The sequence below is a fragment of the Ambystoma mexicanum genome, chromosome 11 (genome assembly GCF_040938575.1).
Source record: "Ambystoma mexicanum isolate Mex_15411 chromosome 11, UKY_AmexF1_1, whole genome shotgun sequence".
NCBI classification, from domain to species: domain Eukaryota; kingdom Metazoa; phylum Chordata; class Amphibia; order Caudata; family Ambystomatidae; genus Ambystoma; species Ambystoma mexicanum.
Window position 1 is genome coordinate 594,949,413 of NC_090934.1, and position 450,237 is coordinate 595,399,649.

A 450,237-nucleotide genomic window follows, 5' to 3' on the forward strand; every position below is an offset into this window, starting at 1 on the left:
GAACCCCCAAAGCATCAAGGAATCCCAGGATACCACCATTGGGTGGCTGTTAATTCTAGAATAAATCCAGGACAGTCCTAGCATTGGTCTCATACTTGAAGATTGTTGTGACAATACTGATGGTCATTAGCACAAAACTCTTTATACTCGACGAGGGGAGAATTGTATGATGTGCTTCCTGTGCTCTTATGGAGCCGATGATCTTACATGTGAGATGCTTCAAAATGAGATAGTATTCAAAGTAAGAAGTAACTACATTGAGACCTAGGAATCGATTAGCCAGGTAGACACCATAAGCAATGACCTCTCTACGCAATTAGGAGATACCTCGGAAATAGCCACCCAAACATTATTTCCAGGTTTCCACCAGATGGTTGGAGAACAAATCAGTATAACTGATGCCTGTGAAACAGAAGAGCAAAAGCAAATATTAAGACCGACTTTGGGGGATTTTCAGAAAGTTGTCTCTGTGGATTCATATGATTGTGCACATACCTCTCTTCATTGAACAACCATACCTACAGACCCTAATATGGCACCAGTATTTGTAAGACAATACCAGTTACCTCTAGCATCCATGGAATCACTCACACAAATTATCAAGAACTTGGAATCTCGTGGAATTATTCAACCAATCCAGAGTACTTTAAATAATTCAGTCCTAGTAATATTGAAAACCAATTGATAATGGAGACTCTGTGCAGACATAAGGGAATTGAATCAGAGGGTACACATGTCATGGTGGCCTCTTTCTTAAATTGATCAGGGTCTTGAACAGATCCATGGTTTGAAAGTAAATACTGCCCTCGATTTGACTAATGGTTGTTGGACTGTTTTGGGACTCTAAACACTGATATGAAGTGGCCTTTACGTTTCAGGGGCAGCAGGTTGCATGTTCCAGAACTGTCTTTGGGTGTATTAATAGCAGAAATTAGATAAATACATTCCTACATAAAGCCATACCTACCTTTGTATGAAGAGGGAATTTGGCCTATGTGGATGACCTGCTAATCAAAATTAAACCTTTTGAGGAACACCTGTAGGAGATTCGCCATGTGTTGAACCAACTGAGAAATGCAGGTGTGAAGTTATCCCTTCAGAAAACACAGTGGTGCAGAACTTAAGTACAATTTCTAGGCCATGAAATCACAGCCACAGGTCTCAATCCTCAGAAAAAGAAGGTAGAGGCTTTACTGAAATTGAACAACCCCACAAATCTACTTGAATTACGTTGTCTATTAGGATTGACTAACTATAATCTTAATAAATAGAGGATTACGCAGAGATCACTCAACCCTTGGTCCATCTATTGAAGGGATGGGCCAAGTGAGAGTGGGTGGACTCCCAAATGGAGTATTTGAAACAACTGAAAAAAAGTTTATCCCAGGCTCCATACTTGGCTAATCCCATCAAAAACAAGGAATTGTCCCTGTAGACAGGATTTTCCAACACCTATTTAAGCACAGTCTTATATTAGAAGCATAGCCAGGTCAATAAAGTGATTTTTACGCAAGGAAAACTTTATCATCCGCTGAGATAGAATTTTATGAATGCAGAAAATGGCTCCTGGAAATAGTATGGGCATTGAAAAACTACCGTTCATTGATCCATGGGGAACATAAAATAGTTGAGACCTCCCACCAGCCCCTACAATATTTGCAGAATGACCGGATACAAACTGGGAATGTCTCTAGTTCAAGGTTACTTCCTGGATTCTTTCAAAGCAGAGTTATCCTGTAGTAATCAGATATGATCAAAACTATGGGCCTCATTACGACCCAGGCGGTAAGGGGTTTACAGCAGCGTAAACAGCGCCGACCCTTACTGCCTGAGTACGAGGTCCCTTAGCGCCATGGAGGTTTTAACACCTGCAGGTGTTAAAATCCATGGCGCTAAGGGACCATGGAGTTAATTACGCCACCGTAATTTACGGTGGCGTAATTAACGCCTTCCCCACTCCCATTATGCCCTATGGGGCGAAAATGGGAATGGGGAAGGGTAAATGGGGATTGGGGACTTAACGCCCCGCCGACCTCGGAATGGGGCGGTAAGTCCGCCAACCACCATGGCGTAAACGTAGTTTACGCCATGGTGGTAAAGTCACTGCCCAGGCGGTAACTTACCGCCTGGGTCGTAATGAGGCCCAATGAGTTCAGTGGCACAAGGATAAACTGATCTACATGATTGTGTACAAGACAATTGTCAGAGGATAAAGACCTTGAAACAACTCTGATGGTGTCCTCACTTCATTTACTCCCGGTATCCTCTTCTCAGGTGGCCAGGGAAAGGCCATCGGTTTTGGATCCTGATCCTGGGGGTGGATATGCGAGGGAGGATCACCTGGGTGGAGGAGACTTGGGGAGTGGGGAGATGACGTCCTTAGGTGAGACATGGTGTCCCCCATTTCCCTTTCACCACAAACCCTCCATCCCTCAAGCCTTCATTTATTTATTTAATTCATTTGTTGATAGCGCCCAGGATCTCGAGGTATCACGGCGCTAGAGGTTACATTGCAGTCAGACAGTACATATGAAATACAAGGTGTCTTGGTGGTTACAAATCACAGGTGGTAGTTACAGATAAAGCAGAAGCATGTGCGCAAGGTTACACATGTTTGTTGAATAGTATTGTTTTTATGTTTTTGTGAAAGGTCAGGTAGGAGGGGTCATCTCTGATGTTGGGGGGAGAGTGTTCCAAAGGGTAGGGGCAGTGGTGGTGAAGCAGGTTCTGCCGGCTCTTTTTCTGGTGAATCTGGGGGTGCTAAGTAACGTGGAGGAGGAGGAGCGCAGGCTGCATACATTAGGTTTTTTGGAGATACGGTGCGTGAGGAAGGGGGGCAGTGTTGTGCAGGCAGCGGTGGGTGATGGATAGGATTTTGAAGTCAATGCGTGCCTTGATAGGCAGCCAATGAGCTTCCCATCTCACTTTGGAGATGTGGTCGGAACGTTTCAAGCCCCAGACTGCTTTCAGAGCGTTGTTTGGATCAATTGCAGTTTTTTTAGGTTTTTTGAGGAGGTGCCTGCAAGGATGGCATTACAGTAGTGAAGTTTGCTTCCAGTGATGTCTCTGGCTAGTGTGAGACAGTTGTTGGGGGCGAGGAACTTTCTAGATAGGTTGATGAGTTTGGTGGAATATGCTGCTGATGAGGCATCAGCCTTTACGTGTTTGTGCATTTTTAGCTCAGCTCGTTCCCTGTGATGCTCCTAAAGTATTCCCCAAATTGCATCCATATGGTAATGAGACGAAGGAGAGGATAACCAGACCAACAAATCCTCATTTTGTGAAAATGAACAATGATCAGCCCCAACCAGGTACTGGAACGAGGAGGAGGACAACAAGAGCAAAGCAGGACTACTACTTTGCTGGCGAGCGGTCTAGTCCTTTTTGTAATGGAAATGGAGGTGGGAGCTTTGAAAACTGGAAGCCTGACACAAGCGGCGTCAGCTGCGGGAGCACAGTCAGCTGCGGGAGCACAGTCAGCTGTGTGCGGGGAGACCTCTCAGGAGTGGCGGCATGGCAGGAGGAGTGCTGGAGATCCAGGAAGGCATGCAGAATGTATGTAGCGAGAAGCAGAGACACAAGAAGCTGGAGGCCGGTGGCAAACCGTGAGACGGAGGCCAGCAGGACCAAGAGAAGCAGTTACGTGTATCCTGCTCGCCGAGGAAGCACTGCTAGGTGTGCGCAAGTCACATAAAGACCGACAGGAGAAGACGGGGGCGACCGCATGGAGAAACAGGAACCTGTGGTGGCAGAAGGCATTTTGAAAACCGAACGAATTGAAAGCAAGTTAAAGCAAATGAAAAGTATTTTTAGTAACAAACGAAATGAAAGCAAAGCATTTTGAATACCAAACGAATTGAAAGCAAGTTGGAAACACTCTGGCATCTTGAAAGGACTGAAAGAAAGATTGTGAACTTTACTAAAAGGGAAGTTTTGAACCGCACTGAAATAATGTACTGACGGAAACAAGTGTTAACAATACCAAGAGAGTACCATGAGTTGAATGCAGGATATGAGAAATCCAACACTTGTCACAGCCATGAAAGTGCCAAGAACTGTGCATTATAAGGAAATAAGCATTGCCAAAAGCCAAGGGAACATAAGAAGGTGTAACAAGTTCAGGAGGACCTTGGAGGGCCTCATAATGATCTGCTGCCAGGACACATACCGACGTACCCGTGTCAATCAAAACGGGCATTTGTGTGTCCCCAATGTTCACCGTGCATGTTGGTTGTCTTCTTCTCTTTGCCCCTGTGGCAATGTTGGAGATGAAAAAGATTTCCTCCTCGTCTTCCTCTTCCTCCGCAATGTCTAGTTCTTGCACCCCTTGTTCGATGGCTGCTACATTCCTAAATTTTCTGGGGTTACCCACTCTCGCTGGCCCCCTGGATGTGGTCACCGGGACAGCTGCCCTACACACCCTTGCATAATGTCCTGGTGTGCTGCATCTGCCACAAACTCTCGCCTTCGCCGGGCATCCTCCCACATGAGGCAGATCATACCCGCAGTATTGGCAAGACTGCGGGGTTGAAGAGGTCGGAGTGCCCTCAGATCTTTTCTGGCCCCAACGTGACTTCACCTGTGTGGGCCCACCAACAGCGAAAGCTTCCTCAGTCCTACCTGGGCGCACCGCAGCGTCCATCTTGGCCCCTCTGTTCTCAGCCAGTTCATACGCCTGCCCAGTGTCCAGGATCTGTGTTAGCGTCAGGCCGGGCTCTCTGAGGACCTGTCTCCACAGTTTCCCTGAGCTGCAACCTTGGATTAATTGATTCTGCACCATCTCTTCTTCATTCACCCACCTGCAGGTGCTCTCCAGGTGCCTCAGTCTTGCACAGAATTGGTCTAGGGACTCCTCTCCCAGCTGCTTTTCAGTGCACATAACAAATCTATCGAAATCCACATTCGCCATGGGGAGGAAATGGATCTGGAGGGCCTGTTTGACAGCATCGTACGTGATCACCTGTAGGTTTAAAGAGTCAAATATCCTGTGTACTTCCGTTCCTGCTGAGTACACAAGTGTGGCTACTTTTGCATCGTCCTCTGTCTCCCCTGTGGCTATGAAGAACATTTCGAGTTTTTTCACCCACAGCAGCCATTTAGGTCCAAGTTTGGAAGGGGGCCCTGATGTGTCAAACTCTGGCATGGGCGCAAAGTACCTAGTTGCCTGCGTGGTATTGGCGCAGGTGCGACAGCTCCATCATCTTGCTCCCCCATTTCAGTGGACTGCACGAGGACTTCACTGTGTTATCAGTCCCAAAACTGCCAGGTGCCCCCATTCCCTTGTTGTGATGGTGTATGCTGGCCCTTTTTGTGGTTGGGCTCCTCCTCCACAGTGATAGCCACCCAGTTCAAGAGTGTGTCCCCACTGACCTTCTCATCCTCTGTGTATTGAGGCAAAATGACAGGAATCCAGCAGCTCTGTGTAGCAATTATGCCTGAGTGACAGCTTGTTTGCCACCCAGCACACATGGGGTGCTTGTAACACACACCTTCAAAAAGTTGTAGCTATGGCCATCAGACACGTGATAGCCATGGAGTTCCAAAAATTATTTTTTTTCCTACCACAAACAGCGCACGAGCACCCTTTCGGGCCACAACTGTTGTGATGAAAGAAGCTAAGATGGCCGCCAGCTCTCCACGTCGGGTCCGTAGGTGCATCGCGTTTCGGAACACTTCTTCCGACCTTTAAGTGTCTTCAAAAGATGTTGCATCCACACTCGCAGCACTACCTCGTTGCCAGTGTTAGCTTTTGGCTGTGCCCCAGACCGCCCCACACACACACACGCTAAATACGCAGGACATGTCTTGTGGGTATGGGGTCCCAGCGGCAACTGCCATCCCGGGTCCTCATTTATTAACAACGTACATCTGCAAGCCGGAACGAGGCTCGCGCATGCGCAAACAACATGCGTACTACGCAACACTCGTGACACACCCATTTCATAGATTTGAAAAAATGTAGTACAGAAACAAATCATACTTGCAGTCACTTTTTGTTCGTTAGCATAAATATATTCGTTTTTTAAAAAGCAATCAGCATTATTAAAATACAAAATAATTATGTAAGGCTGAAAATGACATTTCACTTAATTATATAGCATACATTTTTTCACCTTGGAACAATGAAAAGCTGAGCCGATATTTTCCTAGTGCAGCGGGTTTGAGTTCCTATTGGAGTTACCAGATGCAGAGGGGTTGTTGGATTCTGGTAAGAGAGATTATTTGGGTGGAAAGGAGTTTGAGTTGGAACAGTCTATAAAAGCCTCAAGGACTTTGTTCTCCTTGTCCTCTTCCACAATGGAATACTGCGTCTCACCTGGGGCATTCCCCGAGCATAACCCCGGGCTCCCCTACCCAGTGGATCCTCCCTCACTTGTCCACCCCCATGGTTGGGATCTGAGAGCGCCAGCCCTTCCCCAGCCACCTGAATAAGGGATTTTTGAAGTTTAATCTGGAGAATACCCTCAGGTTTCTCACACTTGTTTATGGTCCCTTTATGTTTATGGCCCTTCTAAGTCAAGAGACTTTATAGAAAAGAGACTTGGTTCCAGAAGATCCTGGTATCGTTGCAAGGAACTATAACCTTGTGCTGGCGAGGCCCAGGAGTGTGCTGTGCTCAAGAATCCTGCCTTGTCCTGTGCTAAAAATGTGAGGAAGAGTACCCCAGCCATACCACCCTGACTTATTATTTGGTGAACACTTCTTTCTTTTCTGGTGACCATTATCCCACACAATTTTGTAACTTAGAGGTAAGGATTGGCAATCGTTTTGTTTTAGTATAGGCTCTTTTATTTGACAAGACGCCACTCAGACTGTCTTATTATTATTTGATGGTCGAAGCTTGCTCCTATCATAGATTTGGGTTTAGATTAGGTGTTTTTCCAACCCATTTTTACAGTTTAATAAACACCATTGAACTGTGATCACTTGTGTCTTTCTTTACTGTTGCCACCATGAGTTTCTTATATATGGTGTCAGAGTGGGATATGACTCAATTGAAGCAAATTGGGGACACTACCAAAAGGAAGACTAGAATCCCAGGAAAACCAGCCCTGATGAAATAGATCAGCCTCACAGAGACTATACCTTTAGAGTGTGTGTTACCTTTCACTCTTTAAGGCCCTAGGTGATTCCCCCTGAACGGAAAGCAGTAGAGGAAAATAGTTATTACCTCTGATGTCCTGAACACTATCTAATACTAGGGAGAGATAACCTTGTGATCCCTCTGGACTTACAGATAGGTTGTTCTGCAACTTCAGCCATCTAGTGGTACCCCACAGGAAGATGGGTGTGGAGATATTCCCCTTCTATCTTGTGGAGATGAGCTAGTATTTGCTTTGCCCAACTTTTCCCCTACTCCTAGAGATATTGATCAATGTGAAATATTGGGGACCCTTATATATGAGAACATGTGGAGCTCTCCATCTAAGAGAACCACTAAAAACCTGGTTGCGTTTGATAAACCTCAGATAGATCATCCCTTCCTCTCTCCAGAAGACCCACATCCTGTAACGCAGGTATTGAAAGCCCTTATAACCCACCATCTCCCTTGGCATAGGAAGTATAAAACCCAGTTGCTAGAGAAATTACTTGCAAATTCATTCCAGGAGAAAAGAAAATGTGCAAAGGATACACTGGGCCTCATTACGATTTTGGTGGTAGCCATGCCGCCAAATTCGGGTCCGGGTCTGTGTTCCCAGAATGGGGAATTACCGGGCCATTCTGAGATCGGAGGGCTCGGTAATTCCTCCCTCTGGGAACACGGGCCCGGACCTTCTCCATTCCCATTTCAGCCCCCATAGGGCTGAATGGGAATGGGGGAGGGAGCAAACAACGAGCCGATTACGAGCGGCCCGTTGTTTTCTCCCTCCTCCCCTCGCGGGACCCGCTCTGCACGTCTGGTGAAACCAGACGTGCAGAGCGGGTCCCGCGAGGGGACTTCGTAATGAGGCGGTACGGGGTTAACGGCGCCGGCACCTTTACCGGCACCTTTAACCCCTTACCGCCTCACTTATAATGATGCCCACCAAGTCCCAAAATCTTAATGGCAAAGGAGGAGGAAAATTGGGGAAGTTTACAAAACGAAATACCCAGAGAGAACCTACTATATGAGACCTTGGGGGAATTATCATCTAATAAAACATCAGGAGGAGACCTAGAAACCGCTTTTTCCGAATATAAACCCCATCCTTACTATTCAAAGGGAAAAGTGTAACAACAGATCCCTTTCTTGACCAACTGAAAGAGCTCTGGCTTGAGATTTGAACTTGTTGTGTAGATGGTGAGTTCTTTTTGTCAATGTACCTATCGGAGGAATCAAATAAACTCCCTGAAAGGTCAATTGACCAAAAGATGAATGGACGCCACCGGAACCAGCCAGCCTGCAAAGGAACAACAAATTAGCAACAGTAGGGATCAGATAGCCAGCAAATATCAGATAACTAAGAATGTAGTGCCTGAATGAAAACTTGAACTGCAGAAAATGTGGCTATTCCAATGGATAGATAAATGGCGTCTAAACTCCAATACAAAGGAATACAATCAATAACCAGAGTGAAGAATCAAATATTCTAATGGAATGAAAATAACAGAACGGTTTTACCATGTGTGAGTTGTCATTAGGTTACATGAATGGATGAATGTCCATGAAGAAATGACTTGGGATCTTGAAGTAATGTTCCACCTACCCACTGCCGGCATGAGGACGCCTAAAGCAACAATCCAACAAGGAAGTTCGGGTCCAACTGAACCGACAGTCTGCGGACGCCTAGAACACTGAAGCGTCTCTAGTTCAGCAAGAAAAACGATAAGGTCTGTGTTCAGCAGTTCCGCCTACAAATCCAATGATGGAAGAAAAGAAAATTGGAAGAATTCCAAATCCCAAAACACACCGAGAAGAATTCTGGGTCGATAATCCGTCGTGCAATGTAGCAGTAGAAGCAATGAGCAAGCAAGTTCTTTAAACAGTTCTGTGGTTCTTAACGATGCAGGCTACAACAAACAGAGGAAGCCGCAATCCAAAAGACAGTCCGTTTAACGTTCCAAGAGACGTAGACAAAGAAACCAGCAACCAATGCAAACAAGGGGACAAGAAGCAGGAATCCAAAAACAAAGCTGGGTAATAAACTTCCAAGAGTATTGCAAAGTACGTAAGCCAAAGAAACAAATTCAGAAGCAAAGTGAAACTGAAAGGCGGGGCATAAATACAAGTAAGCATGTCACGTGACCGTAACAGAGATCACTGTGCAAAGACACATGACCCCAGATACACGGAGCATCCGCATTTCGAAGGTAATCCCCAGCGCTTACTAAAAGAATAGCCACATACCGGATGACCAAACATATATGTACTAGGCATTTGCTTTCCTAAAAAATCTGGAGATTGATAGCGCGGGGAAGGTAGAGAAACAGACGAAGGTGTTTGCGTAGTATTTTTCCCAGAATGCCTCTGTTCCCTATGATTCCTAACTAAAAGGAGGGGACGAGCAAATGAGAGAGAAGGGGAGAAACCCAAATGGGAAGATACAAGAGGAGCCCCATATTGACCAGGAGGAGAAAAAACTGGATAACAGTCATGTCACCAAAAATATTTTTATCCCCTCTGAATAAGGATAGGAGAGGGTCAACATCCACTATCTCTCTGAATGACTCGGAAGACAATTAGAACAATGCTTATTTTGTGGAGAGTGGGAGCACGCTATGGCGATCTGCCCAGAAAATATAGAGGAGGAGTTGATAGCAGCTAAGGAAAGGGACAGGAAGATGGAGAAAGAGAGGTGAGATAACTATTTAAACTATCTCCTACACGACCCCGGATCAACTGGGAAAGGGTTAAAAGTTCCAGCAGTGACAATCCAAATTGTATGCTGGAATGCATGGACCAGCAGTCTGGGTGTTCCATGGTGGAATCTCCAAATGAAACACTGCAGTCCAACCAGCATAGGGGAAGGGTATGTGAGAAACCTGGGGGTAAGACCTTTAGAATCCCGTATTCAGGTGGCCAGGGAAGGGCTGGTGCTCTCATATCCCAACCCTGGGGGTGGACGAGTGTGGGAGGATCACCTGTGTAGGGGAGCCCGGGGTTATGTTCAAGGGAAGGCACCAGGTGAGACACAGTTCAATCAGGGAAGAGGACAGGCAGGATGAAGTTCTTGAGGCTTTTATAGGCTGTTCAAACTCAACCTCCTTTCCACCCAAAGAATCTCCATTACCCGAATCCAACAACCCCGTTGCATCTGGTAAATCCTATAGGAACTCAGACCCTGCTGCACTAGGAAACTACATCTCCCATAATCCCTGTTTTCCCATTGCATACCCGAATACTCCCAGTTATTCTTCTCCATGTCCCTCTGATTATTATTTCCCGAACTCATAGGGGCTCATTACGAGGTAGGCGGTAGCCATGGTGCTATTAGCACCATGGCTACCCCCTTACCGCATTCCGCGTCCGGGTTGTCAAAATAGGGACTTACCGGGTCATTCCAACCTTGGAGGACCCAGTAAGTCCCCATTCCGAGAACCATTCCCCATTCCCATTTGAGCCCCCATAGGGCTCAATGGGAATGGAGCTAATAACGGGCCCGCTAATAGCAGGCCCGTTATTAGCTTCCTGGTCCCTTAGTGGCTCCCACTAAGGGCGCCTGCTAAAACCAGGCGCCCATAGCGGGACCCGCTAAGGGACCTCGGAATAGGGCAGTAAGGGTTTACCGGCACCGGTCTCCTTACCGGTGCCCGTTAACCCTTATCGCCCACCTCGTAATGAGGCCCATAGTCTGTTTTGCCAAAATACTTCCTTCCTCACAATCCCCCCTATTCATTATACAACCCATACAAATCTCACCTTTCTGAGTTGGCCAACCACTCCCCCTTTTTCTACACGAACACTTTCTCACACCATGACAGACAACAGACTAACAAAAAAGCTGTTTACCTGACATGTCCCAACACAAAGGTCAGGCAGAGTCAGGCAATTGCCAATAATTCCACACACCCGACGGCCCTTTCTCTTCCCCATAAGGATAAAAGGCAGAGCTCGAGAGCACACTTCGAGCAAAGCCGGACGCACGAGAAAGCAGCCATTCCGGACCGGCAGTTCAAGAGGAGGAGAAAGGTGGAGAGATTTGAGGGGGTCGACCAGGAGGGAATTTCCCTTCACCTTTTCAATCCAGACCCGCGAAACCTCAGTGAAAGCAAGCGTAAGACCCGGAGTCGCAGCTGGCGAGTGGCGTATTGCATGTCTGCGGTACAAGGAGCCCTCCCGCACTGATTGCCAGGGCGGGGAGAGACGGTTCTCATTGAGGTACCATCCTTGACTCCAGCCACAAAAGAAAACACCAACGAGTTCAACCCAGCCGGTGAGTCGGAGGTAAGTGATAGCGAACCAGACTGTGTTGAGCCCAAGGTTGCAGTAGCAACATTGTATATATAGAAAGAAGATAATGGACAGAGATCTTTTGTGAGTGCAGTTGGAACCAGACATAGGGCCTCATTGTACGGTAGGTGGTAACCATGGCGCTATTAGCGCCATGGTTGCTGCCGGTATTTTACCGTGTCCGCCTTGGTGGATCGGGGAATTACCGCCCTACTCCAAGGTGAGCGGGGCCGGTAATTCCCCATTCACCAAGGCACTTCCCCATTCCCATTTTTGCCCCCATAGGGCTCAATGGGAATGGGGAAGGAGCTAATTACGGTACCGCAAATTGCAGTACCGTAATTAGCACCAAGGTCCCTTTGCAGGCCTGTTCCTTAATGGCTGGTAAAACCAGCCGTTAAGGTCGGGTCCCGCAAAGGGACCTCGTAGTAAGGCGGTAAGGGTTTACCGGTACCGGTGCCCTTACCGGTACCGGTAAACCCTTACTGCCTACTGTGTAATGAGGCCCATAGAGTGGTCCGGCGCCACGTGGGTGCTCATTTGAAGGACTCTATATAGTATTCCTTGCTAACGAAACTACAAAGACCAAGGGGCCTTTTGGAAGTCCATGTGTAATGTCAAAGTGGTCGTACGAGGGTCAAATAAAATCTCCTGTACAGTCGAAAGTCTTTGGGGCTGTATGGTAAACTGTGGCAAGTGTGAACCCGACAGAGGGATGCCAAGAGAAAGCTAGGGGAAGGGAACCCCTGCTTTGTGATGAGAATGAGCAAATCATGAACTATGTGACTATGTGAACCCAACGGAGGGATTCCAAGGGACAAGCTAAGGAGAGTGAATCCCACATAATGAGAAAGCAAAGTGAACTGTAAAGACATTGCGACTCTGAAATGTTATATTGTGAATGAAAGACCGTAGTGAATTCATCGGATGAAGGCCCACGTTGTACATTACAAGTTGTTGAGATTATGGGCCTCATTACACGGATGGCGGTAAGGATTTAACGCCTTACCGCCTTACTACGAGGTCCCTTTGCAGGTTTGGGGATTTAACGCCTGCTTTTTGCAGGTGTTAAAAACCAACCCACAAAGGGACCCAAGCAGCTAATTACGGTACCGCAATTTACGGTACCTTAATTAGTGCCTTCCCCATTCCCATTGAGCCCTATGGGGCAAAAATGGGAATGGGGAGGGGCAATGGTGGACGGGGGAATTACCGCCCCGCCAACCTTGGAATGGGGCGGTAATTCCCCTTTCCGCCAAGGCGGTGCCAGTAATTTACCGGCATGAACCATGGCGCTAATAGCGCCATGGTTCTCCGCCATCCGTGTAATGAGGCCCTATGACTGAAATTCCGGAGTGAACCCGATGGAGGGAGGCCAAAGTTGCAAGACTGATCAGAGGCCAGCTGATTGGATCCCCCTCAACCGGGCTCCGATCCTTGTTGCAACATGGGCCTCCCTCAGTCGGGTTCACTGTGGTCGTTTGCTCAGAATATTTCACTTGTATTCGCGAGTCTCAATGGGCCTCATTACGAGGTAGGTGGCAAGGGATTACCGGATCCCTTAACACCCTATTCCGAGGTCCTTTAGCGGGTCCCTTCCTTAACGCCTGGTTTTACCAGGCATTATGGACGGGACCCGTTAAGGGACTGTAGAGCTAACAACGGTACCGCAAATTGCGGTACCGTTATTAGCTCCATCCCCATTCCCATTGAGCCCTATGGGGGCTCGAATGGGAATGGGGAATGGTTCCCGGAATGGGGACTTACCGGGTCCTCCAAGGTTGGAATGACCCGTTAAGTCCCTATTTCAGGAACCCGGACCAGGAATGTGGTAAGGGGGTAGCCATGGTGCTGGTAGCACCATGGCTACCTCCTACCTCGTAATGAGGCTCAATTACTTTTTAAACAATCTTCCACTGTGGAAATCCCTCAGCCGGGTTCACTCTTGGCAACACAATGTTCACGGGGTTATCGTACTTAACCCCCTTTTTTCAGGCATCCCTCAGCCGGGTCCACACTTGCCAGTTACATAGTTCACTTTGCTTTACACAATGCGTGATTTACTTCCCTTTGCTTTCCTTTTGGTTATGGGTCAAAGACTTTCGATTGTACAAGGGGTTTTCCTCGACCCTTGTATGGCCACTTAGACCTCTTGCATCGGCTCTTCTAGGGCCTCCTGGGTTCTGTAGTTCTAACAAACGGGGAACTGCCCATTCTACAGCTGGCTTCTCTCTGGATAGTTTCAACAGTTCTGTAACACACAAAGGGCCTCATTACGACTAGTGCGGAATGGGTTTAATGGCGCCGGGAATGGTGCTGGCGCTGTTAAACCCACTCTGCACTATTACAAGGTCCCCTCGCGGGACCCGCTCTGGACGTCTGGTTTTTCCAGACGTCCAGAGAGGGTCCCGTGGGGGGACCAGGGAGCTAACAACGGGCCCGTAATTGACAGGCCCGTTGTTAGCTCCCTCCCCATTCCCATTGCGCCATATGGGGGCTCGAATGGGAATGGGGAAGGACTGGGCCCGTGTTCCCTGAAGGAGGAAATACCGGGCCTTCCAAAGTCGGAATGGCCCGATATTTCCCCATTCAGCGAACCCGGACACGATTTTGGAGGCAGCCATGGTGCTAATAGCACCATTGCTACCTCCAAAGTCGTAATGAGGCACAAAGTCTTTGTTCTTTGATTCACATTATGTTGCCATTTGCAACCTTCTCTCAACACAGTTCCGTTTACTATTGGTTCTCCCTCCGACACACTGGCTGTGATGAACCGCTTGGTATTTCTTGTCTCTGGAGTCAAAGGCGGTACCACGGTACCCAGCGTCTCTCCCTGACTTGGTTATCAGTGTAGGAAGGCTCCGTACACCGTTGGCATCTGTTACACCACATGCTAGCTGTTGTTCCCAGCCTTATGATTCATTTCATGGAGGCTTCGCAGGTCTGGGTCGAAAAGGGCAAGGGCACTTCTCTCCTTGTCGTCCTTTGGTTATTGCCCCCTTTCTCCTCCTCTTGAACTGCCGTTCTGGAATAGCTGCCTCGTCGTGTGGTCTGCCTTGCTCAAAGTGTGCTCTTGTGCTCCATCTTTTATCCCTGTGGGGAAGGGAACGGGCTGTCAGGTGTGTGTTGTTATTATCAATTGCCTGACTCTGCCTGACCCTTGTGTTGGGACATGTCAGGTAAATAGCCCTGGTGTTAGTCCATTGTCTTTCGTGGTGTAAGAAAGTGTTCATGTCGGAAAGCGGGGGCAAAGAACTTCTAGGTATCCTACAGGGTAGGATGGGGAAAAGGTGTTATAAGGAAGGGGTTCCGCGTCTCACCTGTCGGTGTCCGACTTCCACTCCTTGTGGACCCCCCATCCAGGTGATCCACCCACACTGGTCCACCCCCAGGAACTGGATCCAATAGTGATGGGTCTTGCCTGGCCACCTGGATGTCAGATCCCCGGGGACTAGCGGGTGAGACACCTTCATGTTTCTCACACTACCGGGATGAAATTGACATGATACAGACACCCGCCTGCAAGACTCTGCACTGGAGGACAGATGGTCAGCGGAATTAGAAAGGGTGGGACTACCCTGTCCCTCATGACACGAGGGTGCCGCTAGGTTAAAGGGGGTACATTATCCCATAAAGCCCTAGGCTGCAGCTAGGAGAGAGGGGTAGAGTCCTGCTCTAAAGTGGTTCAGAGCCCAAAGAGTCAGATATCCACAGATCCATGAAGAAAAGTTCAGATATGTTCCTCACTCATAACAGTCACAAATCCAATGTGTACATGATCAAGGTAACAACCAAGTCTGATATCCACATTCCAAAGACAGCAATCCAATGAAAGCTGGCATCAGTACACAGTGGTCAATCCAGAAGCAGATGAGGGTAGTAGCAAGTGAATATCAAAGTGTAACCCGAATCAACAGGGCAAAGTCACACCAAACAAAACTGCAAAGGGCAAAGAGTGCTACTCACAGGACGAAGATCATTTGTTGAGAAGTGCCGTGACCACTTATCCAGCTCTTTAAATACTGTGGACGATGGAAGTGCTAGCTCACATGCTGGTCAACCGGTTGCATTGTGGGATGGTGCACAGGCAATGTAGTTTAGTTCTGTGTGTCCCATGTCATCTCAGGTGCCATGGTAACCACTACCAGAGGCTGTAGTGCATCCCCTTCAGTAGCGGATCCACAGACCAGATCCTGACACAAACAGTCTAGATCTCTGTCTTTACCCTTTCTTCTGGGGACCACATAGCTCTACACCTCTCTCTCGATTTATGGCTTCCTCACTTTTCCAAGTGTCCCAAAAGTCCTCCCCTACACTGGGGCTCTCCTTCTCTCTATTACGTATTCCCCTCTTCCATGGCTAAGGGGCTCTCCGCCTTTGTCACATATCCCCTCTTCCAAGGATCCAAGTCACTCTCTCACTCCCTCTACACTGTAGGGCACCCCCCTTCTGGGCTTATGAGGTGCTCGCTACCCCCACCGACTCCCGATTGGAGCACGCTCTCTTCCGGAGTTCAAAGTACTCTCCTCTTCTGTTACACATCCCCTCTTCAGAGGATCAAAGTCACTCTCTCTCTTATTACTTATCATACCCCACTTTGGGTTAGGGGGTTCTATGTTCTGGTCTGAAGGGGCTCTCCTCCACCTCACTGGAGCACACTACCCTTCTGGGCTGACAGGGGTTCGTTCCTTCTCACTGGAGCACACCCCTCTTCTGTGGTTCCAAGGACTCTTTTCCTACTAAGTGGAGCACAACCTCTTGGGAGGTCCCAGCGGCGCTGTTGTCCCTCATTTGAGCATGTCCCTCTTCTGGGGGTCAAAGGGCTCTTCTCCCTCACTTCAGCTTGACCCATTCTGGCTTCAAGGGGCTTCCTTTCCTGGTGCTCTCCAGTTTTCTCAGCAAACTCCTCTACTCAGAGACCTGAGACCCTGTCTGTGGATCTTAGCCTTGGGTTTAAAGATCTCACCATCCTCCTATTGGCTGAGGCTAACTTTCAAAATTGATTGGATAACTGTTTTCCTAGTCCAGGTTGGGGGAAGGAAGTCTTTAAAAGGTTTGCTATGATTTGGGATTTTCTTTCAGCTTGATTCCAGTTCAGGGCTGGTGTTTGGCTTCTGCTCTGATCCTCCATTGTCCCCAGACTGTCCGCCTGCAAAGAAGTGTGTTTTGTGAGTTTCTGGAGTTTCAAAGCCCATCATAAAATACAGGATAAAATCAGGTAAAATGCACATCTGTGAAAGATTGTCTCTCCTTTGGTAAGGGACAATTAAACATTGCTCTCCTAAGATGGTGCAGCTGCAGAGGAGAGAGCGAAAAGGGTTCTTCTCTCCAAGCCCTGCTGTTGGGGTGGGGATTGGAATTAATTATGCTTTTCTCTTCAAGGTTTCACACCTGAGTTCTGAAGGTGATGCAGTCCCAAATCTTCCGTTTCTTTGGGCCCCTCGTACTTATCAACCATTTGTTCTCTCAGGGAGTTCAGGAATAGTTCACTCCATTGACTGCACTCGGTTCGCGAGATACGCCGCACTACACCTCCCGACAATCCCTCTGCTCGCGGTCACGTGAAGTGCACGTAACGTGTCCTGCGTTTTCGAGTGCTTCCAGTACTTAGTTGGGCAAATCCCAGCAATGGGTGCTCCTAAAACTAAGCAATTAGTTTAGTGCCCGACTCTTTGACATTCTGATTCCTGTATTTCCCGGAACCGGCTCGTGCATCAAAGGATTATTCTTTCGCTTTACCCTCTACGATTTCTGGCGCTAAATTCCCTCGGCTGTTTCCCTCGGTTATTGAACATACGGCTACCAAATTGGTCTGCCTTCATTTTGCCCTTGTTTGTTGTGACGCTTTCTAAGTACATTAATCTCACGTCCAGCGCAGTCTACACATTAGGAAACTTTGCGCTGGACTCCGGTTCTCAAGTTTCTTTTCTCTGCACTGGCTACTGTTTCCACTAGCTTCTTGGGACCCCTACCTCTCACAAGATCACAGAACACTCCACTTTCCGGATCTACCAAAGACACTGTTTTGTTTATCACAAGGAACTTTGTTCTACACACCGCAGTGACCACTCGGACGCTTTCCTGATTTGAAGGTCACAACTTGGATTGGTTATTTTCATTTTGGGACGCTTTGCTGATTTCATTGGGATTATTCTGGGACTATTTAGTTGCGCCCTCATGCCGTTCGGGTTAGTTGGTTTGCACAGACTTTCTAGAACTGGGACTTCCTTTCCTTCTACTCTTTATCACCATTTTGCTGATTCCAAGTAGGTTACTGGAATTCTCCTTGGCTACGCAGATAAGAGGGGGTACTTGTGAGTGGTGATTGCTGCATTTTGGCATACCTGGCTGCTCTTCTGAACTGCTATATCTTGCTTTTTTCCCTTAGCTCTGTTGTCGCTGCTCCTGCCTTTTCACTCAAGCCCCTGGCCTGTTAGACATATTACATTTCTACAGGCTGCGCTCTTGGGGGGAAAGTCTTGTTAACGTTGCGTTCAAGACCTCTCAGAGTGAAGGGTTCCCATAGAGTGGATGTTTATCTTGTATCCTTTTTGAAAGTCTGTATCCTTTTCAAGGTGCGCTAAAAACCCTCCAAAAAGGGGTGTTTATTTGTATCCTTTTGAAAGTGTGACAAATACATAGTGACTCAGTTAGTCTGCGATCTTGATCATTCAATAATGTTGGAGTGGATAATGCCACAAGCTATGGGGATCTAGGTAGTACAATACCAACAACTCTCACAAACAAAGAAAAGAACACCAAAGAAATGCCTTCTGGAGCGCCATTAGGGTAGCTAAGTTTGAGAGTAATCCTCAGTTGGATTTAGAGACAGGGCCCAAAGACATATTCCTCTACTGTTAATGATCCTAACAGACAGAGAAGACCATCTGTTCAAAACCAGCAGAGTCCACCCAGCATGCAAAATAGAGATCCCACAAAACCAGAGAATTACATTAGTCGTCAGCATTGAGGCTCAAAGCATGTACATGGCTACAAAGCTATTCCTCCTGCAGAGAGAAATGCCAGAGCCCAGGATTAGGTTCCCAGAGAAATCTGAGTCCGACTTTTACGGCGAAGACAAGCCAATAACCAGCTCCTAGGATGAATTACCAAGACAATGATCTGCCTTCTACTCCTACATTCCAAGATAACAAATCCCAGGACCAGGGTGGGTGGAGATCGAACAATAGATACAACAATAGTTCTTAGAACTATCAGAACTACTCTCACAGAAAAGACATTTACCATTCTAGAGAAGAACAGAGGTATGATCAGAGAAGACCTCATAGTCCGGAGAGTGGAATACGAGTCTCACAATTGGAGCGACAGATCAAACAATTAACAGAGAGTATTGGTCAATTCATGAGATCCCTGCAGAGAAATCCTGATTCTAATGCTCATAGAAACCTTGGCCAAAATGAATTAACAGGTCAGGGTGGACAATGACAAGAGGAAATTGTTCCAGTTCAAAATACACAAGAGAAGAGGAAGAAGGGGGAATGAGGGAAAAGATATGCCAAGCCTTACCAGAAACGTCTTTTATCTCATATGAAAATACACCTGAGTTTGCTGACTAATTGGCAGAGGCCAACGGCAAAGCAACTTTATTCCTTGAAATAAAACAAGAGAAAAATGAAAAAGTTGAATTTAGTGAACAGAAAAAAGTAACAATTACATTTGATAATGAAGAGAACTCTGTGGTGATATAAACCCGGCATTGGATGTAATACCTCCTCCAAAAGAGCAGAGACTCAGAGTTAAAAGAAGTATAATAGAAACAGGAATATAAAGAAGAGTAACAAAGAAACTCATATACACACGACTTAAGAAGAAGAATTAAAACTGTTAATTCCAACAGAAACCCCAATACAAAAAGACTTTCCTTCCTCTTCAGGTTTTTTATGCCTCATAGTGTAACAATCTGCTTCACTATATGACTTGTAACAAAGCACCCAGCAGTAACCACTGACCTTGCAGGTAGGCAGTCCTTGACGATAGGAAAAATCCCCCTGAGGACCTTACTCCCCATCTGCCTGTAGTGGGACAGGACAGAGATGAGCAACCTCCCCAGGGAAACCCTCTGGGGAATAAAACCCTTAACTGGAGTTGGGAGCGGTGGGGATACTGCGCTTCTTCTTCTAGAATCCCAGGCGGAGTGGTGTTGGAGCGATGGTTCTCCGATGGTTGGAGGGGAGTCTTTGACTAAGAGAAAGAAGGCACAGAAGGAAAGTGAGTGCAAGACTCGGAAACAGATTGAAAAGAGAAAAAGGAAAGAAGGGGATCGGCACCTGCAGCCTGTTTAAACTCTTCCCCGGACGGGAGACAGCGGAGGGAACAACAACGTGGTGCTGTTCTGAAGGCAAAGGGGCGATACCTGGAACCCAAAGGACATGATGAGAAGAGTTCCTATTCTGCAGCTAAGACCTGTCCTTGAGATTTTTGATTTACGGAGGCGAAGCCGCTGCCTAATTCAAAGGCTTCTGCACCGGGGGCGTGGAGGTCGGCAAGAGTAGAGATGTTCCCGGAGAGAGAGACCTAGCAGAGGGAGAGAGTTAGGAAAGGAATGGGGAGCACAAAGGTGTTTCCCCTGGGTTGAAACCCCGATCCTAATCTTACTCCTGTATGTGGAATCGGAGCGAGGAGGCTGATGCCGTGCTTTGGTTTCAGAGTTGGAAGAAGGGTAGAAACGTAGGCGTGGCGATTGCTTCATGCAGCAAAGGCAGTTGTGACCACAAAGGAGACCGATCTGGAAACACAAAAGGTAATTAGATTGTAAGAAACACAGAGTAGGTGAGTAACCAGAATCCCTGGACCACGAACTTACGGAGCATCTTCTAGGGGACTAGCGATGCGTGTGCAGTCCGTAACAGCTGGCATATAACTGGTCAGATGACTCAAGGCAAGCGAGACGCCCGCTGAGGCTGGAAGGGGCGGACAGCAAGGAAAGAAACGGTTTGAGCCAGCAGCCATGTTGGAAGTCCCAGCCACCGCAATGAAGCGAACACGGCTGCGGCAAACGCTGTAGTGAGATGTAACAGTATGCCCCCCCCCCCTGCTGAGGCGGACATCCGGGCTTACCCGGGTGAAGCCGAGAAAAAGCCTGAACCAGGCGAGGGCCATGAACACCTGAAGCAGGTTCCCAGGAATGGTCCGCCGGGGAGTAGCCCTTCCAGTCAACCAAAAACTGAAGGCGACCCTGATGATACTGGAAATCACAGATGCCCGCTACCTGAAACTCGGCTCAATCGGAAACAGTTCTCTCCAAGGTTTGCTTAGCTCAAGAAAGAAGTTTCATTACTAAAAGATAACTCAGGAAATTACAGAAGGATCAGACAATTCCCACATTTAATCTGAAAGATAAAGAGCAATCTGGACTTGATGCGATGGATTCAAAATAGATGATTACCAGCAGGTGCATGCTGGAGATCCAAATTGGAAATAAAAAGGTAAATCATAATTGCTGTTTCATGAGAAATGCTGTTTCTTATTTGTTTATTGACAATCACATACTACATCGAAAAAGCATTTGGGTCAGCTCAACTGCTTCCTTATGCTGCTGATGTTCAAATCAAATAAGAAGTTACTATTCCAGAAAACACGCAACACTACACATTGCCAGTAGAAATTAGAAATGAAAAGAATTTGTTTAATGGAGCTTTAATTCATTAAAACAATATTCTTCAGCAAAAGGGCTGGTCTATACAGACAACTCTATAGGTATGTCTCAAAGATGACACCTTCCAATATTAGTTAATAATAATGAACCCCCAAAGCATCAAGGAATCCCAGGATACCACCATTGGGTGGCTGTTAATTCTAGAATAAATCCAGGACAGTCCTAGCATTGGTCTCATACTTGAAGATTGTTGTGACAATACTGATGGTCATTAGCACAAAACTCTTTATACTCGACGAGGAGAGAATTGTATGATGTGCTTCCTGTGCTCTTATGGAGCCGATGATCTTACATGTGAGATGCTTCAAAATGAGATAGTATTCAAAGTAAGAAGTAACTACATTGAGACCTAGGAATCGATTAGCCAGGTAGACACCATAAGCAATGACCTCTCTACGCAATTAGGAGATACCTCGGAAATAGCCACCCAAACGTTATTTCCAGGTTTCCACCAGATGGTTGGAGAACAAATCAGTATAACTGATGCCTGTGAAACAGAAGAGCAAAAGCAAATATTAAGACCGACTTTGGGGGATTTTCAGAAAGTTGTCTCTGTGGATTCATATGATTGTGCACATACCTCTCTTCATTGAACAACCATACCTACAGACCCTAATATGGCACCAGTATTTGTAAGACAATACCAGTTACCTCTAGCATCCATGGAATCACTCACACAAATTATCAAGAACTTGGAATCTCGTGGAATTATTCAACCAATCCAGAGTACTTTAAATAATTCAGTCCTAGTAATATTGAAAACCAATTGATAATGGAGACTCTGTGCAGACATAAGGGAATTGAATCAGAGGGTACACATGTCATGGTGGCCTCTTTCTTAAATTGATCAGGGTCTTGAACAGATCCATGGTTTGAAAGTAAATACTGCCCTCGATTTGACTAATGGTTGTTGGACTGTTTTGGTACTCTAAACACTGATATGAAGTGGCCTTTACGTTTCAGGGGCAGCAGGTTGCATGTTCCAGAACTGTCTTTGGGTGTATTAATAGCAGAAATTAGATAAATACATTCCTACATAAAGCCATGCCTACCTTTGTATGAAGAGGGAATTTGGCCTATGTGGATGACCTGCTAATCAAAATTAAACCTTTTGAGGAACACCTGTAGGAGATTCGCCATGTGTTGAACCAACTGAGAAATGCAGGTGTGAAGTTATCCCTTCAGAAAACACAGTGGTGCAGAACTTAAGTACAATTTCTAGGCCATGAAATCACAGCCACAGGTCTCAATCCTCAGAAAAAGAAGGTAGAGGCTTTACTGAAATTGAACAACCCCACAAATCTACTTGAATTACGTTGTCTATTAGGATTGACTAACTATAATCTTAATAAATAGAGGATTACGCAGAGATCACTCAACCCTTGGTCCATCTATTGAAGGGATGGGCCAAGTGAGAGTGGGTGGACTCCCAAATGGAGTATTTGAAACAACTGAAAAAAAGTTTATCCCAGGCTCCATACTTGGCTAATCCCATCAAAAACAAGGAATTGTCCCTGTAGACAGGATTTTCCAACACCTATGTAAGCACAGTCTTATATCAGAAGAATAGCCAGGTCAATAAAGTGATTTTTACGCAAGGAAAACTTTATCATCCGCTGAGATAGAATTTTATGAATGCAGAAAATGGCTCCTGGAAATAGTATGGGCATTGAAAAACTACCGTTCATTGATCCATGGGGAACATAAAATAGTTGAGACCTCCCACCAGCCCCTACAATATTTGCAGAATGACCGGATACAAACTGGGAATGTCTCTAGTTCAAGGTTACTTCCTGGATTCTTTCAAAGCAGAGTTATCCTGTAGTAATCAGATACGATCAAAACAATGAGTTCAGTGGAACAAGGATACACGGATCTACATGATTGTGTACAAGACAATTGTCAGAGGATAAAGACCTTGAAACAACTCTGATGGTGTCCTCACTTCTTTTACTCCCGGTATCCTCTTCTCAGGTGGCCAGGGAAAGGCCATCGGTTTTGGATCCTGATCCTGGGGGTGGATATGCGAGGGAGGATCACCTGGGTGGAGGAGACTTGGGGAGTGGGGAGTTGACGTCCTTAGGTGAGACATGGTGTCCCCCATTTCCCTTTCACCACAAACCCTCCATCCCTCAAGCCTTCATTTATTTATTTAATTCATTTGTTGATAGCACCCAGGATCTCGAGGTATCACAGCGCTAGAGGTTACATTGCAGTCAGACAGTACATATGAAATACAAGGTGTCTTGGTGGTTACAAATCACAGGTGGTAGTTACAGATAAAGCAGAAGCATGTGCGCAAGGTTACACATGTTTGTTGAATAGTATTGTTTTTATGTTTTTGTGAAAGGTCAGGTAGGAGGGGTCATCTCTGATGTTGGGGGGAGAGTGTTCCAAAGGGTAGGGGCAGTGGTGGTGAAGCAGGTTCTGCCGGCTCTTTTTCTGGTGAATCTGGGGGTGCTAAGTAACGTGGAGGAGGAGGAGCGCAGGCTGCATACATTAGGTTTTTTGGAGATACGGTGCGTGAGGAAGGGGGGCAGTGTTGTGCAGGCAGCGGTGGGTGATGGATAGGATTTTGAAGTCAATGCGTGCCTTGATAGGCAGCCAATGAGCTTCCCATCTCACTTTGGAGATGTGGTCGGAACGTTTCAAGCCCCAGACTGCTTTCAGAGCGTTGTTTGGATCAATTGCAGTTTTTTTAGGTTTTTTGAGGAGGTGTCTGCAAGGATGGCATCACAGTAGTGAAGTTTGCTTCCAGTGATGTCTCTGGCTGGTGTGAGACAGTTGTTGGGGGCGAGGAACTTTCTAGATAGGTTGATGAGTTTGGTGGAATATGCTGCGGATGAGGCATCAGCCTTTACGTGTTTGTGCATTTTTAGCTCAGCTCTTTCCCTGTGATGCTCCTAAAGTATTCCCCAAATTGCATCCATATGGTAATGAGACAAAGGAGATGATAACCAGACCAACAAATCCTCATTTTGTGAAAATGAACAATGATCAGCCCCAACCAGGTACTGGAACGAGGAGGAGGACAACAAGAGCAAAGCAGGACTACTACTTTGCTGGCGAGCGGTCTAGTCCTTTTTGTAATGGAAATGGATGTGGGAGCTTTGAAAACAGTCAGCTGCGGGAGCACAGTCAGCTGTGTGCGGGGAGACCTCTCAGGAGTGGCGGCATGGCAGGAGGAGTGCTGGAGATCCAGGAAGGCATGCAGAATGTATGTAGCGAGAAGCAGAGACACAAGAAGCTGGAGGCTGGTGGCAAACCGTGAGACGGAGGCCAGCAGGACCAAGAGAAGCAGTTACGTGTATCCTGCTCGCCGAGGAAGCACTGCTAGGTGTGCGCAAGTCACATAAAGACCGACAGGAGAAGACGGGGGCGACCGCATGGAGAAACAGGAACCTGTGGTGGCAGAAGGCATTTTGAAAACCGAACGAATTGAAAGCAAGTTAAAGCAAATGAAAAGTATTTTTAGTAACAAACGAAATGAAAGCAAAGCATTTTGAATACCAAACGAATTGAAAGCAAGTTGGAAACACTCTGGCATCTTGAAAGGACTGAAAGAAAGATTGTGAACTTTACTAAAAGGGAAGTTTTGAACCGCACTGAAATAATGTACTGACGGAAACAAGTGTTAACAATACCAAGAGAGTACCATGAGTTGAATGCAGGATATGAGAAATCCAACACTTGTCACAGCCATGAAAGTGCCAAGAACTGTGCATTATAAGGAAATAAGCATTGCCAAAAGCCAAGGGAACATAAGAAGGTGTAACAAGCACATGGTGGTTAAACAAGCCACAATACAGTGTCAGGAGAGTGTGACACATGTGACCGAGGCAAACCTCACTGCTGAGGAGAAGCAGTGGGCTGGTGTCCAAGAAGAAGCAGTCAAGCAATGCTACCGGTTGTGTGACCTGTAATGGGTGGACCGTGTGGTCCTCCCACGTGTGCCTTGATCGGATGGCCCTGAATGGAAAAGCCACTGAAAACACCTATTACCAAGCTTGTGTTGTGCAAAGATCTTACTGTGATATTTAAGTCAAGTGTTGGTTTGAAAGCTGGAAGATTTAAACTCTTGGCAAAGGGTACACCTGTATTTGTTGAACTACTTTGAACTTGGGCAATGGAAGCTGATTGCAAGCCAACGAGCTAGAAGAAGCTCTGAACTTTACTTTGAACACTATTACTTTTTAATGCTGACATCCCTACACATTGTATGCACTTAGTTGTGATGGCAAGTATAGGTTATGGACACAGACAGAAGTTTTACTTTGGACTTCCTGACTTAGACTATTCTTAGTTTCCTTTAGGTAGGGAAATCCCACCTTAGCATAGGGCAAGTTAGGTATTCATCTACCATCCCGTTTAAGTTAAATACAACTTTGTTGAGAAACCTGGAACCTGCTGTCTGTGTCTGGCTCATGATGCCTTCACACAACCTATAATATGAGGTCTATCTAGTTTCTACTCATAAGATATATTGCAAGAATACCTGTCAGAGAATGCCCCTAGGTAATGTGGATGGATGTCCCTACCATATTAAAGAAAATGATGAGAAAGAATTCGTAGCAGGCGTTGGGAATGTTTATGGGATTGACATCCTCGAAACCGAAGGCTGGTTATAAAATTGGTCCCCAGAGTAGTCAGGTGGTGGAACTGATGGCCATACATAAGATTATGTTAAAAATAGATTTGTTGAGCATTTAGTAAACTAGAAAGCCAGAGGAATGTTTTGTACAAACAACAAATCCCAACGCTAGATGCTTTAGTGACATCAAACAACATGACCTTATTTTGAAAGAAAGTAAAGGGTCACTGAAAGGTTGACAGTCTGGATAAAACAGGAAATGATGTGGCTGATCAACTCTCCGAAACTACAGCAATCCAATGCGAGTATATTAATTTGTAACAGCTCCTTGAGAAATAAAAGTAACAGCAGTGACTCGATCACAAACTCAAGCTGAAAGTGAGCATTTTACTCTCGAAAGAGTAGAGAGGCTCCAGAACAAGATTTAATTAATGTGCAGGAAAGAAATCCAGTTATAGGATCATTCTGTACATATTTAGACAATACAGAAAACGTTCTCTTATCCGAACCGGATTGGTAGGGAAAGAAAGCTCTTCAAGTGTTGATGACAGTCCAGAAGATATTCAAAATTCAGGATGGATTTTTGGTTAGGAAACCCCAATACTGTTGTGATCAGAGGGTGATACTGCCTCACTTTGAAGCCTAATGTTAAATCATGCACATGATGCAGCAATAACTGGTTATCAGATTTTCAAAAGACAATGGAGATCTTATATGAGGTCACTTTTTGACCTAAATATTTAGTTAAAGGGGTGTCTCATGTGTTCTCAGTTCCAACCAAATTCTCCCACTCACTGGGCTCCTTTACGAAAGAGATGAATGACCGTAACCTGGTGTGAGAAACCAGAAGGTGTCTCACCATTTAGTCCCCGCAGATCTCTCTCTCAGTTGGCCAGAGCATGGCCATTCCCTTTGGATCCAGACCCTGGGTGTGGACCAGTGTGGGAGGATCACCTGGGTGAGGGGTCTTCGGGGAGTGGGACACCGCATGGCGAGAGGCAGTATTCCTTTCCCCGTAACACCTTTAGCCCATCCTACCAGCTCTGATACATGGGAACCTATCCCCCCTTTTCCCTTATCTAACACTTTCACACGGACAGCCCGCTCTGGGAAAAACAGACTAAGGGCCTCATTCCGAGATTGGAGGTAGCCATGGCGCTATTTGCGCCATGGCTGCCTCCAATACTGGGTCCGGACCGGTCTTGTTCAATGGAGACTTATCGGTGCATTCCGACCCTGGAGGGACAGGTAAGTCCCCATTGAACAAACCATTCTCCATTCCCATTTGAGCCCCATAGGGCTGAATGGGAATGGGGAGGACGCTAATAATGGGCTCGCAACTAGCAAGCCCGTTATTAGCACCCTGGTCCCTTAGCGGGACCCGTAATGGACGTGTGGTCAGACCACACGTTCCTTACGGTTCCCGCTAAGGGACCTCGGAATTGGGCAGTAAGGGATTACTGGCACTGGTCTCCTTACCGGTGCCAGTAATCCCTTACTGCCCAACTCATAATGACCCCCTAAGACCCAAGCAGTATACCTTAAATGTCCCACTACAATGGTCAGGCGAGGTGAGGCAATTACTGGCGATTATTCATACCTGACTTCCATTAAACTTCCCCACACGGATATAAGGAAGAAAGCACACTCGGAGCGAGGCAAAGCACACGAAGGAACCTTCGACAGTGAAAGCATAAGGTCAGGAAACCAGACTGAAGAATCCTACATTGTGTGTCGAAGATATCGGAGGCACTCCTGTGTAACTGATCAAGGCAGCTGGGAGGAGTAGCAGCTGTCGTAGTATCGTCTTTGGCTCCAAGAACAAAGTAGCGCCAGAGAGATCAACACAGCCAGGCAGTTGGGGAGACCGATGCAAGACCGTTCTGTGTTGAAGTCAAGGTTGCAAGCAGCAACATTGTATAACGAGCGCTGGAACGAACATTGTGCGATGAAAGATGCCAGTAAAGCTAGACTGCTGATGAATGTTTGAACTTGAGAAGGACAGATACGAATCCGTTGACAGAGTGGTCTGGAACCGTGAAGGTGCTCAATCGAAAGTCTCTGTAAGATATCCCGCCAAGAAGTGAGAAACAAAAATAAAAGATTGTTACGAACATTGTGTGAGTGAACTGAAGTGGTCCTGCAGCGGTTTAAGCTAAACCAGTCGCACATTCGAAAGTCTTTGATTTTGATACTAAGAGGATCCAAGTCCGAACGAGGGAGATCCATATCAAGAGGATTCGAGCCTGAATGAGGGAGATCCATGGTCTGAGCCCAAATGAGGGAGACCAAGTGTAAACATTGTGATAAAAGATGTCTCAGCCTGAAGGAGGGAGACTCATGATGAACATTGAAAGCAAGAACTTGTGCATGTAAAAATCCTGGCACGAACGGAACTTTGAGATTTGTAATAATATACCGTTAATGGAAAAGAGGCTATGGCAGAAGGCCCTAAGACCAGTGTTTTGAACTGTTTCCTCGTGGACAAGAAGCCAGAGTGTGTGAAGCTCAACGTGCCACCCTGTCCCGTGCTCAAAACGTGGGGAAGGGAAGCCAACGGCTCAACTATCCTGACATATCATTTCTTAAACACTTTTTCCTTTTTGCATACACAGTTGTCCCTTTTTTGCATACACAGTTGTCCCACACCCTTTTGTATTTAGAAGTAAGGATTGGCAATAGATTTATTGATATAGGCCCTTTTATTTTGACAAAGACTCCACTAGGACTGCGTTATTATTATTTGATGGTCGTAGCTTGCTCCCATCATTAGAGTTAGGTTTATATAAGCATTCTACCAACCCAATGAAGTTTAATAAACACTCCTGAACTGTGATCACTTGTGTCTGTCTTCACTGTTTGACACCATGCCTTCCTTACACCTGGTCTGATCTTCAGTTTTACTTTATTAGTCCAGTGACTCATTCTGCATGCAGCAACAAATATATATTGACCGTTACGTGTCTCTTCACCAAGTGGGTTGAATGTCTTCCTGCTCCAGATTCATTGAGGTTGTGTGAAACCACCCCCACCAAATTCGCCTTTTCCACAATTCTGAAAATTAATAAAATGATTTATTAGCCTCAAACATACCGCCGGTTTATTTATTTAATATTAATTCGCCGGTTGGTATTTTTTGCCAGGACTCGATTCTAAAATGGCGTTTGTGTTCTCTTCTGTGACTCCAACCCAAGTCGAGCCCTTTGTTCCACTTTTTGATGGGCTTCACCACAGAAGCCTCCAAAAGTGGTGCCACTCTGCCTGGGTACCACAGAGGGTGTCGGAGGGGGTTTAGGCACCCTGGACTGAGTTGCCTTGGTAACTCAAGTCGCACTCTTGTGTGATTGGCCCAAGTGGTGAGCCGGCCGGCCCACCACTCAGCATGTTTGATTGACAGCTAGGCTGAGTGAATGGGGGTATGCTGCATAAAAGCAGGGCTTTTGGGACTGGAACTTCAGAAGTCACCACAGGACCTGAGAATCCGACGAGGGAGAAGCTGAGCCGACCTACCACGACGACACCACCGGTGGAGCCCTGCGGAACCGACTAACCACTTTCCGACGACCGAATTATAGTGTCTTGAATCATTCATCCTGATGAGCAGAATGTATTGATCTTTATTCTATATAACTAGCACATTCACATCAAATGTTATATCATAAAAACTAAATATCTTGGATTCCAAGATGGCCGCCTGCAGAGGATAGACGTGCCGGCGGAGCTCCCGCATCCCGGACCTGGGAATTTGCTGACCACGGGTCTCTGGGCTGGAATTCGAGGCGGCAGGTGGCACGGAGTGACACTGGTGCACGGGCGCACCAGGAGAGACAGTAATAGAGCAGCGACTCGCCTTTTCCGTTGACTGCGCGAGACGGGCCGGAGCCTGAGGGCGGGAGGAGCTGTCGCGGCCCCTGCGAATGGAGCCGTGACTCGCAGCGGAGGAGGGGGACCCGCGGCGGGGGCGGCTCGGCACCCGACTGCCTGGAGGGTGTTGAGGCCGCGCTGCTCTGGGTTTGCCTTGTGGCTGCCTTGGCGAGACAGCTCTGCTGCGGCTGCCCCAGCGTTGGAGCGAACTGGAACTTGCGAGCGGGGGAGGCGGCAGCGGCTCGAGTGGGCGGATTTGTGGCTTGCCCGCGACCAAGGAGGAGGAGCTGCGGCAGGGGACGACACAGCATCTGGCACGGTGAGGCTGCGGTGAGAGCGCCCGTTCTCAGAAGTGAAGGAGGCGGTGCAGTGCTCGGCTATCTTGGCGGCGGGCATCCGCGGAGAGGAAGCCTTGTGTGTTCTCTGCCGGAGGAGGAGGGGGTGCCCCTCAGGAGCAGCGCGAAGGAGAGCGGCACCCGGTGTGTGAGTCGGAGGGGCCGGCTGTGGAGGAGCCTGTGTGGGTCGACCCTGGTGAGATCTGGGAGCAGCGGGACGTCGCTACCAAGTCGTTGAATGAGCGGCGCTCAGTGGTGTGCGAGACACCCCGCGGCTCGAAGTTACGGAGTGGGAAGCAGCATATGACAAGTCAGGAAAGAGGCCTGAGAAGCATTTTGGGTTGAGAGGAGACAGGTGAACGGCCTGGCCTCGGCTTCTAAGGGGAGATGCCCCCTAGACCATCAGAGTCTCAAGCAGCACACAGGGGTGAAAAGTGAAACGCAGGAGAGCTCTAATTACCCAGGAGGTATACCAGGAGGTGTACTTATCCAAGAGGAGCAGTGACAAAGCACACATCTTATTCGGCGGGACTGCCCAGGGAACCGTAGGATCTTGAGGAGGGTGCGGAAGACAGCGGAACAAGCACCCAGGGAAAGGAAGTGTGGAAAGGGGAGCAACAGGGGATAAGTCATTAAAAAACCTCTGGAGCGGCCGCCCTGGGCCTCAAGGAGGGGGCCAGTAGTGCGCAAGGGCATGAACGGCACGAGTAAGACCCACGCTGAGATGGCCACAAAAAGCAAAGGAAAGAGCGGGAGAGTACTGCAAGCCTCAGGTGATGCCCCGGGTACTCTTCCTACTATTTGGCCAATGCAGGAGATGAAAGAGACATCTAAAAGCGTGAGAGACTGCACAGAGGAGGCGGATACGCCGCCCAAAGGGGAAAATTCAGCGTGATCTCAAGGTAAGACTTTAGGGGGGAGATGCTCGCCCTACAAACCAGCCTGACGAAAACATTCCAGGAATAATTTCAACTCCTACAAGCAGACCTCAACTCGGCCCTGGGGAAAATTAAGCAGGAATTGCGGCAGCAGGGTGAGCTAACTGATCTCTTGGAGAGAGGCATGCAGGAGATGGATAGAGAAGTGACGGCTCACAGTGAAGCAATTGAGAGGTTCGACGTGGCTACGCAAAATCTGGAGATCCAGATGGAGGACTTGGAAAACAGGTCCCGTAGGGTTAATATAAGGATCAAAATGCTGCCGGAAACGGTCCAAGACAAGGAACTAAAAGCAGTGGCCCAGGCTATCTTCGCTAAGATATTGGGAGTGTCACCCCCGGATATAGTGGAGCTGGATCGTAGGGCAGGGGGGACAGAGGAGCTCTGCTGGGACCCAGAGATGTTCTAGCGGCGTTTACCAGATACGCCCAAAAGGAAGCAGTCCTTCAAGAGGCGAGAAAGCAAGAGCTAATAAAGTATAATGGGCGCCATATCGCATTGTTCCAGGACTTGGCGAGCAGCACACTGCTAAAGAGGTGCCAGATGGGTCCAGTTCTCAAGGAGCTCAACGGCAGGGGGATCAAATACAAATGGACCTTCCCTTTTGGACTTGTGTTCGAGTGGGAGGGGATCCAAAAGCGAATAACCACGCTGCAGGAAGGAGCGGACATTCTCCACTTGGACCTGGATGATCACCCCACTGGTGCTGAAAAGCAGCCGACGCATGTTGGGACAGGGATAAAGCCCTGGGCCTGGTCAGCAGTGGGAGAAAAGAGAAGGGGGTAAAGCTGAGCGGAAAACCGCCCAAGGAAAGGAATAAGAATGACCCGAGTGGAGTGGGAGGGAGTGTGCAAGAAGGAACATAAGCCAAAATGTGGTGCTAGTGTGGTGGGCCACTAAAGGAAGTAATTGGCAAGTGGGGGGAGTAACCATCTACAAATCGGAAAGGGTGGGTATACCCGAGGAGAGGGGGGAGAGGGAGCCGGGAAAGGCAAGCCCTCCTTGAGGGGAGGGGAGGAGGAGGGATGGGTGGATGGGTAGGGGGCTGTGCAGGGGGTAGGGGGAGGGAAGGGGAAGAAGGGGGAGAGGGCAGCAGAGGCTCGGTACAAGGCCCAGGCCATGGGAGGCATTGAGTTACACCAATGCAAGAGGGGTAGGAGGGTTCAAGAGGGGATACTCAGAGCTTTCTGCCAAGTGGGTATGGCTGCAGGGGGAGAGAGGGGGGGTGGGAGAGAACTCGGGAGCTGGGACAGCGTAAGCCACATTCAAGTGGCTAACACATAATGTGAGGGGATTGAACACCCCTCTTAAGAGAAAGAAATTTGAGCAATTTACGAGAAAGGAGGACCCAGACATTCTGGGTCTACAGGAAACGCACCTTAGGCAAAAAGATCAGGGGCGCCTAAGGCTACGGGGATTCAGCCAGATCCTCCACGCATCGGGGAGGAGCAAGTCGGGGGGGGTTGCCTTAGCCAACAAAAACACGGTAGATTTCAGAATCACAGAAACTATAAGAGATAAGAAGGGAAGGTATATCATAGTCAAGGGGACATATCAGGACAGCCCATATACGCTGGCGGTGATATATGCTCCAAATTCAGCCCAGGAGCAGTTTCTGAAGCGTATGTTGGGGATACTGGAAGACAAGGCCTGAGGGCAAATAATCCTGCTGGGAGACCTCAATATAGCTTGGGAGAGGGGTTGAGACAGGTCGGGGATCCCACAAGAGGAGTGGGGCTGTGATGTCGGCGGACCTTAAAGAGAGAATAGGCGGAATAGGGCCGAGGGATGTGTGGCGGGAACTGAAAGGGGATGAAGTAGGCTACACTTTTCTTTCAGGGGTCCACGGGTCTCAATCTATGATTGACTACATATGAGTCACGTCAAGTCTGGTGGGTAGGGTTCGGGAAGTAGTGACAGGCCCCATTGGCATAGCAGACTACAAGGTGGTCTCAATGAGGATGGCTTTAGGACATAGGGAAAAAGGGGTATGGACTTGGAAGTGCCCAAGGTATCTTCTTAGAGACCCTATTATTTGGCAGGAAATGGAAGAAAAGATCAAGGATATCTTCGCGCTCAATAAAAGGGGGGACATTAGGGAGGAGACAAGATGGGATGCTTTCAAAGCTTCATTGAGAGGGGAACTTATAGCGGCAGCGGTGCAGAGAAAGAGACCATTGGAAGTGCTGGAAACGCAGCTGGAGGAGGAAGTTGAGAAAGCTAGACAAAAGGCAGGAATTTCCCTGACTAGGGCGGCTATGAGGGAATATCGCAGAGCACTGGGGCAGTTAGAAGTCCTTCGCCCCAAAAAGGCTGAAGGGGTGCTGTCCGTCAAAAATTTTACGCTAAAGCGAATAAGTCAGATGCACTGCTTGCGCGCCTACTAAGGGGAGCCCACTCTAGGAATGCGATTACGGCCCTAAAAACAGGTTCAGGGGAACGGGTGACGCGGGTGGTGGAGATACAGGAAACGTTAGTACAATTCTACGAATCTCTTTACACGTTTCAGGAGCCTCGGGCCTGCTTACAGGTGGAGTTTTTAGAGATGGTGGAGTTGGGAAAGATCGGGAAGGAGGTGCTTGATTCACTTAATAGGGAGATTTCAGAGGAGGAAGTGAGGAGGGTAACCTGCGGCCTACCACCGAACAAGGCACCGGGCCCGGATGGCTGTACCGCGGCTTTCTATAAAACTTTCGCAACTGTACTAGTCCCACATCTGACTCACCTCTTTAACACCTTTAGATCCACGGGGAGAATAACTCTGACCATGGAGGAGGCAAGGCTGACCCTCATTTTGAAACCCAAAAAGGACCCTGAAGAGAGGACATCTTACAGGCCCATAGCGCTGATTAATATTGATGCCAAAATATTTACGACAATCTTGGCTAACAGGTTGGAGGGCTTTCTCCCAGATTTGATCCATTCGGATCAAGCAGGTTTCATAAGAGGCCGACAAACAGCGGACAACATCAGGAGGGTGGCCCACCTGGTGGAAAAAGCTCAAAGGACGGACACTCCCGCGGTTCTCCTATCGCTGGACGCAGAAAAAGCGTTTGAGCGCATGGAGTGGTCCTTCCTGTTCAGGACCATGTGCATGAAATGGGCATTGGTGGGGCGTTTTTGGGTATGGTCCAGGCTAATTATCAGGCGCCAACCATGAGAATAGCAGTGAATGGTGCTATGTCGAGGTCCTTTAGACAGAGTAGAGGCACCAAGCAGGGTTGTCACCTGTCCCTGATGCTTTATGCAATATACTTGGAACCTCTTCTGCAGGCATCTAGGGAGACGGAGGGGATACAGGGCATTCCATTTGGGGGGAAAGAGCATAAGATGGCAGCATTTGCCGATGACATGTTACTTGTGCTGACAGCACCCCCGGGAGTCTATTCAAGCAAACAGGGTTCTGCTGGAGGAGTTTGGAGAAGCCTCTGGCTTCAAGATTAACGCTAGCAAATCAGAACTCTTGAACCTGACTCTAAACCCAGGGGACCGGGAGTCGCTGATGGCCGCTACCCCATTTCTATGGAGTCCGAGCGGCATCAGGTATTTAGGAGTGAAAATTACACCAAATTTAGCTGGTTGGTGCCAAGCTAACTGAGAGACATCAAGCGGGATTTTCGTAGGTGGAGGGACCTCTGTGTTTCGTGGCTGGCCAGGGTGGCGGCGGTTAAAATGGTGACTTTGCCGCGACTTCTGTATCTTTTCTAGGCAATACTCCAAGCAGTACCTGTAGGCTTCTTTAAGGAATTGGGAACCTTGACCAGCGAATTCTTGTGGGCAGGAAAGAAGGCGCGAGTCAGTAGACAGCTGATGATGGCACCTAGACGGGGGGGGGACTTGTACTACGCCGTCTATGCCCACCCCTGCCATTTTTGCCGCGACCTGTGTCCAGAACTCCCGTATCACTGGGCATCCCCAGAACATGTGAGTCATAGCAGCCCTGGGTTCATTACATTTGGGGCATACTTGGATTGCTGCTCCTCTAAACTTGGAAACCACTTCTGGCGTGATGTATGCTCTGTTGGTTATGTAAAACTGGATGAGCTGCAGGCGTGCGTTTCTGGAGATTTTTTTGTGATAGTGAGTTATTTTCTCCCATTCCTTGTCCTCAAATTCCAGGCTCAGTTCTTGCTCTGACTTCACCCTACTTTTGAGCTAGTTTCTGGTCGTGCCCTGCGTTAGTGCCCCATATAGTCGTGAGGTTTCATGACCCCCTTTGGCCGCATTTAGCATGGTTTCGATGACCTTGTGCTCTGTTACCATGTTCGTGGATTCTGGCCATCTGTCCAGCATGCTCCACACCACAGCTCTATGGAGCAAGAACTGCCCTGGCGGTAGACCTGTGGTCTCATTGAGTTCTGCAAACGTTAGGATCTCTTGTTCTTGAACCAGGTCCCCATGGGGCTCCCATTGGCTGCATGTTTCCGTTTGTCGCCAGGGTCTGCTGGCCATGATTGCTGCTATGGGGATTTGTGGAGAGTACGGGTCATCCACATTTATTGCAGGCGCGTTTTGCAGGCGCGTTTCCACAGGCGGGTCCCAAGCTTAACCAGGTAAGGGCTGTTTTGCAGTGTGGCGGTCGGGACCCAAAGTAGATCCCTGAGTAGCATCCGAGGCAAGGCTGGTTGTAAGAGTCGGGCGTCTGTTGTGGTTTCGTCCGCCATCCATTTTACTACATGCTTAAACTGACTTGCCAAGTAGTAAAGTTCGAAATTGGGGATTTTCATGCCACTATATAAACCATACCCTTGCACTGAATCTCGCTTCGCGTTGCTCTGCTTTATGCAGCGTGACGCTCACCGTGTTCCTGCTACCTGAAATACAAGAAGAAGAAGAAACCGTTAGATCCGGAATTAACGCAAACAACTCCAGTGTAGCATTGGACTTACCTGCAATTCCTTTGTCATTCCGGCTCGAGTATTCTTAGCATTTTCCTGTCAGCCACAGCACATGATCAGCACCTCATCTCTGCGGCAGCCGCGTTTGGATCACCGCATTTAACCCGATCAAAAACCTGCAGAAACAAGATACAGTGAGTAAATTGGACATACAAATAACGCGCACAGCCAGGTTCGGATTGCAGCATTTAACTCAATCAGAATCTGTAAAAACAAGAAACAGTGAGTAATTCAGACATATAAATACTGCGCATCAAAGGCAGGGTGAGTCAGGTTACAATAACAGCCTGCATAACACACTTGGGCTCACAACATCAGAGTGAGGAAAAGACTGGCAGACAAAAGAGGCGCACACAGCAATATTTGCTGCACTGTGCTACGGTGGCACCGACATCGCAGAAGACAGGAATAACACAAAGAAGGATTACCAGCAAGAAGGACAACCAATCATACACAATAAAGACATTTTTACAGCCAATGCCGCAGCGGGACTGGGATTGGCCTTTCAAAATCTCATGAACCAGTAACGTAACTTGGTTCCACTAAACGAGGGAGCACAGACATTGCGCCCCTGCTGAGAAGAAGCTGGACAGAGTGCTCGCCCACAAATATCACAAGGTGAGCAGAATTCAGGGGGGGCAAGGAAGGGACAAGAGACACTGGGGGGAAATAGAGAGGAAGAGGAGGAAGTGGACAATCGTTAACCCCTATTACCTTGTTGTAGGAATTGACATAAGGTGAGTACTGACCTAAGGGGAGACCAGGCATCCAACGCACATCCAACAAGTACCCGTGCCAAGGCTCCAGACGTCCCCACAGAGATAAGGTGAGCATAACAGAACGCAAAGCCTCACTTGAACCTCTGCCTGGGTGCCATGGAGACCTCTGACACTGACCAGTTAGCCCAGTTGTTGGGTGAGTTACGAGCCAAGGTACATGCCATTCGGCAAGAGACCAATGCCTTATGGAGGGAATTAGTTGTGAACAGGGATCGCACGGATGAACTCACTAGGCAGCTGCTCCAGACACAAGCTGGCCAAGCCCCACTACTCGGGAGCAGTCCTCCAGTGCCGGTTCCACATGCACCTCCTGTACAAGTAGTCATACTCGGAGCAGTTCCGTTGGCTCCTCCTGAGCGGTTTTCAGGAGAACCAAGTAAATATGCCATTTTTATGAATCAGTTCCGTCTGCACTTCCTTTGTAGACCAGGGGTGTTCCCCACAGACCAGTCGAAGGTCACTTTTGTGTTATCTTACCTAGGGGGGAGTGCTGCAGATTGGTGGATTCCCTTTGTGAATCGGGATGACCCCCTATGACGGGATTTCATGGGATTCCAGCGAGAACTTTCATACTCGGGGCCAGGCCCTGGATAACGAGTTATTATCACTCAGACAGGGCAGCCAAGATCTGCTGACATACATAGCCACCTTCAACAGACTGGTCACAGAAACCAATTGGCCAGAGGTGAAAAGAACCACTCTATTCTATCGGGGCCTGCGATGGGAGCTGAAGGACATCTTAGCCCAAGTGGTGAATCCTCCTGATGGATGTGCGGAGTATATTGGGCCTCATTACACGGTAGGCGGTGAGCCATGGCGCTATTAGCGCCATGGCTCATGCCGGTAAAATACCGGCACCGCCTTGGCGGAAAGGGGATTTACCGCCCCATTCCAAGGTTGGAGGGGCGGTAAATCCCCTTTCCGCCATTGCCCTTCCCCATTCCCATTTCTGCCCCATAGGGCTCAATGGGACTGGGGAAGGCGCTAATTACGGCACCGCAATTTTGCGGTGCCGTAATTAGCTCAGAGGTCCCTTAGCGGGTTGGATTTTAACGCCTGCAAGAAGCAGGCGTTAAATCCTCCAACCCGCAAAGGGACCTCGTAGTACGGCGGTAAGGGTTAACGGTCACCGTTGCCATTAACGGTGACCGTTAACCCTTACCGCCGTCCGTGTAATGAGGCCCATTGACTTGGCGGTGCAATTAGATCATAGACTACAGGACCAGAAGACTGATCAAGCTCAGTCAGAAGGAAGAACCGTTTACGTACGTACCAGAGAAAACCAGTCCCGTCAGGCTGAGAACCGCCCAGAGCCCATACAGACAGATCGGCGGGTTACAGAGTCCTCTTACTAAAGCCGAGAGAGAGAAAAGAAGACAGCAGCAGTTATGCTTGTACTGCGGCAAAGCTGGACACTTCCTGCACGATTGTCCCATGAAACCACCGAGGAAAATAGTAGGTGCCATAGACAAGGAGGACATTGAACAATTCTCGGAAGACTCCAACGCCGGGCAGGGTAGTGGTTCACTTGCCGAGCAGAGAGAAGGATTCACAGACCTCGCATCTAGTCATCCCAGTGATCTTAATCTGCCATCAACAGCCGTCCCGATGCATGCTTTGGAGGCGTACATGGACAGCGGAGCAATCAGCAATTATCTAGACCAGGACCTGGCAAGTAGGATAGGTATTCCCATTTGTCTAAAAGCAACAACAAAAAACATCACGGCAGTTGACGGTACCCAATTATCTTCTGGGCCCATGACCCACTGTGCAGAAATAGTGACAATTCTTTGTCAGGACCGCCAAAGGGAAGACATCGTCTTCGACCTCATCAGTGTTCCTCATTTCCAGATGATTCTGGGGATACCTTGGTTGGAGGCACACAATCCTTATATTGACTGGCATGCAAGAGTTATAACCTTCTCCAATGAGGGTGCACGTTCCTGCTATGTGATGGGATCCTTTGCGGGAGCACAGGTGAAAACCGTCTTGAAGGAAGGAGCGGTACTGGGTCTGACAGGTACATTGCCCTCAGAGTACATCAATTTCCAGGACGTCTTTCAGAATGAACAGGTGAATACACTCCCTCCACACAGACCATACGACTGCCAGATAGACCTTATACCGAGCACTCAAGTTCCATGCAGTCGGGTCTATGCACTAACTGAACAGGAGAACCTCTATTTGAAGACATACTTTGACCAATATCTGGCAAACGGTTTCATTCGCCCATCCAAGTCCCACGCAGCCTCACGCCTCTTCTTTGTGCCCAAGAAGGAGGGGTACCTGAGAACCTGTATTGACTATCGATCACTGAATCAGATAACAGTAAAAAATACGGTACCCTCTACCACTCCTTCCAGAACTCTTGGACCAAGTAAAGGATGCACAGATCTATACCAAACTGGACCTCAGGGGGGCGTACCACCTGGTACGAGTAAAAGAAGGAGACAAATGGAAAACGGCCTTCTGTTCTAAGTATGGTCTCTACGAGTACCAGGTCATGCCCTTTGGCTTTGTAACGCTCCTGCCGCGTTCCAGTTTTTTATGAACGATGTACTGCAAGAGTTGCTTGACGTCTGTGCAATGGTATACATCGATGACATCCTGATATATTCCACCACAAAACAAGACTATGTCATCCATGTGCGAGCTGTCCTTGAAAAACTCTGACAGCATCAACTCTACACCAAACTGGAAAAGTGATCCTTCCACATCTCAGAGGTCGAGTTTCTGGGTTTCATCCTCACCCCTCAAGGTATTCGAATGGACAACCGGAAAGTGGATGCTATCCTCAACTGGCCATCACCATCCTCTGTGAAAGGAGTCCAAAGTTTCCTCGGATTTGCAAACTTGTATTGCTGTTTAAATCCTGGTTTTTCTCAGCTAGTTGACCCAATCACATCTCTACTACGGAAAAACAGACATTTCAACTGGTCCGCAGAGGCAGAAAGAGCCTTCCAGATATTGAAACATAAGTTTACTTCAGCCACGATTTTACAGCACCCTAGACCAGACCTCCCGTATGTGGTTGAAACTGATGCCTCCAGCAGAGCCATGGGAGCTGTCCTCTCGCAGAGAAACCCAGAAACCGGTCAATTACATCCCGTGGCATTCTGGTCCCGCAAGTTCTCAGCACCTGAATTGAACTATGCAGTCACAGATAAAGAAATCCTTGCGATCAAGGCATCGTTCAAGATTTGGAGGCACTACCTCTTGGGAGCCAGACATAAGGTCACGGTAATCGCTGACCATCGTAATCTGCAATACCTGAAGTCAGCCAGGGCGCAATCATCACGCCAACTTCGGTGGGCTCTATTCTTCGCAGAATATGGCTATGTCATCACGTATCGTCCAGGAGCATGCAATGGCAAGGCTGACACCTTATTCGGCCTGGGTAAAGGAGAAGATGCTACGCAACACCAGACCCAGTAGCCATCATCCCAGAAGATAAACTCCTGGGTTTACTCATAGCGGCGTCTCCCTTGGATGACCTAAATACCAAAGTCCGACGTCATATGGACAAAGACGAACTACAGACATGGACCACTAGGAGCATTCAACACACAGTTGCAGATGGGTTACCATATTACCTAGGATGTCTTTACCTTCCGATTAAGAGTTTACAGGAACAGGTTGTTTCAAGTTACCACAACGCATTATTAGAGGGACATCCGGGAGTAGCCAAGCCACTGGCCAAGATCAGAAGGAACTATTGGTGGCCAACCTGGCGGAAAGATGTAACCTAATTTGTACTATCATGTGGGATCTGTGAACAAAACAAATCCCAGAAACAGAAACCAGCTGGTCTTTTGCGCCCTTTGGCAGTTCCACCCACACCGTGGCACACTTTGTCACTCGACTTCATCACAGATCTCCCTCCTTGTAATGGCTACAACACCGTCTTAGTCGTGGTTGACTTGTTCTCTAAGATGGCTCACTTCATACCTCTGAAAGGTCTGCCAAGAGCGTCTACCTTAGCAAAGGTCTTCTTAGAGCAAATCGTCCGGCTGCCTGGGTTTCTGTAGAACTTGATATCTGACCGGGGCAGTCAGTTTGTCTCGAAGTTCTGGAAAAAGAGTTGCGAGCTTGCACAAATTGATGTTCATCTGTCCATAAGTCACCATCCCCAAACTGATGGCCAAACTGAAAGAACTAATCAGACACTCAAACAGTATTTGAGATGCATGCTTCACCAGACAGAGGGTACTTGGAAAGATATGTTATGGATAGCAGAATATGCATATAACAATTCAAACCATACCAGTACCGGACAAAGTCCATTCTATGTCTTGTATGGACGGCACCCACGAACCTCCATCTTTGATCCACCAGAGACACTGGAAATGCCTGCAGTGAAAACCTTGCACACCACAATTACCCAGGTTGTCGGAAACGCAACAGAACAACTAACAAGAGCCACAGAAAGACACAAGAAATTTGCGGACCAACATCGGGGAAAGGTTCCTATTTATTAGGTTGGTGACGCAGTGTGGTTGGCCTCTAGACACGTCCCCATAAAAGGGTCGCGAACATTCCATCCTAGATATTTAGGTCCATACACCATCAAGGCAGTAATCAATCCTGTTGCTATGAAACTACCCTTGCCTTCAAACATGCAGATTCCTCAGGTGTTCCATTTTTCCCTCTTGAAACCAGTTCAACCCGGCACCCGAATCAAAACACCTCCGGCTCCCATCGTAATAGACGGTGAACCTGAATACGAAGTGAAGGACATCCTGGACTCCAAAACAGTCGGATCCAAGTTATATTACCTTGTTCACTGGAAAGGATATGGACCACAAAACAGGACATGGGAACCCAGTTACCACATCCATGCCCCTCAACTAGTAAAGAGGTTCCATCGTAATCATCCAACCAAAGCAGGACCAGAGGGGAACTCATCCTTGAGCGGGTCCTTAGGGGGAGTACTGTCACAACTATCAGTCCAGTCTCACCCACACCCGCGCAATCACTGGCCTGCTGCTCCCATAATGCTGTGGGACTGTCACTCAGAAAGTATTCTTGTGGCGCCACCCCGGCCAAACCCTGTGGGATGCAGAGAAAGGCCACTTGGACTCTGTCCTGGCGCCTCTGGCACCAGGCTCATAGTGTGAATGGGGACTGACAAAAGGACCAGTAACTTCCTGTTCATCCAACATGACTAGATGATGGGCCATGGACTTTCTTTCACAGGCGCTCCAGCGTTTGGGTGTGGCTGACTATATAAGCCACACCCTTGCACTAGATCTCGCTTCGCATTGCTCTGCTTTATGCAGCATGACGCTCAATGTGTTCCTGCGACCTGAAATACAAGAAGAAGAAACCGTTAGATCCGGAATTAACGCAAACAACTCCAGCGTAGAATCATTGGACTTACCTGCAATTCCTTTATCATTCCGGCTCGAGTATTCTTAGCATTTTCCTGTCAGTCACAGCACATGGTCAGCACCTCCTCTCCGCAATAGCCACGGTCGGATCGCCACATTTAACCTGATCAGAAACCTGCAGAAACAAGATACAGTGAGTAAATCGGACATATCAATACCGCGCACAGACACGTTCGGAACGCAGCATTTAACTCGATCAGAATCTGCAGAAACAAGAGACAGTGAGTAAATCGGACATATAAATACTGCGCATCAAAGGCAGCACGAGTCAGGTTACAATAACAGCCTGCATAACACACTTGAGCTCACAACATCAGAATGAGGAAAAGACTGGCAGACAAAAGCGGCGCACACTGCAATATTTGCCGCACTGTGCTACGCCGGCACCGACATCGCAGAAGCCAGGAATAACACGAAGAAGGATTACCAGCAAGAAGGACAACCAATCAAACACAATAAAGACATTTCTACAGCTAATGCCGCAGCGGGACTGGGATTGGCCTTTCAAAATCTCATCAACCGGTGACGTAAATTGGTTCCACTAAACGAAGGAGCAGAGACATTCCGCCCCTGCTGAGAAGAAGCAGGACGGAGTGCTTGCCCACAAATATCACAAGGTGAGCAGAATCCCACGGGGGGTGGAGGAGGGACAAGAGAAACTGTGGGGAATAGAGAGGAAGAGGGAGAAGCGGACAATCGTTAACCCATATTCCCTTGTTTTAGGAATTGAAACATGGTGAGTGCTGACCTAAGGTCAGACCAGGCATCCAGCGCACGTCCAACAAGTACCTGTGCCGAAGCTCCAGACGTCCCTGCAGAGATAAGGTGAGTGTAACAATTCTAGGGTGAAAAGAAGGAATAGATCTTACTCTGGATCGCACTCGTACAGTGTTTTCGAACTTTCAGCAAAAGAAAAAAAAATCTGGTTCCAGATGTCCTGATCAGAGTGCATTTAAAAAAATCTATAGGACTGATCTTACAGAAGACACAGTTGCAAAGCGCATTCTCATTGAGAGGCAGCTCTGTCACCTTTTTTCAAGATTTGGCCCAGGGTACGATTCAAAATCATCAGCTGATGAAGCCCCTTACTCAATGGCTGCATGGCAAAGAAATTCTGTATAGGTACGGATCTTGCTTTCGGATCATCTTTACTCATGATGGGGTCCAGTCTCTGTTTAGTAATCTACAAGCGACATTAGCAGTGCTTAAGATCCCGCAGAACGAAATCAGGATGACAATTAACCAGGATGTTGCAACTTTGCAATTGGACTGGTCTCCCTCACGTTCTCTGAAATTGAGAAGCACAGCCCTCCAACGACCGTCGCAAGATAGAAGAGAGATATGAGGTGTCAGAAATGTGAAGCGGACACGCTCTAAAGGCTTTTCATAAAATGCCATTTTATTAACTTAAATGGTTTTGAATAACACCTCACTAGCTCTACTCTAAAGAGAATTTCCCTGCCTATCAAATAAACTAAAGGAAACACTATAATAAAAGGAATCTGTCCCTTACACGTATACATACACGTATACATACAATCAACATATGAAGGGAATGCAGTAGCAACATTGTATATATAGAAAGAAGATAATGGACAGAGATCTTTTGTGAGTGAAGTTGGAACCAGACGTAGGGCCTCATTGTACGGTAGGTGGTAACCATGGCGCTATTAGCGCCATAGTTGCTGCCTGTATTTTACCGTGTCCACCTTGGTGGATCGGGGAATTACCGCCCTACTCCAAGGTGAGCGGGGCCGGTAATTCCCCATTCACCAAGGCACTTCCCCATTCCCATTTTTGCCCCCATAGGGCTCAATGGGAATGGGGAAGGAGCTAATTACGGTACCGCAAATTGCAGTACCGTAATTAGCACCAAGGTCCCTTTGCAGGCCTGTTCCTTAATGGCTGGTAAAACCAGCCGTTAAGGTTGGGTCCCGCAAAGGGACCTCGTAGTAAGGCAGTAAGGGTTTACCGGTACCGGTGCCCTTACCGGTACCGGTAAACCCTTACCGCCTACTGTGTAATGAGGCCCATAGAGTGGTCCGGCGCCACGTGGGTGCTCATTTGAAGGACTCTATATAGTATTCCTTGCTAACGAAACTACAAAGACCAAGGGGCCTTTTGGAAGTCCATGTGTAATGTCAAAGTGGTCGTACGAGGGTCAAATAAAATCTCCTGTACAGTCGAAGGTTTTTGGGGCTGTATGGTAAACTGTGGCAAGTGTGAACCCGACAGAGGGATGCCAAGAGAAAGCTAGGGGAAGGGAACCCCTGCTTTGTGATGAGAATGAGCAAATCATGAACTATGTGACTATGTGAACCCAACGGAGGGATTCCAAGGGGAAAGCTAAAGAGAGTGAATCCCACATAATGATAAAGCAAAGTGAACTGTAAAGACATTGCGACTCTGAAATGTTATATTGTGAATGAAAGACCGTAGTGAATTCATCGGATGAAGGCCCACGTTGTACATTACAAGTTGTTGAGATTATGGGCCTCATTACACGGATGGCGGTAAGGATTTACCGGTACCGGTAAAATACCGGTACCGGTAAATCCTTACCGCCTTACTACGAGGTCCCTTTGCAGGTTCGGGGATTTAACGCCTGCTTTTTGCAGGCGTTAAAAACCAACCCACAAAGGGACCCAAGCAGCTAATTACGGTACCGCAATTTACGGTACCTTAATTAGCGCCTTCCCCATTCCCATTGAGCCCTATGGGGCAAAAATGGGAATGGGGAAGGGCAATGGTGGACGGGGGAATTACCGCCCCGCCAACCTTGGAATGGGGCGGTAATTCCCCTTTCCGCCAAGGCGGTGCCGGTAATTTACCGGCATGAACCATGGCGCTAATAGCGCCATGGTTCTCCGCCATCCGTGTAATGAGGCCCTATGACTGAAATTCCGGAGTGAACCCGATGGAGGGAGGCCAAAGTTGCAAGACTTATCAGAGGCCGGCTGATTGGATCCCCCTCAACCGGGCTCCGATCCTTGTTGCAACATGGGCCTCCCTCAGTCGGGTTCACTGTGGTCGTTTGCTCAGAATATTTCACTTGTATTCGCGAGTCTCAATGGGCCTCATTACGAGGTAGGTGGCAAGGGATTACCGGATCCCTTAACACCCTATTCCGAGGTCCTTTAGCGGGTCCCTTCCTTAACGCCTGGTTTTACCAGGCATTATGGACGGGACCCATTAAGGGACTGTAGAGCTAATAACGGTACCGCAAATTGCGGTACCGTTATTAGCTCCATCCCCATTCCCATTGAGCCCTATGGGGGCTCGAATGGGAATGGGGAATGGTTCCCGGAATGGGGACTTACCGGGTCCTCCAAGGTTGGAATGACCCGTTAAGTCCCTATTTCAGGAACCCAGACCAGGAATGTGGTAAGGGGGTAGCCATGGTGCTGGTGCTGGTAGCACCATGGCTACCTCCTACCTCGTAATGAGGCTCAATTACTTTTTAAACAATCTTCCACTGTGGAAATCCATCAGCCGGGTTCACTCTTGTCAACACAATGTTCACGGGGTTATCGTACTTAACCCCCTTTTTTCAGGCATCCCTCAGCCGGGTCCACACTTGCCAGTTACATAGTTCACTTTGCTTTACACAATGCGTGATTTACTTCCCTTTGCTTTCCTTTTGGTTATGGGTCAAAGACTTTCGATTGTACAAGGGGTTTTCCTCGACCCTTGTACGGCCACTTAGACCTCTTGCATCGGCTCTTCTAGGGCCTCCTGGGTTCTGTAGTTCTAACAAACGGGGAACTGCCCATTCTACAGCTGGCTTCTCTCTGGATAGTTTCAACAGTTCTGTAACACACAAAGGGCCTCATTACGACTAGTGCGGAATGGGTTTAATGGCGCCGGGAATGGTGCTGGCGCTGTTAAACCCACTCTGCACTATTACAAGGTCCCCTCGCGGGACCCGCTCTGGACGTCTGGTTTTTCCAGACGTCCAGAGCGGGTCCCGTGGGGGGACCAGGGAGCTAACAACGGGCCCGTAATTGACAGGCCCGTTGTTAGCTCCCTCCCCATTCCCATTGCGCCATATGGGGGCTCGAATGGGAATGGGGAAGGACTGGGCCCGTGTTCCCTGAAGGAGGAAATACCGGGCCTTCCAAAGTCAGAATGGCCCGATATTTCCCCATTCAGCGAACCCGGACACGATTTTGGAGGCAGCCATGGTGCTAATAGCACCATTGCTACCTCCAAAGTCGTAATGAGGCGCAAAGTCTTTGTTCTTTGATTCACATTATGTTGCCATTTGCAACCTTCTCTCAACACAGTTCCGTTTACTATTGGTTCTCCCTCCGACACACTGGCTGTGATGAACCGCTTGGTATTTCTTGTCTCTGGAATCAAAGGCGGTACCACGGTACCCAGCGTCTCTCCCTGACTTGGTTATCAGTGTAGGAAGTCTCCGTACACCGTTGGCATCTGTTACACCACATGCTAGCTGTTGTTCCCAACCTTATGATTCATTTCATGGAGGCTTCGCAGGTCTGGGTCGAAAAGGGCAAGGGCACTTCTCTCCTTGTCGTCCTTTGGTTATTGCCATCTTTCTCCTCCTCTTGAACTGCCGTTCTGGAATAGCTGCCTCGTCGTGTGGTCTGCCTTGCTCAAAGTGTGCTCTTGTGCTCCATCTTTTATCCCTGTGGGGAAGGGAACGGGCTGTCAGGTGTGTGTTGTTATTATCAATTGCCTGACTCTGCCTGACCCTTGTGTTGGGACATGTCAGGTAAATAGCCCTGGTGTTAGTCCATTGTCTTTCGTGGTGTAAGAAAGTGTTCATGTCGGAAAGCGGGGGCATAGAACTTCTAGGTATCCTACAGGGTAGGATGGGGAAAAGGTGTTATAAGGAAGGGGTTCCGCGTCTCACCTGTCGGTGTCCGACTTCCACTCCCTGTGGACCCCCCATCCAGGTGATCCACCCACACTGGTCCACCCCCAGGAACTGGATCCAATAGTGATGGGTCTTGCCTGGCCACCTGGATGTCAGATCCCCGGGGACTAGCGGGTGAGACACCTTCATGTTTCTCACACTACCGGGATGAAATTGACATGATACAGACACACGCCTGCAAGACTCTGCACTGGAGGACAGATGGTCAGCGGAATTAGAAAGGGTGGGACTACCCTGTCCCTCATGACACGAGGGTGCCGCTAGGTTAAAGGGGGTACATTATCCCATAAAGCCCTAGGCTGCAGCTAGGAGAGAGGGGTAGAGTCCTGCTCTAAAGTGGTTCAGAGCCCAAAGAGTCAGATATCCACAGTTCCATGAAGAAAAGTTCAGATATGTTCCTCACTCATAACAGTCACAAATCCAATGTGTACATGATCAAGGTAACAACCAAGTCTGATATCCACATTCCAAAGACAGCAATCCAATGAAAGCTGGCATCAGTACACAGTGGTCAATCCAGAAGCAGATGAGGGTAGTAGCAAGTGAATATCAAAGTGTGACCCAAATCAACAGGGCAAAGTCACACCAAACAAAACTGCAAAGGGCAAAGAGTGCTACTCACAGGACGAAGATCATTTGTTGAGAAGTGCCGTGACCACTTATCCAGCTCTTTAAATACTGTGGACGATGGAAGTGCTAGCTCACATGCTGGTCAGCCGGTTGCATTGTGGGATGGTGCATAGGCAATGTAGTTTAGTTCTGTGTGTCCCATGTCTTCTCAGGTGCCATGGCAACCACTACCAGAGGCTGTAGTGCATCCCCTTCAGTAGCGGATCCACAGACCAGATCCTGACACAAACAGTCTAGATCTCTGTCTTTACCCTTTCTTCTGGGGACCACATAGCTCTACACCTCTCTCTCGATTTATGGCTTCCTCACTTTTCCAAGTGTCCCAAAAGTCCTCCCCTACACTGGGGCTCTCCTTCTCTCTATTACGTATTCCCCTCTTCCATGGCTAAGGTCACCGCCTTTGTCACATATCCCCTCTTCCAAGGATCCAAGTCACTCTCTCACTCCCTCTACACTGTAGGGCACCCCCCTTCTGGGCTTATGAGGTGCTCGCTACCCCCACCGACTCCCGATTGGAGCACGCTCTCTTCCGGAGTTGAAAGTACTCTCCTCTTCTGTTACACATCCCCTCTTCAGAGGATCAAAGTCACTCTCTCTCTTATTACTTATCATACCCCACTTTGGGTTAGGGGGTTCTATGTTCTGGTCTGAAGGGGCTCTCCTCCACCTCACTGGAGCACACTACCCTTCTGGGCTGACAGGGGTTCGTTCCTTCTCACTGGAGCACACCCCTCTTCTGTGGTTCCAGGGACTCTTTTCCTACTAAGTGGAGCACAACCTCTTGGGAGGTCCCAGCGGCGCTGTTGTCCCTCATTTGAGCATGTCCCTCTTCTGGGGGTCAAAGGGCTCTTCTCCCTCACTTCAGCTTGACCCATTCTGGCTTCAAGGGGCTTCCTTTCCTGGTGCTCTCCAGTTTTCTCAGCAAACTCCTCTACTCAGAGACCTGAGACCCTGTCTGTGGATCTTAGCCTTGGGTTTAAAGATCTCACCATCCTCCTATTGGCTGAGGCTAACTTTCAAAATTGATTGGATAACTGTTTTCCTAGTCCAGGTTGGGGGAAGGAAGTCTTTAAAAGGTTTGCTATGATTTGGGATTTTCTTTCAGCTTGGTTCCAGTTCAGGGCTGGTGTTTGGCTTCTGCTCTGATCCTCCATTGTCCCCAGACTGTCCGCCTGCAAAGAAGTGTGTTTTGTGAGTTTCTGGAGTTTCAAAGCCCATCATAAAATACAGGATAAAATCAGGTAAAATGAACATCTGTGAAAGATTGTCTCTCCTTTGGTAAGGGACAATTAAACATTGCTCTCCTAAGATGGTGCAGCTGCAGAGGAGAGAGCGAAAAGGGTTCTTCTCTCCAAGCCCTGCTGTTGGGGTGGGGATTGGAATTAATTAGGCTTTTCTCTTCAAGGTTTCACACCTGAGTTCTGAAGGTGATGCAGTCCCAAATCTTCCGTTTCTTTGGGCCCCTCGTACTTATCAACCATTTGTTCTCTCAGGGAGTTCAGGAATAGTTCACTCCATTGACTGCACTCGGTTCGCGAGATACGCCGCACTACACCTCCCGACAATCCCTCTGCTCGCGGTCACGTGAAGTGCACGTAACGTGTCCTGCGTTTTCGAGTGCTTCCAGTACTTAGTTTGGCAAATCCCAGCAATGGGTGCTCCTAAAACTAAGCAATTAGTTTAGTGCCCGACTCTTTGACATTCTGATTCCTGTATTTCCCGGAACCGGCTCGTGCATCAAAGGATTATTCTTTCGCTTTACCCTCTACGATTTCTGGCGCTAAATTCCCTCGGCTGTTTCCCTCGGTTATTGAACATACGGCTACCAAATTGGTCTGCCTTCATTTTGCCCTTGTTTGTTGTGACGCTTTCTAAGTACATTAATCTCACGTCCAGCGCAGTCTACACATTAGGAAACTTTGCGCTGGACTCCGGTTCTCAAGTTTCTTTTCTCTGCACTGGCTACTGTTTCCACTAGCTTCTGGGACCCCTACCTCTCACAAGATCACAGAACACTCCACTTTCCGGATCTACCAAAGACACTGTTTTGTTTATCACAAGGAACTTTGTTCTACACACCGCAGTGACCACTCGGACGCTTTCCTGATTTGAAGGTCACAACTTGGATTGGTTATTTTCATTTTGGGACGCTTTGCTGATTTCATTGGGATTATTCTGGGACTATTTAGTTGCGCCCTCATGCCGTTCGGGTTAGTTGGTTTGCACAGACTTTCTAGAACTGGGACTTCCTTTCCTTCTACTCTTTATCACCATTTTGCTGATTCCAAGTAGGTTACTGGAATTCTCCTTGGCTACGCAGATAAGAGGGGGTACTTGTGAGTGGTGATTGCTGCATTTTGGCATACCTGGCTGCTCTTCTGAACTGCTATATCTTGCTTTTTTCCCTTAGCTCTGTTGTCGCTGCTCCTGCCTTTTCACTCAAGCCCCTGGCCTGTTAGACATATTGGGCCTCATTACGACCCAGGCGGTAAGTTACCGCCTGGGCCGTGACTTTACCACCATGGCGTAAACTATGTTTACGCCATGGTGGTTGGCGGACTTACCGCCCCATTCCGAGGTTGGCGGGGCGGTAAGTCCCCAATCCCCATTTACCCTTCCCCATTCCCATTTTTGCCCCATAGGGCATAATGGGAGTGGGGAAGGCGTTAATTACGCCACCGTAAATTACGGTGGCGTAATTAACTCCATGGTCCCTTAGCGCCATGGATTTTAACACCCGCCAAAAGCGGGTGTTAAAACCTCCATGGCGCTAAGGGACCTCGTAATTGGCGGTAAGGGGTCGGCGCAGCTAACGCTGGCGTAAACCCCTTACCGCCAGGGTCGTAATGAGGCCCATTACATTTATACAGGCTGCGCTCTTGGGGGGAAAGTCTTGTTAACGTTGCGTTCAAGACCTCTCAGAGTGAAGGGTTCCCATAGAGTGGATGTTTATCTTGTATCCTTTTTGAAAGTCTGTATCCTTTTCAAGGTGCGCTAAAAACCCTCCAAAAAGGGGTGTTTATTTGTATCCTTTTGAAAGTGTGACAAATACATAGTGACTCAGTTAGTCTGCGATCTTGATCATTCAATAATGTTGGAGTGGATAATGCCACAAGCTATGGGGATCTAGGTAGTACAATACCAACAACTCTCACAAACAAAGAAAAGAACACCAAAGAAATGCCTTCTGGAGCGCCATTAGGGTAGCTAAGTTTGAGAGTAATCCTCAGTTGGATTTAGAGACAGGGCCCAAAGACATATTCCTCTACTGTTAATGATCCTAACAGACAGAGAAGACCATCTGTTCAAAACCAGCAGAGTCCACCCAGCATGCAAAATAGAGATCCCACAAAACCAGAGAATTACATTAGTCGTCAGCATTGAGGCTCAAAGCATGTACATGGCTACAAAGCTATTCCTCCTGCAGAGAGAAATGCCAGAGCCCAGGATTAGGTTCCCAGAGAAATCTGAGTCCGACTTTTACGGCGAAGACAAGCCAATAACCAGCTCCTAGGATGAATTACCAAGACAATGATCTGCCTTCTACTCCTACATTCCAAGATAACAAATCCCAGGACCAGGGTGGGTGGAGATCGAACAATAGATACAACAATAGTTCTTAGAACTATCAGAACTACTCTCACAGAAAAGACATTTACCATTCTAGAGAAGAACAGAGGTATGATCAGAGAAGACCTCATAGTCCGGGGAGTGGAATACGAGTCTCACAATTGGAGCGACAGATCAAACAATTAACAGAGAGTATTGGTCAATTCATGAGATCCCTGCAGAGAAATCCTGATTCTAATGCTCATAGAAACCTTGGCCAAAATGAATTCACAGGTCAGGGTGGACAATGACAAGAGGAAATTGTTCCAGTTCAAAATACACAAGAAAAGAGGAAGAAGGGGGAATGAGGGAAAAGATATGCCAAGCCTTACCAGAAACGTCTTTTATCTCATATGAAAATACACCTGAGTTTGCTGACTAATTGGCAGAGGCCAACGGCAAAGCAACTTTATTCCTTGAAATAAAACAAGAGAAAAATGAAAAAGTTGAATTTAGTGAACAGAAAAAAGTAACAATTACATTTGATAATGAAGAGAACTCTGTGGTGATATAAACCCGGCATTGGCTTAATACCTCCTCCAAAAGAGCAGAGACTCAGAGTTAAAAGAAGTATAACAGAAACAGGAATATAAAGAAGAGTAACAAAGAAACTCCTATACACACGACCTAAGAAGAAGAATTAAAACTGTTAATTCCAACAGAAACCCCAATACAAAAAGACTTTCCTTCCTCTTCAGGTTTTTTATGCCTCATAGTGTAACAATCTGCTTCACTATATGACTTGTAACAAAGCACCCAGCAGTAACCACTGACCTTGCAGGTAGGCAGTCCTTGACGATAGGAAAAATCCCCCTGAGGACCTTACTCCCCATCTGCCTGTAGTGGGACAGGACATAGATGAGCAACCTCCCCAGGGAAACCCTCTGGGGAATAAAACCCTTAACTGGAGTTGGGAGCGGTGGGGATACTGCGCTTCTTCTTCTAGAATCCCAGGCGGAGTGGTGTTGGAGCGATGGTTCTCCGATGGTTGGAGGGGAGTCTTTGACGAAGAGAAAGAAGGCACAGAAGGGAAGTGAGTGCAAGACTCGGAAACAGATTGAAAAGAGAAAAAGGAAAGAAGGGGATCGGCACCTGCAGCCTGTTTAAACTCTTCCCCGGACGGGAGACAGCGAAGGGAACAACAACGTGGTGCTGTTCTGAAGGAAAAGGGGCGATACCTGGAACCCAAAGAACATGATGAGAAGAGTTCCTATTCTGCAGCTAAGACCTGTCCTTGAGATTTTTGATTTACGGAGGCGAAGCCGCTGCCTAATTCAAAGGCTTCCGCACCGGGGGCGTGGAGGTCGGCAAGAGTAGAGTTGTTCCCGGAGAGAGAGACCTAGCAGAGGGAGAGAGTTAGGAAAGGAATGGGGAGCACAAAGGCGTTTCCCCTGGGTTGAAACCCCGATCCTAATCTTACTCCTGTATGCGGAATCGGAGAGAGGAGGCTGATGCCGTGCTTTGGTTTCAGAGTTGGAAGAAGGGTAGAAACGTAGGCGTGGCGATTGCTTCATGCAGCAAAGGCAGTTGTGACCACAAAGGAGACCGATCTGGAAACACAAAAGGTAATTAGATTGTAAGAAACACAGAGTAGGTGAGTAACCAGAATCCCTGGACCACGAACTTACGGAGCATCTTCTAGGGGACTAGCGATGCGTGTGCAGTCCGTAACAGCTGGCATATAACTGGTCAGATGACTCAAGGCAAGCGAGACGCCCGCTGAGGCTGGAAGGGGCGGACAGCAAGGAAAGAAACGGTTTGAGCCAGCAGCCATGTTGGAAGTCCCAGCCACTGCAATGAAGCGAACACGGCTGCGGCAAACGCTGTAGTGAGATGTAACAGTATGCCCCCCCCTGCTGAGGCGGACATCCGGGCTTACCCGGGTGAAGCCGAGAAAAAGCCTGAACCAGGCGAGGGCCATGAACACCTGAAGCAGGTTCCCAGGAATGGTCCGCCGGGGAGTAGCCCTTCCAGTCAACCAAAAACTGAAGGCGCCCCTGATGATACTGGAAATCACAGATGCCCGCTACCTGAAACTCGGCCCAATCGGAAACAGTTCTCTCCAAGGTTTGCTTAGCTCAAGAAAGAAGTTTCATTACTAAAAGATAACTCAGGAAATTACAGAAGGATCAGACAATTCCCACATTTAATCTGAAAGATAAAGAGCAATCTGGACTTGATGCGATGGATTCAAAATAGATGATTACCAGCAGGTGCATGCTGGAGATCCAAATTGGAAATAAAAAGGTAAATCATAATTGCTGTTTCATGAGAAATGCTGTTTCTTATTTGTTTATTGACAATCACATACTACATCGACTTGCAGAAAATGTGTATTTTATTATTAACAAAGTCTGGTACAGATTCAAGAATTCTGATGGACTTCAATGATCAAGAAAAAGCATTTGGGTCAGCTCAACTGCTTCCTTATGCTGCTGATGTTCAAATCAAATAAGAAGTTACTATTCCAGAAAACACGCAACACTACACATTGCCAGTAGAAATTAGAAATGAAAAGAATTTGTTTAATGAAGCTTTAATTCATTAAAACAATATTCTTCAGCAAAAGGGCTGGTCTATACAGACAACTCTATAGGTATGTCTCAAAGATGACACCTTCCAATATTAGTTAATAATAATGAACCCCCAAAGCATCAAGGAATCCCAGGATACCACCATTGGGTGGCTGTTAATTCTAGAATAAATCCAGGACAGTCCTAGCATTGGTCTCATACTTGAAGATTGTTGTGACAATACTGATGGTCATTAGCACAAAACTCTTTATACTCGACGAGGGGAGAATTGTATGATGTGCTTCCTGTGCTCTTATGGAGCCGATGATCTTACATGTGAGATGCTTCAAAATGAGATAGTATTCAAAGTAAGAAGTAACTACATTGAGACCTAGGAATCGATTAGCCAGGTAGACACCATAAGCAATGACCTCTCTACGCAATTAGGAGATACCTCGGAAATAGCCACCCAAACATTATTTCCAGGTTTCCACCAGATGGTTGGAGAACAAATCAGTATAACTGATGCCTGTGAAACAGAAGAGCAAAAGCAAATATTAAGACCGACTTTGGGGGATTTTCAGAAAGTTGTCTCTGTGGATTCATATGATTGTGCACATACCTCTCTTCATTGAACAACCATACCTACAGACCCTAATATGGCACCAGTATTTGTAAGACAATACCAGTTACCTCTAGCATCCATGGAATCACTCACACAAATTATCAAGAACTTGGAATCTCGTGGAATTATTCAACCAATCCAGAGTACTTTAAATAATTCAGTCCTAGTAATATTGAAAACCAATTGATAATGGAGACTCTGTGCAGACATAAGGGAATTGAATCAGAGGGTACACATGTCATGGTGGCCTCTTTCTTAAATTGATCAGGGTCTTGAACAGATCCATGGTTTGAAAGTAAATACTGCCCTTGATTTGACTAATGGTTGTTGGACTGTTTTGGGACTCTAAACACTGATATGAAGTGGCCTTTACGTTTCAGGGGCAGCAGGTTGCATGTTCCAGAACTGTCTTTGGGTGTATTAATAGCAGAAATTAGATAAATACATTCCTACATAAAGCCATACCTACCTTTGTATGAAGAGGGAATTTGGCCTATGTGGATGACCTGCTAATCAAAATTAAACCTTTTGAGGAACACCTGTAGGAGATTCGCCATGTGTTGAACCAACTGAGAAATGCAGGTGTGAAGTTATCCCTTCAGAAAACACAGTGGTGCAGAACTTAAGTACAATTTCTAGGCCATGAAATCACAGCCACAGGTCTCAATCCTCAGAAAAAGAAGGTAGAGGCTTTACTGAAATTGAACAACCCCACAAATCTACTTGAATTACGTTGTCTATTAGGATTGACTAACTATAATCTTAATAAATAGAGGATTACGCAGAGATCACTCAACCCTTGGTCCATCTATTGAAGGGATGGGCCAAGTGAGAGTGGGTGGACTCCCAAATGGAGTATTTGAAACAACTGAAAAAAAGTTTATCCCAGGCTCCATACTTGGCTAATCCCATCAAAAACAAGGAATTGTCCCTGTAGACAGGATTTTCCAACACCTATTTAAGCACAGTCTTATATTAGAAGCATAGCCAGGTCAATAAAGTGATTTTTACGCAAGGAAAACTTTATCATCCGCTGAGATAGAATTTTATGAATGCAGAAAATGGCTCCTGGAAATAGTATGGGCATTGAAAAACTACCGTTCATTGATCCATGGGGAACATAAAATAGTTGAGACCTCCCACCAGCCCCTACAATATTTGCAGAATGACCGGATACAAACTGGGAATGTCTCTAGTTCAAGGTTACTTCCTGGATTCTTTCAAAGCAGAGTTATCCTGTAGTAATCAGATATGATCAAAACTATGGGCCTCATTACGACCCAGGCGGTAAGGGGTTTACAGCAGCGTAAACAGCGCCGACCCTTACTGCCTGAGTACGAGGTCCCTTAGCGCCATGGAGGTTTTAACACCTGCAGGTGTTAAAATCCATGGCGCTAAGGGACCATGGAGTTAATTACGCCACCGTAATTTACGGTGGCGTAATTAACGCCTTCCCCACTCCCATTATGCCCTATGGGGCGAAAATGGGAATGGGGAAGGGTAAATGGGGATTGGGGACTTAACGCCCCGCCGACCTCGGAATGGGGCGGTAAGTCCGCCAACCACCATGGCGTAAACTTAGTTTACGCCATGGTGGTAAAGTCACTGCCCAGGCGGTAACTTACCGCCTGGGTCGTAATGAGGCCCAATGAGTTCAGTGGCACAAGGATAAACTGATCTACATGATTGTGTACAAGACAATTGTCAGAGGATAAAGACCTTGAAACAACTCTGATGGTGTCCTCACTTCATTTACTCCCGGTATCCTCTTCTCAGGTGGCCAGGGAAAGGCCATCGGTTTTGGATCCTGATCCTGGGGGTGGATATGCGAGGGAGGATCACCTGGGTGGAGGAGACTTGGGGAGTGGGGAGATGACGTCCTTAGGTGAGACATGGTGTCCCCCATTTCCCTTTCACCACAAACCCTCCATCCCTCAAGCCTTCATTTATTTATTTAATTCATTTGTTGATAGCGCCCAGGATCTCGAGGTATCACGGCGCTAGAGGTTACATTGCAGTCAGACAGTACATATGAAATACAAGGTGTCTTGGTGGTTACAAATCACAGGTGGTAGTTACAGATAAAGCAGAAGCATGTGCGCAAGGTTACACATGTTTGTTGAATAGTATTGTTTTTATGTTTTTGTGAAAGGTCAGGTAGGAGGGGTCATCTCTGATGTTGGGGGGAGAGTGTTCCAAAGGGTAGGGGCAGTGGTGGTGAAGCAGGTTCTGCCGGCTCTTTTTCTGGTGAATCTGGGGGTGCTAAGTAACGTGGAGGAGGAGGAGCGCAGGCTGCATACATTAGGTTTTTTGGAGATACGGTGCGTGAGGAAGGGGGGCAGTGTTGTGCAGGCAGCGGTGGGTGATGGATAGGATTTTGAAGTCAATGCGTGCCTTGATAGGCAGCCAATGAGCTTCCCATCTCACTTTGGAGATGTGGTCGGAACGTTTCAAGCCCCAGACTGCTTTCAGAGCGTTGTTTGGATCAATTGCAGTTTTTTTAGGTTTTTTGAGGAGGTGCCTGCAAGGATGGCATTACAGTAGTGAAGTTTGCTTCCAGTGATGTCTCTGGCTAGTGTGAGACAGTTGTTGGGGGCGAGGAACTTTCTAGATAGGTTGATGAGTTTGGTGGAATATGCTGCTGATGAGGCATCAGCCTTTACGTGTTTGTGCATTTTTAGCTCAGCTCGTTCCCTGTGATGCTCCTAAAGTATTCCCCAAATTGCATCCATATGGTAATGAGACGAAGGAGAGGATAACCAGACCAACAAATCCTCATTTTGTGAAAATGAACAATGATCAGCCCCAACCAGGTACTGGAACGAGGAGGAGGACAACAAGAGCAAAGCAGGACTACTACTTTGCTGGCGAGCGGTCTAGTCCTTTTTGTAATGGAAATGGAGGTGGGAGCTTTGAAAACTGGAAGCCTGACACAAGCGGCGTCAGCTGCGGGAGCACAGTCAGCTGCGGGAGCACAGTCAGCTGTGTGCGGGGAGACCTCTCAGGAGTGGCGGCATGGCAGGAGGAGTGCTGGAGATCCAGGAAGGCATGCAGAATGTATGTAGCGAGAAGCAGAGACACAAGAAGCTGGAGGCCGGTGGCAAACCGTGAGACGGAGGCCAGCAGGACCAAGAGAAGCAGTTACGTGTATCCTGCTCGCCGAGGAAGCACTGCTAGGTGTGCGCAAGTCACATAAAGACCGACAGGAGAAGACGGGGGCGACCGCATGGAGAAACAGGAACCTGTGGTGGCAGAAGGCATTTTGAAAACCGAACGAATTGAAAGCAAGTTAAAGCAAATGAAAAGTATTTTTAGTAACAAACGAAATGAAAGCAAAGCATTTTGAATACCAAACGAATTGAAAGCAAGTTGGAAACACTCTGGCATCTTGAAAGGACTGAAAGAAAGATTGTGAACTTTACTAAAAGGGAAGTTTTGAACCGCACTGAAATAATGTACTGACGGAAACAAGTGTTAACAATACCAAGAGAGTACCATGAGTTGAATGCAGGATATGAGAAATCCAACACTTGTCACAGCCATGAAAGTGCCAAGAACTGTGCATTATAAGGAAATAAGCATTGCCAAAAGCCAAGGGAACATAAGAAGGTGTAACAAGTTCAGGAGGACCTTGGAGGGCCTCATAATGATCTGCTGCCAGGACACATACCGACGTACCCGTGTCAATCAAAACGGGCATTTGTGTGTCCCCAATGTTCACCGTGCATGTTGGTTGTCTTCTTCTCTTTGCCCCTGTGGCAATGTTGGAGATGAAAAAGATTTCCTCCTCGTCTTCCTCTTCCTCCGCAATGTCTAGTTCTTGCACCCCTTGTTCGATGGCTGCTACATTCCTAAATTTTCTGGGGTTACCCACTCTCGCTGGCCCCCTGGATGTGGTCACCGGGACAGCTGCCCTACACACCCTTGCATAATGTCCTGGTGTGCTGCATCTGCCACAAACTCTCGCCTTCGCCGGGCATCCTCCCACATGAGGCAGATCATACCCGCAGTATTGGCAAGACTGCGGGGTTGAAGAGGTCGGAGTGCCCTCAGATCTTTTCTGGCCCCAACGTGACTTCACCTGTGTGGGCCCACCAACAGCGAAAGCTTCCTCAGTCCTACCTGGGCGCACCGCAGCGTCCATCTTGGCCCCTCTGTTCTCAGCCAGTTCATACGCCTGCCCAGTGTCCAGGATCTGTGTTAGCGTCAGGCCGGGCTCTCTGAGGACCTGTCTCCACAGTTTCCCTGAGCTGCAACCTTGGATTAATTGATTCTGCACCATCTCTTCTTCATTCACCCACCTGCAGGTGCTCTCCAGGTGCCTCAGTCTTGCACAGAATTGGTCTAGGGACTCCTCTCCCAGCTGCTTTTCAGTGCACATAACAAATCTATCGAAATCCACATTCGCCATGGGGAGGAAATGGATCTGGAGGGCCTGTTTGACAGCATCGTACGTGATCACCTGTAGGTTTAAAGAGTCAAATATCCTGTGTACTTCCGTTCCTGCTGAGTACACAAGTGTGGCTACTTTTGCATCGTCCTCTGTCTCCCCTGTGGCTATGAAGAACATTTCGAGTTTTTTCACCCACAGCAGCCATTTAGGTCCAAGTTTGGAAGGGGGCCCTGATGTGTCGAACTCTGGCATGGGCGCAAAGTACCTAGTTGCCTGCGTGGTATTGGCGCAGGTGCGACAGCTCCATCATCTTGCTCCCCCATTTCAGTGGACTGCACGAGGACTTCACTGTGTTATCAGTCCCAAAACTGCCAGGTGCCCCCATTCCCTTGTTGTGATGGTGTATGCTGGCCCTTTTTGTGGTTGGGCTCCTCCTCCACAGTGATAGCCACCCAGTTCAAGAGTGTGTCCCCACTGACCTTCTCATCCTCTGTGTATTGAGGCAAAATGACAGGAATCCAGCAGCTCTGTGTAGCAATTATGCCTGAGTGACAGCTTGTTTGCCACCCAGCACACATGGGGTGCTTGTAACACACACCTTCAAAAAGTTGTAGCTATGGCCATCAGACACGTGATAGCCATGGAGTTCCAAAAATTATTTTTTTTCCTACCACAAACAGCGCACGAGCACCCTTTCGGGCCACAACTGTTGTGATGAAAGAAGCTAAGATGGCCGCCAGCTCTCCACGTCGGGTCCGTAGGTGCATCGCGTTTCGGAACACTTCTTCCGACCTTTAAGTGTCTTCAAAAGATGTTGCATCCACACTCGCAGCACTACCTCGTTGCCAGTGTTAGCTTTTGGCTGTGCCCCAGACCGCCCCACACACACACACGCTAAATACGCAGGACATGTCTTGTGGGTATGGGGTCCCAGCGGCAACTGCCATCCCGGGTCCTCATTTATTAACAACGTACATCTGCAAGCCGGAACGAGGCTCGCGCATGCGCAAACAACATGCGTACTACGCAACACTCGTGACACACCCATTTCATAGATTTGAAAAAATGTAGTACAGAAACAAATCATACTTGCAGTCACTTTTTGTTCGTTAGCATAAATATATTCGTTTTTTAAAAAGCAATCAGCATTATTAAAATACAAAATAATTATGTAAGGCTGAAAATGACATTTCACTTAATTATATAGCATACATTTTTTCACCTTGGAACAATGAAAAGCTGAGCCGATATTTTCCTAGTGCAGCGGGTTTGAGTTCCTATTGGAGTTACCAGATGCAGAGGGGTTGTTGGATTCTGGTAAGAGAGATTATTTGGGTGGAAAGGAGTTTGAGTTGGAACAGTCTATAAAAGCCTCAAGGACTTTGTTCTCCTTGTCCTCTTCCACAATGGAATACTGCGTCTCACCTGGGGCATTCCCCGAGCATAACCCCGGGCTCCCCTACCCAGTGGATCCTCCCTCACTTGTCCACCCCCATGGTTGGGATCTGAGAGCGCCAGCCCTTCCCCAGCCACCTGAATAAGGGATTTTTGAAGTTTAATCTGGAGAATACCCTCAGGTTTCTCACACTTGTTTATGGTCCCTTTATGTTTATGGCCCTTCTAAGTCAAGAGACTTTATAGAAAAGAGACTTGGTTCCAGAAGATCCTGGTATCGTTGCAAGGAACTATAACCTTGTGCTGGCGAGGCCCAGGAGTGTGCTGTGCTCAAGAATCCTGCCTTGTCCTGTGCTAAAAACGTGAGGAAGAGTACCCCAGCCATACCACCCTGACTTATTATTTGGTGAACACTTCTTTCTTTTCTGGTGACCATTATCCCACACAATTTTGTAACTTAGAGGTAAGGATTGGCAATCGTTTTGTTTTAGTATAGGCTCTTTTATTTGACAAGACGCCACTCAGACTGTCTTATTATTATTTGATGGTCGAAGCTTGCTCCTATCATAGATTTGGGTTTAGATTAGGTGTTTTTCCAACCCATTTTTACAGTTTAATAAACACCATTGAACTGTGATCACTTGTGTCTTTCTTTACTGTTGCCACCATGAGTTTCTTATATATGGTGTCAGAGTGGGATATGACTCAATTGAAGCAAATTGGGGACACTACCAAAAGGAAGACTAGAATCCCAGGAAAACCAGCCCTGATGAAATAGATCAGCCTCACAGAGACTATACCTTTAGAGTGTGTGTTACCTTTCACTCTTTAAGGCCCTAGGTGATTCCCCCTGAACGGAAAGCAGTAGAGGAAAATAGTTATTACCTCTGATGTCCTGAACACTATCTAATACTAGGGAGAGATAACCTTGTGATCCCTCTGGACTTACAGATAGGTTGTTCTGCAACTTCAGCCATCTAGTGGTACCCCACAGGAAGATGGGTGTGGAGATATTCTCCTTCTATCTTGTGGAGATGAGCTAGTATTTGCTTTGCCCAACTTTTCCCCTACTCCTAGAGATATTGATCAATGTGAAATATTGGGGACCCTTATATATGAGAACATGTGGAGCTCTCCATCTAAGAGAACCACTAAAAACCTGGTTGCGTTTGATAAACCTCAGATAGATCATCCCTTCCTCTCTCCAGAAGACCCACATCCTGTAACGCAGGTATTGAAAGCCCTTATAACCCACCATCTCCCTTGGCATAGGAAGTATAAAACCCAGTTGCTAGAGAAATTACTTGCAAATTCATTCCAGGAGAAAAGAAAATGTGCAAAGGATACACTGGGCCTCATTACGATTTTGGTGGTAGCCATGCCGCCAAATTCGGGTCCGGGTCTGTGTTCCCAGAATGGGGAATTACCGGGCCATTCTGAGATCGGAGGGCTCGGTAATTCCTCCCTCTGGGAACACGGGCCCGGACCTTCTCCATTCCCATTTCAGCCCCCATAGGGCTGAATGGGAATGGGGGAGGGAGCAAACAACGAGCCGATTACGAGCGGCCCGTTGTTTTCTCCCTCCTCCCCTCGCGGGACCCGCTCTGCACGTCTGGTGAAACCAGACGTGCAGAGCGGGTCCCGCGAGGGGACTTCGTAATGAGGCGGTACGGGGTTAACGGCGCCGGCACCTTTACCGGCACCTTTAACCCCTTACCGCCTCACTTATAATGATGCCCACCAAGTCCCAAAATCTTAATGGCAAAGGAGGAGGAAAATTGGGGAAGTTTACAAAACGAAATACCCAGAGAGAACCTACTATATGAGACCTTGGGGGAATTATCATCTAATAAAACATCAGGAGGAGACCTAGAAACCGCTTTTTCCGAATATAAACCCCATCCTTACTATTCAAAGGGAAAAGTGTAACAACAGATCCCTTTCTTGACCAACTGAAAGAGCTCTGGCTTGAGATTTGAACTTGTTGTGTAGATGGTGAGTTCTTTTTGTCAATGTACCTATCGGAGGAATCAAATAAACTCCCTGAAAGGTCAATTGACCAAAAGATGAATGGACGCCACCGGAACCAGCCAGCCTGCAAAGGAACAACAAATTAGCAACAGTAGGGATCAGATAGCCAGCAAATATCAGATAACTAAGAATGTAGTGCCTGAATGAAAACTTGAACTGCAGAAAATGTGGCTATTCCAATGGATAGATAAATGGCGTCTAAACTCCAATACAAAGGAATACAATCAATAACCAGAGTGAAGAATCAAATATTCTAATGGAATGAAAATAACAGAACGGTTTTACCATGTGTGAGTTGTCATTAGGTTACATGAATGGATGAATGTCCATGAAGAAATGACTTGGGATCTTGAAGTAATGTTCCACCTACCCACTGCCGGCATGAGGACGCCTAAAGCAACAATCCAACAAGGAAGTTCGGGTCCAACTGAGCCGACAGTCTGCGGACGCCTAGAACACTGAAGCGTCTCTAGTTCAGCAAGAAAAACGATAAGGTCTGTGTTCAGCAGTTCCGCCTACAAATCCAATGATGGAAGAAAAGAAAATTGGAAGAATTCCAAATCCCAAAACACACCGAGAAGAATTCTGGGTCGATAATCCGTCGTGCAATGTAGCAGTAGAAGCAATGAGCAAGCAAGTTCTTTAAACAGTTCTGTGGTTCTTAACGATGCAGGCTACAACAAACAGAGGAAGCCGCAATCCAAAAGACAGTCCGTTTAACGTTCCAAGAGACGTAGACAAAGAAACCAGCAACCAATGCAAACAAGGGGACAAGAAGCAGGAATCCAAAAACAAAGCTGGGTAATAAACTTCCAAGAGTATTGCAAAGTACGTAAGCCAAAGAAACAAATTCAGAAGCAAAGTGAAACTGAAAGGCGGGGCATAAATACAAGTAAGCATGTCACGTGACCGTAACAGAGATCACTGTGCAAAGACACATGACCCCAGATACACGGAGCATCCGCATTTCGAAGGTAATCCCCAGCGCTTACTAAAAGAATAGCCACATACCGGATGACCAAACATATATGTACTAGGCATTTGCTTTCCTAAAAAATCTGGAGATTGATAGCGCGGGGAAGGTAGAGAAACAGACGAAGGTGTTTGCGTAGTATTTTTCCCAGAATGCCTCTGTTCCCTATGATTCCTAACTAAAAGGAGGGGACGAGCAAATGAGAGAGAAGGGGAGAAACCCAAATGGGAAGATACAAGAGGAGCCCCATATTGACCAGGAGGAGAAAAAACTGGATAACAGTCATGTCACCAACAATATTTTTATCCCCTCTGAATAAGGATAGGAGAGGGTCAACATCCACTATCTCTCTGAATGACTCGGAAGACAATTAGAACAATGCTTATTTTGTGGAGAGTGGGAGCACGCTATGGCGATCTGCCCAGAAAATATAGAGGAGGAGTTGATAGCAGCTAAGGAAAGGGACAGGAAGATGGAGAAAGAGAGGTGTGATAACTATTTAAACTATCTCCTACACGACCCCGGATCAACTGGGAAAGGGTTAAAAGTTCCAGCAGTGACAATCCAAATTGTATGCTGGAATGCATGGACCAGCAGTCTGGGTGTTCCATGGTGGAATCTCCAAATGAAACACTGCAGTCCAACCAGCATAGGGGAAGGGTATGTGAGAAACCTGGGGGTAAGACCTTTAGAATCCCGTATTCAGGTGGCCAGGGAAGGGCTGGTGCTCTCATATCCCAACCCTGGGGGTGGACGAGTGTGGGAGGATCACCTGTGTAGGGGAGCCCGGGGTTATGTTCAAGGGAAGGCACCAGGTGAGACACAGTTCAATCAGGGAAGAGGACAGGCAGGATGAAGTTCTTGAGGCTTTTATAGGCTGTTCAAACTCAACCTCCTTTCCACCCAAAGAATCTCCATTACCCGAATCCAACAACCCCGTTGCATCTGGTAAATCCTATAGGAACTCAGACCCTGCTGCACTAGGAAACTACATCTCCCATAATCCCTGTTTTCCCATTGCATACCCGAATACTCCCAGTTATTCTTCTCCATGTCCCTCTGATTATTATTTCCCGAACTCATAGGGGCTCATTACGAGGTAGGCGGTAGCCATGGTGCTATTAGCACCATGGCTACCCCCTTACCGCATTCCGCGTCCGGGTTGTCAAAATAGGGACTTACCGGGTCATTCCAACCTTGGAGGACCCAGTAAGTCCCCATTCCGAGAACCATTCCCCATTCCCATTTGAGCCCCCATAGGGCTCAATGGGAATGGAGCTAATAACGGGCCCGCTAATAGCAGGCCCGTTATTAGCTTCCTGGTCCCTTAGTGGCTCCCACTAAGGGCGCCTGCTAAAACCAGGCGCCCATAGCGGGACCCGCTAAGGGACCTCGGAATAGGGCAGTAAGGGTTTACCGGCACCGGTCTCCTTACCGGTGCCCGTTAACCCTTATCGCCCACCTCGTAATGAGGCCCATAGTCTGTTTTGCCAAAATACTTCCTTCCTCACAATCCCCCCTATTCATTATACAACCCATACAAATCTCACCTTTCTGAGTTGGCCAACCACTCCCCCTTTTTCTACACGAACACTTTCTCACACCATGACAGACAACAGACTAACAAAAAAGCTGTTTACCTGACATGTCCCAACACAAAGGTCAGGCAGAGTCAGGCAATTGCCAATAATTCCACACACCCGACGGCCCTTTCTCTTCCCCATAAGGATAAAAGGCAGAGCTCGAGAGCACACTTCGAGCAAAGCCGGACGCACGAGAAAGCAGCCATTCCGGACCGGCAGTTCAAGAGGAGGAGAAAGGTGGAGAGATTTGAGGGGGTCGACCAGGAGGGAATTTCCCTTCACCTTTTCAATCCAGACCCGCGAAACCTCAGTGAAAGCAAGCGTAAGACCCGGAGTCGCAGCTGGCGAGTGGCGTATTGCATGTCTGCGGTACAAGGAGCCCTCCCGCACTGATTGCCAGGGCGGGGAGAGACGGTTCTCATTGAGGTACCATCCTTGACTCCAGCCACAAAAGAAAACACCAACGAGTTCAACCCAGCCGGTGAGTCGGAGGTAAGTGATAGCGAACCAGACTGTGTTGAGCCCAAGGTTGCAGTAGCAACATTGTATATATAGAAAGAAGATAATGGACAGAGATCTTTTGTGAGTGCAGTTGGAACCAGACATAGGGCCTCATTGTACGGTAGGTGGTAACCATGGCGCTATTAGCGCCATGGTTGCTGCCGGTATTTTACCGTGTCCGCCTTGGTGGATCGGGGAATTACCGCCCTACTCCAAGGTGAGCGGGGCCGGTAATTCCCCATTCACCAAGGCACTTCCCCATTCCCATTTTTGCCCCCATAGGGCTCAATGGGAATGGGGAAGGAGCTAATTACGGTACCGCAAATTGCAGTACCGTAATTAGCACCAAGGTCCCTTTGCAGGCCTGTTCCTTAATGGCTGGTAAAACCAGCCGTTAAGGTCGGGTCCCGCAAAGGGACCTCGTAGTAAGGCGGTAAGGGTTTACCGGTACCGGTGCCCTTACCGGTACCGGTAAACCCTTACTGCCTACTGTGTAATGAGGCCCATAGAGTGGTCCGGCGCCACGTGGGTGCTCATTTGAAGGACTCTATATAGTATTCCTTGCTAACGAAACTACAAAGACCAAGGGGCCTTTTGGAAGTCCATGTGTAATGTCAAAGTGGTCGTACGAGGGTCAAATAAAATCTCCTGTACAGTCGAAAGTCTTTGGGGCTGTATGGTAAACTGTGGCAAGTGTGAACCCGACAGAGGGATGCCAAGAGAAAGCTAGGGGAAGGGAACCCCTGCTTTGTGATGAGAATGAGCAAATCATGAACTATGTGACTATGTGAACCCAACGGAGGGATTCCAAGGGACAAGCTAAGGAGAGTGAATCCCACATAATGAGAAAGCAAAGTGAACTGTAAAGACATTGCGACTCTGAAATGTTATATTGTGAATGAAAGACCGTAGTGAATTCATCGGATGAAGGCCCACGTTGTACATTACAAGTTGTTGAGATTATGGGCCTCATTACACGGATGGCGGTAAGGATTTAACGCCTTACCGCCTTACTACGAGGTCCCTTTGCAGGTTCGGGGATTTAACGCCTGCTTTTTGGAGGTGTTAAAAACCAACCCACAAAGGGACCCAAGCAGCTAATTACGGTACCGCAATTTACGGTACCTTAATTAGCGCCTTCCCCATTCCCATTGAGCCCTATGGGGCAAAAATGGGAATGGGGAGGGGCAATGGTGGACGGGGGAATTACCGCCCCGCCAACCTTGGAATGGGGCGGTAATTCCCCTTTCCGCCAAGGCGGTGCCAGTAATTTACCGGCATGAACCATGGCGCTAATAGCGCCATGGTTCTCCGCCATCCGTGTAATGAGGCCCTATGACTGAAATTCCGGAGTGAACCCGATGGAGGGAGGCCAAAGTTGCAAGACTGATCAGAGGCCAGCTGATTGGATCCCCCTCAACCGGGCTCCGATCCTTGTTGCAACATGGGCCTCCCTCAGTCGGGTTCACTGTGGTCGTTTGCTCAGAATATTTCACTTGTATTCGCGAGTCTCAATGGGCCTCATTACGAGGTAGGTGGCAAGGGATTACCGGATCCCTTAACACCCTATTCCGAGGTCCTTTAGCGGGTCCCTTCCTTAACGCCTGGTTTTACCAGGCATTATGGACGGGACCCGTTAAGGGACTGTAGAGCTAACAACGGTACCGCAAATTGCGGTACCGTTATTAGCTCCATCCCCATTCCCATTGAGCCCTATGGGGGCTCGAATGGGAATGGGGAATGGTTCCCGGAATGGGGACTTACCGGGTCCTCCAAGGTTGGAATGACCCGTTAAGTCCCTATTTCAGGAACCCGGACCAGGAATGTGGTAAGGGGGTAGCCATGGTGCTGGTAGCACCATGGCTACCTCCTACCTCGTAATGAGGCTCAATTACTTTTTAAACAATCTTCCACTGTGGAAATCCCTCAGCCGGGTTCACTCTTGTCAACACAATGTTCACGGGGTTATCGTACTTAACCCCCTTTTTTCAGGCATCCCTCAGCCGGGTCCACACTTGCCAGTTACATAGTTCACTTTGCTTTACACAATGCGTGATTTACTTCCCTTTGCTTTCCTTTTGGTTATGGGTCAAAGACTTTCGATTGTACAAGGGGTTTTCCTCGACCCTTGTACGGCCACTTAGACCTCTTGCATCGGCTCTTCTAGGGCCTCCTGGGTTCTGTAGTTCTAACAAACGGGGAACTGCCCATTCTACAGCTGGCTTCTCTCTGGATAGTTTCAACAGTTCTGTAACACACAAAGGGCCTCATTACGACTAGTGCGGAATGGGTTTAATGGCGCCGGGAATGGTGCTGGCGCTGTTAAACCCACTCTGCACTATTACAAGGTCCCCTCGCGGGACCCGCTCTGGACGTCTGGTTTTTCCAGACGTCCAGAGAGGGTCCCGTGGGGGGACCAGGGAGCTAACAACGGGCCCGTAATTGACAGGCCCGTTGTTAGCTCCCTCCCCATTCCCATTGCGCCATATGGGGGCTCGAATGGGAATGGGGAAGGACTGGGCCCGTGTTCCCTGAAGGAGGAAATACCGGGCCTTCCAAAGTCGGAATGGCCCGATATTTCCCCATTCAGCGAACCCGGACACGATTTTGGAGGCAGCCATGGTGCTAATAGCACCATTGCTACCTCCAAAGTCGTAATGAGGCACAAAGTCTTTGTTCTTTGATTCACATTATGTTGCCATTTGCAACCTTCTCTCAACACAGTTCCGTTTACTATTGGTTCTCCCTCCGACACACTGGCTGTGATGAACCGCTTGGTATTTCTTGTCTCTGGAGTCAAAGGCGGTACCACGGTACCCAGCGTCTCTCCCTGACTTGGTTATCAGTGTAGGAAGGCTCCGTACACCGTTGGCATCTGTTACACCACATGCTAGCTGTTGTTCCCAGCCTTATGATTCATTTCATGGAGGCTTCGCAGGTCTGGGTCGAAAAGGGCAAGGGCACTTCTCTCCTTGTCGTCCTTTGGTTATTGCCCCCTTTCTCCTCCTCTTGAACTGCCGTTCTGGAATAGCTGCCTGTCGTGTGGTCTGCCTTGCTCAAAGTGTGCTCTTGTGCTCCATCTTTTATCCCTGTGGGGAAGGGAACGGGCTGTCAGGTGTGTGTTGTTATTATCAATTGCCTGACTCTGCCTGACCCTTGTGTTGGGACATGTCAGGTAAATAGCCCTGGTGTTAGTCCATTGTCTTTCGTGGTGTAAGAAAGTGTTCATGTCGGAAAGCGGGGGCAAAGAACTTCTAGGTATCCTACAGGGTAGGATGGGGAAAAGGTGTTATAAGGAAGGGGTTCCGCGTCTCACCTGTCGGTGTCCGACTTCCACTCCTTGTGGACCCCCCATCCAGGTGATCCACCCACACTGGTCCACCCCCAGGAACTGGATCCAATAGTGATGGGTCTTGCCTGGCCACCTGGATGTCAGATCCCCGGGGACTAGCGGGTGAGACACCTTCATGTTTCTCACACTACCGGGATGAAATTGACATGATACAGACACCCGCCTGCAAGACTCTGCACTGGAGGACAGATGGTCAGCGGAATTAGAAAGGGTGGGACTACCCTGTCCCTCATGACACGAGGGTGCCGCTAGGTTAAAGGGGGTACATTATCCCATAAAGCCCTAGGCTGCAGCTAGGAGAGAGGGGTAGAGTCCTGCTCTAAAGTGGTTCAGAGCCCAAAGAGTCAGATATCCACAGATCCATGAAGAAAAGTTCAGATATGTTCCTCACTCATAACAGTCACAAATCCAATGTGTACATGATCAAGGTAACAACCAAGTCTGATATCCACATTCCAAAGACAGCAATCCAATGAAAGCTGGCATCAGTACACAGTGGTCAATCCAGAAGCAGATGAGGGTAGTAGCAAGTGAATATCAAAGTGTAACCCGAATCAACAGGGCAAAGTCACACCAAACAAAACTGCAAAGGGCAAAGAGTGCTACTCACAGGACGAAGATCATTTGTTGAGAAGTGCCGTGACCACTTATCCAGCTCTTTAAATACTGTGGACGATGGAAGTGCTAGCTCACATGCTGGTCAACCGGTTGCATTGTGGGATGGTGCACAGGCAATGTAGTTTAGTTCTGTGTGTCCCATGTCATCTCAGGTGCCATGGCAACCACTACCAGAGGCTGTAGTGCATCCCCTTCAGTAGCGGATCCACAGACCAGATCCTGACACAAACAGTCTAGATCTCTGTCTTTACCCTTTCTTCTGGGGACCACATAGCTCTACACCTCTCTCTCGATTTATGGCTTCCTCACTTTTCCAAGTGTCCCAAAAGTCCTCCCCTACACTGGGGCTCTCCTTCTCTCTATTACGTATTCCCCTCTTCCATGGCTAAGGGGCTCTCCGCCTTTGTCACATATCCCCTCTTCCAAGGATCCAAGTCACTCTCTCACTCCCTCTACACTGTAGGGCACCCCCCTTCTGGGCTTATGAGGTGCTCGCTACCCCCACCGACTCCCGATTGGAGCACGCTCTCTTCCGGAGTTCAAAGTACTCTCCTCTTCTGTTACACATCCCCTCTTCAGAGGATCAAAGTCACTCTCTCTCTTATTACTTATCATACCCCACTTTGGGTTAGGGGGTTCTATGTTCTGGTCTGAAGGGGCTCTCCTCCACCTCACTGGAGCACACTACCCTTCTGGGCTGACAGGGGTTCGTTCCTTCTCACTGGAGCACACCCCTCTTCTGTGGTTCCAAGGACTCTTTTCCTACTAAGTGGAGCACAACCTCTTGGGAGGTCCCAGCGGCGCTGTTGTCCCTCATTTGAGCATGTCCCTCTTCTGGGGGTCAAAGGGCTCTTCTCCCTCACTTCAGCTTGACCCATTCTGGCTTCAAGGGGCTTCCTTTCCTGGTGCTCTCCAGTTTTCTCAGCAAACTCCTCTACTCAGAGACCTGAGACCCTGTCTGTGGATCTTAGCCTTGGGTTTAAAGATCTCACCATCCTCCTATTGGCTGAGGCTAACTTTCAAAATTGATTGGATAACTGTTTTCCTAGTCCAGGTTGGGGGAAGGAAGTCTTTAAAAGGTTTGCTATGATTTGGGATTTTCTTTCAGCTTGATTCCAGTTCAGGGCTGGTGTTTGGCTTCTGCTCTGATCCTCCATTGTCCCCAGACTGTCCGCCTGCAAAGAAGTGTGTTTTGTGAGTTTCTGGAGTTTCAAAGCCCATCATAAAATACAGGATAAAATCAGGTAAAATGCACATCTGTGAAAGATTGTCTCTCCTTTGGTAAGGGACAATTAAACATTGCTCTCCTAAGATGGTGCAGCTGCAGAGGAGAGAGCGAAAAGGGTTCTTCTCTCCAAGCCCTGCTGTTGGGGTGGGGATTGGAATTAATTATGCTTTTCTCTTCAAGGTTTCACACCTGAGTTCTGAAGGTGATGCAGTCCCAAATCTTCCGTTTCTTTGGGCCCCTCGTACTTATCAACCATTTGTTCTCTCAGGGAGTTCAGGAATAGTTCACTCCATTGACTGCACTCGGTTCGCGAGATACGCCGCACTACACCTCCCGACAATCCCTCTGCTCGCGGTCACGTGAAGTGCACGTAACGTGTCCTGCGTTTTCGAGTGCTTCCAGTACTTAGTTGGGCAAATCCCAGCAATGGGTGCTCCTAAAACTAAGCAATTAGTTTAGTGCCCGACTCTTTGACATTCTGATTCCTGTATTTCCCGGAACCGGCTCGTGCATCAAAGGATTATTCTTTCGCTTTACCCTCTACGATTTCTGGCGCTAAATTCCCTCGGCTGTTTCCCTCGGTTATTGAACATACGGCTACCAAATTGGTCTGCCTTCATTTTGCCCTTGTTTGTTGTGACGCTTTCTAAGTACATTAATCTCACGTCCAGCGCAGTCTACACATTAGGAAACTTTGCGCTGGACTCCGGTTCTCAAGTTTCTTTTCTCTGCACTGGCTACTGTTTCCACTAGCTTCTTGGGACCCCTACCTCTCACAAGATCACAGAACACTCCACTTTCCGGATCTACCAAAGACACTGTTTTGTTTATCACAAGGAACTTTGTTCTACACACCGCAGTGACCACTCGGACGCTTTCCTGATTTGAAGGTCACAACTTGGATTGGTTATTTTCATTTTGGGACGCTTTGCTGATTTCATTGGGATTATTCTGGGACTATTTAGTTGCGCCCTCATGCCGTTCGGGTTAGTTGGTTTGCACAGACTTTCTAGAACTGGGACTTCCTTTCCTTCTACTCTTTATCACCATTTTGCTGATTCCAAGTAGGTTACTGGAATTCTCCTTGGCTACGCAGATAAGAGGGGGTACTTGTGAGTGGTGATTGCTGCATTTTGGCATACCTGGCTGCTCTTCTGAACTGCTATATCTTGCTTTTTTCCCTTAGCTCTGTTGTCGCTGCTCCTGCCTTTTCACTCAAGCCCCTGGCCTGTTAGACATATTACATTTCTACAGGCTGCGCTCTTGGGGGGAAAGTCTTGTTAACGTTGCGTTCAAGACCTCTCAGAGTGAAGGGTTCCCATAGAGTGGATGTTTATCTTGTATCCTTTTTGAAAGTCTGTATCCTTTTCAAGGTGCGCTAAAAACCCTCCAAAAAGGGGTGTTTATTTGTATCCTTTTGAAAGTGTGACAAATACATAGTGACTCAGTTAGTCTGCGATCTTGATCATTCAATAATGTTGGAGTGGATAATGCCACAAGCTATGGGGATCTAGGTAGTACAATACCAACAACTCTCACAAACAAAGAAAAGAACACCAAAGAAATGCCTTCTGGAGCGCCATTAGGGTAGCTAAGTTTGAGAGTAATCCTCAGTTGGATTTAGAGACAGGGCCCAAAGACATATTCCTCTACTGTTAATGATCCTAACAGACAGAGAAGACCATCTGTTCATAACCAGCAGAGTCCACCCAGCATGCAAAATAGAGATCCCACAAAACCAGAGAATTACATTAGTCGTCAGCATTGAGGCTCAAAGCATGTACATGGCTACAAAGCTATTCCTCCTGCAGAGAGAAATGCCAGAGCCCAGGATTAGGTTCCCAGAGAAATCTGAGTCCGACTTTTACGGCGAAGACAAGGCAATAACCAGCTCCTAGGATGAATTACCAAGACAATGATCTGCCTTCTACTCCTACATTCCAAGATAACAAATCCCAGGACCAGGGTGGGTGGAGATCGAACAATAGATACAACAATAGTTCTTAGAACTATCAGAACTACTCTCACAGAAAAGACATTTACCATTCTAGAGAAGAACAGAGGTATGATCAGAGAAGACCTCATAGTCCGGAGAGTGGAATACGAGTCTCACAATTGGAGCGACAGATCAAACAATTAACAGAGAGTATTGGTCAATTCATGAGATCCCTGCAGAGAAATCCTGATTCTAATGCTCATAGAAACCTTGGCCAAAATGAATTAACAGGTCAGGGTGGACAATGACAAGAGGAAATTGTTCCAGTTCAAAATACACAAGAGAAGAGGAAGAAGGGGGAATGAGGGAAAAGATATGCCAAGCCTTACCAGAAACGTCTTTTATCTCATATGAAAATACACCTGAGTTTGCTGACTAATTGGCAGAGGCCAACGGCAAAGCAACTTTATTCCTTGAAATAAAACAAGAGAAAAATGAAAAAGTTGAATTTAGTGAACAGAAAAAAGTAACAATTACATTTGATAATGAAGAGAACTCTGTGGTGATATAAACCCGGCATTGGATGTAATACCTCCTCCAAAAGAGCAGAGACTCAGAGTTAAAAGAAGTATAATAGAAACAGGAATATAAAGAAGAGTAACAAAGAAACTCATATACACACGACTTAAGAAGAAGAATTAAAACTGTTAATTCCAACAGAAACCCCAATACAAAAAGACTTTCCTTCCTCTTCAGGTTTTTTATGCCTCATAGTGTAACAATCTGCTTCACTATATGACTTGTAACAAAGCACCCAGCAGTAACCACTGACCTTGCAGGTAGGCAGTCCTTGACGATAGGAAAAATCCCCCTGAGGACCTTACTCCCCATCTGCCTGTAGTGGGACAGGACAGAGATGAGCAACCTCCCCAGGGAAACCCTCTGGGGAATAAAACCCTTAACTGGAGTTGGGAGCGGTGGGGATAATGCGCTTCTTCTTCTAGATTCCCAGGCGGAGTGGTGTTGGAGCGATGGTTCTCCGATGGTTGGAGGGGAGTCTTTGACTAAGAGAAAGAAGGCACAGAAGGAAAGTGAGTGCAAGACTCGGAAACAGATTGAAAAGAGAAAAAGGAAAGAAGGGGATCGGCACCTGCAGCCTGTTTAAACTCTTCCCCGGACGGGAGACAGCGGAGGGAACAACAACGTGGTGCTGTTCTGAAGGCAAAGGGGCGATACCTGGAACCCAAAGGACATGATGAGAAGAGTTCCTATTCTGCAGCTAAGACCTGTCCTTGAGATTTTTGATTTACGGAGGCGAAGCCGCTGCCTAATTCAAAGGCTTCTGCACCGGGGGCGTGGAGGTCGGCAAGAGTAGAGATGTTCCCGGAGAGAGAGACCTAGCAGAGGGAGAGAGTTAGGAAAGGAATGGGGAGCACAAAGGTGTTTCCCCTGGGTTGAAACCCCGATCCTAATCTTACTCCTGTATGTGGAATCGGAGCGAGGAGGCTGATGCCGTGCTTTGGTTTCAGAGTTGGAAGAAGGGTAGAAACGTAGGCGTGGCGATTGCTTCATGCAGCAAAGGCAGTTGTGACCACAAAGGAGACCGATCTGGAAACACAAAAGGTAATTAGATTGTAAGAAACACAGAGTAGGTGAGTAACCAGAATCCCTGGACCACGAACTTACGGAGCATCTTCTAGGGGACTAGCGATGCGTGTGCAGTCCGTAACAGCTGGCATATAACTGGTCAGATGACTCAAGGCAAGCGAGACGCCCGCTGAGGCTGGAAGGGGCGGACAGCAAGGAAAGAAACGGTTTGAGCCAGCAGCCATGTTGGAAGTCCCAGCCACCGCAATGAAGCGAACACGGCTGCGGCAAACGCTGTAGTGAGATGTAACAGTATGCCCCCCCCCCCTGCTGAGGCGGACATCCGGGCTTACCCGGGTGAAGCCGAGAAAAAGCCTGAACCAGGCGAGGGCCATGAACACCTGAAGCAGGTTCCCAGGAATGGTCCGCCGGGGAGTAGCCCTTCCAGTCAACCAAAAACTGAAGGCGACCCTGATGATACTGGAAATCACAGATGCCCGCTACCTGAAACTCGGCTCAATCGGAAACAGTTCTCTCCAAGGTTTGCTTAGCTCAAGAAAGAAGTTTCATTACTAAAAGATAACTCAGGAAATTACAGAAGGATCAGACAATTCCCACATTTAATCTGAAAGATAAAGAGCAATCTGGACTTGATGCGATGGATTCAAAATAGATGATTACCAGCAGGTGCATGCTGGAGATCCAAATTGGAAATAAAAAGGTAAATCATAATTGCTGTTTCATGAGAAATGCTGTTTCTTATTTGTTTATTGACAATCACATACTACATCGAAAAAGCATTTGGGTCAGCTCAACTGCTTCCTTATGCTGCTGATGTTCAAATCAAATAAGAAGTTACTATTCCAGAAAACACGCAACACTACACATTGCCAGTAGAAATTAGAAATGAAAAGAATTTGTTTAATGGAGCTTTAATTCATTAAAACAATATTCTTCAGCAAAAGGGCTGGTCTATACAGACAACTCTATAGGTATGTCTCAAAGATGACACCTTCCAATATTAGTTAATAATAATGAACCCCCAAAGCATCAAGGAATCCCAGGATACCACCATTGGGTGGCTGTTAATTCTAGAATAAATCCAGGACAGTCCTAGCATTGGTCTCATACTTGAAGATTGTTGTGACAATACTGATGGTCATTAGCACAAAACTCTTTATACTCGACGAGGGGAGAATTGTATGATGTGCTTCCTGTGCTCTTATGGAGCCGATGATCTTACATGTGAGATGCTTCAAAATGAGATAGTATTCAAAGTAAGAAGTAACTACATTGAGACCTAGGAATCGATTAGCCAGGTAGACACCATAAGCAATGACCTCTCTACGCAATTAGGAGATACCTCGGAAATAGCCACCCAAACGTTATTTCCAGGTTTCCACCAGATGGTTGGAGAACAAATCAGTATAACTGATGCCTGTGAAACAGAAGAGCAAAAGCAAATATTAAGACCGACTTTGGGGGATTTTCAGAAAGTTGTCTCTGTGGATTCATATGATTGTGCACATACCTCTCTTCATTGAACAACCATACCTACAGACCCTAATATGGCACCAGTATTTGTAAGACAATACCAGTTACCTCTAGCATCCATGGAATCACTCACACAAATTATCAAGAACTTGGAATCTCGTGGAATTATTCAACCAATCCAGAGTACTTTAAATAATTCAGTCCTAGTAATATTGAAAACCAATTGATAATGGAGACTCTGTGCAGACATAAGGGAATTGAATCAGAGGGTACACATGTCATGGTGGCCTCTTTCTTAAATTGATCAGGGTCTTGAACAGATCCATGGTTTGAAAGTAAATACTGCCCTCGATTTGACTAATGGTTGTTGGACTGTTTTGGTACTCTAAACACTGATATGAAGTGGCCTTTACGTTTCAGGGGCAGCAGGTTGCATGTTCCAGAACTGTCTTTGGGTGTATTAATAGCAGAAATTAGATAAATACATTCCTACATAAAGCCATGCCTACCTTTGTATGAAGAGGGAATTTGGCCTATGTGGATGACCTGCTAATCAAAATTAAACCTTTTGAGGAACACCTGTAGGAGATTCGCCATGTGTTGAACCAACTGAGAAATGCAGGTGTGAAGTTATCCCTTCAGAAAACACAGTGGTGCAGAACTTAAGTACAATTTCTAGGCCATGAAATCACAGCCACAGGTCTCAATCCTCAGAAAAAGAAGGTAGAGGCTTTACTGAAATTGAACAACCCCACAAATCTACTTGAATTACGTTGTCTATTAGGATTGACTAACTATAATCTTAATAAATAGAGGATTACGCAGAGATCACTCAACCCTTGGTCCATCTATTGAAGGGATGGGCCAAGTGAGAGTGGGTGGACTCCCAAATGGAGTATTTGAAACAACTGAAAAAAAGTTTATCCCAGGCTCCATACTTGGCTAATCCCATCAAAAACAAGGAATTGTCCCTGTAGACAGGATTTTCCAACACCTATGTAAGCACAGTCTTATATCAGAAGAATAGCCAGGTCAATAAAGTGATTTTTACGCAAGGAAAACTTTATCATCCGCTGAGATAGAATTTTATGAATGCAGAAAATGGCTCCTGGAAATAGTATGGGCATTGAAAAACTACCGTTCATTGATCCATGGGGAACATAAAATAGTTGAGACCTCCCACCAGCCCCTACAATATTTGCAGAATGACCGGATACAAACTGGGAATGTCTCTAGTTCAAGGTTACTTCCTGGATTCTTTCAAAGCAGAGTTATCCTGTAGTAATCAGATACGATCAAAACAATGAGTTCAGTGGAACAAGGATACACGGATCTACATGATTGTGTACAAGACAATTGTCAGAGGATAAAGACCTTGAAACAACTCTGATGGTGTCCTCACTTCTTTTACTCCCGGTATCCTCTTCTCAGGTGGCCAGGGAAAGGCCATCGGTTTTGGATCCTGATCCTGGGGGTGGATATGCGAGGGAGGATCACCTGTGTGGAGGAGACTTGGGGAGTGGGGAGTTGACGTCCTTAGGTGAGACATGGTGTCCCCCATTTCCCTTTCACCACAAACCCTCCATCCCTCAAGCCTTCATTTATTTATTTAATTCATTTGTTGATAGCACCCAGGATCTCGAGGTATCACAGCGCTAGAGGTTACATTGCAGTCAGACAGTACATATGAAATACAAGGTGTCTTGGTGGTTACAAATCACAGGTGGTAGTTACAGATAAAGCAGAAGCATGTGCGCAAGGTTACACATGTTTGTTGAATAGTATTGTTTTTATGTTTTTGTGAAAGGTCAGGTAGGAGGGGTCATCTCTGATGTTGGGGGGAGAGTGTTCCAAAGGGTAGGGGCAGTGGTGGTGAAGCAGGTTCTGCCGGCTCTTTTTCTGGTGAATCTGGGGGTGCTAAGTAACGTGGAGGAGGAGGAGCGCAGGCTGCATACATTAGGTTTTTTGGAGATACGGTGCGTGAGGAAGGGGGGCAGTGTTGTGCAGGCAGCGGTGGGTGATGGATAGGATTTTGAAGTCAATGCGTGCCTTGATAGGCAGCCAATGAGCTTCCCATCTCACTTTGGAGATGTGGTCGGAACGTTTCAAGCCCCAGACTGCTTTCAGAGTGTTGTTTGGATCAATTGCAGTTTTTTTAGGTTTTTTGAGGAGGTGTCTGCAAGGATGGCATCACAGTAGTGAAGTTTGCTTCCAGTGATGTCTCTGGCTGGTGTGAGACAGTTGTTGGGGGCGAGGAACTTTCTAGATAGGTTGATGAGTTTGGTGGAATATGCTGCGGATGAGGCATCAGCCTTTACGTGTTTGTGCATTTTTAGCTCAGCTCTTTCCCTGTGATGCTCCTAAAGTATTCCCCAAATTGCATCCATATGGTAATGAGACAAAGGAGATGATAACCAGACCAACAAATCCTCATTTTGTGAAAATGAACAATGATCAGCCCCAACCAGGTACTGGAACGAGGAGGAGGACAACAAGAGCAAAGCAGGACTACTACTTTGCTGGCGAGCGGTCTAGTCCTTTTTGTAATGGAAATGGATGTGGGAGCTTTGAAAACAGTCAGCTGCGGGAGCACAGTCAGCTGTGTGCGGGGAGACCTCTCAGGAGTGGCGGCATGGCAGGAGGAGTGCTGGAGATCCAGGAAGGCATGCAGAATGTATGTAGCGAGAAGCAGAGACACAAGAAGCTGGAGGCTGGTGGCAAACCGTGAGACGGAGGCCAGCAGGACCAAGAGAAGCAGTTACGTGTATCCTGCTCGCCGAGGAAGCACTGCTAGGTGTGCGCAAGTCACATAAAGACCGACAGGAGAAGACGGGGGCGACCGCATGGAGAAACAGGAACCTGTGGTGGCAGAAGGCATTTTGAAAACCGAACGAATTGAAAGCAAGTTAAAGCAAATGAAAAGTATTTTTAGTAACAAACGAAATGAAAGCAAAGCATTTTGAATACCAAACGAATTGAAAGCAAGTTGGAAACACTCTGGCATCTTGAAAGGACTGAAAGAAAGATTGTGAACTTTACTAAAAGGGAAGTTTTGAACCGCACTGAAATAATGTACTGACGGAAACAAGTGTTAACAATACCAAGAGAGTACCATGAGTTGAATGCAGGATATGAGAAATCCAACACTTGTCACAGCCATGAAAGTGCCAAGAACTGTGCATTATAAGGAAATAAGCATTGCCAAAAGCCAAGGGAACATAAGAAGGTGTAACAAGCACATGGTGGTTAAACAAGCCACAATACAGTGTCAGGAGAGTGTGACACATGTGACCGAGGCAAACCTCACTGCTGAGGAGAAGCAGTGGGCTGGTGTCCAAGAAGAAGCAGTCAAGCAATGGTACCGGTTGTGTGACCTGTAATGGGTGGACCGTGTGGTCCTCCCACGTGTGCCTTGATCGGATGGCCCTGAATGGAAAAGCCACTGAAAACACCTATTACCAAGCTTGTGTTGTGCAAAGATCTTACTGTGATATTTAAGTCAAGTGTTGGTTTGAAAGCTGGAAGATTTAAACTCTTGGCAAAGGGTACACCTGTATTTGTTGAACTACTTTGAACTTGGGCAATGGAAGCTGATTGCAAGCCAACGAGCTAGAAGAAGCTCTGAACTTTACTTTGAACACTATTACTTTTTAATGCTGACATCCCTACACATTGTATGCACTTAGTTGTGATGGCAAGTATAGGTTATGGACACAGACAGAAGTTTTACTTTGGACTTCCTGACTTAGACTATTCTTAGTTTCCTTTAGGTAGGGAAATCCCACCTTAGCATAGGGCAAGTTAGGTATTCATCTACCATCCCGTTTAAGTTAAATACAACTTTGTTGAGAAACCTGGAACCTGCTGTCTGTGTCTGGCTCATGATGCCTTCACACAACCTATAATATGAGGTCTATCTAGTTTCTACTCATAAGATATATTGCAAGAATACCTGTCAGAGAATGCCCCTAGGTAATGTGGATGGATGTCCCTACCATATTAAAGAAAATGATGAGAAAGAATTCGTAGCAGGCGTTGGGAATGTTTATGGGATTGACATCCTCGAAACCGAAGGCTGGTTATAAAATTGGTCCCCAGAGTAGTCAGGTGGTGGAACTGAAGGCCATACATAAGATTATGTTAAAAATAGATTTGTTGAGCATTTAGTAAACTAGAAAGCCAGAGGAATGTTTTGTACAAACAACAAATCCCAACGCTAGATGCTTTAGTGACATCAAACAACATGACCTTATTTTGAAAGAAAGTAAAGGGTCACTGAAAGGTTGACAGTCTGGATAAAACAGGAAATGATGTGGCTGATCAACTCTCCGAAACTACAGCAATCCAATGCGAGTATATTAATTTGTAACAGCTCCTTGAGAAATAAAAGTAACAGCAGTGACTCGATCACAAACTCAAGCTGAAAGTGAGCATTTTACTCTCGAAAGAGTAGAGAGGCTCCAGAACAAGATTTAATTAATGTGCAGGAAAGAAATCCAGTTATAGGATCATTCTGTACATATTTAGACAATACAGAAAACGTTCTCTTATCCGAACCGGATTGGTAGGGAAAGAAAGCTCTTCAAGTGTTGATGACAGTCCAGAAGATATTCAAAATTCAGGATGGATTTTTGGTTAGGAAACCCCAATACTGTTGTGATCAGAGGGTGATACTGCCTCACTTTGAAGCCTAATGTTAAATCATGCACATGATGCAGCAATAACTGGTTATCAGATTTTCAAAAGACAATGGAGATCTTATATGAGGTCACTTTTTGACCTAAATATTTAGTTAAAGGGGTGTCTCATGTGTTCTCAGTTCCAACCAAATTCTCCCACTCACTGGGCTCCTTTACGAAAGAGATGAAAGACCGTAACCTGGTGTGAGAAACCAGAAGGTGTCTCACCATTTAGTCCCCGCAGATCTCTCTCTCAGTTGGCCAGAGCATGGCCATTCCCTTTGGATCCAGACCCTGGGTGTGGACCAGTGTGGGAGGATCACCTGGGTGAGGGGTCTTCGGGGAGTGGGACACCGCATGGCGAGAGGCAGTATTCCTTTCCCCGTAACACCTTTAGCCCATCCTACCAGCTCTGATACATGGGAACCTATCCCCCCTTTTCCCTTATCTAACACTTTCACACGGACAGCCCGCTCTGGGAAAAACAGACTAAGGGCCTCATTCCGAGATTGGAGGTAGCCATGGCGCTATTTGCGCCATGGCTGCCTCCAATACTGGGTCCGGACCGGTCTTGTTCAATGGAGACTTATCGGTGCATTCCGACCCTGGAGGGACAGGTAAGTCCCCATTGAACAAACCATTCTCCATTCCCATTTGAATGGGAATGGGGAGGACGCTAATAATGGGCTCGCAACTAGCAAGCCCGTTATTAGCACCCTGGTCCCTTAGCGGGACCCGTAATGGACGTGTGGTCAGACCACACGTTCCTTACGGTTCCCGCTAAGGGACCTCGGAATTGGGCAGTAAGGGATTACTGGCACTGGTCTCCTTACCGGTGCCAGTAATCCCTTACTGCCCAACTCATAATGACCCCCTAAGACCCAAGCAGTATACCTTAAATGTCCCACTACAATGGTCAGGCGAGGTGAGGCAATTACTGGCGATTATTCATACCTGACTTCCATTAAACTTCCCCACACGGATATAAGGAAGAAAGCACACTCGGAGCGAGGCAAAGCACACGAAGGAACCTTCGACAGTGAAAGCATAAGGTCAGGAAACCAGACTGAAGAATCCTACATTGTGTGTCGAAGATATCGGAGGCACTCCTGTGTAACTGATCAAGGCAGCTGGGAGGAGTAGCAGCTGTCGTAGTATCGTCTTTGGCTCCAAGAACAAAGTAGCGCCAGAGAGATCAACACAGCCAGGCAGTTGGGGAGACCGATGCAAGACCGTTCTGTGTTGAAGTCAAGGTTGCAAGCAGCAACATTGTATAACGAGCGCTGGAACGAACATTGTGCGATGAAAGATGCCAGTAAAGCTAGACTGCTGATGAATGTTTGAACTTGAGAAGGACAGATACGAATCCGTTGACAGAGTGGTCTGGAACCGTGAAGGTGCTCAATCGAAAGTCTCTGTAAGATATCCCGCCAAGAAGTGAGAAACAAAAATAAAAGATTGTTACGAACATTGTGTGAGTGAACTGAAGTGGTCCTGCAGCGGTTTAAGCTAAACCAGTCGCACATTCGAAAGTCTTTGATTTTGATACTAAGAGGATCCAAGTCCGAACGAGGGAGATCCATATCAAGAGGATTCGAGCCTGAATGAGGGAGATCCATGGTCTGAGCCCAAATGAGGGAGACCAAGTGTAAACATTGTGATAAAAGATGTCTCAGCCTGAAGGAGGGAGACTCATGATGAACATTGAAAGCAAGAACTTGTGCATGTAAAAATCCTGGCACGAACGGAACTTTGAGATTTGTAATAATATACCGTTAATGGAAAAGAGGCTATGGCAGAAGGCCCTAAGACCAGTGTTTTGAACTGTTTCCTCGTGGACAAGAAGCCAGAGTGTGTGAAGCTCAACGTGCCACCCTGTCCCGTGCTCAAAACGTGGGGAAGGGAAGCCAACGGCTCAACTATCCTGACATATCATTTCTTAAACACTTTTTCCTTTTTGCATACACAGTTGTCCCTTTTTTGCATACACAGTTGTCCCACACCCTTTTGTATTTAGAAGTAAGGATTGGCAATAGATTTATTGATATAGGCCCTTTTATTTTGACAAAGACTCCACTAGGACTGCGTTATTATTATTTGATGGTCGTAGCTTGCTCCCATCATTAGAGTTAGGTTTATATAAGCATTCTACCAACCCAATGAAGTTTAATAAACACTCCTGAACTGTGATCACTTGTGTCTGTCTTCACTGTTTGACACCATGCCTTCCTTACACCTGGTCTGATCTTCAGTTTTACTTTATTAGTCCAGTGACTCATTCTGCATGCAGCAACAAATATATATTGACCGTTACGTGTCTCTTCACCAAGTGGGTTGAATGTCTTCCTGCTCCAGATTCATTGAGGTTGTGTGAAACCACCCCCACCAAATTCGCCTTTTCCACAATTCTGAAAATTAATAAAATGATTTATTAGCCTCAAACATACCGCCGGTTTATTTATTTAATATTAATTCGCCGGTTGGTATTTTTTGCCAGGACTCGATTCTAAAATGGCGTTTGTGTTCTCTTCTGTGACTCCAACCCAAGTCGAGCCCTTTGTTCCACTTTTTGATGGGCTTCACCACAGAAGCCTCCAAAAGTGGTGCCACTCTGCCTGGGTACCACAGAGGGTGTCGGAGGGGGTTTAGGCACCCTGGACTGAGTTGCCTTGGTAACTCAAGTCGCACTCTTGTGTGATTGGCCCAAGTGGTGAGCCGGCCGGCCCACCACTCAGCATGTTTGATTGACAGCTAGGCTGAGTGAATGGGGGTATGCTGCATAAAAGCAGGGCTTTTGGGACTGGAACTTCAGAAGTCACCACAGGACCTGAGAATCCGACGAGGGAGAAGCTGAGCCGACCTACCACGACGACACCACCGGTGGAGCCCTGCGGAACCGACTAACCACTTTCCGACGACCGAATTATAGTGTCTTGAATCATTCATCCTGATGAGCAGAATGTATTGATCTTTATTCTATATAACTAGCACATTCACATCAAATGTTATATCATAAAAACTAAATATCTTGGATTCCAAGATGGCCGCCTGCAGAGGATAGACGTGCCGGCGGAGCTCCCGCATCCCGGACCTGGGAATTTGCTGACCACGGGTCTCTGGGCTGGAATTCGAGGCGGCAGGTGGCACGGAGTGACACTGGTGCACGGGCGCACCAGGAGAGACAGTAATAGAGCAGCGACTCGCCTTTTCCGTTGACTGCGCGAGACGGGCCGGAGCCTGAGGGCGGGAGGAGCTGTCGCGGCCCCTGCGAATGGAGCCGTGACTCGCAGCGGAGGAGGGGGACCCGCGGCGGGGGCGGCTCGGCACCCGACTGCCTGGAGGGTGTTGAGGCCGCGCTGCTCTGGGTTTGCCTTGTGGCTGCCTTGGCGAGACAGCTCTGCTGCGGCTGCCCCAGCGTTGGAGCGAACTGGAACTTGCGAGCGGGGGAGGCGGCAGCGGCTCGAGTGGGCGGATTTGTGGCTTGCCCGCGACCAAGGAGGAGGAGCTGCGGCAGGGGACGACACAGCATCTGGCACGGTGAGGCTGCGGTGAGAGCGCCCGTTCTCAGAAGTGAAGGAGGCGGTGCAGTGCTCGGCTATCTTGGCGGCGGGCATCCGCGGAGAGGAAGCCTTGTGTGTTCTCTGCCGGAGGAGGAGGGGGTGCCCCTCAGGAGCAGCGCGAAGGAGAGCGGCACCCGGTGTGTGAGTCGGAGGGGCCGGCTGTGGAGGAGCCTGTGTGGGTCGACCCTGGTGAGATCTGGGAGCAGCGGGACGTCGCTACCAAGTCGTTGAATGAGCGGCGCTCAGTGGTGTGCGAGACACCCCGCGGCTCGAAGTTACGGAGTGGGAAGCAGCATATGACAAGTCAGGAAAGAGGCCTGAGAAGCATTTTGGGTTGAGAGGAGACAGGTGAACGGCCTGGCCTCGGCTTCTAAGGGGAGAGGCCCCCTAGACCATCAGAGTCTCAAGCAGCACACAGGGGTGAAAAGTGAAACGCAGGAGAGCTCTAATTACCCAGGAGGTATACCAGGAGGTGTACTTATCCAAGAGGAGCAGTGACAAAGCACACATCTTATTCGGCGGGACTGCCCAGGGAACCGTAGGATCTTGAGGAGGGTGCGGAAGACAGCGGAACAAGCACCCAGGGAAAGGAAGTGTGGAAAGGGGAGCAACAGGGGATAAGTCATTAAAAAACCTCTGGAGCGGCCGCCCTGGGCCTCAAGGAGGGGGCCAGTAGTGCGCAAGGGCATGAACGGCACGAGTAAGACCCACGCTGAGATGGCCACAAAAAGCAAAGGAAAGAGCGGGAGAGTACTGCAAGCCTCAGGTGATGCCCCGGGTACTCTTCCTACTATTTGGCCAATGCAGGAGATGAAAGAGACATCTAAAAGCGTGAGAGACTGCACAGAGGAGGCGGATACGCCGCCCAAAGGGGAAAATTCAGCGTGATCTCAAGGTAAGACTTTAGGGGGGAGATGCTCGCCCTACAAACCAGCCTGACGAAAACATTCCAGGAATAATTTCAACTCCTACGAGCAGACCTCAACTCGGCCCTGGGGAAAATTAAGCAGGAATTGCGGCAGCAGGGTGAGCTAACTGATCTCTTGGAGAGAGGCATGCAGGAGATGGATAGAGAAGTGACGGCTCACAGTGAAGCAATTGAGAGGTTCGACGTGGCTACGCAAAATCTGGAGATCCAGATGGAGGACTTGGAAAACAGGTCCCGTAGGGTTAATATAAGGATCAAAATGCTGCCGGAAACGGTCCAAGACAAGGAACTAAAAGCAGTGGCCCAGGCTATCTTCGCTAAGATATTGGGAGTGTCACCCCCGGATATAGTGGAGCTGGATCGTAGGGCAGGGGGGACAGAGGAGCTCTGCTGGGACCCAGAGATGTTCTAGCGGCGTTTACCAGATACGCCCAAAAGGAAGCAGTCCTTCAAGAGGCGAGAAAGCAAGAGCTAATAAAGTATAATGGGCGCCATATCGCATTGTTCCAGGACTTGGCGAGCAGCACACTGCTAAAGAGGTGCCAGATGGGTCCAGTTCTCAAGGAGCTCAACGGCAGGGGGATCAAATACAAATGGACCTTCCCTTTTGGACTTGTGTTCGAGTGGGAGGGGATCCAAAAGCGAATAACCACGCTGCAGGAAGGAGCGGACATTCTCCACTTGGACCTGGATGATCACCCCACTGGTGCTGAAAAGCAGCCGACACATGTTGGGACAGGGATAAAGCCCTGGGCCTGGTCAGCAGTGGGAGAAAAGAGAAGGGGGTAAAGCTGAGCGGAAAACCGCCCAAGGAAAGGAATAAGAATGACCCGAGTGGAGTGGGAGGGAGTGTGCAAGAAGGAACATAAGCCAAAATGTGGTGCTAGTGTGGTGGGCCACTAAAGGAAGTAATTGGCAAGTGGGGGGAGTAACCATCTACAAATCGGAAAGGGTGGGTATACCCGAGGAGAGGGGGGAGAGGGAGCCGGGAAAGGCAAGCCCTCCTTGAGGGGAGGGGAGGAGGAGGGATGGGTGGATGGGTAGGGGGCTGTGCAGGGGGTAGGGGGAGGGAAGGGGAAGAAGGGGGAGAGGGCAGCAGAGGCTCGGTACAAGGCCCAGGCCATGGGAGGCATTGAGTTACACCAATGCAAGAGGGGCAGGAGGGTTCAAGAGGGGATACTCAGAGCTTTCTGCCTAGTGGGTATGGCTGCAGGGGGAGAGAGGGGGGGTGGGAGAGAACTCGGGAGCTGGGACAGCGTAAGCCACATTCAAGTGGCTAACACATAATGTGAGGGGATTGAACACCCCTCTTAAGAGAAAGAAATTTGAGCAATTTACGAGAAAGGAGGACCCAGACATTCTGGGTCTACAGGAAACGCACCTTAGGCAAAAAGATCAGGGGCGCCTAAGGCTACGGGGATTCAGCCAGATCCTCCACGCATCGGGGAGGAGCAAGTCGGGGGGGGTTGCCTTAGCCAACAAAAACACGGTAGATTTCAGAATCACAGAAACTATAAGAGATAAGAAGGGAAGGTATATCATAGTCAAGGGGACATATCAGGACAGCCCATATACGCTGGCGGTGATATATGCTCCAAATTCAGCCCAGGAGCAGTTTCTGAAGCGTATGTTGGGGATACTGGAAGACAAGGCCTGAGGGCAAATAATCCTGCTGGGAGACCTCAATATAGCTTGGGAGAGGGGTTGAGACAGGTCGGGGATCCCACAAGAGGAGTGGGGCTGTGATGTCGGCGGACCTTAAAGAGAGAATAGGCGGAATAGGGCCGAGGGATGTGTGGCGGGAACTGAAAGGGGATGAAGTAGGCTACACTTTTCTTTCAGGGGTCCACGGGTCTCAATCTATGATTGACTACATATGAGTCACGTCAAGTCTGGTGGGTAGGGTTCGGGAAGTAGTGACAGGCCCCATTGGCATAGCAGACTACAAGGTGGTCTCAATGAGGATGGCTTTAGGACATAGGGAAAAAGGGGTATGGACTTGGAAGTGCCCAAGGTATCTTCTTAGAGACCCTATTATTTGGCAGGAAATGGAAGAAAAGATCAAGGATATCTTCGCGCTCAATAAAAGGGGGGACATTAGGGAGGAGACAAGATGGGATGCTTTCAAAGCTTCATTGAGAGGGGAACTTATAGCGGCAGCGGTGCAGAGAAAGAGACCATTGGAAGTGCTGGAAACGCAGCTGGAGGAGGAAGTTGAGAAAGCTAGACAAAAGGCAGGAATTTCCCTGACTAGGGCGGCTATGAGGGAATATCGCAGAGCACTGGGGCAGTTAGAAGTCCTTCGCCCCAAAAAGGCTGAAGGGGTGCTGTCCGTCAAAAATTTTACGCTAAAGCGAATAAGTCAGATGCACTGCTTGCGCGCCTACTAAGGGGAGCCCACTCTAGGAATGCGATTACGGCCCTAAAAACAGGTTCAGGGGAACGGGTGACGCGGGTGGTGGAGATACAGGAAACGTTAGTACAATTCTACGAATCTCTTTACACGTTTCAGGAGCCTCGGGCCTGCTTACAGGTGGAGTTTTTAGAGATGGTGGAGTTGGGAAAGATCGGGAAGGAGGTGCTTGATTCACTTAATAGGGAGATTTCAGAGGAGGAAGTGAGGAGGGTAACCTGCGGCCTACCACCGAACAAGGCACCGGGCCCGGATGGCTGTACCGCGGCTTTCTATAAAACTTTCGCAACTGTACTAGTCCCACATCTGACTCACCTCTTTAACACCTTTAGATCCACGGGGAGAATAACTCTGACCATGGAGGAGGCAAGGCTGACCCTCATTTTGAAACCCAAAAAGGACCCTGAAGAGAGGACATCTTACAGGCCCATAGCGCTGATTAATATTGATGCCAAAATATTTACGACAATCTTGGCTAACAGGTTGGAGGGCTTTCTCCCAGATTTGATCCATTCGGATCAAGCAGGTTTCATAAGAGGCCGACAAACAGCGGACAACATCAGGAGGGTGGCCCACCTGGTGGAAAAAGCTCAAAGGACGGACACTCCCGCGGTTCTCCTATCGCTGGACGCAGAAAAAGCGTTTGAGCGCATGGAGTGGTCCTTCCTGTTCAGGACCATGTGCATGAAATGGGCATTGGTGGGGCGTTTTTGGGTATGGTCCAGACTAATTATCAGGCGCCAACCATGAGAATAGCAGTGAATGGTGCTATGTCGAGGTCCTTTAGACAGAGTAGAGGCACCAAGCAGGGTTGTCACCTGTCCCTGATGCTTTATGCAATATACTTGGAACCTCTTCTGCAGGCATCTAGGGAGACGGAGGGGATACAGGGCATTCCATTTGGGGGGAAAGAGCATAAGATGGCAGCATTTGCCGATGACATGTTACTTGTGCTGACAGCACCCCCGGGAGTCTATTCAAGCAAACAGGGTTCTGCTGGAGGAGTTTGGAGAAGCCTCTGGCTTCAAGATTAACGCTAGCAAATCAGAACTCTTGAACCTGACTCTAAACCCAGGGGACCGGGAGTCGCTGATGGCCGCTACCCCATTTCTATGGAGTCCGAGCGGCATCAGGTATTTAGGAGTGAAAATTACACCAAATTTAGCTGGTTGGTGCCAAGCTAACTGAGAGACATCAAGCGGGATTTTCGTAGGTGGAGGGACCTCTGTGTTTCGTGGCTGGCCAGGGTGGCGGCGGTTAAAATGGTGACTTTGCCGCGACTTCTGTATCTTTTCTAGGCAATACTCCAAGCAGTACCTGTAGGCTTCTTTAAGGAATTGGGAACCTTGACCAGCGAATTCTTGTGGGCAGGAAAGAAGGCGCGAGTCAGTAGACAGCTGATGATGGCACCTAGACGGGGGGGGGACTTGTACTACGCCGTCTATGCCCACCCCTGCCATTTTTGCCGCGACCTGTGTCCAGAACTCCCGTATCACTGGGCATCCCCAGAACATGTGAGTCATAGCAGCCCTGGGTTCATTACATTTGGGGCATACTTGGATTGCTGCTCCTCTAAACTTGGAAACCACTTCTGGCGTGATGTATGCTCTGTTGGTTATGTAAAACTGGATGAGCTGCAGGCGTGCGTTTCTGGAGATTTTTTTGTGATAGTGAGTTATTTTCTCCCATTCCTTGTCCTCAAATTCCAGGCTCAGTTCTTGCTCTGACTTCACCCTACTTTTGAGCTAGTTTCTGGTCGTGCCCTGCGTTAGTGCCCCATATAGTCGTGAGGTTTCATGACCCCCTTTGGCCGCATTTAGCATGGTTTCGATGACCTTGTGCTCTGTTACCATGTTCGTGGATTCTGGCCATCTGTCCAGCATGCTCCACACCACAGCTCTATGGAGCAAGAACTGCCCTGGCGGTAGACCTGTGGTCTCATTGAGTTCTGCAAACGTTAGGATCTCTTGTTCTTGAACCAGGTCCCCATGGGGCTCCCATTGGCTGCATGTTTCCGTTTGTCGCCAGGGTCTGCTGGCCATGATTGCTGCTATGGGGATTTGTGGAGAGTACGGGTCATCCACATTTATTGCAGGCGCGTTTTGCAGGCGCGTTTCCACAGGCGGGTCCCAAGCTTAACCAGGTAAGGGCTGTTTTGCAGTGTGGCGGTCGGGACCCAAAGTAGATCCCTGAGTAGCATCCGAGGCAAGGCTGGTTGTAAGAGTCGGGCGTCTGTTGTGGTTTCGTCCGCCATCCATTTTACTACATGCTTAAACTGACTTGCCAAGTAGTAAAGTTCGAAATTGGGGATTTTCATGCCACTATATAAACCATACCCTTGCACTGAATCTCGCTTCGCGTTGCTCTGCTTTATGCAGCGTGACGCTCACCGTGTTCCTGCTACCTGAAATACAAGAAGAAGAAGAAACCGTTAGATCCGGAATTAACGCAAACAACTCCAGTGTAGCATTGGACTTACCTGCAATTCCTTTGTCATTCCGGCTCGAGTATTCTTAGCATTTTCCTGTCAGCCACAGCACATGATCAGCACCTCATCTCTGCGGCAGCCGCGTTTGGATCACCGCATTTAACCCGATCAAAAACCTGCAGAAACAAGATACAGTGAGTAAATTGGACATACAAATAACGCGCACAGCCAGGTTCGGATTGCAGCATTTAACTCAATCAGAATCTGTAAAAACAAGAAACAGTGAGTAATTCAGACATATAAATACTGCGCATCAAAGGCAGGGTGAGTCAGGTTACAATAACAGCCTGCATAACACACTTGGGCTCACAACATCAGAGTGAGGAAAAGACTGGCAGACAAAAGAGGCGCACACAGCAATATTTGCTGCACTGTGCTACGGTGGCACCGACATCGCAGAAGACAGGAATAACACAAAGAAGGATTACCAGCAAGAAGGACAACCAATCATACACAATAAAGACATTTTTACAGCCAATGCCGCAGCGGGACTGGGATTGGCCTTTCAAAATCTCATGAACCAGTAACGTAACTTGGTTCCACTAAACGAGGGAGCACAGACATTGCGCCCCTGCTGAGAAGAAGCTGGACAGAGTGCTCGCCCACAAATATCACAAGGTGAGCAGAATTCAGGGGGGGCAAGGAAGGGACAAGAGACACTGGGGGGAAATAGAGAGGAAGAGGAGGAAGTGGACAATCGTTAACCCCTATTACCTTGTTGTAGGAATTGACATAAGGTGAGTACTGACCTAAGGGGAGACCAGGCATCCAACGCACATCCAACAAGTACCCGTGCCAAGGCTCCAGACGTCCCCACAGAGATAAGGTGAGCATAACAGAACGCAAAGCCTCACTTGAACCTCTGCCTGGGTGCCATGGAGACCTCTGACACTGACCAGTTAGCCCAGTTGTTGGGTGAGTTACGAGCCAAGGTACATGCCATTCGGCAAGAGACCAATGCCTTATGGAGGGAATTAGTTGTGAACAGGGATCGCACGGATGAACTCACTAGGCAGCTGCTCCAGACACAAGCTGGCCAAGCCCCACTACTCGGGAGCAGTCCTCCAGTGCCGGTTCCACATGCACCTCCTGTACAAGTAGTCATACTCGGAGCAGTTCCGTTGGCTCCTCCTGAGCGGTTTTCAGGAGAACCAAGTAAATATGCCATTTTTATGAATCAGTTCCGTCTGCACTTCCTTTGTAGACCAGGGGTGTTCCCCACAGACCAGTCGAAGGTCACTTTTGTGTTATCTTACCTAGGGGGGAGTGCTGCAGATTGGTGGATTCCCTTTGTGAATCGGGATGACCCCCTATGACGGGATTTCATGGGATTCCAGCGAGAACTTTCATACTCGGGGCCAGGCCCTGGATAACGAGTTATTATCACTCAGACAGGGCAGCCAAGATCTGCTGACATACATAGCCACCTTCAACAGACTGGTCACAGAAACCAATTGGCCAGAGGTGAAAAGAACCACTCTATTCTATCGGGGCCTGCGATGGGAGCTGAAGGACATCTTAGCCCAAGTGGTGAATCCTCCTGATGGATGTGCGGAGTATATTGGGCCTCATTACACGGTAGGCGGTGAGCCATGGCGCTATTAGCGCCATGGCTCATGCCGGTAAAATACCGGCACCGCCTTGGCGGAAAGGGGATTTACCGCCCCATTCCAAGGTTGGAGGGGCGGTAAATCCCCTTTCCGCCATTGCCCTTCCCCATTCCCATTTCTGCCCCATAGGGCTCAATGGGACTGGGGAAGGCGCTAATTACGGCACCGCAATTTTGCGGTGCCGTAATTAGCTCAGAGGTCCCTTAGCGGGTTGGATTTTAACGCCTGCAAGAAGCAGGCGTTAAATCCTCCAACCCGCAAAGGGACCTCGTAGTACGGCGGTAAGGGTTAACGGTCACCGTTGCCATTAACGGTGACCGTTAACCCTTACCGCCGTCCGTGTAATGAGGCCCATTGACTTGGCGGTGCAATTAGATCATAGACTACAGGACCAGAAGACTGATCAAGCTCAGTCAGAAGGAAGAACCGTTTACGTACGTACCAGAGAAAACCAGTCCCGTCAGGCTGAGAACCGCCCAGAGCCCATACAGACAGATCGGCGGGTTACAGAGTCCTCTTACTAAAGCCGAGAGAGAGAAAAGAAGACAGCAGCAGTTATGCTTGTACTGCGGCAAAGCTGGACACTTCCTGCACGATTGTCCCATGAAACCACCGAGGAAAATAGTAGGTGCCATAGACAAGGAGGACATTGAACAATTCTCGGAAGACTCCAACGCCGGGCAGGGTAGTGGTTCACTTGCCGAGCAGAGAGAAGGATTCACAGACCTCGCATCTAGTCATCCCAGTGATCTTAATCTGCCATCAACAGCCGTCCCGATGCATGCTTTGGAGGCGTACATGGACAGCGGAGCAATCAGCAATTATCTAGACCAGGACCTGGCAAGTAGGATAGGTATTCCCATTTGTCTAAAAGCAACAACAAAAAACATCACGGCAGTTGACGGTACCCAATTATCTTCTGGGCCCATGACCCACTGTGCAGAAATAGTGACAATTCTTTGTCAGGACCGCCAAAGGGAAGACATCGTCTTCGACCTCATCAGTGTTCCTCATTTCCAGATGATTCTGGGGATACCTTGGTTGGAGGCACACAATCCTTATATTGACTGGCATGCAAGAGTTATAACCTTCTCCAATGAGGGTGCACGTTCCTGCTATGTGATGGGATCCTTTGCGGGAGCACAGGTGAAAACCGTCTTGAAGGAAGGAGCGGTACTGGGTCTGACAGGTACATTGCCCTCAGAGTACATCAATTTCCAGGACGTCTTTCAGAATGAACAGGTGAATACACTCCCTCCACACAGACCATACGACTGCCAGATAGACCTTATACCGAGCACTCAAGTTCCATGCAGTCGGGTCTATGCACTAACTGAACAGGAGAACCTCTATTTGAAGACATACTTTGACCAATATCTGGCAAACGGTTTCATTCGCCCATCCAAGTCCCACGCAGCCTCACGCCTCTTCTTTGTGCCCAAGAAGGAGGGGTACCTGAGAACCTGTATTGACTATCGATCACTGAATCAGATAACAGTAAAAAATACGGTACCCTCTACCACTCCTTCCAGAACTCTTGGACCAAGTAAAGGATGCACAGATCTATACCAAACTGGACCTCAGGGGGGCGTACCACCTGGTACGAGTAAAAGAAGGAGACAAATGGAAAACGGCCTTCTGTTCTAAGTATGGTCTCTACGAGTACCAGGTCATGCCCTTTGGCTTTGTAACGCTCCTGCCGCGTTCCAGTTTTTTATGAACGATGTACTGCAAGAGTTGCTTGACGTCTGTGCAATGGTATACATCGATGACATCCTGATATATTCCACCACAAAACAAGACTATGTCATCCATGTGCGAGCTGTCCTTGAAAAACTCTGACAGCATCAACTCTACACCAAACTGGAAAAGTGATCCTTCCACATCTCAGAGGTCGAGTTTCTGGGTTTCATCCTCACCCCTCAAGGTATTCGAATGGACAACCGGAAAGTGGATGCTATCCTCAACTGGCCATCACCATCCTCTGTGAAAGGAGTCCAAAGTTTCCTCGGATTTGCAAACTTGTATTGCTGTTTAAATCCTGGTTTTTCTCAGCTAGTTGACCCAATCACATCTCTACTACGGAAAAACAGACATTTCAACTGGTCCGCAGAGGCAGAAAGAGCCTTCCAGATATTGAAACATAAGTTTACTTCAGCCACGATTTTACAGCACCCTAGACCAGACCTCCCGTATGTGGTTGAAACTGATGCCTCCAGCAGAGCCATGGGAGCTGTCCTCTCGCAGAGAAACCCAGAAACCGGTCAATTACATCCCGTGGCATTCTGGTCCCGCAAGTTCTCAGCACCTGAATTGAACTATGCAGTCACAGATAAAGAAATCCTTGCGATCAAGGCATCGTTCAAGATTTGGAGGCACTACCTCTTGGGAGCCAGACATAAGGTCACGGTAATCGCTGACCATCGTAATCTGCAATACCTGAAGTCAGCCAGGGCGCAATCATCACGCCAACTTCGGTGGGCTCTATTCTTCGCAGAATATGGCTATGTCATCACGTATCGTCCAGGAGCATGCAATGGCAAGGCTGACACCTTATTCGGCCTGGGTAAAGGAGAAGATGCTACGCAACACCAGACCCAGTAGCCATCATCCCAGAAGATAAACTCCTGGGTTTACTCATAGCGGCGTCTCCCTTGGATGACCTAAATACCAAAGTCCGACGTCATATGGACAAAGACGAACTACAGACATGGACCACTAGGAGCATTCAACACACAGTTGCAGATGGGTTACCATATTACCTAGGATGTCTTTACCTTCCGATTAAGAGTTTACAGGAACAGGTTGTTTCAAGTTACCACAACGCATTATTAGAGGGACATCCGGGAGTAGCCAAGCCACTGGCCAAGATCAGAAGGAACTATTGGTGGCCAACCTGGCGGAAAGATGTAACCTAATTTGTACTATCATGTGGGATCTGTGAACAAAACAAATCCCAGAAACAGAAACCAGCTGGTCTTTTGCGCCCTTTGGCAGTTCCACCCACACCGTGGCACACTTTGTCACTCGACTTCATCACAGATCTCCCTCCTTGTAATGGCTACAACACTGTCTTAGTCGTGGTTGACTTGTTCTCTAAGATGGCTCACTTCATACCTCTGAAAGGTCTGCCAAGAGCGTCTACCTTAGCAAAGGTCTTCTTAGAGCAAATCGTCCGGCTGCCTGGGTTTCTGTAGAACTTGATATCTGACCGGGGCAGTCAGTTTGTCTCGAGGTTCTGGAAAAAGAGTTGCGAGCTTGCACAAATTGATGTTCATCTGTCCATAAGTCACCATCCCCAAACTGATGGCCAAACTGAAAGAACTAATCAGACACTCAAACAGTATTTGAGATGCATGCTTCACCAGACAGAGGGTACTTGGAAAGATATGTTATGGATAGCAGAATATGCATATAACAATTCAAACCATACCAGTACCGGACAAAGTCCATTCTATGTCTTGTATGGACGGCACCCACGAACCTCCATCTTTGATCCACCAGAGACACTGGAAATGCCTGCAGTGAAAACCTTGCACACCACAATTACCCAGGTTGTCGGAAACGCAACAGAACAACTAACAAGAGCCACAGAAAGACACAAGAAATTTGCGGACCAACATCGGGGAAAGGTTCCTATTTATTAGGTTGGTGACGCAGTGTGGTTGGCCTCTAGACACGTCCCCATAAAAGGGTCGCGAACATTCCATCCTAGATATTTAGGTCCATACACCATCAAGGCAGTAATCAATCCTGTTGCTATGAAACTACCCTTGCCTTCAAACATGCAGATTCCTCAGGTGTTCCATTTTTCCCTCTTGAAACCAGTTCAACCCGGCACCCGAATCAAAACACCTCCGGCTCCCATCGTAATAGACGGTGAACCTGAATACGAAGTGAAGGACATCCTGGACTCCAAAACAGTCGGATCCAAGTTATATTACCTTGTTCACTGGAAAGGATATGGACCACAAAACAGGACATGGGAACCCAGTTACCACATCCATGCCCCTCAACTAGTAAAGAGGTTCCATCGTAATCATCCAACCAAAGCAGGACCAGAGGGGAACTCATCCTTGAGCGGGTCCTTAGGGGGAGTACTGTCACAACTATCAGTCCAGTCTCACCCACACCCGCGCAATCACTGGCCTGCTGCTCCCATAATGCTGTGGGACTGTCACTCAGAAAGTATTCTTGTGGCGCCACCCCGGCCAAACCCTGTGGGATGCAGAGAAAGGCCACTTGGACTCTGTCCTGGCGCCTCTGGCACCAGGCTCATAGTGTGAATGGGGACTGACAAAAGGACCAGTAACTTCCTGTTCATCCAACATGACTAGATGATGGGCCATGGACTTTCTTTCACAGGCGCTCCAGCGTTTGGGTGTGGCTGACTATATAAGCCACACCCTTGCACTAGATCTCGCTTCGCATTGCTCTGCTTTATGCAGCATGACGCTCAATGTGTTCCTGCGACCTGAAATACAAGAAGAAGAAACCGTTAGATCCGGAATTAACGCAAACAACTCCAGTGTAGAATCATTGGACTTACCTGCAATTCCTTTATCATTCCGGCTCGAGTATTCTTAGCATTTTCCTGTCAGTCACAGCACATGGTCAGCACCTCCTCTCCGCAATAGCCACGGTCGGATCGCCACATTTAACCTGATCAGAAACCTGCAGAAACAAGATACAGTGAGTAAATCGGACATATCAATACCGCGCACAGACACGTTCGGAACGCAGCATTTAACTCGATCAGAATCTGCAGAAACAAGAGACAGTGAGTAAATCGGACATATAAATACTGCGCATCAAAGGCAGCACGAGTCAGGTTACAATAACAGCCTGCATAACACACTTGAGCTCACAACATCAGAATGAGGAAAAGACTGGCAGACAAAAGCGGCGCACACTGCAATATTTTCCGCACTGTGCTACGCCGGCACCGACATCGCAGAAGCCAGGAATAACACGAAGAAGGATTACCAGCAAGAAGGACAACCAATCAAACACAATAAAGACATTTCTACAGCTAATGCCGCAGCGGGACTGGGATTGGCCTTTCAAAATCTCATCAACCGGTGACGTAAATTGGTTCCACTAAACGAAGGAGCAGAGACATTCCGCCCCTGCTGAGAAGAAGCAGGACGGAGTGCTTGCCCACAAATATCACAAGGTGAGCAGAATCCCACGGGGGGTGGAGGAGGGACAAGAGAAACTGTGGGGAATAGAGAGGAAGAGGGAGAAGCGGACAATCGTTAACCCATATTCCCTTGTTTTAGGAATTGAAACATGGTGAGTGCTGACCTAAGGTCAGACCAGGCATCCAGCGCACGTCCAACAAGTACCTGTGCCGAAGCTCCAGACGTCCCTGCAGAGATAAGGTGAGTGTAACAATTCTAGGGTGAAAAGAAGGAATAGATCTTACTCTGGATCGCACTCGTACAGTGTTTTCGAACTTTCAGCAAAAGAAAAAAAAATCTGGTTCCAGATGTCCTGATCAGAGTGCATTTAAAAAAATCTATAGGACTGATCTTACAGAAGACACAGTTGCAAAGCGCATTCTCATTGAGAGGCAGCTCTGTCACCTTTTTTCAAGATTTGGCCCAGGGTACGATTCAAAATCATCAGCTGATGAAGCCCCTTACTCAATGGCTGCATGGCAAAGAAATTCTGTATAGGTACGGATCTTGCTTTCGGATCATCTTTACTCATGATGGGGTCCAGTCTCTGTTTAGTAATCTACAAGCGACATTAGCAGTGCTTAAGATCCCGCAGAACGAAATCAGGATGACAATTAACCAGGATGTTGCAACTTTGCAATTGGACTGGTCTCCCTCACGTTCTCTGAAATTGAGAAGCACAGCCCTCCAACGACCGTCGCAAGATAGAAGAGAGATATGAGGTGTCAGAAATGTGAAGCGGACACGCTCTAAAGGCTTTTCATAAAATGCCATTTTATTAACTTAAATGGTTTTGAATAACACCTCACTAGCTCTACTCTAAAGAGAATTTCCCTGCCTATCAAATAAACTAAAGGAAACACTATAATAAAAGGAATCTGTCCCTTACACGTATACATACACGTATACATACAATCAACATATGAAGGGAATGTTTGACAATTCAAAATAGCACAAAATCTCTGTTATGTCAAACATATATTTAATAACAGGCTCTCCTTATGACTTGGATAATGTTCCCTTCCCCAGATTAAAATCAGGAATTTGTAACAGTTGAAAATAGGAAAGCTCCATTTTATAACAAAATTCTGGTAATACGGTTCTTCTTGCTCCAACAAATATCTCAATGGGACTTGCCAACACTTCCAAAAAAGAAATAACAAATCTTGGTTTCTCCACTTGTAACAAAGAGTTAAACACAACTTATCATATCAGGATGGTGTAAGACCTAAGTTGCCCTATTACTAAGATAGGGATTTTCCTGCCTAAAGATAACTAAGGGAAGTCTGTCTCCGTAAATCTAAATCAAAAGTCTGCCTGTGTCAAAAACCTATGCTTGCCCTCACATCTAGAAATAATGTAGTGTGGGATTCTTCTTAACCAACCAAATAGTGTTCAAAAGTAAAGTCTCAGCTGGTCAAGGTTATTCTTGGGTTCCCTATCCCAAGTTCAACACAGCTCCAATATCTGCTTGTCTCAACAATAACCCGCCAAATCTTGAGGTTCCCTTCCCTAAGATCAATACAGTACAGTTCACACAAAAAGGAGGGCTTGAAGTTCCCTTTCCCCAAGTTCGGTATAGCACAATTCACACCAAAATGGAGGTCTTGAGGTTCCCTTCCCCAAGACAGCATAGTTCAACTCTCATGGTTCCTGCCCTGAAGATTTCACTGCAGAACTTACACTAATTTCATCCGCTCAATGTTCAATACGAGAAAACAGTAGGTCCACTTGACCAACCTTCTGGCTTGCTTTACCATTTATTTCCCAGTTCTTCAGGGCTCATTTCCAATTTCCTTTGCTTGCCATCATTTAGGGCTCTCTGGTCTAGGCACAGTTGTGAGACCATAGGTTCCACCCATCGCAGGTCATGCAACCAGAAGTTCCCTTAGCCTGGTTTGGGAACTTTAAGGCTCTTATACACCGGGCTTCTGTCTTCTCACACTTGTATTCTCTTTGGTTAATGTAACACTCTTCTGCATCATTCTCCTGCTTTACCATTGTAAGGAACTCATGGAGGCAACAGTAAAGACAGACATAAGTGATCACAGCTCAAGGGTGTTTATTAAACTGGATATGCAGGTAAGAAAATGCCTAATCTAAACCTAAAGCTAAGATGGCAGCAAGCTACGATCATCAAATGAAAAATTAAAGAGCCTATACTAAAGAATAAACTATTGCCAGTCCTTACAACTAAATACGAAAAGTGTGTGGGATAGGGTTCACAAGAAAGAAAGAAATGATTTGTCAGGATGTGGTAGCCGGTGGTGTCCCTTCCCCACGTTTTGAGGATGGGACAAGGTGGGACTTCTGATCACAGCACACTCTCGAGCTTTCCCTGCACGAGACGACAGTTCCGTTCTCAGCTATCAGGACTTTTGGTGGTTAAGTCTCTTTTCTACAAAACGCCTCTTGCCTCCGAGGACCTGATGCGTTCAAAATAACAAACAAAAGTTCCTTTCCGTATATACATTGGGTGATGACTTTTCACCCCAGGATCCCCTCTTCCGGACTCAGATGCCCAAACAGTTCTTAACAATATCAGGTATTTTGGTGGTTGGCTCCCTTGCTTCTGAGGGCCTGATATGGTTCAAAACAACAATCAAAAAGTTCCTTTCGGATTGCAGTTGGGGTGATAATTCTTCACCCCTGGATCCGCCCTATCAGGCTCAGACCCCTCTCGAATATTAGCCTCCCTCCGTCAGGTTAATTCTGGCTTGTATTCACAATATTTCTTTGTTGTGGCGTTAGGGCGATGGCTTCTCACCCCTGGACCCCCCTCTTCTGGGTTCAGACCCTTCTTAAATGTTTGCCTTCTTCCGTCAGGTTCACTATGGCCTTTTCATTCAATTTTACTTAAAACATTCGCAAACCTTAATGTCTTTTTAAACAAAACAGTTCACTGTGGACATTCCTCATGGGGTTCACCTTTGTCAACACACTGTTCATTAGGACTTTAGGCTTCATCCCTTTCCATCGGCATCCCTCCGTCAGGTTCACTCTTGCCAACTTCTGACAATCACACAATTTCATCTACCTTCTTGCGATACGGGATTCACTTCCCTTAGCTTTACAAACTTCTGCCGGTCATAGACTTTTGACTGTACAGAGGATTTTGCTAGATACCTGTATGACCACGTGGACCCCTTTCTCGCCACGTTGCCACTGCCTTCTGGTAACGGTAGTTTCAACAATAGGGTAATCACCCAGAGTTTCTTGAGTGAGCACCCACATGGTGCCGGACTCCTCTGCAGCTGGTTTTCCCCCCACGTATTAACAGTTCTTTGTACTTTTCGTCAATTAGCCATTTGCTACTTTCGTTCAACACAGTTCGGTTTCTTATTGGCTTTCCCTTCGGCTCATCGGCTGTGAAGAACCGCTTGGCTTTTCTTGTCTCTGGAGTCAGGGACGGTACCACAGTGGCAAGCGTCTCTCCCTGGCTTTGTGATCAGCGGAGGAGTGCACCGTTGACATCTGCTGCAACACACGCTGGCTATTGTTTGTGGTCTTACGATTCCTTTCACTGAGGTTTTGTGGACTTGGGTCAGAAAGGCCAAGGTTGCTTCTCTCTTTGTCACACTTTCTGTTCTCGCCGCCTTTCTCCTCCACTTGAACTGCCGTGCTTGGATAGCTCTTTCATCATGCGGTCTGCATTGCTCATACTGTGCTCTCGTGCTCCCCTTTTATCCCTGTGGGGAAAGGAAAGGCCCGTCATGTGTGTGTGATTCTGGTCAATTGCCTGACTTTGCCTGACCCTTGGGTTGGGACATGTCAGGTAAACAGTTTTTGCATTAGTCCATTGTCCTTCATGGGGTAAGAAAGTGTCAGACAGGGATGGGTTAGCGTTCAGTAGGGTTTATGAAATAGACAGTGGGATTATAGGAACAGTAGTATTTTGTTAATGCAGATCAGGAGTTCGGGTAGGCAACAGAAAAACTGGGTTTCTGAGAGAGGTTGTTTCCTACTGTGACAGGGTTTGGGCTATTAATATCTTTACCAGAGGTGTAGGGGTGATTGGATTCTGTTAAGAGAAAGTAATGGGGGGAGGAGGGGTGGGATGTTGTTGGTAATATCCCATAAAGACTGTTGGGATATCAGGTAGGGTTGCATCAGAAAAAATAGGATACTGCGTCTCGCCTAAGGGTGCTCCTCTCATAGTCTCCAAGGACCCTCTGCCCATGGGATCCCCTCGCTCGTCCGCCCACAGGGTTGGGATCCAAGAGCGATGGCCCTCCCTGGCCACCTGAACAAATGATCCCCAGGAATAACCTGGGAGAAGCGCCTCAGGTTTCTCACACCATAGACTTATGGTTCTTTCTCACACTGATTGTCAGAATACTTAAGTGATTGTTCAATTTTCCATATGCTTTCATTTTGCATACAGTGCTGTTTACATACAGTCTTACATTCAATATGCCTGTTTAACTCCAAATGTTCGTTCGGTATTCAATATACTGTGATCTTATTCAAATAGCAATTTCCATTCAGTTCGGTGTTCAATATACTCAATTAGCAGTTTCAATTCAGTTCGGTATTCAATATGGTTCACATTCGCTTGGACGGTTACTTGCCTACGGTCCCCCAGCAGTGCTCCGGTCTTCCTGAGCCCTCTGACACTCACCAGCTCTTCGTGTCTCCACAGCGGCAGCTCCTGTTACGCCCGCTCACCTTCTCTGTAGTGGGGAAGCAGACCGGCACGTTCGCCAGGCATGTCCCAACCTCCCTTCTTGGCTTCTTGCTTCACAATGGATGTGTACCGCGTCTCCCCATCTCCCTGCTGCCTTTACAGCTCCAGCTACCTCCGGGTCTCTGCACGGATGGAGTCTCTCTCTCTCTCTTTCTCTCTCTCTCTCTCTCTCTCTCTCTCTCTCTCATCAGTTTGGTAGCCCTAGCTGCCTGTCTACCAGTTTGAAGGCTCCCGGCCCTGCACTTACCAGCTATAGGTCCGCCAGGATCGATGCCGGCATTCAGACTTCTGGGTCTCTTCCCAACACAGCGGTTCTCCTCCTCCTGCTTGCTTGGGTCTCCTCCTTTTATACACCGGAGCCTTATCAAGGGGCCTCAGGTGTGAGTCGTTGGCTTGTCTTGCCGGACCATAATGAACCCAATTAATGGGACATGCCTGACCTTCAGTATTGGATGCCTTCATACCCCTCTTCTTCGTCTCAGTACTAGAGTGGTGTTTGAAATAGGAAGTGTGCATTGCTCCTAGTTGCTTCTTCCTCTTCTCAGTACTTGGCGGGTACTTACAGTGAAGAATAGAGCATGAATGGGAGTAGTCCATGAAGACTGAGGGTGAGTCAGTGTAAGGGAAGGGGGGATATTGTGTCTCATCCTTAGATGTTCTCTTCTTCTGAGAAATTTGTGAGAGTAGAGGGGAACTACTGAATTGGGATCTACAATGGGAAGTATATATCCCTTGTGATCATTTCCTATTTTTTTCACCCCCAAAATGGTTTCTGGGTTAGGGAGTAGATATTGCTCCCTGCTGTTCTGGTGCTAACATTTTATAAACCCGAAGGAGGGAAGATGGTGCAGGGTTGACAATAACCCATAAACCTAGCGGGAAAGCAGAATAGGTCATCACCATGACGTAGGGAATACTGTGTCTCACCCAGGGGAATTCTCCCTCTAATTCCCAAGGACCTTCCACTCAGGTGATCCTCCCTCGGATCCCCGAGGAGTAGAGGTGAGAACACCCTCAGGTTTCTAACTTTTGTCAAGATGATTTCACAATGATTCACACAATCATGTAGTGGCCTTGCCACTTCTTCTTCTTCACAGTCTTTAACCACAACACAACACAGTACTTCAATATATTTTACCTGGTCCACTCACCTGCCAGGCCTACCACTACAAGGTCCCTTGCTCTGGTATATGCGCCTGCCAGGACTAAAAGCTTGTAACTCTACTGCAAGGTTGCATCAAACAACTTGGTAAAGTCTTTTGACTTTCAACAACTTCAGTAATTAACACTTCCTCTGGAAAGACATGAACCACATTGGTGCTGTTTATGCCACATGTAATGCATATTATGCTCCTCTCCTCCTGAATGCTGCTATCAGGGAGGCAGCTCTTCTGCCACAACAAAGTCTTTTGGTTTTCAACAATATCAGTGTCGACAACTTCAGTATGAGCTACTTTTTCTGGGAAAACATTGTGAAGAATTGTGCGGATCACTCTCTGAAACACTGCCTAAGGTCTCCTCCCGGGTGGCCAGGGGAGGGCAGACGCTTTCTGATCATGATCCTGGGGGCGGTGTACTGCAGGAGGATCACCTGAGTGGAGAGAAGGCCCATGGAAGTGAGGAGATTCCATGGGCCGAGACACAGTATTTTTCCTCTGACAGGGAGAGTCTTACCACCATGCCAGAAGAGGTTATGGCTTATTGTCATTTTATTATCTCTCAACCTCCTGTTAAATCTAAGGTGGTAAAACCTAAGGTTATAACACCCAAACCTATTATACTAAAGGAAAGAATCCTTTTCGTCCATAAAAATAAATATCTTCCTCAAGACTGAATACACTACAAATAATAGCAAATGTGTTGCCGTCTCTACACCATCTTCCTCTAAAAACATTTTAAAAAACAGCCCCTCTGTTAATATTAGTAAGGGAATTAAATCTACACTTAAGAATACAACAGAAGTAGAAAAAACCTGACTTAGAGAAAGTAAACTACATGTGCCAGAATCCCATAGGGGCTGAGACAAAGAAGAGGGCTGAAGAGGCAGGTAGACTTAGAAGACAGGCAATTAGACCTAACAGCCTTTTCAAGGGTCAGACAACTGACATTAATGGTTTGCACCTGAAACCAATTTCCCGCCTATGAGGAATAAAAGGCTGCAGCAGTGGAGGGAAGGAGGGAGCTGAAGCAGGAGCTGGAAGGCTGGCAGAAGTAGCAGGAGTAATAGAGCATGAGGCTGGCAGTTCATGAGGAAGTGTGATCTCTTAAAGGACACTGGGACGTGGAGACAGCAGATTTCACCTTCAAGTTCTGAGCGGGTCCTGTGTTCACAAACCCTGCCTTGCCGTGGCTGTACTGAGAAAGATGTGCTGAGAGTGAAGGTTTTCCCAGGTGTGTCTAGTGGCTGTAATTGTAGAGCCATGACCGTGCTGAAGCCCGAGGCCTGCAGCAGAAAGCAAGCCGAGAGACAGAGGAGTGAAGGAGACTCCCAGTTGGCGAGGCCGGACCTGACGCACCCATGCTGCAGAAGGGTGTGGGTACCAAGTGTGCCCAAAGCCATAGTAGAAGTGGAAGAAGTTGTGAAGGTGAAGAAACCCGCAACCACATTGTTCCTGGAGCCGGTGAGTGGAGCTTGGCGTTCAGGTTGCCTCTGAAACCCTTGCCGGTAACTGTTACCAGCTCTATAGGGGCTTGCGTAAGAGTAGAAGTGAGTATACACTATTTATCATGTTGAAAAGTATTGCTAACAATGGAAATGCATCACGCGCACTTCTAGTAAAAGTTGTAGTGCTTGCGTAAGAAGAAAAGCATCTTATTTCCCATTGTTGAACTATTAACATTGCCTGAGTGGTTGTGTGTCATTAATTAAAATAGGGAACGCTTGTTAAAACATTCCGAAAACCCTAACCTTGACTTGTACAATTCTTACAAGTATGTACAGCAACGAAGGAAGGTCACGTGTGGCCAATTGTGATTCCGGACAGGAGTTGGAAAGCATCTCTGTGATAATACAGGAGAATACTAACACTTGCAGTTATTTAAGGTTAAAGGTCTACCTTAAAGAATGGTTGTGTGTGCCTAAATCCGTTTCTCCTTTGAAGACTGAACATTGTAATGCCGAGAACAAGTATTCTTTAAACCTAGAAGTTGTTGTACTAATAAGAAGAACACGCCTTACCAAAATCAAGCGGCAAACCCTTTCTATAGTGAAGCAAGCTCTGTTTAAACCCATTCACCTGATTTACAAAATTGTTGAAAGTCCAGTGTCCTCTGATACAAGTGTGACATTGTTACCCGAAGTTGGAAGTGTGGCAATACAACTTCAGGGTAGCTACTGGAACCAAGAAAGTGTGAATAAAGCTTGGGAAGGAAGCTGGGTGCTTGTTAGAAGAGTGAGCCAATAGTCTGCAAGCAGAGGCAGGTTATACTTTTGGCAGTAAGACAGACAGAAGATGGTAGGAGGCTGCCCTTTTCTTGTACTAGAGGAAAGAAGAGGGCCTTACCTAGAGGTTGAACAGTCTTGTCTTTAAAAGCTTAAAAACCCTGAAGTACAAAGTTGAAGCAGAAATACCAGAACTGTGGTTGTGTTTAATGATGCCAGTGGATGTTACATTGGAGTTGGTTAAAGTAGTAGCATACTGTGGAACAACGGAGGCTGTTCCCACAGTAACAGTAGTAGAAGGGTGGTTGTCAAGAGGAAAGCAACAACCCTAGAAGAAGCATCCTGACAATTATACCAAATACACTGCAGAGGTCATAGCCACTTGTGAAGTTGTAGGAGGAGATGTTGTTAATCTATTCCTTGAACTGTGGCAAAACAATCTTAGAAAGAGGATATCCAGGATTACCATTGGTGCTTTTTTAATGGCTGTAATTGGAAGGGGATCTTTTCAACTGAAAGCTGGAGAACTGTTACCAGTGGATTTTGTGTAATTAACTTTTGGTTTATTTGGAACTTACAAGAACTGGTTCAAGACTTTACTTTTTCTTTTGAACATTTGTGGATGTTGACTTTGGACAATCCTGGGGACGGGATTTACTCAGGACAGGTGAAGGTCATCCAAATATTGGTTAATTGTTGTTTATTATTTTATGTTGTTATTGAATTACTGTGAATGTTTTGTTGTTTAGTGTGCGGGCCAGTTTGTAAATGTTAGGAGTTATTCCCATAGCTTTTAGACTAGGTAGGGTATTCGGTGATAGAGTAGGATTAGCGAGGAATTGTTTGAATCTTTTTTCTTTAATAAAAATGTTTTTTTTTGTGAAAAAACAACAAACAATTTGTCTGCCTCGCATTACTGACCCCTATGAGGTTGGCATCATGGGAGGAGACACAGACAACAGATTCAATGTAATAAAAATACCTTTATTAACTTAAATGCCAGGATGGTGTAAGGTCTAACTTGCCCTATGCTAAGGTGGGATTTCCCTACCTAAAGAAACTAAGGATAGTCTGTGTCCATTAGTTCAACTTAAAAATATGCCTGTGTCCCAAAACCTATGCTTGCCCTCACAACTAATATCAAAACAATGTGTAGGGATGCCAACCATAAATTAAACATTGTTCCACAAATAAAGTGCTGAGCTATTTCCAGCTCATGCTTATTCTTCAACTTCTCTTTCCCAAACATTAACCCGTCCACCACAGTGTTCAAATTGCCTTCTCTTGAGCTTAAGGTAATATAGTTTCAGATCTTTTAAATGCCACGATGCCCTTTCCCAAGTTTAATATAAGTTTCATGGCAGGAAGTCTCAGCGTTCCCTTCCCCAAGTACAATATCAAAAGATGTCACAAAAGAAAGTATATTGAAGCTTTGTCTTTGAGCTAATGTTCCAACAACTCTTCACAGCTCAGGGTTTCCTTCCCCAAGCCTTATATGCAACGATAGTAGTTTTCCTTTTGACACAATAGTAGGTTTCCCTGTTAGCATATGGGTTCTCTGGTCTTGGCGCAGTTGTTGAACCACACGGTCCACCCATTACAGGTCACGCAACCAGGAGCATTAAATTCCCTTTTTAGTAGGTGGATTAGGGGTTCTCTGGTCTTGGCGTAGTTGTTGGACCACACGATCCACCCATTAAAGGTCACGCAACCAGGAATCATGAGTTCCCTCTGAGCAGTTCAATAGTCAACAAACAAGTGGTTTCTCAATGGCAGCTTCAAAGTCAGTTTTTCAGACTTGATTTCAACTCTACAGTTAGAGTTCTTCCTTCGCTTTCGTTTTCTATTTTCTTTCAGTACATGATTAAACATCAGCTTGATATTAGCAGTTTTTTTTTATTCAGTTCGTCATTCAAGATTAGCAGATTTGTTATTTTCATTCAGTTTAGCATTCAATATGAACAGTTTTGCTATTTTCATTCAGTTCGATATTCATTATTAGCAGTTTTGCTGTTTTCCATGCCACTTGTCTTTCATTCATTCATCTGACTTGTAGTCCCATTCATAACCCAAGTATTTACTACCTCAGTGCTGTTTCCAACCTTCGCAGCCCGCCCCGAGCGTTCAGTCTCTGAGTAAATTCCCCAGCACTCACCGGTTGCAGGCATCCTACTCCAGCGGTCCTAGCTGCTTTCCTTTCTCCTTCTGGCTGCTTATTCCACGAGCCATGCTTGCGTATTGATAGGAGAACAGTCAGCATAGGCTGTGCACTGCGTCCGTGATATTCATGCCTCGCCACAGCTCCTTTTGCTCCCACTTCACACAGGAGACTTGATTCTGCACACAGGAGGTTTCCCTTCTGTGACCGGGTTCCCCTGGGTCAGAGGGAGCCAGGTACGAATGTGTTCGGTGAAGGCGAGGATGGATTCCCCAGAGAAGAAGGATAGAGTGGGAGGGCGGAACGCCACCATACATGACGTGGCAGGGGAACCCGGTCACACAAGGGAAACCTCCTGCGTGCAGAATCAAGTCTCCTGGGGCTCAGATTCCGGATGCATATTGGTCCGATCCCAAGCGTACCGCTTGAGAGAGTGCCGGAACACCGGAACCACAGGCTTATCTGGTGAAGCAGAGTGTCCCTCAGAGCGCCAGCCCAGAGCTGGGGCTCGGCGCTTACCATCATGCAGGCAGCAGTCCTGACTCGGGAGACAGCAACGGGGTATGGAGGACGATGCTTCAAGCCAGCAGCAGCAGCGGTGACGGGCTATGGCGGCCCGGGCAATCCGACATCAGGGAAGGTGACAGGATTACGTCAGGGGGTTACCCAGGCAGCAACAACCACCCTGATTGGCCAAAACCACAAGTCTGCACTATATAGCCCGGACAGACTGTTACTAACTGTCTTTTCATCTCTGATAATTGCAGGAGACGGATGTTCCGAGAAACGAGACCTATCGTTGGGCCTACGAAGAGTTCCATACAGACCAATTTGAAAAGGAGGAGAATTCCCTATCTGAAAAGGGGAATTACTGACCTGAAGTCTAAGGACTAACTAAGTTGTGTTGGTACAGTTCCTTTTCAACTCCCTGTTTCCTGAATAAAGGACCTATTTTACTTTACCTTACATCAGTCTCCAGCCTCTGTGTTAAAATAGTGGTGGCAGCGGTGGGATCGAAAGACAACGCATCATGGAAGACATCATAAAAAACACTTGCAGAAGGCCAGCAACAGCTAAAACAATTGTTGCAGGTACATAGTCACCAGGCCCAGGCCGACCGCCAGGCTTTTCAACAGGCTATACAGATACAGAGCGCCAACCAGGAAAAGAACCAAGAAATTCCTAAACAGATTACAGTCGCCATGATGGACTCCAGAGGGCATCCTCTGGTTCCTACCAGCATCCTACAAAAGTATCAGCCTGGGGAAGACCCGGGGTATTTTTTTACAAACTTTGAACGAGTGGTGAGAAATGCCTAATGGGCACCTGAAAGATGCCCCACTTCTTAATGGCGTCATGCAAGGCATCTATCAAGCCGTGAATCCTTCTAGTGACATGCCATACAAGGGGCCTCATTACAACCCTGGCGTTGGACCATGGTGCTGTTAGCACCATGGTCCATGCCGGATTCCGCCATGGTGGATGGCGGATTTACCGCCCCATTCCAAGGTTGGCAGGGCGGTAAATCCCCATTCACCATGGCCCATTCCCATTTTTGGCCCATAGGGCTCAATGGGAATGGGGAAGGCGCTAATTACGGCACCGTAAGTTACGGTGCCGTAATTAGCACCAAGGTCCCTTAGCGGGTTGGACTTTAACGCCTGCAAAAAGCAGGCGTTAAAGTGTTAATCGGGCGTTAAGGGTTTAACGGCGCCGCAGCCTTTTACGGCGCTGTTAAGCCCTTAACGCCAGGGTTGTAATGAGGCCCAATGACATTAAAAGAGCTATTCTCCAACTTCTTGGAATGGACGATGAGGTGTACCTCATGAGGTGTTCCCAACTGTGGGAAATCAAGCTCAAAGCAGGTGAAACACCCCGCCAATTGTATTACCAAATCCAAGAACTGATGGAAAAGTGGTTAAAACCCACTTCTACTTCTGTGTCTGACTCCATGGAAAAAATCCAACTGGAGCAATTCGAGATGGGTGAGATAACACCACCGCCCCACATTGTCAGAGGCAATCAACATCGTAACACCGTTCCAGAAGGCTGGCTTCAACCGACCCCCAGGAGGCAGACAACGGGACAGGTCCAAAAACCAATGGCGGTTAGGTGGCCTTTGATTGAGCAGAAACCTATAGCGGAGCCACTGGTCCCACTGGTCCCACTGGGGCCTTTCCCGTCAAAACAACCACAATTGTTTGATTGTGAGGAATGGGGGCACATTGCCCGGTTTTGATCTAGACGATCTAAGCACAAGCCCATGGAGATTGGAAACTTACAAACCCAAGAATACTGCAGAAGACGCTATCGATATACTGTAGAAGTGACCGTGGACGGAAGACCTGGCCAGGCGGTATTGGACAATGTAAGTCAAGAAACCGCAATCACAGCCCAAGTAAGTGGTACTCAGCGTTGTGATGACATAACGATACCTGTCAGGTGTGTTCACAGGGACGTTAAGAAATATCTATCCAGAATAGGAAGCCTGGGTGTCCACAAACTGACCATGGGTGTCAGGGTGGCATAATATCGACTCTGCCCGTCCTTGTGCTCTTCGGAGCCAACCTCCCCACTTTCAGGGAGTATATCAACGATTTTTGTATTTTGTATTTTTATTGAATCTTATATAGCGCTTTAATCCAAAGCGCTGCACAGAGTTAAAAGCAAACGGTACACAAATAATGATCAGTGATATAGGTCAAACATCAATTCCGGTGGCGAACAATCAGAGGCAGTGAAGAAGGTGATTTTTCAGGGAGACACGAATGAGAGAGTAGACAGTGATAGCCCGAAGAGAGAGGGAAAGGGTGTTCTAGTGAAGAAGAGCGAGAAGCTGAAAGGAACGAAAACGAGACTGGGTACAAGGGGGTGGGGAACGGTCAACCTAAAAATACAGGAAGAGCAGAGGGAAGGAGAGGGAGTGTAGAAGGACAAAAGTGCAGCAAGGTTATCAGGGGATAGCCCATAAAGATATTTAAAGACTAAGCAGAGAAAATTAAATTTAGTAGATAGAGGAAAGGAAATAGACAGTGGTGGGTGGAGAGGAGGAAGAGTGCTAGCAGAGAAGAATAAGACCTCAGTCTTCCCAGCAATTAAAGTGAGGAAGTGAGACGCCATTCAAGATTAAATAGCAGAGAGACAAGTCGTAAGAGTGAGGTGAATTTCCGGAGTGAAAGAAGAAAAGGATAGAAAGAGTTGTGTGTCGTCGGCGTAGAAGTGATGAGAAAGTCCAAAAGAAGAAATAATAGGAGCAAGTAGTGAAGTATATTGTGAAAATAGAAAAGGACCCAAGACTGAGCCTTGGGGAACCCTGTGCTCAAGAGGGAAAGGTGAGGAGGTTTTACCACCCCAAAAAACATAAAACGTTCTATTAGATAGATCATGAGAGAACAGAACCCCTAAAACCAAATGAAGAAAGAGAGTCCAAAAGCAAATAATGATCAACAGTGTCGAAAGCTGCAGATTGATCAAGAAGGATAAGAAAGGAGGAGTGTTTGTGATTGGCGGGCTGACAGAAGAGAGTTAAGCACACAGATCAGAGCAGTCTCAGTGGAGTGATGAGGAAGAAACCCAGACTGAAAACATGGAAGAAGAGATAGATCATTGACAAAAGAAGAATTTTGAGAATAGACAAGGCGCTCCAGAAGCTTAGATAAATAGGGTAAAAGAGAGATAGGACAGAAATTAGAAACAATGAGAGGTTTGGCTAAGGGTTTTTTAGAATAGGAATATTGGTTTGCCATGGGAACGATAATGAATGGCTACAGACTGCGCCTTTTTCTCAAGAGTCATTACAAGAGCACGGAAGTGCCAAGCCACGAAAAACAAGAAGAGAAGTAAGAAATGGGAAAAGAAAAAAGGAAATGGGGTACCCAAAGAATATCTAATGCTGCAGTTGACTGGCTGCCCGAGGGAGCCAAGGCTTCCTTTCGGGCAGAATGCCGAACAGATGCTACCCTACATAAAGGTCTCGCCTGAAGACATCCCACTTGCAATCCCCAAGGACCCTCAACCCAAGTGATCCCCCCTCGCTTGTACACCCCCAGAGTCAGGATCCAAAAGCGATGGCCTTTCCCTGGCCACCTGCGTAGGGGATAGCAGGGGAGTGCCTCATCTTATACAGTGCCCCCTAAGAGACCTCCCACTTCCTCCGAGAGGATTCTGCCCATCCTGCTCGGGCACCCTGCATTTTACTGTAAAGATTGGACACTGTTCTACTGCTATCCACCCAACCTATCATCTCATTCAGTATAGGGACTACCCCCGGCTCTTTGTGAAAGGTTGAAAAGAGATAATTTAGGTATTCTCTCAGTTTAAAATATAGAAACAAATCTAGACCAGTGATAGTCCCCTTGCTCCGTATCCCCTTCACAGTAAGAAACTGTCCTTCTGGAAAGAAGTCCCGAAAACAAGAGATCGGATTGTGTAAGTATGACACTTATTTCCATCTGCCCTTGTTTTGCTTATTCTTGCTCATTGTGGTCCGGTTGACCTTCTTTGAGTTTATTATCAGGCATTGCTTGGACACGTCAATGGTGAGGCAGTCCCCTGCCTGTACGTTTTCTTTCTCACTTTGCGCCTTCATTCTATTCCTTTGGGTCTCCTTTAACTGTAGAGTTTCCTTTAGACAGCAGTGTTCACTAGACGGGTCCTTAGTGTGTTTTGCCTCTCTTCTCATTACATTTGATACGTCACAAGCTACATTAGTTAGCACTGGTTTTATGCCTAACTGTTTGCTAATGCCCTGTAAAATTAGTGTGTGCTCCATAAGGACTTTGTAAGTTCTTTCACTATGGTTTACCAGCAAGGTTAATAGATAGACAAAAGCTTGTAGTTTAAGGGTCGATGTAAGGGAGTTATTCAAAAGAGGGCTTTCTCGGGGGCATGGCTTGACACCATGACGGACGGTCTGGCCCGGTAAGAGATCCTGGCCGAGACCACGCGTCTAACTGAAAATACCCCAGTGAAAGCACAATCAGCGCTTAACTACTCGGCGTCCTGAGAAGCCGAAAGGCTGCTGCAGCTTCTGACCAACTTCCAGTTGTACTCGCCCCGCGGAAACAGAGTTTGGGACAGGATTCCCACCGAAGCGGGCCGGAGCGTCCTTGGAGTCCACAAGATGGCGGACGGCGAGGCGGCTGGAAGCAGCCAGAGAGGTCTACTGCCCGAGCAGCCCCTACGTCAGGATGTAGGAAAACCACTGAAGTGGCACCATCAGCGGCCCTGCTCCGGTCCCCGACAGTCCTGGGCGAGGCCTCCTCTGAAGCATCTGGCCTGCAGTATCAGCCCGCACAGGCACATACTGCCACCGACCCAGTGGTCAACTCTACGCCACAAGTCACCCACGGCCAAACGAACCAGCCAACAACAGAATTCTGGGAGCCACAACACCAGCCGACCCACCACAGAGGTGGCAGAGTCGACCAGTCAAGGTACCCTAAGCCTGCTACCCGCCAACCCAAGCCTGGTGAACTAAGCCTCCAGACTCAACGGCTCTCCACCCACACCGCCCTCAGCCCGTATGAGACTCAGCTTCAGCAAGCTGAGAGCAGTGCCTGGGGCGGTTCCAGTGAGGCCAGCTCCTACAGCTATTTTCACCGCCGCTGCAGTCCCGGTCCGGCCCATTGTGCGGCTCCTCTGCCTTGGTCCCGGGCCCTGGGTGGGGACTGCGAGGAGCGGCTCTCTGCACACCCCCAGCACGGATACTGCAGCCCGACAAAGGTAGGGCGGCACCTGCCGCACCACTTCTCGGCCCCTGCGGCACAGCAGCTCATCGGCAGGGCCCTCCACGACTGTCAATAGCTGGGGGGCATACACCCAACCCCCCATCCTCCATTGGACAACACAGAAGGCCTGGTGGGTCCCGGGCCCTCGTGGGAGGAGCCCCATATCCGGCATAACCAAACCAGGCAGGAGACCCGGCCCACAGCGGAGCAGCGCCACCGGCTGTTTGACTCACCTCCTGGGGGTTGGAACTGTGACGGAGTGCGTTCAACGGGCCCCCCCATGGTCTCCCCGTCTCCATCTGACAAATAAGAGAGCCTGGGGCCCACACCAGAGGGGCTCTCTCCCACCTGGGCCCGACGGGCCGTGAACCCAGCAGGTGAAGCAACAGCAGGAGGCCCAACTGCCCAAGAACACGTTCCCCCTGTGGTCTCCCCATCTTTGACCAACCCACCTCAGAGGAGGCCCAGCAGTGGGACCCTAGCATTCTCTGCGACCACCGGGAGGTGGCCTAAGACCCGCCTACTACTCAAGCGGCCCTCTAAAGCCCCAGAACCGCCTTAAGACTCCAGGGGACCCTGAAACCCAGTGCCCCTTACAAGAGCAACTGAGTAACACAAACACCAATCCTAGAAAATCCCCAAGGCAAAGGGACAGAGTCTGGGAGAATGGTGAGCCCTACGCCAACCGAATCAGAAACTAGGCACGAAAGGGTTGAGCCCAGCCCTGGTAGCCCTGAGGCAAACACAATATAATGTCCAGGAACCTTAAGCTCACCAAACAGGCGGACATCGCCACCGTGCTCTCGACAACTATGGCAGAGAAGACAAAGAAAGGGGAGCGCAATGAAAACGCCAACTCAGGCTCACACACAGACCCTGGCCCCGAACAGCCGGCCCAAGCAGACACAAAAGCTGACCTCCAGGATCTCCTCTCTGCTATTACCAGGGAATACCAAAAGGGTACTGAAGAACTAAAAAGCAAAATCTCAGCCCTAGACAAGCAAGTTGGGGAAATAGAAGCCAGAACTGAAGAAATTGAAACGGCTCTCTACGAACAAAACTTCGAAATTGGAGAGGTGATGGAAAGGCTTACCGCGCTCGAGGCCAGTTGCGACGCCCTCAAGAGCAAACAGGAAGATGCAGAAAATAGATCGAGGTGCAACAACATCCGCCTATGGGGAATCCCGACGGCCGTCCCCGAAGAAGAACCAGGGGCCTATATCAACGATCTATTCCGCTTTATCTTAACACTCCCGGACGAAGCTCCCTTAGAACTCATCAAAACTCGGCATCCCCGCCGGATGTTCTCGCGAGAGTCCACTTCTACAGAGTCAAGGAAGAAATAATGCGCGAGGCCAGAAGCTCGGGCCGCATTCACTTCCGAGATGCTGCAATATCTCTTTACCAAGACCTCGCAGCTGCCACCCTGCAAAGAGGAAAGCCCTTAAACCAATGACCGAATGGCTCTGGGAGAGGAAAATCACCTATCGTTGGAGTTTCCTCTGAGAAAGTAGTAGAATTGGAAATCAAGCTCAAAAAGCGCCACACCAAAGCAACAAACCGAGAACTAAAAAGAGCGAAAGTGGCGATGGAAATGCACTTAGCGGACCGGGCGGTCAGACCCCTGACCTACACTAAGCAATTCTACTACCTCAACAGCAACAAAGCAAACCACCTTCTGATGCACAAACTAAAGAAACTACAAACAAGGAACAACATCCAATGCCTGGCTGATAAAAACAGCAACCTACACCACACGGAGGCAGAAAAGCTTGAGATAATGGTACAACACCATGAGGAAATCATGACCGGGACCCCGACATCGAGCTCGGCCATGGCACAGTTTCTGGCCTCAGTCCCAAAGAAACCACGCACCACCTAATGGCAGATCTAGAACGGCCAATCACAGCAGAAGGAGTAAGAGAGATGATCCGCCACCTGAAAAACACGGCCCCAGGACCAGACGGGCTGACATCCAAATTCTACAAGAAATGTGCCTACCTACCAGCAACCCAACTGGCAAGCTTATTCAACTCATTCCTGTACACGGGCTCCACCACCACCAGCATGGAAGAATCGTTAACGGTACTTATCCCAAAACCTGGGAAGGACCGAGCGCAATGCGCATCATACAGACCCATAGCACTGCTAAACAATGACGCCAAAATATTCACAAAAATCCTGGCGAACACACTGGCCCTGCTCCTCCCAGACATCATTCACTCTGACCAGGCGGGCTTCATACCAGGGTGCAGCAGCCAGGACAATATCCACAGAACTATCGACCTAATCGAGTCAGCAAATAGGATGGGCTCGGAAATGACGGTTCTCTCCCTGGACGCACACAAGGCGTTCAACATGCTCGACTGGGGCTACATAAGGGAAACTCTACTTCACTACGGCTTTGGCTCAAACTTCGTAAAGTGGGTACTAGCCAACTATCACTGCCCCTCCACGAGACTGAGCCTAAATGGCGCTAGATCGGACAAAATCAGCATAACCAGAGGCACCAGGCAGGGATGCCCCCTGTCCCCACTTATATTTGCCCTGTCGATGGAGCCATTTGCCAGCAGAATCCGCCTTAACCCAGCAATACAAGGCCTCACAGTCAAGGGAGAATCTTATAAAGTGGCCCTATACCCGGACAACGTGCTACTAACGGTCACCCAAACGAAGGAATCCATGGAGGCCCTATGGCAAGCACTAGAAGTGTTCAGAGCAACCTCAGGGTTCACAGTAAATATCGTGAAATCCATAGCGATGGGCATTAATGTACCGAAAAAGCTCAAGATGATGCTGGAGACCGAATACCTGATCCCATGGGCAAAGTCGAGCATCAGCTACCTAGGAGTCCAGATACCAAACAAAACGGGGAAATTATACAAGGCAAACTTCCCCCCACTGCTCAAAGAGGTGAAAAATGATCTGGGACGCTGGCGGAAACAAGAAATCTCGAGGTTCGGCCGGATCACGGCACTGAAGATGAACCTAATCCCAAGGCTGCTATACTTCGGACTGGCCCTCCCAGTAACCATCCGGAAAAAAGCCCTCCAAAAGCTTCAGACTGACATCCTACACCACATCTGGGAAGGAAAGAAGTCACGCATTCCGAAGCGCATCATACTCCGGAGCGATGATGTTGGTATATGCCGCTCTGAGGGGCCTAATGGGAGTGTGCAGGCTGATCCTTTGAGCTAGGTAAGGTGGAGCACGACCGTGCAGGCACTTGTGCGCCAGGGCGAGTGTTTTGAAGGTAATTCTCTCCTTGACGGGGAGCCAGTGGACCTTCCTCCTGACCTCAGATATATGGTCACGTCTTCAGATGCCTGTTGCAACCCTGAGGGCATTGTTCTGTGCTAGTTGTAGTTTGGCCAGGTTTTTTTGGGAGGTGCCTACCAGGAGGGCATTGCAGTAGTCCAGCCTTGACCCAATTATTGCCCTAGCTATGGTGAGGCAATTTGGTTGGGAGAGAAAAGGTCTGGCTGCATTGAGTTGTTTAGAGTGGTACGCTGCGGAGGAGGCAATTGCGTTAACCTGTCTGTTCATGGATAGGTCAGGTTCAATGTAGATGCCCAGCGTTTTAATGACTTTGGAGACAGTGATAGGGATGTTATCTACTGTAAAGGATTGGTATTGTTCATCTAGTTTCCCCAGGGTGGATGGGCCCCAATCAGCAGGAGTTCTGTTTTCTCCCTGTTGAGGCAAAGCCAGTTTTTAGCCATCCAGGATTGGATTGTGGAGTAAATGGCATTGAGGGTATGGAGGTCAGATGTATAGTCGCCAGAGAGGGGGATCAGCACCTGGGTGTCATCGGCATAATTAGTGTATGAGATGCCCAGTGACTCAAGAATTTTGAATTGGGGCCTAGTGAACAGATTATAAAGTGTGGGAGCTATGCACGATCCCTGTGGGACCCCACACTTGATGAGGCTGGGGTTAGCGCATGAGGATTCCGAGAAGACCTTCATGACTCTATCCTGCAGGAAGGAAGTTATCCAGGCACAAGCCCTCGGGGAGAAGTGGGCTGCGGTGGAAAGGTGATGGCAGAGGGTCTTGTGATCCACCAGATCAAAGGCAACGGAGAGGCCGAGGAGTAAAATGAGAGCAGGTTTGCCCGCGTCTCTTAGGTCGTCCATTTGGTTTTTTAGGTCGAGCAGAGCTGTTTCCGTGCCGTGCCTCGGCCGGAATCTGGACTGCCGTAGACCTAGAAGATGATTGTCTTCAATACATTTTTGGTCTTGCAGGTAAGCTGCTTTGTCCAGAATTTTGAGCAGTAAAGGCCCTGTGGTAATGGGTCTGTCATTTCCTGGGATCGATGGGTCGAGAGAGGGCTTTTTCAGGAGTGGTCTGACCCAGGCTTCTTTGAGTCCAGTTGGAACGTGTCCAGCCTGGAAAGATGAGTTAATGAAGGCCGTGATGAGTGGGACCAGAGGGGATGCACAGTCCTTAATGATCTGAGCTGGGCAGGCGTCTTCTTTGCAGTTGGAGGGTTTCATGGAATTAAGGAGGGCAGTGACTTCAAGTTCACTCATGTCTTTGAAGTCGAACATGGGCGCGGGGGTGGAGGGGGCTTCCACCGAGGCGGTGCTGTTACAGTTGTCAAGAAGGTTGGAAAGGGTATTTTGGTGTGCTAGGATTTTGGTGTGTAGGGTTTCCAATTTGTCTAGCATGGCATTTTTTATTTTATTGCACCACGTGTCATCTTTTAGGAGAGTCGAGGGGCGGGAGGCTCCAACTCTCAGAAGATAGCAAATATTTCCCTAGTTCCTTACTTGGCCCCTTCAATCCTTGTGTTATAGGAGGAGGCTTTAGCCTGAATGATGGCCCTTTTGTAGTCTTTGGAGACAGCCTTAAAAACAGCTTCGGTAGTATCATGTGAGCAGTTTTTCCAGTTAGCTATGGCAGCCCTTTTTTTGGATCGAAGCTTTAAGAGCTCCTCAGTGAACCAGAGTGCTTAACTTTCTTAGCCTTTTTGAAGGAGAGCGGGGCTACTTTGTCCACTGCTAGGGTGATGACTTGATTGAAAGTGGATGCTAGGACTTCCGGGTCATTAGGAAATGGTTGTTTAAGAGCGGGAACCGCGAGGTAAGGGGCAATGTTTTCCATAGTGAGTTTACGCGCAATAAACCGGAGGAGTGGAACCACATCTGGACCCGAGCACACAAAAGCTCAAAATGCATAACGAAGAAAGAAGGGGCGTTCAAGGTTTGCTTCAGGTGGTACCGCACCCCAGAGATCTTAAACAAATGTATTCCGGCCATTCCCGTGCAGTGTTGGAGGGGGTCCAGACCGGGGGATGCTGTTCCACCTTTTTTGGACTTGCCCGAAAGCCACTACGTTCTGGAGAAACATCCTGGAACAAATCCAAACAATAACTGGGCTCACCATCCCCTGGGATCCAGGAATCGCTCTTCTGGTGGTGACGGGGGAAGGTCAATTCCCCTTAACAGGCTGCATGGCAGACCTCTGCTCACACCTCCTGACAGCTGCCAAGATTTCTTTCGCCAGACTATGGAAAAACCCTGATGGCCCATCCACGCAAATGTGGTGGTCCAAGTGCTGGGAAATAGCAGCAGCGGAAAAGATCACAGCCATCAGATTTGGTAACAAAGCCAAGTTCGATCGAGTCTAGGCCCCCTTCCTGGACTACACACAACAATTCCCAGGAGTAGCAAGACAGCCCCCAATGTTGCATTGGATGGAAAGCCAGGATTGAAGGGAAAGCCACAACACGCGGTGCCTAAGAGCTAAGCCGCCGACACCGAAAGCCAAGACACTAAACAGCCCGCATTCCAAGTCGCTAAGACCTTCAGAATTATCATTTACTTGTTTTGTTTTTGTTTTCTGCTATTTGAAAGCTCTAAGAATGTGTAACATATGACTCTCTGCAAAGCTTGTACTCTTGAAAAACAATAAAAACAATTTTGAAAAATAAAGAGGGCTTTCTCCTAATAAGGAGATGGGAGGTAAATTCTGCATGGCAGTCGCTCAGTGAGATAGGAGAGAGGCAGCCCTATTCCTCCAAGTGCACTTTTTTATAGTGCAAGTTCCCTGTTTGTTCCCCCAGATAGACTGACGATGTCTGGTATTTCATCTTAATTAGTCTCCATGATGGTTGAGTTCAGTAACGGTGTCCATGATGGTTGAGTTCAGTAACGGTAATTCTTGCGTAGCGAGCAAACACTTACTCAGCATCTCCACCATGTCCACAAATGGGTAGCTAATAGAGACTTGGACACCCCTGTCCTTCGCATCGGCTTAAATGCAGACATGCATTCTAAACTCCTCTGATGCTTTTTTCCCATATCTTGGACTTTGGTCCCCGAGAACGTTCACCTACAATGCTTTGAGTCCATACCAAGGTGCTATACAAATGACAATTACTTACACTACATCAGGTAAGTCAATTCATTTACTTAGTTGCATGGTACCACAGGTAACGTCATCACTTTCAGGTGGAATGTGGATCTGGTCACGTTCTTCCTCGTCAAGCCCTGCATTTAGTGCAGAGATGATGGACTCAGTCACTTTAGGGACAAGGCACACAATAGAGGTGCTTAGGTGCTCTCTTTCTGGCCCTTGAGGAGCCATCCCAAGAAGAAGAAGAAGAAAATGAAGAAGAAGGAGAAGAAGAAGAAGGTCATAATTTTGCGAGATTTTAGCTTGTCAGTCTCTCCTTACGTGTGACCACAGTAGTTCTTTCCATGTTTATTATTCTGCAAGCCATACAAATGTGTGGGTCTAGATTCCAGGGAAGCCACAGGGGCAAATTTACTTACCAATGCGTGTAACGCTTTCGCTGGTTCATCCAACTCCTCTGAACCTTCCAGCAGGTGCACCAGCCCACGCAGGGGGCGCTAGAGGGGGAGGTGGCATAGCGGGCCACCCCTCTGCTCCCCCCTTTCTGTTGACTCGCCTCCTCTCGTTGAGGGGGTGGAAGTGCGTGCCCCCTAGGGTCCGGCCGTAAACAGACTGGCCTAGGGAGGCACTCAAACAGCCTGGGCTGGGAGGGCCATGGTTCTTTTCCAGCCCAGGCACCAGCAGCCACCTTTTTCTGATTTTGTTTTTCCAAATCAGGAAAAGGTCTGTCTCATCTCATTATGTGTGGACAATGTATGTGATGTATTACTGGGTAGGGGGACACGGTAGGGGTTAGCCCAGCTATGTGTTCTTTCCTTTGTCGGCGCTTCCATACTGGCAGCCTCTTGGAGACAGGTGACAGTGACGCGCATTGCACGATGCTTCAGCATCCTACAGTGATGTATACTGAAGTTCAAAAGGACACGGGCCACCCTACAGTTTTAAAAAAAATAATCTTTATTTTATTTCATATAACACATACAGGTGAATACTTGCGAGCATATGAGCATATAATAATAGTTATTTCTTGTCTTTATTTACCTGCATTCCCTCCCAAACATTCCCCGCCCTGCCCCCTCCCTATCCCTTAACTTGGCATAATATAGTTCTGTTGCTATCATATCCACTGGTGCACTTCCTTCCCTATTGCCTTTTGTTCCTGCGCCTTTAGTCCACGTCTTCTTTCGCACTTGGTGTGAATAAGGTTAATGTGAGGGTAGTCCATTGCAGCATGTCTACTGGGTCCTGTTTTTGCTCACTAATCGCCTGTTTCCATACACCAGTTTCTGCTATTGTCCATTTTTGCAATTCCTTCCACCATTTCTCCACAATTGGCCCCCTCTCTGATTTCCAATTCATGGCTATACTGCATTTGGCCAAAACGTATATTAGGTATTTAAGCTTCCCAATTGCTTTCACCTTTGTGCCCCTCCGGAAGAGACCCAGCATACCTGCCTCCGGGGATTGAATCTCTTAAGTTATGCCTCCCTGGAAAACCTTATGTGCAACATCGCTCCAGAATTTCTGTATAGTATTGCATTCCCAAAACATGTGTACCATTCCAGCGTTTTCCACCTTGCATTTAGGACAACTCTGTCTGTTTGCGCCTTTGAATCTGGCAAACACTTCTGGGGTTAGGTAAGCTCTCAGTGTTATATAGAATTGTATTAGCTGAAATTGTGCATTTCTGGAGACCTTCTTGTGATAGTTGGCTACCTTCAGCCATTCATTGGGCCTCATTCCGAGGCTGGCGGTAAGGGTTAACCGTCACCGTTAATGGCAACGGTGACAGTTAACACTTACCACCATATTCCGAGTTCCCTTTTGCGGGTTGGCATTTAACGCCTGCTTTTAGCAGGCGTTAAAAATCCAACCCGCAAAGGGACCTTGGAGTAAATTACGGCACTGTAATTTACGGTGCCGTAATTTACTCCTTCCCCATTCCCATTGAGCCCTATGGGGGCAGGAATGGGGATGGGGAACCGGTATGGTGAATGGGGAATTACCGGTCCCTCCAACCTTGGAATGGACCGGTAATTACTCCATTCACCATGCCGGATTTCCATGGAGTAAATAGCTCCATGGTTGCTTACCATGGTGCTATTTACTCCATGGATAGCGCCAGCCTCGGAATGAGGCCCATTGTCTTTAAAAGGCTTTCCCATTTCTGCCTCCCATCTCGCCCTGATTCTCAGCTCTCCTCTGGAGTGATGTTCTATCAACACATTGTATAGTCTTGATATGGTGTGTACTCTTTCTGAGATATTTATTATCGCTTCAACTTCTTCGCTGCCTATTGTATCTTCCCCAGCAAATGGCCATCTGCGTTTAATCATGTTTATTATAGCTCTGTGTAGCATGTACTCTTGGAATTTCAATAACTTATTTGCTTCCCTTAGGTCGCCAATGGTAATGATCCCACACGTCTCCCACACGTCTCCCAGTGTGAAATGCACACTAGCTCTCAGTCCTCTGCTATCCGTCATTACTGCTGCCAGGAGTATCTGAGGTGATATCAGATCTTTGATCTCTAGTTTCTTACAGGTTCTACGCCATATTTGCATGCCCAGTTTCACTAGTTGTGTATATCCCTTTGGTTCTGGTGGTGCAACCCATACTAGGCCTTTCAGGTGTAGATGTTGAATTGAATCGCTGGTTGTGAGAGTGCTGTGTCTACTTTGGGGTCATCTGCTAACCAGGCCACTACATATTGCATCTGGCATCCTAGATAATTTAGTTCGAAATTCAGAACCCTCAACCCCACTTTTTCATAAGGTCTTTGCAGAGTGTTGAGTGCCACCCTATGTCTACCGCCCTGTCATAGAAAGGATTTGCACTCCTTTTTGAGACTTATAATAAATTGCCTTGGGATCTTGTATGGGACATTTCCAAAGCAATGTAACATATTTGGTGGCACCACTATTTCTAATAGTGCTGCTCTCACCATTACTGACAGAGGTAACGTCCCCCAGAATTGCATTGATTTCACTAACTCTTCCATCATTTTTACGGTGTTGTGTGTATGTTCCTGTTTCGGGTCACAGTAGATGTCTAGTCTGAGATACCTAAAGGAGTGTCTTTCCCATGGGAGTGTTAGTGTCGGCAACACTGATATGTTGCCCTCAGCTAGTTTGGGTAGCAGGAATAAACAGGATTTATTTCTGTTGATCGCGATTCCAGACAACTTGCTAAAATTGTCTAGTACGTGTTGTAGGTTCTCTTTGGGGTTCTGTAATTACAATAACATGTCGTCTGCATACATTGACAGTATGTGCCTCACCCTCTTCGTATTCCTGTCGCAGGAATTATGCTATTGGTTCCATTGCGATAATGTAAAGCATCAGGGATAGTGGGCAGCCTTGCCTGGTGCCCTTTCCTTCACTCCCATCTATCAGAGAATATGCCTCCCTTTCTAACTCTCGCCATAGGTTTAGTATAAATTACTTTTACCAATCTCATGTAATTTGGTCCAAAACCCAGCATATCCATTGTCGTGTAGAGCCAGTCTCAATGCACCAAATCAAATGCCTTTGTCGCAATTAGTGAGGCCACCGCATAGTGCTCTTTCCTTCCTTCAGTGCTACTAATAACGTGGTGTAAACTCCTTAGGTTCCAGGAAATGTTCCTACCCGGAACATATCCCATTTGATCGGGGTGTCTGAGCTCCGTTATTACTCTCCTGAGCCAGTTCGCCAGCACTGTAGTAAGAATGTTGCTCTCTTGCTTCAATAGGGACAGGAGCCTATACGAGCCAAATTCAACAGTTTTTTTGATTGACTTTAGGAAGAGGGATTATTACTGCTTCTCTTATGCTTTCTGGGAGTGAGCCTGTTTCGAACGCTTCATTATATACTCTTGTCAGGACCGGTCCAAGGCTGTTCGCGTATTCTTTATAGTATTCGCCCGGCAGCCCATCCATGCCCGGTGCCTTACCCGAGGGCAGTGTTCTTATTATGGCTGTCACCTCTTCTGTCGTTATGGGTTCCTCTAACATGGGCACTTGCTGCACCCCTAGTTGTGGTAAGGCTATGAGGTCCAATGCTTTTTGCAGTTCTCCATTTCTTTCTACATGGGAATCCTTGTACAACTCTCTATAGTAGTCATAGCATGCCTTGCTCACCCCCACCTGGGTATTACTTATGCTACACTCTGCATTTTCGATCAAGTGTATTGGTGTTTTCCTGTTATCATTCTTATATAACCAAGCCTACAGCTTGCCAGGTTTATCCCCTTGCGTGTTAGTTTTTTCTAGGTATTGCGCATAGCTGAATTTGCCCAGTCTGTCCCATTGGGTCAGGCACTTGTGTCTCAAGTTTATTTCTTCGCTCAAGCAGTCTTAGCCAGCACTGTTCATTCCCTCAACCTCCGCTAGTTCTTGTTCTGTTTTATGTAATTCTGAGGTGATGGCCTTGTGTGCCCCCCCTGACTCCTGCTTTGGCTATCATCTCTCCCCTGGTCACTACTTTGAATGTTTCCCATATCATACCAACTGTTTTTACACTACCTCTGTTAATTTTGAAAAACTCGGGATTCCAAGATGGCTGCCGACACGAGATAGACGTGTCGACGGCACTCCGGAGCCCGCTAGCAGTGTTTAACGGCCCCACCACCCCGTTTTATCAGCAGCTGCGGTGAGAGGCCCCCGGGGGCGTAGCGTGAACAAGAGAGGGAGCCTGGACCATGAAACGGTAGGGCGCAAGGGACTGCGAGAAGTGAAGTCTCCTTGGTCCCCAGAGGAACGCCCAGGCCGCCATCGCCAGAAGAAGAGGTCCGCTGGAATTGGAGGTGCAGAGGCCCACCAGCGGCACCAGAAGCGCGGGCGGTTTCGCTGTGGGAGACAACTGTGCTCGTGGAGGCGGGCGGACCCCCAGTGGCGGTATAAGGATGGCGCTGCCATTTAGTGGAGGACTCGGCGGCTTGACCAGAGAGAAAAGGCGGGAGTGCCAGGTGGCGGATCTTGCCTCGGGGTCCTCTTCAGTGCCTGTCTGAGGATATTAAGCTTTTTCCTGCTCTTATTGTTCTCGATTGTTTTTGTGTATGCTGAAGACCACCACAAGAATACACTGACCCTAGAGACCCCCAGCAGCAGCGGCACCCGTGGGGGGATAGGAGCCCGCTCGGGAGACGGGCGGGACTGAGGAGGGAGACCTCCCCCCCACCACTTGGGCAGAAAGGTCAGAAGCGCACCTTGGGTGCTACTGCGGGCCCGAGACTGAGATGCGCGCGGGGGAGGCCGGCGGCGGTTATCAGCCGCCAGGACAATGCGGCCTACAATGAGATTTGGCAGCATACCCGGGAACCAGCGACCCCGCTACGCGGAGCTGCGGTGAGAAGGTCCTTTGTGTGAACTGAAGGCGCAGGAGAGTGGGGGACTGGGGGTGGGCCCGGTCCACTTCTCATATTAGAGCCGGGCAACACATATAATCCCATCACCTCGCAGCCTACATCTTGCTAATTTGGAAGTCACAAAAATCTTTGGAGGAGCAGTGACTGGCAATAGTGCATATAGTTACTGGCTAGGTGTTTAGAGCAGCAGTGCCTGTTATCATAACCAATACAGGCTGGCATAAGTCACGGACTGGCTCTGGTTTTTCAGTTGGGCTGCAACCGGGAAGCGGGACAACAGGGGTCTCTGAGTGAAGGGAGGCTGATCACGGGAGTGGGAGATAACAGTGCCGGCACCCGCCAGCAAAGAGTATTATAGTTGTGGAGAAGAATTGGGGCGGTGGGTCCAGGGTGCGGCTGGGAGCAGAAGCTAATCAGGAATCATGGCTGTGTGACTCCCTGTGGCCCAAGCAAAACAAAGAGGACTGTTTCAGGGGTATCGAACTGTGTGTTGCCCAAACTCGTAGTCACACTATAGAAACACAGTTCTTTCGACTGGGACGTATTTGAAAGAGCCAGTTGCTCTCACTGCGCTTGCAAATCGTCTCTGGTGCACTGTGTAGTGCTAAAAAACACGTGCTAGACCATCTTGGTCGGTGCATGTGTTGGCTGCCGTGCAGATGAAGGGTATATCTAGTTTTAACTGGTCTTCTCTGTATTGGCAGGTGCAGGTTTAAAAACAAGAAAGAGCTTTCTTCAATGGGTTTCTCTCTGGAGATTGTTCACCTAAAAGATGAAAGGGACCCCTAGGTATGTGGTCTGGGGGTCCTTTATCGGAACGAGTTGGACCTGTGCAGCTGGTGCTGTGCACTAGGTCTAGTCGTTCTGTAGCCGACCGGTTTCTGTGGAGCACTGCGGGTGTGCCACAATCATCAGGGCTAGCTAGGGGGCAGCTACATGTGTGCCCACTGTGATTCGTCTACAGCAGCGTGGTCTGCAATACTTGTAGATCTCTCCCTGTAGGGATGACAGGAGGGAGGGGAGAGAGATAAAGCACAGATAAATATCTGATTCTACACCTCAACTGTAGCTAGTTACCAGAACACTGCATAGTACAAGTAATAAACAATGAACCAGAGGCTAGCTGCCCCCTACCTAGCCCTGATGAATGTGGCACACCCGCAGTGCTCCACAGAAACCGGTCGGCTACAGAACGACTAGACCTAGTGCACAGCACCAGCTGCACAGGTCCAACTCGTTCCGATAGTGATACAAGCAGTCTTAATTGAAGTGGTCCCCCTGCCATACAGTTGACCATATCTTCAAAGAATAAAAACTAACAGCCCAAGGGTAGTCCTTCACAAGCAGAGACCCCAGGCACTCTGCCAACCCTATGGCAGCAAAGAGAGGAATTTAACGAGCGGCCAGGTCTCCAGGAGAGGAACAGGAAAGCGGGTCCCCTCGGGAGGGATGCCATGCAGGCCCTGATGTCAAGACAGGACCTCCACGGGGAGATCTTAATGCTCCAGAACAACCAAATACAGCTGCTTAGATCAGACATTAACCATGCAGTGGCGGAAATGAGGCAGGAAGTGGGCCAGCTAGGGGAAAGAACGGACATCTTAGAAAGGGGCCTGCAAGAGGTGGACAAAGAGGTCACGGAGAATAGCAAGGCGATTGAAAGACTCGACACAGCAACAAGAAATCTGGAGCTGAGGATGGAAGACTTGGAAAACAGGTCGAGAAGGGTCTACCAGAGACAGTCAAAGACAAGGATCTAAAGGAGACACTGCAGGACATATTTGTGAAGCTACTGAATGAATCTTCCCCAGAATTAGTGGAGTTGGATAGAGTTCACAGTGTGGGTCGTCTCTACAGTGAAGCAAAGGCCAGACCAAGGGATGTATTAGCAGCATTCACCAGATATGCACAAAAGGAGGCAGTTTTGAGAGCTGCCAGGCAGAGGGAACCCCTAACCTATAACGGCCGTACAATAGAGCTATATCAGGATTTGGCCAGTAGCACTTTGGTGAAGAGCCGGCAAATGAACCCCATCATGACCTTCCAAAAAGCTAAGGGGATCAAGTATAAATGTACTTTTCCCTTTGGCTTCCTTTTTGATTGGCAGGGCGGTCAAAAAAGTATACATCGCTGCAAGAAGGAGCAGACCTGCTGCACTTGGAGCTGGATCAGGAAGAGACGGAGAGGAGGTCGGAGAGGTCACTGGGGGCCGATCAAGCACAAAGGTCTAGGGCCTGGGCTTGGTCTACAGTGGAAGGGAGAAAAGGGAGGAAACCTACCCTTGTGGGTCCCCCTGAAAGGTCGGAGAGAAGGGATCAACAGAATGGAGGAGGAGACAATGCCAGCGGGTCGTCTCCCTGAGGGTAAAGCTCAGTTTAAAAGTGGTGGTGGGCCATGAAGCTATTGTGAGGGCAAGGAGCAACAAGGAGCAAACATTTTGGGGGTGGTAATAAAAGTGAGTAATTTAGGGGGCGGGGTAGGGTTCTCCCCAGTTGGGTTAAGGGGCAGAGGGGGAAGTTGGGAGATGGGGAGGGAACGCGGGCGAGGAACTCCAGAGCGCAGGAGGAACGGCGTTATGGCTTAGAGGAGGCAGGGCGGGACATTTTCAGACGGGCGGGGTACACAGGAGACAGAAGGCCAAAGGGGGAAAGGCTCACATTGAAGCGGCCCTAGAAAGGGGTGGCAATAAGAGGTCTACCAGGGATCTAGCCAGTTCAAATGGATGACCCATAATGTGCGGGGGCTTAACTTCCCAGTGAGTAGAAAAAAGCTGGAGAGGCTTACGAAGAAAGAGGGGCCGGAAATATTGGATCTAGAGGAAACGCATCTGTTACATAAAGACCAAAAGAGGTTGAGAATTAAGCGCTTTGACCAGATTTGCCAGGCCTCAGCGGCCACGAAAACGACAGGAGTGGCTTTGGCGTTTAAAAATTCAGTTCAGTTCAGGGAGGAGTGCACAGTCTGGGACAAGGGGGGTAGATACCTCATAGTGCGTGGGCCATGCTTGGGGATGGTTTGTACAATCGCAGTTATATACGCTCAAAACACAGGACACGAAAGGTTTTTGAAGCAGTTCCTTGAAATTTTAAGTGAAGTGGCAAGGGGCCCTGTGGTGATCTTGGGAGATTTTAATTTAGCCTGGGACGCGGCTCGTGACAGATCTAGGGAGAGGGGAACGGGCATGGTGAAAGCGTTCTCGGAAGCTGTGCGAGAGAAAATGGCGGAGTTGGGCCTGAGGGATGTTTGGCGGGAGACACGTGGGGACGAGGCAGGTTATACGTTTTTCTCGAGGGTGCATGGGACCCATTCTAGGATAGATTACATCTGGGTATCAGCGTCCCTCCTGGGGTGGGTCAAGGAGGTAGAAGTGGGTCCCTTGGGTATAGAGGATCATCAAATTCTTACTGTGCGTTTAGAATTAGGAGAGAGGAGGAGGGGTATTTGGAGCTGAACATACCCGGCGGCCCTCATGAGAGATCCAGCACTCAGGGAGGAAATAGAGGGTAAAATGAAAAAGTTCATGGAGTAAAATATAAGAGGGGATACATCTGAGGGGATAAGATGGGACGCGTTTAAGGTCTCTATCAGAGGCGGATTTATAGCGGCCAAGGCCAATAGGGATAGGCAAATGGGGGAGCTTTAGAGACAAATGGAGGGTGAAGTTGAGGCTGCTCGACTAAGAGCGGAGGCGGCACCGACTAGAGCCTCTCTGAGAGAGTATAGGCGAGCTGAGGGGCAGCTCCGAATCCTCTGTACGAAAAAAGCTGAGGGGGCCTTACTGTTCGTTCGACAAATATACTATGCCAAGGCAAACAAATCTGACGCCTTATTGGCCAGACTCCTGAGAGGGGAGGTGGCGAAGAAGGTGATAGGGGCCCTTAGGTCAGAGGCGGGAGAAAGGGTAACGTGAAATGAGGACATCCAGGAACTCCTCGCAGCCTACTACGAGGCACTCTATACATCACAGCACCCCACCCCGCGAGTTCAGGAAGAATCATTGAGGAGTCTCAGGGGAGCATAAGCCAAGAGATTACAGAGGACAAGGTGAGAAAGGTGAGATTAAATCTTCCTCCTGGTAAGGCTCCAGGCCCTGACGGCTACATGGCCGCATTTTATAAAACATTCTCGGCTTTTCTTGTCCCACACTTGACCCACTTATTCAATACGTTTAAGGACTCTGGATTTATCACTCCATCTATAGAGGAGGCTAAAATGTCCCTGATCTTGAAACCCCATAAGGACCCCCTGGAACGGTCTTCGTATAGGCCGATAGCATTGATTAATATTGATGCTAATATCTACACTAAGATTTTGGCCAACAGATTAGAGGGATTGCTCCCGGAATTAATCCACCGAGACCAATCGGGGTTTATCCGCGGCAGGCAGACGGCAGATAATCTACGGCGTATAGCACGTTTAGCGGAAAAGACGCAGAAAACGAACACTCCCGCAGTCCTACTCTCTTTGGATACTGAGAAGGCCTTCGACCGCGTGGAGTGGTCGTATCTCTTTCGCACTATGGAGAGGATGGGCCTGGGAGGGGACTTCTTACAAATGGTGAAAGCCAATTATCAAGAACCAAAAACCCAGATTTTGGTGAATGGGACCCTCTCATGCATCTTTCACTTATATAGGGGCACAAAACAAGGCTGTCCCTTGTCCCCGCTGCTTTATGCTATTTACTTGGAGCCACTCCTGCAAATGTTACGGGATGAAGAGGGGATACAGGGGATTCTGTTCAGGGGAAAATCACATAAGATCACAGCATTTGCCGATGATATGCTTCCCTCCGTAACCAACCCAGTAGATTCTATCGAGGCTTGTAAGAAAGTACTGGATAACTTTGGGGAGGCCTCGGGACTTCGCATCAATTTGGGAAAATCGGAGTTTATGGGTTTGTCCCTGGGTGGGGCCTGGAGCGACAAATTGAAAGTGGATACCCTGTTTATCTGGTCCCCGGGGGAATTAAATATCTGGGAGTGCAGGTTACCCCTACTCTTACTTTCAGAATGGGGAAATCCTGTCATTTAGAGATTGCAAAGAGGCCTTTGGGATCGACGAGCGAGAGAGGCTTACGTATGCTCAACTGCGCCATTGGCTGCTTCAGCCCCCAAACAAACAGGCGGCAACAAGGGAGGACACTTCCCTCGAGAAATTCCTACTCACCAATGATGGGTCTAAAGGTCTAATTGGCAACCTGTACAAAATCTTGGAAGAAGCTACCCCTCATGAAAGCTGGCCCTTCATGACAAGGTGGGAGCGGGTGTTAGGGAGAGGGTTGGAACCGGAGGTTTGGTCCCGATTGTGGTGGGAAATCCCTAAGGTGGCAAAAGCTTTGCAGACACAAGAGGCCTGGTATAAGATAATATACGGATGGCACTACACACCGGAAATCCTGCATAGGATGAACCCTGAGGTCGCTGGGGAGTGCTGGAGAGGCTGTGGGCAGGAAGGAACGGCTGAACATATCTGGTGGAGGTGTCCTAAAATCACTCCATTCTGGGAGGAAATATGGAGGGGACAGGAAAAAGCACTGGGAGAGGGGGGGATTGAACCTCCTGAACATATACTGTTGGTCATCCGAGGCGGAGGTGCGGCCGGGGAACCGCGCAACAGAGTGAGAGCGAGGGTGATATTGACACTTATGGCTATGATTCTTATTGCCCAAAGATGGAGAAGTATTAATGTTCTGACCTTCCAGGACTGGCTACGAAGGTTATGGGACACTGTCGCTCTCGAGTGGGCAACTTATGCAATGAACGGGGATTTGTCGAGATTTGCAAATGACTGGGGAGAGACGTTGGCCTACCTCAGAGACGATTACAGAGCGAATTGGTGCCCCCAACGCCTTAAGATTTTGGACTTGTATCAAGCTTAATGTGTGTGCCCAATCACGGGCTTTACTGGAAAGGAGGAGATACTCGCCCGTGGGGTGAGGGGGGTGGGTTGGGGTTGTCTTCTGTTGTTTTGTTTTCCTTTGTTCTATGTTACTGTTCATGTGTAATACCTAATAAAGAGATGTTGGAAAATTTTGAAAGACTCTACTGTGTGTTTTCTCACATGTTCTTTGAATGCTGTATCTAGGAGTGACTCACTTCTGAGTCTCCAGGACGGTTTTGGTAGTCGTGGGGCTGTTACAAGCCACTTTAGTACTAGAGGGGCATGATCTGACAAGACTCTTGCTTTATATTCCGCTTCCTCGAATTCCTCCATATGTTCCTCCCCCGTAAACAGGAAGTCCAATCTTGTGTCTACTTTGTGTGGAGTGGAGTGGTGAGAGTAATCTCTCACTTCTGGATGGAGTGTTCTCCATATGTCCACCATGTTGAAGGAATGCAAGAGGGCATTCAACACCTTTGCCGGTGGAGCCGGTCTTTTGAATTTGTCGTCTGACCTGTCTTTTTTGGGATTCACTGTGCAATTGAAGCCCCCCATACAATGAACCCATCTCTGTATGACCCCAACTTGGGCCGCCCACAGTTATCTCTGAGCAGTGATGGTATTAATAGTTTTTTTCAGGGAAATGTTGCTTAGTTGGGAGACACAATTTAAAAAATATATTTCTGCATTGTGATTTGGGTTGTTTGGGAATTCAGTATACCGTAGTGTGAACATTACGTGATATGCCAAAACAAGAGTTTGTACCTGCAGCTCTCGATATGTATTGGAGTACCACTCCCATGAAACATAACATTGACTGTGCTGGTCAAAGTAGATGGGAGTTGTAGCATGTATTATTACATGCTTATTCCATGCAAAACATGGAATCAGAATATGGAAAGTTGTATGCGTTCTGGGAGGGCAGTTAGAAAAGCAGTTGTTATCCTGCTGGTGAGATGGAGTGGTATCCATGGGTCGTTCACAATTATCTACTTAATAAAGCAGGTATCGCTCTTCTACTTGTTTGGACATCAGTTACATCAGGAGTTGTAGTCTAAACATCTGGAGAGCCTAAGGTTGCAGACCTGTGGGCCAAAGCAATGGCAGGCAGGAATATAACAAATGTTGCACAACATAACTTGGGGGACTGAGTGACATGGGGCAAAACAGAGGGCAAAGGGGCAGTGATAGGAGGCAAATGAATGACGTAAGGCAAACCTAGGGGAATGACAGTGAATTGTGGGAAGGTTAGGAGGACACATGGAGCCACTCTGAAAGGAAATGCGAGTGGCTTGTAGCGAAGTTAGGCGGTAATGGGGCAGTTCTGGGGGCATTTGGCTATGCATGGGGTAAAAATGGGGAGAGGAGATTTACATGGGGGAATGGAGTCGGTCTCAGAGAAAAGGGGACCTGGCGGAACACGCAAGCATTTCCCCCGGGGGGGTGATTTGGGTGCTGCACATGCCTGCGAGTTGGCCTGGGGATAGCGTGCACACTTTTCTGGGGCTTTAAAAGGGGCAGGGAAGGTTCAGGAGCAAGCAACGATTGGTGGCGTTTCACACGTCCTGTCGCTGCTCCCGTTCCTTCCCTGCCGTGTGGTGTTGAGGTCCCTTGGGGGTGTTTCGGGGGGGGGGGGTGGTCACTAAAAAAAAACAAAAAAAGGTAATATTATGTTTGTGGTTATGTAGATAAATACCCATGTGACAGCGGGGAAGTGCTCTGTGCACCCAGCCTCTGTCAGTGGCCCCTTTAGTGCAGGGGGCGTCTTACCTGTGGTTTCTTCCCAGTGTGTTTTGGGCCTATCGGGTTTTGTTCTGGAGTGGCATCCTGTGTCAGGCTGCGCAGCAGTTTGGCAATTCCTATTAGGAGCTGGTCGGGTGTTTTCTTTCCCTCCTGCCCTGCATTAGATTGTGGGGAGTTTGGGAGCATGGGATCCGAGGGCCCATGAGGGCAGCGACTGGCTGTGTTTTCCAGCTGGGGCCTGGAGCTCCATAGTTGTCGGACGGGCCGGGCATTGTGAGCAGGGTGCAGTGCTCAGTTGGGGCCTCCAGATGGCAGTGTGGTGCAGTACAGCAATGGCTACTAGGTGGCATTGTGGAATGTGTGACTTGGCCCAAATGGACATTCCTACTTTCACATTTCAGGAGAAAGGGGTCTTTTCAAACCTTTTTAAACCCAACATAACTTTCTTGGTGTTGTGCAAACATGGCCAAATGCTCCAACCACAAGGCTGCCAGGACTATACTGCACTGATGATCCCTAATAAGGGAGAAACCAGGTATGTGGTTGTCCTGGAAGCCTTGCAAATGTCTGTCTTGGGTAGATTAGCTATGTATAAAGTAGTACTGTCCTCTTAAACAAAGACAATTTCCTGGAGAAAAAGGTTTGCATTTGGGCTAATTTGCATACCCGCAATGCCTTGCTGTTGAGGCTCATGACTGGAGGTGAACTTCCAGCAATGGCTACTAGGTGGTGTTGTGAAATGTGTGACTTGGCCCAAATGGACATTCCTACTTTCACATTTCAGGAGAAAGGGGTCTTTTCAAACCTTTTTACACCCACTATAACTTTCTGGGAGTTTTGAAAACATGGCCAAATGCTCCAAGCACAAGGCTGTCGGGATTATGCTGCACTGATAATCCCTAATAAGGGGGAAACCAAGTATGTGATTGTTCTGGCAACCTTGCAAATGCCTGTCTTGGATTGATTAAGCTATGTATAAAGTAGCAGATCCCTATTAGGCAAAGACAATTTCCTGAAGAAACATGTTTACATTTGGGCTAATATGTATACCACAATGCCTTGCTGTTGTGGCTCAGAACTGGAGGTGAATTTCCAGCAATGGCTACTAGGTGGTGTTGTGGAATGTGTGAGTTGCCTCAAATGGAGTTTCCTACCTTCACATTTTAGGTGAAGGTTTTTTTTCCAAATCTTTGCCACCATAACTTTCTTGAAGAAAAGGATAATATAAATAAAGGAAATAGTTTGGGCTACAGGGGATTATTGTAGTGCTTTTTGCAGTATACAGCAGCGCATGCTGCTAAGGTGTTACAGCCCCACCACAGTGTGGGGACCTTTTTTTCCACCAGCAGGACCCTTGTAGTGAAGGACATAACAGTAATATAGAATTAGATGAATTAATAAATAAATAAAGGTAAAAAGCATAGGAACTCAAAGATATAGTCTGATAGTAACAACTGCAGGACTTGGGAGACCTGGACCTGTGCAGCATGTAGTGGGCTAGCAGCAAGGTTTAATTGCCTCGCCTGTGGGGGTGTGGGAGAGGGTGGTCATGTCAGGGGGCGTTGTGGATGCTCAGGCTTTGTGGGAGGCACTGAGAGTCATCAGCAGAGTGTCCAAAGACCAGCTAGAAGGGGCAGTGCAGGATGTCATGGGGGAGAGGGTGCCTAAGGTTGGGAGGCACCATCGCAGATCGGCTTTGCACGGGGCCCTTGCAGCAGTGGTGGTTTGTAGCTCGTCCGCGGGTAGTGGGGACGCTTGGGAAAAAGGGGCTAGTGCATGTAGGAGGGATATACCTACCAGAGTGGTGAGGAGCAGAGGAGCAGATAGTAGGGGGTCAAGGTGTGGGCCTGGAGCACTGGGTGTCGGGGGGTACAAACGAGGGGGGACTGAGGGCATGGGGCGCAACGGTCATGATGGTAGCGATAGGATGGATGGAGTTGGGGTGGCGGTAAAGAGGGGGCAAGGTTTGAAATGCCTGCAGAAGTGCGCAGGCATTTCAAAGACACTGTCAAGCTCCCCTTCCTTCTCCTCACCTGAGTCTCCAGAAGTGGTATGCTGGGAAGAGTCCATCTGGGTAGACTTCTTGCCCTCTTCTTCTTAGATGTCTTGCGTTCTTTGTAGAGGTATGGCCTGCCACGAGGAGTAGCCACTATGCCTGCCTGACAAAAGTCTGAGTAAGAGGCTGACTCCCTTGAACACCCAAGCCAGGGGAAAAAGCCAATGGCACCAAAAACCCTGAGAAACTCCTCTGATGTTGTAGGAAGCTTGGGAGCACTGTGGCAAAGAGTGTTGGTGGATCCAAAGATGGCGTGACAGGTAGCCCTGTTATAATATGTCTGGACAAAGGCAGGCTGCTTCCTATGAGAAGCGGGTGGCTGCAAGCAGGGAATAGGTAGACAGGCACAGCAGGTGGAAGCAGCAATGGTAGGCAGTAAGCAGACATGGATCAAAAGAATGCAATGTAGTAGGCAGTCCAGAACGGCGAAGAGTGGTGAGGTGCAGCAGGTGAAAGCAACAATAGTTAGGCTGGGAGCAGTGTAGGAACAAGAGAACTAGAAGGAGCAGGCTGTACAGCACAAGCTGAGCGGTAAGGCAGTCCAGCACAAGCAGAGCGGTATGGTAGTCCAGCACAAGCAGAGCAGTAAGGCACGAATAAGAAGCAAGGAAAACTAAGGGCAGCAGAGTAACAAGGACAAGAAGGCAGAGCAAACAAGATAGTGACAAGCGCAGGAATAGAAGAAATGGGGGAGCATCTTATCCTGAGGGAGAAGAAAGTGGCTTGCAATGCACGGCCGTTGAAATCCAAAGCCGACTTATCCTAGGTGGCGGCCATCTTGCAGGAAGACTAGAGCAGTACGCACGTTTGTGAAATAAAGGTGGCGGTGCATTAATGGTGTCCAGTTCTGCTGCTCCACATACACCAGAACGGCGAAGCAGTGACAGTATGCCCCCTTCTAGACCTGATCATCCCCGGCTTCCCGGGATGTAATCTGTAGAATCGGCGGATGAGTCTGGGTACATTGACATTGGTATTTGGCTACCAAGAATTCTCAGACTGTGGGTACCCCTTCCAGCTCGCCAGGTACTGCAGGACTCCTCTGCAATACTGAGAATCACAAATGCAGGATACTTCGTAATCTTCAGCATCTGCAATTACAATGGCCTCCTATATCTTCTTATGTCTGGAGTAGGGATCAGAAATCCATGTACGTAGTAGAGAGGCATAAAATACTGGATGAATTCTATGCAGACTCTCAGGTAAGTGTATCCGAAATGAAACTGAATTTATCTTAGACAAGATCTTGAATGGACTGATAAATCGTGGCAAGAGTTTGGAAAGATGAGCCCATCTGGGTAGGTACTTGGTGGAAAACCACACTCTGGTTCCAACTGTCCAATCAGGTGTTTGGCTGCAATGTTTGTCTGCCTGGGTCTTGTTCCTTTGCTTGCTTTCTTCTAGACTTTGTTTTGCTGTGCTGTGCGCTCTAGAGATACTAGATAGTACATAATCAACATAAGGAATCTTGGTGGAAGAGTATACTCTTGTGGGTAATGAAAGAGGATGAATTCCATATGTGCAAAAAAAAGGACTCATCTTGGTGGAGGTATGCACAGCATTATTGTAAGAAAATTCTGCAGTTGTGAGGAGATCTACCCAGTCACCTTGTTGGGCATTGGTGAAGCAACGAAGGTACTGCTCCGTGGTAGCGTTTAATCTTTCAGTTTGTCCGTTAGTTTGTGGGTGATATTTGGAGGACATGTCACTTCTTATGCCCAAGAGTTTGCAGAGGCTGTCCCAGAATGCTAAGTTATTTTGAGATCCACGATCTGATATAATACTTTCAGGTAATCTGTTCAATCTAAACATGCCCAGAAGAAAGATTCTAGCCATTTTGGCTGCTGTAGGAAGACCAGGTAAAGGAACAAAATGGGCCAATTTGGAAAAAGAGTCTATGGTGACCAAAATAGCAGTGTTCCCTTGTGAAGGAGGTAAGAATACCACAAAATCCATGAACAAGTGGCTCCAAGGTCAGGATGGTACAGGTGCTTGTTCCAATAAGCCTATAGGTCTTCCGATGGTGTGTTTACTTTGAGCACATATGGAACAAGAAGTAACAAAAAGCTTAACATCTCAAGAAACTCCCAGCCACCAGAAATGTCTGAGTGTCAGTTCCAGAGTGCCAGCAACTCCTCGACGTCCTGCTGACTTGCAGTTGTGACACCATGTGAGTACCTGTCTTTGTAGTGATGGTTCTGGAACCACCAAGCGTTCCCGATAGAATAACATACCCTCTTTTTTTTTTAAAGGTTTTCCTCTATGTACGTCCTCAGAAAAAGGTAATTGGCAACTTACTTCTTTAACATCATGAAGAAAAGAGGAAACCAAATAGACTAAATGATTCAGATGAAACATGAACTCTCTGGGTATGGTAATCGAGGAGTCTTTTTCTTGATAATGTGACAAGGCATCAGCAATAGTGTTTTGGGTTCCAGGAATATATATGTTGAAATCGAATTGCGTGAAGTAATGTGTCTATCTAGCCTGTCTTGGGTTGGTGCATTCTATTTGTTGTAATATCGGGAGGTTTTGGTGGTCGGTCCGTACTTCGAAGGGATATTTGGCTCCTTGCAACATATGATGCCACTCTTCGCAAGGTAGCTTGATGGCCAGCAGTTCCCTCTCGATGACTGAGTAATTACACTCACTGGGAGAAAGCATCTTGGACAAATATGCAATGGGGTGCTCTTGTTTGTCCACCACTTGCTTGAGTATAGCTCCTGTTGCCCCTGCTGAGGCATCAGCTTCTAAGATGAAAGGCGGGTCTTGATTTGGTTGCAGTAAAATAGGAGCTGAACAGAATAATTTCTTAAGGCAACGGAGGGCCTCTTCAGCTGACGTACTCCACTGAAATGAAACATTCTTTTTAAGAAGCATAGTGATGGGGAGTACCAGCTCCAAAATTATTGGTATGAACTTGCGATAAGAATTTGCAAGACCTATAAACCGCTGAATATCCTTCACAGACTTTGGTGCCGGCCATTGGAGAATAGCTGACACCTTCCGTTGATCCATCTTGATACCTTGGTCGGAAAGGATGAAGCCCAAATAAGGTACAGGGGACACACCAAATAGGCACTTTTCCAATTTCACCAGAAGATGATGACCACAAAGTCTGGATAGTACTTTTCTGAGCTGTTCAACATGTGCTGGACGAGAAATGGAGAATACCAAGATATTGTCAAGATAGATCACGATTGAATGAAACAACAGGTCCGAGAACAGCCTATCCATGAAACGTTGAAAAACAGATGGAGCGTTAACTAATGCAAAGGGTACAACCTGGTAATCGAAGTGGCCAAAAGGCATTCTGAAGGCCGTCTTCCATTCATCACCTGATCTGATGCAGGCGCTTTTCCTGTTTCACTATAAAAGGATGGCCACAAAGTCTGGATAGTACTTCTCTAAGCTGTTCAAAATGGGCTGGACGAGAAATAGAGAATACCAAGATATTGTCAAGATACATTACGAATGAATGAAACAACAGGTCAGAGAACAGCCTATTCATGAAAGGTTGAAAAACTGATGGAGCGTTAACTAATGCAAAGGGCACAACCTGGTACTCGAAGTGGCCCAAAGGCATTCTGAAGGCCGTCTTTCATTCATCACCTGATCTGATGCATAAAAGATGGTAGGCCCCGCGTAATTCCAATTTAGAAAACACCCTCGATCCTCATACGGCCTCCAGAATGTCCTTTATGGAGGGCATAGGGTACCTGTCTCTTATAGTAACCTTGTTGAGACCCTGGTAGTCTATGCATGGCCTCAATTCTCAGGTATCCTTGTTTGGGATGAAAAATAGGGATGCCCCTGGGGGAGACTGAGACGGTCTGATAACACAATTTTGGAGATTGGAATCAAGATATACTCGAAGATCTGATGTCAGGTTTCAGCATTCCACGTCCATTGGGCGCAAGAAACGCTGCACATTTAACAAGCACTCCTCTCCTGGTTCTCATACTCACAGCAGGCTGCAGGTGTATGGCCCTTTAAGACTTTTGATGCCGGGGGCCTGGAAATTGTCATGGCAACGCTGGCGTCCTGCCCATACTTCCTGGTTCCGCTTCTTGCAGTGATTGATGCAAATCTCGTCATGTGACCGGCCTTCTTAAGCACCTCCTCCACATTACGCCGGTGCTTCTGAATCTCGTATTCTGTTGGCACTTGTTTTGCAAATCTCGTATCCAGTGTTCCCGTCCCTGTTCCTTGCCCTTACCCATGCCCTTGTCCCTACCTTTTGTATTACTGTTCTACAACCCGGACTGCTTTCTGGATTTGTCTTCGTTCCTCCTTTGTCTACATGCCCGCTCCGGATATCTTGACCATTGACTTCCATTCGACCTGTCTATTATACCCTTTGTAACACGCTGCCCGCACCTGATTTCTACGACCACGGACTCCAAACAGATTTGATTCTGCCTGCTCCTTCGGTATTGGTGACATCGTGATTCATCCTTGGATTGTTTGGATGTTTGTTTTCCCTTAGAACTCATTGCATGGAGTACACGGACTAGAGACTGCCGTGGTGTACTCCATAGGCATCCTCGTGCCGTCGGGCTAGGTTTTGTTTTTCCCTTTCTCCTGTTTGGATTGTGTTTTGTGAACTTCAACAAGCTCTTGGATCAGACTGCTGCTCAGCTTGGAGATGCTACTTGTTCTTTGATAGACTGCCATTAGGGTAAGCTGCCTCACGTATCTGTCCTTCTGTGCCTCACTCTCATTAGCCAGTTCTTTGACCCTGTTTGGGTTCTTGTTTCAGATTCACCCGCAAGCTGTCTGCACCCTGTGTTTTCGCACCAAGTGGCCTTTGTTGTTTAGTCTCAGGTTAGTGAGTATTGTATGTGACTTTTAGCAGTATCTGCTACGAATTGCATTGTTTTAACTCTTGCTTTCCTTGCAGTTTGTACAGGCTCCTTCCTGGGCCTCCTGTGATGCTACCTGCTGCATCAGTCTTGCTTCCTGCTGTTCCTGGGTTTTGTTTGGCATCCTATCTTTCCGCCTATCAACCATTCTGTTTGTATATCTTATCAACCAGTTTGTATATTGGCAGGAAGAATTCATCAGCGACTCTATGTGTGCAACGCGCATCTGACAGCTGACTTCTCTAAGACTGACAGAAGATACATGCGTCCAAATGGTACCAAAGCTTCTGGAGCAAGAACGATGGAACAGTCCTCTGGACGATGCAGATGTTAGTACTTGGGTATCTTATCTTGGAATACATCGGCAAATTCAATGAGGTTGTGAGGTAAGCAATGCACCGCAATGGTTGAGGTGGACTGGTCGGGGCATGCCAGGATAGCCTTCTCCAGAATCCCTACAAGACAACCAAGTGTTCTTGGCCTAATTAATGCTGGGATTGTGTTGTCTCAACCAGGGTATACCTAAGATCAACGCAAAGTGTGCATCACAGATGACATCGAATCTCATGGTTTCTTGATGGTTGGAAAATTCAATTCCTAAAGGTTCTGTGGTATGTGTTATGGGACCAGAACTCAAAGGGGTTCCATCAACTCCTTTCACTGACTGATTTTTCCTCTGAAGTAGCAGAACACCTTCTTTTGCTGCCCACACTGTCAACAAAATTTCTGCCCGCACCGCTCTCGATAAGGGCAAGGGTGTCCATGACCCTTTGTTCAAAGGTAATTTGGACCATACTACCATGAGTCTGGTGTCGGTCTGAGCGGAACAGGATGTAAGAGTAATCGAGGGACCTGCTTCAGAACCCCAGTAACTGGTCCATACCTAGTACCGGGTTTTGGTCGTTTCCCGAACGCTGAGGTGGAACCTGCAGGCATGTGCGAAGAAGACATTCCCCTGAGACACAGTACATGCATAATCCCTTTTCTCTTCTCCTCTTCCTTTCTGAATGGGAGAGAAGACCTCTGGCTGCTCCGACCTGCAAATGCTCCTCCTTGAGGTTATCTGATGAGGATGGAGCTGGAAGGGATGGTATAGGAGTTGTCAATTGGTAGCCTCTATACCTCTTTCTCCCAGCTCTCCTTTCTGACAGTTGCTATTCTATTTGAAGAGCTAACAAAATTAAAGCTGATAGGGTGTCTGGGTGGTTGGAGTTGTTCAGGCCTTGCCTGAATATGCTGTTTTGCGCTTCTTCTTGCCAACCAACTTCAGAAGCCATCGTCTGGAAAACAGACACATAAGAGATAATATCAGCTGCTCCTTGTCTTACATCTAGTTAGAACTCACAAGCCAAGAAAACTACTTCGGGTCTCATGAAGGTGCATCTCATTAGAGCTAGAAAGTCCCCATAGTCCTGTAGAACCTGATTGGCAGATGTAACCAGTGGCGTGGCCCAAGCAAGTGCATTTCCAAACATGTTGGAAATCATAAATCCAATCCTGGAATGATCGGATGAGTAAGTGCCGGTACGGAAAGTGAAATGCACCGCGCAAGCATCAATGAACTCCTTGAGTTTCTTTGGTGATCCATCAAACTTCCCGGATGCCAAAGTCATAGTGGGAAGGTTTGTTTGTTTGTTTGTTTGTTTATTTGGTACGGTAACTAATTGTCTCAATACAGTGTTTTTGGTCTTGAGACTGTACTTCCAAAGTCAGGCCTTGGACAGCAGCCAATAGTTCGTGTACCTACTCTGCAGTAGCCATGGTCTTTGGGTGTTGCAAACTGTAAAACTCCCCATCCTTCTCCTCACCTGAGTCTCCAGAAGAGGTGTGCTGGTAAGAGTCTGTCTGGATTGGCTTCTTGTTCCTCTTCTTCTTAGATGTCTTGCATTCTTTGTAGAGGTATGGCCTTTCACGAGGAGTAGCCACTATGCCTGCCTGACAATAGTCCAGGCAAGAGGCTGACTCCCCGGAACACCCAAGTCAGGGGAAAAGGTCAATGGCACAAAATAAATGGAGAAACTCCTCTGATTTTGTAGGAAGCTTGGGAGCACTGTCGCAAAGAGTGTTGATGGATCCAAGGATGGCGTGACAGACAGCCCTGTTATAATATAGGCCAGACAAAGGGAGGTTGCTTCCTACGAAAAGCAGATGGCTGCAAGCGGGAAATAGGTAGGAAGGCGCAGCAGGTGGAAGCAGCAATGGTAGACAGTAAGCAGACACGGAACAAAAGGATGCAATGTAGCAAGCAGTCCAGCATGGAGAAAAGTGGTGAGGTGCAGTAGGTGAAAGCAGCTATAGTTAGGCTGGAAGCAGACTAGGAACAAGATGCTACACGGAGCAGGCAGTACAGCACAAGCAGAGCGGTAAGGCAGTCCAGCACAAGCAGAGCGGTAAGGCAGTTCAGCACAAGCAGAGCGGTAAGTTAGTCCAGCACAAGCAGAGCCGTAAGGTAAGAATAAGAGGCAAGGGAAACTAAGGGCAGCAGAGTACCAAGGACAAAAAGGCAGAGCAAACAAGATAGCGACAAGTGCAGAAATAGAAGAAACGGGGGAGCACCTTACAATGAGGGGAAGAAAGCAGGTTGCAACGCACTGCCGTTGCAATCCGAAGCTGACTTATCCTAGGCAGCTGCCATCTTGCAGGAAGACTAGAGCGGTACACACGTTCGTGAAATTAACATGGCGGCACATTAATGGCATCCAGTTCTGCTCGTCCACACACACCAGAACAACGAAGCAGTGATAGTCACTTTCCCCAGTAGATGGCAGTGACAGGGGAAGGTATGGGACGAAGTGCCCGCACAATGGGGGTTGAACACGGAAGACAAGGCCTGGAAGGAAAAGTACTTCAGAACAGACCCTCCAGCAGAAAGATGTGAGTGGCCTAGAAGGTGCGATACGGCCCCTAGCATGACGGAGCGCAAGGCGGAGGAGGGAACGCCTTGCTCGAGAAGAGTAACGGGAAGGGGCTGGTGCAGCCCCACCGAGAAGGCGACACAGGAGCATCGGGGGAGTTGCCCCGTGTTGGCCCGAGGAGAATCTGCCCGGCCCGAGTGGAAGTATGCAACATGACTGGTATATAGCTGGGGAAGATGAAGGGGGTGAGGAGGATTGGGTGGTGTGGGAGGGGAGGTGCCATGGGGAGTGGGTCAGAGGAGAAAGGGGACAACATGGTGAGAGGTTTGAAGGAGAGGGTTGGGCTGGGGTTAAAGGAGATATGGGGAGAATGCAGGGAAGGTAGACTGGAGACTCTGCTGATTTTTTGTGTCCCTGCTGTAAGAGCCTGTTGAGGAAAGAAATGTGGAGTAGCGGCGAGGATGACACGGCTGGGTGAGGACAGGGCGGCAAGAGGTGAGCAGGGCAGGTAATGATCTGTGGCATGGGTCTGGTTGGGGGCGCAAAAAGGGGGGTCAGGGGACCTGGAGTGGGGGGAGACAGGGGTGTGATGGCTGGGGCCTTGGTGCGGGTGGAAGGGTGAGGTGTGGCATCAGTGGAAGTACAGACAGATAAGGTCTTGGATCCTGTGGCACAGGGGGTGGTGGAGGTGCCTACTCAAGGAACGGGAGTGAGCGCAGAGAAGGCTAGAAAGCTACCCTATATGGGTATTACAAAGCCATCGGGAGCGCATATGATGGTGGCTTCAAAGGAGAACATTTGGGCTGGAGAGTTTGTAGACGTGCTCAACCTTTTACATAGGGAAGTGAGAGCTAAAATGGGGTCAAATTATGCATTATCTTGTTTTCAGGGGCAGAGATTCCGTGGGCTGGCACTGAAAGCAGAAGTGAGGGGCACCAGATTCCAGAGGAGCTGTGGCGGCTTGGAGATTGAGAGCCCTGCATTTAGTAGAGGGTTCACTGGCTCCAGCATCGTGTGCTGTATACAGGAGAGTATGATTGGAGTTCCTGAGGTGGGGACTGTGCAGTTGGAAAGGATTGGAGGATGCAGAGGAGAGAAGGAGGGAGGATGTGATTGACTTTGCATTGAGCTGTGTGGGTAGGGGTTGGTCCAGGGCAACAATAGCAGTGAAGCTGGTGGGCATTGCTTTTTATGGGAAGTGGGTCTGTGGTTTTCAGCCTAGTGGGGGGGAAATGGCATGTAGGATGTTGCAAGGATGGGCAAGGCAAAAGGGGAAGGGGGAAGGCTGTAGGAGGCCACTGTCAGTGGTCCTATTAAGGAGGTTGTCCCAGGTTCTTGAGGGCATATGCTGGTCGCTGTGGGAAAGAGGAATGTTTTCGGTGTGTTTTATGTGGTTATTTTTTGGGGCATTTCGGTGTCAGAGGACAACATGGTTATCAAAATGTGTAAATCAAAAACGGATCAGTTGGGCAGGGGTTTTTGGGTGAATCTGGATAGGGATAGTAGGGAGTTGTGTCCGGTGAGAGCAGGAGTACTGTGGCGAGGGAAGGGACGGTTAGGTTTTTCATCATGAAAACTGGAAGAGGGAAATAACTGCTCAGGTTCTGGAGGTGATGAGGAGGGCTCTGATGGGGGTGAGAGAAAATGCTGAGGATTTCGGGACTCATTCATTCAGGACGGGGTTGACATCCGAAGGGGCAGGCTGGGTTTGTCCGAAGGAAAGGTGAAGAGCCTAGGGCCTGGAGATCGGCAAAGTATAAAGGGCACATCAGAGAACTGGGAACAGGGGGTTCTTAAGAAACAAAGGGCTGTGCTGTGATGGATTATAAGAGGAGAGGCTCATTGTCTTTTTTTTCAGATTTGGCCCGGAGGAGTGGTGAATTGCCTCAGATATGGATACGCAGAGACTCCATAGTGAAATGGGCAGGGAATGATGCTTCAAACGGGTTTTCGGTACCCATTTAGGATGTAATTATGATTTGGCTTTGTTGAGATGGTGTGGGGTGGAGGGGCTCAAGTGGGACCAACTGCTGCCTATGTTGGCGGGTATGAGAGAGCTTCATGGGGTGCTGGCGGCTCTAGTGTTACACGTGGGGAAGAACGATCTGGTCAGGGAGACAGGTGTGGTGCTTTTAAAGAAGATGAAGAGGGGCCTTAGTTGCTTGAGGGAGATCTGGCCAGGGGTTGTTTTGGTTTAGACCGAGTTGATGCCAAGGAGGGTATAGAGGAGAGCTGTGAAGGAGGGGAGGTTGGAAAGGATGAGAGAGAAGATTAACAGGGAGATGTTTAAGTTCTGCAGGTCCTGTGGGGTGCAGACGCTCATGCACCCGGAGATCAAATATGAGGCTTTTCATTTGTTTGGGGAGGATGGAGTTCATTTGTCACTTATGGGGAACCAGTACTATTTGGTGGGTGTTAGGTTGGCGCTGGAAGCTATTATAAGGGGTGGCGGTAGAGGAGATTGAGGGGTGGCCGATGTTTGGGAGAATTCTCATAAATGTGCTAATTCCCTCTACCTTAAAGACCTCCAGCTCTTTTGCTGACCTTTGAGACTTTGTACTTTTAATTCTTTTTGTTTTCTGTGTATATTTCTTTTGGTTATGGAGTTTTAGATAACTCCATCGGCATCATCATTTCTTGTTTGTCACACAGCACCCTCGGTGCAGTGACACAGGGAAGCCTTTCAGGCTGTCCCAAGGTTTAAATACCTTCTCTGGAATAAACTACTGTTTCCCAGAGAATGTCAAGTTAAGTTGACTTGAAAATGTTTCTCTCCCAGAGTCTTCCAGGTCTTCGAGTCCTAAGAGGCCTTGCATGCCTAAGGAAGCTGTGAGTATGTATAAGGTGAAGCTTGATATTTTGGATTGGTTGTCTGCTTTTGAATATAACTATGGGATTCAGGGTTTTTCGGGGAATCAGTTGAGTCCTTGGCTTTTGTCTAGGCTACCCCAGGTTGCAACTGATGCTGTAATGGAGCTGGGGGAACTTGAAAGATTGGAGTATGAAAATGTGAAGCTAGCTTTAATAGCTAGATTTGGGAAAACTCCTTCCCAGTACCTTCAGAGGTTTAGGACCCTCAAAAAGACTGATGGTACCCTTGGGCTACCTGGGTGTGTGAAAGTTTGAAGAACTTAGGTGTTTGGGTAAAGGGTTACAGAGTTAAAACTTTTGAAGGAATGAGAAATCTGTTTTCATTGGCAACTATTTGTGATACCTGCTCTCCTGAGCTGAGACAGCATTTGGCTGACTCTAAAGAGATTCATCCCAAAAAAGTAGCAAGAGCAATACCTTACATAAGAAAGATGTACCAAACAAGGTTTGTAGGTCATATAGCTTGCAAATGAAAACACCTGATAAAAGGTGCCATAGCAATGGTTACAAAAGGTTGTTGGTGTACTCAGCAGGCCATTTAACCGACTTGCAACAGGAGATCCATCCTGGTGGGGATTAGATCTTCCTGTCCCTTAGTCTGGGGGGAACAAGTGTTAGGGAGAATTCTCATGAATGTGCTAATTCCCTCTACCTTAGAGCCCTCCAGCTCTTTTGCTGACCTTTGGGACTTTGTACTTTTAATTCTGTTTGTTTTCTGTGTTTATTTCTTTTGGTTATGGAGTTTTAGATAACTCCATAGAAACCATCATTTAATGTGTGTCACATAGCACCCTCAGTGGAGAGACCCAGGGAAGCCTTTTAGGCTGTCCCAAGGTGTAAATACCTTCTCTGGGATAAACTACTGTTTCCCAGAGAATGTAAAGTAACATTTACTTTAATAGTCTTTTTAAATTCCTACCCCAGCACACACTATCTTACAATAAAGTGCTGGAGGGGTTACTTATCCTTTTCTATCGAAATGGCTGCTAGCAGTGGTTTTACAACAAACTACCATGATTTTTCCCGACCGCAAACACTGGTAGCTAAAAATCGCAGGAGCCATGCTTTTCAAGTTTACGTCTTAAGCCCCTTTGTTTAAACAGGTCCCGGTCTTCTTCTTTTTTCGCCATTTCTTTTTGGAAAGGTCCTTCTAGTGTTTGTCTCTGAGCGCCAATCTAGGTTTGGTCATTTTGGCGGGCTTCAGGACTGAAGACCGCCTCTGGCGTCTGAGTGTCTGGGGTGGGCAGGAAGTGATGGAGGTGCCCGAAACTCCCTGTGCTTAGTCTTCTAGGAGACCCAAATGCACTCTGACGTGATTGGATGGCTGATTGTCCGGCAAGGACAGCCATCCTGCTGGGTGACTGGCAGCTAGGCTGGAATGAATGGGAGAAAACTGTTTAAAAGGCAAGTCTCTTGGCTTGGAAGGCAGAGTCGACCACTGGAACTAAAGAACCGAAGACGAGCTGGAAGAGGACGGCTGCTGCAACTACTGGACTGTTGGTTTGCCCGGTGAAGCCCTGCTCCAGTTCCGAATCGCCAAGTTCATCTCGACAGAGAAGCCCCTTCAAGGACGACTTCTTCCTTTGAGTTGGTGGGACCAATCAATTCGTAAGCCACCTGGATACCATTCTCGGAGCTAGTTAGGATTGACCAGGGAGAAGGACACTAGCTAGTGTGCTTGAAGAGACAGCAACCGTAATTGAAGATTTGCCATTTTGCCAACTTTGTGACCAGTCCCCATGCATTGCAGGAGTTCCCCGACGTCCTCCCTCTTGTCCCCACGACTGAGGCTCAGGAACAGCGAGATCTGCAGGAACAGAAGTCGTCAGCTGCATCTTTTTCTTCAATATAAGGTACTGTGAAAACCCGACCGAGAGAACTTTCCTCTCACTGCAAATGTTTGTGGAACTATGGCAACTTGCAGGCCTAGTCAGCTTGTGAACCGACATACAAACCTTTCTAACGTGAACTACTGCTAAGAACCGTGGCAAAGACTTTTCCATTTTAAATACCAGAACCGTTTTTTACTTATGCAAGACAATAGCCCATTGACTTTGGCCTACCTATTGCATTGAATCAACTCCTCTGGTGAACTCAAATTATTTGCACTGTTTTAAAGTAACTGTAATATTTGTTTTATCAACTTATGCCTTTTTGCTCCTACTTCAATGCTATTTGGCTCCTACTTCAAGGGAGCTCAACTGCTTAGTATTCAGTATTGTAGTACAATTTCTGTGTGATATTGGTTGCCCTATTTAGTGAATCCTTTCTTTATAAATGATTGTGTAATAAATTAAGACATGTTTTACCAAGAAACCTTGAGTATAAGTGTCTATCTGAAGACTTGTCATTGTAGACCTTTGTATAACACCCTTACAAGCTCACATTCCCTCTTGAGATAAGCCTGCCTGCTCAGCTGCTACCAAAATCTGTGTGGTACAGACTTATACCAAAGGTTAGTTTTGCTTACACCTAGTTGTGTGTAGTGGTCCCAGGAGGTACTGCATAAAACCTGTGCCTAACAGCTGGAAGAACACCTATGGGGAGGGTTTTTCTGGTGCCGGGGACATGGCCCATTGGATGATGGTTGGGGGAAGCAAAAAGGGGTAGAAGCGCGGTAAAGGAGTGGTGTGGTGCTGTTTGCACGAACAGAACAGGCAAGCCTGGGGGGTAAACAGAGGGGGACAAAGTATTCAAGGAGGGTCGTGGCCTCGGGGAGAAAGCGGGAATGAAGGTTGAGAGGAATTGAGGGGGAGGGGAGGGAGCAAGGGGCAGGAAGTGATGAATTGTTTAATTGTTTATAATTAATTAATTGCTTTGGTGATTGTTATATGATATGTAGTTGGTAAGGCCAGGGAGCCAGGTTAGCGTGTATTTTTAAGCTGTGGCCTGTCACATTAAAACAATGTTTTCCACTTCAGGCGAGTCTGGGATTTTTGTGCAGTGAGCCCAAAAGGGGGTCCCGGGGTGGGGGGACACGCAAGAGTGTCCCCCCAGGTGTTTTTGGCTGCTGCACAGGTCAGCGAGCTGGCCTGGGGATAGTGTGCCCCCTTTCCTGGGTGTTTAAAAAGGGCAGTAAAGGTTCGGAGCAAGCAACTGTTGGTGGCACTTTGGCATCCGCCTCCCTCCCGTCCTTCAATTTAGTCTTGCTAAGGTAGGTTCCGGGGTCGGTGAGGTTTTAAACTTCCCCTTTTATTTTGGGGGTGATTTTGGAGGAGGTGGAGTGGCATATTATAATGGGGGGGTGGGGTGGCATAGGTGTGACAGGCTGGGGCAGTTAGAGTTGGGGAATGGTTATGTTGACGGTTCAACGTTGTTGCTGATGTGGCAGGTTAGCTTGACTGCAGGCCATAGAGTAGGTCGGAAGAAGATTGGTGTTGAGGGGAGCATGGTGGGGGGAGGTTGACTAGAGGCAAGGGGTTGTCGGGACATGGCCCTTTGGAGGATGGTTGTGGGGAGCAAAAAGGGGTAGTAGCGTGGTAAAGGAGGGGGTGGTGCGGTTTACACTAACAGGCTAGCCCGGGGGGCTGGTACAAAGAGGGGTAGTGGTATTGAAGGAGGGGGCGTGCCCTCGGGGAGAAAATAGGGGGAGAAAGCTGGAATGATGGTTGAAAGGAATTGAGGGGGAGGAGAGGGAGCAAGGGGCAGGAAGTGATGAACTGTTTAATTGTTTAATTAATTAATTGTTTTGGTGATTGTTATTTGATATGTAGTTGGTAAGCCCAGGGAGGCAGGTTATCATGTACTTTCAAGCTGTGGCCTGTTACATTAAAGCACCCTTTTCCACTCCAAGCGAGTCTGGGATTTTTGCGCAGGGAGCCGGAAAGGAGAGAAAAGGGAAAAATCAGGACAATGAAAATGTCACAGGATACATCATGGGACAGGGCGACTTTATATCTAAAGTAGTAGAATATTCCATGTGTACCTAACTGTACAGAAACGCTTGTGCATCCTATGTTTTTTAATTGAATCTCACCAATTGCACTATTTCTACCCATTGTTTGAAACAAATATTTGAAGAAGGACCACAAACATGAATGGGCTCCCATTGGGAAGGTGTCCACTAGAAATATATTAAAAAGCACTGCGGTCTCGCTGTACAAAATAGACACTGGTGCTTTTTGTAGTGATTTGGCTTCCTTGTTGCTTTTGTAAGTATCAGTGGAACGTTGGATGAGTGACATAGAATGCTGACTGTGAGAGTGTTGTTGTATGGTTAAGAGTTCTGAGTGAGTCAGTTGGCGATATGTAGCCTACCTGAGAGGATGCCGGTGTATGTTGTCTTAGGCTCTGATGAACTTGACAAGTTAAACCTAATACAATGTAGTGGAACTTCAATAAGGAAGCTACTGGAACATCATCTGAGCTCAGAATCATCACTGAGAACCCAGACCTTTACAATGGCGACGAGGATGCTGGCTGTGCTGGGGGGACAGCACTAATGAGGGCACATGCACCACCCCCCCAACCAAAGAAGATCCTCTTGTGTAGGGTGAGCCTGTCATGACAACAGGCCCTAGAACACAAAAACCACACCATCTAGTGATGGGGGCAATGTGTCACTTGACTCACTTTGGGACTCATAAATACAGGGGCCCTGGCTTGTCTCAATCTTTGGCGCCAGGCTCATATAGAGATGTGAGCAGGAACACTTCATTTCAGTGCAGGAGAGCTTTTATTTATTTTACAAGAACTTTCCAGGTGTTGAAAGCCTTTATTCTAGAGAACATCCCCATGTGCTGAATCACCGGGTGTGGCTCCCTAGGCCTGGACTTCAGGTGCTGACTCATTGGGTGTGGCAGGCAGGCTGAACCTGGTGGGCGTGGCTTCAGAAGCTCAGCTATATAAGCTGCTCCATCCTTAAGGCCGGTGCTTCGTGTTACTGTGCACTCGTTTACAATGTGACGTTCACCACTGCTTGGACCAGTTTACTTACCTTTGAAACCAGGCGTTCTCCTGCATACTCACCTCCAGGAAACCGATGCTTCATCGCTTCATCTGTAGACTCATCTCCTGACATCCAGTGATCTTGATCCCGACGCCGCAGCACCGCACTCCGCATCCAAGAACTCGGACCCTGTGAAATAGAAGAAAGACAAGGTTAGAACATCCGTCCTAGGGCAGCGCTGCATTTGAACCCGCGTGCCCCCTTGTTAACAACTTACCAGCTATTATACCGCTGCAGCTTTGTTCCTCGTTCCCTCCGGCTGCCGCCTCGAGCTCCGCAGCTTCTGCCGGGCCGGCAACATCACCTGCAAGGGAAGAAAGCAAAAGAGCAAACATCAAAAGGGGAAAGGAAAGCAATACAAGACAAAAAACTTTACAATTCAACAAAAACAGATGAGGAAAGACAAAGGCAAACAGGAACACTTACCTGAAGTATAGTGGCTTAGTCGCAGCTGGACTGGACTACCACGTGCAAGGGACCAGTGAAGGAACTCGGTCCAGATCATACAAGCGCCTCTGCCTCCGCCAAAGCTAATCAACAGAAGCAGTCCCAAGCAGCATCACCTATTACCACCAGTCACCGCAGAAGGCGAAGTCGAACCCGAGTGACCTCACCCCCGGGAGGGCTGCAACCATGCCCCAACACCTCCGCAGAGACCAGGTGAGCGTAACAGAGCGCTTTATGTCAGTAGGCGCAGAAGGGCCCAGCACAAAGGGCACAGGCACAGGATGTAGTAACGAGCGTACTTAAGCCTGGGGCCAGTGGGCTTGTCAGCAAGGAGCAAGCGAAGGACAGTGAGCTTGGAGTATTATAAGTGAACCTTCTGGGGCTAGGGCCCATTTCAGCGTCAGAAGGGGCTAGGAGCCTGTGGCTGTTCACAGGATGGGCTGTATGCTCATCTGGCGAGAGTAGCAATAAGTGTTGCAGCTCCTGGCTGTTCACAGGAGGGGCTGTGTGCTCATCTGGCGAGAGTAGCAATAAACGTTGCAGCTCGTTAACAATTAACCTATAAGGGTTGAAGTGCAGTGAAGTGTGCAGATCCAAGCAGTGAAGTGTGTAGATCAAAGACTTACCTTGGCGTGGGGTGGTCTATCCTGCGGTACATTGGTTGGAGAGGCGGCTCTGCGTCTGTGAAGCTGAGAAGCGCGAGTTCAAGGAAGCGGTGCAGGTCGGGGCACAAAAAGGGCTTTGTGGTCCGAGCTAAGGCTGCACAGGTTGCTGTTTTGGGATTGTGCATGGCACTGGATGAAGTACAGTGAAGTCTGCTGCGGTGGTTGGTGCGGTGACGGTTGGGGGCGCAGAGTTCTGCTCTCCATGGCTGCCCAGTTGGACTGGTGACGTCACGCTGGTGAACCGAGGAGTTGGTGACTGCGTGGAGTGTTCGGTTGGTCACCGTTGTGACGTGGCTGCAGGATCGCGGGCCAGGAAAGAAAAAAGAGTGGGACTCAAAACGAACATTGCTGATGTTACCACGTAACGGCAGAGGAGCAAGGTCCTTTTTTCAGACGGCACCGACGGTCGTAGGAGAAGCAACAGATCCAGGGGTTATTGTTCTCGTAGCGATTATGGCGCTCAATGTAAGGAAGTGCGTGTCAGGTATTGAAGTGTTCCCGGGGCCGAAGAATGAAGAACTTACTAGCGGTGCATCCCTGGAGGGGGCAGACACTGATGTCGATAAAGGGAAAATAAAGAGGACGCTTAAGAGAGGTGGTTCAAAAGATATTGTCTCAGAAGTTTGTAATGTCGGGAAAAGAGTGAAGAGTGCCAAAAGTAATGTTGGGAAAAGTGTGAAGAGTGCCGAAAGTAATGTCGGGAAAAGAGTGAAGAGTGCCGAAAGGAGACTGCAAGTCAACAAGGGGATATGGGACAATAAAGAAAATTCTGCTTTGCTTCTAGGGTACTGTGAAGGGAGATGTCTAGAATGTGACGGCTTTGCACCGATGGACGAATCATCAGAGGAATCCAAGTTTTCCTCAAAGTGTGCTATGATTTTAAATGTGCCAGAAAATCGTTATTTGATGTCCCTTCAGGAATTCAACCTGGACTTGTTAAAGTTCTTCTGGGACATATCTCTTGGGCAGAGAGAGTATTAGTGTTGTTATGTGATATTTAGCTTTGTAGTAGGTGATATGGGTTATTGTGATGTGAAGCCTGGAGGTTGCTGTGTGCGTATGGAAGGAGTTTATGAGTCGTGGCCTCTGTAGTTATATTTTCTTAGTTGTGAGTTAGGTAGGACAGTGATTTTAGAGTAGAAGCCATTCTATGGTAATTTGTTTAACACATTTTATTCCCACAGTTGGACTATGTGAAGCAATGAGTAATGTGGACTGGGAATGTTGCACTAAATGGAGTCAGTAATGCATTTGATTTTTTGCCAAACTAAAATTTTGCTTTCCAAGTGGGACTAAATTTCTTGTTGAGAACTATGAAGCATAGTTACAGTTTTGTATAAATGTTAAGTATTTTACAGTAGTAACATGTTGTTGAGGTGTGTGGACGTGATGTGTGTGTGTTGATACTTGTGTTACGGAAGCGTTTTGGATGTGGTGTGTGTTATTTATTTATTTTATTTTTTTATTTATTTAGTTGATTTAATCAAATTAATGATTTTTAGAAAACATTGTAGAAGAAGAAGGAAATGCATATCAAAAACTGTATATCAAAAAAAAGAAGCTGCATAGCAAAGGAAGAGGAAGAGATTCATGTGAAGGACAGGACGATCAATGCTTTCAGAGTATAAAAGAAGAGAACCAAGGAAACCAAGAAGAAAAACGTTTTTGCAGAAGTCGTTTCAGCAAACAGCGCTCCAGTGGCTAAGTTTGTTGTTTGAGTAGTGGTTTAGATTTCATAAAGATAGAATAATCTTAAGAGTCTGTGTTGTGGCGATTGTCCAAGTGTTCCTTTCTCCGCTCATAAAGCGGCTCCACCACAGTTCCTCTTCCTTAGTATATGATGCCGAAAGGTGTGGTAGCAGGAATTTCTCGCCTATTTCTCTCGTTCCTGGACAGTTTAAGAGCAGGTGGCGTATGGTTTCCACCTTTGTGTCGTTCTTACAGAAGCGGCATGTGTCTGAATTACTCTGTCCTCTGAGTTTTAAGATCTCATTGGTTTCCAGTAAATTTAGACGTGCTTTCAAGAACAAGTTTCTGGCTGCTTTGCTGGGGAACTTGCTCAGATAGTTTGGAACAGTGTTCAATTTACTTTGATACGGTGGGAGATGACTGACTGATTTTGCTTTTGCTGCATAGTACAAGGTTTTAATCCAGTTGAGCTCGCCCATTTTTCTTTTTCTTTTCGTCGGATTACAGATGAGGTCTTGCTCTGAGGAGTGAATTTCCAGTAGTTTCGCTTTGCACGCTGTTTCCCAAGATTTTTTCACACTACAACGTGCGGCCAGGGTTTCAGTACGTATAATGGCTAACAGGTGCGGGCAGTCCGGGAGCAGCGTTTTCCTATAAAGCATCATGGATTTTATCTCCGTATTCTCTTCCAGGGAGAGAAGGCCTAGCTCTCTTCTGATGAGTGGGGCAGATGTTGACTTTGGGAGGCTTAATACCATGCGCCAGAAATAGCCCTCTAACTTCAGCCACAAATGCACTGGCGTGTGAGGAAGAGCTTCTGCTGGCTAGGTGAGTGACGGAACCACCTTCGCACGGTAAAATTTGATCATTGGTAGCAAGGAAAAACGTCCAAATTTCTTATCCAGGGCGCGGGCTTGTGCCGCTAGTTTCTTTGCTTTGTTCATTAAGCAGCTCTGGAGGGTTGCATTGATACTGGAACAGTCCAGTGTTACTCCCAAGTATTTGAAGCTCGAGACTTTTTCTAGTGCAACCCCCTCCAGGTACCAGGATAGTTTTTCTTGTGGTCGTTTGTTTTTTTCCATGATCATGATTTTGGTTTTGGATACATTGATGGTTAAGTCATTTGCTTGAGTATAAGCGGCCAAGTTATCAAGCTGGCGCTTGAGGCCAACTGGGGTCATGTCCATTAGAATTAAATCATCCGCGTATAGTAGCCTTGTGGTTTTCTGCTTCCCCATCGACGGCGGAAAGGAGCGAATAGGTAGTTCGGAGTCCTTGAAATCGCCGAGATAAGCAATAAAGAGGGCCGGGGCTAATGGGCAGCCCTGTTTCACTCCTCTACCAACTGTAATTTCTGCCGATAACAGGCCGGCTTGATTTAGCCTCACACGCAGCTTGGTGTCTTGGTGTAGTGCTTGAATCAGTTGAAGAAATTCTGTAGGGCATTTCCAAAGACTCAGTTTTCCCCACAGTTTCTCTCTATTTACTTGATCAAAAGCTTGCGCCAGATGTATGAATGCCAGGAACACTCTCGGGCCTCCTCCGAGGACTTTGCTTTTTAACGTGCTGAGGAACATGATATTTGTCGTTGTGCCGTTGTTTTTAGTAAATCCCGTTTGAAATGGGTCGGCGCACTCTGCGTTTCTTGCCCATCGCTGAAAGTGTTGCAGTAGGAGTGAGCCGAAGACCTTACCAACAGTGTCCAGAAGTGCTATAGGGCGGTAATTCTTTGGGTCTTCTTTGCGCCCTTTTTTAAATATGGGCACTACAATTGATGTAGTCCATGAAGACGGAATTCGCCTGGCCTTTTCACATCGTTTGAAAATTTCACTAATCAGCGTGGACCATTCTTTTGGATGTTGTTTAAGGTCAAGGTTTGTGATTCCATCCGGGCCAGGGGGTCTTGAAGGTTTAAGTCTTTGAAGAACTTTGGTGATCTCTCCTTCGTTGCTCAGGTCTACCAATGGCTCCTGTTTAGTACTGGTCGCCGGAGGGAGGAACAAGTTTGAATAAAAGTTCATCCAGTCTGTTTCACAGATCGGGTTTATTGGTGATTCCTCTAAGGGAGCAGATGTTGATCTGAGGAGGGACCAGAACTCTCGCGGATGATGACCGCAGACCAACTTCAACATGGCTTCCGCGTCTTGTTGGTATAGGTGAATCCGATGTTGTCTGATCCAAGATTTGTAGATTCGCTGGACCCGATTGAAGCTTGCTTGATTTTCTGCCGAGGGAACAACGCGCAGTTTTATTCTCGCTTTCCTCACTAGGCACCTTTTCACAACCAATTCTTTGCTGTACTCATGTGTAGCGGGTTTGTTTCTCCGTCTGGAGCCATTGGATTGAGATCTGAATGGCACCAGGAGAGGTTGATAGTCTGGTAGTTGCGGGTTGTTCTGTTGACCAGGCTCGCTTCCTTTACTTAAGTAATGGTACTTTATCTTCAAAATGGAAGCTGCCGATAGTCTTAGACGATTTTGTTGGTTATTTGGCTCCACTTGAGCAGGCATGTATGAATTGTGAGTCGGACTAGTCTTCCATTTCAGGACCAGCAAGTTGTGATCGCTCGCGGTGGACTTCAGTACTTCAAACGAGATGGTTAAAGGTGCCAGATATCTGCTGATGAAAATGTGATCAATGTCTGCAAGAGAGTTGCCTCTTTCCCAGGTTGGTGGACTCTTTTCTCTAGAGAATAGGTCATCAGCACAGAGCAAGTCTCTGGACGACATCAGGGACAGCCACGTCACTCCACGTTTGCTTCTGGGTGATGAGGAAGGAGAAGGAATACCAGTCGTTTCTTGTGGGGACCAAGTGGCATTTAGGTCGCCGCAAATGATCAACAGGGCCTCTGGACAATTCACAAGGGCTTCATCAATAGTCTCTCCAATCAAGGCAAGGAAGGACGAATCACTCATGGCTACAGGGTTCCAGTAAACATTGATGATAATTAAGGGCTGCGATTTGAACTTGCCCTTTTCCTCCTCAGAACTCTCCCAGCTTACTTCCATGGCAAGCAGGTATGTAGTGGATCTCAGAGTTTTCTTGAGGTGTAGACCACAGCCACAGCGAATGGCCGTTATGAGGCCGGATGAGGGGCGGCCAAAGATCCCTTTAGTTGCTGGAGCACATGCCATGTCGTATCCGTCCATGGAGGGACGTTCAATCATCCAGGACTCCTGTAAGCAGATTATATCGAAGCACCCAAGATTTAGGTCCCCTTTCTTGGTCAGATGTAAGAATCCGTGGGTGTTCCATGACACCAAAGACAGCTCTGCTTTCCCAGGGGTTTGTCTGATAGAAAGGGGTACGGAGAGGTGCTTGGCGAGTTGCTATTTGTTCTTACTGAGCGTGATGGCCTTCGGTAGCCAGGCCCATAGTTGCGATAGTGGGGCTTGTTTGAGAGTTTGTTGAGAGCCTAGATCCTTTGAACCGAGGGATTGGTTTACAGTCCGTTGAATTTTTGCCATAGGGCCGGCAGGGCGTCTGCCTATTCCTAGGGGATCTTTATAGGCAGTTTCGTTTCTTGTGGCATCTTTCGTGGGTTGACGAGTCGCTGCTTCACGACGAGAACTCGAGGGCGAACCCCGTATATAGAGGTCCTGTGAAGGTGGTTCATTGATTTGGACTATCTGTTCCGGGCCCCTCAAATCTGGTGTTTCCCCAGACGATTTTGGTTTACTGCTGGGGTTTGTTGAATGGGAACATTTTTTAGACCCAGCTGTCTCAGATGATTTTCGTGGTAAGGCGGGTAGTGCACTCTCTTCGAGTTCGAACAGGTCAAATCCCAGCTTTAGTAAGTGTTTTGCTGCCTCAGAGATCCTAACCTTTGCCTAGTTTGTATGCACATGCAGGTAGGCACTTGCGATTTTACCTTTGTGAAATGGTTCGACCCGGGTTAGGTCTTTTGTTTCAACTCTGCGGAGGGTCGGCACACATTTGAAAAGTTGTAGTAGGAAACCTCGGTTCAGTATCACATATTTTTTGTTATCCGGCAGTTGTTCGATCTTAAAGTTGCGTTCTGTTTTAAGGCCAAGGGCCGAACTCCTAGGAACTTGCTTTGGACTAGATTTAGGGCTGTTCCCGTTTTTCTTTCCCTTATTATTGTTTCTGAGTGATTTCGCATTTCTGGTAGCCATTTGGCCGTGTAGCATGCACCCATCTAGCCATTGGAATAGTTCTCTGTCCGGGCGGGGAGGCGATTTTCTCAGTCCTTCTTCTTGGGGGAGAGTACTGTAAGCTGGACTGATCATTTTCAGCTCCTTTGTGCGGATTTCTATGTAGTTCCTGACTCCGAAACTTCGGAGGTCCCGGCCCCTGACTGGACTTTTTTATAAGCTTCTTACAGCGATTTTCTAAGGTTTCGAAGGGAGAGGTCTCCTCTTCCGTATAGTGGGGTTTACTGGTTTCCTCCTGATCGTCAGGTAGCGTATAAACGCTAAGGTTTAGTAGGTCATCATCCACTTCTAAGGTGTTCTCCTTAGTTACTGGTAGGCTGCCCACGGCGGTATCGCCGCTCTTCTGTTTTGGGTATTTCTGCTCGTCGAGGGTTCTCGGAGATTCCGTGTGCAAGGGTTTCTCAGTCCTTATGCGGGGCCCCCCTTTCTCTTTGGAGGGCACCTCTTTACTGCTGTTCGGTTTGGGGGAGAAAAACTTGTTTGTTTTCTGATTTTGATGGATAGCGAGACCTTTCGTTGCAGGTACATTTACCTTTACATTTGAGTCGTAAGTCGGCTCACAGTCAGGTAAGATGGAGATGATTTTGTTAAAGATTGCTCCGTTTGCATTTGCGGTAGCCTGCTTGGCTTTTGTCTTCGTGGGGCCCCTAGAAGGGGGATCTCGGTCAGGCTCTTCCGTGTGCTCCTCAGGATAGGGGGTCGACCACAGCTCTAGGGTCTGAGAGCTCGAGTCAAGAAGTGAGACTTGCGTAGATGGTGAAGCATGGGGTTTCATAGACTCCTCATCCATTTGGCGTTTTTCCATTTTGTTGTTAAGTGCATTTATGTAGCCTTCCAAGAAGATCAGGCGACTGTTCATCATTGCTATGATGGAGGTATGATCTTTCAGCGAGTTGTTTATCGACTCATACAGTTTGCAAAACGGAGCCATAGCCAGAGTTACCGTGGATATAATTAACCTTAGGTCTGTCTTCTTTGGCGAGGAGTCTTTCAATGGATTTCCTGTTATCTGGCCTGAGCGTCGGGTTCTCGTTGGACTGAATGCAGTTTGAGAGCTAAAGTTCTGGGTCCCAGCTGAAGCTCTGCCAGTCGCAGGGCTCGCTGAAGCAATAAGGACCGGTCCCCCACCTGGCCTTGAGAGTTCTCTAGTATCCGTAGCTTGAGCTGTCGAGGATGTTGGGGGGTCCTCGGTTCTCGCCCGAGGTTCCCCCACAGACGCTCCTGGGTGAGGGGTAGTTCGTGTAAGGTCAATAGTTTCCAGTTCTTCTGTGTAAGCCTCTCGTACAAGCGAGGGCGAGCCAGGCGAATGATACTCGATGTCGCTTAGTTCGTCAATGGCTTTCACCGAAGGTCGTTGAGACCCCCAGTTCCGCAGTAAAGGCTTAGATGTGGGCAGTGTAGCCACGGGGGCAAGAGACAAAGCAACAAACTCCGCTGAATGAAGTCTCAAAGTTGAAGAGGCCTTTGGGGCCACCTCCAGGCGCTTTGAAAACGGGGGGTTTGTGACCTCCTCTGTGTCATTAGAAGTGGTGGTAGACCGACTAGGTAGGGGGGAGGCACCGGGTCGCGGTGAACCAAAGTGCAATCTGATTTTAGCATCAGAGACCATGCTAGTAAATGAGAAGCGTGCTGGTTCTAACGAAAATACTGGTCCCGCGCTGGTAGCCCCTCCGAGGTTCTTAACTGTAGTGGTTTGGTCCGTGACCACTTTCAAGATCTCAGCGTCGGGGAGTTCTTCCGAGACTGTTGATTTCTTTTTTTAAAAGTTTGCGAAGAACCTGTTGTTTCTAGACAGCTGAGTCGTGTCATCCTTCTGGGATGGTTTCTGGAGCCTGTCAAGCGCATTTGGGAGTCTTTGGCGCTTAGTCGGCTGGGCTTTAAGCCCCGACTTTTGTCGTTGGTGGGCGCATCGCTTCCTACGTGCCAGCACTCCCTTCTTCTTTTGGTGAAGGGAGTTTGCAGAAGCGTGTGAGGGTTTGGTGTAGCTGTCCTTTAAAGTGGCTCCTGTGGGGGTTTCAGGCGAGGCTGGTTCAGGTTGTTCAGCCGCAACTGGAGCTATATGCGGCTCACCCTCGACCGAGTCGGACAGGGGTAGAACCCCCCCCATCTGTGCCTCCCGGGACTCGGGAAGAGAGTGGTGTAGAATAGGAACCATTATGCAGTGGTTCGGACCTGCAGCACAGTTCTGGAGTTCACCTCCCCTCCTCGGTCTTTAAGCCCCTCCGCAACGGGGGGGGCAGTGGTCGGTGGGGGGGGTAAGGATGCGGGCTCCCAAGCCGCAGGCCCGGGAGACAAACGATCAGGCAGTTTAATCAGGTTGAGGTCCCCTCTGCCCCCCCTCCCCAGCCTCCTGCCCGACCTCACCTTTAACGGGCGGCATTTCCTCTCCTCCGAGGGGCGACATTGCATTCGCTTCACACGGCAAGAGGCGGCAAGCGGAAGGGAGGGGCTCAGCCGTAGTAGATTCAAGAGTGGTGGGGTGAGTCTCCGGGACGTCCCGCTGGCGGGCTCCGGGTTCTGATCCGAAATCATGTCCAGGTTCAATGGTTGCCAGCCTCACCGCGGGGGGATCCACCTCTTGATCCAACAGAGGCGGTAATAGCCCCGAAAGGGCCATACTTGTTTTTGCACTCTGTAGTCGGGGGCCCTTGGTCTCGGGCTGAGTAGGGGCAGGGGCAGGGAGGGTTGAATCAGATAGCAGAGTCTTTTTGGCAGAGGCAAAGGTGGAAAAAGCGCAGGCTTTTCTGCTAGCAGGTCTTGCCGCCCTAGCTGCCATAGACTGCAGAGACTGCCACTCTGCAGCCGCTCCGCGGCCGCTCCGCGGGAAAGAGGGTTTTTAAACAAATGTCCCGCCCTCACTGCTGTAGACACTGCAAAAAGACTCCAAAGCACACAGTAATCGGGAAACTCGTGGTAAGTTCTGCAGAGACTGCCACTCTGCAGCCACTCCGCGGCCGCTCCGCGGGAAAGAGGGTTTTTAAACAAATGTCCCGCCCTCACTGCTGTAGACACTGCAAAAAGACTCCAAAGCACACAGTGATCGGGAAACTCGTGGTAAGTTCTGCAGAGACTGCCACTCTGCAGCCACTCTGCGGCCGCTCCGCGGGAAAGAGGGTTTTTAAACAAATGTCCCGCCCTCACTGCTGTAGACACTGCAAAAAGACTCCAAAGCACACAGTGATCGGGAAACTCGTGGTAAGTTCTGCAGAGACTGACACTCTGCAGCCACTCCGCGGCCTCTCCGCGGGAAAGAGGGTTTTAAAACAAATTTCCGCCCTCACTGCTGTAGACACTGCAAAAAGACTCCAAAGCACACAGTGATCGGGAAACTCGTGGTAAGTTCTGTAGAGACTGCCACTCTCCAGCCACTTCACGGCCGCTCCGTGCGAAAGAGGGGTTTTAAACAAATGTCCCGCCCTCACTGCTGTAGACACTGCAAAAAGACTCCAAAGCACACAGTGATCGGGAAACTCGTGGTAAGTTCTGCAGAGACTGCCACTCTGCAGCCACTCTGCGGTGTGTGTTATGATTATGCTTCCTCACAGCAGTGGTTGGCCTGTATGGTGGTCCATGAGGACACAGGTGATGGATAGGCGTGCCGGCACTGCACTTTAGGTGTTCATGTTTTTTTTGTGTCGTTTCACTCGGGTGTTTGGAACGCCCAGCCTGGTTCTTTGGATTGTGGGGGTGCACAGCTCGGAGCTATGTGTGTGGGTGTGACTGTGAGGAGAGTAATGGATGGGAAGGGCTAGGCGGTGCAAGCTGTGTTGAGGTGGAGAGATGTGAGATGCCTGAGGTTGTGAGGATTTATAGTGTTGCAAGTGTCTGTGGTTGGTGTCCTTTCTCCACTGTGTACAAAAGGGGAAGGGCACTGTTGGTATATGTTTTGGTACCATTTATGCTGGTGACGTTTTCAGGGTGTGCAGATGTGATTGTAGTTTTTGGTTGTGATGCACGCGCAGGGGATGGAGTGTGTGTGTTGTGAGTGTGACCTGGTTTTGGTAGGTGTAGTTTATGTTCCTTAAGGAGGGAAGATATGTAGTGATTTGGCTTCCTTGTTTCTTTTGTAAGTATGAGTGGAATGTTGGATGAGTGACATAGAATGCTGCCTGTGAGAGTGTTGTTGTATGGTTAAGAGTTCTGAGTGAGTCAGTTGGAGTGATGTATTCTACCTGAGAGGATGCCATGCATGTTGCCTGGAGCTCAGATGTACTTGACCTGATAAATACAATACAATGTACTGGAACTTCAATAAAGAAGCTACTGGAACATCATCGGAGGTCAGAGTCATTACTGGGAACCCAGAGCTTTACGCTTTTCTTTGGAACCTACAATCCTTATTTCATAGCTCTCAACCATTTCTGTTGCAAAGGCGGGTGAAAACACCCGATCTTGTTTTTGGTGGGTGAGAGCCCATTGAAATGAATGGGCGTGCAGGAGGCTTGGCGGGTGAGTGAGCTCTTTACAAGGCGGGTGACACCCGCCAAAAGCATGTGACAGAAAAGCGTGTGAGTTGTTGAGAGCGATGATTTGTTTCAAAGGCGGATGAAAAAACCCGATTTTTTTTGGGTGGGTGAGAGCCCATTGAAGCGAATGGGCGTGCAGGAGGCTTGGCAGGTGAGTCAGCTGTTTATAAGGCGGGTGACACTCGCCAAAAGCGTGTGAGTTGAGAGCTATGTTATTTTATAATAGTTAAGGCAAACCACGAGTCCGATAATGCGAATCAAAAAACAAACCTGTCTGGATTAACAATACTTTAAATTGAGATTTCTCAACAAAGTGACGCCACTCATATTTATCGGATTTGCCCTGCTCTGGGCCAAGGTAGCAATTACAGAGGTACTGTCAGGAGATGGCACCTCACGGCCGAGGCAGCAGGGAGTTCATTCCAGAGTCCGATAAACAAGAGAATGCAGCGCTTTGGACAACAGTGTCTTATCTTCGCTTACCCTCCCCCTTGCGTTGCACTCTTCCCCCTCCCTCTCTCTTTGCCGAATCAATGATTGCTATGGTTACTTGAGTCGGCCCAGAAGATGGCATCAGCTTACTGTCCAATCCAGCTGTGCGGCACCATGTGATGCGTATCAAAACTGTCGCGGATTGGCCATTAGCCTTTGGTGTCACTGTGCGGGCGTGGCCAGGGAATCAGACCTTCGGTTGCCTCCCAGCGGGTTCCTTCCGCAAATTCCAAAGAGATGAACCGGGGGCATTGACTTCCACAGCAGCGGGAACACAAAGGAAAGGTAAGGAGAAGTAGCTGTGTATTAAATATCCGAATATGGTACGGTAACTAACTGGGTTAACGCAGCTGCTGCAAATACATGTGTGCAGCATGTTGGCCGCCCGTGTGGCGAAACGTTAAAAGTGAGGTGGGTAATGACTATGGGTATTAATTTCAGCGGTAGGAATTGTGTAGGCAGTGGCAGCAAGCGTTGTAGGAACGCATCGTTACTCTGTGGCATGGATGTTTATTTTACAGCAAGCACAGTTGTACCACATTCGGCTGTGTGTTTAGTTCACACCTCTGCATTCCGGGACTTGTAGATTTACTTTCACGCCATCAATGCTGCACTGCTGTTCAAAGCCACGTGAGTTTGAGACTCAGGATTAGCCGCACACAAACCAAACCGATGACCCCTTGAGATCTTCAAATTAAGTTCTTGCTGAATTTAACACAGGGCAAAGACACCTTAGCTTCTAGGAGCTTGAACATGAACCAATCGCTTTCTAAAAAAAAATATATATATACCTTTGCCTGCCCATTGCAAATGAGGCATGGAGTACATCGCTGTGTTTACTAAGATCCCAATGTTGAAGACTGCGAGAACACTTTGCTTCCTTGGAAGGTACTCATTCTTGTAATGCATTCATTTATTCGACTGATCTTTGGTGCGGCAGCCGCTGTTAACCCCACGATCTTGGCAATGTATACGTTTAGTCCCGTATCTCAGGGTTAATTGAGTCTCCATGTTTAATCAGATTCTACTGATATTTCCTGAACATGTTGTTTTAAATAAACGGTTTGCACCTTTTAGGTACAACGTCAACGCGCGCTGCTGTTTATAGTTCTGTGTCCTTGACCTCGCTTTTGTATGTGTAGTTTACAGCAGACGCACCTTTTAAAAGAGGGTGGTTCTTCTGCCGAGAAAGGAATTTCGAAACCATCAATTCTCTTTGGTAAAATCTATGTATTCACCTAAATGTTTAACTTCTGTCAAAGCTAGCATGGAAGGGTTGATCTCGTGTACGCATGCTTTTATGTGCTCGTGCAGTTGTTGTAACTCGGAAGTTAAACATGTCTCGGTTTTGGTATTCAGTATTGAATGAGGATGACCTTAAATTATTGTTTAGACTTGTCCTTCTTCCGCCTCATTATTTTGGTAATCTCGAGCCTTTTGTATGTGTCATCACAAAAGTGTCTAAGTACCAGTGGACACTCCCCCAGTAGAAATTGGGTTCAAGCACACACCTTCTTTTCCCGTGACGACCAGTCATCGCGGCAAAAGAAGGTGTGTAATTTTTCTTTTGTCTTTTTGGAAAGGCCCCGAATGAAGCCCGAGGCCCCTCAAAGACCGGGCCCTTGTGCGGCCTCGTGGTCCATTAAGCGCCTATTTATGAAGACAAAAGAAAAAGCACACTCCTTCCTTTGCTGTGATGACTATTCATCACGGCAAAAGAAGGTGTGTGCGTTTTCTTTAATAGAAATCCAAGTCGCTTAAAAAATATTGTGAACGGCTAGAAAGTTAGCCACTTATGGCCTTTCTGGCGACCTCTTACTCAACGTCAGGGCAGTTTCTAGCCAAATTGGTGCCCAGAGCGAAACATCAGAATGCACCTCCTCCCCCACCCCCATGGCGCACATCACTCCCAAACTACACAACTGTCGTGTGACAAACCCCCTCCTCAATATGAATACGTAATTGCAATATAAATGAAGCTGGTTTCATTACATTGTAATTCAAGTACTTTACAAGACTTCTAATGTGAAAACACAGCTGTTGCTGCCCACGAAAATGTTTTTTCTGTCACCTGCTCTGAAGGAAGGCTTTGCCTGAATGCAGCTTCAAACTGTCCGTACTGGCACACTGCAGTGTGAACAGCCTACCGGGGTAGGAGGGCTCACTACCCTGGCCCTGCGTTGCAGATGTTTTGTTCGTACCACCTCACTTGTATTTCGCAAGGGGCAACACTAGACTAACCATATGAATTATTTTCTGATAGAAGGTTGTCATTCCAAGATGGGCAGTCTGGTACACACTTATTGTACTCTTTCAAAATACCTCTCTGAGAGTGGGAAAGGGAACAAATAGCACCAATCAGGATTCCTGTATGCTTTGCTTGAAATCATAGAGCATTTCAGGACTATACCAGTGATCAGAGATCACTACATTTGATAAACAAGTCTGTGATAAAAGGATTGGATGTGTGAATCTCTAAATTCATAACTGATGCATGGCTTGGTGCTCACATCACGGTTCACAATTCTCATCCCAACATTAAAATGTTAGGAACCATGACCCATATATGCTCATTTGGACAGCTTATGTCTTGTCTTTGGAAGCAAGTATAAAATAGCTGCAACATCAGCCACTCAAATGGGGTACAAGGGCTCTTTTGCTTCTTGTTTTTGAAGAATTTTAGAGGAGGAAGGGCTGGGTCTCGGTGTGGGCATGCCCAACCCCAATACAGAAACATCTTTAGGGAATTATATCTACAGACAGGGCAGGATACCGCACAAGAGAGACCTAATAAACAATCCACAGAAAGGCTACACAGAAAGGATTGTACCACTTTCAAACTTTAGCCTGACCAGTAATAAGCTGATGAAGCGTTTTAAAGAAAACCGTCTTGTAATGCATGGTGGAGGGTCGACAGATCCTCGGCCACTATCTCCACAATATTACTCAGGCCTCAGCGGTTATTCCGGCAAAAAAGAGCAGGCCCATGCTTTATCTAACAGAGCTGGCATTAGCATCTCTTATTAGAGTGTTGTGTCCCAGCCATTCAGGGGACACATTCTGGTCTGTCTCTGTCAATCTTAAGCAATTGGAAATATTTAACCCACTGTTTCTTCCCTGGATAGATCATGCAGCGATCCCCTTCAGAATCAATCTAAACCAGGCCCTGGTCTATATCAATGCGACCAAACCGGTTGAGATCAGGCTTAAATGGACTAACCTCACATTCACTAGCTTTACTGATGCTTTCTCCTCGAGCATTGGAACTCGGACAGGGGAATATCAGAATGGTGACCCTACCACTCTTTAAGATTCCTTTAACAACAGCCCTGTAAACGTGGTGAACCAGTTGCCCCCTGCCAAAAAGAGAGTTATTCATTCCACTGTGAATTGTAGTAAGTAAACCATGGCTTAAAGGGAATTTACATGTCCAAAAAAAGCTGGTCAGACGGGAAGAAAGAGTATGCAGGAAAAAGAAAGAACAGAGCTATACACAACATTTTACTTATCACCTCTATATGCTTAAAAGGTCACAATGTTTGTATTATATACAGCAGATTTTCTCTAGCACCAATTCAGCCAAAGAGCTTTTTTTCTATTCTGGCTGCATTACGATTGACTGAAGTGCTTAAGAAGCATATTTTGTCATGAACCGTCGGACGCATCCCTTTTGGACTTCCTGGTCCCTGACACATCAGGGCTTGCACTCAGCAGTACTCCCAACATGGCCGTCAAACACGGAACATTTGTTTTCCAGCTTCCGCGTCGGACGTAGCACGTTCTATAAAGAAGCCGCGGCCCTGTGCGTCTCAACGCTACCGCTTGCAGTGGCTAGACGTGTGCTGCCGTAGTTCGCTCTCGCTGAGTTCATTGATTCCTGGTTCCTGGCCCCTATTTTTCCTTCCTCATTCATTCCTTTCCTCTTTTTTACCTCTTGTATCCCGGACCTCTGTGTACCCGTCTCCGAGTACACTCTTCATCACTTCCAGGACTTCCCGGACATTCTGAACGTTCCAGGAGTTGGAATGCTGAACGCACGCTGGAACCCGAGGACGTTCGCACAGGGTTATACAAGACCCAAACTGTGCGCAAGAAGACTCCTTCAAAGAACTCCAGTAAACAACATAGACAGGTGAGAAGGGGGGAAACCTGTGACAGATTGAGACGCCAACAAACTGAAATTGATACAGACATGGAGGCGGCAGTTGTAAGATCTCATGCGCGGCATGCAGGAGTTAACAACTGAAGTGCAGAATCTTAAAGCCGAGAATGCTGCATTAAAACAATTATTCTTGTCCCGTGATTCCACGACCAAGGAAAGCGTATTATTGGGCGGAGTAGTAGATAAATACGATGGTTCTTCAAAAACCCTTCGCGGATTCCTTGACTCGTGTTTAGTCCACTTTACCTTTAAGCCCTACTACTTCTCTACCCCCAGGGCAAAGGTGGGCTTTATGATTTTGCATCTTTCTGGGAATGCATTAACTTGGGCTATGCCTTTAGTTAATTCTGGAGATGCCCTCCTGGATGACTACGATGGATTTGTACAGGCTCTAAAGACCATGTTTGACCGCCCAGAACAGGTCTGTAGTGCCCAGGAATGGCTACTGGATTTCCAACAAGGTTCCCAGGATATACTTACATATGTGACACGCTTTAAGCAACTGGCTAAAGAAGCAGATTGGTCCTCAGAAGCCTGCTTTACCCTTTTTCGAAATGGCTAAATGAAGAAATAAAAGATATAGAAGAAGTGGCTTGCCCAGGTTCATTCCAGGCTCTTATGGACCTCTCTCTACAGATAGACTTCTGCATCCAGGAAAGGAAGGCAGAAAAGAAGAAGACTAGAATGCCTTTCCAAAAGACCTCCATTGAACCTTCCTCGAAGGCTGAGCCCACTCCAACCTCCACTAACGACCCAGAACCCATGCAACTGGGGGCCTTCCGCGGACCCATATCCCCACAAGAAAGAATTTGTCAGATTCACTCTGGGCTATGTATGTATTGTGCCTCAGACAAACATCTAGTGAGAGAATGTCCTTTAGCTCCTCCACGGCGTTCGGGAAGCGCCAGCTCCCGATCCTAGATGGAGCACAGCTTCGTGAGAGAGATGTTTGCTCCACATCTATTCCATCCTTGAACTCTCCTGGAAAAAACAATCTTGTAATTTTACAGGCCTTTCTATCGCCATCCAAGAACGAAACCTACCCCATTTTGGCATTGGTGGATTGTGGAGCCATGGGGATATTTATAGATCAAGATTGGGTCACCACCCACCACATTCCATATGAAACTCGAGGCATCACGCAACCTGTAGAGGCTATTGATGGAAGACCTCTCTCTTCAGGACCCATAACCCTACAAATCAAAGAGATCCAGCTCTCGATAAACCATCATCGAGAGGTGATCAAATTTGACATCATAAAGTCTGCTCATTACCCAATGGTACTGGGTATGCCCTGGTTACAAAAGCACAACCCGTACATCAACTGGGCAGCAGGATCCTTGTTCCTGGGTTCCGAGCATTGTATGTCTCATTGTCTATCCCTGGATTCCTCGCCGACATCTTCTGGAGGTATGCTGACAGACCAGCAAGGCCCATTCATGGTCTCAAATATCATCCAGGTTCCTAGGGCCTATCAGGATTACACTGGTGTGTTCTCAACTGCCATAGTACAGGCCCTACCCCCTCACAGACCTGAAGACTGTGCTATTGATACTGAACTCTCAGCCGTGATTCCTTTTGGAAGAATGTTCATTTTATCCGAACCAGAGAAAAGGGCACTCCGAGAATACTTGGATACCAACCTTGAAAATGGCACCATACGACCATCCAAATCACCAGCAGGAGCTTTGTTGTTTTTTGTTCCTAAGAAAGATACTAAAGACCTTAGGCCTTGTCTTGATTATCGTGGTTTAAATCAGTGCACCCTCATGGAACGCTACCCATTGCCCTTAATCTCAGATATCTTGGAAGCGGTGAGAGGAGTTGTAGTCTTCACGAAATTGGATCTCAGAGGTGCCTACCATCTGATCCGTATTAGGGAGGGTGACGAATGGAAAACCGCCTTTAGAACACCCTTTGGTCACTTTGAATACCTGGTCATGCCCTTCGGACTCACCAATGCCCCAGCGGTCGTCCAACGTTTCACGGATCGGGTGTTTTCTGATATGCTGTTCCTCTTTGTCATAGTTTACGTGGACGATATACTAATATTCTCTAAGGACCATCTTAAGCATGAAGAGCATGTTAAGGCAGTGTTACAGCGGCTACGTGAACACAAGCTCCTGGCTAAACCCAAGAAATGCCTTTTCCATGTCTCTACTGTTCACTATCTAGGATTTGTCCTTAGCCCAGAAGGAATCGGAATGGACCACTCAAAAGTAAAAGCCATACTATACTGGCCTGTTCCAACTACTGTGAAACAGATTCAATGGACTTGCCAACTTTTACCGGAAATTCATACCTTCCTTTTCTGAGATAGTTCAACTGATCATTACATTGTTGAAAAAAGATACTCCCTTTCTCTGGACAGCAGCCCAAGATGAAGCTTTCCAACGGTTAAAGTCAGAGTTTACATAAGCCCCCATCCTGGCTCAACCTGACATCAATCAACCTTTCCTAGTGGAAACGGATGCCTCTAACTACGCCATTGGAGCAGTTCTAAAGCAGGAATTCGAGGATAATCTAGAACATCCCATTGCTTATCTTTCACAAACTCTTACTCCCAGCGAAACCCATTATTCCGTTTTGGAAAAGGAACTGTTAGCCATCCGTCAAGCCTCCACAGAGTGGCGTCATCTACTTCTGGGAACAAAACATCCTGTTCAGGTCCGCACGGACCATCGGAATCTTCAAGTTTTACAGTCTCTGGAATGTAGAAATAGCCGTCAAGCCCGTTGGGCCTTCTTCTTTGCCCAGTTCCAGATCCATCATGTCCCTGGAACACAGAACATAATTGCTGACGCCTTATCCCGACGTCCCGACTACGAAACTCTTGAAGATCGGTCCTTCCCAAAGATGTTTCCCCACACAATTTCTGTAGCCCAAGCAATCGGCCTCCTGGAAGACATTCGGTTGCAAACCCAGTCCTATGAGCTCTGGAAGGAATTTACAGGGAAGAATCGATGGAATCTAAGAACAAAGGGCGGGTATCTGTTCAAGGATAATTGCCTGGTCATTCCCACACAGAGACTACAACAAAGGATTATAAACCTCTGTCACGATACCCTTCACTCAGGACATTGTGGCATCACCAACACCCTCCGTCTAATACAAAGAAAATTTTGGTGGCCAAGAATGAAAACTGATGTTCAACTGTACATCCAAGCCTGTGCAGTCTGCAATCCAAACAAACATGATAACAAGAGACCGGCGGGTCTCCTACTTCAACCTACGCTACCAACAAGACCCTGGGAATTCATCGCTACGGACTTCATTGTGGAATTGCCACCTTCCAGGGGATACACGACTATCATGGTCACCATTGATTTATTCACTCATATGGCTCATTGTACACCATTGTATAAACTCCCATCTTCATCAGAACTTGCTGGAATCTTCCTGGAACACATATTCCGACTTCATGGACTCCCTTCCAAGATCATATCAGACAGAGGACCTCAATACATTTCTCAGTTTTGGAAACACTTATGCCGTATACTAGGGATCCAACGCGCCCTCTCCTCAGGTTATAATTTACAGACTAACGGAGCTACTGAACGCGTGAACCAAACCCTAGAGCAATATCTTCGTTGCTTCACTACCAAGGTACAGGACGATTGGTCACTCTTAATACCTGTGTCTGAATTCGCCTACAACAATTCGGATCACTCGGCTGTCAAGACCAGCCCTTTTTTTTGCAACCAAGGATTTCACCCTTCGGTTCTGCCTTCCATTCTCCCACATCCTACACCAGTACCTACAGTCGACTCCTGGATCGAAACTCTCATCAATATACACAAGGAAGCCAAAGAACACTTAGAAAGGGCCCGAACTCACACCAAGCATTATGCGGACTCCAAAAGAAGACCAGGACCTTCCTATGCAGTGGGTGATAAGGTCTGGCTATCCTCAAAACTACTGCCTCGACATTTACGACCGAATAAGTTGGCTCCCTGGTACTATGGCCCCTTTTCCATAAAGGAAATCATAAACCCAGTGGCCTTCTGACTCAAACTACCAGACTCTTGGAAGAGGATCCATACAGTGTTTCACACGTCCCTAATGAAACTATACATCCAGTCCTCCCGGACTGCCCTAACCCTGTAATTATCAATGACCAGCTGGAATACAAAGTGTCCAGAATATGTGACTCCAGGTACAAACGTGGTCAGCTAAGGTACCTGGTTGAGTGGAAAGGGTACCCTCCTAGTGAACGCACCTGGGGACCAATCTCAAACCTAAATGCCCCCAGATTACTCAGAAGGTATCATCTCATACACCCAGGCAAACCCAGAGGGACAGGCCTTCGGAGGAGGCATGCTGTCATGAACCGTCAGACGCGTCCCTTTTGGACTTCCTGGTCCCTGGCACATCGGAGCTTGCACTCAGCAGTACTCCCAACATGGCTGTCAAACACGGAACGTTGTTTACCAGCTTCCGTGTCGGACGTAGCACGTTCTATAAAGAAGCCACGCCCCTGCGGCCCCGCACGTCTCAACGCTACCGCTTGCAGTGGCTAGACGCGTGCTGCCGTAGTTCGCTCTCGCTGACTTCATTGATTCCTGGTTCCTGGCCCCTATTTTTCCTTCCTCATTCATTCCCTTCCTCTTTATTACCTCTTGTATCCCGGACCTCCGTATACCCGTCTCCGAGTACACTCTTCATCACTTCCAGGGCATTCTGAACGTTCCAGGAGCCCGAACGCTGAACGCACGCTGGAACCCGAGGACGCTCCCACAGGGTTATACAAGACCCGAACTGTGCACAAGAAGACTCCTTCAAAGAACTCTAGTAAACAACATAGACAGGTGAGAAGGGAGGAAACCTGTGACACATTTCTCAATCTCAAGAAAGATGCAAAGATTTAGCCCAATTATTTAGGACACAATTGGAAAAATGGGGAATCAATTTTACTCTTCAGCTAGACAGGAAGTTATTGACAGAGTTGATACAGGAGTAGTGTGTAATTCCCCTCCATCTATAACATTCGACTCCTTCAAAACAAACTATTAACAGACGAGTCTCTGTCGAAACTCATGTGTAAGAAGCATGCTACTGGGTCTCCTCTTGACCCATGCCCTGCATGGATTATGAGACATTTTCATGCTTCCACCCTGACATACATCTGCCAGATTATAAACAGCTCACTTTCATCTGGGAAGAGGGTGGGCTGGCCTATAGAGAACTCTGGAGGTTTCCCAGTTGCCCTCTCCACCCTGGACCTCTTTTGTGTAGTACTCTGTTTTATTTTCAATTTTTCTCATAGGAAAAGGGTTGGGCTTGCTAAAAATGTGTAATATGGGGACAAATTATTTCCATGGCCACTTTTGGTTCCCAGTCCACCCCTGTCTGGGAAAGTACCAGACTGTTTTAAGCTTGCAGTGGTGACCCCTCTTATAAAGAAAGCCATGTTAGCTCCTAGTGATCGTGCTAACTATCGACCAGTCTCAGAGCTTCCGTATATTAGTAATTTGATGGAAGCTGAGGTAACTTCTCAGCTGCTATATTTTGCTAATAACTCAGGTTGGTTGGATGAAGGTTTCCGACAGGTTCATAATATGGAATTGGTGTTAGTAGTAGCACTGGATGACCTCAGATGATGGATGGATAATGGGAAAACAGGGGCCTGGGTACTGTTGGATTGGCCACAGGTTTTGATACCATGAACCATACAATCTTGCTGGAGAGGTGGTATAAGACCCACTGGAACTGCTTGGAGACGACTGGATCTTTCCTTACAAACCAACACCTATCACATGTGGGTTGCCACCTTTTTTCACCTGCCAGATACCTCTCACATGTGGCATTCACCAGGGCTTTTTGCTCAGTCCATTATTATTCAATTTATATATGAGACCTTTGGCTGAGTTAATTCATAGGGCATGGATAGTTTTCTTTAGGTACGCTGATGACAACCAACTCATTCTCAGTTTAAGCGCTCCATAGGAATCGGATATGGTAAAATGTAAAAGTACATGGAACAAGTTAAAAGCTGGATGGACTCCAATTGTTTGCAGTTAAATGTCCAGAAAACAGATATATGAATCTGCTCCTGTAAAGCTGGACACATTTTAAATACCGAACCGTCGCCACCAGACGTCACTATTAATGGAGAGCAAATATGGCAAGATTACTACTGGCGTGCCTCATTTGGCCCTTGTCCACAACCATCTAAATCGGTACGCAACCTACGCATTTGACTGGAGTCAGATCTCTCCATGACTACTCGGATTAGCAAGCACACCAGCAGCTGTTTTTTCCAGTCCAACAGTTCGGAAAGGTGTTTAGATTATTTTACCTTTTCTGCAAATGTGCAATTGATGAATGCATTCTTGACCTGTCGATTAGACTATCGCAATTCAGTTTCTCTGGGCCATCGGAAACAGTCTTTAGTAAGACTTCAGGGCATGAAGAATAAGTTCGTTGGAGCGACGCACAGCTTTCTGATGGGTGGTTTGGCTTCTTTGGCATGCATATTACGTGTTGGAATTCGAGTGTGTTAGTGCGATGTGGCAGCACTTACAGATGCTTCTCCCGTGAATACAAATGGCCACACAATTATCCCCACTTCCTGGGCCTCGCCTTCTCTTATCTGTCAGCCTGCTTTTGCTTGTTTTCCCTTAACTCACCCACTTGGCTTCTTGCCCTGTCCACTACCGCCATAACATCCATGCTTTATTAGTAAGTGACTGGTGGAATCACCAGGTGTGCTGGCTAACGGGTTTAACAATGTGAAATCCTCAAACTAGCACAGCTTTCAAGTGGCCCCCTTGTCTCGCGTAGCACCTCCAGCCAGTTTTAGAATTTTTATTACAACACTTAGCATGTTAGGACTTGTATTAATGTCCAAGCGGGGATAAACAAAACTGCATGCTCTTGAATGCAAAGAATGCCAGCCTAAAAACTGGATAACGGGATCACATGGTCCATAGCGCACTTGACACATATGCACATTAATCGTACTGGTCAGGTTGTTCGAAGCTTATATGGAAGATGGCATTTTTCGGGGGCTTATGTAAAGTGGGGTGGTCTTCAGTCTGTTTTTAGAAGCCCTGGGGAGCATACTTAATGAGAGTTTTATAAAAAGAAACTAAGCTCACGATTGGAAAAGTAGTTTTCCAATCGCTGCATCAATAAATGACACCCACGTGGCTAGCGAGAATCAGTGGGCTACCCACTCTGCAGTCCTAGCAACATACTTCTGTAGTTCTGTTTCCAATTTTTGGAGGGTCTCACAGGTCTACTTAAAATGGGATTCTGTGCACCGAATGTCCCTTCAAAATGGCCACAAAAAGTATCTTGACATTTAAAAAAAAAATACATTTGTTTACTTAGATCTGACATTAGTATTTGCCACCATTTATGGCAGGGGCACCATCATGTGCCCATGTCACCATTGCATACCCAGTCATCATGTGCCAGATACACCTTTATATGCTCATGTTCGGTCGTGCATAACTCAGTACCCCAAGATAAGCCAGGAACACCTTTTGTTATAACCAGGTTCAGCACGGGGGCCTGGGAGCCTGGCCTCTGAACATTTTGCAAAATGTAGCCATCATATGCGACAATGACCTTCATATTCCCTGAATCATCAGCATTGCATTCCTGTGTTTCCATGTGTTAATATCCCTGCAAAAATATCGCCATACAAAAATATTGCCATATTTTTACGGCGATATTAAGGCATGGAACCTGTGGGGGGCACCCCTATGTTATTTTTAAAGGAGCGAGGGACACCCCCGCAACCCCGCTCCCAAAAACCCCCAAAATTATCCTCCCCCAAAAATATCGCCTATGGCCGTTCCAGACAACCATATATACGGCGATATTTTTGGTGGGGATAATATGTAGTGATACCATTCCTGTGTACTGCTATTGGGTTGTTCTTTGTCTTTTATACTGCACACATCATCAACGGTGACCTTAAGGTGCAGCGTCTATTCTGTGGAGAGGCCAGTTGTGGCCCCACCCAGGGTAGCAGCCAGACCGTCGTCTGTGGAGTGAAAAGGAAACAGTACCAAGGAGAGCGGGAAAGGGGAAGAGTGGGAAAAGTCAGGGAGACAATAAACATACAGACTTAACTCACAACATGTAGGGAAATAATTGTTAGTGATAGGTGGGTTGAATGTGCAGTTTTCTGTGTGTTGACCAGAAGAAAATGTGATCGACAGAAGGGAGGAGAGCGTCCCTTATTGGCAAGCAGACTTTTCATGGAGGCAGCTACTAGTGTGGTGGTGATATTACGTTAAGTTATGTTGCGTCTTGCGTGTTTCATGTGTGATGGCCTTGGGCTGAGCTCGCGAGTGCCTAGGAGTCATATCATATTCCATCCTACAGAGGTTTTTGGTAAAGCTAAGCCTGCTGATGGCGGTGTCAGAGCCATGAATTGGCTGTGTGCAGATTGAGTGGTGGGGACACAAAAGGAAAGTGTGGCCTCTCCCACCCCCTCCGTGCCAGATTGGAATCGGATTGAAAAGAGGGAAAGAGTGTTGATGTTGTATGTAATGAATAGTTTAAGAAGCCGCTGGGATGCAGCATGAGCGACTTAAATGGCTTTATTTCGATTTAAATCCATAAAAGCATCACAATGTCTTTAAAATTAAAACCTCAAACAACATAAAACCGCTTTCCTAATAGTTAAGAAAGTTAATGTGCTCAGTGCAAAAAAAATCCAGCTACACAACAGCCATAGACAGTTCATCTGTCCCGTGATTCTCCCAAGGCCCGGGGTAGGGATATATATACCATTAGTATAGCATCCAAGTGTAAAGTGGACCTACATATGCACTATATAAATCTCTAATACTATGATATTTCATGCATGTTCTTGGGCCATTTCTCAGTGCATCCGTATAGGCGGGACAGAGAAATAAAGAATTTTTGAATGTTTCCCTGCCTGTTCTGTATGTGGGGCAGGTATCGCATGTTTCGGGGGAAGTGTCTCACAACTGTGGCAATTGGTAATATGTCAAAACGGAATTTAATGTAGAATATTTGTGCTTGAATTTGTGTCCAGACAGCTTTCATCATCCACTGTTTTTTTTTGTGTCAAATATTGTGCAGTCAGTGTGGTACCGGAATTGGTGTCCAAAAGCAATTTCTTCTGGAGCTGGATCTACTTCTCCCTAGTTAGGAGAACTAATTCCTTTTCGATCATGTCGGGATGCTCCCAGTATTGAAGTACATTTAATTGCCTCAAACCATGACAGCTGCCCTGTCTCGGAAGATCCAGTACAATCTCATTCTAAAAGGCAAGATTTGGATTCTGTTTCTGAAAGGGCGGTCTGCCAATTAGACCTCCTTTCATAAAAGCCCCATGCCAAAATTAAAGAGCACCCACATGTCTTTGCTGGGACAGCCTTCTGGCACCCTCAACACCTTCCCTGTATTACTGACAGTTGCTGGAAAACAAAGTTCCTACAGTCTAGTGGCACATAACTCTTTAAATATGAGTGATGCCTGGTCATGGCACAGGAACATCCCCCCGAGGTCTCTTGGAAACCAGTGCCTCAAAGGCAGCACCAACATGATTCCTGGCAAGTCAACTTGACTCAGGTCTCTAGCTGAGGACAATTTACCCAATTCGGGCAGAACCTTCAGATCTGAAACTACCCGGTCCACCATCTCCTTTTCTACGCCAGTATGCAACCCTGAAATCACAAAATCCTGTGCAACATTCATAGACACCTCAGGGGTTGTCACCGCAGGCAATGTCAGGACTGGACAGGGAGCTATCAGTGAGATTGATCTCTCGCACTTTCTAGCAGAAAAAGACTCGGGGCCTAGTGCCTCGAGCGCTTCCTCTCTTGCTGCTCTCAAAGCTCTCTCTCTAGTGACTGCCACGACTATTGACTGGATCAGGGAGGCCAGTACCTACTAGCCACCGACTGTAATGGAGTCTTTAACACAGTGCATGGGGGTGTGCCTACTCCAACTAAGTACTACCATTGTCAAGGGACAATAGCTGAGACCATTAAACCCCCCTACCAGTTGGTCTGGGCATGGGATATACAGCCCTTCCTGCATCTATTTTCGTCCTACCAGCTGTAACATTAGCAGCAGTATCGCGCAAGATGGGAGATTCTTCCCCATTTATGGAGACATACTCCATAATGGTGATGGGAAATGGGGCCCCCCTCTAGGGACCTGGTACCAATTTCGCTCTTATGGACTGGGGAACCTCCAATCTCTCCCAGTATACGGCTCTTGTGGCCCACATCCCATAATCTTTCCAGTTTCTGTAGTTGGAAAGCTAATTCTAATGTCTCAAACCAGTCAAAGATGTATTTCCCCACCTTGCACGACTGGACCACGTGCTTGGGGATACAGCACCTGGACTTTTCTTGGGTGCCATTGCTTGAGGCCTTCCCTCCCTCTCAGAAGATTGTTTGTGCACCTCCCTTTCTCCTGGGGATCCAAATTGGGCCGCTCCAGCATTACTCAATCCCTCTGTTTCTGTTCTCCTATGGCTGGAGTCTGCAACCTTTGGCTCTCCAGATGTTGTGAACTGCAACTCCCATCAGCCTTAGCCAGCACACTCAATGAAAAGGGATCATGGGGTGCATTGTACACACAACACATGAAGAGCCACAGGTTGCAGGCCCATGTTCTATGGTCACCGTCCTTTCTTCTACAATGAGCTGTCTTGCTGTCAGTTCCACCCCAGAGAGACCACACTGGGACCTGGCTAAGACTTGGGACCTAACATAAACCTGGGATTTAGCCGAATCCCCTGTAGCTGCAGGAAACTGCACTATCCACCCTTTGGGAGTAGTGGTGGGAGCAACTATCGCTGACCCCACCCACTTACATATATCCCAGTGGAATGGGTACATGGATTGGGGCTTTATATCACTACAGGCCATCTGTGTCTCCCATACCTCCCTAGATTCCTCCAAAGGCTGGATGCTCTTAAACATATCAGGATTATTAATCCTACTGCCCCTAAAGTCCCCAGTCTTGGCATATTTCTTGAACAGTACTCGCCATCAGCCTTCTCAATGAGCTCATTTTCGTTCCATTGTGCCAAATCAAAAACATTCCTGACAGTGATTCTAAAGTTAACTGCACATTCTTTTATTTTGAATGACTAAGCTGTAAGCACATCCTGTATCAAATAGCACCGCTGGCCACCAGTGTGACGAACTGACTGCTCTGCTGGAGTATAGTGCTGAGCAGTGACTGAAACTCCTATATAGCCCCATTCTACTCCCATAAACCTGCAGCAATTTATTTATTTTATTGTTTGCTTGTCAGGCGGTTATACAATAAGAAAATACTGTCTCAAAGTGCCCACAGAACAGGGAGGGAGCAAGGGTGGGGAAAAAACCCCATTAAAAGAACAATATTTAAGAGCAGCAGAGGGAAAAAGGTAGAAGCGACGAACCTATTGTGCCTTGTGAGTATTCAGAACGTGCAAGTGCAGCAAGGACGAGGGACGAGGGGGAAGTGCTGGGTAGTCCGAGCTCAAGGGTGAGCCAATCATAAAGGTGCAACAGGCACAGCACGACAGGTAGACCTTCAGTAGGGTTGTGAGCTGATAACAGTAGCAAACACCTTTGGTAGTGTGGTTCAAAATAAAAAAAATGTACAATTGAGGATCTATAAAATAGACCTTTAATCAAACAATAAAATGCAAGAAACTAATAAAACACTAGAAGAACCCAACTCTGTACAAGAAACAGAGAGAAGGCAGACTTTTGTGAATTTGCGATCTGGTTAGATGAGCTGGGGTGGTCAAGCAATAGATGTTACTGTTCAATGATATGTCTTTGAAGAAAAGGGTAGGGAAGGGGGGCTTGAAAGTGACTATGGTCCTGGACAGTGGACCCGGGGCAGGGCCTCTTCACAGTACCTTTATTCTTGCTTTGCCACTTGATAGCGTTGAGCTGAATTTCTAAGAACTTTTGCTGCAATAAATCCAGCAGCAAGGCATTCAAGTCAATGGGATCCCACCAGCAGTCAGCAGCGCATCGGTTCAAAGGTGCAGCCTCTCAATGGGTTGAGTCGGCATTCGAGATGGTGAGATGATGTCTTTCAATAGTTCTGGACAGCGGTAGAATCAGCAGCGAGGCAGTGGTTCTGCTGGGTTGAGTCGGCGTTCGAGACGGCCAAGTTGATAGCTTCCAGCAGTCTTATCGTGGCTCCCATGATGTTAAGCCCGCAATCGGTTCGAGATGAGATGGTCTGCTTCAATGGGTCGAGCCAGTGTCTTAATGGGTATAAGTGCAGCAAGAGATTCAAAGCTTATGTAGATGCAAAATGGAACCTCCCCCGCCGCCTGGGACCTGTGATAGCTTGAAGGTTTTGAGTGCAGTCGATTCGGCTTGAAGATGTCTCATGGGGGCGAAACACAATTCCATTCTGGGCTTCTATGTTGCTGGGAGGCCCAATCCAAGGTTTCCAGGATAAGTGGAGTCCTTTAGTTCTGCGTTTTCACTTCAGGAAGTTGTGTGGCATCTATTGGGAGTCCACCTCTAGTGAACAAGAGACAGGGCAACCAGCAGAGAGGCCTTGGTTCACAGCAGTTGACCCCTGCTGTTCCTTGGAGATGGGTAAGGTGCAGAGCTCGCCTTTGCCTTGGATGCCTTCTGTCTTCAATAACCCTGGCAGAGGACCTTGAGATAGGCTGTGTCCCTAACAGAGATCCATTGAATTCTTCTTCCTAGGCCAGATTTGACTTAAAGAAGTAGAAGATTCCCTCTCCTTATGAAGGCAAAAAATACCACCGGATTGGTCCAAGTACGCCTGGTGCAAGGGGTCCAATCTAAGCTGTTGTAGCAAGTTCCTTTTTCCTTCTGACAGTGTCTTTTGCCCAAAGTATCCTACCTGCAGGAAATGGGGTTGGGGGACAGGAAGTGGTAGAGTGCCCTAACAGAAATTAAGAATGTGGGAGCCCTGTCTCAGCCCACCTCTCCCCTCTAGCTATTCTACCTCTGCCCCCTTCCCATATCTGCTAACTTCGAAGGGGCTCCAGTAGTCAGCACCCTGTTATGAGTGGCTTTTTACGTCAGTGCTGCCTTTGAAGTATTGATTCATTGGCGGTCTGTGCCCTGAGAGGAAGGTGTTATCCTTTCTGCAGGAAGATCAAACGGCAGCTTCCATGCCATTGTTCTGCATAGAAGTTGTCGAGACAGTCAAACCTAACAGTCATACACATCAGTTCTGTCATAGCTGGACCCTTCTGACAGAGCTGACGCCAGAATGAGATCAGCTGGATGTGGCTGTATAATTGTGGGCTCTTCGTAGTCATCATGCCGCAACCAGGCATGGCTTACATATAAAGGTTTATGTACCACCAGACTGACTAAAGCTACCATTATTTAGTTCGGAAAGAGAGGTTCAGAAAGCGTTCTCTGCCTGCATGAACTTTGTGTTCCAGCGGCTGTCAAGAATACACATGTGATCTTTGAACCTGCCCGGTGCAACACAGTGCTGGTGCTGAAGCTGCCAGGAGGCTGTTTTAGTAAATGCACATGGGTTCACTATAATTTTGGCATGGAGCATTTAAGAACGGGAGTGTCTGATTAGCAGGCCCACCTCTCAGAGCAGAATTACCAGCATCATTTTATATAATGAAATTTTAAAAAAGCCTGGGCTTTCCCTGCCGATTTGTCACAACCACAGACATCAGTGAAGGTTTCCTCTCACATAACGCACAGTACAGTTACAGCACAGGTAGTAGCAGTGCATGCTTTTGCAGTAGGGTGTCCGCTAATTAGTGCATAATAAAAATCACATACTCAATAATGGAGCATAAACTGGGCAAGAAGCAACGCCTTTTATTAGAGCTGGGTGAGTACAAATCAAACGGAACAGTGGATTCGCTCTGCTCGAGAGGCCGACATCTGAATGGACTATGAACAGTAGTTTTATAAGCAGAAATACAATAGTCGGAAGTCGGGAGAAACACTTGCAAGTTGGAGAATTGTTTTTTCCTGTGTTTCCCAGGAATTTGATTGGTTTCAATCTCCTCCTCAATAGTTAAATTAATTAGTAAAAACGTTATTAGAGCAAACAGTTCGTTAGTTTCCCATCACCTCACCTTCCCATGTGGTACCACATTTTATTGACAACCCATCCCTGAACATCTTTTTATTAATGAAGCAACATTTGTGCTCACAGCCGGAACTTTAATACACTGCCATTGGTGAGCACCATTGAGAACGGGACAAAGACACCATGCAGCTGGTGAGAAAGGGGACATTCACGCAATACGTGTTAGATAATGACCTGTGTGGACTCTGTAGAAGATACTTTGAGGCCTGGCTACCTCGTCAGATCCCAGGAATTTACTGTCTGATTGGTCCTCCAAGGAACGCCACTCCATCCAGTGTTCCCTTCCCACTGACGCCTGCCGATGGGCATCAGCGGTCATGTGATCGGAATACTGGAACAGAGCCTCCCTCCCTGCTAATGTGCAGGGCGGCTTGTTTGGCTGACCGCCTTGCAGTTACAGCACCCAGTTCCGGTTGTGTTATTTCCCATATGACAAGTAAATTGAGTCTCCTCCCACCTGTGCACATCCCTGTCGTTGTGGTCACGTGTTTTAAATTGAAAGTTCCCATATGCAACCGGCCCCCGGAGAATTTCCCACTACGCGTATTTGTGATTGTGCTATTTTTGTCTTATTTTAGCTAATCATAGAGCCGTATTTTGGACCAAGTTTACATCCAATGTATCGTTACCCCCTACCATTCCCGGTCAAGTCCTGTATACAGTGTGATTGTGGCCCAGAGTATCTGTGTTATTCCCCATGCGGCCACCCCCAACGTGCATCTTCTTTACTCCTGCAGTTGGTAGGTGTGTCCCCCTATCTTGCGCCGAATTAGCACCTTTAACACATTTCTCTCACATAATACAGACCAACACAGGCAGCAGAAGTATCTGCTTCAATCCCATGTGTATATTACATACAGCAGTACAAGTATTCATCCTGTAGCCCTGGTCTTTTTGCACTGGCCTGGTGCCCTGTTTGTTCTACTACCTCTAGGCCAGGGAGAGACAATTTACCACCAACCTTCCCAAAGACCTTCTGCAACGAGAGGGGCGATAGGCAACCTGCAAATTTGAAATTATGTTATTCCTTTCCTACACAACCGAAGATGGGTTTCCCCCTTAGTTCTTGCCCATTATCCACAGTTATGACAGCTTCATGACCCCAGGGTCGATTTTATGTGTTAAGTCCCAATGAGGATACTGTTGTTTTTTATTAAACAATAACAACCCCTATTACTTGAATTATTACTCATCTATTAAAACTCCCTTCACTTTCTCTACCCTGGTGTGGTTGCCCTTATATGTATCATCTTCATCATTTGACACTCCCTGGAAAGGGTCATGGAGAGACCCGTGAAATGAACAAATGAGACAGACCCCCTCCTACCTTTCTGATGCCACCCACTTGGAGGCAGAACCAGAGGATGGCACTTGTAGGTAGTCCCTCTCCCCAGGACCTCTGGCAGGCCACCATCTACTCCACCCCACTCACGCTGGACATTTAACCTAGAACCCTTCTTATCCTTAAATATCTCCGACCTTAACTAAAATCCAACCTCCATATCCATACACAACTATGTATATAAATAACCAAGTAATTACTAAAGAAAGAAATACATAGATAAAGGAATACATATACTGCTAAATAATATATTAATTATATAAAAGGGCGTGGATGCTGCAGTCAGCCGCATCCACTGGCACCAGCTCTTAAGAAGGTTGGCAGAATGCACAGTATCTTGGGTTGATGTTGTGCTTTGGGGTGGGCATGTCCCTCCCTACTGCTCCGGGCTGGCCTTCCTAGGTGATATCACTGTTATAGAGGTGCCTCATGCCTACGTGGGGCACTGCCAATGTCACAGCCTCTGTGGGCTTGGGGTTTCTCTCAACCTAGCGGTGCCCTGTTGTTAGGGAGAATTCTCTGTTAAGGCTAATTTCCCAAACCTAGTGAGTCCCCCAGCAGCTTTGCTGGATTTCTGGGGTTTATTTTATTCTCCTGCTAAGAGTGAGACTATTTTCCTCCCACTCTTAGACATGATTTGAGATATCCCTTGACTTTGTAATGTGTTTTATGGGCTATGGGGTCTTTTACTTTATAGGGCTTCATGTATTTTTGGTATGTGTGTTACACAGCACCCTGCGTGCCGTAACACCGGGGTGTCATAGTGACCCCCAAACATAGAGTCCGTACCCTGGGACTGACTACTGTCTCCCAGGGCATGTAAAGTCACCATTGGCTTTACTAGTTATGTTATGTTATGTTATGTTATTTTGCACTTATATAGCGCCTTATATACCATTGGTATGGTCTGAAGGCGCTGGTAGGTTGAACGCCCTTGGGAACCGCAGTTCAGATCAGTAGAGAGAGTAGGGAGAGTCAAAAGGTGCGTGTGAGCACCGGATATGTGTGCAGCTCGTGCGGTACTTGTGTAATAGCTGCTTCTTATCGGTAGGTGTGGTGGTTGAGAGATCAGGAGAATGTGTTCGTTCTGGCAGGATTTATCCGGAACGGATGTGGCTGCGTTAGGCCTGAGGAAAACGCCTGGCTGGGGGTGTGAGACCAGCAGTGTTTACATAGAATGATGTGTAGTAAGCGGCGGATGTTCGTATGAGAACAGTTATACCGAATGGTGTCATAGTATCTCTGTGTTCTAGTTGAGTGGTGATGTAAAGGAGAGAGTAAGCGTGGTGGTGTGATATGATGGGTTGTATGCTTTTTCAATGTGCAAACTTCTAAATGCAACTTTCCCAGAGAGGCTACTGGGCGAAACTTCTAGGTACAATTTTCCACACAGAAGCAATTGGGTACACTTCTGAATTCAATTTATCAGAGAGGCTATTTGGCACACTTCTAAATGTAACTCTCACAGAGGCTATTGGGTATACTTCTAAATACAATTTTCACAGAGCATCTACTGGGCACACTTCTAAATTCAAGTTTTCAGAGAGGCTATTGGTCAAACTTCTAAATGCCACTTTCCAGAATGTCTATTGGATACACTTCTATAATCAACTTTCACAGATGCTATTGGTAGCACTTCTAAATACAAATTTCAAAGCGTGGCTATTGGGCATACTTTCTAAATGCAGCTTTCACAGAGGATATTGGGCCCATATCTAAATTCAATTTTCCAGCGAGGCTATTGGGAACATTTCTAAATTCAGTTTACCAGAGGGGCTATTGGGCACACTTCTAAATGTAACTCTCACAGAGGTTATTGGGTAATTGGGTACACTTCTAAATTTCACAGAGGGGGTATTGGGCGCCCTTCTAAGTGCAACTTTCACAGAGTGGTTATTGTGGACACTACTAAATTCACAGCGAGCTGGAACTTTGATATTCGAGCACCATGGGGACTGGACATGATATGCAGGATTGTGAGAAGGCTGCAGAAAAATTGCCACAGAACAAGATGTGGCTGCCACCATGGACTTCTGGGGCGAAGGGGCTAGTGATACTGTTGTGGGAAGGGAGGGCTGCGAAGGGGTTTTTGGGGACGAGTGGCAGAGTCATTTCTTTGTCTCTAATTTAGTGTGAAGCCACGTTGGCATTTAGGTTAGGTCGCAGTATGGGTGGTTGCCTAGATTTTGACAGGGTGTCGTAGGTCTTAAGGGGTACACTTTTTTTGGGATGGAGACAGATGCTGGTCGGGTGTGGAAGTATAGGGTGAGTTGGGGTAGGTTATTTGAAACTGCATGACATGGGCATGGAGTCTATAGGATACACATGTCAATGAAGGTGAGGCGATGGATTGGCAAATTCTCAAACATGGGTGAGATGAAGATCAAGTTTTTAAACATGAACTGGCTCAGGGGTGCAGTGGCTATCTCCTGCGGCACTGTAGGCCTGAGGTGGTGGCGCGTGGCTCGCCACAATGCAGTGAGTAACAAAATGCTGGCATGCCCAAGACAGATCCTATAAAGATCCTTTGCATGGACAATTAACTGCTGATTTTCAGTGGGGTGCTGTTGGAAAGCCTGCTGCACCGACTTGCTGACTCCTGAGCGGTTTGGCCACCCGTGTTCGTGGGGCCAAGATTGCGAATGCTGCTGGGTCCTGAAGCCACCGTTACAGTGTAGGGCTCAGAGGATGCTCCCTCCCTGGCCAAATGGAAATCCATTATGGATGGGTGAATCGAGATGGAAAGGCTAGTCTACAAGAACAGGGGCTGAAACATCGAAAGTGTGGGGAAAATGATTTCTGGGACCACCATGGGAGGGTGTCCCAGGTTGTAGGGCAGGTCGATCCTGAGAACGAAGGAGGGTGGTTTCAAGAACCCGTTGGTTGTGTACCTCCTATTTTGCATTTATTGATGCAGACTGATCTAACGTTAATCCTTTAAAAACATTGACAATGGGTGGCTTAGACAGCAAGCCCCCCCCCCCCCACACAGTCAATTAGAATCCAGCTTCTGTGCCTTGACGGGTGACAGCAATGCCGAAGACCCCGGTACCCAATTTCCCTGTAGCTACTGCACTGAAATGTATGCACTGAAACCAATTTCCCACTTCTCATCCAAAAAGAAATCCTGCTGGACACTTTCCCTGAACTCAACCTGTCAGGAGGAGCGTTTGGTTAAAGTCGGCAGAATGTGCAGTGAAATGGGGAAGCAAGTAGTGGGTTGGGTGGGGGTTAGGATGGGTAGACCGTGGGGTAGGGGGACAGTGAGCAGGCACGTTCATGTTATTCCTTCAGAGAAGCAGCAGGATCCAGCAGACGTGGCCTGCGGGGAGAACACATGGGTCAGCGGATAAGCCTCCTGGCGCTTTCAGACTGGCCACTGAAGGAATGCATTTCTTCTGCATGGTAACTAACACGAGACCTTCAAGGCAATGTATTTATGAATTAATGAATTATACAAAAACAGAAAGAAACCTTAAAAAAAAAAATTGTAACAAGCCATCCAAACCACTATGGCACTGAAACTGCTTCACAGACAGTAAAATCAGCTTAAGGAAAAACGTTTAAAGATAGACTTGTGTGGCAGTGTTCTGGCAGAGGGAGACACGTAAGACAACCAGATCCATCAGCGCCCCCGCCCCCCAGACTCCATGTGAATGTTAACCGTGGATGACGGCCAAGACACCCTGCATGTAATGGAAAAATAAGGGGCGGGGCAATCTGAAAAAGAATGTGGGGCAGGAAAGAGCGACATCCAACCAATCTAGAGAATCTAGATCACAGCCTCCTCGTGGGTGTGCCCAAGATTTTCACTGTGTTTAAAGGTGCAGAGATCCAGGAGCCCAGACAGGCATATCCCCAAAAGCACAAGTAAAGCGTTGATTTGCACAGTGGGCAGTCTCAGCGCTATAGCCAGGCCAGAAACCTACATTACCAAATTAAGGAAACTCAAAGGTGTTCACCCAGAAAAGTGGCAACAATGTTTACAGCACTTGCCTTAAACCCAAACTGCCGCCACAGATCGCTCAATAGTCATTAACTACGTTGTGGTCACAAGGCACCATAGCAGGCCCGTGCACGTCCTCGAGGTGGTGCTGCAACAAATAAAGAATCATGGGGAACATAGCAGACAGGAAGAAAGCGTTATGTCAGCAGCCATATGCTACACACCTATGCCTGGATTCAACTACCAGAGCTAGCTCAGTCTACGTTTCAGTGGAAGCATCATCTGAAGGTACAGCATGCTTGCATTTTTGTCCGCTGCTCAGCTTAATTATTTTTACCCTTGGCACTGCAGAGCTGGGTCCTTGATGGCATTTTCAACCATGAGCTTTTGCAGCTAGAGTATGAGTCTTCCAGTTCTAGTAAGCAGACTATGGCAGTTGTCAGGTTTCCTCCTAAAGGGAGTAGAATCTTCCCCAAGCCATATTCTAGACACTTAGTGCAGATAAATAAGGCTTCAGATTTAGGACAAGACAAATAGTATTGGAAACTCTGCAATTGTGGTAAAAATTTAACATGAACGTGGCAACAATTGTAAGCATTCAATTCTTTGTTTTAAAGCCACTGCTTGCATGGTTTGTAGATAACCACTTACTTACAGCCCTTTGGTTTTTGGAGGCCTTTGGTAGACACGGTCACTGCCCTTTGTGTGGATAATGAACCTGCACAGATCATCTTGAATTACACATTCCTGATAATTCAGACATTTTGATCGCAGTTTAGAGAATGGCACAAGTACATCAGCAACATGCACTGAAAAAAAAAAACTACTCCAGAGGACCTTCACAGCATGGCTGTGCAATAAACGAGCGAGCTTCCCTGCAGCTAATAGTAGATGGGTACTGAAACTATTGGGCGTTGTCCATTGAATGGCACATCATAGCGCTTCAACAAATGCATTGGTTCCCCCCAGTTTTGATAGTCACTCCAAAGAAAAACCTAAACATGGTTTATCCACTGCTGTGAAGGTTACATCAGATAATTTGTTTCTGTAAGCAGTTAGGCTAAAACGACTATAGACACGCTTATTCGTTAACCTTTTTTGGGAAGAAAATAGTTGGAATTTTACGCACAGATTTGTACTCCAGAACTGGTAGGACAAGTGCCTAATAAAAGGCACGCACAAATGCTGGATTATCCAACATTCACACCTTGTGAATAAACCAGCATACCTTATCGAAGCCTTTCTCTTCCAGTCTACTTCCCAATGTGTCGCCAATGCCAGCAAGACACTGAACAGATTTGTCTCCCATTGGCTCTGCCACGAAGTCCCGGTGTTTCTGCGAGGTAGACATGGTGGTGGTCCTAAATTGTGAACAGAACCACTACAAACCATCATATTGTGGGCGTACTGGTAGGGGCAATTCGATTGCCCCTGGGTCTGTTGTTCGAGGGGGCACTGTCCAGTCCCCCCTGAGCGAGTTTTGGCTGGTGGCAGTGGATACTACTTTTTATATTCAACCGCGAATATATTCCTATGGGATTTTCCCATTGTTCGAGGCTAATACTTTTTAACATAGCCTCGAACATACCGCCGGTTTATTTATTTAATATTAATTCAGCGGTTGGTATTTTTTGCCAGAACTCGGTTCCAAAATGTCGTTTGTGTTCGCTTCTGTGACTCCAACCCAAGTCGAGCCATTTGTTCCACCTTTTGGCGGGCTTCTCCACAGAAGCCTCCAAAAGTGGTGCCACTCTGTCTGGGTACCACAGGGCGTGTTGGAGGGGGTTTAGGCACCCTGGACTGAGTTGCCTCGGCAACTCAAGTCGCACTCTTGTGTGATTGGCCCAGTGGTGAGCCGCCCGGCTCACCACTTAGAATATTTGAGTGACAGCTAGGACTGATGAATGGGGGTTTTCTGCATAAAAGCAGGGCTTTGGGGACTGGGGCTTCAGACGTCGCCACAGGACCAAAGAATCCGAAGAGGGAGAAGCTGAGCCGACCTGCAACGACAACACCACCGGTGGAACACTGCTGAACCGACTCACCACTTCTTCCAACGACAGAGGAGATCTTCATCCCAAAGAGTCTTCTTCCTTTGACTGGTGGGGATAACCAGTTTGCCCACCTATTCCCCTTCCCGGATCATCTCGTGGCCGCCTTGCCTGTGCCAAGCACCCCGGCAACCGGGATACCACGTTTTCCACTACTGCGAATAAAAGGGTAGTACGTTTTTACCGGAGAACTCAGTGACTGGTTTCTTCCCTGGCAGTGCAACGACCTTCAGCTTTCCTCCACGTCGAGATCATCTCTTCCTCTGGACGACGCCACGACTTGCACCCGCTGCCAGGAACAACTGCCCCCGCTGGAGGATCCTCTCCACTTTAAAGGTACTGTGTCTGCCTGGCCTCCCTCGCAACGGTCTTTGTGGGGTGACTCTTAAAGCCTCAACTTACCACTTAGGTTGGCCCTAGGCTGGCTAACTGAACTTTTCTAAACTGAACTGATTCCTTTCTGAACTCTCTGCAAGACTCTCCAAGCCTTTTAAACTGTGTGATCTTGGGCACATTGGTGTTCTACTCTCTCCAAGAGGGAGCCTGGCCTCTGAACATTTTGCTCACAAGTAGACTTTGACTTTCCTGCCTTGCTGAGTGCTTCTAAAGGATTGTGTTGTGTGCTGTTCCTAATTTCTGCCTTTTCCCTCCTTTTTTCTTAAACTTATTGGAGTGCCATCTTTAGTTAAGCGCTCACCTCTGTCTTGTCTAATAAGGAATAAGGGATGTATATATAATAATAGTGACTGTGTTTTTGAACTTAATTATAATAATAGTGCTAAAGTGTTTCTAAGTGTGTCTTTAAATAAATAATTATATACTTGATACCAAAGCGCTGGTCAGTGTTTGCTTGTGCTACTGTATTTTGGTACCTATCTTGTATACTCTATATACTGTCTAACTCTTCTTGAGAGAAGTCTGGCTGCTCAGCCACAGCTACCAGGTAAATCTGGGTGGTACAGACTGCTACCAATTGGGTTTACTGTCAACACCTGTAGTCTTAAGCCATTTGCAGTGGTCCCTAAGGGAACTGCACAGGTTTCTGCCTAACACCCGTGTCCTGTGGTGTGCCCTGCTTTCACTGCTGCGTGGGGCCTGGGTATTTCAGCTCAGTGGCGCTCCCATGTCCTGGTGGGGTACTGTACATTGAAGGCTCCATGGGGTCTGGGTTTATTTCTTTTCTATGCAGTGTTCCATGTGGGGTGTTGCAATCTCTGCTGGGCCCTGAGCTCCAATCATCTTCTGGTGACTCCCCTTTGCCATTGGGGAGCTGCACTCACTGCCACTGTTGCTGCTCTCTTTCTCTCCCCTTGGAGAGTTTGTGGAGTGGGATACACCTGCTCAGTCATTACACCTGTGCAATTCTCATGAACTGCCCAGTCCTTTCCAAAATCCACCTCCCCATCCCTGACTTCTTTAATTAGCAATCCTTCCATTAAAGCAGCCAAATTATATACATTCCTAAACAATCTCCCATCTCTCAATGTATTAAATTCTAATATTATTAGGCAATTGGAACTTGATTGGAACTTTCAACCTACCTCAGAAATGTGGTCTCAAATTTGGAAATTGTATTACTCAGCATCTGCAGCTGCCAATCTTACCCAAACTCATTTCTTTTTGTTACACTGTGCATTCCTTACGCCCGTGAGAATTGCTAAAGTGGCAGAAAACTCTCCTAGCAATTGCTGGTCTTGTCTTGCACCCAATGCAGATTTTATTCATTCAATTTTTGATTGCAAATGTGTTTATGCTTTTTGGACAAAAATCTGGTCTTGCCTACAAAAGATCTTTCACTTTCAAGTACCTTTGTCAATTTGTAATTTTATGATTGGTTGTATTGTTAATCCCTTTATGCAACAAATTGAATCACCAGCTCTTTTTAATTTATTCATTAGCATTGTTTATCACAATATTACATGTAACTGGAAAAATACCTACAAATTGTCTTATAACATGTGGTGGAACTCTATTTGCTCTATACATCGGATTGAAAAATGTCATGCACTCTCTGTTGACTGTTTGCATAAATTTAACAAAAAAATTTATATATTTATTCAATACATTAACAATTCTGAATAAGTAAAATAAGTTTAATCTTATAACACCAATACCCCTCCTTCACCCTCCCTACTGTACTCTGACTCGTTTGTGTCCCCTGTTCGTCTTATTACTTCACTAAAATTATATATAATATCTATTTTAACTTATTCCACCTCAATTTTAAGATTATTTTGCTCCACAAGAGCTCAAATATAAAAAGTGTTTACAAATGTACCTAATAAAAATGATGAAACAAAAAAAAAAAAGAATGTGCTACCCAATTTAAAATGGGTCTTTTTTGTATGTTTAGTTGGGATTGGCCCATACTATTAGCCATTCACCAGTAATTAATGTCAGATTTCGCTAATAAACATTGAAACATCTTTTCCCCTTCCTGTTAAAGAAGATTTTTCTTAATGGCTTTTTCCTTATCATATTTTTGATGGATTATCCGAATTGCTTTTGCCATCCAATCCAAAGGATTCTTTGCAATCAATTTGAAACATCCTCTCATCTCTTTTTTACATTGCTGAATCTAATTGTTAAAAGCCTGGGGACATTTGTGATGATTACTAATGATGTTGGAATTACATGCTATAATTCTACGAATGAAAGTTGGAAAGTAAAGTGCTGAGTTTTGAGTTTTGTCTCAATTGTTAGGTGTTCGATACAATAATTAATATTATGGATACCAAATCAATCTATTTTGCTCCTTGGAAGTTATGATTTGAGAACCTACTTCCTTAGTAACGGTCTTGCTCCAGGCATTAAAGGAGGCACAAAGCATATTATGATCACTGGGATCACTATCCAACACAATAAACTGCAGGCACTTATTATACAGTTCTTCTGAAACAAAGATGTAATCGATGCAAGACATTTGTTACCTCCTCGGTCAGGTGTACAGTCCTTTAAAGTCTCCCTATGTTACCATTCGAACGATGCAAGTTCCATTTATCAAATAAATATAACCTTTGTCCCCGACACCACCTTCTGCTGGTTGCTATGTTAAGTTGAATTAGGAATTACGATGTCTGAACACAATTGATGATCAAAAAGGCAATCTGAATTAAAGTCACCTGCTATAATTATAAATACATTTGAAAATTCCTCAATCTATTTACGTAATGTTTTCCAAATTGATGATAAATATATTAAGTATGTTAGTCACTGCATTCCAATATACATTCACAAGAAGAATATCAACCAATGGTCCTTTAATAGTTATATGAATAGCCAACAGGCCATGGAGGGAATCAAAAATGTGAATCTGAGAAACCCAACACAAGTTAACTGCTCCTGTCAACCCACCCTGTGGTCTGCCCAGTTTATCGCTAAGAGCCCTTTGTTCCATTGTAAAGTCGCCATCCAAGGAGATGTTTTGACTCAACGAACGTTTCTTGTAATATTAAAGTTTGTTAGCTTAAGGTGGGCACCAGGATCATTTAAGAGGTGATGGTTCCCTCTCAAGTTCCATTAGATGACCACCGATGTGCAAAAGGTACTAAAAACGCGGTCCTAGGACCATCCCCTGAAAGGAACATGAGGTTAGTGTTCCAGTGGGCCAAGCCCACTCTTTGCTAGAAGGTTCCTGATTTAAGCCAGAATCCAATATGACAACCATACAACTTGAATTTGCGCCCTGTTCTCAAGATTATGGGGGAAAAAAGGGATTGGTTTGGGAACCGATCAGACTAAGAGCTAAGCATGGTATCAGTTCCCTTGGTCTCTTCAAGTCCTAACTTCTTTGTCGTGTCATCGGAAGCTGAAATTATATCAGTAACAATGACAGAAGGTACGTGTATTTCCACAGTGTCAGATCTCCGATCGGCCACAAGTTCTATTTATTCAATTTCCTTCGATGTTATTAATTGAAATGAGTTTTTTAAAAGAGGATCAAGACAAGCTCCAATGCAACATTTTATTGTCCTCTGCAGGAAACATTGTTTCAATTATCCTTTGAGGATTATGCTTCGCATTATCCCCCATTCTATTACTGTTGGTCAAAATCTTGAATATGATATGATATGACATTTATAACGCGCCTATACACAAGTGTTTCAAGGCGCGACTGAGTATACTGAGGAGTCTTGCCTCTGCTTAAGAGGATCTATCATATCTTCTGATCTGACACTGCTGTTGACCTTCCAACAATGTCAGCTGGTCAATCTTTCACTAAACAACTTTCATTGTTCTTAGAAGACCCCTTTTTTGCTCATGCAATCGTCGTTTGCAAACAGGAATCCATTGTGGAATAAGATTTACGTGTAGTCTGGAACTCCTTTAAGGCCCCACCCACCATCTGTTTGTTTTTTTTTCACCTTCTTGACTTTTTATAGTTCGTTGCTTCATTTACTATTGTATTTTGTTGTTTCTTTTTGGATTGATTCCTTATCTTTAAGAGGAAGCATCCACACTTTTGTTTATGTTTTATTTCTTTGTTTTCTTTTTCCTATTCACTCTCTTAAATAGATTGTTATTCTCAGTTGTAGTCTTTTTGGCTTCCATGCAAATTAGTGATGGTGTCAGCGAAGCACTGAATTCTTTGTTGCACGGAACATTGCTTAATTGGGCAAATTAGTTAATGAATTCCTTTGATGGCAGAGTATCCAATCCTGTGAATGAGGCAACGTGGTCGATAGCGATTAAAGTAACATTATCCTTTTCTTGCTCCGCAACACCCAACACTTAATTCTCGTAGATAGCTTGTTTCTTGACATATGACAGGCATTTTTCCAACCTCTCTTGAATAGAAGCAAGCTGGATGGTATGGCTCTTAACTTCATGCTGGATATGGTCATAAACCTTGACCAAAGTATGCAATACAAAGTTTAAAGCTGCCAGCGATGATGCACTAATGACTTTACCACCTTCAAACTGAGGAAGGGTATGCGACGAATGAAATGAACTGTTTGTTGAAGAAGAATCAAACGAGGAATCCTTATGCTCCTCTGTTTGGTTTAGAAATGGGGCCGTGGTATTGCATAAGGGCGCAAAACGTTTTGTAAGCGTGAATTGATGTGGCGTGGACCTAATGGAGAGTCTAAATTATGTGTCAAATGAAAAGGTAAGAGAGTTTCTGGCTAGATGGAGACCGGAGGAAAATCTCCCAGACTGGGACCCCGCGGCTTAAAAAAAGGCTTTAAAAAACTGGGATTCCTTTCTTGATATTTGTTGAAGTACGCATAAAGTCCTGATCTAACATCGTTGCTTCAGTTTCAAGTAAGTTCTGCTCTGGAGTCTTCTGTATATCAAATAAGTGCATGTGACAGCTTATTTGGAGAATTGAGTTGCGGGGGCATTGAGGTGGGGGATGTATCAAACACTCCATTGCTATCTGCAGCACATCCATTTTTGGAAATGACACACACAAAACCACCTTACCCACTCAATCCTTGTTACCACATTGATTTAATGGCACCCTCTCTGCTCCAGTGCCTCCAACTGCAAGTGGCAACACTTCACGCGCAAGTCCGATTTTAAAGTGCTCCCCATGAAGCTCTGCCCCTCAATACTTCGAAATTCACAGGGAAAGAAACAAGCTCTATACAGCGCACTCTGGATCCGTGTTCTCTTTCATCAGAATAGCCAGCAACTGCCCTTGGCCAAAATACAAAAATGACAAAAAATAAATCATTATAGAAAAATGTTGTGCAAAATAAGTACGTGTGCAGTTTTATTTTCCTCATACTGAATGGGAGACTACAATTATCAGCATGCAAAGTAGAAAGACTTAAAGGTACACTGAAATAGTGCATGGTATGGTCACCTACTTGAAGTCATTGTTTCACACAGCATGGCGCTTGTTATGCTCCCGATTTGTAAAAATTATCATTTGCACTTCTTAAGAGACCTCTCATTAACATAGGTCACTCTCAATTACACATTTTCTGCTTTCTCTGTTGCTGTCTGTCAACAATCGACGCATGTTTAAAATGCTTCTGTTAATAACAAAAAGATGTTTAAAGCAGCACTGGTTCCTTCTTTGTATTTCAAATGTGACCTGACAAACGCAAAGACATATGAAGATAGCTCATAAGTTAGTCTCAGAGTGCTGTCTGAACAGAGCTGATCACCCAAAGAAATAGCCCTGTCCAGCATCCTCTGGAGAATCATTATGCCAATTCCATAATCCTGAGCTTCTTCTACAAATTGTGCAAGTGCTTAGCTTGCGGCTTGATATTCACAGACTTCTCTTGACCGCACCATGAGAGTCCTCCTGAAAATACTCCTCCTGTCCCCAAGTAATACCCACACACAAGCTCTTAGCCTCGCCCCGAGTCCCAGAGACTTCTCTCCCATTTACACTGCAGCTCTAAGCCATGCCTCCATCTCTTGCTCTGTACTCTTCTATATCAATAATAACTTGCTTTTTTCAAACTATTGCACACAACAGATATTACACTTACCCACCTCAGTGATACTCATATTATCATCTCCATATAGCTGAAAGGCAGAGGTGGCCAGGACAGAATTCAAACTTTGACATGCAGGCACCACACCAATGTCACCACATTGCCACTGTGAAAAACAAGAGGGAAGCCCAAATGTTAATTTGTGTGGTCAAGCAATCTTAGGGCAAAAACCTAAAAATAATCACAAAAAAAGAGAAACCTTGACATCATATAAAGACTTCAAGCTGGGGACATTTGCGAAAAACAAATTACTATGCCAAAAATATGTTTTTCTGAAAGTTAAAAATGGAGGCATTCATGAAAAATGTATGAATACAATCGAAATCACGTTAAATATTCACGTGTGTTTCACATCACTCCCAGTCATAACCCATGACCAAACTCATTCACACACACAAATACTATGACACAACAAACACTTTTAGATCAATCAAGATATCACTTGTCCGTATTAGGACAATTGTTCACATTATTTATATGTTGGAGGCGGTGTAGTGAATTTGCCTAGGTTGACCAAGAGTTTGAGCTTTCAGTCCTTGTTAGTTCGTGAGGCCAACTTAGGTTTTGCCTGCCAAAGTCAAATAATGTAATGGCTCAACCTTCTTCATGGCAGATAAAGTTTCTGAAGTGATGTAATGCATAATAATGTGGTTGATCCCAATTATCCGGGAATATGTTGAAAATGCAATACAATCTTGAGTGCTGGCTGCGGCCCTTGGTAGCCCAAGAAATGCAGCAATTCAGAACATCCGTTTTGGATGGTTCAAAGGAGCCCAGTAAGAGCAGGGAGCCCTATGCATTAGTCCCACATCGTGTTTGGACTATTGGATGCATCTAAGTATTTGAAATCCTGTGTTTGTTGAAAGCACCATCTCAGAGCTGTGTGCCGCTGCACCGACAAGGATTATCACACATTGCCAGAGACCATATGAGAAGAGCTGACTTTGTTGACAAAAGTACATTTTCTCTCTTCTGTCACCTATCCATAATCTTCAAAAGAAGCAACTTCAGAGAATAAAAGGCCAAAGCCCACCAAAACTGGTAATGCTAAAGGCCACCTGCAAATTGATCTCGAAACTGCTGATAGAGAATTCTCGAGCCAAGTTCAGCAACTCCTGGACCATGGCTTTGATCAGCCTACTTTTCAAATTTCAGTTCCTGAATTTGTATACGCGATTGGGGAACTGCAAAGCGGCTGTCTAGACAGAGGTCTATGCCCTGTGTATGCATTTTCAATTTTTCTCATCATGAACTCTGATTGTCCTTTAGTCCAATGAATAACTTAACAATTACTTTTTCACGGCAATGTTTACATAAAAACCAATTATTGACATATAGTGACACTCTTGGTGGACGGTATCTTGTTTTGAAGCCTTAGCTGAGGGAACCTGTATGATGCAGTCTGCTGTTCTTGCACCACTCTACCAGTGCCAGTGGTTCAGATGTATTCAAATCCTTCCGCCCATCACTTTATTGGTTGTAGTTTGTCTCCCTATGTGAGCGAGAGTATGCCCAGACATGGGTCCCTTGCTCACTGTGCCATATGGAACGAAGCTGCGCCTCACTGAGGTGGCCCAACAAGGCCGAAACATGTCTGGGGTTGCATATGTTTCTGTGCAGAGGGGACCTTTCCTACCAGTTCGGGCCGGGCTGCTACCAGTGGTGGCAGTACCTGACTGATTTGCATATGGCTGGACCCAGGCAGAGGCAGGCTAAACAACAGTGGTGTGTAAGGTTGCCCAGAGCAATGCCAGTGGTTCAGATTTATTCAAAACCTTCCACCCATCACTTTTTTGATTGTATTTACTTACAGCACTCTACTTCACTATTAATGGGTGTTTATTGAATAGTGTATTTTACAGGTTATTCTTTTAGAGGAAAATGCATTTCCTTTGATATTTGCACATTCGGTTAAAACACTTGTGTTGCTACTGTTCATGGATCTCCTAGACATTTAAGAAAGTACTGGTCCTGGCGTATGAAAATGAGTGCTTCCCAATTCCTACCAAAGTGAAGAATGAGGGACTTTGATGTATTTTTGTATTTGGCCGTTCCCCGGTTGATGTCCTTGCAGAGAGTATTTATTCATTTTTTAGGGCATTATTAATAGAAGATCCAAAAGAATTCTGTGTGGGTGTTTTGCTTTCTATGCTGCCAAATAGCGTGGCTCTTAATTCAGATGTCAAGATGTTCCCCTACCTTTTCCTCTCGTTGATCTACGGCCCTTTGTTTTTTTCCGTGCAGGGAAAAAAGACTGAAGAGCGCATGTGATTAAAAAGTGTAAGGATTTAAGAGTGTATGTCACGTCTTGTGCCAGTTACAATTGTGCATGCTCAATATATTACAACTAAAAATGGCATTCACAGAGAAACATTTTCAACATGTGTTACTTAGGCATTTCCAAAATATGTTTAATTGCTTAGAATGCACATAGTAAGCACAGTCATGTTACAAATATGAACCCTTATTTGGACATACGGTATGTATTACTAGGGAAAACAACATTTCATCAACATTGGACCTCCTTATACTCAAGCTAAAAAATGCTACCTTGTTGCAACTTCCAACACACACTGCCATTTTGGCACCAATTGCATCTTCTGTTCAGTTTATGCATTATTGATGAGAAGTTAGTCGAGCAGATAAGCGTGGAAAATTCTTTCAAAAATGCTTGCAAATGCCTGACAAAGATATGTTTCAGTGGGTGTTTGCCAATATTTGCAATGCCCTAACTTATCATTCATACACCTTCTTATCATTACAGAGGGAGTTCTTAATTATACAGATCCTGCTCCAAGTCAAAAAAGATCTTCCTGAGTCATCCAGTGACTCCATCCTAGAGTAATCCATGGCTAGTTCAGGGAATCATCCTAAACCATCCTGAAGTATGTGTATAGGCCGAAATATTTAAATGAGATGACTCTAGAGTGATCACAGAAACTACTCCAGGATGAGCTCTGATTACTTCCAGCGATGTTCTTGTATTACTCCTGGATGACCCTATGACAACTTCAGGATGGGTGGGGATTACTCCAGGATAGCTCCCATGACAACTTCAGGATGGGTGGGGATTTCTCCAGGACGGCCCCCGTGACAAATTCAGGATGGGTGGGGGACCCTTCAGGTCAAGGCGGGGACCCCCCTGACAACCTCAGGTCGGGTGAGGGATTAATACAAGATGGTTGCATGACAACCTTAGGATGGGTTTGGAATTCTGAATGATTATTGCAGACAACTTCAGGAGGAGTTATTTCATGATGCTTCCAAAACATTTAGGAAAAGGGTTTTGATTACCCCCAGGATGTATCCCTTGTGTGTAAGACGGGTGGTATTACTATGGGGTGAGTCTAGTTAGACTTATGGATAGTGTACTGGAAAACCTCAAGAGAGTTTGCAGCTGTCATTTTCCATCTTCGCCTTCTATGCTAGAGCACTCAAATGTCGTTAATTAAGTTTGCCGATTTTAGTATACAAAACTACAAATCCACGCCACAATGTCACGAACCAACCTGTAAACTGGCTAATTTCAGTTCTCACCTCTAGCTAACATGGCATCACACCTAACATACTTCCACATTTACAAATCACTGCACTAAAATTCAAACACCCCGCCCAGTCCTCGGAAAATGTAGATTGTTCTCCTTGAATCGCATGCATAGTCCAGTCTAATGCCACAAAGTTCCAGATCTGATAACCCCATTCCACTACCACCGGACGGTCCTTGTACTTCCAATCTCCAATAACGTGGCTAACTGCAACACCACTAAAGTTGTACATTTTTGCCTCGAATTACACCACATCATGGGGTCAAGGATAAGCAATAGATTTGATTTTATTGTACAGGGCTTCTAATTCCCGAACAGTTGTTGCATACAATTGTCTATCTCCTCCCAATAGCCAGCAAGCACCGGGCAATGCCACCAGACATGCCCCTGGTCCCCAATCGCCCCACATAGTCTCCAACATTGATCCGAGAGGGAGGATTTTATCTTATGCAATCGAGCGCGCATGTAATGCCACCCAGTAAGCAATTTATACCAAAACTCTCGCAAATTGTATCGAGCAAGTGTATCTAGGAATATCCTTCCAAAGTCTTTCCCGCTATCTGCAACTGGGGACCCCAAAGTGTACTGCCATTTAGTTTTGTAATGCCATATGGGAGTATAAGATGGCCTTAAGATTTTATAGATATTTGATATTGGAGCCTTATTACCCAGGTTAGTAGTGACATATTTTTCAAAAGGAGTAATCTCTCTTAATAGCAGCCTGCCGAATAGGTGGAGACAATATCCAATGGCGTACTTGGTAGTATTGCAAGTGTTCCCTTTCCTCTACGCCAAAATCCACCTTACACTGTGTAAAGGTTTTAACTTCCCTTCTAACAAACAAATCTCGAATTTTCCAGCATCCTGCCTGCTTCCACTGAAGAAAAGCCAGAGGGTCACGCCCAGAGGGAAAGCAGGATTAAAGAAAATCGGGGTGAACGGTGAAGGGAAAGTCGTAAGCCCAATCCGTCTCACTGCCTCATCCCAAATTTCCTCCACTAAATGTGTAATCCCACTCCTATGAAAATTGGGAGAGCGTTCTTTCTTGGCATGCCATAACACTTCCCCTAATTTTGGATCCCCCAGTGCCCGTTCCATCTGAAGATAACATTTTCCTTTGTCAACTCCCCACCAGTCTTTAATTACCCAAAGCTGTTGTATGTGCCTTATTGGCCTTAACATTATAGGATTGGCGCATATACAGCAGAGCTGTCTCCGCCTTCTTAGTCAGGAACAAATTAAGTTTAGCTTTTGCTGCTCTGTGCCTTTAATATTACCGGGTCAGTATGCGTTTCCATTTCCCTCATTACATGTTGTAGTTCTGTTTCCAAGGACATTTCCAACACCATTCTCTGCCAGCGTTTATTTGCCGCCTCTGCTATTAAAATCCTCTGGTATGAAGCCTTAAAAGCATCCCACACCATATTAAAGGAGACCTCGGGAGTTATATTCAGGTCAAAAAATTCCTCTTATTTGAGCCTCCACTTTCCCCCTTACCAATATATCCTGCACCACCGCATACGGGAATCGCCACTTCCCTACCCTTTGGATCATCCCTTCTATGGCAGACTGTTTAGTCAATGGAGCGTGGTCTGAAAGTGCAATAGTGTGACAAATCATAGAGGTAACTCTTCCCAAGATAGGCATAATCGATACGTGAAAACGTACAATGCACATGCGAATAAAATGTATACCCTTTCGCATCCCCCTTGAGGGCCGGCCACACACCCACGAGAGTCAAATTAGCAAAGCTTTGTTTTAATGCTTTAGAGGGTATTCAATGTGTCGAAAAAGTAGCTTTACTTCGGTCTTGTGCTGGTACCAAGCAATGTTAAAATCTCCTAGTATTAATATATCTTCCTCATTGAACCTTTCAACCTGGGTAAGCACTGATTTTATAAAGGCCTCTTGGCCCGTATTAGGAGCGTGTACTGACGCCACTGTTATTCTTTTGGGGCCTACCTTCAATAAAGTAAAGATATATCGTCCCTCTTTATGGAAATGTGTCTTCATCACTGTACAGTAAGGGCCTGGTTTCAACGCCAAGAGACTCTCTCCACTTCAGTCTTTGCATTAGCCTGTAACACCAGTGGATACCGACGAAGACACAGTTTATGCTTATCTGATAAACATATATGCGTCTCTTGGAGCGCCACCAAGTCTGGGTGGTGGCGCCTCAAAAGAGCATCCAATTTTCTGCACTTCGCCGGCGTATTCAAACCTCTAATGTTCAATGTCAAGCATTTAAACTGACCCATTAGATTTCTGAGTTGCCAATATCCCAACATCTTCCAGATTCAACCAATTTGCATAAGTTAGCCAAAGGTATCAAGCGGGTCTACCCCTTAATCTCTTCCAATCCAGCCTGCCCCCACCCATTACGCCCTCCCTAATCCCAACACTTATATACCAAACCCCAACCATAGTCTCACGGTGTGAGCCACAGTTCCTAACAAAATCCGGGGCAACCGGCCACAGCTATGTACCCACTAAACTCCCAGGACAACGTGCAGTACCCCCATCTGTTACCTTTAGAGGTAGATTCCAACACGGTTCTGCAGCAACCCCTCCTCCATTTCAGATACAGTGCAAGTCTGCTCAATACATCCATTAATTCCCAGAGTTGTCAATGTTTATACCTTAATTAGTCGCCTTGGGAGTCAGACCTCTCAAGTGGGCCTTCCAATCCTCCTTTTGCTGTTGCGTCTGTTTTTTTCCCTCAGCGCAACACCACCGACCATTCCTACGTTTTGGACTTTTGAGATAAGCGATCGATGCCGGAGGCTGTTGCTCCCTCACCCTCTCCCTCATCCTCTTCAACTTGCAGCCAGGCCAATACAGCTTCTCTGGATGTAATCCTATGTTGCGTACTGTCAATTGAAAAAAAAAATCCAAATGGATAAGTCCATCTGTATTTGATCCCTCGGTCCTGTAGTGTTCTGACAACCGGTTGCATCTCTTGCTGTTTCTGCAGAGTGATCTGGGAGATATCCTGATGAAGCTGAATTTCCGTCCCGTTATAAGTAATTGTACTTTGTTAACGGCTCGTTCTTAGTATCTGTTCCTTTTGTTGGTAAGAGGTACATGCCGCCAGAACATATCCCGTGAACGAGCACCAGGGTCACTCCTTTTTGGACCAGTCCGATGTACTCGGTCTATAGAGATTGGAGGGTTCTCCTCACCTAGGAGCAAATCCGCGAAGATCTGGGTCACCACTTCTCTTAGCTGAGAATCCAAAACCACTTTGGTACATTTTTTACTCCAATGTTCGAACAACGGGACCTATTCTCCAGTTCTTCGTATTGGAGTTCGAGAATTCGCATTGCTCTAGCAAGGTCGACCAATAAAATGTGTCTGTTTACTATCCTGTGACAGAGCGTGAATTGCCTGTTCATTGACCTCCACCCGCTTGCCTAAATTGGCAATGTCCTTGCTGAAATCTGAGAGCACTTATTTTATTTCCAACGTAAATTGTGCCTGAAAGGAAGACAACTTTTTTTTTTTAAAAGCCTGAAAGCTGGAAACAAAATCTTCTTTAGCAGCATCCATTGCCATTTCCTGAGAGTCAGAACATTGAGAATAAGCAGATCGCTTCTCAGCAGCTATAGAAGAGGTGTCAGTAACAGTTGCACTCCAAAGTTTTTGCAAAGGGTTTTGCTTGGTTTGAAAGTTCTTAGAAGGGAGTGCTTGAACAGTCTTTTTCCTTCCCCTCGGTTTAGGACAATACAAATCAGTAAAATGAACGTCGAGAGATCAAAACTACCACTGCAACCATGTATCCAGGAAGACCCAGTGTGCACTGCAAGTGATTTTAGAAACTCTTCTGCATCATAGACGACTTGACCAAATACTTAAGCCACAGGAGTATAGTGATACGTGCCAGTAACTTCCTATTAACAGTCTGAATTATTAGATTCCCCAAACGAATGACCTTGTAACCACAATCCTTCATCAAAACCCCTGCATTGGAATATCTGACCACCTCCTCCTTGGCCAATACCACAGGCTCCAAACCAGCTCCCTAGGAGCGTTGCCACCACCTTCTAGCACTGAAGAGCATGGCCACGTGCAGTGCCCCCCCCCTCCAGGGCCACTAAGCAGTTCTTCCCTAAGTAACCAGAGGTAATTGTATCAGATTAAGTTGCTTTGTAACCCAGCAGGCAGCCAAACTATGTGTGTAGGTCATCGTACATTAGAATGTGCACCCCTAGCACACGCCAGTCAGAACCTGATTATATCCTTTGCTTTAAGTGTATCAGGCCATAACTTAAGCTCTTCCATTGAGTAGTTTACTACACATTGAATTCTTCTAGCTCCCTACCAGGAGAAACTCTGTCTTTAGCTTCAGTTCTGCAGCTAAATCAGGGATTTTCACCAAAATTGAGTTAATTCATGCTGCTCCCGTTAGCTTCTGGAGGGGGAGAGAGGAACAAACACGTCCTCAAGCTGCGGCGGCCATCTTGGAATCTACCTCTGCACCCCAATAGGTTTGAATTATTCCATCAAATGGTTTCTGTTTCTTAATACACGGTTTCTTGGCTGCGTTTATGAAAAAGGCAAGGTAAAACTTCAAAATGTGACTATGAATACCACAGACTTTCTGCTTGAGCTGTACACTGGTTCTATTTGGGCCTATTCTTGTGATTCTTGGCGCTTTCCCTCTCTCCCCATGCAGCTATCCACAACTCAGTCTAGCTGCACACATTCCCTGACCTGGACTACGGTCCCCGAGGGCGTTCGACCCATAGCACTTTGCGATCAGACCAATGGTAAAGACATTCTACAAATACTAAATAAAATAAGAGAACTCATTTAGGCCATCTGTACTTTTGAGAGTTCTTCTAGAGGAAAGAGATGCTGTAAAAGAGTGCTGGGAATTGTGCAGCTCATCTAGTTAAACTTTGTGCTACCCCGTTAGCCCCTATCATCACAGAATTTGCCAACTCATTATTCATGAACTTCTTAGTACCCTCCAACATCAAATCTGCCTGGTTCACACACTTGCTGAAAAAAAAACCCTTGACCCTGCCATCCCCACTAATATCCATCCCATCACTATAGTGCCCTTCCTCCTCAAAATTCTGGACCGCCCATCCTACTTCCAAGTCCAACAACACCTAGAACAAAACCACCAGCTTGACAAACGGCAGTCCGTCTTCCGTCCCAAGCATAGTACGGAAACTGCCTTGCTGGACCTTAAAATGCAAATGGACTCCTTTCGGGAATCAGGCAAACTACCCATCCTCCTCCTGCTAGATCTCTCTGGAGCATTCAACCTAACTTTGTCTCCACCTCAGCCAGCGTTACACTGCGAAGGGATTGTGTCCTCCGACGTATTCCTCATCTTAGATATCTCCTTCCAGCTCTGCTGGCCTCGGAAAATTTTTTCTCTAGAGGGCGTTGCGCGTCAACGTCCTCCGAGTCGATGTCCTTCGACAGCCGCCGTATCGACGTCGACGTCATCCTGCCTATAAAGGCCGCACGCAGCGTCCGTTGCTCAGTTCCGTTTTTCCGCGCTTACTCAGTGCCTCAGAATACCGTTGCTCAGTTCTTAGTCAGATTAATCCTATTTACCTCGAGTTATTCGATCCGTACTCGATGGCTTCCTCGTCGGAACCGACAACTCCTCGATCCGGCTTCAAGAAATGTCGAGATTGTGGGAAAAAGATGTCGTTGACCGATCCTCACAGAATTTGTCTGTGGTGTTTGGGAGCTGAACACCATTGTTCGGTGTGCGAGGACTGTATGTCCATGACAGCTAAGGCCATGAAGGAGCGTAGGGGGAAGCTGGAGAAAGGTAAGACTTTTAAAGCTTCTTCTTCGTCGACGAAGTCGAGACATTCGTCTCCTCGTCACCATTCGCGCTCCAGGTCTCGGAGTGGGTCTCATCACTCCTCGAGATCGAAGCACTCGAAGAGGAGACGTCGAAGATCCCCTTCTCCGTCTTCCTCTTCCTCTGTTTCGCCAAAAAGAATCCCTTGCCCCACGAAACATAGTTCCCGGGCTGAATGGGAGGAATTCCGAAAAAATATGATGAGCGTCTTCGAGAACGCGGCCTCGACCCCCTCGAAGACTGCCGAGAGCGATGCTCTGGTCGAAAGACCCGAAGGTAAAAAAAAACGCAGCGAGTCGCAGTACCCGGCGAAAGAAACCTCTCGAGCGCGTCTCGAACCCTAGAGCAGGACTATGACCTCCAAACCTTCCTCGAAGGTTCCGTCGACGCCGTCGACGAAGGTTCCGTCGACGTCGAGGTCGAAGGGACCTTCGACACATGGGTCTGTCGACTCGACGCCGGCTTCGACACCGGCGTCGACGCCAAGAAAAGTCACGGTTACCACACATCCAGTGACTATCCCCAGGCCCTCGACGTCGATGGCTTCGATATTGTCGAGTAAAATTCCAATTCTGTCGAGGTCTTCGAGGCCTCCGCCTTTGTTTTCGACGCCACGCTCGAAGCCTTCGACGTCGGCGTCGACGACATCGACGTTTTCGAGGCCAATAATGACAAGTTCGGCACCCTCTGCCTTGGAAATGGGATTTACTCCCTTTATGAGTTCAGAACAATTGAGAACTATATCCTCAATTTTAGAAGAGGGTGATTTGTCTGAACAGGAAGACACATTTGAGTTACAGGGACCTGTAACCCCAGTTAGAGAGGAATTTTCCTCTGAAGAGCGCAGATTAAAGGATCTTCATGATTCTTTACATGAGGCAAGTGGGTTAGACACTTCCCCTGAGATGGAGTTTGCTAAACCAGACCCGGGGGAGCATGCTGAAACCCCCTACAGAGCCTTAATGGCCAGGATTACAGAGTTCATGGGGTGGTCTGCACCTTCACAATCTTTCCAACAAGATGACCTCACGTATATTCTTGACAAAGGCCCACAGGAGGATCCTGTGGTGCCTTTTCATAAAGCTCTTCAGAGAAAGATCATGACAAACTGGGAAACCCCAGATGTAGTACCAGCAGTAAATAAAAAAACTGTCTACAAAGTACAGGGTATCTTCTACAGACCCAGAGTTTTTGTCTAAACACCCATCCCCAGAAAGTCTGGTGGTACAGGCAGCATCCTCTACCGATGTCAAGACGGCTTATCCTACCGTCCCACAGAACAGGGACGATAAAAAATATGATGCTATGGCAAAGAAAGTCTTTTCAGCATGTAGCATGGCGTTAAAATCTGTTAATGCTACTTGCACCCTTGCTAGGTTCAGCCATACACTTTGGGAGTGTGCTTCTACAGCGGCTGATTGCATCCCGGAGGGAGAAGAAAGGGATGCTTTCCTGAATATTATACAGGACGGTAAAGACGTTATGTGCGAATCCCTCCAGACGGGCATTGATTCGGCTGACAGTATCAGCAGAGCAATGGCGGCAAGTACATCAACCAGGAGATTCGCTTGGTTGAGAAAGTCAGGTTTTGCCCCAGATGTGCAAGCCAGGCTCTTGAACATGCCATTCGATGGCTCTTCTTTGTTCGGGAAAAAGGCGGATGACAGTTTAGAGAAACTGCAAACTTCAAAAGCAGCAGCAAAATCCCTAGGAGCTGCAATCCGTCAGACTCCTTTTCGTCCCACAGGAACCTCTGCGAGGGGCAAGTCCTTTCGCTTCTACTCCGCATTCGGAAGAGGTAGAGGACGACCGGCTCAAAGGGGTCAAAGAAGAACTACCCGAGGTGGACTGGGTAGATATTCAAAAGCCGCAGCAACAGCAGGTGCCTCTTTACCATCAGCATCTGCATCAGCCGCCCCAAAACCACTCTGAGGACTTCCCTCACAGGACACCTGTAGGAGGCAGGTTGACTCAACATCTGACGGTATGGCAGGCTATCACGTCAGATGCTTGGGCATTGGAAACAGTTGCTCAAGGTTACTGCCTGCCTTTCCTACGTATACCTCAGAGTCACCCACCGGGGATCAGCTCTCAGAAAGCTCCAGATCCGCTCCTCTTGCAGGAAATTTGGGACCTGCTAGAGAAAGGTGCCATAGAACCGGTACCTGTAGCGGAGAGGAACAAGGGCTGGTACTCCCCTTACTTTCTCATTCCAAAGAAAGACGGAGGAATGAGACCCATCTTGGACTTGCGAGAATTGAACAAATTCCTCAGAAAAGACAAATTCAAGATGGTCACTCTTTCTCAGATCCTCCAGGCCCTTCAGTTCCAGGACTGGTTGGTATCTCTGGACCTTCAGGACGCTTATTTCCATGTGCCTATCCATCTCAAACACAGGAAATACCTGAGGTTCGCAATTGGCAACTCTCACTATCAATTTCGAGTGCTGCCATTTGGGCTGACCTCCGCCCCGAGGGTCTTCACCAAGTTAATGTCAGTAGTGGCTGCAAGTCTAAGGAGGGAAGAGATTCACGTCTACCCCTACCTGGACGATTGGTTGATCAGGGCTGTTTCTCCGGAACAAGCTCAGATCCAGCTAAATCACGTGTGCCACTTCCTTCACAGACTGGGCTTCTCCCTCAATTTAAAGAAGTCACAAATGATACAATCGCAGAGACACCAGTTCATAGGAGCGATCCTGGATACTTCCCTGGGAAAAGCCTCGCCACCAGAGGTGAGGGCTCAAGATATTCTACAGATGGTTACCAAGTTCCAGCATGCCCAACGTCTCCCAGCCTTCGACTTTTTGAGGTTGCTAGGCCTCATGGCATCCTGCATTTTCCAAGTGCCAGAGGCTCGCCTGAGAATGAGATCCCTCCAGTGGGTACTGAGGACTCAGTGGTCACAATTCTCAGGGAGAATGACAGATCTTCTTCAGGTTCCCGGCAGGGTGGCTCGAGACCTTCAGTGGTGGGCCTGTCAGGAGAACATTCTGAAAGGAGAACAGTTTTGGCAACCCTGGCCGGAGATAACAGTAGTCACGGATGCCTCACTCACGGGGTGGGGAGCCCAAGCCAACGACTTGACCATCAGCGGTCGTTGGTCTCCATCGGAGTCCAGACTACACATCAACCTGTTAGAGCTGAGAGCCATCAGACTTGCGCTGAAGGCGTTCCTGCCAGCTGTACAAGGGAAGAACATCCTGATAATGACGGACAACACGGTGGCCATGCATTACCTCAACAAAAGAGGAGGCGTAGGATCACTACCCCTGTGCAAAGAGGCGATGCAGCTCTGGTTTTGGGCAATCCAAGAAGGAATCTCTCTATCGGCAGTTCACCTAGCCGGAGAGAAGAACTTGACAGCGGACGCTCTGAGCAGGCAGAACACAGTCTCCCATGAGTGGGAGCTAGCTCAGGAAGTCCTTCAAGAGATCTTCGCCCTTTGGGGAACCCCTCAGGTAGATCTGTTCGCCACCAGCCTAAACAGGAAATGCGACCTGTTCTGCTCAAGGGAATTTCCCCCGAGAGGAGCTCTGGGAGACGCGTTCATAGTGGACTGGGAGTTTCCGCTTCTGTACGCGTTCCCACCGGTCCCTGTCATTCCTCAAATGATCAGGAGGTTGAGAAGATTCCGGCGAACCATGATCCTAATTGCCCCGGATTCGGCCAGGAGAACGTGGTACCCGGACCTTCTAGACTTGTCCATCTGCCCTCCAATTCGACTTCCACTCAGAGAGAATCTACTCTCACAGAAGGGAGGTCAGGTTCTCCATCCAGACATCAAAACCCTCAACCTTCACGCTTGGCTTCTGAAAGGCTGAGGTACAAGGATTGGGACCTCCCTGATGATGTTATGGAAGTGTTGCTTTCGGCAAGGAGGCCAGCAACAAAGTCTTTATACCGCTGCCGTTGGAACAGATTTTGCAGCTGGTGTAGAGAACAGAATATCAACCCTTTTTCATGTGGTACACCAATGGTTTTGTCCTTCCTACTATATTTGGCAAATTCAGGCCTTCAAGTTGGCACCATTAAGGGCTACCTCGCAGCGCTATCCATCTTTAAGCGTACTGCGGAAGAACCATCCTATTTCAAATTACCCTTGGTAATACAGTTTCTAAAGGGGTTAACCAATGTTTATCCCCCAAGACCATTCCAAGTTCCCCTATGGGATTTAAACTTAGTACTAACTTTCCTGATGGGTACACCTTTCGAACCTCTCCATTCTTGTTCGTTAAGATTCCTTACCCTTAAAACTGTTTTATTAATAGCACTTACATCTGCTAGAAGGATGAGCGAATTACAAGCTCTTTCTTGTAAACCCCCTCATACTATAATTCACAAAGACAAAGTTGTCCTGCAAGTGAAGCCTAATTTCCTCCCAAAGGTGGTTTCTGAATTCCATATCACTCAGAAGATTACCCTACCATCTTTCTATCCTCCTCCTCACCCGGGGAAAGAGGAAGAGAGGTTACACAGGCTAGACCCTAGGAGGGCTTTAAGTTTTTACATTAGTAGACTAGCCAGGATAAGACAGGCAGACCAGCTGTTTGTAGGTTACACAGGTCACAAGCTGGGGTTACCAATAACTAAGCAGACCATTTCCAGATGGATCATTCTAGCCATTCTGGAATGTTATAAACTGGCAGGGAAGGAGCCCCCTCAAAACGTTAGGGCTCACTCGACCAGAGGTATTGCAGCTTCATCGGCCCTCAAAAGAGGCGTGCCGGTTAAAGACATATGTGCGGCCGCTACATGGTCGTCTGTCCATACCTTTACACGTTTTTACAATCTGGATTCCTCCTCCAGTCAAGAGACTAGGTTTGGAAGGGCTGTACTGCATTCTATTCATCAATAGAAGACAGCGTGAAGTCAGTACTCCCTCCTCCGATAATAGAATACTGCTATGGGAGCCTATCTAAGATGAGGAATACGTCGGAGGACACAATCCCTTCGAAGAACAAGTTACTTCTTACCTTGTAACATTCTTTCGACGGGATGTTCCTCCGACGTATTCCTCATCGACCCTCCCATCCATCCCCGCAGTTCTACTTCCCTTGTTGTTGCAGCTTACGCTCCTTCAGGGTGATTAGTTAGTCCAGAAAGTATTATTGTGGGCTACAAAACGGAACTGAGCAATGGACGCTGCGCGCGGCCTTTATAGGCAGGATGACGTCGACGTCGATACGGCGGCTGTCGAAGGACATCGACTCGGAGGACGTCGACGTGCAGCGCCCTCTAGAGAAAAATTTTTCCGAGGCCAGCAGAGCTGGAAGGAGATATCTAAGATGAGGAATACGTCGGAGGAACATCCCGTCGAAAGAACGTCACAAGGTAAGAAGTAACTTGTTCTTCTCCCGCAAAGCCACCGCCTGGATTAAATCCTTCCTGAGTGATCGCACCACAGGAGTATTCATTGGCAAATCTCAGCCGACCCTATACCTGCACCGCTGGGCGTCCCGCAAGGATCTTGCCTTTCCCCCACACGGTATAACATGTACACTAAACCCCTCCCTAACCTGCTTGATTCTAGGGAAATCATTTACACCAATTTTGGAAACGACACCCACATTCTCATTCCCATCTTAGGTGACCATACCACTGACTCTGCCACTATCAACTCTGTCTACAGCACTATCCAAAATTGGATAGCCACCCACAACCTATGCCTTAATAATAATAAAACGGAGCTCCTCCTCATTGGCTCACCACACCGATTTAAGCATCTAGAAGCCTCCTTCTCTATCCGTATTGATGGCTCCTCCATTCCTGTCCTCAAACAAATAAAAACCATAGAATCCTCCACAGCCTACACTGCACGGCTCAATCTTGCTAAGTAGAAAATTCCTCTCCCCCTTCAACTGCCTCACACTGGCACATGCTCTGATCCTTTGTAAGCTCGATTACTGTAATGCCCTCCTCATGGGCACCTCAACCATGAACATGCCCAAGCTACAACTTCTCCAAAATAAAGCCCTCTGTGCTGTCCTTGGCTTAAAACGCTCCAACCACATTACAGCCATCAGACGTGAACCCCACTGGCTCTCCTTCAAAGCAAGGGTGGATTTTAAAACACTGTCCATCGCTCACTGATGCATCCACCAAGAAGCCCCCTACCATCTCAACAGTTGCATTGCCATCAATGTGCCAGTGCGTTTGCTCAGATCTAGCGCAGTTACCCTGCTCACAACCCCCTGTTTTAAGAGCAAAAGAGTAGGTGGTGTCAGCTTCAGCATCACAGCCTCAGTACTCTGTACTGTAACTCTCTCCCTGCACACTTTAGAAACAAACACTCCTTCAACAAGTTCAAGAAATTAATCAAGACCCCGGCTATTTGACAAGTATGAATAACTTTTGCCTCATGTTTGCCTCGTATGTTTTTCTAGCAGTGTATCCTTCCTGCCTATGTATTAAATATGGTTATACCCTTGGGTCTGGGCTGGAGATTTTAATATTGTCTTATCGTTGGCTCTTGATCAGTCATCCAGAGTTCAACATGCGCTCCTGAAAGCCGTGGTGACATGGGGGAACATTGAAGAATACAACAATCTGACTGACGCCTGGCGGTTTTGCAACCCCATGGCTAGAGAATACTTGTTCTATTCTGGGATACACAATAGTACATCTATAATAGATACGTTATGGTGACTGTGGATATAGCTAGGTCTCTGATTACAGAAAATATTCTGCCTTGGACACTGTCCAACCACTCCCCTGTGTTGATCTCCTTTTCTAGGCCAGCACATGCCTGTTGTGCGCTTAGATGGCTATTTAGGAGGCGCGCTCTGGAGGACGCTGGCTTCAGGGACGAAAACGAGAAAGATATACAGACCTTTTTCCAAACGAATGTGGGCTCGATACCAGACCCGAGAATAACCTGGGAAGCATTTAAAGTAAATATTAGGGGCTGATATATCTCTAAGGAGGTTGGGGTCCTGCAATCAATCCATACAAATCTGACATGATTTGAGGGGGTGATCAAAAGTCTGGAACATCAGCAGTTGGTGTGCGATGATCCTGAGATGGAGAATTCACTGCGGGAGAAGAGGTGGGGGGGTATGCATTGATGGTCTGTAGAGAAGAGAGATTTCTGTGGGATCCGATAGCCACCGCTGCTTATGGGGAAGGCAACCGGCCCAGCCGTACTGTGGCCTGGCCGGTAAAGGGGGTACGGCAGCAGGGGTCTATCCTTGAGATCACGGATACTACAGTGACGCTGGTTAGAGACCTTAAGGTGATCAATTCCATCTTCGCGATTACTATGATCGTTTATGTTCCTCCCAAACCCCAGGCTTGTGACGAGATTGGGCAATTTCTGGATAAGGAGGCTGACAGGGCTTCACGGTTCACTGCAGCGGAGTAGCGCGAACCAACTACCCTCACCACAGTCTCGGGACATGTGATTTAGAGTAACACAAGGCACTGCAACCCCGGTGGGGAAAGAAGGTTAGGATCTCGCTGGTTAGATAGGTAGTGGGTACTGGGGGTACCGGAAATAGGGTTAGGGAGAGGTTATGGATGGGTACAGGGTAAAATCAGGCTCTGATGCTAGTTGGCTGCCACCCAAGTCTCTTGCACAGGTTCCAGGCAGCGCTATGACTTTTGTAAACCACACAATACACTGGATCACACACATGCATACAAGGCTCCATGGAGAGGGATTGGTAGCCAACACACATAACCTAACATATCACTCTCACCCCTTGTCTGACAGGGTGTATGAACATCAGTATACTTGGACAATGCAAGACAATAGCATGTCATAAACAGAAAGACACTAAGCTTTGGTGCTGTACGTCAGGTGGAGTGTCTCGTTGCTCCAGCAAACCTTACTGTTAGCCCGCTTCCCCCAGTCCAGTCTTTGCAACACTGCACAGTTGTTTACTGTGGCGCTGCAAGCGGCGAAAGTCACGCATTAGTATGTTAGTACAACTCTACATACACAGTCACAATGCAGTCTATGCCAACTGCCACGGGCATTCCACTGATCTAGAGCTGGTTAGTTATGGGTTAGTTAGTATTGCGCTCAATTTAGGTGCTGGTTTCGCTTTGCGTGGCGAGCGTGATATGCGCCGTCTTTCCCTCACTTAACTTTGGTATGTGCAGGGGCCAGTATTCTCCAGTGGGATGCGGCCCCCTGCGCCTCCTCGATTCCCCAAAGCACTGTCAGTGCTGAGGGACTTATCTGAGGTCTGGCGATGGGCTGGTGAACTTCTCCGATGGGGTGTGGCCCCTCGCACTTGTTCTCAATACCGGAGCTCTCGAGGATATCTCTGATCAGCTCAGCGTCTCGAGTGCAAGCCCAGTGATTGCGTTGTGGTGCGTGCGCGATGACGCGGCATGTCCAACATGGTCGGCATGCTGTAGTCCTTGGCCTGAGTGGCCCAGGCAAATGTAGTGCCGTAGATGTTCTTCCTGCAATGGGTCAAAGAAGAAGCCTGTAGGGCTGTAGGTGTGTTTTCTGGCCAATTGATGTTTCAGCCCACACACTTTGGGTGTCTTCCTGGTTGGCTCATTGTCATTGTATGCAGCATCCAAAGCAGATGTACTCCCCACAACCCCAGCCATGACAGTGGCCTTGCGTTGGTTGGACCGTGCGCAGGCTAACGTTCTGAATGAGCCTCCATCTGAGGAGGAAATGCACTGTGTGATAACGTCTCTCCCTAATGGCAAGGCCCCTGGGATAGATGATATTGCTGCAGAGATGTATAAGGAATATGCAGATCGCCTGGTGCCTCATCTGTGCAGTATACATGAATCCTCGTTGGTGTCAGGGGTGTTACCCGAAACTGTTAGGACTGCCCTGGGGATGGTCCTTTTGAAGGCCAACTAAGACCCCCAAAGTGCGTCTCCTACAGGCCTCTATCCTTAATAAATACTGATAATAAAATGATTGCTAAGTTGCTGGTGGATAGGTTACTGCCACAAATGCTGACCCTGGTCCTGCCGGACCAGGTGGGCTTTATTCCTGCGCAGTCTATCCAGAACAATTTATAGCACCTGTTCGCTCTGATGCACAATATTGGTGCTGAGGTTCGAATCGTCGTGGCTTTTGATTCCATTGAGTTGCCTTTTCTGTTTGAAGTTTTGCGGAGAGCAGGGCTGAGGCTGGTTTTTCTTCAATGGGCCTGGCTTCTTTGCACAGCACCTAGGGCCGAAGTGCTAACCAACCAGGTGGTTTCAGACCATATTAGGTCCACTAGGGGCACCAGGTAGGGGTGTCCCTTCTCCCTTATACTTTTAGTCTTAGCGATTGAGCCTTTGGCCTGCTACATAAGGGAGTAACATGCTCACAGACGTGTTTATATGTATTCACATGTCTCAACCATTTCTCTTTACGTGAATGACATGCTCTTAGACATCAAAAATACCAAACACAACCTACGACCACTGGTTCACGAGATCTGCTGCTTTGATGAACTCTCCGGATTAGGAATAAATTGGTCTAAGTTGGAGGTGTTGCCGCTGACGGCGGCGGCGGCGGCCCAAGGAGAAGACATTGGGGAATGTTTTAAGTGGTGCCCTCAAGGAGTATGTTATTTGGGTATCATGGTAACTACTGCCCCATCCTCTCTATATGTTGATAATTACGTGAAGGCGTTGGAACAGCTAGAGTACAAGGTAGAAGCGTGGATCCTCCTCCCGTTGTTGCAGGCGGCACAGATCTCGCTTGCCAAGATGGTAGTGCTCCTTAAATTGCATATTCTCAGTAATGTTCCAGTAGTACCCCCGGCCATGTTCTGGACACGATTAAAGAGCATGATGGTAAGACTAAACTTGGCTGGAGGACAGGCCAGGTTTTCGTAAGACATCCTGACCCAACCATTTGAGAAAGGGGGGCTGGTATATCCCGATTTATATGCCTACTACTTGTCTGCTCAAATACAATGTATAGTTTGGTGGTGGCACCCCTCCCCAGACTTTCCACATGCTAAATTGGAGAAAGCAGTGACACAGCCGGAGGATGTGCAGGGGGCATTGTGGGGAAGGTGGAGAGTGGTTGAGAGGAGGATATACAACCTGTCGACGCCACACGTAGAGCGTGTAAGCGGGTGATGATGATGGGGGGGGGCGCAGAGAGTTGTTTGCTCCTGATTTGCATTTTACAATAGACACGGTGTGTAGATTTCACACAAAAAGGTCTTCAGGCACCACTTTCAGAGGTTGGGTGTGAATACAGTGGGGGATATGATACAGGATGGGAGATTCATTACATGCAACCTCATGAAGGAAGGCGAGGACTGCAATGCCATAACCATGCTGTTATACTTTAGACTGAGGGAGCCGCTTAGCGCAATGTGGCCTAGCTACCCGGAGGCACCAGCAGTGTCCCCCCAGTCCAATTTGTTATTGACCCTCCCGGATATACTAAACTCGTGTCCTCCTTGTATAAGCTCATTAAACTACAGAAGGCAGATAAAAAGACTACATTTAGAGAAAAGTGGGAGACATCACTGTGGAGGGAACTTTCAAAAATGCAAGGGAAACAAATGTTTCTTGATTATGTTAACACCACAATGGGTTTATGTCATGGAAACACTAATATTGTTTTTTCTGGACTCATGGAACAACCACTGTCACATTGAATTGGAGAATTAGGTTGTTAATTCTGAAATGTTGCCTTGAAAAAGACCACATCGGTCGTAAAACGTGTCGGCAGAAGGCAGGACTGTTGCAATAATTTGTTTGAATCCATACTAATAAATGGAACGGTGTTAGAAACCCGGAATTGATATTTGTCAACAAAGACATACTGTGAACAAGCGCATAGATATTGGCACATAGTGGTTTATCATAGTACAATAATAGGCAGGGGGTAGCCTAACAGTGCCTTCGTCTGCAGCTGTCTGAAATATTCTAGCGTCAGGACACGTCCCAATTTCCAACCACAGCGCCCAAACTTATCTGGTTGTACCCCACAATATCTGTTGAAACAAATATGTATGCAGACCTGCAGATTGTCACTGAACAATAGGCTCCGATTGGCCCACTTTATGCATCAGATTTATTGCACCCTGTCCCGGTTGCAGAGGTATTACTCTGATGGATCAGCCAAGTGCAATAGATGTCCTGAGGACCCTGCTGATTTTTTGCACGTGGTGTGGGACTGCATGCATAAATGCCCCTTCTGGGAACACATCAGAAGGATCATGGGACAGATGGTTCCCGAACACCCACTAGATTCCCCCATAACATAGTTGCTATCGATGGTTGACACGGGATTCAGGGCTGAGAGGATACTATTGGGTATGGCCTCCATTGTGGCATGGTCGTTGATTGCAAAATCATGGGGGGGGGGAAATAGCGCCCAGCGTGCAAGATTGGTTGAACTGTTTGAATAACTGTGAGAGTCGTGAAACTTACTATGCATCAAGGCTACCCACTACAAGCAGACTAAGGGTCTATTGGGATCCATTAAGGTCCTATATGATCATGGTAGCAGGAGATTCCGATGGCGAGGTGGAGTAGCATAACACGTGTCCGCAGGGCAGCTCCCAAGGGGGGGTCTGTGGGATTTCAGGAATGGCATGTGCCCTTGGGATCTGGCTTGAAGTGGGAAGAGCAGGGAGGGGGTAAGGGGCATTTACTGTATGGGTCAACAGTTTTACTTGTGGTTGATGCGGGATGTGAACTGATCATGTCATTTACTGTCCATTATAATAGCAGCTGTGGCAGTGCTTGGTTTTGGATGTAATGATTCAATTTTTTTTTCTTCCGTTTGTTTGCTGGTGGGAAATGGGAGTTTCGATTCTGTTGCTATGTAAGCACTAAAAATGATAAAGGAAGACGTTTTTTTAAAAAAATGCATCTCCGTTATTTTATAAAGTGCAATTTCAAGCGCAAAGGAGTCAAGACACTGGGCCTGATTTCTATAATGGTGCAACCCCACTGAAAAACACTCTGTGAGTTTTAAGAGAAGTTAGCAAACTTGATGAAACAAAACATACTTACAGAAGTAAATATAAGTGGTGAACTGCTAAATTGGAAATTAACACAAGCGCACTCATGCAAAAGCCTGCTCCTCGCTTATATGGCTGCAGACATCAGTCAGGCTTTGTAAGATTTTCACATTGAACTGTGGCCGCCAGTCCGAAGATAGCGAGGTGAACATGGCTCTGAATGGCTTACCAGAACTCAGTGTTTTAAATAACCCCAATGATTCAACTGAATTACCCCAGGTTGGTAGTACTGCCAGGTTTAGTTCCAGAACAATCACGTTTATGAAATCCTTTATTGCAATGCCTGTATTTGTGGAAATGGCATTGTGCTTTTCAGAATGCCTATCCATTTTTCAGTTGTTCTGTACATTGTAGTATGAACTAGATTTGCCAATTCCTAACTAAAGCAATGTAAGGGATCAGTAACTATAAGGCTACACAAAGATCTGTTTCAAGAGAGAGAGTGTGAGAGAATCCATGGAATATTGAGTATTGTTTCTATGTTGTTTTTAAATGTTTATATCTGGCAGTCACCACAGCCTAACTTTGTTATTAAATACTTTTAATATGTGATGCAACAAACGCTTCCAGGCCCGCACCCTTGTCCTTAATGCTGCCATGCGCCACCTCATTACCCCACCTGCCGCAGCTTCAAGTGCCCGGCATTCCCACCAGCAATGTGCCTCACAGAGCACCTGCTCAGTAGCGGCCGAGGACCACAGTAACTCAATCAAACACCTACTGCCTCTAGCCCATCTCACACAGATGACTGCCCCGTGCTTGACCACATGGCCCCCCCCCTCACTGCTGCCCCACACAGCCCTGGCCGCACCCCCGGCTCACAGCAGCCACCCTTGCCAGGCACCAACACTCTGTAGTCGGCGCAGTAACTTCATGTCATTCGACTTCTAACCTTTGCACTCTACCACCATCTAACAGTTGATCCCTCAATCAAGTGGTTGCCTTGAACCGGCACACTACCACACTCCCACCCACACCAACACATGCCCAGAACCCTGTTACTAGATGCCACTCAGCTAATTGCCCCTCTGCCACACCCACCCAGCATGGGTTCACCCTTACCAGATGTCCACTCATAAATGCCAGCTCTGTCACAGCCTATGCGCTCGATATATGTGATCTGATTACCTCCCACAACCTAGACTTCCTAGCCTTAACGGAAACATGGTTACATGCTACCTCAGGGACTTCTCTCTCCCTTCAAATACCTAGCAACTACTCCATCTTGCGCAAAAATAGACCCGACTCTAGAGGTGGGGGTGTGGCCATCATAGCCAGAAACTCCTTAAACATAAAAGAAGCCATGCCCATAACCATTCAATCAGGCTGAAAAGACCCCAAAAGACTGTATTTAAAATACTGAATTTCCGCCGTTCGTAAAAATTCTGAATGGCTCAAATTTTTGACTAAATCCCCCCATTCAGTGGCATTATAGTGTCCCCCGCATCCTTGTTCACTATCATGTCAGCAGGGGCTTTGAGGGTGTCCCCGGCAGCCATTGCCGGAAAGTTTTTTAAAAAAACAATTAAAAAAGGAAAGGACCCTGCGTCGCCAGTTCCCGATTATGGAAGTGAAAGGGAACAGGCGTTGCAGGGGCACAGTGAGTCGGCAGCACACAGCAAAGTGTGCCACGCAAGGTAAGTACGTGGTGCGGGGGGAGGTAATGTATTAATTTTGAGTTATTTTACCTTGACGGTAAAACGTATTTTTGGTCAAAACACCTACGGTCTTTTCAGCTGCGAGTTTTTCCGTTACAGTAACCAAATCCATCAGGCGAACTATTAACTTTACAATTGCCCATATCTCACACCAACACCATCACCATTCACCTTTGCTATCATCCCCCAGGACGACTACTGTTCCTTGACGAGGACATCACTCAAATCCTCTAAGACAATACTAAGCCACACACCAAAAAACGATAGCTCTGACCTTATTGCCTTAGCTTTAGCAAACACCTTTGAGACCCTAGGCTTCACACAACATATCCTGAACACCACGCACAATAAAGGTCGAATTCTCGAATGGCTTGCAGACATGTCTATCTCAGCCAATACTCGGTGCTCGTGGTCAGATCACAATATCGTCAGTTTCAGTATACTGACTGCGACACCCCTTCTCTCCATGCCGGCACAACTCCCAGCTGCACTGACAAATTCCAGGAATATTACCCCAGTACGCATCCTGCTAATCGCAAACGCCAGCACTCACAATGCACCAACTGACCCATCCATTATGGTAGACCTCTACAATCTCTCTTTAAGCCAAGCCATCAACTCTATCGCTCTCCTTGGCTTACACAAACTCAAACTACCCGCCCGACTCAATGCTTTGATCACCCAAGTCCTCAAAGTACTCTGCACTAAGAATTGAGCGGCAGAAACCGTGTGGAAGAACGACCCGACCACCTCCAACAAAGTCCTCTTCGTCACCTCCAAAGAATACAAATTAGCTATACTCAATGCAAAAAGCTCCGTATACAACACACGTGTAGACAATGCTAACACATCCACTAGAGAGTTATTGACCATCCTTCGAGAGCTGGAATCACCCATTCTCCAGCATGGGGTCTGGCATGGATTCACATGCTCATGAATATTCCCCGTCGTCAGGCTGGGAATCCTCGGTAAAGAAAAAACCAGTATCAGTTTCGTTTCTGATCTGTCTTTCGTAGTAATAACCAATCACTGGTCTCTGCGTCATACTGACCACAGCCAATGACTGCCCTCTACCTAAGCACCGCCACTGGCAGCCATCTTCAGGTTTTTACCGCACGTTCATGTGTTGGGATCCTCGTGCTATTGCTCTCGAGCGTTAGTGCTATTTTTTCACGTTTTTTCTCAAACACTTTGTTTTTTCGGTCAAAAGAGCCTCAAGCTCCACCGACTCTCCATCCGATCAACGGGGACCCGTGTCGGATTCGTCTGCGCCCCTCAAGGGTGAAGATTTCGTCGAGCTACGCTTTTGGAGGACTCCAGAAGTTTCTCAGGCCCGGACATGGCCCAGGAGAAGGGAAGCTCGACGCCCGGAAAGCTGTTCAGGGTCTGCCCTGGATGCCAGCTGCAGAACGTCTTTAAGGAGGACAAACACTCCTTTTGTCTCTACTGCTTACATGAGGACAAGACGCACGTGGAGAAGGACTGTGTGTTTTGCGGCAATATGTCAGAGCGGACCATGAAGGACCGCCATCAACGTCTCGCCAACTGGCTCGAAGGGAAGAGCCCGTCAGGCGAGAAGAAGAGGAAGAAATCCGAGCAGTCTTCTAAGACCTTTGAGGACGCCCCGGCGACGGGGGTCCAACACAAGGCCAAGCACCGCGAGTCCGCTGGCACCGGGAGCGCCGAACGGTCGGGCTCTACGGGCGCCAGGCAGGGCGCACCCTCCCCGGCACCTTCAGCCACGAGCCAACGCTCTGGGTCGGGTAAGAGGAAGGGCGAGCACCCGGCGAAGCTCCTGGAGAAGCCCCGGTCGAGCTCGAAGGCCCCATCGGAGGGGGAGCGAGGCAGTGTCCCCCCTCCCCCAAGGATAAGGCGGTGAGCGCACCTAAGGTGGTGAAGGCCTTAATCCATCCGGCCAAGTCCTCTATCGAAACTGTCGCGGCGGCCCTGGCTCAGCCTGTGGAGGCTACACCAGTGGTGGCGACCTCGGGGCTCAAAGTCTCCCTGCCACCTCGGAGGGAGTCCTCTTTTGTGCCCATCGATAGGACCCCCGTGAAATCCCCGGCGGGGAAGAAAAAGGGGGGCAGGGCGTCGTGGTAGATTCGGCCTCAACCTCGGAGGAAGAGCTGATCGAGGTCTTAAGCCACGGCCTTGGCGTGGAAGAAGACCGGCCCGTCGGGATGGATCCCGACGCAGGTGACGACGACATCGTCGAGGGTGCCGACGGGGCCCCTGATCGCCCGTCGGATTCCCCTCTGCCAGCGCCGCAAGACAACTCGGCGGACATTTTGTTGGCTATATAGTCCTTATGTTCAGAGATAAGGACGAGACTGCCGTTGCCGACGGAGGAACCTCTCCCGTCGGGGGATCCTGAACCGGGACCTTCTGGTGTTCCCCCGCCCAAGAAAAGAAGGATTCACCCTCCACCTCCTTTTCAGCCGTCGCGCCCCGTCCAGCCCTCCTCCCCGTCCACCCGAGGGGATGATACAGGGACTGACACGGCAGCGACGGGTACGGACGACGAGGTATACGACGAGGATCTACCGTCGTTACCTCCCACCAGGGCTTCTCCGCCCGACGAGATTGGATCGTTCGACTCCATGATCGCCAGGGCATCCGAGCTTTTCCAACTCTGCCCTGAGGAGAAGAAAAAGGAAGGATTCCTTTATCAACGGCGCGAGGCCAAGAGGAAGACGGTCCTCGCGGTGCCTCTACTGGACGACATTTGGGATGAGGGCCTCGCCCTCCTCAAGAACCCTTCCACGACGCCAGCTAGAAGAGACCGGTACGAGAAGAAGTACCGGGTCCCGGACGCGGCCCCCCTGTGCCTCCGGGCGCAGCCTACCCCGGACTCCGTCGTCTCCGCGGCGGCCAGGAAGAAAGCGGCGGGGGTGCGGCCTCCACATCGACTTCCCCACCGGACGGCGAGGGAAAGAAATTGGACGCTATGGGACGCAGGGTCATCTCGTCTGCAGCGACGACGATTAAAGCGGCCAACGCCTTGGCTATCGTGGCCCGCTACGACAGGGAGCTATGGTACAAACTGGCTCCCCTGCTGGACTTCCTACCGGACGACAAGAGGGCGGATGCCCTGGAGATCCTACAGGAAGGTGAGGTGGCATCGGACCACACCATCACTATTGCGACAGACATCGCCGACACTGGGTTTCGCCAGTTGGGCAACGGCGTGTGCCTTAGGCGGCGTGGATGGCTCAAGGCTACGGACTTCCGTCAAGACGTACAGACCAGAGTCCTGGACATGCCGTTCGATGGGAACAACCTGTTTGGGAAAACAGTGGACGATTCCCTTCAGGCCATTAAAGCGGACACTGAGACGGCCCGGGCCCTGGGGGTTCTGCAGCAATGTCGGACGCCCTTTCGGAGCAGCGGAGGCAAGGGCGCCTCCAAAGGTTCCGGCGGCGGTTTCTCCACCTACCGTCAAGCGGCCCGCTCGTCGTCTCAGGAGGCCTACAGGGGACGAGGCAAGTCTGGCGGACCCCGCCGTCGTCGCCAAGGAGGTCAAGGCGGCAAAGCCTCGTCGAAACAGGATTGAACCGGTCGTGGGGTCGGGCCCCCACCGAAGCACCCCGGTGGGAGGCCGGCTGGCGAGCTTCGTCAGCGTGTGGGAGTCCATCTCCACCGACCGTTGGGTGCTGGACGCCTTAGCCCGGGGCCACGCGCTCGAGTTTCAAAGAAGGTGCCCGCGCGTCCCCCCCGTGGCCAGGAAAGAGCTTCACGTCCCTCAGCTTCTCCTGGAGGTAAGGGCGATGCTCAGGAAGGGCGCCATCGAACTCGTTCCAAAGAGGCTTCGGGGCTCCGGAGTTTACTCGGGATACTTCCTCGTGAAGAAGAAGACGGGAGGATGGCGCCCCATCCTAGACCTGCGACGTCTGAACAAGTTCATCAAGGCGCAGAAGTTCTGGATGGTCACCCTCCAGCACGTCCTGGGTCAGCTGGAGGAAGGAGACTTCCTGTCGTCGTTGGATTTGGAGGATGCCTACTTCCATATTCCCAGCCTAAAGGGGCACTGAAAATTCCTCAGGTTTGTGGTCCAAGGGCATCACTACCAGTTCAAAGCCCTCCCCTTCGGACTACGGTCGGCACCCAGGGTATTCACCAAGTGCCTTGCACCGGTGGCGGCGCAGCTGCGCCGCGAGGGGATCCACGTCTACCCCTACCTGGACGACTGGCTCATCCGAGCCAAGACGAGGGAGCTCGCCGTGGAACACACGGCAAGGACCGTCCAACTTCTCACGGACCTGGGATTCTCCGTGAACTACGCCAAGTCCCACCTGGTACCCGCGCAAAACGCACTGTTTCTGGGAGCGAAGCTCGACACAGTGTCCCTTCTGGCATCCCCGTCGGAGGAAAGGACCAGGTCCATCCTGGGCAAGGTACAGCGGATGTTGGTTTCCGACGCGGCCAAGGTGAGGTCCATCAAGTCCCTCCTCGGAATGATGTCTTCTTGCATCTACCTCATTCCCATGTGCAGGCTCCGGATGCGCCCGTTTCAGGAGTTCCTGGACGCGCGCTGGATCCAAACGACGGGCGGCTTCGAGGAGAGGATCACACTCAACGAGAGTTTCTGCCGAGCGGTCCGGTGGTGGGGCACCCGCGCGCATCTGACGGCGGGCATGGACTTCCAGACCCCAGACCACCAGGAGACAGTGACCACGGATGCCTCCCTGGAAGGGTGGGGAGCGCACACCGAAAATCTGCACGCGAGAGGCCTTTGGCTCCCGACGGAGAAGTCCCTCCATATCAACGTCCTGGAGCTCCGTGCAGTGTTCTGGGCCCTCAGTTCCTTCCTTCCGTCCCTCAAGGGCAAGGTGGTGAGGATCTTCACCGACAACACCACCACCATGTTTTACATCCGGAAACAGGGCGGAACCAGGTCCCCAGCACTGTCCAAGGAGGCGCAGGACCTGTGGCATTGGGCCGTCGCCCAAAGGATGTTTCTGGTGCCGTTTCATCTGGCGGGGATAAAAAACACCATCGCCGACTCACTCAGCAGGGAGCTGCGCTCGTGCTACGAGTGGGAACTGCGGCAGGATCTAGTGGATCGCCTCTTCCGACGGTGGGGCACACCCCAGATCGACCTGTTCGCGACGGCGACGAACTCCAAGTGCCGGAGGTTCGCCAGCAGGTTTCCCCAGGCGAGGAGCAGGGGCGATGCTTTCTCGTTCCCCTGGGAGGGCCTGTTCCTCTACGCGTTCCCTCCTTTGCCACTGCTAATCCGGCTCAAGAGGTCACGGTGCAGGATGATCCTCGTCGCACCTGCGTGGCCGAGGCAGATATGGTTCCCGGACCTTCTGGACTTGTCAGCGTCCCCGCCAATCAGGCTGCCGGTGGATGCGGATCTACTCTCCAGGGAAGGAGGCGCCATCCTCCACCACGACCCGAAATCGCTGAACTTGCAGGCCTGGCTCCTGCAGCGCTAGAGTTTGGAGGATACGACATACCGGCCGACTGCAGAGAGGTTCTTGCAAAGGCTAGGGCGTCCTCGACTCTTAAATGCTACGGACACAAATGGAAGAGGTTCTCTGTCTGGTGCCACGCACAGAAGATTAACCCTCTACGGATTACGGCTCCCCAGGTACTGCCGTACCTGCTGACGCTGGCCGAAGCTGGACTGGCACACGCGTCCATCAAGATTCATCTTGATGCGATCTCCCGATACACCAGAACCACGGGGCGGACGTCCTTGTGGTCTCATCGTCTGGTGAAAGAGTTCATGAAGGGACTGTTCAGATCGTTCCCGCCGGTGAAGGCTCCGGCCCCGGCGTGGGAGCTCAACGTGGTGCTGACCAAGCTCATGGGACCTCCGTTCGAGGCTCTGCACTCGGCCCCGTTGAAGTTTCTGTCGTGGAAAACAGCGTTTCTTGTGGCCATCACCTCCGCACGACGGGTGGGAGAGATCTAGGCCCTTTCCTGCAAGGCCCCGTACTTGACTTTTCACGACACAAGGGTAGTGCTCAGGACGCACCCCTCCTTCATGCCCAAGGTACCGTTGGACTTCCATCTCAACGAACCCTTGGCTCTCTCGAAGGCTTCCATTTCCAGATGGCTCTCCGGCTGTATCATGTACTGTCATCGGTTGGCAAACCGACCGCTGCCTGGCCGTCCGAGAGCCCATTCCACCAGAGCGATCGCAGCTACCACGGCGTTCCTTTCTGGTGTGCCCCTGCTGGACATATGTAGGGCTGCTACGTGGAGGTCGACGCACACCTTCACGAAATTCTACTGCGTCGATCGGGATTCCAGGGAGGAGTCCAGGGTCAGCCAAGCAGTGCTGCGCAACCTGTTCGCCTGAGGTGAGCCTGGTGAGGAGGTAAGATGCTTAATGTTGAGTTTGATGTAATGCTTAATGTTGAGCCTTTGCCACCTCCCGTGGTTGTGCATGTGTGTACTGCTATGTATTCTTTATTCATGAGCATGTGAATCCATGCCAGACCCCATGCTGGAGAAGGAACAAGTTACTTACCTGTAACTGTTGTTCTCCAGCATGGGTCTGGCATGGATTCACATGCGAACCCTCCCGCCTACCCCTCTGCGGCTCTTCACTTGGTCATACTGCCACTTCACGTGCTTCCAAATCTGAAGATGGCTGCCAGAGGCGGTGCTTAGGTAGAGGGCAGTCATTGGCTGTGGTCAGTATGAAGCAGAGACCAGTGATTGGTTATTACTACGAAAGACAGATCAGAAACGAAACTGATACTGGTTTTTTCTTTACCGAGGATTCCCAGCCTGACGACGGGGAATATTCATGAGCATGTGAATCCATGCCAGACCCATGCTGGAGAACAACAGTTACAGGTAAGTAACTTGTTCCTTCCCACATCTGACAATTGCTCAAAAGAATCCCTCCAAAAAAAAGATTCTTTCACCAAAAAAAACAAAACTCATCTCTACTGGGACTTTACCAGACTTTACATATTCCCTTGACCAATCCCATTCTCCTTCAAACCCATCACCGAACCAGAGGTAATCACATAATCACAATCAGTATAGGCCTTAAACCATTTAGATGCCTAGGGGACATCTGCCTTGCCTCAGTCGTCAAAGAATGCGCAGAATCCGTGGCTCCCTTCATCTACACACTCATCAATGTCTCCTTCTCCACCAACACAGTCCCAACCAAGCTCAAAGATGCCCAGGTCCCACCGCTCCTAAAGAACCCCACATTGGATCCAAACATCCCCACCAACTACCGTCCCATCACAACGGTCCCCTTTCTACTCAAAATCTTACATAGAGCAGCCTATCTACAGATTCAAGCTCACCTAGAATCCAATAACAACCTGGGCCTGGGCCAATCTGGGTTTCGGCAGGCCACAACACTGAACCAGCCCTTTTAGATCTTAAAACCCAACTAGATGACATTAAAGACGCTGGCAACATGGCTCTCCTGCTATTGCTTGACCTCTCTGCTTCTTTTGAGCTAGTCGACCACCAAATCCTTTGCAATCATCTCTCTCTTTATAGCAGCAAACTTCTCAAAGGAAGCCATATCCTGGATCTCATCATTCCTCGCCAACAGAACTGTGATAGTTTTCTCAACCACTGCTTCGGCCCAACCTTTCCCCAGTCACCTGTGGCGTCCCACAAGGTTCATGTGTATCCTCTACAATATTTTCACAAAACCACTTTTTGACCTCTTGGACTCCAAAGGCATCTCCTGCACAAATTACGCAGATGACGCACAGATACTTCTTCCCATTTCAGGCGACTACACCATAGACACTAAGTCTCTTGACGCAGTCTTTCACATCATCCAAGTCTGGATGGCACACCACTCACTTTATCTCAATGCCGAGAAGACTGAACTGCTCCTGGTCGGCTCTCGAGCCCAGTTAATGAAACTTGACACATCCTACAGATCGTTCATCATCAACGACCTTTCCATCCAAGTATCTCAGGAAGTGAAAACCCTAAGAGTCTATCTTTTCTCCAACCTATGCTTAACTAAACAAGTAAAGGCTGTTGCCTCATCAGCAGCCTATTCAACCAAGCTAATCAACACCTGCAGACCCTTTCTCTCCCTGATAGCTGCATCACCATTGCAAGAGCCCTAATAGGATCTAGGTTAGATTACTGCAACTCTGTATTCGCGGGCACCATTGCCCACAACATCAACAAGCTGCAAATTATCCAAAACAATGTCCTGAGAGCAGCCTTGAATATCCAGAAGAAAGATCACATTTCCTCAATCAGAGGGAACGAGCACTGGCTGCCTAACCGCGATCTCATTCTTTTAAAATCCATAGCGATCAACTACAAGTGCATCTCGCACACCGCACCCAAATGCCTATCCGCACAGGTCAACAAAATTCAATCTGCCAGATCCACCCACTGCACATACTTGAATCGCCTCACCACTGCGAGATATAAAAGCAAAGATCAGGGGGCCTTAGTTCCCGATGATTGCCTGCAAGAATTGGAATGCTCTCCCTCTTTCTCTAAGGTCTGAACCCTCATATTGGGCCTGTGCAAACATCTCAAAACCTGGCTTTTCACATTGGACAGCACATCTTCTTAAGACTTTCTCGTGTCAAGGTACTCCTCAAACATGGACCCATTTGTGAACTCTATTAACATTGGTAACTATGTAAATGTTTATTGAACTTTTTTTCCGTGACTAGCGCTTTTATGCCCAAGCGCTTAGTGCGCTCTATAAATGCCTAAATGTCTAAACACATAATATGTATTATGTTAATACAGCGGACAACATTGCAAGCTCCACCTTTTATCTTCAGACAGCATAAACAAACTATTTTGCCTCTGGATACTTGCCAGCCTTAATGGGTTGCCGGAGCTGGAAACATGGTGCATTGTTGATTGTCTTTTGAGAAATAATGACAGTGGCAATCTTTGTTACTTCCTTATAGTTTACGATGGGTGGTGAAGGCCAAGAACCAAAGACTTCTAAGAAAGGCAACATAATTGTGACAAATGGTGGAAAAGCTAACCTTGGGCAATGGGGAAGAGCCTGGTAAGTTACACTTTTTACTTATACAGAGGGGGGAATTTAGGGCAACATACTTTTTTTAAATAAAAGATGCATGTCAAAAGTTTTTAAATACAAAACAATATCTTGATGATGACCACTTTATCCCCTTTGCTCATCCCTGTGTAAGAGTGTTTCTCCCATAGTGAAGGGTAGCACTTACAATAGTACAGGAGGTTCTTTCAGAGGACTTTTTAAAATGTTTACCTGTGCCCCATACCTTTAATACTCTTAAGCCTGGTGTGATTTCCATCACCTCTACCTCAGAGAGCCTTTTCTTCACCCGAAGGTGACCCGCAGACCCCCCTACTAGGAGCTTAGTTGGGAATAGAGGTAGAGAAAAACATATACCTTTCACTATGCATCAGAAGAGAGAGAGTAGGAAATATACCCCTGCAGTGTGCATCTACCCTCACTCATCCACACAAGGCTGATTTACTAATGTCATGTATTTTATTGGGGGTCCATTGCTCAAACCTTCTACTAACCCCTTCTTTATCAAAACATGCACCATATACAGTATGCCAATATACAGTACTTCAAATATATGTCCCCACTTAATATATATACTCAAATGCTTTTGACTTAATTCTCAATAATAAACACTCAATGAATGTTCTCACATTCTCTTGTATAGTGTCATTCTTGTTATTATGAGAAATAAGTAACATAGAAACATTGCCACAGTTATTGTAACTACACATAACACACTGAATGTGCAAAAAAAGTTACAAATGAATATGCAGCAATCATCTTCTTTGCTTCCATACCTCATTAATTCTCACTAAACAATACCATGCAATGAACTGCCTTGTTTCTCAGTACCTCTCCTCTTTAAGAATGTGATTTTTGAAAATGGGTAAAACAGTCTCTCATAATCACTAATGTCCTCTGAGGGTAGGGAGAAGAGAGCTGAAGGCTGGATGTCTGGAGCCTGGATGAGGGCTTGTGGTCTGCATATTCCAAGAAAAATCCCCAAAATACCAAATCCAATTGGAAAAAACACCTATCAAAACCATCATGGTCTCTTAATAAAAAGAAGCAAAAAGGTAACAATGCATTAAAAGATGTAGGCCCTCATTACAAGGGAGCAATTCTGGACTTGCTCACTTTGAGTCTGCCGTTGGTGGCCACGGATCTCCCTGGCAGGCCTGACCTGCCAGGAGTTCAGGCCCCTGCCGACAGCCATTTCACTGAAGCACCAGCACTGTTACTAACAGTGCTGGTGCTTCAGGTTTCCCATTCCCATGGAGTCCTATGGGACTCCATGGGAATGGGAAATAACCGTACCACCGCTGCCTGTGATATCCTGGTAGCACCGGATGTCAGATGGCCGTATCAGTGTTAGAGGGTTGCCGGTAACCCGCACCTACCAGTGAGTTTTACCGCCAACCTCATAATGAGGCCCTTCGTGTCAATTGGAACTAACCATGATGCAAACACCATACAATTATGAATGCTATATGTCCATAGGTGGTAAGCTGATTGCCATAGGTAAGGTTGCTCCCCATGTCACAAATGTTGGATCTTCTCAAAAAGCAAAAGTAAATGCTTTTTGAGTCTCTGGCGCCCAAAAATTCAATTTCAGATGCTTTAAAATCTAAGCAAAAAAAAGGAGGGATGACCATCCCCTCTCCATAGGCTTTCATGGAGAGAGGGGTTCCAGCCTGCTCCAGGGCCCTTCAGCTCTTCCTTCCTTCAGCCTTGCCTGCGTCCAGGCTTGCCTCGTCTAGGATCTTGAGCAGCTCTGACTGCCCCTACCAGAAGCCAGCCTTTTTTAGCATCAGCGTCGTTTTTACTGAAAGGCATGCCAAAGCATGAAGCTGAATTATCTCTAACCCCATCAGTCAATAATCTCCCTCAACTCCGGCATAGCCCGGAAGCCTTGCAGTCTGTTGTAGTCCTTTAGGACTTTGTTATTGGTAAAGGGGACCATTAGTACCATGTACCAAAACAAAAGGAACAATTGGAACACATCCCAGACTACTGGAGTACAGTGCAGAAATAATGTTAGTATACCCATTTGTGCCAAAACAATTCATTAGCCTGGTTTGAAGCCCAGACATTCAAACTGAACGGGAACATCTGTGCATAACTGTTGATATATGCTCACTGCATGAATACATTACATTGCATTTTACTATGTACATGCCATCATGCCAAAATGCTGCACGGGTAGAGATATTACTCAATCCAAAGAATGACTAAAATACATAACAAGCCTTTAATATGGTAGGTGTTAAAGCTGGTGATAATTGGATCAAACGCCTATTTTAGAATGACCACCATCATTTTTAAAATGTGTTGTTTTTACTTGTAGGAGTGCTGGTATGATGCTTGGTGTCATTCGGTAAATGTTTACTTTTTCTGTCAAGACCTGTTTGGACGGTTTCACAAACACTTCTGGTTTAAAAAGCTTTGATACTTTTCTAGTATGGGGGACTCTGATCATGTAGCCGGATGCCCTAGTAGTCTGATAGTTCCTAACTCTGATATCTTCTTAGTCTGGATGGTTCGTGCACAAACACCCACCTCTTTTCCAAGGGATCTTACACTCTCCTAGTATGAGGGGTGTTGACACTGAGATCATGCTGGCCAAACTGGCCTCTGAAGCCCTTACATTATTAGGGCCTTTGCTCTAGGTACCGTCCTACTCTGAGGGAGGCTGGCACTCTCCTAGTCTGAAGAGCTCTGACCCTGTGAAATTCTAATTTTAGAAGTTCATACTCCTAGGCCTTCAGAACTTAAGAACTTACTTGTCTGGGGGCTGTAACCTACGGGCCCTCCTAGTCTGCGGTGTTTAGACTGTGACACATCTGATAGTGAGGGCTCTAATTATGACAACCATGTAAAGGGATTTGGCTTTGGGTTGAGTCTCTCCTTGTTGGGGAAGTGTGAACACAGCTCATAATAGCCATGGGGTTGTGACTATTATACCCGCCTATTGTTAAAATGTGTGACTCTGACACATGTTTTATCTGCATGGCTCTTGACATCGACACCCTCTTAGCCGGTGGGTCATATCCTTGGACTGAGTGAAGGTGTTGGGGCAAACCCCCAAGTACTATGAGTTTGCGGACTCAGAACTCATGGAAGGCCCTACTCCTTCCCCTCAAAAGGAACGTAAGGTCCAGACAGGCGGCAATTTCAAACTGTGATTTATTACAGCCAAAACCAACAGGGATCAGCAGAGGGATCAATCGTGTCCTGGAACTTCTCAATGAGTTAGGTACCTTCTCATGGTAATAAGAATAATTATGTGTCTGCATTGTAACTTGTGTGTACCACCATAGACTATGCAAGTGCCCGTTCTCACCATGCAACTCTCATCGCTTGAAGTAACATCTTTGTTACAAGCCTTTGTCTGGCAGCGTGAGACTGCTTCTCTTTCCCAGTTGCTAGTTTCGGTTCATCATCGGCTTCGGCCGGGTCACGTGTTCATGGACTGTGTTTCCAGCTTCTGCAGCTCTGAATTACTCTGAATTAACAGGATTTATTCACCTTTACTGTGTGTGGGTGGTGTTACTGTCGTTCAGAGAATGGAATGGCACTCATATCTTGGTGGCCTTGGCAGCGGTTCTTGTCCCACACTTTTACTTCTCTGCGCAGCCTGAATTTGGTCAGTGCAGCTCCTGCTGAGGGTCTGTGGCCTGCTGTAATTTTCCTAAGCCACGGCATGGCTTCTTCCTGTTTGTAGTACTCTATCTTCCATATGTTAGTCGTAAATGGCTCTGTCAGATCCCATATGTGCTCCTGCAGTATCCATGAAGTTAATTGCGTGTAAGCATCTGCAAGCTAGTTCAGGATGTGTTGCTTTTTGCGGTTTCTGCATGCTGCGTTTAAGCTACTGACAAAATAATAAAAGCAAAGACAGTATATATGTGTGTCTGTCCTCTAACTTATAGAACTGGTACGCATGTGTTCTTCGTGCATTTGGGTGTGTGTTTATGTCCCGATGTGCGGATGGCACGTGTGCTTCATGTCTAACGCATCTATGTTCTGGCGTCTCTAACAACGTCAGTGCCTCCTGCTTCTCTGCGCTTTAGTCAACACTGTCAATTGAAGTCTCCTTAGATGCCTCCTGAGGCTCTTCATCCACTCTGGTTAATGATTGCACTGCTCTTGGGCTGTATGGCTGGCTGGGTGGGTACCTTTCGACATACTTGTCAATCCGGGGAGTGCTGGGAATTGGTCCGAAATTGTATGGGCGATCATGGTACCTTCGGTTCTTCTTCCGGGTCATGTCTGTATAGGAGGGGGACCAGGGGGTGCATTCAGCCATCCCTCTTCAAGGGGTTCTAATTTAGAGGGACCCTCCATGCTGAAATTGAGATCCTCTTAGACTGTTTGTTTTGATGCTCTATACGTTGGGGAACTGTGACTTAGAGATCCTCCTTATCTGTGGGGCATTGACTCTCCTAGTCTGAATCAGTGTGGCTCTGAGTTGAGTCCAGTCTCAAGGGCCCAGATTTACGACCCCTCCTAATTTGAGGACCTCGCTCACAGACACTCTCTTGTCTGTAGTTCAAAGTCATGTTCTAAGTGATGCTGACTTTGAGTTGAGTCTTCCTGAAAATTATTGTGAACTTGTGTTTGTAAACCTTAAAGCCAAATCGGTGGCTATTCTTTGCTAAATGTTTGTAAGCTTCCAGCCTCTGCTAGCACAGATTTCTGATTGCACCTTGTTAGGCAAACATTTTTAATTCATCCAGTGTTGCGTCTTTTGTTGCATTCAGACACCTGTAGGACTAAAAGTGCCAGCATGCAAAGAAACATGTAAGTCTGGGTGCAGAAATCGCACAAGGCGGGACAGCTTGAAATCTGTCCATGTGTGCCTAGAATCTGGTGCAACCATCATGAGAATCGCAACATGTGACATCTGTTGTTTTTATTGTATATCATTGACTATGCATAACATGAGCGTCAGGAGAAAGAGGCGGACAAAGGGTTGGCATTCTCAAGTTTCATTTAAATAATGTGGAAAAAGGCCCATCTGTCCCTAATAAAAGGGTTTGCCCTATCTAACGCAAAACTAACCAGGGTGCTCGTCGTTAATAGTGCAGTCCAAATTGACAGACCGTCTTTCGTCCAAACACTACCCTACGCTGACCATACTACTATTTATAACATCAAAAGAAAATAGGTCCAGGAGAATTACTCCCTACTCCTGGACAGGCTTTTCAAGCATCAACATTCTATCTTGAAGTTCTTTGTGATTACATAGACCAGTTCCTTTAGTTCCTGTAGGGGACTCTCCAACCTTCAAGGTATCCCCTTTTGTTCCTTAAAGTTCTTAGGCTTTTCAAGGTAGGGTCTTGACCTCTATTCCCGTGAGATTCTTGCAGTGTCTCTTTACTACTTTCCACAACTGGTTAGATTATCAATGTCTTCCTGGGCTGACTGACTTGAGCCTTTCCTATCGTTATGGTGTTCACTCTCACTGGGATAGTGTACTGAGTTTTTCTATTTTCTTCCCTTTCTTTAAGGTATTCACAACCACTAGGACGAATTTGATGAATGCCTTGTTACTCGTTACTTTCTTTAAGGTATTCACAACCACTGGGGCGAATATGAGGGGTCCTGTGGTCTTCTTCCTGCCCTGCACCCCTCCCAGTCTCCCGCCGCTCCTGTTACCTTCGTACGGCTGGGTCAGCGTCACTGGGTCTTGTGGGGGTCAGGCTTCCTCAGGTTTCCTGGTGCTTCTTGCATTCCTTCTTTCTTCCTGCTTTGACGCATGGCTCAGCGGAGCCTGTTCTCTCGCGGTCTCTGCATTGTTTGAGTACTGGACGGTCCTCCTCTTCTGGGTCACGCCACTGCCTGTACTTCTCGTGGGTATCCATGGATTGGGTTTTCTCTCTCCGTGCCTCGATCCCTTTTCGGTTACTAGCGTCCTCGCGACTGAGGAACTCCCATGCTCTCCTTGTTTCTCTGTCTCGACGGCTTTGAAACGCCTGGGCTCCACCAACACTTAATGTTGGCCCTTCTTTCCTTTTTATTGGAAAGTGATGGGCCCTCCCCAGCGTATATGTTAAGTCCTTCGTCTCTCTCCCTGGAGCGTTCTTTATTACTTCTTCGTCCCAGAATGGTTGGCTTCCAACCATTGAGTAATCTTTATGTCTTGGAGTCTCTTCTTCTTCCAGGTATGTTTGTCTTCATGTTGGTTGTATTTGGTTGTATTCTGTGATGTTGCAATAACAAAGATTGACCTGCATGGGATGGTTCTCAGGAAGTCTTGATGACATTGTGGACTTTTCAAGGAAGGGCTTAGGGGGTTCCTTGATGGAACAGGAGTCGGCGTCCCCAAGAGGGGAGTCTCTGTCTGGGAGGTCCTCATTCCACCACCCTTAGAAGGAATGTTGTGTAGCAGGCTGCTAGCCTCACAGGGAAGGGCTGCCCCTCTAGGGAGAAGTAATGAGATCCCGTGAATCGTCACAGCTTCCTTAATCTTTAAACATGCTAACTGTCTCCTGTCCCATACTGAAGAGCTCAATGCAGGGAAAACCATGTCTGTGATGAGTGAACATCTTTTAGAGATGCTAAGCAAAAGAAGGCAAATTAACATGTTTCCAGGCACAGATTCAGAAAGTATAAATTATGTGCATTGCTGTAAATAGGTCTGATATGTTCATTACCAGACATTTCGTCGAAAAAAAATGCTCGACAGGACATTTGGTCGAAACCATTTGGTCGAAAACCAAATGGTCGAATTTTTGTTTTTTTTTATGTTCACTTTTTTTTGGGGGGGGGGTCCCCCCAACCCCTTTTTTTTCTAAAAAACCCTTTTTTTCTCTAAACTAAAACCTAAAAAATATATATATAATTAAAAAAAATAATTCGACCATTTGGTTTTCGACCAAATTCCGTCGACCAAATGTCTTTCGACGAAATGTCCGGACACCATCAGTCGATGCATAAAAGAGAGTTTACTAGGATCAGATTGACAATTCAGGAAAGCTTTGAAGGTGCTCCTCTTCAAGGAAACCACTCACTAGAAGATTTCCTGACACTGGCCTGCGACTTAACGTCCTTGGAGTAATCTGGTCTGTCCAGAACACCAGCTGCCCAACTAGGCACCCACAGAGAGGTGGCTAATCTCTCCTCACTCGGACAATCAACCCCGCCTCCCCTGGAACGAGTCGGACTGTAAATTAAAACACTTTGACCATGGACTGGTGGAATGCACATTCTTTGCTTGTGTAGTAGTTAGTATAGTGAGGCAACAGTTCAGCTGTGCTATTAAGTGCAACTTAACCCTATAAACCTTTGGACATTCCTGCTTTTAGTCACTCATACCTATGAACTTTAACAATTTGCCTTTGCCTCAGGTGTGTCCTTTGAACGAGGGATTTCTCACAAATGAAGGATAAACTGTTATGCCAAACATGAGTGAGTGAACTTAATTGCCTCTGTCACTGTTCATTATTTTCTCTGTCATGTGAGTTCACCAGAATTCATTTATTTATTTCATCTGACCCATATAGTGACCTAGACATAGTGCGTGATTATTTTATGGTTTTTAAATGTATGAAGGAGCAGCTCTTCTTTCATAATCTCCACATCCATGTCTAGGTTTTTGTTCTAAAGAATATGCCTGTGTGTGCCTCATGTCATTCTACTTTTCTTGATATGTTACTGCGGTGTAGTGGGTGGTATGAAAAGCATTCTGACTAGCAGACATTTTCTGAGATGCCCAAGATGTTGTCATCTTGATGAATACATTAACCACCATGGTGCACTAGGGATTATATTGAAAACAAGCATGGAAAAAGTATGTGTGTGACTGACCGCACTTGCAACTCCATTAAAAAGTGGGCATCAGTCACATAGCCCAGTTTACAAACACCTGGCATTACGTCTGGGCACGAACCCAAAGCAGCGGGACAAAAGTAGTATTCCAAATGCCGTCTGGATTGCCCTCCATCCACTGTTACTTTTTATTTGGGTTTCATTTTAATTGCTTGGTCGACCTCCACATCTGGACATCAGTCAGGCAGCTCCTTAACTTACCATTGGTGGTAACTAGACCCCCCCATCATTTAGGCGTCATTTGCATCCACAAACGATTGAAAATAATGTGACAGTCAATGATGGCTTAAACTGCAAATAAGTTTTTAAAAACATGGATAAACAAAGCTGGTCCTTGGAGACTTCCGCTTAGAAGGACTAGCTACTAAGAGGCGTCTGTTTAAAAATGAAAACTGAATTCAGCTCAGAGCCTGATTCTGGATGACAAGGGGCAAGGTGCCGGTTTTAAATGCTTCTGAAATATCCGGACGGGCACTGGCACTCTCTGTCTGCTTCCAACTGAACTTCACCCAGAATAGAAGTGATCCCCTGCCTTTGTTGTGTTCTGGACTGGTCTAGAAAATTATTTAATTCCAGAAACGACTGAACTACCAAATCTGATACCCTTTCCGATAAAGGCAGTGCTGAGTTCAGCTGCTACGTCAGCCAGATCAGTGGTCCGTTCCATATGCTTTCACATGCTCCCTCAACATAGGAAGAAATGCCCGTTTCAATGATTAATGGCCACACCCGTTCCCAAGGAAGAGTTTAATATTTGATAATGGGTGGGGCAAACACATGGCTTATAGCTTATATCAAATAAGTCAGACGAGGGTTGTGTGGGGATCCTGGTCATTGGCTACAGGCTCCCAAAAAACGGTCGACATATGTCTCTAATTTGACTGCATGGAAAACGTTGTAATTTACGAATGTGTAAGTTACAGTCAATTCAGAAAAGGTTTATTTCTATTGCTTTAAACATCAGAGTGCTAATGTACTAAGAAATTGCAAGTCAATACTGAATTTTTAGAACGGGGCATTCGGAAGAGCATGTTAGAAAGGGCTATAGGTGCAAGGCACATATTGTTCAATGCCCACCATTTGTCAAACACACAGCTATTCACAAACATGTCCAACCACATTTCCCTATTATCTGCACAACTGCTACCTAACATTTCTAGATGCAAGTGGTGTAATATATATAGAAAGGGGTCACATTTCAGCATTTGTAATGGACAATAGGCATGGAAATACTATATGGTACCAGGAGGTAAAAGAAGGGGAAACGTTATAACTTAAAATGTATTTATACATTGGCACATTGCAAAATGCAGGTGCTGCATACATTGTACACACATAAATGTGAATTTTAGGCTTGCATGCAATTTCCTTATCAATACCAATACTGCACACATCAATACCATGTCCATTCACAATATACGACCACGGGAAGGCATAACAGTATGCCTGGTCTATACATTGCTCGTGTACGTTCTACCTTTTGTGACCCGGCATCAAGAAGACAGGAGTTTGGAAAGGGAGTGGAGAGGACATTTTTTATTCATAGAATTTCAATAAATATATTTTATATGCTTTAGATGCTGAGGGCCCCCCCAACTTGGCAACAAATCATGGGTTGCGCCACACTCTGGGGCGGCAGAGATGATCACACTTGCGCAATATGCGCAAACGTGCTGCTGAAGGGGTATGCCGCACACTGCACTAGAAGAAAAATATAAATGTGTTTTAATGCAATATACAGTACACTTTCTGAGAAAAATTGACTAAAAAGCCAGAGTGTTTGCAATTGTTTTGTAGGGTAACACCAATCCAATACATGCAAGTCACCAACAGTGCACAGGAACATTAATGCTTTGCTATTAAAAATGCCATGCCAGAATGAAAAAATGTCCAACTGGCTTCACAATGTAGACCAGTGTCGACACGTAATAACATTACAGTAAAGCATGCAAGGCCACATTTAGACATACCTAGATTGGTTGCCCCAAAATGCCAATCGAAGCAATAATACTCAACAAGAAGAGAGCACACATTCAAGCCCGCGTCTCTGTGGCCTCTAACAACATGGCCAAACTCCTTAAAATCTGCAAGGATCTTGGTCAATCCTGTTGGGTCTCTACCTCTCCTGTTCCCTCCCAGGCCCTCTATACGGCTCTGGCCTCTCACTTCTCAGCTAAAACTCATGACATTCTGTCTTCTATCTCCTCTTCCTCCCCCTCTTCCTCTCTCGGCCCCCCTTTGGCCACCTCTGCCTCTCCTCCTCCTTTCTCTTTCTCTCTGACAACACCTGATGAGGTTTCTAGACAAGTCCGATCTATGAAAGTGTTGTCCAAACCGGTGCGCTCCTGCTCCTTCAGAACCATCAAGGACCATATTGACACCCTCGCTCCAGCCTTGGCCGATTTCTGTAATCACTCTTTCGCCACTGCAACGTTCCCCGCTCCCTTAAGCACTCCCTTGTGCACCCACTCCTCGAGAAGCCGTCTGCCAATCCTACCTGCCCGGCAAACTATCGCTGAGTCTCCTTCAACCCTTTCCTGGCCAACTCCCAGCTTGCTCTCCACACTGAATCTGTTGGTTGTTTCCATGACCATCAGCCTGGCTTCAGAGCTGCCAGAGGCATGGAAACTACTCTCCTAAACACCCGTGAAGATCTGCTCTCTAATCTTGATTCCAGCATTCCTTCTGTCCTCATCCTCCTTGATCTTTCCTCTGCTTTCGACATGGTCAACCACACCATCCTGATAAATCTACTCCGTGAGAACCTGGGTATCACAGATCAGGCCCTGGAGTAGCTTACCTCCTTCCTCTTGGACTGCCCCTCCCAGGTCCAACTTGGTCCCTTTCTCTCCGCCACCTCTCTCTCTATCTACCTGTGGCGTTCCCCAGGTCTCTATCCTTCTCACCATGGTTTTTCAACCTCTACTTGGCCCCTTTGGCCCAACTGATTTCTACCTTCTCCTCTAACTTTCAGTGTTATGTGGATGACACTCAGCTTTCCTTCAGGCTCCCCTCAGCCTCCATTGCTCTCTTGCTCATTCCTGACTGTCTATCTGCGATTCAGGATTGGTGAGCCTCCAACAATATCTGCCTTAATGCCAATAAGACAGAGATCCTTCTCATTAGGACCCTTGCCCCTGCTTTCCCTCTCTCACTCTGGCCACCCACCTTGGGCCCCCTTTCTTCGATTTCCTGCGAGGCAAAAAACCTTGGAGTCATCTCTTTCTCTCCTCACATCTCAGTGGTCGCCAAGAAGTCCCACTAGCAGCTACTCCTCCGCAAAGGGACTCTTCCCTTTCTCACTTTCCCCCAGAAGCTCACTGTCTCCAGACCCTGGTTCTCTCTAGGCTGCACTACTGCAACAGCCCCTTTCTCAATCTGCCTTCCTCTACTCTCCGCCCTCTGCAACTAATCCAGAACAGGACTGTGAGACTTATCCTTGGCCTCAAGCCCAGGGATCGTATCTCGCCAGCCCTAAAATCTCTCGAATGGCGCCAGGTGGCTGAAAGGATCAAGTTCAAGACCCTTTGCATTATCCACAAGGCTTTTTGGGGCTGGGTGTCATGATCTCTGCTTCCAAAAGGTCAGGGTTTTCCCAACTCCCTTGGAAGCAGATCCATAACCCAGGTTCCGAGTGCCAACCAGTCCCAATTGGGACCTTTTGGACCCAGTCCTGGCGCCAGTGGCACCAGGCTCATAAATATGCCCAGTCCCAGCGCTGGAAGCGCCGGGCTCATAATGCTTGGGTGGACTTACCTGCAGCAGACCATGCTGCTTACTTGCCTGCCAGTTGAGTCTCTGATCCTCTTCTGTTTGGAACTACTTTTCCTGTTGGGTGGGGCAGGAGCCACTCCCTAGATTCAGAACACTGGAACTCTTCTGGAAAGCAGGAACTCTTTTCTTACCTAGGCGTGGCTGTGGAAGGAGACACCTAAGCACTACAGGAGGCTATTTAAACCACACCAGATGGATGAATCTTGCTTTGCGTTATTCTGCATCCTCAGCAGCAGAACGCTCATCGTGTCTTCTGCATCTGATCCTGGGCCTAAGGAAAAAGGCTTACCATTCTGAATCCAGTTTTCAGCAACACCTATAAAGACAAGAAAGAACAGGTTAGCATTACGGTCTTCAGTGACAGCTCTTCACTTACCTGGTCCATCGGCTGTCACCAACGCCTCGCGCTGCATTCCGGCATCTGAAAGACAAAGGCTTACCTGCTCTTCCTGCGCTCCGGAGGTCTTCACACTGCATTCCGGCATCTGAAAGACAAAAGCTTACCAACTCTTCGCACGCTCCGGAGGCCTTCGGCGCTGCATCCCGCATCTGAAAGACAAAACAAGGTGCGTTTAAAGACATTGGGGAACTTTAATACTCACGTGCCATTACTCCTTTCCACATCTAACCCAGTGGGTATTCCGGCACCCTGCAGCCGCCCCGAACTTGTACCTGCAAAATAAAAAGACAGTTAGAGCGCACCGTGAAGCAGGCAACAAGCGCTTACTTACGTGCTTCCAGGCGCTTCTATTCATCACACGGGCTCCATCTTCAACTCACTTCAGCCCGCCATCCGCCATCGCCGGAACCCTGAAAAACAAGAGACATCATTACTAAAGACTTTAAAGACATTAGAATTACTCGAAACTTACCGTTCGTGCAGTAAACGACGGACAGCAGTCCTCTGAAGTCAAGAGGCCTGCTCCCCTTATCCAGTGAAGAAACTGGTTACAGCACCCTGCCTCGAGGCAGATGGAGAGCACAGCGTTCACTTACCTAAGGTGAGAGCGTTAACCTTTGGGGTTCTACAGGAGAAGAGAAAGGGAAGAAGAGAGAGACATTCAATAACCCAGTTCATTAATCCCACATTTTCTATCTGCAGACATCTTACCCTTCGAGCCAGACATACAGTGCACAGAGGTCCAGCCCAAAGAGCCAGCCGTGTGTTACGCATCACCTTTGAAGATACGGTATACGCCCAGTCAAGACCGGCGCCTCTACGGGAATCAGGTGAGCGTTGCAGAACGCAAAGCCTACCACAAAACTCCCGTCCAGGCGCTATGGAAACCTCGGATACCGACCAGCTAGCCCAGTTACTTGGGGAACTAAGGGCAGAAGTGCATGCAGCCCGTCAGGAAACGAACGCTCTAAGAAGGGAACTGATTATTTCCAAGGAGCGAACCGATGATCTCGCTAGACAATTGCTACAGTCACAAGCCGGACAGACCCCGTTACCCGCATCTGGGGGAAATCTTCCTTCTACATCCTCTATGAATCCAGTGCAGATCAACCTACCTGGGAATGTACCTCTGGCTCCGCCCGAACGATTTTCTGGTGACCCAAAGAGGTTTGCAGTATTTATCAATCAGTGCCGGTTGCATTTCTTATGCCGGCCAGCAGCCTTTCCAACTGATCAAGCTAAAGTAGCTTTCGTGCTTTCGTACCTTAGTGGCAATGCGGCAGACTGGTCGATCCCTCTAGTAAATCAAGATGATCCGGTCCTCCATGATTTTCAAGCTTTTCAGCTCAGTATGGAAAAACTGTTTGCAAGACATTCACAGGGGCAGGCCTTGGACAATGAGCTTCTTTCGTTGCGACAAGGTAATCAAGACCTTTTGGCTTATATTGCGTCTTTCAACAGACTGATAGTGGAAACTCACTGGCCTGAGGACAAAAGGATTACGCTGTTTTATAGAGGTCTACGCGGAGAGCTCAAAAATGTGTTAGTCCAAGTAGTGAATCCCCCACAAGATTGTTCGGACTATATAGACTTAGTCGTTCAAATAGATCACAGACTGCAGAACAGGAAGGCCGATCGTTCCAAGTTTGATGCTCGAGTATTTTCCAAACCGCCAACTCCTTCCAAAGGAGTAGACTCCGGGGAACCCATGCAAATAGGGGGTCTGAAAGGTCCTCTAACACAAAAGGAGCGGGAAAGGAGAAAACAGTTGCAATTATGCCTCTATTGCGGAAACTCAGGGCACTTTCTTCGAGACTGTCCGGTGAAACCTGCCAAGAAGGCAGTAGGAGCTGCAGTTACCAAAGTTACAAACTCTGAGCAGGGAAACGACCTCGCCCGACAAGAATAGAGGTCCTCTTGCCGAGCGTGAAAACCAGTTCCGTGACCTCGCATTTCGTGATACCTATGGTCCTCATTAGCCCTGATAATCCGGATCGATTACATGCAATTGAAGCTTACGTCGACAGCGGTGCCATCGGCAATTATGTGGATCATGAAATGGTTTTGAGGATGAATCTAACTCTTTGTCCCAAGGCTGTAAAGGACGTCATTACTACGGTGGATGGTACGGAGATAGCCTCCGGGCCAGTAACGCATACCACTCAAGAAGTGACGCTAGTAAGTCAAGATGGACACCATGAGAAGATCGTGTTCGATGTGATCAAGGCCCCTCAGTTTCAGATTATTCTAGGAATACCTTGGTTAGAGAAACACAATCCTCTGATCGATTGGCGAGCAAGAACGGTCCAGTTTCCAGAATGTGTCTCTACTTGTCACCCTCCACCTGGTGTTGCACTGGCAGCAATTTCTTCAGAGACTCCCCAGTTACCTCCCGAATACCTAGAATACCAAGATGTTTTCCGGAAGGATCAGGCTAACTCTCTACCTCCTCATAGGTCTTATGACTGCCAGATCGACCTGATACCTGGATCTACTCCTCCTTGTAGTAGAATTTATGCCCTCACCGAGCCTGAGAACCTTCACCTTCGACAATACCTGGATCAATACCTGGCAAATGGGTTTATTCGTCCTTCCAAGTCCCCTGCTTCTTCAGCTTTGTTCTTCGTTCCAAAAAAGGAAGGAGACCTTAGAACTTGTATAGATTATCGCTCCCTGAACCAGATCACCGTTAAGAATAGATATCCGTTACCTTTGATCCCTGAACTCCTGGGCCAAGTCAGAAAAGCATGCATATATACAAAGCTGGATCTTAGAGGAGCTTACCACTTGGTACGAGTAAAAGAGGGCGATGAATGGAAGACGGCCTTCCGCACCAAGTATGGGCTATTTGAATATCAGGTCATGCCCTTCGGACTTTGTAATGCCCCGGCCGCCTTTCAATATTTTATGAACGATGTCCTCAGAGAGCTCATAGATGTGTGTGTTGTTGTTTACATTGACAACATCCTCGTTTATTCTTCATCGGAATCTGAACATCGGAAACACGTGAAAATGGTCCTCGAAAGATTGCGTCAACACAAATTTTTCGCTAAATTGGAAAAATGTGTTTTCAACGTGACTGAAGTTGAATTCTTGGGATTCATATTATCACCTGGCGGAGTGCGTATGGATTCAAAGAAGGTCGATGCAGTTCTCAAATGGCCATCACCATCCTCCGTAAAAGGTGTGCAAAGAATGTTAGGCTTCGCTAAGTTTTACCGCAGGTTTATCCCCGAATTCTCTCGAATAGTCCAGCCCATCACTGCCTTGTTAAAGAAAAACAAACGTTTTGAATGGTCTACCGAGGCGGAACAAGCTTTCCAGGATTTGAAGACTAAATTTATCTCTGCACCAATCTTCAAACACCCTCGCCCCGAACTCCCCTACATCGTGGAAACTGATGCTTCAAGCCTTGCCATGGGGGCAGTTCTATCACAAAAGGAACCGGTAACCAATCGGTTGCATCCCGTGGCATTTTGGTCCCGCAAATTCTCGCCTCCTGAAATCAATTACACGATTACTGACAAGGAACTTCTGGCTATCAAGTCTGCCTTTAAGGTTTGGCGGCATTATCTGCTGGGGGCCCGACACACCGTTACTGTGATTACGGATCACCGATATTTGAAACCTGCAATATTTGAAAACCGCAAAAGCCCAATCCTCTAGACAACTCCGTTGGGCATTATTCTTTGCCGAGTTTGACTTCATAATTACCTATCGACCTGGTACAAAAAACGGTAAAGCTGATGCCCTTTCTCGGATGGGAGTGGAAGAACACTTGGTCAACCCTAAACCTGTACCAATCATTCCCGAACAAAGAATTCTGGGTGTAATCGCCACAGAATCCATAGAGGAAGTTAAGGATAAAGCCAGGCAACTTGTAACTCCAGCAGACATACAGAATTGGCATCTGCAGGGAAAGGACTTTGCAGTAAAGGACAACTTATTGTATTTCCAAGAACGATTATACCTACCCAGCACAGATTTACAGAAAAAAGTAATCTCTTGTTATCACGATTTTTTAATGGAAGGACATCCCGGTATGGCCAAGACCTCAGAAAAGATCAAGCGCTACTTCTGGTGGCCGTCTTGGAAAAAAGATATCAGAGACTTTATAATGTCCTGTGGAGTATGCGCCCAAAACAAGAGTCAAAAGGAAAGACCAGCAGGCCTCTTACGCCCTATTGACATTCCACCTCGCCCTTGGCATACGCTTTCTATGGACTTCATCACCGATCTACCTCCATGCTCCGGATACAATACGATTCTAGTAATCGTGGACTTATTCTCCAAGATGGCGCATTTCATTCCGCTCAAAGGCTTGCCAACAGCAGCAACTCTGGCCCGAGAATTTCTCGAAAACATCGTCCGACTGCACGGTTTTCCTTCGGTTCTAATTTCGGATCGAGGTAGTCAATTTATTTCTCATTTTTGGCGAAGTTGCTGTCGGTCGGCTCAAATTGATGTGAGACTATCGACCAGTCACCACCCTCAGGCCGACGGACAAACCGAGAGGACCAATCAAACTCTGGAACAGTATTTACGCTGCATGCTGCAACAAACTGAAAAAAACTTGGAAAGACATCCTTTGGATAGCCGAATATGCCTACAATAACTCTGTCCATTCGGGAACTGGGAAAACCCCGTTTTTTCTTTTGTACGGCAGTCACCCTCGAACCTCGAAGTTGGATCCCCTCCAAGATCTTGAAACACCAGCAGTAGACTACCTGCATTCTACAATCACCCAAGCCTTTAAGGAAGCTGTTTCTCACCTTCAAAGGGCTAAAGAACAATACAAGAAAGGAGCAGATCAACATCGGAAGGAAGCCCCTCAATATCAAGTAGGGGATGAAGTCTGGTTATCCACCAAATATCTACCTCTAAAAGGGCCACGCACATTCAACCCAAGATACCTTGGTCCCTATTCCATCACTACCATAGTAAACCCAGTAGCGGTCAAGTTGGACTTGCCCCCGCACATGAAGATACATCCGGTCTTCCACGTCTCTCTATTAAAACCCGTGCAACCTCAAACCCGACTAACCAAATCTCCAAAACCTATCCTAGTTGATGGAGAACTCGAGTTTGAAGTCAAAAGCATTCTGGACTCCAAGATCTCCAAATCTAAACTATTCTACCTAATTGACTGGAAAGGCTACGGCCCCCAAGAGAGATCCTGGGAACCTGCTGAATATGTCCACGCTCCTCGCCTAATCAAAAGATTTCACCGAACATTTCCTGACAAGCCAAAACCCCCGGAGAAGCCCGGTTTGGGAGGGGCCTTGAGGGGGGGTACTGTCATGATCTCTGCTTCCAAAAGGTCAGGGTTTTCCCAACTCCCTTGGAAGCAGACCCATAACCCATGTTCCGAGTGCCAACCAGTCCCAATTGGGACCTTTTGGACCCAGTCCTGGCGCCAGTGGCACCAGGCTCATAAATATGCCCAGTCCCAGCGCTGGAAGCGCCGGGCTCATAATGCTTGGGTGGACTTACCTGCAGCAGACCATGCTGCTTACTTGCCTGCCAGTTGAGTCTCTGATCCTCTTCTGTTTGGAACTACTTTTCCTGTTGGGTGGGGCAGGAGCCACTCCCTAGATTCAGAACACTGGAACTCTTCTGGAAAGCAGGAACTCTTTTCTTACCTAGGCGTGGCTGTGGACGGAGACACCTAAGCACTACAGGAGGCTTTTTGAACCACACCCGATGGATGAATCTTGCTTTGCGTTATTCTGCATCCTCAGCAGCAGAACGCTCATCGTGTCTTCTGCATCTGATCCTGGGCCTAAGGAAAAAGGCTTACCATTCTGAATCCAGTCTTCAGCAACACCTATAAAGACAAGAAAGAACAGGTTAGCATTACGGTCTTCAGTGACAGCTCTTCACTTACCTGGTCCATCGGCTGTCACCAACGCCTCGCGCTGCATTCCGGCATCTGAAAGACAAAGGCTTACCTGCTCTTCATGCGCTCCGGAGATCTTCACACTGCATTCCGGCATCTGAAAGACAAAACAAGGTGCGTTTAAAGACATTGGGGAACTTTAATACTCACGTGCCATTACTCCTTTCCACATCTAACCGAGTGGGTATTCCGGCACCCTGCAGCCGCCCCGAACTTGTACCTGCAAAATAAAAAGACAGTTAGAGCGCATCGTGAAGCAGGCAACAAGCGCTTACTTACGTGCTTCCAGGCGCTTCTATTCATCACACGGGCTCCATCTTCAACTCACTTCAGCCCGCCATCCGCCATCGCCGGAACCCTGAAAAACAAGAGACATCATTACTAAAGACTTTAAAGACATTAGAATTACTCGAAACTTACCGTTCGTGCAGTAAACGACGGACAGCAGTCCTCTGAAGTCAAGAGGCCTGCTCCCCTTATCCAGTGAAGAAACTGGTTACAGCACCCTGCCTCGAGGCAGATGTAGAGCACGGCGTTCACTTACCTAAGGTGAGAGCGTTAACCTTTGGGGTTCTACAGGAGAAGAGAAAGGGAAGAAGAGAGAGACATTCAATAACCCAGTTCATTAATCCCACATTTTCTATCTGCAGACATCTTACCCTTCGAGCCAGACATACAGTGCACAGAGGTCCAGCCCAAAGAGCCAGCCGTGTGTTACACATCACCTTTGAAGATACGGTATACGCCCAGTCAAGACCGGCGCCTCTACGGGAATCAGGTGAGCGTTACACTGGGTCCTGCACTACATCCAACGCTCTCTTCCAAAATATCTTCCTTCTCGAGTCCTTTGCTCAGCTACCTCCAACTCTCTAAGGCTTAGGCGCTTCTCAAGGCAGAGAGTGGGGGGTAGATTTCTCTCCTCTACAGTTGCCTCCCTCTGAAATGACCTACCTGACCCTCTCAAACTTGAGCCGGACCACCTGAAGTTCTGGAAGCAGCTCACAACCTTCCTCTTCTCCTCTGCTTCCTCTCTCTCCCTCCTTTGCTGACCTACCTGTCTCCTGTACCGACTGGTTGCTTGGCTACCCTCAGAATCTCACTGAATCCAGGCTCTTTCTTGATCAGTCACCCTTGCACTGCCTCCAGGCCTACCACAAACCTGGGGGCTGTAACTGTAACCCTACAGTCCCGTGTTCTCCTTGCACTGCCCAGAGCCGTGCTGCCCTGGCTGCACTTACTCAGAGCATTGCTGCCCTGTTTTCCCCTCCCCTCTTTTTTGCAATTCCCCCTTCCCTTTCCCCTTGCACCTCTCGTTCTCACACTTGCACCATCTGAATGACACAAGGCCTAGTAAGATCACTTGTCTTGTCCTCCCTCTATTTTCCCTCCCTTGTCTTGTAGCGCCTAGAAGCACTTCTGTACAGGCGCGTCATAAATGACCTATATCATATCATGTCATTTTATCCGAGATGCCCAGAAAAATTTACAATGCCGCAGTAAGAAACGGCTACACTGGCAGCACCCAAATGCCAGTTTAGCCAGGTAATTTCACTTAGCAGGAATGCTTTATCATAAATGCCCAGTTAAAAAAAATAATAAACAATGAGCCTAGGTACAAATGAGGCTAGAGAGAAAAAATTGCAAAAATATACAAATTTTATAATTTCATGACAGACCAATTTCATTTTCATAAGGATACACTTTTCAAAATAATATTAACCCAACTTATTCAACATCATAATTTCTTCTCATCAGTCTCTATTCTTTCATACTTTCACACATACCATCAATATTTCAAATGTTTAACAAATGTGCATAAACCAAAAATTATTACACATAAAACACACACAGAACAATAAACAGTCCCGTTCCTTTCAATACTGTTTTTTCACAGATATGTTTATGTTCCTAGAACAACTCTGATTGTTGTCCCAATGATCTACATATGTTTCGGTCACTAATGGACTATTTGGTCCTTCGTTTTTTCAACCTTCTTCAGGTATCTAGGAACCACCATCCGGGCTCCCACAACAACTGAATCAGATGTCTTCTGCAGTATAATTCTAAAATACAAACATACACAATGCTCATCAATCTCTAACCTCTTTATTTATAGCGACACAATTTAATTATATACAACCATCAGTTAGATGGTGTTCAACCACATTCACCGCTAACCAAAAATGTGTCAGGGGTAGTATGGATGTCGGTAATCACTCCACCATTGTTCTGCTTGGAATTTGCAGACACCTGGAACAGTATAGGACATAAGACTAATTACTCCCTTTTGTTCTGATATTATATGTTAATTTTCTACAGACTGTCGCATATAAGTCTGATTTCATTACTTACAGCAGTCTTTTCTGTAGCTCTAGATGTAAAATTTCACCTCGGCTCCCAGCAACGAAATCTGGCGCATAGCTGCACTTTTATTATGTGCCCTAGTTAAAAAAAAAAGTCATACCAAACAGAGAAATGACTAGACTGGCCACACCAAAATGCCTCTCTAGCCACTAATACCACATATCATGCCAGCTTAGCCTGGATATGGACAACCATTATGATTTATTGCACAATCCCGCACCCCTCCCACACATCCCCTCCCCACGCCAACCTCCAAAATCAGCTCCTTGGCCCATAATTACCTCCACTTCCCTCTAAATTGTCCCAGAGCTTACGTATGAGGCTCATACACAGGTACTGCCTACTACGCAAGTACTGGCACAAGGAAGAATAGGGCTAAAAGTAATGAAGATTACCAATAAGTAATCAAGGCATTAAACACAAGTTGTGGTACAACACCATTGAGTTGCCTGGGCTTCAGCACTCCCCTCTCCCCCTGAAATTTTGGGCTATGTTGACTCGACCTGGCTGACCTTCAGAGCAGTTGCCGGACAGAACAGGACACATATGTTGGCACCTGGGTTTCTCTGTTAGCAAGGGACCAGCAATTACTAACGTAAAGCATTTTAGGCAATTGAAATCGTGATGTGGGTTTAGTACTTACATGCCTGGGGAGTGATTGGAAGGGTAGAGAGGGAACAGGAGATGGCTCATTCCATAAGTGGGTGCTTTCAGACTTAAAGGAGAGAGTTAACTGCGTGTAACATTGAAGCGCACTAGAACAGTCTCCTTAAAATGCGTAAAGAAGTTAGATGCCCCCATAAAAATAAGTTTGCCCCTTGCCCACCGCCCGTGAAGTTAACACCTCATCCAACATTTGAAGGGTTAGCCCACGAAATGTACATTTTGTTGCGCCCCTGAACACACGCACACACACCATTCACCATATCCACACACGCACACCGAGTCATCCATACATTTAAGTGTGCACTCTTTCATCGTACAGGCACACCCAGGCAGCAATCCTTACATTTAAATGTGCACCCTTTCACCATGCAGGCACCCCCAGGCAGCCACCCGTACATTTAAGTGTGAACCTTTTCACCATAAATGCACACACACACACCCAGGCACCCACCCATACATTTAAGTGTGCATCGTTTCACCATACATTCACACAGGATCCACCTATACATTTAAGGGTGCACCCTTTCACCATACAGGCACACCCAGGCAGCCACCCATACATTTAAGTGTGCACCCTTTCACTGTACACGCACGCACACACACACACACACCCAGCCACCCATACATTATAGTGTGCACCTTTTTACCATACACTCACACACGCACAAGTCATGGGGTTGAGGGGAGCCCTATTACTTCAAAAAGAAATAGTTTGTTTTTGAAGCCACTCTGAATTCATAAAGAAATGATTTCCGTTGAGGACTGAACCATAACAGAAATAATGGGCCTCATTACGCCTCAACCGGTATGGAAATAACGGTGGCGGTAAACCCGCCGCCACTGTTGTTTCCATACCGGGTGATCTCGAGTCCTGCAGGCGGAGGTGTCATTCCCGCCAGGTCTGACCTAGCGGGTTTAACACCACCCTCCTGAAGGCGGACGTGGAAACACCGGCACCATCACGAGATGGTGCCAGTGTTTCCACTTCCCCATTCCCATTGAGTCCAATGGGACTCAATGGGAATGGGAATTACTGAATTCCGCCTCTGGAATTCCCGGGTCACCGGGGTCGTAATGCCCCGGTAATTCCGGGAATCACAGAGGCGGAATGGTAATACGAGTCCGGCGGTAACCTGCTGGAATTTCAGGCACAGTTACTGCCGGACTCGTAATGAGGCCCAATGTCTTTATGAAGGCAGAGTGACTTCAAAAATAAACTCATTTATTTTTGAACTGAAAGGGATCCCCCCCATCCCATGACATGGAAGCCTCCAGCCTAGGGTCTTCCATGTCATGTGGCGGGGGGAGCCCTCACACTTAAGAAAGTTTCTTTTTGTAGTCACTCTGCCTTCATAAAGAATTTTTTTCTGTTACAGAAATAATTTCATTATGAATGCAGAGTGAATTCAAAAAGAGACATTTATTTTTTGTTATTTTTAGAATTCAGTTTTTTTTTCTTCAAGTGGGGCCCCTTTCCAGGACATGTGCTGGTGGGGCCCACCCACCGCAGGGGCTGCAGGGACCCCCGTTACGCCAGTGGGCTTGGGGTTCAATCTTGAAACGTGGTATAGGTAAGAAAACCTACATTTGCTTTCTAGCTTAATGAAGTTCTGGGCCAGCCACTTGATAGTTGACTTTCTAAGCTAAAAGAAGGCTAAATTTGCAAAGGCTACCTCGTCCGATACATACAAATTTGGAAAAAGTGACCACATTATCAGAAGTTCCACAGGCTCAAATTACATGGATTCCTTGCTCTTGTGTGTGCTCTGCTCAAATGCAATTGGCGAAAACACCAGCTTTTAGGGGTTGATTCTTGTACTGAATTGCCATTGTGCTGGCAAACTGCCTTGCACAGCCAGATTCACTTTTGGGAATCAGCCCACACACAGAATGCAGGCTTGTGGCATGGCACATTAGTGGCTGCCACATATGTAAGGTCATACTCGTGAGCAGTAGGACAGACTTCAATCTTATTCATCACTTGTGGTCTTTTGTCTGCCTATAGTCTCTGTTGTCAGACTTCCAGCACAAATAGCACAAATTCCCTCTCACCTCCCCTCCCCTGCTAACACCCCTGTCTGCCGCAATGACTGGCTGCTTGGTTCCCTCTGAGTTCTACAGGGCACCAGGCCCCCCCACCCAGTCCACCCCCTCTCCTCGCACTTAGCATGCAGACCCTTACCCTGTGCAATTCCTGCCCTCCTGTCCTCCCCATAGCACTCGACTAGCCCTGGTGGCCCTCTTCCCCCACCCCCATTTTTTTTACTCGCACTCTCTTTAACCTGCACTTCCCTTCCCACCCTAGCACTTTGCATTTCGCGCAGACAGGCATTTCTTGTTACTGCACTTGCACGATCCGAATGTCACAAGACCTAGTAGGACCGTTATTGTTATCTTTTTCCCTTCTGCCGCCTCCCCTTTTTTGTCTTGTGGCGCCTTGAAACACCATTTGTTGTATAGGCGCTTTACAAATATCCAATAAAGGAAATAAATAAATAGAAAAGCACCATTCGGCCAGGTAAAATGCAACAATTCTCTGCTCCGAATAGAAACACTCGGGTCATGAAACGTAGATGCAAACGTAGAATGCCATTTGCAGGGAATGGCCTCTTAAGGCGATCATTACAAATTACCTTACTTCCTCAACATGGGTTGGGACTGACTCCAGCTCCCCACTCATTCAGCCAGTCCATAAGTAGATGATGGGAATGCGTCCAACATTTTGGTATGCATGGAGATGCTAGATGCCAGTCCCTTGCTCTCTCATCCAATCCCTTCTTCTCCTTGCAAGGCCCTTTTGGGAATCTGCTGCTTGTGAGGGTAGGACTGCGGGTACAGAGATGGGACGGGCAATTTTTCCCTTGCACAACAACCTTCTCCACCATGGGGTCTGGCATGGATTAACATGCTCATGAATATTCCCCGTTGTCAGGCTGGTAATCCTCAGTAAAAGCAAAAACAGTTTAACTTTCACTGTATTTCTCCTTTAAACCAATCGCTGTCCTCTGGGTCATACTGCCCCCAAAAAATGACAGTTCTCTCCCTAAGCCCCTCCTCTGGCAACCATCTTCAGATTTTTACCGCACGCTTCAGTGTTGAGAGTCCTCAAGTTTGCTCTGCGAGCTACTTCTACGCTTTTTCTTGTTTTCAACGAAAAAAGGTTCTATTTTTGTTCCAAAAGAGCCTGTGTGTCAGATAATTTCAGCACCTCTTAAGGGCGAAGATCATCAAAGTTTCCAGAAGGCCATCGGGCCTACTTCGCATCCTCTCACCATGACGGAGGAGAAGAAGGAAGAAAGATCCCTCTTCAAGTCCTGTACCAAGTGCGGGCTACTGATTGTGTTTGCTGAAGACAAGCACCTGCAATGCCTCTACTGCCTGCATCCAGACCACAAGGAAGGAGAATGCGAGATATGCCTCGGTTTCTCCAAGAAGACTAGGATGGATAGGCACAGTAGACTGGCGGCGTGGCTGAACGCCAAGGCCTCTGCCCCGTGCTCCGAGCCGGATCATGCCTCACACAGGGCCAGCCGGTCCGAGGAGCAGTCTTCTAAGTCCTTTGAGGGCACCTCCTCCATGGGGGCCCAAGGAAAGGTCAAGAACCACAGGTCTGAGTCAACTGGGGTCGCTGCGGAAGCAGGTCCCGCGGTGGACAGGGCGCGATCAACATCACCCTCCGCCTCCATTGCCAGCCAGCAATCGAGCGCCTCCTCCAAAAGGAAATCGTCCAACCCGGCTAAACTGTGGGAGAAGCCTGAAAAGCCGCGGACAGAGGAGAAGAAGGCGGAACTGCCCAAGAAGGCCCAATCGGCACAGAATAAGACTTAGTCGACGATAGAGTTGGTGGCGGCTGCTCTCACAAAGGTTAAGGGGGCTGACCCTGTGAAAGTAGCCCCCACAGCACAGAAGGTATCCCTGCCCCCGAGGCGCGAAACCGTCGCAGTCACTGTGTCAAAGTCTGCTGGCATGCTGCAGAAGGGGACACAGTCTCAGAACCTGGTTCCGGCCCCTCAGTGTGGAAAAAGGGGGGATGACAAGGAAGCCCTGGATCTGTCCCAGGCCATGGCCCAAACCATGGAAGTTTTGTCCACAGACGACGGGGGCTTGGAGTCCTTATACATGGTCCGCGAGGACGTGGAAGAGGAGGACGGCGAAGACAATGGCACGTGGCCTAGTGTGTCTCTGGACATCCTGTCGACCATCCACACCTTGGTGTCGGAGATCCAGAAGAGGATGCCACAGGACCTAGTTCCAATAGTCCTCCAGGTCCGCGAACGGCCGCCAGAGAAGAAGAGGAAGCATAATCCGTTGCCCCCATTTCAGCCTCCACATCCGCGTCAGGCCCCCTCTCCCCCAGCAGACCCAGACACAGGTATGGGGACGGATACGGCCATGATGGACGCCGATGACATTGTTTCAGCGGGCGGCGGGTCTCTGCAGCCTAGGGCCTTCCCACCGGATGAGGTGGGATAGTTCCATTCCATGATCGCCAGAGACTCCGAGCTATTCCAGCTTGTGGCCGAAGGAGTGTTTCTTGTACTGGAGGCGCAAGGCCAAGAGGAAAACAATCATGGTGGTGCCCCTTCTGGACGACGTGTGGGAGGAGGGCCAGGCCATCTTGAAGAACCCTTGCACGACTACGGCCAATTAGGATAGGCTGGAGAAGAAGTACCGGGTGCTAGAATCCGCACCCAAGTGCCTGAGGTCGTAACCATCGCCAGTTTCAGTGGTTTCAGCAGCCGCAAGGAAACTGTCGTCTAACCCGTCCTCATCTTCTGTCCCTCCGGACAGCGAGGGGAAGAAGATGGACGCCATGGGAAGGAAGGTGATTTAACCCGCGGCGTCCACCATCATGGCGGCCAATGCACTGGCGATCCTAGCCAGGTACAACAGGGAGCTGTGGTACAAGCTGGGTCTGATTTTGGAGTTCCTCCCCGACGACAAGAAGATGGGGGCAATAACTCTCTTCCAGGATTGGGGGTAGCTTCGGATCCCGCCATCACAGTGGCACTGGACATTGCAGACACAGGTTCCGGCAGATGGGGAACAGTGTCTGCCTTCATCGCCAAGGCTGGATGAAGGCCACAAATTTCCGCCAAGAGGTCCAAGCGAAGGAACTGGACATGCCTTTCGACTGAGATAACCTTTTCGGGAAGGTCGTTGATGAGTGCCTACAGTCCATCAAGGCGGATACGTCGACGGCCCTTTCCCTGTGCACCCTCCAGCAGAACCGCTTTTCTTTTCGCTCTTCCAGAGGAAAGTCGAGCAGGTCTTCAAAAGGTTTCTCCTCATGGTACCGTCAACCTTCCAGATCCACGACTCAGGAAGCCTACAGAGGCTGTTCCCATGCCTACGGTGGTGAAGGACAGCGTTGCCGTCACCCGCAGGGCAGGAACATGGCTCCGAAGCAAACCTGAACCGACCAGGACGTCAGGCCCCCACCCATACACCACGGTGGGAGGCCAGCTGACAAAGTTCGTCAGCGAGGGGGGGAAAAGATCACCAGTGACAGGTGGATGCTGGACGCTCTCGCCCAAGGACTTACCCTGGAGTGTCAGCACAGGTAGCCTCGTATGCCTCTGGTGGCCCGCCAGGAGCAGCTTCTTTCTCTGCTCTTGGAGGAGGTATGGGCCATACTGCGAAAAGGGGCGATAGAGCTAGTTCCCCAGCGACTCTGGGGCTCCAGAGTATATTTGAGATACTTTTTGTTCAGAAAGAAGACCGGGGGCTGGAGGCCCATTCTAGACCTGCAACGTCTGAACAAATACCTCAATTCCCCATAATTCAGGATGGCCACGTTGCAACACGTGCTTGGCCAACTGGAAAAAGGAGACTTCTTGACGTTGCTGGACCTGGAGGAAGGTTATTTCCACGTCCCCTTTCACAGGAAACACCAAATGTTTCTACACTTTGTAGTGCATGGACAGCACTACCAGTTCAAGGCCCTACCTTTCTGCTTGAAGTCGGCCCCCAGGGTGTTTATGAAGTACCTGGCACAAGTGGCGGCCCATCTGTGTCTATGGGGTATACACGTATACCCGTACCTCGACGACTGGCTCATCCGTGCCCGCTCGCGAGTTGGCCATCGGACACACGGAGCTGACTGTCCAGCTGCTGACGGATCTGGGATTCTCCATCAACTATCCAAAGTCCTGCTTGACACCATCGCAGAACGTGCTGTTCCTAGGAGCCAGACTCAATACGGTATCCTGCCTGGCGTCACCCTGGGAGGGGAAGGTAGCGTCCATTGAACAGACGGTGCAATGGCTGTTGTCGAAGACCGCCACAGTGCGAACCATCAAGTCGTTGCTTGGCATGATGTTATCTTGCCCCACCTTATCCGGCTCTGCAGGTTACAGATGCAACCTCTTCAGGAGTTCCTGGGCACTCGCTGGATATAGGTGTTCGAAAGCTTTGCGGACAAGATCCTGCTCAACAAGGAGTTCCGTCGGGCGATAAGGTGGTGGGGCATACACTCCAACATTACGCAGGGCACATGGTTTAAAAACCCCCATACCAGGAGCCGGTCACCATGGACGCTTCACTGGAAGGCTGGGGAGCCCACATCGGGCGTCTGCACGACAGATGTCTTTGACTGCCGGAGGAGAACAATCTCCATTTCAACCAGCTGGAGCTACGGCCAGTGTTCTGGGCCCTCAAGTCATTCCTTCTGTCTCTGAAGGTCAAGGATCTTCACGGACAACACCACCATAATGTTCTACACCAGGAAACGGGGGGGCACTCGATCCCTAGCGCTCTCCAAGGAAGCGCAGGTCTTGTGGTGCTGGGCCGTCGGACAAGAGATGTTCCTCTTTACCTAGTGGGAGTCGAGAACACCATTGCAGACTCCGTCAGTGTTAGGCAGAAACCTGTGCAGTTCCCTTAGGGACCACTGCAAAAGGCTTAGGACTACAGGTGTTGGCAGTAAACCCAATTGGTAGCAGTCTGTACCACCCAGATTTACCTGGTAGCTGTGGCTGAGCAGCCAGAATCCTCTCAAGAAGAGTTAGACAGTATATAGAGTATACAAAATAGGTACAGTGGTACAGTAGCACAAGCAAACACTGACCAGAGCTTGGGTATAAAAGTATATAATTATTTATTTAAAAACACACTTGTAAAATACACTAACACTAATATGGCAAGCAAGTTCAAACACAGTCACTATCAATATATATACATCCCTGATTACTTATTGAACAAGTCTTAGTTAAAACACCACTTATTTGCAGACAGAGGTGAGCGCTTAACCTAAGATCGCACTCCAATAAGTTAGTTAAAAAGGGAGGGAAAAAGGTAGAATTAGGACAGCACAATACCAGCACTTTTTAAAAGAACCACAGCAAGTCAGAAAAAGGCAGAGTCTACTGTTAGAGCAAGAAAGTTCATAGGCCAGGCCCACTCTTGGAGAGAGCAAGGCTGAATGTGTCCAAGATCACACAGTTGAATAGTACTTTAAAAAGTCTTTGCAGATAGTTCAAAAAGGGTTGGATCAGTTCAGGAAAAGTTAGTTAGCAGGTCCCAAGTCACCCCAGGATAGAGGGTCAAGGATTTACGGGACACCTTGAACAGTCTGTTGCAAGGGAGACCAGGCGGGACACAGTGCTTGAAAAGGTGAGAAAGCTCCAGCGGGGGCAGTTGTTCCTGGCAGCGGGTGCAAGTCGGTGCTTTGTCCAGGGGAAGAGAAGATCTCGACGTGGAGGAAAGCTGGAGGTCGTTGCACTGCCAGGGAAGAAACCAGCCGCGGAGTTTCCCGGTTAAAAGGTACTACCCTTTTATTCGCGGTAGTGGTGAAGCGTGGCTAGCCGGCCGCCGGGGTGCTTGGCACGGGCGATTCGACCACAAGACGATCCAGGAAGGCAAAAAGAGGGCGAACTGGTTATCCCCACCAGTTCAGAGGAAGAAGACTCTCCAGGATGAAGATCTTCTCTGTCGTTGGGAAGTGGTGGACGATTCAGCTGGGCTCCACCGGTGGTGTCGTCGTTGCAGGTCGGCTCAACCTCTCCATCTTCGGATTCTTTGGTCCTGTGGCGACTTCTGAAGTTCCAGTCCCCAAAGCCCTGCTTTTATGCAGAAAACCCCCATTCATCAGTCCTAGCTGTCACTCAAACATGCTAAGTGGTGAGCCGGGCGGCTCACCACTGGGCCAATCACACAAGAGTGCGACTTGAGTTGCCGAGGCAACTCAGTCCAGGGTGCCTAAAACCCCCCCCTCCCACACATCCTGTAGACCCAGACAGAGTGGCACCACTTTTGGAGGCTTCTGTGCCCAAGCCCGCCAAAACGTGGAACAAAGGGCTCGACTTGGGTTGGAGTTACAGAGGTGAACACAAATGCCATTTTAAAACCGAGTCCTGGCAAAAAGACCCAACCGGGGAATAAATATTAAATAAATAACCCAGCGGTATCTTTAACATTGCACCAAAAAAGTGGTGCGTTTAAAATGAATGGAAAAATCCCATAGGAAATATTCCGGTGGAATATTTTGCGTGGTAACCACTGCCACCAGCCAGAAACTCGACGAGGGGGGACTGCACAGTGCCCCCTCGAAAAACAGACCCAGGGCAATCTAATTACCCCTACCAGTACTTCCACAATATGATGGTTTGTACTGGTTCTGTTCACAATTTAAGACTATTAAAGTCAATGGTGACTTTACATGCCCTGGGAGACATTAGTTAGTCCCAGGGTATGGAGTCTATGTTTGGGGGTCACTATGACACCCCTGTGTCACTGCACTGAGGGTGCTGTGTAACACACTTACCAAAAATACATGAAACCCTATGGAAGAAAAGACCCCATAGCCCATAAAAAACATTACAAAGTCAAAGGATATCTCAAATCATGTCTAAGAGTGGGAGAAAAAGAGTCTCACTCTTAGCAGGAGAAAAAAAGAAACCCCAAAAATCCAGCAAAGCTGCTGGGGGACTCACTAGGTTTGGGAAATTAGCCTTAACAGAGAATTCTCCCTAACACTCTCCCCCCCAGACTAAGGGACAGGAGGATTTAATCCACTCCTGGATGAATCTCATACCTCTAGTCGATGACATACATCCTAGAGAGACCATCAGCATTTTGGTGGTGACACCCTGACCTGTGCTCAATGGTGAAATCAAATCTTTGAAGGCAGATTGACCATCTCAAAAGTTTGGGGTTTTCCCCTTCATTTGCATCAACCATCTCAAGGGTTGGTGGTCAGTCTGAATGACAAAAGTAGAACCATACAAGCATGGCCTAAACTTCTTCAGTGCCCACACAATAGCAAAACATTCTCTTTCAATTGTTGCCCACCTTGTCTCAGGATCCTTCAGCTTCCTGCTGATGAAGCAAATGGGGTGCACCCTACCTTTCTCATCCAGTTGGCTAAGGACTGCACCTATACCTACATTAGAAGCATCTGTCTGCACAATTAAAGTTTGGTGATAGTCAGGAGCTCTCAATACTGGTGCTTGGCAAAGAGCTTTCTTCAGGTTTTCAAAGGCCTGATTGCACTCCTCATTCCATTTGACCTTCTTAGGGAATTTTGGAGAGGAGATTACATTCAGTGGAGAAGCTATGGTCCCATAGTTCTCTATGAAATTCCTGTAATACCCAGTGAGGCCTAGGAAGGCTCTCACCTGGGTTTGAGTAGTAGGTGTTGTCCAATTTTGCACAGCTTCAATCTTACTGAGCAAAGGCCTTATTTCTCCACCTCCTACCTCATGCCCAAGGTTGACCACCTTACTCTGACCAATCTGGCATTTACTTGCCTTTATGGTCAGACTGGCCTGTCCAAGAGCCTGCAAAACATGTCCTAGGTGGTTAACATGCTCTTCCCAGGATTGGCTGAATACTGCAATGTCATCCAAGTATGCCATGCAGAAGTCCTCCATCCCAGCCAGAACCTGATTTACCATCCTTTGGAATGTTGCAGGTGCATTTTTTAGTCCAAAAGGCATAACCTTAAATTTGTCATGATGCCTACCTCCAAGGAGCCAGACCAGGCCCAGCTTCCCCAGAGGCATACATCATGTCCCCGAGGGAAGTCTCAGCAGCCCCAAGTTGGGGCCCTTTGGACTCAGTCGCGCCAGGCTCATATTGGACAACAGTCCTGGCGCCATAGGCGCCAGGCTCATAAAAGATGACTTTGTGTTTAAAGGTGCTTGGTGTAAACATACCTGATGCAGATCATGCTGCAACATCCGGGCCATCTAGAGGCTTGAATGGGACTACTTTATCTTTGGGGACTACTTAACCACACGGGTGTGGCCGGAGGAAGAATACATACCTGAGAGGAAGGATACATACCTGGACCTACTTTGAAGGCTATTTAAGCCACGCCCAAGCAGCAACTCACGCTTCGCGTTGTTCTGCATCTAGCAGCTGGACGCTCACCGTGTCTGCTCCTGCATCCTGACTTCTGCCACGCCCACCAGCATCCTGGAACACCTGCAAAGGGAGAAGAGAAGAGAATAGGAGAAAGAAGAGTCCTTACCTGCTAAATCCGCATTCCGGATACATTTCGCCGACGATCCTGAAAAGGAAGACATTCATTTTAAAAGCACATCGCATCGATCGCTGCAGCGCCGCATTCCACTCACCTTTACTAGGCGCCTCCATGTTCATCAGCGACCATCTGGATCCGCAACCACATTTCAGCGCCTAGGGAGAAAAAGACAAGAACAAAGGTGAGCTAGGGAAGAGAACAAGAAAACCTTAATTTGCCATCAAAAGACTGTTGGGTCATTCCCACTTCATTTCGGGTCGGTGCCGCATCCTGGCATTTCCGGACCCCAGCCCCTAAGGGGAAAAAGAGACACCAGCGTTAGTGAGCGAATGCAAAGACATTACCTGAACGCTCATTAAAGACTTACCTGATATCTACTGGAACTGCACCTTTCACTTCGGGTCGGTGCCATATCTCCGGCATTTCCGAACCCCGGCCCCTTTGGGGAAAAAAGACACAAGCATTAGTGCATTAATGCAAGGACACTAAAGGAACCTCTCATCAAACAACTCACCTGAGTTTCCTTCGTCGGTTCCATTGCTCATCTCGGAATCTTTGTTCTGCACCTGAAATAGAGACAACGGACAATTATTATTTCGGGCTGATACTTATAAACAGAATTCTCACAGTACTTTACCGGGAAGGTCAAGCAAACTTGAACTCTCTACAATCCATGATCCAGTGAAGTAACTGGATTACAACGCGCCCCTGCATCAGAAGCAGGATGGAGAGCTCGTCCTTTCAGACCCTAAGGTGAGACTTCACGGGGAATCGCAGAAGGGTTTCGTGGAGGGTGAGAAGGGAGTGGGAGGCTTACACATTATCCCACAGATTGTTAATACTCCCTTTTCACACACAGAAGGATATTTCTGCGAGTCAGACAAGCCAGATTTGAAGGTCCGGTCCTGTCCATCTTCCGAGTCCTGCGCTTCACCATAGAAGAGGCAACAGCACTCCAAACCAGGCCTGCGCCTCCGTGGGAGTCAGGTGAGGGTAACAGAACGCGAAGCCTACCTACAATTTCCCACTCGGGCGCTATGGAAACTTCCGAGACAGACCAGCTGGCCCAGCTTTTGGGGGAATTACGGGCAGAAGTACACTCCGCCCGCCAGGAGACTAACGCTCTCAAAAGAGAACTGATCCTATCTAAGGAAAGAACTGATGACCTGGCCAAACGGTTGTTGCAGGGTCAGGCAGGACAAACTCCTTTACCTAGTTCCGGGGGTAATCCCACTTCTATGAATTCGAATAACCCGGTACAAATCAATCTACCTGGAAACATGCCTTTGGCCCCGCGTGAACGTTTTGCTGGGGACCCCAAGAAATATGCCGTTTTTATGAACCAATGTCGCTTACACTTCCTATGCAGACCTGGGGCCTTCCCTAATGACCTGACCAAGGTAGCTTTTGTATTATCTTATCTCAGCGGCAGCGCTGCCGATTGGTCAGTTCCTTTGGTAAATCAAGATGACCCAATTCTCCAGGATTTTCAAGGCTTCCAGGCAAGCATGGAAAGATTTGCTCGACACTCTCAGGGACATGCCCTAGACAACGAACTGCTATCTTTACGACAAGGTAACCAGGATCTCTTATCTTACATCGGCACCTTTAATAGGTTGGTTGTGGAAACTGGGTGGCCAGAGAATAAAAGGATCACATTATTTCATCGAGGTCTGCGCGGAGAACTTAAAGACGTGCTAGCCCAAATAGTAAATCCACCCCAAGTCTGCGCGGAGTACATAGACCTTGTGGTCCAACTTGATCACAGACTTTAGAATAGAAAAGCAGATCGATCCAAGTTTGAAACCAGAGTGTTGATCAAAACTCACGCTAACCCCAAGAGTACGAATGTTTCAGAACCTATGCAAATCCGTGGAGTTAAAGGACCATTAACGCAGAAGGAACGGGAGAGAAGGCGGCAAAAGCAATTATGTCTTTATTGCAGAGCTTCTGGTCACTTTCTACGAGATAGTCCGGTAAAACCACCTAAGAAGGTGGTTGGAGGCACTGACAACAATTTAACAGAACCTGATTCGTGAAACGACCAAGCCCGACAAGCGTAGAGGTCCGCTTGCCGAGCTTGAAAACAAATCTTTGACCTCGCATTTCATCATGCCATGGTCCTCGTGGATCTGAAACAGCCTCGGCGGTTGCATGCTATAAAGGCATACATCGACAGTGGAGCTATTGGAAACTATGTAGATCGTGAATTGGCCTCCAGGATTAATCTCCCTCTCCGTCCAAAAACTAACAAGGATGTCATTACTACAGTTGATGGAACCGAAATAGCCTCAGGGCCGGTAACTCATTCCACTACAGAAGTGACACTAGTGGGTCAGGATGGACATCGGGAAGCTATTGTGTTTGACGTAATCAAGGCCCCACAGTTTCAAGTAATTCTAGGAATTCCTTGGTTAGAAACACATAATCCTCGAATAGACTGGCGAGCAAAGAGAATAACCTTTCCTGATTGTGAACAAACTTGTTATCCAAGAAATCCAAATATGGGCCTGGCCTCAGTAACTTCCGCCACTATACAACTACCGGCTGAGTACCAAGAATTCCAAGACGTTTTCCAAAAAGAACAGGCAAACACGTTACCTCCCCACCGGTCGTACGATTGTCAAATCGATCTGGTACCCAATGCTCAACCTCCTTGCAGTAGGATTTATGCTCTTACTGAACCTGAGAACCTTCATTTGCGTCAGTATTTAGATCAGTACCTTGCCAATGGTTTTATTCGCCCGTCAAAGTCTCCTCTTTCCTCAGCTCTGTTCTTCGTGCCGAAAAAAGAAGGCGACCTTAGAACATGTATTGACTACCGCGCCCTAAATCAAATAACAATTAAGAATCATTATCCTCTGCCTCTGATCTCTGAACTTCTCGACCAGGTAAAAGATGCTTGTATGTACACCAAGTTAGATCTCCGGGGAGCTTATCACCTGGTGCGTATACAAGAAGGTGACGAATGGAAGACTGCATTCCGCACCAAATATGGGCTCTTTGAATATCAGGTGATGCCCTTCGGATTGTGCAACGCACCTGCTGCATTTCAATACTTCATGAATGATGTTCTTCGGGAACTTATCGATGTTTGTGTCATCGTATATATCGACGACATCCTGGTGTACTCCTCTTCGGAATCCGATCACAGAAAACATGTCAGGGCAGTTCCTGAAAAATTGTGCCAGCACAAACTGTTTGCAAAACTCGAAAAATGCGTTTTTCATACCACAGAAGTTGATTTTCTCTGATTCATCCTGACACCTAAAGGAGTCCGAATGGACTCGCGAAAGGTGGACGCCATCCTCAAATGGCCATCTCCTAGCTCTGTGAAGGGGGTTCAGAGCATGCTTGGTTTTGCCAATTTTTATCGAAGATTCATCCAGGAATTTTCTCGAGTGGTCCAACCCATCACAGCTCTCTTACGGAAGAATAAACGCTTCGAATGGACTCATGAGGCAGAACAGGCCTTTCAAGACCTAAAGACTAAATTCACCTCTGCACCTGTGTTGAAGCATCCACGCCCAGATCTCCCTTACATTGTTGAAACCGACGCATCCAGCTTGGCCATGGGAGCTGTCCTGTCTCAAAGGGATCCAATAACTAACCAACTACACCCTGTAGCCTTTTGGTCCAGAAAATTCTCGGCTCCTGAAATTAATTACGCAATCACCGACAAGGAGTTACTAGCTATTAAGTTTGCCTTCAAAGCTTGGCGTCATTACCTCCTCGGCGCAAGACACACCATCACAGTGATTACAGATCACAGAAATTTGCAATATTTAAAGACGGCCAAAGCCCAATCATCACGTCAACTCCGATGGGCTTTATTCTTTGCGGAATTTGATTTTGTAATCACATATCGCCCTGGTTGCAAGACTGGCAAAGCGGACGCTTTATCCCGGATTGGGATGGAAGAAACAAATTCGAGCTTAGAACCTGTACCGATTATACCTGAACAGAGAATTTTGGATTTGTCCTCTTTACAAACTATTGAGGACGTTCAAACTCGAGTTAAACAACTATTAGACTCCACAGCCTTACAAGAATGGAGCCAAAAGGGGTCACACTTTTCCGTTAATAACGATTTACCGTATTTCCAGGGGCGATTATTTCTGCCTAACAAAGAACTGCAAGAACTCGTTATTGCCCATTATCATGATACATTAATGGAAGGACATCCTGGTATCGCTAAAACTGAGGAAAAGATCAAACGACAATTCTGGTGGCCATCCTGGAGAAAAGACATAAAATCTTTTGTGATGTCTTGCGGAGTTTGCGCCCAAAATAAAGGTCAAAAGAAAAGACCAGCCGGTCTTCTACGACCTTTGGATATTCCACCGGCACCTTGGCACACCTTGTCGATGGACTTTATTACCGACCTGCCTCCTTGCTATGGATACAACACTATCTTGGTGATTGTGGATCTCTTCTCCAAAATGGCCCATTTTATCCCTTTAAAAGGGTTACTGTCAAGCTTAAGAACTTCCTCCCCCTCCTCCTCACCTGGCTCCTCAGAGGTATACTCTATTGGGATGGTCTCGGTCTTCTTTCTTTCCTTCCGTGACGTGGGGGTGTCTCTCTTGGGTGTCCTGATCTTCTTTTCGTGCAAGTAGGGTCTGGCCCCTCCGGAGGCCACCTTGGCAGAGAAGAAACCCTAACCGCGGGGACCCCCAGGGGGCCAGCCCTAAACAGGGAAAAAGCACAAAGGCGGAAAAAACCCTGTAAATTCAGATGGGTTCAGTTGGCTGTGATCACTTCCTTGATGACCTGAAGGCAGCCGGTGTTGGTAGAATTCAAGGGAAGGTTTGATTGTGGCAGGAGTTTGATGAATAGCTGGAAAAGGAGGGTTAACAAAAATGGAAAGGAGTCGAAGAAAAACCCGATAGTGACAGGGACCAGGGAATCGAGAGAAACAGTCAGAGCTAGTAATAAGTACCGAACAAGGAGCAGTAAGGTGCTTACGGAGCGGGAGACCGCTCAACAAACGAAATTGAGGTGCCGGGACCGGCTGCCGAAAAGGGAGTAATAAAGGTAGTCTTAGCAATGTATAAAACAGGAAGACAGAAAACCAGGAAGAGTGTACAAACAACCTTAGAAAGGAACTAGAGAGAAACGGGAGGAAGTAAATACACAGGAAACCAAAAAAAACTATACAGGAAAGACTGGAGGTGGCAAGGATTGCAACGGATAAGGAGCAGGCAAAGGGAGGATACGAAAGGTAGAAAGGAAGTAGACGATCCGACGAGACGGACCAGGAAGGCTGAAAAAGGAAAAGACGGGAAGAGGCAATGAGAATTTCACGGACGAAGCTTCCTCACGAACCGTAGCGTTGGTAAACAGATACAACGCATCGGTCGGTGGGAGGAGTCAGCATATAAGGACTCGTCCGCCATCTTGGGTGAGGACTGAAACGCGCGTGCGACAATCAATGCCTCCAGCGTTTCCAGACCCTCCAATCCAAGTTCCTGACAGTTACCCTCAGCCTCCATCTTGGCCAAGTAATTTCTGGAGAACATAGTTCGTATGCATGGTTTTCCATCCATATTAGTCTCAGATCGAGGAAGCCAGTTTATTTCCCATTTTTGGAGGAAATGTTGTCAACTGGCGCAAATTGATATATGACTATCCACCAGTCACCATCCCCAAACCGATGGCCAAACCGAGAGAACTAACCAAACCCTTGAACAATATCTTCGGTGTATGTTGCACCAATCTGAATGCAATTGGAAAGACATTCTTTGGATCGCAGAATATGCATACAACAATTCTGTACATTCTGGAACAGGACAAACCCCTTTTTACACCTTGTATGGTAATCATCCTCGAACCTCAGACCTGGACCCTCCTCAAAACCTGGAAATGCCTGCGGTAGATCATTTGCATTCCACGATAACCCGAGCTTTCAAAGAAGCTACAACTCAACTTCAGCAAGCCAAGAGAAACTACAAAGAAAATGCTGATTTACATCGAAGTGAAGCACCTCCGTACCAAATAGGGGACCAGGTGTGGCTAGCAACTAGACATTTACCTCTCAAAGGACTGCAGACTTTCAACCCCAGATACATAGGACCCTATCCCTTCAGAGCTATAATCAACCCGGTGGCCTTTAAACTCGATCTACCAGCGAACATGCAAATTCATCCCGTTTTTCACGCCTCACTGTTGAAACCGGTGCAACCAGGAACCAGACTGATCAAACCGCCAGAACCAATTCAGATTGATGGGGAATTAGAATTTGAAGTTAAAGACATATTGGATTCCAAGGTGTTAAAGTCAAAACTCTTCTATCTAGTTGATTGGAAGGGGTATGGACCTCAGGAGAGATCTTGGGAACCAAGCGACCTGTACACGCGCCATGATTAATACAAAAAATTCCACCGAAAATTCCCAAACAAGCCAAAACCCCCGGAGAGAACAACCTTGGGAGGGGCCTTAGGAGGGGGCACTGTCATGATGCCTACCTCCAAGGAGCCAGACCAGGCCCAGCTACCCCAGAGGCAGACATCATGTCCCCGAGGGAAGTCTCAGCAGCCCCAAGTAGGGGCTCATATTGGACAACAGTCCTGGCGCCATAGACGCCAGGCTCATAAAAGATGACTGTGTTTAAAGGTGCTTGGTGTAAACTTACCTGATGCAGACCATGCTGCAACATCCGGGCCATCTAGAGGCCTGAATGGGACTACTTTATCTTTGGGGACTACTTAACCACACGGGTGTGGCCGGAGGAAGAATACATACCTGAGAGGAAGGATATATACCTGGAACTACTTTGAAGGCTATTTAAGCCACGCCCAAGCAGCAACTCACGCTTCGCGTTGTTCTGCATCTAGCAGCTGGACGCTCACCGTGTCTGCTTCTACATCCTGACTTCTGCCACGCCCGCCAGCATCCTGGAACACCTGCAAAGGGAGAAGAGAATAGGAGAAAGAAGAGTCCTTACCTGCTAAATCCGCATTCCGGAGACATTTCGCCGACGATCCTGAAAAGGAAGACATTCATTTTAAAAGGACATTGCATCGATCGCTGCAGCGCCGCATTCCACTCACCTTTACTAGGCGCCTCCATGTTCATCAGCGACCATCTGGATCCGCAACCACATTTCAGCGCCTAGGGAGAAAAAGACGAGAACAAAGGTGAGCTAGGGAAGAGAACAAGAAAACCTTAATTTGCCATCATAAGACTTACCTGTTGGGTCATTCCCACTTCATTTCGGGTCAGTGCCGCATCCTGGCATTTCCGGACCCCGGCCCCTAAGGGGAAAAAGAGACACCAGCGTTAGTGAGCGAATGCTAAGACATTACCTGAACGCTCATTAAAGACTTACCTGATATCTACTGGAACTGCACCTTTCACTTCGGGTCGGTGCCATATCTCCGGCATTTCCGAACCCCAGCCATTATGGGGGAAAAAGACACAAGCATTAGTGCATTAATGCAAGGACACTAAAGGAACCTCTCATCAAACAACTCACCTGAGTTTCCTTCTTCGGTTCCATTGCTCATCTCGGAATCTTTGTTCTGCACCTGAAATAGAGACAACATACAATTATTATTTCGGGCTCATACTTATAAACAGAATTCTCACAGTACTTTACCGGGAAGGTCAAGCAAACTTGAACTCTCTACAATCCATGATCCAGTGAAGTAACTGGATTACAACGCGCCCCTGCATCAGAAGCAGGATGGAGAGCTTGTCCTTTCAGACCCTAAGGTGAGACTTCACGGGGAATCGCAGAAGGGTTTCGTGGAGGGTGAGAAGGGAGTGGGAGGCTTACACATTATCCCGCAGATTGTTAATACTCCCTTTTCACACACAGAAGGATATTTCTGCGAGTCAGACAAGCCAGATTTGAAGGTCCGGTCCTGTCCATCTTCCGAGTCCTGCGCTTCACCATAGAAGACGCAACAGCACTTCAAACCAGGCCTGCGCCTCTGTGGGAGTCAGGTGAGCGTAACAGAATTGGTATAAGCCAACTAGGGTAGAAAATGCAGCTTTCTCCTTGGCATGGTCTGTCAGGGCTATTTGCCAATAGCCTGACGTAAGGTCAAATGTGCTGAGGAACCTGGCTGAACCAAGTCTATCCACCAACTCATCTGTCCTTGGTAAAGGGTGGGCATCAGTCTTGGTGACTGCATTAAGAGCTCTATAATCCACACAGAATCTCAATTCTTTCGATCCTGCCTTTGGTACTATCACAACTGGGCTAGACCATGGACTAGTAGAGGGTTCTATTACCCCGGGATCAAGCATCTTCTTGACCTCCCCTTTGATGTGGTTCCTTACATTTTCTGACATTCTATATCCTCTGCTTTTGACTGGCAGACAGTCACCAGTGAGTATATCATGCTGGCCCCAAGGGGTCAAGCCTGGTGAAAGTGAGAACAAGGAGGCAAACTGATTTAACATAGATTTGCACTCCTCTTGTTGCTCAGGTGTCAGATTTGAAGAGAGATTTACTCCATCAATCTTTTCATCCAAGGGTAAGCCTCTGAGGAGATCAGGGAGAGCTTCACTCTCTTCTTCTTCTTCTGTTGAAGCTAGAAGCAAGGCTCCTACTTCAGGCCTGGAGACATACGCCTTTAGTCGGTTGGTGTGGAAGACTCTGGGAGCCTCCTTGGGATTGCCCAAGTCCACCAGATAGTTCACCTCTCCAAGTTTACCCACAACCTTGAAGGGTCCCATCCATTTATCTTGCAAGGCCCTCTGCCTTGTTGGGATCATAACTAGAACTGGCTGGTCTTGGGTGAACTCAACCATGTTAGCCCTTTGATCCTGCCAATGCTTGACCAAAGCTTGCCCAGCTTTCAGGTTATCACTAGCTTCTGCCATCATGTGTGACATTCTCCTCCGGAGACCTATCACATAGTCAGTCACTCTGACTGGCTTGGGGGAAGGAGCACTCTCCAACCCCTCCTTAATCAGGGCCAATGGACCTCTGAATGGATGGCCATAAAGAAGTTCAAAGGGAGAATAACCTACTCCCTCCTGAGGGACTTCTCTATAAGCAAAGAGAAGGCATGGCAGTAGAAGGTCCCACTTTCTTTTAAGGGGATCTTCCAAAGCATCTATCATGCTCTTCATGGTTCTGTTGAACCTTTCTACCAACTCGTTTGTCTGAGAGTGGTAGGCGGTAGAGAACTTGTAAGTAACTCCACAGGTTTTCCACATGGCTTTCATGTAGTGGGACATACAATTTGACCCCCTGTCAGAGATTACTTCCTTAGGAAACCCAACCCTGGTAAAAATACCAAGGACGGCCTTAGCCACAGCCTGAGCTGTAACAGTCCTCATAGGAATTGCCTCAGGGTAGCTAATTGCATGGTCTACTACAACAAGGATAAACCTGTTGCCTGAGGAGGTTGGAGGATCAAGGGGACCAACAATGTCAATCCCTACCCTCTCAAATGGGACTCCCACAACTGGGAGAGGCACTAAAGGTGCCACATTCTTGGAACCAACCTTACCAGAAGTTTGGCAGGTGTGGCAGCTCTTGCAAAACTTATCTACCTCAGCCCCCATCTTTGGCCAATTAAAACAGAGTGAGAGCCTTTCCTTGGTCTTCTTGAAACTCAAGTGACCAGCCAAAGGAATCTCATGAGCCAGTTGCAAGAACTGTTGTCTGTTTTCTTGAGGTACTACAAGCCGCTTGTAGTCTCCAGGTGCAGACTCAGTCGGTTCACTGTAGAAGAGGCCATCTTCCCAGTGCAACCTATACTTCCCAGGCTCTTGCCCATCAGCCTGAGAAGCTGCCTGTTGGCGAAGACCTTCCAGAGTTGGACATTCTCTCTGTCCCTTACTGAAGTCTGCCCTGTTGGGTCCACCTTCTGCCAGTAAAGACTGCAGCTCAGGATGGTCAACAGAATCCAGATCTCCAATGAGTTCTTGGCCTTCCACTAGCTCCTCTTCAGAGTCTAGCTCAACCATACAGGGTTGTGCCTCCCTCTCAGCCTCAGCTGGAGGTGGCGTTACAGGTGTAACTTTGGACAACCTAGGGGAAGTCCTTGTTGGAAGCACTGGAGTGCTTGCTGCTGGCTGTTTCCTAGAAGTCATGGGTTTCCCCTTTGCTTCTTGTTGTTCAGAGATAGCAAGTTGTAACTCCAGTGGAGTAGGAGTGATATCCTTCTTCATCATCTCCTTGGGAGTACCTCTCATGGTTCTCTCCCTTGCAGGTCTGGTGAGCTCCTGTAACCTTTTACTAGGAGGTCTGGGGGTATGTGACACTACTCCAAGAGTCTTCAGGTCATTTCCCAACAGAACCCTTCCTGGTACCTCACTTTGTATGCTGACAGGTATCTTCCCAGTCATGTCATTACACTGGATGAGAACTGGTAACTGGGGAGGCATCTGCACAGGCCCTCCGGCTAACTTGGTGAGGCGTTTGGGTGCCTTAGCAACATCATCTGCCTGAAAAAATGATTTATCCACCACAGTTATGCTGGCCCCAGTGTCCCTAATGACAGGAGTCTCCTGACCATTCACCTGGACACTGTCCTTATAATACTCTTTAGTATTATCCGGGATAGAATTATATACATTTAAATTCTGTTGTTCACACAATCCCAGAGACACTAAAGAAACACTAGTTGAGACTCCAATGGGTTCATCAGCTAGTAACAGAAAGCTGCCACTGGCCATCTGTACTTCTTCCTCTGGAGCGAAGGCTAAGGAGACAGTGTGGACCCCTGAAGGTTTACCCTTGCATCTGGGATCCCCTTTCACATGGTCAGGCGAGCTACAAACATAGCATTTTCCAAATGCTTTCTGGAATGGTGGCTTGCTCTGACCTTCTGGTTTGGCACCAGAAGGTACACTAGCCTGATTTGGTTTCCCTTGTGGCTTACCCTTATTGTTTTGTTTGGGGCCCTCTTTGGGATTGGAATTATTAGAATTCTCTTTGGAGTCCTTTTTAAGCTGTTTCCCCTCATCCTTTTTCTGAGTTACCCCGGAGTCCTTGTGAGTAGCCCTGTTGGCAACCCACAAGTCAGCGGCCTTAGCTAGTTTTCTGGAATCTAATTCCTTTGAATCAGCCAAGTGCTGTCTGAGCTCAGGAGAGCAGGCATCATAAATTGACTCCAACATCACAAGATTCTTCATTCCCTCATAAGTGTTCACCTTCTAACCCTTAATCCATCTAAGTTCTTCAAACTTTCACTCACCCAGGTAGCCCAAGGGGTACCATCATGCTTTTTGAGGGTCCTAAACCTCTTATGGTACTGGGAAGGGGTCTTCCCAAATCTAGCTATCAAAGCTAGCTTCACACATTCATAATCCTTCTTATCCTCCTCCCCCATCTCCATTACCACATCAGTTGAAACAGGGGGGGGGGCTAGAGAACAACCAGGAAAGTAACTCATTTCCTGTGATGTTCTGGAGCCCATGATTATACTCAAACAAACGCAACCAATCCAACACATCCAACTTAGGCTCATACATACCCACAAGCTCTTTAGGCATCCGGGGTCTTTTGGGACTAGAACTCCTAGAGGATCCGGAGAGAGAAGGATTTTCAACAGACAATTTCTTCATCTCTAGCTCATGCTTGAGCTCCATTTCCCTGAGCCTTAGTTCTTGATTCATTTCTTGGTGTCTTTGTTCTGCTTGAGTATTAAGTTTCTTAAACTCCAATTCAAGTTTCATTTTCTCTAGTTCCAGATATTGAGGACTAAATGTGGGACCTGGCAAAGGTCCAGTAGGTACAGCTGGCAGAGCAGGTAGAGGCCTAGGGGGGACAACTACATCATCCTCGCCCTCCTCTTCTGGTTCTGACTCAAGATTATCAATACTTGGATCAATATCAATATCATTACTGTTATCTACATTTGCTGGAGTGGTAGGTTCCTCTGAACCATCATCCAGACTTTGGCTTGCTAACAACCTTTCTTATTAGCTCCATTTTCTTGCCTTTAGTCAGGAGATTCTTATGCTTACAGAGAACTCTTAAACAATCAGCAGTTTTTGTAGCAAGGGACTCTTGACTATAACTTTCCATAGTTGACAGGTTAGAAAATAAACTTTTTAGTGCTAAGCTTTGTGGTTAGTTGCACTAAGGTATCTACAAGCACACTAAAATGTATACTCAATACAAATCCCACCGCTGTACACCAGTGTTAGGCAGAAACCTGTGCAGTTCCCTTAGGGCCCACTGCAAAAGGGTTAGGACTACAGGTGTTGGCAGTAAACCCAATTGGTAGCGTCTGTACCACCCAGATTTACCTAGTAGCTGTGGCTGAGCAGCCAGACTCCTCTCAAGAAGAGTTAGACAGTATATAGAGTATACAAAATGGGTACAGCGGTACAGTAGCACAAGCAAACACTGACCAGAGCTTGGGTATAAAAGTATATAATTATTTATTTAAAAGCACACTTGTAAAATACACTAACATTAATATGGCAAGCAAGTTCAAACACAGTCACTATCAATATATATACATCCCTGATTACTTACTGAACAAGTCTTAGTTAAAACACCACTTATTTGCAGACAGAGGTGAGCGCTTAACCTAAGATGGCACTCCAATAAGTTAGTTAAAAAGGGAGGGAAAAAGGTAGAATTAGGACAGCACAATACCAGCACTTTTTAAAAGAACCACAGCAAGTCAGAGTCTACTGTTAGAGCAAGAAAGTTCATAGGCCAGGCCCACTCTTGGAGAGAGCAAGACGGAATGTGTCCAAGATCACACAGTTGAATAGTACTTTAAAAAGTCTTTGCAGATAGTTCAAAAAGGGTTGGATCAGTCCAGGATAAGTTAGTTAGCAGGTCCCAAGTCACCCCAGGATAGAGGGTCAAGGATTTACGGGACACCTTGAACAGTCTGTTGCAAGGGAGACCAGGCGGGACACAGTACCTGAAATGGTGAGAAAGCTCCAGCGGGCGCAGTTGTTCCTGGCAGCGGGTGCAAGTCGGTGCTTCGTCTCGATGTGGAGGAAAGCTGGAGGTCGTTGCACTGCCAGGGAAGAAACCAGCCGCAGAGTTTCCCGGTTAAAAGGTACTACCCTTTTATTCGCCGTATTGGTGAAGAGTGGCTATCCGGCCGCCGGGGTGCTTGGCACGGGCGATTCGACCACGAGACGATCCAGGAAGGCGAAAAGAGGGCGAACTGGTTATCCCCACCATTTCAGAGGAAGAAGACTCTCCGGGATGAAGATCTTCTCTGTCGTTGGGAAGTGGTGAGAAGGTTCAGCAGGGCTCCACCGGTGGTGTCGTCGTTGCAGGTCGGCTCAGCTTCTCCCTCTTCGGATTCTTTGGTCCTGTGGCGACTTCTGAAGTTCCAGTCCCCAAAACCCTGCTTTTATGCAGAAAACCCCCATTCATCAGTCCTAGCTGTCACTCAAACATGCTAAGTGATGGGCCCGGCGGCTCATCACCGGGCCAATCACACAAGAGTGCGACTTCAGTTGCCGAGGCAACTCAGTCCATGGTGCCTAAACCCCCCTCCCACACATCCTGTAGAACCAGACAGAGTGGCACCACTTTTGGAGGCTTCTGTGCAGAAGCCCGCCAAAAAGTGGAACAAATGGCTCGACTTGGGTTGGGGTTACGGAGGCGAACACAAACGCCATTTTAAAACCGAGTCCTGGCAAAAAGACCCAACCGGGGAATAAATATTAAATAAATAACCCGGCGGTATTTTTAATATTGCACCAAAAAAAGTGGTGTGTTTAAAATGAATGGGAAAATCCCATAGGAAATATTCCGGAGGAAATATTCCGGTGGAATATTTTGCGTGGTAACCACTGCCACCAGCCAGAAACCCGACGAGGGGGGACTGCGCAGTGCCCCCTCGAAAAACAGATCCAGGGCAGTCTAATTACCCCTACCATTACTTCCACAATATGATGGTTTGTACTGGTTCTGTTCACAATTTAAGACTAGTAAAGTCAATGGTGACTTTACATGCCCTGGGAGACAGTAGTCAGTCCCAGGGTATGGAGTCTGTTTGGGGGTCACTATGACACCTCTGTGTTACTGCACTGAGGGTGCTGTGTAACACGCTTACCAAAAATACATGAAACCCTATGGAGTAAAAGACCCCATAGCCCAAAAAACACATTACAAAGTCAAAGGATATCTCAAATCATGTCAAAGAGTGGGAGAAAAAGAGTCTCACTCTTAGCAGGAGAAAAAAAAGAAACCCCAAAAATCCAGCAAAGCTGCTGGGGGACTCACTAGGTTTGGGAAATTAGCCTTAACAGAGAATTCTCCCTAACAGTCAGCAGGGAATTACGCTCCTGACACGAGTGGGAACTTCGGCAGGACCAGGTGGACCACATGTTCGTGAAGTGGAGCAGGCCCCAGATCGATCTATTTACGACGGCGGCAAACTGGAAATGCCAGAAGTTTGCCAGCATATTTCACCAACCGAGGATCCTTGGGATCTGGGGGGCATGTTATCCTTCCTGTGGGAAGGCCTGTTTCTGTATGCGTTTCCTCTGTTGCCTCTCTTGATCTGAGTCATCAACACATTCCGACAGTGCCAATTGAGGATGATACTCATACCTCTGTCGTGGCAGAGGCAGATTTGGTACTCGGACCTTCCCAGCCTGTCAGCGTCACTTCCGGTCAAGCTGCCAGTGGTTCCGGATCTTCTCAGCAGAGAAGGAGGCACAATCCTTTGCCACGACCCAGGATCGCTGAACCTCAGGGCTTGGCTCCTGCAGCCCTAGATTTTGGAGGATATGAGCTGCCTGCGGACTGTAGGGAGGTCCTCGCCAAGGCCAGGGTGTCATTGCTTTGAAGTGGTACGGTCACAAGTGGAAGTGTTTTGCTACGTGGTGCTGGTCTCAGAAGATTGCTCTGTTGAGGGTCATGGCTCCGCAGATTCTTCCATAGTTGCTTTCTTTGGCCAAAGACGGACTGGCACATGCCTCTATCAAGGAACATCTGGCAGCTATCTCCCGCTCCAACAGGTCTCCAGGAAGATCTTCACTTTGGTCTCACTGACTCATCAAGGAGTTCCTCAAAGGACTGTTTCGATCTTTCCCGCTGGTGAAGGCTCCTCCCCTGGTATGGGCCCTCTTTGAGCCTATGCATCAGGCTCCTCTCAAGTTCCTCTCGTGGAAAACAGATTTCCTTTTGGTCATCACCTCTGCCAGGAGGGGTACGTGAGATCCAGGCCCTATCCTGCAAACAGCTGTACCTGACTTTCCACGAATCGAGGATGGTGCTCCGGGCGCAACCCTCTTTCATGCCAAAGGTTCAGTCGGAATTTCCACCTGACAAGCCTTTGGTGTTACCTTCGTCACTGGCTGAAAGGGCCTTGCACTCGCTGGACGTTGCTCGGGCCCTGAAGTTCTACATGACACGCACGAAGAGTTTTAGGAAGACTTCTCAACTGCTCGTGAACTTTGGTACTGCGAACCATGGGAAGGCCTTGTCCAAGGCTTCCATCTCAAGGTAGCTCTCTGGCTGCATCGTGCACTGTCATCGATTGGCGAACCGACTGCCGCCCGGCCATCCGAGAGCCCACTCCACCAGAGCGATCGCTGCAACAACGACGTTCCTGTCTGGTGTGCCCCTGCTGGACATCTACAGGGCGGCTATGTGGAGGTCCACAACACCTTCACAAGATTCTACTACATCGACAGGGAGGCATCCAGAGTCGGCCAAGCAGTGCTACGTAACATGTTCGCTTGAGGTGAGTGTGTTCCAGAGGTAAGAGTTTGTTGCTTCTGTTGAGCCTTGCCACCTCCCATGGTTGTGTAAAGTTGTACTGCTATGTATTCGTTATTTATGAGCATGTGACCCCATGCCATACCCCATGCTGGAGAAGGAACAAGTCGCTTACCTGTAACTACTGTTCTCCAGCATGGGTCTGGCATGGATTCACATGCAAACCCTCCCTCCGTCCCCTCTGCGGCTCTTCTTGGTCATGCTGCCACTTTATGTGCTTACCAAATTTGAAAATGGCTGCAAGGGGAGGGGCTTAGGGAGAGGACTGTCATTGGATGGGGGCAGTATGACCCAGAGGACAATGATTGGTTTAAAAGAAAAATACAGTTTGTAAGTGAAAGTGAAACTTTTTTCTTTTGCCGAGGATTCCCAGCCTGACGATGGGAGAATATTCATGAGCCTGTGAATCCATGCCACAGACCCATGATAGAGAACAATAGTTACAGCTAAGTAACTTGTTCCTTCTGTCATACGAGCCCCATAAGTTAAAGGATGCTTATTAGCCAACGTTTGACTAAAGTACTGCAATATAAAGGAGTTTGTGCATATACATTTTAACTCCTAACTTGCTTAATATCTGACCTAAATTAATTCAAGAGGTATGATTTAAAGTATATTGTAGCAAGCGTGTGGTATGTAATGGATGGCCTGGGATATGTTAGGGTTGGGTTTGCTGGACCATCTACTTTCAAGATATTCTATCAGTGCTGGCATTATTTCTGTCTTTATCCTTAAAGGAGTGATTTACTTGGAATAAAAAAGGGAATGCATTTGTTAAGTGTTTATTATTGGTCAGGAATTCTAAAGTAACCTTTGTGCTCTTATTTTTCCAGGGAAGTGGACTGGTTTTCCTTGGCATGTGTTATTTTTCTGCTGATGTTCGCCCCACTCATCGTGTATTACTTTGTGATGTCCTGTGACCAGTACCAGTGTGCTCTGACCGGTCCTATTATTGATGTCTACACACGACCGTCACACCTGACTGAAATCTGGAACAGGACACAGTTTCTGAATTGGAGAGCAGCGAATATCTATTTTGTATGGGTTACATTTCAGGTAATTCTTTTAAAGAGGCTAGTAGGTTACCTCCACTGATGCAATTCATTTTTTAAAGCGATCTAAGTACACTTTATCTGCCTGTGCAAATGCAGCACCAAATAATGCATGGGCAGACAATACTTCGATGTACTGAGAACACATACAGGTGTGAACATATACAGGTGTAAACACATACAGGTGAGAACACATAAAGGTGAGAAACCATATATGTGCACTGAATGTTGAAAAAGATTTGCTGTGAAGGGAACATCTTATTATCCACCTGAGAACACATTCAGGTGAGAATTCAGGTGGGCATTCCGCAAAGCCTTGAAAACCTGTCTCTTTGCCTAATCACTGCAAGATTTTTGACATCCCCCACTTACCAATACGATTACCCTCCCTGTAGCTATGTCTAAATGTAAATTGATTTGAAGCTAAGTAAAAAAATAAAATGTTACTGGTTCACAACAGCGCCCTGATGCCCGAGGGCTTCGGCGCTTTACAAATGGAAAAAATAAATAAATATGTTGCAGAGCTATAAAGTAATCATCATTTTGTAGGAACACAGAGGAAAGTAACAGGACAGTACACAGCTGACATCACTGATTAGCATTTGGTCCAACCATTTGGCTCAGCACCCATCCTCCTGGTTGAAGCACATCTTTAGCACCTATTTCCCTTCTCAGAGAATTAAGATTATCTTTAGAAGACAACTTTAAACACCATATACATGTTTTCCTTAGAAGAGCGAAAGAGAATAGGCTTATTTAGCACCCCATTAACCTCAAAATAATTCCGACAGATATTTTCATAGATCGTAACCCCCGATTCCTGTATGAAATGTGACTCTTCAATTGGGGCAAGGGCATTCACTCCTTCATTGCAACCCTCTAATTTAAGGGCCTGATTGTATTTCCAATTGGTTAATGCATGTTTTCTCCCCACCTCCTCCATCACTTCTAGCCACCGGACACAGGCAGAGATGTCCAAGAAAGTCAATTGGGTGGGGAACTTCCCACCAGACTAATTCTATCAAATACATCAGATCGCCAGTCATTTACTTTGTCATTTTGCACATACATATGTTCAACTGCTCTTCCCACACTTCCAGCAATTAAGCGTGTGACTCTCGCAGTAGCTTCATGTGTATTCGGGAGGGATTCCAGAATTGCCAAAAACATGTTCTGTTGGGTAACCTATCACTAAAGTTAATGTTGCTCTTCAGAATATCTCTAAGGCCTTTCAACCAGGAGTCTTAAGGCATTTCTTTGTTCTCCAATCTATTCTGCACCTTTCAAATGTAGACCTGTCAGAAGCAGAGATTGAAGGGTACAAAAGCAAGGACTTCCAGTGTCTATTATTGCAATTTAAAATGTGTGATCTACGCAGACTCTATTACTCATCCTGATATCTCTGACCAGCTTCACAGGGCCAACCACAGTTGTACATACTTCCAAAGCCCACTCAGTGTAAGTCTAAACCAGCGTCTTAAAAGAGTAAAGGGTGTTATCAACCGACTCACAAGAACTTGCCAAATCAACATCAGAGGAATCAAATCAGCAGAAGGTAACATAGCCAAGCTGGTTGAGTGCTTGTGTCAAATATCTGCGGGCAACCAGCAGTCACAGGTTTGAATCCCGGTGGGGTTGACTCGCCCTTTCATCCCTCAAAGATGATACATCCAGAACCATTACATTTGGTTAATTCTATTACCTCGTAGTGCATAGTCCCCATACCCTTTGGTGTGCAGCACGTACATGAAACGGAACTTAGGTGTTTGAATCCCATCAGACTACTCCCCATTTTCCCAATTAGCCCATCCTCTCTTCTCGGTAGGCCACAAGCCAAGTCTTTTGTTTGTAGCTGACCTTGTGCCTGTTCACTGCCCTGGAGCATTCAAGGGAGTGTGAGCACACCACTATCTTAGCTTAAGGCTCTAATGAATAGCCTTTGTTTTTTTTCGACTTCTGAGTCACACGTGAAGAGACCACAAATGTGTCCATTTCACCCTTCCATTACTGCTATTTGATTCAATTTATGCAAGCTGCTGTTGCATTTCTTGGCCTCTAGAGACTTGCTCACTCTCTCATATGAACTTTGTGCATATTTAATTGACCAACAGTTTGGCTCTCACAGATGTTTTCGTCTTCTTCCATCTATGAAGAATGTCCGGCATTCAGAGCTTATCCATGTACTCCCTTTATGCTCTGTGCTAATCCCTTGAAAAGAGCATTGTTTACTCAAGGCCAACATTGATTCATCGTCGGCTCTGCACACAAAACTGTTTTCATGCATCTCCTGATTCTTACAGCCTCGGCCTGTCTCTGAAGTAGCTTGGTTAAATTCACCGCGAGCCAGCATCCATTTTCCTAATATTGCCGTCCGTGTCACTTTATATATTCCTCTATAGCAAGCTTCTATACATTTTCTTTCTACTTTGTATTACTGTGTATTTACCGTTATTGGTCAGTATGTTACTTTATGTACTTTAGATCCATGATTACTTTAGCTTTAGGCACATGTTACTCTTAGTACTCTAAGTGCTTCAGTTACATTGTTACTTAGTATTTTCATATCGTTTCAACATAGTTTCATATATCTCCTTCATGACATCATTTTGTCCTCTTCAGATTTCACCTTAACGTACGTCCATGATGTCCACATGAGTGTTCCAAGCGACATCCTTCCATGTAGCATTCTTCCATATGACATCCTTTCACACTTTCTGTGCGCGGGTACATTCTATTGGCTCTCTGAGTGCATAACGTCTCTCATACACCCGATGCATTATATGAACGAAGTAGCAGTTCCATGTATGGCTTTTCTCAGACTGTTCCAATATGACTGCTGCGAGGGAGCAGGAACTGGCAATATGGCGTCTACCTGCTCCTCTACATTCCCCCTTCTGGTCTAATTTTAGACCAAATTCTCTTCTTCCATGGTCTTTATGGCCTCTTCATCATTTGTCAACATCTTCTCTTCTTCCTGCTTCTTCTTTGGGATCCAAATCTTTGTCACCCCCCTCAGGTGGCCTGCATTTTTTATATGTTCATCCACACTCCAGGTCATGCAGCAGCCCTCTCCAGATGGTGAATAAAATATCCAACGTCCTATATATCTTTTATGATCCTTAGAGTAATGGAACCTGGCTCCTGTATGTGCAAGGGTACTTTTCTTTATGTTCTCGCGGGTACTGGCTTTTTTCGGGTGATCTCTTCATCCTCTGGTGCTCATCCATTTTTGGAAATTCATCAATATGCTGGTCAGTCTGGGGAATCACCAATGCTATTACATGCAGCATTACCATGGAGCATATTCCTCCCCAATTCTTAGGCAACTGCATGTATGCTCTGGATCCACAGGCCCAATACCGATCCATTAATACTGCTGTTCCTTCATTCATTCCTGGAACTTCAATTATCTGTCCACATCCTTTGTTTTTTCCCACCGGGATCAGGCCATCATTCTTGAAGCATGTTGTTACATTCTTAGTGGTATTAGATACTGGTCCTGCTTCATTGTCAACCCATGTGAGCAGCTTTGAATACTAAGCCCATGATTCCAGGCATTTGCCACTCACTTTCTGCACTATGCTTGCTGATTCTTTCTTCAATAGATGGGCAGGGCAAGCCAATAGTCCTTCTTCTGATCAGCTACTGGTGAAAACATGTCCATCTATCACTAGCTGAGTTCTTTCTCTGCATCATGGCTCTCCTGGTTTTTCAGTACTTTCTGAACAATTCTGCTTCTTCATATGGGCAACTTTTATTCTTTCTCCAATCTGGAATGGATACATACGTTTCTTACTTGTCCATCCTAGTCCATTTTCCATCGTTCTTGTTTTCACATTGGTGTCTTCATATGGGAATACCAATTTTTATCGCCATCATAACATAGCCCATTTTCTTTCAAATTGTACTCTTGTTATGCTTGCTGCTGGATGACTGAGGCATTTTGCATCATGTGACAACATACCTCTTGCAATAAATGTTCTTGTCGCATTCATGGCATACGGTATTAGGGAACAAACATACCCGCTTTCGTCCACCTCTTTCATGTGCTGGTCCTATGGGTTATTTTTTAAATTAATCACATTTTCAAAATATGTATTTATACCTTCATGGTTCTTCTAAATATCCCTTTTAAATTGAAATAGACTCCTAGTTATATTATAAAACAGGTTGTTTATACTTTTAGTGGGGACAATAGTAAATCTTTAATTAATACCCTCCATATCAGTGTCATTTTTTGCAACACTTCGTAATGCCATAATAATTAGTGCAAAAACACAAATCATAATACCAGCTGATATCACCATCGAAATTACATAAAAACCTGTAGACCTTCTGGATGGCAATGAATTTGTGAAATGTTGAAGCCTCTCCATTTTGTATTTACCATAATATGCAAAAGTGTTATCTCCTTTTTAATCACTTCTATATCAAAACTGCGGTATTACTGCAATTATCACTCTCCAGACAATACAATTATTCTTAGGGTCCTCCAAAAACGTGATAATATTTATTTCTCTTCGTATTAGGGCTGGATAAGTCTGTAATATGTAGGAAAGAAGAACTTCTTCTTTCTTCTTCAAAGTCGGGCTCTTCTCTCATTGTTCCATTAAACCTGTCTAAAAAGAGTGTTCCAAGGTAGCTGCAAATCTATTTTCTCCTTGTCACCTTTAAGAAACGACAATCTTCAGTTAATTTGAAAAACGTTAAAACCTTATCTATAGTGCTTGTGTGAATGCCATTCTCCTTGTTCTAGTTTCTAGCCATCTGGCGAGTCGGCTTGCACGGAACTACTTCTCTTGCTTCTCTTGGGATGTTTTTGGGAGGGGCCGATGTTTCACCTTTATAAGATTTGACGTGGTGTAGATGTAGCCACACTCTCCCACCCCTTCAATTCAACTGCACTGGAGCTAGCTTCCACTACCTCATGGGGCCCTTCAAAGCTGGGCGTACTCCAGGTGCGTAATACATTTGCGCACTAGCACCTGGTTTCCTGGATACAACCTTGGAGGTTTCAGCAAATCTTCTGTTTCATGCAATTGATTGTCTTTGTCACTTCCATTTGACCCCTCCCTTCTGTTCTTGATCTGTTGAGACATGAAAGAAACACTTGCAATCATTGTTGTTAAATAATCATGCATCCCATCACTGAATGCCTCGGCTACACTATGGGCATCCGTTCTTACCCTAGTTGGAGGAGTCAGTGGAGTTCTCATACAGCGTCCAATCACCAACTTATGAGGAGTTATATTGTGAACTGATCCAGGCTAATTTCTAAGGGCATATAAGGCAAGGGGCAGGCAATGTAGCCATCCCTTATTCAAACTGATCTTTAACTTTGCCATGCGCTTCTTTAATAATTTGTTTAATCTCACGCCATTTGCCTGTGGGTGATAAGCAGAGGAGAACTTGTGTTTTATACCTAACAGAAATACTATCAGCTCAAACAACTCATTTACAAAATGCGGTCCATTGTCAGACCGCAAAACCTAGCACACCCTCCACCTGGGGAACACCTCGCGTAGAAGGAACTTGGCAGCATACCGGGCATCAGGGGGTGTGCATGGACCTGCCTCTATCCATCTAGAGAAAGAGCATACAACGACCAGCAAATACCTGTAGCTGTTGCATATTTGTAGCATATCTACATAATCTATATGCAGATATTGAAATAGGCCATTGGCTCTAGGGATTGCTCCACTCACTGTTCACAAAGTGTGCCCTGCAGTGAATTTCTGGCACGCTATGCAATTCTCAACGAACTGTGCCACATGTTCCAGAAGATTGGGTGTGAACCACTCTTATGCACTTGTTGCAGCTAGAGTCTCTCGAGTCGTGTGTGCTGGGTAATGAAGCTGCTCCAGCGCTACTCTCAATAATGCTATAGGCATAACCAGCTTTCCAGTGCTATCCTGTCTCCAAATTGCCTTAGTGGGGGATAAAGAACATTCCTGCTTTCTCTGTAAATCCTGTTCTTCTTGTGGAGCTCGACCTTGTATTTTAATTAACTGAACAATAGACAGCATGTTAAAGCCCTCCTTTTGCTAACATGCATTGTCTTGTCATTTGTTTAATGTTTTCTTTCTCTAAACTAGTTGTGGGTGGATAATAGGCAGTTGTTTTGGCGCCTACGTCTGCGGCTTAATTTCTGTGGGAAATTAAATATGTTTGTTTAGAATGCGCTGAGCATTTTACAACTGTTAGGGTCAATGGGAGACTCAATGCTTCTATAAACCTATCCAATAGAGCTGCATGTTGCACTGGAGTGCCGTCTGCGCAGAGGTAGCTCCTCCTTTTCCAGGGTGACAAACCGGCGTGTACAGTAAATGTCACATAGGCAGCTTAAAGTACACTGTTACTTTCTCATTCTCAAAACTCCACAGTGCTTCAATGAGCGGCACTAATTCTGCAGCCTGTGCTGAATGATTCAAAGACAATATCATGCTCCTTACTACCTCAAATTCACCTTGTCTATTCAATTTCACTACTACTGCTTCAGTAGGCCTTTCCCCAGTCATCTGGTCAATTTTCGAAGGACCATCAATAAAAAACAACACCCCCCCCCCTCCCGATGGCATTTTCTCTAGCTTGGGGGATTTTGTTATAATTCTCAGTATACGTTGTGCAATCATGTACATAATCATCCTCCTACTGGTTCTGCTATAAATATTGCTGGATTCACTGTCTTGCATTTAACAATTTTGATGACAGGGTTGGAAATAATCACCTCGTACCCCGATGCTCTTTGTGTGGTCAATGTGTTTCTCTAAAATTGTGATTAATGCATGCTCTACAAATGTCATTGGGCACCCTATCGTTATACTTGAAGCTTTTTCAATTATGAATGCAGCAGCAGCTAAATATTGCTCATAGGGACAGTGTCCCTTCATTACTGGATCTAAAATTCCACTGTATAGTATGCCAGTGGTTTATGTCCATGTTCTAATGTCGTATGTACAAGAGTTCTTCCTGACAATATTGTAATTTCTCCTTGTCTACCTTGTATCCTTTCTCTGAGAACATGGTTATGAGTTTTCTCTTCACCTATCCTCCGTCTCACTACACACCAAAATGTCATCCACATACTGAATTATTGCTCTTTCAAGTTGGAGATTACCCAGGCCCATATGGAGCACTCTGTTAAAGATGGAAGGGGATTCACCGTACCCCTGGGGCAAACAAGAATGTTTCAGACGGATCGTTCTATAGAAAAAGGAAATCAAATCTTGTGAATCTTCATGAAGGGGAATCGAAAATAATGCATTTTTTAAATCTACAACTGTCAAATATTTAGCCTTAGATGGGATGTTACACAATATTGTCGCAGGATTTGGAACTAAAGGAACTCGGCTTCGACTATATTGTTTAGAGGGCGAAGGTCCTAAATAAATCTCCATGACACCTCCCTTGATTTTTTCACAGGGTACATGTCCGTGGTACATGATGAATCTGATATGCCTTGCTTCATTAAAGCGGAAATGGTCTCAAAATATACCTTCATCCACCTCTTTGTACATAGGGTATTGCTTTGCTCGTGGTAACAGAGCTCCTGGCTTTAATTTAATTTTAACTGCACCTATCCCTTTTAATAAACCCACATCATATGGGCTGGTATTCTGTAAGATCTCCAGCACTTTCCCTAAGTCTTCCTGAAAGAACAACGGTCTTCTTTTTACCAACACCATTCTTTGTGGTATTTCTATATTCTTTACTTATAAAAAACACTAGTTCATCCAGAATAGTCATCTCTAAACAGTTCTTCGTCTGTCAACCTGTATCCTTCACTAAGAGCTATCACTGTCCTCCATCCCCTTCCTTCTTCATCTGTCCCATGAAGCATCACCCTTTTCTTCTCTGACCCCTGCTGCTACTAACTCTAAGGGAATGATCTGCCCTTCCTCATTGTCCATGGGGATTTGTGGACTGAACAAAAATTCATCCAGTATTCTCAATATTTTACCTGCCAACCTGAGTAGCCATGACAATAAAATAGTGACTCCATACAAAAATACTTCTGAATCTAAAGGCACTCCTTGTAATGCTTTCTGGCTTGTAAAGGATAATATAAACTCTCCCACATTCATATATTGTATCTATCCCTGGAGTAGAGCACACTATTCCTTTGTCACTATTCGCTTTGTCATTAAGTCACGTCCCAATATGTTAACTGCGTTCTGCCTAGAGTATAACAATGTCATTGACATGTCATGTTCTCCTATAGAAATTGCTAATTCGTCTGTAAAAGGAACTAAACTCATCGCCCCTGAGCATTCATGGCAGTACCTGACATTGGATATTTTCCCTCGAGAACACAGGAGCGATTGGCTCCAGTGTCTACTAGAAGTGAAAATCTATTTCCCCCTATCATCACCTTGACCCTTGTTTCCGCTTGGGGGTCTGGTGTCACGGATAGTACTGAACACATCAAATACCTCTGTGTGCTGTCCTATTGTGGATATAAATTAATCCCTGTACCTGTGAAAGGATTTCCTCCTATCAGTCACACTCCCCATTTTGGGTGTGGGTGCCTGTTGGACTCCTGTGGTCATGTTCCATTGTGGTACCATAGCCTGCTGTATCTGTGCTTGCTGCGGTTGTACATGCTGTGGGTGCCTTTGCAGCAATTTCCTTTGCAGCTCAGAGTGCAGCGATTGGTTTAGAGGAGAAATACAGTTTGGAAGCAAAAGTGAAATTGTTTTTTCTTTTACTGAGGATTCCCGGCCTGGCGCCAGGAAATATTCGAGTATGAGAATCCATGCCAGAACCATGCTGGAGAACAATAGTTACAGGTAAGTAACTTGTTCCTTCTCTGCTCTTGATCTCTTCCGCATTATCCTTGCTACTATAAGCAGGGGGCACATACGTTGGATTAAAATACCCTGCTACTGCTTTTAATTCTTTTAAAGGGTAAAATCTCTTCTCTGTATCTGGACTCTTCTCCTTAGGAGGGGAAAGGGGAGCCGAAGACATTTTATCCTCTCCTTTATGCTGATTGAGCATCAACTCCCTATAGGCTGGATCTTGCTTCTCACTCTGGTACATTTTCCAAAGTTCTAAAATGGCTAGTCTTTTTTGCAGCTTTTTTCACTTATATGTGGCATGCAAATATGTCATATGCCGTAATACGTATTTTGACAGCAAACCCTCCTGAGACCATGGCATGAGTGTTTTATTGGTCATGCCTCTAACCCATTCCGAATGGTACTTCCTTATTTTCACTGTATATCTCGATAATGTCTTACATACATAAATGTAAAAGAGATGTTTCCCCCATGAGGACAGATCGGTTTTGATCGTTCATACTTAACCGTTGTTTTATTCGGTTCTTTATTTGATCAAATATTCCACTCTGATCAATTGGCGGAGGCACCAATCAGTGTTTATAATCCCAATTGGGATATATTTTAACTGTTCACTTTATTATTTTTTGTTTCCTCCTTCGTTTACACTTTCTACCAATCTCTTTAATTTTTTACTATTGTTTTATATTCATCAGTCCAGACACAACAAAAGATTTATATTGACAATTTTATAACCCCACACGTGCACTTTTAATTTGTTTTACTGTGTACACCTTCCTTTACTATCTTAGTAAATGTATCTCTTCTCTGTTTCACTCCATTCTGGAGTTTGATATGCACTCTTCTGCGGACCTTGCCTCATGAATCCTCAATACCCTTTACCTTATTGCGTACACTTCTGTCCCCTTGGAACCAGGAATCGAGGTATCTATTTCTCTTTATATTATCCCCCAAAAATCTTGTTACTTTGTACACCTATTATTTACAACACAATCCCTCCCCCTGCTTTGCCACTTTCTTTGTTGTACTTACATCCGTGACTCAGTTCGAGTCTTCCGGCATCGACTCTCACTCAACCGACCAGTTCGCCTCTCATCCACAGGGAACCTGGGGGACTGTACTGGAATTTCATCAAAGGGGGACTTGCCGACCAAATCTTCACACGTGACTCTGCACACCGATCTCCACAGGAAACTCTGTGGTCTTCTGGCTAATGGCAGGAGTAGCCGAGCATCCGGGGGTCTGGATCTGGACTAGGTCAACCATCCGCACCGCTAGGAAAATGTGCTCTAGCACCTTGAAGTGTCTTTTGTGATAGATGGAATTACAATAATAGATCTCAGACCAAATAATCAGACAGACTCAAAGAATATGGCAAAGTACTACTTTATTATCAATTGAATAAATCAGTGTCAAATGGCAGCTATTGGACTGATGCTAGCACACTGTCAAACAGACTTGATGGCATGGAGGTCTTATACCCCAATATGCATCATCTATAACGTCATTCTACTTGGCAAAATACAAAACCTAACAAGGGAAGGGATTGGTGAATGGAACATATCTACTTATAGCACATTTAAGGATAAGTGTATCATTGGCTACCCCTTATCTGTAGGGGACGCCTTCAACTACCTCTACATACGTATAATACTGATTCTAGTGAACATAACAACAGTGGATTGGCTTCTGCAACATGGTATATTAGGTTGTCCCTCAACCCCACTGATTGGTTGGCATACTATCCCAACATTGGACTTTTGATTCCTTAGCAGCACTTGCGTGAAACAAAACCTTGGTGTTTGAATCCCATTAGGCTACTCCCCATTTTCCCAATTAGTCCATCATCTCTTCTCAGTAGGCCACAAATCTTCCTTTTGTAGTTGACCTTGTGCCTGTTCACTGTCCTGGAACATTCAAGGGAGTGTGAGCACACCACTATATTAGCTTAAGGCTCTAATGAATAGCCATTGTTTTTGACTTCAGAGTTACATGTGAAGAGACCACAACTTTGTCCATTTTATACATACTTCCATTACTGCTATTTGATTCAATTTATGCAAGGTGCTGTTGCTCCTCTTGTCCTCTAGAGACTTGATCACTTTATCTAATATTAACTTTGTGCATTTTTAATCGACAAACTGTTTGGTTCTCACAGATGTTTTCATCCTATCTATGAAGAATGTCCGACATTCAGAGCTTATCCGTGTACTCCCTTTGTGCTCTGTGCTTATCCCTTGAAAATAGTATTGTTAACTTGAGGCCAACCTTGACTCATCGTCGGCTCTGCACACAACTTTTCATGTGTCTCCTGATTCTTACAGCCTCGGCCTGTCTCTGAGGTAGCTTGGTTAAATTCAACACAAGCCAGCATCCATTTTCCTAATATAGCCGTCCTTGCCACGTTATATATTCCTCTATAGCAAGCCTCTATAAGCTTTCTTTCTATATGTTATTACTGCATATTTACAGTTATTGGCCAGTGAGTTACTTAATTTTCTATAGATCCATGATTACTTTAGCTTAAGGTACATGTTACTCTTAGTTCATATATCTCCTTCATTACATCACTTTGTCCTTTTCAGATTGACATCTTGGCAAGCGACATCCTTCCATGTGGCATTCTTCCATACAACATACAACATCCTTCCACATTTTCAGTGCGAGGGTACATTCTATATGGTCGTCTGAGTGCGGTATAGGAACGATGTAGGGGTTCCCAGCTATAGCTTTTCTCCGACTGTTCCAATATGACGGCGGCAACGGGGTGGGAACTGGCGGGATGGCGTCTACCTGCTCCTCCAAAGTGTTATTTTTATCCTACTATCAGAGATGAAGGCTATTAATTGCAGGCATTTTGAATAGCCTGACCGGCTACAAGAGCAGCAGAGCGTTTTACAGAGAACATTATTTGTAGCTGGGACATCTTAAGCATGGGGTGTCTGGTGGGTGTGGGGTCTTGAATTACAAAATCAAATTCCGCAAAGAATAGAGCCCATCGGAGTTGTCGTGAAGATTGAGCTTTGGCCGTCTTTAAATACTGTAAGTTTCTGTGGTCCGTAATTACGGTAATGGTGTGTCTTGCCCCGAGAAGATAGGGACGCCAAGCCTTGAAAACAGATTTGATGGCCAGTAACTCTTTATCGGTAATTGCGTAGTTGATTTCAGGAGGAGAACATTTTCTGGACCAAAAGGCCACTGGGTGTAGTTGGTTAGTTTTTGGGTCTCTTTGCGACAGGACAGCTCCCATGGCCGAACTGGATGCATCGGTTTCCACTATGTACGGGAGATCTGGGTGCGGGTGTTTCAGTACAGGTGCAGAGGTGAATTTGGTTTTCAGGTCCTGGAAGGCTTGTTCGGCTTCAAGAGTCCATTCGAAGCGTTTTTTTTTTTTAGGAGAGCGGTGATGGGTTGGACTGTTCGGGAAAATTCCGGGATGAATCTTCGATAGAAATTGGCAAAGCCGAGCATGCTCTGAACTCCCTTCACCGAGCTAGGAGATGGCCATTTGAGGATGGCGTCCACCTTTCGCGAGTCCATTCGGACTCCTTGAGGTGTCAGGATGAATCCGAGAAACTCAACTTCTGTGGTATGAAAAACGCATTTTTTGAGTTTTGCAAATAGTCTGTGCTGGCGCAATTTCTCAAGAACTGCCCTAACATGTTTTCTGTGATCAGATTCTGAAGAAGAGTACACCAGGATGTCGTCAATGTAAACAATGACACAGACATCGATAAGTTCCCGAAGAACATCATTCATAAAGTACTGAAAGGCGGCAGGTGTATTGCACAACCCGAAGGGCATCACCTGATACTCAGAAGAGCCCAAATTTGGTGCGGAATGTAGTCTTCCATTCGTCGCCTTCTTTTATGCGCACCAGGTGATAAGCTCCTCGGAGATCTAACTTGGTGTACACACAAGCGTCTTTCACCTGGTCGATAAGCTCAGGGATCAAGGGCAGAGGATAACGATTCTTAATCGTTATTTGATTTAGGGCGCGATAGTCTATACACGTTCTAAGGTCGCCTTCTTTTTTCGGCACGAAGAACAGAGCTGAAGAGACAGGAGACTTGGACGGGCGAATAAAACCATTGGCTAGGTACTGATCTAAATACTGACGCAAATGCAGGTTCTCAGGTTCTGTAAGAGCATAAATCCTACTACAAGGTAGTTGAGCATTGGGTACCAGATCGATTTGGCAATCATAAGACCGATGGGGAGGTAACGTGTTAGCCTGTTCTTTCTGAAAAACGTCTTGGAATTCTTGGTATTCTGACGGTAGCTGTACAGGGGTGGAAGTTGCTGAGGCTAGACCCATAGCTGGATTTCTTGAATAACAAGTTGGTTCACAATCAGGAAAACCTATCTTCTTTGCTCGCCAGTCAATTCTGGGCTTATGTGTTTCTAACCAAGGAATTCCAAGAATTACTTGAAATTGTGGGGCCTTGATCACATCAAACACGATTGCTTCCCGATGTCCATCCTGACCCACCAGAGTCACTTCAACAGTGGAATGCGTTACTGGCCCTGAGGCTATTTCGGTTCCATCTACTGTAGTAATGACATCTTTGGTTACTTTCGGGCGGAGAGGAAGCTTGATCCTGGAAGCCAATTCACGGTCTATGTAATTTCCAATAGCTCCACTGTCGATGTATGCTTTTATAGCATGCAACTGCTGAGGCTGTTTTGGGTTCACGAGCACCATTGGCATGACAAAATGCGAGGTCAAAGAGTTAGTTTTCAAGCTCGGCAAGCGGACCCCTACGCTTGTCGGGCTAGGTCGTTTCCCGAATCAGGTGTCAATAATTCCTTATCAGTAGCTCCAACCACCTTCTTAAGTGGTTTAACTGGACAATTTCGAAGAAAGTGACCGGAAGTCCCGCAATACAGACAAAGTTGCATTTGCCACCTTCTCTCTCGTTCTTTCTGCGTTAATGGTCCTTTAACGCCACCGATTTGCATAGGTTCAGATACGTCGGTACTCTTGGAGTTAGCGTGGGTTTTAATCGGTACTCGGTTTTCATACTTAAACCGATCTGCTTTTCTATTTTGAAGTCTGTGATCAAGTTGAACCACCAAGTCTATGTAGTCTGCGCAGACCTGGGGTGGGTTTACTATCTGAGCTAGAACATCCTTTAGCTCTCCCCGCAGGCCTCGATGAAACAATGTGATCCTTTTTTTTTCTGGCAATCCAGTTTCCACAACCAGTCTGTTAAAGGTGGCAATGTAGGACAGAAGATCCTGATTACCTTGTCGTAAGGATAGCAGTTCGTTATCAAGGGCCTGTCCTTGAGAGTGTCGAGCGAACAATCTTTCCATGCTGGCCTGGAAGCCCTGACAATCCTGGAGAATGGGATCATCCTGATTTACCAATGGAATAGACCAATCGGTACACTGCCACTGAGTTAAGATAGTATAAAGGCTACCTTGGTCTGATCGTTAGGGAAGGCTCCGGGTCTGCACAGAAAGTGTAAACGACATTGGTTCATAAAGACGGCATATTTCTTGGGATCCCCCGCAAAACGTTCAGGCGAGGCCAAAGGCATGTGTCCAGGTAGATTAATTTGTACCGGGTTACTCAAACTCATTGATGTGGAAATGTCTCTGGAATTAGGTAAAGGAGTGTGCCCTGCCTGGGCCTGTAATAACCTTTTGGCTAGGTCATCTGTTCTTTCCTTGGATAAGATCAGTTCTCTTTTGAGAGCGTTAGTCTCCTGGCGGGCTGAGTGCACCTCTGCCCGTAATTCCCCCAAAAGCTGGGCCAGCTGGTCATTCTCGGAAGTCTCCATAGCGCCCGGGTGGGAAATTGTGGGTAGTCTTCGCGTTCTGTAACGCTCACCTGATTCCCACAGAGGCGCAGGTCTGGCTTCGAGTGCTGATGCTTCTTCAATGGTGAAGCGCAGGACTCTGAAGATGGACAGGAAGGGCCCCTCTACTCTGGCTTCTCCGGCTCGCAGGAATATTCCCCTGTGCGTGAAAAGGGAGTATTACCTACTGACGGAATAATGCTCAAGCCTCCCACTCCCTTCCAACCCTCCACGATACCCTTCCTCTATTCCCCGTGAAGTCTCACCTTAGGGTCTGGAAGGATGAGTTCTCCATCCTGCTTCTGATGCAGGGGCGCGTTGAAACCCAGTTACTTCACTGGATTGAGGTTTGATGGGAGTTCAAATAAGCTTGACTATTCAGGTAAGGCACTGTAAGAGTTCTGTAGCAAGTTCAAAAGTTCAAGCTTAATAATAATGTTCATTGTCTTATTGCAGCAAGCGCTAACGCTTATGTCTTTTTCCCCTTAGGGGCCGGGGTTCGGAATGCCGGAGATATGGCGCCGACCCGAAGTGAAATGTGCAGTTCCAGTAAATGACAGGTAAGTTCTGGATGAGCGTACGGGTAATGTTTTTGCATTCGCTCATTCAATGTCTTTTTTCCCCATAGGGGCCGGGGTCCGGAATGCCAGGAAGCGGCAGGACCCGAAATGAAATGGGAATGACCCAACAGGTAAGTCTTAGAAGGAAACTGAGCTTTTCCTATTCCCTTCCTTCTCTCACCTTGTGTTCTTGTCTTTTTCTCTCTAGGCTCTGGGGAGTGGCTGCGGATCCGGATGATCGCTGCTGAAGATGGAGGTGCCCAGGAAAGGTGAGTGAAATGCAGCGCTGCAGCGATCGAAGCGAAATGCTTTTAAAATGATGTCTTCCCTTTCAGGATCGTCGGTGTGAAGTCTCTGTGATGCAGCTTTAGCAGGTAAGGTCTTCTTTCTCTCCAATTCTCTCTTAGCAGGTGACCCAGGATGCTGACAGGCGTGGCTGAAGTCCAGATGCAGGAGCTGACACGGTGAGCGTCCAGCTGCGAGGAGCAGAACAACGCGAAGCGTGAGTTGCTGATCGGGCGTGGTTTAAATAGCTTTGGAAGAAGTTCCAGGTATGTATCCTTCCACCGATCAGGTATGTATCCTCTCCCGACCACACCCAGGGGAAAGTAGGTCCACAGGTAAAGAAAGTAGTTCCATTCAGGCCTCAAGAGGGCCTGGATGTAGCAGCATGGTCTGCATCAGGTAAGTGCACCTTAAAACACTCGAACACATGTCTAGCTTTATGAGCCTGGCGCCTAAGTGTTTGTTTTCTGCTACTTGTACACAATGGTGGAGCACTATGTCTAGGGGTGGTTCCCTAAGTCTGTCACTCGTCCTTTGGGTATTCCGCCCCCCAAAACATAAGCTGGGCTTTCACTGGTTGAACCCCTACAGAGAGGGTTGCCCATTGTCAGAAAGCTCAACTAGCAGTTTTGCCCCACAAAGGAAACCACGGCATTTACTCTAAAGTGTCAGGATGTTGGAACTGGGTGACCTGGCAAAACCTTGAAATTCAAATTTGGGAGAGCTATTGTACCTGCATTTTCGGACGTGTTTTATTATGGGACAAGTCATATTAAGAATAGATTCTTACGTTTTAAACCTCAGTGCGCTGTAGCTGTGCTCTTACCTATGTGAGGAACCTAAGTCCTCACTTATTTTTCCCCAACATCCTCTGCTGAGGTGGGCAGGGAAAGGCCATCGCTTTTGGACCTGACCCTGTGAGTGGATATGCGACGGAGGATCACCTGGGTGGAGGAGATTTGTGGAGTGGGGAGAGGAGGTCCTTGGGGGAGACATGGTATTCCCCATTCCCTTTTCACAATGAACCTTCAGCCCCAGCAGCCCTTATAGGTTATTGCCAACCCTTCCCCTTCTCTACCTTTCAAAAGTACCCTCTGAAATGTCATTATTATACTGGGGCGAAGAGGAGATCAATTGGAAGGACGCATGTTAAGCCTCCTCTGATTATCTCAGAGAAATATCAGATCAATGTTGAAACAAGCAAATAACATCAGGAAGCTATGCATACTTCCATTCATTCACATCACTTTGGTACAGAGACGAGGGAGAGGACTGGGGAGGAATACCATTACAATAGCCAGGCATGTCCATCAAATAGGCTTAACTATTGTCAGGCAACTGGAGACAAAGGGCCTCATTACGAGTCCAGCGGTAACCGAGCCGGAAAAACCGGCAGGTTACCGCCGGACTCGTATTACCATTCCGCCTCCGTGATTCCGGGAATTACCGGGGCATTACGACCCCAGTGACCCGGGAATTCCAGAGGCGGAATTCTGTAAGTCCCCATTCCCATTGAGTCCTATAGGACTCAATGGGGAAGTGGAAACACTGGCACCATCTGGCAGGAATGACACCTCCGCCTGCGGGACTCGAGAGCACCCAGTATGGAAACAACGGTGGCAGCGGGTTTACCGCCACCGTTATTTCCATACCGGGTGACTCGTAATGAGGCACAATGACTTGCATCAGCAACCATTTAACAGGCCCAAGGTGCATAAAAGGAGGGCCCGCCACAGAGAAAAAAAGAAACCTGCCTGGATGACAGGACGCGGCAGGCAGACGTGGAGCAGGCTGGAGAGGTGCTGCCGGGAAGGATGCTGTGTGTAGCAGAAGGGTGGAAGAGACGCTGGGGCACGAGCGGAACATGAGAGGTTCGAGACACCTGCAGTACCCTTTGCCTTGTGTTCACAGCCAGAGCTGTGGGACACTGAAGACTCCCACGCCCTGTGGGCCGCTGCTAGTTTCCACGAAGGAAGAGTGGAGCTAGGCGCAATAAGCAGCAAGGTTTGAAGACGGCGAGATCTGCTTGCCAGGTTCCCGAGAAGCACAATGGAAGCGAAAGAAAGCCAGAGAAGAGAAAAAAGACGCCCAAAGGAGCGGCCGCCTACTAGTGAGTGTAGCAAAGGGAACACCCAGACTGGGGTTCTCCAGGGGCTGTGAGCAGGCATATGTTAATGCCGAACAAATTGAAAACTATGACTGTTGGTCTTGCGAACCAAACTGAGGGTTTATGAATGCAGAACAAGCTGCAAAATTGTTAATACTTTTAAGAGTGCAACACGTAATATTGTATACCGAACTAAACAAAAGATATGATGAGCAGAGGGAAAATACAGAGCAAGTGATGAGCGCTTTTGAACAAAGTGAAAAGCAAGTGATGAGCACTTATGAATACTGTGAAAGCAAGATGCTGGAAAAGGGTGAACACCACAGAGTGAGTTGTGTAGAAAACACATTGTGGCAAAGCCAAGAGACTGCCAAGGGGAATCAGAAATTAATTTTGACCAATGACACAGGTTCAGAGAGAGAAAACCTGTGTTTGCAAGAAAGCCCAAAGAGCGGAGAAACACAAAAAAAGTGCCAGGTGTTATCGGTTGCCTGACTTGTAATGGGTAGACTGTGTGGTCCAATCACTGCACCTAGACCGAGTGACCCCCTTCTTGAAAAGAGACAAGGAAAGCAAAGATAAAGAAGCTGTGTTTTTTAATAGGTTGCTGAAGGGAATGAGCAAGAAAGCAATCTGTGTGAACCATTGCCTGGCTAATTATGAAGTTAAACCGGACCTGTTCTTGAAAGCCAAGAGATTTGAACTGGTTATATTTTGGAAGCTGAGAGAGCTAACTTCTTGGGCTAGGGCACCCCGAGACTTTGTGAACTGTGGGTAATTCCTGGAGAAGGGAACTCTGAGACCTTTTGAAGCTGGAAGAGCTGACCTCTTGGCGAAGAGAACCCTGAGGCCTTTTCTTTTTTACTGTTTTGAACTTGTGGAAGGGGAAGCTAGAAAGTAAGCCAAGAGCTGGAAGAAGCTCTGAACTTTATTTGGAACACTGTTTCCTTTGTTGCTGACATCCCTGCACACAAGAATACTAAGGATTTACACAGACAAATGAGGGGTTTTCAATGGGGATATGCTAACATACACAGGCAAACGAGATTCATCCATGGGGAGATGACTGAACTACACGGGCAAACAAAGGATTCTTAAATGGGGTGATGACTTAAATGCACTGGCAATTGGGGTTTTCAATGAGGGAAATATTGGATGCAATGCTACAAGAATGAAGGGCTTATACCATGTAGGGCTGGGGTTATTGCTACTTACATAGCAAGCCTTTGTTAAAGGTTCAGGAAAGCCAGCTGCATCTCAGGACACTCTGGAAAAATAAGGCAGCGGTCTGGTCACTGCACTCTCAAAGATGGTAAGTTTCAGCAGCCTTCTCTACGTCCTCCTTTTTCTGTCTCCCCGGTTTTTGTGTCTGTCCTAGTACAGTCCCCCATACCCCCTTATATATCAGAAATGACATCACCAATTTTACAATCTAAGGGAAGTACCCTGCAATAATCCCTGCCACTAGGATTGGACAGTTACCCTCTCTCTGTCCCCAGTCAGGATTTGTTTAAGGGTTTGGAGCAACATCTGTCTTTTCCCATTTGTCATCATCCTTTGTTCTCCTTTCAACTTTTTGCCAAAAACTAGTTATGTATCACAACTTCATAATTGGACTAGCAACTGCCATATGAAACATATTTTCTGTTTTAGCTGATCATGGGGAATTAGATAATCCGACCACCAAATTAGTACGATGTAGCATGGCCATGTGTGACATTTCTTTCGTTTTCATAGAACTCGCAACAGTTATGAAGATGTACGTTTTTCAGCATATCCCTAATTTAATTTTCCACCTTTTCACCAACTCTCACATTTGTAACATGTTCAGATCGGCCAGAAACATAGTCTAACTGTCCATTACAGTACCCAGAGTCACAGGTAGATGCATTTTATATCCCCATAACCTCCTGGAAATTACATGAAAGATGGTATAAAAATGAAATCAATACACAGTATGGTTGCTGCGCAAAATGCCTAAAATGAAAATTGTCCTTTAAATTATTTGTGAGTGTTCCTGTTTAGCAAATGGGATGGCTGCTTCATCCCAGCACTGCCATCTGTCTCCCTGGGCCAGCCTGTGACCAGAGGTTTTTATGAGTCTCTTTGAAGTTAGGGTATGCTCTTTGAAATGGGTGCAACAAGGATTCACACCTTTTAGTCATGCTCCAGCCAAGGATGGCTTTCTCTTGAAGTCCCTGCTTTCCTAGTCAGCAGGTCTGGAGCATACTGAATTTTCACGCCTTTAGCAGCACCAAATTGTATTGTAGGGTTATTAGATGTGAGATGCGACATCCAGGCTGGAGTGGGGCTTTCCTTTGTGAAGATTTGCCCTCAGCCCAGAACAGGGTTTTCAAATGTCATTGGAGTTTTTTGGGTGAAACATAATATACATTGCTTTGGTCAGCCCACACATCAGGTTTTGCTTTCCTGACATTTTTCTGTGAGCAGTGCCCTTTTCCCATTTTTGCTTTTTAAAGCCGTTTTTATATGCAAACACATGTGCAGACCGTTTTTGCTTTCAATGTTTAAAAATCCTGTTTTCCATGTCACGGGATTCTTTGATTCCTCCTTCTTTTGTGAATTAAACTGCTGCTTGTCCATTGATAATGATAGGTCGGCCCCTTTCCACAAGGCTCTTTAACTTCACATCGAAAACAGAAGCAAAAGCCAGTCTGTTTTTGTTGCAGGGTTTAAATGCCTGCTATTCAAATGAAAGGGACTTCTGTTAGCGGTCTTTACATGTACCCCACAGTATAGGTTTTGGACACAGGCAGACTTTTGTATTGAATTTACTAACACAGACTATGCTTAGTTTCTTTAGGTAAGGAAATCCCACCTTAGCCTAGGGTAAATTAGGCCTTTCTCAATCCTGACTATAAGAAAAATAAACAATTCCTTCTAAAATGTAATCTGTTGCCTGTGTCTACTTCATGATGCCTTGACACCTATAAAAAATAATTCATATTTTTTCTCTCCTAGGTTTTTCTATACATGTTCATTCCAGATCTATGCCACAAGTTTTTGCCTGGATACATTGGAGGAGTACAAGAAGGAGCCCGAACTCCAGCTGGTAATTTTAATTATGCCTAATAAAATAGGAAAGATAGGATTTCGGTTTCTTGAAGAAACGTTTGGGGGAAGGAAGGATAGCTCAGGGACAACGCGTTTGTCTTGGAAGCAAGACAACGCAGCACAACACAGGTTTGAATCACAATCCCATGCTTAGAAACCACTTGTTGGTATTAAGCGCGTTGTAAAAGAACAATTATAATTGAGCATCAATTGGGATATTTAGAAAGGTGAAAGACAGGATACTCATTTGATTGTTTTAGTCCTACCAATCACTTATGATCTGTCTTGTTTGACCGTGTTTGTTTGCCTCTGCCAGTCACTTTATACAACTGAAATGCTTTGGGTCTCTTGCATTGTGTTTATTCTTACCTTAACCATGTGTTCCTGACGGTAGGCTTAAGTCTTCCATGCCTCACTATTTTTTTGTTAAAAATTAGATTTCCATTTATTTTGTGACATTTAGGTGAACATACATGTTAAGAAACGGTAATACCGACAGGATGGGATGTTCTCTGGAGCAACATAGAATTCAACAGTACATAAGGACAACCATGCCCATATAGTCTGACATTGGTAAACTTGCATTTCCACCCTTTTTTCATTTAACCCTACGTCCAAACCCCCTCACATCTGATGAACATTCTTAAAGAATATATGCATGTTGGTATGCTTTTCATCCTAATTCAGTTGTACCATTTTTTGAATACATATGTTTCTACAAAATGATTATGCATCTTTAGAAATGTTTCTACTTGATATTGGAATTTGCTTTATTTTCAACAACACATTACATTTTTGTTTCACTGATAAACCTATACCCTGTCCTCCAGCACCCAGTCTCTAACCTTTTCCCCAAACCAATTATTCTTATGTATGGCATTGAGTGGGCAGGCATGCCTGGGGCCCTCTACAACACAATACAGTGAACTGAATCACCGGCCACTGCTCCCAGTATTAATGGGCCCCTTTTTTATATATCTTTTGATAGGGGTGGGACTGGTTCTGTGCGCTCACAAATGTAGCAGGTAGGAGAACTATGAGACGGAGAGAAACATATGCTGATTAGTAAAGAAGTTAGTATGAGTAACTCAGGCTTACCCATGGCTTAAACATGGAGAGGGCAATGTAAGGAAGGCATGGTATCAAACTGTAAGACAGATACAAGTGATCACAGTTCATGGGTGTTGAACATTCAACTGGGTTGATTAAACGCCTATCTAACCCTAAATCTAAAGATGGTGAGACTTCTAAGCACTATAATTCAAACAAAGTAGAGCATCTGAGACAGCGTTTCAAAATTGCATGGTAAGATTTATTTTGCGGATTTCATACACTCGATTAGACTTTAGGTTCATCCATGACCAGTATTTCATGGAGAGTGGAGAAGTGAAGTGCCTGAATGGTACACTGTCTCATTATTTATACAAAAAAGGTGCCTGCATCAATATAGGTAATTTGTTATTCATTTGCAAAAGATAATAACGCAAATATGGTTAAACTGCATACATAACATATCTAAACCCAAGGGGGCAGGACAAATTGCATTTTCAACAGAGTTCATTTGCTATGTTAAGAATCTCTGCTTTGCTTATAGCTTCACCATCTACATTATCCCCCAATTCCCAGAACAGTGACTTATATTTGAAGTCTTAAACACAGAATCCACCTGCCCTTCATTCCTATAAAGGTCACCCTATTTGCACAACCTTTAAAAGATACCTTTTGTGCGTTTAACAAAAGTGGAAGGGCTGAACACTTTGACTCAGTGTGTAACTAACCTCTGCTTAGCGCAGTCAGTCTTTACATAGCATTTAGATAAGAGAATGGAACCATATTGGAACAGCTTTTCTTACTTTGCTGAATGGGAGGGCCTGTCCTTAATATTATTTAACCTAATTTTATCAGTGAAGGCCAGGTGGCTAGAACATGCCCTCTACACAGACCCAGTATTTTCTTGTAATGACTGACAGAAAAGCCATAAACACATTTCCGTTTTGTTTTTACTCGATGACTGACAAATGCGACCCCTTTTCGAACATTACTAAGAGAACAGGATTTTGTTCGCAAAAAGGGATTAGCTTAAGGGCTAAGCAAGATGCATATTATTATTATATTCTAACAATGGGAGCAAACTACGACCATCAAATAATAATAATGCAATCCTAGTAGAGTCTTGTCAAAATAAAGGAAAGGTGTTCAAGAAATGATATGTCAGGATATTTGAGCCATTGGCTCCCCTTTCCCACGTTTTCAGCATGGGACAAGGCAGCACACTCGAGCATAGCACACACTCTGGCTTCTCTGGCACGAGGATGCAGTACAAAACAACGGCATCAGGGCCTTCTGTGCCAAAGTCTCTGTCATTCAAAGTTTCTTATTTCAGAAGGCCTGGTGTGACAAACTGTTACTGTTCAGCCCCCTCTGCCGGGCTCAGACCCACTTCTCTCAGGATTTTCACTAGCACAATTTCTCGGGTGATTTACTGTTAACCCCTCCCCCCCACAAATCCCCCTCAGCTGGGATCAGACCCACTTTCATACAATGTACTTAATTGATCTCCCTCATTTGGGCTCAGACAATTTCATCTCATTTTCCAATACTTTCCTTTTCCAATTCTTTCCTTTTCTTCGATTCACAAAATCTTTCTCTTTACAATTCTTTAATTTTCTTGACAATTCTTTCCTTTCACTTCCACCTCCGTTCGACTGGATACCTTACAGAGACCTTTGGTCGAGCACACACGTGTGCAGGACCACTCTGTCAACGATATTGTATTTCTTTCAAAGTTCAAACATTCATCAGCAGTTCAACTTCACTCCCGTCTTTCATCACACAATGTTCATACCAGCGCTTGGTATACAATGTTGCTGCTTCAACTTGGCTTCAACACAGACCGGTCTCGTATTGGTCTCCCCAACTCGCCGGCTGTGTTGATTCTTCTGTCGCTACTTCGTTCTTGGAGCCAAGGACGGTACTGCGGCGCATGCTGCTTCTCCCAAACTCGATTAGTCATGTAGGAGGAGCGCGGCTACCTCTGACACGCAATGCAGGATTCTTCAGACTTTTCTCCGGGCCTTAAACTGTCCAATCGCTGGGTCACTTGATCATAGCGGTTTCTTTCCAGAAAGGTCAAGGGAATTTCCCTCCTTGCAAGCCCATCATGGTTCACCGTCTTTCGTCACTCATTCAGCTGCCGTTTTCGAGACTGCTGTTTCCTAGTGTGCTTTTCCTCGCTCAGAGTGCGCTTTCGTGGTCCGCCTTTTGTCCGTGTGGGGAAGCTTAATGGAAGTCAGGTGTGAGTGTCGGTCAGTAACTGCCTGACCTCGCCTGACCATTGTATTGGGTCACGTCATGTATACTGCTCGTGTGTTACTCTGTTTTCTCCCAGAGCGGCCTGTCCGTGTGAATGTGTTTGTGTGGGAAAAGGGTGCAAGGGGTTTAGAGTCCTTCCGTACTGGTCCACCCCCAGGAACTGGATCCAAAAGTGTTGGCCATGTCTTGGCCACCTGGATAATGACACAGGTTCAGAGAGAGAAAACCTGTGTTTGCAAGAAAGCCCAAAGAGCGGAGAAACACAAAAAAAGTGCCAGGTGTTATCGGTTGCCTGACTTGTAATGGGTAGACTGTGTGGTCCAATCACTGCACCTAGACCGAGTGACCCCCTTCTTGAAAAGAGACAAGGAAAGCAAAGATAAAGAAGCTGTGTTTTCTAATAGGTTGCTAATTACTTTGAGTAACTCTGATTTACATCTGACTAAGTTAGAGTGACGTCTTTGTGAATTGGACTTGTTTCATCCTAATTTTTGCACTTGCTTTATTTTCAACAAGTCAGAGCTGCGCAGGGTAACTCATAGCAATTTATATCATGGATGGCACTTGCAGTTACTCATGGTAACTACTCTTAATAAATTACATTTGAAATCCTGTTTACAAGTCAGGACTATACAAAATAATCTGAAAATATTCTCCAGTATACTTATGAGTGCATTAATCCCTCCCCAAATATCTCATGGAAAGTACAGATCTGTTTTGTGAGTCATTGTAAAGGGTGCAGCGTTGTGAGTCAGAATGGTCACTCATCAGCTCATGACTGTTGTCAATGATATGACTCTGCTGTCACAGCCCAATTCTTGACACATTTTCTTTTTGAATTGTTCACTACATAGGAACGGGCCATTTCTGTGAAAAGTCTCCCCCGAAAAGAAGGTGGATGAAGGGATGCAGGAGTGCCTCTTCATCCATACTTGTGGCCTACTTTCTGTGGGAGCAAGGGGATTCCCTGTGTCTCTCTCCCTAAAAGTGCCTGAATCCTTGTGGTTCCCCAGAAAAAAAAGCTCAGAATACTATCTGAGCCTTTTCACCTGTGACCACTGCCACCATAATACCATTTTGGTCATACTGATGGTGACAAGGGGTTTAAGTGGATTTACATGGCATTCACCAAAATGCAAACTTGGTCACCTGTCGGATGTTGGTCAGTGTGAATGGACAGAAACTTCCATGTTGCCGGGCTGTCCGGGATGTGCAGAAAAGGTAGGTGACGGGCAAACAGGGCAATGTGGCCTCATGCAAGCAAATATATACAGCCACTACCATTATGAAACCACCCACACTTTACAATTATTGTGTTTAATGAACTGCACTTTATCATTACTGTGGCAAGCCAGTGCACCCACTGACAATCACCTAACAACTTTGTTATTCAAACCATCTTTCTGTGTCCCTCCCTCTCTCACTCTCTCTTTCTCTCTTGCCCTCTCTCCCTCTTGCTCTGTCCCTCTTTCTCTAATGGCCGCTAGCTCCTTCTCTCATTCTCCACTTCTCTTACTGCCTCTTTCTTGCTCTTCCTTTCTCTCACTGTATATCAAGTACTCCCTTGCTGTCTCTATCTCTCTCGCTCGCTTTCTTCCTGCTCTCATTTTCTCGAACATTTCATTTGCATTTGTACACGCTGCAGGCATGATTCTTGGTAGATTTTAGCATTTCAATCTATTAATAAAGTGGCAGTTATGAAAAGCCTACAGATCTGTATCTATTTAAATGTTTGTGTAGCACATTGGCCAAAGGAAAGTGCCAGGAACTCAGATCAAGTACCTAGCTGTGCTTTGCAGGGATCTCCGGTTCCCCATGTCTGGCACGAGAAGCTCATCCAGTTTTGTTTTTTGTTTGGCTACTTAAATTAATCAAAAATGTCTGTCTCAAAAACATAAATTGCTATCTATCTTAATATCTGTGTTGCAACATCAAACAATCCCCAACCCAAACTTCTAGTGGACCTCACACAATAAGGTTAAGAGGAAATTTTTTCTCTGAGGAAATAAATATCCCAACGAAAGATGCTGGAAAACACGTCGAATGGGGCAGGAGGAAGATCAGAGGGGATACAGGGAGCAGCACTGAGGTTAAAAGCCTTTATGAAAGAGACCTAGTTGATCCAATTAATATATGGCAGTTCAGTACAAAGTTTACAAGTCACACAATTCTTAAACATGATTAAAGACCTTAAATAATTCAGTCAATGTCCACATCTGGTTTCTGTTTCATCTTCCAGAGACAGAAGAGATTTCTTTTAGGGAATAAGGGCCTCATTACGGGTTTGGTGGTGCAGTACATTTTTGGCGGTAATTCTGTTACCGCCAACTTTGCCGCATGGTAGGGCAGAATTACATTTTTGGAGGTTTCACAGTCCTCGCAGCTGCGGCTGGTGTGAAGTCTGTGGTCTTCACAAGTGTTCCTCCATATAGAGATGGTAAGACATTTGATGCCATGTCCAAAAAATGTTTTTGCCTTTGGGAGCATGGCTCTCAAGACCATTAAAGCAGTGTGTGCCCTAGCTTGTTAAGCTGCAAGCAAAGGAGGGATGCCAGTTGTCAGCGTGCAGAGCTCTGAGGGGAGTTCATACACACTAAGCCAGGTAAGAGCGGGGAAGGTCAAAGATGGGAGTGCAGGAGTAAAAAAAAAGAGTCCACAAGAGGATGGACTAATGGGGGTGAACTCAAGTGAGGGGTAAAGGAGGGAAAGAGAATGAGGGAAAGAGACGGATGCAACAGAATGGAAACAAAGGACAAAACCCCAACAAACATAGATTCAGGGAGGAACCCCAAACTACACAGAAGAGGGAGCCATGTGGAACGTCCTCCCAAGAAATTGCAATGGCGGCAAGGTATAGGTAACTACAGAGCCAAACAGCAAGCAAGAAAATGTTTCCAAATGTCAATTTCTTGTAATCATTGCCATAACTGCTATTTCTAGTTCTGTTTACCCAGAAGTAGTGCTCACAGCTACCTTTTTCCATCCTGCCAACCATATTTAAGTGTAGGCTATGCATCCTTGTTAATGGAGATTTGCTTCTCCACATTCCCTGTTTATACTTAGGTTATGTACTCTACATTTTTCTGGATATCCTGACAACATGTAAGGAGGTTGCACATTCTCACAAATAAAAACAGTGGTGGTTCTGACAGATTACCCTAAATAAATATGAGAAACATACAGGAAAGTCAGGTGAAATAAAAGAGAACACTGCTGCTTGCCTGAGAATGAGATGGGGGAGGCTACACAGAGACAATATTGACTAAATATGAATGTTTCTTTGCTGGTTGTTAGCTGGGTCCGGGCTCTATTCACAATACAGCTCACACAATCAGTAGCCAGTGACAATAATAACAAGGAGATACTATTTCATGACAAAACATTCATGTCATATTCTCGGAATGCTCCATCCAGCACTTGCTTTCAATTATGCTGTGACTGGAGTTAAAATGACAAATTCAACAAGTACAACGACACGTTGAAGTCCCTTTTTGGATGTTATTATCAGCATGTTCGGTTGGGGATGTTTTACTGTGATGATTGTTATAAGGCCAGCACTCTGGCCTTGTCTGGAGCAGGTCAGGATCCCTCTCTACAGGAGTTGAGTGATGGGTCCTGTAAGCAAGGCATGGAATCACAGTAAGACAGACACAAGAGATCACAGATCAATGGTGTTTATTAAACTGTAAAATTAGTGAGATAAACAAATCTAAACCTAAATCTAAGATGGGAGCAAGCTACGACCATCAAAAATTAAACAGTCCTGTTCACAAGAAAGAAAGAAGTGTTCACAAAATGATATATGTTATAGCTGGGGTCTCCCTTCCACACGTTTTTAGCATGGGACAAGGCGGGATTTTCAATCACAGCACACTCCTGTACTTCACCAGCACAAACCTACAGTACATTTTCTCAGTATCAGGGCCTTCTGTGCCCAAGTCTCTTCTAATGCAAAGTTTCTTGCTTCAGAGGGCCTAATACACCAAAACAACAAAAACAAAAGTTAATTCTATTAACCTTTACGTCTGGTGATTGCCCTTCAACGTTGGATCCCCTCAGCCGGCTCTGATCCTTCTCTCAATCGTCTGCCTCCCTCAGTCAGGCTTAGACCAACCACTCATTCTGGACATCCCTCATTCGGGTTCATACTTGCCATCACAATGTTGCTCACTTTTGAACAGAAAGTCCTTCTAGACCCCTTAGGTTCCTCCCTTCACCTGAGTCCGGGTCTCAGTCCTCAGTCAGGCTTTCTCTAAAGCCCCATGTCAGGCTGCGTACACTTGTAATACTCTTTAAACAACCCCTTCGGTTAAGTGAGTTTCCCCTCATCTGGGCTCAGACCTCCCAAAACACTAGGCAATCTTTAAACAGAGACTTCCGAAGGGCGATCTCGCCTCGCTGGGCCACTCCTGTTAGCCTGAGGCAATTTGCACACCGCTTTCCCTCAGCCGGGTGCAAATGCCTGTTTCATAATATGCAAAGTTCTGCAATGTGTCAAGGACTTTTGATTGTACAAGGGATTTGTCTTGACCCTTGTATGGTGTTTATTAGCGAGAGAATGATGAGAGTGTTCTCTCCATCGGCAGCTGCTGACCCGACCCCTATTCTGTGTGGTGTTCCTCAGGGCTCTTGTGTCTCGCCAACACTCTACAATATCTTCACCAAGCCTTTGTTCGATGATCTGGACCTTTTGGGTGTCACCTACACAAATTATGGAGACGACACTCAGATTCTCCTCCCGCTTTCTGGGGATCATAGTAAGGACACAGAGTTGGTGAACAAGGTATATCTTATCATCCAAGCATGGATGGCCACTCATGGCCTTTGCTTGAACGATGATAAGACTTTGTTGATTCTGGGTTCACAGGCCAATATCAAAAAACTAGGACAGGAGTTTGCTTCATTCAATATCGATGGGAATCCCATTAAAGTCTCCAAGGAGGTAAAAACCCTTGGCTTCTATCTGAATTCCACACTGTCTTTTGACAAACAGATAAAAACCTTAAACTCATCCACGTCCTACACTTGCAAATTGCTAAGAGCAGGCAAACCCTTCCTCACGGATGATAGTTGTCTGATTCTGGCCAGAGCTCTAATACTCTCCAGAATCGACTATTGTAATGCCCTTTACAGTGGGGCTAACAAAACTACCATCCGGAAGCTCCAGATACTACAAAATAATGCCTTAAGAGCAGCTCTAGGTACTAATAAAAGAACCCATATTTCTTGCCTCAGACGCCAACATAAATGGTTATCCACAGATAACAAAATTCAGCTCAAGACGCTGTGCCTGACCCACAAAGCCCTTAATAATGCTGCCCCCAGTTACCTTTCAGATAAATTCCAAAGAAGAACCTCTATTAGACTAACTAGAGCTGGCAATACCAATTGTCTGACTATAACTAGATATAGGCTCACTACTATTGGTGGTAATAGTTTCCCTGTAAAGGCAGGGAAACTATGGAACACAATTCCTTAAGACCTGTGCAGGGACCAACCTTTCCCATCCTTCAGGAAAAATGTTATCAAACATATTATCTCGACCGATTCATAGTCTCCCACCCTTAGTCCTTTCACTTACTATCCTCGCGTAACTGCATGGTACCTTTGAATCACATGTGGAATCTGCTCCACCTGTGAGTCTAACTGCTACATGGTAGTGGAACATATTGTAATCTGTATATCTGAACTTTGCTCACTGTCGGAACTTATGTGTCTCTACTGTACCCCGAGTCCAAGGGCTCCATAGTGGGACTCTTCCGTAACATTATATATTACTGTAACTATATAACCACTATATGTGCCTTCTGAACTATGCGTTGTAGCTACTGTATTTACTATTATATTTGCATATCTTTGTATATTGTATAACTCTGTATATTGTATAACTATGTAAGCCTTGCATCTTCATAATGTTGCGCCCTATTACCTCCGGGTCTGGAGCGCGTAATTAAGTGAATAAACAAACAAACCACGTTAACACATTATACCAGCCTTTTCTATGGCCTCTTGGTACTTATAGTTTTCTTTAGGTAAGTCACAATGTTCAGTACAGTCTCTTTGCTCAGGAGAAGGGTACCAGCCAGAGACCTTTGACTGAGCGCCCACATGCCGCAGGGCCACTCTGACTCTGGTACCAAGTTTGTTCATAAAAGACCTTTTGTCTATTTATCTTCTTAATGTTGCCACTGCAACCTTGAGCTAAACACAGTCTGTGTGACTAGCTGGTTCTTCCAACTCACCAGCTGTGCTGAACTTGTTGGTGGTTCCTTTGCTGCGGGAGTCAAGGACGGTACCACGATGGCAACCATCTCTGGCTATCAGTGCGGGAAGGTGCCACGTACCGCTGACATCCGTTAAACCATTTGCCAGCTGCGATTCCTGGCCTTATTTTGCTTTCATCGGAGGCTTTGCGGGTCTGGCTTAAAAAGCGCAAGGGCAACTCCCTCCTTGACGTCCTTTTAGGTCTCGCCGCCTTTCTTCTCCGATTAAACTGCCATCCTGGAATGGCTGCTTCCTCGTGCGTTAGGCCTTGCTCGGAGGGTGCTCTTGCTCTGTCTTTTATAGGGAAAGGGTAGTCGGATGTGTGTAGTTGTCAGTAATTGCCTGACTCTGCCTGGCCCTTGTGTAGGGACGTGTCCGGTAAACTGCTCAGGTATTAGTCAGTTGTTGTTCACGTTGTAAGAGAGTGCTCGTGTTGCAAGTGGGGGTAGAGTTTTTAAGTATCCTACTGGGCACGATGGGGAAAAGGTGCCACAAGGAAGGGGATACTACATCTCAACCCTCAGTGTCCCACTTCCACTCCCGAAAGACCCCCATTTAGGTGAACCTCCCGCACTGGTCCACCCCAAGGAACGATGGCTGTGCCCTGGCTACCTGGATCATATATCCCCGGGGACTAGTAAGTGAGACACCTTTAGGTTTCTCACAGTTTAGGGCCAGTTCTATCAATGATTGGTGTAGCAAAGAGAACACTTATTCCTACTTTCCACACTGTGCCAAAATGCTAGCATGCAGAACCTTATGGACAGCCATGCCTCCTAGTTCAAAACCCCACCAGTGTTTCTCCCTCTTTTTAGGAGACCCCAGAGCAAGATCTGAAAACTACTGGAAACACCAGGCAAAAGAATCTGCATCCCATGCTTCAAGCAAAGAGTTGATGATTCTGAGCCCCGACAGCCCTAAAAAGACCTGACTGCTGTCAGGCACCAGAATGGGAGGGAGGGAGATCTGCAGGGACCATGCACGGTCCCAGATGGGAGACCTGATGCAGCCATTGCTCAGCAGAGGAGGAAGAAACCGCAGCTAGAGTCGCACACCTGAGCAGGAATGAAACCCATGTTGTAAGTTTACCTGAATCTGCCAAGAAGCTTGTGCTCTCAAATAAAAAAAAACTCTATCAACAGAGACGTTGCCGCAAGCCTACTGAAATAGGTTGGGAGAACGATTCCCGTGCCACGGACTTAGAAATAAAAAATTAAAGTTACTACACCCCCATGGATATTACAAGGTGAGCCCGCAAGAATACAGTGGATGGGGCTTAGCCCCCTTTTTAAAACCTTCCCATGCACACACCCCCATCTGCCCAGGGAGGAGGGAGCAGTATAGACTGGGTAGGATAATGTAACCAATCCATAAAGGGGGAGGAGTACTTAAGAGAGCAACAGGGATCAGGAAGTGTGGGATATTCAGGTGAGGTCAATATCGGAGGTGGAGGTGGCCCAAGCGATCAGCAGGAAAAAGGAGGGAGTGGCAGTGTTTGGAGGGGAGTTATGGAGCAGGTGAGGTGTTGGCCTGGGGGTGATATTGGGTCTGCAGTATGAGTGTGTGTGGGACAAGTGTGAAGTGAGGGTATTGTAAGGTGTGACTGTGAGAAGATTGGTACAGGGTGAAAGTAAGGTGACTGATTAGTTGTGCACGAGGAACTACTGTGGGAGTGTGGAGTAGTGGTGTGGACGGCGGAATAGTGGTGTGGATGGTGGAATAGAGGAGTGGACGGTGGAGTTGACAGCAGAGTATTAAGGAGGGCAGTAGAAGGAGTAGGAGAGCATCATTGGTAGGAGTAGAGTTGTACTGGGCGAGTAGTAGTGAGAGGTGGAGTAGTGAAGTGGTAGGAGGAGAAGTAACATCCGAAGGTGGAGTCGAGAACTAGGAGTGTAACATTGAAGGGACAGAGGATCGTTTGGAGGAGGTAGAGAGGTGTGAGATAGTGAGAGTTGAGAGGGAGAGGTGTGGGTGAGCATGATTGAATCAGCCTGAGTCTGACAGAGTAAGTGAAAGACACAATCCCAATCCCCAAAGACGACAAACAATTGGATAGGATAGGGACAGATATAGACCCTAAGGGAGTCAGATAGCTAGCACATAGGGAGAAAATAGTTGGCCTGAGTCAGTGATCAGACAGTATGGGTCACAGATCAATAGCAGTAACCTGGCGATACAGATGCCTGAGTTAGGAAGGGATTCCAAGGGAGTCAAGAGAGAGGAATTGCCCTAGGGCCCCCAAAATATTAATAATCACCCCTAGACTAGTCTTGAGTGTCACGAGTACTGGAGACATCTGTATTATTGCCACATTATTGCCATTCGTATATTGCAGCTGTCGATATTGTTGTTCGATATGTGGGGATGTTTATGTTGGAGATATTTTCACATAGCTCATCGTCTTTACACTTGATACTCTAGGCTTGTACTGAATTTATTGGGTGTCCTAATCTACTTTTTTGTTGTGTATGGCAATTCCTTAGTTTTGCTTAAACTCGGTCTATATTTTAGTTTAGTTTTGGTCCCCACCATCCATGACTAGAGAACTACACACTTCCACTAGGTGCTAAATGTGCACTCGCACCTAGCCACTGGCTAGTGATATTTGACTTTTGGCGAGTAAGACATGGGGCCTCATTGCCGCAATTCTCCGCCGAGTGGAAATAGAGTTACTGCTAAGTCGTGGGATGGTATTAGCGCCACATCACAACTTGGCGTGAAGGGGCTCCCGACTCCGGCGGTGACACTATTAGCGCCTGGCAGAAACTGTGCCAAAATAAGGGTTACTGCTGAAAAATTGGCACTGATAGCGCTACCGCTATTGGTACAGGTGGGAATTGCCTCATCACCGGAACGGGAAGCATTGCGGCGCCCATTTTGAAAAACACAATCCATGGACGCAGGAGGTGAGTCAACCCCGACCCCAAATCAAGTGCATGCACAATAAGAAAGCCCAGCATAAGATGCCCCAGCGGACAGGGACACTTGTCAGCAGACCCAGAATTCAGCCACCCTCCACAGCAGCCACGGGACAGGGCACCAAGGGTTCACCTTAGCGTAAAAGCATCGGGAAGGGTGGCAAGTAACCTAACCAAATGCCTTGGACACCACACTCCCACTGACGCGCCCTGTGCCAGCGGGATTGAGTTGCGTGAGTGACCACAACACTGTGCAGCAGTCACACCAGCATGTTGCGGGCCCAGTTGGCCGGCCCCATGTTGGCATGGCAGACAAGCCACAGAGAAGTACACGTCCCCCACACCAACATGTATTCAGCTTGCCAATCACTGCACCACAGTGCAGCCTTGATGGCTGCACAGCAGTGCCCCCTAGAGCCATGCCAGTGCCATGGACTAAGCCACCACCCCCACCATGTGAGTGCCACCTGGGGAGGGGATGTGGAGGCATGAAGGACTACAAGCATACATGCCATATGCAGCTGCCCCAGCATGGACACCCTGCCCTCCGCACAAAGGCCAAAGACCAGCTGGCCATGTGTCACACACTCATTGCTACAAGCACCCCCATAATGCTGGGTCCACATGCAATCTCCCCTGACCAACCATGCCCATTTGCCCATATGTGTGGGGTCCCACTCTGTACCATAGTAAATGTCTTGCATGCCAACACACGTGGGGGAACCATAACTGACAACATTTCCTATGTCCTCTACAGGCACTCACGCATCACCAGAGGCATCGGAGTAGGAGGAGCTTGCAGGCCCATCTGGGAGCGGCGCACACAGGCCCTCAAGGTCCGACACCACCACCACCGCACAAAGGCCCAGTCAGGCCAAACCGACACAGCAGGGCCAAGCGAACGTCCACTACACAGGCCACCAAGACAGCGCAAGGCACATTGCACCCACTCCTGCAGCTGGAAGCTCGAACACAGAGGCCACGCATGCTTGCAGTGCGACTGTATAGTCACAGGAGGACACCAGCTGGTGTCACCGCCTATAGAAGGGCCACAGACCTCGGAGAGCCTCCACACCGCCAGTGTCCACAGACCCTGGAAAGCCTTCCATGCCGCCAGCATCCACAGACACAAGGCAGCCCTTGCTGCCTCCGGCGTGGTCAGACACCCCCTTATGGCACGTCTGATTTCAGCCCAGGGCCAGTGCACAACTCCTCTCCCATACGCCACACACCACCAAGCAGCACTGTGCTGCAGAGGCTGGAAGAGATGGAGCGCAGATGGAGGAAGATGGAGGCAATAGGGTGCACACACCAAACACCTGCAGGCAATCCATGACTGCCTACAAGGCGCCACCCGCAGGTTTGTGGGGAACATGGTGAGGAGCCGGACAGAGGCAGCTGCATGTATGGCCACCCTGATGGTGTACAGGCAGAGGGTCAGGGAGATGTCAGAAGGTGTCTCTGCACTCGCTGAGGCCATTCGCCAGGGCATCGAATTGACACGCCATCAGCTCCGAGGGCCAGGCTCCGTCCCTTCAAGTGCTAAAACTCCCACAGAAGAGTCCCAACAGAGCACACCGAGGCGTCAGTCCCAGCGCCATCCGTGCCCAAAGTCACCGGGGGCTGGGAGGGGGAAAAGAGGCCACAGTTGTTGGCAACATCAAGACACTTTTTGCCTTGAGTTGCCATGCTGGGGAGTTGGTGGCGGGAGGGGGGATAGTGTGCTGGGGAGTTTGTGGCGGGAGCAGGTAGGTGGGATATTGTGCTGGGGAGTTGGTGGCGGGAGGGGGGATAGTGTGCTGGGGAGTTTGTGGCGGGATCAGGTAGGTGGGATATTGTGCTGGGGAGTTGGTGGCGGGAGGGGGGATAGTGTGCTGGGTAGTTGGTGGCGGAAGGGGTCAGGGGGTATAGTGTGCTGGAGAGTTGGTGGCGGGAAGGTGGTGGGGTTATAGTGTGCTGGGGAGTTGGTGGCGGGGGGAGGAGGGATAGTCAGTGTACATAGCTAGAATAAAAGAGTTGAACTACATCAATGTAAGTACATTCCTGATTGTGTCATTGTGGAGTTTATTTACAGAAGTGACAGTCACACAGTGGTGCATGCCCTGTCCCAGGGAAATGACTTAAAAGAAATTGTCAATCATTGCCTGGCGAGCCAGCCTCCCATCCCTCACGTCATCTGACGTTGCCTGCTTTGGCCACTGCCTCAGGCACTTCGTCATCATCATCTGGGGGTGGCATGTCCATGTCAGAGGGAAGGGGTACACTCTTCTTATGCAGATGATGTGTAACATGGCACACATAAGCACTATTTTTCCTCCTTTCTCTGGAACGTACATAAGGCCTCCACCTGTATGATCTAGGCAGCGAAAAAGTGCATTCAGGAGTCCAAAGGTGCACTCAATGCACACTCGGGTCCTGCTGTGTGCGTGGTTGTAGGCTATGTCATGCTGTGTTCGCCACAGGAGTCATTAGCCAAGCCAGCTGCGGGTATCCGAAGTCACCTGCATGGGGGAAGGCACAGACATTAGTCACTGTCAAATGTGTGGGGTGGACTTAGTTTCATGGCAGTGGTCATCATGTGCATGCATATGGGGCTTCAATCCCATGGCATGTGCCCGTACAATGTCTGTGCATGCTGTGCCACTTTTGTCATGGATTGTTTTGACATCACATGCTCTGTTTCATTGCAGCAGATGTGTCTGTCGGTGACATGTGTACCTGGTGGCTGTCTTGTGGCTGTGTATTGCTCTCTTTCATGTGGCTTGCTGGGTTGTCTATCAGCCTTCCCTACGCTTCTGGGGGCAGTGGGTCAGCATTGCGTGGTGGGTGTACATGGGTGTGGCTCTGGCAGTGCTGCTGTTGTGTGCTGCAATATGGAACTTTGTTATTGTTTTGGATTATGCATGATGCATTGTGGTACCTGCAGTCATGTGTGTGGGATGAATTGCTGCTGTATGTCTTCATCTGCATGTCCGTCCTGGTGTGTTCAACGTGTGCATGCTCCCTGCGCTGTACTCTTATCTTTGTTCCGTAGCTGGCCGGACACTGGTTTTGCATTTACTTGTCCTGCCATGCTTTGTGTCATTATTCACATCCCTCCGCCCCCAATTTGGTGAGGTGCTTCACACTGCATATGTGCCTGCAGTTTTACTCACCCACTACCCAGGTCTGTTGTCCTCTCTGCCTCACCATGTATCCTGGCAGTGTGCTGTTCCATAGGACCATAGAGACGTGGGTGGAACCTGGGTAGCGGGCACAACAATGGGTGATGGAGGTTGGGGTCGCAGATCATCTGCACATGGAGGGAGTGGTAGTGCTTGCAATTTTCGGTACACTGCTTTGTGGGCCTGGGGGCCACCAACGCATCGAACTGTGCTGGGGTGGTGAGCAGTGTGATGTGGTGTTGCACATGCTGCAGGAGGGTATCCAGAAACTGGGCAAGAACTGCACAGAATGTGGGCTGTGCCATGCCGTGCATCATGGCCACAGAGTGCTGGAAGGTGCCAGTACCTAGGAATTGTAATACTGACACTAGCTTGAGCAGTGGGGGCACAGCTGTACAGATGTTTATCCTTATCCCTATGTCTTCATGCATTGTACTGAGCAACTCAGCAGTGGACTCGATGTTGAGGCGGTACAGGGTCACCAACTGGGTTTCAGTGAGAGGCCATGGTGAGGGCCTGACCATGGGGATGGGTGCACGCCTTGCTTGGGTTCTTCTCGTCCTCCCCTACCACCCTCTGTCCTCCCTGTGCCCTGGAAACACACAACACAAAAGAGGGACACCAGATTATTATACACCACAGCCACACATGGTTCAGCACAAAAGGTGTAAAAAACGAAAAAGGGACCAGGTGTATTGTGCATCTGTACTGTAGACCAGAAAAAAGAAGAGCTGCACTCAAATTGAACAATATATGGGAGGAAAAAATTATATTCTAATGGATTGTGTCCCACGTATTCCTTATCTGTGATATTCCCATATCCACCTTGCTGCTTCAGAATTTGTTTTTCAGTAGAGGGCGCTGTGCGTCAATGCCTGTCGAGTCGATGTCCCTCGGAGGCCTCCGTCTCGACAACAACGTCATCACTGGTATAAGTAGTCGTGCGCAGCGTCCGTTGCTCAATTCCGTTTTTACGCACTTCGGGAAAGTAACACTCAGTACTGTGAAGAAATCGAAGAACTTTGAGGTTTTGCTTCTAAAATCCTTCAATCCTTCGATCGAGATGTCCACTTCATAGGCTCTATCTACGCCCCGATCTGGTTTAAAAAAAATGCTGAGATTGTGGGGCAAAGATGTCCTTGACAGACCCACACATGGTCTGTCTGTGGTGCCTTGCAGCAGAGCATCGATGTTCAGAATATGAGGAGTGTTTATTGATGAAGGCGAAAGCCTTAAGAGAGCGCAGAGGGATGTTGGAGAGAGGTAAGACCCAAAAATCCATTACCCCATCTAAACGTACTTCGGACGAGTCGAGACCATCGTCTCCTCGACGTAAAAAACACTCTCGTTTACAATCTTGGAGCGGAACGCACCATTCATCCGCTTCAAGGCACAGTAAAAAAAGCGTTATAGATCGCCTTCTACCTCATCCTTCAGTTCTCCGAAGAGAGTTACATGTCCCACTAAGCCTAGCTCCCCAGCTCAGTGGGAGGATTTCGGTAAAAAAAAATGCTAAAGGTGTTTGAGAACGTGGCCTTGCCCCCCTCAGAGACACCCAGAGGCGATACCCCAGGAGAAAAACCTGGTAAACATAAGAGCCATGAGTCTTCTACCTCAGCAAAACCAACTCCTCGAGAGCGTGAAAAACCCTTGAGTCGAGATAAAGTCTCTGTGACGCACAAAAAGTCATTGCCATCGAAGCTGAAGACTGCGTCATCGACGCCCTCAGCGACTCCGTCGAAGGAGAGGTCATCGATGCCTAGAACGTCAACCCCCTCGACGCTAGTCGGTTCAATACCCTTGACGACTTAATCGAAGACGTCGATGTCAAAGTCGATTCTATCGATGACCTCGAAGGCAATCACAAATCCATCGAGGCCAATGAAGTCCACGATTACTAGTATTTCTCCACTTGTAGTGACTGCTATTGCCCCTTCTTCATTGGAAAGGAGCTACATACCTCTGCCCTGCTCTAATTACTTTAAAACCCTATCCTCAATTTATGAGGAAGGAGAGGATTCTGATGCAGAAAGACCCTCCCTTACCTGAAGAATTGGTCTCAGAAGAGAAGATCAAAAAACCTACAAAAGTCCTTACAGGAAGCAAGCGGGATTGATACTTCCCCAGAGATTGATTTCAATAAGCCTGAACCAGGGGATCATGCAGACAGTAATTACAGGACACTTATGAACAGGGTGATGGAATATATGGAGTGGTCTAGTCCCACACCTGTATACAAACAAGATTACCTCAGAGACATACTTGATAAGGGACCACAAGAAGATCCTATCGTCCCCGTTCGCCAGGCCTTACAAAAGAAGGTAGCTACAAACTGGGAAATGCTGGAGGTGATCCCTGCAGTCAGCAAAAGACTTGCAGTAAAATATAAGGCATCAGCTGCAGATCCCCTATATTTGTCAAAACACCCGACCCCAGAAAGCTTAGTTGTTCAAGCTGCAACTTCATCAGGTAAACAGACTGCATACCCTACAATCCCGCAGGATCGTTATGATAAAAAGTTTGATGCCCTGGCCAAGAAAGTTTTCTCGGCATGCAGCATTGCCCTAAAGTCTGCTAATGCCACATGCACGCTGGCAAGATTTAGCCACACTCTTTGGGAGTGTGCCTCAATGGCGGCTGACCGTCTCCCTGAAGAGCAGGATAGAGACGGTTTCTTGAACTTTATCAAGGATTGAAGGGATGCTATGTGTGAGTCCCTCCAGACCAGTCTCGACTCTGTTGACAGCATCAGCAGAGCCATGGCGACTAGTACAACATTCCGCAGATTTGCGTGGTTGCGGAAGTCTGGATTTGCTCCTGATGTACAGTCCAGACTTTAAATATGCCCTTTGATGGCACTCATCTAGTAAGAAAGCTGATGACAGTTTGGAGAAGTTGCAAACTTCCAAGGCGGCGCCCAAATCCCTTGGAGCTGCGATAAGACGAACTCCGAACCGTCCCACAGGACGATTTATCCATGGTCGACGTGCAAAGGTACTAAAGCTGCAGCAGCAGGGGCTACCTTACCCTCAGCCTCTGCATCAGCCGCCTCAAAACCTCTCTGAGGCCTTATATCACAAAACAGCAGTAGGAGGCAGGTTAACTCAACATCTGACAGGCAGACTATTACTTCAGACGCTTTGGCATTGTAGACAATTGCCCATGGTTACTGCCTGCCTTTTCTGCGCACACCTCAGTCATCCACGGGGGAAAAACTCTCTGAAGTTTCCAGACCTGCTCCTTATGCAGGAGATTTTAGACCTGCTAGGGAAAGATGCCATAGAACCCGTACCTGCGGCGGAGAGGAACAAGGGTTGGTGCTCCTCTTATTTTATAATTCCGAAAAGCACGGAGGAATGAGACCCATCTTGGACTTACGAGAATTGAACAAATTCCTCAGGAAGGACAAGTTCAAGATGGTTACCCTTTCTCAGATCCTTCAGGCCCTCCAGCTTCAGGATTGGTTGGTATTTCTGGACCTTCAGGATGCTTACTTTCGTGTGCCTATCCATCAAAAGCACAGAAAGAACCTGAGGTTCGCCATTGGAAATTCTCACTATGAGTTTCGGGTTCTGCCATTTGGGCTAACCTCCATCCCGAGGGTTTTCACCAAGCGAATGGCGGTTGTGGCAGCGAGTATAAGGAGAGGGGGGATTCATGTCTACCCCTACCTGGACGATTGGTTGATCAGGGCTAGTTCCCTAGGACAAACCCTGGAACATCTAAACCATACCTGCCACTCCCTCCACAGGCTGGGCTTCTCCCTCAACTTCAAGAAGTCCCTACATGATACCATCAAAAAGACTCCAATGTATTGGAGCAGTCCTGGATGCATCCCTGGGAAAAGCCTTGCCCCCAGAGGTGAGGGCTCAAGACATTCTACAGATGGTGACAAAATTCCAGAATGCCCAACATCTCCCAGCCTTCAACTTTCTGAGGTTGCTCGGCCTGATGGCATCCTGCATTTTTCTGGTGCCACAGGCTCGCCTGAGAATGAGATCTCTTCAATGGACTCTCAGGACCCAGTGGTCACAGTTCTCAGGAAGGATGTTGGGCCTGTCGGGAAAACATCTTGAAAGGAGAACCTTTTTGGCAACCATGGCCGGAGATAACAGTAGTGACGGACGCCTCATTCACGGAGTGGGGAGCCCACGCCAACAATTTGACCATCATTGGTCGTTGGTCTCCATCGGAGTCCAAACTACATAGCAACCCTTTAGAGCTGAGGGCAATCAGACTAGCGCTGAAGGCCTTTCTGCCCCCTCTATGGGGAAAGAATGTCAAGAATGTCCTGATAATGAAGAACAACACAGTGGCCATGTACTACCTCAACAAAAGAGGGTGTATGGGCCACTACCAGTGTGCAGAGAGGCAATGCAGCTCTGGTTCTGGGCAATACAAGAAGGAGTCACTCTGTCGGCAGTTCACCTAGCCGGAGAGAAGAACACTGCGGCGGACACTCAGAGCAGGCAGAGCACAGTTTCCCATGAGTGGGAACTAGCTCAGGAAGTCCTTCTAGAGATATTCGCCCTTTGGGTAACCCCTCAAGTAGACCTGTTCGTGACCAGTGTCAACAGGAAATGCGAGCTATTCTGCTCAATGGAATTTCCCCATGCAGGAGCTCTAGGGGATGCGTTTGTGTTGGACTGGGAATTTCCACTCCTATGCGTTTCCTCCAGTCCCCGTCATTCCTCATGCAATAAGGAGGTTGAGGAGGTTCAGGAAATCCATGATCCTAATTGCCCCGGATTGGGCCAGGAGAACGTGGTACTCAAACCTTCTAGACATGCCCATCTGTCCTCCGATTGGTCTTCCACAAAGAGAGGATCTACTCTCTCAAGAGGAGGGTCAGGTTCTCCTTCCAGATATCGGGACTCTCCTCTCAGCCTTCACGCATGGTTTCTGAAAGGCTGAGATACAAAGATTGGGACCTCCCGGACAACGTAATGGAGGTATTGCTTTCGGCCAGAAGGCCAGCAACCAAATCCTTATACTGCTGCGATTGGAACAAGTTCTATAGCTGGTGTAGGGACAAGAATGTTGACCCTTTTTCATATAACGCACCAATGGTGTTATCTTTCATTTTGCACTTGGCAAATCAGCGCTGTCCATCTTCAAGAGCACAGCCGAAGAACCTCATATTTTAAAAATGCCCTTGGTAATTCAATTTTTGAAGGAGTTGACTAATGTTTACCCCCCAACTCCTTTTCAAGTTCCCCTGTGGGACTTAAATTTAGTCTTAACATTTCTAATGACTCCTTTTGAACCCCTTCATTCATGCTCGTTGAGATTTCTTACCCTTAAAACTGTCTTTTTGGTGGCAATAACTTCTGCCGAAAGGTGAGTGAGTTACAGGCCTTATCCTGCAAACCTCCCAACACTGTCTTTCATAAGGTTAAAGTAGTCCTACAAGTGAAGCCTAATTTCCTCCCAAAGGTTGTTTCGGAATTTCATATCATCCAAAAAATAACCTTTCCTTCCTTCTACCCTCCTCCTCCTCCGGGGAAAGAGGAAGAAAGGTTGCACAGACTTGACCCAAAGCGTGCTTGGAGTTTCTATATTAGCAAACTAGCAAAGCTAAGACAGGGATACACGGGTCATGAGCTGGGATTAGCCATCACCAAGAAAACCATTTCTAGATGGATCATTTGAACTATTATGGAATATTACTAATTGGCAGGTAAAGACCCTCCAGAGCATCTGAGGGCTCATTCAACCCGGGATATCGCAGCTTTGTCTGCTCTTCAAAGGGGAGTTCCTGTAAAAGACATTTGCGCAGCTGCCACATGGTCGTCTGCACACACCTTTACAAGGATCTATAGCTTGGATTCCTCCACTAGCTAAAACTAAATTCGGGAAGGAGGTATTGCATTCTGTGCGTACTTAAAGAATAACATTTTACTCCCTCCTCCTATATACAATTACTGCTTTGGGACTCTATCAAAGATAAGGAATACATGGGAAGACACAATCCATTCGAAAAACAAGTTACTTACCCATGGTAACATTCTTTTGACTGAATGTTCCTCCCACGTATTCCTTATCGCCCCTCCCATCCTTCCCCCACAGTAAAACTTCCCTTGTAATTGCTGTCTGCGCTCTCTCAAGGGTAGTAACCTTCTCATCCTGGACAATGTCTAACACTTCAAAACGGAACTGAGCAACGGACGCCGCGCGACTACTTATACCAGTGATGACGTTGTTGTCCAGATGGAGGCCTCCGAGGGACATCGACTCGACAGGCACCGACACACAGCGCCATCTACTGAAAAAAAATGTCCAAAGCAGCAAGCTGGATATGGGAATATCAAAGATAAGGAATACGTTGGAGGAACATCCAGTTGAAAGAACGTTACCATGGGTAAGTAACGTTTTCTTCTGTCCCATTAGTTTTAAATTATTAATACATCAAGTTTATTAATATAGAAATTTAAACACATGAAACATTCTTTGCTGATGGAAACATTCATTAAGTTAATATAAATGTATCATACTAATAGTTTAGAACTTATATAGCGCTACAAACCCTCAGATATCTGAGCAGTGCTTATTATTACCCACGGTGTGTGGTACTCATTTATCGACCTCGGAAGGGTGAAAGGCTGTGTTTGGCACTGCCGGGATTCGAACCTACGTCAGCAGGCTTTGCACAGATGTCAAAGCGAGCGCTCTACTCGCTGTGCTATCGGACTGGCTTGTGTCACTAAAAGATGATTAAAACACAATCTAAAATAATAGATTTGGAAATATTCAACACCTATTCAAACATGTACTGAATAGACCAACAAAACAGCGTACAGCACATAAACCACCGTTCAAGTGGTAAGCAGACTTAATTAAACAAAAATTCAACACATATGTACTACAACAGAACAAACAAATCAAACATTAAACATAGTAAAACAACACTTATGTAATTTCAAAATCAAATATTGCACATAAAACAGTAAGAAGCCTGATACTAATGATTGAGATCAATATCATCCCGACATGTTTCTTTCCCGTAACAAAAGGTGTTCCAAAGTGTTGGGAAATTCTTCAGGGTAGTAATTACTTTCTGTTTCTCTGGTAATACTTCACTGCATGGCAATTGAAATTCAATTCCTATTTCTTTTGGTCACTCAATAATTGCATTAGTGGTCAATCAGGGGTGTCGGAAGAATGTGTATTTCTTCTCAACATGGTTATTTTATGGATTCCGTATAATGATTATGTTCAAAGTAGTCAAAAAATCAATGATTCCATCATTCATGTGGTTCAGGATGGTGTCCAGTTAAAGTACCGAATACAAAAGGATCGAATGCCAAAGGGTCCACTCAATTTGACCTAAAACAAAAAGGTCACATTTATTTTTTTTAAAAATTTTTTTTTTGGGTTTCCGTTTCGGAAAAAGTGTTTTTTACCACAAAAAAGGGTGTTTGGGGGGGACCCCCAAAAAAACATAAATAAAAATTCGACCCTTTTGGTTTTCGGTCCTTTTGATTCGACACTTTGGTCATTCCATCCTATGCATTCGAAACTTTGACCTAGAACTTTTCAGGATAGATCAAAGGGGACGGAAAACTGCATAGATCAAATCAATCCCCGTATTTTTAAATGTGCACGTCCTGAACTAAATGACTCGTCCACATAGCATGTTTAATGACGTGGAGAAAGATTACATCGCTTGCATGCTGAGCGGAAATTGCTGGCTGGTGTCGTGGGCTCCGTTGTGCTCCACATTTTGTAGCCTGTGGAAACGCCAATGAAGTGGCCCTGTGCTCTGGCCTGGTTGTCCTGCATCTGTACTTCCAGGCGCAGCTTGAGCAGCTGCCTGTCCCAGCTCCGAGTGGCTAGTGGCAGCATGGTGTTGGAGTCAGTGTTTGGGGTGGAGTGTACCTTATGGAGTCCTCTGGGGGTGGATTGGGCTCATTTGTGGCTTCATTTCAGGCACCTGTGTTCATTTACCTTCAGCTGTAAACTGGAGGTAACTGTGCTGCGTTTTCGGCGGAATAGTGCCGTAAATGGACTTGTGATGCGGCTGTGTTTGCACCTCGTTTTTTCCGTAATCGTGTAGGCTGGTTTTACAGTCGGTAGTATTTGCAAAGGCTCATGATCCAGCGGAGCGGTATTGGTGGCGCTAATTCCATTACCACCACTTTTAAGGCTTACCGCCAGACTTGTGATGAGGCCCATGGTCTGTTGTTTGTATGTATAGAACTGAGTTAGCGAGTGACTTTTTATGGCTGGCTAGCAGCTAGAAACTTGCATTTTTGTCCTCTGCTTCTTCCATTCAGCATGTGAACCATGGCAATTTAGTCCGATTGTCATTTCCTGACTGTAAGTACTAGATTCCGTTTATTGTGTTTGTTGGGCACCTATCTTGAGTATCCTTATTGAAAGAGTTATGGACTTCAAAACAGCAATTGATATGATATGTATTTTGATTACTGCAATATCTACTGATAAAATGCACTTAGTCAAAGTTTTGAGCAGTGATTAACACCGAATTATTTTTCCCTTTTCAGGCACAGTAAATAAATATGAAATCAATGGACTCCAAGCTTGGATTATTACCCATATTCTGTGGTTTGCTAATGCTTATCACTTCCACTGGTTTTCTCCAACTATAATTTTTGACAACTGGGTGCCTCTTCTGTGGTGTGCTAATATTCTGGGTTACACAATTTCTATTTTTGCAATGATAAAAGCCAACTATTTCCCTACTAATTCTGACGACTGGTAAGTTTCTCACTTTACTGTAATATACTTTACTACTGTAATCAACGTATTTCACTAATGTTAGCTAAAATGCCCGTTGTGTCTATATTAGCTTCTATTTCACATGTGTACCTTTTGAGGAAAAACATATAACCAAATGCTTTTGATTTCTCTGAGTCTTCAGTGATTGCCATGCGCCCATGCTGCTCCAGTGGCAACCACCATGACATACATGGCAGCCATCACTGCCCTTTAATTCCAATGGTTGCCACCTACTTTTCCCTGACACTGGAAAAGCATGCACAATCTGCTGAAGTCATGCCTGTATGCAGGGATCGGAAAACTGATCGCCACATACCACCATGAGTAGCTCCCAGAAAGTACAATAACTCTCAGCTACCCTCATCAGAATGGGGCGGATGTGGTAAAAGATCATGGAAATCCGTTTTTGCAGCTTTTGACTGCATCTGCTTCATTCAAAATAAGGGTGTATTTTGTTAGTGGGTCATTGTTGCCAATTGCGGCCCGCTGTTAACAATAATAACTTTTTTATATACCTTTGCTACTTTAGTTTTGACATTTAGTAGTGCCGTGAATACAAAGTTTTGTTGTTATCCAACTGAATAATGTTGTTAAATAATGATGCTCAATGTATCAACCTTGGCAAGATGATGGCCTCAGGCTTTCTTCCTGAGATTCAAACTTGTGACCTGAGGTCACAAACATCAGAAGTGAGTGGTAAACCTACCGAGCCTCCTTACTCATGGCTTGCCTACACCTTAAGGCCCACTGTTACTGCAGGACATACCTGTTAGCCATGCAAAGAACTCTTGGATCAGAAGCTACCAGAAATCCTTTATGCAATTGGAACTTTATGCTGAGGTTCTCCTAATGTCTTGGACTCCGACTCCCATCATCCCTTACCTGATGGGAATTGTAATACAAAACATCTGATGAGTCAAAGGTTGCAGAACCCAGAACTATAATCACACCTAGTAACGTTTGTTTCCTATTCAACATCACTGCAGTATTAACAATGCTAAAGTATTAAATACATCTGTGGTATATTAATTCAGTTGAAAAAGAAAGAAATTGGACACAGCCAAGCCCAAAGTGAGAAATAATAATAATATTTTGTTATTCTCACTTTAAAGGCGCACTAAAGTAAAGTGGCAATGGCACACAAGCAACCATCCCATGAGGGAGCCATTGACCACTCTGTTTCCTCAATGTTCTGAACAAAATCAGAGGATGTTTATATTTGTATATTTGTAAAAAATGTTATAGTCGGACAGATCTATTTTGAAGAAAGTTGTTTTATATATATTACAAGTAAGCGAGAACACAGCACTAAGGAAGAGGTCCTTGTTGCTCCCTCATATTAATTCAGTTGCACATTTACCAAACATCAATAACGTATTCTGTTAGGTGAAATATATGCAACTAGATTAGAGCATCAGATCACTTTTAGATTATGTACAAAACATACATTCAAGCATAAAAGAAAAAAGAAGGCTGACTCATCTCATTTGCTACTTTACTTGTACATGTATGCCTTTGATCCATTTAAGAGAGCAACAAAACACTGTACAAGAATAAACAACACAGTAAAACACACAGATAAATTCCACATCAATAGGCAAAGCTATGCAGAAAATAACTGTTCTCTTGTGCAGCTTTCCCGGAATAGTGGCAATGTCGATCTGCATCTTAGAGAAGCGAGCACAGCTTCCCATAGCTCCCATAGCTCAGTGTTGCATGGGCAAACCGCATGTAGAGGGCCAGGTGAGCATGGGCACATCACTATCAATAACTCACACTGAGACGCTTAGTGGTGTGGCTGGTACTGCTGCACGCATGCCTGTTTGGCATCATTTATTATTTGTGCGCACAGACAACAACGTTCGTCACTGCCAATGTGCTTCATGTGACATGTCACAAGATATGTCATCATAACATCCCTCCTTTATCATGAGCAAACAAAACCATAAATAACATTTGGCATAATATATCAATCGTTCCCTCAGCTAAGATCACTCCTGTATTCACATCATATGAATCCATTTGGTACATGACATAATCCTTCAATCTTTTAGGTGCTGTAGGAGGAGTTCTTTTGGGTACCAAGATGCAGTCATGGCTTCAGGCCCCAAATGACCGGCCTCTCCTGTGTCAATTTCCACCAAGTTAGAGCCTAATGCCTCAGGTGCCTTCCTCACCCAGCAAGTCTCTGCCATTCAGCCAATGGTCCACAACTTTTTCATTCTCTGGAGTCAGGTCCAGCAACTCAGTAGAAGTTTCTGTAAAATCTGCTGCAACCAGTCTTTTGAAAAAAACAAAAAGTGATAGTTTGAGAGTTTTTATCGGTAGTGATCATGCTTCCCTTAACCTCAGTTATGTCCACAGAATTGTGGTTCAAATGATGAATTCAGCGTCCCAGTGTCTCTTCTATTTTTTGACCAGCACCGTGTCACCCTCATGCATCTCATGAGACACCATCCTCAAACTGAGATTTTCTTCTGCATTTGCCCTCTGTCTTTTGTCTTGCCCCATGTCATTCTCGATCGTGGGACATGTTCTGGTCAGATGAAAGTGGATCAGACCTCTCAAACATCGCCCCATGAGTACTTCTGCAGGTGACACACCTTTGGAAGTGGGTGGCGGGGATTGATACACCCTGAGAAGCTGATATAAAGATCTCTGAATATCATCACCTAATCCTTGAGCAATCCTAAAGGCTTCGTTTAAGGTGCACATAAAACGTGTGTCGAATGTTTATCTTACATCATCAATTGTCGGGTTAAGCGTCTCTTACTTTATGGCCTTATTTGGTAAGTGCATTTCAATGCATATGTGCACAGCCCCCAATTGCTTGGGTTTGGTCGCTGTTACGATGGGAGATGCCCAAAGAGTGGGACCAATGATCTTTTCTATGATGTCTTTCATCAATTTTGATAGCTGCTGTGCCACATTTTTTGGGATGTGAAATGGGACTCACCGATATTTCAAAGCAACTGGCTGTACTGGGTCAACAATATGTACTCTTATGGATGCTTCTTTAATACTTCCTACTTCTTGGCAGCAGTTCATATAATTCTAGTAGAATGGCCACATCTTCTACATACAGCCCAAATGCAAAATGTAGTACTTAGAGGGCCTCTGCCACCCGCATCCCAATAGTGCGTATTCTCGTATCTTTGTGATGTAGAATCTGCCACTGATCATCTGCTGCCCATGCTTGACTTCGGCTCTGAAGACCGTTCTACGGCAATGGTCTTGGAGCTGCCAAAAGTGTATATTTTTACATTTGTTGATGCCAGTGTCTTCATTTTGCGTAGCTGTTCAAAAATGGTTTAGAGCTATTGCATTTTTCTGATCCTCCAGTATCTATTAATAAGTGTTTCTGTAACCTGAATGCTTATGTTGTGTTAGGGAGAATTTTCCGAAATGTGCTAATTCTCTTCTACCTTAGAGACCGGCAGCTCTTTTGCTGGACTTTAGGACTTTAATCCTGAAGAGAGTGAGACATTTTTCCCACTCTCTCATGTATTATTGTTTGATATGAACACTGTGTTTCTTTTGGTTTTGGCGTCTGACAAACTCCACAGGCATCCATCATCTTTTTACATTTTGACACACAGCACCCTCAGTGCAGTGTCACAGAGAAATCCTTTGGATTTCTGCTAAGGTTTAAATACCTTCTCTTGGATAACTACTGTTTCCAAGAGTAGTAAAGTGAAATTGACTTTACTTACATTTTCCTCTTTATAGACCCAGCACACACTGGGCCTCATCACGAGTTGGGCTGTAGCCCTTAAATGCGGGAATAACAGTATTACCGCCGCATTTAAGGTCTGGCCCTATCACGAGTTGGGCGCTAAATCAGCTGTTTTACCTTCAGCTTTTTTCTGGATGTGAAAATCCCTGTTTTTGGCGGTATTACAGCCGGATGTATTAGCCCGCAGTATTAGCACCGAAAACTCCCCATTGGATCCAATGGACCCAATCGGGAATGGGGATTTACGTTAAGGCCCAACCCGTGATCCGGTGGTAATACCACTGGGCCGGTCGGTGCTTGGGCTATTACAGTTGGCGGTATTACAGCCAGGTATACAGCCCAACTCGTGATGAGGCCCACTATCTTACAATGGGGTGCTGGAGGGGTTACTAACATAATCTAACTTCTCGTGGAACATTTTTATGTGACCCTTTCTACAATTAATGGCTGGTGGCAGTGGTTTATTTTTCCTACCATTGTGTGTTTTTACTGAGGGCTGCGTTCGCAGCTGCAGTATAGCACCCATGGGTGCCCATTTTGTAAAAATTGCCCCGGTCTTCTTTTTTCACCATTTCTTGTTGGAAAGGTCCTTCTTGAGATTTACTCTGTGCGCCAAACCAGGTTTGGTCCCTTTGTTCGTTTTGTCTTCTCCAGCATGGGGTCTGGCATGGATTCACATGCTCATGAATATTCCCCGTCGTCAGGCTGGGAATCCTCGGTAAAGAAAAAAACCAGTATCAGTTTCGTTTCTGATCTGTCTTTCGTAGTAATAACTAATCACTGGTCTCTGCGTCATACTGACCACAGCCAATGACTGCCCTCTACCTAAGCACCGCCTCTGGCAGCCATCTTCAGATTTGTACCGCACGTTCATGTGTTGGGATCCTCGTGCTATTGCTCTCGAGCGTTAGTGCTAATTTTTCACGTTTTTTCTCAAAAACTTCGTTTTTTTCGGTCAAAAGAGCCTCAAGCTCCACCGACTCTCCATCCGATCAACGGGGACCCGTGTCGGATTCGTCTGCGCCCCTCAAGGGTGAAGATTTCGTCGAGCTACGCTTTTGGAGGACTCCAGAAGTTTCTCAGGCCCGGACATGGCCCAGGAGAAGGGAAGCTCGACGCCCGGAAAGCTGTTCAGGATCTGCCCTGGATGCCAGCTCCAGAACGTCTTTAAAGAGGACGAACACTCCTTTTGTCTCTACTGCTTACATGAGGACAAGACGCACGTGGAGAAGGACTGTGCGTTTTGCGGCAACATGTCGGAGCGGACCATGAAGGACCGCCATCAACGTCTCGCCAACTGGCTGGAAGGGAAGAGCCCGTCAGGCGAGAAGAAGAGGAAGAAATCCGAGCGGTCTTCTAAGACCTTTGAGGACGCCCCGGCGACGGGGGTCCAACACAAGGCCAAGCACCGTGAGTCCGCTGGCACCGGGAGAGCCGAACGGTCGGGCTCTACGGGCGCCAGGCAGGGCGCACCCTCCCCGGCACCTTCAGCCACGAGCCAACGCTCTGGGTCGGGTAAGAGGTAGGGCGAGCACCCGGCGAAGCTCCTGGAGAGGCCCCGGTCGAGCTCAAAGGCCCCATCGGAGGGGGAGCGAGGCAGTGTCCCCCCCCTCAAGGATAAGGCGGTGAGCGCACCTAAGGTGGTGAAGGCCTTAATCCATCCGGCCAAGCCCTCTATTGATACTGTCGCGGCGGCCCTGGCTCAGCCTGTGGAGGCTACACCAGTGGTGGCGACCTCGGGGCTCAGAGTCTCCCTGCCACCTCGGAGGGAATCCTCTTTTGTGCCCATCGATAGGACCCCCGTGAAACCCCCTGCGGGGAAGAAAAAGGGGGGGCAGGGCGTCGTCGTAGATTCGGCCTCAACCTCAGAGGAAGAGCTGATTGAGGTCTTAAGCCACGGCCTTGGCGTGGAAGAAGACCGGCCCGTCGGGATGGATCCCGACGCAGGCGACGACGACATTGTCGAGGGTGCCGACGGGGCCCCTGATCGCCCGTCGGATTCCCCTCTGCCAGTGCCGCAAGACAACTCGGCTGCCATTTTGTTGGCTATACAGTCCTTATGTTCTGAGATAAGAACGAGACTACCGTTGCCGACGGAGGAACCTCTCCCGTCGGGGGATCCTGAACCGGGACCTTCAGGTGCTCCCCTGCCCAAGAAAAGAAGGATTCACCCTCCACCTCCTTTTCAGCCGTCGCGCCCCGTCCAGCCCTCCTCCCCGTCCACCCGAGGGGATGATACGGGGACTGACACGGCAGCGACGGGTACGGACGACGAGGATCTACCGTCGTCACCTCCCACCAGGGCTTCTCCGCCCGATGAGATTGGATCGTTCCACTCCATGATCGCCAGGGCATCCGAGCTTTTCCAACTCTGCCCTGAGGAGAAGAAAAAGGAAGGATTCCTTTATCAACGGCGCGAGGCCAAGAGGAAGACGGTCCTCGCGGTGCCTCTACTGGACGACATTTGGGATGAGGGCCTCGCCCTCCTTAAGAACCCTTCCACGACGCCAGCTAGAAGAGACCGGTACGAGAAGAAGTACCGGGTCCCGGACGCGACCCCCCTGTGCCTCTGGGCGCAGCCTACCCCGGACTCCGTCGTCTCCGCGGCGGCCAGGAAGAAAGCGGGGGGGGTGCGGCCTCCACATCGACTTCCCCACCGGACGGCGAGGGAAAGAAATTGGACGCTATGGGACGCAGGGTCATCTCGTCGGCAGCGACGACGATTAAAGCGGCCAACGCCTTGGCTATCGTGGCCCGCTACGACAGGGAGTTATGGTACAAACTGGCTCCCCTGCTGGACTTCCTACCGGACGACAAGAGGGCGGATGCCCTGGAGATCCTACAGGAAGGCGACGTGGCGTCGGACCACGCCATCACTATTGCGACGGACATCGCCGACGCTGGGTTTCGCCAGTTGGGCAACGGCGTGTGCCTTAGGCGGCGTGGATGGCTCAAGGCTACGGACTTCCGTCAAGACGTACAGACCAGAGTCCTGGACATGCCGTTCGATGGGAACAACCTGTTTGGGAAAACAGTGGACGATTCCCTCCAGGCCATTAAAGCGGACACTGAGACGGCCTGGGCCCTTGGGGTTCTGCAACGACGGACACCCTTTCGGAGCAGCGGAGGCAAGGGCGCCTCCAAAGGTTCCGGCGGCGGTTTCTCCACCTACCGTCAAGCGGCCCGCTCGTCGTCTCAGGAGGCCTACAGAGGACGAGGCAAGTCTGGCGGACCCCGCCGTCGTCGCCAAGGAGGTCAAGGCGGCAAAGCCTCGTCGAAACAGGATTGAACCGGCCGTGGGGTCGGGCCCCCACCGAAGCACCCCGGTGGGAGGCCGGCAGGCGAGCTTCGTCAGCGTGTGGGAGTCCATCTCCACCGACTGTTGGGTGCTGGACGCCTTAGCCCGGTGCCACGCGCTCGAGTTTCAAAGAAGGTGCCCGCGCGTCCCCCCCGTGGCCAGGAAAGAGCTTCACGTCCCTCAGCTTCTCCTGGAGGTAAAGGCGATGCTCAGGAAGGGCGTCATCGAACTCGTCCCAAAGAGGCTCCGGGGCTCCGGAGTTTACTCGAGATGCTTCCTCGTGAAGAAGAAGACGGGAGGATGGCGCCCCATCCTAGATCTGCGACGGCTGAACAAGTTCATCAAGGCGCAGAAGTTCCGGATGGTCACCCTCCAGCACGTCCTGGGGCAGCTGGAGGAAGGAGACTTCCTGTCGTCGTTGGATTTGGAGGATGCCTACTTCCATATTCCCATCCTAAAGGGGCACCGAAAATTCCTCAGGTTTGTGGTCCAAGGGCGTCACTACCAGTTCAAAGCCCTCCCCTTCGGACTACGGTCGGCACCCAGGGTATTCACCAAGTGCCTTGCACCGGTGGCGGCGCAGCTGCGCCGCGAGGGGATCCACGTCTACCCCTACCTGGACGACTGGCTCATCCGAGCCAAGACGAGGGAGCTCGCCGTGGAGCACACGGCAAGGACCGTCCAACTTCTCTCGGACCTGGGATTCTCCGTGAACTACGCCAAGTCCCACCTGGTACCCGCGCAAAACGCACTGTTTCTGGGAGCGAAGCTCGACACAGTGTCCCTTCTGGCCTCCCCGTCGGAGGAAAGGACCAGGTCCATCCTGGGCAAGGTACAGCGGATGTTCGTTTCCGACGCGGCCAAGGTGAGGTCCATCAAGTCCCTCCTCGGAATGATGTCTTCTTGCATCTACCTCATTCCCATGTGCAGGCTCCGGATGCGCCCGTTGCAGGTGTTCCTGGACGCGCGCTGGATCCAAACGACGGGTGGCTTCGAGGAGAGGATCACACTCGACGAGAGTTTCCGCCGAGCGGTCCGGTGGTGGGGCAACTGCGCGCATCTGACGGCAGGCATGGCCTTCCAGACCCCAGACCACCAGGAGACAGTGACCACGGATGCCTCCCTGGAAGGGTGGGGAGCGCACACCGAAAAACTGCACGCGAGAGGCCTTTGGCTCCCGACGGAGAAGTGCCTCCATATCAACGTCCTGGAGCTCCGTGCAGTGTTCTGGGCCCTCAGGTCCTTCCTTCCGTCCCTCAAGGGCAAGGTGGTGAGGATCTTCACCGACAACACCACCACCATGTTTTACATCAGGAAACAGGGCGGAACCAGGTCTCCAGCGCAGTCCAAGGAGGCGCAGGACCTGTGGCATTGGGCCGTCGCCCAAAGGATGTTTGTGGTGCCGTTTCATCTGGCAGGGATAAAAAACACCATCGCCGACTCACTCAGCAGGGAGCTGCGCTCGTGCCACGAGTGGGAACTACGGCAGGATCTAGTGGATCGCCTCTTCCGACGGTGGGGCACACCCCAGATCGACCTGTTCGCGACGGCGACGAACTCCAAGTGCCGGAGGTTCGCCAGCAGGTTTCCCCAGGCGAGGAGCATGGGCGATGTCTTCTCGTTTCCCTGGGAGGGCCTGTTCCTCTACGCGTTCCCTCCTTTGCCACTGCTAATCCGGCTCGTCAACCAGCTCAAGAGGTCACGGTGCAGGATGATCCTCGTCGCACCTACATGGCCGAGGCAGATATGGTTCCCGGACCTTCTGGACTTGTCAGCGTCCCCGCCAATCAAGCTGCCGGTGGACGCGGATCTACTCTCCAGGGAGGGAGGCGCCATCCTCCACCACGACCCGAAATCGCTGAACTTGCAGGCCTGGCTCCTGCAGCGCTAGAGTTTGGAGGATACGACATACCGGCCGACTGCAGAGAGGTTCTTGCAAAGGCCAGGGCGTCCTCGACTCTTAAATGCTACGGACACAAATGGAAGAGGTTCTCTGTCTGGTGCCACGCACAGAAGATTAACCCTCTACGGATTACGGCTCCCCAGGTACTGCCGTACCTGCTGACGCTGGCCAAAGCTGGACTGGCACACGCGTCCATCAAGATTCATCTTGCTGCGATCTCCCGATACACCAGAACCACGGGCCGGACGTCCTTGTGGTCTCATCGTCTGGTGAAAGAGTTCATGAAGGGACTGTTCAGATCGTTCCCGCCGGTGAAGGCGCCGGCCCCGGCGTGGGAGCTCAACGTGGTGCTGACCAAGCTCATGGGACCTCCGTTCGAGCCTCTGCACTCGGCCCCGTTGAAGTTTCTGTCGTGGAAAACAGTGTTTCTTGTGGCCATCACCTCCGCACGACGGGTGGGAGAGATCCAGGCCCTTTCCTGCAAGGCCCCGTACTTGACTTTTCACGACACGAGAGTAGTGCTCAGGACGCACCCCTCCTTCATGCCCTAGGTACCGTCGGACTTCCATCTCAACGAACCCTTGGTGTTGCCTGTGTTCTTCCCATCGCCTTCGTCGCCGGCTGAGAGGACTTTGCACTCGCTGGATGTGGCTAGAGCGCTGAAGTTCTACGTGGACCGCACGAAGTGTTTTCGGAAGACGTCACAACTCTTTGTGAACTTTGGACCTGTCAATCAGGGGAAGGCTCTCTCGAAGGCTTCCATTTCCAGATGGCTCTCCGGCTGTATCATGTACTGTCATCGGTTGGCAAACCGACCACTGCCTGGCCGTCCGAGAGCCCATCCCACCAGAGCGATCGCAGCTACCACGGTGTTCCTTTCTGGTGTGCCCCTGCTGGACATATGCAGGGCTGCTACGTGGAGGTCGACGCACACCTTCACGAAATTCTACTGCGTCGATCGGGATTCCAGGGAGGAGTCCAGGGTCGGCCAAGCAGTGCTGCGCAACCTGTTCGCCTGAGGTGAGCCTGGTGAGGAGGTAAGATTGCTTGATGTTGAGTTTGATGTAATGCTTAATGTTGAGCCTTTGCCACCTCCCGTGGTTGTGCATGTGTGTACTGCTAGGTATTCTTTATTCATGAGCATGTGAATCCATGCCAGACCCCATGCTGGAGAAGGAACAAGTTACTTACCTGTAACTGTTGTTCTCCAGCATGGGTCTGGCATGGATTCACATGCGAACCCTCCCGCCTACCCCTCTGCTGCTCTTCACTTGGTCATACTGCCACTTCACGTGCTTCCAAATCTGAAGATGGCTGCCAGAGGCGGTGCTTAGGTAGAGGGCAGTCATTGGCTGTGGTCAGTATGACGCAGAGACCAGTGATTGGTTATTACTACGAAAGACAGATCAGAAACGAAACTGATACTGTTTTTTTGCTTTACCGAGGATTCCCAGCCTGACGACGGGGAATATTCATGAGCATGTGAATCCATGCCAGACCCATGCTGGAGAACAACAGTTACAGGTAAGTAACTTGTTCCTTTTGCGGGGTTCACTGCTGAAGCCCGCCTCTGGCTCCAGCGTGTCTGGTAGGGCAGGAAGCGAGAGAGGTGCCCGAAACGCCCTGTGTTTAGTCTCCTTGGTTACAGGAATGCACCCAAAGGTGATTGGCTGGCTGGCTGTCCTTGGAGGACAGCCCCCTGCTGTTTGAGTGACAGCTAGGCTGCAAATGAATGGGAGAAACCTGCATAAAAGCGAGGCAGAGTTGACCACTGGACGAAGGAACCGAAGAAAGAAACTTGAAGAGAAGCTTGCTGCACCCCCTGGACCGTTGGTTTGCCTGGTGAAGTCCTGCAGCAGTGATGAAGCTCCTATTTCGACGTCAACTAGAGAAGCCCAAAAAGGATGACTTTTCCCCTTGGGTTGGTGGGACCAATTGACCCCGAGACGAACTCGACTGAAACTCCTCTCTCTGCTGGCTGTACTTCCATTGCTGCTGCAGGAACTGAGTGCCAGGGGACCGGAACACCAGAATCGAGTGCATTGTTTTTAAGCCAGACCCACGCTCCAGGAAGATCCTCAGGACTCCCTCAAAGCAGAGCTGACCAAGCCAGAGCCACCTCAACAGAGTGCTGGACTCCAGAAGCAAGGAAAGTCCATAAGGTGTCCAAGAACCGCGGTGGTGCTATTTGCGAGTAGCTGAAACCGCGAAATGCTGCTGATCTGAACTGTGCCCATTGCTGCTGCCGACCTTCGAATCGTAGTGCAGGAGTCCCCAGACGTCCTCTCTCTTGTCCCCACGACTGAGGCCGAGGAACAGTGTCTGCCGGAACTACAACAGGAACAGAAACGTGCTGGAACCATTAGACCTAAGGTACTGTGAACTAATGGGTACTTACCTCTTGTGTGGGTAGCTTGCTTGCTCTCAGTTGAGACATGCATTGGCTGCCTTTTGCAGAGTTGCTTGCAGCTTTGCCCTCCACAAGCCTCCCAGCTTGTGGCCCAACAGTGATTTCTTTTACAACAAAACCTTCTTTAACATTGTGCAAGACTTATACCTACCTTCAAGAAGTACCTCAGCTCCCCTAGACTTTGCTCAAGTGACATTGGCTCCCTGAATACTCTTCTAACCTCTGACTTTGTGTTTAACTGTCCCTCCAAAAAGTCATACATACCTTACATGTATAGCTGGGAAAGGGTTAATCTATATTGTGTTAGGGGGTTCAAGGGCGCTTACTTGTTTGAGAAACTTGTTAACCATTTTTTCCTTTGCTAAACGTTTCCTTTTTGCCACAACTTCAGTATTACCATTTAAGTGTGAAATGTGATATATTAATGTCCACAGTGTCCTAACTATTGAAGTCACCTCATGGTGTAGGAATATATGTGTGCCATCCTAAAAGGGTATCTACTATTGAACTGAAGGAGTGCATTTTGAAGTGTATTTTTATTGTTGCCAATTGTTCCGTTCTAAAGAAGGCTTATTTTAAAATGGACTGTTAAATTAATACATTATTATTTAACCAAGAAACCTTGAGTATAAGTGCCACTGTGAAACTCTATGTTGCAACCTTACAGCTCACATTGACCCCTCTTGAGCTAAGCCTGGCTGCTCAGTCACAATACCAACCTGTGTAGTACAGGCCTATACCAAAGGTTGGGTTACCTATTGCCAAGAGGACACGGCTGTTGTAGTCTCCCACAGGGTTACCACATACAATCTTGCCTAACACGTTGCAGCAGGTTGTCTTCTGCATTTTCGCCCTACCCCAAGGACACTGGATATGAAGAAAACGTCACCTTCCTCTTCTTAATTTTGTTCACTAGGGTGTTCCTAAGAGTACTCTAGATGTGACATCTTGGCCTTCCTATTTGTCAGGCTTGGTTCAGCTTTAGGGGTCTTTTGTTGGAAATGGGAGCAATACACTCCCCCAAAAATGATTTGTCTTTCCATACGGTCCACAGGTTTGACCTTTGGCAGGACATCCATTCCAATGGGTCAGTGTGCCTCCTCAATACTGCAGCCTCGAGTCTTCAATGAAGATTGTTTAAAAAAGTACAATTGCCCTAATTAGGGCAATCATTTCATTGATATGACTACCTCTTATGTCATTGAGGATCAAAGAGTGTGGAAGTCACTAATGCTATTTTCTCCACACTGCATATCCTGAATAGTGCTGGCTTGGAGCCAGTATATTGTAAATGTACCATTAGTTCTGACGATGAGACCCTCACGGCGTTACCTTTGTGTTCACACAATACAAGTGTAGACGGTATGCATGGCAGGACACCAGCTAGTAAAATTAAATATCTTCTATATATATATAAAAGTGAACATTTGTGGGTTTGTGCCTTCGTGTATGTTCCTTATACAATTTGTTAGGGGGAATTCTCATTTCTGTGCTAATTCCCTTCAACCTTAGAGACCCCCAGCTCTTTTGCTGGACTTTAGGACTTTTTAATGTTAACCCTGGAGTGAGTGAGACCTTTTTCTCACTCTCTCATGTGTTTTGACCTGATTTGGATTATATGTTTCCTTTATTTTGGAGTCTGACAAACTCCATAGGCATCTACATCTTGTATGTTGACACACAGCACCTTCAGTGCAGTGTCACAGAGAAATCATTTCAATTTCTCCTAAGGTTTAAATACCCTTTCTTGTGTGAACTACTGTTGCTAAGAATAGTAAAGTGAAATTGCCTTTACTTACCTTTTCTCTTTGTAGGTCCAGCACACACACCATCTTATGTGGAGGGCTGGGGGGTTACCTAGTAGCCCCTTATCCTACCTACTCATGTAAACATTTTTATATTACCCTCACTACTTTAAATGGCGGGTGGCCGTGGTTAATTTTCCTACCATTGTGCTTTTCTACCGCAGGCTTAATCCTCAGCTGCAGTATAGCACCCATGGGTGACCATTTTGTCAAAATGGCCCTGGTCTTCTTTTTTCGCCATTTTCTGTTTGTGAGGTCTTTCTTGAGTTTTACTCTGCGTGCCAAGCCAGGTTTGAGCCCTTTGTTCGTTTTCCCTTTGGCGGGCTTCAGTCCTGAAACCCACCTCTGGCTCCAGTGTGTCTGGAAGGGCAAGAAGTGAGGGAGGTGCCCGAAACTCCCCTGTCCTTTGTCTCTAGGAATGCCTGAATGCACCCAGCCCTGATTGGCTGGCTGTACTTTTTCAGGGCAGCCACCCTGCTGTTTGAGTGACAGCCTAGGCTGTGCGTGAATGGGAGCAACCTGCTTAAAAAGATGAGGGTTTTGGGACTAGAGGCAGTCAACCACTGAGAAAAACACCCGACGAAGAAACCGTGAACAACCCTTTGAATTGCCTGGTGAAGCCCTGCTGCTGTGCTGAAACTCCTTTTTCTGATCGACAAGAGAAGCTCCAGAAGGGACAACTTCTTTCCTTGGGTTAATGGGACTAACTAACCCTGAAACAAACTCCACTGGGCCATCTTCCCCGACTGGTGGTACTTCTTTGCTGCTGCAGGAACTGAGTGCCAGGGGTCGAGAAATCCGTAGTCAAGTGCAACGTCTGAAAACCGTCCAGAAGCTCCAGGAGTCTCCGAAGGACTCTCCAGAAGTAGGACGAAGAGAGCTTGATTCCCCTCACTCAAGTGCAGGACTCAGGAGTGAAGGAAGCCCAAGCGGTATCCAAGATCTGTGGTGGTGCTGTTTACCGTGTGCTGAAACCGTGAAGTGCTGCTGATCCGAAAAGAGCCCGCAGCTGCAGCCGACCTCCAAATTGCTGCCACAGCAGTCCTCCAGAAGTCCTCCCTCTTGTCCCTGCGACTGAGGTTCAGAAACTCAGAATCTGCATCGCTGCATCAGGACAGAAGCCAGCTGGACCACTCTTCTTCAAATCAAGAGGTACTGATCAGACTTGGGGTACTTACCTCGGTTTCTTTTGCTTTGCTCTTCTCGGTTGAGACTTGCAGTAGCTACTTCTTGTTAGAGTTCATTTCAGCTCTACCCTCCACAAGTGTAACAGCTTGTGACCCTACAGTGATTTTCTACAAAACTCTCTGTGTGCAAGACGTTTATTAACTATGAACGCCTCAGCTCCATAGACTGTGCTCCAATTGACTTTGGTTGTTCTGGCTCCCTGCAGACTTCTAGTCCATTGACTTTGATATTTTCTGTCCCACAGAGGTTTTAAACTATTATTGCTGTGAAAGGTTTTGTCCAGACTTCATTGGAAGATTTAAGTATACTCGCATGTCCTGAGAACCTGTTTAAACTTTTTCCTTCTTTTAACTTTTCTTTTCTGCAAAATCGGAATCTGCAAAGTGTACTAGTGATATATAAATACCATTACTGTCCTTGTGAATGAAGTCACCTCCGGGTGTAAGAAGTGTGTAAAACGCATCTATTAAGAGAATCTACTAAACCTATGTTCATTCTGGAAAAGTATTTTAAAGTATATTTGATTGTTACCTATATTGCCCTTTTTAAAGAATGCTTATTTAAAAACTGTTGTTAAATAAATAACTATTTATAACTAAAACCTTGAGTGTAAGTGTTACTTGGCTACTTGTATTTGTGAATTTCATTGCTACAGCTTTATAGGTCACATTTAGCCCTCTTGAGATAAGCCTGGCTGCTCAGTCACACTACCAACATGTGTAGTACAGGCCTATACCAAAAGGTGGGTTACCTAATACCAAGAGGACAAGTGTTGTGTAGTCTCACAGAGTGTTACTACATCAATTCTTGCCTAACGTAATTCCACACCGTTTCACCAAACTGCACCATATTTTGCACAGTCACCTGTTAGGGCCCTTCTGAAATTACTGGCTACATGACATTTGGACACCCCACAGCTTTTTTCCAGGATTTCAGCAAAAGTCTCTGGGTTTGTGGGTTTGTGGCTTTGAGTATGTTTCCTATACAATTCCACACCGTTTCACCAATCTGCATCACATTTTGCACAGTCACCTGTTAGGACCCTCCGGACATTACTGGCTACATGACATCTGGAAACACCAACCCTTTCCTCGGATTTCAGCAAAAGTGCAGATTTGGGTGTGGGTGTGTGGCTTTGTGTATGTTCCGTATATAATTCCACACTGTTTCACCAATCTGCACCAAATTGTGCACAGTCTCCTGTTACGACCCTCAGGACATTACTGGCTACATGACATCTGGACACCCCAGACCTTTCCCCGGATTTCAGCAAAAGTGAAAATGTGGGTGTGGGTTTGTGGCTTTGCGTATGGTCCCCATACAATTCCACACCGTTTCACCAATCTGCACCAAATTCTGCACAGCTACCTGTACCTATGAGGGAATGAAAGCCCAGGCAATGCCGGGTATATCAGCTCGTACCACCTATTTATTTATATTGTGCCAAAAGTCTGCAAGCATCAGGGCGCAGGAACATAAACACATAGACCGCCACAGTTAAAGACACTGACAAAGCCTACATTGTCTGGCAGCATCAAATCACATCATGGGGCCACTACACGTATTCAACTAACCAAGTCTCTAGATGTTTCCTAAACACCAAATAGCGTGTCTCTAGACGTAGTTCCATAGGTAATGCCTGCTTGAGCCGCGAGGACAGCAAAAGAACATCCGAGGCCTCTTTATTTTTTTTACTCTGGGAACCATCAGCTGTTCTGTGTACTGGATCAGAGGTGTATGTATGGAATCATACGCTCTTTGAGATAAACCGGAGCATTCCTGTGGGTACAACTGTTGGTCAGTGATCTTAATCTTGCTAACACTGGCAACCAGTGGAGCTTGCTTCTAGTCTGAGTCTGAGAGATGTGTTCCCTTTTTGGGATATCATATATAATGCAGGCAGCCTGGTTTTGGAGTATTTGAAGTCTACTTATGCAATGTTTACTTGCTCCCAGAAGGAGGTCATTGCAGTAGTTCAAGCAAGGCATGATAATGGCTCGTACCAGGACTTCGCGATTGTTTTGAGACAAAGGGGGCTTGGCATGTCTCAGCACTTTCAGATGATATTGTGAGTTACTGACCACTCTATCAACATGCGTGTTGGAATTAAGTAGGGCTTCTACACCCAATCTTGACTTTATCCAGGATGCCTATGCGGTTTCCTTCCAAGTACATGTGCACATATTCTGGGCCTAACTTTGCTCTTGCTTTTACAGAGTCGAAAATCATAAATTCAGTCTTGGTAGAGTTCAAACACATCCAGTTGCTAGCCATCCAATCCTCTACCGAGTCACAGATGGAGTTCAGCCTAGCTGAATCAGTCTTGTAATCCGCACTTAGTTCCATCAAGAGCTGTGTGTCATCAGCATAGTTGGTGATATAAACGCCCAAGGTGGTTAACAGATTGCAAAGGGGCTTCATATATAAGTTGAATAATGCGGCGACAAACACGCTCCCAGCGGAACTCCATAGTATATTTCCTCTACGTCTGAGGAAGCATTACCCCAGCATACACTGCACTTCCTATTGCTCTGGAAAGAGCAGATCCAGTTTGTAACTTCTTGGGAGCATTCCCCAGTAGTGAGTAGGGCATCCAGAAGGCCTTTGTGATCAAGCAGATCAAAAGCGGCAGATAGATCTAAGAGTACTAGTAAGCCGATTTTCCCTCTTCCAAAAACATAAGCATATATTAGATTGAAGATCTAATAAAGCACTTTCCGTACCATGGTGTGCACGGAAGCAAGATTGCATTGGATGAAGAATATCAAAATTATCAAAACGTTGTTGTAGTTGATGGGTTGCTACTTTATCTATGATCTTCAAAGGAAATGGTGAGTTTGTTATGGGTCGCAGGTTGTTTGGATCTTTTGGACTGAGGTTCGATTTTGTTTGCCAAAGGGCTAACTGCCACCTGTCTGATCACGTTCGGGATGGTACCGTGACTAAAAGTAGAGTTTGCAAAACATATTAAAAAAGGTAATAAAATACTGGAATTGCCTAGGATAAATTTAGAAGGAAGAACTTCACCTTGACAGTGAGTTGGGTGTATGGATTTCAGGAATAAGAGCATTTCCATATCAGATACTGATTTGAAAGAGAAAAGATGATCTGAATCTGCTTTATTTAAAATCCGAGTTTTTTTACATGTATCATTTCCCAATACTTTGGAGATTTTGGCCCAAGCAGACCAGATTTTATTAGCGAGCGCCTGCTGTACCTGTTCCCGAAATGGCATGAATGACTGAGGTTGAAGTAATGGCTTTTCCAGGTTCCGGTAGATTTCGAAAGGTTTTCTTGAATTATTCCCTGCCATCTCGATTTCTCTATTTGCCTACAAGATCTTATTTTTATAGGTTTTTGTAGCATTTTCCAATTAGATTTATTTTCATCAACTTGATTATTCTTCCAAAGAATTGCTTGCTTTTTTCCTCTTTTTAGGTTTCCCAGGACAGGAGTAAACCAGGCCTGTTGGCATGCCTTATCCCTGACCAGCGCAGACTTTAAAGGGGCCATTCTGTCCAGAAAGCAGTTCAGCTGGGCATTACAGGTGTTTACTAAGGCCTCGGGCGGATCTGTATCTGTATCACATCTGCTAAAGATACCGGTTTTCCTTTCTTCTGAGCACTACTATCAAAATGTCATTAATAAGTATTCGAGATTTGCCAGTTTGCAAAAACTGTAATTTCAATAAAAAACAAAGTCATACTTTTTATGTTTTCCTAGATTAAAAAGTGGTTCCTTACAGAAGTGTCTACCTGATTGTATTATTTCCTACACCATCCAGTGGAGGAATGAAGGTAGAAGAACTGACAATATATGCAAAAATTAAGCCGTTTCAACTGAATAGTTTAATATATGTACCAGGGCTAGCAGCATTGCATATAAAGAGGAGGAAAAGTTGCAACTGTGCCTGCACTCATTTGTGCCAAGATAAATTACTGGTGTATTTCCTTTTGCTATGAATGACAAATCCAAAAAACAGAACTTTTGGATTTGTCATTCATAGCAAAAGGAAATACACCAGTAATTTATCTTGGCGCAAATAAGTGCAGGCACAGGCACAGTTGCAACTTTTCCTACAGTTTACAAACGGAGTAGAGGAACTCAGTGTCTCCGTAGTGACCTACACTCATGCGACAAAGAACCAACCACAAAATAATAAAAACCCTAAAAAGCCTAATAATCAACAATTAACCACGATTTGGTCACGAAGGCACAGGCCTATGATATCTCAAAAAAGTTCCTCAATGTTAGATTACATATAAAGAGATTCTTCTTCCATATTCAGGGATTATTTTCTCTAGCAAAGTGCCACCAAGCACACCCATAATTGTATTAAAAGACCGTAATGGCCTCAATTGACTCAAATATAGTCTCGATCCTGAGTGGGTGTAATGTCTGTATAACGTTTTGATTGCAAAGAAAACAATTATGCATAATTAATGATAGTGTTGGCAATTGCACATAGCATTTAAACAAGTATTTCCTGTCTTTTTAAGACATTCCCACAGATCATTTTGGCATAACCTAGCACATTCAAAGGTTTCTTTATAGCCTAAAAAGGTTGCCTTCAGTGATTGACAGCTTCCACGAGTAACAAATGAAGTACGTTTTGTGCTTACGTTTAAGAATACATTGAGTGGATGAAGAATCTATGTAGCCTGGAGTTGATTCTGCGGACCACACTAATATACTTTAAGAGGAGTAAGCGCATCTGAAGCCTGAAAAGGAGGATTTACTATTGGTGATTGTGCTAGTGAGACAGCCCCCATCTCCCTGCATGTGTCACCGTTCAAAGAATGCCATTTTGAGCAGAGGACAAGACCCATTACTGTATAAATCTGTCATTGAATGGGCATTTCCAGCCATTTAAAAAGTGTAAATTACTATGCAGGCTGGTTTAATTTGATGCAGCTCCAAAACAAATTTCTTTGGTTAGTTGTGGGATGTGTGGTATTCAGCATATAATAAAAATAGGGCCCTTATTAAATAAAGTGTAAGCTTCCCCTAATTGGTAAAAACAGTAATTTACCATTGACCAATTGTATACTGCCCCTTACATATTGTTTGGTCGAGCATTGTGCTTTTCCACTGGTAACTGTGTGTCATTGGGGGGCACAGGCTGTATTTGTATGAAGGAGTGCTTCATGTAAATGCTGCCTGCCTCCACCTTCGTAATAGAGAATGATATTACAGAAGGCCAGGATGTTTCGCTTTTTCTATTTGCAATAACGCCATGCTACACACTCAGACCGAAATAGCAATGCATAAACTACTGGGAGACTCTTGTAATTACTGGTTTCACAAGGAGCTGGTCATTAACAAGAGCAAAATGAAGGCAACAGCTAAATCTTGCGGAGGATGTTTTGTGTAAATGGTAGTTGTTTATAGGTAATATCTCACCTTTGTGCAATCTGAATGACACAAGGCCTAGTAAGATTGTTGTTTTGTCCTCCCTTTGTTTCTCCATCCTTGTCTTGTCACGCCTAGAAACACTTATGTACAGGCGCGTTATAAATGCCATATCATATCATATTATACCTTGACTAACTTGGATTGTGCTTTGATAATAAAAGGTGGTGCCGCAGTTGGAAAAGAGTGTGTGTAAATTGGGACAGTCCACAGGCAGGGTTCTGAGGTTCAATAGGATTTTTGGGGGGCAGGGGGGTGGTTCCCTTGTGCAGTCCCCTGTGTCACAGTGACCATGGCTGAAATTCCTTCCTTGGAAGCCTCTATTAATTGTCAAAGGGAACTCTGATAGGAAACTTGCATCTAGAGACAATGGGGTGTCCTATCACTGATTGTATGACACTCCTACCAGGTGCATATTGGATTAGACTGTGAGGTAACCAGAAACCGGAGTATACCAAGTGTGGTCAGGTGGAGTAAGGATTTGGACAAAGGGGTGGCATGTTTCACACGTTTTATTTGTAAAGATAAAGAAAAGGTTCTACCTCTCCCTATTTCAAAAGGGTTATCCATACCTCAATAAATTTCACATCAGGTGCTCATCGTTTGACTAAATGAAAAGTGCCCGTCCTCTGTCCAAAACCTACTATAACCCACATAACCACCAGTTACAAAAGGGTTCAGCATCCAAATTAAAATAATACCAGGAGATTGACTCCCTTCACCTGGTGAATGGGCTCAGTCTTTGTCTCTTTTCCAAGAATCTTTTGCACTAGCTTCTGATTCAGCCAAGAGTGTGTGTTCAGGAGAATGACACCCTTGTCCTGACCGACCTTGCACCGCCTTGAGGGCTGTCTTGGGGTATTCTTTAGCAACAGTCCTCAAAAGTCTTTTCACTTCGCCCCAAGGGCTTCTGAAAGCTTGCTTTACGATTCCAGAAATTCTTCCCTCTTTTCTGACGGTAGGAAGATTATTTCCAGATGGCTCTTGTTGTCTAGTGTCCTCTTTAAACTTAGCTGGATTACCACTGTGACGAGGGAGGTTTCTCCCGGGGGACTTTTGACTCTTGCCTCTCTGAATGTCAATACTGTGACGAGGGAGATTTCTCCTGATACACTCTTGACTCTTGGTTCTCTAAAAATCACTACTGTGATGAGGGAGATTACTCCTGAGGCAGTCTTGACTCTTGTTTCTCTTGGTATTACTACTGTTACAAGGGAGATTACTCTTAATTCTTGGTTCTCAGGGTCTCACTACCGTGATGAGCGAGATTATTCCTGAAGCTTTCTTGGCCCTTGGATCTATGAGAAACCTGAGGGTATCCTCACTCCTACTCCCCCTGGATCCTCTTCTCAGACGGCCAGGGAAAGGCCATTGTTTTTGGAACCTGACTCTGGGGGTGGAGAAGAGAGACAGGATTACCTGGGTGGAGGGTCCACAGGTGAGACATTGTATCCCCCTTTCCCTTCTGTAGACCAACCTAACCCTTCACCGGCCTTTATGGGCTACTGTGAACAAGCTCCCTTCAATTTTCCTTATCCAATCTACTAAAATACTGGGACTGTTTGGGAGATTTATCATTATTATGTTTCATCCCCTCTCCTAGTGCGACGCCTAGCACATTTTGCTGGACCTCTGGACCTTTTTCTTTAAATGCTAAATGAATGGAGTCTTTTTCCACTCATTCATTCTTTTAGGCTCTGTCCTTTGGAGCTCTATTCTTTGTATTTTACCTATACTATAGAGTCTGTCTGCTCCATGGCTCTTAAAGGCATCTCTGGTTCCTACTGCAGCACACATCTCCTTATGGGCAGTGTTGCTGGGGACCCTCTGGGATCTCCTTTAAGATTCTTTTTCTATATCCGCAAGTAACCACAGTTCTTAGTGTGAGAAACCTGAAGGTGTCTCACGCTAGTCCCCGGAAATCTGTCATCCCGGTGCCCAGGACACGGGCATCGCTATTGGATCCATTTCCTGGGTGTGGACCAATGGGGGAAATCACCTGGATGGGGGGTCTTCGGGGAGTGGAAGTGGGTCATTGACAGGTGAGACGCGGTACCCGCTTTCTCATGGCACCTGAAGGTGGTCATTCCCCAAAATACAAATCCGAAACTCAGAATACATGTACACACCCCAGTATGGAATGAGACCAGGAGAAAGACTGCAAGTTGAATAAAGTTTTATGAAGTAAATGATGCATGCAGAGGACTCTGCTGCTCTGAGAGCGCTTTGCCAACAATACAGAAACAACATATGTTTATACACAATTTTCCTCATCTTTGACAAACAGTATAGGTGATGAATAGTGCAAGCCCATTGGTGCGTTGCAACGATATAGTCCATAATGTGATGGTGCAGCTCGATTGGTTGGTGCAGAGCTGTTGCTTCTCGCAGCACATGGGTCAGCTGGGCTCATCTGGGAGGGGTGAAGGTCAGGCTGGGTCCACAAGATGCGATTGTCCTAACTAATCGAAACTACACAGTAATCATTGACATGCTAAGAGTAATGTAATACATAAAATGTGTACCAGTATGCGGGTGGCCTGTAAATCGTGAGAAAACATATACACATTCTTAACCTAGGCCTTTGTGGGTCTAAGGGTTTCGATCTGAGATTTATTCACCCTGGTGCCTCATGGGTCAAACAATTGGAATGATAGGTGTTAACCCATGGAGAATATATGATCACACAAGATTAGTTATATGGGGGCCATCTAGGGTGGCCAGTGGGGAAGGGTCTCGCCAACTGCTACACGAAAGGAGAATAGGGGGGCAAGAAGGTTGTGCAGGCAATCATTCCTAAAGGTGGGGGTCGGAGGAGCAGGAGCAGGTTTGTGGAGATAAATGAATACACAAGTCAAGATTCGCACCGGTCACACACAGGGCAGTGAAAGAATACAGTTTTCAGTTTGCAACAATTTGCGCCTGGGCTTCTGTGAGAACTGGGCTGGTGTGGTGCAGACAGGGGAGGAGGTGGTGGGGGCTGTTGGAGCTGGATGTGCGCGGCGCTGGGTGAGGGAGAGGAGACCTTTTAGAGATTATTGTGCTGCCTTGCACAAAAATGAAGTCTACAGTGGCACAAAATGGAGTCTGAGTGTGTCATCCAATGGCTTCCTTCTACTGTCGTCAGTGAAAGTCACTGGGGATATCTCCCTGGGATGGGATGAGCAAATAGACTTATTTCGTGCAGAATGTATGGGGGGGCATACAGACCTTTCCTCCCTTACACACCTTTTCCACATCCTATCCCGTTGGATACTTAGAAGCTCTACCCCCAACCACCTTTCCGACACAAACACCGTAAAAAACAACGGACTAACACCAGAGCCGTTTACCTGACATGTCCCAACACAAGGGTCAGGCAGAGTCAGGCAATTAACAATAACTACACAAACCTGACGGGCCTTTCCCTTCCACACAGGGATTAAAGACGAAGCATGAGAGCACACTTTGAGCAAGGCCAAACGCACAAGGGAGAAGCTAATCCAGGACGGCAGTTCAAATGGAGGAAAACCACGACGAGGCCTGAAAGGACGACAAGGAGGGAAGTGCACTTGCCCTTTTCGACCCAGACCCGCGAAGCCTCCGTGAAAGGAATCATAAGACTGGGAAGTACCGCTGGCGTGCATGGGGCCCTCAAGCACTGATAACCCAGGCAGGGAGATTCACTTGCTACCGTGGTACCATCCTTTACTCCACAGACGAGAACCACCAAGGAGTTCAGCACAGCCGGTTTCTTGGAGTGAGAACCGATAGTAAAACCGGACTGTGTTGAGCGAAGGTTACAAACGGCAACATGATATGAATTGAAAGAACTTATGAACAAAGAAACTTCTGTGTTGCTAAACTTTTAAAGCCCAGGAAAAGACCTCCTGCAGAGTGGTCTGGCGCCACTTGAGCGCTCATTCGAAAGAGTCTGGCTGGTCCCCATTTTTGTTGAAACTACAAATACCAGGAGGCCCTAGGAGAGCCCGACGTAAGAGGTCAAATTGGTCATACACGGGTCAAGTAAAACCCCTTGTACAATCAAAAGTCTTTGACACGAATCATGAGGAAAGGTAGGGGAAGGGAACCCCCACTTTCTGATGAGATGGTAGAATCATGAACTGTGTTAGAATGGCTATGTAAACCCGACAGATGGATGTCAAGGGAAAAGCTAATGGAAGTGAGTCCTGCAAAGTGTTACAACTAAGCAAACTGTGTTAAACTGGCAAATGTTAACCCGGCTAAGGAATGCCCGCGAATGAGAGTAGAACGTAACACCCCGTAAACATTGGCCCTCATCACAAGGTTGGCGGAATGGGTTTACCGGCACCGGTAAAGGTGCCGGTGCCGGTAAACCCATTCCGCCCTAGCACGAGGTCTCCTCGCGGGACCCGCAATGGGCTCTGGAAAAACCAGGCGTCCATACCGGGTCCCGCGAGGACACCAGGGAGCTAACAACGGGCCCGTTAATAACGGGCCCGTTGTTTGCTCCTTTCCCGAGCCCTATGGGGGCTTGAATGGGAATGGGGATGGAACGGTTCTGGGTTCCTCGGACGGGGAAATACTGGGTCCGCCAAGGTTGCGATGGCCCGGTAAGTCCTCATTCAAGGAACCCGGGCCCGGAATGCGGTAAGGAGGCAACCATGCCGCTAAAAGCGGCATGGTTACCTCCAACCTCCTGATGAGGGCCATTGTGTCGACAAGTGTGAACCCGGCTGAGGGGCGTCCACGGTGAACGGTTGTTTAAAAAGACATTGAGACTCTTGAATGTTACAAGTTGCTGATATTTTGAACGAAAGGACATAGTGTACCCGACTGAGGGATGCCAACGTTGCAAAAAGGATCGGAGCCCGGTTGAGGGTGATCAACATGTGAAGGGAAATCACTCGACGGGAAGATTATTGAGAGGAACTTTTGTTTTGTTGTTTATAGCACATCTCTCTTCGGCTGGGGCCTCCCTCTGGAACAGCCTCCCTGCCACTCTAAAACTTGAGAACCATCTCTGGTTCCGGAAGTACCTCAAGACCTTCCTCTCTTCTTCTGCCTTCGCTCCCCCTCTCCCTCTCCCTTGCTGATCTGTTCTCTCTTGGCACTGTGCACCTGGCCACCCTCTGTCCTCCGGGCCCAAGTACCTGCTCACCCTGCCACCCTCCCGCAATGCCTCTGGGCCACCCTTTGCACTGTAGTCTGTATCTGTACCCATACAGCCCCCCCCTTTTTCTCTGTGCACTTATCAGACTTACCCTGTCTGCTGCCTTAAACCTAGCACTTGCCAATTGCTGGCTGCACTAACACTGTTGCCTTTATTATTTATTTATTAATTATTATTATTATTTATCTATTTCTCCTTTGCTTCGCACTTTCCATTTCTCCCCCCCTTCCATGCAGTTTTCCCCTCCCCGTCTCCCATGCACTTGCGCGTTCTCAATGTCACTGGGCCTAGTAAGTTCATTGTTTTGTTCTCCCGTTTTTTTTAAAACAATTTTTATTAGTTTATTCAAACAAACAATACAAACGAAACTTGCAGTATATTTAATAACATTTCCGTAATATTTTGTTTAATTATGTTCACTGCTCCCCTTATCCCTCCCCCCATTCCGAGCCTACTACTTCTCACATTCTGTTCCTGCATCATATAGTAGGGTCTCCCCTTCTACGGGTTTCGTTGGGTCTTGTATTGACCCAAACAACTCTGCTATTAATAATTTCCAGGCCATCAGGGTCTCTGCCCCCTCCTCCTCCCGGCACTGCTTGCTTCTAGCCATACCATGGTTTCCGCCTCCGCCCATTTCTACAAATCTTTCCACCACACCTCTAATCGTGGCCTGTGGCATGTCTTCCACCCATAGCAATTCTCCTCTTTGCGAGCGCATATGCCAGGTCCTTTAGTTTGCTCACATGCTGAAGTTCCCGTGGTCTAGGGAACCCCCCAAAAAACAGGCCCACACTGTATCCACCACAATCTTGACCCCTCTTTCCGCTAGCTTTTGTGCCACTTCACTCCAGAAGCGCTCAATAACCGGGCATGACCAAAACATATGCACCATGCCCGCATTCTCTTCATCACACTTAGGGCATGCTTGCCGTCCTGCATTTTTAAACCTCGATATCCTCTGGGGTGTCATATACGCCCTATGCGTGATATACAATTATATCTGCTTTAATCTCGCATTCCTCGAGACCTTCTTGTGATACCCTTGGGCTCGTTCCCACAACCCATCATCCATCGGGGTTCCCACTTGCGCCTCCCATTCTAGTCTCAATTGTACTACTTAGACATCATCATCTCGTATATTATGGATATCTCATGTCCCCCCTCCGCTATATCATATATTGTGTCTATGGTAGCATCAGGTTCTTCCTCCAGTACCACTTCAGGCCATGTTCTCTTAATTCTCTGCACCATTCTATGATATGTGATATACTGGCCCATGTGTAACCCAGTTTCCTCACCCAGCACCTCAAAATCTATGATAGTCCCCTCTTGCCAAATATCACCCATTGTTGCTAACCCAACCGGTTCCCAGTGGTTTCTTATTATCATCCTTAGTTGCTTATCTCCCCCTGCCAGTGCAACTAGTGGTACTTGCGGGGAACATGGGGATGGGTTCTCCATCATCTGGCATGCCCTACACCACATCCTCCACCCAAGTATAATCAACTTGGCACGCCCTTCCATTTCTGTCTTGGGCAACCATATCATCTCTTTCAAGTAAAATGGGGCACAATCTTGTCCAAAAAGCCTGGATTCAGAGGTCACTTCATCTGAGAGCCATTTAGCAACATATTGCAGTTGGCTTGCTACATAATAAACTTCTTAATTGGGCAGTTTTATACCCCTTTTCTCATGGAAATTATGGAGTTTCCAGAGGGCCACTCTGTTCCGCGTGCCATGCCACAGGAAATCCCTGCACATACTGTCCAGTCTAGTGAAGAATTTCTTTGGTATCCAGTGCAGGATGTTCCCAAAGTAATGCAGGAGCCTAGGCAGAACCACCATCTTCAGCATCGTCCCACGCCCCATCATTGCTAAAGGCAGCTTTACCCAGAACCTCATGCAGTTTTCGATTTTCTTGATAGCTACCTCTGTGTTGAACCTATGCTCCTCTCCCACCGTGTGGTATATTTCTATCCCTAGATAGAGAAACGTACCTACCACCCATGGTATCTGTAGCACCGGTAGTTGTTCCAAGGGAATCCCTTTATATCCGCCGAATGGAAACATGCTGGACTTCTGAGGGTTGACCGCTATCCCAGACATCTCCGCATATCTTTCCATTACTTCCAGTCGTAGATACAACAGCACATCATCTGCATATAAGGATATCAGATGTCGTTCACCACCGACAGCGATACCTATCGTATCGTATTGTTGCCTAAAGTAGATCACTAAGGGTTCTAGAGCCAGTATATAAAGCATAGGGGACCATGGTCAGCCTTGTCTAGTGCCCCTACGGAGTTGCCACCTTTCCGATATCACTGCTCCAGTTTTAACTCTAGCCAGCGGTTCGCTATATAACATCTTGGCCCACTACAAATATCCAGAACCCATCCCATAGCCGGCCACGGCCGCCAGCAGCCATGGCCATTTCACCGAATCAAAGGCCTTTATTGCGTCCAATGACACAATTGCTAGTTCACCTTCATTCTCGTTTCCGTATTCAATGACTCTGTGGAGCCGGTTCCATGTGATATTTTCGCCGCAAAAATATCGCCATATTTTTGCGGCGAAAATAACACATGGACACTGCGGGGGACACCCCTGCAGCCCCTGCATCATTTTTTTATGTGCGGGGGACACCCCCGCAACCCCCACACCTAATATTTTCGCCACCAAAAATATCGCCTATGGCCGTTCCCGACGACCATATGTTCGGCGATATTTTTGCTGGCGAAAATATTACCTGATACCGTGGAGCCTTCTAAGGTTATTGGTTATGTTTCTATTGGGGACATAGCCTGTCTGATCAGGATGTATTAATTTGCCAATGACCCTCAATCTATTTGCCAAGACCGCCGTCAGTATTTTACTGTCTTGGTTCAACATTGATAGGGGTCTGTATGAACCGCAGCTATGCCCGGGCTTATTTGGTTTGGGTAGCGGTATTATAACCGCTTCTCTGAGTGACTCAGGCAGCCTGCCCCGCTCATATGCCTTGTTCAGCATATCCAACAGCGGGGGAAGCACCTCTCCCTTAAATGTTTTGTAGAATTCACTTGGGAGTCCTTCAGCCCCCGGAGTCTTACTAGTGGGCAACTGTCTCACCACCTCCTCTAGCTCCTCCAAAGTGATCGGTTCATCTAGTTCCCCTCTCTCTTCAGCACTAATCTGTGGCAATCCTATGTCCTCCAATGTTTATATCATCGCGTGATATATCCTCCCCATCGTCTCCATATAGCCACCCGTAGTAATCTACGAACTCCTGGTTGACTCCCTCCTGGGTATCAACCACCCTCCCGTCTTCTCTTATTATCGTCCTGATCATGGGTCTAGGGGTTTCACTCTTATATAGCCATGCCAAGATCCTCCCAGGTTTATCCCCTCCCGCATGCTGTCTCTCTATATATTTTTTGTAGTTGAGGTTACACAGTCTCTCCCAGTGCCCAGCACACTTCTGCTGCAGCCTGAGTATCACTTTGGCGTCTTCTTTGGTATTATTTCCTCCCTTCTGTGCCCTTTCCAGTTTGCTCTCTGCTTCCCGCAGGTCAGCCAGGATCCCTCCTTGCAGTCCTTTGGATTTTGATATAGCTACTCCCCTCATCACTACCAGAAGGCCTCCCACAGTGTGCCCGCCGAGTCCACACTGCCAGTATTTGTCTCAAAATATTTAACAATCTCCTCCCTCATATCCTCTCTAAATAGGGGGTCCCTCAGCGCCTCCGCTCTGAGGCGCCATGTCCGTATCCCTACCCTCGGGGGGACGATATTGCCATCCAAGGATCACAGGCGAGTGGTCTGAGAGGACCCTCGCTCTGTATACAACCTATGTGGTCTCTGCCACTATCGCTGGTGTGACAAAAACATAATCTAGCCTCGTATGTAATTGCTGCAGGGCAGAATAATGCGATTAATGCCTCTCTAGGGGGTGTCGCGCCCTCCATACATCTTCAAACCCAAAGTCATTTAGTAGTGTTTGCAGCGCTTTAGTAGCTGGGGCAGGTCTATCTATTTTCCCGTCGGATCTGTCCACTTTAGGGTTTAGTACACAGTTGAAGTCCCCCTCCCCCCCAGATCACCACCCTCCCCGCACACATGCTGAGGTTATTACACAATGTTTTAAAATATGCCACTGTATTCTGGTTCGGGGCGTACGTATTCACAACACTTATCTCCCTATTTTCCACCAACCCCCTCATTATAACCATCCTCCCACCCGCCTCAACCAGCGTCTGTAGCAGCTGAAATGGGACGTGTGGCACCATCCAGTTAATCACTCCCCTGGCATACGCCGAATAGGACGAACCCACCACAGTCTCCTTCCATTTCTTCCCAACCATCTCCATGTCTTGCGTCAGATGCGTCTCTTGCAATACAGCAATATCTATCTTTTGCCTACGTAGGTATAGCATGACCTTATTCCTCTTCAAGTAACTATTGAGCCCCCTGACGTTCCAGGTAACTACTTTAAGATCCCCCATGGCATGGCAGAATCCCTCTCCTCCCTTCCCCTGTCTGGTCCAAATCTATTTGCTTGACTCATCTGTATAGGCTCGTATCCCAACTTAAACTCCCCACTAAAAACACAACACACCCCCCAACCACCCACCTCCCTGTCCCATCCCAACAACACCCTCCCCAACTGTTGCCCAGCTCCATCCCTGGATCTCAGGCACCCCCACATCTAGCCCTTTCTGGCAATAGCCCGTACTCGCGGCTCAGCAGGGTCAAGCCGCCCTAGTGGCTGTCTTACTACTAACTCCTGGGGGGTAGGTTGTCTCCATTCTGCTGCTCCTGTTTACTACATCTAGTACTTCCCAGTCAACTTATGCTTTTTGTTATCTATATTCCAGTCCAACTGGACCGATAAGTCCGAAAGTGACATTAGACAATTCAAATGTTCAAACATAACTCAATGGGGCTCCCCCCCGCTTAAAACCCCAGTGATCCTACTGAATCCCACTCACTTATCGTGCTTCACCTGATCTTGTTCCTCATCGCGATCCGGGCAGCCCTGCAGGTCCTGCCACGCCACCGTTTCCTCTGGGGTCTCAAAAAAGAACGCTTTACTTTTGTGAAAGACTTTTAACCTCGCAGGGTACAAAAGCATGTACTTGATCCCAGCCGCGCGCAGTCTCCTCTTGACTGCCACATAGCTGTATCTCTGTCTTTGCACCAACATTGTGTAATCAGGATACGCCGTAATGTTGGTAGATGCCCTTTCTATCATTCCACCTTTACGAAAGTATTCCAGGATTTTTTCTCTGTCTTTATAGTTCAATATTTTTGCAATTATCGCCCGAAGAGGGGCCCCGGGCCGTGGTTTTCTCATCAGGGCCCGATGTGCTCGTTCGACAGTAAACCCTTGTGAGAGCTTGCCCACCTCTATCTCTTGCAGGATCATATTCTCCACATAGTCCGTGGGGTCCTGGCCCTCCTCCCCCTCCGGCAAGCCGACCACACGGATGTTATTCCGTCTCGCCCTCCCTTCCGCTTCCTCTGCTCGGTTCTCCAGGTTAGCCACCTGCTGCTTTAATATATGGACCTCCTTTGCATTATTTGTACTAGTTTCTGTATTGGTTTTCACCGTACTCTCCAGTCCACTTGTTATTTCTGCCAGCGCCCTGACGTCTTGTCGCAGCAGGGTAACTTCTATTCCCACTGTATCAATCTTGTTCTCTAGGGCCGTTTGTAGGTCCGCCATTACTATCCCCCATGTGTTCCTCAGCTCCGTTATTGCTGCAAGGACCTGGTGATTTTCTCCCCCTGGAGTACCGTCCGTGGAGACTGTCGCTGAGCCTAGTACCGGGGCAGTGGGAGTTTGTGGCGTCTTGGCAAAGGCCTCCATTGTGGGTGGTTTACTTTTGGCCCTAAATCCTTTAACCGACATGATGCAACCCTGTCTGCGTGTCTAGTTCTGGTCCCCTCGTGTCGTACCAGTTCTGTCCCCTTGCAGCTCTGCAGCGACACCAGAACAATCCAGGCCCGGGCGCGTTCCCCTCAGAGAGCCGCAGCATATGGCAGCATGCGCTGCACTCCGATTTCAGGTGGGTTGTGTTCTCCCACGTACCTTCATTGTCTGTTGCAGATTATACTCTTTCAGGTCACCTGCTATGTCGCCACCTGCACCTCAGCCTACCCGGATATCCAGTTCACCCTGGTGCATGTTTATTACATCCTCACACGCTCCGATGTCCGCAGCACCGCCGCAGGGATGTCGGATTCCGCCTCTTTGCTTTGTATCACTTCCAAGGGGGGGCTATTTGTGTTCTTGTCGCCCTCCTCGGGAGAGCCGGATTCTGCCCGATTTCAGAGGGGCAGGGGGGGCTCGTGACCCTCCTCTCACTTCCCCTGTTATTAGTGTTCAGCCACTTCCTCAACTGGCTTATCTTAGGTCTTTGCAGGGGTGCAGGCCGCCCTCCGCAGCAACAGCAGTGCAGAGTCTCCCTAAGCACAGTACTGGGGTCTAGTTGCCTTCACTTAATAGCCTCATGATGTGCAGGGTCCCCCCATCTTACATCACTTAATGTTGTGCAACCAGCCCGCAACGAAGCGGCACAGGAAGAATCAGTATAGGAAAACGCAAAACGGCCCTCTGTGTTTACCGTGTTGCACTTAAGGGCATGTCAGTCAGGTTACATATCCTCCGTCCGTTGTTTACTGGTTAGGCGCATGCCTCAATAGGCAGCGTGCTTTCGGTGCCCAGCACAGCCTACAGTCGCGGACTGCAAGCCCCCGCCACTACACTAGCGCCCTGCGGACATTTCTGCCGGCAGCCGCACACGCCGCGTGCGTGCGCTGCCGGTTTTACTGCTGGGATGGAGCCGGCAGCTCCATACAATCACGGGGCCGGGTCCACGGTTGTATTTCCGCGAGCGGCAGCTGGCCACAATGCGCTCCCCTTGCAGCGCCGCCTCGTATCACGCGGCCTGCACTCTCCTGGGGTGCCGCTCACTCCGTCTTTCTGTGCCTGCGGTCAGCTTGGTTATAACCTAGCCTCTGCACGTCATCTTGCTGCAATGATCATATCGTAGCTCCAGCAGCCCATTGCGCATACGCGCCTGCTGCTTTCACGGGTCCCTTTGTTCTATAGCGGCCGCCATTCGGTCCATGAAACAAAGTATCCAATCTCACGTTCTCCTGGGCCAATTCGCTCGCAGGTGGATGCTTCCTTTTCCTGTCACCTTCATACATCCATAGTGTCGTTTTCATGCAGCAGTCTGTTGTCTGGTAGCACACGCTACTGAAAATCGATTGCCGGATCACAGAGCATGATGGAGTCACAGCCTACTCCATGGCTGCTACGCCACGCCCCCCTTGTTCTCCCCTGTTCCCCTCCCTTGCCTTGTCGGGCTCTGAAACACTTGTGTACGAGCGTTATAGAAATAAAATATCAATATCAGGCCCTCTAATGCAAGAGACTTTGGGCCTCATCACGAGTTGGGCGGTTACGCCAGCACTAATAGCGCGCTAGCGCTATCTGCCCTACCGCCAAACCCACCGGCGCTATTAGTGCCGGATCACGGGTTTGGCAGATTTGGAAATCCCTATTCCCCATTGAGCCCATTCGTGAATTTCCCATTCCCCATTGGGCTCAATTGGGAAATTTCACGCTCATACCGCCGGCGGATTTCCCGCCGGCGATATGAGCACGAATTTTCGGCAGATTTCCCCCAGCTCAGAGCTGGGGAGAAATCCACCGAAGCCCTGATTTGGCGGACCCTTAAATCCGGCGGTAACAGCGCTACCGCCGGATTTAAGGGTTACCGCCAAACTCGTGATGAGGCCCTTTGTGTAAAAGAGACTTGGCCACAGAAGGCCCTGATATTATGTAAATGAATGGTAAGCTTGTGCTGGAGAAGCCCAGGAGTGTGCTGTGCTCGAGAGTCCCGCCTTGTCCCATGCTAAAAACATGGGGAAGGGAGACCCCAGTTATTCCATCCTGAATTATCCTTTTGTGAACACTACTTTCTTTTCTGGTGAACATTATCCCACACTATTTTGTAACTTGGCGTTAAGGTTTGGCAATGGGTTTTTTACTATAGGCCCCTTTTTATTAGGTTTAGATTAGGTGTTTTTCGCCCCCATTTATACAGTCTAATAAACACCCTTGAACTGCGTGTGTGTCTGTCTTTACTGTTGCCACCATGAGTTCCTTACATTAGGGATAGAGAGATACTTAATATCTCTCCCAAAACTCTATAGTCTGAGAGATTGGCACACACCACCTTCAAGGGATACCTAGTATCCCCCTTCTCTCTACTCCTGTGGCTTTTTAGTCACATAGACAATCTCCTAGTTATGGCTGGTAGCCGTGGACGTGTTCTACCAACTACTGTGTATTTTTTGTTCCGCAGGCCATGTCCATAGCCTCGGTAGTACACAAGAAGGGGCACCCAAGTACCAACTTGGGACCCTCCTTCTTTTTTCACTATTACTAGCCTGGTTGTTCTTTGTCAGCCCTTCTTCGATCATTCTGGGAGAGGAGGCTGTTGTGTGTGTTTTGCCTTTGGTGGGAAACCTTGGGTATCCCAGCCAAAGCTCCAGAGTGTCTAGGCAGGCAGGAAGTAGGGGGGTGAGTTTTCCACCCTGCTGTCCTTTGTCTGCCAGAGTGCCTGAATAGGTCCAGCTCCCACAGGGGGTCTGACTGTCCTGATTGGACAGCCAAACCCCCCTTTCTGTAAAATGCTGAGAGAGATTGCAGCGGAGTGTGTGCTGGAACTGTATAAAAGGTGAGGATTCTGGAGTGAAAAGCAAGTCGACTACTGGAAGCTGAAGTAACCGAAGGAAGATGACTAGAAACGCCTGCAGATCCTTTGCAACACAGTGAAGCGACCGGTGCTGTTCTGATACCGTTTTCTGTGTGACAGAGGAGCTCCGAAGAGGACGACTCCTTCACTTTGGCAGATGGGAACAACCAGTCCCAAGACGAGCCATCTCCTAAGGTCTTAGGAGTTTCCACAGCTGCGGAACCCCAATACCAGGAGACCTGCTGCCCATTTTGAGTGCATCCCTGTGGAAAGGCTGAATCTGTCCAAATCTTTGCTGAACTCGTAGGAACACTCCAAAGATCCGATTGAACTCACCCAGACCCCCCTATCAGATCGTGGGACTGCAGGAATCGAAGAAGATGGACTGGGCGATCTGTGTCCTTTGTTGGTGCTGCAGAAAATGTGACAAAACCGCAGAGTGAACCAAGAAGTTGCTGAAAGTCATGCCACAGGTCCTCCCTCAAGACTGCTGCTAAAAGATACCGTACATTGTCCTGCCTTCAGTCATCTGACCAAGTAATCCAGAGGTCGAGTCAAGAGCTGCAACAACGCGGAGCCGGCGTCAGTGAAGTAAATGGAGGGCACCCGCCTCTTACCTCAGACCCAAGCCGCTGCTTGTGTCCCTTCCTCGAGTCCGTTTTAAGGTCCCCCTTTTTAGTTAAGTTGCCGCTTCAATAACTCTTGAGACTGGAACAAATCCACAGGAACGATTCACCATTCGCTGCTTGTCAAGACTTCAAGCCCTCTCCGAACTGCCTTTAGCTAGGGTTGCGTTTTGAGACTTAAATGACTTACTATGGGAAGAAACCCTCTCTAGAACCTTGAACCAAGCTAATTTTACACTAACCATTTTCCTCCCTTTAAGTGACTTTACTATGTGTTTGTAGAGTAAATGATTTACCGCACACACCTTTGAAAACCCGCATGAGTGCACAATAACCGATAATATTGTCTTTTCCCTTTCTAATGTTGCTACAAATGTAACCGCAAACAAACACAAAAGTGAAAGTGCCCTTTGAAGTGTATTATCAAGTATTTCTAAGTGTTCTAATTTAAACGTCTAAAGTATTTAAAGTGATTCTGGTGTCATTATAATATATATATACTTTTATAGAACTTATAAGTGCTGTGCCTGTCTAACTGTATTCAGTGTACTTACCTACAGCTCACATCTTCTTCTTAAAATAAGCCTGACTGCTCTGCCACTCTACCAAGGTCCTGAGCTAGTACAGACAGATACTAAGAGTTGGGTATCTACAAACCACTGGGATAGCTTACTAAAGTCTCACTGCCAGTAGGACTTTAGGAAAACTCCCCTAACAGGGACGAGGAAAAGTTGATAAGGAGTAGTGGACACCTGTAGGTGTTTTCACCACTCTAGTACTGAGACGAAGAAGACTATGAAAGAGTACCTTTGGGGAAGTCAGCCATGTCCCACAAATAGGCTGGAAAGAGGTCAGGCAATTACATTTACTGACCCACACCTGTGGACCTTTAACACTCCTAGAGAGTATAAGAGATGGGGCTGCACACCATGGAAAAGAGCAGAGGACGGAACGGGCTGGAAAGAAGCATGTCGGAGAAACCAGGATCGGGAGCCGGGAAGACCAGAGAGAGATGCCCAAGCCGAGTGCGGGCCATTAGAGGGTCTAATTTTCCGGCTGAGCTCTGGTTACCGAGACCTACAGCAAGAGCTGTACTGCGCCCGAAGCCTACAGCCACCGCAGAAAAGCAGGAGAGCAAGGGAAGCTCTCTGTGGCAGCCGCGAGAGGGGCAAAGGTCATGGATCCAGAAGGATCAAACAGAACCGGCGAAGAATATAGCGCTGTTGCGCACAATCAGTGAGTGTAATCCCAGTTAATGCTGATACACATGAGAATGCTGAACAAACAAAAACAAGTAATCTGTGAATGTCGAGTAAATTGAAGTAATGGGACATAGTCCCGAATGATATACTGAACACATTTGAATACTGAATGAATTAAAAATCCCGATGATCGGCTTGTTGAAATACAATTGAAAGCCAAGCAAGTAATGAACACTTGAGAAAGAGATGTTAAGCAAATGGTGAATACCGACTGAATTAAAATGTTATGGGCAAAGCTACGCTCGGATGAAAGATAAATGTAAAATTATTTGAAAGCAACATACGATATAAGAGAGCAAGTGTGGAAGTTTGTGAAAGAACATGACAGAAAGGTGGGCGAAGGAATAAACCTACCACGTCCTGAACCTTATGCATGAATACAGTGCGGCAAGGCCAAAGACTGACACAGGATATGTGACTCATTATGGCAAAGCCAAGAGGCTAATCGGGAGAAGCCAAGCGTATGTGAACCTGCACAGAAATGTTGTGCCATTCTGAAAAGTATATATAAGGTTGTTTTACTTACCTTAGAAATGTTGTGCCATTCTGAAAAGTATATGTAACATCTTTATTTCCTTAGAAACTGCTTTGCCATTCTGACAGAAAGTAGATGGATGGGTATATTACTCGACTGTGATTTGGTTGTGCCTCTTACCAAAAGTAATGCTGTTGGTTTCACTTCACTATTCCTGTTAGGATAAACATATGAGTGTTTCTGTCACAACCCTCGCCCAAAACCCCCTCTGGCAAGCCCATTGGCCAGGTGGAGTCAGGACTCGGGCCTATAGAGCCTGGCATCCTCTTCAAAAGCCCTCATGCGGCCAGTCCTGGCGCCTTTGGCGCCAGGCTCATACACCATGAAAAACAATGTGCTTGGGAACTACTTTATTGTATTGTCAGCCAACATGGAGGCATCCACATAGCTTGGGTCCTAAGAACCAAGCTATGCGGTCTAGTGTTTTGGTTGTGGTAGCCTAGGGACTACTTTACCTGGACTATTTTATTGGGGCTATTTAAACCACATCCGAGCAAGACAACACGCTTTGTGTTTCTTTGCAGCTTGCAACGTGATGCTCACCGTGTCCAGCTATTCCCTCGAACCTCGGAGAAGCAGAACCTGCAAGGAGACAAAAGGAACATCATTAGCAGCAGCATCTTACCTGCAGTCTTCATCTTTAAACACTCGCAGCTACTGAGAACAGATTCCTCGAATCTTCACGCCTCCCGGACAGAACGGCCTGAAAGAGGAAGATAGAGGCAACATTAAAGAAAGCAGTAAAGACATTTACAAATTACGAACTGCTCAAAAGGCTTACCTGGCTGGTCGCCTCTCGGTTGGCACCACTCCGGACATTCCACTCTCGCTGAAGAACACCGCGACCTACAAGGAAGGAAAACACAGGTTAGCAAAGGCAAGACTTCGCAGCACTGCGCATAGCGCTTACTTACCGCATCATAGCGCTCTTAATGCGCCATCATTTACCAGCGGGGCTCAACCAAGCCAGTTCGCCGCGCAGAAGCTCTGCATACCTAAGGGAGAAAAAAGTGACATTTTAAACAAAGAAAGGCATGCAGGATAGCAACAAAACTAAAGAACAGCAATAAGACCTACCTGAACAATATCAAACGGGCCGGCGTCAGTGAAGTAAATGGACCGCACTCGCCCATGAAAGGCAAAGCAAAGAAGGCAGGACGGACAGCACGCCTGATTCTACCACAAGGTGAGGAGAGGGCGCCTGAGGGACTGAAATGATACGGGGGTGGAGGGAGGATACTTACCCCAGTCGGTCAGTCTTGAACACAAAACTCCTGTATTTTCAGGCAGAACCTTCCCCGCAGACCACATCAGGGCAAAGCCGAGAAGCATACCAGCGAGTGACCCGGCTGGGTGGCGTCCCTGTGGATACCAGGTGAGCATAACAGTTTCCCAACTGGGTCTTGCTTCCCCTGACTTGCTGTTAGCCTGTCCAGAATAAGTCTGCATTAGGTTTTACCTACCTAGAATAACTGAGTCATTTATAAAGTGTAACATTGGGTTTTGCTTTCCCTGGTCTTTTTTAGACAGACACAAAAAGAGTCTTAGGTTTACACCTGCCTTAAAGTTTCCTGTAGCGCCTGTAAAAAAGTTTATAGGTTTTACTTACCTTGGATATAACTGTGTTATCCTAAAATAAGTTAGAGTTATTGCATCCCTTAGTCTGTGAACTGAAAAGCAACTGTAATTGAATATTACACCCCAGGGTCCAACTCCCCTAGAATAACTGTTATCCAGAATCAGAGTCATAGGTTTATACTATTCCTAGTATCTGTGTTTCACTAGATCCAGATGATATGACTATGGGAATCATTACGAACCTGGAGGTAGCCATGCCGCTATTTACGCTACCCCCATTCCGGGTACCGGGTTCCTGGAATGGGGAAATACCGGGCGATTCCGACCTTGGAGGGCCCGGTATTTCCCCATTCCAGGAACCCAGACCCTGTACATCCCTATTACCATTCGAACCCCCATAGGGCTCAATGGGAATGGGGAGGATACAAACAACGAGTCCTCGTAATGAGGCGGTAGGAGGTTAAAGGGGCTGGCAGCTCTACTGGCACATTAACCCCCTACCGCCTTCCTCGTAATGAGGCCCTATGTGATTTCTTGCTGAGCGTCATGGTACAACTGATAGGGTCTACTACCCTGGTATTACTGAAAGTAATCTAAAAGTAACTATTTGTTTTGACTCCCCTAGAACTCCTGTTAGGTGTTCCAAATAAGGTTATATGCTTTGGTCTGTGTACCTTCAAGCACAGTGTTGTGTTTTTATAGTTGTGTTTATATGATCTGTGATAGTACTTATTTCCCCCAAGATTTATCTGGGCCTACTTGTATTTAAATAAACCATTTATTTTTACAGTACATAGTGTTTTAGTGTTTCTTTGGGACATTTGTATTACAATTTCATTAGTACTGATTCTACAGCCCTCGCTCCCTCCTAAGATAAGCCTGGCTGCTCTGTCTACACTACCATGAACTCGGATGGTACAGATTTATGCTAAGAGTGGAGTCTTGTACTGCCTCAGTTGAATGGTTTTACTAAACCCTTAGTTGGGCTTCAGAAACACTGTCCTAACATTCCTCACTCTTTATTTCCTATGGCTGGATCCTCCCCAGCGTAAAGTCAAAGTCCTACTTTACTGTTGTTGCTGTAATCTTTATGCCTCCTTGGGGCCAGCTCTTCTCAGTGGTATGGTCAGGCAACCTATTATTACTCTGCATGTTTCTTTGACTCTTCTTCGTCTGGGTTATCTTAATTGGTGAATCAAAGACTGAAGAGACATTACGATAACAGACAGTAGTGTTATCAAGGATTTCTGACAGGAAGTTGGTCTCAGGGGAAAAGGGGTTAGGGAGTTCTCTAATGGAACAGGAGTCCTCATCACCAGGACGGGAATCTCCTCCTGTGAGTTCCCGCTTCCTACCAGCCATAGGGGGACTATTGGGTAGTGGTCTTACTTCCCTACCCTCACAGGGAAGGGCTCCCACCTGGGGAGAAGTGATGAGATCTTGTGAATCATCACACAAGTCACATTGAAAGATAGTTTAGGCTTGAATGCTTGGATTACAATCCTGTGGTTGGGCTGAGTGAAGAAAACTTTGTATGTGTTGGGCTTTGGAACTCTGTGGGAGACTCCAACTACAATTACTAGGCACTTCCCTTTCCGTGGGGAAGGCACTTCACTTCCCTTAGGAAAGTGAGCTAGATATTTTGAGATGTGAGAAGGGCAGCAATATTGGGTAACCCAGACAAATGCCCTATGTTGTCCTGGTATTTGAAACATAAGAATATATGTTAAATGTTAAAGGTATTTGTACCGCGCACCGTCACCAACGGAATTGGTCCCCAGGCGCTCTGGCGGATCTGTAAATGATAAGTGGGGGGATTGGTTAGTAGGGTGAAGAGGGAGTAGGATAGTGAGAGGAGTGGTGTTCTGTTGGCAGCTTCAACTCGGTGTACACTGGGTGCTGAGCTTTGGTGCAGGTATTGGATCGGTGTCGGTCCGCGTGTGCTGTTGCTCCGGTTTATGTGTTGTTGCAGTGTTGTGAAGTGCGTGCGGCTTGTTGTGCGAGAGATGGTTGTGTGAGTTTTTTGAGTGAGATAATTATGCAGAGTTTGAGCTTATATTGGTTAGTGAGTTACATGACCTTTAGCATGCTAACATTCACAGTTTTGTCTAAGTGTGGCACTTGTTGGCCTTCACATGTGGGCATGCCTACATTCACAGTCTTTTCTAGGTGCGGCGCAGGCTAGTGTTTAGAAATCTGTCTAGGTGTGGGCATGCTAACATTCCTAACTTAATCTGGATGCAGCGCAGGCTGGTGTTCACGATTCTAAATGTGGCACCTGGTATCATTCAAGTTTCATCTAGGCGCAGGCATGTTATCCTTCAATTAATCCTATCTAGATGCGACGCAGGCCAATTGTCCACAATTCTAAGTGTGGGCATGTTGACATTCAAGTTTCACCTAAGTGCGGGCATGCGAACATTCAAGGTCCTATCTAGATGCAACGCTCTCAGGAATGTGGGGTAAACTATCCAAGAACAATTCTTCTGACCCAGATTCCCCTTCCTCCTCACCTGTCCGTGATTCCTCGGATGAGTCTTCTGAAGATATCTCCCTCCGGCTTCTCCAGGCGTGCTCTGGCTTTTTTGGACGAGTCTTAGGAAGAGCCCCGCCGGAGGCCACCCTGCCTACTAGCAGCCAGCCCGGCAGTGGGGGCTTCCAGGGGGACCGCCCCACGACCAGGGAAAAGCAAAGCTGAAAAACCCTGCGGCGATGTTAAACTGCGGGTCTTGAATGCAGTCGACTTTGTGAGATGAAAATGGCGTATCCAGTCTTTCCAGAAGGTGTTGAAGAGGATATGCAGATGCGTTGTAAGAACACAAGGTAAGAGTAAAGGGGAAAACTCTGAGAAGGCTCGGAGTGGAAGAATGCTCCGAAGGAAAGCGGAGCGCAGAGGAGGGGCAGAATGGCGGTCGGTAGAACAGAACGAACTGCTAGGAGAAAGTGAGGAAGGAGGTACGGAGAAGACAAAGCAAGGAAGGCGGGAAGGCAGCGGGAACCACCAGAACAGTGGACCGAGAACAAGCGTGTATACCCAAAGGGGGGTTGCAACGCATTGTCGCTTAGGCGTGACGCGTATATGTACATGATGCGCCGTAAACAACTAAAGCGCTGCATTAGTTTCCACTCAGTAGCCCTTCTTCCATTTCCACCATAGTTTCCAAGGACGGCGGATCGTGACAGACGCAGGCCAGGATTCACAATTCTATCCAAGTGCGGGCATGCCAACATTCAAGGTTCCATCAAGATGCGATATGGTTGATAGATAGATAGATAGATAGATAGATAGATAGATAGATAGATAGATAGATAGATAGATAGATTATATGGTTGATAGATGCTCATGTCACCAAGTATACAAAGGAGGCCGGAAGCTATTTATGCAGTTTGGAATGGGAAGCATCGCTGTGGGCTACCTAACTGCTAAGTGGGGCAAGGCGCGTAGGGCTGGACTATGTGAATGCAATAAAAGCATTGAGACAGTGTTGCACGTCTTACTCTTATGCGCGAGCCACTTCAGATGTCCTAGTCCTCTTGTGGTCAAAACATATTAAAAGGAGGCTGTGGAATCCTGTACATCCACTAAAGCTAAGAGGGTGGTGGAATTAGTGGCCTGCAATCTCACTGACTACTGGCACGAAAGAAGAAGGGCTCTTACTCTCTAGATTTGGCTAAGACAGAGATAGTGTGATCTCTAAGAAAAAGTTGGGGTTGTTTTATGGAATTTGTATTATTTATTTCCCATGTTTTATTATGGTTAGGTTCTATTTTATAGTTTGTGGTCTACCCATTATATTGTTAGTGTATATTTATATGCTGATATTGTATTATGTTATATTGTAATCGTTTTTTCATTAGAATAAAGTGATGATGTTGAGAAAAAGAGATAGCAAGCCAGGGAGAAAGTAAGTGAAAGAGAGAATGTCTGAGAGGGACATATAGAGGGTAAAGGAGGGTCGCTCAGATAGTGGAGACAGTGCCTGACTGAAAGGTTAGGCTTGAGACAGTCGGACTAAGATGGAGAAGGACTGTAACGATGAAAAGAACTATACTGAAGTAAATGATTTATAATGACAGACTGTGACAAAGGAGAAGTATTATGATGAAGGACAGTGACATTTTAGAAGGAATGTGACCAATGAGTGCATTGATAAAGGATTGTGATGAAGGAGAAGGGCTATGATGGACTGTTCAAAAAGTGGAGAAGGAGACTAGACTGATGAAGGACAGCTAGGAAGGAGAAATACTGCAGCTGTGATGAGGGTAACACTGTGAAGGAAAAAGCACTGTAACAAAAGAAGAGGACTGATGAAAGAGAAGGACTTTGATAAAGAAGGACTGTGATAAAGGACTGATGAAGGACAATGACTGGCAATGTCCTGGGAGAATAGCTCAGCAAGACGACGCGAAGCAACACAGGTTCGATCCCTGGGTTCGCGCTTAGAAACCTCTGGGTATTTGAGCGTGTTATAAATACGCTACTAAGACAAACATTCCTGCAACAGCGCCTTGATGCCCGCAGGCAGTGTGAGCGCTTTAAAAATGCTAAAATAAATAAATAAAAAATGTAGAAGGACAATGATGACAGACTGATAAAACAGAGCAACTGTGAAGAAATTCTATAATAAAGGACTGTGATGAAGGAGAAGGAGTGATGATAGACTGGAGAAGGATTATGACTGGCTGTGATGGAGGAGTGTGAAGGAGCAGAGCTGTTATGGATGAGGACTTTGACAGAGAAGGAATGTGACAGAGAAGGACTATGACAAAGGTGAAGGACTCTGATGAAGGAAAGAACTTTAATGAAGGTTTGTGATGAAGGAGAGGACTGATGAAGGAGATGATCTTTGATGAAGAAAATGACTGTGGTGAAGGGCTGTGACTAGGAGGACTGTGAAAAAAAAACGGTTGGACAAAGGAGAAGAACAGACAACAAAAACTTACTGTGACAAAGGAGAAGAACTGTGATGAAGGCAGGTCTCACAATGTGCACTCGCCACTAGCCATTGGCTGGTGATAATTACATCTTTGCGAGTAAGAAATGGTGTGCTGTTTGTATGTTTAGAATTGAGGTGGCAAGTGACTTTGTATGCCTGGCTTGTAGCTTGTAACTTGGTAGTTTGCCCCCTAATGAAGAATAGTGATGAAGGAGAGGGACTATCATGAGAAATAGAGACTCTGAGAAAGGGGGAGGACTGTTGTGAAGGGGAAGGGCTGTGATGAAAGAGGTTGGCTGTAATAAATGAACATTCGGAAGGACAAGGACTATGACAATGCAGACAGACTTTGATGAAAGAGAAGGACTGTGATGATGAAGGAGAACTGTGATGAAACAGAAGGACTGTGATGATGGACTCATAAACGACTCTGATGGATAAGGGTTGTGATGAAGGACTGTGATAAAGCAGAAGGGCTGTGATGAAGTAGAAGGTCTATGATCTATGATTGAGGACTGTGACAAAGGACTGTGATGAAAGGGAAGGACTGTGATGAAGGACTTTAGGATGACAGGGGGAAACTGTGAATAAAGACTGCGCCGAAGTAGAAATCTATGAAGAGGGAGGCCTGTAATGAAGAAAAAGGGAGGACTGCAAAGAAGGGGAAGAACTGTGATGAAGGACTAACAAAGGAGGACTGTGCAGGAGGACTCTGAAGAAAGGGATAGACTGTGTGACGTAACAGATGACTGTGGCGATGGAGAAAATGGCTGTGACAAAGATCTGATGAAGCAGAACTGCCATGAAGGAGAAGGTCTGTCTGCTTCTAACACCCCTCCTCTCCTCTCTTCTTTGCATCATTGTTTTGGCCACAGGTGGCACTTAGAACCCAAAACAGTAAGAGATGATGCATACACTTGGCCTGGGTGCATGCAAACCATGAAACAAAAGGACAGCCAAATTGTATCCTTATATCAGTCTGTAAACCCAAAAACATATCAGCGCTCGCAGAATTTGATTTATAGTAATAATGTGAATAATGTATACTTGCCTTTAATTTCATTTAAGAAATAATACATTTCCCTAAATAAACGTTTCTCTTTTTTTCCTTTTCCCTTTTAGCAAGTTCACCGGCAATTTCTTTTACGACTATATGATGGGAGTGGAATTTAACCCCCGAATCGGAAAATGGTTTGATTTTAAGTTGTTCTTCAATGGTCGCCCAGGTATCATTGCCTGGACTCTCATAAACCTGTCCTATGCAGCCAAGCAGCAGGAGTTGTATGGCTATGTCACAAACTCTATGATCCTTGTAAACGTGCTCCAGGTAAGGCTAAAAGCAGGCACAATGTTTTAAACCTTCATGCACCTTCGTCTTAACTAAATGTAATACAAAACCTTTCTTATTGTGTACTTATCTGCTCTTTTTTATGATTGTTTTCGAAACATTTGTGCAGGTTCTTTTTCTTGTTTAATTATAGATTCTGCACGTTTTCCGAGGGATGGGGAACCATTTTGTAACTATCTTTATCACTCCCTGTGGCTATACCATATCAAGCGCTCAAGCTGCAAAATATATTTTGCTTATAAAATGCTTTCTTCACCTTCTAACTATGACTGAATTTTGTTTTTTAAATGGAAGTTTTCATACTTTTTAACATACTTTAAAGCATGCGATCTAATGCACAAAGACATTTTGTTAAATGCATCCACAGTTTGCTCTTGTATTATTATCCTTCTGTATTTTTAGTTTTGGCTCCTTTAGCACTACCCCACGCAAAGCAAAGCCATTATTTTAGAGTGATGTGGACTGTGCCATGTATTAGACAGAGTGCTCATCTTTATTTTGAGTGCCGTTCCCTAGCAAATCACATCCATGTCTCTCAATAGAGCAAACATAAGACTGCTAATCAGCCTTAGTATTGAACTTCATTGAGATGGGCATGTAGTCTAGTGAGATCGGGAAGAATGTGATGTAAGGGTGCAGAAGTAAGACCCTGACACTCAGGGGTCATAGCGATTAGCAGAAAACGTTCTTTAAGTAAGAGAAATGAAAAGAAAACCCTATCTTGCTCTGGGCTTCCCTGCCTCAACCAAAATAACTTATGTCAATGTCAATGTTCAAAAGCAAAAGTCCCAATATCAGAATCCTAACTCTGTCCCTCTGAATGAAAAGAAGGTCTTTCTAGCCCAAAGGGAGTGACTCTGTTCCCCTCGACAAAAGAAAGTTCTGGAATCTTCATTTCCTTAAAGTGTTGGGGAATAACTCCTTTCCTAGGCCTTGTTCAGACTTCTTTTAAAGTCCATCAACGGCTGGGGGAATGCTCCTGCCCCAGTCTGCTTTAGGCTTGAAATACAGTTCAATAATTATTGATAAAATGTCCATTCTGTGGTTGGCCCTTTTCAGGCTAATTCCTTGTCTCTGGGTCCCCGACCCTGATTGGCAGACCTGGTTTCTTTTCACCAGGCACTGCGCTGAAGAAGAATCGCTTGGATGCTGTGCTCTATCACCTTGAAGCGTTGTTTGTGCTAGATGGCATTATCAATAAAGATCACAAGCCAAATAATCGGACAGACTCAAGGAATATGGCAAAATACTACTTTATTCTTATTTAATAAAGCAGGGAGACCTGGCAGACATTAGACTGATGCATGCACACTCACATATAACCTTGATTACACATAGGTTTTTTAACCTCATTGTATGTCATCTATGACATCATCCTACATGGCAAACACCTATCGAGGGAAGGGATAGTTTAGGGGAACATATCTATTTGCAGAACATATAGGAATTAGTACTTCTTTGGCTACCCCTTATCTGTAGGGCATGCCTTGAACTACCTGTTAATGCATACACTACTGATTATATAGAACGAAATAACCGCAGATTGGTCTATGCAACACTGTATAGCAAGTTGCCCCATAGACCCACTGATTGGTTAGCATTCACACCCAACCTTGGACTTTCGGCTTGCTACAGCATGTGTGAAACGAAACCTGGTTGCTTTGAATCACGTCAGACTACTCCCCATATTTCCCAATTAATCCATCATCCCTCATCGGTTCGGCCATAAGCCAAAGTCTTCCGTTTGTAGTTGACCTTGTAGCCTGCTCACTGTTCTGGAACATTTGAGGGAGTGTGAGCACACCACTACTCTTGTCTGCAGCTTAATGAATAGCAATCTTTTTTTACTTCTGAATCACGTGTTAGGAGACCACAGAATTGTCCATTTCGACCTTCTATTTACTGCTATTTGATTCAATTATGCTGGGTGTCGTCGTCCTTTTCGGCTCTGGAGACTTGTTCACTCCATCTTTTATGTACTTTCTGCACTTTTAATTGTCCAATACTTGGCTCTTGCAAATGTTTTCTTCTTCTTTAATCTAAGAGAAGCGCGCCCTTCGTTCTTAGCTTATCCTGGTTAACTCCCCTTGTGCCTTGCAATTATTCCTTAAAAAAGCATCTTGATCATAGGCCAACATGGCCTTCTTATTGTTCTCCACACAGGGCTTACCAGCATCTCCTGATTCTGCAGCCTTGGTCTGTTTCTGAGGTAGTTTAGCTGATTCTGATATGAGCCATCGTCCATTTTCCTATCATGGCCATCCTTACCATGTTTTATATATACCTTTATGGCAAGCCTCTGTATATCTCTTCTACCTTGCGTTACTGCGTATTTACAGTTATTGGTCAGTAAGTTACTTCACCGTCTTTGTATTCATGATTACTTTATCTTTAGGTACATGCTTCTCTTGGTGATTTGGTTACATCGTCACTTCTTAGTTATTTCATAGCGTTTCAATATAGCTTCATATATCTTCTTTATGACATCACTCTGCCCTCGTCCGATTTCATTTAGCGTTCCATGATGTTCATTGGTGCATGCTGACATCCTTCCACGCAATATCCTTCCACTTGCTCAGTGCAAGGGTACCTTCTATATAGATGTCTGAGTGCATAGTGTCTCTCATACACTTGATCCGGTATCGGGGCAACACATGGAGTTCCATCTACAGCTCTTCTCCTGCTATTCCAATATGACTGTGGTGAGGGGGCGGGAACTAGTGAGAAAGCATCCACCTGCTCCTCTACATTTCTCTTCTGGTCGAGTCCTCAACCACATTCCTCTCTTCATTCTCTTTTTCATTCTCCTTTATTATCTCTTCATATGATTGTTTCTTTGGAATTCATATCTTTGTCATTCCCTCAGGTGACCTGCATTCTTTATATGTTCAGCCACACTCCAGGTCATATGGCAGCACTCTCCTAATGGTGGACAGAATATACAACGTCCTACATATTTCTTATGATCCTTGGGATAGTAGAACTTTGTTCCTGGAGGTGCAAGGGGACTTTTCTTTATGTTCTTACGAGTGCTTTCCTCATCCTGCATTTGTCCATCCGTTTCATCATCTATATCAATCATTATCTTCATCCCAATAGCTTTCTTGGCTGTCTTCTGGCATTGTCCCAAGATGACAATTGTAAGACAAAATCGTCATCCTTGATTTCATCTACTTCCTCCACCATCTTCGTGTGCATGGTTGTGTAAGGAAGGCATGGTTTCAAAAATAGGTGCACAAGTGATCACAGTTCAAGGGTGTTTATTAAACTGTGTAGGTAGGTTGGAAAAACACCTAATCTAAACCTAAATTTAAGATGGGAGCAAGCTACGACCATCAAATAATAATGGAGTCTTAGTGGCTTTGTGTCAAAATAAAAGGGCCTGTGCTAAAAAAAAACTATTGTCAATCCTTTTGCTAAGTACAAAAAGAGTGTGGGATATGGTTTCACAAGAAAGAAAGAAGTGTTCACAGATTATAAGTCAGGATGTGTTAGCCGGGGTTCTCCTTTCCCGCTCGTTTTGAGCATGGGACAAGGCAGGAATCCTGAGCACTGCACACTCTCGAGCACGATACAGCAGTTCCACTTCACGCATCGGGACCTCCAGTGGTTACGCATCAGGACCTTCGGTGCTTAAGTCTCTTTTCTACAAAAGTCTCTTGCCCCTGAGGACCTGATGGGTTCAGAAAATAACAAACAAAAAGTTCTTTTCAGATTACACTTGAGTTTTTTATTTGCATTTTTAAAGCGCTGCAGCTGCCCTCGGGCATAGTGGCGCTGTTACAAGAAAGTTTACTTAACATGGTGACTTGGTTGCAGGCATGGCTGTAGTTCCAGGGTTACATGGGAACCGTGAGCAAGGTAGTTGATGATTCTGTTACGCTCACCTGACTCCCACAGAGGTGCCGGTCTGATCTGGGCTGCTGCAGCCTCCTCAAGCGTAATGCATAGGGCTGAGATGTGTTGTTTGTCTGGCCAGTAGGAGTACTCTTCTGTGAATGGAGAAAGGGGAATTGACCACCCGTGGAGTTCAGCGTAAATTCCCCCTGCCCCCGTTGTTCTCCCCACTGACCACCTCCGATGTCCCCTCTAAAGTCTCACCTTATGGTTTGAAAGGGTGAGCTCTCCATCCTGCTTCGAGCGCAGGGGCGCGATACAAGTTGCTCCACTGGTCGAAGGAATTGGTTAGTTCCAGGGCTATTTTGACTCTCCCGGCAAGGCGCCGTACGTATGCAGTTCGTAAGAATTCAAATGCCTGACCATAACTCCTATCTAATCCCGTAATCTGTGGTCTTCTCCTTTATTCAGGTGCTGAGAGAAAACCAGAGTTGAGGAGTTATACCTCCGGCGGTAAAATTAGGTAAGTCTATGGCGGGAGGTGGCTCCCCTTGATTGTCCTTTTGATTCACCCTGTTGTGCTTTTGTTTCCCCTTAGGGGCCGGGGTACGTCGATGGTGCAGTGGGAGCTGCACCGACCCGAGAAGAGGAATGGTTCCCCCGGTGGTAAATCAGGTAGGTCTTAGGGTGGTAATCGGTATTCCTCTATATGTTCCCTTGGCTCACCTTATTGTCTTTATCTCCCCTTAGGTGCCGGAATGTGGCGGGAACATGCAGGAGGCTGCAGTGAAACGTGAAGATGCAGCCAGGAACGGTGAGTGCAGCGCGGCGCTGCTGCTGGCGATGCGACGTGTTTAAAAATAAAGTCTTTCGTTTGGTTCGACGATGCGATGGCTCTGGAATCAGGTAAGAAGCTTGTAAATGTTCTGGTTCTAACCTTTCTCCTTCTTTCCCTTGTTTCTAGGTGCTCCGGGTTCGAGGCGGCCGTGGCTGAAGTCTGGATGCTGCTGCAGGCACGGTGAGCGTTACGCTGCTGGATGCAGAATAATGCGAAGCGTGTGCTGTTCTTCGGGGTGGTCTAAATAGCCCCCAAAGTAGTTCCAGGTAAGTATTCCTCCATCGCCACAGCCGAGTGGCAACAGAGTTGCTAGGTAAAGTAGTCCCTTCTAGGCCTCTTGAGGGCTTGGATTCCTTGCAGCATGGTCTGCATCAGGTAAGTCCAGGTAAGTTTTCCCCTTATGAGCCTGGCGCCTATGGCACCAGGACTGAAGTCTCATATGAGCCTGGCGCCAAAGGCACCAGGACTGTGTCCAGATGGCCCCTAACAGGGGTCGCTGGGCCTTTCCCCGGGAACGTGATGCCTGCTCCCGGGGCTGCTGGACCTGGTCTGGTTCCCCGGGGGTAGGCATCATGACAGCAGTCCCCCCCCCCCCCCAAGGCCCCTCCTAAAGTCGTTCTTCCCGGTGATTTAGGTTTGTCCAGGAAATTTCGGTGGAATCTTTTCACCAACCGAGGTGCATGTACGTGGTCACTAGATTCCCGAGACCTTTCCTGTGGTCCATAACCTTTCCAGTCAATCAAATAAAGTTTTGATTTCACCATCTAGGAGTCCAGGATGTTTTTAACCTCAAATTCGGGTTCCCTGTCTATAAGGATGGGGTCGGGTGGCTTGATTAGTCTTGTCCCTGGTTGCACTGGCTTCAAAAGTGACACATGAAAGACGGGGTGAATCCGCATATTTGCCGGTAAGTCCAACTTGACGGCCACCGGGTTGATAATGGCCTTAATAGAGTAAGGTCCCAAATATCTCGGGTTAAAGGTCCGTGTTCCCTTGAGCGGTATGTGTTTTGTGGCCAACCATACTTGGTCTCCTATCTGGTATTGTGGAGCATCACTTCTATGCCGATCCTCATCCTTCTTGTATTTCTCCTTCGCTTGCTTCAAATGTGCTGTTGCTTCCTTAAAGGCTTGTGTAATCGTAGAGTGTAAATGGTCCACTGCAGGCATTTCTAGGTGTTGGGGTGAGTCAAGGTCTGAGGTTCGAGGGTGGTGCCCGTATAGGGTATAAAAAGGGCTTTGCCCAGTTCCAGAATGAACTGAATTATTGTATGCATCTTCAGTGATCCAAAGAATGTCCTTCCAATTACTCTCTGATGCAACATGCAACGCAGGTATTGTTCAAGAGTCTGGTTGGTCCTCTCCGTTTGACCATCGGTCTGGGGGTGGTGACTGGTTGATAACCTCACGTCGATTTGCGCCAGTTGACAACATTTTCTCCAAAAATGAGAAATGAATTGACTGCCCCGGTCAGAGACCAGTACGGATGGAAATCCATGTATACGAACAATGTTTTCAAGAAATTCCTTGGCTAGGATTGAAGCTGAAGGTAGCCCCTTTAAAGGAATAAAGTGGGCCATTTTGGAAAAAAGATCCACAATAACAAGAATGGTGTTAAACCCATTGCAAGGAGGTAGGTCAGTAATAAAGTCCAATGATGAGGTATGCCATGGTGCAGGCGGAATGTCTAATGGTTGTAAGAGTCCAGCTGGCTTTTTCTTCTGACTTTTGTTTTGGGCGCAAACGCCGCAAGACATCACAAATGACTTAATGTCCTTTCGCCAGGTGGGCCACCAGAATTGTCTTTTGATTTTTGCTTCGGTTTTTGCAATACCTGGGTGCCCCTCCATCAGGGTATCATGATAACGGGAAATGACTAGCTCTTGTAGTTCCTTGTGAGGCAGAAAAAGGTAGGTCATTGCTGACTGAAAAGTTCGGGCCTCTCCTTACCCAGTCCTGCAAGGCTGTAGGATCAAAGAGTTGCTGGATTTTACTCTGAATGTCCTCTGGGGTTTGTAGAGTGGTCATGCCAAGAATCCTTTGTTCGGAAATTATAGGTACTGGTTCTGAGTTCATTTCAGTCTCTCCCATCCCTATTCGGGATAGAGCGTCAGCTTTACTGTTCTTACAACCTGGGCGGTAGGTGATTACGAAATCGAACTCGGCAAAGAACAATGCCCATCGGAGTTGACGTGATGATTGAGCCTTGGCTGTTTTTAAATATTGTAAGTTCCGGTGAATGGTGATCACAGTGATGGTATGCATGGCATCAAGAAGATAGTGCCGCCAAGCCTTGAAGACGGACTTAATGGCTAATAGCTCCTTATCGGTAACTGCATAATTTAGCTCAGGTGCCGAGAATTTTCGGGACCAAAACGCTACTGGGTGAAGCTGGCCGGTTTTAGGATCCCTTTGAGACAGGACCGCTCCCATGGCTAGACTGGATGCATCAGTTTCCACTATGTATGGAAGTTCAGGGCGCTGATGCTTTAATACAAGTGCAGACGTGAATTTTGCTTTCAGTTCTTGGAAGGCCTTTTCGGCTTCTTCAGTCCACATAAAGCGTTTATTTTTCCGCAAGAGTGCTGTGATGGGATGTACAACATGTGAAAAACCCGGGATGAATCTGCGGTAGAAATTGGCAAAGCCGAGCATGCTTTGAACTCCTTTAACTGAACTTGGTGATGGCCACTTAAGGATTGCGTCTACTTTTTGTGAGTCCATTCGGACTCCCTTCGGTGTCAGGATAAACCCAAGGAATTCAACTTCTTCAGCATTGGATCTTTCATGGATTCACATGCTTAGAATATTCCCCGTCGTCAGGCTGGGAATCCCCGATACATTATATATAGACCCTTTCCCGTAGGAAAACTTTTTCGACGCTTATGCGTCCTATCCACCTTGTTTTGTATCATGCGTGCCCGCACCGTCAGGACGTCATGATATAAATACAGGCCCCGCCCCCGCGCTCCCTCAGATTTCAACCGTCTTTCAAAGTAGTGGGATCCTCGTGATTACTGCTAGTGGAAACTAGGTTGTTTTTTCTGTTTCGCTTCGGCGAAGTTCAAATTCTAGAGAATATGTCTGGAAAAGCGTTATTTCGCCCTTGTGCGACATGTGGCCTCAAAAAAGTTTATGAAGGAGATGCCCACATGGATTGTATCTACTGTCTCCACCCGCACCACACGGCGGATACATGTGAGATATGCCAGGGTTTCTCCCAAAAAACCCTTAAGGACCGTAAAAGAAGGCTGGTCGACTGGCTTAATGACGGAGCGGGCGCCTACCCGGCTTCGGAAGTTGGCTCCACGGCCTCCAGGAGCAAGTCGGAACCTCCATCGAAAAAGGTACGGCCAGCAGAAAACCGCGCTGAGGACAAGCATAAGGGGAAGCATGCTGGGTCCTCCTCATCACATAAAAAGCCCTCCTCCTCCTCATCTAAGACGGAGAGGCAAGCGCTGTCAAAATCCTCCTCAGGGGACTGTCCCAGGTCTTCCGTGAGTCGAGATGTTTCAGCCGGGAAGTCGGCATCGAAATCGGCGACGAAGTCTAAGGGCTCGACGACGACAACTTGCTCGTCGACCTCGGTGTCATTGACGATGCCTATTACCGTTCAGGCAGCAGCGGTTGGGATTCCTTCGTCGACGGAGACTCAGTCTATGGCTTGGCTGCCAGAGGTCTATGACTCGATCCCCCCTGAGGTCTTACTGCAGCCAGACACGGCCTGCTCGGTGGAAGGAGAAGGTGGCACGGTTCTGCAGCCATCGGATTTGGGCTTACGGCCTTCCACGTCGACGACGACGAGTGCGAGTGGGGGTATGGTACCTATATCATCAACGTTATTGAACCCCCAGGCAGTTTTGTCTCTGGATGTGCTTAATACTCTTCAGAAGCTCCTGCAGCGGCTGGATACGCAGATCCCTCAACCTGGTACTTCGTCGTCTCCGTTTTCCGTACCTCCTGTCGACGAGCAAACTTGTGCGGCTCGCTTGACGACTAAAAACCCATCGACTCAGGCAGTAAAAGATCGTCCTCGAGCACAGGAGGAGGGTGAGTTGTCGGAGTCCGATTCTATACTGGGTGACTCAGGGTCAGACATCTCCCTGTCACCTTCGAGGGACCCAACATGGAATTCGGATGTAGAGGTAGAGTCTACGAGGAGCCAGTCACAGCCATCCCCCCCCGGATGATGTGGGAGCCTTCCATGCAATGATGGGAAAAGCTTGTTCCGAGTTCGGCTTGATTCCTGAGGAGCAGAAGAAAGACTGCTTCCTTTTTGACCATATGGGTCAAAGGAGGAAATCGGTATTTGCCATCCCAATTCTGGACCACGTGTGGCAGGAAGGTCTCAAGACGATGCGCCATCCGTTTTCGGAGCCAGCTAAAAAGGGGCGGATTGAGAAAAAGTTTAAAGCTCCGGAGTCCACTCCAAAATGTCTAACATCACAACCTCTGTGTAACGCTCACCTGGTTCCCCCGGAGGCGCGGGTCTTGATCTGGCGAGGATACTGTCTTCAGTGTTAGGCGCAGGGTTCGTTTTGCTCCCGGACTGGGCCCCCTTCCCACCGACAGTTTAAGCTGAAGAGAGAGATGTCTGCAAGGGTAAACCAAGGTATTAGTGTTTGGAAGGTTCGGAAAGTTCCTAGCCCCTCTCGCCCTTTCTTTCCCCTTGGAACTGGGTTGATATTGCGCTTACCTTATATAGGTAAATGCCGGGCTCTCCATCCTGCGTCTATGCAGGGGCACTGGATCCAGTTGCTTCACTGGATGCGAGCTCTGCCTCTTGATAGCAGAGGATTTGCTGAGAGCGAAGACGCCGTTAATGCACGAGCGTGCCTTGTAAGTATTAAAGTTCCTTTTGCCTTGTTTTCTTCTCTTTCAAAAGTCTTAAGTCTGTAAAGTCTATGTCTTTCCCTTTTCAGATGCTGTGACGATGAAGATTATCCTTCTAATGGCACGTAAGTAGAAAGACTGCACTAGCGCTGGAGAATGCTCCGTAATGTCTCTTTTGTCTTTGCAGGTGCTGAGGTGCAGCGCGAACAGATTGAAAGCGAGCATAACATAGGTAAGCATTCTTGTAACTAAGCGTTACTAACCGATGTATCTTGCCTTGCAGGTGCCGGAATGCAGCGCGAGCTGAGTTGGAACGGGCGTAACACAGGTAAGCAGAACTTGTAGTTGAATATTACTAACCGATGTTCTCTCTCTTTGCAGATGTCGGATGCCGGAAGAGAAAGGCAGAAAAAGGCGCCTTGGATGCTGCCGTTGGATTAGGTAAGTAGATTCACTGCCTTTACCTTAACCTAACCTGTGCCTTTGTTTTGCAGGAGCTGCAGAAGACTGAAGAAGACTGCAGATTGGATTCCAGCAGGTTATTCCGTGTTCACAGGATCTGGAGCTGGAGGTTTCCTGGAGCTGACACGATGAGCGTCCTGCTGCAGATGCAGAATAACGCGAAGCACGTGAAACCAATCGGGTGTGGTTTAAATAGCCTTCTGTAGTGCTTAGGCATCTCCTTCCACGGCCCCACCCAGGTAAGAAAAGAGTTCCAGATTTCTAAAAGAGTTCCTGTGTTCTGCTTCCAGGGAGTGGCTCCTGCTCCACCCAGACAGAAAAAGTAGTTCCAGGCAGAGAAGGATCAGGAGACCAGTTAGCTCGTAAGTAAGCAGCATGGTCTGCTACAGGTAGGTCCACCAAGCACTCTTATCCAATATGAGCCCGGCGCTTCCTGTGCCGGGACCAGTCACCATCATGAGCCTGGCGCCACTGGCGCCAGGACAAGGTCCAGAGGGTCCCTATAGGGACTGGCTGGTTCCTGGGATCAGAGTCATGGGCCTGCTTCCAAGGTCGTGGGGCAAGTCCTGACCCCTTGGAAGCAGGGATCATGACACTCTGTCTGACTCGGTGGTGTGGGCGGCAGCGGCTAGGAAGGCCAGGGTACAGCAAAAATGTTCAACTCCACCCGAAAGCGAGGCTAGGAGGCAAGACGCCTTTGGAAAAAAGGTGCTCTCGGTCGGTGCGACGACGGTAAGAGCAGCCAATTCCTTAGCGATCGTATCACGATACGATAGAGAAATGTGGCACAAACTAGCCCCTATCCTAGAACACCTGCCAGACGAACACCGGAAAGCAGCCATGTTACTGTTGCGGGAGGGCGAAGAGGCCTCGAACCACGCAATTAATATTGCAGTTGACCTAGCAGAGTCTGGATTCAAACAAATCAACCATGGCGTAGTACTTCGTCGACAAGCGTGGCTCAAATGTACTACTTTCCGTCCTGAAGTCCAGTACAAAGTCCTTGACATGCCATGTGAAGGGGAACACCTGTTTGGCGAAAAGGTTGACGAAGCGTTGAAGGGGATGAAGGAAGACACGGATACCGCTAGGTCCCTCGGCGCCCTCCAAACGGGTAGAAACTTTCGCTCTTTTCGCCCCTCTAGGGGTGCTTCTGGAAACTCCCGCTTTGGAGCCTCGAGGGATCGGGGATTTAACAGGCCCTCGTACTCTTCACAAGGGTTTAGACGAGCGTCCCAATCGGCACGTAGAAGCAGAGACTATCAAGCTTCCAGACGGCGAGGCTCGGGTCCCTCGTCGACGAAGAACAAGCAAACCAGCAACCAATGACGGCCTTCGGAACGTCCTGGGGGGACGAGTCTCTCATCACTTCGACCAATGGAAATGCATCACCACAGATCGATGGGTTATAGACACGATTCGCATGGGTCATGCGCTACAATTCAAAGACAAGCCTCCACGTCTTCCTCCTGTATTTTCAACCCAGCCCCACCTCCGAATCCTACGACAAGAGGCGGCGCTTATGTTGCGAAAAGGAGCGGTAGAGAGAGTTCCTGTAGCACAGGAAGGACACGGAGTTTATTCCCGGTTCTTCGTTGTCAAGAAGCCAAATGGAAGATGGAGGCCCATTCTCGACCTGAGGGTGCTCAACAAATGGCTAAAGAGCCTAAAGTTCAAAATGCTAAAGCTCCAGGAGGTTATCAGGTCGGTGCAACCCATGGATTATCTGGCGTCACTAGACCTTCAAGACACCTATTTTCACATCCCAATACGCCCACGACACAGGAGATATTTAAGGTTCGTCGTCGGGCGAAAGCATTTTCAGTTCAAGGTCCTCCCGTTCGGTCTCAAGTCCTCCCCCAGGACGTTCACCAAGTGCTTGGCCCCCATAGCGGCCCATTTAAGGAAGGACGGTCACCATGTCTATCCCTAGCTAGACGACTGGCTGGTCAGAGGCTCGTCCAGGGAACAAACACGAAAAAGTCTGGGGGCCACGATGTCCCTCTTACAGGAACTGGGCTTCGCGATAAACTTCAGCAAGTCCTCCGTAGAGCCTTCGAGGACCTTGGTCTTCCTAGGAGCGGAGTTTCATACGCACACAAGTCTGGTAAGACCATCCAGCGAAAGAATACAGAAGCTACAAAGCAAGGCATCGGAATGGAGATGCGGTACCAGGGTGTCGGTGCGCAAATACATGTCCCTGCTAGGGACCATGTCATCCTGCATTCCGCTGATAAACAACTGCCGTCTGTTTGAGGCCCTGCCAGGAATTTCTAGCGGACCGTTGGGCGCAGAGCCAAGGTCGCTGGTCCGACAGACTGATCATCGGCGATCAACTGGTACAAGCACTCTGTTGGTGGAGAGTTTCTACTCATCTAACGAAAGGAATGCCTCTGGTGGAACCGGAGTTCCAGAAGACGGTGGTGACGGATGTATCGCTGAGCGGATGGGGAGCTCATCTGGATACGTTACAGGTACAAGGCCAGTGGTCGTTGCAGGAGTCCTCCCTGCATATCAACCTGCTAGAACTGAGAGCAGTGAGATGGGCTCTGAAATCTTTTCTTCCTCAACTGAGGGACTCGGTGGTGCGTGTCATGACGGACAACACCACTACGATGTTCTACTTGAGGAAACAAGGAGGGACACGTTCCAGGTCCCTATCGACGGAGGCACAGAAAATTTGGCATTGGGCCCTACAACACAACATGCAAATCTTGGCGTTCCACCTACCAGGCGTGAGAAATGTGGAAGCCGATGCCCTCAGCAGAGAAATGAACGAAGTTCACGAATGGGTGCTGAACGACCAACAACTACAGCAAGTATTCAAGAAATGGGGACATCCTTCCATACATTTGTTCGCGACGAAGAACAACAGGAAATGCCATCAGTACGCAAGCAGATGGCCTCAGCAGGGCTCACTGGGGGATGCGTTCTCCTTCCCATGGTCGAACAAATTCCTGTACGCATTCCCGCCAATTCCCCTTGTCCGGAGGACGTTGCAATGGATCCTCAGGTACCCATGTCGAGTAATTCTGGTGGCCCCGTACTGGGCCAGACAGGTGTGGTTTTCAGACCTGCTACACTTAGCTGTGGCGGAACCGATGAGATTCCAGAAGACCCCCGACCTTCTGTCTCGACAGGAGGGTGTAGTTTGGCATCACGACCCGGACAGCCTCAAGTTGACGGCCTGGCTCCTGACTTCGCCGAATTCGGTCGGCTAACGATTCCGGAGGACTGTCGGCGTATCCTGCAAGCGGCAAGAGCGCCTTCCACAAACGCCTCATACACGTACAAATGGAGAAGTTTCTGTCAGTGGTGTGAGGATCAGCCAGGGTTGGCCCCGCAATCGATTAAGCCGGAACAGCTCCTGCCATACTTGCTGTTCTTAGCTCAAAAGGGCCTATCGGTATCGTCAATAAAAGTACACCTGGCCGCCATTTCCAGGTTTACTCGTCGACGGCATTCGACACCATTGTTCAGCGACCGCCTGATTAAGCACTTCCTTAAAGGCCTCTTTCGGAGTTTCCCTCCAGAGAAGAAATTTCCACCGGAGTGGAGCCTCAATCTGGTCTTAACGTCTCTTATGAAGCCTCCTTTTGAGCCAATGTCATCATCGTCTCTAAAGTTTTTGTCGTGGAAATTGGCCTTCCTGGTGGCCATCACTTCAGCCCGACGTATTTCAGAAGTTCAGGCTCTAATGGTAGACCCACCATACTTACGATTTTTCAAGAACAAGGTAGCCCTTGCCACTAACCCACAGTTCATACCGAAAGCTCCTTCGGTGTTCCATAAACACTCCTCTATCGTGTTGCCTACGTTCTTTCCGGAGCCATGCTCGGTAGCGGAGCGCACGTTACACACATTGGATGTAAAAAGGGCTCTCAAGTTTTATCTTCATCGTACGCAACCATTCAGAGAAACAAGACAACTGTTCGTGGCCTATGGTTTGGGTGCTAGAGGAAAAGCCATTTCTAAGCAAGGACTGTCAAGATGGGTGTCATCTACCATTTCGTACTGCCATTCCAGGGCAGGGAAGCCTCTTCTACGACGGCCAAGAGCTCATTCAACTAGAGCAGCGGCATCGTCGACGGCACTGTGGGCCGGAGTCCCTCTGGGGGACATGTGCATGGCGGCTACCTGGGCGGCTACACACACCTTTACCCGCCATTACTGCCTGTCGCAGCAACATGCCGAAGATACCAGGATGGGACAGGCGGTGCTCCGACACCTATTCCAATAAGGTAAGCCTCGACTGAGGGGTTGCATCCTGTGGAATTTATGACTGTATGTGGTTCGTTTTCCTATGTTAACGATTACTAATGTATACATGATCATAGGGAACGGGCTTTGCGAAGAAAGTATATGGGTTTGCATGCACGCCTCCTCTCTTGGGGGTGTACTGCTATGTAATCTATTCTAAGCATGTGAATCCATGAAAGATCCAATGCTGGAGAAGGGAATAGTTTCTTACCTGTAACTCCATTTCTCCAGCATTGGTATCTTTCGCTCCTTTGACAAGATCAGTTCTCTCCTAAGAGTATTGGTCTCTTGACGGGCGGAATGCACTTCGGCCCTCAGTTCCCCTAGTAATTGGGCCAGTTGGTCAGTTTCTGAGGTCTCCATAACGCCCGGGTAGGAAATTGTAGGTAGGCTTCGCGTTCTGTTACGCTCACCTGACTCCCACAGAGGTGCCGGTCTGATCTGGGCTGCTGCAGCCTCCTCAAGCGTAATGCATAGGGCTGAGATGTGTTGTTTGTCTGGCCGTAAGGAGTACTCTTCTGTGAATGGAGAAAGGGGAATTGACCACCCGTGGAGTTCAGCGTAAATTCCCCCTGCCCCCGTTGTTCTCCCCACTGACCACCTCCGATGTCCCCTCTAAAGTCTCACCTTATGGTTTGAAAGGGTGAGCTCTCCATCCTGCTTCGAGCGCAGGGGCGCGATACAAGTTGCTCCACTGGTCGAAGGAATTGGTTAGTTCCAGGGCTATTTTGACTCTCCCGGCAAGGCGCCGTACGTATGCAGTTCGTAAGAATTCAAATGCCTGACCATAACTCCTATCTAATCCCGTAATCTGTGGTCTTCTCCTTTATTCAGGTGCTGAGAGAAAACCAGAGTCGAGGAGTTATACCTCCGGCGGTAAAATTAGGTAAGTCTATGGCGGGAGGTGGCTCCCCTTGATTGTCCTTTTGATTCACCCTGTTGTGCTTTTGTTTCCCCTTAGGGGCCGGGGTACGGCGATGGTGCAGTGGGAGCTGCGCCGACCCGAGCAGAGGAATGGTTCCCCCGGTGGTAAATCGGGTAGGTCTTAGGGTGGTAACCAGTATTCCTCTATATGTTCCCTTGGCTCACCTTATTGTCTTTATCCCCCCCCTAGGTGCCGGAATGCGGCGGGAACATGCAGGAGGCTGCGGTGAAACGTGAAGATGCTGCGAGGAATGGTGAGTGCAGCGCGGCGCTGCTGCTGGCGATGCGACGTGTTTAAAAATAAAGTCTTTCCTTTGGTTCGACGATGCGATGGCTCTGGAATCGGGTAAGAAGCTGGTAAATGTTCTGGTTCTAACCTTCCTCCTTCTTTCCCTTGTTTCTAGGTGCTCTGGGTTCGAGGCGGGCGTGGCTGAAGTCTGGATGCTGCTGCAGGCACGGTGAGCGTTACGCTGCTGGATGCTGCTGCAGGCACGGTGAACGTTACGCTGCTGGATGCAGAATAACGCGAAGCCTGTGCTGTTCTTCGGAAGTGGTTTAAATAGCCTCCAAAGTAGTTCCAGGTAAGTATTCCTCCACCGCCACACCCGAGTGGCAAAAGAGTTCCTAGGTAAAGTAGTCCCTTCTAGGCCTCTTGAGGGCTCGGATCCCTTGCAGCATGGTCTGCATCAGGTAAGTCCAGGTAAGTTTTCCCCTTATGAGCCTGGCGCCTATGGCGCCAGGACTGAAGTCTCATATGAGCCTGGCGCCAAAGGCGCCAGGACTGTGTCCAGATGGCCCCTAACAGGGGTCGCTGGGCCTTTCCCCGGGAACGTGATGCCTGCTCCTGGAGCTGCTGGACCTGGTCTGGTTCCCCGGGGGTAGGCATCATGACAGCTTCTTCACCTGTGGGTCCCCCACTTCCGGGCGCAGACCCCTCTCGAATATCAGCCTCTCTCCTATCGGGTTCACTCTTGGCTTATGTTCAAAATGACTTCTCGATTACACTTGTGCATTTTTATGTCCTTTTAATTAAACAGTTCACCGTGGACATCCCTCTGCCGGGGTCACTTTTGTCAGCATACTGTTTCTTGGATCTTTAGACCTTGCCCCTTTTTATTGGCATCACTCTTCGACTCACTGCACCAGCTGTGATGAACTGCTTGGCCTCTCACTGTATCTGGAATCCAGGCCGGTACCACAGTAGCAGGCATCTCCCTCTATCCTGCTTATCAGCGTAGACATGCTCCATGTACCGTTGACATCTGCTGCAACACACTTGGGCTATTGTTTGCGGTCTTACGTTTCCTTCCACGGAGGTTGCACAGGTTTGGGTCGGAAAGGGCAAGGGCTCTCCTTTTCAGCCACTTGCCGCCTTTCTCCTCCTCTTGAACTGCTGTGTTTGGATAGCTGTCCCGTTATGCGGCCTGTCTTGCTCGTACTGTGCTCTCGTGATCAAGCTTTTAACCCTGTGGAGAAAGGAAAGGGCTAACAGGTATGTGTGATTCTGGTTAATTTCCTGACTTTGCCTGACCCTGTTATTGGGACATGTCAGGTAAACGGCTCTGGTGTTAGTCCGTTGTCTTTCGTGATGTGCGAAAGTATTCATGTGGTAGAAGGGGGGTTGGGGCAGCGTTTCTGAATGTTCTAGGTGGTAAGAAGGGTAAAAGGTGTTGGAAGAAGGGGGATACTGCATCTCACCCGTCTGTGTCCCATTTCCACTCCCAAGGACCCCCATCCAGGGGATCCAATCCTCCATTGGTCCACCCCCCAGGAACTGGGTCTAATAGCGATGGCCGTGTCCTGGCCACCTGGGTGACAGATCCCTGGGGACTAGCTAGGGAGACATCTTCAGGATTCTCACAGTTGATAGCATCGCTATTGCTTCTGTCAAGGTTCCATTTTCTTCATTGTGGGCAGGTGTGAATGTACAGCAAGAAGGCCCAATCCTGGCACACATGTCTCCTTCCATTGATGTAATTAAATCCAGGACATACCTGTTCTGCAGGGCCATAAGCCTAATTGCCCTCATTTCTTCACTGGTTGCATTAAATTCTTTTATCGTTGTATTAATCGTCTGCAGCAGCTCCCATATAGTGATTTGTAACCACTTGCCGTTCCACAGGCCCAATAGTGATCCATTAGGACTGCTGTTCCTTCCCTCATGCCTGGTACATCAAAAACTCGGTTATACCTGAGATTCACTCCAGCTTTTATCGTGCCATTATTTCTGAAGCATAAGGACACATTCTTCAGTGGTAGTATTTGTAATGGCCCCCCTCATCATCGACCCATGTTAAAAATCTTGTAATCTTAGGCCATTGGTCTTTGCGTCTTCTTTCTGCGTTGACCATTTGCTTATTAATGCCATTGCCTTGCACACAATGAATCCATAAACCCATCCTTCGGGAGTCAACCCTATTACTTTAGTTTGTAGCTGTCCTCTTTCCCAACATGCTCGTATTTTCTCCTCGTTCGTACCTTTGCATTGTAACATCTTGTTTCCTTCAACTTTGATTCCTGCTCCGTTTATTCCAGGCGGTTCATATTTTATTATTCGATGCATCGTTTCATGCTTTTCTCTTGACTTTGTCTTGCACATAATTGTTTCTCTCTGGGATTTCTTTTTATCCATCTACACCATGGATGCTGTTCTGCCTTGGAATTGTCCTCTGGTTAGGCAAAGTGCAAGGTGCATCCGGCAATGGGCCTTTTTTACTGAAACTTCTGTTGCTATGAATATTTTAGAGGTTCCCAAAGCATAAGGTATAAGGGAACACACATAGCAACTGTCATCTGATGTTCTCCCCACCCCATAGATTATTTTTTTTAAATGAACCGAATTGTCGAGATATGCATTTACATTTTCATGACCCTCCCCAACCTCACTTTTAAATCGAAATAGACTCCTAGTTATCTTACGAAACAGGCCCTATCCGCAGCGATAATAGATTTCTCATTGACTCCCTTCATATCTACAGATGTCTCATTGACATTTACCATGGGCCTCATGCCGAGTTTGCCGGTCTGGAAATAAGGGTGCTGGTAAGCTCACCAGCACCCTTGTTTCCAGACCGGCAAACTATGGGTTTGCCTGCCAGAGCTGCTGTGCCCGTCAGGTCTGACTCTGCCGGGCCCAGCGGTCACAGTAAGCAAAACCATCACGGAAGCACCGGCACAGTTAAAAACAGTGCCAGTGCTTCCGTGTACCCACTCCCAAAGAGTCCTATGGGTCACTATGGGAATGGGGATTAACAAAATGACTGGCGTCTGACTTCACGGCCGCTGGACGTGTAATGAGCCAGTGGCAGCGGGAAGTCGGGCGCCGGTAAATATTTACGGGTCAGGTGGTGAGGCCCCATGTCTATTTTATCCTTTATAACATTTATGACTGCCATAATTATAAGGAGAAAAACAGAAATCATAATAACAGATATGGCCATCAATATTCCATGAAAGCCTACCGACTTTCTTGATAGCAATGCATCTCATAGTTTGAAACCTCCCCATTTTGCTTTCACCTTAATATGGGACTCTGTTATTCTTTATAGATTCACTTTTATATCAGAAACTACAAGATAATTGCGATTATCACTCTCCAAATGATATGATTGTTCTTGGGATCTCCGAAAAATGTAATGTTTTTACTTCTCTTTGTATCAGGGCTGGATAAGACTGTAATATGTAGGAAAAAATTGCATTCAACAGTGTGTATATAGTCACTATAATAGGTAGCATAAATGATGAAAGATGCTCTTTTCTTCTCTTCAAGCTCAGATTTTCTCAAATTGTCTTTTATCCTATCTAAAAAAGTTCCAGGATAGCTGCAAATCTATTTTCTCCTTATCTAATTTGGAAATCGTTAATCCCAAATCTAGAGTACTGATATGCTTGTCATTTTACTTATCCTTGCTTCTGGCCATTGAACGATTCGGCATGCGTGGAACTTCTTCTCTTGCTTCACTGTGGGCAGCTGCAGGATGGGTCAGTGTGTCACCTTTATATGGTTTGATGTTGTGTAGGTGCAGCCACGCCCTCTGTCCTTTCAACTTCACAGATGTGGGGCTAACTTCTTGCACTTCATGTGGCCCCTAAAAGCGGGACGTACTCCAGGTGCGTATACATTTGCACACCAGCACCTGGTCCCCTGGATACAAACTTGGGGGCTTTAGCAATTCTACTGTTTCAAGCGGTTGATTGTCTTTGTCGCTTCTTTTTGACCACTCCAGTCTGTTCTTTACCAGTTGAGACATGAAATAAACACTTGCAGTCATTGTTATGTAATCTTGTATCTCGTCACCTGATGCCTTTCACTACACTATGGGCATCAGTTCTTACTCTAGTTGGAAGAGCAAGTGGGGTTCTGATACAGCATCCAGTCACCAACTCATGGGGAATTAGATGGTGATCTTAGCCGGGATGATTTCTCAGCGCATACAGGGCAAGGGGTAGGCTATGTAGCCATCCCTTCTTAAACGTCATCTTCAGTTTTGCAATTCTTTCCTTTAATAGTCTGTTTAATATCTCACAAACACCATTCACCTGTGGGTGATGAGCGGAAGAAAACATGTGCTTAATACCTAATAGGAGAACTAATTGTTCAAACATCTCATTTTGAAAATGCTGTCCATTGTCAGAATGCAAAACCTCGCACACCCCCCACCTGAGAAACAACTTGCATACAAGCAACCTGGCGTTACACAAGGCATCAGGGTGCGTGCATGGACCTGCCTCAATCTATCTAGAAAAAGGACATACTACGACCAGTATAAATCTGTAGCCGCTGCATGCCTGTAACATATCCACTTAATCTATATGTAGATGCTGAAATAGGTCATTGGGTCTAAGAATTGCTCCTCTTACTGTTCGCAAAGTGTGCCCTGCAGTACATTTCTGGCACACAATGCAATGTACAACAAACTGTACCACATGTTCCATCAGGATTGGGGAAAACCATTCTTCTGCAATTGTAGCAGCAAAATGCTCTTGAGTTGTGTGCGCTCGGTAGTGAAGCTGCTCCAGTGCCACTCTCAATAATGCTAGAGGCATAACTGGCTTTCCAGTACTACCCTGTCTCCAGATTGCCTCAGTGGGGGATACAGAACACCCCCTTTTCCTCCATAGGTCCTGATCTTCTTCTGGTGCTCGGCCTTGTATCTCAATTAACTGGACAATAGATAGCATGTTAAAGCCCTCCTTTACCAATATACATCATCCTGTCATCTGTTTAACATTTTCTTTTTCAAAATTAAACATGGGTGGATAATATGCTGCTTTTTTTGGCTTCCAAGTCTGCGGCTTTGTTTCCACTGGAAAGTACGTCTGTTCTTTTAGAATTCACTGCACATTTTACAACTGCTAGAGTCAATGGGAGTGTTAACGCTTCAATAATCCTATCCAGTAGGGCTGCATGTTGGACCGGAGTACCGTCTGCGCGGAGGAAGCCCTTCCTTCTCCAGCATGACATACCTGCGTGTATTGGTGATGTCATATAGGCAGAGTCAGAGTACACCGTCCCTTCCTCATCTCCAAATCTCTGCAGGGCTTTGATAAGCGTCACTAATTCTGCAGCCTGTACAGAATAATTCAAGGACAATCCCTCACTCGTCACTACCTCAAATTCACCCTCTCGGTTCAGCTTTACTACTGCTGATCCAGTATGCCTTTCCCCAGTTTTTTGGTAAATTCTTGAGGAACCATCAATAAAAACAGCTTCCCCTTCCAAGAGCATTTTTTGTAACTTGGGGAATTTCATTATACCATTCAGTATATGTTGTGTAATCATGTACATAATCATCCTCTCCTTCTGATTCTGCTATGAACATTGCTGGATTTACCGTTGTACATCTGACAATTTTAACTGCAGGGTTTGAAATAATCACCTTGTACCCTGATGTTCTCGGTGTAGTTAATGTACTTTTGGGCTTCGTGAAAATCGCAAATAACACATGCTCCACAAACAATGTTACTGAACACCCCATTGCTATACTTGAAGCTTTTTCAATCTTGTAGCTAAAGATTTCTCACTTGGATAATGTCTTTTCATAATGGGATATAAAATCTCACTATAATAAGCTAATGGTTTATGTCCATGTCCTAATGTTGTTTTTTGTGTGAGAATTGCTGTCATACCCTCTCCATTTGAATGAGGGAATAGATACAATTCTTCATGAGAATCTGGAATTCCCAACACAGGGGCTGTACTGATCGCATTTTCTAATTCTGCAAATCCTTCAGTCATCTCATCTGTCCATGCAATTGTACTTTTGTCCACCTGTGCTTCTTTAAATCCTTTTAAAATTGGTTGAATGTATGTACTATAATCTAAAACCCAGGCCCTACAATAATTACATAGGCCTAGGAACTGTTGCATTCTCCTCACTGTTTTATGCTCTGAAGTCTTCATGATTGCTTCTGTCCTTTCAGGTGTCACTTTTCACCCTTCATGAGAGATCAACTGTTCTATATACAAGACTACTTCCTGACATTATTGTAACTTTTCTTTGTCTACCTTATATCCATTCTCTGAGAGTATGGTCATGAGTTTAACCGAGCCTTCTCTGCACCTTTCCTCTGTCTCTCTCCACACCAAAATGTCATGTATGTTTCAGGCGAATTGTTCTATATGAAAATTAGATCAGATCTTGTGAGTCTTCATGTAGGGGAATTGAAAGAAAATGCATTTTTTAAATCTATAACAGTATAATATTTGGTCTTAGATGGGATGCACAATATTGTCACAGGATTTGGAACTAAAGGAAACTATGCGTTGACTATATTGTTTAGGGGTGAAGGTCCTGTATACATCTCCACAACCTCCCCCCTTTGATTTCTTCACAGGGTACACAGCCGTTTCACATGGAGAGTGAGATGGCACTAATATGCCTTGCTTCATTAAAGCCAGAATTGTCTCGAATAAGCCCTCATCCGGTTCTCTGGACATAGGGTATTGATCTGCTCGTGACTAAAGAGCTCCTGGTTAAAGCTTAATTTTAATTGCCCCTATCCCTTTTAATAGACCTACGTCATATGGGCTTGTGGCCCATAAAATATTTGGCACCTTTTCCAAGTCCTCCAGAATAAATTACGGTTTCTTTCTTACCAATGCCATTCTCTGCAGTATTTCTACATCCTCTACTTTGATCAAATCATCGTCTGAGTAATCATCCCTAAACAGCTCTTTGTCTGTCAATTCTGTCGGCCTGTATCCTTCACTGAGGGCTATCACTGTTTTCCATCCTCTTCCCTCACCTGTCCCATGAAGCATCACCTTTTCCTCTCTGACCACTGCTGCTTCTAATTCTAAGGGAATAATCTGCCATTCTTCGTCATCCATGGGAATATCTGGTCTAAACTGAAACTTATATGGTATTCTTAATAGTTTACCTATCAACCTGGATAACCATGATAATAAAACAGTCATCCATACAAAAATACCTTTGGATCTAGGGGAACTCCACGTAATGCCTTCTGGCGTGGGGGAAAAAAAAGTATAAACTCCCTCCCATTCATATAATGTATCCCTGGAGTAGAACACACTATTCCTTCGCCAGTGAAAGATATCGTCATGTCAAGTTTTGTCATTAAGTTACGTCCTTGTATATTAACTGCCATCTGCCTAGAATATTATAATGTCATAGACATGTTGTGTTCTCCTATGGAGATTGGTACTTCGTATGTAAAAGGACCTAAGCTCATCGCCCCAGACAATCCTTGTGCATTCATGGCAATGCCTGGCATTGGATATTCTCCCTCAAGGACACAGGGACAAGTTGCTCTAGTGTCTACAAGAAATGAGAATGTTTTGCCTCCTATCGTCACCTTGACTCTTGTTTCCTCTTGGGGGTCTGGTGTCACTGATAGTACTGAACACATCATGTCACCCTGTGGGCTGTCCTATTGTGGATATAAATTCATCCCTGTACCTGTAAAAGGATTTCCTCTTACTACAGTCACACTCACTAATTTATGTGCAAGAGCTTGTGATATTCATGCATTGGCGTTCCATTGTGGTACCATAGCCTGTTGTCTGTGCTCCTGCTGAGTTTGTACCTGCTGTGTTTGCATAAGAGCTTGCTGCTGTTACCCTTGTGGCACTTGCATCTGAACTGGCGCTTGCAGTGTCTGCTGTGGTTGCGGCACATAGTTCTGAACCTGTGTGTGATCTTCGGCGGTTATAGGTCAAAGGATCGAATCAAAAGTATCGAAATACAATAGGGTTGAATCAAAAGGACCGAAAACAAAAGGGTCGATTTCTTTTTTTTTTTTTTTTTTTGTGCCCCAAACCCCTGTTTTTTGTGGTAAGAACCACTTTTTTATCCTATACGGAAACCCAAAAAAATATTTATTTAAAAAAGAAAAAATCGACCCTTTTGTTTTAAGTCCTATTGACTCAACCCTATGGCATTCAATCCTTTTGGATTCGAACCTTTGACTGGACACCATCTTCGGCACAATATTCCTGCGGTTCCGTATTGTACGTGGAACATAGCCCATCCCCTCTCTTGGAGCTTGCCCATTCTGCTGCATAACTCCTCTGCTTCTACATGTTCTAGCTATGTGTACTATCCTTCCACAATTCCAGCAGTGCTGCGGCTGTCCTCCATTAAATCCTTCCCTTCCTTGAGGGTTCTGAAATCCATCTCGACCTCCTCCTCTAGGCCCATTGCCTCTTCCTTTTGGCCCAAAATACTACCGACCCTGATCCGTGGGGTACGCTACATTGTTTTGCTGTACTGACTGTAATTCATAGGTCGTCACACCTTCATTACTTGTCAATACTGCCCCCTCTATGGCCAATTTCGATAACTTTTTCTGAACTAACTTTGCTTCCTCCTGCTTTCTGTTCTCAGCTTTCTTTTTATTCTTCTCCTGCAACATTTGGCAGTAATGCACGAATGTCTATTGTATTTCTGGCCATGCTTCCATTCCCACCTGTTTCTTCAGTTGCCTTTGGACTGGCTCGGGCAGTCCCTGACATAAAATATGATAGAATAATGTCACTGTTTTATCCCACGGTTCATGAATCTCCTGACGCCAAAAAAGCAACAGGGTCTTCACCCTCCCCCATTTTCTTAGTCATAATCGCACCCATATCCGATGTATCAGGATATTGTACTCTGAGCGCCCGCCATACGTCTGTTCTACAATTGTTAAATGACGCTCCATCATGTGTCGTGTTCTGTGCGTTCACACCTGCATATCCTGCTCTCTTCCAAATGCCATCAGCCCCCTCTCCTAGAAGGGTGGCTAGCAGGCCTTTTAAGTCACCATCATTCCTGATGTCATTCTCTCTAACTCATAAATCAATTTTCCTGAACCGGAAGTTAAACTCAGTAATTTGCATCTTAAATTGTCTATCCATCTGTGGTCACGGAATATATTGTGGCCTTCCTCCCCTTTCCCTAATAATGGGATTTGTGAAATCCCAATCCATAATCATACTCACCTACACTTCTTGTTTTCCAGGCAGAGCAAGACTGGCCAGTTTTCTCCGTCCTCGGGGTGCCCTTAATCTGCTGACATAAGGCGGGGATACATCCCCTGTACTGTGCAATCGTGCTTTTGGTCGATCAGCATATATTGTTGATTCTGGTGTTCTCTCTTTGAGGTCCTCTAGATCTCACCATTTTACCCCTTTCTCTACGCTCAATGCTTTCGAAAATCTGCATGCGCGTCCCTTTGCGCTCTTTCATTTTCTTCCCTTTCTTCGTCTGACATCATTATGCCCCAACTTGTATGACTGTTATCCTCTTCTGCTTCATAAAGATCTAATCTACTTAAGTGTCCTGTGATCGTCTGTTATGACATCATCTGAACTTCCTCCCTTTTCCTTTAACAAGGATCCTTCTGTATTCTCTTGGGTTTAATACCCTTCTTTACCTCTCTTCTGCCTATACATATTTCAAAGCCTTGTCCCCAAATCTTCTGTCTCTTGCTCATCAGCCCATGCCGATACTCTCGGCATCCCTTGCAACTCCTAGACCGTTAGCTTGCCCGGTGAAGCCCTGCTGCTGTGCTGAAGCTCTCTACAGGGCTGTTGTGATCCTCGCTCATCCTCCAATCATTCTCGTGCTTCAATCAGCACCATACTTCTGTGACAAAAATATTCTCTCTCGTCATCTTGTAATCCCCTACTTCTATTCATTTCTTTTTCCCTTCTCCTCATCTCCTTCAATTCATCTTTGTCTTGCCTTCTTTGCAACCTAAGTACTTTCATTTTTTGGGCTTCTTCCTCCTCTCGTCTCTTCTCTTCTAGTCTCTCTTTATCTTTCCTTGCCTCATGCCTTGCTTGCATTCTTTGTCCCTCTCTTCTTTACATGCTCTCTCTTCTCCCTTCTCTTTCTTTTGCCCCTCTTCTCTTCCCTCTTTCTTGAACCCCATCAATGCCTTTATTGTCTAGTTTCAGTAATATATGTCCTCCCATCCATTCATTCTGAACTTGTGCTATTCCCTTAGCGTTATCCTTTGTTTCTTTCTGCTTCTTTGCTCCTTCCTCTAGCTCCATTTGTCTGTATTTTTCTGTCTTGCCTGTCCTTTCTCTCATCACACGGTTTACTTTCATTGCATGTCGATGTATATTGCATTCTCTGCCTTTATTCTCTTCCCCATTTTCCTCACTATAGTAAGCGGGGGGCTCATAGGCTGGATTAACATACCCCTCCGCTAATTTCAATTCCTTTAAAGGATAAAATCCCTTGTCTCTATCTACGCTTCTGTTTTCAGCAGGGGAAAGGGAAGCCAACAGTGTTGCGGCCTCCCCTTTATGCTGATTAAGCATCCATTCTGTTAGGGAGAATTCTCAGAAATGTGCTAATTCCCTTCTATCTTAGAGACCCCCAGCTCTTTTGCTGGACTTAAGGACTTTTAATTTTATCCTGGAGAGAGTGAGACCTTTTTCCCACTCTCTCGTATTTTTATTTGATTTGAACGCTTTGTTTCTTTTGGTTTTGGAGTCTGACAAACACCAAAGGGATCATCTTTTTACATTGTGACACACAGCACCTTCTTTTTTTAAAAGAAATATTTTATTAATTTTATTCAACCAACTCAAACAAACCAAACTCAATTTACAGTGGATACATAACTTATTCATAAATACACATACATTGTTACATTTTCGCTCACTGTATTTCCCGTCCCTCCCCCCTCCCGAGCCTACTTTCTCCCATTGTTAGTCTCCACCACTTGTGGTGGGGAGTCCTCTTGGTGGGGAGTCCTCTTCCGCTACGCTTATTAAGTCACCATCACTTGATCCATCATACGAAGGCCCAAATAGCTCTGCTATTAGTTGTCTCCAACCTGCTAGGGCTCCAGATTCACCCTTTGTCCCCTCTGCACGCTTCCTGCCGTACCACTGTTTCTGCCTCCGCCCACTTCTACAAGTCCCTCCACCATGTCTACACTTTGGGCTTGTGACACGCTTTCCGTCCCATAGCAATCTTTCTCTTCGCCAGATCATACGCCAGATCTTTCAATTTGCTCACATGTTTAAGCTTCCGCGGCCTGGGGAACCCTCCCAGCAAACAAGCCCATACAGTATCCACCTTCATGCAAATTCTTGTCTTCCATTTTCTGTGCTATGTCTCTCCAATATTTCGCTATCAGTGGGCATGCCCAGAACATATGTACCATTCCTGCGTTTTCCTCATTACATTTGGGACATACTTGGCTTCCGGCGTTCTTAAATTTGGCTATCTTTAGTGGCGTCAGATATGCTCTGTGAGTTATATACAACTGTATTTGTTGCAGCCTAGCATTTCTCGATACTTTTTTATGATACCCCTGAGCCCTTTCCCCCATCCCATCACTCATCAAGTCCCCCACTTCTTCCTCCCAGTCCAGTCTAAGTTGCACCACTTCCTTGCCCACGTGAATCATCATCATCGCATATACTCTAGACGTTTCATGCCCCCCTTCCGCTATATCATATATCGCATCTAGTGAGGTATCTGGTTCCTCTGCTAGTTCCACCTCGGACCAGGTATCTTTGATTCGTTGCACCAGCCCATGATAACTAATATATTGCCCGGCACTCAACCCGGTTTGTTCCACCAACTCCTCAAATTCCAGTATTTTCCCTTCTTGCCACACATCCCCCAAAGTTGCTATTCCTACCGGTTCCCAATACTTCCTAATCATTAACCTTAGTTGCTTTTCTGTTCCCATCATTGTGACCAATGGGATTTGCGAAGAGCACAGGGCCGGCTTGTCCATCAACCGGCATGCCCTCTGCCACATCCCCCACCCAAGACCCAACATCCCCGGGCGACCTCTCAGCTCCCGCTTTGGTAACCATATAATTTCTCTCAGGAAATATGGGGTGCAATCTCCTTGGTGCAGCCTATGCTCTAAGGTAGGCTCCGCAGAGAGCCATTTGGCTACATGTTGCAATTGGCTCGCTACATAATATACTTCCCAGTTTTATAGTTTAATGCCCCCTTTCTCATATGGATTTTGAAGTTCCCATAAGGCTACCCTGTTCCACATCCTGTGCCATAAGAATTCCCTACATATACTATCCAACCTAACAAAGAATTGCCGGGGTATGGAGTATGGGATGTTCGCGAAGCAGTGCAACAGCCTGGGCAATGCCACCATCTTGAGCATCGCTCCTCGCCCCATCATTGCCAATGGGAGTTTCGCCCAGAACTTCATGCTGTTTTCCAGTTTCTGAACCGTTCTTTCTGTATTATGTCTATGTTCGGCTTCTACTGTATGGTATATGTCTATCCCAAGATATCTAAAGGTTGTGGCCTCCCACGGTATCTGTAGTACCGGCAGATTCTCCACCAAGAGCCCCCTGTATCTGCCCAACGGGAACACGCAGGATTTATTGGGGTTCACAGCTATACCTGACAGTTCAGCAAACCTCTCCACCACTTCTAATACATACTGCAGGTTTTCCTCTGGGTAGCGCAAATACAGCAACATATCGTCTGCGTATAGTGAAATTAAATGTGATGTTTCCCCGACAACGATGCCTATCGTGTCATATTGCTGCCTTAAATAGATCGCCAGAGGCTCCAAAGCCAAAATATACAACATGGGGGACCAAGGGCATCCCTGTCTGGTTCCTCTACCAAGTTGCCACCTTTCTGAGATCACAGTTCCTGTCTTCACTCTCGCTAATGGCGCACTATACAGAAGTTCTACCCAGTGAAGATATTCCGGCTCCATACCATAGTTAGCTAAGGCCGCTTTCAACCAGGGCCACTTGACGGTGTCAAACGCCTTGATCGCATCCAGTGATACTATTGCCATTTCGCTAGTGTCTCCTCTAGTGTGTTCGACCACTCGATGGAGTCGCCTCAAATTATTGGAGATATTCCTATTTGGGACATATCCTGTTTGATCCGGGTGTATTAATTTATTGATGACCTTCTTTAATCTGTTTGCTAGAACCGCTGTTAAAATCTTACCATCTTGGTTCAACATCGATAGGGGCCTATAGGATCCGCAGTCACTACCAGGCCTATTGGGCTTGGGAAGTGGTATGATAAGCGCTTCGCGCAGTGGCTCCGGTAATCTCCCAGCTTCATATGCTTCATTAAGTATTTCCAACAGTGGGGGGAGAATCTCAGCTTTATATGTCTTATAAAATTCACTTGGGAGTCCGTCGGTTCCCGGGATTTTACATGTGGGCAGCTGCCTCACCACTTCTTCTAGTTCTTCTAGGGTGATCGGGGCATCTAGCTCCTCCCTCTCTGCACTAATTTGGGGTAGTCCAATATCTTCCAATATGTCTCCTATTTCCCCCCTATTGCTCCCCGTCTCATCCCCATACAAGCGTCTATGATATTCTGCAAATTCTTGATTAACCCCCTCTTGCGTATCCACTATGTCACCATTGTCTTTCACTATTGTTCTGATTGGGGGCCTAGGAGTCTCATTTTTGTAGAGCCACACCAGGAGTCTTCCTGGTTTGTCACCTCCAGCATGTTGTCTTTCTATGTATTTTTTATAGTTAAGATTACATAATCGCTCCCAATATCCTGCACATTTCTGCTGCAGGCCCAGTGCCATTTCTGTATCTGCCTTAGTGTTGCTGCCACGTTCCAATACCCTCTCCAGTTCCTTTTCGGAGTCCTGCAATTCGGTCAGAATCCCACTCTGCAGTCCTTTAGATTTTGCTATGGCAATTCCCCTCACTACTACCTTAAAGGCTTCCCAGAGTGTGCCCGCTGTCTTAACACTGCCAGTATTTATCTCGAAATAACTTATTATTTCCTCTCGCATATCTTCCCTGAATACGCTGTCTTTAAGCGCTTCAGCACGCAATCGCCATGTGGGTATCCTCCCCCTTCGGGGTCGGTATTGCCACACTAGCAGCAGTGGCGAGTGGTCTGAGAGGACTCTAGCTTTATATTCCGCCCGCGGTATTTCGGCCAGTAACTCCTGCGTGACAAATACATAGTCCAGTCTTGTATATAGGCCCTGTGGGGCTGCATAGTGTGAATATTGTCTATCAAGCGGATGACGTGTTCTCCATACATCTGCCAGCCCAAAATCCGTCAGCAGTGCATGCAGTGCCTTTGCAGCCGGGGTGGGCCTAACTATTTTGGTGTCTGATCTGTCTATGTCGGGGTTCAACACACAATTGAAATCTCCCCCCCACAATATAGCTCCCCCCACGCTGTCACTGAGTTTACTATACAGGGTTCTAAAATACGCAGCTGTATCTTGGTTCGGGGCATAAGTATTTACGATGCAGATCTCTCTATTTTCCACCATCCCTTTCATGATCACCATCCTAACATCCGACTCTACCAGCGAGCTCAGCAACTGGAACGGGACATGTGGGGCCACCCATGTAATAACCCCTCAGAGTATGTTGCTCCCACCACTGTCCCTCTCCACTTTTTCCGTATCACTTCCAATTTATCTTGCGTTAAATGAGTTTCTTGTAACAGGGCTATATCCACTTTCTGTCTGCGCAGGTACATCATTACCTTGTTCCGCTTCAGATAACTATTGAGCCCCCTGACGTTCCAAGTGACTATCTTAAGGTCTCCCATGGTTCGTCTTGTGTTCCCTGAAGTGTAGGCTCACCCCATAACTCTTCCCCAACTATAACACACCACAGCACACAACCCCTTCCCTCCTCCCTTCCCACCCTACCCCAACCCCAACAGTTGCCCAGCTCCATCCCTGGATCTCAGGCTCCCCCACGTTTGGGCCTACCCTTGGTATCCCAGGCAAGACCCCAGCAGGGTGTCACCGCACTATCGGCGACCTAACTAATCTCTAAATGGGGGATGTAAAGGTTGGTCCTGCAAAGCTCCCTAACAAAGTCATTATCGCAATATTCATGGATCATGTATTTCCCCCAGCCTAATCACACCATTTTGCGAGCTGCCTCAGTGACTATAATCAAGTCCCATAGTCTTAAGTTCGAAAACCCCCGATGCCCCTCTGGCTCATTACTTATCCATATCACCGCCTTCTCCCATCCGAACGTCCGACTCCTGGGGGCAACCCTGCATGTCGAGCCATCCCATGGCTTCTTCCGGAGTTTCAAAAAAGAAAGTTCTGTGCTTGTGAAAGACTTTTTAGCTTAGCCGGATACAGCAACATGTACTTATGACCCGCTTCTTGCAGTCTTCTCTTGACTGTCCCAAAGTTCATTCTGCTCCGCTGCACCATCAGGGTATAATCTGGGTAAGCTATTATGTTTGCTGACCCTCTTTGTATTGTCCCACCTTTGCGAAAGTGTTCAAGGATCCTTTCTCGATCCCTGTAGTTAAGTATCTTAGCGATCACCGGCCTAGGTGGGCTCCCTGGCAGTGGTTTCCTCGTTAGGGCCCTATGCGCCCTCTCCACCGCAAACCCTTGAGACAGCACTCCTCCAGTGATTCCCTGTAACAACATTGTTTCAATGAACTCCGTGGGGTTATGGCCTTCTGTTCCTTTCGGCAGTCCAACAATACGGATATTATTTCTCCGGGCTCGTCCTTCCGCCTCCTCCGCTCTGCTCTCCAGATTACCCACTCGCTGTACCAGGGCGTGAAGCTCCGACCGGTGGGAAGCACAGTCTGCCGTGTTCGGGCCCATCTCCTTCTCAGGGTTCTCCGTGTGTTCCGCCAGAGACCTTACGTCTTGCCGTAGTAAATTCACGTCCTCTTGCACTGCCCTGACCTGGAGCTCCATCGCTGTTTTTAATTCTGTCACCGCCAGTTCAAGCTTGGTCTCCCAAGCCACCTTAAGGTCTGCGATCGCATCGAAGGACCTCCTTGTTGTTCGTGCCCATGGTGGCACTGTTCCCAACTAGGGCTCTGTCTTTGCTCCTCTCTCCCTCCGGGCTGGGCGGCGTCTTGGTGTATTCTTCTAATGTGGGTTGCTTACTCTTCAGTCTTGGGGGTTTATTAGACATAGCGCTGTGTCTATGAGCCGTGGATCAGCCCCTTCACCCGTGGTCTTCAATCCCAGCAAGGGTGGGTTCTTGCTATCCCCGAAGGGCCGATGGTATCTGCTGGATCCCTTGATCGTCCGCGCTTCACTCCCAGGGCACTCCTCCAGCGTCTCTCCCCTTTGCTTCCATGGGAGTATTGTCACTGCTATACTCAGCCGTTGGGGAGCCGCTCCCCGCCTCAATAGTGCGCACAGGCCCTCTCAACCGGTATTCCTCCTTCGTTCATCAAAGGTCCTCGGCTGTGCAGGGCCGGGACCCTCTTTCGCTGCAGCCACCCAGATTGGGTAATATAATAGTCATTTCATACCGCTAGCGATCCGCCTCTGCTGTTGTCGAACGGAGACAGCTTCTCCATCACAAGGGTGCGCCCCTCGGAATCTCTTTGTTCTCGGCCGCAACCATTTTGCTGTCCCTTCCGCGGCTGGCCTCTCGGTACAAAGTATCAATCTGACTGTTCCTCCGCTATAAACGTGCCGCCAGCCTGCTCATGCTCTGCTCTGTGCCTTCCCACACCTGTACATACTTTTTGGGCTGCTAGTGGTCCAGAAAATATGCGTTTCTTGGTCGGATCAAGTAGTCGGATCACAGAGCTCACAGGGTTCCCAGCCTATTCCATGGCTGCCTAGCCACGCCCCGACACACATCACCTTCAGTGCAGTGGCACACAGAAGTCTTTTAGATTTCCCAAAGGGTTAAATATCTTCTCTTGGATAAACTACTGTTTCAAAGAGCAGTCAATTGAAATTGACTTTACCTACCTTTTGTAACTTTGTAGACCCAGCACACACTATCTTACAGAGTGCTGGAGGGGTTACTTAGTATCCCCTTTGTCTACTTTGTCATGTAACATTTTTGTTACCCTTTCTAACAATTAATGTTTACTTTTTCCTACCATTGTGTGTTTTTACCGCAGACTGAATCCTCAGCTGCAGTATTGCACCCATGGGTGCCCATTTTGTCAAAATGATCCTGGTCTTCATTTTTTCGCCATTTCTTGTTGTAAAGGTCTTTCTTGAGATTTACTCTGTGCGCCAAACCAGGTTTGGTCCCTTTGTTCGTTTTTCTTTGGCAGGGTTCACGCTGAAGCCCGCCTCTGGCTCCTGAGTGTCTGGCAGGGCAGGGAGCGAGGGAAGTTCCAGAAACTCCCTGTGCTTAGTCTCTGTGGTTACAGGAATGCACCCAAAGGTGATTGGCTGGCTGTCTGTCCTTGGAGGACAGCCACCCTGCTGTGTAAGTGACAGCTAGTCTGCGAATGAATGGGAGAAACCTGCATAAAAAGGCGATGTCTTTTGCTTGGAAGGCAGAGTCGACCACTGGACGAAGGAATCCAAAGAAGAACTTGGAAGAGATGCTTGCTGCAACTCCTGGACCGTTGGCTTTCCCGGTGAAGCCCTGCTGCTGTGCTGAAGCTCCATATTCGCCTCGACTAGAGATTACTTCTCCCCTTGGGTAGGTGGGACTAATCGACCCCAAGACAAACCCATCTGGAAATCCTCTCAGAGCTGGCTGTACTTCAATTGCTGCTGCAGGAACCGATTGCCAGGCAGAGGAACACCAGAATCGAGTGCATCGTTTTTAAGCCGGACCCGAGCTCCAGGAAGATCCTCCGGTCTCCATAGAAGCAGGGCTGACCAAACCTGAGCCACCTCAACAGAGTGTTAGACCCCAGAAGCAAGGAAAGTCCAAACGGTGTCCAAGAACTGCGGTGGTGCTATTCGTGAGAAGCTGAAACCGCGAAGTGCTGCTGATCTGAACTTTGTCCGTTGCTGCCGCCGACCTTTGAATCGTAGTGCAGGAGTCCCCAGACGTCTTTCCTCTTGTCCCCACGTCAGAGGCCCAGGAACAACAGGATTAGCCATACTACAACAGGAACAGAAGCCAACTGGAGCCAATTTCTTCAGCCCTAAGGTACTGTGAACTAAGGGGTACTTACCTGTGGTTGTGTAGTTTGCTTGCTCTCAGTTGAGACATGCATGTGCGGCATTGTAGAGTTGCTTGCAGCTCTGCCTTTCACAAGCCTCCCAGCTTGTGGCCCAACAGTGTTTTCTTTTCCAACAAAAACTCTCTATTACATTGTGCAAGACTTTTTACTTACATTCAAGAAGATCTTCAGCTCCATAGACTTTGCTCAACTGACATTGGCTGTCCTGGCTCTCCGGTAGACTCTTCTAACCTCTGACTTTGTGTTCTGATCTGTCCCTCCAAAGAGTCATACATTCTTTACTTGTATCACTGGGAAAGGGTTAATCTACATGGCATTGGGGGGTTCAAAAGTGCTTACCTGTTTGAGAAACTTGTTAACCATTGGTTCTTCCCTAAACTTTCCCTTTTTGACACCAAAACTCAGTACTGCTCTAAATGTACCAGTGATATCAATGTCCACAGTGTCCTAACTAGTGAAGTCACCTGAGGGTGTCGGAAGTGTCTGTGTGCCATCCCCAATGGGTATCTACTGATTTATTGAAACTGAGTGTGTATTTTTGAAGTATATTTAAGTGTTACATATTTTCTTCCTTCTAAAGAAGGCTTATTCAAACTGACTGTTAAATTAATAAATAATTGTTTAATCAAGAAACCTTGAGTGTAAATGTTTATTTGGATACTTGTCACTGTGAAACTCTATGTTGAAACCCTACAGCTCACATTGGCCCCTCTTGAGATAAACCTGGCTGCTCAGTCACTCTACCAACTTGTGTAATACAGAGTTATATGATATGATATTTTGTTTGTATCGCGCTCGTACACAAGTGTTTCAGAGCGCGACAAGACAAGGGAGGGGAACAGGGGAGAACAAGCAACGATCTTACTAGGCCCAGTGACATTGAGAACGTGCATGGGAAAGAGAAAGGGTAAAAGTGCATGGAAGGGGGAGAGTGGAAAGTGCGGAGCAGAGGATAAACAGATAAATAATAATAAATACAAATAAAATAGATAGTGGAGCCATAAACAGGGGTAGTGCAGCCAGCAAGTGGCAAGTGCTGTGTTTACGGCAGTAGAACGGGTAAGTCTGATAAGTGCATAAAAGAAGAATATGGGGGACTGTATGGGTACAGCTACAGTCCCCAGTGCAAGGGGTGGCCAGGAGGCAGTGCAGAACGGTGGCAGGGTGAGCAGATACCTGGGCCAAGGGGACAGAGGTTGGCCAGGTGCACAGTGCCAAGAGAGAGCAGATCAGCAAGGGAGAGGGGAGCAAAGGCAGATGCAAAGAGGAAGGTCTTGAGGTGCTTCCGGAACCTCAAGACTTTCCCAGATTGGCAACAGACACTCAGCGTTGTTGGGCCTGGTCCCCGGCCTCCTCGCTGCCTCGCCACTTGCAATATCACCCACAGGTGAGTGGTAAGGCCCATGGGTCTCCTTGGGCCCATTTACTTTTTTTTTCTTTGCCCCGACTGCACCCTTGTTCCCACGGACCCGTTTCATTTGAAATCCAACCCTCCTCCCGTCTCCCAGCCCACCCCCTCCCCTGATTGGCTACAGCCACTCAGCGTTGTTGGACCTGGACCCCGGCCTCCTCGCTGCCTCGCCACTTGCAATATCACCCACATGTGAGCGGTAAGGCCCACTGGACCCTTTGGGCCTATTTCCTTTATTTTTCTTTGCCCCCAGCCCCGACTGCACCCTCGTTCCTACGGATCCGTTTCCTTTGAAATCCAACCCTCCTTCTGCCTCCCAGCCCATCCCCTCCCCTGATTGGCTACAGCCACTTGGCGTTGTTGGGCCTGGATCCCGGCCTCCTCGCTGCCTGCCACTTGCAATATCACCCACATGTGAGTGGTAAGGCCCACGGGACCCCTTGGGCCTATCTACTTTATTTTTCTTTGCCCCCAACCCCGACTGCACCCTCGTTCCTACGGACCCGTTTCATTTGTAATCCAACCCTCCTCCTGCCTCCCAGCACACCCCCATCCCCTGATTGGCTAACCCCCGCATTTAACAATGCCTCCCAGGGCAGCCCTCTGCCCGGCAACCCCTGTGGCTAAGGGCCCCGAAGAAAAGGGTGGCTCCAACTGAGGCGGCTCCAGAAAGTGTCTGCAGGTGTCAGCAGGGGAAGCCGGTGGCCAGCTGTCAACCAGCAGCGACTTGTAAGGTAGGAGTGGCCAAGGTGAGGAGTAGAGCAATCACTCTTCCCTAGAAGCCCGGCCACATAGCAAACTTACCTACACCGGGACAATAACCTGATTACTATCCTCTGCCTCCATCTCTCCCACTATACAAGACTCCCGAATCTAATTGTGTTCTCAAATCTAGTTGTGTATTATCTTGTGCCCAAACTGCATTGTGAATCTAGTTGTGTTTTGTCTTGTACTTAAATTGCATTGTTGTGTGTAGGCCTTTCTACCACTACACAGGACTCTCAAAGCTAGCTGTGTTTTTTATTGTACTCAAATTGCATTGTTAGGTGTAGGCCTCTCTCCCACTAAACATGACTCGCAAATCTAGATGTGTTCTGTCTTAATACTCAAATTGCATTGTTAGGTGTAGGCCTCTCTCCCACTATACAGGACTCTCAAATCTAGCTGTAGTTTGTCTTGTACTCAAATTGAATTGTTAGGCGTAGGCCCCTCTCTCACTTTACAGGACACTCAAATCTAGCTGTGTTTTGTCTTGTACTCAGATTGCATTGTTAGGTGTAGGCCTCTCTCCCACTATACAGGATTCTCAAATCTAGGTGTAGCCTCCATCTTTCTTAATATATGCAGATACCTGCTAAAGTATGAAAGCTAGGCCCATTGGTATAGGACTTCTATACCTGAACAAATACTGCCCCAGCCGAGCAATTCCGCAGCCTATGGTATGTATATCTTACACCACTAGTGTGGACACAGGCCGCAGACACGGCCAAGCTTCCTTGCACGATAGAATATGGCTATGGCCAAGCACATCCGGTCTAGTTTCACACATAGCCATCCAGACTGAAACACATGACGTACCTCGACACCTCTGCCACTTGCATACAGCGACCACCACCCAAAAGGAAACCGGTATAGCTGGCCTCACATAGACTCTCTCGACAATAGCAATCTATCTAACCCTCAACAGCACCCACCCACGTGTCTGACCTCTCTTGACTGCTTAGTCAAGCCTTGCAGTAAAGCAGTGGGCTGCGTACGGTGTGTCACATGTCGAACCCCCTTCCCCCACCACCACACCCGCTGAAAGTGACGGGGGTACTTCGGATGACCAAACATCCGTTACCAATGTTATAGATCTTGAGGCAGATGCTTCTAGGTCCGCCACGCACGTCCCCGACCCTTTAAGGCTTGACTCTGGTCTTGCTACAGGGACAACACCCGGCGACAGGGGCATACAAGCGCATCGCACTAAGCACACAGCCCCTATGCCGATTTCGACGTCTTTGTCGAAAAAGGCGAAAGTGCAAACAGGGCCGTCGAAAACTTTGCCGGTTCCCTCGGATCGTTCAGATCCAAAGCCTTCCCTGCATCCTCAGCAGCGTTTTGCGACTGGGCAACCTAAACCAGCTAAGGGCGCTACTCCGAAACCTACACGCGTCGAAGCGCGGGATCCCGCCGCTTCAACAGTCTCTAAAGCCGCGGTAGGCCCAAAAACTACGGCTAGGCCTCTACCCGGAAAACCAACCGCTAGGCCCTCTAGCGCCGCGGAAGGTATTGCACCTGCCGATAAATCATCGGAGCCACTGTCTCACGATGATTCGGCAACTATCGAAAGCAGCATCGGAAGAATTACGGCGGCGGTGGGCCTTAACCCGGTTCCGCCTAAGGTTATAGGACAAGCCGCAGAAAAAATTTTGGCGGATTGGGATCCCGATTCTGACGACGCTTACGAGTATAGTCGAGAGCCTCTTTCCAACGCCTTGAGAGACTCCTTTCGACGCCGCAGGGCGGAGAACGTCATTTCTCCTCACGCAGGCCCGTTTGCGTCCTCTAAATGGACTACAGAAAAATGCAAAGGGTGTATGGATCGGCTGGAGCAGATTATCAGTTTTTCTGATCATCCTCCCCCGAAAAGGGCTCGGGTAGACACTAAACTTCAAATTCAGGAAGATCAGTCTCATGTTTTCCAACAGGAAGACGTTGTCCAGATGGACACATATAGAGACATCTATAATGAAGAAGAAGCTTCTTTTCTGCAAAACTATGAGGAAGACCAACAGGATACTACAGACAACTGGGAGGAAACCCAGCAGGAAGGTCAGGACCCATGGACACAGCAATATCAGGACTCTGATGTTTTGTGCCTAGACTCTCCTCCGACCACCCCGGCTCGCCAGGCCTCTCCTGTAGATGACCAAATGGCATTCAAATCCATGTTGAAAAAAGCAGCTGAATACTTTAAAATTGCCACTCAAAAGGCGGTACCTGAGCAGGATTTCGTGGAGGATATCATTAAGGAAAAACCTCTGGCGAGTCAATCCATCCCCCTCCTTAACTCTATTAAGAGAAGGGTAGCTTCCTCATTGGTGTCACCTGCTCAAACACGGGCAGTGAACCCGAGATTCAAATAATTATTTCACCCTTCTCCTTCTGACCCTCTATACATCAAAGAACATGCCATCCCAGATTCACTGGTAGTGACTACTACTCGAAAGAGGGCACGGGTACCTCTTGCCACGGGGGAATCACCACGGGACAAGGAATCTAAGCGGCTGTATGCCCTTGGCAAACGTGTCATGTCAGCAGCCGCATGCACTATACGGGTTGCTAATAATACTGCTCTATTAGCAAGCTATGCTGATGCCCAATGGAACTTACTCCAGGAAGGCCTCCAAGAGGTCCCCGAACCCGCCAAGTCAAAGCTTCTCTCCATTGTAACGGAGGGAAGACTAGTTAACCAGAACGTGGTGAAGAACACCCTGGACACTGCGGAAACTGCAGGCAGGTCTCTTGCTCAAGGGACCCTACTGAAAAGACACGCTTGGCTGCGTACGTCAGGATTTAAACCTGAGACTCAGGCCTCCCTCATAAATAAACCCATTGAGTAGACTAACCTCTTCGGGAAGGCGGTGGATGAGGCTTTTGAAACCGCCAAGAAGGAGCATGAGACGCTAAAGTCTCTGCAACAAATTACACAGAAACCCTCCTCCCAGAGTGGTAATAACTCTCGGCGGTACTTTCGACGGCAAGCCCGTGCTGGTCAAAACAACTACGGCACGGGTAACTTCAACACAAATCAAACATCTGGAAGCCTCGCTTACTACCCCTCAAGGGGTCAGAAACGCGACAAGGGTAGAGGAAGAGGCCCCAATCCCAGAGGAGCCACGGCCTCTAGTCAGAAATGACCACCAAGTCCAGGTTCCCTCCCATGTCCCCCCGGTCGGAGGGGGATTAACATCTTTCCTCATGGCATGGGAGTGGATAACCTCCGACCAGTGGGTCTTGAAGATGGTCGCCCATGGTTACTGCGTGGAATTCGCCCGACCTCCACAGTTCAGACCGCCGGACTCACGGCGCCTTTCAACGGAACATCTGGAGATCCTGATCCAAGAGGTGGAAGCACTGCTGGGAAAGGACGCCATAGAAGCCATCGCTATTCTTCAGGTAAACGAGGGTATTTATTCAGTGTACTTCCTTGTACCCAAAAAGGATCTCGCCATACGCTGCCCTGTTCTAGACCTGCGCCCAGCGAACAAGTTTATAATACCCCAGAAGTTTCGCATGGTAACACTGCAGGAGGTGATCCCATTGCTGAAACAAGGGGACTTCATGGCACCATTGGACATGAAAGATGCATGCTTTCATATTTCAATGTTGCCAGCGCGCAGGAAATATCTAAGGTTCATGATCCAGGACAGGCATTACCAATTCAAGGTACTCCCCTTCGGCATCGCCTCGGCGCCAAGGGTGTTTACCAAAGTCCTGGCAGTAGCAGCAGCACACCTGCGCAGACTATCAGTCCCAGTTTACCCTTACCTTGACGACTGGCTCATCACGGGGGACTTGTTCGACGCTTGTTTTTTGAACACCCAAAAAACAGTAGATCTCCTCTTCAGCCTGGGTTTCTCAATCAATAAAAAGAAATCCAGTTTAGTCCCCACCCAAGTAAAACAATTTCTGGGAACTGTAATTCGGATGGAAGACGGCCTTGTCTTCCTCATCAACAAGAGGGTTCAGAACATGCTTTCTCAGATCCCTCAATATGTAGCCAGTCGGGAGGTGACGGTACGCAAAGCCATGCGTTTGCTAGGGCTGATGGCGTCATGCATATACTTGGTTCCCCACGCGCGGTTGCACATGCGTCCCATGCAAGAGTGGCTCAACAGCCAGTTGTGTCAGGCCAGCGGACAATGGGAAGATCTGGTAGTTGTCTTGCAAGCCCTCTGCAGTGGTGGTCAAGAGAAAACCTCTTGAAGGGGAAGACCTTCACCACCCCTGCAGTGGAAGCCACTCTCATGACAGACGCATCTCTCACAGGGTGGGGAGCTCATCTGCTTCAGCAGACAGCACACAGAGTTTGGTCTCCTCAAGTAGCAGCCAACCATATAAACTTACTGGAGCTGTTAGTGGTGTTCAAGGCTTTGAAAGACTTTCAGGTGCAACTGCAAGGAAAGACAGTGCTGATTCTAACGGACAGCAGTACAGCTATGTATTACCTGAACAAATGGGGGGCACTCACTCTCCAGGGGTATCCAAGCTGTCCCAGAACATTTGGATATGGGCTTTCAGACACAATATGTTTCTGTTGTCCCAACATGTTCCAGGGGAACTCAATCTTCTAGCAGACGTACTCAGCAAAGATTTCCCTCTGCCCGAAGAATACGAATGGCGACTGTACAAAGACATTGTGTCCAACGTCTTTGCAGAATGGGGTTTCCCAGAGATCAACCTGTTCGCTACTCAGGAGAACGCCCAATGCCAAGACTACTCCTCCAGGTATCCCCAGAACCGATCCAAGGGGAACGATCTCTGGATAACATGGTCGGGGAAATTTGTCTACGGATTTCCCCCCCGACTCCCCTTCTCAACAAGATAGTGCACAAGATGCACCAGGAACCAGTTACCATGATACGGGTTGCCCCCATGTGGGCCCGCCAACCCTGGTTCACTCACCTGATGGAAATGTCCCTCTCCTCACCAGTCAAGCTTCCCTGCCCGTACAACATGTTGTCTCAGGACAGGGGGGAGACCCTACACCCATGCCCACAAACTCTGAACTTAGCTCCTGAGATCATAGAGTTTGGACACCTGCAACTCCCTCAGAGGTGCATGGACATACTCAGGGAAGCGAGAAAACCTAATACACGTTATTGCTATGCCAGCAAATGGAAACGTTTTGTCATCTGGTGCAATTCCAAGGGCGTCAATCCCATCGATTGCTCACCCTCACACATTGTGCTGTACCTAACCCACCTGGTGGACACTGGGATAGTCTTCAATTCCCTAAAGATTCATCTGGCTGCTCTGTCAGTCTACACCACATCACAACAAAAGGTATTGTGGTGGAAAATACCGGTGATTAAAGCCTTTATGGAAGGGGTTAAGAGGATTTATCCTCCCATTTCTCACCCAGCCCCTGGATGGGATCTGAATGTGGTTTTGACCAGGCTTATGGGAGCTCCCTTTGAGCCTATGCATGAAGCAAGTCTGAAAGACCTGACTTATAAAACAGCCTTCCTAGTGGCTATCACCTCTATCAGAAGGGTTAGCGAATCACAGGCTCTTTCTGTTCTAGACCCCTTTGTTACAGTCCACAAAGATAAAGTAGTTCTGCGCACACATCCCAGGTTTGCGCCTAAATTCATCTCAAAGTTCCATGTGAACCAATCAATCGAACTACCCACTTTCTTCCAGAACCCTACTAACGTGGCCGAAAGAAGCCTTCGGTGGTCAGTCATAATGTAGAATGCAATATTGTAGAAAGTCAAAATGTCGACATTTTTTTTTAGAAAACAATTTAGAAAAACAATGTTGACTTTTTTCTACATTTTTTTAGAATTTTTCAAAATAAATAAATATATATATAATTAAAATGTGTTGAGTATGAGGGGTGAGAGAGGGGTTGGGGGGTGGCCGGGGGGGTGTTGGGTGAGGGGGGTTGGGGGGGGACCCCCCTAGTAAATGATACTCATCTTGTTTATTTATTGATAGTGCTAATTGACATATTTTTTCGACATTCTTTTTTCTAAAAATTGACTTTTCATTATATGTATAGGTTTTCGACATTATTGTTTTCTACATTTGTTTTTCTACATTTTTGTAAGTCGACATTTTTTTTTCTACATTATGACTATAAACCGAAGCCTTCACACACTAAACGTGCGCAGGGCAGTCATGTTTTACCTGGAAAGAATTAAACCACTAAGGAAGACTTAACAATTCTTTGTTTCAGTGGCAGCTGGTAGAGAAGGGTTTCCTGTCTCTAAATCAGTTATCTCAAGGTGGATTGTCAAATGCATCACACTTTGTTACACTCTTGCTAAGAGAGAACTGCCCTTCATGCCTAGAGCACATTCTTCTCGAGGCACTGGGGCATCCATAGCATTCATTGCAAATGTTCCCCTAGAGTCCATTTGATAAGTGGCAACCTGGAGTTCTGTACACACCTTTACACAACACTATTGCCTAGACACTCATTCTAGGTCTGATTCTCAGGTGGGACAAGCAGTACTTGGACATCTTTTCTCTACTGTTACTTCTCACAACTCACCTCCAACTCCAGGTACTGCTCGCTAGTCTATGCACAGCATGCGATTCTAAGCAGATTAATAAGCCTCAGAAGACAGGCATTACTTACCGTAATAGCATTTCTGATGATTGTATCTGCTTAGATTCACATGCGCCCTCCCTACCTCCCCGCTCAGGGTGGAAGGAACATAAACGTCTTACTACTTTATCTCTTTATGTACTCACTCACTATAGCCTTGGGCTCCCTCATGGCAGAAAAAATACAATAGGCGGTACCTCGGCACGTGAGGGGTTTTGGGTACACCACACGTCACGATAGGGATAGTGTTACAGACACGCCTATGCCGACGTCCCCTCTCGGTCCCCGAAAGACAAGATGCAATACTCCGCGGTTACCACTGGATGTCGGATCACATGCACAGCATGTGAATCTAAGCAGATACAATCATCAGAAATGCTATTACGGTAAGTAATGCATGTTGTATCCGATTAAACAATTACACACTTAAAGTTATATAATAAATTATTTATAAACAAAGATATTTAAAGCGTTCTTTAAAAAGCAGTAATTAGCTGTAACATTAATCCCAAATTAGAATTCAATTTAAAAAGTGAACAATAAAGCAGGTGAGTAATACATTCATATGTTACACATGTTCCAGCACCCGCAGGTGACGTAAGTTGAGGTTAGGGTTAGATCAGAAGTGACTGGTAGGTTATAAGAACAGTTAGATTCTCCTAAAGGGATGCAGGCAGTCTATTATCCCAGAATTAAAGTGTTGAACATTTAAAACCTGTAAGGGAACAAGCACTGGCAAAGCCAATAGGTTCAGAAGGAGGCCTTTAGGGAACCAGGACAGCCAAAGTAAATGGGCAAAGTCAAAGTTCTGATGCTCTTCTGATTAGAAAAATGTTCTTAAATAGTCAGTGTTCAAAAGAGAAATCACAGCAACTCAAGAGGAGTCACCTTTAGAAAGCACCAGCTGTAAGGCCAGTGCAGCTAAGTTGAGGTCAACTTAGTGTAGGGTTAAATTGCACTCCCAAAGATAGGTAGCACCCCAAATGGCAAAAGGATAATGTACACCAAGCCCCACATTACCTTGGAAATGAAGAAGCTGTCCCAGCTGGATGCCTTCAAGATGCAATGCAGTAGACCCTTGACCCTGGTCCTTGGTCGTGGTGATGAAAGGGAGGACGTCTGGCGGGCTCCAGTGGCAGCACTCGAGAGAGGGATTCGGTAGCAATGGATTTCGGTCGATTCAGCAGCACTTTGTGGTTTTGGTGCCTTTTTCTCAGCGCCAAAGAACGAAAAGCTCTGGTTAGGATTTCCTTGATCTGTCGGTCGTGGAATCTGGTTGGGGGACTCTGGACATGGATTTCTTGCTTCTGTAGGGTCCACTGGATGCCCACAAAGTTCTGGCCGAATTCGAACTTCGGAAGACAATGCACTCACAAGTGGTCGAGGTACCCCTTCTACAGCCTGGGAACGTCGCAGCAAGTCGGGGTTGCGCCACAGTAGAGTGTGTCACAAGGCTAGTTGGTCCCACCAGCCTAAAGGAGGAAGTCGTACTTTATGGGTCTTCCCTGTCGATTCGGAAACGGGGTCAGCACAGCTGCAGGGCTTCACCGGGCTCTTTGCGGTCCAGCAGGGTGCTGCTGGCGTCTTCTCTCGCCTTCTGCTTCGGATGTTGTCCTCCAGTGGTTCACTTTGCTCTTAGTCCCAAAAACCTCGCTTTTTATGCAAGTTCCCATTCATTCACAGCCAAGGGTGGTGTCAGGTCTGGAAAAGACCTGGGGCTACTCTAATGTCAGGACTGTCGGGTCTAGCTAGCCTTTTGGTTGTAGCCCCTGAGCTTCTACCCGGGACTTCCACAAAAAGACCTGGGGCTATAGCCCTCTCAGCACCCCTTTAGCAGCACCTTTCTTTGCAGCCCTAGGCTTTCAATCACACAACAGGGTTGCCAGCCGGCCAATTGGAACTGGTTTCAATCAGGCACACATAGAGACAAAGGACAGGGAAGTTTCAGGACCCTCCCTCACTTCCTGCCTTTCCACACACACTGGAGCCTGGGCATGCTTCAGGGCTGAAGCCTGACAAAGGCAAATACTACAGGCCTTGTGAGTAACTCAATGCTTCTCTGGAAACCAGTGAAGCTCCCTCCTTACTTCAGTGATGTGATCTTGTCTGGCTAGATGTTTAATAGCCCGGACTGCTACATTTTGGATCACCTGAAGTGCGGCTAGGTTTGCCTGGGAGGTGCCCAGAAGCAGACTGTTACAGTAGTCCAGGCGTTAGTGGACAAGTGCTGAAGCAAGGAGGGCCATGTTCTCGGGTAACATGAAAGGGCGGATGTGACTAAGAAGTTTATTAATATAGCCACAGGATGATCGTAAGAAGGCTAAGTGAGGCTTCATGGACAGTTCAGAGTCGAGCATGACCCCTAAGGTCTTAACGCTTTTAGCAACTGCGATAATGGTTCCAGCTATGTCAAAGTTGCCAAAGCCTGCAGATCTTTTTTTTAGCCAATTAGAGAGAGGCTGGATTTCAGGTCGATTAGGGCGGTCTCAGTGCCATATTTGGCTAGAAAGCCAGACTGGTGAGTACCAAGGATGTTATGTTCCTCTATGTAGCTCTGGAATTGTAGTGCTGCTGTACGATCCAACACATTCCACAGAAAGGGGACGTTTGTGATGGCGCGATAGTTCACAGCTTTAAAATGATGCTTTTTTTGAGAAGTAGCGTGATCCAGGCCTCCTTCAAAAATTGGGGTACCAGGCCTTCGGAAAAAGATAAATTCACAAGCTTTGTAACCCAGGAAACCAGAATAACTGAGAAATCCTTAAATACCATTGCGGGACAAATATCTCCTTTACAGGTGGTTGGTTTCAAGGAGCTTGAGATTTGCAAGATGTCAATCTCAGAGCACCACGAGAAAGTAAACTCGTTAACTCTACAACCTAGGGTGGGCTTTGGGTAATCTTTGTAACAGTCTTTGAAACAGTTTAAGGATTTGTATTTGTTGGTTTACAGGTCCTATGACCATCGCTCTCTTTCTCTCTCGTCTCCCGTGGGATTTCCTCCCTAACACAGGCATCCGAAACCCCTGGTTAGTGTTATTGAAGAGTAACCATAATGCCTAATAGCTGATGTTTTGTGAGGGTAGCTCCCTAAATGCTGGCTATCTAAACTTCCTCAGGGACTTCCTTCCTTTCCCTACTTTGTGCATTTGCTCTGTGGTATTCAGACTACTTTGGCCATGCCCACTCACATCTTCTCTAAACCTACTGCCACTCCCCTTCGGCTTACTCCTCCTGCCCTCTGCTCCACCCTTTTGTGTTGCATCTCCTCCGACACCACTTACTGTTCCTCTTTGACACTAATACTCCACTCCTTCCACTACTACTCTCCTCTTTCCAGTACTGATCTCCTCCTCACACTGCTATTCCCCTCTTCCCACTCCATTACACAAACACCCTCCTTTCACTCAGAACCATACAATTCACATTCACTCCTTATGCTAACTCCCTCTACTCACTCGCCACATAGAAACACACACACAAACACACACACACACACACATACACACACACACACACACACACTGCAGAACCACTATCACTCCTATGCCAATATGTCACCTTACCCAACAGTCCCCTCCACAAGCTGCTGCGCCTTCCTTCCTCCTGCTGGTCTCTTGTTCCTCCACCTTTATTGCTGACCTCACCCTAATAACCCACACTTCCTGTTGTCATGTTCGTTTTTCATGTCCTCTGCTTAGATCCCCTGGTCTCTCCCTGACTACGTAACTTCCCCTGGCAAATCCTACTCTATCTCACATGCCATGGTGTGTTTTTGCAAGACTGAGTCGTTAAAAATGGCTTAAGCCCTGTCCCCTTTCTCAGTACAGGCTTGCCACATATTGTTGATGCCGGGAGGGTGGATGTTATTGTTCATGTTTCTGACCCGTGTCTGTGGACTCCAAAGGTAAGGGAATTTGGTGGGGATGGGAACTTCCCCTGTTCTCTTTCTGGTTGTCTAAGGAGGGTCTTTGTTTGGATGTGGGTTTGCTGCTCTCTTCAAGTGACGCTGTGCGGTCCAGCTGCCGGCTGCGTCTGACTGCTTCTTCCCTTTGTAACTCTCTCTATCTGCTGGGGTTTTCCGGTTGCACCGGGCTGCTTAGGTGGTGTAGTATCTCTCTCTGTGCAGCAGACCTCAACTTCATTTGGGTGTAGCCAGAGCCTTATCCTCACTGATAAAGGGTGCTTAGGTAGGGCTAAGGCTTTGGCGACTCTCATTGTTATCCCCCCTAGGCAAAATGTGCTCCTAGAAAAATTAGAGAAACGCTGGCAAGTATATTGTAATGGAGGCATGGCGTGAGATGAGTGCTCTACACAAAAACATTTTGGCACAGAAGGGGTGGGAATTGGGGACCTTTATGGGATTCTTCTCATGGGGCAGACTTTGGATCCCTTCCAACTGCTTCTATCTCCACTGGAGAGAGGCTTCTAGCCCTCCTTGACAAGGTCAGAGTATTGACATTGTCACACTACCACAGAGAAAGAAAAACCTCTCACCAAATTTGATTTGATATACTGTCTGGACTCCTTTCAAGAACACATTTCTCATACCATCCAGGTCCAATTCAAGAATTTCAAAGACAATATCGCAAAGGCTATAGTGGACTTGAAGGTGGATCTTGTTGGGTAGAATTTCATGTTTGTGCATAATTCTCCCCACTTGTGAGTCCCCCAGCACTTTTTTCTGGACTCTTGGATTTTTGATCCTGAGTCAGTCAGAACCATTTTCCACACTCACTCAGTCTTTTTCTTTATCTCTGGGAACCTTTTTCAACCCTTTTGGTTGTATCTTTTTGGAGTAATGCTTTCCTCCACCTTTTAAGGCATCTGCAATCTGCTTTAGACATCTCAGTACTCGGGACGAAGAGGAGGCAGGAAGCAGAAATAAACAAAAGGGTGGGAAGAGGAAAGAAACAGAAGATTGAAGTACAAAACGTAACAACTCAAACAAGTGACTGTTTAACACCAGAGGGACGTTCACACTGTTTTAAATGATCATGTCAAGGATGGCAGTAGCAATAATTGACAATGCACATCAGCATGACATTTTCAGAAACTGGATGCATTCACTTTGATTTAAAACGGGACAATATCTATTTTAAAAATGAGCAAGAAGTCTGTTGTGTCTCGTCTTTCCCTGCACCTTCCCTTTATACATGGAATACTGTGAGTGACTGACATGTAATGCTGTGTGTGAGAATGTTGTCATGAATGGGTTCTGTGAATGTCAGTTGAGAAGATGGGTTGACTGAGAGAGGATGCTGGTGGATGTCTGTCCTAGTAACTTACCTGATGGGCCCAAATGTCTACCCGTACCCTGTATCTGGAGCTGGGACTTAATAAAGAAGTTTCATGTTCCTACCACAGTGTCCTGGCTTTGCTTGGCATGGGCCCACCTTAAGCTGAGCACTTGGAATAAGTAAAAAGGTAACCTTCCAGATTCCCGTGTTACGAAACTACAACTTTGAAAGCTTTAAGGTATAGAATTTATACTTAAGAATGACCATGGTAAAGAATAACAATGATAACTAATGAACCTATATCTTTCTCTTCAATCAAATCAAACAGTTAACATGAGACTGCATGCACAGTTTTAAATACAGTTTTGATGATCATGAGCTAAAAGCAGCCAGTGGGTACTGGCCATCATCCAATAAGCAAGCACTATCTCTGGGGGATGAGGAGCAAATAGATAGCCTATGCAATTCTATCTGCTGCAGGTGATATAAAACATTAACCCTGTGTTCATTAAATGTGACCCATTGTAATTTAAATGTCTTCTAGGTGTTTGCACATTGCAAATCACACAGCAAATGTCAGAGAGGTTTATTTGTATGGCACCAGTTGTCCTAGAACTCCTATAAAGTATGTCCTCTTCTCTTACTGGCATCTTAAAGGACACATATCAGCATTGTGTGGCCAAAGGTGGTTTCACGTTGTGCTTTAACTGTAAAAAAAAATGTGACCTCTTCACACTAACACGGTCAAACTCTTTCCAGTGATTCAGATCCATCTTCACGCACAGTAAAACCAGATCAGGGTTTCACCCCATGGATGCAGGGAAAGGCTCAGGAACTGGTGAAGTTCCCGGATTCTAATACCTTTTACAGCATGGATATCCCTCTGCATTGCCGTCCGCCATGCCAAACACGAAGGCCGCCATTTCACCAGTCATTTCCATTCATTGGCCCAGGTTCCTCTGGAAATGAAACTGTTCTAGAACGTGTAAATGCGGAAAAAAGTCACGCAGTGTCAAGTTTAGTGCATTTGCTTTCCCCTTTACCTGAGCATATCAGGATGAGCACGCAAGTGTTTTTCTGTTCAGAAAATATCCCAAAAATATCCGTGGTTTTTTTACTAGTGCTTTTTGACATGAGAGCATTATCACCCCTTCACTTGTCTGAAGAGGAATCTAACGTGGGCGGTGCTTTGTAAAATCTTTGTCAGTCGCTGATTATCTCTATCACTCTCTCGAGTGTCTTCAAGGCATACTTTTAACATCTTCTTTCTATAGTTTGCATTGGGCTCTGGGTAGTTCAGCATCCTTCTTGCACTCTTAATATTTGTTCTTCACAGATTCATAACATGGGGCATAAATAACTTCTCTTATTCATAGGTGAAGCACGTTTAGTATGTTGCAATGTCTTCTATTTCCTCATTCACCTCAACTAACCCCTTCTCTACATTCTTTTGCCCATGTTAGTAAAATAATGCACCTCTGGATTCTGCAATACCTGTGCCATTTACATTTATTTGTTCTGAGTCTTAATGTGACCTCTTTGTTTGTCTTTGTTCGGTACCTCCTAACTGGTAAAACTGGTTTAAATTTGTTATTTAAGTACAGACATACAAGTAGATTTGCATAAATGAGCTGAGCACCTTTGCAAGTATTTCTGATGCTGTGTCACCTTATTGTCATTTAACTGACCTAAAAGTACTTTGTACTGCAGGGTATTTATGTGTTGGACTTTTTCTGGAATGAAGCTTGGTACCTGAAAACCATTGACATCTGCCACGACCATTTTGGCTGGTACCTCGGATGGGGAGATTGCGTCTGGCTACCATACCTCTACACACTGCAGGTAAATAGGAAGGTTGTGGAAAGAGATGTATTTTGCGTATACTGTTGTTACATAGAAGTGAATTACTTTGAGGTACTTCACTTCGATGCAATTACTTTGTACAAAGTTATGGAAATATGTGTGTTTGGGAGTAAGGGGCATACGCAGGGTTGGGAAGGGTAGGAGTTGGTGGGAGGTGTATAGATGGATTTGAGGGGACACCCCCATTATAAAAAGTAAACGGAAAAAGCTCAAATGTAATTGCATCCAAGTGAAAAATCACAAAGTAATTACTTTCGTTGTAACAACGTACAAACGTATTTTGATCTGTAAATGTTGACAGAATTACATTTCAACACACTTTTTTGGTGGTCTGGTTTCAAAGTGCACAATCAACTATGTAAACTCTTAAGGCCTCATTATGAGTTGGGCCTTAGCCCTTAAATGCAGCGGCAACGCTATCACTACTCCATATAAGGGTTGGCCCAATCATGAGTATGGCCACAACTGGACGCATTCACCTCCAGCTCAGAGCTGGAGTTGAATGCGCCGGCGGTACGGCCATTTTCGGTGCTATAACCGCCAGCAGTATTTGCGCCAGCAGTATTAGGGCCACCCATCCCCATTGGGTCCAAATGAACCCAATGGGAAATGGGGACTTACTGCCTTACCACTATTCGAGATACTTACTGACTGTCTGGTGTATAGAGGTTTCTCACAAACTACGCCACCTTTACACACTATTGGGGGTCAAACGTGGTGTGAACATTAGAGTATTGCTGTAAACAAATCAGCAATATTCACTAGGTCAGGATCGATTAAAAAATTATTTATTTGAACACATTTTATTTTAAAAGTCAGCCATTTACACAAATGTAGAACAGGTCCAAAAAATTCCACCAAAGGAACAGAAAACAGCAAGGAGAGATTCCAATGCCACATGGTAGCATTGATGATGCATGATTACATGTATAGTGATGTTAGTAACATGGGTGGAAATGCAGCTCATAATGTGACTTTGAAAGGCATTTCACTGGGCGTGTCAATACAAAATGTGTTTCTGTCTTAATGGGAGGGGCGGTGTGATAACATCTGTTCCTTATGAAGTAGAGCCCTTTAAGCCGTCTTCGGGACACATGAAAGTAGAGAGTGTATGGACGTTGGAGTGTTCATCTCCCGACAAATGATGTTTAATCTGTTTAAAAAAAAAAGAAGCACCACAAGAAACACAAATTAGAATCCTGATCTAATGTTAACTGAAAATAATGAATAAAACAAATGAAAACACGCTGTTAGTTACCCAACATCTCTTCTGTGTGTGTATGGTTATAGGTTGTAGATGACGCAACAGGTAGTGACAAAGAGTTCCGACATTTGTTCCAAAAACAGAAAACAATCTATCCACTGTGCCTGTGCATAAAGTGGGAGGAAAGACTGTGATGTTGGCATCAGTATAGGAGATAGCCAGGTGGTATCTATGGATTCTGTTTTGTAGGTGTGATGTGACTAGAATAGTGATGCTTTTGAAGACTAATCATCGTTTTTTTATTTTAACCTGAGTCTAGTACCCAAGTGGAGCCAGCATAGGTTCATAAATTGGTTATTGACATATTGTTGTTACTTTAGACCAGTGGTCTTCAAACTTTTTATGCCTGGTCCCCCACCACCCCGAGCAATATGTGGGCAGGCAGGGCCCCGCCAAAAATTCCAAATGGACAGTAAATCCAAATGGCTATGAACTATTGCGCGCTGTCACCGCACCCACCTACTCCCATCACAGTCTCTGGCCTCCCTCATCCCACTCCTAGCCCAGTCCCTGGGCTCTCTCTACCCCACACAGACTCTGGGCTCTCCAAACCCTGCTCCCACCACTATCCCATGGCGCCAGCCCATCCTGCTCCCACCACAGTCCCTGGGCTCCCCCACCCTGCTCCCAGAATATAGTCCGAGGGCCAGTGGCGGCTGGTGAAAAGTGGAGCGAGGGAGCCCTAACCAATAAAGGGGGTAGGGGGTTTTCCCCCGTGAATTTATTTAAAATAATGGGTTAAAATGTCGCATTTTACAGCATACTTAAAAAAAATGGGTAAAAAGCCAAACAGTTTGCAATTGGCACTGGGGGGCGCAGGGGTCAGGCATGATATTTTTTACTGGACATCTAAGATCTGTCCCCTGGGCTCCACAGCGCCTCAGAAGGAGAGCTGATTTTGGCAGGTGGGTAGGGGGATTGTGCAAAAAAAGCATTTTTAAAATGCCTTTGTTGTACAACCCTCCTCTTCCCCCCACCTCCCCTACCCCCCACTCTCCAAAATCAGCTCAACGGACCAAAACAAACACACACACACACACTCACACAGCAATCACACATCATTCACAAGAGCACCCATCACCATGCACTCACTCATATCACAAGCATATATACATCCATACTCATATTTAAATAATAAATAAATGAACATAAACGTACGTTCTGCAGGGGCCTGGGTGTGGGTGCTGAAACGCCCCGCTCAAGGCTGCTCTGTCCGTATGTGTGAGGAGGCGCAGGAGCTCCCTCTCACACATACAAACATGCAGTGCCCCAGCCAGCATTTCCAATGAGCTATGCAAGGCTGGCGAAGCAAAACGCCCCCCGCCTTGCATGGCTCAGTGAGCATGTGCGGCTGGGAAACTGAACTGAACTGTCAAAGGGAAACAGTGTTTCACTTTGACAGTTCAGCCAGCCCAGGAGCACTCCCTCAGCTGGTAAAAGCTGCGGAGGGAGTGCTCAGTGTTTCACCGGGCTGGCTCCTCCATAATGGGTCCCGGCCCCCTCCACCCCGGGGATGCGGTTGTGCCCCCCCCCCCCCTGGGGGGCGCGCACCACAGTTTGAAGACTTCTGCTTTAGACTGAATTTAAAACACCAGCTGCACTCTAGACCTTTTGAAACCAATATTTGTTTTATCAAAGGCCAAGCTAAGAACCTGTCTCCATAGTTCAGTAGTGGTTTAACTGCACCTACTAACTACTAACATTGGGCGTTTTTTGTTGCTTAGTGAAGAAAGAGGACTTGTTACAAAGACCTTTTAATTACTGACGCTTCTTTTCAATGATTCTCTCATGTTGGTGCCCGAAATAACCACCTGGTTTCTCACTTTAGTCTGAATTCAAACTTTCTGTCTGGAGAAACTGGACCTAGGGTAGAGTATGTTGATTTTGTAATAGTGTGTTGTGGCCTTCTTGGACCCTTGTGAATTTCAGACTGTTGGACCTCATCCATGACTTAACAGCAACCAGGCCTTTTGTAATGGCAGACATTGCCTGGGGTATGGAGAGAATAGGAAGGTAAAAGGGGATACTAATGAGAACAGCCAAAAATTCAGTTGAGAGAAAAGCAACAAGAACAGGAAACAGGAAAGCACAGAAATAGAATGGACGAAGGGTAACACCAGCAAGTGGGAAAAGTACACCAATGGAAATGAAAGAGGTGGGAAACCAACAGAGAAGAGAGAAAGAGAAAGTGGCTATAAGGAAGAACGGCATGGGAGTGAGAAAAAGAGAGAGCAGTTTTTTAGTCATAGATCAAAACACTAATGCACTGCCTTTTGGCTATTTGGTTCATATATTGAAAAGGTTAGCTTGAAAGCTGATTAAATGATAATAAAAACGTACCTTCAGTGGAGCGTTAATTGCCTTGCATCTGAGCTGCATTTCTCCTAATCTTTATGGGAACAGCTACCTCTTGTTATATATGCATAGTTTACCAGCGGGTCACCGCTTGCTAGGGTCTGATCTTTGGATTACCACAAACTCCAAAGACTCCCCAAAACCTACGAACCAGGGTCACAGTTTCAGAGGCGACAACCCACATCCATTGAAAAGTTGTCATTGCAGTGGTTGAAGACTCCATTGCTGCGCTCCGCCTTTAAAATGAACATCATATTAAGATGCCTACAGAAGCTATGGATTTCCAAAGCAGGCAGGGTGGACGGCGAAGAAACAAAGACACTGCTGGCAAACTGCCAACAACTGGAATGGACAGTGTTGGTGGCATGCAGCATGTCACTGCTCAGCATTTCTGCCACATTTCTGTATTCCAAAGCCTCTACCTTGCTCCCAGATTTATAGTACCAGTTAACAATCCAAGACAATTAAAAACCATGTTACTACTACTATTTGCAAACTCGGGTACTTAAAATGAGAGTACCAATGCCTCCCAGCTCTCAGACGTTCAGAGATGTTATTCAGACACTCACACATGAACATGCTTCTCTAAAACATTTTACTGGATGAACGTTTTGGAGGCGCACAGCAGGAACCATGTCACTTTTTGGTCTAATTGATGGGACATTAGGGTTCGACTCTTAGAATGAGGGTTTCCTTTTAGAGCTATGATGATTGTGAATGTTGTTGACTTTATGATGCTTTGAAAGGGCCCTGCATGTGCATCTCCACTTCACACCGGAAGCAGAGTGAGGATGAGGGTCACAAGGTAATGGACCAAAAGCTGGCGGGACTCTTATAATGGGTCAGGAAGACACAAATGCATGCCCCACCATATGCTCGAAAGAGTGTAGCACTATTCCGCGAATCACATTTCAAGAATCAAAACTTCAGAGGGGTTGGGGGACTGGGGTCTGCGAGGTCGTTATACAAATTATCCTTGAGCACCTTATTAAAAATTGGCATCTCAGTATCTGATCCATTGTATAGGAGACACCTATCGCTGTGACAGTGTATTTTTAAGAGACACTCTGGTCTTTCTTTTTTTTTACAATAATGAAAGTCCATACATGCACCGTCCTGCAGGACTGTTCTATTTCCAACCCCATTTATGTTTTAAAACAAGACGTTACCTCTATGCTGGTCATTCATGGAAACCTGACTCTAGAGTCGACTCCAGTCTGATTTTTAACTTTTTTTACGTAAACAAAATTCCATATTTGCATTCATTAAAACATTCAGAGTTCTCTTACAACTGGTTATTAACATTGCTGGAAAACCTCCACTAGACATGCACAAGTTAATGTACAGATGCCATTATGCAGTGCAATTCCTCACCTTGCAATTGTTTGTGTCTTCCTCAGGGCTTATATCTGGTTTACAACCCTGTCGAGCACACTACAACGGGCGCTGTCAGCATCCTGTTTCTGGGCCTGGTCGGCTATTACATCTTCAGGATGACCAACCACCAAAAAGATCTGTTTCGGCGCACCAATGGAAAATGCAGGATCTGGGGTAAAAAGCCCAACTACATCGAGTGCTCATACACCTCTGTGGACGGAGAGAAGCACCACAGTAAACTTATGATTTCTGGATTCTGGGGGGTAGCGAGGCATTTCAACTACACTGGCGACTTGATGGGCTCCCTGGCCTACTGCCTGACATGTGGATTCGATCACATCCTCCCATATTTCTACATCATCTACATGACTATTCTCCTAGTCCACCGATGCATCCGGGATGAGCATCGCTGTTCCAGCAAATACGGCAAGGACTGGAAGCGGTACACTGACGCAGTCCCTTACCGACTTCTTCGGGGAATTTTTTAAAGATTGATCACTTTTCATCTTTTATTTTTCAAGTGACTAAATAATGTGCCGAAAACTGCCATTAGCAACCAAAAGATAGTCTGGAGAAAAAAAAGTGTTTTTAAAACAAAGCCTCTGACCTGAATAATCTATTTTTGAAGATCACCCAAACCTTCTCTGATGGGAATTGTGGACCATTTATTATCCTGAGCCGGGCAGATGTCATGCGTTAGCTTGACTGAGCTGTATAACATATAATTTATGTGCTGTGTGTGCTTTGGGAGTTGTCTTGTTGAATTAAAAAGTCGAGAGCAATCTTGAGGCCTTTTACAAAATTATCTGTCAGATATGTTTTTGAAGCAGTTCTTATATTAAACCTGAAGAGCTTGCATCTTCAAAAACAAGGTAGTGTTACTGCTTTTCTTTTCCATTTGGAAATTACTGGTCATGTTTCTAGCTAATGTACCCTTATCAGCAAATTGAAAACTGTTGTTAGGGAGAATTTTCATTTTAGTGTTTAATTCCTCCCACCCTAGAGAACCCCCAGCTCTTTTGCTGGACTTTAGGTCTTTTAATTTGAACCCTGGAGTGAGTGAGACCTTTTTCTCACTCTCTCATGTGTTTTGACCTGATTTGGATTATGTGTTTCCTCTGTTTTCGGCGTCTGACAAGCTCCATAGGCATCTACTTTGTGTATAGTGGCACACAGCACCTTCAGTACAGTGTCACTGAGAAGTACTTTGGATTTCTCTCAAGGTTTAAATATCTTTTCTTGTGTGAACTACCGTTCCCAAGAATAGTAAATTGAAACTGACTTTACTTACCTTTTCTCTTATTAGGACCAGCACCACACCATTTTATGCGGAGTGTTGGAGGATTAATTAGTAGCCCTTTACCCTACTCTCTCATGTAAAAAATGTATGTTACCCTCCTTACGTTAAATGGCTGGTGGCAGTGGTTTAATTTTCCTACCATTGTGCTTTTCTACTGCATGCTGAATCCTCAGATGCAGTATAGCACCCATGGGTGACCATTTTGTCAAAATGGCCCTGTTCTTCTTTTTTCGGTATGTGAGGTTTCTCTTGGGTTTTACTCAGTGTATCGGGGCAGATTTGAGGCCTTTGTTCGCTTTGCCTTTGGCGGGCTTCAGACCTGAAGCCTGCCCCTGGCTCCAGTGTGTGTGGAAAGGCAGGATGTGAGGGAGGTTCCCGAAACTCCACTGTCCTTTGTCTCTATGAATGCCTGAATGCAACCAGCCCTGATTGGCTGGCTGGTTGTCCTTTCAGGACAGCCACCCTGCTGTGTGTTTGACAGCGTGGGCTGTGCGTGTATGGGAGAAACCTGTTTAAAAGGCGGGGTTTTGGGACTAGAGTCAGAGTAGAGCAGTAATACACCCGACGAAGAAACCGTGAGCGAAGCTTAGTGCATCCTCCTGGACCTTTTGAATTGCCCAGGTAAGCCCTGCTGCTGTGCTGAAACTCCTTTTTCTAATCGACAAGAGAAGCTCCGGAAGGGACCAACTAACCCTGAGATGAACTCCACTGGACCATCTTCCCCAACTGACTGTACTTCTTCGCTACAGGAACTGAGTGCCAGGGGTCGAGAAATCCGTAGTCGACTGAAATGTTTGAAATCCGGCCAGAAGCTCCAGGAGTCTCTTAAGGACCCTCCAGAAACAGGACGACCCATGCTGGAGTCCCCTCGCCAGAGTGCAGGACCCAAGGAGTGATGGAAGCCCAACCGGTATCCGAGATCTGCGGTGGTGCCGTTCACCGCGCGCTGAAACCGCAAAGTGCTGCTGAACCAAAAAGAGCCGGTAGCTGCCGACGACCTCCAAACTGCTGCCGCAGGAGTCCTCCAGACGTCCTCCCTCTTGTCCCCACTACTGAGACTCAGGAACCCAGGGCCTGCATCGCTGCAATAGGACAGAATCCAGTTGGACCACTCTTCTTCAAACCAGAGGTACTGTTTAGACTTGGGGTACTTACCTCAGTGTCTTTTGAGCTGTGCTTTTCTCAGTTGAGACTTGCAGTGGCTTACCCTTAGAGTTGATTCCAACTCTGTTTTTCACAGGCTTAATAGCTTGTGATCCTACAAGTGATTTTCTACAAACTCTCTAACTTGGTGCAATACTTTTTATCTAAGAAGTGCTGCGACCCCATAGACAGTGCTCCAATTGACTTTGGCTGTCCTGGCTCCCTGCAGACTTTTCTAGCCCATTGATATTTCTGTCCCTCATATTGCTGGGAAAGGCTTGTCTAGACTTCATTGGAAGATCTAAGTATACTCACATGCCCTGAGAACCTGTTTAACCTTTTCCTTCCTTTAACCTTTCCTTTCTGCAACCTCAGAATCTGCAAACTAGTGTGATATATAAATGCCATTACTGTCCGTGTGAATGAAGTCGCCTCTGGGTGTAGGAAGTGTGTAAACCGCATCTCTAAAGCGTATCCACTAACTTAATCGATTCTGAAACATATTTTTAAAGTGTATTTACAGTGTTACATATCTTGCCCTTTTTAAAGAACGCTTATTTAAAAATTGATGTCAATAAATCATTATTTATAACAACCTTGAGTGCAAGTGTTATTTGATTTCTTGTATTTACGAATTTCATTGCTACAGCTCTACAGCTCACATTTACCCCTTTTGAGATAGGCCTGGCTGCTCGGTCACACTACCAGCTTGTGTAGTACAGACCTCTACTAAAAGGTTGGTTACCTAATACCAAGTAGATACGTGTTGTGTAGTCTCAAACAGTGTTACTACATCAATTCTTACCTAACAACTGTCAAATGGAAAGAAACTATGCACACATCCAGAACATCATTTTCTACTGTTTGTGTGAAGCAGTGTACATAATATAATGTTTAAAGGAAAACGTGTTGTTATCCACACCGCTGTTTTCTATGTTTGCTGTCTTCTAAAAGCATGTGGGCTACTAAATGCACATGATTGCAAAGATATAAAAAGTTGAGCATTGTAACAGGTGACATTTTAAGCTAGGAAGAGGTACATATTTCATGACCCTTTAGCATGTCTCTTCGGAAATGTGTTACATTAGTGGTTTCTACATAGTTTGTGTGGAGACAGAGGACAATGCAAGCATCCTTTATTTTATTTAATTTTATTGTGACCCAGTTGTGACACACTCGACAAAACAGAGTTAAGGAAAGGAATATAGTTTCAGCTGACATTTTAATGTCAATTTCAAATGATGCTTAGTAATTTTAACAACCATTTCTGGCTTGCACTGTGTGTCTCTACTGTTTCTTTCCCAAGATTCTTAAGGAGTTCTGACTGATAACTCCACTATAATAATACTATTTATTGTGATATAGTTTAAATTATAAACTTTACACACACCTTTAAAATAACAAAATAATAATACATAATCCAAATACAAATGTGGAAAAAATACATGTCATAAGAAAAACACATAACATCCATCAACATATAATCAGATGTTCAACGCTCAGTTAAAAATAAAATAAAATTTCTTGATCAATAACCTAAAGTGTTATGCCCAGGCTAACCAACTCTCAGCCAGATGGTATATAAGGCTGTCAACAGGCGCATACAATTGGAATTAATACAATGATGCCAGAAGAGGTCATCCTTGATGTACTTGTTATCATGAATGTAGCAACCAAGGAGAAGATTAAATGTACTAGCCATTTCAGAGCATTCAGTCAAAAGGTGCTTTGCCGTCTCCAGCTGATCTTGAGCTTTACATAGGCGGCATGTTCGTAGCTCGACAGCAATCTTATCTTTTCTCCCCGTGATCATAATAGTAGGTAGTTGCTCCAATCTGAGCAATAAAATAAACCGTCTAAGTCTGGCTGATGGGCATATATTCAAATATATCTGCGTTTTCTTAAACTCGTACAATCTGTACTGCACAAATTGATAGCTTTTTAAACTCCTTAGATATTTGTAGTTCTCTAACCAATCCCAGAGATATATTTGTTTACTCAGTGCCCTTTGTACTTCTTCTGAATAGCAACCGTCCCTAGATTGCCCGCCTATTTCATAAAACAGCTCAGCCATCTGACCAATGGTTGTACTTACAGAATTCTCCACTATAACTATAACTATAACTCCACTATGCAACAATTTTCTTTGAATGTATCTTCTTCAAGGCACTGTAGTAACTGGCACTTAAAGTTCCAGCATGCAACATTTTGTTTTCCATGCAGCTTTCCTCTGTGCGCTCTAGGAACTCACTCTAGGAACTCACACTTTCCAGCATGCAGCATGTATTCTCAATGATTCTTCCTCAATGTGCTCTAGGAACTCTCATTTTAAATTGTAGCAGGCAGTGTTTCTTTTTAATGCAGCTTTCTCAGGATGCGCCAGGTACTCACAGTTCAAGTTCCAGCATGCACTGCTTCTCTTCAATGTGGCTTTCTCAGTCTTCAGCGTTTAACAGTATTTTGTTTCTCCCCTGTGTCAGGGGCATCACCCATTCTACTTCCTCTAGTTTTATGCATCCACCCAAAACTCTACACTCCTATCACGGTTATGGGTGTCACCTTCTCATCTCCTCTTAATATGTTCTCTTGTTTGGGTCCACACGGCAGGACTGCATCTGATGGCTTTGGCCAGCCCCACCGGGTCACGTTTGATTTTGTCTTCCCATTCTCACCTTCTTTCTGCATCTCCCTAGTCTCCTCTGCTCTGGCAGGGCTGCTCATCTGAACCTTGCTAGTGATCGCTCTGTGCCAGAACTTAATTCCAAACAGAGAAGTCCGTGAGAAAAATGACAGTGTAATGGTGAATCAGTCGTTTGTACAATGTGTAAGGTTCTTGATAAAATGTGGAGCAAGAACAAAAGCATGCCTCAATATACCTCTCTGTTAGATAGAAAATGGTGGAAAGAGACACTAATCAGCAGATGGAGACTGCCAAGGCACCTGTTAATATTGACGACAAACAGGGCACTCCAATTACAAATCACCTACCGGTTTCCTGGTGGCTCTATCCTCAGTGAAGGCCTGCCACTCAGATAAAACCTCACACCATTTTTCCTATGGATATGCAAGACATGACAGGAGGCTACCGCCCAATGGACGCCACCATGTGTTTTCTCCATCACGCGTGCATGAGGGACCAATTGCCAGGTTCTGTGCACGAAACGTACAGCACGCCCACCCCGCCCCATTGATAGCAAGGCCAAGACTCGCTAGCAGGAGGCTAACTCCAGGTAGAAATTTCAGATTATTGTGTTTCAAACTTCTGCAGGTCATTACACTGTGTTTTTCTCCTTCCGTTGTCTAAGCTCTTTCTCCAGGTCAAAGCTTTCTATTCCTGTATACTTCTCCTATTCTGTTGACACCTCTCCTTTTGATTCTACCTGCTTGTTACCTCAGTTTCCCCTTGTACTAAGCTCATTTCCCTTGCTTGGCCTTGTTTCCCTTCCTTGGTTTTCCTCCATTTCCGCTGGCATTGGGAACAGGCCACTGCTATAATATACCTTGCCAATCGTGTACCAGCTCGAGATCATCTACAGACCCAGTCACCCACCACAGTGCTTTCTCTGTCCATGTACCACAATAAAGGTGGGTGACTGATTATGGGGTGCAGGGAGTGGTTTGGGTTGGAGTGGGGTGGGGGTCACCTGTTGGCCACCTGGGATCCAAACCCTCATCACTGCCAAAGGCTAACAGGTATGCATCATCAGCGAGAAGCAAACTTTGACAGGACCACCAAATGACATGGCAGCAAAATGGGCCATAGAGGATTGGTACCCTGGAGCAGCAAATGTGGAAATTCAGCCGGATCCATGCACAAGAGAAGACATCACATGGCTATGGCTGTCTAAAACAATAGCAGTTGATGAATGTGACAAATACAGATTGGTGAAAATCGCAGTAGCAAGCAATGAAAACAATCCCAAAACCTACTCTTTTAAATCATGGCTCATATACAATGTAATACTGGGAAATCCTGACAACTTCCTAAAAACAAAGCAACAATATATCTGTGTTCCGTCCCGCAATACTTTTTTTATTGATCAGCACTGATACATTTGAAAGTGGCACAATATAATATTGCTCGAAAACAAGTGAGAAAACAAAAAACAAGTGCCTATATCCATCCCCTAACTGCCACATTCCCCATATTAAAGGCGCACCAGTTACATTTCCCACTAGACATTTGGGACCCATTTATTGGGTCCAATATTTCTGCTGAAAGTTGTCACATGTTGAATATGTGTAAGTCTCGTGTGGGATTTGCCAGGTAATGGGCGCTGTGGAATATAGAAATACAGAGGATGGTTTAACCTAAAGAGATGTGACTGCTGCACCTCAGTACAGTGCAGGAGAATCCCAACCTGCACCAAATGTAAGGCACTAGATGTTTTTTAAGGAGTGTGCGCTGTCACTACTAATATATAGAACAGTACCACAGTCAAGCCAAATTTCTTCTTGTAAAGAAAATACCAACATGGGATATATAATACCCTTCTCCAGCATGGGGTCTGGCATGGATTCACATGCTCATGAATATTCCCCGTCGTCAGGTCGGGAATCCTCGGTATAGAAAAAATCAGTATCAGTTTAGTTTCTGATCTGTCTTTCTTAGTAGCAACCAATCACTGGTCTCTGGGTCATACTGCCCCCAGCCAATGACTGCCCTCTCCCTAAGCCCCGCCTCTGGCAGCCATCCTCAGATTTTTACCGCACATTCAAGTGTTGGGAGTCCTCGTGCTGTAGCTCTCGAGCTTTTGCTGCGTTTTCGCGCTTTTTCAGGAGATATTTTCTCATTTTTCGGTTAAAAAGAGCCTCAAGCTCCACCGTTTCTACATCCGATCAACGGGGACCCGTTTCTGAGTTTTCTATGCCCCTCAAGGGTGAAGATTTCTTCGAGTTACGCTTTTGGAGGATTCCAGAAGTTCCGAGGCCTACCCCAGACATGGCCCAGGAGAAAGGAAGCTCGACGCCCGGAAGCTGTTCAGGACCTGCCCTGGATGCCAGCTTCAGAATGTGTTCAAGGAGGATGAGCATTCGTTAGGCCTCTGTCTCCATGAGGACAAGGCGCACGTGGAGAAGGACTGTACGTTTTGTGGGAACATGTCGGAGCGGATCATGAAGGATCGCCACCTACGTCTCGCCAACTGGCTGGAAGGTACGAGCCCGTCAGGCGAGAAGAAGAAGAAGAAGTCTGAGCGGTCTTCTAAGTCCTGTGAGGGCGCCCCGGCGACAGGGGACCCAACAAAAGGCCAAGCACCGCGGGCACTGGGAGCGCCGAACGGTCGGGCTCCTTGGCTGCCAGGCAGGGCGCATCCTCCCCGGCGCCATCAACCACGAGCCAACGCTCTGGCTCGGGTAAGAGGAAGTCCGAGAACCCGGCGAAGCTTCTGGAGAGGCCCAGGTCGATCTCGAAGATTCCGGCAGAGGAGGAGCGAGGCTCGGACCCTCCCCCCCAAGGTGATGGCCCCAGGCGTACATAAGGTGACGATGGCTTTAATTCACCCTGCTAAGACCTCGATTGAGGATGTCGCAGCGGCCCTGGCTCAGCCTGTGGAGGCTACGCTAGTGGAGGCGACCTCGGGATCCAGAGTCTCCCTGCCACTGCGGAGGGAGTCATCTTTCAGGCCCATCGAGAAGACCCCCACGAAGTCCCCGCTGGAAAAGGAGGGGGAGGGGAAGGTGGCCATCGTGGATACGGACACGACCTCTGAAGAAGAGCTCATCGAAGTCGTGGAGGAGGCCAAGCCCATCGGGAGGGATCCCTACGAGGGCGACGACGAGAGCGACGGTGTCGCCGACGAGGTCCCGTCGTTTCCGGTGCCGCAGGATACTTCGGCGGCCATTTTGTCAGCTATTCAGTCCTTATGCTAGGAGATAAGGACAAGGTTGCCCCTCCCCCCGACGGAGGTACCTGAGCCAGAGCCGAGACCTTCGGAAAGTCCACTGCATAAGAAGAGGAGGACGCATCCTCCGCCACCTCTCCCACCTCTGCGGCCCGCTCTGCCTTCCCCCCGGTCAACTACCCACGGGGATGATACAGGCACAGACATGGCTACGACAGGTACAGATGACGATGGAAGCTATGAAGGACGTGTCCCCCGTCGCCCCCTGCTCGGGCATCCCCGCCCAACGAGATTGGATCCTTCCATGCCATGATTTCCAGGGCATCCAAGCTCTTCCAGCTCTGCCCCGAAGAGAAGAAAAAGGAAGGGTTACTTTACCAACGGCGCAAGGCTAAAAGGAAGACGGTCCTCGCCGTACCACTTCTGGATGACATCTGGGATGAGGGGCTCTCCCTCCTCAAGAACCCTGCCACGGCGCCTGCAAAGAGGGACCGGTACGAGAAGAAGTACCGGGTCCCCGACGCTGCCCCCTTGTGCCTTCGGGCACAACCTACCCTGGATTTGGTCGTCTCGGCAGCGGCAAAGAAGAAAGCTGGGGGGGCATCGGCCTCGACATCAACTTCCCCGCCAGACGGCAAGGGCAGGTAGCTGGACACGATGGGACGGGTCATCTCATCCGCAGCGACGACTATCAAGGCGGCCAACGCCCTGGCTATCGTAGCCCGCTACGACAGGGAGTTGTGGTTCAAAATCGCCCCTCTATTGGACTTCCTTCCGGACGCAAAAAGGGCTGAGGCCCTTGAAATCTTACAGGAAGGTGAGTTTGCTTCGGATCACGCCATCACGGTGGCAACAGACATCGCCAACACCGGTTTCCGTCAGTTGGGCAACGGCGTTTGCCTGAGACGTCGAGGATGGCTCAAGGCGACGGATTTCCGCCAGGACGTACAAACCAGTTTTGGACATGCCCTTCGATGGTAACAACCTGTTTGGAAAGGCGGTTGATGAGTCCCTTCAGGCTATCAAGACAGACACGGAGACTGCCCGGGCACTGGGAGTGCTCCAACAACGACGGCCGTCCTTTCGGAGCGCCGGAGGCAGACAAGGTGCCTCCAAGGGATCCGGCAGTGGCTCCTCGACATACCGCCAAGCGGCAAGATCTTCGTCTCAGGAGGCCTACAGAGGACGCGGCAAGTCAGGTGGTGCCCGTCGTCATCGACACGGAGGTCAAGGAGGCAAGGCGGCCTCCAAACAGGATTGAACCGACCGTGGGGTTGGGCCTCCGCCGAAGCACCCTGGTGGGAGGCCGGCTGACGAGGTTCGTCAGCGTGTGGGAGTCCATCTCCACCGACCGTTGGGTGCTGGACGCCCTGGCCCAAGGACACGCCCTCGAATTCCAGAAGAAGTGCCCTCGCGTTCCACCCGTGGCCAGGAAGGAAAATCACGTCCCTCAACTACTGTTTGAAGTAAGGGCGATGCTCAAGAAAGGTGCCATTGAGCTCGTCCCAAAGAGGCTTCGGGGCTGCGGAGTTTACTCAAGGTACTTCCTCGTAAAGAAGAAGACAGGAGGATGGCGTCCCATCCTGGACCTGCGACGACTGAACAAGTACATCAAGGCTCAGAAGTTCTGGATGGTCACCCTCCAGCACGTGCTGGGACAGCTGGAGGAGGGCGATTTCCTGTCGTCGTTGGACTTGGAGGATGCGTACTTCCACATCCCCATTCTAAAAAGACACCGAAAGTTCTCCATCAACTTTCCAAAATCTCACCTGGTCCCGTCGCAAGTCGCCCTGTTTCTGGGAGCCAAGCTCGACACAGTGGCGCGGCTGGCCTTGCCGTCAGAGGAAAGGACCAGGACCATCCTGGGCAAGGTGCAGCGTCTGCTGGCCGCGGACATGGCCAGGGTAAGATCTATCAAGTCCCTCCTCGGGATGATGTCCTCCTGCATTTATCTGGTGCGCCTTTGCAGGTTTCGGATGCGTCCCTTACAAGAATTCCTCGACGCCCGCTGGGTCCAGTCGACGGGCAGCTTCGAGGACAGGATCCCACTCAACGAGACGTTCCGTCAGGCGATCCGGTGGTGGGGTACCCGCTCTCATCTGTCGGCGGGCACGGACTTTCAGACCCCAGCTCACCAGGTGACAGTGACGACGGATGCCTCCCTGGAAGGTTGGGGGCGCACTCCGGAGATCTTCACGCGAGAGGCCTTTGGCTCCCAGAGGAGAAGTCACTCCACATCAACATCTTGGAGCTCCGCGCAGTGTTTTGGGCCCTCGGGTCTTTCCTTCGGTCCCTCAAGGGAAAGGTGGTGAGGATCTTCACCGACAACACCACCACGATGTCCTACATTCGGAAGCAGGGCGGAACCAGATCCCCTGCCCTATCCAAGGAAGCCCAGGATCTGTGGCATTGGGCCGCCTCCCAAGGGATGTTTCTGGTGCCTTTTCATCTGGCAGGAATAAAAAACATCATCGCCGACTCACTCAGCAGGGAGCTGCGCTCGTGCCACGAGTGGGAACTACGCCAGGATCAAGTGGATCGACTCTTCCGTCGATGGGGCGAACCCCAGATCAATCTCTTCGCGACGGCGACAAACTCCAAGTGCCGGAGGTTCGCCAGCAGGTTCCCCCAGCCGGGGAGCATGGGCGATGCTTTCTCGTTCCCCTGGGACGGCCTATTTCTTTATGCGTTCCCTCCGTTGCCGTTGCTGCTCCGGCTCATCAACCAGCTCAAGAGGTCCCGGTGCAGGATGATCCTCGTCGCACCGGCGTGGCCGAGACAGATCTGGTTCCCAGACCTTCTGGACTTGTCAGCGTCCACACCAGTCAAGCTGCCGACGGACACGGATCTTCTCTCCAGAGAAGGAGGCGCCATTCTTCATCACAACCCAGAGTCGCTGAACTTGCAGGCCTGGCTCCTGCAGCACTAGAGTTTGGAGGGTACGACATCCCAGCCGACTGCAGAGAGGTTCTTGCAAAGGCCAGGGCGTCCTCAACTCTCAAGTGCTACGGACATAAATGGAAGAGGTTCTCTGTCTGGTGCCGTGCACAGAAGATTATCCCTCTGCGGATTACGGCCCCTCAAGTACTGCCGTACCTACTGTCATTGGCCAAGGCTGGACTAGCTCACGCTTCCATCAAAATACATCTGGCCGCCATCTCACGATACACCAGGACTACGGGATGGGCGTCCTTGTGGTCTCATCGGCTGGTGAAGGAATTCATGAAAGGATTGTTCCCATCATTCCCGCCGGTGAAGGCCCCTGCCCGGCGTGGGAGCTCAACGTGGTGCTGACCAGGCTCATGGGGGCCCCATTTGAGCCTATGCATTCGGCACCGTTGAAGTTCCTGTCGTGGAAGACAGCATTTCTCGTGGCCATCACCTCCGCACGATGAGTAGGAGAGATCCAGGCCCTATCTTGCAAGCCACCATACATGAATTTTCACGACACGAGGGTGGTGCTGAGGACGCACCCCTCCTTCATGCCCAAGGTGCCGTCGGACTTCCACCTCAACGAACCCTTGGTGTTGGCAGTTTTCTTCCCGTCGCCTTTGTCGCCGGCTGAGAGGACTCTGCACTCGCTGGACGTAACTAGAGCGCTGAAGTTCTACGTGGACCGCACGAAGAGTTTTCGGAAGACATCACAGCTGTTTGTAAACTTTGGACCTGTGAATCAAGGGAAGGCTCTCTCGAAGGCTTCCATTTCCAGATGGCTCTCCGGCTGCATCATGCACTGTCACCGGTTGGCAAACCGACCGCTGCCCGGCCGTCCGAGAGCCCACTCGACCAGAGCGATCGCTGCTACCACGGCGTTCCTTTCTGGTGTGCCCCTGCTCGACATCTGCAGGGCTGCGACGTGGAGGTCGACACACACCTTCACGAGATTCTACTGCGTCGATTGGGACTCCAGGGAGGAGTCCAGCGTCGGCCAAGCAGGGCTGCGCAACCTGTTCGCTTAAGGTGAGCCTGGTGAGGAGGTAAGAGAAGCTTAATGTTGAGTGTTTTGGTATTGCTTAATGTTGAGCCTGTTGCCACCTCCTGTGGTTGTGCATGTGTATACTGCTATGTATTCTTATATTCATGAGCATGTGAATCCATGCCAGACCCCATGCTGGAGAAGGAACAGGTTTCTTACCTGTAACAGTTGTTCTCCAGCATGGGTCTGGCATGGATTCACATGCGAACCCTCCCGCCTACCCCTCTACGGCTCTTCACTTGGTCATACTGCCACTTTACGTTCTACCAAATCTGAGGATGGCTGCCAGATGCGGGGCTTAGGGAGAGGGCAGTCATGGCTGGGGGCAGTATGACCCAGAGACCAGTGATTGGTTACTACTAAGAAAGACAGATCAGAAACAAAACTGATACTGATTTTTTCTATACCGAGGATTCCCGGCCTGACGAAGGGGTATATTCATGAGCATGTGAATCCATGCCAGACCCATGCTGGAGAACAAGTTACAGGTAAGTAACTTGTTCCTTATAGGGTGACTTAATTGCACACAAAAGGTATTTCAAAGCCCATTCAGGAAGCCAACACGTGTTTCGACCCGCTTGGGACCTTTTCAAGGCTGGGCCTATGTAATGCAAAATAATACAAACGATTTCACAGCTTTATAGTGTCTGAAAAGAAGAGTGGGGAAGGGGGAAAAGGGGGGGGGGTCAGACATGAGGAAGAGTGCATAATAGACCAGGTTTTTAGTTAAAGTCAATAATTTTCTGTTGTTTGTTAATCTGCTTAGAATCACATGCTGTGCATAGGTCCGATATCCAGTGGTCACTGCGGAGTATTGCATTTTGTTTTTCGTAGTCGAAAAGGGACGTCGACAAGGCGTGTCTGAAATACTATCCTTATAGTGACGTGGTAAGTAACTTGTTCCTTATAGGGTGACTTGTTTAATTGCACACAAAAGGTATTTCAAAGCCCATTCAGGAAGCCAACACGTGTTTCGACCCGCTTGGGACCTTTTCAAGGCTGGGCCTATGTAATGCAAAATAATACAAACGATTTCACAGCTTTATAGTGTCTGAAAAGAAGAGTGGGGAAGGGGGAAAAGGGGGGGGGGGTCAGACATGAGGAAGAGTGCATAATAGACCAGGTTTTTAGTTAAAGTCAATAATTTTCTGTTGTTTGTTAATCTGCTTAGAATCACATGCTGTGCATAGGTCCGACATCCAGTGGTCACTGCGGAGTATTGCATTTTGTTTTTCGTAGTCGAAAAGGGACGTCGACAAGGCGTGTCTGAAATACTATCCTTATAGTGACGTGGTAAGTAACTTGTTCCTTATAGGGTGACTTGTTTAATTGCACACAAAAGGTATTTCAAAGCCCATTCAGGAAGCCAACACGTGTTTCGACCCGCTTGGGACCTTTTCAAGGCTGGGCCTATGTAATGCAAAATAATACAAACGATTTCACAGCTTTATAGTGTCTGAAAAGAAGAAGGGGGAAAAGGGGGGGGGGTCAGACATGAGGAAGAGTGCATAATAGACCAGGTTTTTAGTTAAAGTCAATAATTTTCTGTTGTTTGTTAATCTGCTTAGAATCACATGCTGTGCATAGGTCCGACATCCAGTGGTCACTGCGGAGTATTGCATTTTGTTTTTCGTAGTCGAAAAGGGACGTCGACAAGGCGTGTCTGAAATACTATCCTTATAGTGACGTGCGTTGTACCCACAATCCCTCACGCGTCGAGGTCTCTCAGATTGTTTTTTTCCGCCCAGCTACTGGTCGCCTTTACGCGGAGCTCCTCGAGAGACATTGCAGTTTCCATCTCCTCGACCTTTGGTCGTTTTCCTATTTAATATATAACATATCGATCCCTCCCTCGACGCAGTTGTGAAGCTGTCTCCGCCGAGCAAGATCTTCGACGGAGGGGACGAGCGGAGGAGATCCTTCGGCATTGCCGAACACGTGGCCTGGCCTCGCAGGCCAAATACAGTAGGGAGAGTGGGGTCGTGGGACATCTCTGGTTCTTTTCTAAGAATGCCTTTCCTTTTCCCCTTCCTTTCCCTTGGGGTCGTTATCACGATTTATTGCCTCGGCTATGGAGAGGACACCCTTTAGGTTTTGCCCACTTTGCAAGGGCAAGTTTACTTGGAAGGACAAGCATTCACGGTGTAACCGCTGCTTGCCCCTCGATCACAAAGAGGAGGGTTGCACGGCTTGTCGGCTTCTTAAGCCAAAGACTCTAAAAGACCGTAGGGTCAGGAGGTGGGCGGCCTACGCTATGTCGAAGGCCGATTCTTCACCCGCCGCTGCTACCACCGACAGTGACGAGGAACGTGATAACACGACCTCCGCTACAGAAGTCGTAGACCCCTCTAAAGAGCGCTTGCGCTCTTCGTCGTCTGTCCCCGGCCCCGACGGGCTCGGCTCACGCCCTGCTTATGGGGATGAACACCCTGGCGACACTGACGCACACGATACCACACATAAGCACACAACCCATGGCTCTTCTTCGTCGAAGACGAAGAAAGCATCAGCGCCCAAGGAGACGCAGGTTCCACCGGCGGCCTCCTCGGACCGTTCAGGTTCGAAGCCCCTCTCGCAACCGCAGCCGCGACCAGCGACTGGGCTTTCGGCAAATAAGGGCGCTGCCCCCAAACCATCGGCCGGCGCGCACCAGCAGAGAGCGCACGCCGCCGTAGAACGATCGACACCCGTAACGTCGAAACCACAGCCCTCCCCTGACAAACGAGTCGCAGAGAGCTTGTCGAGGATCGTTGTAGCCGACGCCCAGAAGCGTACGCCGAAAGACACGTCGAGCGCTACGCAGAGGTCGAAAGACACGCCAAAAAAGCCCAAAGAAAGACAGGGACTACCCCCTTCAGTCAGGGGGACCCCCAGCACACCGGAAGGCTTTTCGGAAGGCGACGGGACACTTTCCTCGACGTTATGGGAGAGGTCGAGCCGTTTTCAGCTAGATGACACTAATTTTCCCCCGCTAGACCGCTCAGGGGTACCCCATGAAACCATGGAAAGGCTCCATCTCTGCATGGAGAGAATGGAGAGGTTTATGAAGACCCAGAACCCTCCCACTCCCAAGAGAACAAGAGAAGGGCCTCAGGAGGACCCCAGGGCCAAATATCCGAGACTAGTCAATCCCCAGCAGGACACAGCCTCAGACTTCCATAATGTGTATGACCTCACTGGTGAGGAACAATACTTGGAGGAGGAGGAGGATGATTTTGTGGACGATGAAGAGGGACAGAACCAGGAGGAAGGTCTGGAAGACAGCCCAGACATGGTAGGAGAAGGCTTCGGAGAAAATCCAGAAGAAGGACTTTCTCATCCCTGCCAATCCCCATCAGTATATTCGGACACTGATGTCCTGAACCTAAATCCTCCTGACAACTCACCTGTTAGAAACACATCTCCCATTGACAATCAGCCCACATTCAATGCCCTGTTGCGCAGAGCAGCAGCACATTTCGAACTGGACACTGGGGAGATCTCTCCTGAAATAGACTTTGTGGAAAGAGTAATTAAGGAGAAACCCCCAGTCAGCCAGACCATTCCCCTCCTCGCTTCAGTGAAGAGAAGAATCATCCCTTCGCTATCCACACCCGCACTAATCAGAGGAGTTAATCCAAGAATTGAAAAACTTTTCACTCCTTCACCCTCAGATCCGCTGTACATCAGGGGACATTCCATTCCGGATTCCCTTGTAGTAACTAATACAAGGAAAAGGGCAGGGGTGCCGCTGTCCACCAGCGAGGCACCACCTGACAAGGAGGGCAAGAGGTTATATGCCCTTGCAAAGAGAGTCACATCCTCGGCTGCCTTTTCGGCAAGAATTGCGAACAACAATTCTTTGCTAGCTAGCTACACGGACGCGCAGTGGGCCAAACTGCGCCAAGACGCCGAAGAAGCGCCGGAACCACTACGTACACGCCTGCTATCAACTATTGGCGAAGGAACCTGGTCAACCAGAGTATTGTAAAGAACTCTCTGGATGCTGCAGAGACAGCGGGACGTTCCCTGGTTCAGGGAATACTCCTAAAAAGACATGTATGGCAGCGCAACTCAGGGTTCAAACCGGAGACACAGGCGTCTTTAATAAATAAACCTGTTGAAGACTCAAACCTCTTCGGGAAAGCGGTGGATGAGGCTCTGGAGATGGCTAAAAAAGAGTTCGCTTCTATCAAAACTCTTGACCAGATCTCTAAGCCCACTACCAGACGCGGCTATGGCAACAAACGCTTTTTTCGTGGCCAACGCCAACAGCAGAATCAGCAGCAACAGTACCCTGCCACCAATTACCAGACCAATAGTTGGCATTACAGCCAAAGAGGCCAGCGCCGGGGCAAAGGGAGAGGTCGGGGGTCCACCCCCAGAGGCTCCCAAGCCCCCAACAACACCAAGTGACGCGAAGATTCGCGTCCCCTCCCATGCAACACCGGTCGGGGGCCGGATAACATCCTTTCTTCCAGCATGGGAGGGAATAACGTCAGACCGCTGGGTACTTTCCACCGTAGCCCACGGATACTGCATCAAATTCAACAGTTCCCCAACATACAGACCCCCGAGGGGACGACGCATGACACCGGAACACCTTGCCATCCTTCTCCAAGAAGTACAACAACTGCTGGAAAAAGGAGCCATAGAGGTCGTGCCTCTATCTCAGGTAACGGAAGGTATTTATTCAGTGTACTTCCTTGTACCCAAAAAGGATCTAACCATGCGCCCTGTATTAGATCTGCGCCCAGCGAACAAGTTTATCAAACCCCAGAAGTTTCGTATGGTGACCTTACAGGAAGTGATCCCACTGCTATCACAGGGAGATTACATGACAACATTGGACATGAAAGATGCATACTTTCATATTTTAATGTTGCCAGCGCACAGAAGATACCTCAGGTTCATGATAGAGGGCAAACACTACCAGTTCAGAGTGCTACCCTTCGGCATAGCATCAGCACCAAGGGTATTCACGAAGGTACGGGCAGTGGCAGCGGCCCACCTGCGCAGGTTGTCCATCCCAGTTTACCCTTACCTCGACGACTGGCTCATAACAGGGGATTCTTACGAAACATGCTTCTCCAATACCCAAAAGACTGTAGACCTTTTGTTCCAATTGCGCTTCTCCATCAACGAAAAGAAGTTCAGCCTAGACCCCAGCCAAATCAAACAATTCCTAGGGGCTCTAATTCAAACAAAGGACGGCCTCGTCTTCCCCTCCAACGAGAGGGTCCAAAACATGCTGTTTCAGATCCCTCAATATGTGACCGGTTGAGAGGTGACGGTACGCAAAGCAATGCGCTTGCTAGGCATGATGGCGTCGTGTATTTATTTGGTACCTCACGCGCGCCTGCGCATACGCCCTATGCAAGAGTGGCTCAACAGCCAGTGGTGTCAGGCCAGCGGACTATGGAACGATCTAGTGGTGGTCTCGCAGGCCTTGGTTCTCTCGCTACGGTGGTGGACAAAGGAAAACCTGGAAAGAGGGAAACCCTTTGCCACACCCGCGGCGGAAGCCACTCTAACCACAGACGCATCCCTCACAGGATGGGGGGCTCACCTATCCCATCAGACTGCTCACGGAGTGTGGACTCCGAACGTAGCATCCAAACACATAAATCTACTGGAGCTACTAGCTGTGTTCAAGGCGCTAAAAGCCTTCCAGGAACACCTACAAGGCAAGACTGTGTTGGTCCTTACAGACAGCACCACAGCCATGTACTACATCAACAAGCAGGGGGGCACCCACTCTCCAGGACTGTCCAAACCGGCCCAAAATATATGGAAGTGGGCTCTCAAACAAAACATGTTCCTACTGTCACAACATGTACCAGGGGAACTCAATCTGCTGGCAGACAAACTCAGCAGAGATTTCCCCCTGCCCGAAGAGTACGAATGGCGACTGCACGAAGACATCGTCTTCGACGTCTTCACACAATGGGGATTCCCAGAAATAGACCTATTTGCAACCCTGGAGAACTCACAATGCCTAAGTTACGCCTCCAGGTACCCCCAGAACCAATCCAAGGGGAACAGTCTGTCGATGCAATGGTCAGAGAAATTTGTTTACGCTTTTCCCCCGACTCCCCTTCTCAACAAGGTGGTGCACAAGATGCACCAGGAACAAGTGACCATGATACTGGTGGCCCCAATGTGGGCCCGACAGCCATGGTTCGCTCACTTGATGGAGATGTCTCTATCTCCCCCAGTGAAACTCCCCTGCCCGTACAACATGCTGTCACAAGACAAGGGCAGGACTCTGCATCCATGCCCCCAGAACATGAACTTAGCAGCTTGGCTCCTGAGATCATAGAATTCGGACATCTACAGCTCCCGCAGAGATGCATGGACATCCTCAGGGAAGCCAGACAACCTAACACTCGCCACTGCTATTCTAGCAAGTGGAAGAGATTTGTCATCTGGTGCAGAGGAAAAAGCATCAACCCGATTGACTGCTCTCCCACACATATTGTTCTATACCTGACCCACTTATTGGATTCAGGTCTAGTGTTCAATTCCATTAAAGTCCACCTAGCGGCACTTTCTGCATACACCACTTCCCAACTCAAGGTGTCATGGTGAAAGATCCCTGTTATAAAGGCCTTCATGGAGGGAGTAAAGAGAATACACCCCCCGATAGCTGACCCAGCTCCCGGATGGGACCTTAACGTGGTACTTACCAGACTCATGGGCTCACCATTCGAACCCATGCACAAAGCATCTCTTAAAGACGTCACTCTTAAGACTGCTTTTTTAATAGCTATCACCTCCATCAGGAGAGTAAGTGAACTACAGGCTCTTTCTGTTCTAGACCCCTTTGTTACAGTTCACAGAGATAAGGTGGTTCTACGCACGCACCCAAGGTTTGCTCCGAAATTCATCTCGAAATTCCACGTAAACCAGTCTATAGAACTGCCAACGTTCTTTCAAAATCCTTCCAACTTGGGAGAAAAAACTCTGCACACACTAGATGTGCGCAGAGCGGTCATGTTCTACATGGAGAGAACCAGACCACTGAGGAAGACTAATCAGTTCTTCGTCTCGGTGGCAGCAGGAAGAGCAGGGGATGCAGTTTCAAAGTCCACTATTTCTAGATGGATTGTTCAATGCATCACTCTCTGCTATACTCTTGCTAAGAGAGAACTGCCCTTTAAGCCAAGAGCACACTCTACTCGAGGCATGGGGGCGTCCATAGCATTCATTGCAAATGTTCCCCTTGAGTCCATCTGCAAAGCGGCTACCTGGAGTTCTGTGCACACCTTTACAAAACACTATACTGTCTAGATGCACACTCGAGATCTGACTCCCAGGTGGGACAGGCAGTATTAAGACATCTTTTCTCTACTGTTCCTTCTCATAACCCACCGCCAACTCCAGGTACTGCTCGCTAGTCTATGCACAGCATGTGATTCTAAGCAGATTAACAAACATCAGAAGACAATGCATTACTTACCGTAAAAGCATTTCTGATGGTTGTATCTACTTAGATTCACATGCGCCCACCCTTCCTCCCCACTCGGATGGAAGGAACATATACTTCCTTTTATATCTCTCTTTTCTGTACTCACTCACGTCTAGAAGGCTCCCTCAGGGCAGAAAAATACAAACAGAGGGACCTCGACGCGTGAGGGATTGTGGGTACAACGCACGTCACTATAGGGATAGTATTTCAGACACGCCTTGTCGACGTCCCTTTTCGACTACGAAAAACAAAATGCAATACTCCGCAGTGACCACTGGATGTCGGACCTATGCACAGCATGTGAATCTAAGCAGATACAACCATCAGAAATGCTTTTACGGTAAGTAATGCATTGTCATCCAATGCATGTGAGGTGCATATTTTAGAAAAACCCATATTTGTGATGCAGGTGATGTCATCGCACAGTTAAAAATAAGATCCAAAGTAATTTCCAATGTTTCCCAAAGTGCGTTGCAATATTCAATTGGTAGCTCAATAAATATATCAATTAACAAGGATGGAGAGAAAAGGGGGAAAAAAAGAGAGAAAAAGAACAACGGAGTCAGTACATTGTATTACCATGTGATTTTTGAAAGGGCTAAGTGTTCCTTTTCGAATAGTGCAATATCATCCTCAATGTGCTCCAGCCCATTTAGATGCCTAAAGACCGGTGGTGGCTATCCCCAAAGCAGTATATATAGGTACATGTTACATCACATTTCACCTCCATGCGTGAATTGTCTAGTCCATATGTAGTGATTCCTTATTTTTGACATACTTGGTGCATTACCAGTGCTAGTGTGTTTATGCGCCCAACATTGTCATATGATATGTAAAAGGTTGTTACCTATGCCAGCTGGGTTATATTTCTTGATTCTTAGATAGTCAACCAACAGGTAATGCCATACAATAATTAGGCCTGTCGTATGCCAGAGGTATTCAATCCTCTCCTAAAGCTTATTACTTTGCTAAATTATCTATTGGGAACAGATAAAACCGTGCTTAAAATAATAGCACAGAATACTGTTGACTATTAGGTGCATGTGTCTGTGATCTGTTGAAACTGTTAAGGTTGTGTATTTACCTTGTACTCTTACGCTGAGAGAAAAGTCAGATCAGAAAAATCCTTTGGATTGATACATGTCATCTCATAACATCTGGAAACTGGCCACACCCTAACATCTGGTTTAGCACTCTTTTATTTTTCTCATTTACTAACAGCAACACTTATATAGCTTGTTATTCCAACAGACAAAGAGGTCAACCTAAGCTTTGCGCAACCTTCCTCCCTCTTGCTGTAAATGTTCTGGCGCGAGTCCCCCACCTCGTGTTTATTGAACAAACAAAAATTGAAATGAAAGTTCTAACCAGATTGTCTCTCAAAAGAAATGCTTTCCATAGAATGTCAAAAAAATGGTGGTAGACAATGACCTTGCTGCAAAAAAGTCTTGATAAAAGAACGATGGTTCCCAAATAAAATATTCTTGAAGGGAATGTCTTTGCAGGGTCTCGATCCTCAACCCGGTGTCACTCACTGTCACTGGGCAGAATGTTCTGACAGACCTGAAGCGATTCTCATTGTCTGGTCCGGGTGCGAAGTCAAGTTCATCAATTTGGTTAGTTGCTGGCCACTTGTGACTGACTTAAGCTTTAGAAGTTGTTGGTGAGTGTCTGGCTTAAGAAGCTCCAAATTATCTGCCAAATGGACGCAACCAATGAGGCTTTCTTGGCCATTTGTTAGTATCAAGTCTGTCACTCTGCCCCAGGGCCTGCTTGTATCCCCTGTCAGCATAGCCTGCACCTGTCACGACTTGAGGTAGATTCTTGAAAACTCACACCAACCCCTTCCTTCTTACTGAACATTAGTACTCCCATGTGAGTGCTACACCAAGATTTCCCACTGTACATGTGAAGAGAGGTGACAAAACAAGGGAACCACAGGAATAGACTCTTCACAGAATCCCTGTGGAAGGCAAAGGTACATCACTTAGGTACCAGCAAAGACTCTAATAAAGACAAAGGATCCTGGTTACTTACCCCAGTTCCTCATCGACACCTACCTGCAACATCCTTCCCCCATAGTCCAGGAGAGAGACAGTCGAGAAAAACCATAAAACCTGAGGGAAAAACTGCCACACAAATGCATGCTGAGAATATGGGGAACAAGACTGTTGCTAACATAATTCAGTGTAGACAAGCACACACTTCATAGGAACAAGGTTTGGGGAAGAATGAATGGCAAGCAAACACACAGAAAGAGCCAGCACAGGAAATTACAGCAGAGGAGTTTAGCTCTGCGACGGTGCTGGCTAGCAGGGGGTCACGAGAGGCTGAATGGGCAGGAGTGCCAGTAGAGCTAGAGGCAGTGAGCGCAGGAGCTGCAGAGGCAACACCTCAGAGGCAGTGTGGAAGAGAAAGGCATGAGGCAAGTCCTGTGGAGAGGGACGGAAAGGCAAGAAGTGGGAAAAAAAGAGAGAGCAGAAGGTCAAAATAATCTGAAAGGTGTTGGAAGGGAACTCATGATGATCTTCTGAAGAACACTAAGCCGATATAGTTACCCTTAGGAGGTGATAGAATGAATCCTATGGTGATCAACTGGTGTTCTCCTACCTCTATATAGATATCCCATCTACTGTGTAAGTCAAAGGCTATCGATTCACTAATAGCTACAGTGGAACCAGTCGCCTGACTGCTCAGTTTGAATTATTTCAGTGTTTCCCAATCAGTTTAGTCAGATCCCACCCCTCACACTGAAGAACATTCCCTAGCAACTTCTTCATGTTTGCCTTGGTTCTTTATAGGCGTGTAGGAGGTCACCAGAGGATGCATGGGCACGAGCACGGGGAGAGAGCGAGAGGCAATGAGCGCAGGAGCTGCAGAAACAACACATCAGAGAGGTAGTGTGTAAGGGAAAGGCACACTGGAAGTCCTCTGGAGAGAAACAAAATAGAATGGAGTGGGAGAAAGAGAGAGAGCAGAAGGTCAAAATAATCTGGAAGCTGCTGGAACAGAACCAAGAAAGATTCACTGAACTTCTTCTTGTTAGCCTCGGTTCTTTATCAGCCCATCTAATCCCATATCTTTACGTTTTCCACCCAGTGTCTAATCCAGAATGGCCATGTGATGAGTCCTCACAAAAACCTCTATGATCTTAAAATGAGGAATACATGGCTGGCTGACATACCCCGGAGAAGACATTGGAGGGAGGCAAGAGTTGGTGTGCTGCTGCATACTGGGAGCTACTGTGCTCCCTCCCCAACTGTTGCCTTACCCTGGTGTGGTGCAGTTCCTTGTGGTGCAAATGTCCCTGAAACCGTACATTCTAGGGTTGAGGATCGGTCTGTCTACGACCACATTGTTATTTCGACGATTCCAGGCAACACTCATGTGTGAAGGAGCTGAAATCCGGAGAATGGGATTGGGTGTTACATTGCCAGTAATGTCCGCAGGGTCCCAACAGGTGACTATGCAAAATTTGGTGAAGATTGGTGAAACAGTGTGGAATTGTATAAGGAACAACGCTTTGCCAAGCCACAAACCCACACATTCTGACTTTTGCTGAAATCCAGGAAACGGGATGGTGTCCCCAAATGTCATGTAGCCAGTGTTGTCCGGAGGGTCCTAACAGATAACTATGCAACATTTGGTGCAGATTGGTGAAGCAGTGTGCAATGGTATAAGGAAAAATGCTTCACAATGCCACAAACAAACCCAGACATTTTCACCTTTATAAATATAGATAAAAGATCAAAATGCCTAACTCGCACTATTTCTATAAGGGAAGTTCCCTACCTAGCAAAACAAAAACTAAGGATGTATGTTAAAGTCCAAAAATAAAGTCCTTTAATCCAAATCCCATCCAATTTACTGGTCCTACCATTTCAGAAAACACCTATCTAAAACGGAAAAGGGGAGGCTTTGCACAATAGCCTCAGCAAGCCTTCTGTATGGCTCAATATACACTTCTTAGTCTTGAAATGTCCTTTTTCACTGCAGGATATTCTTCCCCGCCTTAATACTAGGTTAATGATTTCAGTCTCTCCTTTTTATTAACAAAAACTGTTTCTTGAAGCAAACAATCCCATTCCTCGAGGGTTGCTGAAAAGCAAAATGTTTCTATATTTTCCTCCTTTGAAGCACTGGTACTCCCCAAAGCCTCACAATCCTCAGACCGTTGACTTCCTTGTACACAAAAGACATATATATATGGATAGGAGGGTGGTATGCTCTGGTGGTTTCAAGTTTGAAATTACTCAGCTTTACTTCTTCCCCCTTTCTAGGTTATTTGCTCACTCTGGTTTCTCAGGCTCCCGCAGCCTAGATAGTTTACCAGCTGTTATTCACAGTGTTGATACTTCTCTCAGTCCCCCTTTCATAGGGTTCTTTTACTCTCAGATTTTTCAGGCTCCCTTAACCTGATTAGCTTTTACCAGTGGTTTTTCACAGTATTAGTCCTACTCTCAATCGCCTTATCTAGGTGTTTTCCACACTCGGGTTTCTCAGGTTCCCATAACCATAATTTCTGAGGCTCGTTTGGAATCTGCTTAGATCACATGCTGAGCATAGGCCTACATCTAGTGGAAGCTGCAGAGTATTACAGTTGTTATTTTTGAAATTCGAAAAGGGACGTCGACAGGGCGTGCCAGTAACAATATCTCTAGTGTGATGTCCACTGTACCCATGGTCCTTCACACGTCGAGGTCCCTCAGATTGTTTTTTCCGCCATACTAGACGGACGCTATTTCACAGAGTTCACCTTTCGGCCTACCGCCATTGATTTATATCAATTACCGATAGTTTCTCTTACTGTCCTTTATATTCAGTTACACCGACTATCGAGATCTTCCGACAAAAGTGAAGAGACGACTGTCGAAGACTCCCGGCGACGGATCCGTCTGGCCTGGAAGGCCGCTTCGGGCTTCGGCCCACACGCAGTAAGGAGAGAGGGGGGAGGACATTTTAGAATGTATTTGACCCTTTTTGTACACTACACTCTCCTAGCTGCTGTGTCATTCCGTTATGGGTAGGACTCCTTTTAAATTTTGTCCTAAGTGTAACAAAAAGTTCCTGTGGGTCGACAAGCACCTTGTGTGCATTCTTTGTCTCCCTCGGGATCACGTCGAAGGAACCTGTCGTGCTTGTCAGCTCTTTAAACCCAAGACGCTAAAGGACCGCTTAACCAAACACTGGGCCCACGCCCGCCATGCAGGTCGAGGCCACCATGGACGTGGAGGGGACTTTCAGCGACAGCAGCAATGCTGCAGTATCCGACAGCAAAGGCGACAGGGACACTCCGGTTTCCCAAGTGCAGGCCCCAGACCCAATCAGACAGGTCGGCGGCCTTGTTACGGGGAAAACACCCGGTGGCAGTGGTGCACTCACAACCCCCTCCACTAAGCACACAACCCACGGCCGAGACTCGACACATGTGTCTGACAAAGGCCAGCGCATGACGTCTAGGGAGAGGTCCGTAGAATCACTGTCCTCTGGGCACTGACGAGACTTCGGATCAGTCCGTAGCCGAAATTCAACACTCTTTGTCGAAAATGGTAAAACCCCTATACAGGCGGGATTAGTCCATCTGGTAAAAAAGCATGTCCCAAAAGGCCTGGTAAAGACTAGGGAGTCAAAAAAGAGTTCTTCTAAGACCCCTCATAGGGAAAGGTCCCACAAGGATAGGTCCCCTCACAAGAGTAAGGACCCACAGGAACAAGATTCCCTGTCTTCAGCCCTGAAGAAGAAGGCTCCGCCTTCAACTGTAGTCCCATCCACTCCTGAAGATCAGGGACTCCCATCTCACCCTCTGCCCATACCTAGCTCTGCCCAATGGTCAGCTGAGGATATTGATAGGGTAATGAGGAGGATGTCCTTCGTGGCAAATTTGTATGAAAAAGACCCTTATTTCTTCACAAGTTTTCACTCCACCCCTCCCACAACAGCGGCCTCTGGTTCTCAGATCCCTGCTCAACCCCCTTCAAAAAGGTCTCACCCCGATAACCTAGCGCAAGACCCCACAGTAATTAACCTGTATGACCCTGACACCGACCATGAGGACCTCTTTAATCAAGAGGCCGTAGACCCTTATATGGGGATAGGGGATAATGATGATGATGAAGTTTACTCAGATCCAGACATGTATAACATGGACTCTCCCGTCAATCAGGATTCACCCATAGATAATCAACCACTTCTAAAGGAAGTGCTCATCAAGGCGGCTGAGCATTTCCAAATAGCAACGCAGGATACTTAACTGGACAAAGATTTTGTTGACAACATTTTGGGGGATAAGAAGGCTGTAACTCAGTTTATTCCCCTCCTGTGGTCTGTTCAGCGAAAGATACATCCCTCGCTGGAAACACCCAATAAGACGCGGGCGGTGAACCCCTGCATAGAAAAGCTTTTCAGACCTGCCCCATCAGACCCTCTATACATTAGGGGGAAGCTCAAGCCTGACTCTCTCATTGTTACAACAAGGAAGAGAGCTGGTACACCCCCTAGCCTCCTCTGAGGCACCTCCGGACAAGGAGAGTAAGAAGCTGTATACGATGGGCAGGAAAGTGGCCTCTTCCACTGCCTTTCAAACCAGGATAGCTAATAACTCCACTCTGTTGGCTAGGTATAACTGCCATAAATGGGATGAGGTCTCAGCTTTGTTGTCATCAGCCCCTGAACCCCTCAAGTTTCAATTGGCCCTTGTGGCTGCAGAAGGCAGGGCAGTTTTAAGCTGCTTGTTAAAGAGTAACCTTGGCGCCGCAGACAACGCCGGCAGAATCATCGCAGAGGGAACCATTATTAAGCATCACGCTTGGTTACACCAATCCGGTTTCAAGCCAGAGACGCAAGCCACTCTTATCAATATGCCCATTGAGCCCATTGTACTCTTTGGTAAGGCCGTTGAGGATGCCTTGAAAACTGCAAAAGAAGAATATGATACACTAAAGTAATTGGGCCCGCTAACCAATAAACCTCTGGGCCAGAGGGGTAACAGCAATTTTCGTCGCTCATACAGACGAAATTCCCAGAGGGTTTCCAGCTACAACCAAAATCAGGGAACATCCTGGGGGTGGGGGGGCAATCAAGGCCAAGCCTCTCAGAAATACCAGAGAGGACCGTGCAGAACCCCGCGGTCGGGGGAGGGGCTCCTCCTCTAGAGGTGGTACCCCATCTCCTAAACAGTGACATCCTGCTTCAGGCGCCCTCGCATGCCTCTCCAGTAGGAGGGCACATTTCCAATTTCACCCAAGCATGGGTGGGAATCACCTCAGACAGACGGGTGCTGTCCACCGTACTGGGCGGGTACTGTGTGGAGCTCCTCGAGTGACCCCGGAACCATCCACCGCGCCAGAAAATCCACTCCAAAGAAGACCAACGCATCCTCCTCAAGGAAATTGCCACGCTTCTCGTAAAGGACGCCATAGAAATCGTCCCGGCGAACCAGGTAAACAAGGGCATTTATTCAACCTACTTCCTTGTGCCAAAGAAAGATCTAACAATGCGCCCGGTATTACATTTACGCCCTGCAAACAAATATGTCAAGCCACAAAAGTTCTGCATGACTACGCTACAAGAAGTAATCCCACTGCTAAAGCGAGGGGACTACATGGCAACACTGGATATGAAAGATGCCTATTTTCATATTTCAATGTTCCCAGCCCACAGACGATTCTTGCGTTTCAGGTTAGCGAACTAGCACTACTAATTCAAGGTGCTGCCCTTCGGAATATCATCTGCCCGAAGGGTATTCACGAAAGTACTGGCGGTGGTGGCAGCACACCTGCGCAGGGAGGCAATCCTAGTGTACCCTTACCTGGACGACTGGCTTATTACAGGGGAGACTCCCCTAATTTGCAGGCAAAACATTCAAAGAATTATTGATATTTTATTTCTATTGCACTCGTACACAAGTGTTTCAACCTTGTCAACCTTCTGTTTCAATTAGGCTTCTCCATAAACTCAAAAGAGGGGTTGGTCTTTCCATCAGAGGAAAGAGTCCAAAACATGTTACCGGAAATACTTCATTATCAAGCGTATGCAAAGCAATACATTTGCTAGGCATGATGGCATCTTGCATTTACCTAGTACCACACGCGCGCCTGTGCATGCGACCCATGCAGGAGTGGTTGGTGAAACAGTGGTCTCAGGCAAGCGGTCAGTGGGACGATCCAGTGGTAATTTCGCCAACACTAGTACAAAACCTACGCTGGTGGACAAGAGAAAATCTGTTGAAGGGAAAACCCCTTCCACGATCCAGAAGTGCAGGCGATTGTCAGGACAGACGCCTCACTCGCCGGGTGGGAGGCTCATTATCTTCATCACAAAGCACAAGGTCTTTGGACTCATACTACGGTGCAGAACCATATCAATCTGCTGGAACTACTGGTGGTGTTCAAGGCCCTTCAGGCATTCCAGATACACCTAGCAAACCAGTCTGTGCAAGTCCTCACCGACAGCACTACAGCAATGTTTTACATCAACAAATTTGGAAATGGGCACTCAGACGGAAGATATTCCTATTGTCACAGCACGTTCCAGGGGAACTCAACTCACTGGCAGACTCATTGAGCTCCTACCAGAGGAACACGAGTGGCAACTAGACTCACGGGTTGTAGAACACCTCTTCTCTCTATGGGGTTTCCCCACAACAGACTTGTTCACTACAAGCGAAAACAAACAATGGCCAGACTTCGCGTCCAGGTTTCCCCAGCCAGGCTCCAAGGGGAACGCCTTGTGGATGAACTGGTCAGGGAAATTTGCTTACCCGTTTCCCCCGACTTCTCTCATGAACAAGGTGGTGAACAAGATCCACAAGGGTCCGGTGACGCTCATCCTAGTTGCTCCTATGTGGCCAAGACAACATTGGTATCCACATCTGCGCAAACTGGCAATGTGCGATCCCATCAAACTCCCGTACCTGTCCAAGCTACTCCGGAAGTCATGAGTTCGGACATCTCAACCTACCATAGAGCTGTATGGATATCTGTAAGGATACTGTTATTTCGACAAGTGGAAGAGATTTGTAATTTGGTGCCAGTCTAAACAAATTAACCACATAGAATGTACCCAAGCCACATTCTAAATGATATGCTCCACTTGCTAGACTCGGGTTTAGTATTCAATTCTATTATGGTCCACCTGGCGGCCCTGTCGGCTTACACCACCTCCCACAATAAAGTGTCATGGTGGAAAGTGCCAGTAATCAAGGCAGAAGGCTGAGTAAAGAGACTCCACCCTCCAATTTCAAACCCGCCACCAGGTTGGGATCTCAATGTAGTACTCGTTAAGCTCATGGGACCCCCTTTCGAGCCAATGCACAAGTTAAATCTTAAACACCTTACTCACAAGACTGCCTTCTTAGTGGCTATTACTTCCATAAGAAGAGTTAGTGAAATACAAGCATTGTCCGTGCACGATCCTTTCTTTGTCATACACAAGGCCAAACTGGTTTTACGGACACATCCTAGGTTCTCCCCTAAATTCATCTAAAAATGTAATGTGAACCAGTCCCTTGAGCTTCTGTTTTCTTCCAGAACCCCCAAAGCTCAGCGGAGGTAAAACTCTGCACGCTTCATGTAAGGAGAGTAGTACTTTACTATGTAAACAAGACTAGACCGCTAAGGAAAACAGACCAACTATTTGTCTCCGTAGCCCCAGGCAGAGAAGGGGATCGCATGTCCAAGAATGCCATCTCCAGGTGGATAGTCAGGTGCATACAACTGTGCTATTCCCTGTCAAACAAGACACTGCCTTTCACGTCGAGAGCTCACTCTACAAGGAGCACATGAGCTACTCTGGCTTTTATTGCAAACATCGCCTTAGACAGCATTTGCAAAGCAGATACATGGAGCTCAGTACACACTTTCACTCAGCACTACTACATTGACAGACATTCCAAGACAGATACACAGGTGGTACAAGCGGTTCTAAGACATCGATTTGCCCATGAACCTTTTCAAAACCCACCACCTTCTCCTAACACTGCTCGCTAATCTATGCACAGCATGTGATCTAAGCAGATTCCACAAGCCTCAGAAGGGATACGGTACTCACGCTATACTTCATGCTACCTCATGTCGGAAAAATAACAATCTGAGGGACCTCGGCACGTGAAGGACCATGGGTACAGTGGACGTCACACTAGGGTTAGTATTACTGGCAAGCCCCGTCGATGTCCCTTTTCGAATTTCGAAAATAACAACTGTAATACTGTGCAGCTTCCACTAGATTGCAGCCTATGCTCAGCATGTGGATTTCAGCAGATACAAGCATCAGAAATACGACTACGGTGAGTAAAATATCCCATATTTCCCAATCGTTAGTTACAATGCTTTTATTTCTCTCAATCCCTTTTTTGTAGAACTTTTCCACTCTTGGGTTTCTCAGGCTCCTGTAACCTTGATATGTTTTCCAATTGTTATTTACAATGCTTGTATTTCTCTCAATTCCCTTTCATAGGGTTTTTCCACTCTTGGGGTTCTTAGGCTCCCGTTACCTTGATATGTTTTCTAATCATTATTTACAATACTTGTATTTCTCTCAATTCCCTTTTCATAGGGCTTTTCCACTCTCGGGTTTCTCAGGATACTGTAACCATATGTTTTCCAATTGTAATTTACAATGTTCGCACCTTCTTGCAGTCTGTTTAACATCAGGTTTCTCCGGGTCCCGAAACCTCATCAGCTTTCCCCGTGGCTACGTGTCTCTGCAATCACAGTTCGTTGTGCGCAGAGCTTGAGGATCTGAGCTCCCTCGTACGGTCTGGTCTTGGTGTCTGTTGCCGGCCTTCCAGGCCACCAAAACTCCTTTGTGGTTGCGCCACCATACGGGGCGAAGATCTCTACATCACCGCTCCTGTTCTGACCTGGACTTCTCAGTCAGATAGAATGCCAACCCGCAGTTGTTAGGTTAGCTTCTTCATCCTCTTTTTTGCTTCCACTGGCCCTGCAGCTCAACGTGACTCCACCCCTCCAGGACGTCAAGTCTGCAGAGGTTTGCCTTGTTCATCTGCCTCCATAGGAGTACCCCTCTGCTTTACAATCTCATCTTCTTATAGACATCACAGGGATAGCTGAAACAGTGACCTTTGTTGACCAGGGCATTCATGTTGTGTTCAGCATTGTCTGCAGTCAAGAGAGGTAAAGAAGGATTCTTGTGAAATCCATTTGTTGTGGGAGATATACAAGTCTTTATGAGAGAATCGATCCTAGGTGCGATAACCTAGGAAGTTGGAAGGACCCCTGTGTGTAATTTAACACATAAAGTTATCTGTTATTACATTCATAGTAGTATTTTTGAAAATGTCTTGTTGTTTATTTCCAGAGACACAGTCAGTTCATGATTTGTCCAATGCAACGATCTTTAGGGACTCACTACTGACTGGAACAGACTCCAGATCCTCAGACAGTAAGCCCTGTGCTTACCAGAAGTCCAAGAAGACATTTTTATTTTAAACATGACACTGCAGTCAGAATTGAGTCCCTGAAGATGGTCTGAACACCGAAATGCATTGGACAAATCATGAACTGCATGTGTCACTGGAAATAAACAACTTCTTTTGAATTTGTCAATTGTTGTCAAGAAGAATCTATATAAGAAATGTTCAAAAATACTACTATGAACCTATGTATTGTACTTAAGTAATTACACGCAACTTTAAGGGTTACATTACACACAGGGGTCCTTCCAACTTCCTAGGTTATTGCACCTAGGATCCATTCTCCCAATAATATTATTATACCTCATAGTGCATGTGAGGTCTGTTGGCTACAGGACCACATATCTTATCGGAAATCTATTTTAAACATTTGTATTGTATATCAACAAGCAGTGCCCGCTCACCCAATCTCTTACTCATAAGATATACAAGTCTTTTTCCATATTCATATATGCAGACAATGTGGTTTGAACTGGGAGTTCCATTCTGGAATGGGAGTCCTTGTCCCCAGGAGGGGAGTCACTCCCAATGAGGTCCCACTTGCCCAAACCCATAGGCAGGGTCTTTATTAGTGGACTCACTTCCCTGGCCTCAAAGGGAGTGGCTCCCCTCTGGCTGGGGAGAAGGGACTAATTGTTCAGATTCATCACAAAGCCTTATGCAAGCTTTTACTCCTTTCATTAACTGTACGGCTGTGATGAAAATGAGCCCCACGCTGTTTACACCGTACTTTTGCACTTAGGGATTTATCATTTACCCAGTGCATTGCTTTGTTGCCTTCAAATGCCAGTTGGTTGTATACCAGCATGAGATTTTTTATCTTGGTGTAAAACCAACAGATTCCTACATAATCTTGTTTTGGTGCAGTTGAAAAGCAAGTAGGAATCCATAGGAATCGATTGGAATCCATTGCAAATGCTGTCTGCCATGCATGTATGGGAAGCAGCATTTGCACTCTTTTACAAAATGGAGTGAAGAAAGCAATCATTTCAGGCATTTGTACACTTTGCTTTTGCACTCAGTTTTACGAATGTGGAAAATATCATGGAGCAGACCGAACATTTAGGTGTGTACCAAATAACATATTTAGTATTCAGCCAAATACACATTATTTGGCTGAATACTAAACATTACTAATACTCCTGGGGACAAGGACCCCCTTTACAGAATGTAACTTCCAGTTCAAACCACCTTGTCTGCATATATGAATATGGAAAGGATTGTATATCTTATGAGTAAGAGATTGGGTGAGCGGGCACTGCTTGTTGATATACAATAAAATGTTTAAAATAGATTTCCGATAAGATATGTGGTCCTGTAGCCAACAGACCTCACATGCACTATGAGGTATAATAATATTAGTGGGAGAATGGCTCCTAGGTGCAATAACCTAGGAAGTTGGGAGGATCCCTGTGTGTAATTTAACACACAAAGTATTTGGGTGAAGCCGAATATGAGAGCAAACTGTTGTTTTTATAATTATAATTGGTTATTTATAACGCGCTTAATACCTGGGGATCGAACCTGTGTTGCTCTGCAATGTCTTGCTTCCAAGGCAAGCACGTTGCCCCTGAGCTATTCTCCTGAGACATTAATAAATAATGTAAATACTTTGTGAAAAAAGCACTATTTGTTTCTCTGCATTTTACTCTGCATATCATTCTTATTTAGAGAATACTAGCCAGAAAATAACATTTCACAAAACAGTAGGAACAAAGGGCCTAATTCACAGAAGTGTTTTATAATGGTGCAATTCCATAGGAAAATGCTCTGTGAATCAGGCCCCAAAATATTTGTAAGGATGTTACATAAGCAAAACCAATGCTATTTAAAGTTAAGGCTTCACGAATGCAAAGTAATAAGTTGCAATGAAAAAAATGAATATTGCCATTGCCATTGTGAATTGCACACATTGCGATCTCTGGTGAGTTGCTAGGTAACTTATCTGGAAAGTGAGTTTCAAACCATCTTTGTAGCTAAATGGAAATGCATGAATGGTTTCTGTCAGGTCATGCAGGACACAAGTCGAGGGTAAGTGTGAGGTGAGTGGACAACATCTTCCTACTATATTCCACTTCCAAACACCAAACGAGGGAAAGAAATCTTCCATAGAAGCCGATAGGGTTGGAGCCAGTGTAATCACACTTAGGAAAGCCTGACATGAGTGAACCTGCCCAATCCCTGCAAACTATAAAAATGCACTTGCCTGTTGGGCAGTCACTCAGTTTCACCCAATCTCAGTGCACGTCCACTTACCCCACCTCCTTACCAACATACTTTTTTCAAGTTTCTCCATGGTAGTTTCCTATATGAACAAACTATGCACAGCTTTTATTGATCCTCACCACTCAACTTCAGTGCACAAACATATGCACCTTTGTCTGATATTTAATCATGAATCAGCACTACCAGAAATGATAGTTGCATCTTTTGTTCTTCTCTCCCCCTCACCATTTGTCAATCTCCAGCACTACCAAAAATGTCATCAGCCCTAGTACGATAGTCACTTGTTTGTTCCTCTCCCTCACCTTTTGTCAATCTCCAGCACTACCAGAAATGTCGTCAGGCCTAGTACGATAGTCGCATGTTTTGTCCCTCACCTTTTGTCATTTCCCTGCACTACCAGAAATGTCCTCAGGCCCAGTAGGATAGTCGCTTATGTTCCTCTCCCTCCCCCTGCCCGTTCCTCATCTTTTGTCATCTCCAGCACTACCAGAAATGTTGTCAGGCCTAGTACGATAGTCGCTTGTTTTGTTCCT

General features: G+C 47.2%; 1 protein-coding gene across 1 annotated transcript; it reads left to right on the forward strand.

Moving 5' to 3' along the window:
* Window positions 1-161,048: 161,048 nt before the first annotated feature.
* Window positions 161,049-417,206, forward strand: DHCR7 (7-dehydrocholesterol reductase). The gene is made up of 8 exons (XM_069623455.1): window positions 161,049-161,173; window positions 224,792-224,895; window positions 272,815-273,037; window positions 293,576-293,666; window positions 317,834-318,047; window positions 361,771-361,975; window positions 411,187-411,318; window positions 416,359-417,206. Exons 2-8 carry the CDS (start codon window positions 224,798-224,800, stop codon window positions 416,821-416,823), a joined length of 1,428 nt encoding a protein of 475 aa, XP_069479556.1. The 5' UTR covers window positions 161,049-161,173; window positions 224,792-224,797; the 3' UTR covers window positions 416,824-417,206.
* The last annotated feature ends 33,031 nt before the right edge of the window (window positions 417,207-450,237 follow it).

Excerpts from the sequence above, each read along its gene's own strand:
- DHCR7 (XM_069623455.1), top strand. The coding sequence starts at position 224,798 with ATGGGTGGTGAAGGCCAAGAACCAAAGACTTCTAAGAAAGGCAACATA. Across the intron at positions 224,896-272,814 it reads GGGCAATGGGGAAGAGCCTG|GGAAGTGGACTGGTTTTCCT; the intron begins GTAAGTTACACT and ends TTATTTTTCCAG. Across the intron at positions 361,976-411,186 it reads TCCTTGTAAACGTGCTCCAG|GGTATTTATGTGTTGGACTT; the intron begins GTAAGGCTAAAA and ends TTTGTACTGCAG.